The 529,035-nt window shown below is 45.3% G+C and overlaps 1 protein-coding gene across 2 annotated transcripts; it reads left to right on the forward strand.

Annotated features, from left to right (window-relative positions):
- Window positions 1-52,022: 52,022 nt before the first annotated feature.
- Window positions 52,023-477,334, forward strand: LOC146801342 (uncharacterized). Of its 2 annotated transcripts, XM_085620993.1 has the most exons (13): window positions 52,023-52,230; window positions 161,018-161,317; window positions 196,184-196,459; window positions 237,609-237,680; window positions 265,056-265,088; window positions 286,694-286,777; window positions 301,440-301,472; window positions 318,816-318,902; window positions 337,444-337,482; window positions 385,936-386,019; window positions 391,379-391,411; window positions 416,438-416,610; window positions 474,030-477,334. In XM_085620993.1, exons 1-12 carry the CDS (start codon window positions 52,167-52,169, stop codon window positions 416,602-416,604), a joined length of 1,272 nt encoding a protein of 423 aa, XP_085477119.1. In that variant the 5' UTR covers window positions 52,023-52,166; the 3' UTR covers window positions 416,605-416,610; window positions 474,030-477,334. The 2 variants fall into 2 exon arrangements, with proteins under 2 accessions (XP_085477119.1, XP_085477120.1); XM_085620994.1 differs by lacking the exon at window positions 337,444-337,482 and having other exon boundaries at window positions 52,084-52,230.
- Window positions 477,335-529,035: the final 51,701 nt, after the last annotated feature.

Here is a 529,035-nt window from a genome sequence, read left to right on the forward strand (position 1 = left end):
GTGAGTTTCTATTCAAGAAGTGATCTAAGATTTGATTGCAATTGCCTGCAATAATAACTCTGTCATTATGGTATAACATTAGTTTGGACCAAACCTCTTTACAAAAAACATTGCTTGTATTATCAGGACCCTAAAAATTCATTATACAAAAGGGTGTATCATTAATTTTAACTTCAGTGATAATCCAACTACCCTCAGTATCAGATTCACTAAAAAAAGAACTGAACATAGAACACATGAGCCTTGAAAAAGTTGCGGGTTAATCCCGTTTCTGGCGACAAAACACATGTTGGCTTATTACCTGTATGACCTGTAACCTGTATTAAAAAATACTGAAATCCAAGGAGCCAAAAAAGAAGAATAAAGGACATTAGAAAATATATTTCAAGATTGCCTGTACTTTCATGACATACTATTGCTACAGCTGTCATCCCATTATATGAAATGTGTGCTGGGGTTACTGTTTTTTTGTATTGAGAATGTGGCAATTGTTGCATTAATTTGGGAAGGCCAGTGGTTCTCCCCACCTTTCAGCACCATTAAAACACGTATTAGTTTGAAACCAGATAGGGAGTGAACTCACCCTTAGAGCGCCATCTCCCCTAGATAGCATACCACTGTCCAATAGTAATTATCACTAACTTGAGGGTCAAGTTCGAAAGAGATGTATTTGGCAATTTGGGACCTAACATAATGTGACCCTGGCGACCAGGGATAAAAATACTCCAACTGTCACAGTTAAAGCGCCATCAATGGCTGATGATGAAGCATGCCGCAAAACATCCTGGGTGAGACGATTTATCAAAATCTTTTAAGATTCCTGTAGGTTAATCATGAATGACAGCACCACAGGCGTTTTCTGGTGGTCACCTGGCTCCTTTTGTGAGTATACTGATAGCCCAATATTCAGACTTGACTGGACTCTCATGTTGCACATCTATATTGCCCGGCATATGTGACATTATGAAACCCATCTGGCTATTAGAAAAGTTTATTAGAAATGTTTATCAGCTACAGGTAAGTCCCAGAGTTCTGTCACATTCTAGTGCTTTAATTCATACTAATTTCTGGTCACTCTTTCCTCCTCTCTGCCTCTTCCTGTTTTTATTTTGTTTCTCCAGCCCTCTCCCCATCACTCTCACATACCACTCTGCCAGGCTCCTGCACCCCAAGATTAGCCAAATAAAATGTCAGGAAATAGAAGGATTCATAGCACAGAACACTTTGCCACAAGGAGGGCTTCTATTGAATTACATTCAAATTATATAGCCAAACAATTTTGTTTACTTCCATTATGCAAATGAAGGTGCAAACTCCCACAATACAGGAAGAGGGGCTTTTAGCTCCCAGTTGGCTCCATGCAGCATCTTAGCCAGTCCTGGGTTTTATTCCCATCAATATGAAACATGCTGGTATTTATAAAACCCAACATTTATAAAGGGAAAACCCAAACTACATGTCCCAGAAGGCAAAGCGTTGTTTGCTGCGCACTCAAATCTTGCTCAAAGTGTCACAGGTTAAACAATGCCTCCTAGCAGGAATGGGTTTGTGTGTGGTGTTGCATGTGAGACAACAAGTTACTCTTTTTAAATGGACTGCACCACTCTAAAAAATAGAAAACAAAATAAATGTGTTGCTCATTTTCTGTCTATTTTCTTGCAGTCTTGAAAAGTCAATAAAGTAAGCGGGGGAAGGACGGAGCTTGTCTTTCAAGCAAAGGCCCTTGCATCAACTTGCCAATGTATGAATGTTTACAGTGATTCACAGCAATAGGGCATTCTAAAGACGGCATTGCCCAACACAACGACGGACAATTGTTTTTTAATCTTCATTAAGTGGATGTGACACTTTGGGCAAGTTCACTCATTTCCACTGGTTTCTCCTCTGCCTGTCCCAAAGAGTAAGGTGAAAGGCAAGCTTCAACATACATGGGTACATCCCAACAGACCCGATTTAGATGGGAGAGTACCGATTTTTAAAGCCAAAATTACTTTATTTTAGCTGTCTACTGTTCAAAATGGCCTCTGGTTCAAAGTTAGTTAATATGGAAAGTAAATTTATACAATGTTGTCAGTATCTCCATCTTTGCTGGTCGGAAATGTTGGCATGTTTGCCTGCAGGACATACATGCCTGCAGGGGTGCAGGTCGGCCAACATACAGAGAGGGTGGAAGAAAGGGAAGTGGTCTGATCCGAGGGGCAGAACAGTACTCGAGCACCAAATTGCCAGCCATCAAAACAAATAGTGGACACCATTAGTACTAAGCCCCTCCCCCCTCACAAGGGGAAGCTCCAGGCTGACTCGGGAAAACATTGTGCAGGAACTGTGGGATAGAACCACACTCTGCAGAAAAATATCCAGCAGCAGGGCACACATGCTTAGCATGCAACAAGCCCAACCCAATCACTTTGCGAGGGTCTGCAGGAGCAGCATGCGGCGATGCCAAGCTCATGAGGGAGGCCAACGACGAAGGACATTCTCAACCTGAGCATAGGTGAACACTTACATACCAGCTGTAAGAGACAAAAGAGTGGTAGAGACAAAGGTACCTGAAGAATAGGAGACATTCCTAATCTCCTATGCAACCCCGGGTACCCTAGGGCATCGCCCACAGCTGGTTTGCAACATCACATTCACCAGCACAATAATACGAGCCCTCATCAATACGGGGGCCTCCGTTAATGTGATGACCTAGCAACAGGATCAGCAACTGCTCCCACGCTGCCTCTACAACCTTCCCGCACTGAAATATACGACTACAGAGGCACAGCACCACTCCCGCTGGTGGGAGTGACGGATGCCACTGTCAAACATGTAGACAGAGAAGTAACAACCAATTTCTATGTGACAAAAGTTGTAAAAGGGACCCTGATTGGCTGTGGCATGGCTGAAGACCTAGGGCTGGTCTTCTTTGCCAAGGAAATCCATGACTTGCAAGTGGATCACCTCCTTAACCAATTCCAAGGGCACGGGCATCGGAAAGGGGCACCAGTTAAACTTCACATTGATAAGGCAATATAAATGATTTGATTTGATTTGATTTGATTTGATTTAAATTATTTCTAGAGCGCACGTATACCAGCGGTTTCTTGGCGCTAATATAAATAACTACGTTACAACACCGAAGAGTACTATTTCACATGGGAGCTCGGGTTGAAGAGGAGTTAGACAAATTAGAATGCATGGATGTCATCGAAAAGGTCTCAGGGTCCACACCATGGGTTTCAACCCTAGTTATTACCAAGAAACCCAAGTAGCTGGGGGCAACACGGCTCTGCATAGACATGAGGCTCCCCAAATGGGCTATTCGCCAGCAACGGCACATCACCCCAACGATGGACGATATCATGGCGAATCTAAACGGGGAAAGATGGTTTTCTAAGCTTGATTTGAATGCTGGATATCACCAACTGGTACTCCACCCAGACAGGCGTTACATTACATTCTCAATGCACCTCGGACTTAGAAGACACAAGAGACTGAATTTTAGGATCTCCTTGGCCAATGAGGTGTTTCAGTATGCAGTCTGTGAAACACTGTTTGGCCTGGAAGGGGTCCTCATCATAAGCTGTGATATTCTCATCTAGTCAACCACCCTGCTGGATCCTCACAGACGCCTCAAGTCCCCCCTCCAGAGGCAACAGGACAGTGTGCTAACCCTATATCAAGACAAATGCTCATTTTTCAAGCCCAAGATTGAGTTCTTTGGGTTTGTGTTCTCCAGACAGGGTGCAAATGCAACGGAGGGCTTTGCTGGCCCTGGTGTCACCCAACAAGGTGCTCAGGGAGGGAGTGTGACCCACATGGGTGGAGCAGGGCCAGACTCGGACGTAGTGACCGTCTGGTCACGTTCTAGTGTTTCACAGTCATGTGTTTCCACCAGCCACTCCTAGAGGGCTGGTGACCCCACACCCATCCATCACAGGTGTCAAAGGACATGTGACACTGCTAATAAAAGAGGCCGGGTGCACGTGCCCTGGGCCAGTTCTAGAAAGTATAATGTTGAATGGGATGTACTGAGTCACCCGGACAATACAATGTGCCCTGATGTCAGCAACCACCACCTTGGCCAAAGTGTTAAATAAACGGAGACTGATCACTCGGGTCTCAGCCTCAGACCTCACCTCGGCAGACCCCTTAACTGCGACTTGGTAAGTGGTACGGTGCAGCAACCAGACAGTGGTACTGGGGAGGAGGAAATAACGTCATGTATGTTGTCCCTTATTCTACTGTTGTCACTAATCAGAACTTGGTGAAAATGGCCGCCCCCAGGGATCTCTGCATGCAACATCAGGCGGGGTGAGTCAACTGCAGTCACACAAACGGCGTCACCAGCAGAAGTGAAACTAGTGTTCTCACCTCAGACAGGGGTTTGCAATGCTCCAGCCACACTTATGGTTTCCTATTTGGGCGTTCCCTTAACCTTAGCAACAAAGCTATTTTGAGGTAATTTGCTGCCATCTGGTGCCCACCTGTTGCTACCCGTGGAGGCATCACAAAGCGTTGTGTGGCATTTTAAGATAGTATGTTTTCGGTCTTCACCTTTACAGTAGTTTCAATGCAATTGGTCACTCACGTATTCGACTTTGGAACATGTATTGTGTTGTTTAAAAATATTTTCTGAACAGCTGTTTCTCTGGGCCCTTTGTACCAGCAGGGTAACATCGCTTTCTTTCTTCATTAAATATACATGAAAATTATGCTTTTGACCGTGTCCTACTGTACACTTCAGTTTTGGCGACGACCGGGACTTCGGCATGTTTGGATTGCCCTACGCATGCCAGACTTTCATAAGGTACTGTTTCGAGTAATACAGAAAATTAAGATGGCCCAAGGATTTCACTATTTGTTCGGTTGCGCTGTGTGTGCCGCTGTTATGTCCTGCGAGACACGTTCTAGTATCTCGACGGGCATAGAGTTAATCGCCACTCCCCTATGGGAGTGGGCAGACTTGCACCCCCACACGCATGCCTCACAGGCGTCACGAGTGACGTGAGCCTGTTAATAAACGGGCCCGGGTGCACGTGCTCGAGAGCGGTTGAATAGTCCTAATCACTGTGTCTGTGTCCATCCTTTTGCAGCATGTGGGCCTAGGGCCCACAACACCACAGCTGCCTCTCTTGCCTCCATGCTACTTTGTGGTCTGTTCAGACCCCCGGAAACACATGGATTTTCAAGACATTTTATGGGCACAAGCCTAAACCTCTCGTGCCGGTTGTCTCGCTTTCATGGTCCTATGCCGACAGCGGCATACGAGTGCTCACTACATGCGTACGGCATGAACTAACTAGACTGCATTGTCCTGCACTCAACTGTTCTTTCAGTGTGCGTGCCACACACATTTAACTGTACAGGGATATCTACACTATTCCGTGTGCATGCAAGTGTGTATTTTTTAGTCCCTTCACTTTGGATTGCGACACAAAGAATTCTACAGTTGTTCTTGCCTTCGGTACATCTTTCCACGCTGTTCCTCCTACCGGTTGTCTCATCGTCTTGCTCACTTCCAGATGTCTGAAGAGCAGTTCCGAGGGGCCACCTGCTGATTTATTTTCTGTGATTGGCCCACTTTTTTCTCATAACATATTTTATTAAAGTTTTCACAGTGCCGCTCGGGCGACAGCCCGATATAAACACTTGAATACAAAATTTCGAAGAGATAGCAGCATTGGAAATGTCAATAGGTACATTTTGTGTATAATATGAAAGAAAACAAACTAAGAACTGTGCGCAGACATCCCCACACCCCCGGCAATGGCAGGTAGAATTCAATACACACATATGGCCAAGAGTAAGAAGCAGTGTAACAATGCATACATCTGAACCCCCAAACTTCTCATGGGGCTGTTGCTATGGGGATTGTGGAGGGAGAGGGGGGAGGTCAATGCCATGGTATGAAGCCCACCGAGACCATATCTTTCTATGCTTTAAGGGGCAGCCCCTTGCTTGAAAAGCAGCCATCTCCACACCCATACATTTATCCAGCTCCAGTCTCCACTTCCCATCGTCGGCGGCGAGGTTCCCTTCCACAACTGGGCTATGTCTCTCTTGGCAATCGTAAGAGCCCAAAACAGTAGATGTTGCTTGTATCGGTTCCCTCCAATGTCCTCCGTACTATGGGGCAAGAACAACCGGGCATCTTGTGGCAGGTCCCAAGACTGCACCTCCCCAAGACACGACGACACCCTGCGCCAAAATGGCTGTAATGTGGTGCAACTCTACACAGTATGTAGGAACGTCCCCTCCTCCCTCTCACAGCGCAGACATATAGGGGATGGCACTACTCCCATCTTCCAAAGCCGAAGGCGGGTGTAATAAACTCGATGGACATATTTTAACTGAATGAGGCGGTATCTGGATGCTACGGCAGCACCCCGAGGGCTAGAAATCTGATTGGCACACTTTAACTTGGACTACAATGCCACCCGCTGGTCTCAGTGATGAGCACACTATTTTATTCTGTTTACTATTTTTAAGAATCCTATGTTTTCTGTTTAAGAAAATTTCGATCTATATAAAAAAAGAATTTGCTATGTTTCACACTTTTTTTATTGCCATGCAAGCAGTTACACCACCTAGTCCTTTCCTGCAAGATCCCAGAGAACCGCCCTTAAGATGGAGGTTGTGGTATAGATCGTTCCAAGCCTACTTAGGAGCCATTGATGGCCTGAATAGCCTGATCGCAAACACAGCTTGCTATATTACTATTTAGGTGTTAAAGGCAAAAATATTTTTGACAATTTCCCTGAATTTGTGAGTGATGATGACTATGATGAGTTTGAAGTCGCAATAAAGCAATTAGAAACTCATTTTGAAAGGAAAGTGACCTTGGTAGTGCCGTAGTCACAAATGTTTTACTTGTGCACAAGCTTCCAAAGAATCTATGGATTCTTATGTTACTGCGTTAAATGAACTTTCAGCAGATTTGAAGGTTTCACTTCTCAGTTAATACGTGATCAAATTGTGGTAAGATGTTATTCCAAGAAAATTTCACAAAGGCTCCTAGCTTGTAAGAATCCGTCACTTGACAAAAATTTGGATATCGCTAAAAGTATAGAAGCTTCTCTGGAAGACTCCAAACAATTAGGGGGTGCTGATACACAAACATCTGTTGCCAAAGTTAACTCTCAGGAGCAAAATGTTGTTCATGGCAAACAAGATATAGGGCAAAATGTTTCATGTAATTTTAAAAGGGGAAGGGGGTTCTTTAGGCGTCCAAGCAAACAAATGTGTTTCAGATGTGATTCTTTAGCACATCTATCAAATTTCCAAAATTGCCAAGCTGTTGCTCAAGAGTGTTGGAAATGTAAGAAGACAGGCCATTTTGGCAAGGTGTGTAGGGGAGGTAGACGCATTGGCATAAGAAGTGTACAGGAACAACCCATGGACAATGTTCAAAGCCTAGATAAAAGAGTTGATGAATTGGTATTATCTGTAGAATGCATAGAAGTTGATAGCTTTCATAGTGATAAGAAACACAATGATCCACACATTCCTTTACTCATTGATGGAATTTCTATCCCATTATTATTGGACTCTGGCGCTAAAATCACAACCATTTCTGTACAATGATCACTGGAGTAGCAAAGAATTGATACCTCCTGATGCATTCAATGGCTGTAGGATAGACATTGATGGTTATTTCTGGGCAAATACCAGTTTTGAAACCAACACTATTGAAGGGAAAGTGTATGTGGCTCACAAAGGTATTAATGTACTGTGTTGGTGGCATCAAGCTGACTTGAATATTATGATTAGACAAGGTAATAAGCAACCAGTTACCATTGTCAAAGCTATTGCAGATCAGAAGTCTTGGAAGGACTCTTTCAGCAATGTTTGTGATGAGAAAGTTGGTAAGAATAAAAATGTTGTGCATACCATTAAAGTTAAATGAAACAATATTCCCATTAAGCACAAATTACGCAATGTTCTGTACAGTGTTAAAAATGAGTTATCTTCAATTCTTTAAAAGATGCAAGATGATGGAATCATTGAGCAAGTGGGTCTTGCAAAGAAGAAATCTGGAGAATTGCATATTTGCATTGATCTTAGGTCACTCAATTATTCCATTTGGGTGGAGAATTTTCCTCTTCCACAGATTGAAGATTTAATCGACACTGTAGGACAAGCTAAGTGGTTTTCAAAACTGGATCTCAGGGCAGCATATCATCAGGTTGTGTTAGATGAGCAGCCCCGTCATCTTACTGCCTTTGTCACAAATGTTGGTGTATTTCAATTCTGCCGCATGCCATTTGGGCTGGCTCCAGGGGCATCAGTGTTCCAGAAAGTAATGACAAGAATGTTTGACAATGTTTCGAATGTAGTCCTCTTCCAAGATGACATTATGATTTATGCTGACTCTATCATGGAGCATGATAAGTGTGTGGAAAAGGTTTTGACTATGCTGGAAAGCAATGGTGTGATGATCAGAGATGATAAATGCGTATTTGGGATCAATTAAATAGAATATCTAGAGCATTTGTTGACGTCTGAAGGTGTGAAACAAAAAAAACAGTATTGTTGAAGGCATTGTGAATGCAGCAAAAACAAAAGGAAATGATGGACGGAGTGTTGAACATTGCAAGCACTCACCCCCAGTCAACTGATCTGGGTTTAATCAATCACCGTTCTTTAGCCCACTCCGCCACCCTAGTTCAGACATGGCCATATGCAAATCAGTCTGACCCCGTGCCTCATGGGAACAGTCCAGCCCGAACTGCCAAGCCATGTCTTCCCTGGACCGGAAACAAGCTTCCTAGGACCGGTTTCTGGCATTGTGAATGCACCACATCCTACAGAGAGAGTACAGCTTAGATAATTTTTAGGACTCTGTGAGTTTTATTCCAAGTTCATACCAAATTTTGCTGAAATGACCACATGTTTCAAGAATCTACTTTAAAAAAAGCTGATTTTGTTTGGTCCAGTGCGTGTCAACACAGCTTTGAATGTATTATTGTTGGAAGTGGCCCTTTTTGCAGGGTTATCCCCAAACCTTTTGCTTCTTCCTCTGTTATTTTTCCTGACCTAGGGTTGTTGGCTATAGGACTCTGGGCACTTTACCACTGCTGATCAGTGCTAAAGTGCATATGCTCTCTGTGTAAATTGTTATTGTGATTGGTTATCCATGATTGGCTTATTTGTTTTACCAGTAGGTCTCTTGTAAAGGGCAGTGAGTGTACCAGGGCTGGTGATTCAAATGCTACTAGTGGGCCTGCAGCACTGATTGTGCCACCCACATGAGTAGCCCTAAAATGGTGTCTCAGGGCTGCCACCACTGTGCCTGTGCGCAGTTTGTTAACTGCCATGTTGTCCTGGCCAGTGTACACACTTGCCAGGCCTGACCCTTCCCTTTTCTTATACATTGGACACCCCTATAGTAGGCCCAAGGGACCCCCCTGGGCAGGGTGCAGTGTATGTGAAAGATAGGACATGTTCTAGTGTGGGTAACATGGGAATTTCGTTTTTCACCATTGAAAGGCTATCTTGCCCATGGGATAGAATGGGGAATGCTGTGTAACATGTTTACCTGCACATCTTCCCATAGCAGCAAGATAGAAATTTGGAATCTGGTATCCCTGGACTCAGAATGTAATACCACATCTTTTAGGGAGGATGGTTTTTAAATTCAGTGTTTGTAAATAGCACTTTTAGAAAGTGGCTATTTTCTTGTTCAACCTTTCGTGTGCCTCTGCCTGTTTGTGGATTGACTGTCTGGTTTGTGAGTGACAGGACCTGGGGTGGCTCCAGGAGGCTGGGCGAGTCAGCACTAGGCTGAATAGGCCGATCTGCATTTGGAGTGGTGGGAGGAGTAGCACCTGGGCCTGAATAGGGCTGTTCCTGCCTTCCACAATGCTGGCTCCACCTCCTGTGGTGTGTCTGATGACCCTGGCCCACACTGACAAAGGAATAAGTTGTGCCGGGGCACAGTGCACCTAGAACTGGTTTGGACTGGGTCCAGGACCCCTCACACATAGAGAACAAAGACGTTTGGGGTATAAATATGAGAGCTGAAACACCTGAACTTTAGACTACTTTGTGATCAAGAGGAATCCCTGCCAAAGAAGATCAGCTGAAGAGACTGAGGAGAAGTACTGCCCTTGTTGTGTGTCCGGGGTTGGCCTGCAGTTTGTTTTTTCTACTGAGGAGAGGACTAAAGGACTTTGCTGTGTGCTGTCTGCTGTGTCCCCTGCTTGAAGAAGGACTTTGCTGTGTGCTGTGTCCATCTAAAGAAAAGTCTCCAAGGGCCGGGAAGAGCTGGCCTCCTGTTTATGAAGTCCCAGGCACGAAAGGACTTCACCCCCAGCTTCCCTAAACTTTCTTGCTGGGAGTTCCAGTCTGCCAGGAGGGCCTGTAACTGTGTGTAAGGCCTTTTTGCTGTGGGGAGCTGGAAGCACGACGCAATGAGAGAGAAGCGTGATGCCACTGCAGCAGCCGCTGTCGCATCATCAAGGAAGCGTGTCACCGCTTCCCCTGTTCGCTGTCGCATCACCGGAGAAGGGTGTCGCCGCACAGAGGGTGCCGTCGCATCACAGGAGAAGCGTGTTGCAGGGCCGTTGCATCGCTGAGGAAGCGCGCCGCTGCTGATCGTCGCCGCAACTCCTGAGAAGCGTGTCGCCGTTTCCAAGAGTGTCGTCGCATCACCGGAGAAGCCTCTACGTTGTCGCATTGCAGTCAAGACGCCACTTTCTGGCATAGCACCGGATCATCGCAACGCATCGAGATGCCATCTTGTCGCATCGGAACCGGAGCACAGGAAGAATCGATGCATCGCCTTCTCTGCGACCCTTTTGTTTGTTTTGCGTTACGCATCCCAGGTACTTTGTGAGTAGAGTTTCTCATTTCATCACCTAAATTGGAATATACAAAGGCCAGTAAAGCTTACCACAAACGATACGGAAAGCTACTGCTGCGCATCTTGCAAATAAAATCAATGTCAGTAATAATCCCTCCAAATCTATTTTTGCTTTGTTAAAAGATATGGTGAAGTCACCTCAGACAGCTGACAGCACCATTGCGTTCAATGCCCAATGTGAAACTCTGGCCATTAGTTTCATTAATAAAGTGGTGGGCATCTATGGCAGCTTTCAATCAAAAAGTGAGGCTATGTGCCTAAGGAAGGGAGTACGGTGGGGCAGTGAGACTCAATCTCTCTCTGCTCTCTTATCCATGCTGATGGATGACCTTCGGGTACTGTTCACCAAAATAAAGTCAAGGTCTCCTGATGATCCCTTCAAACCAGAACTCTTTGTTAAATTCTAGGAATGATTACTTCCTAGATGCCTGGAACTCATTAACCTTTGCCTAAGGACAGCACAGTTGCAGCAAGCCTGGAAACATGCAACGGTGATCCCGCTACTGAAGAAACCGTCATTAGATGCCTCTAGGCCGGAGAATTATCGTTCAATCTCCTTGCTTCCTTTTTTGGCAAAAGTAAGGGAATCATATGTGAATACCATACTAATGCAATATCTGGAATCCCATTGTATATTGGATTCCTTGCAAAATGGTTTCAGGCCAAGACACAGCACTGTGTCAGCTCTACTGACAGTAACAGAGCAACTTAGAGCTTCTCTGGATGACTGAAGTACAGCAGCGCTCATTGTGTTGGACCTCAGTGCTGCCTTTGATATGGTCTCGCATAACATCCTGCTACATCGGCTGCAGGAGATCGGTATTACTGGAAGTGCTTTTGCCTGGTGTACTTTCTTTTTGTCTGGTAGGTCCTTTCAAGTCATTGCCCCTCCCTTTGACTCGCAGAGACACCCACTCCGTCGCAGCGTTCCTCAGGGGTCTGCATTAAGTCCGACACAGTTTAATGTCTACATTCAACCATTGGCCATGTTGGCCAAAACCAGTTATATTACTTTGGTTTCATATGCAGATGACACACAACTGATCCTATCCTTTACTGAGGATCCCAGTAGGGATGCTGCCAAATTTTAAGATGATCTATCTGCTATAGCAACGAGGGAATATTTTAGACTGCCTTTTTTTTAAAGATTTTAATGTTACCAGTTTGTACCGCTCTCCAGTCCACCACTGCTTGCATTAGTGCCGATTAAGTGGAGATAGTTGGGTATAGCACTCACCTCACATCACATCACGGGGAAGAGTACTTAAGCTCCCCGGACGCGGAAGACAGCACTCCGTGTTAACTGCTATTGTAATTTCCTTCGATTTTGCACTATTACGCTACATTTGCACTGCTCATTGCACAGAATTGAATTTACTGTGATTTTATTTGTCCAGTTGGGCGGCGCTTTTAACAACCAGGGAACATTTTAGACTGCCTTATTTTTAAAGGTTTTAATGTTACCAGTTCGTACAGCTCTCCAGTCCACCACGGCTCGCATTAGTGCCGATTGAGTGGAGAGAGTTGGGTATAGCACTCACCTGCGGAGCAGAGCATTTTCGGCCGCCATTTTAAAGTGGTCAGCGCTCTAGCCATTGCACACACATCACGGGGAAGAGTACTTAAGCTCCCCAGACGCGCATCGGGCGCACAGCGGGCACGCCGCTGGTGCGCCAAAGGCACACCTAAGGCAAGCCCGTCTGCGCCCCTCTGCGCTCGGTCCGCGCCCAGCGCCAGCGGTGCTGCCGGTTTCGTGTTAGGAATGGCAAATACATACTCATATACCAGAGGTGAGCTCCTGGAAGCATTTCAATTTGGCCTTTTTGTTAATTTTAAAGACCTAGACCTCATTTTCGTTACGGAAACCTGGGCGGATGAATCCTCAGGCCCAGACCTGGCGATAGTTATCCCACCAGGGTTCGCAATAGCTAGGAAGGACCGTGTCGGCAGAAAGGGAAGAGGGCTGGCGATAATTTACAGGGATTATCTAAAAGCATCTTTTAGAACTATCCCTACAGACATACATGCCAAGGTGCTCTCTTTTAAGATAGCAGCCAGTCATGTCTTCTCGTTCAATGGGCTGCTAGTGTACAGGCTGCCGGGTTCCAGAAATAATTTTTTGCAAACCATGGGCGAGCTCTTGGAATATAAAGTAAATTCTCAAAACTTCACCATTCTAGGTGATTTTAATTTTCATTTAGACATTATGTCTGACAAAGACTCACAGGCATTGATGGACTTAGTGGCAGGTGCAGGTCTAGAACAGATGGTAGCAGGATCTACTCATACTGCGGGCCATCTCTTGGACGCCGTTTTTTCTGATTGTCCTCAGCTTAAATTCAACAGTAACTTGCAAATACCGTGGTCAGATCTACCGGCAGTAATGCTAACCCTCGGTTTACCGCCTTTAACATGTTCTAAGCACGCTCAAGCAAGTAGCCTTAAAAGCTACATGTGGCAGCGGTTTGATCAAACGCTTTTACTGATCAATTGAATCAGAGCAAACCATGCCTTTCTACAGATTCAGAAGTAGCCTCCTTACAATACCATAGTTGGATTTCAGCAGCAGCTCGTATAACCATCCCACAGAGAGCTGAAAAATCTAGCAGGACTGCACCTACTGAACCGTGGTTCTCCGAAGAACTAAGATCATTAAGAAGACTCCGCCGTAGCCAAGAAAGATGCTGGCGCAAACATTATGATCCCAGGGAAAAAGAAAAAATACAAGTCAAGATTGGCACAATATAAAGGATTGATTAAAAAAACTAAAATTAGAAATTACTCAGAAAAAATAGAAGGGGCACAGAACAACTCTAAGGAGGATGTATGACGTTACAACGCACACTTTTACAACGCATGCACTTACAACGCATTTTTTACAACGCATAATCCATTACAACGCATGACATTACAACGCATGACACTACAACGCATTTTTAAAAACTACCTTTACAACGCATTTCCATTACAACGCATAATACCTTTACAACGCATACCATTACAACGCATAATATTAAATTGCATTTAAGGTAAGTATTAGATAGTATAGGGGTAAAAATTACTATTCTAACTCCAGGGGGTGCAACAGTAGGGTAAGTGTTGGATAGTATAGGGGTAAAAATTACTATTCTAACTCCAGGGGGTGCAACAGTGGGATAAGTGTTGGATAGTATAGGGGTAAAAATTACTATTCTAACTCCAGGGGGTGCATCAGTAGGGGAAGTGTTGGATAGTATAGGGGTAAAAATTACTATTCTAACTCCAGGGGGTGCAACAGTAGGGGAAGTGTTGGATAGTATAGGGGTAAAAATTACTATTCTAACTCCAGGGGGTGCATCAGTAGGGTAAGTGTTGGATAGTATAGGGGTAAAAATTATTATTCTAACTCCAGGGGGTGCAACAGTAGGGTAAGTGTTGGATAGTATAGGGGTAAAAATTACTATTCTAACTCCAGGGGGTGCAACAGTAGGGTAAGTGTTGGATAGTATAGGGGTAAAAATTACTATTCTAACTCCAGGGGGTGCAACAGTAGGGTAAGTGTTGGATAGTATAGGGGTAAAAATTACTATTCTAACTCCAGGGGGTGCAACAGTAGGGTAAGTGTTGGATAGTATAGGGGTAAAAATTACTATTCTAACTCCAGGGGGTGCAACAGTAGGGTAAGTGTTGGATAGAATAGGGGTAAAAATTACTATTCTAACTCCAGGGGGTGCAACAGTAGGGTAAGTGTTGGATAGTATAGGGGTAAAAATTACTATTCTAACTCCAGGGGGTGCAACAGTAGGGTAAGTGTTGGATAGTGTAGTGTAATATTATGCGTTGTAATGGTATGCGTTGTAATGGTAGTATGCGTTGTAATGGAATGCGTTGTAAAGGTAGTTTTTAAAAATGCGTTGTAGTGTCATGCGTTGTAATGTCATGCGTTGTAATGGATTATGCGTTGTAAAAAATGCGTTGTAAAGGTAGTGCGTTGTAAAAGTTGCGTTGTAAAGGTTGTTCCCCCTCTAAGGAGCTATTTGCTAAACACTGCAACATTCCCCTTGCTGTGGTAAAAGACATCTATTTTACCTTTATTTAAAAAGCCCAATTTAGATAAAACTGATGTAGGAAACTATCGTCCCATCTCCCGCCTACCTCCACCGGCTAAGATTCTTGAAAAACATATGAATCGGGAACTAGGTGCCTTTATTGAGAAAAATCAGGTCCTAAATCCTACCCAGTATGGTTTTAAAAGCCAACATAGTACTGAACTTGCCTTGCTTACCGCCACCGAGGAAATCAGACTGGTTGACAAAGGAGGATCGGCAGCTTTGATACTGCTAGATCTGTCAGCTTCCTTTGACACGGTAGGCGACGGCATTTTTATTGATCGGCTTCGTGAGGCAGGAGTTGGTGGCTCGGCTCTCGCACTCCTTAAGTCATTTCTGCATGGTAGGGAACAATTTGTTGAAATAGGAAGTCTTAAATCAAAATGCTTTAGGCTCCCATGTGGGGTGCCCCAGGGCTCATCCCTGAGCCCTACCCTTTTCAATATTTATGTTGCTCCCCTGGCTTATATGATCAAAACTCATGGTTTTGAACTGGTATCATACGCAGATGACACACAGATTATTATATCAATCTCAAGCAAAAAACAGGATACTGCACTGAAGTTCAAGGGGTGCATGAGAAGTGTTAGCAAATGGATGGCCGGAAATTGCCTTAAGTTAAACTCGAATAAAACGTAGGTTTTACTTTTCGGCAAGGATACAACATTTTGGTTCTCAGACTGGTGGCCATTAGAATTGGGTGCTGTCCCCGTCCCAGCCACCAAGGCTAAAAATCTTGGAGCCATTATGAACCCCACCCTCTCCTTCTCCCAGCATGTAAAAATGCTTACTACATCTATTCATTACACCTTGAAAATTCTAAGGAAAGTGCTCCCTTTTATTCCAACCAACCTACAGAAAACTGTGGTGTCAGCTTTGGTGTTATCAAAACTCGATTACTGCAATGGGCTTCTGGTCGGAGTAAACAAATCGAATGTAGATAAGCTACAGGTACTTCAGAACTCCGCCGCAAGACTGCTCTTTGGATTAGCCAAATATACATCAGCTAAACATTCCCTCAACACTCTGCACTGGCTACTTATGGAGAAGCGCATAAGGTTTAAGGCCTTATGCATTGCCTTTAAAGCATTACAAAATTCAGGTCCCAGCTACCTGATAAAGCGCTTTAAATGGCATATCCCTGGACGAACACTTCGGTCGACTTCACTGAAGTTAATTGCCGAGCCGACGTTCCGTCTTCAGAGATGGGGTGGTAAAAGTTTCTTCAGCATTACTACAAGATGGTGGAATAAGCTACCATTTTATTTGAGGAATGCCTCTGATTTGCTATCCTTTACGAAGGGTCTAAAGACATGGCTCTTTACACTGTAGCCCTGCGTAAGGACTGGAAATATGACATTTTGGGCCACATGCATCAACGAGAAAACTGGTCGCAAACGGGCAGATTAGCAGAATCTGCCCCTTTGCAACTGGTATTTTTGCATTTGGGATGCATCATCCCAAATGCAAAAATCGCAATTTAAGGAATCTCTAAATAGCGATTCCTTAAATTGCGATTGCATTTAAGGAATCCCAAATTGAGATTCCTTGAATGCAACGCATTAAAGTTAAAATATTAGCGATTTCGCTAATAGGGGGAGCAAATTACCATGAAGTTGAACTTCATGGTAATTTGCAAAAACTTTGAAAAATGCACTTTTGTGCATTTTTCAAAGTTTCATGTTGCGCACACACATGCCCTTAGAGCATGTGTGTGTGCAACATATTTGCACAGATCAATTTCAGGGGTGCAATAGGGTGTCATTTTGACACCCTTGCACCCTTGAAATTGCATGAGCAATTTGCGAGTACCTACTGGTACTCGCAATTTGCTCATGCAATCTCCAAATCATTCCTATGGGCCTGGAGGCCCATAGGAATGATTGGGACGTCATTCCTTAATTGCGACTCGCAATTTGCGAGTCGCAATTAAGGAATTTGTAGGAATCGCTATTTTTATAGCGATTCCTACATGCATAGGCTTTTGCAATTCCTTAATTGCGATTCCTTAAAGATCGCAATTAAGGAATCGCAAAAGTCTTTGTTGATGCATGTGCCAGTTAGTGTACACTGTGTGCCGATTCTTCAAGCGCCTAGACGCCATTGGGTAGAAGTGTGCTATATAAATACTTAAATAAATAAATATAAATAAATAAATAGCCATCTGGATGTAATTGAACTGTCTCCGGCTTAACTCATCGAAAACAGAGATCCTCCTATTTGGCAGAGACTCTCATCTATGGGGAGACAAGTGATGGCCGCCGACGTTGGGCACTCCTTCTGAGCCCAAAACCGCAGTAAAAAATCTGGGAGTCTGGTTTGACAATGCCCTCTCCTTTGAGGACCATGCTAAATCTGTGGCTGGGACTTGCTTCGGCCTACTGCGTGGACTCAAACCCACATTGGGGTTGTTTGACTCTCACACCCGTCAGTTAGTCATTCAAGCCACGGTTCTGGCTAAGCTTGATTATTGCAATAACCTTCTGCTGGGATCCAATAAGTCCATTATCAACAGGCTACAACGCACCATGAATGCAGCAGCCCATAGTTTGTTTGCTCTGCTTAAATATAGTTCTGTCTCAGGCTTGCTGCATCGCCTTCACAGGTTGCCTGTAGAGCAAAAAATCCAGTTCAAAACGCTTTGCATCACACACAAAATTATCACAGACACTGGTCCTGCTATTCTGAATAATCTTTGTCAACCCTACACCCCTACCTGCGCCCTTCACTTCGCTGATCTACATCTCCCTTGTGTGCCACGATTCCGTAGGCTAGAGCCGGGGGGGGGGGCGTTCGTTTAAGGTGCTTGCTCCCACCCTCTGGAATTCTCTGCCTCTTCCTATCAGAAATATCACCGATCTTCTGTCATTTAGAAAGGCATTAAAGACCTGGCTTTTCTGTTGATCTAGCATCCCTTTCATGCATCCACCCTCTCCTCTTCTGTAGTTAGCGCTGGTACGTCCTTTTGCCAGGACACCCATGCGCTCTACAAATCTTTTAACATAACATAACATAACATGTGGAAGGTTGTGGCATTATTGTAATGGTAGATGCCAGTGCATATGGCATGGTCACTTGTTTCATCTCAGCTGTGTAAAAGTGACTGTTGGATTTGCATTAAGGAGATTGAGGGATGTGTAGACAAGGTATTCTGTATTAGAAAAAGAAACTCTAGCTTGTGTTTGGGGTGTTGAAAAATGCAAACCTTATCTTTGGGGAAGAGTATTTGAATTCTGTACAGATCATAAACCGTTAGTTGACATTTTGTCAGGTTTGAAGATAAAAAAATCCACAGTTAGATTAGCCAGACTTTCGGCAAAATTGTTAGAGTTTTACTTCAGAGTAACTTAAATTGCAGGTGGTAAGAATGTTAGGGCAGATTTTCTATTGGGCCTGCCTGTGGAAAATCTTTGTGTGGAGGTTGCACATGAAGAGATCGAAGAGTGTATAATTGCCAAAGTTGAAGATCAAGTAATTTGTACTGACATGGTAAAATGGTGTAGGTAGATAAAAGAGGTTGTGGAACTAAGCAACTAGTATATTTGGTGAAATCGGGATGGCCAAGAGAAATGTCTATTGATGCATCTTTACAGCCATATTGTAAAGTATCGGATAAAGTTATCCTTAGAAGGTGAAGTGTTGGTAAGAGTGGATAAGCTTGTTCCACCTGCTTGTTTTCGTCAACGGATAATAGAGACTGCATTGTTGGGCATTTGGGGTCACTACCAGCAAAAACATAATAGGGAATGGTTTCTGCTGGTTGATTCTGATGTAGACCGATTATTAAGAAACTGCACACAATGTTGCTACAGTGACAAGCATTTGATTACCAATGTACCCATTCCCATGCCGGTAAATACCCCTAATAAGGTGTGGCACAGAATTGCTGTAAATTTGTTAGGACCATTTCATGTGTTGCCATCTAGAATGAGGTATTTTATAGTGTTGGTTGATCATCTCTCAAGGTGGGTGGAGGTGCGAGGAGTGGCAGTACCTAAAACGGAATCTGGGATTCATTTTCTCTGTGATGTCTTTTAAAAACAGGGAACACCAGAGGAACTTCACAGATAATGGAGTTCAGTTTACGTCATTAGCCATGAAAGGATTTCAGGATAGATGCGGTCTGAAGCACCTACGTACTCCTCTTTATCATCCCCAAGCCAATTGAAAAGTGGAAAGGTTTAACAGAGTGTTGGTGGAGTGCATACAAAGAGCTATGAGATCTAAAATGGACTGTGAGACTGCGTTGAGACAGTTGATTTGGGAGTACCTGTCTCCACCTCATTCGGTCACGGGGGAGGTACCCTTTGAACTCATGAGAGAAAGAAGGGTGGTATCCTCGTTGTGTCCGTTTGGAAGGTGAACATGATGGGTCAGAGTTGTGACATTTCGAGTGGTTGTGAAAAAGTTAAGCTTTTGAGTGAATAAAAGCAGTATGATGCGATATCAGAGAGAAGCAATGGTTAAGGACAATGTTTTCAAGAGATCTGAGATCAGAGTTGGTGACATGATTCGAATTAAAGATCCTGTGTTGAGAATAAATGGTTTTTCAAAGTTGCGGGATCCTGTCTGGGTCATTGAGTTGAGAGGCAATGCTGTGCGTGTGTCTAATGGGCAAAGGTGGAACTTGTCTAGAGTTGCAGAGGTTGGAAGAAATAGTGCTAAAAATAACGATGATATTGAGAAAATTGACCAGAGAGAAGTCAGAGATTGTTTGTCAGAAAAGAAGCACAGAATAATGTTCTCAGACTTTAATATTGAGAAAGAGTAATAGAACTATTAGACTGCCCAAAAGATACACAGAATAATTGGTTATACACCAAACTCTTGTTTGGGAATATTTAAACACAGGCCATCTTCCCTCTCACAGCAGGTTTCCTCTCCTGAAAGAAGTGGCTCCAAACTGCCTCCAGAGTCTTACTGCATTTGCACAGAGGTTCTTAACAACTTGGTGCCAAAATGTTGATGTCAGAGGGCCAGGTCTTCATACAAGAGTCTGGAGCCATTCAAGCAGGAGGCAAGTTCTTTATTACACATTAGAACATTGGAATGTGGAGCACTCCATTGAGTACAATGGAGTGCTCTGAGCTTCTACAGGCCGGTAAAAGCCCGTAAAGCAATGTTCCGATGTTGTTTTCACAAAGGCCTCTCGGCGCCTGAGGGGATTTAAACCCCCTCGGCCTCCGAGAGGCCTTTGTTTTATTTGTTAGAACATTCTGCTTTCTAGTGGCAGAATGTTCTACTAGCCTTATAGCCCTTCGTAATTGGGCTATACCGGCTAAATTAAAGTCCCGCTCCCTTGTTAAAGGCACTCGCCTTTGGCTCGGGCCTTTAACGCTGGAGCAGGACTTTAATAGCCGGTATAGCCTGCTACAGCAGGCTATAAGGCTATATTAGAATATTGGAATGTTGAGTGCTCCATTTAAGACAATGAAGTGCGCCGGGCTTCTAATGGCTGCTAAAAGCCCGGAGCTCCAACATTTCAATGTTTTCTTTCACAGCAACAATTGTGACAAAAGGTCTCACGGATCCTGAGGAATGTCAACCCCCTCGGGCTCTGTGAGGCCTTTGTTTTACTAATTAGAACATCCTGTCCTGATGGGGTGGAATGTTCTAATAGCCTTATAGCCCGCCGTAGCTAGGCTATACCGGGCATTAACGGCCTGCTCCCTTGTTAAAGGCCCTCGCCTTCGACTCGGGCCTTTAAAACTGGAACGGGCCTTTAATATAGCCTTAGAGCCTGACCTAGTCTGCTCTTCCGGCTATTAAAGGCCCGCTCCAACGTTAAAGTCCTGAGCCGAAGGTGAGGGCCTTTAACAAGGGAGCGGGCCTTTAATGGCTAATTGAGCCCGCTAGGAGGCCTCTAATGCTTTTAGAACATTCCGCCCCAGAGGGTAGAATGTTCTAATTGGTAAAAACAAAGGTCTCTCAGAGACAGAGGGGATTTAAATCCCCTCAAGCCCTGAGAGGCCTTTGTTCACGGCAGCAGCGGTGAATAAAAAAAACATTAAAATGTTGTTATACGGCCTTCTACAGGCCCATAGAAGCCCAGAGCACTCTATTATCTGCAATAGAGTGCTCAACATTCTAATGTTCTAATGGCCGGTACAGCCTGCTACGGCAGGCTATAAGGCTATATTAGACCCCAAGGTTACAGCAACAGGTCTTCTCAAGGCTTCACCCTCCCTCCGATTGAAATTTATTTTATCTTAGCTTTTATTCCCCACCACACACCAACATCATTCACTATCAGCATTCCAGACACCAGCTCAGACACAGAGGGAACGGGGACACTCAGGATACTAGAGATTCCCGACTCATCTGTGGATTAGTGGCCCAGATATCTCTAGAATGTGACCTCCTTGTGCCAAGTCCAGAATTCTTTTAAACACATACTGCCACATGCATCAAAGTTCTATTTTACGATTACCAAATAGCGATTTTTAAGGAATCGCTATTTGGTAATCGCAAATGTCAATGCATCAAAAAAAATCAATATAAGCGAATCGGTAAAAATCACAATCGCTATTAGCGATTGTCAAATACCGAATCACAAAAAAAGCAAATCCGCAATTAGCTAATTGCAAATAGTGAGTCCAGATTTCCGATACAGCATGATGACATCACAATCAGGAAGTGATGCAGCCCATGCTGGCACCTGTGTACTGAGAGAGACAGAGGAGGAGGCAGACTGTAGGAGCACAGCAGAAGGAAGCATTTTGGGAGATCTGAACCTGTGCAAGGACACCAGAATGGCTTCTGGAACAAGTGAGAAGGCAGCACAGTGCAAGAAGAAGCTGCAGTTCAGCGAGAAGGAGCTTGAAGTCCTCATTGAGGTCATTGTAAAGAGCCATGATAAACTCTTTGGGAAGCAGTCACTCCACGTCCCGGAGTCAGAGAAACGAAAAATCTGTCTCGGAATACAATCCAGGATCAATGCAGTGGGGGTCACACAGTGTTCGATCAAAAATCTGAGCAAGCGCTGGTATGACCTGCGGAGCTGTGCCAAGGAAAAGTCTGCTGCCAGGCTTGCGGATGTCAAGAAGACTGGAAGAAGACAATTGACCCAAACAGACAATACACCCCTGGAGGACCTGGTGGAGTCAACCCTTCAACCTGAAGCTGTAGTTGGAGACACCCAAATAGTCACCTCGGCAAAGGCCAGTACTTCACAAGGTAAGATGCATGCAAATGACCATTCAATACTAAATATTTTTTTTTAAACTTAAGTTAGATCAGGCTTAGTGTTGGAAATCCTACTCCAGTCCACATTTTACTTGCTACACACAAATGCATTATGGGACTAGCAGACTGCAACTCCAAAAGAAAAGGCAAGGAGGGCTCAAAACAGCATAGGTGCTTTCACGTACAACAAGGACACTCTGTGTTACTAAATTACTTTATTAAAGCACACAATGCGCAATGTGGCATACATGTCCAACAAAAAAACTAAAATTGCACTGTTTAACATCACAGATGAGGCTGCGCAGAAGTCTGATGAAGGTGAAGGCCATGACACCCTGGAGACTCAGGTCCAGTAAGGAGAGGAGACCCAATTGGCCCCAGCAACCCCAATACCTGCACCCACAAGACGCAGGACCACAGTGCCACCACTACCTGCCTTTGAAATAGAAGAGGAGAGCCAACCTGAACCTCAGACATCACAGGCTGGGCATACCCCCACACCAAGACCTCAATCACAGTCGCAGCGCAGCAATGTCCACAACTGGAGGCGCAGGGCAAGGGCTCAAATGGGAGCGGCTGAAGATGATGGTTCCAATGTCTTTGGTGGGCTGGAGAGCCAAATGTTGAAGGTGCAGCGCCAGCAATACAAACACATGCGATGAATGCAGGCACAACTTGGTTCCCTAGCTACAAACATGGCAGAGATGAGGGACAGCATGAGGGAGCTGACTACAGCAGTGGTGGAAGGACAGAGGAACATCCTTGAGTTATGCAAGGTGATGCAGGAAGACCATGTGTCCCAACGCAAAAGGCATCATCAGTTGATGGTGCACTTAGATGGGTACACTAGGGCCATCAACTGCCTGAGCACAACCACAGCTCTGCTGTCCTGTCGTGCTGTGGGCATGCAGATGGAAATGACCCATTGCTGTGGGGATGTGGCCATGGGACTCATACAGGTCACCAATGCCGTGGAGCAATTACAGACTGCCTCAGTTGTCGGCAACTATGAACTGGGTCTAGGGGAGAATGAGGGAGCCTCCAACCTAAGTAGTCTCTAGGCACGAGTGACCACGCGCAGGAGGTTCAATACTACGAGTACCACTGCATCAGGAGGCTCCACAAGGGATGTGACAGAGCCCACAGAATGGCCCACGGGAGTGCGTGGACACATAAAATAGTGTGGCGTTGAAAGTAAAACTGTAATCTGGTGAGGTAACAGTATCGTGCCATTTGTCATGGCTGACTTTCAAGTTCCATGGCAATCTCATATTGTTTTATTTTGACTGTCATAATGCATGTTTGCACCTGGTATGTGTGCATTAACACTACCTCATTTTCTTTATAACAAAGAACAGAAACAATGAAAGCTTGTAGTGTTTCGTCTCATCATTACCTACCTTGAAAATAATGCTGTGTAATTTCTGCACTTCTCTGTCTCCCCTCTGCTGCGCTCGGCCTGCGTGATACTTGTGTTGGTTGTCCTGGCTGATTGTCTTCCTCAGGCTCGCTGTTTGAGAGTTCCAGGGGTATGCCTCTAGAGGTCGCATTGTTGTGCAACATGGCACGTGTGGCCACATTTTTTCAGCAGTTATCTGGCCTGTACTGCAATGCCCCACCAGTTTTGTGTAGGCAGTGGAACCTACTTTTAAGTAAGCCGAAGGTCCACTCAATCACAATGCGGATGGAAATGTGCGCTGCATTGTATCGCTGCTCACTTGGGGTACTTGGATTTAGGTATGGCATCAGTATGTAGGAGCGCACAGCGTATGCACTGTCACATACAGGGCAGAAAGCAACAGATTATTCACTGCTATGTGTCACCATGACCAGAGAGTCTGCAAGACAGTGTTACATATATTTACCATGTAGGTATCCTCCGCCAAATTCACCACCAAGGAGACGAGTGTGTCTTCCACTGTGTCGAAAGATGTGGGAATCATGTGTACTGCCAGGGAAATGAGCCACTATGTCTGTGATGATGTGTTTGGAATTGCAGATGACTGAATTCAGGGAATGGAATGATTTCCTGTTCCTGTAAATGTACTCATTCACTGAGGGGGGACATATGGCTACATGTGTCCCATCAATGCAACCAATTACGTGGGAAAATGTGGCTATCTGATAGAAAACAAATTTAGTTGCTGCAATTCCTGTGGTGTTGTAGGAAACCTTATGTGGTGTTGTATCCTCTGCAACATGGCGTCAAGGAATGAGTTGAAAAAGCGCGATAGGGCCCTATGGGAAACACCTCCAGTTGCAGCTATTACACCCGGAAGCTACATGACTCTAGGAGGTGCAGAGAACATGTGTCCTGCGAGTCTGACGCTGCAGTAGGGGATCTAATTCAGTTATCCGATCATAGATCATGTCTGCATTCAGCCTATATTTGTCATAGATCTCTTCCTCTGTCTGCCCCAACAATGTAACACGTACTCTAAAAATGCGCTTCTGTATCCTCCTTCTTCTCTGTGCTGCTGCTCGTAGCCTCATCCTCATCGCCATGACGTAGAGCGCTACCATTGTGAAGCATCCTGATGCCTTCTAGACCTGTTTAAATACTTTGCCAATGGTTCCCTCCTGATTAGATAGTTTTCACCTGGTTACCACCTGATTTGATTTGGTGTTATTTTGTGAGTGCTAAATTGCAAATCCCGGGTCATTTGCAATTTGTGAATTTTTCATGCATAGGCATTTACGATTACCAAATAGCGAATCGGTAATACAGATTAGCTATTTGGCATTCGCAAAAAAGGTAATCGCTATTTTTGAGAATACCAGGGTGTTATATCTTGGTACAGTGTGTTTCTTCCTATTTACTTCTCCATCAGTGGAACACTGGGTGATGATGTCATGTGGAATGTTGATCTGTGAAACACACAGTTGGAGATGGGCTGAGCGCCTGGATGGCTGCTCCTGGTGGGGCTCATTAAGGGCTCTTCTCTGGCTCTTCACTGACTTAACTCTGTCTCTACACTGGCTGTACTACTGATCCTGTAACCAACCTGAATAAATCATCTGAATCATACCTACCAGTGTGGACTTGATTACTACATATTTTTGGCAACGAATTTAAACTAAGAACCTGCTTCTGCTACCTCTGCAACCTTCAATACCAAGTCTACAAGTCTGGAGTACCTTCTATCAAGCTAAAGCAACTCAAGGAACTACAGCTGCGTTTATTCAAATACCTGGCACATCATAGCCCCACCAGTGACCACTACAACGGTCGCCCTCAACCCTACAGTGCCAGTTCCAGTTTCTGCACAGCTTAAGTCTCTGCCTGCTGTTCACACTGCATCTGGAAAAGGCTGTTTCTGCTGTTCCTACAGTGTATCAACGCGCAAGGAACAAAGTTTAAAAAGTGCAAGTTCCTGTCTTAACTGCAGCTCAAGTCTCTATCTGCTGTGTCCTCAAGGGAGGGTAAGCCTCTGTTGTCTGCTGTGCCCTCCTGAGTGGGTAAGCCTCTGCTGTCTGCTGTGCCCTCAAGAGAGAGTAAGCCTATGCTGTGCCCTCAGGAGAGGGTAAGCCTGACTCTCTGCAACGTTTTGTTTCATCATCTGTCCTTTGCTACCTGCCTGGCAACCTCTGTTCAGTTTTTATCCATTATGATCGAGAGAAAACTTTCGTTTTGGGACAACAACGTGATTGAGAACATGTTTTCCTGCTTAGTAACACTCGAGAAAACTTTATACAAGCGTTAAGCGTTCCTGTGTTACTGACTGACATGCAGACGAGCAATTTTCAAGTACTATGGGGTGTGTCTTTACTTTTGTTTTCCCCGTGTTTTACCCGGCACTACTTATGGAGGAAATGCTTCATTTTGGGAGGTGAGACATCAATGGCACATGTTTATTTTGCCTTTGTTTTCATTTGTTATGAAACATTGCATGTGGGGCATTTTTCTACAAAAATTGTTGGTCGCTTCGGAGTCAGCAACAGTTTAACTGCCTCGTGCCATTTTAAATGTTTGCGCGAGCATTTTTCAGCGTGCGCACTTACCTGTCTAATGCTGCCTTCCACGGAGCCCTTGTGACGTGTTGTCTTCCTGGAGAGGTTGGAGAGCACCTACATGCCGAGAGCCACACGGTACTGCGTCAGAAAACGTGCCGCCATTTTGGGGTTAAGAGTAACTTTACATGATTTCCCATTACACGGGGTCCTTTTTGCCAACCACGTTTGCCAACCACGTTTTAAATAAAGTTTATTGAAGCTTTATTTCTGTCAGTGGGGCGCCGTCGTGGGATTGAGCTTGCTGTTACATTGGACTCATAAGTATTTTTTTTTTCTTTGCCTTTGTCATATTATAGACGCTCTGCAGGATTTGAAACCTCGCTCGTATCTACAAGTACTTGTTTGTTAAGATATTGGGAATGGCTCGTTTGTTTTGAGGTCGCATTATGTACTCGAGTGCAGCGTTGTTTTGTTCAACAGTGTGAAATGTTGTATTCAAAAATTTGTTTAACACTGTTCTGTGTTACGCTGCCATCTAGTGACATTTTTTCACATTGTGAGTTTGAGGTACCATGGCAATATTTTACCACTCAGTTTTTGTATGCAAGTTTGAAGTTCTAGTCTATAGGTTACAGTTATTAACTTCATACAAAGTCGTGTTGTAGTTGACTTAAAGTTTTCTAACTGCTCAGGACCTTTTAATTGTGTGATGAGTCAATCTTCAGGACAAGTTATGTTGCGTTTTCGTTACATTTGAGCAGTTGTCACACAGTGCACATTTGGTTCAAGTAGGTTTGTAACTTATGACATAGTGCACAATCGTGCACAATCTATGTACCTCTCCGCGAGGTGTGTTTTGGGGTCTTGTCCCACTTTTAGGTGCACATCAGTCGATCTCTAGTTGAGGTGTGTTGTACGGACGTGTCTCCTGTGTTTCTAGGCACAGTTTCTTGACCTCTCCGGAGGTGTGTGTGGGGTTTTTCCCCACTATCCTGTGCATGTTATTTTTGTCCTGTGTGTAATTCGCCCTGCGTCTCATGTTTGGACTATGTGTAATCCGCCCAGCGTCTCATGTCTTTTGTTATGTATAAGTCGCCCTGCGCTGCATTTGTTTTTCTGTGTATAAGCCGCCCTGCGCCTCACGTTATGTCTATGTATAAGCCGCCTTGCTCTTCATTTGTTCTTCAGTGTATAAGTCGCCCTGCGCCTCACGTTTGGTGTATCTATAAGTCGCCCTGCGCTTCATGTTAGTATAAGCCGCCTTGCGCTTCATGTTATGTATGTATAAGTCGCCCTGCGCTTCATGGTTTTTTCTTCTCTTGTGTGTGTAAGCCGCCCTGCGCATCACGTTACTGTTAATGTAAGTCGCCTTGCGCTTTAACTTTATGTTCACTGGGGGCTAATATCTTTTTCTGTTGTTTTACCCAGTGCTGTTAAAAATTGTTTTGTTATCTTTAATTCTATCACAGGGAAGCATGATCAATCTTATGCATTTTTTTATCTTCTCTGTCATCTTGTTCTTACTGATGTGATTGCTCTCTCGCACGCCCACCTGGCCAGTTGGAGTGCAGAGGGAGTACTCATTGACGTTTGTTTTCTCATTTGTAGAAAGGAGGATGGGAAACAAGTTAGGTTATTTGTTTCTTTAAGACCTTTGCTTGTTTTCTGTTTCCTTAAGAACTTTGCTTGTTTTCTCTTTTTCTACCTTCGCTCTGTTCGCCTTTGTATCCTTCTATTTAGTTTGGTTCTTCTGAGCTCTTTATCTGATTCTTTATTTCTTTGTTTGGTTATTCATTTGGAAGGAAGGAGGATATGTTATATCTTGGTACAGTGTGTTTCTTCCTATTTACTTCTCCATCAGTGGAACACTGGGTGATGATGTCATGTGGAATGTTGATCTGTGAAACACACAGTTGGAGATGGGCTGAGCGCCTGGCTGGCTGCTCCTGGTGGGGCTCATTAAGGGCTCTTCTCTGGCTCTTCACTGACTTAACTCTGTCTCTACACTGGCTGTACAACTGATCCTGTAACCAACCTGAATAAATCATCTGAATCATACCTACCAGTGTGGACTTGATTACTACACAGGGATATTCTGCTAATTTGGTTGATGCATTGCTTAGGGCTATTTTGTGATCGCAAATGGCCAATTTTTGCGATTCGCACTGTTTGCGATCGCAAAATAGCTTGATGCATGTGCCCCTAATTTCTTTAAAACTACTTAACCCATTTACACCAAACTAAGCTAAGCATTTTCTTCTATGCCAAGTTTGGTGTGATTCCCTTCAGCGTTTTCTCTGTATCAGAGAGCAAAAAATACTATGGGAGTTAAAACAGGAAATGTCACTTTGGGAATCCCTCCGCTCCGCTCCCTCACTTTACGGATCTGCACAGAAATTGACACGAAGAAGCTAAAGTGTCACATTTATTTTTGGAAAGTTTTGTGAAGATTCTAATGGCGCCAAAGTTATTAACCAGAACTACACAGTTGCTATTGCTGCCTGTGTAATTGTACATAAGACTGTAAAGTTATGTACCTGTAACACCAGCATGGTAATTATGGGTCATAGTGCAACTGCGGGAAGAGTCATGCTCCAGGCAGATTCCGCTGAGGAACTGCGCAGAGATAGAACTTATGAGCTCTAATGAATCCCCAGGGAAACTGTCCTGATACATTTCCCACTTCCGTGTTCAGGCTGACCCCTCCACTCAACAGCAGGGCAAGTACAGGTTGCATGGAAATACGCCCCCCCCCCCCTTTTGTTTCTATGGTCATATGTCTGCACAGTACCTTCTCTGTTCCTTGCTCCTTGTGTGTACAGACTGAGCACGCAGTTGTTGGCAGATTTTGCCACTTGAGGTGGTGTGCTCAATGTACAGCCATCTGAATGGGGATTGTCTGCTCCTTGCCCCAGCCCAGCCAATGCGATCACAATCTGCAGTATCTATGCAGGAGCCTGTCGAGTCAGGTGAGCACCGGCTGTGCCAGCACCAGGTCATATCTGCTCACAGTCCAGTTCAGTTTTGACTTTGTGAAGTTTTTTTCTTGGGCCCAAACAGAAGCTCTTCACCCAAACAAGGGTAGAAGCCATCTCAGGCCACAGTACTGATCTTTTGGCATTGATCAATGTCCTTCCTCCTGGGCACAGGTCAGTCAGATGGGATTATTGACTGTGACTGTGAGTTACTCAGTGCCTCACACGTCTAGGCTCTAGCTTCTCCCTGTTGGTTACCTGCAAGGTGTGTTAGCAATCTTTAGGAAGGACCCATGGTCATACAGTTCCTTTGGTCAAGCTGCATAGCGGGGACAAATGGGACACTCAAACCTCATTGGTCAGTGAGAGAGATGCAGGTCGTCCTGAGTTGCAGCCGTCTTAGTTTGTGGACAACTTTAGCTCCTTGGCTGTCTCCTTCAATGCAGCATCTTCCTCATGCAAGAGCACCACCAATGCCCCTCCCACGTGGTCTGTCATCTCCTTCCCTCAAGGCAGACACAAAGGCAACTTCTCCTGGTAGGTTTTTGAACTCCCTGGGTATCTGTTCTTGAACCTAGCAAAGGGTACTTGGCTGCGGATACCCTACATCCTGGAGCACAGAAGAGTGTCACAGTCGCCACTGGTCTCTGCTCTCTATACCCCAATCCTGGAGCACAGAAGAGTGTCACAGTCGCCACTGGTCTCTGCTCTCTATACCCCAACCCTGGAGCACCGAAGAGTGTCACAGTCGCCACTGGTCTCTGCTCTCTATACCCCAATCCTGGAGCACCGAAGAGTGTCACAGTCGCCACTGGTCTCTGCTCTCTATACCCCAATCCTGGAGCACAGAAGAGTGTCACAGTCGCCACTGGTCTCTGCTCTCTATACCCCAATCCTGGAGCACCGAAGAGTGTCACAGTCGCCACTGGTCTCTGCTCTCTATACCCCAATCCTGGAGCACAGAAGAGTGTCACAGTCGCCACTGGTCTCTGCTCTCTATACCCCAATCCTGGAGCACCGAAGAGTGTCACAGTCGCCACTGATCTCTGCTCTCTATACCCCAATCCTGGAGCACAGAAGAGTTTCACAGTCGCCACTGGTCTCTGCTCCCTATACCCCAATCCTGGAGCACCGAAGAGTTTCACAGTCGCCACTGATCTCTGCTCTCTATACCCCAATCCTGGAGCACAGAAGAGTTTCACAGTCGCCACTGGTCTCTGCTCTCTATACCCCAATCCTGGAGCACCGAAGAGTGTCACAGTCGCCACTGGTCTCTGCTCTCTATACCCCAATCCTGGAGCACCGAAGAGTTTCACAGTCGCCACTGGTCTCTGCTCTCTATACCCCAATCCTGGAGCACCGAAGAGTGTCACAGTCGCCACTGGTCTCTGCTCTCTATACCCCGATCCTGGAGCACCGAAGAGTGTCACAGTCGCCACTGGTCTCTGTCTCTATACCCCGATCCTGGAGCACCGAAGAGTGTCACAGTTGCCACTGGTCTCTGCTCTCTATACCCCAATCCTGGAGCACCGAAGAGTTTCACAGACGCCATTGGTCTTTGCTCTCTATGCCCCAATCCTGGAGCACAGAAGAGGGTCACAGTCGCCACTAGTCTCTGCTCTCTATACCCCAATCCTGGAGCACAGAAGAGTTTCAGTCGCCACTGGTCTCTGCTCTCTATACCCCAATCCTGGAGCACAGAAGAGTTTCAGTCGCCACTGGTCTCTGCTCTCTATACCCCAATCCTGGAGCACCGAAGAGTTTCACAGTCGCCACTGATCTCTGCTCTCTATGCCCCAAACCTGGAGCACAGAAGAGTGTCACAGTCGCCACTGGTCTCTGCTCTCTATACCCCACTCCTGGAGCACCGAAGAGTTTCACAGTCGCCACTGGTCTCTGCTCTCTATACCCTACATCCTGGAGCACAGAAGAGTGTCACAGTCGCCACTGGTCTCTGCTCTCTATACCCCAATCCTGGAGCACCGAAGAGTGTCACAGTCACCACTGGTCTCTGCTCTCTATACCCCAATCCTGGAGCACAGAAGAGTGTCACAGTCGCCACTGGTCTCTGCTCTCTATACCCCAATCCTGGAGCACAGAAGAGTGTCACAGTCGCCACTGGTCTCTGCTCTCTATACCCCAATCCTGGAGCACCGAAGAGTGTCACAGTCGCCACTGGTCTCTGCTCCCTATACCCCAATCCTGGAGCACAGAAGAGTTTCACAGACGCCATTGGTCTCTGCCCTCTATACCCCAATCCTGGAGCACAGAAGAGTTTCAGTCGCCACTGGTCTCTGCTCTCTATACCCCAATCCTGGAGCACAGAAGAGTTTCAGTCGCCACTGGTCTCTGCTCTCTATACCCCAATCCTGGAGCACCGAAGAGTTTCACAGTCGCCACTGATCTCTGCTCTCTATGCCCCAATCCTGGAGCACAGAAGAGTGTCACAGTCGCCACTGGTCTCTGCTCTCTATACCCCAATCCTGGAGCACCGAAGAGTGTCACAGTCACCACTGGTCTCTGCTCTCTATACCCCAATCCTGGAGCACCGAAGAGTTTCACAGTCGCCACTGGTCTCTGCTCTCTATACCCTACATCCTGGAGCACAGAAGAGTTTCACAGTCGCCACTGGTCTCTGCTCTCTATACCCTACATCCTGGAGCACAGAAGAGTTTCACAGTCGCCACTGGTCTCTGCTCTCTATACCCCAATCCTGGAGCACCGAAGAGTGTCACAGTCGCCACTGGTCTCTGCTCTCTATACCCCAATCCTGGAGCACCGAAGAGTTTCACAGTCGCCACTGGTCTCTGCTCTCTATAACCCAATCCTGGAGCACAGAAGAGTTCAGTCGCCACTGGTCACTGCTCTCTATACCCCAATCCTGGAGCACAGAAGAGTTTCACAGTCGCCACTGGTCTCTGCTCTCTATACCCTACATCCTGGAGCACAGAAGAGTTTCAGTCGCCACTGGTCTCTGCTCTCTATATCCTACATCCTGGGCACCACTTGAAGTTAGGAAAATAAAATGGATTGATGTGTTGTCACAGCCACATGTAACATACACACTCTGCACATATCACAAAAAACAAGAGGTGCACCACATAGACAGTTGGAAGACAAGGGAGTCCTTTGTCATTGATGAATTTTCTCAAAGATCATACCTTATAAACATTTTATTTTTCAGTTATATAATAATTTCAAAAGACATGAGCAAACAGTTTATATGACTTTACAAACAGACCAGCCGACGCGTTTCGTCCTGAAACAGGACTTCTTCAGGGCTGTCAAACAATAAACAGAAAAATATATACATATAAATAACATACATATATAAAAACATATACATTTATAAGAACACTTATACACAAATATAAGCACCATAAAAGCAATGACAAGACAAGACGACATTATTTCCTAGTAGATAGATACACTGATTTCAATTATGAGGTATATTTAAACCTGGTAGTCATTTTGTTTCTACCTAAAGAATTAACTTTAAACATTCCAAACAATGTATCACATTTCAGTCTGATAAAAGTACTACCACATTTGCAGGGCCAGACCAGAGAAATATGCCTTTGTTTTAGAACTAACAAACTCAAAACAGATAAGACAAACAGAAGTAAGCACGAGAATACCAATAGACAGAAACCAAAAGAAGAAACAAAAAGAGAGAAACCTAACCTACCACTAAAGTCGTAGCGTAGGTTATAGAAGGACGAGTCCTCATGGATTTCTTTCAATCCTTAAGTTGAATATAGTTGGGAGCAAATTGTCATTTAATCAGCTCTAAAGTAGAAAAATAGGGAAAGAGAAAGTGGGACACCTAGGGTCAGTCATGATCCTTAAAATATTGGAGAAAATAAAGACAACTACTAACTTAATCACCGGTGTGTACCAGAAAGACTGAATGTAACTCACAAGTGGGCGCCAAAACAAACAGATCAAATCCTCGTTAATTTTTTCAAACCTTAAATGGAATATATTATAAGGCAATGTGGCATTCAGTTGACTCTAAAAAAGAGAGAGACAGAGAAATAGGGCACCTAAAGTCAGTCATGAACCTTGAAATATAGCAATGATGAAAAAAAGAGCTAATACAATGGTAAGTGTATTCTCAGCAAAATATGAATGACTTACAATTGGGCGTAAGGACAAGGTCAACAATGTAACCGCCGAAATTCAGTGACTTGTCGTCCACAATCAATGGAACCATATAATCTCTAGATGACGGGGATGTTTATATTTAACATCGTCCCAGAAGTCTAAGAAAGAAGTGAAAAGTATACAAAATATATATATAAAAATATAAAAAACTTTGGAATAAATTACTACATGAGGAGCATTATACACTACACATAATTAAAGCTACTCTACGCATGCCTTGTAATGCGTGAATATAGGACATCGTATAATGAGCAAAGTACGTGTGTGCAGCAAAGCCAGAAAAGCAATCGGACCTGATTGCAGAACAAAAGAGGTTCGAGCAAGCGGAGCGTAATAACGCTTCCGAATCTTACCGCAACATAATATTTGCAGAGTAACACAGCTCCGAGGAGTCTCCAATGGGCAGACCGATGTACAGGTGAGTAACCTGGCCCATTAGCCCGCAGTTTTTAAATAGTGTGTCAGGAGGCGGGAAAACGGACCACGTAGGCAATTGTCATGGTAACCAAAGGCGCCAAGTCATAGGCGTAAACTACGGCGGCCATATTGACATTGCCTATGCTCTCATTAGAGAGCGTCAGATGACCAAGTAACCTTTATCTAGAAAGCTCAAGCTGGACATGCACACATAAAATTGATGTGGTAATGTTCAATTATTATGGAAAGACGCGAGAAATTGCGAAAATGGTTATTCTAGCGTTCAAAAATGATGAATCCGATTTAGTTCGTTACGGCGGCCATATTGACGTAGTACGTGATCCAATTGAAGAGTGTCCAATATACCACTAATATAACTATATAAAAAACAGAAAGGAAAAACGAGTATCATAATAGTAATATATTGCTATCGAATTATTTGGAAGAGAAAAGAGAAGGGCGATCAGAATATATTAAAGCCCCAGTGCCCGCGATCTTATGATGGTGCAAATGACGATGGAAACCACGTAGTTGGTTACCATAGTAATATATATAAATAAGACCTGACGTACCCAGCGGCAGCTATGGTGAAATGTCTAAATATCTATAGGTGAAAGTCCCCTTGAGTATTGCAATGTATAATTTTAGTTAAACAACAAATGAATTGGAATATGTCTGCATGGTGGGTTGGTTCGTAACTTGTGCAATTGTGAAATCAATTGGAAACAATTGCAGAAAAACATAGTAGCTGTATAGTCAACAAGAATTATTGAATCCCACAATGGGGAGTATATTACAATTTGTCCAAGGTCCACTTCCCATCTAGAGGTGCAGAGAAAATCAAAGATGGCAAGGCCAGCAACACAGTAAAGAAGCAAAGAACTATTTTTCCAAAACGTTATTATTATGTACCCCCAGTTGGGGATGTATTGCAGTTTGTCCAAGCTCCACTTCCACCTATAATGTGTAAGGATGGCCAAGCAAACAACACTAATGAATGATAAAAGAACTATTTTTCACAAACGATATTTCAATGGGAGTTGTTAAGGAGTCCCTCTCATAGGGAATTATCCCACTCTTGAGATCTATCTTGATTCCAACAGCATAGAGCCCCTCTGAGGAGCCCTACGAAGATCAGTAGTAATAAGGTAAACTTAGCAAACGGAGAGAGCACTTTAGGGGTTAAGATCAAGGTTGACGAAGTGCATCATAGATATAGTTGTGCAAATAGCAGGAAGAATGACAGGAAGAAACATATATTCTAATTATAAGCATACAGTGTATTTGTACATATGTTTCAGATATTCCAAGTAGTTTGTTTAACTTGGTCTCTGCTCTCTATACCCCAATCCTGGAGCACAGAAGAGTTTCACAGTCGCCACTGGTCTCTGCTCTCTATACCCCAATCCTGGAGCACAGAAGAGTTTCACAGTCGCCACTGGTCTCTGCTCTCTATACCCCAATCCTGGAGCACAGAAGAGTTTCAGTCGACACTGGTCTCTGCTCTCTATATCCTACATCCTGGGCACCACTTGAAGTTAGGAAAATAAAATGGATTGATGTGTTGTCACAGCCACATGTAACATACACACTCTGCACATATCCTACACTTACAGAAGTAACACATTGAAATGTGTCATCCGTGTTCCACATGGATGGGGCAAGGGCCCAGCTGCCGGGGCCTGGCACACCCATGTCCATCTTTATTGCAATTGTAACAAATGTGTTAATGTATTTGGTATCAACTTTTTTTATAAGGTGCAACGTTCGTCCATAGGCATCTTGGCACTGGGGGGGGTGGGTCTTTGAGCGAGACCAACTATAAGTTACCACCAAATAGACGTGATAGCATCTGATTTAGGGCTAAAGCCCCATTTTTGGTAGTTTCCTAAATTTTGAAAGGGATTTTTTGTTATGAATCTTGAGATTCCATAGTCTTGCTGCTGCTACTGAGAAATCTTGACCACCAATAGCCATTCGTCAGACACTGGGTACATTTACTAGGGCTGCCCAAGTTGATGGCACTGCATTGATTCAGCCTCACAGATATGAAGGTCTTCATAGTCTGCATGCATTGTCGATAATCAAAGCGATGAATGATCCATTTTAAGACAAACTATTGATAAAGTGAGTCTTGATTACAGCCTTTACCTGCCCTTCCAGAGTGAGATCCGACTCCGTTTGCATCCCTTAAATTCCTTGCAGTGGATTCGGGAATTGGTTTCTGGCCTAGAGAAGAAGGCTAAAATGCACGGTCCTGCACTGTCGTGTGATGAGACGGCAGAAGAATATCTGTCTTTCTTCCGGGCTTCAAATGCCTCCACGTTTGCACCTTTTACAGGTGACTCTGGAGGTTAGCAGCACCAACGGCAGGATGACCACCAATCACGCGAGCATTTGCAATGCAATAGGTCTCGCATTTCTGAAAGCTAGAGCTCTTGGTGTTGAAAATGACTATGTTTTTCTTTTTATTTGCAGTGGAGTGATTATATTTGCATAGTGCTATTGCCATTTGTATGGCTTTGTGGCGCTGTAGAAGCTGGAAATAGGTTATGAGGGAGGGGGGACGAGAGTGAAATGCTGCCGGAAAAATAAGTAACAGAATCCTTGAAAAAGCAAAACACATATAGGTAATGCAAGATTGAGTAAAGCATGTGAAATGTAAGCAGAAACAAGAAGCTCTTCATAAGGAACCAATTTACCTGTTTGGATAGTTTCAGAGAAAAAAAATTCCTAAGTCAAGCAATCAGACTACCTTGTGTTCACGTCTTTATACACATACATGCTATTGAGTGATTACTTTATACACATACATGTTATTGAGTGATTACTAAAACCCATTCAGTAGCGGCATTAAAATACAAAAAAACTACAATGTGCTAATCAGAGTAGCTGACCCTTGTATTGAAATTGGCATATGGAATGTTAAAGCAGGGCTAAGCTATACTTCATCCATGAATTCAATAAAACACTGACTGACCTGCGGGTCTGTGCCACTGGAGCATGACACTGCTGCATTGTTTTAAATCGTAATTCCCATACGATTGAAACTCAGTTTTAAATTGGTTTTACGAGGACACTGTTGGACTGTACCAGATACAGAAAATGTGAAGATACGATTCTGCTCTGTAGCAACAGATGTGTATGGGATGTCAGTTTTATTAATGTGTTGATAACATAATTACACCTGCACACTGCTGTCTAAGAAAAGTGTTCACTATCCAAGGCACTAAAGAAGTAAATGTTCAATTTACCTGAAAAAACAAAAGCGGCGTACCAACATGAAGGGTGGGCATTCAACTTTTCCGACATAACTTTGAGCATTGGACCTGATGATGGACGAGATAACTTTTATGAAGGTGAAATCTAGGCCTGTCTTGAGCTCATTGTTTTGCACAAACTTTGTGGAGAGGGGGCTCTTCTTGGTGGGGCTTCCATTTTTGGCAAGGGGAGGCGCACTGCTGGCAGCACTGGGGGGCACCACTCTTGGCATGGTGTTTCAAAGAAACACAGAGCTCACAAGCCAGATATGAACGATCGGTACAGCTCAGAGTCCATAGGTGGCGGAGCGCAGGCGGGCAGCGTGAGCCAACACACAGATTATTAAATCAATCAACCAATCATTTGTAAAGCGCACTACATACCCGCGAGGGTCTCAAGGCGCTGGGGGGGGCCGCTACTGACCGAACAGCCAGGTCTTGAGTATCCTCCTGAAGGTCAGCAGGTCTTGGGTCTGTCGTAGGCTCAGTGGGACGGTGTTCCATGGCTTGGCAGCGAGATGGGAGAAGGATCTGCCGCCGGTGGTTGTTCTTCGGATGCGCGGGACGGTGGCGAGTGAGAGGTCGGCGGAGCGTAGCTGGCGGTTGGGGATGTAGAAGGAGAGCCGTCTGTTGAGGTAGGCTGGGCCGGTCTTGTGGAGTGCTTTGTGTGCGTGGATGAGGAGCTTGAAGGATATCCTCTTGTTGACGGGGAGCCAGTGCAGGTTTCTCAAGTGGGGGGTGATGTGGCCATGTCGTGGGACGTCGAAGATCAGGCACGCCGAGGCGTTTTGGATGCGTTGTAGTCGTTTGATGAGCTTGGTCGGGGCTCCCGCGTAGAGGGTGTTTCCACAGTCGTGTCTGCTGCTGACGAGGGCCTGGGTGACTGTCTTTCTTGTATCTGTCGGGATCAATCTGTAGATCTTGAGGAGCATGCGGAGGGTGTTGAAGCAGGAGGAGGAGACGGCGTTGACTTGCTTGGTCCTAGACCTAAACCTAAACCTAGAGAGCTTTAACAGACTCCCACAAACAAGGATGCTGGAGTTCACAAAAACCGAAGCAGGTCCCAAATTCTCTACTCTGTGCCCACCAATGTCGGTTTCTCGAAAGGGATGTGTAGATATAAATGAAGGACAACATACAGTAACGCAGTTTCTGTGCTTTCTGCTAAAACAAATGTAAATAAAAGTACTGCTTTTATAGAGATAAAGCAGTCCTTTTCATTAAAATTGGAGCACCAGAATAGTGCTTCACATTTGACACCCGGTGCACATTGTATAGCATGGAATTTCCAACATGGCAATTAGGTGCACGCCAAACTATTTAAGACTAAACAACATCGTCCTCTCAGACCTCTTTCGTGCGTGAATGCCGAACGTGGAATTTGAGGAACATTTGTGTAATGACTCGAGAATGCAGGTTTGCAACACGGCGATTAGGTGCACGCAAACATTTTGAGATGGACGGAACGTTGTCTTTTGAGTGCGCAACCTGGTACTCAAGAAAGATTTGTTTAAATCATCAGAGTTAGCAGGACAAATCTAATTAAGCAGGAGCCTCGGTGAATCACAAGCAGGATATGAAATAAGTAGTCCGGAAAGGAACACATAATTACCTACCGCGCAAATAAACTGTAATTGGCCAGTGTTCCTTGGTAAAAAACGGAAATGATGTATCGGAGCACCGGCCAATAAGGAGCCAGACAGGGGAATGAACAAATGGCACTTAGCAGGCGGGATTAGGTAGGATTACACTCTGTAGAGTGATTACCCCAGGTCTTCCAGACAGCGCATGCGCTGCCTAGGCTTGACCTAAAAAAGAATGCATGTGTTCTCTACATACATAAGTGAGGAAAGTCCAAATTCTTCTATTAATTTAGTTAAGGGGATTATATATAAATTAAATAAAAGGAGAAAACACACAGCCCTGCGAGACGCCACATTCTAATGTTATCTCCACTGAGAGGTTGGGCCATAATTCGACTTGGGTCAGCCTATCAGTCAAGAAACTGTGGAGCCAGCTAAGGACTATATCATCAAAACCACAATTGTGCAATCGCTGTATTAACACCTGGTTGGGCACAGTGTCAAATACAGATGACAGATCCAATAAAATTAAAGCTGCTGGCAACTCCCCAACAGCATACATCCAAAGGTCATCTAAAACAGCTGTAATAACTTGTTCAGTGCCACATCCCACACAGAAGCCTACTTGGTTTCAATGCAAAAGGTTTTGGTTTCCAAAGGAAGCATTAAGCTCGTTAAAGTCTACTCTTTCGAGTAGTTTAGCAAGATGCAGGAGCTGGGACCTGTAACTGTGCATACAGCTATGATTCACTGTTCCATTCTTTAGGAGGGGCAAATTGTAGTATCTTACTGGCCTCACCTGGAATCTGGTATACGAGCTGTGTATTCCAGATTCCAGAGCAGATGGTTTGGCCCAGGCTTATGAGCAGAAGCGGATCTATTTCTCTCTGAAAGAATAAAGCTTCTTACCTTCAATGCCTTGTGCTGTGATCCTTTGATCCGAGCAGGGCGGTGCCTGGCAAGGTGAATGATGGCTCCACCTCCCACTGGGCGTCTGATAGCAGACTCCCTGATTCTGAAAGGGCAGGATGTCACCTCGTAAACCAAGTGCTCCTCGACTCCACCAAACTGGTTCTGACTGGAGTCGGTGATTTGCGACCTTTGAGAACAAAGACTTTTTAGGTATAAAATGCCGCGCTGGAACTTTGTCGGTGTATTCCTTCTGGATGTCAAGACGAAACTCTGTCCGAGTAAACAGAGGAAAAGACTTTGAAACTTTCACCAAGCTTGCCGAAGAAACTACCCGAGGGCCTGAATCGAGAGTGCCTCCTGCAGAAGTCTCAGGGACATTAGACTTCACCCCGTCAGCCGTTGGAATTGCTTAGGCCCTGGCCTTGAACTTAGTCAGTGTCACATTCTGGTGAATACGTAATTGCCTTTTGGAGTCCCTACGGGTTGATGTGAATGGTAGTTGTTGAAACGCTTTGAGAATTTCAAGTTAAACTGTTAGATAAAGCTATTATTTTTCTATTCCTACCTGAGTTGTGTCCTTTTGTGGTGTCATTACTGCCTTGTTGTACATGGTCATAAATGCTTCACACACTGCCTCTGAGATAGGCCTAACTGCTCGTGCTACGTTACCACAGGGTTGAGCAGGGGTTGTCAAAGGGGGTAGCCCGCTTGCCCTGACTTAGGAAGAAGGGCCCGTATCTGGACATTGGCGCCCACCATTGCCAACTGGAGACCCCCATTTCTAACACACCTGCACCATTTTTACCCTCTCCTGGTGAACCTATTCTAGAGTGGAAGCAATGGAAAGAAGTTTCAGAGGCATACATTGAAGCCATTGGTGGTGATGAATATACGGACAAGAGGAAACTTGCAATATTGAAACATTGTCTACGTGCGGAAGTCAGGCGTATCTTAAGTCATTTACCACCAATTGTTATGAATCGCACATCATCATCAGATGATGATATTGATATATTCGAGGAGGCTATTAAGCAATTAGACAAATAATAAGTAAAAAAAAGTCAATAAGGTTGTTGCACGTCATAGATTTCTCAGCAGACGCCAACTGGTTAATGAATCTATAGACGTTTTTGTGAATGACTTGAGAATTTTGCCATCCAAATGTAATTATTCCATGTTTCATGACCAGATGGTACGTGACCAACTTATACACAAAATTGCTGATGTCAAGCTTCAAGAAAAGTTATTAGTTGCTGAAGACTTAACGTTAAACAAAGATATCGACATAGCTCATCGTTTTGAGGATATGAAACTTGGATTAAAAGAACTTGCTGAACAGAAGGTCTCTGAGTTTAATTTAATCAAAAAGTCCAATCCTGATGATGGCTCTTCCAATAAATCCAAGTCTAAAACTAATTTTAACCAAGAAAGAAAAGACTATGTCTGGTTTAAATGTGGCATTCCAGGTCATTTGGCCAATGACAAAAGGTGTCCTGCCATTGGTCAAGTATGTAGATACTGTAAGTTAAAAGGAAATTACACTAGGATGTGTAGGAACAAGAACAAATTAAAGAATAGAAGTATTGGCTATAAGAACCAAAATGCGGAGCAAGTGAAAGAGGTTAACTGTGACTTCAAGGATGATGAATTTTTATTAGCTGTTTATGAAATTAACAGTAATATGACGGATGCTCCTTTTTGCACTGTTGAAATTGGTGATAAGAATGTAAGAGTTATGGCATTCTCTGGTGCTAGACATACTCTCATTGGTGATGAATGGTTAAAGGAATTTCCTAATGTATGTTTATCTCCTCCAGACATCAAGCTGGTTGGTTACAGGAGAAAACCCATTGATGTATTGGGATTTTTCACAACTACTATTAGCTTTAAAGGGAAGTCCATTTCTTGCAAAGTATATGTTGCAAGGGTGGGTTCATGCCTTTTAGGTTGGCCCCAACAAAGATCTCATGATCACCCTGGACCCCAACCACCCTGACTAGGTACTTGGGTACTCGGATTTAATCCTTAATGTGGGAAGTGATCCTGCATACGAGTGGGAAAACGTTGTTCACAAAATTATTTTGAAACATAATGCTGTACCCAAAGTCCACAAGGTTAGGAATATTCCACTACATTTAAGAGAAGCTGTAAAGAAAGAACCAGAAAGATTATGTAATCTTGATGTTATTGAGGAGATTGAATTCTCAGAGTGGTTGTCTCCCGTTGTTGTCACACACAAACCTAATGGCCAAGTCAGATTGTGTGTGGACTTAAGAGATCTTAACAACAGTGTATGGGTAAATAGACATCCCCTGCCCAATATTGGTGAGATGTTTACGAAACTCAAAAGTGCCTCAATATTTTCTACTCTTGATGTGTCTAACGCATATCATCAAATAGCTCTCCATGAGGATAGCAAACATCTCACCTCATTTATTACATCCGAGGGGGCTTTCCGGTACAAGAGAATGCCTTTTGGCTTAATATCTGCATCATCTGTTTTCCAAAAATGTAATGAATAAATGTTTAAGGACATCAAAATGTATTATATTTTCAAGACGATATTCTAGTTTTTGCATGCAACCCACAAGAACATACCGATATTCTCCACAAAGTCTTGTGTATATTACAGTACAATGGTCTGACTTTAACCAAGGATAAATGTAAGTTTGGTGTATCATCTGTTGATTACTTGGGTCATTCCATCAACAAACACAGCATTTCTCCGAAGCAAAGTCTTATCATAGCCATTGAATAAGCACCAGAACCTCAGAATAAGGACCAACTTAGATCCTTTTTAGGTCTTGCAGAATATTAAGCTAAATGTATTCCTGTGTTTTCTGACAAAAACTGTGCATATGAGAACTCTAATGGAAAACAACCAATCATTTTTGTGGGAGGACAATTGTGTTAGCGAATTTCAACAATTGAAAAATTACATTTCATCAGCACCTGCTATAGCTTCCTTCAATACAGCATATGACTCTGTAATTGTCTCTGATGCCAGCAATGTTGGTTTAGGTGCTGTCCTGATGCAAAATCAAAATGGCCATTTAGTCACTATTGCCTTTGCATCCAGACCATTAAAAGGTGCTGAAAGCAAATACTCTACCTTGAAAAAGAAACTTTTGCGTGTTTGTGGGGCATTGAGTATTTTAGAAAATATGGTTATGGCACCATGTTCAAGGTAAGGACTGACCACCGTCCTCTTGTAGATTTATTTACAACAAAAGGTTGTGGTAGAGCCCCTTCAAGGATTGCCAGATGGCAGTACAAGTTACACGATTTTCACTTCAATGTTGAATATATCCCTGGGGTAAAAAACATTCTTGCTGATTGTCTCAAGGCTACCAGTGGATGATGGCAATGTTGTTGAAGACGATGAGGATTTAGAAAAAGTAATTTCGATTTGTGAAGTATCCAAGGGTTGTATCCAAGAGAATCAATGGAGATTGGCGTGTGACAAGGAAATGGTTCTTAAAGAGGTCATTGGTTATATCAATTCTTCATGGCCTAGGAAAGTTGACGTTTCAGAAAGTCTTCTTCCTTTCTGTCATGCAACTCACAAGTTATCCTTAAAACATTATGTGTTGATGAGAGGTTTGCAACTTGTTGTGCCTCTAGATTTACAAGAAACCATTCTTGATATGGCGCATGAGGGTCACCCTGGTCACCCTGGTATGACCAGTATGAAAAGGAGGATTAGAAGTGAATTTTGGTGGCCAGCAATGGATAAGTGTATTGAACGCAAGGTCAGGTGTTACACTGAATGTTGCATTAGTGATAAATCCCCAACAACTGTTTCTTATGAACGTCATCCCATTTCTAGACCGTCCCGTATGTGAAAGTTTGTTTCTCTTGATATTGCTGGTCCAATGTGTCTGGGCCACAATCCTGTGTATGCCATAGTTCTTACTGATCAACTATCTCAGTGGACTGCTATTAAATGGGTTTCCAACATTACCTCGAAAGTTGTAATTCAATTTTTAAATGATGTATTTGAAAGAGAGGGGTTACCCGAATCTCTTCTCACCGACAATGGGGTGCAATTTACATCCACTGAGATGAAAGATTTTCTTGAAGGGCATGGCATTGTTCACAGACTTTCATCTGTTTATATTCCCATTTCTAATGGAAAAAATTGTAATCAAGCCATCAGAGAAATTCTTTGGAGTTACAGAAATACTCCTAGATGTATTGGATGAGGGGTTTGTTGTCTAGCAAAAATGACAAATCTGTGTCTGTTCAAGATTCTCAGGGAAGAGATGATATTTCTCCAGTGAAGATTAATGATTGGGTACGTGTGAAGAAAGGCAGAATTGTTAAATCTGGTGAGTCTCGGTTTTCTCTTCCTTTGAAGGTGGTCAGAGTGGGTTGGCAAGCTGTAGAGTTATCTGATGGGAATGTCTGGAGTTTATCCAAGGTAGTGAAAGTTCCCCAGTGGTTGTGGCCTGTTGAAAGGACTACTGATTCTTCAGTTGTGTTGTCTCCCAGGCTTTCAGGCAATGGAACTAATTGGAGGAAATCAGTTTCTCAACAAGCTGGAAATCCAGCTAGGTACCATGTGCAAAGACAACGTCATCGTCCTGTCTGGTGTAAGGATTAGCATTTGGACAAGTGAATTTTCTTTGTATGTCATTATTATTGTCATGTTTTCATGAATGCATTACAATGTTTTCTTTATACATTTTCTTTTGTTTAATTTTATTATTCTTGGGTTCTATTCTTTGTTGTTGGTTTGTTAACGAAGGGGGATGTGTAGTATCTTACCGACCTCACCTGGATTCTGGAATACGGGTTGTGTATTCCAGATTCCAGAGCAGACGGTTTGGCTCAGGCTTATGAGTAGAAGTGGATCTATTTCTCTCTTAAAGAATAAAGCTTCTTACCTTCAATCCCTTGTGCTGTGATCCTTTGAAACCTACTTTACTACACAGATCCTTGCTTTTTTGAGTTCATATGGAACTTTTGCTGAGAGGAGGGAAGGGTTTCATATCCCTTTAATTTGGGCCCGGCAATTCATCAGGAGTTCCTTAAGAAATGTATCCAGGAATAGATCACAACCTGAGCCAGATGGGGTACTGTTTATCAACACTGTAGACAATCTTCATAATGTAGTTCTTCGAACTGACTGAATTTCACAACGTTATCAGGATACAAACAATATGTAGTAAAATCATTATTACTTGAGAGAGTCTCAGTATGGGAAATGATTTCCTTGCTTTTAAGCTAAAACACTTCTGAAAATCTGTTACACCTGTCTGCGGATTACATTTCCTGAGTTTGAGCAGAGACTCCTTTTAATTCATTAATTATCTGAAACACCACTTTCATGAGCATTGGAGCTTTTAAAATCGTGTTTGCATAATAGTTTGCTCAGTTATTTTGATAGTCTTTTTATAATTATTGTTAGTTGCAAGTCAATTTGGCCACGTCAGAATACTCACATCACCATACCTCTTCAAGTTGCCATACTTTAATTCTTATGTTTTTAGTTCTTCTGTCAACCATTTCTTGGTTTTATTAAATGATCGTTTAGATATAGTTTTGTTAGGAATATTACAATCCACATAGTCCCCAATCATTTTGTTAAATTTTCTGACTGATATATCTGGGTTCTCGTTGGCGTCCATGAGTTTAGACAACATCCTAGAAATCGAAATTTCACTAAATTCTCACCGGTCCAGGGGAGGTCAAATTTGTATTTCCAGGGCTGTTAGAGTATAATTCCCAACCAAAGGCCACAATAAAGTGGTCTATGGCCAGGCAATGCTCCCCGATCTCTGTAAACACCCAACATCAACCCCTCTGCATGCAACCTATAGATGTGTGCAGAGGTGCTTTGCTTCTGATCAATTTTGCTTTTCTTGTCTTGTTTGACTTTTTAAACAATATTATTTTCAACTTGTTTTGGTTTGAAATACATTTTTAATTATTTTATTTTTTTTAACAATGATGTGCTGTTTTTTTTTAGCTTTTCATTTTTGAATTTTCTTTTGAAATCAGACGTATTTTTATTTCCTATGTTTTTTGTACAAGTATATGTGTTGGTGTTTCAAGTGTTTCTGTATAGCTTTTGCAAAGATGTTTTTGTTAGTTTCTCCAGTAGCCTCAACCTACATACATTACAGTATTTCGTAAAACACTACTTGTATTCTTCCTCTTCTTGTTTCCAAACTACTTCATCTGGTGCAGTTTCAACTCTTTCTTTTGCTCCCAATGTTCTCTTTGCAACTTCACCTGAAATGGGGTAGATATAGGGTAGAAAAGTGCTTCCACATTCCACTTGAGCCCATAGAGTATTATTGCCCAGGTTGGTCCCTGAGAAGAACCTCATTACAAGAGGTGCAAGTTACATTAAGGTCACTTTTTTTTTTTTTTTGCCTGGCTTGAAAAGTAAAACATATCCTGACCATGGACTCCCTTTTTGGCTGAGTGGAACCTGCTGCTGCAGATGTTGATGGCAGCACTATCACTCGTCGCCCTGTGATATTCCAGCAGGGGTGAGGCCTGTGGATGGAGTAGTCAGTGGCGGCTGCTGCTGTGGTGTTTGTCCTGAAGGCATGATTGAGATGGGTTCTGTGCACAGCAAAGATGTTCAGGACATGCTTCGTGCTTATTTGGAAGCCGTGGGGCTTATGTATTTTAGTAGTGTACACTGAGTGGTCAATCACATGGCTGCTTTAAATTTAATCTGTATTTGTTATATGACTCACGCAGAGACAATAATAGAATGGAGGGACTCTTGCGAGGCCTTTACAGTGATTGAATGGAGAGACTCTTGTGAGGCCTTTACTTCCTTTTCTGGTCCCACAGTGTCAAACAAATACCGCGAGACCCGGGAAGATTTTTAAGGTAGGGTTGAGTGTAAAGGCGATCTTTGTTTACAGTTTGAAAATAGGGGTTTACTGTCAATGACAAAATAATGTCACTTCTTGAGCTAATTATTAAAAATAGTCGTTTTGCCTCATTAGGGATCTGCACTTGATTGTCTACACACCTAGTGCACTGTTTTCTCTTTTTTCTGAGAGGTTTCTGATTTTTGTGGCGATTAATCTCATAAATTCAGAACTTCCTGGAACATGGAATCTGCTGCAGACCAGGGACAACATGAACAGCCTCAGGATGAGAAACAGGAGCAGGGGACCCCTCCTGAGAACATATGTGGGAGTTTATCTCTATACCAGCTGGAAAAAAAGGTGTCTGCCTAACTGGTGACCTGTAAGCTGTGCCATAGGGTATTTAGCCATGGCATAGGGAAAAGGTACTCTTCTGCACCTTTAAGGATGCATAAACATCTCAATGTGTAGCATACCCGCCAAATTAATTCTGTGGAACACAGAAGACAAGAAGTGCAGGGGTCATCAACCTCCTCTGCAATCATTCAACATGTGCAACCTCAAGGTATGCGTCCTTGCGGCCCAGCAACAGGACTCGGACCTTTGTTAGTGGGCGAGCAGAGTGACACAGCTTGCAAAGTCAGGTACTTGCTCATCAAGCCACCTGAAAGAAGTATTTTTTTGGAACCAAGTTCTGACGCTCTTTTTAGGTCTCGCCTAGCGCTGCAGCGCATGCGCTGCACGCTCGGCGAGATTTATTGTGAACGAGGAGTTTGAGAAGAGGGCTTGTAGCCCCGCCGCTCATTTCCATTGGCTGGTGTCACCGTTTATGCTAAACGGTGGCCTGCCATTGGAAATGAGGGTTTTTTGTTGACGCCCTTTCGCCTCCGATCCAGACTGGGTCGGCTGCTTTGCTGCTGTCGCAAAGCACTTTCTTATCTAATTAGAAACACATGGCCCCATAAAGACAAGAGATCGATACTTCTACTGGCACCACGTCACTAGTCTCTTGCTTGGGCCGAGGCGGCCATCCCTGTAGCACCTCTTCCTGCCCATCCATCAACTAGGCCCGGGATTTAACCAAATGAATTAAAAGGCAGCCTGCTAGCTCTCTGCACACCGCCGCGCCCGCCTTGGCTCAAGCGCCACCACAAGCCAGTTTGGAATTAGTTTTAGTGTGCAAGCTCGTAGATTGGTATTTAGAAAACAATCACAAAGCCAGCCAATTTGAAGCTGTTCATGGCAGTTTTTTTGTAGTTATCGCCCTCCGTAGGTGCAGATGAGATGCCTTACTCACCACTGAACACTTTACTCCGACGTTTTTTTTTTTTTTTAATCGTTGCAGTTTGTTGGGAAACTGCTTGAAATCAAGGATAAATCTAGAAAACTGCTGCCTACATCAGGGGAACAAAAGGTGTCTGGAAATTTAACTTATAAAGTGGCGGTTGAGCTGCACTGGAAGTGAAACGGAGATCTGGAAAAGCTTCTGCTAGCCCCAGGCTGCACCGAGCGAGCCCAGATGGTGCTCCCAAGAGAGCGCCGATAGTGATGCCACGCTAGTCCGTCTGAGTTGTCATGAGTCCCCGCACACAATCTTTTTTTAAATGTATTTATGTATTAAATGTATTGCTGTTCCTCAGGCCACGCCACGGGGGCTTCGGGCGGGTTACAGCCTGGGAAGGTGGGATAACGAGCACAGTACATTACACTGCAACTGTTTGGGAAGTGTCGGGTATTCTCAGCATAGGGGAGAAGGGTTACCGTGTGTATGTCATAATTATTGACCTGCCTTGGCAATATCTGCCTAAGATGAGTGCCTTCAAGTGTGTCCTTGTAAGTTATTATTCAGTGTTATTTCCTCCATTAGAACATTCCGCAGTTTTGGGGTCCAACGTGGGAATGTGTTTTTTCAGCGCGTTGCTCTTCCTCCTCAGACATTTTCAGAATCCGATATGTTTTTTTTCCGTGGTGCGCGCCCCTGCAGTGATCACGAGCATGTCTTTTAGGTATGTGAGAATTCATTTCCGTGGGCCCTCACTCTCTGCTCCTTTTACAGCTCTGTAGTGACGCGCTCGTGTGTGGACACTCGCAATAAGAGTCTGTTTTCCAGCAGTGTCTTCCACATTCAAACACTTGGCACTACAACTCTGCCACGCTGCCTTCCTGTCTCGTTCCCTGCCTTTCTCTCTCTATTCCTGTCCTCTCTCTGTTCCTGTCTTTCTCTCTCTGTTCCTGTCTTTCTCTCTCTGTTCCTGTCCTGCTCTCTCTGTTCCTGTCCTGCCTTTCTCTCTCTGTTCCTGGCTTTCTCTCTCTGTTCCTGGCTTTCTCTCTCTGTTCCTGCATTTTTCTCTATCTATTCCTGTCTTTCTCTCTCTATTCCTGTCTTTCTCTCTCTATTGCTGTCTTTCTCTCTCTGTTCCTATCTTTCTCTATTCCTGTCTTTCTCTCTGTGCCTGTTTCTTTTTCTCTCTTCCTGTGTCTTTTCTGCGCTTTCTCTTTTTGCCGACTGCCATATACCCCGGGGAGCTGTGGACAGAGGCACCGGTCGTCGACCTTCAAAAACTGCTCCAGTGACCCAGACTCCACCTGCCGGGAAATGCCTGCTGATATAAATGGCCAATCTGTACTCGGCGATTGTGCCTCATAAGTGCACTCAGATTTTTAGCCTGGAACTGGGCTCGACCCACAATGTGAAAAGTGTTTTGGCCGCGAACAACGACGTTTACTTAGGTTGTTTCAGTAGCAATCCCTGGTGATGCAGCTGTGGGGAAAGTGGCACGTTATGATCTATAAAATAAAAAGCTGAGCTTTCAAAAGAGAAGTTTGCAGTACAGGCACGGGTGCGCAGGCCATGGTTTGGGGGGAGGGGCAGGGGAGGTGGCGGGAAGAAGAAAATAGGGTATAGGTTCAAGCTAATCAGTTATTCCTCATTACTTTGCTTTGAATTTTGCAATTTGATATATTGACCACCTTTCTATATTGCACATATTAGGCCCACGCTATTGAATCTTCAATCTACCACTCTCTACTTTTCAATGGTTGTAACATTTCAAGCAGCATCTCTGCGGCATGCGATTAACGCATCAGCAGAAGCTCCCCGCGGGGTCCCAGTCACAGAGAGGAGCTGACGAGACAGCCAAGGGCCAGGAAAGTGAGGCGAATGGAATGGAATGTGAGTGCTGCACCATGGGGACGAGAGCAGTGTGCGTGCCAGTGAGTGCTGAGGAACACAGAGTAGAGAGTGCCGCCGAGCTAAACGGTTTTGAGACATTGACCGTCACGGCACTGAGGCAGGAAAGTAAAGTCAGTAAGTATTGGAGCGGGAGACAGCGTGAAGTAGCCTCAAGAAAGAGAGAGCGGAGGACCCTTGTAACACTCTAATGTGACAGCACAGAGAGGTGCCTGCTGTGTGTTACTGTGAAAAAGGGGGCACCTCCAGAGCAGGCTTAATCTACGGACACTAGGTATGGGCAAAGGAAGTGGGGGGGCTGCAGCAACTCAAAAATAAGGTTCGGGGTTCAGAAAATGCTGGAACAATAACAAGCATTTGCAATGCAATTGGTCTCGCATTTACGCGACTTTAAGCTATTGACATTGTAAATAACAATACCTTTTATTTATGTTTTGGTTTTTAAAACATAAATAAAAGGCATTGTCGTTTACAACGCCAATAGCTCAAACTCTCACAAGGGCGAGACATATTGCATTGCAAATGCTTGTTTTTATTTGTAGGTAATCCCCCAAAAATAAAAAATTAACTTCCAGAAGAAAAAAATACAACAGTTTAAACGACAAAAAAGGTTTAGAATCACCGTTGCTGGTTATTTGTCCATAACTGTCAAACTATGTTACTATGGACCTGAGTCAAGAAGCAGATATTAGATATTCAAAAAAAAATGTTGCAATATAGTCACTAACGTTTTGCAAATCCAAAGGCATGCTACCTCATCAATGTTCATGCGATAGATTGTAAATTGCAACCTGTTACAATTGACTGCCATGACACAGGTGGTCAACTGCTGGAGTCAGCTGACAAACATGTCTGCAATCACTTTTCCAAGACCAGGCCTGGTGCCCATCCCCTGACACAGAGTTGAATGAAGAGCCTGGCATGGACGCAGGGAGTGATACCCTGCAGGGATTGCTGCCCGTAGCCAGGACTTGCACCTGACCCAGCGCATTATGATGATCCACCACTGCACACAGACTTTGGCTGTGCGCCTCAGGGGTTGGCTGCAGGGCCTGCCCTACAACCAGGTCCTGCAGGCTCTGTACTCAACCCTCCGAGGGTGACCAACCCCCGCTGTGCATGGCCTGGTTACCTAACCCGTCTCGGCAGCCAAACACCGCTGAGCAGAAACTTGTGCCCAAACAACCTTTCGGCCGCCAACCCCCTCTGCAGAAAGCCTTCGGCCTATGTCGGAGTTGACTCTGTCCCCAATCCTCTGCAAGCGAACAACGCCCATTGTAAATGTCCTTTGGCCCTATACCCACCCCACTGCAGGACAGCCAACCTCTATAATATTTTTGGTTATTGCTGTGGCACCCCAACATTACTGCGGTCCCTCACAAGGCCCTTACTGGTGACAAAAAGTATATATTTTATAATTTAAAACACCTGGAGGGCCCCTATAGGCCCCTCCCCAACGCATGGGCTTAGAGGTTAGGGTGTGCTCTCCCTTCCCCCTTATGCGCCCATTATGTTTTCTTTTCCAGTACTCAGGGAACACATTTTATCCCGATGTTACCGCAAAGAGAATTCTCTGGTAACACGGTTGCTATCTGCAAAATGTGGTACCAAATTGGCTAATGGTAGAAAAAGTTCTCTACAAATCATTTTTTTAATTTTTTTTGCCATAGTAATAATGACACAGCTGTCTCTAACTTTTCCTGGAGGTTAAACCTTTCACGTCCAGTCTTAGCCACTCTTTGAACGCAAATGTCTCTATAATGTTGGATAGATTTACACCAAATCACAAAAAGCGTGCTTTCTGATTAAAGTCCTAAATTTGTGCTAAATTTGGTGTCATTCCATTAAGCCGTTTTCTCTGTATCGGAGACCACACTTTCCTATGAAAATTAAAATAGGAAATTGCACTGTTGATCCCCCCTTGACTGATCAGCACTAAGCATTTCATGAAGGAGCCAAAGTGGCTGCACTTATTTCAGAAAATGTTGTGGATATTTTTCAAAAGGTGCCAAAGCTATTAAGAAAACAGAAATGCCTTTCCAACAGAATGTCTGGTCTGACTATACCCCAGTGCTTTAAATGGGCCGGTACTGTGCAAGACGGAGTACCAGCACTTTTTTATTTTGAGAGGGAGAGTACCGGCACTTTTCAGAAACAAGCAGGTACTCTGGTACAGAGTACCTCTATTTTTCCATTTCAAGCACTGACTATAACTACACTGGCGACGTTAGTGTAGTAAAAACCTGTATTTACTTCCCCAGTAATTTTAACTGAAAGAAAGGAACAACACTTCATGGGTCAAAGTTAAGAGCCCCTTTATTTTTGTTAACATGCAACACCCCAAAAATGGCCGACGTGTTTCGGCATTCACTACCAGTAGTTGCTCGTAATCTGGAGCAGCTCATCAACAACCCAGGTAACTATGCCCTAAAGAAACAGGGTGACACCCTCTTCAAAATGGATGGTGAATGTGTGGTTCAGGCACAGCGATGTCTCAGTGTGTGAAAGCCCCAGCAGGCGTCTTCAGACAACGCATCATTGTCAAAGGCCTGTTGTTGGTGACCGCCGTGAATCTGCTGTTTCTGCACCCTTGTCTACTCCCTGAGAGAGTCTGTCATTAGAGGGAGGTGTGTGCGAGGCTTCTGGGCTGTCCCTTCTCTGGCACTTTCACTTTCGTTTAACTGCCCTCCCGCCCTCCGATCGAAGGAACACTGACGGGAGCTGACTCCACTACCGCCGGCCCCATGGGCTCCGTCGGGGGGGCCCTGCTTCGCCTCCTCCCGCTCCTCCTGGTCCTCCTCGGCCCCGGTAAGTGACCTCCGACAGGGGGCCGGGGCCCCAGCTGCACGCGCGTAGGGTGGGGCCGCGGCTGCAGGTGTGGGCCGCTGCGAGGGGTGGGGCTTGCGCTGTGGGGTGGGGAGGTTGGTTGGTGTCTCAGTGTGCGAGGTTCAGTGCGTAAACCTGCGAGGTGTGGGGCTGTCACTGTGGGGTAGGGAGGTGTCAGTGTGCGGGGGGTTCTCAGAGTGTTAGGCTGCCCCGTGAGCAGTGGGGCTGTCAGGTCGGGAGGGGCTCTAACTGCGGCAGTCTGTGGGGTTGGCGCCTTTGTATTATGCGGGGGGCTGTGGTTTTTCGGGGATCGCGACTTTGATCTCCGATACCTCTGTCACGGGGGAGGGGGGGGGGGGGGGAGGGCGTGTGGAAGCAGTGGGCGATGATACAAGCAGAAGGGCGCGGCGAGCTCTGGTACGTCTCCATGTTCTGGGAGGGAGCCGAGTTTTTGTTTTTTTCTTAGTTACACCCCCCCCCCCCCCAACCCAACTCAATGTACATAACTTGATTGACAATCACGTCGCTGCCAGAGTTCATATGTGAGGTACATAAAGTTACAGGCGTGCTGTGCGCCTCCTGCACGGGGCTTCGTTGATCATTTATTGTCTGCTTTGCAACAGCCCTGCTTTCCCTTAGTGACGGTGTGCGCCCCTAGAGGTACCTTGGGGTGCTGGGGGTTCAGGAATGGCAGTGAGGTACAACAGTAATTCATACATGCCAACATTTCAGAAGCGCAAAGTGGGAGATTTTATTAAAAAAATCGGGAGAATGGGGCCTTGAATCGGGCCGGGAGAATGGGGCCTTGAATCGGGTTCCTGTCATGTATGGGCTTTGGAGGCGTGCTGCTGCAGGATCGGACATTTGAAACGCGAATGCACGTTTTTTTCTTACCTTTCAGAAGCATGGAGCGCAAAGGCAGGCAAAGAGAGGGCGATGCAAGTGTTGTACTCTGGCCAGGCAGGTTGCTGGTAGTGCATGTTCCCAAAATATATTTATAATGAAAAATCGGTTTAACCAGTTTCAATAGGATTTTGGGACACAAAAATAAACAAGCATTGGCAAAGCCAGTAGGTCTGGAATTGGTGGTCAGCTTTTCAGTTTTATCAATGTGTGAATTGTCTTGGCATGGTTTTTAGGTCTCGCTGGCTATCGCGTAAGCGATCGCTCAGCGATACTCTAGTAAAGGGGCTTCCAAAAGTGCTCCCAAAAGCGGATTGCATGGCGAGCACGCGCACAATCACGTGCATCGTGCCGCCATGCAATCCGTTTGGCATCCTACTTCAAAGGGTCCGCTCCCCCGCCTGGAATGCGCTCCCCCGCCTCCGCCAAGCGCACGCGCCACGCTCCGCCGGACTGGTCTTGTTCTTTTTTGGAGTGCTGTTGTATCACGACCAAAACGCAGGTGTGATTAACATGCCATGTAAGTTACATACAAATAGAAGCAGTCGTTTAGAATATATATAAAACCATTTCTTTTTGCCCAGCCCTGCGTCGCTAACAACCACCAACAATAAGCATTTCAGAGTGTTGCTTTGTGCCGTTGAGAGACACTGCGACATCACACGTTGGTCCCTTTAAATGACAATACGATGGGGCCTAGAACCATGGGGTGGAATTCTAGAGCCAGGTTAAAGACAGTGCTGTCAGAACATGAAATCTAGTTTCGCTTGTTGCTCTCATTTTCCCGTCTTCTCACTTTCAGTTCAACACCAGCCATTCCTAATAACAAGCATTGGCACAGAGTTGCGGCGCGAGTGTCCGGCGTAGAGGTCCTCCTGTAAAGCGTGCTACACTCGAGGAACGAGATCTGGCAAGGTCGAGTGTAGCATCTGGGGCAAAGCGCCTCGGGCCAGGCAGCCAGCGCGACATGCTCCCTCCCTCGCCCGTGACCATGGGATGTTGTGGGTGTGTTCGTCCCTCAACCCATGGCCGGCTTTCGGAGAGGGGCCGCGTACAGGGGACATACCTGTGTTTTGTGTTTGCGGCGCTAAAATAGGGTAGAAGCGCAACAAGGCCTCGTTAGCAAGAAAATGGTCTTTCAGAGCAGTCTGCACGCAACTTCTTGTGGACGTTGATTAGTGGGTGGCAGATTTCTAGTTCTCTCACGCTTGATAATGCTCGTTGAGTAATTCTGTTGGTACCGGTATTGTGGCGTATCCATGTTATGGGTTTGGTGGCACGCGGCAATATGCGTCCTGTGAGCTCACTATAGTGTTGCCCGTGTTGGAGTTGGATGTCACACCACGCAACGATCGATGGTAATTTGGTTCTGGTCTTGTGCGCACTGGAGGCGGCCCTGCACGTAGAACGTGGCCTCGGCTAGAGTGTATTGTGCGCATAGCTTCGAGAAAGACGGGCTTTTATCTCTTCAGCCTGTGCAAGCAGGTCAGGTAGCACTGGAGAGCTGGCGCTGCTCCGAGGCCTGTGTTCACGTAAGTGTACATCTGATGCTGTGCCACCACCACCTGTTGGAAAGGAAGCTGTCTGCTAACAGCCAGCCTTCCTGGCAGTTAACCCCCGCACTGCGCCCAACCGGTGGTGCATATTCTCTAGCCCCCAGCCCCACTGGCATCCCAAGAAACTCAGCCAACAAGGATGGTAATTTTTTGTGGTCGTTGTTGGCCTGGTGCGCCGCCCTCCCTGCTCCACGAAGGTAGGAGCTACCTGGGAGAGCGGCTGCTTATATCCCCCCCCCACGTTTCCCGCCGTTCGTGCAACGCACCCCCATTAGGGGGTTCGTACCTCGCTTCGCCCCCCCATTGGACGAGGTGGGGGGGGTTTGTCGCCACCGCGATGGCCTGGGGGCAGGGGCTCCCACCTGCCGCTTCTGGTCGCCGTAGGCACCCAGAACCGGTTTCTCGCCACCTTTGGCGCGGCGTGGGTTATGGCACCGGCCCCTGAGCCTCTCTTCCCCCTTTGGGGGAGCCCGGCGGCCTCTGCAAAAACAGCAGCGACCTCCAATGTGGGACCGAGTGCTGTTGTATATTTCTTAATCTCGTTCACAAGTTGTTGCCGCCCATGGGTATAGCACGCTGTCAGATTGAAGTTACCGAATACCAATAAATAAGAGACGGCGCGGGATGGCCAATCCATGGAGAAAACCCTTACAAGGCCTCTTAGCCTCACTCCTCCCCTCCTGACGCTTAGGGCAATGAAACAGAGGGGTGACTGGCCATTTCCCCCCATGGTGGCCCCATGTTCTCAGCTACCACCCAAGCAGGTGAGCAACACTCGGATGCTGTCCCCACTGTGTGCCTTTCGGCCGAAGTGGCAGCTGCATAGTCTCTGCATTATGCAGTGGCTGACCCATGCCAGCAGTTGTTAGCCTGGTGCAGTGACGTCAGTGTGATAGTATCCTTGTGGGGGCAATGGGTGAAGGGGATGTGCATCAGCATCTGTTAATGAGAATCCCGTTAACAAGCATCGAAGCAGCCGACATTTGACGATGCTCTGAGCTAGAGGTGGGCAGGCTAGGAAGCCGAGTGGGCAGGCAGGGAAGCCGAGTGGGCAGGCTAGGAAGCCGAGTGGGCAGGCTAGGAAGCCGAGCCAAGGGCGTGTGAGCCAGAGAACGAGCAAAGCCATAACATATATTTTGTGCAATAGGTTCAGCAAACCGCAGTATTTCTTTAATACAAGATAGCGTGTCACTTGAGCATATTTAATTATATCAGTTTATTGAGTGGTATTCATTAGAAAGGGATACTTTCTAACATGAACGTTGAAACATCCATGCACTGCTCAGCCAGGATGGGTGAGTGAACCGAGCCAAGTTGGGTTATCATGTGTCAGCTACAATGGCTCGTTTCACGTCTTGCTGTGTTTGAATATCAACTTCTTTGTTGCGCTTTATACAACACTTGTGCCAGTGTCCCTGTACTGTAAGGAATAGATGGACTGGCGCCTGAACCATCGTGACCCTCTAGAGCCTAAATACCCCCTCGGATGACAAGCTGCGCTATAAATCCGCGTGATTGGTCAGTTGAGCACCCCCTGCGGCTGTACAGGGGATGAAATATTACCATCACAGATTGTTTTTGTTTACTTTGTATTTTGGTGTTATTCCTCAAAAAGCACCGAGACCAAGAACAGAAATCTGATAATATTTGTAAGTATAGCCATCTTTGTAAGGCGATTGTGCTTTAGGTGCATAGTTACGTAGGGGTAGTTTTGTTTGCATACTGTCCTCTTGGTGGTCCGTTCTGTATGTGGAGTCCATGCAGCCTCATAGTCTGTACAGTTGCTTGGATGAAGCCACGATACTCCGACTCTATCTGCTCACTTTATTAACCCCTTTGCCGCGGCAGGAATTCCGCCGCGGCGCTGGGGGGGGGTTTGGGGGCACAGCGGCGGCGCCGTGCTCATGACGGAACCACTCCGTCATGAGTCACGGGCGAGCTGTGCTCATGACGGAGTGGTTCCGTCATGACTCCGCCCACGGCGCTAATCGCCCGCACAGGCTCATCACTGAGTGGTTCCGTCATGAGCACGGAACGGGTTAAGATGGCCTATATTTGTTTTTAAATGTAGCATGCTTGCATATTTATTTGTTATGCACTGTGGTAATAAAAGTATGAATGGCAGAGTTACATTATATTTGTAAATATTTGTATTCCCGCTGCGAGTCAGTGGTACTTGCGGATCGAATGGTGAGTGCTGGAGTTCATATAGCCTATTTTCAGCCCCGGATGCAGGGCTTCAAGTGTGCTGGGTCTAGCTGGTGCTGAGCACGGGCAGTTCTAAAAAACAGGTGCTGAAACGGTTCCCTATCGCGCTCTCCATTTTTGCCCTCACCATCAGGGTGAAAAAAAACCTTAACTCTGCAGCAGGGCCCCCCTTCACTGCCTTTGATGCAACTTCACAGTCTCATCATGTCAGAACAAAGCAATAGTTGCTTATTTACCTTATATAACTAACAACCATTGACAAAGCCAATAGTCCCGGCATGTTCTAGGTGAATCTTACTTGTATTCTATAGGTGGATGCAAAGAAAGAACCTGCAAAATACAAGGTGGGCGGCACACTATGCTAAACACAGATGTTTTAGCTTATGTGTTTTTAAGCCACGCCCTTAATTACATTGGCCACGCCCCTTTGAGAAACTACCCCCCCAGTTTTTTCATCCACCTTAAAGCACTGCGTGGATGCTCCCAGTAACTCAATGTAGTTTACATGTTGAAAGCTTGACATGAGCAATAATGCGGTGTGTATAGGATTATCTCCTAGATTATTTCGGGGACATTCCAAATCAGGATTTTCACTACAATACCATTGTGAGTACACGCCCAGTGTGCCCAGATCCTGACTAAGGCACTGAATCTAATCTATGTACTTCCTACAGCTCTTGAATATGTTGACTCCATTCTCCGGCGAATAATGTGTAATTTGGCTTAAATGCTGCATCCGCAGATGGCTTTCCCCAATAAACGTCTTCAGTATGTCTGAACGCAATGCAAGCATCCCTTCAACTCTCCCTACTTTTTTTTGTACCTTGCTCAAAATTCATTATTTTGGGCGGCTTATACTAACTTGTAAAGCAGCACATTTGATCTACTCTGCAGGATTCTGTTTTTGCTATGTATGAGGGTGTGTGGGGTGAAATAAGGAACGCATCACTTCTGCTGTACGTGGCTCAGTTTATTCAGTTTTAAGGTCCCATAACTGTGTTACTGAACTTTGTACTAGAGCAGAACGATATTTGCACCATTTTTACGTCAAAACAGTATATTTTGAAACAAAACCATATATATTACAAGACACCAGAACGTACTGTAATGTAAGAATACAATACAATTTGCTTTGCTATACAATAGCATTAGCAAAGCAAATGGCTTTAACTTAAAGGCGAGACCTATTGCATTTTCAATGCTTGTTGTAAAATGTTATTGGTGTGGGAGCTGCCGGGACCTCACTATTATAACAAACATTGGCAAAAGCAAAAATTGTTTTTGGTCTCATAAAGCACACACTGCCACAGTTGTTACTGGCACTGAGCAAAACTACTTCGTGTGTCGATATGCTCCTTGTGAAAGAGCAGAATGCTGTCACTCACAGTGAAGCCAGCCGATACAGAGAGAGAGAGACAGAATTTTAATAAACGCAAAAGGTTATGTCAACGCCAGACCAAATTAGGGGCCCAATTATTAAAGAAAGTCTCAAAAGAGCACCCATGGTGCAGCTATATGGCTTTCGTGAATTCCCAAGAATTTACAGAAGTAGGACAAGAAATAGTATCCCTAGAAAATATTTGTGAACTGCATTTTATCATGAGCAAATATGTAGATTTGCTCATGTTAAAATCTGAGTGTTTGCAAGTTCACTTTCCCACCAACCACTTTTTACTCCACTCTGGAAGAAGGTTTACATCTGCCATTGTCAGGAGTACATTTTCAACATTTTTCAGTATGGGAAAAGATTAGAGAAGGGTTGTTAAAAACCCTTAAAACATGCAAGTTAGTAGGTTTGCAGAGACACAAAAGGGCATTCTAACCCTGGAAATATTGCTTACCACTACCTTCAGCCCCAGTATGTAGATCTGCGGAAACGTGGCAACATAAGGGGATTGACTACAGTAACGGATTTGACAAACTGCACACCAATATTTAACAAATTTATAAAAAGTTCTAACAGTAGTCTTAAGATAATCAAAGGTGCTGCCTTTTGAAAGCCTGTGCAACCCCTACGCAGGCCCTGAAAAATACCAAAAGTCATTCAAACAAAAGTTTGAAAAAGGCGCACTGTCCACCTGCCCTATAAGGTGCAATTGGTCAATGTGTAAAATTAAATGAATCTGTAACGTACATCAATTGCTAGAGATAGATAAACACTGAGCACATTTAGTGTCAATGTGAGAAGAAACCTATTTCAGTTTGAATCATGAACATCGTCCTAAATGGAAAGTAAACAAAAAACATATTCCAAAACACTTCTTTGTTGTCCAATCTTTCAATATAATACAATCTGAGTATCAAAAATAACTGCAAGTCAAAACATAAGTCTGTGAATCATCATAAATTCTGAGATTCTTCTTTATTTTCTTGGTGTGTTCTGAAGAACGTCAAGTGTCCCAATGCATTTCGGTGTAAAAACACCTTCTTCAGGGGTATACTGTAAAAATATACATGTACGTGTATAAGTCAATTCAAATGAAAGCTATACAAATGTACATATGTCCATGTGTGACATTATATAACATGGTGCAGCCCTTATCATCCATTGTTATCCAGCCAATATTCAGCATACAATGCGGAGAAAAGAAGAATTAATGAATAAAGTGTATTGAAAACCCAACGAAGATGAAAAAGAAAAGAAACACCAGTGAGTTCCGAAATGCGGCAGCAATTAAGAAAGCAAATTAGAAAGTGCCCGTTAGAATAATGAAAGTGCCCGTTAGAGTGATGAAACGCGCTTAAAAGTGAATGTTAGTGAATTTGAGGATTAAGGGATTGTGTTCACGAGTAAGACAAATACCTTATCACCAACGTAATCCAACAAGAACTACATACGGAGGACTCACCTCCCAACGTTCGAGTGCGAATTGGCACAGGAAAGAAGTCCGTGTCGTAACTCGCAGGAACCTATATGTCATAAATACAAATGGACGATCTAGTGATGCCGAAAGGAATCAACCAGTGATGAAAAAGGGGTCAAGCATAAGATGCCACTTACTTTGCCTAATCCATGATGCTTAAGCATCAAGATCCATTCGGTAGAAACACAGTGGTGAAAATCGCATAAACAACGTCTGCGGGTAAAGTAAAGGGATAATGCCGTAAGCATAATGCGTGACAATGTCACAATGCTCAAAGTTTCAAAGCGATTGCGTTCTACCACCAATAAAATTACCTGCTTGTGTAGCGTGTTACTCGACCTCGGAGGGATTCTGTCTTCGAATGGCAATGACTCGATATGTCCAAGACGTACGAGTGTGTGTTAGTAAAAGCCGTCGCGGATCACGTGACCAGTGAGGAAGCTCGTGAACAGAGAAAGTGGACTACTGTAAGCGCCATATTAAAACGGGTGAATAGTCTAACCAGGAACCCGGTGAAGAGCAGAAAAGGCATAGAGATTTAACGTTAACAATTAATAACTCGTGAATGGCAGGGCTGCCTGCAAACTAAATATAAATAAATCAGCGTACAAAATACATGTGTGAAATCATGTTAAACATACATAAAGCAATACAAAGTCCACTCATTATCAATAAATCAACAGTAAAATTCCATCAAGATGTTAATGAAATGCAACCATATTTTATCACAGAAAATGTATAAGTTCAATTTTGTCATTCAGACCCCCAGGGCTCATGGTCTGTAAAAAGCGTATCCAAAATGTTTCTCTTTGAGCCAGGTGCCTGTTGGGATCAGCATGTGTGGAATCAGATATCTGCTCAAGAACAGTGAATCGAAGTTGGGGTATGGTGTGCTGATGTGTGTTCCAGTGTGATGCTAAACACGATTTCAGATTAGAAGTGCGAATAGCACTTTTGTGTTCAGTCACCCGTATTTTTACTTTACGGGTTGTTCTCCCCACATAAACATAGCCACAAGGGCATTTGATGGCGTATATTACCATGGCAGTGTTACAATCAGAGGAATGTTTGAGCTTGATAGATTTGCCCGTGTGTGTGTGACATTCCCACAGTGACCGCAGTTATAACATTTTCGCATCCCTATGTATTTAAGCATATGCTGGTTGGGAGTTTTTTTGGCCAGAATCTCTCTAATGTTTCTAGACCTAGAAAAGGCAAAAATGGGTTTGGCGTGGAAAACGTTTGCGAAATCATTTTCTTGCTCTATGATTTCCCATCTCTTGAGGATACTCCGTTTGATCGCCATGGCTGCTGTAGAGTATTTGAGAACACAAACTTCACGTTTGGAAACAGATTTTTCAGTTTTTTTCAGTAGTTGCGTTCTTTCCATACTGTATGCCTTGAGTTTCGCCGTATCCAGAACTGGTGCAGGATAACCTCTATCTAGGTATTGCTGGTACATGATTTCGGTGTCAATTTTCCCTTGGTCATCGTCCGAGCTAATTCTGCGCACCCGGATGAACTGTGATAAGGGTAAATGGTTTTTCAGAGAATGTGAGTGAAAGCTCCGGAAGTGCAGTGCATTATTCCTGTCAGTCGGTTTCTTAAAGATCCTGGTTGTCAGTGTGGAGCCTCGTTTTTCAATCTGAATGTCTAAATAGTTAATGGTGGTGTAATCAATAGAGTATGTGAATTTTATGTGGGGGTGGCAGTCGTTCAAACTTAAGATCACACTCTCCAAAGATTCTTTCGTACCCCTCCATAAAACCAAAATATCATCAATGTATCGGAGATACAATAATAAATGATCTGTCCATGAGCTGTTGTTCAGAATGTGTTCATCCTCGAATCTAGCCATAAAAATATTGGCATACGTGGGTGCCCCAGTAAAACCCATTGACGTGCCAGTCTTTTGCAAATAGAACTGTTGCTTCCAAGAAAAATAGCTGTGGTATAAGCTGAATTGAAGTAATTCAAGCAAAAAAATATTCATGGATTCAGCATAATCATGTTGAAGCAACATCCATTCAACAGCCTCAATCCCTTCTCCATGGGGGATTGAGGTATAGAAGGCCGTGACATCTATGGTGGCTAGAAGCACCTCATCTGTGTTGGGTAACGTGACGCTCTGTAGTTTATTGAGGCAATCCGTGGTGTCCTGTACGTATGTCAATCATTTCTGAACCAGCGGTTGCAGGAAATGGTCAATGAATTTGCCTATTGGTTCATGCAGTGACCCACAGCCCGCCACAATGGGGCGAAAAGGGGGATTCACCGGGTTTTTATGCATCTTTGGAAGCATGTATATATGTGGTCTTTTTGGGTAATTGTTACTCAAGAATTTAAAAGTATTATCATTGATCCAATTTAAGTCTTTGGCTTTTGACAAGATTAAGGATAAAGTTTTCTGGAAAGTATCAGTGGGATCTGTATCTAAAACCAAATACGTATCGGTATCTGAAACATGCTGATCCACTCTGGCCTCGTAGAAAGTAGTATCCATGACTACTAGGGCGCCGCCCTTATCAGCCGGTTGAAAAGTTAAGTTTCTGTTGGAGGCTAAGTTGGTGAGTGTAGCCTGCTCTTTTTTGGTTAGATTGCTCTTGTTGGTTGTTGCTTGATGAGAGCGTGAGAGGTCTTTCTTCACAAGTGTTTCAAATAGGTCAATGGCCTTGTGAGTAATGGGTGCCATAAAAGTACTTTTTGGTCTGAATTTTTTTGATGCAATATCCTCTGCAGATGTCATAGATTGTTCTTGCGTAATATGGTGGAAAAACCACCGTAATCTGAGTTTTCGGATGAATTTGAATAACGCAATTTCAGTTTCAAGTTCATTAGTTCGATAGGTTGGCACGAATGACATGCCTTTGTTGAGTAAAGTTTTTTCGATGGGTTTCAATTGAACGCTGGAAATGTTCATGACGAGTTCCTCCTGGGGTTCCGTCGACCTCCGTTTGTTGTCGTTTTTTTTGGAGCCTTTTCCCCTCCTGATTCGCTGGTAGCGCCTCCTGTTGTTGTTGTGCCCTCCGGGGGGTGATTGGAAGTTCGGCCCAAATCTAAAAAAGATGTTTGTTTGTTCCCCCCGCTAGTGGAAGGTATGCTTTCAGTTGTGGTTGTAACCAAAGGAGTGCGAGTAGAGAGTGTATCTTGTTCGGTTGCAATACTCTCTTCAGAAGTCGAAGCCTCAGGTTTTCGGAAGGTTCGTCTTTGGGCGTACACCTCTGCCCAGGTATACACCTCATCGAGCTTGTAATCGATGGTGTCCCTTCGAAATTTCCGCAATTTGCGGTCGTGCACTTCTTTTGCGTGTTCATCCAATTTATCGTTCATGTCTTTTAGAGTTTGTTGTAGTTCCTCAGTCGATAGTCTTTGTAATAGATCCTCTTTTAAATCCTTAATCTCTGTTTCTAGCTCTTTTAAGATGACCGATAATTCCTCGACTATCAATAGGATGAGGTATAAGGAACATTTATTCAGAATGGCAAACCATTTGTTCATGAATGGTTTATTGAATTTAAATAGCATGGGTCTTAGTGCTATGCGTAACCCTCTCGGGATCCGCTTGGCCTTGTGATACTGGATAAGTGTGGTTGCATGGAGTCTTTGGTTGATTTCCCGCCTTAATGTGTAATGTAGTTGCTTTAATAATTGGCTGGTAGACCCGGATGGAGCCTGAAATGCCCGTGTCTCATCTATAAGGGAATATATGCTTGCTGCTTCTTCAGCAGAATAGCCTTTAGTCTCTGCTTGATTGGTGGTTAAGTGGGAAATATCATCAAAATCCATGTTGGGTGCTAGTTGTCAGGAGTGAGGCTGATGGGTAAATGACTACAGTAACGGATTTGACAAACTGCACACCAATATTTAACAAATTTATAAAAAGTTCTAACAGTAGCCTTAAGATAATCAAAGGTGCTGCCTTTTGAAAGCCTGTGCAACCCCTACGCAGGCCCTGAACATAAGGGGATTGCAAGTATTCAAACACTACTGATATGATCCCTGGCCTAATCAGAGAGGCTATATCAGAGCACTTATATAATGAGATAGCTGCCATAATTTGTCGCTGCACTACATGGCACCAAAGGGGCATGTGGATATTGCTACAGGACAAGTAGATTTAGGAAGCAACCTGCCCCATGGATAAGTAGATATTGTATTAAATTCCACACCCCTGTACTGTCTTGGAGAGAATTGGATGAGAATCATAACTACATTTGGTAGCCTCAAACGTGTGGGATGGCGTGTTGTAGGAATGTAAGGAGATTCGGGGGAAGTGCACTGTGTGATTAGGGGAGGTGTGCATATATTATTACAGGGGGATTGAGTGTTTCTTGCACAAATGACAAGTAACATCCCAAGTAAAAAAAGAAAAGAAAAGCTTGTTTCTACTCTATGCAGACAACTTAATTATACCCCTCAAAAAAAATACATGATTCCCCCTGTAACGAGGGCAGGAACTTGGTTCAACGTAAAACTACCTAGAACAATACTCAGACTTCAATACAATGCTTATTGTATCTTAAAAGGTTAGACTGAGACTTGCCTTAATGGGTTGCTTTACCCTCCTCATTAGTCTTCTACAGAGACAAGTGGGAGGTATCAGATGTGCACACAGGTGAAGGACACAGGACATTCAGGGGGTTGACCAAATTACAAATGTCGCTTTTTTAAGGCCCACATAATGCCGTTATTGATTGTACTACTGAATGTTTAAAAATGTGACGATAAGAATATCTTTGGAAGCCTGGAAAGGCTTGAAAAGGGCCACAAATCTCTTCAATGTGTACCTTCATAGCAGATGATCACAATACAGCTTTAAACAAAAAGGAAGCTCGGGAAACCTGCCAAAACTGAATGGCTCACAGTTCCTGGTTAACCAGAAAAGAAAACCGAAAAATAAAATATAAATAAAAAAAGATAGAAGAGGCCAAAAAAATGCAGATCTAGTGTGTGGCTCTTTCTTCTACATACCTTTCTAGGTCGCGCATCTTGACGTTTTTTGTTTATCTAGTTCTGCAGATCTACTCTGTAGGATACCAATACTCAAGAGCCTGCTGGGTCGGCGCACTGCGGCTTGACTGTCAATCTCAGTTGCGATAGGGGGTGGCAGGCGAGTGCATTCACTCAGCTGGTATTTGAAGCAGACAGTTGACTTAATATTATTGACTACAAATGAGATGCCTTCTATCTTTGAGGCCCATACACCTGCAGTCACCAGAACATTTGTTTCACTTCCTACTCCTGTGGAGAGAAGATTAAGTTGTGTGTGGCCAATGTCCGACACCACCGTACTGTTAATAAATATGAATTTAATGTAGTTTTAAGATACCTCAAAGTATTTAGCTGATTTTCCTCTAGTATTTTGAAATTTTCTCATTCTTTTTCAAACAATGCATTCCCTCATCGGCAAAGCTCAATAGCCCGGCATCAACATCATACAGACAAGATTGACTTTTTGCTGCTTGTATTAAACTGGTTGCCCAAGCAAGATTGACTTCTATTCGTCCATAAAGTCCAGCAGTCGCTGAGAAAATACATGCAGAAAGGCTGCTGGACTAAATGTTAAGTATGATTTTGTTGAAGCTAATAGAAATGGGTGGAAGTACATTCAGCTGCAAAGGCAATAGATAAGGTATATGAACTCACATGCTTTTTTAGCACAACACCACAATGGTGAACATATGGAAGCTACGAGAAAGCAAAATAGAGTATATGTACTAGCCAAGCAGTGATGTGCGTGTCTTAAACGCAACAGTGGCAAAAACAAATTGTGTACTTTGGATAGAGACCAGTGAAATGTAAAAGGCATCTCAAATAGACATTACATGTACAGGATAGAAAACTTTCTTTACATTATCTGCAACATGCCTGCAATTAAGTTTGCGAGCAGAAACAGGAGTAATTTACTTTTGGAGCAAACTAACGTGAATAAGCATTGTGGGTTTAAGACATTAATACAAAACACGATTCTGCCTATGGTACCATGTCTGCTTCGCTCTTTGCTACGAGACAATGCAGCATGCATGCACATGACCCAACATGTATACCCAGCACTGACTGGTTACACTGTACAAGGCACTAAAATCCATGTAAGGTGAACGATAAACATTTGCACACTACTCTACTAGTCAAGACTGAATGCAGGGCTATAGTATCAAGCACACCAAATCAAGAATTCTGATGCAATCTCCACAAATGACTCGGAAATCCTGTTCGTTTAAAACATACAATGGATTGGTTAGTTCAAAATAAGATTACAATTTGAAGCAGGCCCTTCTTTTTAATCTTGAAAGTCACAACAACAAAAACTGGCAAATAACGTTAAATACAACATATGTACTCTTAAACATCGCTGGATTTAATCGGAGCAGTTTTAATCAGTTGATTTACTTAAGCTTCCCAATGTAAGCTATGGTAAAGCCTAACTTGAACAGCTAAATGCAGATTTCAAAATATTTAAGTTTCACACAGACAATCCATTAACCCCTTGTGTGCCCATGACGAGCTGGACTCGTCATGGGCCGCGGTTGCGCTGTGCCCATGACGAGTCCAGCTCGTCATGAACCCCGCCCGCTAATGCAACGGCCGGCACAGGGCGGGGAACGGGCGTGGCACACAAGGGGTTAAGACACATATTTCAATGCCAAACACACCACGGTACAACACCTCATGCGGTAGACAAAGAAAGTCCACTAACTCGAGGTAACACGTTAGGAAAACGAGTGGCCAAGTGAAACGGGTGAGGTGTTTATAGTGACACAGTAAATCGATGAATGTACGGGTAGCGTGCATAAATGGTAAACTTAGTTCAGTTCTCCATGATCTGGTAGAACGCCGTAATACTAGACTAAACCAATCGTGCAGGATGGTTTAATCAATATAGTCAAGATCTGTGAATTGAAAATAAAAAATGTAGATTGAAAGTAAAATGTGAGAAACAGTGCAATTACCCGTGTTGAAAACGTACTCTGCTTATGCGGTCGTTCTTACGAAATGTGGATGCGAGTGAGTGAATCAACGTTGGTTATTAGTATGCGTGCACAACCGGAAGTGTGAGCGTGTCCGGACTTCTTGCTGAGTCAGCGCTCATGCGCTGCTCGGAGAGATTTGAGTAGGTGAGTTTTCAAAGTACTGCTAAAGGCTGGTGGTTCGCGCGCACACGCTCGCGTGAACGCAAGCTTGTCGCCAGCCAGCAGCATTTTGAAAACTCACCTAGCGAGACCTAAAAAAGCACCAGACAGACCCCACAGGATATTGCGGCATAGATTTGCAAATTTAACGGCGCAAAAGTGGAAATTATGGCATTATGGCAGCACTTTATTTTACTCTTAATCATTCCTTTTCAGCCTTAAATCAATGCAAACTAATTTAGCAGAGTATTTAACTTTTGAAATAGGCATTATAAACTGTCTGAGAGAGAGTTTTTTTTGTGCTATATTCTCCTTTGTGGTAACATTCCAGGAGCATAGGTTCAGTCAAGCACAATAGCGCAGGAAGACACCAGAGACCCCACTGACCATGGAGACGGCAGAGACCCCACTGACCATGAAGACGTCCGACACACCCCAGACCATGGAGATGTAGGAGACAGACCCCTGGCCATGGAGACGTCATCTCCTCACCCTCTCTTCCGACAACAATGCTGTTCCAGGAAAGAGTTGAAAAAGACAGCACTATTAACTGGCCCACTCTGTAAAGTGGAGCGAATTTCTTTGTGTGTGACAGAAAACACTCTGGTCACTTTGCAACCACTATGTCCAGTTGCATGCAGCTATTTTCCATATATTGTATTTATTTTTAAATGTGTTTATTTAACCCTTCCGTCCCGAGGCTGCAGCTCGAACAGAAAATGCCAGAGAAAGACATTTCCAACAAAATGTTTTTCTTTTTTGGACCCATTTCACGAGGGAACGAATGAAGGAGCGGAAAGAGAGGTAAGAGATGCTGGCTGAAGTCACGGTTTTCCTTCAGCAAGCTTGGACGAGGGGAGAGCAAAATGTCGCAGGGAGCTGGGTGGCGGGTGGTTGGGAGAAGCTCCCGCTCCTCCGGAGAACTTTAAAGTACTCCGCTTCCTGGGGGAGGAAGAGTTGTCATTCTACACGTACCAAGCCCTGCGCTCTCCGTCATAGTTCCGAAATGTGGCTTTATTTATACATAAGGAAAGAGCCCTTCCTGAAGTTCAATCGCAAACACTGCCTGGATTTCTCAGAGACTCGCCTCTTCTTCTTCCAAAGTGCACGAACACAGATCCCTTAATGCAGTGCAGGCGTGCAGCAGGAGTAAACAGGTAGCAATCACGGCTGCACAGCGCCACGTAGTGTCGTGTGCGCTTACAGCCAATAAGATGTCACCATCTTTTTTGCTGCTTGTTGGAGACCATTTTCGGGTCCAAAAAGTTCCGCTGATTTCTTGATTATTTTGCAAATCGAGAAATGCTGGAGGGTCTGACCAGATACGAACAGCCCTACACGGGCGTTGATGACAGAATATGTTTGTGCCAACACCGCTCCTGCTAGTCAGCTGATCCAGATAGTGCCAAATATTTTCATAGAGGACAGGCAATTCTGGTTGGACTGGAGCTAACATTACTAATAAGTCCACCACGGATTGGCGAATCCTCATTATAAATACATCCAAATGCCTGAGTGAGAAATATTTTCAAGAAATCCTTGACCTGGAAGTGGTTCTAAAGAATGGCTCTACTATTGCAGATGCTAACGAACAATTAGCTCACATACAGAGATTTATAGGAGTATAAAACATACATTGTGAATCAGAAGATAAGAGGACTCCAACTAAATCTAGAGAGGTTCTCCGATGAGTGGGCATTCCCATATGTAGAGGAGAAACACTGCCAGAGGGATACAGGCCCTGCACAGAACTCACGGAAATCGGGTTGATTCTCAAAGAGGCTCACCCCACAGATTCTGGACCTTTGATAATACCAGTAGTGAGGAGGAAGAGTCGGGTGAGCAGCCTTCTACTGCAAACAACACTAGAGTTCACTGTGGGCCCCAGAATCACCAGACTGAAGATTTGGGTGTTCCCTTGTGGACTTTGGTCAGGACACGACCAGCAAGGAAATCGACAAGGAGGCCGAGGGAGAGCCAGAGTCCGAGGCGGACAGGACCCCATTTGTCAGAACAACTCCCCCAGAATAACGCGCAGCACGGGGGAGGGGCCCCCAATGAATCCCTCAATTGTTGTCAGTCTATCTGACTATGGGCTTCAGAAGCTGAAAAACAGGTTTTGAACAAAGGCCTGGGGTTTATTCCCATCGCACAGCACGATCCCTTTAAGTGAAGGATTGAATATCATCAAACAATGCGAAAATTCTGCCTCCATAAATACTTCATGGATAAACCTAGGCTTCCCCCCTTGGTGTTTTCGACAGACCACGACCTTCAGGAGGACTATTCCTAGTGGAATCTTTCTGTATCCCAACCAAACAGTGGGCGGAATACATACGGTGGAGAGTGGGCTGACCTTGTAATTTCTGTGGGCTGCATCCATCCACTATCTTCCGCTCTGTACTGAAACAATAGAATTTTAGCAGTGTATTTCAGGTTATCTGCGGTCCCAATTTTCCCAAGTAATCAAATGGCATTTAACATAAACGAGCATTGGCAAAGCCACTAGGACTTGCTTTTGGGACCTTTTGGGTTTGCCAATGCTTTTTGGCAATGAATGAATGAGACCTTTCTAAAGCTCACAGCTTCCTCCATAGAGACGTCTCCGCACCGCAGGAAGGGGCCCAGCCATCTTTCCAGTGACTTAATCTCAGAAAAGGAAAGTTTGCTTCACACTGTATTTTCCTGAGAGATTTTGGAAGTCTGTTCCAGAGTTTAGCTGCTAAGTAGGTGTAAGAGCGTCCTCCTTTTCTGAAACTACGTATCCTAGGAGGAAAAGATTAGAAGAGTGAAGGGCTCTGTTTGGTTGGAAGCAACAAGCCTACCTTTTAAGTTGCTGGAGTCCTGCTAAGTCTCTGAGTTAGAACAAGAGCCTCAAGCAGGGCTTTAAATGGGCCGGCACTGTCTGGTACTGAGTACCAGCACTTTTTTATTTTGAGAGGGAAAGTATCTGCACTTCTCAAGAAAACGTAATACTTTTAATTGAAGAGTACCGACACTTCTCAGAAAGAAGCAGGTACTCTGGAACAGAGTACCTGCTCTTCTAATCTTTCCATTAAAAGCACTGGCCTTAAGGTGAATGTGTCTCTCCGTTGGCAGCCGGTGATGCGTCTTCAAATATATAACATTTTAAAAATTAGTCTTGCTCTAGAGTTTTGTACCCGCTTAAATTTACGTAACGTGTACATAGGTAGTCCTAAGTATAAAGCATTCACATAGTCCATTCTGGCTGTAATCAATGAGTGTACAAAAAAATAGTATTTTCTGGTGCCAAATGGGACCAACTTAGTTATTTCCTCAAGGACCTCAGTAAAGCAAAGCCGGAGGAATGCGTCAATCTACAAAATGCCGTGCAGTCTGGCCAAAAGAAACAAAATATATTTTTAAGAAGCGGTTACTCTGCCGCAAACACTTTGTAGGCGCACGCATATGTGGTTATGCATGGGCGTGCCTGCATCATTACGCATGTGTATGGCTACAAAATAATGCTTCTGCTATTTTTTTTTATTTACCAGTCTGAGAAAGATCAATTTAAAAATAAATAAATGTAGTAGAAATAGTGCAAACGCTCTTTTATCTAAGGTGGAGGGTGAGTGAGCAATTTGCTGCCTGGTCCTGTATATAAAAAAAGGAACGGAAAAAAAATAGCAAGTGGGTGGCGCGGGAGTAGTACATGGAGAGCAGCACAGAGACATGGGGAGAAGAAGAAAAGCGAGGAAGCCTCAAGGAAGGTGCACGTTGGCAGGGGAGAAGGGCATGAGAGAAAGCTTGCAACATGAGAGAGACCGCAACACAGCCTGGGGATGGATATTTGATAGGAAAAGAAGCACACGACCGACAGAGCTGAAAACCCATTCACTCTGATGGTGTGCGGAAGAAAAAGTAGTTCCGTAAAACTGGGCAGTGGAATGATACAAGTCACCCAAGCCATAGGATAGTAAAGACACTATGCTCCAGAGGATGGACAAATATAAGATGAAACAAGATAGAGGAGGAAATCCATCAATTTAGAAGCAAGTAATGAGAGTGACAATAAAGGCAACCAATGGTGAGCAATGGTGCTGTAAGTTTTTGCAAAGCCTACAATAGGTGTTTTCCAAACAGGGAGCTTGCACTGTCTGTTAGGCTAGACTTGAAAAAGGGGAGACAGTCAAGCCCAGTTAAGGATTGTGGAAAGGAAGAGAAAGCAGGCATGTATGTAAACCAATGTGAAACCAAAGAAAATAGTTCTGAAAGAAGCCAGGGGCTTCTTTAAGGTCTGTCGAGAGGCAGAATGTCTCAAGAGTTAATGAACACGACAAGGATGATATTCAGGAGTTTTCATTGTGTATTCGTGAGCCCAAGGTGTGTATCTGTGTTCTACTGAGCGAACAAATAGTACTGACACTCAAAAACAAGAGTTTTCCATAATTAATTACAAGCAAAACATGTCCCCGGCATTAAAAAGAATAGCTCTAAAGCAAACATCCTTTGCAGCCAAGGACAGCAGTACAGCACGACCTTAAATATGTAAACCATATTTTAAAAAAATCATTAAATGAAATCAGCTTTAATAATTTTATTTATTTATGTGGTGTTTTATATAGCGCGAACATGACCCAAAATAAGGTATCGGAGCGCTTTACATTTACAAATCTTTCAACTTAGGACAACTCGATCTACATGGAAATGTATTAAACATAATCAGCGTACTGCAAATCGCTAGAAACAGTTATGCTACAAGGTTCTAAATAATTATACATTGGTTTGTGAGAGAAACATATATGCTTTAACACTCATATCTCTGTCCAACATGAGGGTTAGGGGTCGAAGTCGGGTAGCTTGTATGTGAGCTCGGAGGTCGTCTGATAATGTGTAGTCTGCTGAAATTATGGAAGGAATTTGCTCATAAAAAAGGATTTGGCTTCCTTTTTGAAAGCAGCAATGGACGATATCCTTCTAATGTTCGGGGGGAGAGCCTTCCAAATACTTGGTGCTGCACCAGAGACAGCTCGGTCATAAGTTTTTTTTCTTTCGGAACAGGGCCGGTTTCAGTAATAGTTCTCCATGACTCCTGAAAAACTCTGCATCCTCCTGAGAATGTGATTTTCTTCGCTAAGTACACAGATGTTTTGTAGAGTGTCGTTTGTGCGTGATACAAGCCATTGTTAGTTGTATTCTTGCTTCGTAAGACAGCCAGTTGAGCGCTTTCAGGTGAGGAGTGATGGGGTCGAATTTTCTGGAGCCAGTTATAAGTCTTGTGGCCGCGTTGAGACAAGCTTTTAGTGGTGCTGTTGAAATCTTGGGTAGACCAGCTAGAGTAGTGCAACCGTACTTGATCCTCGATATGACTAATGCCTGGGCTGCTTTTTTCCGGTCCGAGTTATTTATGAAGGGTTTCAGTTTTCTGAGGTAGCTTAAGTGAAAGCAGGCGTGTTTTGCCATTGTGTTAATGTGTGTTAGAATGATCAGGTTTTTGGCTTGCATAATTCCAAGGGATTTGGTTGAGTCTACAACTCCACGGGGTACAGTTTAGTGCCGTGATCTGTTTGGTCCACTCCAAGATATTCGTAGCGCTTTTCTGGGGAAAATCAGAAGGAATTCAGTTTTATGCGGGTTAAGCTTGAGGTGATTACTAGTTAGCCAATGGACAGTTTTCTGTAGACCCTGGTTCATGACACAGATTTCTTCTGATGTGATCTTGATGTAAAGCTGAGTATCATCTGGGTACATATGGAAGGAGATGTTTGCTTGTTGTAAATATTCTGTAAGTGGCTCAACATAAAGATTGAATAGAGCAAGGGATTTTGTTGAGCCCTGTGGTACTCCAATAAGATTTCTGGAGGATGCCGATAGAGTTTGATTCACTATGAATTTTTGCGATCTGTTCTCGGTCACCTGTGCACTCATTCTGTCCCGGCTAGATTATGCCAATGCTCTCTACATTGGCATTCCGGGCTGCTTGCTGAAAAAGCTCCAGGTGGTCCAAAATGCAGCAGCCAGACTTCTTTTAGGGTATCTCCGCCAGGAAGAGCGTGCAACGTCACCTGCAGTCACTACACTGGCTCCCCGTGGCGGAACGGGTGAAGTACAAATCGTTGGTTTTGGCCCACCACACTCTTCATGGCCTCGGCCCATTCTATCTACAAAAATGGTTCTCTTTCTATGTTCCATCTAGACAGTTGCGCTCTATGTCCCTTCGCCGTGCTCAGGTTCCCTGATTCAAATACCAGAGGCAAGGAAGGCCCCTGTTGCTTGGAACGCGCTGCCCCTTGCCTTATGCAACATTCAGGACCCAGCAGTATTTAAGAAAAACTTGAAAGCACATCTTTTCGCTTAAACATCCTCACCATTTCTGGCATCGCCCCAGGACACTCGTGAGTATCCGTGCGCTACAAATCAAAAATAATATAACATTCTCCAAGAACGAGCTAAACCACTTTATGACTGTATCCTCTAAGCCCATCCTTTCTTTCAGGCATTCTAGTATTTTGGCATGGTTTACAGTGTTGAATGCCGATGAGAGGACGAGCAGGATTAGGAGACAGGTTTTGTAGCAGTCGAGGGCAAGTAGAGCGTCGTCCATGATGTGTAGAATTACTGTTTCAGTACAGTGGGCCAGCCCTTGACAGTATTTCATGTCGAGTGGACACTTATCACTAGGACAGGCTCTTGGAATTAGTGAGATGGGCCAAGGCGCCGATCTTTAGAGGGGCGCACGGAACCCTCTGTATGAAGGTAATGCAGACAGCAGCATCCCTCTCGCATGGCTCTAGTGAGTCCTTTTAAAGTGCATTAATCATTATGTTTATGTTTGGGGGATATATAGTGTGACACTCATAGAGTGCCCCGGCTCTATAGTGGGCACAAATCCTTTGAATCATGGAGCTTAATAGGCAGAACTGAAAATCCAGGGTTTGAGCACACTTTTAAAAGTCTGTAACTGGTGTGCAAGCGTGTTCCAGTCTTTGGCGGGCAGATAAAAATCTGAGCTTCCACCGCCATCGTCTCCTTCTAAACTTGGGGATCACCACCAAAAGAGAGTTAGAAGAGCTAAGGGATCTAGGTGGGAGATAGGGGATGGACCTTTTCGATAGATGTTGGTAAAAGGCTTTATGTGTCATAATTAGTTCTTGAAACGGCACCCGCTCTTTGATGGGAAGCCACTCTCAAGTGTGGTTGGATACGAGTCCTTCTGGGCAGCTTTATGCAACTCGCACAGTTTTTAACACCCCTTCAGCCTCCGTTCGTACCCTCCTATTTCCTTCTCACCCCTCCTGCCACACCCCACACCCCACAACCCTCACCCTCCACCCCAGCGCTCTCCAAGAACAACTCTGAAGCTGCGTGACTGATGGAAACTGTGAGTGATTCTTGTGAGTTTCGGGATGTGATTCTGTTGAGAGGCTAGTCACGTCTGTGCTATAATCAGCCACAAACTGACCTATGAACACAAACACAAACGAGCCCTTCTGCTTCCTCGTTTTATTTGTCGGCTGCTGCAAAGGTGCCAAATTTACTTATGCTCTGGTTTTATTGGCTTTTAAGTCTCAGGAATGCATGACAACCATTTCTTTATTACAGTGCATTTTAGTGACCACGGCACTCAAACATCTGTTTCTGTGTTCTGTTTACTTTGTACACTGTCAATGTAAATATGGTCTTCTTCTGGATTGTGTGTGCCTCTAGTTCTAGTGCGCATGCCACAATATAGATGGATTATTTTTTAGGATTTCTTCTGTCTGTTGGGCAGCTCTGAGGATGGGCAGCGGGACCTAGTCAGGCCTCGAAAAATCTACTCGCCTAATCGCTATGGCGAGTCCGATTTTATCACGTTGAGCTATTTTTATGACCTTCTGGTCTGTTCTGCTGAGTGCACTTGAGCTGAAAAGGTGTTCTGTTCATTCAGAAAGTGAATGAGCAATAAAGATGTCTTTAAATCTTGTTTTTAGCTTGACACCTGCTGTCTGTTCAAGGACAGAAGTCAAATATCAGTTTGTCTTTTTACTAATTGCTGCTTATCTTATCATGGAAAATAGTATTTACTTTTTTCTTTCTCTTACTACAGTCAAAGGCTTTTGTAAAGTGAACTGTGACAGTCGTTGTGAAAGATAAGGCTGTAGTATGTCAGTTTTTTTAACACACATTTAAATAGCTTGCTAATAAATAGTACACATTTCAGAATTTATCAGGAAGTACTTTTTTTGTAAATCAGCTGTGTGATGCAAAGATTTAAATAATGGAAAAATAAATCGGAAAACTTTACTTGGTGACTGACGTGCAAAAGACAAATATTTGCAGAAACTCCATTTACGATCATTATTGTTTGTATAGTATATAGTTTTTTCAGTAAAACTGCAGGTCACTTGGGAATTTCATGACTATTTCAATGGAAAATGTGCTGATTCCAATTGACAGTGTGCTACCACTTCATGCTTTAGTTACATATTTATTAAAAGTGATCGTTTTTAAACATGATTTGAGAAACATTCTTGTCCCTGCCCCGATGACTATGCTGTTAATAAACTAAGAGGCAGGTCAGGTGTCATATGAATCCTATATGCGGCTAGATTTTTTTATTATATATGGGGCAAAAGTTTAATCTATTAAATCGAACAATAGATTTTAGGTTGAGCCTGAGCCAGCGCGCAAGCGCTGCTCTGCGAAGATCTGTGGTGGTTCAGTATGGAGAGAAGCTTCGCCCACTCCCCCGCCCTTATTTTTCATTGGCTTGTGTGTTTGTCCTTTGTAAATGCTGTCGTCTAATTCATTTTGAGGCTTGTTAGTCCCTCCTTAGTGGGGGCATGTCGTCATTTGTATCCTCCCACGGTTACTCGACCCTTTACTTGGTTGTTACACGGTACTTGTACTTTTTTCATTTATTGAGTCCTCCCTATGTTATGCACCACGACGTGGTTTGCTTAAATTCAGTGGGCCACACCCACTTTCACTTCCAAAGCTGCTGGGACAATGCTCATTGGCTCTGCACGCCAAGCTTGTTTTTTCTTCCCAGCACCTGCATACCACTCGCAGTACGCTGTTCTTTAAAATATGTTCTGATTGTCTACCTCTGCCTTGTTTGCCTGCCCCTCCGCTCCGAGATCGCTGTTTTTTTTTTCTCCACCAGCAGGTTGCAGCGAGGCCCCCAAGCAGGAGGTGCGGAAGCAGCGGTGGCAATAATGTTTCCGGCATTCCAAATTTAGCCAGACCTAAATGGGAAGGAGCGCAAGTGGGCCTAGATGCACCAGGAGATGAACAAGCACCCCCATTCCACACCCACTGCCCAGCCCCTTTCACTCCACACACTTACCTTTCATACAATAATACCTTACGTCACGACGCTGCGTTGTAAAGAACATCGATATTGTGTCATTAAATGCTCATAATAAATAATATAATGCATGATTTTGTAAACCACTTTGATTTCAGTTGAAACTGAAACTTGTGGGTGATGTTTTTGTATGTGTCATTTCTCATAGTTGGAAGGAAGTACTTCCATATTTTGAGTCATTTTCAGCGCTTTAAATGTACAGGCGCAGGCGGGTACTCAATATCTGCTCTTCTTTAATTTTGATGGGCGAGTACGTGCCCTTCTCCCAAATAAACCAATGGTTTTAATGGGAGAGTAACAGACTTTCAATAAGAAACGCGTATTCTGGGACATTGAATACCTACACTATTATTTTCCGTGCCGTTATTACGGCTGGCATTCTCCGATCATGTTGACTTATAATGAGCTTTATTTCTGCAAAAGAAGTGTTTGGTTTCAGGGGCTTGTGCTGAGCTGAGTGTGTCAATTCAAAGGTGTGTGCTAGGATAAGTAGTTTTCCCGTTGGACACCACTGGGCGGAGGGTTGAAGCATGATTTTCAGGATTTCCTTGGCAGTTGTGTACATTTTATTTTGCTCCTAGGCGGGAAAGCCTTCCCAGTTCTTGCCCTCATCTGGAAAAAGCAAACACTTGGGCACTGTCCCAGATTACGTTTACTGGTTAGCTCAGAAACATACAGCTGAGGTAGTGGTTTGTGTTGTTTGGCCTGCTTGGTGTCAGGCCCTGGTGGTCAACTTCTTAAATTGGTGATTTAGGGTGACAATGAAGAGAACATCAACTCACTTGCTTCCCTGGCACAGGAAGAAGTTTGTCTCAAATTTACATTTAATGAGTTTTGAATTAATTTCTGGGAAATGTTGGTTACCCATGGCAATAGCGCGCCTGCTGCTATTGCAGGGTGGGACTCTGCTGACGCCAAGGCTGCTTGTGTTATCCTAACCTGGCTAACGAATAAACTTGAGACAAAATACTTTACACAACAGCAGTGTTTGCCAGTTATTAAAGTCACCATGCAGGCTAACCATGCTTACAAGTCTAATCCTCTTAAGATGGAGGGGTGGCAGTGCTCTGGTTACTTATGGTTGTTTTGTTTCTGCAGAACTTGCATACAAGCCATGCTTCAGTGAAAGATACTGCATAGCTTTAATCAGGTGTGCTCTAGATGACAGAATGAATATTATGCTGAAAGACAGAATTAGGCAAGTAAAAACAAAGAAACATATCACGGGTTTTTATCCAGGATTGCTAATGTGTGCAGTATGAAAACATGACTTTGGTGCTGTAGGTGAAAACCATTGGAGTGTAACCCCCTTCCAGAAAAAAGTACTGGGACAGGAAGTAGCAGGTGTATTCACCGGAAATGATTTGCATTCAATTACATACAAGCACTACATGTCTGTAGCATATGTATATTGTCTCTGTGTGTAGGTATGTTGGACTAGAGTGTCATTACATTTATATTGTAAAACATACAATCGCCATCACATACATCCACTTCACTCCAAAACACAAAAGTAAAAAACATTTATTTGCAATGCCAATAGCTCCGACTCTAAAAAAAAAAAAAATGCGAGACCTATTGCATTGCCAATGCTTGTTTGTACATCAGACATGCTGAACGAACATATTTGAAGGTGCTAACATATGTGATAATGAAGAAAATGGTGGTTCAGTGAATCAATATATTTACTAGGATCACAGCAGTTTAGTATTACAGTTAACTCGAAAAGATTATTTAAGTCACTAGACCTGCAGGACTGGTAACTTTTTGCATGATTTTTCGACACCTGACACCTGACAATGCACCAATGCATAAGAATGGATGCTTGGATCTTGAACAAATAGCACGTTGAGCAGCTGATGGGGCTTATGGAACCACGCTTCTTTTGTACTGACTGCTGCTTGTACCCTTGTCACTGCACCTTCCAGAGCAGAAGACAAAATACAGAGACGTCAATTTAACACACTTTAGGTTTCATTGTTTTCGTTAACTTTTGTGCTGCCATAGGAGTTACTATTGCAAGGATTTCTTAAAGAACGTAAATGCTTCAAAAGGCACGTCCAATGAGGCTCTGATGAAATGCGCGCTTCAGAGTGGTAAACTGCGAAGCCCTGCGTTCTCACTGTAACATTGACACTGTTTGTTGTAGTGCATCGTGTGGCATTCACAGCATGGCGAGCAGGAAGCTAATACCTATGAACACTGCCTTCATTGTATGTTCAGACCAAAAAGCAAAGTAAACATGCATTGACAAAGCTAATAGATCTCATCTGTGATAGTGTGCAGGAAAAAGAAAAGTGCAATGACGCAGCCGCATCACTTTATAGGCATGCTTACCATTTTTTTTATTTGCTAGCTTTATTTTTTTTTAGGATGTCAAGCATGTCTTTGCCCCTACTGTGGAGCATATCCTGCTTACCATCGCTCCCTGTATTCTTCCACCAGTGCTGCTTTCTGTAAACGGGTCTTAAAATGTTGTTCTTATCTTGTCACATTTGCTGTGCATTCAGAGACAGCTGTCAAATGTCTGGCTCTGTCTTCCAAGGGAGCTTGGTGTTTTTCTTTTGCTTACTTCAAAGTGAGAGGGTTTATGGGACAATCTTGCTGGATATTGGGACACGGAAAGGAAATGTTTTATCTATCACACAACAAAATGTAAATGTCTGTAAATGAACGGTGCAAGTATTTCTGAATATATCAGAATTAGGAAAGCACATTTTTTGTAATTCTAAAGTGTGGTGGAAACTAATATTTTAATGCGATCAGCACAAATCAACACACTTGGTGATGTCATTTCCACACATTATCATTTGTTTACTGGATAGTTTTATCAGTAAAACTGTATGTGCAAATGTAATGGTCCCTTTGATTGAAAATGTGTTGTCTGTAATGTAAATGTCGTACTCCGCCATGCATAGTCCACTCTACAACACTCCACTCTATGCAACTCCACTCTATGCCTCTACGACACTTTACAACCCTTCACTCCACAACACTTCACTCTATGCCACTCCAATCTACTTCACTCTACCCCACACCCCTCTACAACACTCCATAAAACTTCACGCCACTCAACTCTGAAATTTCACTCTAAACTCTACGCCTAAACTCTACACGCTATGTCGCTAATCCACTCAACGCCACTGGCATTTTACGCTACACCACTCTACTCTACGCCAACCCTTTACTCCCTGACACTTAACTCCACTCTATACCACTCCATGCCGTTCTACTCTACAACTCTGTACTCTACTCCATGCCACTCTTCTTCACTCTACTGTATGACACCTTACTCCTCTCTATACCCTTTTACACTACTCCGCTCCACTCTATGCCCATTCATTCTACAATCTCCACTCTATGCCCCTCCACTCTACGCCCCTCCACTCTACAACACTCTACTCTACAACACTGTGCTCCATTCTACGCAAGTCCCTATACGCCACTTGTGAGAAGCTGGCTTAGTATATGGTGCAGACTTACGCAAGTGTAGCACCCTGCACTAATCCAGACAACCCTTATGGTATAGTGATTTTAGTGGTCTTAGACAACCTTGGAAAACTCTCTAAGTGGTAGCTCTGGAGAGCAGCCATCAGGCTTAGTCCAGAAGGAGTGTAAAGCAGCTTGTTTTACCAGAGCATAATCATATGGGTATAGATTAAGTGAAAAAGAACCACACAGTGTATTTATTAAAATATGTATTTATTATAAGACACTCACTAACACATACAAATGTCTCCTACCCGGAGATATATGAAATGCGCATAATACTTTGCAAAGAAAACAGGTAAGTAGCACGTATTGCACAGTGGTCACCAGGGGGGGGGGACCAAACCATATACTAAAATAGTGATATGCAAACCACGACCCAAGTCAAGACAATACCCAGAAGACATAGAAGTGCTAGTGACCCATGGAACCACCCAAGGTAAGTAACCAGGAACCCCACGGAGGCCGTGTGCAGAGTGGGAACATTACCGCGTGCTCAATTCAAGTCAATGGCTAAGTCGCGTTGCAATTTTAAAGAAGGACCCTTCCCAGCAGATCCTGTAGAAACCCTGTGGAAGACAGAAGGTTGGAGAGCCACCCTACCCGTGGATACCCTAGGAACCAGGATACCTACACCAGGGAAGCCGGGTGCATAGGTGCGAAGTGGCGTCAGAAAACACTGTCGAACTCAATGGAGGACTTCAGAAAGATGCCGCTGCTGGAGAAGGTGAATGTGTCCTGTGGTACCCAAAGGTGGATTCAAGATGAGAAGTACCTGCAAGCAGAGGGGACAGAGTCTATGCCACTCAGGGGTGACAAGGAGGCACGGAAGATGAATGCCCACCAATGTCTGGTGTTGCAGAAGAGTTGACGGTGACCTTGGAGCTGCAGCTGTGAGGACCAGGCTATGCTGTGGAAGACCAGGAGCCGTTCACGAGCTTTCCCACGTCGAATGTCGAAGGTTGACGGGGTCTGTGTCCGTCGGGAGCACCAACAAGCCTTGGCAGCTGCAAACAACGTGGAAAGCGAAGAAGGTGCAGTGTCGGGACCAGCAAGGTCCAGGTGACTCACCACAAGCAGGGGGTCAGAGCAGTACCCGAGCAATCAGGGGAGCCTGCTAAAATCAAAAGAGACCCTCAAGAGGACCCACAGGCCGGAGGCACTGGAGTCACAAGAGGACCATGAGCAGCTCGCTAAAGATGTAGGTCCACAGTGCAAGTGATATGGTGAGGATGAAGATCTTGGTCACAGGAGATGCTTGAGGTTGGGGCTATTTGGAGCTCGAAGATCTTGAAGGAAGGAAGTCAACAAGCCTTTGCAACGGCAAGTCGATGCTGTGCACAAGGGTACAGTTCCTCCAGCTCCGACGAGGGGTACTGGCCTCAACCTTGATGAGAGGACAAGGCAGGCCTCAAGGGATGTGAAGAACCACCACCTGTGTTGCTGAGCTAATCAGAGTCCATGGGAGCCCAGGATTAGTAGACTGGTCAGCTTGTTGTGGTGCCTGCAGATGCAGGAAAGTGACTCTTTCACTTCAAGGGAAATTCCTTGGTGTCTTGGATGTCCACAGGCCTTGGAAGGTTTCTGTAAGGAGCACAGGCACGGACGTTACAGCAGATGAGCAGGGCGGCGAGACCAGGAGCAGTAGGAGTCTTCCCAGTTGCAGCCTTGCTACCCAGAGCGAAGCCCAGAGTGCCCAAACGGTCGAAGAAGAAGTGGTGTCTTGATATGAATCTTATCCCACAACGAATCTAGGGACCCACCTACAGGTAAGCCCTTAGGAAAGGATTGGGACAATTCAGGGTTCCCTCCCAGGGAGAAGTCGGACAGTGAGGAGGATAGTCCTTTGTCCAGTTTAGCGCCAGAGCGGGACCCAACGGCTTCCTGAGCTGGTTTGAACTGGGGTATGCAAGGAAGGCACCAAATGTGCCCCTCAAGCAGACTGAGAGGTGCTGGCAAGCGCTCCCACCCGGCCCCAATATACTAAACCCTGTATGGGAGGTGGTCACACCTCCCTGTGACAGGATACCTATTGTTCTGCCTTCTGCTTGACTCAGCAGCAAGAGGGCAGAATCGTGTCTCTGGTCGGCAGCAGCCATGTTGTGCTGTCCGGGTCTAGAAGACTGGTACCGGGAGCACTGAGGGCCTCCTGGAAGAGCTTTACAGTGCATAAAATCATACCTCCCACTCCATTTTCGGTGTGGGGGTATGATGACAACATGTTTGATACCAAACGTGACAGGGTTCGTTACAGCCAGTTTAGAGATCATCATTGCGTAATGACGCATGGTGACTCTATGTATCTTAATGGCTGATGCACTTACGACCCAGTAGAATGGACTCCGAAGGTTGTAGGGGTGCCCTGCTCATGCAGGGGTACCCTCACACTTAGAACAAAGCACCCTGCCTTCAGGATTGAAAAGCCTGCCTTAGGGGTGACTTATAGGGTTTAAGTACAGTGACCTCAGATATAGGAAAACCTATAAGTGTCGTAAGTGGTGCTAGCACCAGCTTGCACAGGCTGCAGTGGTCACAATTTACGTTGTCTCTCATGGGTGGCCGAATACCCTGCTGCAGCTCATGGGAGATCCCTGGTGTACCTATGCCCAGAGTACCTCAGTACCATATTCTAGGGCAATTTTTTTTATTGTTTAGTTAATTAAAACACTAACAATTTTCCTTACTGTTTGTAGCAGATATGATAAAAAGAATCAAGCAAATTTTAAAATCATTCAGCTGTCAAATATCACGCCAATGAATATATCACAGATTTAAAATCACCTGTTGACCACAAATACGTTCTAAGGGTCAATTAAATAGTGCATGTACTCTACTTTTTTCTACATGGTTTGCAGGAGTGAACCGGCAATTAACAGAAGACAAGAATTAGAATTGTTCCTTTTTTTTAAATTTTTTTTTTCATTTCATTTTCATTATACTAAGGACTTATAATGGTACACCAGTTGCCAATCTGGGATGTACCGAAGTACAGCCCATAGTAAATTTAAGGGAGAAAGCACAGAGACTGGGGTCCTGGTTAGCAGGATCCCAGTCAGACTAGTCCGAAACAGCAAGCCACCAGGCAAAAAGTGGGGGTAAACATAAAAGCAGATCCTACAGCACTCCACACCACTTTATTCCACTCTACGAAACTCTACTCTGCGACACTCTATGCCACTCCACTCTACGACATTCTACAACCACTCCACTGTATGCCACTCCACAACACTCTGCTACTTCACCGTTCAGCACTTTGCTTTGAAACTCCACTCTACACCCCTCCACTCTACGTCCCTCCACTCTTTGACACTCTACCTTTATGGGTTCAAGAGTAGCATGCTACTTGCCAAAAAAGCGCTTCAACACCCCATTGGGGTTAACAAGCGCTATATAATGCAAACCTTTTTCCCTCTTCTATCCCTCTACTATCCTTCTCATTCCAAATAACTTACTAATATCCACCAATCAAATTACTTTCAGATATCACTATACTAATTCACCACTAATCCATTATGGGTTCCGGAGAAGAGTGCTACTCGCCAAAAAAGCGCTTCAACACCCCATCAGGGATAACAAGCGCTATATAAATACAAACCTTTTTGCCATCTTCTATCTTTCAGCCATCCTTCTGAATCCAAATAACTGACTAACCTATCCCCCACTCAAATTACTTTCATATTTCACTATACTAATTCAACACTGATCCTTTATGGGTTCCGGAGTAGCGTGCTACTCACCGAAAAAGCGATTTGACGCCTCATCAGGGGTAGTAAGTGCTATATAAATGCAATGACAATACAATACAATACTCCATCACTTCACACCACTCCACTGTATGCCACTCCATTTTGCGACACTCGGCTCTACAACATTCTACTGCATTCTACACAATTCACTCCACGATACTCCACAACACACCACTCTACGACAGTACACTGTACGACACTACACTCTGCAACACTATTCCATTCAATGCCACACCACACTACAACACTCTGTTCCACTCTACACCACTCCACTGTATGTCACTCTAAGCCAGAGTTCTTCAATCTGGGGGTACGCCACACCATCTCAGGGGGGGGCGCACACTCCACTCTAATCTTACCTTCCTCCCCTGCATCACAAGTCTTCTTGGAGAACTCCGGTATGGTTGGAGGGGAAATCGATGGGGCACTAGTGCCCATGCTTTTGTCCTGCTAACTCTCCCAGGAGGGGGTTAATTTATAGAGCTGAATTGCTTCAGCTGCAGTGGGAGGCAGGAAGTCTCCTCTGCTAAAACCGAAAGCAAAGGAACAGACAGTCCTGTTCCTTTACCATATCATAGCAGAGGAGACCCCCTGCCTCCCACTGCAGCTGAAGCATTTCAGGTCTATGAATGAACCCCCTCCTGGGAGAGTTAGCTCTTCCCAGAAAGGAGACAAAGTTTCCAGGGACGTTTTAAGGCAAAGTGGGCTCTGGCCCAGGGCCGCAGCCTTTCAAAGGAGGTGGGTGGGGGGACGCTGAAAGAGCCAGCCAGCTCTGTTCTAAAGTCTTGCCCTCATGACATTGAACAATTTTTAAACACAATGTTGTAAATAGCGTTTTCTATCATTTATTTTTAATGTGTAAGAGTCTATTATAGACATTTTGCAGACAACATATGTTTATTATGCGTCATGCAACATCCATCTAAAATGTTTATTTTAGATCAATACAGGACCGCGCATATGAGAAATGGGAGGGTGTGACAGAGATTATTTGCAGTAATATTAGTGAACTGCTGTTGTGTTACATACTGAAAACAGACATCACTATCCCTGAATATCAGATGTACACACATTTAGTATTTGACCAAAGAAGGCATGAAATAGCTGAGACTGAGTCATAAAATCAAAGCTGGTCCGAACAGGGGACCCCAAAATACATTTGGCCCAGGGCCCCCAAAATCCTTAAAACGTCCCTGAACGTTTCTTTTAAAATTACACAGACAGGCGCGCAAAATGCCAGCCAGCCATGTGTTGTTTAAACAGCCTGCAAATTGCTTGTCTTGACACTAAATATGGTTATAAATAAAGTAGTATGTATTCATTTGTAATGTGACTTTTCTGTCTTTGTTCCCTTTTATTATCACTCATGGGTCATTCAAGTAGCTCTAGAAAACAATTAAAAGTTATTTCTATTTATATTTGTGTTCAAAGTATGCACAGATAAGTGCTGAAAATAAGGCTTTAGGTGACCCCTTATATTTGTACCCTCTGTGACATCAAAATAATGAGCTGGCTATCCTAATCATAAGACTGGAAGTTTGTTGAGGGGTCAGCACATTATTTCTTTCCTCCACCCTGATCCCTGGTTACTGCCATAATAGCAATAGTTTAACACATTTGAAATCCTACGCTGCCGTCAATAACATGCTGAGTTACTTCAAGTGTCTGGGATTGCACCTTGCATTCAGTCAACTCGCTCCTCATTCTCGCCCTTCACTTTCACCCTCACCCTGCACTCACACTGATCCGATACACTCACACCATTCACCCACTTACCCCCCCCCACTCACAGTGATCACTCTGCACTCACAGCGATCACAATGTGCTCACACTGATCACCATGCACTCACACCATTCACCCGCTCACCCTGCACTCACACTGATCACCATGCACTCACACCATTCACCCACTTACCCTCCACTCACAGTGATCACTCTACACTCACAATGCACTTGTGCTGTTCACCCTGTACATCACCCTGCAGTCACACAAGCACACTACTCAACCTGCACTCATGTGACACTTCCCTCACCTGTCCCCCTCACTGCTCAATCTGCAATCTCACTCAAATAAGCCCACCCCTAACCATACATTCATTCGTCCCACTCTGCACTAAAATGCGCACCCAAATTCATATGGTCACCTCACTCACCCCTGTACACAAGTATGGGCATGTCGTGCCCCATCAAGGTTTTCGTCCTAAATTACAAAAGGAGACATCTAAATGCACTGCAATCCAGCCTTCATGGGGCTCCTTGATAGAGACAGTTCTGTTTTTGCCCTGATGGCCTGGAATAATTCCTAAACAGATTCTTGCAAACACCGTTTTGTTCAATTTCTTTTTAATGTGATTGGTGTGAGGGAGTCTATTACTATTTGCAGAGAAATGTATTTGTTTCATGCAACAACCATAAAAAAGTTAACCATAAAAAGTTAGATCCAAGCGGGTCCTCACATATGAGAAATTGGAGGATATCACAGATATTATTAACTGTAAAATTAGTGGGCTGCTGCTTTGTTACAGCAGTGAAAACACATCACTATCTCTGAATATTAGATGTAAACGCTTTTAGAATTTCGACTACAGTGCCTGTGCACCGTTAGTAGCCTGGCTAAAGAGGGTATGGCAGAGTTGAAAGTAAATCATTTAAACTCAAAGCTGTACTGAACAGGGGCACCCAAAATCCCTAACATGTCCATGCCATCACAAAGTCTGTCAGACAATATTACTCTGAAGTAAAATAGACAACATCATTAATTTATTATTAGTTCTATTTTTCCAAACATAAGTCCCTGTCTTGGCTGAAAATGTCTGCAGAATATTCAGCTTTGGGAGAAACTGCTATCAAAACTCTTGCCTTTCAGCTCATCCTATTTATGTGAGATTGGGTTCTCAGCACATGTGGTGTTAAAGACTAATAACCGTTCAAGACTGGAAGTGGAGCACAACCTGAGGGTGGCAGTAGCAAAAATCCATCCACAGATTGACCGTCTCTGAAAAACAGGCACACCTCTCACATTTATGTTGGTGGTGTTATTATCAATCTATGTCATGTGTAAAACAAAGCATCCTAGTAAAAACAATTTGCGCACATTTTATCTTGGAAAGTGGTGTTTTGAGCTGTGTAATAAGCCTCTGTCATTTCACCACACCCACTCACAAACCTGCCGTTTACTAAACACTCTTATTTTATTGAACATTATTTGCTGGATATGCCCGGAATATGCGCAGGGTGGTCGATTCCAGAAATTTCTGTCAGGTGTTGGGGGGCCCAACCTCTAAAAAAATTCAGCTGGGGGGGGCTCAACCTACAAAAGTTTGAAGACCTCTGCTCTAAGCTATCCACTGTATGCCACTCTAAGCCACTCCACCCTTCCCTCCACTCTACGCCACTGCAATCTATGACCAGTGCTTAATTTGAGCTGGTGGTTTCTGGTGCTTGGTACCAGCATTTAATTGTCAACACTCTATGCCTCTCCACTCTGGCCTACTCTGTGCCACAATATGGCACTTAATTCCACTCTTCGCCACTCCACACCACTCTCCTCTATGCCATTAACCTTTAGCCATGCTGAACAGCCACCACGCTGGAGTACGACATGGTTAAAACAGATTTGCAAAGCCAATAGCTACTGCATAGGCGTCACCTATTGGCTTTTCCAATGCTTGTTTTTATTTAGTGATTGTTGTAATTCAAACGATGGTCCGGACTCCAAGCGTAGATTAGATAAGTTCTTTTATTAAGATGTTACATGAAGAAACTAGGAAAACCCCATACCCAACTGACACAGACAACCAACATTCCATCCACACCAACATTCCACTCCACACTCATACTGGCTGAGCAGCAGGATCATGAAGTTGTGCATAAGCACGTTTATGTAGAAAGAAATGGCGAACAGCAATTTGCTGCCCGGTGCTCCCAAAATAACAAGCATTGAAAATGCAATAGGTCTCACCTTTGATTAAGTTAAAGCCATTTGCTTTGCTAATGGTATTGTATAGCAAAGCAAATGGCTTTAACTTCATGAAAGGCGAGACCTATTGCATTTTTAATGCTTGTTCCTATTGGTCACGGTTACAGTGTCCAGGTCCTGAACGCAGATTCTACACGATATACGGGACACACAACTTAGTTTTCAAATATAAGTCGGGGACGTTAGACGCACACAACGAGGTCGAAAAGAGAAGCAATGAATAAAAAAAAGTTTATGCGCATGAACTTGGGGAGGCCAAGTTGCGCGCTGATGATCTAAAGCTGTGGCATGAAGGTCCCAAATTGAGGCAAGTCCCATGCTGTTCACGTCTGAGTATTAGAGGGGATTCCACTTTCATGAAGAAGGTCTGGAGATGAGGTCTCTAAAGGAGTTGGGGGTGGCGCCATACATAAAAAAAAAACACTGCCAGCCTACCTCAAGCGCTCCTCCCGAGCAGCCATGCCTGCCGATCATATAATCCTATGCCTGAATGTGCCCTTGTGTAACATAACCGGAGCTCATGTAAAGCGCTCCAATACCTTCAGCTAGAGTTCGCGCTATAGAAATCTGCATTAAAAAAAAACATTGTGCCAGCCTGCCTCAAGCGCTCCTCCCGAGCAGCCCTGCCTGCCGATCGCATAATCTCCCCGTGCCTGAATGTACCCTTGTGTAACGTAACCGGAGCTCATGTAAAGCGCTCCAATACCTTCAGGTAGAGTTTGCGCTATAGAAATCTGCATAAAAAAACAAGCGCTCGCCATCTGTTTTCACCCAGCCCGTGTTTATGGGGCTGAGTGAAAACATATGGTTCCCACAAAGATAAGAAATACCTTCACGACAGAAGGAAAGCAGACAAGCCAGTCCGGGTGGGATGGACAAAAAAGTGAAAAGGAGGCAACAAAGAAAGCTTATTTCCAATTGTAGCCCACTGTTTACCATAAACGGTGACGCAAGCCAATGGAAATAAGGGGCGGGGCTTCAGGCCCTTCCCTCAAAGTCGTCCTTGACAATAAATCTCGCCGAGTGTGCTGCGCATGTGCGCAGCAACGCTAAGCGAGACCTAAAAAAGGAGGGCGGCTTGGGGGTAAGCAATGGGAGGGGAAAAGCAGCATCCAAGAGAAAACAACACGGGTGGGGAAGAACACACATGCAAGAGAGAGCAACACAGAGTGTGGGGGTAAGGGAGAGGAGCACGCAGGGCACAAGTCAGGGTACATGTTGATGGACACCGTCCACCCAGTATTTTCACAGGGTCGGCGCCATCCAGCCTGCTCAAAACCTGATAACTCTGGCTAGAGCCCACCAAGCATTTCCATTCGCCCCGCCCAGTGAGCACCTGCATGCTTGAGATGCAGTTTTCTGTCTCAGCCACGTTACAGGGCTGTCAATCTTGTGTGGCGCGCGAAAACGCTACCTATGACAGCCCTACCTTGCCCTTTGCCAACTCCCACTGCCCGCGTGACCGTGCCAGGCTTCCTTCCTGCATACACTAGGAGCCTGTGACCAGTCCGTGGTCATATATCCCTCGGTGGGCAGGTGTGCACCTCTGCAGCACCGCCCGCCCCTAGCGCTGATGCTGCTCTGCCTTTTATTTTTCAGGGCGCTCCACCCTCTGCCTCCATTCAAGAACTGCCGACTGTGAAACCGGAGACCGCGTTCCAGTGTCGACGTCGGCAAAGCATCCCGTGATTCTGGGCACGTGCCCAAAAAATACAAACATGACCCAATGTAACTTGTGCTCGTGTAAAGCGCTCCCGTGCCCCTGGGCTGAGTTCGCGCTATATAAACTACAAAAAATAACGGCAGATGCTTCACATCCGCTTACTATTTAAACACAATTTAAAAGGCGTTGATTCTATTAATTAAAGCTATTTCCCTCATTAACCCTTGCGAATGATAGCACACTGCCTGGGTTTATGAGTTGTGCCAAAGCTCGCTCTTCGAGGGCGCACAACAAGCGGGGTTTGCAGAGGCCTTAAATGGAGTTACAAATGGTGCGGGTGTTCCCTTTATTTTTTTAAACATATTTTATTAGGGCACAGAACAAAATGCAGTCAATCCCCTTCCCCAGTACTCCGCCCTCCAGCCAAATCAGGACGTAGTGCAGTGATCACCCCACTAAACTGATCACAACTGTACAACAGTCACCCCAACAGTATCTGTGCTACGAGGTAGTTCATCCACAGGAGTAATCCACAGTGGGCGTGCAATAAAACCAATATACCCCCCACCCCATCCCCCAGCAACCCCCCCCAACGAACCCCCCCACCCTACCCACCCACCCAAGCATGTCGCCAGTATCCATCAGAATTACATGTACATCAAAGCCTCACCCACCACTCGTTGGATCCGCCTCCCAGCTATCCCAACAGAGAGTGCCTCAGGAGCATAGGGGGAAGCCTGTCACAGGGCGCTCAAGGAACCGGGGTCCCATCATCCCCCACCGGATCTCCCCCATCTCCCACAACCGAGCGTTTGAACAAGTCCAGGAGTGCCAACCATGCCCGGGCCCATTCGTGCGATCTTTCATTTTCACTACGCCGAGCCAGACACAATCTATAAGTCCCCTCACTTCCCGCCCATTTCTCCATTTCCCTAGCCCACCGTAAAAAGTAGGTCCCTGCCGCGCCTTCCAATGGGAAGTAATCTCCCGCTTGGCCAGGACCAGCCCCAAGTCAATAAACCTACTGGTGAACTTAGTCTTTGCAGTATGCGGAAACCCATGTAGCAAACAGACCCCCGGGCCTACATCCAAGTCCCTCTCTGTCACAGTCAGGAGTAACGTCACCACTTCCTCCCAAAATCCTGTCACCTGTGGACAGTCCCAGAGCATGTGAAGAAAAGTCGCCCCACCATGACCACATCGGGGGCAAGCATCCGGCCCCCCAGAGTACTCAGCTATTTTGCTAGGGGTAAGGTATGCCCTATGAAAAACATAAAACTGTATGAGCTGGATGCGTGCATTTCGTGTACACTTCCAAGGGCGCTCCATGATTTCCTCCCAGTTTTTGTCCGCAATAGGCGATCCCAGGTCCGCTTCCCACTTGACGCGCAGGGCAGCCAGGGGTTGCCGCATATCCCCAGTAATCCGCCTGTAGAGACAAGTCACCGCCTTAAAGTTACCCGCCGCCATCACTACATACTGACAGGAAAGAGAGGTGTCCGGCTCTACCATCCCCTTCCGCCAGTGCCTCCGGACGGCAGCAGTCAAGGCTGCGGGTGTTCCCTTTATGTACAAGGGTTTTATGCGAGGGAGCTAATTATCGTCGACGAGTGCTGCAGAGAGCAGCTGCACGCCCTGCTCTTCCAAATGCATCATTTTGCGGCATTCTTCACATGCTCTTGAAAGCGGTGGGGGTCCGCACCGTGCTCTGACTATCTCGTGGATTCGAGGGGCGCGCCATCATCGTGTCACTGCGCCCTGGACCACCAGCCAAGCTGCGGTCCCCACTTGTGAATCTGAACTCTGTAAGCACATACAGTGGCGCGCTGCTTTGCTGTTGCCAGTTCGGCTCGGCACTTCACGCCTGGGAAGCCGCGTGGGGCTTTGTGACTGGAACGGATCAGTATATCCAGGCCCTCATTTCAGCGATCAAAATGCGTAATGAAGCCTGTGATCCTGTTCCCCTGCAAGAATCATCTCAGGAGAGGGGACAACGTTTATTTTTCTGCTTCCAGTACAGAGAAAATGTATTATTTGAATTTGTTTTCTGTTATCTGGGACTCAGCTAGTGTAGTTAGACACCCAGCGTCATTCACATTTCGGATGTTAATTCCTTCAGACAGGGGCCTCAAGCCGCAGACTTAAGCTCTGAGCAGCTTTCAATTGCTAAACCGCGTAACACGCTCAAATGATAGACCTGCTGACATGTGACATCACGTCCTGTGATGTTGTGCACCATGATGTCACTTCCTGTGGTGTTGTGCTCCATAATGACTCTTGCATAGTACCTATCATGAAGAGCCCCCTCCCCCAATTCTCTTTCTTAAAACTTGTGCCCTGGGCCCATGTGTCTTTGATATTCTGGAATCACCCACTTGACTGTTTCAGGCGTTTCACTTCACCCACTGTTTCAATATGTTCCAAACTCTGCCTGCAGCTGGGTTGCCATATTTAATGTTTAAACTGCAGTGGGTTTGCGGGCCTAAGCATATGACACATGTTGAGTGGAAGAGCATGCTCCGAGGGATGATTACGACTGGTATGTGTGGAGGGGTGTGATGGTATAACATAACGTGTATTTGTAAAGCGCACGTTCACCCGGAAGGGTCACTTGGCACTGAATACCAGATGTTTATTGTTACCCAACTCAGTGGTACTCATTTTATCGAACTCAGATGGATGAAAGGCTGAGTGGACCCGCCGGGATTTGAACCTGTGACCATGAGGTCGAACACAAGCCCCTGAAGTGGATGCAGACGCTGCCCCCCCATTTACTAAGGCAACGTAAATAGGAGTCACCACCAAATTAAGACCAGGGTAAACCTGGTCTTAAGTTGGCGAAACGAGGAGAAATGCTTTATTTCTCCTTGTTTTTGCTTTTTCCATGTGTGCTGCCTTGTCCACCACCCAGGGAAAAGCAAAACGCCTTGGATTGTTTATGTACATGAAGGTCCCACTTCCTGGACATAAACAATCTTTAAAAAAAAAATACATTTCGTAACTTCCATGTGTGATGCATTAAGCAGCACACGGAGAAGTGACAAACTGACATTTCAAGATTGTTTATGTGCAGGAAGGGGGGCCTTCATGTACATAAACCATCTTCCCCTGCACGCAGATACCCTTCCACCTGCGTTGGTGCTACACTTACCAGTGTAGCGCCGCCGCACGCAAGGCTGCACCATATTAGACGTTCGCCACCGACATTGCTGCGACCTGCAGGTACCAACTCAAATTCCAGCAAAGGATGACTCAGCCCTTATCTTGGTGAGGAAGACTGGTTGAGCATCATTAACTTGGGTAATGGTAACCCTTGTTGTTAAAAATTGTACTGACCTACTAATGGTTAACCTTGGGTTCCGCAGTAGTGTGCTACTCGCGCAAAAAGTGCTTCAATGCTTCAACAGGGGTCGTAAGCGCTATATAAAATATTTACAGTTTACAACTCTTAAGAAAAAGCACAGGTGCGGTTTGGGGTTCTACATAAAAACGCTGTCGTTAAAAGGTGAAATCTTTCATTGTGCACTGCTGTAAAGTGAGCCCCAGAAAATGACGTGGGAAAAGAAGGGTGTGGGGGAATCTGGTAAAGCTACTAAATTGAATCGAAATCAAGTACCGATGTTTGTGGAAGGTGAGAGATTACTGAGGGACACCGAGGCCCTGTAGAGCCAGAAAGAATGGTAGAAGTCACTTTGGCGGCTGTCCAGTTAGTCCGCGTTGAGGGGAGCCAAGCGGCTCGTGAGAGGGCTGCTAATGCACGTTGCCCACACAGTGCAGCACGTGTGCAGTAGAAGGGTGATGCAGTGCTTAATTTGGAAAAAAAAAAAAAGTGCCAGGGCCCGTAGCTTGTTCCATCCGTTGCCACAGCCAGTACCAATACAACCACTAACCATCACACTCTTACATGTGTGACAGTTTCTGCCTGTTTCAGGCCCCCAAAGATATACGAATGGCATGGCCAGCAGTCAATCATAATTTTAAATGTATTATTGATTCAATAAACAACTGTGGCTCTCCTCATGTCTAAATTAGACGGACAGCACCGCCGTGTGACAGACTGGTTCAAGCCCCGGTGTTGACAATTAAGTGCACCACCGGCTCAAATGAAGCACTGGGTTATGCACACTGACTGACTGTTCTGGAGAGGTGAGGTTACTGTAGAAATTAGGGTGATGACTTTGGTTGGGACTCAGGATTCGTCAGTGGTGATGTGAATTCCTGTGACGAAGGCGTTGGTTGAGCTGCGGTACACTGATGAACGGGAAGTGTGTGGAAGGGCCCGTTGCCCGTGACGGGTCTCAGGGGGCGCCTAATATTGGTCGTGCACGGTCTGCAGGAGCAGGGCCCAGGGGGTGCTTACCTTGGGGCCCGGGGCTGTCTCCTTGACAGCCAGGGGCATCGCGCACAAGAGTTTCCATAACACATGCGCACCGAGGCAGCCTCAGCGCCGAGAGCAGGGAAGGGTCTGTTCACTGCGGGAAGCCTGGGTCCCGCCGAAATCCCAGGACCCAGCAGGCAGTGGGGGTTGCCAACACCACGGTGGGCGGGGTGCACTGGCCAAGACAGAGGGGTCCCTGGGAAGAATTAAAGGTGCACGTAGAAGCGCCATGTCCCTGAGGGACGTCAGTTGCATTGGAGCACACAGGACCACAATTCCCAGAATGCATTTGTTTAAATGTAAGCCCAGGACTGGAAACAAGATGTCCTGATGCTATGCAGCGACGCAGAAGAGGTACATTTGGTGGGTGGAGTTGTGCAGGGTGAAGGATCGAGAGGGGCACATAATGGAGGCAATAGACATGGCAGAGTCAGAGGGGAGTTTAAAGAGGCGCAGAAGAGAGGCCAGGGGGGACAGAGAGATGCAGAGGAGAGGCTAGCGTGCTGCTTAAAGAGTCCTGTGCCTTGCAGAGGAGAGGCTAGGAAGCTGTATAATGGAGGTAAGACAGGAGATGGGCTTGGGAGGTACAGCGGAGGCTAATGGGGCCCACCGGGGTTCAGAGGAGAGGGTCGGGGTGCACAGAGGAAGTCAGAGGGTTTAGACTTGGGGGGTGCAGAGGAGATGACAGGTGCAAAAGGGACGTTAGAGAGGTACACAGAGGAGCTGATAGTGTTTCTTTTACGGTGGTTATTTTTGGTTATTGACTTTTAAAGGAGAGGTGATTTTTGAAATAACATATGGGCAACTTGATGAAATATGGTAGCCATTAAGTCAAACATGCGTGAGACTTAGAGTAGGCTGTGCTTAGAAAGAGGAGGCATGCAGAGGATTGAAAGAAAGGAGAGGTTCACTTAAAACAAATGGAGAGGCAACAATTTGGAGTTTCAAGTCGGGGCCGATTTTTATTGGAAAATCAGAGGGGGCTTTTTTGAGTGTTTAATTTGTGCCAGTGTTTGCCGGTGCATAGCACCAGCATCTGTTTATTTATGAAAGTCACTACATGGTGGCACCTTCTGTATATTTTTTTGATCAGAACTCAGGAACAACGAATTCAGTGCACTTAAAAAACATAAATGCAACAAACGGGTCCACTCCATATTTAAACTGTTGGTGACCTGCAATAGTCAGAATGTCACACTGGTGTGATGGTTTGTATATGGCAGTGCTGGCAGGGACCGTGGTAGTGTCAACTGTGGAGGCCTCCTAGAAATGCCCCTGGCACTTACATTTTTACAAATTAAGCACATGCTACAATCTGAGGATGCAAAACTGTTGAAGGAAACAGCATTATTTGCTTGTGAGGTATGCTATGTTTAGTACTTTAAATGAGCACTAAAAACTGTCGCCTGAAGCTGGACCACGGCCTTAGCAAGGGCAGCTGACCAGCTAGGTGCTGGAAGCGTCAAGTAATGGCTGGACGGACATCTCGAGAAACATCCAGCGGTTTAGGTTGTGCTAAACGCCAGTCCTAACCTCAGGATCCCAGCCACGTGAGAGAGGGTGGGGGGTAAATACTGCGGACATTGAAAACAGGAGATTCTGCAAATGCTGGAGTGGATCGCTTCTGATGGTCACCCTTCCGGTTTTGGCATCAATATTAACCACAAAAAGTGGAGGTGATCCATTTTCAATGTCCCTGGGTGTAGCAGGGCACAAGATGGCGGCGAGGGCAGCTTCCCCAGACACTGGACGTGTATTGTCTGCTTGAAGGTGGAGACCCAGACAATGAAGTGAGGAGGATGTAGGCGGGACTACTCTTAGCCTCTCGATGAACCTTGTTAGCAAGGGGCTGCAGGTTTCTTGCTATTTGCTGATTGGCTAGAGGTGAGGGGTGGGAGTACCCTCTGTTGTTCAAGGTAAGGAAGTTTCTAGGACACTTGTCTGCCCCCAAATGCTGCTTCAGACAGGTCTATAAGGTCCAGGTGCAGACATCTCCCATTTCAGTGTGCCCTATTGTGGGTACGCCTTGGAATCTGCCCCAGTGCCACCTACGTGGTACAAAGGGGGTGGTGATGGATCAAACCCTGATCTGTTGACTGGGTGTGAGTGTTTGATGGTTCTGATGCTCCGTCCATCACCACCCCCTTTTGTACCGCTTTGTTCGCCATAAGTTGGCAGGGTATGCTCAGACGTGAGTCCCTTGCTCACTTTGCCACTGGATTCAAGCACGCCTGGCTGAAGACGGCTGAAATGCCAGAAACCGGTCCTAGGATGCTTGTTTCCGGTCCAGGGAAGGCATGGCTTGGCAGTTCGGGCTGGACTGTTCCCATGAGGCACAGGGTCAGACTGATTTGCATATGGCCATGTCTGAACTGGGGTGGCAGAGTGGGCTAAAGAACGGTGATGGATCAAACCCAAATCTGTTGACTGGGTGTGAGTGTTTGATTGGTTCTAATGCTCCGTCCATCACCACCCCCTTTTGTACCGCCCAGTGCCACCTACGGACAGCAGGAACACTGCACAAAGGCAGGCAGCCTGAGAAGGACACTGGCGGAAGAACCAAACCAACCGGTCCTGCAGCGTGACGCACAGGAGTCTTGGGTGCATTTTACAGCACAGTATAGACAATATGCGTTATGTTCTGACTTCTGTACAGCTGTGGGGAGTCTAACCTGCAACAACATTCCTACTTCACACAAGTATCTTGTGGAGTCACTTACTTAAGGTATCACCTTACATTCAGCGACCTTTGAGATACTTCAGCCACAGCAGCGCGGTGTACCATACACTGAGAATGTGCACTGTGGCAGCCTCCGTGCAGCGTATTCCACCGAAGAGAGGCGCACTGCACATGGTGGAGTTAATCTTCTGCTTCAAAATGAGACGTTTGAAGAAGTGATCAGCAGCCGTTTGCACATCAGGCAGCGCAGGCTGGACTGCGTCAGAAGGGCGAAGGCTCCTAGGCGACATTGTGCAATCAGTCCTTGTCCACAACGGACACCGTACTTTTGACAAGCAGCAGATGCGGTGTTAAATAGGGTCGGATTGGGATCACAGTTCGGGCTGGGCACCCTTAAAAAAAGTAGCCCACATTCCCTGTTTGTAAAACAGCATTTGGCTAGTCTCATTGGGCTAACTTTTAGAGAAATGTTTGATAAAACATGTAATTTTAAGCTCATAGCACCAGAAACATTGGTGAAAAGTGGAAGCACTACTGGGCGAGCGAGGTGAAATTAAGTGGCCCAAAGGCTGGAACTGCTGATCTGGCTATGTTCGCTACCTTGGCATTACTGGTATTTTAATGTCCTGGCTGATATGAAAATAAAGAAAATTACCTTAAGCTGGTATTTTCTCCTCTGGTCAATATGCACTTTAAACAGTACACGTTAGGTGAAAGCACTTTAAAATGTGGTCTAAAGCTTCTTTAATGATCTGTGATTGATAGTTAAAATTAAACAAAGGCAAAAAAGCCATATTAAGAAGATTAGATGCGTTTTTATTATGTATAAAGACCCCTCTTCATTATTATGTTCCAGCCTTTGCAGACTCTTAAAACATGAGCCAACAGAAGGTTGTTTTTGATTGACTTTCATATAGAGCGAACTCGGCCCAAGGGCAGCGATTATATGAGCGCCAGTCACATTACAGAAGATCAAATTCATTTTTATTTTAGGCCTTGATCATTAAGTCATTTGCCCAGAATCACAGGATGTTGAGCTGAAGCTGGGACTCAAATCTATTTCCATAAATTTGGCAGCTCTGACCCCAACATTATGTCCACTCAATGTTCCTCACTGGGAAATGTGCCTCACAGTGAGGCCTTTGCAAACATACACCCCATCCCCAGGCCGGCCTAGGCCTGAAAGACACTGGAACCGAGGCACAACCAACAGACCCTCAGCATAGACATTAGTCAGAGGTTGTCCATGCAGCCCCAGAACACTGTGTGAATACATTAAAAAGTGCTTTCTGTTTACATTTGCTGTTTGAAGTATGTATAGAGAAGGGCCAAAAATATTGTTACCGGTCGGGACAGTAAAATAACGGTGGGGCCAGTAGAAAACCGGGTATAGGTGACTCTACAGCCAAATCTCCCTCTGATCGCCTTCAACACACTTTACCCATAATATAACGTTTGTGTTTGTAAAGCACACGTTCACACAATGGTAACTTTGCGCTAAATAACAGATGTTTATTATATAAATCATATAGATTATCTCACTTTTCTGCCTTCCTCCAGTATCACCACTTAGCAAGAAAGCGCGTTTCGAGAGACCGCCCGACCCATTTTGACACCCTAGCCAGGCTTTGAGAGTTGCTATGTGGTGGCGGAAGAGATGTTATTTGGCAGCTCTACTGCAGCTCAGGGTGTGGGGCACGGAGGTTGTTTGCGTCACCTACGCGCCACAGTCACACAGTCTGCGCATCATGTCCAGTTTTGCATATTTGGCTCTGATAAAGCGCACACTCCCTTTCTCTAACCCTAAAAAGCATGTTTAGTGACTTCTTTATTTGGGATGGGCTCGAGTCAAGGAGTTGCCGGATGTGAACTCTTGGTTCCAAAGTGCACTAGTGAAGTGCATGGGTTAATTGAATACCTTCTGGTTGAGCTGTAGACTAGTTGCCAACCAGCAGATCTGTATGCCTTTGGGGCACCAGTCCAGCTGAAGATTCTGACCAAGGTCAAATGCAAGATGTCCATAAAGTTATATGATGCCCTTATGGGTAGGGATGACTGTTCTTTCGTGGCATGAGGTGGTGTTTGGGGCCTTAGAGCATGGCAACACCAAGGGTTACCCATTCTCCCCACCCCTCCCACTCTAATCTTTACCTTCAGACCCTCGTTCGCGCAGTTTACAATTTTACTGAGTTAGGTGGTAGCCTAGGGCTTTACCGTGCATTACCGCTTGAGGCTAATAGATTCTCTAGAATTGTTTATTTTTATATCTAGGCTAGACAGCAGATGTTCTTTCTTCGTTTATTTACACCTAGTGGGCTGCAGCCCGCCCACAAGCCTACCATTTGTTAGATGCAATGTTGCTCTCGTATCCTTTATTGCGGTTTGCCATGGCATGCATGCGTCAAGCCTCTTCTTGTGCCCTTCCCTAGAGCATGGACCACATATGTGTCTCCATCCACTGCTCCCATTTAAGTACGTCATGTCATATTTTCAGTCTCTCCTGTCCTCCGCCCCATATTCGTGTTGCTTCTTTTCTCCTCTCACCTGCCCCATCCATGTTGCTTCTTTTCCCTCTCCCCACCAGTTTCCTTGCCACAGTCCGTTTCTTCTTTACTGTTGTAACTTATCTTGTGAGCTTAAAGCCATCCCCCCGCTTTTGATTTGTTTGGTTCAGTGTTCTTTTAAAAATCCTTGCATGCTAATGGTCAGTCATGCCTCTTTGTCCCTCCTTTTTCCCTCCTATTCCTCCCACACAGCAGTGACTAAGTACTGTCTCATTCCACTATGGTTGTTTGTGTTCTTTGTTGGACTATTTTGTTCTTGGTTTCCTGGTCTGTTACTGTTTGCCTGTATTCAGCTTCGGTGCCATAGCTGCTTACATGTAAATATTGCATTCCTCCCTCCCACCTCTTTTTAATGCCACAGTTGGGCTAGTGCTGTCTCCCGCTCCGTTGATTTTATTTACTTAGCCTTTTTTCACTTTTCATGTGCACCGTCACTTGGGCTTTTTATTGGTTGGAAATTCGTTTTTGTTTTGGGCTTTCTTTTAAAGGGGATTGGGCTTATTGAAGTCTTGTCACCCTCTTCTCCTTGTCCCTGGTGCTCCCGTCCCATCCCTCACCCCTCCTGCCATTTTACAAGAGCTGCAGCCTCATAGGAGCCTCCGTTGTATCGTACTTTCAGGTAACTTTAAAGTGAAAGCACAAAGTGGTGCTTTTACTTAAAAATGCTTGTTTCCTTCGTCGCTGTTAGGTTTATTTTTTTTTCAAATCTTTTTGTTGAACTTTTAGGAGAGAACAAAGGTCACCATAAACAGCGTTTAACATTGGAGAAGCATTATGCCATTATAAAGGTTCCTGCAATAGCAAAAGGTTTGTGCAGTGTTTAGGAAAGCACAACTCTGCACCAGTGGTACAAGCATAATGTTCGCAGTAGATGATGGAGTTTCGTTGATGACCGAATAGCAACATTTTGGGAGTAAAGAATAAACCCGGGGGATGTCAGAAACTGGGGGAGGTGGGGGGGCAGTAGGGGCGAGCCTAAAGCCGAGTTGAGAGGGTCATGTGTGGTGTTTAGGAAGGACAGGGGGTTCCTATCAAGGCCCTGTTTGTTTTTAGGTCTCGCCTGACCCAGCGCATGCGCTGGTCTGGCCAGACTTATTGAGAGGGTTCCAAAAAGTGCTACCAGGCCAGCATAGAGCTACAGTGCATGTGCGCGGGCGCGCGCGCCGCGCTTTACCGCAATTACTTTCACTTTCGCGGCCGCACGGCCGCTTTGATGTTTAATCGTGATCACGATCGCGATCACTTTCACTTTCGCGGCCGCACGGCCGCTTGCATAACCAATAGGTCTCGCTTTTGGGACCTTATAAGTATTTAGTTATGCAACTGTTGCTTAGCTAAACACTTATAAGGTCCCAAAGGCGAGACCTATTGGCTATGCCAATGCTTGTTTAAAATGGTGCGCGCAGAGCCGCGATCTCATAACCTAAGCGCTTGCAAGTCGCGTATTTCTGTCTAAAGAACAGAATAAGGCGAGCTTAGTCCTTCCTCCATGCCTGCTATATTGGACTGTAAACTTCTACGTTTAAAGGAGCAGCTTGCGCAGGCGCAAACAAGTTGAGAGTTGTAATTAGCGGAAATATGAGGGTCAGGCAAACCAATTCTCTTACTTGCTCATGCTTAGTATTACATGAACCTGAGTGGGCGAGAGCGTTGAGAGGCATTGCATTACACGGACCGTATTTTGTTTTATCTGCCCACTTAATCTGGACCAGCATAGATGTAGAGATGCGTATTTATTCAAGAAAGGCAGTGATGTTTGTGAGTTTACAAGCACAGGTTGAGGTGACCTCGATTGTGCTGCAGTAAGATTGGGGCGCACATGCAGGAATGATTCACAGGGGTTGCATTTGTTGGGGGTTAGGAATGAGAGCAAAGGGGAAGTGAACATTTAGCTTCCTGCAGGACCGTGTGTCCCTATGCAATCTACTTTCCCTGGACACTTTGGGGAACAAACTACTGTGTGCGTCTGTTATTTCATGGCACAGGTGTGTTTGTGTGATGTCATATCATCATGTATGGGTTTAAACTATATATTAACCCAACACCTACAAGTGTGTTACTTGCCTTGCTCTCTTTCAACCTGAGCATTGTTGTAAGAGCCACAGGTTTGCGTCTTTGTGCTTCTCCATCGATGATAAGAGCCCCCTTGTTGTAAGAGCCACAGGTTTGCGTCTTTGTGCTTCTCCATTGATGATAACAGCCCCCTTGTTGTAAGAGCCACAGGTTTGCGTCTTTGGACTTCTCCATCGATAATAACAGCCCCCTTGTTGTAAGAGCTACAGGTTTGCGTCTTTGTGCTTCTCCATTGATGATAACAGCCCCCTTGTTGTAAGAGCCACAGGTCTGCGTCTTTGTGCTTCTCCATCGATGATAACAGCCCCCTTGTTGAAAGAGCCACAGGTCTGCGTCTTTGTGCTTCTCCATCGATGATAACAGCCCCCTTGTTGAAAGAGCCACAGGTCTGCGTCTTTGTGCTTCTCCATCGATGATAACAGCCCCCTTGTTGAAAGAGCCACAGGTCTGCGTCTTTGTGCTTCTCCATCGATGATAACAGCCCCCTTGTTGTAAGAGCCACAGGTTTGCGTCTTTGTGCTTCTCCATTGATGATAACAGCCCCCTTGTTGTAAGAGCCACAGGTTTGCGTCTTTGGACTTCTCCATCGATAATAACAGCCCCCTTGTTGTAAGAGCTACAGGTTTGCGTCTTTGTGCTTCTCCATTGATGATAACAGCCCCCTTGTTGTAAGAGCCACAGGTCTGCGTCTTTGTGCTTCTCCATCGATGATAACAGCCCCCTTGTTGAAAGAGCCACAGGTCTGCGTCTTTGTGCTTCTCCATCGATGATAACAGCCCCCTTGTTGAAAGAGCCACAGGTCTGCGTCTTTGTGCTTCTCCATCGATGATAACAGCCCCCTTGTTGAAAGAGCCACAGGTCTGCGTCTTTGTGCTTCTCCATCGATGATAACAGCCCCCTTGTTGAAAGAGCCACAGGTCTGCGTCTTTGGGCTTCTCCATCGATGATAACAGCCCCCGCCGATCCAAGCTCCTGAACATAAGCTGCATGAAATTATGTGGGATGCCAGTTTTCAGCCTGCATGTATTTTTCCCCCTGTGTTCTTTTTTTTACTGTCTCCCCTGCTGTTACTGAGCAGGAGGCCCAAGTTCAGCGTTTCTTCTTCCATCTACCCCCTTCTTGCACCTCTGGTTTCTGTTTCTCGTCTCCCTCATGGGGTACTCGTTTCCAAGCTGGAAGCTGTACATGTGGGCGCTAAATGCACCAGGTACTGGCAATTACAAGGCGAAATTACTGGTGTCTTTATTGATACACACCCTGCTGTCTGCCTCTGAAACACATTTGCTGCACTAAGAAAGATATTTAAGCATGCAACTGTAAAATGGCGGTTTTCAGCCTCCTTCTGTTTTTTTTCCCCCATGTTCTTTTTTTACTACACCACATACATACACTCATAACACATGAGTAAAAGACATTATCATTTACAATGCCAATAGCTCTAACTCAAACAAATGCGAGACCGATTGCATTGCCAATGCTTGTTTGTTTCTTGTTGACCCTACTCCCTGAACTTTGCATCCACAAGCAAGTCAAGGCCTTCTCAGTCAGAGTCCTACTATCTTGTGCTTTAAACTAAGAGTTGTACTTTGCACGTCTTTAACACGTGAGCTTGGGCTCTGCTGAAACCAAGGCAGCCTCTCTTCCTGGACTTTGTAGGGTGTTGACCTCATGCTACAAGCAGCAGCCTCCTGCAGCCAGCTGTGATCCCAGCCGGCTTGCACTTCCGCCTTTCATAGAATGCATGAGACACAAAAGTGTAGCAGGCCTAAAAAAATCTACTTGCAATCCAGTAAAATTTTATCAGGCTGAGCTATTTTTAGCACCTACTAGTACCATCTGGCAAGTAAACTTGGGCTGGAAAGGAACAGGTGTTCAGTTCATTCAGAAAGTGAATGAGCCATAAAGATGCCTTTAAATCTTGTTTTTATCTTGACACATTAGCTGTCTGATCAAGAGAAGAGGTCAAATGTCAGTTTGTCTTTTCACTAATTGCTGCTTGGAAAATGAGGTTTATTTTCTCTCTCTTATTAGAGTAAGAGAAAAATAACTGACTTCTTCAGACAGCTCACTTGACAACAACCACTAACACATAACAGTTAAATAAATAGCCTGTAAAGTAAATATTAAAAATATTTCAAAATATAGCAGGAATTACAAAAGTACATTTTTTTGTAATTAAGAAGTGTGATGCAAACAAATAGTTAAATAGGAGCAAAACAAACCAGAACACTTTACTTTGTGATTTGCAAATGATACATATATGCAGAAACTCTATTTCCAAACATTATTGTTTGGACACTGTATAGTTTTATCAGTAAAACCGCATCTCAGTGGGAAAGTTTGTGGCCATTTCAATGTAAAATCTGCTGATTACGAATGACAGTGTGCTACCACTTTATGCTTTAGTTATGTATTTATTAAAAGTGATAGTTTTTAAACATGATTTCAGAAACATTCCTGCCCCGCCCTGCTGAAAATGCTGTTAATGAACTAAGAGGCAAGTCAGGGGTCATGTGTATCCTATATGTGGCTAAATCTTTTGTATTATATATGGAAAAAATGTTTAGTCTTTTAAATTAAACAAGTTTTCTGTACAGCAGACATGCTGAACTCGCACATTTGGAGATGCTGATAATGAAGAAAATGACGGCTCAATCAATTAAAATATTCGCCCACGATCACATCATTTAAAACCAGTTTATGGGTCAAGAGCATTACAAATAGATCAAGTAGATTATTTAAGTCACTAGACCTGCAGGTCTAGTAACATTTTTATGATTTTTCGAGGCGTGCTGTAAATACAGGAGCCACTGAGCTTGGTGATAACAAGGATAAACTGATACAGCTCGAGAAAAATTATTTGTTTTATTTTGAAGCCCCCCCCTTCCGGTTCATGGCTTTTACCACTCCCACTCTTGTTCCTTCTATTCTTACTTTGTTCCCCTGGCTCTATTTATTTGCTCCAGTACCTGGTTCAGGTTCACCAACAGTGATTGGGTTCACCGTCCGCACAGAGTTCTCAACTTTCAACAGATTTGTGCATGAGTAGTAAGGCCAGCTTTGCTGTTCTTTGTAGTCTGGTTCTTGTAGTTCTCATTTCATACACTAATAAAGAAAGAAATACAAGTCCCAGAATGCAAAGTGAAAAATAAAACCTGGACTGGATGAACTACTCCTGTAGAGACAGAGGAAACATGGGAGATCTGTTAACCAGACAGAACAGTAAAAGCTTGGAAGTGTTGAACGGGGCCAATAAGCAATGAGATTACCAGGATCCGCGGTACATGAACTGCCAGGGGAGTACACTACTTATGTGTTCTTTAAACATGGAGTGCTTGGTACTTTGCACTTTACACCGCTTTGTGCAGTGTTGATGTGTGCGTGTTTTTCTTGGGCTATACCCCCCTGCTAGTGGTTGGCGAGCCAACAGATTAACATGAAGAGCTGAGCCAAGGTTCGGGCTTAGGTCTTAGAGCCTGTGCGCGAGCCGAGCCCTGAAAATGTTTGCTATATAAATCATACTACAACAAATATCACGTAAAATATGATAACGTCTAATCAAAATTCAAAAAAGTGTATTTCTTTAACGCATGGAAGCTTTGACACTAATTGTGCACATCATAGCACTGCACTGAAGTGTACATTTGAAAGTGTTAATTTTGTACAACTGGAAGTCTGAACTCATATATTTGAAATTGATTTCATACATGATAATGTAGAAAAAGAATTTTGGTGAAATTACATTTGCCTGATAATACAATTAAAGCAGGGAAGCTGTGATGCACCCAGGTTTTCTGGTTTCACATTGGACACATTAGCCAATAAATTAAAGTGTATCCATTTGTCTTTCCTTATGTTAAGGCTTTGTTTTTACCTCTGTGCGCTGTTCAAAATATAGCGCAAACTGGACCCAAAGGTTATTGGAGCACTTTACACAAGCACCAGTTACATTACACAAGGTCACACACGCTGTTTATAGGCATAGGTGGATGAATTGATTTGCCTGGAATCACAGGATGTTGAGCTGACGCCGAGACTTGAACACAGTTCCACAGTCAGCAGCTCTGATCATAACGCCACTTCCTGGGTGTGTGGTAGCCTAGGGCTTTACTGCTGCAAAGTCACATGAAAGCTCGGCTCGTTATGGGCTCGAGGTTCCAACAGGACCTCGAGCTGAGTCAGGGCCTGGCTTCAGGCTTGAGCTTTCAGTGGCATGCCTACCTCTACCCCACCCTCCTGCTGTCTATGTTGCTTTATCTTCCCACCCCTACCCTCCTGTTGTGTGCATTGCCCCTTCCCCCACCCGCAATAAGAAATACAAGCATTGGCAAAGCCAATAGGTCTCTGCAATGCAAGAGCTATTAGCTTTGTCAATATGTTTTAGCCATGTTGTATAGCAGCATGGCTGCTGTTCAGCATGGCGTAGAGTCGGGGAATAAATCACTATAACTCTGCTATACAGCATTGCTAAAAGACATGGGCACTGACAAAGCCAATAGCTCCGCATTGCCGAGACCTATTGGCTTTACCAATGCTTGTTTTCAGTAATGGTGGGTTTAAATTAGTTTGCGGCATGTCCTTCAAGTGAGCTGTGTAGTTAGTACATTGATGGTGATTTCGTATGATGGTTTACTCGTCTTTAGAATGTTTTTGATTTCATGCTGGTTGGAAGGGAGGAGAGGGGCCGTGGGCGGTCGACAATCGGAAATATTGTAGGTGAATTGGCAATTGATGTTTTCGAACAACTTGTTGGAAGGTGGGGGTCTGGCTGCTATACACAGCCATGCAGATGACTTCTGTCCCTACAGGCGGCAGCTGCGACAGTCCATACGCTGGACCTGGGCTGCGCCCTCCAGTTGGTTGTAGTGTTTCGAATCATCTGAAGCGGGGCTGTAACGCCTTCTAAATAGTCAGACACCGGTGATTGGTGCGTGCTGTTAGTGAGGGCGGTGTGTAACCGCAGGTCAAAGTGGGCTGCGGAGGGGTACAACGTGCCCTTACTTTTTTATTTATGAAAAACTGTTCCCCTAGTTTTTAGAAAAAGACAGCTGTGGCAGGACGTTAATTCTGATCGTTGAAATGCTCCTGCTGAAGTGTCATTCAATGAGTCTCCTGTGCTGTGAAACCAAAGCCGGGCAGACAGCTAAACAAGCCTTCCTGCCAGGGTGCCTGCTGCCTGAAAGAAATGCAAAATGTGCCCAGTGAGTTAATTCTGCAACTGTAAAGGATGCTCGGGCGGCGGGACAGGCTTTCATTGATCAAATCACTGGAAGCTTGGTGATGACAAAGATTCGTTCTTTTTTGAGTGGTAGTGCAGAGAATTAACAACTAAGCTGTGAAGTGCGTGCTTTTAATTGTAATTGTATGGATATAGCGCTTACTACCCCTGGCGAGGTGTTGAAGGGACAGCTATGTAAAAAATTATTGCATTATATTCAGTCTGGGTACTACTAACATTTATATTTTGAAATAACTATTTTATTTTAAACCTTTTCACGCATTTTGTAGCAGTCTATCTTATACTGTGTGTAATGCAAGTTTTAAATAGTGACTTACATATTCACAGTGCTGTCTGTCACAGGCTGTGAATTTGTAGCTCTAAAAATACTCAAAACACTATTTTCCACTGCACCAATCAAGATTTAATTCTGTGGTTCTCTGGTTACACACAGACCTCCGCAGTGCATTAACGAATAGAGGTTTCATAATGCAGCATAGTGCATTTTCCATTGAGTAACATCTTCTTTGTTTATTTTTCATTTAAGTTTTATATGTAGCTACCGGACCATGAAAGACAAAAAAAGTACAAAATATTTTGTTTTTTTAGCCACACCTTTGACCCCACACTCATTGCATGCAGCGTCACAGTTCCCATACATTTTAATCTGCACTTTGACTGCTGCGTGTGACTAATAGATATAGATAAGCGTGTGTGGGTGGAGGTTTCTAGAGTGGTTACAAGAGTCTGTGTGTAAGATCTGCGGAAGGGCGTAAGCCTTGGTGTAATGTCTGCTCGTACCAGAGTGAGAGATCAGGTTAGTAACTCAGCGAGTCATAGCTGCCGTGTGCAGCCATTTTGGGTGTCCATGATCTGCTGGTTCTGCGCCACTCACGGGGCAAAAGCAGGATAAAACAGAACAATGGGGGGAGACTAAGGAAAGAAAAGTATAAAACATGGCAAAAGCAGGAGAAAGCACTCCGAAAAACAGGGGGAGCCAAGAAGAATGAAAAGAAGTAAAAAAAACAAGGCAAAAGCATGAGAAAGCACTAGAAAAAATGAGGAAGAGGAAGGAAAAAGCAGTAAGAAACGGGGCAAAAGCAGGAGAAAGCAGTCATAAAAACGGGGGAGAGGAAGGGTAAAGCATTAAAAAACAAGGCAAAAGCATGAATAAGTACTCACAAAAATGGGGTAGAGGAAGGAGAATGCAGTAAAAAAACAGGACAAAAGCAGTGAGAAAAATTGGAGTAAGGAAGGGAAAAGCATTAAAAACAAGGCAAAAGCAGGAGATAGCAGTCAGAAAAACAGGGGGAGAGGAAGGACAGAGCAGAAAAAAGTGAGGCAAAAGCATGAGAAAGCAGTGCGTTCATATTTTGTGCTGCCATGGGGGTTATATGATTATCTGGTGTGGTGGAGTTATACCCGCTTATGTGGGATTATATTTGGTGAATGATGTGGATGCCATCCAGTGCCACTACCACGGCAAGTGCTGTGGGTGTTTATAGCTGGTGGTGGTGCTGTGGAAAGTGTTTTGGGTGCGATCTGGTGCTGTGGTTGCAATCTAGTGCTGCTGTGGCAACTGCTGTGCGTGCAGTCTGGTGCTGTGACAAGTGAAACCTCGAAATATATATATGTGTGTGTATGTGTGTGTATATGTATGTATGTATGTGTATATATATATATAAATATATATGTATGTGCATGTGCATCAGTGTGTGTGTATATATATCCACACACATATACTTTTTCTTTTTCAAGTTTCTATTACTGCATACAGGGCTGCATGTATTCAATAAATAGTATATATTGTAGGTTAATTATTTAACGTTCTCAAATCTCATTTTACCAATCTAATTATGCATTATGCAAGGAAAGCTTGGTTCTCCTTGCAGGGAGAATTTAAAGGGAATTTTCATCTCTCTGCAGCTCATCCACAATTCGGTTTACTCCATACAGCCCGCCTGGTGATGAGCAGAGTGAACAGATGTTGTCAAATAAAATCTTCTAATAAATACATATACTCCACCAGAAATGTATGACTTCAAGAAGGATTCAGGTGAAACACGCTGTTTCCATCATGTTTGGATTATTCAGTATTCTCCATGGCTTAGCTACTCTCCACAACTGAAAGGTGCAATCTGCACAGCCTGTTCATCGTGGGATACAAGGAGCATTCATAAATTAGCCTTTCACTAAATATAAAGACTTCCATGAAAGTGCACGCAAGCATGTCTTATTGTCTTGGCATAAAAACGCACAAGTGGATGCAACTCACTTTTTGGTCATCAGAAAGAAACCGGAAACAATTATTGTTTGCCAAATAACGCTGTGAAAACGCATGTTGAACAAAATCAGAAAAAGTTATTTCCAATGTTGTCTACTATATTATTTTGTGGCACACATGACATTGCTTTACGTGGGGAAAAAAAAGTACAACCAGAAATGTGCAAAGCCTGTACCAGTTTCGCATTGAAGCAGGATTTGTGATCCTAAAGAACCATCTGTAAAATACACCAGTTAACGCACGTTGTACATCAGTTCAAGTTGAACATGAATATATTACATTATGTGAAGAAACGTTAGGAGAAGAGCTAGTATCCTTAGTCAATATGTCAAATGGATTTTCAATCCATTGCTGATGAAAGTGCTGACATATCCGGAAAAGAAGAGATGTCACTTGGAGTACGTTTTGTAAACACAAGTAGCACTGTAGCAGTCATCGGAGAAGAATTCCTTAGATTTGCAACCTTAACCCCTTCCCTGCTAGGCCTTTTCTCCCCCCTGTGCTTAACCTTTTTTGGCTATTTGGGGTAGTTCGAGCTTAGGCCCCTGTAACATTTTGACCACATAAGGTATCCACGCCAAATTTGTGTCCTTTTTTCCCAACATCATGGGGATTCTAAAGGTACCCAGGGTATGTGGATTCCCCTGGAGGTGACACAGAAATTAGCCAAAATACAGCTCCATTTTGGTTTTTGGGGGAAAAATGCGAAAAAAGGGCTACAGATGAAAGCAACTGTTTTTTTCCATGCAAATGGTATCAAAAAAGGGGGTGTGGTGCTGAAATTACCATCTTCCCAGCTTTCAGGGACAAGCAGACTTTCGTCAGAAAACCAACATTACTTACACAGTTTTGGCATTTTTCTGGGACATTGCCTATTTTTGCTATTTTTTGTGCTTTCAACCTCCTTCCAGTTAATGGTAGAAATGGGTATGAATGCAATAATGGATCCAGGAAAGCTATACATTTTGGAAAAGTAGACAACATTCTGAATTCAGCAAGGGGTCATTTGTGTAGATCCATCAAGGTTTTTTTTTATAGAAACTAACAGTTAAATATAGGAAAAATTGAAAATTAGTTGAAAATAACAGCCTTTTGTTCAACGTTTTCACCTGTAACTTCTAATTATGACAACTCTTTGAAAGCAATATACAGGTACATCCGCAGGACCTTACTGAGCAGCGACTTGGTTTTTTATTATGTTCCGGGTATATAGCAATTATTCTGGGAAAATGTATACATGGAAAAATCGGTATGAAAGACACATAAGTATTTCTGAAATGGGAACAAAATATTGAGTTTAGAAACAGTAGATATTTGCACATTTTCGAAATTGGGAATACTCATACTAGCATGAGAATTATCAGTCATTTTTGAAAATGAAGGCAGAAATGCATCAAAAGTCAATAGGTAATAACAGTTGCTTTACACATCTGAATTACCCTAAGTCTCCTGATGAAAATGGTACCTCACTTGTGTGAGTAGGCCTAGTGCCCACGACAGGAAACTGCTCACAACGCAACGTGAACACACCACATTTTCACAATGAAAAATTACCCTTTTTTTGCAAAGTACCTAGCTGTAGTTTTTGAACTCTAGCTCTGCCGGCACGTAGGAAAACCTAGCAAACCTATACATTTTTTTAAACTAAACACCAAGGGAAATCCAGGATGGGGTGACTTGACTGCCTCTCACCAGGTTCTGTTACGCAGAATCCCTTGCAGACCTAAAAAATTATCCAAAAAAACACATTTTCCCCACATTTCTGTGGTGGGAAGTTCTGGAATCTGCGTGGATCCACAAATTTACACTCACCCCACGTTCCCCAAAGTCTTCCGAGAAAAATGGTGCCTCACTTGTGTGGGTAGGCCTAGTGCCCGCAACAGGAAACTGCTCAAAACACAACGTGGACACACCACAATTTCACAGTGAAAAATGACCCTTTTTTGGCAAAATACCTAGCTGTAGTTTTTGAACTCTAGCTCTGCCGGTACCTAGGGAAACCTAGCAAACCTATACATTTTTTTAAAAATAGACACCCAAGGGAATACAGGATGGGGTTACTTGACTGCCTCACACCAGGTCCTGTTACCGTGAATCCCTTGCAAACCTAACAAATTGTTAAATAAACCACATTTTCCTAATGTTTCTGTGGTGGAAAGTTCTGGACTCTGTGTTGGATCCACAAATTTCCACCCACCCCACATTCCCCAAAGTCTTCCGAGAAAAATGTTACCTCACTTGTGTGGGTAGGCCTAGTGCCAGCGATAGGAAATGGCACAAAACGCTATGTGGACACACCACAATTTCACAGTGAAAAATGACCCTTTTTAGGTCTCGCCTGGCTATCGCGTAAGCGATCGCCAGGCGAGACTTTAGTAAGGGGCTCCCAAAAGTGCTCCCAAAAGCGGATTGCATGGCGAGCACGCGCACAATCACGTGCCATGCAATCCGTTTGGCGTCGTACTTCAAAGGGTCTGCTCACCCGCCTGGAATGCGCTCCCCCGCCCCCGCCAAGCGCGCGCTCCACGCTCCGCTTGTCTTGGTTTTTTTTTTAACTTTAAGCGCGAGGCGCGCGTGCGGCCAATGCTCGTTTAACTTTCGGGCCGTCCGCGCTTATACTCCCTCCACCCCCTCACCACAGTAAGCAAATGCTGTGCTGTGTATTCCCCAGGAATCCGCCGTACTGATCTCCTGCAGTCCCCAGATATTGCAGTTACACGAAGTATCACTTTGAAGTCTGTGTGGTTGTTTTTTTTTAGACATTGCTTGCCTCTAGACCCATCGTCCGTGTTTGTGTGCGAGTGCGCATGCGCATCAGAACTGAACGCGGCATTCTCAACTCCTCAGTCAGAGCGCTGAGTTCCTTCCTGCGGTGCGCTATCACATCAGTCTAGTTTATCACCTGTACCTCCGTTTGCAGGTAGTATGCACGTTTGTACAGCCCAGGCAAGCTCTGTTCACCAGTATGTTATTGCGTGTGCTGTGATCATTGGCCGTGTAATGATGTTAACACGTGGCACAGCCACGCACTTTAAACTCTGCCAGGGCTGTGATAAGGTTTCAGCGCTGGAAATATTCTGCGCTAATATTAGAGAGTCACTGCGGATAGGCAAAGTCACGTCTGTGAAGCAGTATTTACATTCATTTAAGACCATTGTGGCTGACTATTTACTTTGTTCCTTTCACACAACCCAGAGATAAAATCCGCCATCACGCAACTAATTGGGGAGAGCTTATGACCCCTCCGATAGCAAAGCCAAAGATTCATGTCAAGAGGGCAGGACTCTTTCACGAGATCTATGTCTGGAAAGGGACTATTATCACCCGCAAATCGTTAGGATTAGGTTTAAAGTGGGCTAGCTTAATTCAGACTGGCCGGATGATGTGCTCTGCACTGAACAATAAGCATATGTGGAACTTTTAGAGTCCAAAATTTAACCCTGGGCAAAGTGACTCCATTTTATAATCTGAATAGGAGAAAAGGCTTCATTTTTTTACATTATCTGTTAACGCTATTTGTGTGACAAAAAAGAACTAGTGTAGGCTTTGCAAAAACAATTAGGTTCTACATTAGCAACACCCCCCCGCCTCCCTATACGGTACTGATCTGGACAAGGGACAAATTATTTTTGTCCTGATGTGTCCAACTGGGCGTTTGGATTGTTAAAGGACTGAAGAGAACAGATTACTTGTTTCTGAGCACGTATCTTTAATGTTTCTTTTTGTTAATTGTGAGTGACTCGTGCTTCCTGCACTCGGTAGATCATTACTGTGCAAGTTCCGGGCTCTGCAAGAGGCACAGTGATTAGAGCTGCCTTGAAAGTTTCCGGGGGCCAGTAGCAGTCCTGCTGGCTGAAACCCTCTTGGTTATTCTGCAAGTCTGTTTCATTTTTGCAACATTCCTTCCGCCAGCCTGTTAATTTTTAAATGCATGAAGACAAGGGGGAAGGTAAGATTCTTCTTGTTTCTAATGCTATGGCCGTCTCTACCCCTCCTCCAATGTCCAGCCCATGGCTTACAAGAGAAACAGGAAGAATCTTACCTCCCCCCTGCCTTCATGCATTTACAAATTAACAGGCTGGCGTAAGAAATGTTGCAAAAATGAAACTTACTCGCTGAGTAACCAAGAGGGTCGCAGCCAGCAGGTCTGCTTCTTACGTCTCTGGAAAGGTTTAACAGGACGGGGCTGCTTTCAACTGCATGATATCTCACAAAATAAAGGAGACTAGAAGAGACAGTGTCCCTGACTCCACCCCTCCCCCATTGGCCCCGCCGGCAAAGCCCAAAAGGCAACCGAGGAGGAGAACATTTAAAGCTCTGAGTGAGGCTTGTGCCTTTTTTTTAAAAAAAAGAAAACATTTATATACAAGCATTCGCAATGCAATGCATTTGCGAGAGTTTAAACTATTGGCATTGAAAATGACAATGCCTTTTATTTATATTTTAAAAACATAAATAAAAGGCATTGCCTTTTACCATGTAAATTGCTCAAACTCGTTTTTTTTATTACCCGTCATTTTCTATTGACTGGCTTGTAGTTGCAAGCCTCGCTGTGTAATTGTGGGACTACAAATCCCAGACTGCAAAGCTGTGTTTGGTGAAAGTCAGGCCTGGTTGGTGTTACACATATTATGGGTCACTTACCACCTTTGCATCTCATCTCTTCTACCTGACAGTACTTTTGTTCTCCCACAAACTCTCTTCCTGTCTCTTTTCCTCTACCTTTCTCTCATCCTCCTTCTTCCCCTACCCATTAATTGACTCTTTCTCTCTCACAGGATTTTATTCCACCCATCTCTGTCTCACTTTTTATCCCCTACGACCACTTGCATTCCCAATATACCCACTGTCCTAATGGGGGTGGCCAGGCCATCTGTTTTCTTTTTCTGGGACTTGTTTTTTTAACTTTTCTTGTTATTAGTGTGGCCTGCAAGTCCCAGCATGTGGCTCTTGGCAAGATACCTGGATCCTTGAAACTCCGTATCTTGCCTTTGATGTGTTGTACACCTGCCTCTCATTGTTTATATGTGTGATCGAACCACCAACCTCCCTTCTCGCTTACAGCTTTCTCCCCACCGTATCTCCCAGTCTATCTGCCTCACTTTTTTATTAGTTGCTGTGCAGCTCGCTCCACAACATCTCTTCCCCTCGCTCCAAGCTTTGTTCCTCTGTCAGCTGTTTCTCCCTCTAATTATACAGCTGCCTCTTCCACATTTCTCTCATTCCCACTTATCCCTGTGGCTTCCCTTCCTTTTTTCTCTTTCTATCTCACCACTTGTTTCCTTCACTTTGTTAAGTCTCTTTTACTGCTCTCCCACACATCTTTCACTGTGATGTCCTCTCTCGCTCTTCTGGCTCACCCACCTGCCTGTCTATGTCATAAACTTCTCCCACTTGCCTCCCCCCAGCTTTCTGACTAAACCCCCCCCCCCACAACCCCTCTGCAGTGGTATCATGCACAATAATGGGCTTCCTGCAGAGTGGGACGAGGGCCCCCAAGACTCGTGTATCTTGGAGATTTATTAGGCCTTAGGCTAAACTGTTTTAGTGACAGAAGGGTGTGCACCCCTCTCCCCCGTACAAGTGTAGTAGGCTCCTCTGCTACACCACTGCGGTCTAATTTCACCTTTTGGTCTTCCCAAACTCAGTCCCTCTCACTGTCTCACCATTCTCGCCCACCGCTGTCTCTCAGACCTGGCCATCCCATAAATGTTTCCTGAGGCAAGGATGTATTCCTGAATCGAACTGCACGACCCAGTGTGTAGCAATTGTACAGTCCTTCAATCCCTAATGGCACAGCACCCAGGATAATGTGCTGCATGGCTAAACACTTATAAGGTCCCAAAAGCGAGACCTATTGGCTATGCCAATGCTTGTTTGGCAAAGTGCCTAGCTGTAGTTTTTGAACCCTAACTCTGCCGGTACATAAGGAAACCTAGCAAACCTATACATTTTTGAAAACTAGACACCCAGGGGAATACAGGATGGGGTGACTTGATTGCCTATCACCAGGTTCTGTTACCCAGAATCCCTTGCAAACCTAAAAAATTGTCCAAAAAAACACATTTTCCTCACATTTCTGTGGCGGAAAGTTTTGGAATCTGCGTGGATCCACAAATTTCCACTCACCCCGCGCTCCCCAAAGTCTTTCAAGAAAAATGGTACCTCACTTGCATGGCTGGGTCAAGGACCCGTGACAGGCAAGGGCCCAAAACCTATTGAGGCGACATCAAAATGACCCATCACAAACTAACCTGGTATTGCAAGGGGGGTCCCATGAGTTTTTGGCCCTGGGCTTGGCGACCATCTAGGCAAACCTACCATACCCACACATTTCTGGAAACTGGACACCCGGGGGAGTCCAGCGAGGTATGGCTTGCGTGGGTCCCCTAACGTTTTCATACCCATAATCCCCTGCAAACCTCATATTAAGCTGAAAAAAATCACTTTTTTCTGAAATTTCTGTGTGAGAAAGTTCTGTAATCTACGTGGATCCACAAATTTCCTCCCACCCAGTGTTCCCTAGGTCTCCCGATAAAAATGGTACCTCACTTGTGTGGGTAGGCAAAGTGGCTAAAACAAACAAGCATTTGCAATGCAATAGGTCTCGCATTTGCGAGACTTTGAGCTATTGGCATTATAAATGGCAATGCCTTTTTATGTGTTTCGAAAATCTGCGGGCGGTGCGAAAACATGCACTTTGTACTCATAGTTGTTGCTTATGAGAAGTAAGGCTGGCAGTAACTGCACCTCTTTTACTGCCAGCTTTGCTTCTCCTAAGGAACGACTATAAGTACAAAGTGCATGTTTTTGCACCGCCTGCAGGTTTACAAAACACCGAAATAAAAGGCATTGCCATTCACAATACCAATAGCTCAAACTCTTGCAAATGTGAGACCTATAGCATTTCAAATACTTGTTAATTGATCTATCTGCTGAACCCCTGAACATTCTGAAACAGACAGTGCAGCGTTTTACACACAACGTGCTTAGTGCACATGAACACCTGGAGCACGCGGAGCTCTTAATAAAACAGGCAGGTGCCTGAGGTACTTTTGAGACAAGATCACACAAAGCAGGATTTGATTAGAGTGGTGCCAAGGGGAAGTCGAGGTGAGGAGAAAGGTCTCTCGGTTCACCTAACAACAAGGTATCCTCAGGTCCATTTTTGAGGCACTGACTATTGTTTATGGAGGGAAGGAAAGGAAACAAAAATAAACCTGTATGTATACATTGTGGGCAAATTACCTAATGTCCAGGTGCTTAACAAAATGAATGTGTCCGACTGTAACGCAACTGGTGCTGATATAAAGCGCTATAATACATTTGGGTCGAGTTTGCGCTGTATAAAACAAAAATAAAAAATATCCTTGCTGCCATTCCTATCTGCCAATGGGCGAAAGAGTTGTTTAGATTCCTTAGCGGTGATACTCACTTGATGAAGAGCTGTTTGTAACCTCCTAATCACAGGTTCGAATCCGTCAAGGAGTGGATAAATTAGGGCCAGCGTGTTAGATAATTATAAGACCTTTTGTTCTGGCAGGTAAGGACAGATTAGCTTTGATGTGTGCATTGCAAATATGAAATATTATTATGCTTCATTGAAACACAGTGGCGAGATCAGTGCTATGAAATTCCCGCGTGGTATACGGCGCTATACCGAAAAGCATGAATAAACAGAGCTCAGCATAGTACCTGCGGCTGACCTCCTCGGGGTGTGCAGCAGGAAGAAATGAAGGGTGCTTGAGAGGCTGAGGGGTTTGTGGAAACAGCCTGTGCTTGTAAGGAGTGGGGGACTTCCTCAGACTGACCCCCTTCCTCGGAGGGACTTCTGATATCACTGCAGCACTGATGCCTCATTTGCGCCAATCATTCCTCTGCTGTTATCAGTGACCCTTACTCCCCCTGAGCCCCTCCCTTCCCAAGCAGAGCTCTCATACATTACCTGCTATTTTAAGCAAAACAATTTAACATGAATACCTTTAAAACTCGTGTATTGGTAAAAACCTAACGGAATCCAGGGACTTGCTTGTTGTTTTTATTAATCCTTGCTATGTATGAACTAGTGCTGTCGCTTCATCAACAATAATACGAACATTTACAAACAAAATACATGTACTTTCTGGAGGTTTCGAGCAGGCAGCAGAGGGTCTTAAAATCTGACTCGCGCTTCTTCCTTAAAACTTTATTGAAATTCCAAAGCCTTCCTTACCTCGAGGCCGGAAGTCCACGGGTGTTCACACGGGGTCCTGCAAGTCCACGGAGGTGTGCAACCGGTGCCGTACTAGTGCAAAGGTGCGCACGCTGTGCCCCTACCAGTGCAGAAGTGTGCACCCGGTGCCCATACTAATGCAGAGGTGCGCATGCTGTGCCCATTCAAAACTGTTTTGCCAAAGCAATTTTTTTTTTTTTTACAAACAACTTTACTAAGGAATGTATCGCAATGGCGAAGAAACAGAAGGGGTCATAGAGGTTAAAGTGAAAAACACTGCTGCGCATAAGACAGATGGCCTGAAAGACAATGCATTTAAGCTGCCACAAGGAATCTCAAACATGAGCAACATGCTTTCAGAGAGAGGTTCTGATGATAGGATCAGCTAAAGTAAACAAACCATCTGCCTCTGTCCGTGATGTGTGCAGGGGCTCCAGGGATGTCGGTGCTACCTACATCCAGGCAACACAACAGCCGTGGTCATGTAAGAAAAGCGGGCAATGGCGAACTGCTGCCAATTAGCGCACAGGCGCCGATATTAAATAAAGTTAAAGCAAAAAGTATGCCCGTCTCCTTCATAGCAGCACACCTGAGCTAATATACATGAAGGTGTGTGTGGTGCAGAGATATAAAATTGAAAGAACGACATCCATTAAGTGGGCGCTCAGCTGAGCTACGAGAACACTGCACAGTGAAACCAAATAAGGAACGAGGGGCGGGTGGCACTGGGGAGTGTGGGGGCGACACAGAGGGCGGGTGGCGGTGGGGGGTGACGACGAGGGGAGGATGACACAGACGTGCATCGATCGTGGCCACAAGCATGAAGGAATGCAAAAAATACAAACAAGCGCGCACTGAAGCTGACGGAGTGGGAGGGGGAGTGGGGGCGGGCACGCAGGCTGCCAAATGGTGCGATGAATCACGGCTAAAGTGAAAGCAAACAAGTGGTTGCAGGACTCCAAATGGTGCACGCGCCCGGACGGGTCACATGCACTGTAGTTGGAGGCCTGCAAAGCCACTGTTTGCACTTCCAAAACGCGCTTACTATAAGTCTCGCCAGAGCCAGCGCTAAAGCGCTGGTCAGACGAGACCTAAAAATGGGCCAAATCGTATTGTGGAGACTTCAAAATTACCTATAACAAAACTACCTGGTTTTGGGCGGGAGGCACCTGCTTTTTTGGCCCCGGGCTTGCCGCCATCTAGGGAAACGTACCAAACTCACATGTTTCGGAAAACTAGACACCCTGGGTAGTCCAATGAGGTATGGCTTGCGTAGAAATTTGAGAAAAAAGTGATTTCATCTAAATTTGAGGTTTGCAGGGGATTGTGGGTAGGAAAATGTTGGGGGACCCACGTAAGCCATACCTCGCTGGACTTCCCTGGGTGTCTAGTTTTCAGAAATGTGTGGGTTTGGTTGGTTTCCCTAGATGGCCGCCGAGCCCGGGGCCAAAACCTCATGGGACCCCCTTGCAAAACCAGGTTGTTTTGTGATAGGAAATTTTGATGTCTCCTCAATAGGTTTTGGGCCCTTGCCTGTCGCGGGTACTTGGCCCACCCACGTGAGTGAGGTATCATTTTTATCGGGAGACCTGGGGGAACGCTGGGTGGGAGTACATTTGTGGATCCATGTAGATTCAAGAACTTTCCCACACAGAAATTTGAGAAGAAAATGATTTTTTTTAGCTAAATTTGAGGTTTGCAGGGGATTCTGGGTAGGACAACGTTGGGGGACCCACGCAAGCCATACCTCGCTGGACTCCCCTGGGTGTCTAGTTTTCAGAAATGGGTGGGTTTGGTATGTTTCCATAGATGGCCGCCAAGCTCTGGGCCAAAAACTCATGGGGTCGCCTCAATAGGTTTTAGGCCCTTGTCTGTCGTGGGCACTAGGCCTACCCACGCAAGTGAGGTACCTTTTTTCTCGGGAGACTTTGGTGAACGCGGGGTGGGTGGAATTTTGTGGACCCATGCAGATTCCAGAACTTTCCACCACAGAAATGTGAGGAAAATGTGTTTATTTTTTGACAAATGTTTAGGTTTGCAAGGGATTCTGGGTAACAGAACCTGGTGAGAGCCAGTCAAGTCACCCCATCCTGGATTCCCCTGGGTGTCTAGTTTTCAAAAATGTATAGGTTTGCTAGGTTTCCCTAGGTGCCGGCAGAGCTAGGGTTCAAAATCTACACATAGGCACTTTGCAAAAAAAGGGTCAGTTTTCACTGTGAAAATGTGGTGTGTCCGCGTTGCGTTTTGGGCCGTTTCCTTTCGCAGGTACCAGGCCTACCCACGCAAGTGAGGGACCATTTTTCTCTGAAGACTTTGGAGAACGCGGGGTGGGTGGAACTTTGTGGATCCACACAGATTCCAGAACTTGCCACCACAGAAATGTGAGGAAAATGTGTTTTTATTTTACAAACTTTTAGGTTTGCAAGGGATTGTGGGTAAGAGAACCTGGTGAGAGCCAGTCAAGTCACCCCATCCTGGATTCCCCTGGGTGTCTAGTTTAAAAAAATGTACGGGTTTGCTAGGTTTGCCTATGTGCTGGCTGCGCTAGGGCCCAAAATCCACAGGTAGGCATCTTGCTAAAAACAACTCCGTGCCTAGTCGGCTTTCTGCCGCCCCAGGGTGGATATCGGGGGGGGGGTGCCCCAATATGACCCCAAGGGGGTCAGAAACACTGTGGCTATTTTTCGGGGGTTGGGGCATTGGTATGCCCATCCTGGGCAGCTCCCACACCCACTCATAAAAAAAGCCAGCGTAATCGTTGGCGTCTAGTGGGCTTTTTGCCCCCCGTGGGCGGTAAATTTGGGGCTACTGCCCCCATCTTCCTCCCAGGGGGGCAGAAAGGCTGTAATTGTTACGGGTGGGGGCATTGACATGCACGCTGATAGTCATTTCAGGGAAACCATGCAGGCAGCCCTGGGAGCTGGGGAAGCTCTTCCCCATGTCCCGAGGCTGTTTTGGGTGGAAGGGAATCCCTCTGGTGCCCGCACCAGAGGGATTCCTTGTGCCATGTGCGAGTACAGCCGGGGACCGTCCTACGCACATGAGCACTGATGCGTCACTGTCCGACACATAGACGGGGTTAAAAGAAATGGATGCCATCTCAATTGCAAATATGATTATGGATGCATGTTCTAAATTTGGATTAAACTTGGAAAAACTCCTACAATGGCAGGAAAGGAAGGTGGCGTTCAAGCCATAAAAAAAGAGAAAGTATCATAAAGCTGCTGTTGCTCACTGTGCTGCACATAATCTTAATTTGGGTGTTAATGACCAGAATGCTGTTCCTGATATGCGGAATTCTATTGGGACAGTGAAAGCCATCATTAAGTTTTTCTGTGAAAGTCCATAAAAGAAAATCTCTTATTCCCAATGTGCCATTGCTGAGTGAAAAATGATGGACAGCAAAATACTAGAGCATTAGAATTTTTAGCTCAAACTTTGAAGAGATTTTTAAGCAATTAAGCTTACTGGTTACTACAGCATCCTGGAAAGCAGGCCATAATGCATATCATTTGCAACGTTCCTCAAGCACCATGTGCTTTCTCTTTTGCTTGTCCATAATTTCAAATTACTCATCTAGATTGTAATCTGTATGCCAGGCTCCCCAAGCTGTTCAGCTTGATATACTCAAGGTGTGTAATCGCGTGCAACACCTTCTGCCTCTGTTCCGTGATCACAGACAAAAATCAGAAGAGCAATTTAAAGACATTTTTTTTAATTGTTCAAACAATGACAGAAAAACTGAACATTGAACTTTGTGTACCCAGACAGTGTGGCCGGCAAGTATTTTGTTCGAGTTTTGGTTCCTTTTCCGTGGAGTAACACTATCGCCAGTCTATCTATGTGCCATACATGGACTCTATCACTACATCATTAGCCGGTTTGGCAATAAAAACAAGAAAATATTCAGTCTGTTCTCACTTTACCCAAAACACATGGCATAAATGACACGTGAACAATTTAAATTTCCGATTGCAAACATCAGAGAAATTTATGACCTTCAAAAAGACTGGAAGCCAAACCAGTCACATGGTTTGAGATCTGGTCAACGAAGGATGAGCAGTTTGATAATGGATTTCTGGATTTGCTAAACCACACACATTTATTTCCATCAGTCCAGCAAGCAATTCTCATTGCTCTCACATTACTAGGGACCACTTGTACATGGGAAAGGCCTTTCAGCACAATGAGAAGGGTGAAAACATGGTTGAGGCCGACAATGGCAGATGAGAGCATATCGGGTTTGTGCATGATGAGCATTCGTCGAGCAAAAATTGATGAATACAAACAGCTGATTGAAAAGTAATTGACAAATTTGCACAAGAATACAGACGTTTACAGCTCCTTTTTTGAGATCACTAACCAGTGAACAAAAACTGTGTGAACTACTCATCGGAAAATGTGATTGTTAAATTTGAGCAAGATTGTAGATGTTTGCAGTTCCTATCCTGCAACAGTTACTCAGTTTAGGTTTATAGGTTTTATTTTCCAATTTGGATGAGAACAGTTATTTTATTTAAGAAAAACAAGCAAACAAGCAAGACAAGTTCTTGTCATATGAAAGTCCAACTTGTATCGAGTAACACAATTGCTGGCAGACAAAATTCAGTCCAATCCAGTGAATGTTATCTTCTTTTACTTCACAATTCAAGTCAACAGTACAGACATCCCCTGTAAGTAATCAGTTTGTCTCACAAAATCTTAAATACCAATTCATAGTACGAACAAAAGACCTTTCAATGATGTCCCAGTTGCGGACAATCTCACGGATAAACCTCTACTTCTGTCTGTTTTCCTCGGTGACAGGAAACCTGGTACGTGGAAGGACCTTGATAAGTCCGCTTATGTAGTCAAATTCTCTGCACCATTACGATGTCGTGTCACAGTTATTTTATTTGTGTTAATATATTTAATTTTCTTTATTTTAATATATTTAAGTTAATACATTTTCAAAACAAATACATTTGTCATATATTTTAATTGTCATTGGTTTGTGCACGTGTACACCAAATGCAGAGTTCACGTTTTTTATAATTCAGCTATAGTGCCTATGTATGTGTGTGTTGTGCATTCAGTAGTGATAACATAAAAACAGAGTCGACATTGCTAATCAGACAATGGCAGCTTGATCCTTCTATTAAGGTTTTGCATCAGGTTTTTTCACCTTTGGCCAGGGGCCGCTCCTGCCAGTAGCTCTGCTTTTTTCTTTGCCAACTGCTAGAAGGTGTGATATCAGCCGAAGGCCATAAAAGAAAGAGGTGGCTGTGGCACAACAAACCTATGGCGTAAGGGAACACATGCAGCCTGCTTCTTGCGACTCATGACTCCTCCCAGTGCTTCTGGTGCCCCACCTGGCACACATCATGTCGGAGGATAGATAACGTTAAAATTACGCTCCCCCCCCAAAAATAAAACATTTCTGGGGACGCCCATGGGTAGGGTAGACCTTCAAGTTCTTATTGTCTCTGACATAAAATTGCCTTGTTTTCGTGTTTGTGTACTTAATGAGGCATTGGTAACCGGTGGGCGCTTCACACATGCTCATGCTTGGAGGCCCGCAAGTACTTTCTCTACCACTTAACCCCACTGTGAAATCGTGTAAATGCTAGAAAGGTTATTTATGTTTTGGTTAGAACACAACAGTGTATTCCAAAACATGCCATCTGAGGACAGTGGGAGTGCTTTCTTGGAAATGTTTCTATGCATCAGCACTTCCTGTATGTGTGGGATCCCTTCCTTTGCAACTTCCGGCCCTGCTGTAGCCCTTTGTCAGTCTACCCGCATTTTACCGACTGAGAAATCAATAGTGTCACAAAACATGTGTAATCCCCGCCTCCCACAACCACCCTGACAGGGTGCAATCCGTTCTAAGACACGTGCATCAGTTCATCATCGTGCCGGGGAAGCAATGGCTGCTCTTGTTTGATCCTTTACACCCCCAATAAGCCCATAATGGGCTCCTTTCTTCTGCTGTGGAGCCTGGATAAAGCCATGGACTGGAAAACTCCAGGAACTACAGGAACATTAGAGTTGTTTACTTTCTGCTCCTGCTGTTGCCTTGTACCTGTCATTCTCTTGAATCAGCCCTTTAGGTAGGTGACCTCTGGGGGCTTTTTGTTTGTCAGGTGGGTAAATAGAAGTAAAAAGAAGGTGACATGCCCTAAAGGTAGACAAGCTGACAGGAAAGGTGCCTTTGTGATCCCATCGGTCTGTGGTCTGTTTACCCTGTCAATATCCATAGCTCCTTGCATTTCATTGGTGTTCCACTGTGTAAATTCATGTTCCTTGAGTCCTGCTGTGTGTTTGGCCTCAGTCAAGCGTTTGCATCCTCGGGGACACTAACCCAGCACAATGCATGGCATCTAAGAACAATGCCCCTCCCCACTGCTTCAAAGGGACTGTGCAACAGTAAATGTAAATGTAGGTGTACTTGTAAAGCGCACTGTGACTACATGGAGTATCCTGGCGCTGAAGACCGCTGGGGAACCCGTCCTGGTTTTCCCTGTGAGATGGTCCCTTTCTGGGTATCTCCAAGGTGAAACCAGGCATCCCCGGCGTCTGTGGGGGGCCGTTGTAGAGATGAGGCAAGCTTAATGCCCAGAGTTGCCGAGTGTGTTCCTGGTTAGAGTAGGTACCGAGGCGAGAATTATCCAGTCCGTTTTGACCCTGGTCCACGACCCTGCCCCGTCGGGAATTGAACCCTGGTCCCTGGCCGATTCTCTGCTTACGGGTCTGCCGCCTCTAACCAGTGAGCCTGCACAACACCGTAGTGATACCAACACATCGTTCTGTGTAGCACCCTTGGGGCACAAATGCAACTGACTGCACCGTATACTAAGGTAACAAAGTCACCAGTCCACACTGCGTCCTGGAAACACTAATGTACCACACTGCAGGGTGTGGGGCCTTGGTGACCAGCATCTGCACCCTAGGGACACTAACCCTTAGAATTGAACAAGTGTAAATTCTTCCTCTATATAAAAGCCACCCCTAGATCCAAATGAAGAAAAGCACTATCGCCCCATCTCTAGGCTTCCAGTACCAGCTCAAATTCTCGAGAGACACCTGAACTTGGTTTTCTCTGAATTTCTGGAGCAGAATAACATCTTCGATTGAACACAATTTGGTTTTAGGAAAGCACACAGCACAGAATCTGCACTGCTAATGGCTACTGAGGAGATGTGTACCATCATGGATTGATGGATGGATCAATGAATGTTTTAACTTGATAACGCGCACAAATCACCCCACCGGGGTATCTCGGTGTAGCAACAGGACAGTAAAGCCAGGAAGAGACCAGATCTAAAAAAATGCTGTTTTTAGCGCTTTCCTGATTGTATGATAGTCTGGACAGGTTCTAACAGAGAGTGGCAATTTGATCCAGAGGGTGGGGGCTAGAAAAAAAAATACCTTGCGAAACATCTAGATCGACAATGTGCGGGACTGACCGCTCTATCTCACTGTAGACTTCTAGCACGAAAATAGCATTTGGGCTTTTGACACAGATTTTCAGGGCTTTTGCCCAACCGGGCTTTGTAGGTTAAACACCACAGTTTGAAAGTTATCCTTTTCTTTACTGGCAGCCAGTGAAGAGATTTTAAGAGGAGAGCAGAGGCCAGTCTGAGCCGGGCAGCTGTGATTTGCACTCCTTCCAATTTTGACAATAGGAACCTATTGGCAGATGCAAATAGCGCACTGCCGTAATCCAGTCGGTTCACAACCAGAGCCTGCACTAAGGTCTTCCTGGCCGATAGTGGAAGAAATGGAAATGCCTTCTTGAGTAAACGTCGTATGCGGAAAGTGATGCTGGTAGTAGATAGAACTTGCTCTTTTATTTAAGTTCTTAATCGAACTTGGCCCCCAGATTTCTAACTACCTTGCTAGGGATGGGGGCCGTGCCCAACTCAGGGGGCCACAGTGTTTGGGCTTTCCCAAACAGAACAATCTCTGTTTTCTCTGGGTTTAACTGCAGGAAGTTATCTGCCTTCCATTTGACAATCTCTTTCATGCCTATTGTATAGTGATACTTTGCTTTGTCAAGATCTTCCGCCAAAGAGAGGACCAGCTGAGTATCATCTGCATATGATATATCAAATCCATATTTTCTGATCACTTTCACCAGGGTTGCCACATAAATGTTAAATAAAGTAGGGCTCAGACATGTCCCATCCTGTGCTTGGTTTTATACGCTCCTAGCGCGACACCCTGCACTCTATCCTTCAAAAAAATACTGGAACCATGCCAGGGTAGATCCATCAATCACGAACTCTTGTAATCTTTGTAATAACTGAGTGTGGGACACAGTATCAAATGCTGCAGATAGGTTTAAGAGCACGAGCATGGCGGTTGTGCCAACGTGCAGTGTGCCCTGATTCAATCGGTCACGGCCATGAAGGCTGTTTCAGTGCCTTGCTCTGCTTTTAAACCGGATGAGAAGGATCTAGGATTGTACCTGCTTCAAGATAATCAATCAGTCAGCTGTTTATTAATTTGACCATCCAGCTGCTTGCCCAAGCACAGCAGTAGTGATATGGGCCTGCAATTTGAATGAATAGAGGGATCTAAATTCTTCTTCTTTTGAAGGGATATCATCTGCGCCGTGTTGCAGGCTGACGGGAGTTTTCCTGATGCAATGGCTAGGTTGAATAGTGCCCTTACTGTGGGGGCAATTTGGATGGCCGCAAAAGCATCAGTCCTCGTTGGACAGGGGTCCGTAGCAGAGCCCAATTCCATCCTTTGAAGCCCCTGTTGCACTTGCTCCAAAGTAAGAGGTGTACAATTGTCCAACCTGCAACCCCTAGAAGGGGTGTCGGTTAGAACTTCAGTAAAATGAGGCGACTTACTTGTAAAATTCAGATAAATCCGCTTGCCCTTCTCTTCAAAGTATTCTACCAAAGAATCGCATAATTCCTGAGTGGCACGCAATGGTTGTGAACAGGCTGGGTGGGGGGGAGGGTTGAGTAAAACGTTTGAGGATTTTAAACAATTCCTTCAATGAATTCTAAGCAAGAGCAATTTGATTAGCGATATAGATTTTGCAAGCCTTTTTGATATTACGATGGCAGGCAGAAAGGGCCTTCTTAAAGACTTCTTTATCATCTGAATCGTAATTACATCGCCAGAGCCTTTCTAACTTCTTACAGAGCGCGTTCTCAGCTTCGAGCTGTGTGGTATACCAAGGTCCGAAGGGACGCAGTGAGGTATTATGCCGATTTTAGTGACGCAATGTTAAGGAAGGCTAGCTTCATAGCAGACTGAAAACCTGCCAGCCCTTTGTTAACTTCAGAGTATGCCTCCGACAGTAGGGGGAGCTAAAACCTACACCAAGGGGTCTAAGGCGAGATGGTGCCAACGTCTTGTGGCCCCAGTGTTGTCTGGTAGTCTCAGATCTGATTTTCCTGTTTTGGGAATCTGGAAACTGAAGCATGATCGGTCCATGTGAGAGGAAGGGGCGACTCTCAATGGAATTCTAAATCAAGTCCAGGGTGTGGGTGGGGCTAACAATTTTTGTTAAATCACCCAGGTCTCTAAATCGACTTAGAGCTGGGACGTGTCTGTGGAATCGTCAAAATGGTAATTAAAATCTCCTAACGGTAGAAAACGTTGCGCCTATAGCACTTACGTTGGAATGCCCTCAGTAAGGTGGTGGCTAAAGTCTGTTTTCAGCCCTGGGGGCGGTACAGCAAGGCACCTTTCCAATGATTGATAGGGCAAAGTTCAATTTTGAAAACTCACATTTCTATCCACCCAGATTCAAGGAGTCTGTAAGATCAAACGTTAATGGTTTCTTTAAAAAGGGTGGCAATGCCCCTCCGGGTCTCCCTACTCTGTCTACTGTAATCATTCGATAGTTGTCTGGGAGAGCCTGCGTACTGGAAGGAATGGAGCTGGGGCTTAGCCCGGTCTCTGTCAAGGAGTCCATATCAGGCCTGTGTGAGGCTAGAAGTTCCCACCATTCAGTAGCGTGTTTAGGTAGAGATCTGATGTTGCATAGGACATTATTAAAAGTGTGTGTAAGATACAAAGGTTTGGGATTCAGCCGCTGACATAGAGGGCAGGCCCTCACAGTCTCAGTATTCGAGGTGTTAATAGATGCTGTGGCATTGGATCTAGTGTTCACCCGAGCATTCGGCTTACAGCAGTATCTGCACGCACGGCAACTCACAGGACCATCTAACATTGGGGGAAGCCATTAGCACAGCTTCGATCTGTCAATGTTAAGAGCTCGCCGCTTTCACATAAATCAAGGAGAGTTTTGGGGGAGTAAGTAATTCTCAACTGACTGACCTTAGAAGACCGAGGAGCAGGGGTCCCGGCTCCTGGTGACGGTTGGGCGTGGACGGGTGCAGATGGGCTTTCCTTTGGTGAACCTGGTGTGTGCTCGGCCCTTCATCTGTTTTTAGGTCTCGCCTGACCCAGCGCATGCGCTGGTCTGGCGAGACTTATTGAGAAGGCTCCAAAAAGTGCTACCAGGCCAGCCTAGAGCTACAGTGCAAGTGCGCGGGCGCGCGCGCCGAGGCGCTTTACCTCGATTACTTTCACTTTCGCGGCCGCTTGACACAGCCAATAGGTCTCGCTTTTGGGACCTTATAAGTATTTAGTTATGCAACTGTTGCATGGCTAAACACTTATAAGGTCCCAAAGGCGAGACCTATTGGTTATGCCAATGCTTGGTAAAGCTGGAGATGCAGCGAACGAGGCTGCTACCCCCTGCTGATGGCGTACAAGCCGAAGTAAGAAAGAAGATTTGACTTGCTCTGCTCAATCAGGAGTTCCAGCGGCAGACCAGAAAGTCAGGTATGAAAAAGATAAAAGTATTATTTTAAAATTATCAGTAAAGTCTTGCTTCTCGTTGACTCCCATCCAATTTACAACTCCATAACACTTGTGGCGCAAATATGAACAAAGCTGCAACACACACGGCACAACCTCTGACCTATACTCGCGGGATAACGAATAATAGAGGAAAGGCTGCGGTGGGCCTTTTGGACCTTTCTGCAGCCTTTGACATGGTTAGCCATAAGGTCCTGAAACCGCGTTTAGTGGAGATTGCTATTGGAGGTGTAGATCTTAATGTATTGGTGTCTTTTCTTAGTAACAGACTGCAGTCCGTCTCCTTCGTAGACTTTACTGCCAGTTCCTTCTCCTTGCTGTGTCGGTCCCACAAGGGTCCCCACTGAGCCCAATGTTTTTCAACATTTACGTGGCTGCGCTGGCTGAATTGATTAGATCGTTTGGCTTCAATACAATATCGTCTGCGGATGACACTCAGATAGTGGCTTCAATCACCAGTAGTGTAGAGGCGGTAGCTCTCAGGTGTAATAACTGTGTGAGAGCAATTGTTACCTGTATGGATATCAATGCTTAAAACTGAACTCTGATAAGACGGAGGTACTCCTCTTTGGTTCGGACGGGTCATTCTGGAATTCCTCCTGGTGGCCTTCGATGCTCGGCCCTTTACCGACCCCAGTCACGAAAGTAACAAGCATTTACAATGCAACGGTCTCGGCATTGTTAAAGTTAGAGCTATTGGCATTGCTCATGACAATGCCGTTTCTTTAAATGTTTTAAAAACAAAAACATAAACAAAAATAATGTCATGAGCAATGCCAATAGCTCTAACTTTACCAATGCCGAGACCATTGCATTGTAAATGCTTGTTAAAACGGGCATTCAATGTTTTATGACGTCTGTCACCCGGACACGCCCTCCACTGAAAAGTCAACGTTACTTACAAACGAAACGAAAGTAAGTTATTGTTTGGGGACATAAGCCGATAATTTATTTTTTTTAGGTACACACATGTAACTGTTAAGTCACAGTGTTCTTGCAGCAACAAAAACAGTGGCAAGCACCGGTTTCTGCGACAGATGCACCCAGTGAAAAGGACACAAAAGACCCCAGAATCCCACCATCGAGAAGATGCGCGTGCTCATCCCGGGACAGAGCCCTGCACCAATCAGGCCCTAGCATGGCTCTGTGCAAAGCCCCCCCCACCCCGCCGTCCCTCAATAGGCGTCCAGGAGAAACTGCGGAGTGCTGAATGAACTTTTTTTTGGGCGCCAAGTGTAGATTGCATGCAGCCAGTCACTGCAGGCTCTGGAGTTTGAAACCGTAGTTTGCTCGTTTACCATCATATGGGGACTAGTACTTTAACGATACGTTTCGCAGGGTTCGTGTTCTATAAAACACAAACACTAAACTTTAAAAGAGAGCTAAACCATGTAACGAACAGCCTGAAAGTGGAAAGCCTTAAAAGTGAAATACAGCGGACTGACTATTGACTGACTGCACTCACTTGCCTTTTAACATTTTACACGAATAATGTACGACACACATACAAATCCTGGGAGCCGAGAAATGTACATTATGGGGTGTTCAAGGGCAGGAGGATAACAACAGCAGGCTATGTTCACGAATTGCATTTAGACTTTTTGATATGTAAATTTACCTATTGGATATTCAATGACCTCATTCACAGAAAATCCAGAAATGTTCACCCACTGGGCTCCACCGCACCTGGGTGCAGGTTTTCGGATTTTCAAATTAACGAACGTTTTCCAGATTATGCCTTGAAACATGTGGCAGTCAGAAATTTCCAGGTGCACACCGGCAAAACTTTCCTAAATATGATTTTCTCACGCATAAGAACACTCCCGTCAATCAATTTAAGGTGAGGGAGCAACGCCGGGACACCACCGCCTTTCTCCGAGGCAGAGAAGAACTGCCTCGGAGAAACGCAGCCTCGGTTTCGGATTCGGGGGCGTGTTTCTTTTTCTCTCCTCTTGCCATTGGCTGGAGGAGAGAAAAACACGCCCTGCGAAAAGCATCGAAAAAACACGCCCCCCGATCCGAAAAGGACGGGGCTTCAACGGAGTGACTGGACCTCTTCTCCAGTGGCTGGCCAGCATTTAAGAGGCCAGCCAATGGAGAACAGGAGAGAAGAGGGGCGGGTGCAAGCCCCTCTTCTCAAAGACATTAAATCTCCGGACTTCCGGTCTGCCGACCGGATGGTCCCGAGAGAAACATGTGGCAGTCAGAAATTTCCAGGTGCACACCGGCAAAACTTTCCTAAATATGATTTTCTCACGCATAAGAACACTCCCGTCAGTCAATTTAAGGTGAGGGAGCAACGCCGGGACACCACCGCCTTTCTCCGAGGCAGAGAAGAACTGCCTCGGAGAAACGCAGCCACGGTTTCGGATTCGGGGGCGTGTTTCTTTTTCTCTCCTCTTGCCATTGGCTGGAGGAGAGAAAAACACGCCCTGCGAAAAGCAACGAAAAAACACGCCCCCCGATCCGAAAAGGACGGGGCTTCAACGGAGTGACTGGACCTCTTCTCCAGTGGCTGGCCAGCATTTAAGAGGCCAGCCAATGGAGAACAGGAGAGAAGAGGGGCGGGTGCAAGCCCCTCGTCTCAAAGACATTAAATCTCCTGACTTCCGGTCTGCCGACCGGATGGTCCCGAGACCTAAAAAACGTAGGAGTCGTTTTTGATTCCAGACTTTCGTTTGCAGATCAGACAAATCTGCTTATTTCATCCTAATTTTATCTCTTAAAGATGCTGAAAAAAGGTTTCACCTTTCATTTCGTCTGACCTTCAGACGCGTGTGGGCGCATTTCTAATGGTATCGCGGATGGATTTACTGCAGTGCTGTATATCTGGGATGGCGGCAAGGCTTATTAAAGAAACTCCAGAGGCTGCAGTTTGCAGCAGTCCATCTTTTGAAAAACATTAGAAGACATGAATCCGCTTCTGAGGGGCTGAGGCGCTCCATTGGCTTCCCACAGAGAGGCTTCAAGGCACACAGGCCCTGCATGGACTAGGCCCAGCGTACCTGAAGAAAGAGATGCCGTGGCACTCTCCCAGAAGATGCCTCCGGTCAGCCACGGCCAAGGCTGGACAGCTCCCTAAGATCTCTAAAACCTCTTGGGGTGCCAGGAGTTTTGTTAATGCCACCTCGAAGTTGTGGAATCAAATGCTACTGCCTCGAAGATCTCAAACTAATGTGTTAACTTTCACAAAACATCTCCAACGCGGGCTTTTTGCTTTCTCTCCGTAAGGTTTATGGTTTGGTTTCGCTTTTAGCAGTCTTGTCCGGACAGACGGTAGCGCCAAGAAGCCGTCGCGCTCTACCAATACTAATCAAAACCCAGGGCAATGCATGGCATCTAAGGACAGTGCTCCTACCCCGCTGCATCAAAGGGACAGTAAAACACTGTCCCACACCCTAGCCATACCAGTACTTTGCTCTTTGTGGCACCCTCCGGCCATGAATGCACCTCACTGCACTGCACTGCACTGCATACTGAGGAAACAAAGCCACCACTCCACACTGCACAGTGGAGTCACTAATGTATCACACTGCAGCGCATCCTTTGGACGCTAACCCGCCACACTGTACAATATTGTAGATGGATGAATGCACCTCACTGCACTGCACTGCATACTGAGGAAACAAAGCCACCACTCCACACTGCACAGTGGAGTCACTAATGTATCACACTGCAGCGCATCCTTTGGACGCTAACCCGCCACACTGTACAATATTGTAGATGGATGAATGAACCTCACTGCACTACACTGCATACTGAGGAAACAAAGCCACCACTCCACACTGCACAGTGTAGTCACTAATGTATCACACTGCAGCGCATCCTTTGGACGCTAACCCGCCACACTGTACAATATTGTAGATAGATTAATGCACCTCACTGCACTGCACTGCATACTGAGGAAACAAAGCCACCAGTCCACACTGCACAGTGGAGTCACTAATGTATCACACTGCAGCGCATCCTTTGGACGCTAACCCGCCACACTGTACAATATTGTAGATGGATGAATGCACCTCACTGCACTGCATACTGAGTAAGCAAAGCCACCAGTCCACACTGCACAGTGGAGTCACTAATGTATCACACTGCAGCGCATCCTTTGGACGTTAACCCGCCACACTGTACAATATTGTAGATGGATTAATGCACCTCACTGCACTGTATACCGAGGAAGCAAAGCCACCAGTCCACACTGCACAGTGGAGTCACTAATGTATCACACTGCAGCACATCCTTTGGATGCTAACCCACACTGCACAATATTGTAGATGGATTAATGCACCTCACTGCACTGTACTGTATACTGAGGAAACAAAGCCACCAGTCCACACTGCACAGTGGAGTCACTAATGTATCACACTGCAGCGCATCCTTTGGACATTAACACGCCACACTGTAAAATATTGTAGATGGATTAATGCACCTCACTGCACTGTATACTGAGGAAACAAAGCCACGAGTCCACACTGCACAGTGGAGTCACTAATGTATCACACTGCAGCACATCCTTTGGACGCTAACCCGCCACACTGTACAATATTGTAGATGGATGAATGCACCTCACTGCACTGTATACTGAAGAAACATAGGCACCAGTCCTCACTGCTCCCTGGAGATAATTATGTACCACACTGCAGCGCATCCTCTGGACGCTAACTCACCACACTGCACAAAATTGAAGATGGATTAATGCACCTCACTGCACTGTACTGTATACTGAAGAAAAAAAGCCACCAGTCCATATTGCGCCCTGGAGATAATTATGTCCCACTCTGCAGTGCATCCTCTGGACGCTAACCCACTGCACTACACAAAATTGTTGATGTATTAATGCACCTCACTGCACTGTACTGTATACTGAAGAAAAAAAGCCACCAGTCCATACTGCGCCCTGGAGACAGTTATGTACCACACTGCAGTGCATCCTCGGAATGCTAACCCGCCACACTGCACAATATTGCAGCTGGATTAATGCCCTGCAGTCTGAGGAAACAAAGCCACTAGCCCACACTGCACCCTGGCTACTAATGTACCGCACTAAAGTGCATCCTCTGGATGCTAACCCACCCAGACTGCACAGTATTGTTGAGGGGTTAATGCGCCTCACTGCACTGCGCTGTGTACTGAGGGAACAAAGCTATCAGTCCACACTACACTGTGGAGTCACTCAGGTACCGCAGTGCATCATCTGGACGCTTACCCTCCACACTGCACAAAATTGTTGATGGATTAATGCACTGCTCTTGATACTGAAGAAACAAATCCACCAGTCCACACTGCCCTGGAGATTCTTATGCCCCACACTGCAGTGCATCCTCGGGATGCTAACCTACCGCACTACACAATATTTTAGATGGATTAATGTACCTCACTGTACTGCATACTGAGGAAACAAAGCCACCAGTCCACACTGCACCCTGGTGAGACTAATGTACTACACTACAGTGGCTCCTCAGGACACTAACCACCCACACTGCACAATGTTGTAGAAGGATTAATGCACTGCACTGCACTATATACTGAGGAAGCAAAGCCACCAGTCCACACTGCACCCTGGAGAGACTAATGTACCACACTACAGCGCATCCTCTGGACACTAACCGGCCACAATGTACAGTGTTGTAGATGGATTAGTGCACCTCACTGCACGGCTGCACTGCGTACTGAGGAAACAAAGTCGCCAGTCCACACTGCACCCTGGAGAGACTAATGTACCACACTACAGTGGATCCTCAAGATGTTAACCCACCACACTGCACAGTGGTGTAGCTGAATCAATGCACCACGCTGCAGTACATGTTTAATTGCATTTCACACACATGACGTCTATGCATTTTTCTGTGCATGCACAAGTTGTAGTTTTTACTGGTGGTGGAATATAGTGTAATTATGCCCAGGGCACAAGTCCTAAAAAAAGAAGTGGGAGGACTAACCTAAATAATCAGTGTGCAAGTGGCATCATTGCGCGTGACATCACTGCGCGTGACATCACGGCATGTGAGAGGCGCTTTACATCACAGAGCGTGACATCACCATAAGTGCCACCACAAGAAGTGACATCAGATCTTAAACCCTCACATAGATGTTTAACATGCCTATCATGAGTACATTGGAGCACATTTCGAGTAAACATGCAAACCCTCCTGATTGCGGCAGAAGATTCACACTTTTGTAAGCTACCCATAAACCAGTGGTGCCTTTTGTCAGCATAAAGCTTCCTCTACCCATAGCGCTTTAAAAGAAAAAATAGTGATATTTAAATGATTACAGTGCCGCCTCAGGGATCGTAAGCACTTTATAAAGGCTATTTATTGTGTGCAAATACTGCGAAAGATCAACACATCTGTGGGTCTTACAGTGCATGCATATCTCCTAAACAGAGCCTGAACAAAGTGCCTCTCTCAAGTTAGTGTGAAGTGTTAACAAGGGGGATGCCTGATGGACCCCTCAGGTTCGGACTTTGCTATGGGCCCAGTGGGAGTCTTAACTGAGAAAGCCCCCTCCCCCGCCTGCACACTGTTGCCATCCAAAGCAGACAACAGCCCGCAGGCTCTGCTGAATGTGTCACACCGGGAGGAATTCAGCATCTTTTTTAGTGGGGCCCAGCTTCTTGGCAGGGTGGACGGCGTCCACCCTGTGAAAAAAGTGGGTGGACGCCTTCCACCCGCGTGTACCCCCGACTCATGCCCTGATTATGCCTGAGCTAGTAGTGCAAATCTATTCTTTACAAGCCCCTGCTCCATTGGGCGAGGCCTGGCATTGGGCGAGGCCTGGCTTTTCGGGCAGAGTCGTTTTAAAGCATGGGCAAAGTGAGGTCATGCCGAGGGCCCCAGCCTTTTAAGGGGTCTCTTGATAGAGCTAACTCTGTTCTGCAGAGAATCTTGCCCTGATGACCTTGCGTAATTCTTAAGCAGATGGTTTTAAATACCATTTTCCTTTCATTATAATTTAACGTGAGTGATGTGTGAGAGTCTATTACTGACATTTTGCAGAGAAATGTTGGGTTTCTTTTTCATGCAAAGTTCATAAAAAAAGTTTCTTTTAGATCAAAATAGGACCACAGGTATGAGAAATTGTAGGGTGTCACATAATATTTTCTGTAATAATGAACTGCTGCTGTGATAAAATATTGAAAGCATACATCACCATCCCTGAATATTAGATGTAAACACATTAGAATGTGGACGATTGCTCCTGTGCACTGTCAGTGACCAGGCCTAGGAGGGAATGAAAGCTGAAACTGGATCATAAATTCGAAACGGTTCCGAACAGGGGCCCCAAGAATACGTTTGGCCAAGGCCCCCCCCCCCCCCCAAACCCTTAAAATGTCCCTGCTTTCGGGAGAAGGCTGCTTGGTTTACTGCTGACGAGGAGGGAAGGGCAGGTTGCTGTGGGGCGAATCGAGTGATGTCATGTGCTTATTTCTGACATGGGCGAGGCCCGTAATCTCATAAACACGTTGTCCCGCTGACCCCCCTCTCCGAGGCGTCTGAGCGAGCTGAACTCTGGGGTGCTCTGTGCCCTGGAGCGTTGCTTGGACAAGCCGCCTTTGTTGGGCTGGCTCAGGCATTCATCCGCAACCGAGACGGAGGGAGAATTCAGTAGTGTAGTGTTAACTACTTTCGGGGACCGACGAACCTTTTGAGTTGATTAAAGCAACAACGAATCTGTTCTAACTGGTGTCGGGTGTGTTTGCCTAAACGAAGGAGGGATATCTCGCGTTTATTAAGATTATCAGTTTGTTTGCCAGAATGGGGCTTCAAAGTTATAATTTTCCTATTTTACAAAGATATATTTGTATGATTTAAGAATTCAACAAATACATTTTTTAATTCTGAAATATGCCATGGCATTAAAATTGGAAACCAAACAGTGAGTACTGGGGAGCCCTGCTGTGCGCCAGCTCAAGTTGCACTGCTACTGAACGTGTCTTTACAGATCCGTGCGCCTTCCAGAAGCTTCCCCTTGCCACCCGTGGGCGTTGTCAGTGCTTGTTGACTTGGACACTGCTTCTCGGTACACAAGGGTGGCTTCAACCCAAACGCGCGTCTGGGAGTGCCTGATAAGCACGAAGGCAGCTCAAATATCAAAACGTAAACACATTTTTGGCAGCAAGCGCACCGTGTTAAGGAAAATAAACCTGGAAATTAATTTATGTCATGGCCGGCTTTACTACTGGTGGCGCCCTGTACGACAATGTTTGTTGGCGTCGTCCCCCCCCCCCCCCCGCCCATGACCACCTCACCACGGGTTCCCTCACTGCCACCATTTGACAATGCCCCCCAAGTCACCTTAACCTCTGTCTAGATTCATTTCGTGTTCTACCGCCCCTCATTCCAGTTTAGGGTCTCAGAACACTTTACATCAGACATACGTCGCACGGAGACAATCGTGTGTGTGCAAATCAGTGTATAGGAAATGTTACCCAAGACAGAGGACTACAGTGTGTAGGAGTCACATGTCAGCTCTTTGATGGCAGTTAATAGCTCACTGCTCTAAATTAGGATTTTAACTTTTAAACTGCAAGCCGCAAAAGGATCTTGCTGACAAAAGCGACAACCCCTTGACCTATGTATAGTGTATGCAGAATGGGGCAAGTTCTTTGCAGCAGGGATATTAACCTTCTTGGCTAAGATGAGCTAAAACTTTCCCCAGACAAAGCTGGGCTCTCACCAGGAACAACATTAATCACCAGAGTTATCTATCGTGACATTTTTTATGATGCTTGAAATTTGCGCGGACAAGGAACATGGCATCTGGAGCTTTTAAAACAATAAATATGGCACCCCCACCCCAAGTCAGCGCCCGGTGCGGTGGCACCGTTCGCACCGCCCTAGAGCCGGCCCTGAATTATGTTGCTGATTTCTAGAAGCTGCAGTCCTCATGCGACGAAAATTGTATTTTCTGCGAGCGATCAAGTAAACTTCTTCCATTGGCAGACTCCTGCAAGCGCAAACAGGACCGCAGTGACTTGTTGCGTCCTTCCTTAGAAAACGCGCCATCTTGTGTGCTGGCGCAGAGACTACAAAAAGGGGAATTTGGCTTAATGATGTCTCTGGTGAATAATCGGTCGGCTCACAAAGCTGCAAAGTCCCACTGCATAGTTGTCTATCAGGAGCAACCATTATTAAACTAGACCCTTAACAAACCTACGCTAACCATACTCAACCAACCCTAATGATGAATGGAAACCAATGGGCAAATCCCATAGGTCTCGCCTACGCAAGAGCCATTGGCTTTGCCAACATGTTTTAGCCATGCTGTACACCCGCTTGGCAGCTGTTCAGCATGATTAAAAGTTAGTGGGGGAAAGGAGAGTGGGGTGAGTGGAGTGTCATAAAGTATAGTGTTGCGGAGTAGAGTGGGTATGGAATGGTGTGGAGACTTGTGGCATGGAGTAGATTTCTGTCGTAAGAAGTGAAGTGGAGTGGTGTAGAGTGGAATAGCCTGCTATTGTGGAGTGTCGTAGAGGGAGTTAAGTGTTGTAGAGTGGAGGGGCATGGAGTACAGTGTTTTCAAGTTGAGTGGTGTAGCATGGAATAGAGTGTCAGGGTGGAGTGGACTGGTGTAGAGTGGAGTACTGGAGTGATGTAGAGTGGAGGAGTACTGTAGTGTGTCATAGAATAGAGAAGAGCAAAGTGGCATGGAGTGGCATAGAGGGAGTTGCGTAGAGTGGAGTAGTGTTGTAGAGTGGAGTAGAGTATTGTAGAGTGGAGTGGCATAGAATAGAGTGGAGCAGAGTTTAATGGCGTAGAGCGTTGTGGAGTGTTGTAGAGTGGAGTAAAGTGGCCTAGAGTGGAGTGGCATAAAGTACAGTGGTATATAGTGCATTGGTTCTGAGTAAAGTTGTGTAGAGTGCATTTGCGTAGAGCAAGTGGTGTAGAGTGGAGTGGAGTGGTATAACATAGATTTGAGTGGCGTAGAGTGCAATGGCATAGAGTGGAGTGGCGCAGAGTGTAGTAGAGTGCACTGGCAGATTGTTTTAGAGTAGAGATAAGTGGTGCAGGGTAAAGTGGTGTTGTGCAGGATAGAGTGCAGAGATGTAGAGTAGAGTGACGTAGAGATGAGTGGTGTAGACTGCAGCAGTGCAGAGTAGTGAAAAGTTCAGTCCTTCAGAATAGAGTGCAGTGGTGTGGAGCGCACTGGCATAGAGTAAAGTGTTGTAGAGAGCATTGGCATACAGTGCAGTGGTGCAGAGTATAGTGATGTAGAACCCAATGGTGTAGATTGGTGTCGCGTGAAGTGGCGTAAAGTATTGCAGAGTAGAGTATATTGGTGTAGAATGCAGTGGTGCAGAGTAGTTGTCATAGAGGGCATTGGTTTTGAGTACAGTGGTTTAGAATAGAGTGCAGTGGTGTAGAGTAAATTGTTTCAGAGCAGACTGAAGTGGGGTAGAGTGGAGTGCTGTAGAGTAGCCTTGACTGGAGTGGTGTAGAGTGCAGTAGCGAAGTGTGCAGTGGAGTATAGTAAAGTAGAGTGCATGGGCATAGAGTAGAGTGGTGTAGCATACAGAGGCGTAGAGTGCAGTGGTGCAAATTAGATTAGAGGGGCATAGAGTGCAGTTGTGTAGAGTGGTGCAGTGGCTTAGTGTGTTGTGGTACAGAGTAGAGTGGCGGAGAGTGTAGTGGCAGCGAGTAGAGTGCAGTGGTGCAGAGTACTGTAGAGTTGAGTAGCGGAAAGTAGTCTTGCAGAGTAGAGTGTCTTAAAGTGCAGTGGAGCAGCCTAGGGTGTTGCAGAGTAGAGAACTGTAGATAGCAGTAGCGTACAGTGCAGTTGTACAGAGTAGAATAGAGTGGCATAGAGTGCAGTGACATAGAGCGCAATGATGTAGAGTGGCATAGAGTTCAGTGACATAGAGTGCAATTTTGCATATTCGTAGACTGCAGTGGTATAGAGGAGAATGTTGTAGAGAGCAGTGGCGTATAGTACAGTAGTGCAGAGTAGAATAGAGTGACGTAGAATACAGTGATGTAATACGCAATGGTGTAGCGTGCGGTGGCATGGAGTGTTGCAGAGTAGAGTGCTTTAGATAGCAGTAGCATACAGTACAGTGGTGCAGAGTAGAGTAGAGTGATGTAGAATACAGTGATGGAGAATGCAATGGTGTAGCGTGCAGTGGCGTAAAGTGTTGCAATATAGAGTATAGTGGCTTAGAGTGCAGTGGTGCTGAGTAGTTGGTGTAGAGTGCATTGGTTTTGAGTAAAGTGGCGTAGAGTGGTGCGGCATATAGTGCAGTGCTGTAGAGCGGATTGTTTCAAAGAAGAGTGAAGTGGAATTAGAGTGGAGTGGCATGGAGTAGAGGCGTGTAGTGCACTGGCATAGAGTGGAGTGGTGCAGAGTGCAGTGGTGCATTGTCAATTAGGGTGCATTGGCATAGGGTACAGTGGCATAGAATGGTGCAGTGATGCTGAGTAGAGTGGCGGAGAGTTCAGTGGGGCCTGTGCCTGAGTGTGTATAACAAATGCTTAACACAGCCCTCTGATAAGCCTAACTGCTCGGCCACACTAATTGTTGACATTGTTAATGACATTTATTTTAGAACCAAAAGGAACTCACTTGGAGGTAAGTAGCAGTTTTAAGAATAGCAATAATAACTTTCCAAGATGCAGTAGGAATTGTTTTGCAAGGGAGTAAAAATGCTTTACAGTACTAGGAGTCCTTTGGTATTGTCAACCAGTAACATTAGAATTTAGCAATTGTAGCAAATCGACATTTTTTTGTGCAATAGGAGAAATACAATGCAATTCTATGGGAGGAAAACAGTTGTATGCATTAACAGGTAAGTACACAACTTACTCTTCCAGTCTTTGGGGGTTTAGACTAACACTGGGCAAGGGTCAGGTTGAGGTAGATACTGCCCCACCAGCGGCATTGGGGCGTCAATGTGCAGAGGTCACTGGGCCCAATGTTAGACAATGGAGACTGGGGCCCCCCACAACAGGTGCGGTTTGCAGGAAAGTACCTGCGATTTCAGGGCACAGGCCCTGGGGGTTAATGCTAGCACAGGGGTGGGCCGCAAGGCAGCACCAACCTTACACGGCCAGCAGTACAGGGGTTGCAGGGTGAAAATCAGCGGGGGGTGCCCAATGCGTTTCAAAGGGCAATTTTGGTCGCACAAATAGGCTGCAGGCTCGGACCAGGAGGCTGAATGAAGGTGACCACCAGCAGTGCAGGGAAGATAAGATGTCGAACAAGGGCTGGTTTTGTCGGTTGGGCTCCCCAAGGTCAGGGGGTGAAGGGGTGCCCTTTCGTGTAACATTTTCGCTACTAGAGGCAGTTGCGGTAAGGGGGGCCCTTCAATATGAGGTTGCAGGCATCTTCATGGAGTCAAGAAGAGGTCAGCCAACGCTGGATTTGAGGTCAGGAAGGCCAAGGAGACTTCGCTGGACAAGCAAGCCAGTCAGATTCAGGCCATGGGTGTCAGGTGCAGAGTGAGCAGGGGTCACCGATCTGCCTGGATAGGGAGTCCTTGAAGTTGGAGTTTTCTGAACAGCGCCACTGTTCTCGGGAGATCTGGTCTTTGTAGAAGCATGGGCAGTCTTCCTCTGGTTCTGGAAGTCCCGGGCCACAGGAAAGGCGTCTTCTTCTTCGTGGGGTCTTTAAGCAGGAGACAGGCCGAAAGGGCTTGGGCCAAATCAGTATTCGTCTTCCAGGCTCGGCTGCATGGCGTCTTCTTCATCCTTTTCTTCTTAGGTCGCAGCAATCTGAGGATCAAGGTTCAGGAGTGCCCCTAAATACTAAATCATTCTGCATTACAGGTACTGGCAGGTGGTAGCCAATGGGCTACTTGCCTTTTAGGATGGCTACACCCTTAGTATGTCTCCTCCCTATGAAGAGGGGGCATCCCCTATCCTGATTGGCTAAAATCCTTACACTCAAGATGGAGGATTTTCTAAGGAGGGGGTCACCTCGGTCTAGGGCACTTAAGGAGTGGTCGTGGCAGAGAGGGGACACACCTATCTTGACTACAAATTTTGCTGCTGACCTTGCCGCCAAAAGTGGGGCTTGGATAGGGGGACTGGCATCTCCACTAACTGGAGAGGCTCTGGATAGCATATCAAAGGGCAGGAAGCCTTTGAGGCTCACCACCCTGAATGCCGTTCCTGCTTGGGGGTAGGTGTGAAGCACCTCCACCCAAGCAGCTTTTGTCTCTGACCCACGAGAGCAAAGTGACTCCCACCACAAGCAGTCAGAAACATGTCTTTGTGGCAGGCTGGTGCAGACCAGTCAGCTGAACACAAGGGAGTTGGTTATTTTTCAGGGGCATCTTTATGATGCCCTCTTAGTACATTTTGCAAAGAATCCAGTACTGACATTGGTGTGGGTTTATTGTGCTGAGAAGTTTGATACCAAACGTCCTAGCATCATGATACTGTGGAGTTCGTAATTACAAACTCCCAGCCCATCTACGCAATATGGCTTCACTGCACTTACAATGTCTTAAGACACTCTGGGGGCATATTGCTCATGCAGCTATGCCCTCACCTGGGCTATGGTGCACCCTGCCTTAGGGCTGTGAGGCCTGCTAGAGGGGTGACTTACCTATGCCACAGGCAGGGATGTGTGCCATGTGGGCTCTTCGGTTTTGTCTGCACCAAAACACAGTCTGCAATGGCAGTGTGTATGTGTTTGGTGAGGGGTTTCTGAGGGTGGCACAATACATACTGCAGCCCTTGGAGACCCTCTCTGGTCACAAGGCCCTTGGTACAACTGGTACCTTTTACAATGGGCTTATGTGTGTGCCAGAGGTGTGCCAATTGTGGAAACATAGGTATAATTTTGGGAAAGAACACAGGCACTGGGAACCTGGTTGGCAGGGGCCCATTCGATACTCAGTCAAAGTGCATCAGATATCTGGCAAAAAGTGGGGGTAACCATGCAAAAAGGGGCACTTTCCTACACAGTGGTGTAGAGTGGATTGGTGTAGAGTGGAGCGGTGCAGGGGAGAATGCAGTGGCATAGAGTGGAGTGATGTAGAGTGGTGTAGAGTGTATTGGCATAGAAAAGAGTGGTGCATAGTAGACTGCAGTGGTGTAGAGTGCAGTGACATAGAGTGGTAGATAGTTCAGTGGCAGAGAGTGCAGTGTTTCAGAGTAGACTGTCGTAGAGTGCAGTGGTGTATAGTAGAGTGCAGTGGAATAGAGTGGAGCAGGGTAGAGTGCAGTGACGTAGAGTGGAGTGATGTAGAGTGTAGTGGTATAGAGAAGAGTGGCACAGAGTGCAGAGTAGACTGCCATAGAGTGCAGTGGTGAATAGTAGAGTGGCGTAGAGTGCAGCGTAGTAGAGTGGAACAGATAGCAGTGGCATAGCGTAGAGTGGTGCAGAGTAGTCCAGAGTGGTGTAGAATGCAGTGGCCTAGAGTACAGGTAGTTAGAGTGTAGTGTGTTGCAGAGTAGAGTATAGTGGCGTAGAGTGCAATAGTGCAGAGTAGATTGGCGTAGAGTGCAGTGATGTAGACTACATTGTTTTTGAGTAAATTGATGTAGAGTGCACTGGCATAGAGTGCATTGGTTAGAATAAAGTGCAGTGGCATAGAGTAGAATGGTACAGAGTGGAATGGTGCAGCGTAGATTGCAGTGGCAAAGAGTGGAGTGGCACAAAATAAAGTGAAGTGGCGTAGAGTGAAATGGTGCCCTGTAAAGTGGAGTGGTGCAGGGTAGAGTGCAGTGGCATACAGTGTAGTGGTGCAGATTAGAATAGAGTGGTGTAGAGTGGATGGCATAGAGTGCACTGGTGTAGACTGGAGTGGTACAGAGTTAAGTGCAGGGTTGCAGAGTGGCGTGGCGAAGAGTGCAGTGGTGGAGGGTAGAGTGCAGTGGGGTATAATGATGCAAAGTAGAGAGGTGTAGACTGAAGTGGGTTAGAGTGGAATGTTGGTAAGTAGAGTGCAATGATGCAGTAAGGAGTGGATTAGTGTGAGTGGTGCAGAGTAGAGGGCAGTGACGTGGAGTGCGGTAAAGGTGAGAATGCATGGTGTGGTAGCGCTCTGCCATTACAGACAACACATCTTCAATGGAAATGACCATTACATTTGCACAGACATACAGTCATCACTGATAATAGTATACAGCGCACAAACTATAACATGCAGAAATGTCATCACCTATTGAATTGATTTGTGTTGATGGTATTAAAATAGTTGTTTCCACCACACTTCAGAATTACCCTCATTAGCCAGCATAATTGTCACATAAATGCTCTCAGTTTGAAGTCAGAGAAAGAAAAGTAAACACCTGTCTCCCTCGAAAGACGGAGCCTGAAATTTGACCTCTGTCTTTGAATACCCAGCAAATGTGACAAGATAAGAACAAAAATTAAAGGCCTGTTTACAGAAAGGGAGCACTCGGAAGGATACTGTAAATACGGTTTAGGGAAGGGAAGGGACAAACTCAAACTGGGCACCTAAAACAAAGCCAGCAAATGGAAAGCAAGAAAATGTGAGTTACGATCTAAAAATCCAATAGTACCCGACTGGCGGTATGCATTCCCAGGGTAGCTTTCTGAATGTCCCCAAGATGTCGTTAACAAACCAGACAGTTGTGCTGTCTGATAAGCCTTGACCTAAAAACCACGTAGGAGAAGAAAGCTCTACGAGGTCATGCTAGTAGCTAAAAGCACCACCTAAAGCAGGCAGGGTTTTTTCTTATAACGCATTTTATTGAGTTTTGCATGAAATAACAACACAATAACAGTGCCACATAAGCCCGGTGCTCCCAGCCCCCCCATGTTATTATTTTCAGATTTGTGCATCTTGTCCTTGTGATAACCCCAGACCCGTGTATGTCAGTTTTTTGTAAATAAGCTGAGAATGGTAGAATGTCTTTCACTAGAATAATACCTATGCACTAGGCCCACATACCCCATATTTTCCATGCTTCTGGCGACACCATCTGGCATCGTAGACTGGCTGCTCCCTGACCGTGCACTAGTCCAGGCCTCTCTTCCACTCCTTGACTGGCGGTGGGTCGTCTACCTTACAGTGACACGCAATATCCCGTTTTGCTGTTGTGAGGCCAACCCAGAGCAGTGTCAGTTTGTAGCGGTTTATATCTACATCATCAGCGATATGTAAGAGTATTCGCTTAGGGTCGCGTGTGTCGGGCAGCCCAGTGTGTGGTCCAGGCAGGTCAAGACAATTTCCTAGAGTGGTGTGCAGAAAGTTTCCTGTGCGACTCTTGCACCTCAGGAAGAGGGGTGAGGCAATCACTCCCATGTGTCTAAGTTAGTGTTGTGTGAGGTAGATTCTATGCAGGTATTTTAACTGGATGATGCGAAATCGTGTTGCGATCGTTGACTGTCTCAGAGATGCCCTAGCCTACTCCAAATTCTCCTCTGGCAGAGGACGTAGTTCTACTTCTCAAGCAGTTCTTAACTCTGCGAAAATGCCTGCCATGTTGCGTATCAAGCAACTATTGATTTGGGATATTTTATGGTAACCTTGTTCCCCCAGGAGCAGTTGGCCTCTAAGGGGTTAAATTCTAGAAGGTCTTCCAAGTCAATAACGTAGGGCGTGAGTGCATGCCGTAGTATCAATAAAATTGGCTGTGTTGTAGGGCATATCATAATGTAGTATCTGATATGTTTTAAGCATTGTTCCGACCATCAAGTCGCCTAATGTGGAGATCCCAATGGTATCCCAGCCATGGAACCCCTCCAAGGCTGTCGCTTGTAGAAGCGTGTTTGCCGTTTGAGTCGCTTCTCCCATCCCATGATTTTTAAAGCCATTTTTCACATCTGAAGGACTACCATCGTGGCCTGGGGGAGCGTTTGTGAGATTTTTTTCCCCCATATTGTAGCAGAGATGTGCCATGGAGGGCTTATTTCTCAGAGGTGTAGGCAGGGTCCCCCTGGGTGTCGTACTGACACTCGCTGATGACCATCAATTGAGAGGCTCGGTAATATGTTTCAACAACTGCCGCAGCTATGCCCCCCCTTATATGTCAACTTAAAGCATTCAGTGAGGGCTCTTCGAGGTATCCCCTGACGTCACATGAAGCTCCTAACCATGGAATGAAGTCTGTGAAAAAAGGATTTAGACAGAGGGTAAGTAGCAAATCTCCCCATCAGGGACAGCGGGAGTGTAGACCATGTCTTGATGTCATCCGCTAATCCGTCGAGTAATTGCTGGATGTTCATTGCCCAAGTGAGTGCGGTATCAGGAGCGACAGATAGTCCTAGGTGTCTAAATCCACTGGTATACCAGGTGCCCGTTGGGATTTATGCATGAGAGGAGAAACCGTGAGGATGGTAGATTTGCTTACGTTTATTGTAAGGCAGATGCTTCTCCAAATACTCGAAGAATCTGAAGCGCCTTTGGGCCAGGCATTTAAAAGTTTACTAAAAAAGAAAAAAAGAATTGCTGCATCATCCGGGTAAAGGCAGCTCTGTCTATGAGCCCCGGGTCCCATTCGAACCTCATTACTTGAGCACCGATTTCAAAGCCATTCCACGAAGGGTTCTATGACTCTGTCAAACAGGAGTGGGGACAGTGGGCACCCCTGCCTCGTGCCCCTTTCTATAGGGAACGGCATGGAAGCCGCCACACCCACCTTAGCATGTGCTGTCAGATGAGCATACAGGAGCTTAATGTAAGTGTTGAACTTAGGCTGAAGTTCGGGTGTCTTAGGAGAGCGAACAAGTAAGTCCATCTGACTGAATGAAAGGCGCTCTCAATGTCTGCTAGTAATATTGCTGTCGGTTGGCGGAGTCTGTCAGCCGGGTCTATGGCATTGTTTAGTTGCCTAATATAGTGGCGGGTAGCTCGCCTGGGCATAAATCCCACCTGGTCTGGATGTATCAAAGAGGGAACAACTTTGACCAAGCGGTCAGCCAGCGCTTTGGCCATAATCTTGAAGTCTGTATTTAAGAGGGAAATGGGTCGGCAGGAAGAGCACTGTCCCGGGGGGTTTCCTGGTTTTGGGATTACTACTATTTCAACCCTACGGAAATTAGGGGGGAGTCTACCGCATTTAGTTGCGTCTTTTATCATTTTATTCCAGGAGCTCACTGAGTTTAATGTGTAAAAAGTTCAAAGAATTCACTACAATATCTCGCCGATCCCGGTGTCCTACCGGTCTGGAGCCGACTCAAGGCTGAGGTGAGTTCTCCGCTAGTCAGATCTTCTTCAAGCGGTCGCTTCTCTCAGTGTCAGAAAGTGTCCGGAGGGGTAGATCGGCTGTGAAGCTATATATCAGGGATTCGGATAGAGTATCATGGTAAGCTTGCAGTCCTGCGTACTATTGTGCAAATTGGTGGCCAATGTCTGCGCCCCCCCTTCATTTTTTGCTCAGCCGAGTTGATGAAATATGGGACGGGTCTTGATGTGAGAGGTTAGAACACAGGTAGTGTAGGAGTTTGCTGCCTTTGTCGCCCCATTGGTAAGCAGGCAGTTTTGATTATTGCAATACGGGGATTATTGACAGTGACTGAAAAGGTAAGACGCATGTTCACGAAGTGCCTTTATCAGGTATTCTGTTCTGCCATGTTGGGTAGATGCGCCTATTGGTAACACAGTAATATCCTTTTACTTCACATATTGGTATTGATTTTTATGTAAAGCGAGTCATCGCTAGGGTAAAAAGAAAATTAAGCATGGTCATATTAAGCATAGTATTTTCTTTTGTTACCACATAAAAACCACAGCTGCTGTATTTGGCAAGAAGGAAACAGAAGGAGGAATTTTGCACTTTCTCACCAGTGTGATAATTTAAGCATTGTAACATTCTCCTAAAGCCATAAAACAGAGATGACACAGACTTGGGCCTGTGTTTTTCAGCTGGTCTTTGCATGTGTACACTCCTAGATCTTGTATCCAGGGTTTAGGGCAAAGTTTACAGAAGTGATGATGCCAGCTATAAGAATGAAAAGGTTTTAATTTGATTTAAAAAAAAAACAACACCTGCCACTCACTTGTGAGCAGGCGGGGCGCAAACCCAGAGTCCTACAGACTGGATCGGAGAGTCTAGTCAAGGATCCTGACAGAGCCCCAACAAGCTAACCATAAACTAGGCAAACCCATTACAGCAGGTCTACTCTTAGCCACCCGTGCGCATGACATACTGATGCACCTTTGTCTTCTGAAATGAACTCTAAACATGAACCGAGATCCTGGGGTTACTTCCAGGATTCTGAGCACTCAATGTTGACGATTCGTTCTTCGTCAGAAAGCTCCTAGGGCGCAAGTCTAGTTGTGTCCATGGCATGTGGTGCTTTGGTTGCTTCCGCATGTCTTTGAACCCACAAGGGACCCAGGTGTGTATGTGTTTGTGCCTCCTAGTAGATACTCTCTGCTGTATCTTGCAATCTCCACTCACTGCATCATGGTACTCATTTCTGCCACTCAATATCCTGGACTTCACAAAGTTTTATACATGAAAAATCTCCACTCACTGCATCATGGTACTCATTTCTGCCACTCAATATCCTGGACTTCACAAAGTTTTATACATGAAGTGCAAATTTGGTTTCCCACCCATAGGAAACTATATGATCATGCATCTCAATCTGCCACTAAATTCAACATTTTATATTGTTGTTATTATAACTATTATTAGTTGTAGACTGGCTGTTTCCTACCCCTACCTGCTATGACCCCACGATGACCCGACCTGGATCAAGAGGTCTTCGAGTTGCTAAATTTACCCATTCTCTTACTGGCTGTCTTTGTGCTCCATGGTTGAGATGGAACAAACTGTGATTTGCAGGTTATTTGTTTGAATCCCAGCAATCAGCCTAAATTGAGTACCATTGATTAGGCAACACTAATGTATATTATTTACTGTGATTAGTAATGGCAGAAGTGCAGTTTGAGCTAGATGAAAAAAATATGATCCTTATGCGACATCAGGCAGTGCTCATTTACAGAGTTTTGTTGTGTGGCGGTCCTCTGGGTGCGTCCGCTGACCAATGAATGCAGCTCTGACATGATAACAGGTGTGTCTACACAAGAATAGTACAAGAAGTCTTCCTGTCCCACTGTTGCGGTGTGGCAGGAAGGTGCCATGCTCATTCTAGCGCGAGGAGACTTGCAGGAAGTTATGTCTGCACAGTGCATACACCTGGACTCTGTGCCCCCCCTTAGCAAAGGACATGTAGCCCCCTGATTACTCATGCACATTCGTGGTGGTGACTTGGCTCTGTGGGCCAGACGTAAAAAGACGCCTGCGTTTGCATGTTGTCATGTGTGGCTGTTGCAGCTGCTGCTCCCCCAACATCTGCACAGCCCTGTGCGGTGTTTGTCACCCTGCCGTACAGCTTATTTTTCATGATGGCTTCTGAGACACAAGCCACAAACTTTCGCGATCATTTCATCTCTTCTGCAACCCTTCTAAAGTATTTAACTCTGTGTCATCGGGCCGATGGTCATGTGATGTCTTTTCTGGTATTGTCATGGTTATGTTGTTTTTGAACAGAATAATCCTACCATTTTAGACAACAGAAAGTTGGCATGTATGCATCAAAAAAGTAAAACTTTGCTTTAGCTCCAGCATCGGTAAATGTGTCAGAATAAGCTTTCTTTTCCCAATGTTCAACTCTTTCGTACTCAACTAGGTCACCACCTTCTAGAGCTAGAAGGTCAGTGGGTAGGGGAGTGATCTGCAGGAGGTAGCTTCCCAAAAGACCAAAGAGGCTCTGCTAGCAGATAGTACAGTGGTCTACTTTGGTGTTGATTTTCAGGAGACTACAATGGCTGTGGATGCCAGTCCTTGGAGTCCCTAAATCTTTTCTATGAATGTTCATAAATATTCATTGCTCCATCTGCTGCACATTTCTCCATAGGCTTCACATAGCAGCCTCCCCTGTCTTGCTTACCGGTGGGAGTCGTATAATTGCTTCCTTTTAGTTCTATTGAGAGTTTTTAAATAGCTCGGACCTGATGTTGAATTTGATGCTGGCTGTTAGGTAGAGCTATACATTTGTTTACAGTCTGGGTGATGTGTGAACGCCTGCTCGAAGAGCCGCCTTCAGCCGAAGCTTGTCTGGACCAGGAGAGCGAGGAGCAGTGATATAAATTTGTTTACAGTCTGGGTGATGTGTGAACGCGTGCTCGAAGAGCGGCCTTCAGCGGAAGCTTGTCTGGACCAGGAGAGTGAGGAGCAGTGATATAAATTTGTTTACAGTCTGGGTGATGTGTGAACGCCTGCTCGAAGAGCGGCCTTCAGCGGAAGCTTGTCTGGACCAGGAGAGTGAGGAGCAGTGATATAAATTTGTTTACAGTCTGGGTGATGTGTGAACGCCTGCTCGAAGAGCGGCCTTCAGCGGAAGCTTGTCTGGACCAGGAGAGTGAGGAGCAGTGATATAATTTGTTTACAGTCTGGGTGATGTGTAAACGCCTGCTCGAAGAGCCGCCTTCAGCGGAAGCTTGTCTGGACCAGGAGAGTGAGGAGCAGCATGTCACTGCCATCCTGAATTTACTGTGGCTGGTAAGGGAGGCGAAAGTTGTGTGTTAGCAGAAATGTCTTTATTATGTACCGGGAGCTGAGTTGGATCCTTGCTTTCCACGGTGTGGATCTTGAAAAGGGAGTCCAGAATCACTGTCGAATCCAAAGAGCCCGGGGCAGCCAGTGAGAGAGAGAAAAAGAGAAAGAAAACACCCATGAAACGTTCAAGACGCGTCACTTCTATGTTGAAGGCTGAAGCACCGAATGTTCATTTAGGCTGGATTGGGATTGGGATTGATACAGATGGCATAAATCCAGATTTAGATGATGCAAAAACCTCGTTAAAGACCTCTGAGTTTCGTAGGCATTTACAGGTAAAGTTGTGTGTCTTTGTTTCATGGAAATCTTTTGTATAACCCATAAAGATCTATTATCGAGTTGGAAAAAAAATATCTTCTAATGCGTTATGTCCATCCTAAAGATAACGTTAATTTGTGGGTGTGAGATATCAGGTAGTGCAAAGATGAAAGTGAGAGAATAACCAAAAAAGAAACATTTTTTTGCAGCCCTTTCTTTTGTCTCCTGCTAAAGACTCCATATTCTTCTCTTAATACCTACTCCTCTGTTTATTACCCAAGGTTTTCAACCACTAGTTGTCCTAGTTTCGTATTTCTTCAATGGTAATGAAACCTTATTTTCCTGACTTCGATTCTGATTGCAATCTATTTAATCAGCACTTGTATGTTCACCCCACACATGACCATGTCATGAATGATCTAATATGTGACATCATCAGCAGTGGATTGCGGGCGCGCGAGTTATAGTTAGCAGAACTAACTATAACGGAGGAATTTCAATGGTTTTGTACGAGTGAAAAGTCCAGTTAGCTATAACAGCGCTGAAACCTATGGGTTTTTCAGTGAATTTCTAAGGTTTTTTAAATGCTAATTCCTAACTATAACATGTCTGAAACCTATGGTTTTTTCAGTGAATTTCGAAGGTTTTTTTAAATGATAATTTTTAAATGTAATAATAGTTATATGTATTTTTTTATACTGATTTTGTACAGTTTTTTAACTTTTTATGTTTACATATTTTATTTTTTTAATTATATATTTTTTATATAAATGGAAATAAAAATGTTTTTTAAAATATTGAAACTGAAATATTGTTTTTTTTGTTGAATGTATAAGTGCAGAACTATAAGTGTGTGGTTAGTTAGGGGACTGCATGCATAGTGGATAGGGGTTGGAAGCAGTCCATGTGCTAAGGCCTGGATCACTGCATGAGTACTTGGGTACTGACTGAATGATTAGAGTAGTACAAGGCCTGGGTGAATGTATCAGTGGTTGGGTTTTGGCGTAGTAAATGGATTAGTACATGGTGCTGAATGGGTCCCTACAGCAGTGCAAGGGGAGTGACAGGGTGTTTGCTGGAGTGTATGGATACTGACTTGGGGAATTGAAGGTGTGAAAGACAAGTGTGTAGGTGGTTAGAGGTCTGCATGCATAGTGGATAGGCATTTGAAACAGTCCATGTGCTGAGGCCTGGCTCACTGCATGAGTACTTGTGTACTGACTGAATGATTAGAGTACTGCAAGGAGAGTGCCTGGGTGAATTTATAAGTGGCTGGGTTTTGGCGCAGTGAATGGATTAGTACATGGTGCCTAATGGGTCACTGGAGGAGTGCAAGGGGAGTGACAGGGTGTTTGCTGGAGTGTATAGATACTGACTGGGGAATTGAAGATGTGAAAGACAAGTGTGTAGGTGGTTAGAGGACTGCATGCATAGTGGATAGGAGTTTGAAGCAGTCCATGTGCTAAGGCCTGGCTTAGTGCATGAGTACTTGAGTAGTGACTGAATGATTAGAGTACTGCAAGGAGAGTACCTGGGTGAATTTATAAGTGTTTGGGTTTTGCTGCATTTTTTAAAATTTTTTCAGATGGGTACTGGGGGTGACTGATTCTGACTAACCAGTCCTATAGCCAGTGCTATGCTAAAGACACTTACAATACAGTTAAAACACCTACATACACTAGGGAACACTATGCATTGGGGTACCCCTGTGATTAGAATGACCTCCTCTGTAAGCCCCTAGTACATAATAGGGCAGGGGGATTAAAACTCATAAAACGCGCCACAGGGTGCGTTTGCACACTGGTGAATGGAGGAGGGGGGGGGGCTGAGCTGACGTGTGCAAACAAGCCCTGTGGCTGTTTTAATTTGGGAGATAAAGTCCCTTTAAATCCTGAGTGTCCCTTGGGTCCAACTAGCCCACCAGGTATCTCCAGTTAGCGCCATAGAGCTGCGTTGCAGAGAGGTGTAAAAAGTGGCACGGCCTGGACCACCTCACTGCAACGTAGAGCAGTAGCGCTTACTGGAAGCACCTGGTGGACTAGTTGGCCCCCAGGGGCCCTCAGGATTGAAGACAAATTATTTCCCCATCTTAAAACGTTTAGTTGGTTTGGGTGTACACTGTTTCAGACCACTCTAAATGACCTTGCATGCTTTTAAACACCTGGTGACTGGATGGGGCAGCTGGTGTGACCTACGCACTGGCGACCAGCCAGTCAAGCCTTTCCCGTCCCCACCATGGACTATCCTGTGTTGGAAACATTTCTGATGTTGGATGAGATCCCAAGAGTTCACTCCTTTTTTATGGAATGCAGCTGATGGTTGTGAGGGGAAGGCACATGTGCCCGCTTCACATGCCCCCTTCTATGTGGGCAGGAGGGTATGCTTGCAGTTCTGCTGTTTCCAAGGGTTTACCCGCCATCACTCTCTGACACCTCTCTACCTCCCTCGTTTATGGCGCGGACGGCGCCCCCTTCGCCCCGCTGGCACGCTGAATTGGAAACGTGTCTCTTTTGCGTGTGTTTGTTTAAACTCAACTCAGGTCAGTGCCCCTCGCCCTGGGTCCATTTGAATGAGATGTATATTGTTCCTGTGCTGGAAACGAGCGTCAAATAGTTTCAGTGCGCCATTCATTGCTTGCGTCCGATAAGGCATAGCTCAGAGTCTGTTTATGTCTCAGTGTTTCTCGTGTAATACCAGTCATTTCGTTTACCCTCGTTGAGTAAAAGTGCTATGGTTCCAAAATAAGTAACATAATCCCATTTTGTGTGTGCGTTGGGGTGGGGCGCGGAGTAAATGGATTTTGATTATTTCAAGTGATGACGTTTGGCGATAACGTATTTGATATCGAATAAACCTTTTGAATTCCACCTCAGGTTCCAGACTTCTACAGGACCTTTTATATTCGCACAGTCAGTAATAATTTGAATTGGATCTCCACCCACAGGCTACAGCCTTCCCTACTGCAGCACTCACTCACCTGTAGGGTGACCTCATTTCACCGGTTATAGACACCTGGGCATTGGTGCAAAGGCTGTTGGTAACACCTGATCAGTACAGCTGCAAAGTGTAATTTCGCAGATGTTTTACAGTGTGCATATCTTACATTTGTACAGTGGCAAGGCTGTTTGTCCTATCTGTCTTATATTGCAGGTTTCATAATTGTTTGGCCTTCGATTAAACTATTCCAAAAGTCCATTGTGTTGGTGATTGTATATAAAGTTGAGTCAAGCTGAATGCTCAGCACAGTGCCAATAGATGTTGTCTTAAACCTCTGACTAGGGCAAAGAGACTTCTGCATTCATGTGCTGCATTCCCGCACATTCTTCTTCGGGATACCACATGATGTGATCCGCTGTAGATAAAATTAAGTGATGCTGACTGATGGAGAGAATTTCAGAGACAAACTCTGTCTACGCCAGACCTCTCAAATGGACCCCCCTCTTAGCGTCAATGGTTGGGAGCAAGCTGTTGCATCCTTATCACATGTATTCTGGTATGTGTGGCATTACCAAGAGCAGTCGAATGGGAAAATTACATGGGATTGACAGTCCAGTCCCGGTCTCCCTTCTTCATCTGTATATTAGCAAGTCCAGTGTTGTTGGTGATCTAAAAAAAAATCCTCTGTTATTGGGATGTACAAATATGCCTTCCAAGAGGGTGGTCTTCAGAAAAGCAATGAAATTAAAAAAAGACGCCAAAATATGATTTGTATTTAGATTTACCCCATGCAAATTGCATATGTCCATTTTGGTCTCTGAGTAGAACAATATGTCCGAAAATAGGCAGCCTTTGTGGGCTTGATGGTTGTCTGCCGTTGCTGATTATTCACTTATGTCTACATGTACATAGAGCTATTTATAGGCCGCGTAAACTATACAATTCACCAGTTAGTCTGAAGGGTCTTCACCGTCTATATTTTAAGGGTAGATTGATATAATGATCTTCGTTTAGTAAGAAAACAAGAAAGAATGATATTCTTTCAGGGTTCACAAAATAATTATTTCCTGTTTTTAGGAGGCTATTCTTCTTGCTAAGCCTTACTAAAAAAAAAAAAAAGTGTGTCCAGAGACTCAGAGAAACGGCTGAGTCATGGTTGCCTTTCTAGTCTGGTGACCTGCAGCTCGACTGACAAAGAATGTCAACCATTCCCAGCCCACTCCTTGGTTTTTCTGTTCTCCTGTATTGTTATTTTAAACCAATGTAAAAAATAAAAAAATCATTTTTACATTTTATGGAGGGACCTTGTAGTTGCTAGGCCACTCATTCTTTTTTCAGATGCACTTTTAATTTGATTTTTTAACATCTAATTTACTGCTCCATGATTAGAACAGCAAGCAAAAATGAAGAAAATGACGGTCGTCCGTCATATTGTATGAGCTTCATGACACATAAGTGCAAATGTGCCGTGATATATGCTAATTGTCGCACTGTTCATATTTTCCAGTATTTTTTGTGCTTATTCTGAACAATTTCAGCAAAAAGCATTTGCTTTTATACAGATGCTACTAAACATTAGCAAAGGCATTGACAAAGCCAAAAATTAAAAAAGACAAGACAATTTGCTTTGCCAATGCTTGTTTTTTTTTTTTTTAATGCATCTTATATAGAAGCTGCAGAGTGTCTCAAGGTCGAGAACTAATATGACTAAATTAATACCTAGGTTCTAAGCGTCTTTGATAGATGATCTAATAATGTTCAGCAAGAAGCACCGGCCTCCATTGAGGTGCAATTGGGAAGACGTATTAAATTAAACAAGCATTTGCAATGCAATAGGTTTCGCATTTACGCGAGTTTAAGCTATTGGCATTGTAAATCACAATGCCTTTTATTTATGTTTCAAAAACGAAAACAAAAATAAAATGCATTGTAATTTGCAATGTCAATAGCTCAAACTCGCGTAAATGCGAGACCTATTGCATTGCAAATGCTTGATTTCAAAGCGAACGAGTTACAACAAAACGTTGATAAAAGCCTCCAAATCAGGTGCTCCATCCGACCCTACCCCTCCCGCACTCACGACCATCCCACCCTTGCCCGCTATCTCCCCCCTCCCTGCCAAAATTCTAGAGAAGGCAATTAATCAAGCTATCATGGCGTTTCTGGAAGACACCAATGTTTTGGATCCCTCGCAGCACGGGTTCAGACTGCGCGGAGTCGGCCCTTGTGGCGGCCACGGAGGGAATCCGAGGATCCTGGATTTGAGTGACAGCCCCTGCAGGGGCGGATCGGTTGTGCACTTGCATTGAGGTGGCGGTGTGCGACTGATGTGAGGGTACTCGGGCAGATTGTGGCGAAGTATGAAAGAACCTGAGGAGCGGGCAAGCGGGCCAGGTGCGTGATGCTTGACCCCCCAGTGCCGGTCCCAGCAGGTACCATTGCGATATGGAAGATGAGGGACCTTTTTCTATGTTCAGGCGGTGCACCCCTGCCACTGACATGCCAGTCATAACCAACCAATGGTAGGACCACATGAGCACAGCAGTGATGGTACCTCTCATTGGCTCACTTGATCACATTGTCTCATGGCTGTGCCCTTGTGTGAGGTAAAAAGACCCCTAGGAGCCCCCTGGGACAGTGATGGACCTGCAGCCCCCAGAGTGGACAGAAGCAGTGTAGTGCCTCATACCACCGTTGTTTGGAGTTTCTGTGGCCAAATGTCCATGTGACAATGTCTGCTTCCCGGAATGATAGTGACCGGTTCTGCCCCACCCTGCACATGACTGTGGTGTCCATCTCTGAGTTATCCTGGAATGGTGCATTCCCAGTGAGCTACTGAGGTGGTCTGTGACAGCCCCTGATGTACGGATGGCAAAGTCTAGAGGCTGTGTGGGAACAAAAGCTACCAAATATGCCAATTGGAGCCTGTTCGATTTGATGCAAGGAAACATATTCCAATGAACTTTCTTAGTTATTAGTATTGTATATTAAGCAAACAGCTGTCGGTACGGCCTAAATGAGTGTTTGCTACAGCACAGATATATCTATTTATGGGCAGCTGAAGTACCCTGGGAGCTTAATGTTCCCCAAATGAGTCAATCGTTCAGTGCTTCTCAACCTTTTGATTTCCATGGACAGTGAAACATTATTAGAATCCAGGGTCCCTCACTGAAACATTATTGGAATCCAGGGTCCCCCACTGAAATATTATTGGAATCCGGGGTCCCTTAGTGAAACCTTATTAGAATCCAGGGTCCCTCAGTGAAACATTATTGAAATCCAGGGTCCCCCACTGAAACATTATTAGAATCCAGGGTCCCTCACTGAAACATTATTGGAATCCAGGGTCCCTCACTGAAACATTATTAGAATATGTGGTCCCCCACTGAAACATTATTAGAATCCAGGGTCCCTCATTGAAACATTATTGGAATCCAGGATTCCCCACTGAAACATTATGAGAATCCAGGGTCCCTCACTGAAACACTATCAGAATCGGGGGTCCCTCACCGAAAAACTATTTGAATCCGGGGTCCCTTAGTGAAACCTTATTAGAATCCAGGGTCCCTCAGTGAAACATTATTGAAATCCAGGGTCCCCCACTGAAACATTATTAGAATCCGGGGTCCCTCACCGAAACACTATTTGAATCTGTGGTCCCCCACTGAAACATTATTAGAATCCAGGGTCCCTCACTGAAACATTATTAGAATCCGGGGTCCCTCACTGAGTCATTACTGGTTGCGGGCGCCCCGGCCTAAGCATTTTCGATGATTTGAACCGCAAAACATTACACAAACAATACAGACACTAGTATTTATCAAACAAATGCACAAACGATGAAACATTTAATTCAATGCACACGGATATATAAAAAACATCAACATTTTAATAGAAAGGTGGAAACTTTTGTAAATTAAATTAAGGCCACTTGTCGTCCATACCATATTCTGTTTGATGCACTGGACTGCGCCCATGAAACACGCTGAGGACACTAATATCATTTTTAACCTTCAATTTCAAATTACTTTACATTTAGAGAACGTTTTAACATTTCCAATTGTGCATCCTGCTTCTTAATTTATATGCACTTTAATAATCTGTTAAAGCTTTTTAATTTTCTAGGTGGTTGCATACCCCTGAGTAGGCTTCGCGGACCCACGGGGGTACCCTGACCACAGGTCAAGAACCACTGGTCTAGTTTATTACACAAGTCTAAACTATGATATTGAAAACAACCTTTTATTGTTGTGCATGTTTAGTGGCTTTGCCACATCATGATGACGGGTGGTTTCTCTATCGCTTACCGTTTCCTACGAGAAGTCTGTCTTTTCACTCCTGATGCCTTTTAGGGGGGGGGAGTTCATCAAATTGGTGATCTAAATTTGCAAACTACTTTCTACATTGAATTTAAATTTTAGAATCATGGGCTTTGAGAAAGGCGAGAGAACTCGAAACGCGTCTTGGCTGCGCTTGTACTGATTTTGCAAGAAATACAATGAACTAATGAATTGCAAGAATATGTTTGAATTGGATATATTTAAAAATAAAGAAAACAAATGAACTGGAGCATGAATGTGGGACTGTCAGTCCTGTGACTGACCTCCCTGAGGACACTATGAGTTCTGGGGGAGCCTGGGGCTCACAGCCCAGTGCTCGTGTAGGTCCATTGAGGCCACCCTTGCTCCTTACAAAGACAGTCATGTAACATGATTTACTGATAATGTATTTGGGGTTCCTGAATGTGATGAACCAGGTGAAGGTCTTGATGTACATCCAGCAATGCCCTGTAGGAATGTATAGGGGCTCATCCCCATACACCTTTGCACTTGTAGGAATCCCCGTCAGTGTTGGAAACCACTCCTGCACTGGTCTGCACCAGTATGGTACACCTCAGGAGGGGCAGTGGTTGGATATCGGAGAACCAATGGGGTTGCAGAAGGATCCACGTCTTTGTTGAGCGAAGTACTTAAGGACTGAGGGCCTGATTTAGATCTCGGCGGACGGGTTACTCCATCACAAGGTTAAGGATATCCTGCCCACCGAAATATAAATCCCATAGGATATAATGCGATTTATATTTTGGCAGACGGGATATCCGTCACCGTTGTGACGGAGTAGCCCATCCGCTGAGATCTAAATAAGGCCGAGTCAGAAGATATGCAGGATTTAGGATGTTTCTAGTGCAGACAGTGGGGGAATTAGAGGAGAGAAGGGGGCATGTGGGTGTGATGAGAGGGAGAGGTTTAGACATTGTTTGGGGTGCGGAAGAAGGGAGGAAAGCAGAATGCTCTGTGTGGAGTACAGGAACGCTGGCTCTGTCACAAGGCTAAACTCACAATTCTGTATCGTCGCTGGACTCAGAGTCAAGGTGGTTTGAAACAAAGTGGTCTGTGCTGAACATCACAGTGGTGCAGATGTATGCAAGAGTTCCATAGACCGAGTACAAGAATGGTGGTTTGAGTGTGGTCTTTTAAGTTCAGTGTTTGGGGAAATTAGAGAATTAGTTGGCCAGAGAGGTTGGAGCGGTCCAGTGTGGGTGATGTTAAGGGACAGTAGAAGGTGAGGTGCATGAACTCTCTAGTGCACAGCGTTCCAAACTTTTCATGTTGGTGACACACCTTTTAGACATGCATCATTTTGCGACAGGGTAATGCAGTGTAGTAAGCGAGCGAGCCCGTGCGTCCTATGGAGTGTTCAGGGAGGTTCTCCCCCTGAGAATGTTTTAAAAAAAGAGTGGGCAAATGGTGCGTTTTCAAGCAAATTTGAGAAAGCAGGAAGGTTAATAAAGCAATTGTGAATCTGTTCTAACAAAGACATTGACTGGCAAAACTGTCTTTCGCTTGTTCTGCTGACATCCTAGGTGCGCAAAAAGAAACTATTGGGTGTAAGGTTAGGTTTGTGCCCGAAACAAGAATATAAACATGCACACATTGACTCATGCCCTAGTGATTTACGGCACAAAAAGGGCGGGTGCACGCACTGCCAATCCTTTCAACCATGCACAAAGTCTGTCTGCTGCCTTGCTGAATATGAGCAATACAAAAATCGGTTCAGGAAGAGGGAATTGTGAGTGTTAAAATATGTAAATATGTGCAAGAATAAATTATTTCATGTAATGTGGCATTTCATGTAGCAATGGCCTTCCAGACAGGACCAATACCATTCCCTACTGAGCCAGGCCAAATCCAGCATCACTTTAGCAGCAGGGCAGGAAGCTTGCAAATCTGGCTCACAATTGCCCGAAAATGAATGTCATAGCATTAGAGAAGCAGCGGAACATTGATTAGGTCTGTGCTGTATGGTGCTCTACTTGTACTTCCACTAAATCTACTGTTTGGCATGGACTTTAAATATCCTGGGTAGAAGGGCCTATTTTGCATTGGACATGGTAATCTGGTCTAAGTCCTGACCTAATTGGAAGTTAAATCACAATTATTTCCACTCTTATCGTAGGCAACATTATAGAATTGTTGTTAATTCAGTATGAGTATTTGTGGCATTTTGATATGTGGAAGATGTATTTTGGCACAACCAGTAAACTTTGCAGTGAATGATAGACTAAAATCCTAACTTAACTTTTTTGCCGTTTCCTATTTAAAATCCATGCAGGTTCCATAAGCATTTGATGTACAAGACCTAAAAACTCGTTTCTTCCTTCTTTTGAACGGATGCAACTAAAATACACTTTCGTCCTTCACATGACAATACTCTTGGACTAGGATACAGTCTTAATCTTTTCAACATTTTCACCATATTAAAGCCTTGAAAAAGTTACATTGCGTAACGAAACACGTGTCGGCTGTTTCGGATCACTTCCTCGATGAGGTTTTGACATCTGACTCTTCTCACCTCGCGGGGATTTGGCTCATCTTTAAGGGACTAAATGTGTAGACTGTACTGTAATAATGCACTAAGCCAACAAGGAGACAGGTTCTCTTTTGAATTTGTATAAATAATATGATACATCCATGTATACACTGTATTGTTCAAATACATCAATGCAACAAGGAGAATAGGTCCTTTTTGAATTGTATATAATTTGTTTCAAAGACATATTAAATTTCATGATTTTTTTATGAAGAACATATGTTGGGACATTACTGTTTTTTTCCTTTTTGTCTTTCCCATGTATCATAAAAGTGCTTCAGTTCGTAGTTGAGTGACACCATTAGGGGACAGCTAGGACTACTTGTATTAGTACTGTGTATTCGCGTCATACCCTAAAATTATTCCGACTGACATTGTCAATAGTAACACTTGAGTACCCAGTTAGAAAAAGTTAGGGATAACAAGTGCCCCTCCCCGGGTCTTGTTGTCGGTCACATCCATGGTAGTGGGATGTGTTTTCTATCCCGATGGGCACCTTAAATTGATCAGGCAAATTGGGAAATAGATGTGCGACTGGTATTTCCATTACTACCAATCCAGTATTGTGTAAAACTCCTTCAGTCCTGTTCACCGCTACAGGAACAAAACACAACAGATTCACAAGGAACCACGAACAAGAGACAGCAGAGGAACAGACAAGCATTTAAAATGACATTTCAATACCCATTAATTCAACCTGTTTCATCCTTTACACGCTCTTGCATTTTGCACAATCAGCGAGGCTATACTTACAGAGGGCCTTGTTACAGATGCAAATCTGTGTCAACTACTGAATGCAACACAATTAGCCAGGCATGGTTTTGTCTCTGGTGCAGGTCCGGCAGCCGCAGCACCTCCACGGTGTATAGCCCACCTACAGCAGGTTGGTCAGGCTGGCCTGGAGCTCATGGTGGTGGGAGTGCCCGGGCATCTCCGCGCCCCGTGACTCAAACAGACAGCGCAGCCAGGATCCCCTCGGCGGCCTCAGGGCTGTGCTCCCCCGCCGTTACTCTTCATTTCCGGGATGCCAAAACTCCAAAGAGCCTGGAATGGTGAGCGGAAGCGGCTCTGTGGACTAACTGCGCATTCGACGCGCGCAGCAAAGGGAGCGAGGCCGTGCACACATGCTTGCCTAACGGTCTCCCTCGCCTTCCTCTGCGTACTGCATCACTGACATGCGCAGTCCGTCCTTCTCAATAAAGGAATACACCGCGTCTCGTCGCGCGACACACCCACGCATGGCAGGCGACACAGTACTGTGTCGCGACACAGAGTTTTGAAAGCTCTGCTCTAGTGCCTTTGAAGGGTGGGTAAGACTCATGGTAAGGATGGAGGGAGAAAGAATCTTGATTGGGATGAGGGTGCCTGGACATAGAAGGTAAGTGATGGTGAAGGCCATTGTTACCTTTGGTGATAGGGTGAACAGGATGAGCAGACTTGCGGCTCAGGGCATGGAGACTTGCATCTAGGCAACCCAAAAGTAGTACAGTTGCCGGAGCCAGCTGGAGGAGTGAGAGCATCCCTTGTCCTTACTTCTGAGCATGGGTAGGGAGTTGTGGAATTTGGCCTTGGGTTTTAGGTAGCTTGGTGGAACCATCTTTTCCTCTGATCCTTGGTTCCCTGTGTCTTCTGCTCTGATCTGCTGCCACCTCGTTCGCCTATAATAGCAATTTAGTTATTGGTGCTGAGGGTGAGAGGCCGTGTGGTCTTCTGCTTCTCTTCTGATCATGGGAATTTCTACATCAGAAAATGGGTAGGGCTGCTTTTTTGTTCTGTATGGCCGTTTTTACATGATCACAGCTGGTAATTAGTGGTATTGTCACTGGGAAGTCATCATTTATGGAGTATTGACAGGGAGCTGTGTAGAGATATTGGTACCTTATAGCAGCTGGGGATTAGTAGTTTTGCTAGATGGCAGTGAGGACTTTCGGGGTGTTGTTAGTGGTCAACAGCTGGTGATTGTTGTGATCCCTTGACAGATGAAGGGAAAGGATCTTGTTACTTGAGATCAGCAGCAGGGCAGGGATGGGGGTGCTAGATCTTAACTGTCATTAGGCTAGCTGTGGTTTTGGAGTCACATATATACAATGGACCCTCAGGGTTTAACATATGTTTTGTTTCCATTTTAGGATCCAGTGAAGATGTGAAGGTGGTGAATGCCCTCGTGGGTACAACTGTTCAGCTGAAGGTCACTCATTCTGGTAAAGCAACAGGATACACCTGGAAAAAAGTGAATACCTTGGTGGCAGACTGGGATCATCCCGATAATGTGACCTACTTTGAAATGTTAAAGGGTCGTTGTGACCTGGATACATCAACCGGCGTCCTGACCATCCGAGACCTAAAAAAGGAAGATTCCGCTGGTTACCATGGACAGGCCCTTGTTAATAATCACTATGATTATTCCAACTATGATCTACGCGTTTTCCGTAAGTAACTGCGCAAATGGATTTCTGTCTTAAGTGGTTCTGTAGAGCGCCCTCTTATCACCTTTTGGTTTCTTAGTAAGGGTTAAATAATGCACAATGTCCATTTTTTATCCCTTCCAGTCTGCACTTTGGTTTGATAACTTAGAGGACAAATACATTTTTTTAATTCAAGAAAGAAAATGGTATGTGCTGTGTGGAACCAGATAAAAGTCTCTGTGCAGTTGCAGCCACTGAAATCTTAGTTTCAATCAAGCTCTTATTTAATACAAATATGTATGAAATCATTCTTCGTAAGGTAACACATAAGTGAACGAGTAAACACTGGTACAAAGCAACAGCCAAAAAGGGTCACATATGTGACTCATTTCAACCTTCGCTTTGCACTTGTGTTTACTAAGTCACATAAATGATTTACTAAACACAAGAACAAAGTGATGGTTGAAACCAGTCACTTTGCTCTGGTGTGTGCTGGTTCAGTTATGAGTTAATTAATTCTGCACTTCATGTTCCTGTGAGTGCCGTCCTTTTGTCCAATTAACGATACTTGTAGGTGATGATTGTGTTGACTGTCCCTGGATGTGTACCAACCACTAAAGCAGTAGGCTTTAGTCCATCCATCCATCCATCCATCCATCTCGCTACTGTGCAGTTCTAGTTATGTAATTGTTTCCAGAGGAAAAGTGTTTTTTGTTTTGCTAATAACTTTGGCACTGTTTGATAAATCTGCACAAAAGTTCATCCACCTTTGCTCATTCTTGAAAACATTGGGGGCAGTCCGTCAAGTGAGGGCGGAGAAAAAGGCTTTTTCCACAACTTTAATTTCCCATGTTAGTTCGCACAGGAAAATTTGCTCTCGAAACAGGAAAAGTGGCTGAACAGAATTGCATCAAGTCTGGAAGAAAGATAGAACTTTACTCCGAAAGCTTATTTTTCCTTGTTTGGTATAAATACTTTAGCTGTTTTTGAGAAATTCACATTTGGAAATGTGCTCTGGGGGGCCATGAAGGGTTAAGTATATTTGGACGGTTGGCCATGGTGCCGAAAATTAAAACAGGAAAAAAATAGGGCCCTCTGATTGGCCAAGGAATCTTTTCCTCCCATCGGCCATTTTTGTACCCCAGGACTGGGACCGGTCCTGCAGTACCAAACAGTCTGATTGGCTGGCCATAGGTGAGAAGAACAAGCATTTACAATGCAATAGGTCTCGCAACTGCAAGTTTTAGAGCTATTGGTATTGTAAATGGCAATGCCTTTTGAAAAATTAACAGGTATTGTAATTTATAATAGTAATTTTCTACCACTATTATTATTACTATATTTCCGCCAGTACCATAACTACCACTATTATTATTACTATCACCACAGAGTAGTAATAGTAATAATTGTAGTGGTGGTTCTGGTACTTGTGGTGGTTGTAGCTGTGGTGGTAGTGGTGGTGCTATTGGTACTGGTGGTGGTGGTACTGATGGTGTTAGTGGTGGTGGTAAAGGTGGTGTACGTGGATTTTATTTCAGTACTCATGCTACTGCTTCAATATTTTTAACAAAAAAATACAAAAACTAACAAACATTATCATTTCCACGGCAATAGCTCAAAGTTTTGGTAATGCCAGCCCTATTGCATTGCAAATGCTTGTTTTATGTTGCAGGCATGAGGTGCATCATCTACTTCCCAAAATATAATCTTAGATTTGTAGACACTCGTAACAGTCCTATGGTAGGAGGCAGTTGCTCAGCCAGTGTAAGGCTAATAGCTCACACAACTTTGCATTTTGATACCTGAAGTTGTAAATTACAATAAATGTAGTAGACCTCAGGCAGGAGATTGAGTTACCAATAACTGTGGAAAGAGCAATAACTTTAGAAACTGCTGCGTTATTTCACCTTTTCTGTGGTGTGAAGGTTACGTAATTGTTTTATTGCATTCGAATGGGCACAATGGGGCCTATTTACAAGTCCCTTGCACTGCCTGTGCTTCTCTTTTGTGTGGGAAAAAGTGACGCAGCAGCATGTAAATAAGCCCCAATGTCCTGTTTCTCTGGCTCTAAAGCAGCTTTGCTGACCTGGTTCTCTGGCTCTATAACGGCTCTGCTGACCTGGTTCTCTGGCTCTACAGCGGCTCCGTTGACCTGGTTCTCTGGCTCTACAGCGGCTCTGTTGACCTGGTTCACTGGCTCTACAGCGGCTCTTTTGACCTGGTTCTCTGGCTCTACAGCGGCTCTGTTGACCTGGTTCTTTGGCTCTAGAGCGGCCCTGCTGACCTGGTTCTCTGGCTCTACAGAAGCTCTGCTGACCTGGTTCTCTGGCTCTAAAGCAGCTCTGCTGACCTGGTTCTCTGACTCTAAAGCAGCTTTGCTGAACTTGTTCTCTCCCTCTAAAGCAGCTCTGCTGACCTGGTTTCTCTGGCTCTACAGCAGCTCTGCTGACCTGGTTCTGTGGCTCTAGAGCCGCTCTGCTGACCTGGTTCTCTGGCTCTACAACGGCTCTGCTGACCTGGTTCCCTGGTTCTCTGGCTCTAAAGCAGCTCTGCTGACCTGGTTCTCTGGCTCTACAGCGGCTCTGTTGACCTGGTTCTTAGGCTCTAGAGCAGCTCTGCTGATCTGGTTCTCTGGCTCTAAAGCAGCTCTGCTGACCTAGTTTTCTCCCTCTAAAGCAGCTCTGATGACCTGGTTCTCTGGCTCTAAAGCAGCTCTGCTGACCTCGTTCTATGGCTCTAAAGCAGCTCTGCTGACCTGGTTCTCTGGCTTTGAAGCAGCTCTGCTGACCTGGTTCTCTGGCTCTAGAGCAGCTCTGCTGACCTGGTTCTCTGGCTCTACAGCAGCTCTCCTGACCTGGTTCTCAGGCTCTAGAGCATCTCTGCTGACCTGGTTCTCTGGCTCTAGAGCAGCTCTGCTGACCTGGTTCTCTGGCTCTACAACGGCTCTGCTGACCTGGTTCTCTGGCTCTAAAGCGGCTCTGCTGACCTGGTTCTATGTCTCTAAAGCAGCTCTGCTGACCTGGTTCTCTGGCTCTACAGCAGCTCTGCTGACCTGGTTCTCTGGCTCTACAGCACCTCTGCTGACCTGGTTCTTAGGCTCTGGAGCAGCTCTGCTGACCTGTTCTATGGATCTAAAGCAGCTCTGCTGACCTGGTTCTCTGACTTTGAAGTAGCTCTGCTGACCTGGTTTTCTGGCTCTAAAGCAGCTCTGCTGACCTGGTTTCTCTGGCTCTACAGCAGCTCTGCTGACCTGGTTCTTAGGCTCTAGAGCAGCTCCGCTGACCTGGTTCTATGGCTCTAAAGCAGCTCTGCTGAACTGCTCCTCTGGCTCTAAAGCAGCTCTGCTGACCTAGTTTTCTCCCTCTAAAGCAGCTCTGATGACCTGGTTCTCTGGCTCTAAAGCAGGTCTGCTGACCTGGTTCTCTGGCTCTAAAGCAGCTCTGCTGACCTGGTTCTATGGCTCTAAAGCAGCTCTGCTGACCTGGTTCTCTGGCTTTGAAACAGCTCTAATGACCTGGTTCTCTGGCTCTAAAGCAGCTCTGCTGACCTGGTTCTCTGGCTTTGAAGCAGCTCTGCTGACCTGGTTCTCTGGCTCTAGAGCAGCTCTGCTGACCTGGTTCTCTGGCTCTACAGCAGCTCTCCTGACCTGGTTCTCAGGCTCTAGAGCAGCTCTGCTGACCTGGTTCTCTGGCTCTAGAGCAGCTCTGCTGACCTGGTTCTCTGGCTCTACAACGGCTCTGCTGACCTGGTTCTCTGGCTCTAAAGCGGCTCTACTGACCTGGTTCTATGTCTCTAAAGCAGCTCTGCTGACCTGGTTCTCTGGCTCTACAGCAGCTCTGCTGACCTGGTTCTCTGGCTCTACAGCACCTCTGCTGACCTGGTTCTTAGGCTCTGGAGCAGCTCTGCTGACCTGTTCTATGGATCTAAAGCAGCTCTGCTGACCTGGTTCTCTGACTTTGAAGTAGCTCTGCTGACCTGGTTTTCTGGCTCTAAAGCAGCTTTGCTGACCTGGTTTCTCTGGCTCTACAGCAGCTCTGCTGACCTGGTTCTATGGCTCTAAAGCAGCTCTGCTGAACTGCTCCTCTGGCTCTAAAGCAGCTCTGCTGACCTGCTCCTCTGGCTTTGAAGCAGCTCTGCTGACCTGGTTCTCTGGCTCTAGAGCAGCTCTGCTGACCTGGTTCTCTCCCTCTAAAGCAGGTCTGCTTACCTGGTTCTCTGGCTCTAAAGCAGCTCTGCTGACCTGTTTCTCTCCCTCTAAAGCAGCTCTGCTGACCTGGTTCTCTCCCTCTAAAGCAGCTCTGCTGACCTGGTTTGTCTGGCTCTACAGCAGCTCTGCTGACCTTGTTCTCTGGCTCTAGAGCAGCTCTGCTGACCTGGTTCTTAGGCTCTAGAGCAGCTCTGCTGGCCTGGTTCTCTGGCTCTACAACAACTCTGCTGACCTGGTTGTCTGGCTCTAGAGCAGCTCTGCTGACCTGGTTCTCTGGCTCGAGAGCAGCTCCGCTGACCTGGTTCTCTGGCTCTAAAGCAGCTCTGCTGACCTGGTTCTATGGCTCTAAAGCAGCTCTGCTGACCTGGTTCTCTCCCTCTAGAGCAGCTCTGCTAACCTGGTTCTCTGGCTCTAAAGCAGATCTGCAGACCTGGTTCTCTGGCTCTAGAGCAGCTCTGCTGACCTGGTTCTTAGGCTCTAGAGCAGCTCTGCTGACATGGTTCTCTGGCTGTACTACGGCTCTGCTGACCTAGTTCTCTGGCTCTAGAACAGCTCGGCTGACCTGGTTCTTAGGCTCTAGAGCAGCACTGATGACCTGGATCTCTGGCTCTACAACGACTCTGCTGACCTGCTTTAGAGCCAGAGAACCAGATCTGCTGACCCGGTTCTATGGCTCTAAAGCAGCTCTGCTGACCTGGTTCTGTGGCTCTACAGCAGCTCTGCTGACCTGGTTCTCTGGCTCTAAAGCTGCTCACTATTCTTCGACCTCTGTCCCTATTTCCTCACTAGCCTTCAACCTCTTGGCCCACTAACCTTCGACCTCTGTCACTATTGGCATAAGCCAGCTCAATAAGCGTCCTGGTAAGGAATTAGGTTTTGGTTTGCTAAGTTTGGATAGTTTGACTTTTAAACTTAAAAAACTGTAGAAGTCTTCTGTCGAAAGATTGTAAGTATGAGCTAAGCTAGACAAAGGTAAGGGGCAATTATTATCATCAAAAGGATCTTTAATTTGTAATATCCCTTAGAAGCCCATGACTTCGTAGAAAAAGTAGTTGTATCAATCCTAGTTTTGGAAATGCACCACAGTGCTGCTAGGGTGGAGTTTTGTAATGGCATCTGCATGCACTTATCTAACCTTTGAAGAGCCCCTATAGTGTTAGAAAAGATCATCCGCGATTGAAAAGGTTTAAATTTAGGCATTGTGATGGTGAACGGGAGATCAAATGGAGCACACAGAGCTGTCTCTATTTCTACCCATCGTGGAGGGTCTAAGGAGTGAGGAGCGAAGCAGAGAGCACCTTGAGCAGCAAAAAATGATGACTGGTATAAACTCCAATTGGGAAGTTTGCAGCCCCCTATTTCACTGTAATATGTAAAAGACTGAATATGCGTTTGTGACTGGATATCGGGCAATTGGGCCATATTGATTTTCACTTCTATAGCATGGCCTCTTTATGCCCTAGCAGTGATTATACATTTTGATTTGATTTGGTTTGAAATGTGGCAATGTTTTTCCAACAGTTTTTTTCTAGGTCTCGCCTAGCGTTGCTGCGCACATGCTCAGTTCGCTCAGCGAGATTTATTGTCAAGGAAGACTTTGAGAGAAGGGCTTGAAGCCCTGCCCCTTATTTCCATTGGCTTGCGTCACCCTTTATGGTAAACGGTGGGCTGCCATTGGAGATAAGCTTCCTGGGTTGCCTCCCTTTCGCTTTTTTGTCCTGCCCACCCGGACTGGCTCGCCTTCTTTCCTTCTGTCGTAATGCTATTTCTTATCTTTATGGGCGTGTTGTATTATAATATTATAATCCAGCTCTCCTTGCGGCAGGTCCCTCCAGAGGCCCGTCCTCCCTTATCCCGCCCATGCTCCGCCTTCTCCATGTCTTCTCTCCGGCCGGTCTAGCTTGTACGATAGTGAAAGCTTGGAGCTCTTTCCACCTCACTGTTGTCACGGACCGTGTGTTGTTTGGGTAAGAATGCGGAACGCTATTTCTTATCTTTATGGGCGTGTTGTATTATAATATGTGTTTTCATTTTTTTTTTTGTGTTCACGGACCGTTTCTGCTGCTTAGCGCTTTGTTTAGCCAGTGCCCGTGTACTTGGCATCGGTCGCCAACCACCAGTACTCTCTGGCTCGCGCCCCCCCTCCAGATCTCCTCGCGGCAGGTCCCTCCAGAGGCCCGTCCTCCCTTATCCCGCCCACGCTCCGCCTTCTTAATGTCTTCTCTCCGGCCGGCCTAGCTTGTATGATAGTGAAAGCGTGGCGCTCTTTCCGCCTCACCGTTGTCACGGAGCGTGTGTTGTTTGGGTAACAATACTGTTTAATTGCTGGAGAGTTTGCTGAGGAAGTTGGAAGGGGTTCGCGCGGAGTGCTTCTTTCCACCATATATGGAGGTGCGCGGTGCTCGGAGGCAACTTAAGTGGCACTGTGTGGCTGAGGGGAGCCGGAACTCAGTTGGAGCACGGGCAGAGGCCTGCTCCCTGCACAACTCGAGGAGATGGAGTTTGCAAGCCCAGGACTCTTGCTGGGGTACGCGTGCGGTGCGCCCAGGATGGGAAGGCGGGCCCGGGATGTGTTCAGGACAAAGGAAGGCAACCGTCCGCGGCTAAACGATGGCAAGGGAGAGAACTTCGTAAGGAGTTATAGTGTAGTTCCTATATCCCTGATAGGCTCTGCGCATTGGAATAATATACACTATAGTTTTGACATAGGACCTAGGTCAGTATGTCTCTATCGAGTACATTAAACTTAATTACTTGTGTGTGCCAGCTAACTTAGAGGTCACTAGAAAACTTCTTGAAAAATGAGAAGGGATTAGTTTCTGACAACCACATAAACATGAAAACTTTGTTTCCCTTGGAATCGGAACAATCTCAGAATCATGGAAACAATAGATAACAGTTTCACTCAGTCAATCGTGCATGCTTCGTTTCTACAGAGTTACACTGAAATAGGTAGACGGGCGTTTCAATAAAAAGGCTTTATCGAACAGTCTTATTTCTCGTGCAAGAGATATGAAGTGCTACAATCGTAAGACAGAATGCGAAGTATATGTACAGCGTTAGCAGTAAGATAAAATAATACTGCAATAGCATGGTGTGTAGGTATGACAGATATTCATAAAAATACATCCATTAATAACAGTCTAAAATGTTAATACTCATCTGATGCTTCTAGCTAGTTCTACCCCAGTGTACCTAACCTAAGTGTAGTACAAGGTAAGAAGTAGGTGCTGTTTGCCTATAGTCTAGTTTAGCTATAGTTGCTAAGATTTGCCAAACGTCCCTCTAGGTTCTAGTCCGCTCCATACCTTAGAATGAGTGAGGTTGGAATCTCTTTCCGAATCTCGATCTCTAACACCCCGCATGGGGAGTCAAAACACTGGAGCTGGATTCTCTGCGAGGAGGATGACCGCGTCTGGTCAGTGCATCAGGCGGGGACTTGACTTCCTTCCGAACTTGCCGTGGCGAGCCGCGTCGTGCAAGTAGGCAGCCGGACTGTGGTTTGCCATGGTAAGTGAAGGTATATTTATATCTTGAAGGTGTTTAGGAATGCCAGTATTGACGTAAAAGTTGGGCAGAAGAACATCATGAATGAACTTCTAAGGAATAGATGTTCATGCATAAAAAATGAGTTCTTGGAGAAATCAATATTCAAGCAAGGTGAAGTCCTAAAGGCTTAAGAGCCTGGTTTTCCAAGAACTCGTTGTGACGTAGATGAACGGATGTAGGTGGCGATGCCTGTATTTGGTTAGCATGGATAATGCCTAAATAAGGGTAGGATATCTATGCCTAAATATGGGCAATGCGAATTGTGCCTATATAAGGAGATAAATCGGGAAACCTATATACGGTATCTAAATCGACACACAACACCCACTCCACTTTCGTATGAACGACATTACTAAATTCTAAACATGCTAAACATATCTAAAATATAGCTACATATGGATGGCTAAAAACATGTATAAAAATATATACTAAAATGCATAAAAACTGTTGCTATGCATAAAAATGCATTGGCGCTGTACATATTAAAGCAATGTTTCATTCTAAGCATATATTTACATTGAATGCTAAATGAATGAACATACATATATATACACATGAAATGGCTCGTAAATACAGAAGAAAAAAGGCAGAAACCATTTCATGTCAAATTACATAAATCAATTGTTATTGACAAGGTGACATATTGTCTCTGAAAGTGTATCAAAGAATTATGTTCTCTATGAATAGTTCTACTATAAGCAGATTACTGTGCCATAAATAGAAAAATTCAAATTTGAAAAAAATAAAATAAATAATCATAGGAAAAAGTTCCAAGTTTAGTCTTTGTTTTGAAAAATGAAGGCCAAAGTCAGAGTCTTCCTGGTACACTATGTGCTGAATCAAAAGTCAGTGTATTGGGATGGAGAAAACATGAAATCTTCTAATCCTGTAGACAAAAAGTTGTCTACTGTTGTAGGTGAAAGTTGGATCACCTCGTTTAGAAGACTAACCGCACATAGATGAGAAGCATCGCCGTCGGCATTGGTCGCATCAGCAATGTTCGTATCGGATGTTACCTGCGTGCCTGTTGTTTCCTCTCTTACCTCTGCAGTAGCAATTTGCGTCTGTGAGATCTCAATGAATGCCGTCATCAGGATTGGTAGCCGCTGGGGACAACACAGAGCATGGGCCGTTACCGGGTCCAGCAGAGCATAGATATCCGCAGGCATGACTGATGGGAGTGTTAGACAGATGTCTAGCACGCGGTCTTCACCACAAAGCTGGCAGCGTAGAACAGGTAAGATGCAATCTTGCCAGATTGGTCTGAATGACAGAAACCATGTGGTATTTAATTCTCGTAGACAAGGTAAGCCTAAAATTTGGACGACGGGCTCAGGCCACTTCATCTCCAATAGAGCTCTCTCTATGGTGCTTTGAGTGACGCTGGTGATTTGGCTTGCCATATCGGCACAGTAGGAATAACAAGCATTTACAATGCAATGGTCTCGGCATTGTTAAAGTTAGAGCTATTGGCATTGCTCATGACATTATTTTTGGTTATGTTTCTTTAAAAAAACATTTAAAGAAACGGCATTGTTATTTACAATGTCAATAGCTTAATCACTCTCAAATGCGAGACCTATTGCATTTGCACCCACACACGAGCCACACACACAAATAGAGCCACCCACACACACAGAGCCACCCACAGAGAGCCACTCACATAGAGCAACCCACAAACAAATAGAGCCACCCACAGAGCCACCTACACACACACACAGTTATTAAAAGGTGTTTATGATGGCGTGACAATCGTCTGCTCTAAATACACAAACACAACCGGTATAGCCATTCGCCGCAAAGCACGCATATACACACATCCTTACGAACACACTAATATGCATAGATGAGTGCCCACACAAACACAATGCCCACACTCTGGAAACTCATTCGAATGAAGAGGCACACACAAACACGCACCCGCGAGTGAATAGGCACACACACGCACACAAGCATGAATAGGCATGAACACATACACTCACATCCGTACAAACACACTAATCTGTATAGATGAGTGCCCACACAGACACAATGCAAACACACACGAAGAGGCGCACAAACACACAAATGAAGAGGCACACACAAACACGGATACGCGAGTAAATAGGCACACACACCAACACACACATGAATAGGCACGAACAAATACCCACACATCTGTACAAACACTAATATGTATAGATTAGTGCCCACACACAAACACAATGCATACTCTGGCAAATACACACAAAGAGGCGCACAAAAACGTACAGGCGAGTGAATAGGCGTGCACACCACACAAACACACAGCCCACAGACATGAAGAGGCACAAACACACGCTTACAGACATCTAGCAGTTTTTTGACACGCTCCTACAGAGTATACAGAGTAGGAAAGTGGACGCACAAGCTGAATAATAAAAATGCAAGTTCTCCAGACAATGCACACCATAAAAAGGCTAGCTGGGAAGACATTTATGGGCGACTACGTTATCAACACACAGATCTGTTCTATGAAAGGCAAAGCCCATTCATAACGTCTATTTGTATTACGACTGTTAATTATTCAAGCGCCTTCCTCCCTCCCCTTTTAATATTTAATTCGGCTGCACCCCCATTAAGTCAGACGTGTCTTTAACATGCAGTGCCTACTCGGAGATTAAGGAAGCGCTGCCTTTAAAAGTCCACTCACTTCATTTATATGAAGCAGAGGTCGAGGAAGCGGTCCACAAATCTGAGGCTAGTGCTTTCACAAGGGCCGGGCCCTGGATTCTTTCCGTTGTCTTTAATTCAAAAATGCGCCTGCTGTCTCGGGTGTCACCAGAGCTCTGTTTCAGCGACCCGACCTGCAAGCCCCTTCAAACACTGCACCTTTCACTGGCAAATCCTGGTCAGGGAGACTTTTTTTTCACAAAACAGATGACGCGGCTAGGAGTGTGAAGAGAAACTTGGCCCTCTTTGCAGGGCTCGCGCTTACAGAGTAGGGCTGGTGGTGACGTGTGATGATAACGTGTCATAGCTGTAAATGCCCTCGCGCTGCCCCGTGAGAGGCAGCTGGGGAGGCGCAGACTGAGGGCCTACCACCGCAGAACGGCGACAGTCGGCATGACGCAGATAGTGCGCGATAATGTCCACCAGTCACAGGTGGGGACTGGGGAGGTGCCAGACAGGGCGCGGCACTGGGGAAAGAAGTGGACACAGGACTTGGTGTTACCCATCCAGTGACAGGGGTAAATAAATGCAGCAAGAGCCTGGCACCGCCCACCCAGTGACCGGGGAAAGAGGCGCAGAGAGGTCAGGCAGGGCCTTTCAATGCTCTTCCAGTGACAGCGAAAAAAGAAGCATAAATATGACTTGGCGCTGCCCGGGTGAAATGAAGTGCAGACCGGGCATGCACTACCCACCGTCTGACCGGAAAAGAAGTGCAGACAGGGTATTGCACTGCCGTGCAGTGCAGTGCATAATTCATATATAGGGCTCCCGGTTTTATGGTATTTATTTTTTTGCCATTTCCGTCTGTATTTATCCATATTTATTTTTTGGGCTTTTTTTCTGTATTTATCCATATTTATTTTTGCCACAAGCAAAAGGCGACGCTACAGCTAGTATTTTTCCACATTTATTTACATTGACAAGGCACACCTGCGCCCGGTTGTTATTGGGCAACACAATACATTCAGCTGAAAACTTTGCCATTGTAGTACAAGCACATGTGCATTTCAAGAGACTTTGAGGGCATTGAGGCTCTTTCTGGTTTGTTAATGAAGTGAAGACCACTGAAAACCCGTTCAATATTTGCTGATGATACCGGAATGGCCACAATATTCTGTTAGAGCTTCACCCCTCTGAAACCTGCCCCAGAGGCCTTAACAAAACCATGTAATAAACCCCTCACTCCGAAGCCGGCAGACAGGGAAACATTTACTATGAACTTGCACAGAAGCCAAATTCACAACTCCGAGACATTTCTATAGTCTGAGAATGCATGCGCTTGTGCACTTCTGCAAAGTACTTCTGAATATAAAAGGTCACATACGTCCACAATGTTTTTGTAACAGGACATTGTGCCCCGGCAGTCAGGTTTTATAACAAGGCACTGGAGGGTTACGTAGGTATACCTTGATAGTAATCTGTTTTTACCCACGTACTTTCCCAAATCAATCTTGCCGCACAACAGTGTTGTATTGATTCAAAACATTCACAACAAAAAGTATGAAGATACTTCACACATATTTTGGGGTTCATTGACGAGCACCTATTTAAATGTGGCATTAAAAAAGCGAATAAAACATTTTCCGCTTCAACTCTTTGGGTACTGTGCACAAACATGTAAAGAAAACATGGAGGGGGGAGAGGACGTCTGGTGACTTTGGAGCTGAGGAACTGGGTTCGATCGAGCCTGGGCGTCGGCTCAGCATCCTGTGATTCTGGGCAAATCACTTAATCTACCTGTGCCTGTGCGTGGCTTTTTACTGTAAGGATAGTGAAAGAAACGTAAGCCTGGATTTAGTCACAGCCCTGACTGCACATTGCATGGATCTTGGAAGGCAATACATTTTTACTATCCGAAAACTTGAAAATATGAACCCAACAGTTTGCTGTCAATTGGTCTTCACCACATGACATTGAGAAAACATTTTTAGCCTCATGGGGTCTAAACAAACGGGAAAATTCATTGACCTCAACTTTCAGCAAAGAACATTCACCAGCATTTGTACAATTCGTTACCCGACTCCTGCCCATGTGCTGCACTCTGAAATTATGTTGAAGCATTGACAACTAAGGCACACTTCATTTAAAAGAGCTATAGTCACTGCCAAAGCCTCAGCGAGGATACTCTGAGACACAAAAATTAGAAATGCAAGTAAACGGGCAGCATTTCTTTAAGTAAATTCAACTGGCTTCAAAAAGACCAAGGAAGTAATTTAATTCTGAAACATTCTCTTCTCACCTACATGGCCTCCGCAAGACCTCTATGATATACAGTTAAATTACAGTGTTTACACTGTGCGGTTGCCACTTATGACTTGGCAGTAATAACAAACTTGATGACAGAATTAATTCTCCCAGAGCAGAAATAAGCAATTAACCATCTTTCGCCTATTACGTTTTGTTTGAGCCCGCTGCAGCTTTTCTATGTAGGGCTTATTAATTAATCTTTAAGGCAGCACGTATAGCGTTTCACTTCCTAGCATTTTATTTAAAAAAGGGCATTCCTAAATAGATGCAAGCAATAGATATTGCATCTATAAATAAATTATGCAGAGCTGAGAGCAGAGATGGGGTTACACATTATCATTGTCAGCCTGCCCTGCAAAGGCTGAGGCGGGAGTGCAGCTGTTGGCTTTGTGATTGGGGGCTTCTGCGTGTTCCATTGTTCGTGTTTAGTGCTGGGGGGCATGGTGAAATGTTGTGTATGTGTGCGTCGCAGGCGCGCAACACCCATTGGACTCGAAGGGCTTCAGCCCCCCCCCCCCCCCCCCTCATGTGTGGAATCCCGGGATGAGACAGATCCCGGGCAGACACAAAGCCGCACCGAGCACTTCACAGGTCTTTAAAAAGACCATTTGCATGTTAATGAGGCCTCGCTGTTGTTTCACCCCTTCTAACAGCCCCTGCAGCTCCACTCTGCCTAGATTCAGCCCCCCCACCCCCGAAATCAGCGCCACTCTGCCTACTGTTCAGCCCCCCCCGAAATTTTTGCTTAGCCCCCCCGAAATTTGGCTCTAGTTGCGCCTCTGTGTGTGTGTGTGTGCATGGATAACATTTGGCAGCATCAACGATTGCACTGATAATACTCTGCGTGGCTGTGTTATCAGTCCTCAGGGGACGGGACAGTCTGCCTGTCGAGGCTCCCAGCTCCCTCCCCGACTCAGCAGTTCTGCCGACCACAAGGCAAGGCAGCGCGGCAACATTTACTCGTATTTTACCGTTTATAAATATAAATACAGACAAAGGAAATATCGATTTCCGTCTGTATTTATATGTATAAATCCGTAAATACGGAAAACCGGGAGCCCTATTCATATATGTCTTTGCTTCGTTGTGTCCATTGTGCACCTCTGGCCAGATTCATACTTATGGAAGTGCACACCTTTTCATTTTTATGTTATTGGTTTTCCTGGATATACTTTAGTCAACGGAAACATTGAGATTTCTAAATGTTATCGAAATATCCTATCGGTTGTAGGAATACCTACGTGTGGTGAGCAGCCGTTGAGCTGGGTGTGGAAATGTCAACGAATGGCCCAGTCTTTAAATAGCACTTAACCCATTTGGCTATTCGGGTTTCTAATATCTTTAAATACCTACAGATAATGGAACTGTCGTACAGGATCACACAACGAGCCCAAGCGGCGTAGCCGGGTTTCCCTGCATAAACATAGTAGGACCTGAAATTAGTATTAGTAGCATCCACAGCGCTTCGAAACTGCGTGACTGGCTGGAAACTGTTTTTTTAAACCGTAAGGAGGGTGAGGAGGTTAGACGCGTGACTTCACATACTCTGGTTTCAAAACCCCTGTCGAAATGCACACATTATAATACATACAGCGCTAGATATCATAGTTTGTCCGTTTCTAAGCGCTGTAAACCACGGGCATTAATATTACCCAGTTTAACGGTATTGATTATATCGACCTCGGAAGGATGAACGGCTCAGATGGTCTTGTGAGCTGTAGGTCTCGTATGCACAGATGTACTTGGAGACACCCGCTGCCGGTCTGAGAAGCCTGGGAGCGATCTGAGGGGACATATCCTGGTCTCGGACAGGAGTCAGGTTTGCTATGCCTCACACAGAGTGTCCCATGTACACCCCCTCTCTCAATGGGAAGTGTTTTATCGAGCAGGTCTGTTCAAAAGACAGCAACACCCCAGACGCTATGTTAATCCAGTGGCAAACCAGGCGCTTTGTCATCGTTAAAAAAACTTTGGTGCTTCATGTCTTAACTAAACACTCAGATTTTTACTATCGTTTTGCTTACAAGCTTTAAGTGTGTTGCGCTGCGTGAGGAAGGTGACGTATTGACATTGTATTTACCCCTATCAGCTGATGTTAGCAGGGTTGGAAATCACTGGTGAGGTTGATTTGTAGTCGATGGTCCTGCATGGGTGGGGGTGATTTGTAGTCACTGTCCTGCATGGCTGGGGGTGATTTGTAGTCACAGACCTGCATATGGCTGGTGGTGATTTGTAGTCATTGACCTGCATATGGCTGGGGGTGATTTGTAGTCACTGTCCTGCATGGCTGGGGTGATTTGTAGTCGACTCCCAGCAGGCCGCCCACAGATCTCTAAAACATGTACATTGACCCACCCACCTAGCTATCCGACCGGAAAAGGGGTGCCACATGCCAAGGGGAACCAGGAATGTGAACATGTTGAACCTTGTGGCAGAGTGTAGTGTTTCTACAACTCCTCTTTGGCGCCTTTCTAACAATCCATATGTTTTATGAATATATTTACGAGGAGTTTTGCAATGATATTGAGTATCCGTGACTGAGCGAACCTCTTAGTTATTTGCGTGTTTTTTTTGGCTAAATACCAAATTCCATGCCTTTTCTTAAACTCCCTCCAAAATGCCTAGCCTCACTACACCCACACCCTCTGCTGACCCTAGCTGCCGTCAATAAAACACGGATTGCTAAAACACGTAAATGTATATTTGCAGTCCGGGTTGTCGCTGTCGTGCCCCCGATTGGACTGTGAGTCGCACAGCGGCATCGCCGCGGGTGCCCGCGCCTCAGTGCTGGGCATCTGGAAAAAGAAATGGGAAAGTCTGCAAAAGCAGGTCTCTGTTTCCGGTAATACCGAGGCCCGTCAGAAAGCTTGGAGGGGCTCGTGTCGAATTATGTGGGAGCTCCCCTCTGGCTGTATTTGATGGGTACATCATTCTAAGACGAAAACATGTTTTCCAGAGCAAGAATTGAACTTCACTAGTTTCTGTAGCCTTTAGGGCCACCTAACGGTGAAGGCGAGGTGGTGCCATCTCATGAATGGACAGGATTGTACTCCGTCACTTTAGATGTAGGTTAGTGACGGTATTACACTTGTGCACAGTCGCATAAAAGATGGCCCACTTCATTGTGCCATGGCTGGTGGGGCAATATCTGATCTCGCTTCAAGTTGTTGTAAATTTATTTTTGCGGTGGATTATTATTTATATATGTATACATTTATTACCGCCGCATTTGGACAGCGGAATTGTAACTTTCAATTACTTTACGCTGTTACTGCCTATTGCATATGCAACCAACATGCAATGCCATACTGCACATTTCTAGACCCAAGCAATATCTTTTATAACGAAACCTACGGAAAAACAGACTGGATTCTGCACCTATTTTTCTGGGGTAGCAGCAAACATGGTTTTAATAGAAATCTACAAAGAGAAGTGGTACCTACCAAAGAAGTACATCGCGACCAGAGCAGCAGCCGGACATGGGAGCACCGAGGGAGCCGAGAGCAGGGGGAGAGGACGCCATGAACACCACCGCCTTTCTCCGAGGTCAAGCAGAAATGCCTCGGAGAAACGCAGCGGCGTTTTCGGATTGGGGGGCGTGTTTTTCTTTCTCTCCACGCCCCCGAATCCGAAAAAGACGGGGCTTAAACGGACAGACGCCCCTCTCCTCCAATGGCTGGCCTCCGTTTAGGAAGCCAGCCAATGGAGAAGAGGGGCGGGTTCAAGCCCCGTACTGAAATCATTAAATCTCGCGAGCGAGACTGCGCAAGCGCAGCCTTCGCTAGCCGAGACCTAAAAATAGGATCCCTGCAACGAGTCCAAAAAGTAGTGGCAGTCCGCCAAACACAGTGCACGAAGTTGGCAATTATTCCGAGAACTGCTTGAAAAGGTGATAACAGTCCTGAACAGACGGTCTTAAATACATGTACAATACCGCTCGTATCAGACATGTTTAAGATACGTTCTAGCATTTCTGAGAAATGTATAGGGCAGTTTGTATTCAAAAGGGCTTGTATCTCGGCAGAAGTCCTTGCGACTTGTAGATCATAGGTTCCTTTGGCCGAGGTCAATGGCACAGTTTGTTGTAAAAGAATGGCTTTCATTCTGGTTAGAGTATCTATTCATATAGAAGAGATGTTCAGTGAAGGCCAGAGAGGCGACTCCCTGACTGTCTGTATTTGTGGAAACACGACTTGCATACAGCAAGTGACCCTGGATGTAACCGTTACTAGATATGGGATACCTGGCAACATGCCACAGCAGCTGTGATCATTCAACATGAGGTAACTTCCATTTGAAAGTAGTCCAAAAATTGGATTAATCACTGCAGCTGGTGAGCCCTGCAGGTGACAGGATAAATTTGTAGTGGAACCATCGCAGGCCCCGTGTAAATTAATACCCTGACAAAGGAGAAAACCACTTAGTGCGTTTTCACAGTTTGTACCGCTAAGAAACACTTCAAGCCCCCCACTCCAACAAATATGTGTGTAAGGTAAATCCCAAGATGTCTTGATGTATTCTTTACCCAACCTTTCATATTTTCCTGCTGGAATATGTTTTAGCAGTACAAAAGGGGGTGGTGATGGACGGAGCATCTGAACCAATCAAACACTCACACCCAGTCAACAGATCTGGATTTGATCCATCACCGTTCTTTAGCCCACTCTGCCACCCCAGTTCAGACATGGCCATATGCAAATCAGTCTGACCCTGTGCCTCATGGGAACAGTCCAGCCCGAATATGTTTTAGGCAATATTGAAAATGGAAAGTTGTAACAGGCAGAGTAATTTTACCATGTATGATCCACTCAGTAGCTGGTTATTCTGCCACCGTGAATGGTAATTTTTCCAGTTTTTCAATGCTCAGCACCGTATAGTCTGCTCCCCTTTGTGCCAGTTTGATCTGTTATCAGTGAGATTGAATTCTGAAAACAGTGACGTAGTGTTGATTAAACGCCAAGGCACATAGCCAGAACGCAAGTTTTGTAGTGTTCAGCCTAATAGCATTATAGAACGTTATTGAGACTGACAATGTTGCAGCATCACCAAGTCTTGTTCCATGATGTCTATGGCAGAAGACACAATGCTGTCCAATGAATATATCCTGGACGACAGAGTCATTAACCCATTGTCTACTACAGAGGGAGATTTCTCTAAATTAATACGATCAATTTCTCGTATTCGTTCTGCAGTCTCTGCTTGGGTAATCTTCCATATTTCATTATAAGCAGCGTAGATGCCGGCATATATGAAACGTTTTTGACGTGGTTTTCTTGGTCCTAGCAAGAATTCCCTAAGGTCTGCGCCTTCTTGAAGTAAAGATAAGTGTTGTTTTACATCCGGCAGTGTAGCTTTCTGTAGCCAATCAAGGCAGAGTTTTCCTACACTGTGTGTTGTTACTACCCCTGGATGCTGTCTTTGAACATAGCGTGGGTCTGGCCTATTGATAGTGAAAGCCTGTGTTTTCTTCAGGAATCGATCTTGACAGTTGCTTGTGTCTGTGGGCTAGAGCAACCATTTTTTCCATTCTGGATCTGATCTGTTGTGATGCAAAATATTATGTACGTCGACCTCCCCCCGTGTAGTGCTATTACTTGCAGGTATAGGTATGGTCGGTGTGTTCATGTCTTTGATCTTAGCTAACCCAAGGCAAGACATTTGTTGGGCTGTGTCATTCAAAAACATAATTTGCTCAGGGATGCTACAGGCTCTAAACAAAGCTTCTACCCCCTGCACTTGCCAATCTTTCGTACCCCAGACAGATTTTGTCTCACGTTGCCTTTCCAAAAGTCGAACCCCTGTCTAGACAGTTGGGCAATAAAGGCTGCAGAATAAATCTGTTTCGTATTGGTTAGCATATTTTTCGTTCCTGTCTTGTTCATATTCTTAAAATAAAACGATTCTTGATTTGATAAGTTGAACCCTGAAAAATATGGAAATTTCATTGCAAAAGTTTTTGAGCTACCCTTTGGAGGTGTAGGACAATGTTCCCATTGGTTATACATAAATACATTTCTAGGTGATGCCGTTTTATGCAAGAAATGATGACCATAGTGGGTATAACAATACATTTGTTCATAGTCTGATGAACCCTCTCAATATTTATGATTTGTGAATACTGCAGACATTTCTAGATCAGACATCATGTTATTAACAGTCTCAAAGTCCCAATCATCAGAAAAGGTACTAGAGGTAATAAAGTCACTTAATAAAATTTTAAATAAGTGTGGAATCTTCAAATGTTTCGACGGGCCAAAAATGTCATATTCAGTTCTGTCCTAAACTATACCATCTGTTATAGGAACGGCTGTGATGTTCACTGCTGACAAGTCTCTTGCTTCATGATGGGATGATTTGTGTGGCTGGAGAAGTAAGTTCACTCTTTTACTTGCTGTGTCCATTTGAAATCCTCTTCCATTTATCAGCATACCCAGGGTTATTACCAGAGCTAACCAAAGTGGAAAGAAGAATATTCCCAAAACAATCCATAGTTCAATCCATAGTGAAACCAGATAAGTCTTTTTCAGGAGATGAAAAAAGTCTGTTGTTTGTTCTTTGAAAGTTCTATGTGCTGGCGTCGTTTCAGGTTCGCTGGGATCTTCAGAAAACGTATCAAAGTTAATGAAATAGCCAGAAGCAGTTCTGTCAATGGTTGGAATTGAATCAGGATTCGTGGAAATCGCTGGAACCAGTTGATCACTTGTTACTTCGTTGTAGACAGGTGTATCAGGACGAACTGTTATTTGGGTTCCATAGCTTTGTTGCTTAGTCCTTCATTTCTCACTGTAGAATCTTAAAAGGTGATGAGTCTCTCAGTTTGAACCTCTTGGATAGTAGCTAGCGGAGTGCGTCTGCTACATTGTCGGAGTCCACTTGGCCTACTGCTTAGTATCGGCCACATAGTGTGGTTTGATCAGGTCGATGGACACAAATCTTTTCTCCTTTTTACCAGCAAGGGGCGGCAGAAGTACTGTTCTCGATCCGTGGATTGCTAGGACAGGTACTGGTTGTCTGTAAGAAGGCCCAAATTCCTTCTTGTCCGCGATCTTTTCTCTGACTAGATCACCAAGCTTTGGGATCCAGACAGGCCTTGCTGGGACAGTTGGTTTTTCCCCAGTGGTGGTTGGCTTCAGGAACACGTTGCTTTGTTTCGATCTTAGTTCATTTAAGTCCTGTAAAACAACCAAACAATCTTTGATATCAAACTTTTTATTTTCCACAACTGTGCCTTTCATGTCAAGGTCCGGAATCAACATTCTAGTTCCAAATAGGACATCATATGGAGTGACACCCCCTAGAGAACTTCTAGGCAAATTGTTTAATGAGCGTTGGACCCCATAAAGATGTTTGACCCACCCATCACCCGAACCTAATACCCTAGCTGTTATAGACTGCTTTATGTCCCGTTTTTTTTTCCACAACAGAATTTCCTTCACGATGGAATGAGAAGAATACCGCAATGCTACGCCCAAACTGGCCATGGCTTCTTTGTAAGCTCGAGAGCTAAATGCAGGACCCTGGTCAGAATAAAGTGTGCCAATTGCGTATGTGCCGATAAAGACTCGCACATTTTTTATAACAGTTCGAGCGTCAGCCGAGCGCTGAGGCCACATCCAAAGGAACCTTGAACACAAATCCACTGCGACCATGATATATTTATGGTTACCATCCCTTTGTAAGGGACCGCTGTGGTCCAGGTAAACACATGCTAATGGTTTATCTGATATTAACAGGGGCGTCTGTGCAGGATGTTTTACAGTAGAGACTTTCATCTTTTGGCATATTTTGCAGTCCAAAACATAATTCCTGGTCTGTTTCCTAATGCCTGGCCACCAGTATCTCTGTTTTAATAACGAAACTGTGGCGGAAACACCTGCATAGGCAGAGGCAATCTCTTCATGTGCTGCTAGGATTAGTCCTAATCTATGTTCCATGTTTGGTATTACCCTGTCCCCCACTCCAGGGATTCGAGCAAACGGAACATTGTTCGCATCAATTATATATGAGTATTTGAGTGGAAACCTTTAAGGTAACGCTGCACCGCTGCCTTTGCTTGAAGCATTGACAGCCAGTATTATTTCACTGTCTATTTTTGTTTTTGAACGAGTGATTGCAGCTACGGAAGCCGTTTGCACAGCCCCTTTCGTGGCTTTATCAGCCAATAAATTCCCATTCAACGTGAACGCCATCACGTTGATGACTCAGCGTGTGTATCACGTGAGTGTTTTGTAGTCCGTTTCGCAACTGAACTACTTGTTCCTAAAGCTTTTTATGCTTGATTGTGCCACCTTTTGCATCTTTGAAACCATTTTGAAGCCAATTCTGTAAATATTAATTGTATGATTGAACACAATAAAAAGAATCGCACACTATGAGTGTGGGGAATTCGCGATCCGTATTTTCAAGTGCCATTTTAAATACTTGCAGTTCAGCTGTACAATCTCCTAGAGATTGCGTTTTTGTGACCATTGGTCTAAATTTGCCATCGAGCATACGACCTTTAACGATCACGCATGCTGCACTATAAGCTTGCTTATCCCCTGTAGCGGGTTGTGCAGATCCGTCAGTATAAATTATAAATTTGTACTGGTCAAAAGGGAGAATTTCAGTAGGCAGAGGAAATTCGTGTTCATATTGCAGGAATGCTTGTGTTTTTAAATAAGGATCAAAAACATATTCAACATCAGTTGCAGCAAGACAATTAACCCATTGTATCCATCTTGGATGTAAAGCTTTTGTATTCGGAATACTCGCTTTCGTAACCGCCTCTAAGGCTGGTACAGGGGTTACGACCGTAATGGGCTTCCCCTGTGCTAGGGCTCTTTCTTTTGCTACAGCGGTTTGAACTTTTTTCTGTCGATGTAAATTTCATTTCTGGTTTCGTATACAAATGTGATTTGTATGCAATTGGTACTTTTTCACCTTCGTTAAAAGTTAAGTAGGTGAATCCGCATTGACCCGGAATGATTCGGATCACTAAGTTGCGTACGTTTACACGTGTTTGTAAGTGTTTTGTTGCTAACATGTCAGCTTGAATTGAATGCAGGATATCTGTGTGTTCCTGTGTCCAATGTGTGATTTTAAAATCAGGTTTGATTAATTCGTAGAGAGGTTTAACCCTTTCTGCGTAGTTTAGAATGTATGTTCTTCCAAAATTTAGGAAAATTAGAATCGACTGTAAGTTTCTTCATTGTTTTTGGAGGTTGGAGCAGCACACACTTTTCTAAAAAATTGTCTGCCAGGCTTTTGCCTTCATATCCTAGGAAAAGGACGTTGAGATGGGCAATTCTTGATTTTTTAAAATTGAATTTATAACCTTCAGAGGTGAAGCCCAGTGTAATGGTATTCACCCTGTTCAAGTGCCTGTTCAGGTCATTGTCTGACAGATAGATATCGACATATGACAATGCCTCGTCATCATAAATTTGTAGTAACTGTTACCCTTGCTGAGAATAACCCTGGACTATTCTTGAATCCCTGAGGGAGATGACAGAATTGACGCTGGGTCCCCATTATTGAGAAAGCTGTCAAATACCTACTTTCAGGTGCTATGTTTTGACAAAAGAAACCGTTAGAAATATCTAATGTGGTTTTAAATTTTTTACGCACACTGTTATTCATTAATGCTGTTGTACTGTGTGCATTTTGCACTGCAAATGTTTTACAAAAAGAGTTTAAGTGTCTGTAATTCAAAACTAGACGATATGTATTGTCTGGTTTGGAAGCAGGAAACAAAGGATTGGTCATTGATGAGGTTCATGTTTCAATCACCCCTTGGTATTCAAGTTGATCTAAAATCTCCCTTGCCTGTTTTTTAGCTTCTTGCTTAATTGGATACTGCCTTTGTGCAGTTGGTAGATTTTTTAACTTATGGTGAGGTGAGTCCTCATCCCACCCTATATTATTTTCGTATAATACTGGGGCTTGGGCCACTGCCCATTTCCTGTCATAAGTATATTTTAAATGTACTGGAACATGGTTAGAGAAGGCTGGCGTAATGATGTCTTCACCATGTGATCATTCTCTGACAAATTCTGGTGGCCAGCCCCGTTCTGCTAGAAGTATATCTTAACCCTTTGAAAGTCACTCCCAAAAGAGTGCTTTCACTTTTCTTGGTATGTCTCCCTCCATCTGGAGTGTTATTTCATATAACCTTTGTGGAGAGCTAACCCTGGTGTCTGCAGTCTCAACTTAAATGTCTTCATTCAGGTCCACTGTCTCCAGAAGTCCCTTCAGGTTCTGGCGAGCTATTGATACTTCTGTTGCGCTGTCCAACATTGTCTGAGCCCATTCTCCGTTCTTGAGTTGTTTTCTCAGAATCCTCGGCATGTCTAATCTACAGACCTGCTACTTTCTTCTTGGAGAATTGAGGTTTTGGTTTGTTTGTCTGAACGTGTTGATTGTTTTTCTGACTTCACATGTTCTTCTTTTTGATCTGACCGTCCTCTTCTTTCGGATGTCTGTGACGATATCTGAAAGGTACGAGAGGAACGTGTATCAGTAGCTTGATACCTGTCAGGTTTTCTCAAATTATCCCTATTCCTGAGGTTATACCTTCTTTCAGAGGGCTCCTTTTGAGGAGACCTACCTCGGGTTTGAGAATCTTTCTCTTTTGAATGTTGTTTGTTATTTTTCCACTTCTTTTTAGAAGAGGTAGGATTGTTTTAGTAAAGGCCTTTTCAGGACTTTCAGACAGTTATGGTTTAACTGGTTTGCCTCCCAAACTGTCTCGGCCTAATTCTTCATAGGATTTTTCAATAATTCTGGCTAGTTCTTGTGGTTATTCTGTTACATCAAATTCGCTTAATTTCTGGCAGATTGCCACTGATGCTGCTTCTCCTTTAATATTAGATAATATTATTGTTGAGACCTGATCAAAATTTTTCAGTAACTTCATACCTAAATTCAGAGCAGGCTCTGCCCCGTATTCGTTTTGAATTTGTTTCAGGACATCAGGTATTACCGCCATAGACGGAACACCATGTGTTTTAGTGTAGATAGCAGAAAAGACTGTGCCCCAATTGGTGCAGTCTTCCAGATATGGTGTTACCCCCAAACAGATTGTTAGAATTCTATGTTACTCATAAGGGCTGGTATTAGGAAATACCGCTTCGATTTGAGTAATATTTTGAGCTATCCAGAACGGAATTTGTTCACGTTTTGTGGGCATTTTACCCATGACTGCCTATAAAGTCTGTGGTGTGATTTTTAGCACATTCCCCTGGTAAAAAGTTTGTCTTGGAATGGCTATTGTTGGTTGGACTGTGAAAGTCCGCATGACATATTAAACCAATTGTCTATATATTTTGATTAACTCCTTGAGTTGAGCAAGTAATTCTACGTCTGACATTTCTTCAATGTCCGGATGAGGTATATAACCGGCTAAAACTGGCCATGTTGCTCCTGGTCTACCTAGAGGACCGAGCCTGGTAATGTGATTGTAATGTTTTAGGGCGCCTTTAAACCAGAGATCATGCTTCTGGTATGTGAGTGGAATTTCAATATCCTCGAAAGGAATGTATTCCTCAGGTGGTTCATCTTCTTTGTAGAAGTGAAACATTTTAAATACTGGATTTGATTCTGGGAATACTATCCATAAATAGAATACCTCTGTCTGGTGAGATTCATGAGCCTCTATCACAAAAACTGCTCTACCACCTCTTGGTGTTAGGCCATGTTTTATACGTTTTAGAGTGATGGCTCTCCCTAAATTTGGAGCGATGATTTTCGCATTTTCATCAGTTTCATTAAAACCTGTATAATCAAAAGCTGCATCGTCGGCTATAGCTCCACCGGTTCCGGTGTTATTATCCCCGTTTAGGGACATTGTTTAATGAAAATTGCAGAGCAAGTTTCAAGGGAACAAAGATAAGGTGCACAATATTTTGGAACACTGTATCCTTCAACGTTGAACAAACCAATCAGCTAATACATAGGATTTTTGTCCTACTCCGCTATGGCGGATATTATCCCTACCCACTCCAGATGTCTTATGTAATATTATGAGTAGGGGTCTCTGAGAAAAGCACAACTGAGTTACTTCAGTATCTATCGTTAAATTAGTGCCTTACCAAACCGTTGGGCGCCATGTAGTGTAGTTCCTATATCCCTGATAGGCTCTGCACATTGGAATAATATACACTATAGTTTTGACATAGGACTGAGGTCAGTATGTCTCTATCAAGTACATTAAACTTAATTACTTGTGTGTGCCACCTAACTCAGAGGTCACTAGAAAACTTCTCGAATAAACAAGAAGGGATTAGTTTCTGACAACCGCATAAACATGAAAACTTTGTTGCCCTTAGAATCGGAACAATCTCAGAATCGTGGAAATAATAGATAACAGTTTCACTCAGTCAATCGTGCATGCTTCGTTTCTAGAGTTACACAGAAATAGATAGACGGGCGTTTCAATAAAAAAGGTTTATTGAACAGTCTTATTTTTCGTGCAAGAGATATGAACTGCTACAATCGTAAGACAGAATGCAAAGTATAATACGTACAGCGTTAGCAGTAAGATAAAATAATACTGCAATAGCATGGTGTGTAGCTATGACAGATATTCATAAAAATACTTCCATAAATAACACAGTCTAAAATGTTAATACTCATCTGATGCTTCTAGCTAGTTCTACCCCAGTGTACCTAACCTAAGTGTAGTACAAGGTAAGAAGTAGGTGCTGTTTGTCTATAGTCTAGTGTAACTATAGTTGCCAAGATATGCCAAAAGTCCCTCTAGGTTCTAGTCCGCCCCATACCTTAGAATGAGTGAGGTTGGAATCTCTTTCCGAGTCTCGATCTCTAACACCCCACAAGGGGAGTCAGAAACACTGGAGCAGGATTCTCTGCGAGGAGGATGACAGCGTCTGGTCAGTGCGTCAGGCGGGGACTTGACTTCCTTCCGAACTTGCCGTGGCGAGTCGCGTCGTGCAAGTAGGCAGCCGAACTATGGTTTGCCATGGTAAGTGAGGGTAAATTTATACCTTGAAGGTGTTTAGGAATGCCAGTATTGACGTAAAAGTCGGGCAGAAGAACGTCATGAATGAACCCCTAAGGAATAGATGTTCATGCATAATAAATGAGTTCTTGGAGAAATCAATATCCAAGCAAGGGGAAGTCCTAAAGGCTTAAGAGTCTGGTTTTCCAAGAAACTCGTTGTGACGTAGATGAACGGATGTAGGTGGCCATGCCTTTATTTGGTTAGCATGGATAATGCCTAAATAAGGGTAGGATATCTATGCCTAAATATGGGCAATGCAAATTGTGCCTATATAACAACATAAATCGGGAAACCTATATACGGTATCTAAATCGATACACAACAGAGTACTGGGCCTCGCCTCTTTCTCTAAAAGGTAGGGGCTGCTCTTCACTACTGGGGTATATTTTTCTTGGTTTTCAAAGACGACCCCCATGTACTCACCACCTCTACAACGAGGTCTAGACCAGCAGTTCTTTCGAGTTATGAAAGTCTGAGTAAAGTTCACCTTTGAACTCCACACAAAATGTGGCTCTGATCGGGGTTCCGTAACACAATCAAAACTTAACAGTAAAAATAACCCTTGGAGCCCGCCCCCTAAATAAAACTACCTTTCCCTCTAGCGCTGCTTAAGTAGTAGGTTGTAGTTAACAAATATAATGTGGTTGCCCTCTTCCCGGCACAGTCTGACTTTGCAGTTTTTTCCTACACGCCTCCCTCTCTAGGCAGACATTGCTGCATGAAAAAGTATGTGAGCACTTTTTTTCCCTCATTCGCGCTGTGCCTGTTTCTTCCTGCACTCGTGTCTGTGTCTTCCTGCCCCAGTGTATGTTTCTTTCTGCCCCACCGTCCATGTCTTCCTGCCCCAGTGTTCATGTCTTCCTGCCCCAGTGTCCCTATCTCCCCCGTCCCAGTGTCCATGGCTTCCTGTCCCAGCATCCATGACTCCCCGTCCCAGTGTCCATGGCTTCCTGTCCCAGCGTCCATGACTCCCCGTCCCAGCGTCCATGGCTTCCCGTCCCAGCGTCCATGGCTTCCCATCCCAGCGTCCATGGCTTCCCGTCCCAGCGTCCATGGCTTCCCGTCCCAGCGTCCATGGCTTCCCGTCCCAGCGTCCATGACTCTCCGTCCCAGCGTCCATGACTCTCCGTCCCAGCGTCCATGACTCCCCGTCCCAGCGTCCATGGCTTCCCGTCCCAGCGTCCATGGCTTCCCGTCCCAGCGTCCATGGCTTCCCGTCCCAGCGTCCATGGCTTCCCATCCCAGCGTCCATGACTCTCCGTCTTAGCGTCCATGACTCCCCGTCCCAGCGTCCATGGCTTCCTGTCCCAGCGTCCATGACTCCCCGTCCCAGCGTCCATGTCCCAGTGTATTTGGGCTTAGCACACTTAGTTTTAGCTGTTGTAGTCTTGCGTTTGCTTAGTTTATTTCCATGAAGCTTAAATACATTTCGCATCCCACAGGTATGCAAGAGCCACACCGCCTTCCGCCTCTGAGCCAAAACCTTATGTTTCCAGAAGGACTGGCAGATGCAAAGGGGGGAAATGAAGAGGAAACATGCGTAATTTTTTACAGTTTTATGAACCTCAGCGTCCCTTAATATTAATGATTTAAAACAGCAGCAATTCCAAATTGATGAGCCTTTTAGAGCCACCAGCCCACCTTATCGCTGCCAAAATAGGCAGGGATTATTCACCACAATAGAGTGCCTCCTGCACTGTAAATCAAGCGTGTGGGGGCGGGTCCGGATTAATGTCAGAAGTAAATCTGCATGCCACCTCCTTCGCTGCCCCCCCCAGCCGCCGTCCCCCAGGGCCCGGTCTGGCTCCATCACACACCGGCCTGGGGACACGTCATTTTCTCTTAGTTGTTGTACATTATGGCCTGTTCTCGCTTTTCATTGGAGCCAGTGAAGCAAAAAGCGGGCGGCCCCTCAGGGCCGGACTGGCCGTAGCGGGCACCGGGCATTTACCCGGTGGGCCGCTAGGGTGGGGGGCGATTTTGGTACCCTGGGGGCTGTTTTTGTTACAGGGCCGTTTTTGCAGCGTAGCTGCAAAATCGCCCCCTGTAACAAAATCGGCTGAAACTTGCCCTGGCAAACAGCTCGGCCGCTCCCAGGGGGGGCGGCTGAGCTGTTTGCCAGGGCCAGTTTTGGCTCCCAGTCCGGCCCTGCGACCCCTCCATGGAAAATTGCATATGCATTACCATCTGCCTGTGCCGCATTATTGGCAAAGGGCTACACGACCAAAGAGGTTGGGTGTACATTTAAAATATGGCGAACTCGATTCTCTTCGACCACGGATCTTTCAGAGGTTCAAAGCGCGGTGGGGGTTGGCCAATGTTTGGTGCGGAGGCACCTTCTATGCAGGGGATCTCAATCGGATTCTGTAAGATTCCTCACGTGGGCTGGTGTTGGGAGATGTCAGGTGGGCTGGGCACAGTCAGAAACACTTTATGAAGTCTGTTGTTGGGCTAGTGTACTTGTGATAAATGTTTGTCACTATTCTGTCCGGTTGTGATCAAGAATGTTAGAGTTTCACAGTTTCTTAGCTTTTCAACTCGGTATTGTAACTGTGTGTTCTCTTCTGTATGTGTGTTCGTGTGTATCTATGTGAGTATATCTGCATATATGTGTGTGTGTAACTCTGAATGCCTGTATGTGCTTGTCTGTGAGTGCCTATGTGTCTGTTTTGTGCGCGCATGTGAGCCTGTCACAGTGCAAGCCTGTTTCTGTGAGTTTCGCTATACGAATGTCTGTATGTGCATGTGTGTACTATGTTTCTGTTTGTCTGTGTTTTGTGTGTTTGTATGTGCGCACGCGCATGTGATTATGTCGCTGCGCTAGTCGGTTTCTGTAAGTTTCTCTATGCGAATGTCTGTGTTTGCTGTGTTACTGTGTGTCCTGTGTTACTGTGCATGTGTATTTTCTGTGCGCGTCTCTTTTCTTTTCTTTTAGGTTTTGCTTAGCTGTGGACAGGATTAATGCGATAGTCGAAGTTTGTTAGCCCCCCCCCCCCCCTCCACACACATACCCCCATGGAATGGCTATGAGAAGGGTAGAGGTTTCCAGCTTTACTGCAGAGCCGAGGGCAGCAGCGCGTGTGTTGTGCAGTCGAGCTTAGAATATGCAGTTTGACAGTAGGGCGCAGTTTGTTCAGTATCACAGTCGGTCACTGCTTACCTTGTAAAACAATAAGTATCCGGGCCCTCGTCAGGAAGTCACTTCAGCCTGCACCACCAATTGCCCCTGCTAGCGCTGCCAATAAAATCACCAGCATAACTGTGTGAAGAGCGGCTGCTGTTTGTGCGCTTTATTAACAACGCCGGTTTCTTCCATCGAGATAAAATACCGCCAGTGCGCGGGACCCTTCAATTTGTGACTAGCGATGTCTGCTTTGAGGTGATGCTGAGGTGCTTTCATCTGCGCCCCCCGGGGTGTTTGCTCTTTGACCTGAGATATCTGAAGTGCCCTTTCTGTCGGTATTAATGGTGAGGTTCATTGCATTTTTTTAAGCTATTAGTATTGTAAATAACAATGCCTTGTATTTATGTTTTAAAACCCAAAACATAAATAGAAGGCATTGTCATTTACAATGCCAATAGCTCCAAATCGTGTGAATGCGAGACCTATTGCATTTTTAATGCAATGCAACAGGTCTCGCATTTGCGAGAGTTTAAGCTGTTTGGCATTGTAAATGACAATGCCTTTTATTTATGTTTTGAAAACCAACATATAAATAAAAGGCATTGCCATTTACAATGCCTATAGCTCAGACTCTCACAACTGCGAGACCTATTGCATTGCAAATGCTTGTTATATGTTGTCTCAACAAAACCCAGAAATAAGTGCCCAAAGGCGCCATTATGAGTGGGGCCAGTAGATTGCACACTTTAAAACACCCGCACCCTGTGGAAACGCCTGGTCACCCCTATGCAATCTTAAATCCACCCCAACAGAACGGGGAATGACTATGTAGATCTGTTTTGTCTTTATCAGATTATGCAAAGAAATCCCAATTCCATGTGATTAACACTGGTTTTGCCATCTGCCCTGATCAGGTGGTTTATGAAAGCAGGGGGCTCGGGCAAAAGGGGAGGGTGTCTGAGCAGGCAGGGCATGCTGAATCAGCAGGCCAACCCAGTAAACTGCTAAAGCTGCTTGTTACTGAGAGCTAAACAAATACTGTAAGTCTAAAAAATGCAAAGAAAGAGAAAGTGAATGAGCAAAGCATTGATGTGATAAGATATCCCTTCCCTTAACGTTTAGTAATCTAAACAAACAAAAACATCTTGGGCTGAGTGGTGTATCATTTGCACACACACTGTAACTACAGTTTCCTAGTTAATGGAAAGTCAATCATCCTTCTGAACATGCCTCAGTCACCTTTCGAAGTCATTATAACGTCTGCCTTCCAAATCTCTACCACCAATTAAAAAGCTTCTTTGACTAGAACAAAACATCCTTTATGGAAGGAAACCTGCAAAGATGGTTTACTGGCCCCTAGCGCCACGATATGTCGTTGCCTATTGTAGGGCCGATTCTTAAAGAACAAACATTGTTGAAGCCAACGGGACTCAGTGTTACAAACCAGGATGTATACTCGTAGGTTATAAAAGATGTAGGTTTATTAGGCTTAGGTCAGGTTACAAGTAAAGCCCCACCAGGAGCAGCGTCCCGCTGCTCTGCCCTTCTCACTCCAAGTGTCCACTCAACCAATCACAAACACTCTCAACATTCCAACCATACAATGACCCCACTCACTGGCTGAGCAGCAGGGAACATCAAGACCATGGGGAGAACGGAAAAGATAGCAAGAGGCCACAACAAATCTCCCCTTCTATGAAACAACAATAAATTCAGCAGGACGAAGGACAGCAAAACACCCTCCCACAACACAGCCAACAAAACTATTAATACCACCCCACCAAAGCAAACAGAAGAGGTCAAACTGCACTCCGCAATAACTTCAGTGTTCCAATGGGATGTAAGATGGAAAAACACGCAGGTAATCAGTACGCCCCACAAATTCACACTTCAAGTCTACAAATAAACCAAAAACTTAACACAACTACCCGCTACCCCCCCACAACACCACACACACTCTAAAGGACCAGCTCATTACCCTTCATAACATAACTATACTGCATTGGTGTGTAACCATGTACCCCCACCATACACTTGAACAGGACCAAGGCTTCACCTACCCTCTACTGCATAGGGGTGTAACAAAGTACCCCCTAAAAACGTCCCCATCACCCTAACCCATAGGAAGGACGGTAACTACCCACGGGGCTTCACACATTGCCCCTGCATTCTAAACCCCTTAGGAAGGATGGTCAAAATTACACTCTAGTTCGGGGATGCCCTGCAATACATCGGAAGATTTGGACCCGATGGGCGACAACATATCCAGGAATTGAACTTCCCCCTGCCGGATTCGGCCCCTGAGTGGTGCCCCGTGCTCTTTATTACTCATTACTCTCTACTTCACCTTGACCGGGCTGTCCAGCTCCGTCTGTATGTGAATATCGATGCCACTGTGCCGTATTTTCTTGTATGGAGATCGAGAACTGTCTGCATTTTGGTTTTGTTGTTTCACCTGCATGTTTGGCAGGTGTTGATCAATGGTAGAAATGCGGTTAATTGTCTGAAATTAATCCTTTTTCTCCTACAGGTCATTGTAGGGCTATTGCCCATCCTCCCGACAAATAACTCAATAAAATTGATTGTTAAAAAAAAGAAATTACACTATAAATGTCACTCAACCCTCTCTCCTCCTTCTGCATAGTAAACAGAACAAAGTAAACATACACTCGTACAACCTTAGGCTAAACACATGCCTACACCCTTTACCCCGTAGAAAGGGTGGAACCAATGGCTAAACACATACCCTACACCCTTTACCCCTTAGGAAGGGTGGAACCAATGGCTAAACACATGCCCTACACCCTTAACCCCTTTGGGAGGGTGTAGCCTTGGGCTAAACACATGCCCTACGCCCTTAACCCCTTAGGAAGGGTGGAACCAATGGCTAAACACATGCCCTACACCCTTAACCCCTTAGGAAGGGTGGAACCAATGGCTAAACACATGTCCCTACACCCTTAACCCCTTAAGAAGGGTGGAACCAATGGCTAAACACATGCCCCTACACCCTTAACCCCTTAGGAAGGGTGTAACCAATGGCTAAACACATGCCCTACACCCTTAACCCCTTAGGAAGGGTGGAACCTTGGGTTAAACACATGCCCTACACCCTTAACCCCTTAGGAAGGATGGGATCTTGGGCTAAACACATGCCCTACACCCTTAACCCCTTAGGAAGGGTGTAACCAATGGCTAAACACATGCCCTACGCCCTTAGCCCCTTAGGAAGGGTGGAACCAATGGCTAAACACATGCCCCTACACCCTTAACCCCTCAGGAAGGGTGTAACCAATGGCTAAACACATGCCCCTACACCCTTAACCCCTTAGGAAGGGTGTAACCAATGGCTAAACACATGCCCTACACCCTTAACCCCTTAGGAAGGGTGGAACCTTGGGTTAAACACATGCCCTACACCCTTAACCCCTTAGGAAGGATGGGATCTTGGGCTAAACACATGCCCCTTTACCCGTAAACCCGCAGGAAAGGTGGTAAAAATTGCACATCACAACTCGTCACAACATGGTCACACTCCAGGACCAACATGTCGCCCTTCTGTATACCCAACATGACTGGGAAGAAAATTAAGCATGACGTTAAAAACATATACTGAGGTAATATATCAAGAAACCCCCACTTCGGTGAGCGACCTCTCCGCGACATCCAACCCTGAATACTAACAATAAGACCAACCGGAACAGTTCAGTTCCTCCCCAGTTGCCTCAAGAGGATCAGCAGTTGCAGTTCAGCGCCTTCAAAACAGCGCCGGTATGCGCCCACGCGTGTAGTAACCTCCCTTCTAAGCATCAAATGCTTGGGCCCCCACTGCCCAAAAGTGAGTTAGTTGTGGTGCAATAATCATTCTTCGTCAAAATATCAAAGTCACTCCCCTCTGGACATAATCCCAGGTAAAATTCAACAAAGTCTCACCACCAGAACAGGGAGCCGCTGTAACCTTGTCCCATTCCAATAAAGCTGCGCCCCCAGGGAATGGCAGTCAAACACGGTCCGGCGCTGACATAAGATACCGATGGTAGTTAAAAAGAGGTGAACGCATTGCCCTTGTGACTCCTGCGCATGCTCCTGCACACACGCTTCAATTGATCAGCATTCCCGCCTTTTGTGCAAAGCACACCAAGTCACAGTCCCTGTACATGGTGGATTCTCGGAACGCACCTTGACCGCTGCCTAGCAACCCAATGCACAAGGTAAAACGCTGTTGTTCTTCTCAAACTGATCTTGGCCATTGCAGTGGGTCCATTTATAGGTGAACAATGCTGGATGGATGCTCGCAGCTCCACAGCGCCTCGCACTTTGCTCCCCACACTGCTTTTAAATCTAAACAAACTGTCAAAAATGCCAAAAGTCACTCGCAGCTCGAGCCAGCATCTGAACGCAGGTGAAGCTCACCATTTTTACAACATTGCTGACGTCCATCAATAATCCTTCTGCAGTAGAAACTCTTCTTTAGTGACCTCCACGATCCTTCATGTTGTCAGTTCAGTGCCACACATTGGTAACCAAACCATGAAATCTTTTTGTACATACCAACTTCAGTCTTGTTGACAGCAAAGTCTTTTTAACTCAGCAGTCGCCCTCTACACCTGCTGCACACAGTACGCTGGCTTGATCAATTGCCCTGGACTGCTGGTTGTCTGATGTACATGGACACTGGTCGGGCTGTCGGGCGAAATTCTTCCTTACAAGCTTCAAACGCTTTTTCATCGTAATCCCCTTAGTTCCCCAAGCTTCTTCTTAGTTTCTCTGGTTTCTTCTTAACTTATTGTTCCTTACAGGTAGTTTCTTTTCCGCTTGTCGCCAGTGTTACAATCAAGGATGTATACTTGTAGGTTATTAAAGATGTAGGTTTATTAGGCTTAGATAAGGGTACAGGTAAAGCTGGTAAGGCCCTACAAGGAGCAGCGTCCTGCTGCTGAGCGCTTATCAATCCTACTGTCCACTCAACCAATCACAAAGACTCTCGACATTCCAACCATCCAATGACCTCACTCACTGGCTGATCAGCAGGGAACATCAAGACTGTGGGGAAAATGCATGAGGTAGCAAGAAGCGGCAACACTCAGCTTTCAAAGATCGAGCTGTTGGCTTTGTCAATGCTTTTTGGCACTGGCCGCATGCTCCAATAGGTTTTCTATTAAGGAATACCCATTCCATGATGGCCGCCAGCGTGCATGCATGTGCCGTGTAAGGCATATTTAAACAGCTGGCCTCTCTGTGCCGCTGTAGAGAAGATCTTGCCAACAAACCAATCTTCTCAACATCTACCTGTTTATTGGTAAATTATCTAACTTTCGGATTGGGATATTAAGCCTACCTCCTGCGTTATGTGACCCAATCTGAATCTTGTGAATATAAGAACTCTTGAGGCCCTGAGCAATGCAATACCTGCTGAATAAAACTTTCAAATGAAGTCTGTTGAAATGCACAATAAGTTCTTTAGCATGTGGTTGCTGCAAAGTACATTGGCACCTCTTTGTAAATCTGACACTAGTAAGGACAGAAGCTGAGCTCAAAGGGATATGTTGTGGTGATTTAACAGGTGTTAAACTGACTGAAATTTGTATATGTTCCTTTTTAAAACTAAAGTTTTGCGCCCTGTGTAAATATTATGTGTGATGATGAATGCTGCTTATAGCTACATACATGTATATAATAGCTATGATTAATAATGATATTAGTTTCTGAAGTATAACTAGTAAATCAGCCGTAAAAGCCCCTACATGTCTTCTGTTGGCGTCTGGAGTCATCTATGGAGTAAGTGAAGTTTACAGAGGTGTGTTCTGGGTGACATGAGATCATGCACTTACCTCCTGCCCAAGGTGCAGCTGGCCCCTCTGGCCTTTAGGCAGGCACCTGTCCCAGGGGTACCAGACTCCCTGGTATCTTATCATGATATTGCTCTGAAATAATCCCTTTATCTAATGATGGCCATGCAATAAAATCTATATACGTGAGTGTTGTAGTTGCTAGTCTTGTGACTCTCTATGTCATGTCCAGGCCCAGGTGCTATAAGAAAAAAATAATGTTCTTTGTTCTCTTTTCCAGACAGTGTAAACAACCCTACAGTGACCTGCCCTCCCACTGGGGGAAACGCTACCTTACTCTGTACTCATGGACCAGAGCAAGCGACGTACACGTGGAGTAGCACGGACAGACTTGTAGCAGGAAAAGACTACTGGTTAACCAATTTTAACAAAACCCTCATTCTTAAAAGTGTCAAGGCTCCCTTTCAATCCCTGGAATGTGTTGTGCAGAACCCAGTGTCAAGCAAGAGTGCTCGCGTCCCTGCGGATTGCTTCAAAGATCTGCTCGCCAACGAAGGTAGGGTTTGGGTTAGCGGCTTGTGGCACGTCAGTGATTGTATGTGCTGCAAATAGGTTTGCAGTAATGAAAGGATCACTTTTTCTGGTTAGGGGAGGTGTTTGATATGGCATGTTGGGACTACTTGAGAGTGGACTTTAGAAACCAGGGTGTGATGAGGACAGGGCTGGACTGCAAACCTATTTATTAACATTGTTTATAAAGTGCAGCATTTGACAAAGCTTCTGGTTGCTCGGTTAATGAAGGATTCCTCAATTCAAGGGCAACTTGTGTAATTCTTTTGTTGCAACAATTGATAAAGTGCAGCCACCAAATGAAGAGGACTTAATTTTTGGTACCGATAACACATGAGTTTTTAGTGGAACGAAGTTGAAAATCGGTGCATATGGCACTGTTTTGCGAAGACAGAAGTGGAGGCATGATGCACAATCTTGTTGACCAAAAGTATGTATTCAAAGAGAATTCTTTATTTCAGTGGTAACTTCTGCAATTATTTCAAAATTGATGAACGTGTGTTCTCTTGTTGTAGGTTTAGCAATGGTGTAGGCAGCTGCGTTTTGAATCAGCTGCAGCTGAGTAACAGTAGCGATCGCCCATCTATGGCAACCAGCAGGTATAAAAGGCAAGAGTTTCCTGGTTGACTTAAGTTGCAAGAATGAGGTGGCAGTTACCCTATGAATCTTGGGTACCTGATAGAGACTTCTAGCCACAGATTCCTTACCTTAGAATTATCCCCCAGATGTTAGACTGGATCTGTGAATTTTTCTTAAGCAGTACCACTGTGCATCGGTAGGTGGTGTAGTTCGGCTCCGCATGGCGTTATTCATGCCAGAAGTGACATGCGCGGTACCTATATAGTGGCCACCCCAGCGTGCTGACGTCCGTTCTTTTTGGGTCAGTCAGCGCAGTTCCAGGAAGAGCTACCCCTTAGTCAGTTTTTATCAAACTTTTTTTGATGTTTTGACAAAGTGTTTTGAGGATTTTTCCTCCTATTGTTGCAGAAATGTCATCCCTCTTGTTATTCTTTATTCGGCAAATTGCCATAAAAGCACATACAATTATAACAATAATACAGTAAAAGACTTGAAAACATCTCATTAAATGCTGTAGCGTTCGAAAAATAAAAAATCCCTATAATAGCAGCATAACCGGTATAATGCAAACATTGTCCAGATACAAGCTTTGTTCATTAGCCTTGTAAAAGGTATAATCTCAGCTAAAGGGTCCTAAAATCATAATAAACAATACGCATATTATTCATACTGTGGTGACCTATGCAGTGATACAACCAAGATCTGCATTGTAAACCTTGACTCATAATCTTGTTGGCATTAGGCCATATAAGCCATTGCACAGCTGACATGTGCAAGATCTGTGTGGCCATCACAAGTATCAAAGGGCTACCATTTTCAGACTGCATCTCCACCACATATGTAGCAAAAATCTGGAAACCGCAAATACAAATGGCTGTGATGTGTTAGTTCTTGGGATCCTGGCTGCAGCCCTAAAGTCGCTAGTCTCCATCCTGCGACATAACAGCAGTATCCACTTCCTCCTGTAGGCATTGTAAAGATGGCAGAAGCAGCCAACATGCTCAATGCATTGCTTTGTATCGGAGCACAGGGGTCAGGACATATCCAGCTCAGTGTAGGCATTTTGCCATTTGGCAGTAACTGTACGAAGCGGCAAAATCCTGATCCGAACTTAAATGTGCAGGGTTTTTGCGAGCGGGGGCTCAATCTCATCATATATCCTTCTAGAGAGTAAGCGTCTTTAAACTCAAGAAATGCTAATGTCAGAGAGCCCACCTTCCCATTCCTAATAATTCCACCATCCACATGCTACCAATATACCCCTTTGAGAACAGACTTCAGCATTCGGCAAGCAGTCTCCGGATTCGTCCAGAGATTCTCACACCCAATCTCGGTCAAGCAACTTTTAATATGCTTGAACCCTGGCACCCTAGCAGCCCTGGTAAGCTTTAAAAATACTTCTAGACCCATCCAATAAGACTGCATAGATCCACTGATGCCCAGTTCCGTATCTGGTACAACAGTGGTCTATGTCCTAATCTGTGGGCGAGGGGTCTGTGACCTAGTTCCTGCCGGAGTGTAAAAGGTGGGGTGCTAGTGGGAAGGTTGGTGAGGAATCCAAGAAAGCAAATCTCCAGCAAATCCATTTTACATTCTCGTGCTCTCAAAGTTCCCCAACATATAAGCCCCCCCCAAGTGCTTGTGAGTTATAATTTTGGAGGGCCAGGGAAATCAGACGTAAATTAGAGCCTGTTGGGCCCTCAAGATACCGCCAGTATAGTGTTTTAGCCTCCGTCTACATTTCTGTATCTGAGATGACCCGCCAGACTGCTCTGTGAGCGTGTACCCTTAATATTCAAATGTACGGACCCTCTCCAATGGAACTTCATTAAGGACTGGATTAGGACGAGACGTGGGACAAGGGTTCAATACCATGTACTTAGTTTTAGCAAGATTATTTTTTTTTTTTAGTTCTATATAGTGCAAACTATACCTGAGGATATCGGGTATCGGAGCGCTTTACATGAGCACCAGTTGCCTTACAGATGGCCACATTCATTTTTGTTAGGCACGGGGAGATGAAGTGATATGCTCAGAATCATAGAATGTTGAGCGTCCTTTCCGAGACTCGAACCCGGTTCCCCAGCTTCAAGGTCGACCACTCAAGCTGTAAGGCTACATCCTCTCCCCAGATTGATCTAAAGCCCTCTATGTCTGCAGAAGACTCCAAACTGGTCCATCAGATTTTGAATACCCATATGTGATTTGGAGACCAGTAAAGTATTGTTTGCAAACAGGAGCGTTGGGACATTCCTGCTTTCTAGGCTCTGGCATAGTGCTTTTACAACTCTAACTGGGCCACCAAGTCATTCATATATAATAAAAACAGAGTCGGGTCTAAGACACATCCTGGCCTTACTCCCCGAGTTACTGGAATGGGTGCAGTCAATTCACCAAGGGAGCCGGATATGACTAGTGCATAGTTTATTTAAGTGGAGCCTACTGATAGCGTCATCAAGATATTTAGGGACTGTCAAATCTAGCAGGACCCTCCACAAAGCCTCAATCAGGACATGGTCGAAGGCCAACCGAAGGTTGACAAACACTACATATAAACCTCCACCCCCCTATTGTTACGTATTTCCAGTATATTAGTTGCAAGCGAAAGACTTGGTCGGTGGTACAGATCCTGGCCCTGAACCCCGCATGTAAAGGTGTTAGCATGCCCACATCCTCTACCCAGTCTATCCAGCAAGATTCAGCCTTACAAGCTTCTGGGTGCTGTCGATAAGACTAATTGGCCGGTAGTTTGAAGGAGGGCACCTCAGGCCCTTCTTAAACAACGGGATAATCTCAGCCCCTGCCCATGTATGAGGGGTTGTTAACCCATTCATGATGCTGTTGAAATACAAGGCGAAATCGAGGCCCCATGTATCCTTGTCGCTTTGGCACCTTATCTAGCCCTGGCGCTTTCCCCGGGGTAATCCAGTCTATCACAATAGCAACTTTACTGGCGGTAATTGGACATAAATTGCTAACATCCTGCTCCCCTAGGTCCGCCTCATGTGGAGCGCCGTTCTCTTTAAAGTGTCTCCCAATTCACACTCGTGGCGGTCCCCCCCGGTGTCCCCTGCGTAAAGACCAGAAAAATGATTCACCTATGCCAGAGCTGTGATATTACTAGCCACTGGAGCAGCAGAATCCAATCCCCTACACTCTAGAATATTCAATTTTTCATAATCTTGTTTAGCCTTTGATATAGTAGCTTTATATGAAACCCTTGCTTACTGTATTAAGGCTCTAGGACCACACCTGATTGCGGCCGTCAGAGCGCGCCTTGCTAGCCTACACGCCTTGGTGTACCAGGGTACCACTTTGGGTCTTTTAGGGAGAGATCTGGACTCTGCCATAAAAATCTCTTTTAGGGAACTAAAGTAGGAATTATATAAGGAATTAAAATCCACCAAGAGGTGGCTGCAAGAGTTCCCTCCCAGGGCCAGTGCAACTTCTGTGGCGGTGACTAGAGACTTATAAATGTGTGACTGAAATACTGGTGGGTACAAGCCTCCAATCAAATGGTTCATTTCTGTAGGTAGAAATGCTGGAACCTATTGAGCTTAGGTTGAGGTCCTGAGCATTGTGGTCGCTATCCTGTTGAGAAATAACCTCTATATCTACAACTTGTGGCCACAACCTGATATCGATTAGAATATTAATCAATACGACTAGTACCACCCAGCCGATTAAACGTGTGCCTCCCCCTTCTCTCCAAGGGTGTTCTCCTATTACAGGCTGTAAGGCTGTTCTCAAGCACCAATACGTTCAATTGTAGGGCAGCCGCAGACCGCTTCCTAAGAGGCGAAAGTGAGAGCGCAGGCACTGCCCACGCTTCGTCCTCTTCCTCACTAATAGTGCCAGCGGTGATACCAGGAGGTTCACATCTGCCACAATGTTATAAGAGCCAGCAGAAAGGAATGGCAAATGAGCATTATTGAAATCGATATTGGCTAGGCTGGCTTTACTTTCATGCTTACAATACACACTATACAAACAGACCAAAACCCCCAAGGAAAGTTGCATGTCGATACACAGCACATCTGGAGAGCCCAGTTCAATTACTTTTAGGGTACATTCCAGAGTGGTCCAGATCAAAAGGCCTCCATTAAGCCTTTCCCAGCTGAAAATGCTGGTGGGTCAAAGTTAGCAAACCAAGTGTGAAATTGTGGGGTAACAGCCCACGTCTCTTACAACATACAAACATCAAATTGTTACACGAAGATACACCAATCGGGGCATGCAAGTTTGTTCATAATGCCCACAAGGTTCCAGGAAACAAGCTTTGTTTAGGGTTTGGCATGAATCGTAGGGCCACTACTTGCAGACAAACTGATGGCATCAACTATCAAGAATAAAGAGCCATCACCTGCGGGCAAATGCAATATATCGCCAATGTGATAGGGGCAATGGGGAACAGACGCTGAATAAAAGGAGCCAGCAACTTTAAGAGTCTAGAATGCATCAGCACTGTGTCCATCACCTGTGGGCAAACGCGATATTTCGCCAATAACACCAATGACAGAGGGGCAATGGGGAACAGACGCTGAATGAACAGTGCAAGTCTGGAATACATGAACACTGCGACCAACTTCCGTGACCACCTCCAAACCAATTGCCCTGACTTGAGTCGAAGCAGGAAAAGTCAATCTTTGGCATCCAGGTCTGTTAGCGGTAAGTATCTGTTAAGAGTGGGAATAGAGAGGGCACCTGGTGCATCCGCTCAATAAGGTAAGTTTATACTGTCATTCAACTCCCTTGGATAATTTAATTTATACAAATATCCTAGGGGGACAATGCTGACAGCAACTCTTACATTTCCCTGTCTGCGGTCAGTTTTAAGCCGGCAAAGGGTCATATCCGGGTGCCTACAAATTTATTAACACATAGTTCACTTCTACTGTTTTTGTAGATTGGCCAACCCACCCACTTCTTCTCACCACTAGTATATCATTGTATTCGGAAACCGAAACGTCAGTGTTCCATGTGAGCCAATGGCAGGCTTTATTTTTGAGTTCCAAATATGATTCATCCTTGTTAGAGGGAACACCAACCAAAATTGTCACATACGGACAGCAATCCGAGGGCAAATTCAAGCAAGTACGTGTAGTACATAACTGGACCTTTGGTTTCTGGACAGGTGGCCTATTGGAACAAGTAGTCCATGCTTATTTTGCCCTTGTCCAACTTTTTCTAGAGCTAGGAGTGGACAAAGACCTGGCCCCCTGCACAGGTATAGGCTTATTTGCTGTGAGAGCTGTTGAATCATGATAGGACAGAGACCTTTGCTCTGAATTAGGAATGGAATGTCATCCAAGAAGGCCGGCTTCAAGCCTTGTGGCTCCTGTCACAATTTGATGTTAGTGGCAGACCCGCACTTTCTTCGCCTCTGGTGCCTCGGCTGCGACCATGACCCAAAGGTCTGCTCCGATTGCTGAGCCATGCACTCAAAGGCATTAAGGAAGCTTTCCTTCAAGGTCCTGGTGGCTCAACGATTGACGCCGCGACTATCCTGATCCCGGTCAAGAGGAAGGTCCAGACTCTAAGTCCTCAGGCCGTTCGTGTAAGTCACGCCACAAGAAGTCATCGGTGTGCAGCGACTTCACCTTTTCCTTCGGTCGATGAGACAAGGGAGCATCACTTGAGGCCTGTCTCCACAGTTGAGCCTGCGCCTGAGCCAACTCGCTCCTCCCTGAATTTCCGGGAGCAGGAGCAGCCCCCTGGCACGCCATAGGGCCCTGCAGGTTTGGGAGGGGACCGACTGGATCCACGCTAGTGGCTCCAGCACCAGTCAGGCCCCAGGGACCAACAGATGGATCCAGATCGGCGCTGGTCGTGCCATCTCGAACTTCCCTCTCACCGGTCCCAAAGAAAAAACTTCAGGTGCATTACCCATTTACATCCCCAACTCATGCACGGAACCAGAGGGGCATCACTCGATGGCAAGTGGAGCCATGCAGACCTGACCAGAGCCTGAGCCCTATTCTTATGGGCTAGGACTTGAGGAGGAATGGAAGGGGTTGCTGGACCCTGAAGAATACCAGCAATATAGCACTTTGTACTGGTGTAAGGATTTGGGTGAAGCCAGTGGACTGGACAATTCTCCAGATACTGGCATGCTTTCTCCCCCCTGCCGTGGCCACGGCGTAGGGAGCTATCTTTGCAATAGTGTTGAGAAGGGCGGCTGAGGTCCTGGACCACTGCTTGCCCCTGGTGACAGTCAAGACAAATGTCTTGACAGTAGTGCTTCAGCCGGGAGTGCCTCCATCAGAACCTCTTCTGCCTTTTAATGAGGCATTCACTCTTGTTCTGCTTGGGACTTGGTTCACGCCCAGCACATGGCCTCCTGTGAACAGGACGATTGCCCACCACCACCGCCCTGCACTTGCAGCCCAAACTTACTAACTAAACAACCCACTCTCAGATAACTTGGTACTACAAGCCTCCACCTGCCACGTAAATCAGATTTGGGTGGAAAGGTGGATTCTGCACTGGAGCAATTGTTTTCTCGAAGTTTTATATAGCGCAAACTTGACCCGAAATCAGGTATCAGAGTGCTTTACGTGAGCACCAGTTGCGTTACATGAGGACACATTCATTTTTGTTAGGCACAAGGAGGTTAAGTGATTTGCCCAGAATCGCAGGATGTTTAGCGTTGTTGCCAAGACTCGAACCCGGTTCGCCAGATTTGAAGTCCACCGCCCTAACCGTTAGGCTACATCCTCTCACTTTAAGGACAGGAGGGCTATAGCCAGGTCTTTGGCCCATCCAAGACCACTTGCCACCCCAATCTGCTTCTCACACCTTTCTTGGCTATGGAAGGGGCTTTCAGCCCCATCTACCCACCCAGCCACCGCGGCACGCAAGCTCTTCAGCCTCTGCGAGGACGCAGTACTTTCCGGCCCGTGGGTCAGGCAGCCAGTATTTGGGTCAGTCCATCACCCCACTGGCAGACGCAGCCTCCAAACCCTCCTAATCTGCCCTCTTACCATCATGGGCACCCAGTGGCTGGCAGGATTCGGCATCACCTGCCCCACTGGTGGTCCATAACATGGGACAGGTAGGTTTTGCAGATCGTCTTAGGCAGCTACTCCCTCCCCTTTGAGTCTACCCTCTCTCTATACTGCTACTTGCGCCAGTATGATGGAGGACTACCTATCCTTTCTCCGCAAGGAAGCGATTGCTCTCTTGGCCTAGGTTGCCATAGAGAGGGTGCAGACACCAAAAGTAGGTTGTGGTTCCTATTCCTTCAACTTTTGGTGCCCAAGATGGCTGAAAGTCTTTGTCCTATCCTCAACTTGCGTTTCCTCAATTTCTTCCTCAAGAAGGAGAATTTAAAAATGCAAACTCTCGCTTAGGTCCTGTCTGCCCTGGACCCAGGAGACTGGATGGGGGCGTTAGACTAGTAGGACGCATATTTTTACATTTCTGTCCTGCCCACCCACAGACTTTACCTGCGGTTCACGGTGGGTCACGAGCACTTTTAGTTTGCCGTGCTGCCCTTTGGCCTTACCAGTGCCCCTCGGGTGTTCACCAAGGTGATGGCAGTGGTTACAGCTCATCTGCAGAGATCGGGGGGAGGGCAGTCTTCCCCAATATTGACGACTGCCTGTTGAAGACGGGCCTGTACCCAGCCTGTCATCTCCCACATCCAGACTACGGTAGACCTGCATTCTCTGGGGTTCACTATCAATGTGCCGAAATCACACTCGCTTTCATCAGAGCTGTTCTGGATATGGTGCAGATTTGTGCCTTTTCCCCTAAATGAGGAGTCAAGGAAATTCAGGCTAAGCCACCAATCATTCAGCCTCTATCCTGGATTTCGGTAATACTGACTCTTAGGCTGCTGGGCCTCAGAGCCTCCTGCATCCTGCTGGGGACAAGTCTGCTGCAGGCTCTGCAGTGGGAACTGAAGTTCCTGTGGACGCAGCATCAGTGGAATGTCTCCAGCATGATCCAGATCTCAGAGGGAACTGCAAAGGATCAGCAGTGGTGTTCAACGAACCATGATTGGGTCAGCGACAGACCCTTCTCCCTTCCCCAACCAGATCTGAAAGTAGTGACATCTGTCACTCCTGGTATGGGAATGCCATCTGGTAGAGGTGAGGATCAGAGGCCTCTGGTGGAACCCGGACTCCACATCAACCTGTTGGAGCTCCAGGCGATCCAGCTGGCATTGAAAACCTTTTCAACCCTCCATCAAGGGAAGGCTAATGCATGTGTTCATTACAACGCCACCACCATGATCAACAAACAGGGCGGGGTGGGATCAAGACCCTTTGTCAAAAGCCCTCTCTGGACACTGCTGGAATGTCAGGGCATTTCCTTGGTGGTTCAACATCTGGTGGGGTGTCTGAACGCAAGAGCGGACCAGTTCAGCCACAGATACGTATCAGTTCATGAATGGGGTCTCCATCCGGAGGTGGTGCAAGGTCTCTTTAAGCAGTGAAATGACCCTTAGTTAGATCTATTTTCCACCACAGAGAATGCACAATGTAAGCAGTTCTGCGAACTTGAGTTTGCACAGCGGCTCTCGCTCATACGCTTTTTTATCTCGAGTGGCACTCTGGCCTCCTGTATGCCTTTTCGCCCATACCACTTCTGCCCAAAATTCTCAAGATGATCAAGAATGACCAGGCCCATGTCCTTGTTGCGGCTCTGGACTGGGCGCAGAGAGTCTGGTATCCCGAGCTGTTGAGCATGGACATCGGTCCTCCGATCAGACTGCCCCTTCGGGAGGATCTTCTGTTACAGCAGCAGGGGACTGTTCTACACCCAAATCTGTAAATGTTCTGCCTTCTTGTGTAGAGATAGAGTGGTGTAGGAAGCTGGCTATTTATATGGTATAACAATGTGTTTGGAGAGGCACACACTAAATTATCCTGGTTAGAACTGTTTTTTGTAAACTCTTATACTAAACTCTATACACAATTCAACATAAGCGTGCTGCAGGGGAAGACATGTACAGTCAAACAATGTCAGCAAATCACATCAAATAGTAGGATCAATGAGACCTCAACCTCTGCGCACTGTAGCTATTGGTAAAACATACCGCGGTATGTCTACATCATAAACTTACACAGCTTAAAACTGGTTTGATAAATCTCAAACATAAATCAAATCCACTTGAAACTCAAGTTTGTTCAAATGTTTTAACAATAAAGTTTTTCAAATTTCAATCGAAATCATTGTCCATATATTCATCAAGACAAAACAAAAGTTTTCCAGAGTGCATTCGCTTTAAATCAACAACTTTCTTGGTGCCCAAAAACATCAAACGTCTCCTAGCAGCATGTAATGTATTGATGCTGCTAGGAGACGTTTGATGTTTTTGACAAACCTACTGTACAATGTTTATGTTTATCTTTTTAGAATTCAAGCCCCTGAAGAAGAGCCAGTCCGGCTCGAAATGCATTGGGCACCAAGAAAGTTGTTGATTTAAAGCGAATGCACTCTGGAAAAAACTTTTGTTTTGTCTTGATGAATATATGGACAATGATTTCGATTGAAATTTGAAAAACTTTATTGTTAAAACATTTGAACAAACTTGAGTTTCAAGTGGATTTGTTTTATGTTTGAGATTTATCAAACCAGTTTTAAGCTGTGTAGGTTTATGATGTAGACATACCACGGTATGTTTTACCAATAGCTACAGTGCGCAGAGGTTGGGGTCTCATTGATCCTACTATTTGATGGTATTTATATGGTATACCACAAAGAGGTAAACCATGCAAAGAGTCCAGGTATTTCCTTACTAATGGGCAGGGGATTGCACTAGCAATCTCGAGGTGCTCTTTTAAAGGTAGTGTGGTCGAGCAGCCGTAGGCTGATTAGAGAGTAGTGTGAGACATCCGTTGCACACACAAAGTCTGTAAATGATACACACAACTCAATAAGAAAATCCACACCAATTTATCAAAATAACACTTCTCTTTATATAACTTTAGGCACAAAGATCATCAAAATCAGGTAGGTACCTTTTAAAATAGTAGGTTTGAAGAAAATAGGTTTTTGATACTTTAAATCATAATGGACGCACTTCCCAGCAATGTTAACTTAGGAGGAAATAATACGCTGCATACAGTCACTTACGACTTACGTGAACTTTCCCCTGGACCTACAGCAAGTATGGGTCAAGGTCCATAGCAGCACCAACACGTTACCTCACGAGGCACTGGGGCATCCGGGTGCAGAGGCGTGTTTTTCAGCGTTGGGTGATTTTGATACTTTAAATCGTGATTGAAATACTTCTCTGTAATGTTATCCTCCGTAGGAAAAGCATGTATTGTATTCGGGCAATCAGCAGCGACTTATGGAACCAATCTTCTGAATTTAAGGTGAGTATGAGGCAAGGTCCAAGGCCACACCAGCAGGTCACCTCCAGCGGTACGAAGGCAACCTGGTGGAGTGGTGCACAACAGCGTCAGGTGCCCAATGTTATCCAATGAGGATGGGTTCGGTCACAAAGAGGCTGTAAGTGGGGACTGAGAGGTCCGTCCGGCTGAACCAAGTGGTTTCAGGTCTTGCAATGTTTGAGGATGTGGAGACACCTTAAGTGATCTTTGCCCTGGGCTGGAGCTGCCGGGTGGAAAGGGTCTGTGTGGTGTTGAGTTTCTTCGTTCAGTAACACTCGCGGTTGAGGGGGGCTGCAGACAGAGGCTTCACGAGGGGCAAAGCCAAAGTGGACTCTAACTCTTTAGGACTTTCTGTACCACATGGACAATGGTGTCCCACTTCAACACGCGCGGGAGCCTTGGGGTTCTTCTTTGGGTGCCTGCAGATGCAGGAAAGCAGTTCCGCTTGAGACCTTATTAACCCCTTCGCTGCTAGACCTTTTCCCCCCTGTGCTAAGCCTTTTTTGGGCTATTTGGGGTAGTTCGCGCTTATGCCCCTGTAACTTTTTGACCACATAAGGTATCCACGCCAAATTTGCATCCTTTTCTTCCAACATCATGGGGATTCAAAAGGTACCCAGGGTTTGTGGATTCCCCTGGAGGGGTCCCAGAAATTAGCCAAAATACAGCAACATTTTGTTTTTTTGGGGAAAAATTGGAAAAAGTGCTGCAAATGAAAGCATCTGGGTTGTCCCTGCAAATGGTATCGAAAAAGGGTTTGTGGAGCTGAAATCACAATTTTCCCAGCTTTTAGGGAATGACAGACTTTTGTCAGAAAACCAACATTTTTTACACAGTTTTGGCATTTTTCTGAGACGTAGTCTATTTAGTCTGTTTTTGCTATTTTTTGTGCTTTCAACCTCCTTTCAGTTAATGGTAGAAATGAGTATGAAAGCAATAAAGCAATAATGGATCCTGGAAAGCTATACATTTTAGAAATGTAGACAAAATGCTGAATTCAGCAAGGGGTCATTTGTGTAAATCCATCAAGGTTTCTTTATAGAAATTAACAGTTAAATATAGGAAAAATTGAAAATTAGTTGAAAAAAACAGCCTTTTTGTGTCAATGTTTTCACCTGTAACTTCTTTTGATTATGACAGCACTTTGAAAGCAATATACCGTTACATCCACTGGACCTTAATGGTTGTGGGGATATATAGGACTTGTAAGTTCACCATGAACCCGACGAACCCAGAGCCAAAAACTGAGCAGCATCTTGCAATGTTTTTTTATTATGTACTGGGTATATAGCAATTATTCTGGGAAAATGTATACATGGAAAATTCGGTATGAAAGACTCCTATGTATTTCTGAAATGGGAACAAAATATAGAGTTTAGAAACAGTAGATATTTGCACATTTTCGAAATTGGGAATACTCATACTAGCATGAGAATTATCGGTAATTTTCAAAATGAAGTCTTTTTTACACATTGTTTTTCATTTGGAAGGCAGAAATGCATCGAAAGTCAATAGGTAATAACAGTTGCTTTGCAAATCTGAATTGCCCTAAGTCTCCCGATAAAAATATTACCTCACTTGTGTGGTTAGGCATAGTGGCCACAACAGGAAATGGCTCAAAACCCAATCCAGGCTGGGGTGACTTGACTGGCTCAAAAAAACACATTTTCCTCACATTTCTGTGGTCGAAAGTTCTGGAATCTGCGTGGATCCACAAATTTCCACCCACTCAGTGTTCCCCAAAGTCTTCTGAGAATAATGGTACCTCACTTGTGTGGGTAGGCCTAGTGCCCGCGACAGGAAATGGCGCAAAACGCAACGTGGACACACCCCGATTTCACTGTGAAAAATGACCCTTTTTTGGCAAAGTGCCTAGCTGTAGTTTTTTAACCATAGCTCTGCCGGCACCTAGGGAAACCTAGTAAACCAATACATTTTTTAAACCTAGACACCCAGGGGAATCCAGTATGGGGTGACTTGACTGCCTCTCACCAGGTTCTGTTACCCAGAATCCCTTGCAAACCTAAAAAATTGTCCAAAAAACTAATTTTCCTCACATTTCTGTGGTGGAAAGTTCTGGAATCTGCGTGGATGCTCAAATGTCCACCCACCCCGTGTCCCCCAAAGTCTTCTGAGAAAAATGGTACCTCACTTGTGTGGGTCGGACTAGTTCCCGCAACAGGAAACTGAGCAAAACGCAACGTGGACACACCTCAATTTTGCAGTGAAAAATGACCCTTTTTTGGCAAAGTGCCTAGCTGTAGTTTTTTAACCATAGCTCTGCCGGCACCTAGGGAAACCTAGCAAACCAATACATTTTTTAAAACTAGACACCCAGGGGAATCCAGAATGGGGTGTCTTGACTGCCTCTCACCAGTTTCTGTTACCCAGAATTCCTTGCAAACCTAAACAATTGTCAAAAAACCAAATTTTCCTCACATTTCTGTGGTGGAAAGTTCTGGAATCTGTGTGGCTTGTGTGGGTGCCCCAATATTCTCCTACCCAGAATCCCCCGCTAACCTCAAATTTCGCTGAAAAAAAGTACTTTTTTCTCAAATTGCTGTGTGGGAAAGTGTTTGAATCTGCGTGGATCCACAAATTTTCTCCCACCCAGCGTTCCTCCAGGTCTCCCGATTAAAAATGATACCTCAAATGCGTGTGTGGGTCAAGGACCCGCGACAGGTAAGGGCCCAAAACCTATTGAGGCGACATCAAAATTACCTATCACAAACCAACCTGGTTTTGCAAGTGGGGTCCCATGAGTTTTTGGCCCGGGGCTCGCCAGCCATTTAGGGAAACCTACCTAACCCACACATTTCTGGAGACTAGACACCTGGGGGAGTCCAGCGAGGTATGGCTTGTGTGGGTCCCCCAACATTCTCCTACCCAGAATCCCCTGCAAACCTCAAATTTCGCTTAAAAAATCACTTTTTTCTCAAATTTCTGTGTGGGAAAGTTCTGGAATCTTCGTGGTTCCACAAATTTCCTCCCACCCAGCGTTCTCCCAGTTCTCCCGATAAAAATGGTACCTCACTTGTGTGGGTAGGCATAGTGGCAATAGGAAATGGCCCAAATCGTACTGTGGAGACTTCAAAATTACCTATAGCAAAACTACCTGATTGGGGGGTGGTGGCACCTGAGTTTTTGGCCGTGGGCTCGGTGGCCATCTTGGGAAGTACCGAACCCAAACATTTCTGAAAACTAGATACCCGGGGGAGTCGAATGAGGTATGGCTTGCTTGGATCCACCAACGTTTTCCTACCCAGAATGCCATGCAAACCTCAAATCTAGATGAAAAAAACACATTTTCCACATATTTTTGTGTGGAATCACCGTGCCAGCACAAATGTTCTACCTCACAGCGTTCCCCAGAGTGTCCCGAGTAAAATGATACCTCACATGTGTGGGTGGGACAAGGGCCTGTGACTGGAAAGAGCCTAAAACATAGGGAATAAGGGTCTAGCACCGAGAATTCTAAGTGCTAAATTTTTTCAAAAATACGTTTTTAGCCAATTCTGCATTGGACAGCCACCAAAGTGAGGTATCATTTTACTCGGGACACTAAGGAGAACGCTGTGGGGTTGGACATTTGTGCCGGCACGGTGATTCCACACAAAAATATGTGTAAAAAGTGTTTTTTTCAGCTAAATTTGGGGTTTGCGTGGCATTCTGGGTAGGAAACCGTTGGGGGATCCACGCAAGCCATATCTCATTGGATTTCCCTGGGTGTTTAGTTTTCAGAAATGTTTGGGTTTGGTACTTTCCCAAGATGGCCGCCGATCCCGGGGCCAAAATCTCAGGTGCCCCCCCCACCCCACCAAAACCAGGTAGTTTTGCTATAGGTAATTTTAAAGTCTCCACAGTACGATTTGGGCCATTTCCTGTTGCAGCCATTATGCCTAACCACACAAGTGAGGTACCATTTTTATCGGGAGAACTGGGGGAAGGCTGGGTGGGAGGAAATTCGTGTCCCACGCAGATTCCAGAACCTTCCCACACAGAAATTTGAGAAAAAAGTGATTGTTTTCAGCGAAATTTGAGGTTTGCAGGGGATTCTGGGTAGGAGAATGTTGGGGAACCCACGCTAGCCATACCTCGCTGGACTCCCCTGGGTGTCTAGTTTCCAGAAATGTGTGGGTTAGGTAGGTTTCCCTAGATGGCTGGTGAGCCCCGTTCCAAAAACTCATGGGACCCCACTTGCAAAACCAGGTTGGTTTGTGATAGGTAATTTTGATGTCGCCTCAATAGGTTTTGGGCCCTTGCCTGTCGTGGGTCCTTGACCCACCCACCCACGCAAGTGAGGTACCATTTTTATCGGGAGACCTGGAGGAACGCTGGGTGGGAGGAAATTTGTGGATCCACACACATTCCAACACTTTCCCACACAGAAATTTGAGAAAAAGTGATTTTTTTTCAGCGAAATTTGAGTTTAGCAGGGGAGTCTGGGTAGGAGAATGTTGGGGAACCCACAGAAGCCATACCTCGCTGAACTCCCCCGGGTGTCTAGTTTCCAGAAATGTTTGGGCTTGGTAGGTTTCAATAGATGGCTGCCGAGCCCCGGGCAAAAAACTCATGGGACCCCACTTGCAAAACCAGGTTGGTTTGTGATAGGTAATTTTGATGTCGCATCAATAGGTTTTGGGCCCTTCCCTGCCGTGGGTACTTGGCCCACCCATACAAGTGAGGTACCATTTCTATTGGGATACTTGGAGAAATGCTGGGGGGCTGGAAATTTGTTGTTACTTTCTTCAGTGTGAAAATTTGAGCACAATAATGCAAGGAAAATGTCACAGTCACATTTTGAGGTTTGCAGGACATTGTGGGTAAGATAACTTGTTGGGATCCACAAGAGCGACATCACCATGTACTCCCATGGGTGTTTAGTTTACGACAAAAACTACAGTTGTTAGGTTATTCTTAGATGAAATGTACACCTTGGCAGAGAGACAAAACGGACAAAGATTACTGCACAGCCATCTATTCCTCAAGCACACACACATACTGGTTGGATTTGGCACGAGGGCGAGTGATGGTTCAGTATATAAAATTTTATTAACAAGAAATTTCACAAAAATGAAATGCACTGTCAATAATTGAAAGGACAAAAAACTGAACCAGTGACTCGCAGCTCGTGAGCTGCAAAGCCACGTCAAGGCACCAACCGCTTTACAGGCCATTCACACACCTTTCATACATGATACACACAAGACCATTCATACCACCAGGCACAAAACCAACACATTACAACATTCATAAAAAAGGACAAGGTACACCCTGCTTAACAAAAACAGAAAAGACAACTTTTTATGCACAACCACCTATTCCACAAGCACACATACATACTGGTTGGATTTGGCACGAGGGTGAGTGATGGTTCAGTATATACAGTTGTATTAACCAGAGATTTCACAAAAATTAAATGTACTGTTAATTGAAAGGACGAGAAACTGAACCATTGACTCACTGCTCGTGAGCTGTAAAGCCACGACAAGGCACCAACTTCTTTACAGGCCATTCATACACCTTTCATACGTGTGACACATACAAAACCATTCACAACGCCAGCCGTGGGCCCAGCACATTACAACACTCACACCAGCAGACAGCGCCATTCAAGGCCCCATCACTTTCACACGCCCACATTCCTGACACAGCAACCACACCTGCTCACGGATTGCGTTGAGTGGCGTTTGGCTACCAGTGTGTGTAGTGACCAGCAGCTAGTCACTACTCACACACCACCAGCTAAGCACCAGTCCACATACATCGCCAGCCGAGCACCAGTCCACACCCACCGCCAGCCAAGCGCCAGTCCAAACACACCGCCAGCCAAGCGCCAGTACAAACACACCGCCAGCCAAGCGCCAATCAAAGCACACCGCCAGCCAAGTGCCAGTCCACGCACACCGCCAGCCAAGTGCCAGTCCACACACACCGCCAGCCAAGTGCCAGTCCCCGCACATCGCCAGCCAAGCGCCAGTCCACGCACACCGCCAGCCAAGCGCCAGTCCAAACACACTGCCAGCCAAGAGCCAGTACAAACACACCACCAGCCAAGCGCCAGTCAACGCACACTGCCAGCCAAGCGCCAATCCAAACAGACTGCCAGACCACGCACACCGCCAGACAAGCACCAGTCCAAACACACCGTCAGTCAAGCGCCAGTCCACGCACACCGCCAGCCAAGCGCCAATCCAAAAAGACCGCCAGACCACGCACACCGCCAGACAAGCGCCACTCCACACACACCGCCATCACATTTAGGATTTTTTTTAATATAAATAAGAAAACACAAATTGCAAATAGATACAAATCTACTTTACCACTCATTGATGCTCCCAAAAATTATTTTGCGTGTGGTACATTCTAAAACAAGCAGGCACACACAGCCCAGGGTTAGAAGGACACTCGGGCAGTACATACGAGTCTCCTTCCGCGCACCTCTTCGCCAACAGACTCTACATCTACTGGGAAAGTCTTTTGAGGGTGAGGGAGGAATATGATCAGGAAAGTGGCGATCTTTCAATCTAGCAACATCCTCCACCACTCCAATTCTAGGAACACTTGCCTGTTCCACTAAAACAAGGCTGCCTATTACAGACTCCTGAAACTTAGCAAAAGTCATCTTTGACTCAGGACAAGAATCGTGGAATACAACAAAAGTATTAAAGGTTGCCAAGTGGAAAATATGGATAGCCAACTTCTTTTACCAAATGTAAGCCTTACGAAGAGGAGCGTAAGGTTCCAACCTCTGATCTACTCTGTCAACACCACCCATGTGCCTATTAAAATGCACACAGGTTTGCACACTTCAGCAATGTGACCCCAAACAGTCATAGGTGAAGTGCTTTCATCATGGATGGTAGTCAGCATGTAGACATCTCTCCTGTCTGAAAACGTCACACCTAGAAGCTCCTCGCAAAGTAACGCACTGCACTGTCCCCGCACATGCTTTTGAGAAACAAGTTCTTTTGGGAAACCTTTACGGTTAGAGCGGATTGTGCCACAAGCAACAGTGTCCACTTTGGCCAATTCCCTGCACAACCGCACACCAGTGTAGAAGTTATCTACATATAAATGGTGGCCTTTGTTAAAAAGTCCTCTACCAAGTTCCTACACTATTTTCTCAGTCACTCCAAAAGTGGACGGACAACCAGGGGTGTTAATCCTGGATTCCTTACCGGTGTACACCCTGAAATTAGAGACATATCCAGTCCTACTGTCACACAGCATATACAGCTTAATTCCATAGCGTGCCCTCTTACTAGGAATGTATTGCCTAAAAACAAAGCGGCCCTTGAACAACACCAAAGACTCATCCACTGCTATTTCTTTCCCTGGAGCATAGATCTCAGAAAATCGATCAACAAACTGATCAATGACAGGCCGAATCTTAAAAAGACGGTCACAATCCGGGTGATCTTGTGCCAACGCTAAACCATTATCGACAAAATGCATCATCCAAAACAGAAGCAAATACCTATCACGACTCATGACTGCCGGAAATATAACTGTTGCCATCAAGGGACTAGTGGACCAATATGAAGACATTGATGGCTTCCTCAGCAAGCCCATCAAAAAAGGTAAACCCAAGAATTTCTTCTCTTCCAGATTTGTGGGAGTCCACCGGGTAGCTCTAGAGTGGGGCTTATGGCTGGCACTGTTGTCCCTCAAAAACTGTTCGGCATACAAATTAGTCTGCTCAACAATCTCTGCCAAAAATACATCGTCCATAAACAACTGAAAAAATGTATAGGCAAAAAGGTTTCAGTATTCACTCTACACCCTGGAACATCAGTAAAGTCCGCCCCATCTCCTTGCTGCCGTGGGCTGCTAAAGTCATTGAAACCCACGTGAATGGGATCCTGGCGGACCATCTTGATAAAGCTAACATCTTGGACCCCACGCAAAATGGTTTCCGTAAAGCCCACAGCACGGAGACTGCCTTGCTTTATATGGCTGAACATCTGCGCTCCGTGCTGGACACCGGTCAAACAGCGGCACTCCTTTTGTTAGACCTGAGCGCCGCCTTTGATACGGTGTCCCATGACATCTTGTTGCGGCGGTTAGAGGAAGCTGGGGTTAGGGGGTTGGCACTAGGCTGGTTCCGCTCCTTTCTTTCCAACAGATCCTTCCAGGTTGCGATACCACCCGGTAAGTCCACCTCTCACCCGCTCACGTCGGGGGTTCCTCAGGGTTCATCTCTGAGCCCCACTCTTTTTAATCTTTATGTGAGGCCGCTGGCTGCGGTAGTCAAAAGCTGGGGCCTGACAATGGTTTCCTATGCGGATGACACGCAGCTGGCGGTCACACTAAGTGGGGACTCAGCTATGGATGCCCTCAACTTTTGTGAGGGGTTGCGTTCGGTGGCCAATTGGATGAATCAGAACTGTCTCCAATTGAACACTAAGAAGACAGAGGTGATGGTGTTTGGTAAGCTTCCTGGATGTTGGAATGATAGTTGGTGGCCCCCCGAGCTAGGTATGATCCCTTCTCCTGTAATGGAGTTAAAGAACCTTGGGGTCTGGCTGGACCCTTCCCTTAGCTTCACCTGCCATACGAAGAAGGTGGCTGCCTCTTGCTTCGGCATTATCAGGAGCATTAGGCCGGTGCTCAAATTCTTTGATGCCAGCACGAGACAGCTGGTGGTCCAGGCCTCGGTACTATCTAGGATAGACTATGCCAGTGCTCTGCTTGCAGGCACGAACAAGGCTGAACTCTTGCGGCTTCAACGAGTGCAGAACGCCGCCGCAAGAGCAATATTTGGGTTGCCCAAGCGTTGCTCAGTGTCCGGAGTATTGCATACTCTCCACTGGCTGCCTGTGGCGCGGCGCATTGAGTTTAAGGTGCTTTGCCTGGCCTTTAAAATTTTGAAAGGCTTGGCTCCTCCTATTCTCACGAATCTTCTTACTCCGTACACTCCTTCTCGCTCTTTGAGATCCTTGGGCCAGAACTTAGCTGTTGTTCCCCGTTTTCGGTTGAACAGGACGGGTGGCCGCTCCTTTCGAGTAGTAGCTGCCAAGCTCTGGAACGCTCTTCCCTATGACATCCGTGCTGAGGAAGATTTAACTAGGTTCAGAGGTGTTATTAAAACGTTTCTTTTTAATAAAATTTAGCAACCCGTTGCATTCTGTGTTGTTGTGTCTACCTTTTCTGGCTCCAGGACGCCCCTTTGCTGGGGCAGCTGTGCGCGGTACAAAAAACAGTAACATAACATAACATAACAATGCCGGCTGCACCATGCCTGGGGCAACCCAGAGGTCAGCACTTTCAACGGAAAGCCTTGCAGCCCCAGGCTGCAGCCCAGATGCCTCTTGCCGCACTATACCAACGGGAAGCCTTGCAGCCCCAGGCTGCAGTCCAGTTGCCTCTTGCCGCACTACACCAACGGGAAGCCTTGCAGCCCCAGGCTGCAGTCCAGATGCCTCTTGCCGCACTATCAGCACATCAATGTCCTCCTCTAACACAGGCACTTCATCCGTGCTAAGAGTAGCTTCAAATGCACTGAGAGTAGCTTCATCATCTGATGATTCCATGTGGAGAGAAAACTCACTGCCTGAATCTTCCCCTGCCTCCTCTGCCTCAGATGCAGAGTCAGTCTCTGAACCACGGTCAGAGGAAGACTCAAAAAGCATACCAACAACCTGCTGAGCAGTAATCCTGCGGCTAGCCATTATCCTTACTAAGAAAGAAGACTGCACAAACACGTCAACAACAACCAACACTGTGCAAAATAAGTAAGTAAAAAAATGTGTGCCTTTATCACAAAGATCTATATACTCAAAAACTATACGATTCACTTACAAGAGACAGCTACACTCACCAGCACCTACTCTGCAGAGACACAGCAAAAACCAACGATATCCCACTAGAAAGAAAAAAACAACACCAATTACTCACAAGACAACAAAATACACATTGAACACAAATGCAAAAAGTTTTTGACACTCAAGAAACAGAAGCCAAACATACTGCTATTATTACACCATTTGCAAAAAACACTCATGCAGAGAAATGAAACTCATTTACATTGTACAAAAAAAGTCTTACCAAACACAAGCAACTACACAAACAGCAGAACCATCAGTAACAAAACTGTAACCCGGAGCAGTCTAAAGAGCAAAAACCTTGAACTAGTACAAAAAGGAAGGATTATAGCATTACAATTGCAATTCACAAGAAATAAAACAATTAACATTACAACACACTATGTCACTACCCAAGTTGGGGCAGTAGGGCCAAATAAACGGGCAGATCTGCCCGGGGGGGAGGGAGGGTGGGGGGGCAGAATACACATAAAAAAATATATGTCCCCTGGAAGCGACCAATTTATTTATTTTTAAATCCCTGGCTCTAGTGGGCTTTTCTGCCCCCTCCCCCTCCCCCGGACCAGAAACGCCAAGAAATGCAGGTTATCTGTCCCCAGGGGGGGCAGAAGAGTCTTTAAAATTATTTAGGCCCATAAGGAAGCGACTCTTGCCCAAGGGGTCGCTTTCATTTAATATTTAAAACACTCCCTGGAGTCTAGTAGGGTTTTCTTCCCCCCCCCCCCCCCACCCCCCCACCCCCGGGGTCAGTAAGGCCAAATAAACAAACCGATCTGCCCCCAGGGGGGGTAGAATATACTTTTAAAAAAAATATGGCCCCTGGAAGCGACCCTTGCCCAAGGGGTCGCTTCCAAAGTAATAAAAACAAATTTCCTGGCTCTAGTGGGCTTTTCTGTCTCCCTGTGGGCCAGAAACGGCCAAACAAATCAGGCGATCTGTCCCGGGGGGGGGGCGGATGGGGGAGACAGAATATACTTTTTAAATACATTTGGCCCCTGGAAGCGACCCTTGCCCAAGGGGCCGCTTCCGTTTAAAAATAAACAAATTCCCTGGTGTCTAGTGGGGTTTTCTGCCCCCTGGGGGCCGAATGGCCAAATAAAGAGACCGATCTGCCATGGGCTGTGCTCATGACGGAGCGGTTCCGTCATAAGCACAGCCCAACCGATGCTCATGACGGAACCGCTCCATCATGAGCATCGAAGGGGTTAAAGGTAGGCAGTTCTCCCAGGCTTTGGAGGCACAACAGCCTTCAGTATGAGACAACTTTGGCGTAGTACGACTTAGAAATAGCAGACAGGCTGGTAGGGTTGGTGCTAAGTCAGTTGCTCTTCCTCAGTTGTTTCTTTTGCGGCTCTTCAGTGTCGTTCTTCTCCGTAGGCTGTCAGGATCTGATTCTCTGGTGCCAGGGCTCCCCTAAATATTAGATTTAAGGCAGTATAGGGAATTTGCAAATGATTTATTTACACTTGAGGTCACTGCGCCCCCTGTATGACCACTTCCTGGGGTAGGTGGTCATAACTCAGTCCCAGAATTCCTGGTTTTGCCATCACGAAGATGGGCAACTTTGAAAAGTCACCTCCACTTCAGGTGATCCACCTTAGGGGTGGCCCTAGTCTGAGGGTGGACACGTCTATCGGACTTGCCAATTTTCTTGCCTGTCCTGGTGCCAAATGGCTCTCGACAAAAAGGGGTTAGCTTATTCTCCTGTGAGAGAAACCAGGTTCGCATACCAAAGGTGATAGGTCCTTTTAAGCTCCCTTGCCTTGGAATGGTAATCTGCAGATCATCCTGTTAGGAGGTGAAATCACCCCCTGCACAAGCAGACCTGGTTTCTGGCCTACTGAGGGCAAAGACCCTCATCCTTGGAGGGTCAGACACTCGTCTCTGTTGGTAGGCTGATGAAAACCAGTCAATCAGCACCAGGTTTCTAGAGGGCACATCTAAGGTTCCCTCTTTGAGCATGTATTACTACATACGACACTGGCATCAGTGTGGGTTTATTAATACGAGATGTTTGAAACTACAAATCCCTATTTTCACTGAAGCCATCATGCAGCTGGGGAACTCGTTTTCACCAGTGTCCAGCACATTCTTTTGAAATGGCTTCCCTGATCGCTTGTACTTGTAGTAATGGAAATGACCAGCACGGGGGCATATCTGCTCATGCGGTCATGCCCTCCCATGTAGTATAGTGCACCCTGCCTAAGGGCTGTAAGACCTGCTGTAGGGGTGATTTAACTATACTGCATTCAATGTCTACAGGCATGGCACACAAGCTGTGTGCCACGTCATGTTTTCAGTTTTGTTTGCATCAAGACATGCAGCCTGAAGTGGTAGTTTGCATGAGCTTGGTGAGGGGTCCCTTAGGTTGGCCAAATTCGTGCTGCAGCCCTTAGGGACCCTCTTTAGTACCTCAGGCCCCAGGTCCTGGGAGTGCCATTTACTAGGGACTTACAAAGGATACTAAAGGTATTCACATTTGGGTACACTTGCACAGTTTTGTGAAAGCGATCTGTCACTGGGGTCCTGGTTAGCAGGAACCCAGTGCATTTCCAGTCAAAAACACATTGTATACCAGGCAAAAAGTGGGGGTGACCATGTCATAAAAGGCACTTTCCTACATAACCCCCTCCCAAATAAAATAGGTGAGACTTACCTTTCCCAAGAGAGTCTTCATCTTCTAAGTGGAAAAACTGGGAAAGACCATCTGCTTTGGCATGGGCAGTGCCAGGTCCATGCTCCACTGTAAATTCCATGCCCTGAAGGGAGATGGACCACCTCAACAGTTTGGTGTTTTTGCCTTTCCTTTGCATTAGCCATCTGAGAAGCCTGTGGCCAGTTTGAACGAGGAAGTGAGAGCCAAACAAGTATGACCTCAAATTCCTTAGGGACCAAACCATAGCAAAGGCTTCCTTCTCAATGGCACGCCAACGCTGCTCTCTGGGGAGTAGCCTCCTGCTAATGGAAGCAGCAGGTTGATCATAGCCATCATCATTGGTTTGCGATAGGACCACTCCTTTATCATGTTCAGAGGCATCTGTCTGCACTATGAACTGCTTCAAATAATCTGAAGCTTTCCAAATGTGTGCTGAGCACGTGGCTTCCTTAAGAGTTTCAAAAGCCTTTTGACAGCTCACCATCCAGTTCACTTTCTTTGGCATTTTCTTGGAGGTCAATTCTCTGAGGGGGCCACAATGGACCCATAACCCTTCCCATACCTCCTCTACTACCCAGTCAAGCCAAGGAATGTCCTGACTTCAGTCTGGGTGGTTGGAGCTACCCAGCCCACAAATGTCAGGATCTTGGATTATAAGGGGTGAACTTGGCCTCCACCCACAAGGTGACCCAAGTATACAACAGAGCCCTACCCTATCTGGCACTTACTTGCCTTGATAGTGAGGCCTGCATTTTGCAGAGCCTCAAGAACCTTTCCATGGTAGATCAATTGCTCCTGCCAGGTGGAGCTAAAGACAGCAATATCATTAACATATGTCACACTAAAGGACTCCAGCCCAGAAAGGACTTTGTTCACCAACCTTTGGAAGATGGCAGGGGCATTCTTTAGTCCAAAGGGTACAACAGCAAACTGATAATGCCCACCTGGGGTAGAATGCAGATTTCTCTTTTGTTCCTGGGGTCAGTCCAATCTGCTAGTACACTAATATCAAATCGAAAGTACTGAGAAATTTGTCTGCCCCTAATTGGTTAATCAATTCATCAGCCCTAGCAAGTGGGTGGGCATCTGTCTTCATTACTGCATTGACGCCCCTTTAGTCCACGCAAAACCTCGGCTCAGTTGTGCCACTCCTGGTATGATGTTTGGGGACTAAGACAACTAGGCTGGCCCAGGGGCTTTCAGAGGTATCAGTGACTCCTAATTACAGCATCTTGCTTATTTCAGATTTGATGGTCTCTTTCACATGATCAGACTGCCTGTATATTTTATTTTTGACAGGTAGACTGTCTCCAGTGTCCATATCATGTGTACACCGGCTTGTCTGACTAGGGGTCGAGGAAGAGAGCTCAGCCTACTGGTGCAGTACTTGCCTGCAGTCAGCTTGCTGTTTGGTAGAGAGGGTGTTTAAAAAATACCACTCCATCCACTGACCCATCTTTAGGGTTGTGAGAGAGGAAGTTGGGGAGAGGTTCGCTCTCGACCTCCTGATCCTCAACCTACAAGCAGCAACAGTTGACAGCTTTTTACCTTCCTCCCGAAGTCTGTAGCATAATCTTGGAAGTCAGGTGTTACTCTGCCAAGACGGTATATGTCTGCCATTGGGGAAAATTTGTTGCATGATCTACAGAAAAACAGATTGATCCCTTTTCTGCCCCCTTTTTTTCATTGATTCTCTTGCCCAGCAGGGCTCTGCTCTGGGCACTCTGAAGGGCTATCTCTTTGTTATTTCAGCTTTTCTGTGCTTGCCTGATCTGCCATCCCTCTTGAAATCCCCTGTTGTAGGTAGGTTTCTGAAAGGTTTATAACATTTGTTTTCACCTTCTCCATTTATTATGCCCCAGTGGGGCTCAATCTCGTCCTCGCTTTCTTTTGTGCGCTCCTTTGAGCCCATGCACAATTGTCCACTCAGGCTCCTTACCATCGAGATGGCCTTTCTCGTGGCTATAACATCTACCCGGAGGGTCAGTGAGCCTATGGGCTTGGTCATCCGAACCTCCTTATCTCAACATCTACCCAGACACACTCGTACGAGAGCTTCTTTTATCCCGAAAGTGGTCACTCCCTTTCTCATAGACCAGTCCATGACTCTGCCTACTTTTTACACTCCGCCTCATCCCTCTAAGGAAGAGGAGCAACTTCATAGTCTGCACCCAAAAAGAGCTTTGCCCTTCTACCTTGACCGCACATGAGAGTTTCAGGTGGACACAAACTCTTCATGGGGTATATTGAAGCGAAGACGGGCCGAACGGGCCGAACAAAAAAGGACCATCTCATGAGGGTCCTCTGAGGGTGTGTGTGCTCACTCCACCAGAGCCAAATCTGCGTTAGCACACAGAGTTCCAGTCTTCGAAATCTGAAAGGCAGCAACGTGGGTTTCCATGCACACGCTTACCAAACACTACTGCTTGGACAGTCAGGTCCGTAGGGATAGGCATTTTGCCCGTTTGTTCCTGCAGGACTTCCTCCGGTGAAATTGGTCCGCAGACCCAGCTCTGGGTATCTATTCTAAGCTACGGAATCTGCGGCTAGAAGTCTCTATCAGATGAACAAGTTACTTACCTTTGGTAACGCCTTATCCGGTAGAGACTCTATGTAGCCACAAATTCCTTACCGACCCACACATCCTCCCAGCTCTGCAAACGGATGTCTAGGGACAGAGCTTTCCCCTTTCAGGGCCCGAGTATTCCACACCAGTTGTCAGGGTATTTTGTGGCTTCGTGCTTTTGACGTAGATAGTTGCAAAAAGTAACTGACATCAGCATGCTGGGTTGGCACCTATATAGGTATTGGGCACATCACTTCCATTGCGGACGACACTGAAGGTGCCATGCAGAACTAAACGACGGCACCTAGCGGTGCGCAGAGGTATAGCTCAGAAAAACAATTCTGGATCCAGTCTGACGCCTGGGGATAGGTAATTCTAAGGTAAGGAATCTGCAGCTAGATAGAGTCTCTACTAGATAAGGCATTACTGAAGGTAAGTAACTTGTTCATTAAAGTTCTATTGATGTCTAGCAAAACCACAACATTTCTCATTACCGGTACAGGAAGAGCTGAGGTGGGCCACAAGGATAGATTGCATTTCTATATGGATTTTTTTTTATCAAAACCTCAGGATTTAGCTTGAAAATTTTGAGTCGTTCAATTTTAACCACATGCCTCCCGTCATGCTGTGCATATTTCTAATATGTTCACTCTCTTGTTCAGTGACTTATTTTTACCCAATCGGCTATTACTCTTGAAATAATCTCAGACGTGATTAAAAACAGACCTGTTTTTGGATGCAGAATGTCTTGGTCTTAAGCATTAGTAGTTAACTCTATTGCATTGCCCCAAGGAGAAGCATAGCTACATGTGTATGAGATAGAGTGCAAAGGATAGAGAGGTAGGTGTCTTCTTTGGAGATTATCAGTGACTCGCATGGTGAGGGAGTCAGGCAGTCACAGGGTTTTTTGTATAAGATATCGGATAGTGGGAGGGGATTTAGAGAGAAGTAGTAATAAATATCTGTAAAGCAACTGATACCCTGTAAGAAACACACAGTGCAAAAACCAATAGGTCTGGCTTACCATTGACCTGTGCAAATGAACTGACGATGTGCCTTTCCCTGCCTGTAAACTAGTGTTTTTGTTCTCCAAATTCTCTTGCTTGATGCACCAACATGATAGACTTGGGGCATAGAACAGAGCACCTCAAGCTTGTAGAATAGAAACCAGGGCACTAACACAGGTGACCTAGAAAGATGGAGGCTGCACACAGACATTATTTTCACATGAACATGTTAGCAAATTCAATTCAGATTTATTGCCTTTGCCAATGGTTTTCGTCATTTTGAGGGATCTAGATTTGATGATGTCAGTCTCTACTTCAACATGGAAAGGGCACCTTAATGTTGAAGGAATAAAGGAGTAATCGCACCAATCCAATGAGAGGTTGATATTCGTATATGATATTTCTTTATGAGAATACCATACAGGATAGAACCCTTATTGTGGTTAGCTGTAGTAAGGTTGTCGGGTAGGAACGATTTTAGGTTGATTACATAGGCGTCTGTCTTTTTTCCAGTAGAGGTTGAACAACTAATTACAAGAGGATGTGAACTGAGCAGTGCTATGCCCAATGTAACTTTCAATAAAACTGTTTTGGTGCCAGGTGGATGGCACGAGATAGTAAATCTCAGTGGTTTAGAAGTGTCATATATTTAAACTCCTGAGTCTTTGGAATTAGGAGGAGTTTAGTTTGCATTTAAAGGACTCAAGGCCATTCCACAGTGGTTCGTTCAACTTTTCAAGGTGGAGGATGTTGTGTCCTAGTGGCAAGACTGATCTGGGAGAGGAGTAGGAAAAATCTTCCGTAGTACAATATCCTCAATATCACAGTCTTCGTGGGGCAGATATGGGAGTCGTATTCTAGACGCAAGCCTACGGTTCAGAATGGTGCTTGGATGTGATGTGTAGCAGAATGTTCACTGGATTGAGAGCAGGGGATTCTTCTGTGGTTGTTAGGACAGATTGCTATTCAATTGTGTTTGAGTTTGTGATGGTAGGACGTTGTGGGATCTGTGATTACAGAGTATTTGAGTGTGTGGAGTGCACTAGAGTATCACACATGTGCCTGTTGGGCTCTCCATGAGTAGTCTGTGTGTCAAGTTAGGTGTGGCTTGGGGGAGAGTTTAGGAGAGCAGTCACACCGAGAAGGGTGTTTGTGAGAGACAACTAATGAGGGTGTGGTTTGCAGACTTTTTCTTATCTGATACAACTGGTCCAGCTTCAGTGTAATGGCCGGCGGTGCATTTTGGAGAAGTGATTTGTGCTCTTGTCAGTGGTATGTGAATGTAATGAAGTATAAGGCAAGTTATCAATCCTGGGTTCCAGACCCCAAGTCTGCAGGGTTGGGGTTCCTAAACCACGGATGCAATGACATAGTTCAGTGCACCATCACAGAATAAGGAAGTCCAGTTTAACTGCAGCTCCACACAACCCTCTGAGCATTCTTTTGAGGGTGTTTTTTGTATTTTCTGGGTTACTAACAGTTCCATAAAGGGTTCACAGACAATTAAATTAAAACCCGGTTTCATTCTTGCAGTAGCACACTCAAGCATAGCACTAAGAATGACTGTGTACTTTAAACTGTTTATTTCAGAAGTCTTATTCTGTTGCTTAGTACATGAATATTAACCACACAGCAAATAGTTAAAACAGCACTTATGCATGTTGCCAGCAGCGAGAATAAAATGAAGAGTTCTAAAATGTTTTAGAATATTTCTAGCATCCTACCACCCTTCAATTCAATCAAACTGTTCTTTATTTGCATGCCAAAGATATACCTAAAAGTACATAAAGTTACATGACATTGTTGGTAATACTACAGAAATGCAAATGTAAAAATAAACAACATCCTTTAAAACTATAAGACCAGAGATTTGCGACTCGAAGCAGCAGATTTAAGAAAGCTTCCCACCCTGAAACAAACTTCATCGTTATTTAACAATTGTAGATAACAATGTACTACTCTACATTTAGCAAAATCATGTTTCATAAAAGAGGTAATACATATTGTCTGTCAAAACTTACATAAAAATAAAAAAAAAGGTAATTTGGACCATGGACTGTCTGCGACCTCATCACAAGGATATAGGTGAACCCTTGATGTACTGTGTTGCCCTAAAGGAAAGCACAGTAGGTCAATCACTGTATCCGCTTTCAACTGAAACAGTGGGGACCTCTCTCACCTGCATGGTAATGCTGTGAAGTATTACTCAAGACTTGAGCGGGGCATAGTACTTAATACTAGGCTTATATAGTACTACTCTTTCTCTTGTAAGGAGCCATTTTCCCCAAAATAAACAGTTCACATATTTTTTTTTTTTAAATCTTCTGTGCAACTGGATAGTTGTCAAAAAGGGACGTATACAAGCCAGAGAATTTTAAGATCATTATCACATGAAAGACAGTCTGTGATAATGGCCTAATTTAAAGAAGCCTCAGAATTAAGCCAGATTGTAAACCATAGAGAGACTGGGTCCCATTTTACAAAATCCTATAAATGCCTCAGCCCTAATTCCTCATGATACATGAAGTGAGACGAAGAGTGGGAAACCAAAAGTAACCATCTGCAAAATCGGTTCTCCTCTACCTGTAGAGCCAGACAATGTGCATTGCCCCACACTCCTGCCCCATAAAGGACCGGTTGAGGCATTGAGTCTTGTATCTCAAGCAGTGGTAGGATCAGTTTGCCCCCCACAGGCAGGGGTAGATTAAAAAGGCCACCCAACGACTGGCTAAGCTTCAGTTGTCAAAAGTAAAACTAAATGGGGGGACTGTTATTACAATCAAGTTTAGTATTGTCCACAGTCAGGGTTCGCATGTGTTTATGGCACAGGCCATTATGTGAGATTTAGTAACGTTTGTGGACAAATAAAGGAGAACTGCATACAATTATAAGCAAGACAACACAGGGGCCTGAGGTACGGGCAAGTAATACTGCGTTGTCTGCATATAATAAAGCTGGAATAGGGGAGTTATTAATCTTAGGACATCCATACAGGCCATTTTCAAAGAGGAGTTCAGATGATTAATGTACAAGTGGGGTGCAAGGACACATCCCTGACGTACCCCTGCAGTATTGAAGTAAAATCTGACAACTCACAAGTCCAAATCTGACTTTGGCTGTGAGGTTCTCATGTATTACATGCACAAAATGGACCAAAGACACTTTTAACCCCAAAAGTAAGAGAAGCAGCCATAACTTGGAGGGATGGTCATTGTCAAACGCTAATTACAAATTCATGAATGATGAAATGATGGGTACGAGTGGAGCGCTTAGCGATGGTATGTTTTCCAGTAAGAAGTTTTAAATGTAAGCACTGCTCCAGAGTACCTAGCTTCACCCTAAAGCCTTTTTGGCATGGATTTATAATGTAATTGAGCTTTGTCTAATCCCATTTTTAGGTCTCGCTGAGCCAGCACATGCGCTGCTCTGCGAGAAATTTAGTGTGTGGGTTTTTCAAAGTGCTGCCACAGGCTTTTGGTGGCCTAGCGCTTGCGTTCACGCAAGCTTGCTCGCGCGCAGCCGCCATCTGTCTTTGATTGCGATCACTTTCGCGGGCCGCGCGTGCGTGTCACTTTCATGGCTGTGCGGCCACTGCTTGTCCTTATTGTTGCCTTTCTCTATAAGTCACTCTCCCCAATCATAGCGTGTGCATATCTCCTCTCATTCTAAAGTGTATATGTCCCTCCGAAAAATGACAAAGTAATGTGCCTGCCTTTACACATACAGTGCGTCTCCCAAGCAGTGACAGCCCCATGCCATGTTCTTGTCGGGCTGGGTCCGTGATGCAGTGCCCTCCATACCTTCAGTGTTTCTGCTCTTACCTCATTGTATCGCTGCACCAGATGGCTGATGCTCTCCTTCTCCACTTGCCACTCTGGCTTACGTCTCTCTTTTCGCAGGACCTTGCATTTCTGTAGCTTTTTACTGTACTTTTTCTTCTATATCTCAAAGTTCTTCACGGGGTCTGTGCGGTTGTTAAACCTAGAAGCTTTCTTGACTACTGGGGTAGCTGGTGTCTGCGACTGAGTGGTCTCCATGCTGATATTTGGCAGAAAGCATAAAACCCAATGCACTTTTTGCTCTCGAATGCTAAACACACATCAAGTACTCCGGTGCGGATACATCCATTCTGCGCATTCCTCACTGCACCTGGGGCGTACCTGAGTCACAAGAGTAGCCATTTTAATAACAGGCAAGCCTCCGTAGTGATCCAAGCGGGTAGACGATTTCACAGGGCCCTGGACTGTTATCTTCCTGACTCTGACATGGCTGCCTCCATGAAGCATATGCGCCGAATGCAATGTTAGAATCTCACAACGTGAGACAAAACTACTTCCACAACATGGCGCGTTTGAATGACGACTTTCGAATTCAGAAAGCTTTATTAGTATAGTGGAATTGAACAGTACAGTAGCTCTGTACACCCTCTTCGCTTAACATCCTGGCTATGTAAAACAGCACAAGAGCAGTTCTGATAAACCCCGGTTGTCACTGCAAAATGTTTTTATGGCCCTGATTACCTCTATATTAAAACAGCAATCAATCAATGCATCCAATGTACAGAACACAGCCTTCAAAAAACGCACCTGGGCACATTTGTGAAAAGAGAAGGGCAGACGTTAAAAAACAAGCAGTGGCAAAGCCAATAGACCGTCTTTGGAACCCATTCAACCGTGCAAATGCCCTTCCAGTACCATTGCTATTGAGTTAGGGTGACCGGATTCTCAAAACAACAAGCATTGGCATAGCCAATAGGTCTTGCTTTTGGGACCTTATAAGTATTTAGTTATGCTGCACAATATCCTTGGTGCAACAACATTAACTGTTGCATGGTTAAACACTTATAAGGCCCCAAAGGCGAGACCTATTGGCTATGCCAATGCTTGTTCTATGTTGTAATTCTCTGCCCAAAACTTTAGGTAAGTTGTCAATGAGTGAAATTGGCCGATAACAACTCTGCTCCAATCATCTACCCTTCTTAAAAATAGGAACAATAATAGAGGTAGTTTGTGAACTTGGCAATGGGGACGTTGAAGAGATGTTAAAAACAATAGTCAACAACGGCACCCACAGGTCTTTTACATTTCAAAAGGTCCATGGGTACCCCATTGGGTTCAGTAGTGTTGCCTGCGGGACTCTGAACACAGCAATCACTTAATCTAGGGTGGTTTGAGTGCGGCGGCAGTCAGCCCACCATGAACCGCCGCTAGTGGACCTCTCCACCCCCTCATCCATGGGATGACGTTTCCGCCTCCTGTGGATTGCAGTGCACAGCAGGGACACGAGTAGCAGCAGTCACGGAGAACGAACCGCTTTAGCTTCCCGAGATACCCGGGTGTGCCTTTTGCTGCTGGGATTCATTAAAATGCTTCCTTGCGTTTCATGCTCTGTGGGGGAAAACGTAAAAAAAAAAAAAGGCCATGCGTGCATAAAATCAGCGATCTCCAGGCACAGTCTATGCTTCTGTATGCTGGACATTGAGTGTGGACTCCAGGTACAGGGGTTATGGGTGGCTGCTAAAACCTGGGGGGATAGTCTTCATTGTTTCTGATTTGCAGTCAGTGTGTGGTGACTTTGTTGTCTGTGCGGTTCATTAGTGTCTTGAGTAATGCTGGGTGATTTACGGTTTTAAAAGCTGCAGATAAGTCAAGTAAGATAAGTAGGCATGCGTCGCCTTCATCTAAGGTTCTGTGGATGCCATCTGAGATATTGAGCATAGCAGTTTCTGTGCTACAGCCTTTCCTGAATCCTTATTGGAAGGTGTCATGGAGGTTGAATTCTTGTATATGTTGGTTAAGTTGTGGTAGGACGCACTTCTCCATTGTTTTGACTAGGAACAGGAGGTTGATGATAGGTCTAAGGTTATTGTGGTTATCAGGGTCAGCCCCTGTTTTTTTGAGTATGGATGTGATTTGGCCTAGTTGGAGGGCGTCAGGTACACAGCCTGAGGAGAGGGATGTGTTGATGATTTTTGTCCAGAACAGGGCAATGATATGGTTGAGGATTTGTACTATTGTAGATGAGAGGGGCTCAGTATGTGGGAAGTGGGCTTCAAGTTCACAATTATATTGAAGACTTCACTTTCTGTCATGGGTTTGAAGTCAGAAAAATTAGCATTGTTTTTCAGTTGAAGGAGATCCTAGTTGACATTAGTTTTCTTGGGGGCCATTTAGGCATAGTTACATCTGGAGGGGGGGCTCCCATGAGGGAAAGTAAGTCAGTGGTGAAGGTTGACAGGGATGTCAGATTTGTGACTTGGATGAGGGATTGCTCAATTTTTGTGGGAGGTGAGGGTAGTTTTTCGTTTAATGATGTTGAAGAGTTCCCTGGGTTCTTAACAAGGTCAAGTTGGTTGCGAAAGGCTGTCGAAAGTAATCTGCTCATTAGTGAGAGAGGACCAAAATTATTTGATCTCTAAGAGGAGCACTAGACACTGCTTACGGCTAATAGGAACCGATTATTGGGCTATGGGAAGTTTCATTTTGTTAGACATAGAGAAGGACTTTGATACAGTCAGCTGGTCTTTTCTCTTCCATGTCCTTGAACGTATGAACTTTGGAACTCGACTTAAATGTTACGTAAAAACCAGGTACGCGGACTCATGGGCCAAGTCTGGGTGAACGGTGTATTGTCAGACCCATTTTCGATCAATAGAAGCACGAGGCAGGGGAGGCACTGCCACCCCTGTTATTCACATCAGCCATCGGGCCCTTGACTGCGTGGCTGCAAGTGGGTGCTCAAATACTTTGGTTCCGTTGGTCTACCTATCATGAAGACCGAGTATCCTTGTACGATCTGCTACTCTACTTACAAAACATAGACCGGTCTATCCTGTTTCTTATATAAATACTGAAGATTTACAGAGAAGCATCGGATATGATAGTTAACTGGGGAGAAAACATCAATGTGCACATAACAGGAGAACACCTAAGGGTCTTGAGGCTGTTTGTATGAGAAAAGCAGAAACCATTTCTGATATCTGGGAATGGAAATTGTGCAATGCCCTGAAAGAGAATTGGAGCTAAATATACTCATTTTGCTTACGAGACTACATCAGATATGAAGAGATTGACTTAGTTGCCGATAACCATGATGGGGAGCGAAGCCTTGTTTAAATTGATTGGACCTGACAAGAAGTAAATTTGAATGCCAACAGCCATTGAATCCAGAGCGTTGTGCACGTGGCCTAGACCACACCCTCTTGGAGGTGGAGCCCCTCGATTGGATGTTTCACCTTTTGAAAGTGTCCTGTATCAGCATTCCACCAGTCCTGTAGTAGACCTTCATCAAAAAATACCCAGACCCCACAAGAAGGTCAAATGCATCCGCGCATAAAACTAAGTGTCCATTCTACTATAAAGAAAGAAGTAATCTATGTAACAGGAGAATAGAGTATTGATACCTTTAGGGCCTCTTGAATGACCTCCGACCACTAAAGGACCAAGTAGTACCATTTGTCCTCATCACTAAGGGTCAAAACAAGTTCCCACTGATTCAAACATGTAGCGTCCTCTGGGTTACACTGTAGGACACTTTTGTTTATAACACACACTAATTGTGATTAGATATGTCATGCATGGAAAAATTGAAGGTGTTTATGTAACAATTCTGTATTTTGACTATATATGTTTTTATGGTGTTGCACGTATAAGGATTTATACAAACTGTACATAACTTATCTGTGGCATGCTACTGAATGTATTTCGGGTGGTGTCTGAAGTAACAAGCATTTGCAAAGCAATAGGTCTCGCATTACAGAAAGTTTGCGCTATAGACGTTGCATTATTATTGGTATGCCAAATAGGGAAAACTTTCAGTAATGCGAGACCTAATGCACTGCAAATGGCTGTTTAATTTTGATCTTATGTGTGTTTTGTATTTGTCAGACAGAAATAACTTAATATTGCAGTTTGTACGAAATGAAATTTATAAAGAAAGCGTTTGTGTGTATGTGTGTGAAACCGCCAGAAACAGATAGATAAGTGTGCGTGAGAGAGAGTGAGGAGAGATAATAGAATGGGCATTATAGAAACAAGCATTGGCATAGCCAATAGGTCTCACTTTTGGGACCTTATAAGTATTTAGTTATGCAGCACAATATCCTATAACTGTTGCATGGCTAAACACTTATAAGGTCCCAAAGGCGAGACCTAGTGGCTATGCCAATGCTTGTTTACTTTGAGTGTGTACTTACACAGACCTCGTTCCAGGGTGACAGCAGTATGTGCCTTCTCAAGCTTGAGACCAGAGCAGCACGCGGCCTTTTGGAAGAGGAGAAAGTGTGTAGGGGAAGGACTCAAAGCGAAAAAACACACCCCCGAATCCGAAAAAGACGGGGCTTGAATTGACAGACAAAGCTCTTCTCCAATGGCTGACCAGCATTTAAGAGGCCAGCCAAAGGAGAAGAGGGGTGGGTTCAAGCCCCACTGCTAGAAAACATAAAATCTCGACAGCGAGACTGCGCAAGCGCAGCCTTTGCTAGCCGAGACCTAAAAAACATAACAGACCAGCTGCTGCCTGTATGGACTGCAGCTCCACAGTTGTGCCACTGCACCCTGAGCCAGACAGCAGATTTGGAGTGCCGGGAACACATTACAGGAAGTAGTGCCCCGTCCAGCAGTTAGGTAGTGTTTGGTATATCGTACACTCCACACTGACTCCCGTCCTACAGCGCCACCTAATACAAACCCAGCTCCCAACATGCTAGCACTGCAGGTCAGTTGCCCTTTCCTCGCAGGAACTGCAAGTTATAGCGCGGCAGCCCATGAAGTGGGTGCAGTGATTATAAAATAAGCGCCAAAAATTCCCAAAAAAAAAGCAGCACAGTGGCAGAGGATATGGCACCATGGCCTGAGCTGCAGACTTCGGCATTAGGGAACATGTTTTTATTTTTTGGCGGCAAATACTAAGCCAAAAAATTGAAATAAAAAAAGAAACAAACAGCATGGGGGTAAAGGTAATACTTACTATCCGCAGTTCCTGCATGCCACACAACTTATTCTGGTGTTGTGGGCTGCTGATCAGCTGCTGCAGGGGAGGAGGTGAGGCAGTCAGGTCTTAGCCTGGCACAGCGGCTGATCACCGTGGCCTCTGCGGCTGGAGTGGTGATCCGGAAGAGGCTGAGGCCGGCCGCTGATGAAGACGTGGGAGGAGCGTCAAATAGGCAGCTGCAGCTTTGAAGCTGCAAATAAAATTAAAAAGCTTTGAAGCTGCAGATGAAATTAAAATAAATGGGCACCGCGCTGAGTTAAAAAGTTTAGCATTCTTTAAAAATAGAGGTGTTGCGAGCATTACGACGCCCGGTATGTGCATGACTGCAGGCATGCAGAAGCAAAGTGCGGCGCCCATGCTAAAAAATAAGGAGTCCCCAAATAAATACATATTGAAGAACAGTGTAAAGAAACTGTAGTTGGCCTGTGCTCCTGGCCTTAAAAACGGAAATGATGTACCAAGAGTACCAGCCAATCAGGAGCCAAGAAATAAAGGTGACTCACGAGTGAACCAATGGCAAGCGGCAGGCGGGATTACACTCAGTACAAGTGGTTACAGCAGGTCTTGCTCGACCTAAAAATACATGGAGAAATGTAATGTGTGTATGTAGCAATTCTGTATTTTGTCTATATTTTCTTTTTTTTTTGCAGAGTTTTATATAGCGCGAACTTGACCTGAATCAAATCAGGTATCAGAGCGCTTTACATAGCACCAGTTACGTTACATGAGGACACACATTAATTTTTTGTTAGGCACGGGGAGATTAAGTGATTTGCCCAGAATCACAGGATGTTCAGTGTCATTACCGAGACTCCAACCCAGTTCCCCAGGTCTGAGGTCGAGTGCCCTAGCCGTTAGGCCAACTCCTCTCCCCTAAATGGATATATGTTTTTATGGTGTTGTGCGTATAAGGATTTATACAAACTGTACATAACTTATCTTTGACACACTATTGAATGTATTTCGAGTGGTGTCTGAAGTAAAAATACTGACATCAAGTGATAAACACACTTTACAAATGACATGTCTTCTCTTTATGCAATATAATAGGTGCACAAATTTACATTAATAGATATGAAGTAAATGAGCGATTGAAGGCAAAGTTTAGCAACTATAATGGTCATAAACGACAGTTAGAGATGCGAGCAGGTGATGTATCGTCACTTCAGAAAAACAAGATCAGTGGTATAGGGGGTATCCTTATATTGCTCAAACTTTATTTGATCCCAGCCCCCTAGTTCCAGAACAGGATCACTCCCCTTTGTTACGAACTTTCTAGAAGTGACATTTTCAGTAATATAATTAAAAATCCGACTTCACCATAAGTTAGGATTTTAAATTGCGATTCCAAAGACACCAATCATGTACTGGGTAATTACATTTTTAAAATGTAATAAGGTACTCCAATGTTATCCTATGGGAGAGATAGGCCTTGCAGTAGTGAAAAATGTATTTGAGAGTTGTTTTGCTACCAGGACATGTGAAACTTAAAAATACATGCCCTACCTTTTAAATACATTGCACTGTGCCCTTAGGGCTATTTAGGGCCTTCCCTAGGGGTGACTCGTATGTATTAAAAAGGAAGGCTTGTTCATTTTGCCAGGTCGAAATGGCAGTTTAATACGGCAGCCACACAGGCTGCAATGGCATGCTTGAGACATGTTTAAAGTGCTACTTAAGGAAGTAGCACAGTCAGTAGTAGCATTTAATTTACAGACCCTTGGCACAGGTAGTGCCACTTTACTAAGGACGTACAAGTCAATTAATAGCCTTTCGGGTATAAGCTAACATGTTTTAACTAGAGAGCACAAGTACTTTAGCACTGGCTAGCAGTGGTGAATTGCACAGAGTCCCTAGGCCAGCAAAAACAAAGTCAGCAAAAACAGGAGATCTGGAGGCAAAAGGTAATGGAAAAACCACGCCAAGGATGCCAGGTCTAACACGGCTAAACTAGAAGGGTTCCATGGATGGGACTTAATTGGTATATCAGTTTTAGGGGGTGTTGGTCTCAAGGTACTATGAGTTCCAACTACATAAATCAAAGTTTTTTTTCGATATTTGTAGATGCGTCCTACCATGGAATACTACAGGGTTGCCCCTGACTATAATCTGCTGGACGTGAAACTGGTTGTGGAGAAACTAGGCGCCAAGGGAATTTCAAAACTTTACCGTTCACTGCTTGTTAATTCCCCAGACCCATTATTGATCTTGAGGCAAAAATGGGAGGCACATGTGGCCCCGCTAGAGAATGGTGACTGGGCGGAGGCAAAGATGGCAGTTCCACACGCTGGAAATTTCTTCGAGTCTAAGCCTGGTGTTGAAATATGTTCACAGGTCTTATTATTGACCTGAAAGGCTATGGAAAATGGGTAAACTTCCAAAGCCTTGGTGTGCTATTTGTGATGATCCGAAGACTTCATTTTATCATGTTATATCGGACTGCCCAAAGGTAAATATCGACTGGAAGCAAGTAGTCCGAATTCTGGATGAAGTGATGGGAAAGAAGATCCCTATGGATATGAACATGCTGATATTGGGAATCCCCAATGGATGGCGTGGTACGCGATATAGGAAAGTTTTTGTAGGTAGGAGTCCAGTATTGGCCAAGAGAGATATTGCAAATCACTGGTGGGCCACAGACACATCTCTGTTTGCGGACTGTCTTAGTGGGAGGGAATTTTGTGCAGTTACAGAAGAAATGGTCTACACAGCATGTTGATGCCCAAATAAACTGTTACAGATATGGGCAAATGGTGGGACTACGCAAACATAATGGCATGTTACAGCACTTTATATTTGTTTTCCTAACCAGGAGTTGTCCACCTTGTTTGGTAGCAACTATGTATGGTATGTTTTGCCCTGAGGTTTTGTGGGGGATTGCTTAACTCCTGTGCAACAGTTTACTTTCTTTGTATTGCAAAAACAATAAAATGATCAGGGCCGGTTTCTCATAAAGGCAAGAGGGTATTGACCCCCTGCCAGCCACCAGGTATAGAGCTCACAGTATGTTGGCAGGCAGGAGGCGTGGTTTACATGCCATGACCATTGGGCTATGTATCTGAACTGCGCATCTCAGGTTGGCTGGTCTTTTGCTTGTGGCCAGCCTGACATGCGCATTTCAGGCTTTCTCAGTCATCGGTGTCTATGAGCTGGGGAACCAGACACACAGCCCCATCGGACTCCGATCGAGCGTTGTGTTTGTCTGACCCAGCCAATCCTCACAGTGCTCTTAACTATTATAAACAGCATGAGATCAATGCTTTCACTGGCTGAGGTTCGCAGTTTACCCATGCTCAACATGCAGAGCTCTTCAGTGCAGCAGACAGGGAGCGCAGTGGATTTAAAAGAGTCGGCCCGGCTTGGAAAGATGATCAGGTAAGGTGTGTTTGAGTCCTGCGTAAATGTAACTAGTGCTCTTGTTAAGTGTTCCCATACTGTAAGAGATCGAGTTTGTGCTATGTGAATACCGGGGAAAAACAATAGACGTGTAGCAGCCGCAAGCTTCTAATTGTCTGTCGAATCACTCAGAATCTGGAGCCAAGAGGATTGAGCGCCGCCCCAAGCCCCCCATAGCACGAGCATTGCCATCCCTGTTTGGAATTCACTGCCTCGAGGGGGTTATTTACACCTCTTCCAGCCACACAAGACAAGATGAACTCTACGGCCTTTGAACCCGTTATGGCTGTGGTGTCGGGCCTCAGGCCCGCATGACCCGATATGATGGACACAGATGCTTGGTATTGTGGTGCAGTAACTGGCCTCGAGCACGTGCATCCGGGCCCTTTTATTGGCGGAGCCATGTCACTCGTGACACCCGTGATGGATGGGTGTGGGGGTGCAAGTGTGTCCAGCCCTCGAGGGAGTGGCTGGGAGTACAGCTTCCTGCTGAACACTAGAACGTGTCCTGCAGGACACTACAATGGCGGTCCGCTACCGGCACAAGAAAATAAAACTGTGCCTTACGGTAGTCATCAAGGGTGCACCTTTGTAGCTATAACTGTGTCCCTTCCACACAAAGCGACATATACTAATAGACTTGCCACACAATGATACTAGGTGCTCAAACACCTGTCCTGATGATGGTCTACATTGAATGAGATTGAAACGCTGTCGACCTTATAACTAATTGACTCCATATTTTATTATATAAATTCATCAATAGGAGTTTAATGTTGTTTTTGTAAGAGTTGCGTGCTTTTACCTTCTCCCACTCACTAGAGCACCTTCCTTTCACTTGTTTGTGAGCAGTGGATTGAGAAAACACAAAAGAAGAGTATATTAATATTCCAAAAAATGAATTGATAAGTTAAAATGAATAAATTAATTGCCCTATATAAATATAAAGAAATATTGGAGGTTGTCCTGTTTCATACCGGTCGCTTTCCATTATGGAATGTATACTCTTGAGTCCCAAATGAGAATGTATTCGACCTAAATGGAAAAAACTTCTTTCTTTCCCTGAAAAGGAACTTTTACGGCACCACTGGCCCTGTTTAACCATTGTTCTATCTAATATCTAATGGCATTGTGACATCCAAAATTCACATTTTAATGTCACATGGCCATTAAAAGCATCATACAGCATCATACTGTTGGTCTCCCCCCCCCCCCCCCCTTCCGGTATTTACATAGCGCGAACTTGACCTTTCACAGTATGGAGCCCTTAACATGAGCACTAGCTACATTTACATGTGTACATTTACATGTGGAAATGTAACTAGTGCTCCTGTTAAGCGCTTCCTTACTGTGGGAGATGGAGTTAGCGCTTTGTAAATACCGGCGAGAGGGTATTCTATGTATGCAGTCCACCTTCAAGAGACACCACCCGCCACTCAAGAAAGATCATCTAATGTCTGAGGCGTCAAGGGTAAATGATTTTTACACCAAGCATGATTTTGGGGTTGAAATGCTATTTACTACAAACACCCCAAAGGGGATCAGGCTGGATCAAAGATATGGGCTAATGATACCGAGGAACCAGTTGTTTTAAACACCATTTATGCAATGTACTGATGCAGTGATGACGTCTTCTGTCACTTTCAGGTGGCCACAGGTGTGGCTTTCTCTTCTTGTGGACGAGGTCTTTTGTGCTTGGATTACATCTAGGGGTGGGATGGATTGACATATTTTTATTCTCACCATATTTTATTTCCCTTGCAGGAAAAAACAACCGTGGATGGGATGGCCTTATTGCTGCTGTGATTGTCTGTTTATTGGCAGTGGCATTTTTAGGTTGGTAAGAACATGATTCATTTCTTTACCCTTCTCTTACTAAGTTGTGCACAATGATTCCTGTGTGTCGTGAGCTCTTCCACATGGGTTGATTGGGCCAGGCTTCTCCAGCGAGTAGCTCGGGACCGGCTGCCAGCTCTCCAGCGACCTTTGAGTAACCATCCTTTGTGCAGCCAAGCGTTTACGTGCTTGAATTAATATATGTATCCCAAAAAGGAAAAGCAGGATTTCGCAATAAAATGTGTATATTTTCAGCTCTGATAAGCTGACGTTTTGGAGAAAAATGTATTTCCTTTGTATATTGAAGCTGATATTTCATTGATAAATCATAATATTCCAAATAATGCATGATCTCGGAGCCATTCCAAATTAAAAACAGCCTTTTTACATTACTGCTGGCAGCCCTGCTTCAACGTACTGAGCTGAGGGGATCACGGCTATTAATCTTGTATAGGGCGGCCACTAATGTAATCATGTCTGGTGTGGTCATTATTCCAACACTAATAATAGAAGTAGCTCTGGACGATTTTCATTGAACATAAACATTATTACAGAAAAGGTTGGAGACCCCTCACTTAATCATTAATGTAACTTTTCATTACATTTTTCTCCATTGCAAAGCATTCAGAAACATCATTTTGTTCTCACCTCCAATATTAGGTTGGGAAACATTTTTATTTAAGAGTTAAATACCTCAGTGCTTCAATTTGTCACCAGATAAATCTGGCTGAGCACTGCTCATAATCCGACCATGCTAACTGCAGCCTGATGATAATAATGTAAAATAAACACAGCCTTTCCTTAACTTAAAAAGGAAAAAGTGACCCTGTGCTTATTTAAAAATTAACTCAAGATTACGAGCTACACTGAAGGTGTCTGTGAGTTACTGGTAGCTCGTGATCAACTGGATGGAGACACCTGGATTAAATTAACCTTCCCCTTTGGAGGAGAAAGAGCTCAGTTTTATTTTGCAAAATAAATTCTGCATGTCACTTCTGGACAAATCCAGGACCTTTGTTAAAAAATCGGACCTCAAGGTCACTCAAGTTCCTGTGGGAAAGGTTCACAGCAAGTCCTTTTTGGTAGCTCGACTCCATGTCACTGGACAGGACGACACAAAGTTGAGTGACCATAAAGGACTGTTGTGGACGTGGGGTGGATCTGTCACTACCCCTAGAAAGGACCCTTTTGGGCTCAGAAGCGAGGTACAGAATTTCTTTCGAAAAATCTTCTCCAAAGATTATTATTATATTTGGGTTTGTAAAGCGCACAGATACCCGGGGGTTTCCCGGCGCTGACAGAGGAAGAGAAGCAGGGAGACGAGATGGAAGAGGGGTTTAAGCAGAGAAAAGCCAGGTTTTTAGGCCCTTCCTGAATTTCAGGTAGCAAGTTTCAAAGCGCAGAGAAATAGGGAGTGTGTTCCAGAGTGATGGCGCCAGATAGGAAAAGGAGCGACCACCAACTCTGGTGCGTTTGAAACGTGGCACGGAGAAGGTGCCAAGAGAGGAGGATCTGAGGGTACACACAGGACAGTACGGTTGAACCAGAGTGGAGAGGTAGAGGGGGGAGTTGCCTGTTTTTATCCGGTGCATATAACAGAGAGCTTTGAACTTTGCTCTAGATTCGATGCGCAGCCAATGAAGGCTGCGCAGGGAAACAGCAGCAGAGGCAGTTCTGGGCAAATTGCAGAGCAGGCGAGCTGCCATGTTTTGCACCACCTGTAATTTACGTGTTACTTCCTTGTTGGCCCCAAGGAGGAGCACGTTACCATAGTCTAACCTGGAGGTTACTAATGCCTGGACCACAGTTCTTAGGGTATCTGGCGGCAGCATCCATGCTATTTTTCTCAGCCATCGCATGATATTAGTACAGATGGCTGAGACTTTCACAGCATGCTGCTTCATGGACAATTGGTTGTCAAATGTAACTCCCAGGTTACGAGCCATGGTAGATGGAGCCGGCAGGGGACCCATTTGCAGAGGCCAATACTTCGGGCCCCAGAGAGAGGTGTCAGGACCGAATAGAAGAAGTTCGGTTTTGTCGCTGTTTAGTTTTAATTTATTGGTCTGCATCCAGTTGGCAATATTGATGAGCCCAGATCGGAGAGATGAAGTAGGGGCGTGTTTATTAGAAGAGAGAGAGAAAATAATTTGGGTGTCGTCCGCATATGAAAATATAGAGAGACCATATTGTTCTGCCAGAGAGGCGAGAGGACTGACATAAATATTGAAAAAGAGGGGGCTCAAGATAGAGCCCTGGGGTACACCGTGAGGGGACGGGAGAGCGGTGGAAACAGAAGTGGGGGAAAAGACCTGAAAAGTGCGTGCGGACAAAAAACTGGCAATCCAGGCTAAAGCCATGCCATGGATACCAGCGGCCTTTAGGGTGGAGAGGAGGATGTCATGAGAAAGATGAACCTGACATTGAAAGAAGACACACAAACACTGGGGTACGGCACCCCTCAACCTTCACTCCCCCTAACATGAGTGTCTCTCCAGAAGTATTGACATTTGGGTTAGTCCAACAAACACCAATGTTGTCTCTGTGACACATGTGAGTGACATATTGTTGTCCTAGAGATGCATATAAGCTACTTATTTTAGCCAAAAATAACTTTCTGGCAATATAATTCGAAAACCATGCCTTTTCTGTGGGCTTTTGTTTCAGTCCTTTATCACGACCACTGTGGCGATAGGTTGCCACCTGAGACATTTTGAAATGAGGCCTTATTTTTCAGTAAGCCAGAGTCATCAAACTTTGATACCAGACACCCTCATGCGCCCGAAGAGTACATTTATTTTTGTATCATGTTTTTCGTTTTTTGAAGCTTTCATAGCATGTGTATTGAACCTTGTCTCCCTTAGCAATGGATTGTACTTTGCATTTCAATGCACCATGTCATCTGACACAAGATCGTGCTTACCTCCAATATGGGTACCCGTGTAGCTGGAGTCGCGGTCTGGCAGCCAGCATCATCCGATTGGCTGCCTGCTAATTGAGAGCTCCTGAAACTTCCGGTCCTGGCGGCTTCGGTATATTCTACTGGCGCACCGAGACTTCAGTAGGAGGACTGCTGGGCTTCTACTAAATTGGAGGTCACTTCATCGGATTTGCGTCCCTAACGCTGGCAAGAGTTTACTTTGATGTTTCATTATCTGTCTCACTTTATGTCGGACAGACTTCACTCCGACTTTGTTTATCTTTTTAACCCCTTAGATATGATCCTAAGCATAGTGTTGGGTGCAGCTGATGGCGCACCAGTTTACAGGTCCCTGGCTGGTCTTATTTAGTTTGCACTTTGTACCTCCCATGAATCTGATTAAAAGTGTCCTGGGATTTGTAACTTTTTTTTATTCATATTGTTTTATGACACCCTGCAGCACATCACACACCTCTACCTTTCACTATAGGATTAGGCTCATCTCAGCGGGTTCGCAATGGAAAAAGACCTTTGATAAAGAGCCCCCATGTGGATGCCTCTCTTGCATTGCAGCGCCCGCCCAACGAGGAGCAGGTCCGATGATGAAGCATGACACTTCGGTGTGTGGGGGCTTCATAATCCTTTGAAGGATACCCCCAGGGCCTAGAGTCTCCTTTCGATAATCACCTGCAACAGAGGATGAGACTCTGGAATGGGTGCACATTTTGGTTAGTAGCATTTGTTAGCAGGACCAGACTGGCCATAGCGGGCACCGGGCATTTTCTTGGTGGGCCGGAAGGGTGGGGGCCAGTTTTACAATATCGGCCCCCTGTAACAAAAGCGGCAGCAGTGCTTGATACTAGCACGCAGACACTTGCGCCATCAAGGAGCCCTGGGCATGCGCAGAGGCGAGCATTTGTGTTATCTGTACAAATGCATGTTCAGCCTGTTCAGACTACTGCAAAGGTTCAGGTGTGGCTTTTGTTCAGATAGTTTTGCAAGGGCTTTGCAATAGCAGCATACCCAAGGATCCATTATATAGAGTCCCTAGCCACACCCAAGAATGTTCATACGTGGGAGATGGTAATCGAATGTGGTAACTTAAATCTATTCTGTTCATAAGTGGCACTTTGCCAGAGAGCTCATGACCAAAATAATGCACACAGAGAGGGCAAATTTGCAGTTTGTCCTTTGAAGCCTTATGCAGTTTCTTAGCTAATTTAGAGAGAAGGTATACATACTTGGTTTTGCAGTGCACGGAAGTAGCAGGCTAGGAAAAGGTCATCAATGTAGTGGACTAAAGTTGAGCCTCCAGGAAAGACCAAGGTGACCAAATATTTTTCAAGACTTGGCAACGGATGGACAAAGTCTCCGTACATTTTTGAGGGAGCCTCCGCCACACCAGCTGGGTTCCACCTAATGAAAATGTGAAGAGAAGCTTGGATGAGTATGGGGAAGAAGGCAGAACAAAAATTTACCACCATAAACCATAGGGCATTTCTGGTGTTACAGGAAAGAATCATAGCACATAGCAGGTCTGGGAACCACAGGAAAGCGAAAGATAACAACATAATTTATTGACCTTAAATTCTTGAACAAATCTGTCCACATTGGTCTTTCCCAACTTTTTGAGAGGAAGCATACGAGTATTCTAAGAATTGGTACCAAACACCTTGCTTGGTGTCATCCGCATTGTGTGGTCGAATTTCTGCCTCGGCTTCAGGCTTTTGAGGATGCTGTGGAATACGAGACCGTCATTTCTTTGGGTTGATGTTTGCTGGATCCATGGACAAAATGCACCTCACGTCATTGCTCCCTGTGGACCACACCGTGGAAGGTCTCTGAGAAAGCAACTGGCAGTTCTATAGATATTTCATGGCTATCAGTAACAGGCTGGCAATATGTTTTGTACAACGGGGCAGGGAACTCGTTTTCCATTTTCTGTGGCATATTAGGTTAGACTCCATCTGGTGTACAGAAAATAGCACAACAGGGCTTAAGAGGAGCGCATGTTTGTCTGTGATATCATCAAGGGCTGTGGAAACAGGGTTAGAACTGCAGACTTAGTCAATGGGCACCACCTGAGAGATAGCGAGGAGAGCTCAGAGGTTCTCATAGCAGAACAGTGTGTAACAGTATCAGTAAGGCTGTGGTGGGTTTTCAGTTTATCATACAATCAATATAGTGACCCTTCTGATCTGTGAGAATAAGGGTGTTCAGCATTAGGACGATCTCCCTTCCAATGTCAAAACTGCCTGCAGGCAGAACATAACCCTTCTCTGCACCTGAGGCTTCTCTCCCCCACACTTCCATCCACCTGTCCCCCCTTGCATGAGCTGCACATCCACTTCCTTCACATTCTGTTGCATATTCTATAATTTAAAAGACAGTTTTGATTTGGCAGGTTCTTTCTTTCGTTCTAGTGATGTCATACAATGGTTTGCCACCATCACTAATTTAGCCAGCTTTTTAGTTTGCTATCCAATTGAAATACCATGTTCGAGGCATATGAGCTGCAGATTATACACTGTGCATAGATCGCCATCTGGTGTTGGGCCCGGATGTTTGCAGTTTGTTTTTCCTCTTGGAAAGTCTTTGGAAGTCACGAGTTCGGTGACTCCTCCCTTGGTTCGTATTGCGCATGGGCTTGGGCTCCATCCTCAGATTGTTTTTTTCCGCCATCGGGCTCGGATGTAATACTTCGCGCTCCGGTTCCGAACTTTCCCAGTTCAACGATCGACGCAAAAATCCTCGCTCATCGAGCTCCTTCAGATAATAAATCATCTTAATCACCTTCTCTTCGGCACTTCTCCGATTACGGTCGTAGACGGCGGCCTTCGGGCCTATTCCGGCTCCTGTCTCGGCTGATGGAAAGAACTCCTTTCAAGAAGTGCCCTCGATGTGGGTCCAAGTTTCCCCACACCGATGTCCACGAGGTGTGCAACCTCTGCCTCTCCCCTGGACACAAGGCTCAAGACTGTCCCGCCTGCAAGTCTTTTCGCTCTAAAAAGACTATTCGAGATCGACGGGCTAGACGCAATATGGCGCACTCCTCGACCTCCGCTCCAGTCGACATCTTCGGGGACGACGTCGAAGCTCCGGGACAGCAAAACATCGAAGAAGAGGACGACGACCTCGTCAGTGCTTCTGAGGCCGACGACTCCAATGTGGAGGACATCACCCCGGCGCAGAGGGTCGTGAGTACAATACCCCCTCCCACACCCACGCCGATACCCACAAAGGCTTCGGTCACACCTTCGCCTTCGGGCCTAGGCAAGACCAAGGATACTGCTTCTCACACCCCACCTTCGGGCCCGGTAAAGAAGCCTATTAAGCCTTCCGGCAGCTCGGGCTCGAGCCAGCGGACCACCGGTACCGAAAAACACTCTTCGGCTCCGAAGAAAAGATCGGCCTCCGTCTCCACACCGAACCCAGTACCAAAGCCTTCGGTGTCGAAACCTGCCCTTCCGGTGCCGACCAAACATCACAAGGCCCTCGGCACCGACACTCCCGTGCCGAAGGCCACTTTGGCACCGACCAAAAAATCGGAGGTCCCAAAGAAGCACGGCTTAGACAAGCCTAAAAAGCCGTCGGCCCCGAAAACTTCGGCGCCGACCGAACAACCAGTGTCGCAAGAACTTTTCACACCGGATCCTCTCCAAAAGACGCTCACCAAGGATCCAAAAACTGGACATTTGACATTGTCTACAAAAAAGAGACACTTGGACAAACCAGCTCCACCTCCACCTCCAAAGAGGAAAGACACTGCTACCTCCCCTTTCAGAGTGCCTTCCCCTCCTCCTCCACCCTCCCCACCTCCACCCTCTCCACCCCCACCTCATCGTTCCCCAACCTTGTCTCCTGCCAGACGATTTAGGAGACCCATATTATGATCCAGCAGATGTGCCACAAGACCCCACCCCTACTGGATCACCAGACCCATGGGACGACTATAATAATCCGGACATCCCAGTTGTCCCACAGGATGACCTTTACCCATCTAGGCCATCCCCACCTGAAGATTCCTTAGGTTTTCACCACCTATTACAAAGGGCGGCACACTACCATGGGGTGGAGTTACATACTGATCCAGTGGAGGAAGATTTTCTCCTAGACACCTTCGAAAATGCACATAGGTCTACTGCCATTCTACCTATGTTAAAGGGAGTAATTAAACATGCACCAGAGGTTTTTAAAGACCCAGTCAGGGCCAGGGTCCTAAACCCCCGTATAGAGAAAAAATACAAAGCCGCCCCCACAGACCCTTCATACATTAAAGGTCCTGCACCATTGGATTCCCTAGTGGTATCTACAGCTAGGAAGCGCTCAAATTCTCAGGCGTCAGGGAAAGCACCACCATCTGACAAAGAGTCCAAGCTCCTAGACGCGTCAGGGAAGCGCACTGCGTCACAAGCCGCCAACATATGGCGTATCGCCAACACGCAAGCGCTATTGGCCAGATACGACAGGGCGCATTATGATGAGTTAGAGGCCATCATGCACCACCTCCCTGAAAAATACAAGAACAGGGCCAATGAATTGATCCAAGAGGGAAAAATAATAACTAATACCTCTATTCGCTGTGCCCTAGATGCAGCAGATACAGCCTCCAGGGCCATAAACACCAGTGTCCTTCTCCATCGCCATGCCTGGCTCAGAGTTTCAGGTTTTAAACCTGAGGTACAAGCCTCTATATTAAACCACCCATTCGACCAAGATCATCTATTTGGCCCAAAAGGTGATGAAGCCCTCGAAAAGATGAAAAAAGATACTGACACGGCGAAATCCATGGGAGCCCTACAGTCACACACTCCTAGGCGCTCCTTTCGCCGCTCTTCCTTTTGAGGCACGGGCAGAGGCTACTCCTCGGATAGTGCATCCACGTCCTACAAATCCCCTCCTCAATCTACCTTCACAAAGGGTTATCAAAGAGTCGGATACAGAGGCAATAATAATAAGGGCAGAGGCAAAACAAATACCGCCCGCTCTGCCACACCTACTACCCTATGACTTTCCCCCGCTCCCTCCAGACCATTCCACTCCGGTCGGGGGCAGAATACAACATTTCCTTCACATCTGGGAGACAATCACCTCAGACAGATGCGTGACACAAATTATTCAGTCAGGGTATTGCCTAGAACTAACATCTACCCCCCCAAACATTCCACCCAGGCACCGCCCTATGTCTCAAGAACATACTGCGCTACTAAAACAGGAGGTGATCTCCCTCCTGCAAAATGGAGCCATAGAACAGGTCCCCATAAATCAACAAAATTTAGGGGTCTACTCCCTGTACTTTCTGATTCCAAAGACAGACGAGACTCTACGACCTATCCTAGATCTCAGACCTCTAAACACTTACATTCAGACCATTTTCACATGGTAACCCTTCAACAGGTTCTTCCACTCCTCTCCCAGAACGATTTTCTCACCACTCTGGACTTGAAAGACGCATACTTTCACATCCCAGTGCACCAGTCTCACAGAAAGTACCTCAGATTTGTGGTGGACGGGCAACACTACCAGTTCAAGGTGCTCCCGTTCGGGGTAACAACAGCACCAAGGGTATTCACCAAGTGCCTAGCAGTAGTGGCTGCACACCTCAGAAGACAGCACATTCACGTCTTCCCGTATCTGGACGACTGGCTAATGAAAGCCACGTCCTACGAACAATGTGTGCAACATACCGCCGCTACAGTCCAACTACTCCACCAGCTAGGTTTCACGGTGAACCATCAAAAATCCCACCTGGTACCATCACACACAAAACAATACCTCGGTGCCACCATAGACACCTCAAAAGCCATAGCCTATCCCAATCCTGCCAGGATTTCAAAAATACAGGCTCTGCGTCAAAAATTCATATGTCAACACTCTCTCCCAGCAAGAGTGTTTATGCAACTGATAAGGATGATGGCCTCTTGCATCTTCATAGTGCCCCATGCAAGACTCCAGATGCGTCCACTCCAAGAGTGCTTAGCGCGCCAGTGGAAACAGGCCCAGGGACAACTGACAGATCTGGTGTTGGTAGACGGTCGCACCCATCGCTCTCTGCAGTGGTGGAACACCACAAACCTTTCCGGAGGTCGACCGTTCCTGGACCCGGTCCCACAAATAATCCTAACAACAGACGCATCGCTCTCCAGCTGGGGAGCTCATCTGTTACATCTCACAGCACAGGGCACATGGACGCCTCAACAGAAGTTACTCCACATCAACCATCTGGAGTTACTGGCAATCTTCCTCGCCCTAAAATCCTTCAAGATGCAGATTTCAGGCAAGGCAGTCCTCATTCGCACAGACAACATGACTGCCATGTACTACATTCAAAAGCAGGGGGGCACACACTCTCCACAGCTCTCAATTAGCACAGAGCATAGGGAGATGGGCAATTCCACACAAAAAAATTCTCCTGGCCCAACACGTTCCAGGAGTCCAAAACACTGTGGCAGATCTGCTCAGCAGACAGACGCAGCAGATCCACGAGTGGGAACTTCACCCACAAGTTCTTCACCCGTTCTTTCAGAAGTGGGGGCATCCACACATAGACCTATTCGCCACCCATGAAAACAAAAAATGCCCAAGCTTCGCCGCCAGATATCCACACCCATTGTCCGAAGGCAATGCGATATGGATGAACTGGTCAAACAAATTCGCATACACTTTTCCACCTCTCCCACTAATTCCATTAGTGGTGCGAAAGCTAAAACAGCATTCCCTAACACTGATCCTAGTAGCTCCAACATGGGCCAGACAACCGTGGTACACCACACTGCTGGAACTCTCAGTAGTACCACACCAAAAGCTACACCTCTCACCATGCCTCCTAACCCAGAGAGATCAGGCACCCGGACCCAGCTCAGCTCAACCTTGCGATCTGGCTCCTGAGGTCCTAGAATTCGGATACCTTAACCTTCCCCCTTATTGCATGAATATTATCCGGGAAGCTAGACACCCTACTACTAGGGCATGCTATGCTGCAAAGTGGAAAAGATTTGTTGTTTACTGCCACAATAACACAATCAATCCTTTAGATGTGTCCATACAGCACATCATATGTTACTTACTCCATCTACAAAGGTGTAATCTAGCATATACTTCCATTAGGTTACACCTCGCTGCAATTGCTGCTTACTTACAGAACAGGCAGCACCTATCACTTTTCAGAGTGCCTGCCATCAAGGCCTTTATGGAAGGCCTCAAAACAGTAATTCCACCCAGAGTACCACCCTCACCTGTCTGGAACTTGAATATAGTTCTCACACGGTTAATAGGACCCCCTTTCGAACCATTACATAAATGTGAGCTCCAATTTCTCACATGGAAAACAGCTTTTCTAGTGGCCATCACTTCCCTCAGAAGGGTTAGTGAAATACAAGCACTCACTTTACAGGAACCTTTTCTCCAAATGCATCAGAACAAGGTTGTACTCCGCACCAACCCACAATTTCTACAGAAAGTCATTTCTCCATTCCATCTATTCCAGTCGGTAGAATTACCAGTCTTTTTCTCACAACCTCAAACCGTTGCGGAAAGGGCTTTACACACACTGGATGTTAAAAGGGCTTTACTTTACTACATCCAACGGACACAACCTTTCAGGAAAACCAAACAGCTATTTGTCTCCTTCTCTCCACCACATAAGGGCAACCCTATTTCTAAATCAGGGATAGCTAGGTGGATTGTAAAATGCATACAGATTTGCTACCACAAAGCAAAACGAACGCTATCTGTTCCCCCTAAAGCCCACTCTACAAGGAAGATAGGGGCTTCTATGGCTTTTCTAGGAAACATACCACTAGATGACATCTGCAAAGCAGCGACATGGTCACTTTCACAAAACATTACTGTGTAGATGTGCAAACCAAGCAACAGGCTAGTGTGGGCCAGGCTGTACTAAAAACACTGTTTCAAACAACAGCAACGGATTCCGGTGGTCGCCGCTAGGGTTGGGTACTGCTATATAATCTGCACAGTGTATAATCTGCAGCTCATATGCCTCGAACGGAATATGCTACTTACCAGTATGCATCTGTTCTTGGCATGTAGAGCTGCAGATCTATACACGCCCACCCGCCTCCCCGGCTACCTGTATCCGTTCCAGTCTTATCTTATTTAGATACAACACACATGGGTTTCTTTACTGTTACTACTACGCTCCATCTTTCCTTGCTGGCGAAAAACAATCTGAGGATGGAGCCCAAGCCCATGCGCAATACGAACCAAGGGAGGAGTCACCGAACTCGTGACTTCCAAAGACTTTCCAAGAGGAAAAACAAACTGCAAACATCCGGGCCCAACACCAGATGGCGATCTATGCACAGTGTATAGATCTGCAGCTCTACATGCCAAGAACAGATGCATACTGGTAAGTAGCATATTCCTTACTTGTTTCTCACATTCAAGAAGAATCCCTACTCAAGAACAGCACCCATGGCTTCCTAAACCATTTCCGTCAGATGAGCAGGGCCCGAATATCTTTCAAACATATCCCTAAACCTGCTATCTATATAATCTGCTAGCAATTCTCCTTTATTCTGCTTACAATTTGAAATCTTAGTTCAGTCTGTTTCTAATGGGCACATATCCACAACTGCATCCAGCAAAGCATCCTTTGCTGTTTACAGAGTCTCATCATTCCCTGGATCCTGTCTCACCCAACCAGACTTCTCAATCAATTGATCTCTTAATTCACTTGGCACCACCAAACAATCAATCAATCAATCAATCATGGAATTTGTAGAGCGCACTACTTACCCGCGAGGGTCTCAAGGTGCTGGGGAAGAAAAAAAGGGAAGGGGGGGGGGGGGCGCTACTGGTCGAACAGCCAGGTCTTGAGTAGCTTCCTGAAGGTCAGCAGGTCTTGGGTCTGTCGTAGGCTGAGTGGAAGGGTGTTCCAGGTCTTGGCGGCAAGGTGAGAGAAGGATCTGCCGCCTGCGGTGGTTCTTTGGATGCGGGGGATGGTGGCGAGGGAGAGGTCAGCGGAGCGGAGCTGGCAGTTGGGGACGTAAAAGAAGAGCCGTCTGTTGAGGTAGGATGGGCCGGTCTTGTGGAGTGCCTTGTGTGCGTGGATGAGGAGTTTAAAAGAGATTCTCCTGTTGACGGGGAGCCAGTGCAGGTTTCTCAGGTGGGGGTGATGTGGCTGTGGCGTGGTACGTCGAGGATCAGGCGTGCCGAGGCGTTTTGAATGCGTTGCAGTCGTTTGATGAGCTTGGCCGGGGCTCCCGCGTAGAGAGCATTTCCATAGTCGAGTCTGCTACTGACGAGGGCCTGGGTGACTGTTCCTTTTGTGTCTGTCAGGATCCACCTGTAGATCTTGCGGAGCATGCGGAGGGTGTTGAAGCAGGAGGAGGAGACTGCGTTGACTTGCTTGGCATTGAACAATTGATTTACATCAGCCCATTTAGGTCTGTACACTTCAAACAAACTTTGCAATTTTTCACAGAACTGTGTATGATCTTTATCATCAGCATCCCTAGAGTGAGGGGGATGCCTCGCCCGCTCTCTTTGAATCCTGTTCCTAGCCAGTTGATCTGCGATTCATCTTAAGTTGTCTTGTGTGATAGTGGGGCTATGTTTGCTGGGATATATGCCCAGCTGGGATTGAATGCACTCTGTCTAAACTGTTCCCAATTAGTGAGTCTGCACCTCATCTAGCTATTTGTGCTCTTCTGTTGGTCGATCGCATCACTGTCTTGTGCATTACCTCCTTGTGGTGCATGTGCCAGCAGTCCTGCTGCCGATGCCTCATTTCCAGAGACAACCACTGGCGCACCCCCAGCAATCTCAGCCGGCATAGGAACCATGTCCAGTCAGTCCTCCTTCCCTTGGTTCTCACTCATTCTCTTTTGCTTGTGGTTCAGTGATCTGCTAAAATAAAGAGAAAGTGGGGCAGTAGGAGCATAAGCCCTAACTCTGTCCCTATGGTGTCTTACTTGGTATCTCAGTTTCTTCAAGGTCAGTTTCATACCACCACCTTGGGATTCGTTTTGGTGTTGTTGGCATCCTCATACCTATTAAGAAATACAGGCCACTGCTCCGCATCTTTCTTATTTTTTAGGATCTTTCAATTTCTACTTCAAAATGTATGGCCAATTGAGATTGAGTAGAAAAGACACAGAGCCAAACCCATGTCTGCCCAATCTACGGAAGCTGGGTGCATGCAAAATAAAGACAAGATGGTTCAATGTGACTCACGTTTGTCATCCCATGAGGTAAAAATTCATGTCAGTGCTATGGATCACATACAAAGTTCCAAATTATATTGTATTCATTAATTAATTTTGCTGACCAAGAAATTCACAAATGTGCAGATGGTGCAGTGCTCATACGTGCAATAGTGTGGTAGTTAACACATGATACATATATACAATGTGGGTATCCATAAATCAAACATATCAGTCCAGCCTAACTGCTTTTTCCAGAAACCAAAATGATTGCTGATGATTCCCACAAACGTTTTGACCCACGGTTGTACATATAGTGGGTCTCCTCAAGGCCAAAACTCCGTCTGACCTGGCACCTAAATATAGAATATACCAGGATGTCTATTAACCTCAAGGGCCTGTTCCTTTAATACACTAACTAATAGTTATAAGGAAAAACGAATTACTCTCAATTGTATGTAACTTCCCAATATGGAGGCCTTCTATTTGAATATCATAATCCTATTCTGTTATAAGGGCAACAAAAATGTGTCACCCTATGTCGCATATAGATGTACCAGTTTAAAGACACATAATATGTGTAGCCACCATATCTAACTTGTGTGCCACTGAATAGCCTGCCATGAGGAACGAACAACGTGGGACAAACGGCTCTCATATCTGTGGTGCTAGAAATATCCATCAAGGCAACCAACTTTGTGCAACTAACCACATAGACCCGAACGTCCAGAGTCACTGTTTCATGTGCATTGAAAGCCCAGAATCACTGTAGCATGCACCAAGAGTAGGAAAGCGTTCTATATAAGGCTGCTTATACAGCGTATCGCCCCATCAAGTTACATATCTCAGTCACCATTGCCACATAATCCCATGTGGAGCATCTTCAATACATGGTAAAGCATGCGTGGCAAACCGGGGGCCCATATTCAACGTCCACCCCAGATGTGCTCACCTTCACATTATTTGCAACCGAGTCTCCGTGCTAACCAACATCAATTACTTCTATGATATAGTGAGGGCTCACAGCGTCTCCCCGGGCATCCAGATCAGGGTTAGACTTGGCGCGTGGTGTGATGGCTAAAAAAGGGTACCAACTAGACCGTCAACCAAGACGACCACCTTAGGTTGAGACACCACGTGTCTCTACCTGGAACAAATACCTTGGGAGGACATTCATTTTGATTGCATTTGTTTGTCCCATCCATTAACATTGCCCAACCAAGCCTTAGTCATTTCACATATGGACAATGACAGTGCTCTACAGACTGGCCTGCCTACATGTCAACAAAGGTTTCCTCCAAGCAGCAGTCTGTGTAGTCTGAGATACAGGAAGATTGCAGTCCTTGCGTACCTTGCGTTGGCTTCTTTGAAATGTCAGACTCCTCAAATGTTGAATAAGAATGCATGAGTTACCTACAAGGGAATACACCTAAACAAACCTGAGTACCTATCACACCAATTCTAGCACGAAGCAAAACGAATGCTATCCTGGTACATATCAGACAAGCCCCATCAATCTTTGCTTCAAAAAGGAACCTTAAGCAGCACTTTCTAAAGACCATACACAAACTGCATGTATCGCTTGTGTCCGCACTCTCTAAATCATGTTGAACAGCTGAACTACTAGACTGAAAATGCCGCCCTGACATGCCCTATTTTTACATTTACTTAACATCATTTCAACAATGCTGTTAAGTGGTCTGCCAGCCTGTGTTCAAGGTCTTGACTCACTATATCCAGAACCAAACTAAACAAATAGCCCTATTTTTTTGACCATTCAAATTTACCAAACTTTGTAGACCCATTTGCTTTCAGATCAGATTGGCTTTATATTTTCCCACTGGACAGTAGGGCCGGTTCAATGGCAGAGAAAGGCAGTTGTGCCACATGAGGGCAGACGTTTCCCCACAAGGGAAACTATATGAAATTTGAAAATAAATTACATTGAAGCATATGACCTACAGCCACCGCCAGTTCAACCTACAAGAACCTGCACAAAAGAAAGCATCTTCATGTTTTTTTTATAAAATGTACAAATTCTCTTAACCCCTTAACTGGTAGACCTCACCTCACATGGCCACATGGCTGCATCACATTTTTTCCACTGAAAACTGACCCTTTTTTCCAATGTGGGTAGCTGTGGATTTTGGACCCCTGCTCAACCAACACCTAGGGAAACCTAGCAAGCCTGTAAATTTTTAGAAACTAGACACCTAGGGTAATTCAGTGTAGTGTGACTTGCGTGGCTTTCACCAGGTTTGGGTTTTACCCAGAACCCCCTGCAAACCTCAAACTTTGACTAAAAAAACAAATTTGTTCTCACATTTCTGGGATGGAGCGTTCTAGAATCAGTGGAGAGCCACAAACCTTCTTACATCCAGTATTCCAACAAGTCTCCCCTTAAAAATATTACCTCACTTGTTTGAGTAGGAATAGTGCTTGCGTAAGGAAACGGCCCAAAACGCAACATGGATACATCAAATGTTTACACTCAAAACTGACCCTTTTTGGGGAAATTGGGTAGATGTGGATTTTGGGCTCTAGCTCAGCCAGCACCCAGCAAACCTGCACATTTTTTAAAGCTAGACAACCTGGGGAGTCCAGGGGTGCGTGACTAGTGTGGCTCTTACCAGGTCATTTTACCCAGAAGCGTTCGCAAATTTTTAAATTCTACTAAAAACACATTTTCCACACAGTTCTATGTGGAACACTTCTGGATTCTGCAGAAAGCCAAAAATTCATTTTGGGGAATGGCACCATCAGCAAGGATCTCCTCACAATCATCAACTCATCCATCACCTCGGTCTCTTACCCAGAGGGAAGGAAACACGCGAAAGTCAAACTGCTCCTCAAAAAACTCACCTCGGACCCCAAAGACCTAAAAATGTACCCGCCTGTCTCCCTGCTTCTTTTCCCTGCTAAAGTTCTGTAGAAAGCAATAAACCTCCAACTCGGCATTCACTTAGAGAACAACAGTCTCCTGGACCCTTACCCATATGGTTGGTTTCTGCTTAAATCGCAGCACAGAAACCTCCCTGATCATGGCCACTGATAACATCAGTGCTCTCCTAGCAGGGGAGAAACTGACGCCTTGATTCACCTCGATCTCTCGCAGCCTTTGACACTGTATCCCACTACACTCTCCTACACCGACTGCACCAAATGAGGAGCCAAGGGAAATCCCTCTAGAGGATCACATTCTTCACTGGTACAACCTAGATTGTCCATCTCCCACCCTACACCTCTGGCCCAAAAAACATAATCTGTGGCGTTCCCCAAGAATCCTCAGAGTCCAAACGTGTTCAACACATACATGACCCCTTTGGCCACCCTGGTTAGATCCTACGGTATGAACATCATATTCTACGCTGAAGACACTCAGCTCATCCTCCCTATCCTCAGACTACACTAACACCAAATCTAACTTCCACAGATGCATGACCAGCATCGCTGACTGGATGCAGAACAGATGCCTCAAACTCAACACCGAAACAGAGATACTCATCTTCATTAATATCACCTCCCTATGGGATGACTCCTGGTGGCCTACCAAACTTGGCAACTCAACTGCACTCCCAGAACATGCACGGAACCTCGGCATCCTACTCGACAGCAAGCTTACGACGAAGAAGCAGATAAAACTCTGTCTCGTCCTCATGCTTTCTCACCCTACGCATGCTCAGGAAAATCTTCAAGTGGCTCCCCATCAGCTCCAGACGCATTATCACCCTGGCCCTTATCACTAGCTCCCTGGACTGCAGCAACTCCCTCTACGTAGGATCCCCTCACAACTACTGAAGAGACTCCAGACCACCCAGAACGCAGCAACCAGGCTCATCCTCGACCTCCCGAGATGGACCCACATATGCCAGTTAAAACTGCCCGCCCACGCCTATAGGGCCCTACACAACAAAGGACCAGCATACCTCAATCACAGGGTGAACTTCCATCAACATGTCGGACAAGTACATTCTGCATCCCGCTCCCTGACCTACAAACCCCACATGCCCAGAAGCAGGAAAGGCAGCCCTCGCCTTCTTGTGCCTGGCTGCAAACTTGTAGAACGACTTCCCCCTACACCTCTGAACAGCCCCCACCTTAAGGAATTTAGGAAAGGCCTAAATAATTGGCTTTTCGACTAAAAGACATCAGCAGCCCCCTGACTCTCCCCCGCCCCCCACACCTGGATACACTCACGGGTGATAAGCAGTGCTTTACAAATCCGGTTTGATTGATTGATTGGTTGACTGAGCTCGGACACACAAGCCCTAACACTTTCTGGATTATTATTATTGATAGCCAACTCAACATGCCCGCCCAAGCAGATGCCGTCACAGTCTCCTGCTTCCACACCCTGAATATGCTAAGGAAAGTCATTAAATGGCTCTTCAAATGGCTCCCCACCAGCACCGTGCAAACCATCACCCAGGCCCTATTCACGAGCAAGCTGGACTACAGACCCTTTACGCCGGTATTAGCAAGCAATTTACCAGTCTACTCCCAACTTTTTAGAGTTCGGGAGCCCGGATCACACTCAACCTTCCACTCCACACGCACATCACACCACACATCAGGGTGCTCCACTGACTTTAAGAACAAAAATAAGCCCAGTTCAAACTCCTAACACACACCTTCAAAGCCCTACACAACACAGGCCCAGCTTATCTCAAACGCCAACAGTCCTTCCACAAAGCCATCCGGCACCTTTGCTCTTCCCGACTCCTACTCGAACACGTTCCGCACATATGTAGAACGATAGCCAGCTGTTGGGCCTTCTTTAACACTCCTAAAGCCTGGAACGACCTCCTGTTAAACATCAGAGCTGCCTCTTCTATTCTCAAATTTCATGAGCCATTGAAGACATGGCAATTAAAGTAGATTTCCACTCATTGGCACTTGGCCAGGCCAGACTTGGCCCTGTTTCAGCACTAGAATATCCTACAGGGTGATAGTGCACTTTACAAATTAACATGACATGACATCACAGTGGTGCATCGCTAGGGAGGACAGCTAGCAGACATCTCGGCAGCAAAGGAGACTGGATATTCTTTGCCATGCCTGGACCGAATATGTCACAAGATACACACCTGTACTTTCAAGAACCGTGTGTCGGGTACTGACTGAATACTCAGTTCAGGGAGGGAGGGAGGACGGGCCTAGTCAGAGGAAGTAAATGTTGTCCCTTGTCTAAATTCCCAGCATTTACCCCTCCACTCATGCAGCAACAGACAGGGGCTCCACTCTCTGGGGCACCCATTCAACCTCATAGAGATGGCTCACAGAGAAAGCCGGTATTGGACCGGGTGGTTGCAGAGATGGTCTGCAAGTCGGTTCCAAATCAGAACCACATCAGTAATGTGAGGATGGACCTGTGACAGCAGCAAGCAATGCCACCGGTGCAAACAGGTTCCCTGAACAGGTCCCAAACGCTGGCAACATTGTGCACCTAGTCCCAGGGCAGCAGAAATGAATAGGGGAGTACCTCCATACTAATCTGAGATGCCCTCTTCTACCCAGCACGGTAAATGCTCCTAGAGGCACCATCATGGAGCTGCTTAGGGAGATGAGCAGGCTAATCCTTCTCTTAACAAATGTACAATATGCCAGATGAAACTAAGCTGAACTAGACTAAATTTGATACTCACTATGTGGTAAATCTGTAGGACCATTAATTTAATAGGACAAATGCGGCGTGGCTAGACAATTGTAATATACAAAATCTGACACATCTTCATACCTACCACATGAACATATGTGAAGTAATGACCATTGTTAATGCAAGAAACATGACAGAGATTGTTGCTACATGTTGTAGCATAATGTTTCAACTGCTGGAGATCAAACTGTAAAACTAAGGAATCATAAAAAAATATTTACAAAAAAAAAAAAGAACATGAGCAGGCTACTCCAGAAAGTGGTATACGGTGGTAAAACAGCCCTAATCTCTCTCAAACTTTGATGGTGTACACATCAGTGGCTCGCTTGCTCCAGCCTCCCTGAAGGAAGTTGTCATGCTTCTCTTCAACAAACCCAATCGGTCTTCTTCCGACCCATCTAACTTCTATTCCATTGCACTGTCGGTGCTAGTGAAAGCTCCAAAGAAAGCATTGGGGCAGCAAGTGCAACTATTAATTGATTGCCCGTGTCATTCTCCTAGGCACAGCTTGTGACAGAAGCATCGTCATTGGAACAATGCGTTGTTCTTCATTGCTGATGGTGTGGCACGCACCGTGGACTTAATATATCCTTTGGAGAGGCTCTCCACTTGGTGGCGGTGCAGAAACAATAGTAAAATAACCATTCCTTTTTAGAAAATAGATCCTAACAGGTCAAACTTGGCCCCCTACCAGATAGCTTTAAACCCAACTCTGAAGTCCCATATGGCTCCTCCTTGCCACCCAACTTCTTTGATATGTGTTTGGAGCTACTTTCTGACCTCTTCGGGGGATGTTGCCTGTCCTTCCACTGCCTTCTAATGCTAAGATGTATATTAAGTGCTCACTTGTGCATCGGCCTGAAAAGAGACTTGGAAAATCTTCTCTGGGATATTGGGACTTCAATTTGTTTTCTTCTAAATAGCACAAGAAGCGAGGTTAATATCATTGGTGCTGAGGGTAAAACTTTTACTCTACTTTCTTAAAACTCCAAACTTCCTTTGCTTTAACCTTCAGTTAGCGCTTAAAGTAAAAATGCTCTAGTAGTCATGACTGATGCAAAGACATCTGTAGACCCCAAGTTGCTGCAGTCAAGAATAGTTCATTTCATTTGAAAGATCTTCAACCTGTTCTTTCCCTCCTTTATAGCAAAAACCGTGCCATAGTGGTAGGGACAGGAGTGAGACTACAGCAGTGCCCTACTTAGCAGTATGCCCAAGGTTTCAACGGGGCGGCTTCAGAGGGCACAGAATTCTTCCATTTACTCCTTAAGAGCACTGTGCAGAAGAGACATTGTTTCAGGGGCACACAGAGCTCACCACTGACTCCCTGTCTTGGAGTGTATTTACTTTAAGATTCTGTGTTTTATAGTCAGCATACCATCCCCATAATCCTCTTTATTCGACTGTAACAACCCATAAAAGCAAAGCAAAGAAAAGCGCACACCAAATACAACGTAAAACAACAATTCATCCAAATAAAATAGCAGTAAAATCAAGACATCTAATAAATGCCCTCAGGATGAGGCCTTGTATCTTTTCCTGATTGTCAGGGAGCGTCTTATGAAATTAATGACAGCATGGCACAATTGATCATAACAAAACTGTTGCAAGAAAGCGAAGGCTAACTTATGATGTCTAATTTCAGCTTCTCAAAGGATGGGAAGTAAAATGGGTCAGTGGGCATATATACACGGGGCGGAAAAGCATGAACCGCACTGTGCATTGTTTAGAAACATCATCAGAAGGACAGTTTGGAAGTAGTGGAAGCCATGGTCCCTGCTTTGGAAAGGCCACTAAAAAGTATTGAAACTAAATCTGGTCAGGTAGAATCTGTTCTTAGTATTCGTGAAAATACACAAATATGATATTAAAGGACTAATCTCTGCACTGGGCGGCAGAGTTTGAAAGTCCCTGAGGTGTTATTGAGCTCGCCTATTAATAAATAAAGCTTTGACTATTCTTTTGGATTCCGCATTGATACTGTCATGGCTAGAAAAAAGTTCTGGAATCTCCAAAGTATTAAAAATAGGTTTAACATATGGGCCAAGGAATAGCTAAAGCGCAATCGAAGCCAATCTGATAAAACCTCCCTGGTTAATAGTGCTTCTTGCGAGCACCAGACCCTTAACCATACTAACAGAGGGCTTAAACTAATTGTGTCGGTTAAATAATCCAGACGTTTCAAAATGGATTTATAATACAGAAGTTGATTTGACAACTGCCATTAATCTACATAAAAAACGTATTCTGCACCCTTTGAAGCAGCTCAGCTCCTTTATACCCCAAACCCTGCACCATGTCACTCCTATAGACACTCATTTAGTTTTATAAATGGTAATGATCTCCTACACTGATTTTTGACATATTTTCCAGTAAAGTTAAAACAAATGTATTGCTCTGTGGAATTGAAGCCCCCTTGTTTTAAGTAAAAACTCCCAAATCATATTGGAGTTCGAGACATGTTTTACCTTAGCTTTCTCAACCCCACCCAGTTGAAAATTCGTCTTTTTAGTATTTTTCTGTGTCCCAATGTCATAAGAAATTTTTTTGATAAGTTTATTTTTTAGACCTAGATCATTCATAAAATAATTAAAGAAATCTAAAAGAATTTGAAGGCCATTTGTAGTTCAGGATTTTAGGGCTGCATCATCCGCATACAGCAGATCTGGGAAAGGGCAGTTCCCCAATTGAGGCCTATCTTTCTCAGATTGATGGAGATGGTTGTCCAAGTATTTTATATAGAGTAAAAAGAGCAATGGGGACCTATACACATCCCTGATGAACTCCCAGCGTAGATCTCATTTTGGGAAGAGTTCACCATCAACTCCATGTCTAACACTATCTGTAGTATCTTGGTGCATTCAACGTAACAGAGTCATAATGGGCAGATCTAGACCTTCTTTTTCAAGGATGGCCAAAAGTTTGGAAGTCAGGAGAGGTCTACGAATGCTGAATGAACAGACCCTCTCCTGGCCTTGACATAAGTCACTAAAGTTAATTGAAGTTTCTGGAGTTGTTGTACTGTGCCTATGCCGGACAAAACCCAAACTGTACCTTGGGTAAATTCTGGTTATCATCCACACACGTTTCCAATTTGGAGGCAAAAATTCTGTCCAAAATCTTAAATGAACTTTCTGAAAGAGAAATAGGGTGGTTGCAGCTGGGAAAGTTCCTATAACCTTTTCTAAAAATTGGAACAACTACTGACTTCTTCCAGGATGGAGCTAGGTACCACAATAGCTGGTCCAATAACGTTTGTTAATACTGGGGCCCAAAAAGAGGTATTTTACTTGTATATGTCCAAAGGAACGCCATCCTTTTCCAGATCTTCACCTGAAGGGCTGATTGCTTGGATAACATACTGCATGCCTATGAACTGACTAAATTGGAATAAGGCCTCCTGGTTACATTACGGTTCCACTTGGCTGGGGATATGAAATACAGTACAACACCTAGCTATTCGCGGGTCTCGCAGGCTTCACCGAAACCTTAAGAAGCTATGACACAGGCAAAAGAAATCTCAATCATTCATTAGGGGGTGTCCTTAAAAAAGGACGGAATCCCATCACCCACCGAGGTGGCATGCTTCATCATCTGGGATTTCTCCCAAGAATAGCTTCTCAAAACATCCCGGAGCTCCTCCCTCACAGTGAGGGGGTTGTAGCCCGTGGCTGCACTAGGGGTTGCAGCCGAGAGGAGAAATCCCAGATGATGAAGCATGCCACCTCGGTGGGTGATGGGATTCCGTCCTGTTTTTAAGGAAACCCCCTAATGAATGATTGAGATCTCTTTTGCCTGTGCCAGCTTTTTAAGGTTTTGGTGAAGCCTGCGAGACCCGCGGATAACTAGGTGTTGTATTATAGTTGTTCTGGGGAAACTATCCGTGCAGGTCTTTAAACTTCCCTTGGGCCCTCCACTCCTGGTTTTGTGTCATTTGATATGAAATACAGACCTGGGCGGGTCAAGAATATTTGAAAAGTGATCAACCCGGGTCTGGGCCTGAATAAGGGATTTGATCATAGGTCTTTGATAATTAGAAAGAAAAGGATGATTGACCACCTTCCAAATGGTGGCATTATCCCCTAACTTCCCTGCCTTCTCCATATCCTTCCAAGCTTTAGCTCTAATCTTGGCTTTCCTCTTAACAAGGATTTTTTTTGTAAGCCTTCCTGACAGGGATTATATCATCCCTACAGCGTGGCTATCTGGAGAATGCTAATTTCATATATTTAAGGGCAGCTGTACAAGCATGGTTTAACCAACCTTGGGTTCGTTTGTACTTAACTGGAGGTTTTACGAGCAATCTTTAAGAAATTGAAGTGGAGACTAAATTGAAGTACTTTCAAAGTTGAAAAATCTCCCCTTGGGAACTCAGTCAAAATTGCATTCAGCCATTCACTCACTTATACCTGTCAACTCCATCCGACACTCAGTTACAACCCCAGTGTAACCAAAGTTAAGTACCACAGTAATGTCGAATTGATAAGATCTTTAATATCGCCTCTTATAGAATTACATGCAAAAATGAAGTGTCCTATGTCACAATTATTTTTTTTCTTTTACATGATAAAACAAACACTTTTGTATAGCATCAATTTAAAACGACAGTACATAATCTATTAAAGACTAATCAGAATTAAAAGACAACAAAAATGTAAATCACAAAGAGGGGAGAGCACATAAGACAATCACATGAGTCTTTATACATACTTATCTGTGCAGATCTTTTTTCAGAACACATGATTTTCCAAATAGTCATCATCTATTGCATCCCGTTGTTCAACAGATTTAGTTTGAATTGAAGGCTTCGATGATGTTCTGCGGGTCCTCATCATAAGAAGTCACTATCTTGAAAATAGGATAGTGACGTCGTAAAACCTCTTCCAAAAAGTATTCCTTGTCTACATTTTCCCATTTGATTCTGACTCTCTTATTTTTGTATAAACTAGTTTCTTGCCAACTGTTCCCTTGTACTTGTCAGACTAATTCAAACCAAACAAAGCTATGAGCGGATTGTGGTTGCTAAAACAATTAGCAACCACATTATAATCCTGTGGAAAAAGCATAAAATCATATGATAAAATCAAGAAATCTATATCACTACAATGGCCATTTCTTTCATAGGTTGTTGAATTTTATGATGTCTTCAACTACTACAATTGATATTGTCAGGTTTGATTTCTTTAAAATCTTTTTTCAACATTGTGTTAATTGTGTATTCTATTTTCACTCATGTTTTTATAGTGGTATTTGTTGATCTTCAGAGGAGGTATTGAATACATAAATTAAAATGTGTTTGTAGGCAGTCTTTCATCCAACTCTATGCAGCTTCTGCTATAACACCGATGCAGTAGTTTAAATATTTCTCAGGTATAATATCATACCTAGGAATACTTTTTCTATATTTCTTTCTGACAATAGTTTATTTCCTTGAATTACAGATTTCTTCTAAGGAAGAACTGCAGCATTAGTTATCAGTCTGATTTTTTTACAAAAATGTCAGTATATTTAAATTATAAACTCACCTAAACTCACTGGTCAGCATTGTTAACACAATATTCCAATCCATGCCCATTGTTAGGAAAACATCGCAGAGAGTTTACGCTTCATCTAAAGAGCACACATATGCGTGCAAGTTTGGTCCTGGAACATTTCACAATGATTGGTCTAGGAAGAAAAGGTTGTATACTGGTATCCAAGCTGAATTTCACATCCAAACTCACATGAACATTTTTACCCCAAACTTTGTCAATGTAATAGCATCACATCAATTATGGGTCATTAATTTACTCCTTTGAAAATTAACTCAGACTTAGTTCAGCAAATGGGTTTTAGAAACGTCTTCATACACCCGTGTTTGATCTTGGCAAGTTTTGTGCAAATTGGTATAGGGTTGAAAAGGTGTAGGGGGACCTCAATTCTACTCAGAGTTGACTCATCTGACTGGCTGTCCAGAGATAAGCATTTTTGTTTGAGTAGTCATTTTGCTGTCCATCAATATAGACCACTGACCCACTGAAAAAAATACAATTATGGAAGCAAGGTGCTGTGTGCATGTAAATTACTGGTTACTGTAGCATGTCTGGTATGTCAAATAGAGTTAGTTCTGGGACGCATGGTCTCTGGGCCGCAAGCTACAGTCAGTAGACCCCATATCCTAATTTTGGTCTCTATCACACGTTGGGTGACCATAATCCTTCAAAAGCATCCAGTGGTCTGCAGGACTATGGGCCTGATTTAGTTCCGGGTGGACGGGTTACTCAGTGAGATCGGTGATGCGTATAATAGGATTTATATTTCGGCGGACGGGATATCCATCACCGTTGTGACTGAGTAACCCGTCCACCAAGATATAAATTAGGCCCCAAATATTAATTACAATGAAAATGTAAGGTGAGGCGTGCAGGAAAAATGCAATACCTGAGTGGATCACATGCAGATCATGCTGGTAAAAAGGGTCCGTGTTACTGCACACAGATCATGTACTGCTTCTAGGCTCTGAACACCCTGATATGACTCTGGGTCTACAATAATGAGGTGGCTGAGAGGTTACAACTCATCTTAAACGACCTCTGTATGCCCTATTTTTCAAGGAATCCACTTAGGCTGGAACCCACAGGGCATAGCTGCAAGTTGTGCCCTATGGCCAACTAGGACAGGGTTGCTTTGCCCAGGGTATTTCCGAAGGACTTCTTGTGTGCAGTAGTTGCCTCTAACCTCAACATGCCCCTCTGTGCTCTTGTGAGTGATTACGCAGTTGATAACTGCACTCTCAATGTCCCCCAGACCGGCCTGACATCTTGTGAAGCCGCTTCAGGATTCTGGGTTAGCTCTCCATCAAGCTCACGACTTCTCCCCATGGACTTCAAAAGAGGTCAGACATACATGAGCGAGTTCTGGTGGCCTTAGAGAGCAGAGTGAAATCAGAATTGGTCAAGGTTCGTACCATTCTTAAATGTCACTCTTGGATCCCTGAGATAGAAAAGAGTGTAGGGGGCCAGGTTGCAACAAATAGCCTTGAAAAGGCTTTCTTGCTAAGGGAAAGGGACAATCGAACACTAAAATATGACATTTCGTAAGGGGCTCCAACATACTTAGCGCACATGGTATTTCCTGCTGCTTTGCCCACTTCATCCACAGATCAGTTTCTCTGAACCAACCCCCCAAAAAAGAAAGTTTATACAGTCCTTTTGCACTAAAACATTCCGATAGTGATGATCGATTCATACTATATTCTATACTATCGACTACACTTTTTGAGGTCTGTGGCACAATCTTACTGCCTTTCATTTGGCGCATTTAAGGATACTTTAAGTACAAGGTAGAATAAACTAAAATATAACTAAGCCAAATTCAGAATGCACACTTAGTGTACTAAAATGCACTTTATTTTCGTAAATTGAAAGGCATAAGTTTGTATATCTTGTGTATTTAATCTATCCCAGTTAATGATAAGATTACGGGCCTAATTACGAGTTTGGCAGTCCATTGGACCGCCAAACCCACAGTGGAGTTGCGTTAGCGGTCAGGGACCGCCGCATCAGTGGTCCGACCTCCTGATTACAAGTACTGAGGTCGGACCGCCATAGGACTGCCACAGTTGCCATGGATCCCTGATCCCTGGCAAAGGAGCAGCAGTCTGAGGCTGCAATATGGTTGGCGGTGCCAAGCATATTACGAGATTCCTTACCACCACCAGCCACGTGGCGTTGCTCAGACCATGAAAATGCTGACAGTGAGGAAACTAAGAGGGCCATACAGGCCCCCCTGTTGCCTCAGGGCATTGGGGATACATGCAGGGGGGCACATGGTGTGACCCCCTGTGTATAGGCACCCCTGTTTCTATATGGTATAGACTCCATAGTCCATGCCGTGCAGGAACTTGCTTTGGAGCTCCTTCGGCACTGCAGTTCAAAGGCTCACATATGAGCCTTTGTACTGCACAGCTGCAGGACCATCACTCCGCCCACCCGCCAGACACAAGCATACTCGTAATCTGGTGGGTGGCTGTCGACTTTGGTAGCATGGGAGCAGGGCGGTGGCGTGGCGGACTGTTCCCACACTGCCAAAATCGTAATCAGGCCCTTAGTATTTTGTACGTATATCACAGTATTTAGATTCTTTTATTTTCAAATGTTGGATTTTACATGTAAAAATACAGTTAGCTGTAACCACAGTTAGACACTAATTAACATCCCTTTCTGAGCAGTTCCCTGGTGTATTAATTCTGTAGCTATAAAAAAATATATAGGTGAGGTGACATTGGTTGAGATTTCTGACTGTTACTAGATTTGGGAACACTTAATTATTTTGGTAAATATTGTGAATTTTAAAATGTTGGTACATTTTCTGGCATGGGGGCTGAAAGTTTTGGTAATTGAAGGTCTTATTGCACTTTTAAGAATTTATATTTTCTACGATGTGTATTTTTACTGGTGCATTTTAGGGAATAATAAATCTAAGTACATACCTATGTATATGAGTGAACATTTCAAAGACGACATGCTGTTTGCTGTTGCCATTTCATTTCTTTCTTCCATCCTGATGTGGATTATATGTGGTAGTTGTTTAGTGTAAGGGAAACCCTCAATGGCCAACTTTTACAATAATAGTATTGTCTTTCTCTTTCGCAGTGTACTATGTGCGGAAGTTTGCAAAGACGCCTGGTAAGTAAAGATTTCCACATTCTGCATTAGTTCTGCTTGCCTTTCTATCATGAGTATTTGCTTTATTTGAATAATAGCTATGATCTCTGTTTGTATTCATCACATCTAGTTTCTCATCTAAAGCACTCCGTTTAACTAGACTTTGCACTAGCAGATACTGGGCTGCAAACTGCTTGCTCAGCCCTGCTGCCCAGGATCAGACATGCTGACCTGCTGCTTCTTCCTTCTTCATAAATTGATAGCCAGAAAAGGCTGTACTTGGAACAGCATTGTGAAAAGAAAGGCAGCTTCCATTTTTATTAAAAATATTTTATTAGTGGGCTCCGTAGCGTGCACGGTTTTAGTTTGCTGGTGTATGACATTTCCATGGTTACAGTATTCCTATATGTGACGTTTCTCTGCCTGTCGTAAGTATGCTTTGTTCATGTGTGGAATAATGCAGTTGACAATGCATTCAGTAGTTACAAACCTCAGTGCAATGCAGTGTTCTAGGAATGTTCTTAATGCAGCTGCAACTTCCCTTGAGTGCCTAGGCAAAGTCACATCACTAATTTTTTGGTAGGATCAGACTGGGAACATTTGTGGTTTAATAGCAAGCATGATATAAATCATATGTTGGCTCTACATTAGTAAAGGTGAAGGTTATGTCTAATGAATACACCTCATTACACACTAAAACCAGAGTCTGGCACTTACGCCACTAGATAGTGCTGGAGCGGGAATCAGTTTAAATAATAGGTTTATCGCTCTCTCTCCCTCTTTCTTTCTTTCTCTCTCTCTCTCTCTCTCTCTCTCTCTCTCTCTCTCTCTCTCTCTCTCTCTCTCTCTCTCTATATATATATATATATATATATATATATCTCTATCTCTATGTCTCTCTCTATCTCTCGCTCTCTCGCTCTCTCTCTATCTCCATCTCACTCTCTATCTCGCACTCTCTATCTCTCTCTATCTCTCACTCTCTCTGCTTGCTGTGCAGGATAGTGCCTAGTTTATGGGCGTGTTCTGTAGGTGTGGGAGTGGGTCTGAGTTCGACCGGCCGCCAGGTGTCGTTACAAGGGGAGGCATTGTTACCAAAGATCAGCACTTCGGTCGTGTCATTGTTGAGCCTCAAACAGTTGGTCTTCATCCAGTCGGCGATGTTCTTCATGCAGTTGTGGAAGTTGGTCTCCATGGTGGCGGAGTCTACTGAGAGGGAGAGGATGAGCTGAGTGGCAGCGTAGAATATGATGTTAAGGTCGTGGCTTCTGACGATATCGGCTAGAGGTGTCATGTAGGGGTTGAAGAGAGTAGGGCTGAGGGGGAACCTTGTGGGATGCCGCAGGTGGTGCTCTTGGGTTCTGATGCGAATGTTGGTAGGTGGATTCTCTGGGTTCAACCATTGAAGAGCGATTTGATCCATCTGAAGGTATCTTCCTGGATCTGTGTGGTGCAGTGTTTTGATGAGTTTGTGGTGGGATACGGTGTTAAGCGCTGCAAAGCGGTCGGGGAGGATGATGGCCGGCGATTCTCCTCTGTTGAGGAGGGTGCAGATGTCCGTGGCAGCAATTAGGGCAGTCTTTGTGCTGTGGTTGGTGCTGAAACCGGATTGGGAGGCAGGTTGTTTCTCTCAGGTAATTGGTGAGCTCCTGGTTGATGGTCTTCTCAAGAACGTTGGCGGAGAAGGGGACCAGCGAAATGAGGCTGTAGTTCTGGATTTCTCTTAGGTCGGCAGAGGGTTTCTTGAGGAGAGGTCTGACTTCTACGTTTTTCCATGCATCGTGAAAGATGGCTTTGGTGATAGATGCGTTGAGGGTGGTGGTGATTTGGTGGCTGACATCCTTGCCTCCGAGATCGAAGAGGTGGTGGGGGCAGCAGTCTGGGAGTGCTCCAGAGTGGATGGAGAACATGATGTCTGTAGTGTTCTGTGTGGTGAGCTGTTCCCAAGCGGTGAGTGGCTGATTAGGAGAAGCTTATGTTGGAGCGAGGAGGATGTGGAGGTCAGTGGATTGGGGCTCTAAGTTCTTGCAGATGGCGGATATCTTGTTGTGGAAGTGGTCTACTTGGGCGTTGCAGAGCTTCTCGGAGGGAGGGATCGTATTCTTGGTGACCGTAGGACTGGAGAACTCTCTGACGATTCTGAAGAGTTGCTTGGTGTGATTAGCGCTTGCTTCAATGGGATTTGTCAGGGCATCTTTTTCCGCATCTTGGAGCCATTGTTAATATTTGTTGAGGGCTTACTTGAAAGTGGCTTGGTCTGTGGTGTTTCCATTGATTCGCCATCTTTTTTCGAGTGGTTTGCAGCCGTGTTTCATTGTCCTGAACTCTGGCGTGTACCAGCTGGCTTGTTTGGTGGCTCTGCGGGTCTTGGCTTGTTTGATGGGGGACACTTGGTCGGCAGCGTTGGTGATCCAGGTGGTGAAGTTCTGGACTGCTTGCTTGCTTGGTTGAGGGGTCGGGCTGGATGATGTTGAGGGCGTCCAACCATTGGGTCTGTGTCACTTTATTCCACCTGCTGAAGGCGGCATTGGGGGGACAGTTGGTGGTGCATGGTGACCCAGCGATGATGAAGTGGACGATGGAGTGGTCGGTAAAGGTAATTTCTGTGGCATGGCTGTATTTGACTCTGTCGCTAGCTGTGAAGATCGGATCCAGTGTGTGTCTTGCTCTGTGTGTGGGGATGGTGACCAGCTTGATCAGGCCGATGTTGCCCATGCCTTCTAGAAGGTTAGCGGAGTTTGTGTATGTGGGGTCGTCCAGGTGTAAGTTGAGGTCTCCGAGGAAGACGCAGTGCCTGGACTTAATAGCTAGTGGGGCGACGAAGTCAGTGATGGTGTCGCAGAACCCCGTGCATGGTCCTGGGGCTCTGTAGGTGAGGGTGCTTCTGATGGTGGTTCTGTCATTAGTGTGGAGTTAGAAATTGAGGTGTTCATGATTGGAGTGTTGTCATCCTTGGTGGTGGTGCAGCGGATCGATTCTTTATGGATGATGGCGATGCATCCTCAAAGTTTGTTGGTGTGGTCTCTGTATGTCATCTTGTAGCCGTTGGGCGGTGCGGATGTTGTGGCGCAGGAGGGGTTAACCTAGGTTTCTATGATGAAAATCATGTCAGGGGTGTCAGTAAGAACTCCTGAAGAGTTCCAGTTCTACAGAAAGAGCGAGATAGAGCATAACGCTCAATTTCAATTCATCGATAACAGCAGAACTTCCCATAAAGGGAGGTTCATGAAACTCAGCAGAGTCTCAAAGCAAAAAGGCAAAATAATCATGCAGAAGCAACAGCAATCAGTGATGAGGTTTGTAAAGCTGGCAAAATCTGCTTCCTGCCTTCAGCATTCAGCCTCAAGAGTTGATTTGGTAAGGATGTGAAAAAAAATTAAGGGTCACAGTGTATGGGCTAATAGAGTTAATCTGCTCTAGGAACACGCACTATATAAACATTCGAAAAGAAATGTTGCGGTCCATGTTGCATTTTCTCCTCCTTTCGTCCAATCAGCTTTCAGTATTCTTCTGAGAACAACCTCACTTTTTCCTTTTCCACGTACAAGACAATGAACTACAGACAGTTCTCATTAAGTGTGAAACTAAGTTATTACAATGACTACATATGAGGTCTTTCGAATTTAGTACTCTTTTCCCATTAGTATTACTACATTTCTAACTTTCTAATAAAACAAATTGTATTATAGCTATACAATGAACTATGCAAAATTGAAACAGCTGTATCAAGAAATAACTTAGCACTGCATCTTCCGTTATAAAATAAGGAAAAATATCTTAAATGGATCAACATTTCAATTCTAGCAGTGCATTTCTTGTCTGATTATTTTTCATAATTACACTAAACAATAAGGTTCTTTGCAAACAATTTAAGCCGTTATTTATTAATCAGAAACATTTTGCAAAGTTATGTGAAGCTTTTTTTTAAGGCATAGTCAACTTTGTAACATTTTATGCATGTTTCAGCACATCTAATCAAGCCATTTGTGAAGTAAAAGCTGCTTTGGCTTTTTTGAGGCCTACTACGAATAAGTATGACTACTTACTACAAATTGCACATATTTAAATGTCTTTTCGGTTCAGTATAAATTGCATGTTAATACTGCATATGTGATTTTAACTATAATATTTTTATTCTTGATAAAGTTTTCTATCAATCCCCCAATGGTTATCTTAACCGTCACACCTTTGCATGTGCTTCTGTTCGAAGTTCACTCTCATCTCCAGTTGTCTTGTCTTTTTTTAAACATTAAAATTGTAATGATTTTTGGTATTCTACATTAATGCGATCAGTTAAAACTATTTCCTTTTCTAATCTGTCACCCATCTTCCTGTTTCATCTTTTATTAAAGCAAAATCTACAGGCTTTGAATAATGTAAATAAACAAAATAAACAAAGCCCTATAATTAGCCCTCCTGCAGTTGCAAACCAGTTTCCAATTGTGTGTATTCCTTTTCCAAAGTTTTCGAAAATGCTGGGTGTTTCTAATTGTTTTAACTTACAGATCAGAAATATTGATTGCAAATTCTTGAAGTTTCTTACTTTCATCGGGGATGTATGAACAACAATGCTGAATTTTCAACATCTTGCAGATTTCGCATTTCTCTGCGAATAAAATGCCTAATGCCAGTCTGTTTCGCAAAACCATCAATCTAATAGCTATTACTTAACCCCTTCGGTGCTCATGACGGAATGGTTCCGTCATGACCCACGGTTGAGCTGTGCTCATGACGGAACCATTCCGTCATGACCACACCCGCGCAAGATTCCGTCAGCACAGCGGCGGAATCTGCGCAGCATCGAAGGGGTTAAGAGTTTATAACTAATTAAGCACCAGAAGTACCAGTGCCAGCTTGTCAACGACTGTTGACAGTTTTCTAATCTTTTGGTCATTCGTATTACTCCTACTGGTGGTATAATTGCACCAAAAAGGTCTCCCACCATTTGGACTCCATCTTCTGCACTATGTGTGTGTCTGTGTGATCACCTTCTCTTCGACACATCTTCGATTCCAGTCGTCGACGGCGGCCTTCGGGCCTATCTAAGCTCCGGTCCCGGCTGATGGAAAGAACTCCATTCAAGAAGTGCCCTCGATGTGGGTCCAAATTCCCCCACACCGATCTTCATGAGGTGTGCAACCTCTGCCTCTCCCCTGAACACGAGGCTCGAGACTATCCCGCCTGCAAGTCTTTCAGATCGAAAAAGACTATTCGAGATCGAAAGGCCAGACGAAACATGGCGCACTCCTCGACCTCCGTTCCAGTCGACATCTTCAGGGACCACGTCGAAGCTCCGGGACAGCAGCACACCGAAGAGGACCTCGTCAGTGCTTCCGAAGCCGACGACTTGGATGTGGAGGACATCACCCCGGCGCAGAGGGTCGTGAGTACTATACCCCCTCCCACACCCGCGCCGACACCCAAAAAGGCTTCGGTCACGCCTTTGCCTCCGGGCCTAGGCAAGACCAGAGACACTCCTTCAAACACCCCACCTTCGGGCCCGGTGAAGAAGCCAAATAAGCCTTCCGGCGGCTCGGGATCAAGCCAGCCTTCCAGCGGTGCCGAGAAACACACTTCGGCACCGAAAAAGAGACCGGCCTCTACCTCTACACCGAGCTCCGCACCGAAGCCCTCGGGGTCGAAACCCAGCCTTTCGGTACCGACCAAACCCCATAAGGCCCACGACACCGACACTTCCGCGCCGAAGCCCACCTCGGCACTGACCAAGAAATCGGAGGTTCCCAAAAAGCACGGCACGGACAAGCCTAAAAAGTCATTGGCCCCGAAACCTTCGGCGACGACGGAACAAACATTGTCACAGGAACTTTATACACCGGGTCCCTTGCAAAAGACACTTACCAAGGATCCAAAAACTGGACATTTGGCACTCTCTTCTAAAAAGAGACATTTGGACAAACCGGCTCCGCCTCCATCTCCAAAGAGGAAAGACTCTGCTACCTCCCCTTTCAGAATGCCTTCCCCACCTCCTCCACCCTTTCCACCTCCGCCCCCTACACCTTCTCCACCCCCACCTCATCGCTCCCCGACCCAGTCTCCAGACGATGATGATCAGGGGGACCCGTATTACGATCCAGGGGATGTGCCACAAGACCCCACCCCTACAGGATCCCCAGACCCATGGGACAACTATAATAATCCAGACATTCCAGACGTCCCACAAGATGACCTTTACCCGTCCAGGCTATCTCCACCGGAAGACTCATTAGGTTTCCACCACCTACTTCAGAGGGCGGCACATTATCACGGGGTAGAGCTAAACACTGACCCGGTAGAGGAGGATTTCCTCCTCGACACCTTTGATACGGCACATAGGTCTACCTCCATACTACCTATGCTCAAAGGGGTAATAAAACATGCGCCAGAGGTTTTTTAAGACCCAGTCAGGGCTAGGGTCATTAACCCACGCATAGAGAAAAAGTACAAAGCTGCCCCCACAGATCCTGCCTATATCAAACGGCCAGCGCCACTAGATTCCCTAGTGGTTTCCACTGCACGGAAGAGGTCAAACTCCCAGGCATCAGGCGAAGCACCACCACCTGACAAACAGTCAAAGCTACTAGACACGTCAGGAAAGCGCACTGCGTCACAGGCAGCCAATATATGGCGTATCACCAACACTCAAGCGCTATTGGCCAGATACGATAGAGCGCATTATGATGAATTAGAAACCATCATGCACCATCTCCCAGAAAAATACAGAAATAGGGCCAATGAATTAATTCAAGAGGGACTATAACTAACACCTCTATACGCTGTGCCTTAGACGCAGCAGACACAGCCTCCAGGGCTATTAACACTAGTGTCCTCCTCCGTCGCCATGCTTGGCTGAGAGTTTCAGGCTTTAAACCTGAGGTACAGGCCTCCATCCTAAATCATCCCTTTGACCAAGAACATCTATTCGGTCCAAAGGTAGATGAGGCCCTCGAGAAAATGGACACGGATACAGCGAAATCTATGGGAGCCATGCAGTCACACCCTCCTAGGCGCTCCTTTCGCCGCTCTTCCTTTCGGGGTACAGCTAGAGGCTACTCCTCAGATAGCGCGTCCACTTCCTACAAATCCCCTGCTCAATCCACCTTCACAAGGGGTTATCAAAGAGGTGGCTATAGGGGCAATAACAATAAAGGCAGAGGCAAAACAAATACCGCCCGCTCTGCCACACCGCCTACCCAATGACTTCCCCCCGCTCCCTCCAGACCATCCCACTCCGGTCGGGGGCAGGCTACAAAATTTCCTTCAGGTCTGGGAGACCATCACCTCAGACAGATGGGTGACCCAAATTATTCGCTCAGGGTACTGCCTAGAATTGACATCTACCCCCCCCAAACATTCCACCCAGGCAACGCCCAATGTCACAAGAACATTCCACATTAGTAAAACAGGAGGTAATCTCCCTCCTACAAAAACAGGCAATAGAACAAGTACCCGCCAATCAGCAAATGTAGGGGTCTACTCCCTATACTTTCTAATACCAAAAAGAGACGAGACTCTACGACCTATTCTAGATCTCCGACCTCTAAACACATACATACATTCAGACCATTTTCACATGGTAACACTTCAGCAGGTACTTCCGCTCCTCTCCCAGAACGACTTAATCACCACACTGGACTTGAAAGACGCATACTTTCACATTCCGGTACACCATGCTCACAGAAAGTACCTCAGATTTGTAGTGGACGGGCAACACTACCAGTTCAAGGTGCTCTCATTCGGGGTCACAACAGCACCAAGGGTATTCACCAAGTGCCTAGCGGTAGTGGCGGCACACCTCAGAAGACAGCACATTCATGTCTTCCCATATTTGGATGACTGGCTAATAAAAGCCACGTCCTACAACCAATGTGTACATCACACCGCCACTACAATCCAACTACTTCACCAGCTAGGCTTCACGGTGAACCACCAAAAGTCCCAGCTAACACCATCCCACACAAAACAATACCTCGGTGCCACCATAGACACCTCAAAAGCCATAGCCTACCCTAATCCTGCCAGGATTGCAAGCATTCAGGCTTTGCGTCAAAGATTCATACCTCAACACTCTCTCCCAGCAAGAGTGTTTATGCAACTGATAGGGATGATGGCCTCCTGCATTTTCATAGTGCCTCATGCAAGACTCCAGATGCGTCCACTCCAAGAGTGCTTAGCGCGCCAATGGAACCAGGCCCAGGGGCAACTGACAGATCTGGTGTTGGTAGACAGTCGCACCCATCGCTCTCTGCAGTGGTGGAACACCACAAATCTTTCAAGAGGTCGACCGTTCCTGGACCCGGTTCCACAAATAATCCTAACAGACGCATCGCTCTCCGGCTGGGGAGCTCATCTATTACACCTCAAAGTGCAGGGCACATGGACGCCGCAACAAAAGTTGCTCCATATCAACCACCCGGAGTTACTGGCAATCTTTCTAGCCTTAAAATCCTTTCAGACACAGATTTTAGGCAAGGCAGTCGTTATTCGCACAGACAACATGACGGCCATGTACTACATTAAAAAACAAGGCGGCACACACTCTCCACAGCTCTCTCAACTAGCACAGAGCATATGGAGATGGGCAATTCCACAATTTTTTTTTCTCCTAGCCCAACATGTCCCAGGAGTCCAAAACACCATGGCAGATCTGCTCAGCAGACAGACGCAGCAGCAGAACGAGTGGGAACTTCACCCACAGGTTCTTCACCCGTTCTTTCAGATGTGGGGGCATCCACAGATGGACCTCTTCGCCACCCACGAAAACAAAAAATGCACAAACTTCGCCGCCAGATACCCACACCCATTGTCCAAAGGCAATGCGATATGGATGAACTGGTCAGGCAAATTTGCGTACGCCTTTCCACCTCTCCCACCAATTCCACTAGTGGTGCGAAAGCTACGACAGCACTCCCTCACACTGATCCTAGTAGCTCCAACGTGGGCCAGACAACCGTGGTACACCACGCTGCTGGAACTCTCAGTAGTACCACACCAAAAGCTACACCTCTCACCATGCCTCCTAACCCAGAACCATTGAGAGATCAGACACCCTGACCCAGCTCAGCTCAACCTTGCGATCTGGCTCCTGAGATGCTAGAATTCGGATACCTTAACCTTCCCCCTGACTGCATGAACGTCATCAGAGAAGCTGGACGCCCTACCACTAGTGCCTGCTACGCTGCAAAGTGGAAAAGATTTGTTGTTTATTGCCATAACAACACAATCAACCCTCTAGACGTATCTATACAGAACATCATTTGCTACTTGCTCCATCTACAAAGGTGTAACCTAGCATATACATCCATTCGGTTACACCTCGCAGCAATTGCTGCTTACCTACAGAACAGACAGCACCTATCACTTTTCCGAGTGCCTGCCATTAAAGCCTTCATGGAAGGCCTCAAACGAATAATTCCCCCCAGAGTTCCACCCTCACCTGTGTGGAACTTAAATATAGTTCTCACAAGGCTAATGGGACCGCCCTTCGAACTTTTGCATAAATGCGAACTGCAATTTCTCACATGGAAAACAGCTTTTCTTGTAGCCATCACTTCCCTTAGAAGGGTCAGTGAGATACAAGCACTTACTATACAAGAAACTTTTCTCCAAATGCACCAAAACAAGGTTGTTCTCCGTACCAACCCAAAATTCCTACCCAAAGTCATTTCCCCCTTCCATCTAAACCAATCGGTAGAATTACTGGTATTTTTCTCGCAACCTCAAACTGTTGCAGAAAGGGCTCTACACACGCTAGATGTTAAACGGGCCTTACTTTACTATATCCAGAGAACACAACCTTTCAGAAAGACCAAACAACTGTTTGTCTCTTTCTCTCCACCACACAAGGGCAACCCCATCTCAAAATCAGGGATAGCTAGGTGGATTGTAAAATGCATACAGATTTGCTACCACAAAGCAAAACGAACGCTAACTGTTCCCCCTAAAGCCCACTCTACACGAAAGATAGGGGCTTCTATGGCTTTTCTAGGGAACATCCCTTTAGATGATATCTGCAAAGCAGCTACATGGTCAACACCGCACACTTTCACTAAACATTACTGTGTAGATGTGCAAACCAAGCAAAAAGCTAGTGTGGGCCAGGCTGTACTAAAAACACTATTTCAAACCACTGCAACAGATACTGGTGGTTGCCGCTAAGGTTGGGAACTGCTATATAGTCTATGCAAAAGTGTGTAATCTGCAGCTCATATGCCTCGAACGGAATATGCTACTTACCAGTATGCATCTGTTGTTGGCATGTAGAGCTGCAGATCTACACACGCCCACCCGCCTACCCGGCTCCCTGTATCTGTTCCAGTCTATGTTATTTAGATACAACACACATGGGTTTCTTCACTGTTATTACTACGCTCCATCTTTCCCTTTTGGCGAAAAACAATCTGAGGATGGAGCCGAAGCCCATGCGCAATACGATCCAAGGGAGGAGTCACCGACCTTGTGACTTCCAAAGACTTTCCAAGAGGAAAAACAAACTGCAAACATCTGGGCCCAACACCAGATGGCGATCTATGCAAAAGTTTGTAGATCTGCAGCTCTACATGCCAAGAACAGATGCATACTGGTAAGTAGCATATTCCTTTCTCTATCCTTGCTATGTGATATGTTAGTGTCTCTGTCCTCTAATGCCAAAGTAAAAACTTTCTCTAGGGGGCTTCATTAAACAGGTTAAGTTGTTTTGTAAGCCTTAACACTATCTGTAGGCATAAACGGAAGCTGTGTCCATTTCTTTTGCTGGTGGGTGTAAATTTATGCTTTGCTATAATGGTACTGTAGAAATTATTAAATTATAGTTTGAGTAAAAATATCCAATGTCTTCACCTATATACAAATGTAATCAATATACTACATGTGACTGTGGATGACAAAAGAATATGATGTTACATAACCTCTCTGCCAGCACCATCCTCGCCCTCAACGCCACGCCTCCCGCCATTTAGCATCACCGAAGAATACCCTTGGACCCTTTGCCTGCCGAAACTGCAACCGCACCTTTTGACATGCCAACACACCAGCGCTTCCTGCCAACCAACAGTGCACCCATTTAGCTCAACTGCATCCTCCTCAATGTGTGGTCCCTCCACAAACACGCCACAGAAATCTGGGACCTCCTCGACGCCACCTCTCCTGACATCATCGCCTTCTTCATGGAAACCTGGAGCAACCCTTGCTCTGGACCGGACATCACCATCGCCATCCCCAACTGCTACAAAATCGCCTGCAAGGACCACCCCAACAGCACTCGTCCACAAAAGCACACTCCGACTGGCCAGTGACTCTTAACGACCCAACGGCGACCATGGAACACCTCCACTTTCCGAACCGGACCAGCCCCAACGCTACCCTCCACAGCACCCATGTCTACAGGCCCCCCTTCACTGACGCCATCGTAGAACTCATCGCACCCCAGGCTCTCACATCCTACTCAGAGACCTCAACTTCCACCTGGACAACCACAGTGACCAGAACACCACCTCTCTCCTGGAGAACCTTGCCAACATCTGACTCAGGTAGTTAGTCACCGCACCGACCCACACAGCCGGATACATGCTCAACCCAGTCTTCTCTACCAGCGGGAAAATCAACTACAGCCTCACCACCAAACTCTCCTGGACCAGCCATCATTGAGTACATCTCGCCTTTACCGCCCCCTCTCACTCCCCTCCCCCCCTGTCGCAGCTGGATCAAGGCCACCAAAGAACTTCTCGTCAATTCCCTCAGCACAACCACTCCGTCAACGCCCATGGACACCAATACCGCAGCACGCAACCTCCACGGATGGATCTCCAACTGTGCTGACACCCTGGCACCCCTCAAAAAAAGATCAGGCAAGCATCACTCCAAGAAGACCAGCTGGTTCACTCCCGCCCTCCACAAGTCCAGACGCACCTGCAGACGTTTTGACAAGAGAAGGAGGCACAACAAAACCTCAAAACTCCGCAACCTTCAAATCTGCCATCAATGCACACCACCTCCTCCTAAAAACACTAAGAAAATGGCCCTCCAAGACCGAATCAGCGCACACAACAGCAAAGAACTCTTCGCCATCATCAAGGAGTTAGCCAGGCCCAACAGCGAGACCGCAGATGTGCCCCCTTCCCAAGACCTCTGCATCTAACTTGGCACCTTCTTCCACCACAAGATCAGGAATATCAGCAACAGCTTCGACACCCTACACCCGGCCACCACGCCCGCCACCATTGCACACAACAAAGCTGAACCCCAACAGACCGTACTCTGCTGGACTCCGCTAACAACCGAGGACACGCTCAAGGCCATGAAGAGCATCCACTCTTCCACAGAGCAGCCGCCGCCATCGCCTCCCAGCTTCGCGGCACCATCAACTGCTCCATCGAAACCGCCACCTTCCCCGAAGACTGGAAACACGCCGAGATCAACCCGCTGCTGAAGAAGTCATCCTCAGACACGACAGACCTCAAGAACTTCAGACCGATCTTACTCCTCCCCTTCACAGCCAAGGTCATAGATAAGGCCATCAACACCCAACTCTCTGAGTTCATTGAAGTCAACCACGTCCTGGACACCTCCCAATCCAGCTTCCGAAGCAACCACAGCACAGGAACTGTACTCCTCACCGCCACAGACGACATCCATTCCCTCTCCAGCCAGAGCGACACCGCAGCCCTCACCCTACTAGACCTCTCGCCTGCCTTCAGCACCGTCTCCCACCTCACCCTAATATAAGACTCCATGATGCTGGCATCCTAGACAAAGCTTTGGATTGTATCCACTCCTTCCTCACCGGCCAGACCCAGCGAGTCAGACTACCGCTGTTCCCCTCAGAACCCACAGAGATCAGCTGTGGAGTACCCCAGGGTTCCTATCTGAGCCCCATCCTCTTCAATGTCTGCGTAGCCCCCCTCACAGCCATCATCAGAAGCCACAGACTCAACATAAGGCCAGATGTATCAATATTGGATTTTGCGATTCCATAATAGCGGATTTTACTTGCTATTATGGAATCCCAAAATGCAATGTATGTAGGTTGTGCAATAATAATTGCGATTTCTACATATTCCTTATTTGCGACTCGCAAATTGTGAGTCGCAAATAAGGAATGGCTTCCTTATGGCTTCCCATTCATTCCTATGGGCCTATAGGCCCATAGGAATGAATGGGAATTGCATGCGCAAGTTGCGAGTAGCCAATAGGTACTCGCAAATTGCGCATGCAATTTCAAGGGTGCCAAATGGACACCATGTTGCACCCCTGGAATATGCATGTGTGCACATGTGGCGCACATACATGCCACATGGCACCTTGAAAAATGCAAAAAAGTGCATTTTTCATGGAATTCGTGTATTACCACCATCTTGAAGTTGGTGGTAATTTGTGATTCCTTAAAGGCAGGTCGCAATTTTTTTTTGCTTCCTGTATTTCATTTAAGGAATCGCAAATTGCGATTCCATACATGCATTCGCAAAATAGGGAATCGCAATTTATGCGATTCCCTATTTTGCGAATGCCTTTTGGGATGATACATCCCAAAACGCTTTTTCACATTCACAAACCGGCTAATTCTGCGAATCGGCCTGTTTGCGAACAGGAAAAACGCTTGATACATCTGGCCCATAGTCTCCTACGCCCACACCCAGCTGATCCTCTCCCTCACCAATGAACCCACAACCGCCAGAACCAACTTCCAACGTGGAATGAAGGCCATTGCTACCTGGCTGCTGCCGAAGCTCAACTTGTACAAGACCGAAGTACTCATCCTGTGACCCACCCATCAGCCTGGGACGGCTCCTGGTGGCTAGCCGCTCAGAGATCTCCCCCACCTCAACCGACCAGGCACGCAACCTTGGCATCATACTGGACTCATCACTCACTATGAACCGCTAAACCAATGCAGTTTCCCCAGCCTGCTACCACACGCTCCGCCTGCTTCGAAAGACATTCAGATGGATCCCCTCAGAATCCAGACAGACGGTCACCCACGCACTCATCACCAGCACACTCGAATACGGCAACGCACTCTACGCCGACGTCACCCAAAACCAGCTCAAGAAACAACAGAACGTCCAAAAACCCACAGCCAGACTGGTCCTCGACATCCCCTGCCATAGCCACATCATGCAACACCTCCGACAACTCCACTGGTTCCCCGTCAACTAGAGAGTCACTTTCATGCTCCTCACTCACGCCTACCAATTTCTACACGATGAAGGACCAGCATACCTGAACCACCGCCTCACATTCCACGCACCTGCCAGACTACTCCGATCCTTCCAACTTACCCTCGCCTCTGTCCCCAGGATCCACAACACCAGAACAGGAGGAAGGTCATTCTCCTACCTCGCCGTCAAGACCTGGAATACCCTGCCCTCAGGCAATCCGTATCGCAGAGCCAATTCAGGAAGGACCACAAGACCTGGCTCCACCCAGTCTGACCAGCAGCCTTCCTCCCCATGCGCCTTGAGACCCTCACAGGTGAGTAGCCGCTCTTTACAAGCCCCTGATTAATTGATTGGTTCTGCAATTGATGACGGTAAGTGGGTGCATCTATAGCCTGTGTATTCTTGCATTAATATAAACTAAATAAATGTTAGTAGTATAATCATCTCTGTTGTAGCTTGCCAATGATGCTTTCAATTGCTCCTCATCTATTGTGTGTAAATGACGTAGTTACATTAGTAGACCTAATGTCTTTATCTGTTATCAAATGGAACCCTACTAACACTATATAATCATTAGCACTGCTATGACGAAAATAGTACCCATAATAATCTTGGATGTATTCCTAAAGCAAGACGTTTGTCTGTCATCAGATCATTTAAGAAAAAGTGTACAGCAATAGTTCAATTCACTGTTTTCTCCCCAACAATCTTCTTGCAAATTGTTTATTTTCAAACAGATTCTTTTTCACACAGTCTCTTTAAGTTCAATATCAATCTTCGTGTAGACAACCTTAGCCCTACTCTGTTTTCTTCTAAAAATGTTATCCCTACTCTTCTACTGCAACCTTGGGCCGTGGTAAAACTTCTTAAAACAAAAAAAGAAATACTTTTTCAGTCTTTTGGCATCTTTCAATCAATTTTAGTCTTTTAAATGTCCCTCAGTCGTTTTTGGAAATCTTTATCAAACTGCTTTATCCAACTCTTTTTATTGAAGTGATATCATGGGGTTCAATCTATTTTGACTTTACATCACACAGTTCATCCACAAACACGTTCAGCACTTGATCCACAGAGTATGTCCATTCAGGTGCAAAATACCTTCGACAAGGCACTTCTGCTCTTTTTGATCTTCTCTGTCTTTGTTGATCTTCTTCTGTCACTTCCACTGCTTGGCTCTGTTTCCCCAGAAAAAGTTGGTGGGATTCAATCAACTGACACACTTGTTCTCAGTCTCCTCTGACCATAGTTGTGCAGCCATTCAAGTTTGCGGGTGAGTTTTCTTGTTTCAATGCTCGATTCTTCACCCGAATCCTCTATTTGTGCTGTTGCGGTCTCATTAGTTTTCTCAGCTTGAGGTTTAGTCTCTTCTTCTTCGTCAGAGACTTCAGTGTCACTTTGTGAAATAACAGGCTCTTGATTTGGTGCAGTTCATCACCCCTTACTTTTCCTTTCTGCTATTTGTGTCACTGCTCTTTGTTGGTATTCAACTTGTGGTGATGCAGTCAACAGTGCTCTTTGTTCAGGTTCATAGAACTCAATCTCCTCTTATGGATTTCTCACTCTTCTTTTGTGCGATGCATGCACCCAGTTTGGTACTCCAACATACTTAAAAACAGCAGTGTTAGTGACCAAGATCACCTGGAAGGGGCCTATCTATCTCGGTTCCAAACAAGTCTCCAAACGTGTTTCTTGATCACGACCCATTCTTCCAGATTGAGGTTGTGGCACTGTTCTCGATGTGGATCTAGTGTGGCAGCAGCAACCTGGTGAGAGACAAAATGCACCACATCAGCTAATCCCTTGCAGTAATCTTGTATCATGTAATCTGTGATGCTCAGAAGTGCACTTTGCAGGTAAGCCAGGCAGTCTCATAGCATTCCCAAAAGGATTTCATGTGGTGATAACCTAGTCTTCCTAGTAGGAATACGTTGGTTACCACTAAAGGAAAAGCATCCGCCCATTTCAGGGATGTTGAAACACAAACTTTTGCCAAGTGAGACTTAATGGTCCCATGGAGCTGCTTGACAATACCAGAAGCTGCAGGTCGATAACTACAATGCAATCTTTGTTCGATTTGTAGTGCTGCACATAACATTCTCAGGACCTCATTGTTGAAATGAGTCCCTCGATCTGACTCCAGAGAAACCGGCATACCACACCTGGGTATTAATTCATGCAACAGCAGTTTGGCTACAGTAAGACTGTCAATTCTTGTGGGGTAGGCTTCTACCCATCGCAAGAAAATGCATACTGTGATCTGGACATATCTCAATAAAGTCCATCTGCATTCTGTTGAAAGGACCACCTGATCTTCCTATGTGACTCAGTGTACCCGGTGTTCTTTTTCCCACATTAATTTGTTAGCATGTCACCCAGCAATAGCACGATTTTTCTGCAAGCCTCCCAAATCTGGGGTTGAACATATGTTGTCTGAATAGCCGCACCATTGCATCTCTTTCTAAATGTGTGTGTCCATGGAAAAGTTGTGTCATTGGGAACTATAGACTATCGGGTAACACTGGTCTGTCATCAACTGACATCCATATGTAATTTTCACTTTTCTCACAACCTGCTCTAATCCAACCTTGCTTTTCTGCTTCCGAAACATTTTCTTGTACTCTTTTTAGTTCTTCCCAGGTGTCAGCTATTGACATCAACATTGAAAAAAACAGGTGTTCCTTCTTTGGATGCATTGAGATCCTTGCGGGTGACAGGTGATAACCTAAGAATTTGACTGACTGCGCGTGAAAGGAGCACTTCTCTAGTTTGGCCAATAAGGCATGTGTCCTGAAACGTTGATGTATGGCTCCTACATGTTGCATATGTTTCTGATCGCAGTTGGATTAGCTAAAAATATCGTCTATATAGACGAAAGCGCATACATCCAGAAAATCATGAAGGACCGTTTTAATAAAATACTGGAATGCTGCTGGGGCATTACACAAGCCAAAAGGCATCACAGTGTATTCAAAGAGTCAACATTTTGTCCTGAAGGCATCTTCCCCTCATCACTTTCTTTGAATCTGGCCAAGTGGTAAGCCCCGCGCAAATCTAGCTATGTATAGATGGTGGAATTTCACACTTGATCAAGCAAAACTGGAATCAAGGGTAGTGGATATCCTTTTTTTTATAGTGGCTTATTAACTGCTCTATACAAGTCTGTAACTCTCCATTCTTCCGAGGGACAAAGAAATTGGAGAGGATACGGGGGAGGTGGAATGGCGTATAAACCCTAACTCCAGTAACTCATCTAGATACTTTTTTACATTTTAAGTCTCAGGCTCAGTATGAGCATATATCCTGCAACAGGGGAGCGTTGCTCCGGGAAAAAGATCAATAAGGCAATTGAATGCCCAATGTAGGGGCAGTTGTGTAGCCTTTACGGGATCGAATACATCCTAGAAATCATGATCAACTTCAAGTAACCCTTGTAACCCAGCTCCCGGAACTGCTTTACAATGTAGCGGTGTCAGTCGGTCATGGGCGTCTTGATAGCAAATAGTCTTGCATAGAGGTGAGCTAAGAGTCACAGTGCGGAGTATCCAGTAAATCTTAGGGTTATGACACTCTAACCATGTAACCCCTAGGATGACCCCAAATGTTGGTGTGTCATTAGATCAAAGAGGAGTTTCTCAGTGTGGCCATTGTCACTGACAAGTGTTAAAGGCTCTCAATTATTGTCAGGCTTGATAAGGTTTCATACTGAGCCCTTGACTGCCCATACTGATTCTGGTTTATCTTTGGGCACACTCAGAATTCCTATTTTGGCAGCAAAGGATAGGTCAAAAAAGTTTCTGGTGGCCCTGTAGTTGATTAGCATAGGAATTACATGCCGTCTTTGTGCAGTTAAAATGATGTATAGAAAGTTGTCGTGAAATTCTGTTAACTGTGTTAGTCAGATACTGCAAGATATTGCTATCCACCTCTCTCGGCAAGGTGATCTCTTCACTTGCAGAGATTCCTAATTTTCAGACACCATGTTAGGTAATTCAATGCTAGCCACTGTTTTACTCTTCTTGGGTTTGGCTACACAGTACCAGGCAAAATTCCCAGCCTTGCCATAGTACAGACAAAAGTTAAGCTTGAGTGACCCTTCCTTTTCCTCTGTGGACAAAGGTCCGCAACACCACCTATTTGCATGGGTTCTACGTCTTTTTTGTCCACTTTGATGACAACCACTCTAGTGACACTACGGGGTCTCCCACCTTTATGTTCCCCGCGTCTGTGATCTAATTTCACCATGAGGTCTATAACTTCGGAGCAATTGTCAGGTAAGTGCATTATGTGCGATAACGAATCCTTCAGATCAAACTTCGGTAGAATAATGATGTTCTTTTTTCTTAGGGTCAATGAGTCTCAGCTATTAGCCGGTAAAAGGTAGTAACCTATGTCAAGAGTTCTTCAGTGCCCTGCCGAAGGATAAGGAGCTCATTGTCGCGACTTGTATAAAGACATGTTTTGTAAAAAATTATTTTCATTGCAGCCTTAAATGCGGCAAAATTATATAAGATGGGATAATTGGTCTCTACCAGAGAAATAGATCAATTAGCCGCTACTCCTCCTGAATAGAAAATTATAAAAGCTGTCTTGACTGCATCATTAATAAAGATTTGATGCTTACACAATGTCATGCACTCACCTGGTCCCAACCGCAGAGACGACACTGGAGCTGAAGCTGGACCTTCTATCACTCTCAGAGCTGCACAAGATCAAGGGACCAACCTCCTTAGATCACGCAGGGCCCGTGGCGAGGAAGGGGTTTGGGATAAAATAAGAAATGAGACTTGCGGTATTGGATCTGCCCAGCGGCTGTGCGACACTGGGTAACAAGATCTGTCACTTCTGAGACCTTCTGTGTATGCGACGTAGATATGCACTGGACCAGACCCTCTGGTTTTGCAATGAAGCAATACACTGGAAAAAACAAGAGGAGGCAGTTATCAGTATACTGGCAGGTCTCTATATATGAGGAACATGCATCGACTTCAGTGACATACACTTAAGGTATCATCAGCAGCACGGCATTAGAGCTGAATAACCAAAATAACAGATTGGAGTGTGGCAATCCCGTGGATAAACTCGAAACACAGGTTGGAGTTACTTGCACTCCCAAAAATAAATTTAGAACATAGGTTAGAGTTACTTGCATTCCTAAGGGTAAACACAGAACACAGGTTGGAGTTACTTGCACTCTAAGGGTACACTCGGAACACAGGTTTATAGGAGGATTAGTGCGCACTAACGTGATATCAAGTACTTAGCCTAGTTCTTCCACTTGACTGAAGTTCAAAGAAGATTTCAAGGCATTAACTCAGGGAGTCCTGGGGGTCCAGAATAGCTGTGCAGGAGGGAGGGATAAAGAAGTCTTTAATGGAGCTGGATCCACAGAAACCACAGGTTTACTTAGACTTGAAGTAGCCTAGAGCAATTCTTGGTTCTGCCTGGATTCTTCAGGTGACTGAGAAGGGTGAAGCTTGTTTGGCCGGGAGTGAGGCCAAGCAACGACTCGGGGTTGGGCGGGGTTTATATACCCTCTCGAAGGATGAATGGATGTAGCAAGATCATGTGTGGCATATGGGGCACATGGCCTTTTGGAATGTTCCCAAACCCTTGGAGAAAACATGTGTTAGTACACTCGCTTTGACCTTACAGGAAGGGCAGGTGCAACATGATGACTGGAACCAATAGCAGGAAACAAATGTATCATCTTGATCAAACTTGTGTAATATAAAACATCACCAAAGCCCCGGCAACAGCGGATGTGAGGCATTCTATTGGTTCACAGGATTCTGGGAAAAGTTTGCAGAGACTCATTGGAAAACCACACGAAGGCCTTAGTAACAGCAGGAGCAAGGCTTGCCATTGGCTCACAGAATTCCGAAGGAAGCTTGCGGTGACTCAAGCATAATGGAATCGCAGGTGCTAGGAGAGTATCAGTAACAAGAGTGCTAGGGGAGCATCAGTCATGATATCATCACAAGCCATAAAGCATCACAGGGGTAATGAAACATAAGCCCTCTGCGCTAGACCACTGCACAGAAGGCGCAGGAGGGGATTGTGGCGCACAAGAAGTGTAGCTGATATTGGCTCATAAAAACTGTGAATTTTGTGCTGTCCCCATAAAAATGCTCTGGCACGACCCAAGGCACTGGGCTGGGTGTCATCCCTGGTACATGCTAATGTTGGTCTGAATGCGAAGGAGAGGGTGCCTCATATGGCTTTTTTTTTAAAATTTGGAGGTTTAAAGATAGGACGAGATTCATTGTGCATGGTGTCCCTTCATTTGGTAAATATGGGTTTGCATTGTGCTAGCTCCCCTTTTAACTCTGAGTTTTCCTCTCTAAGTCTCTGAATTTTCATTTTTAAGCTATGCACAACCCCGGCTAAACTCACAGTCCCAGAAGGACCTCCTGCTAAGGCTTGAGCGAGATCCTGTATGTAAAGCTGCTCGCGTCCCTCCATGTCGTTGCCCAAAGGGAACCCTAGTCTTTGTGACTTGGCCTTCTTTCGCAAGCCACTCACCTGAACTCCAGGAGTTTCTGATGGGGCAACGATAATCCCCAAAGTTTTCTGATTACTAACCTCTGTAGCAGTCAAACACTGGCAACGCATCAATGGGAATCCCCAAAGGGAAGGTGGTTTGGCTTAAGAGAGAGAAGAAAGAGATGAATACTGTTCAGTGGGTACTTCTCTGCCTCTTGGTGCTGAGAGGAATGTTGTTTACAGGATTCAGGTTCACAGGGTCTCCTACCATGGGATAACAAGGGCGCCTGGTTTGTATCTGTAAATTAGAAGAACCATTATTGTATGCTGTCTTATTGATGCATAATATCATGACATATGACTTGACATGGTGTAATATATCAATATACCATGAATCTTTTTTGGGAAGCATTAAATCTAGACAGATGCGATCTCTTCCTTCAGATTATCTTTCGTTTTGAGCACTTGGTCTAATAGTCTATTCCTTTTCCATGCATGCATATTACAGCATATGTTTTGTGCATTTGACTAACATATCTTATCCTTGTACAGTTTTAGGCGCATACATATTACAGCATATGTTTTATGGACTTGACCAACATATCTTATTCTTATATATTGTAGGCACATGTATATTACAGCAAATGTCCTTTTGATTTCCACTGTTATCAAAGCAAAAACTCTGTTCAATGCAACATGAAACCAGTGTTCAGAGCGTGTCCTTTTTGCTCAACATAGGAATAACAATGTCCGAATGCGCTGCCTAAAATTGTTTTCTATGTGCTGGCTTTCAGCGCCATATAGCACACAAAGTGTCAATGGTCAAAGTACACTTGTATTCTTAAAATTGCTCAATCTGCCATTAGATCTGAAGTGCCTTTAAAATTGCAGATTTACCTTGCTTTCGCTGTTTTCTTTCAGCCGTAAATGACTCAAGAGTCGCAGAGCCGGAATGCCTGAATATCTGTCCTATGTTTGTTTCCTTTTCAGAAACGAAAAACTCTGATGGAGAAGTCCTGCAGGAGCGGAAGGGTCTCCAGGAGTCCACCCAGGAGCGCAGCGTCGTGACCGCAGGTAAGTGCGGAATCCGAAGAGGCTAAGCGCCCGTAGTAAGCGAAGTGTGGTTTAAATAGTTGCTGGTACACGTGGAGCACTGGCGGTTGCTCAGCAAGTGCTGCATGCAGAGCGGTGACTCAGCATGTGTGGTGCATGCACGAGGAGCTGTTGCACATGCTATTTCCCATTTCTTTGGGCACCAGCTGCCACTGCCACCAGGGAATTGAAAACCAATAGTAAAGGACACACAAGAAAATAAACACAATTTGAGTGTGTGCATTAATACAATCTGCAATATCTACCACTGCACCCAGGGAACAGTGAAGCACCTTGTGCACATAGATTATTCGAACAATAAGGGGGCGTGGGGCACTTTATAACCATAAGATAGTGGGCAGCATGTCTAAGGGGTCATTTATGATCGCGCAGTGGCGCAAGCTGTTGCGTGGGCTGCAGAGGCTAGACACAGGCAGTCCTGTGGCTACAGGGTCAAGGGTTGTCGAAAAGTAGGCCATGGATCGTTGAGCATCTCCATGAATCTGAGTAAGCACTGAGAGAGCACAGCCCTTCCTCTCACTACAAAACAATGTGAACATTTTACTATAATCCAGCATTCCTAGTGCCAGGGAACGGCAGAGACTTTCTTTCAGTTCAAGGAAAGCTTTTAGAAAATCGTTGTCCCATGTAAATAGAGAACAGTTGGGTATCCACTACCTACAGTAGCCATCCATTCCAAAGAACATCCTGACTTCTCTCTGTGTTCGGGGTGGATTCATCTGCAGTATCGCTTCAACCCTTTCTGGTGACGCTTTCCTTGCTCCTTTCTCAAAGTTATGTCCCAGATTCGGATCTTCTATTTGACAGTATTGCAATTTGCCTGGAGATACTTTGTGTCCATTCTCGGCCAGGTGGTTTAGAAGTGCAATCATATCCCGCTTGCAAGCTTCTCGTGTTTCTGATACTACAAGAAGATGATCTATATATAGCACGAAAATAGACTTGTAGGGCATCTGTAATGACTCCAGATTATTTTTCATGATATGGTTGAAAATGGAAGTACTCTCTATATACCCTTGTGGAACTTGGCAGCCCGCCAAAACTTTGTTGAAAGGTAAATGTAACAAGGTATTGGCTATGTTTGTGTAATGGCACTGAGAAAAAAGCATGACAAAGGTCAATAATGGTGAACCATTCTGCAGTGCATGTGATTTGAAAAGAGATCCTGCACAATGCTATATTTACCTTTGGGCTTCTATAAATCCATAACCGGGGAGTTGCAGGGACTCCCAACCAATTCCCTCAAAATCCCTTCCCTCAGCATATCTTCAATTATGGGTGTTATTCCTGCAACTGTTTCTGGTCTGTAATTATATGGTGGAGTTCTTGGATACTGCGTTTTATTTTTAATATGACTTGGAAAGGCTCTACACCTTTTAATAGTCCGATATCTTTCCCTGTGAAATCCCATACTTCTGGGTTCACATTTTCTTCAGGAGATAACTCTTCTGTTGGTCTCACCGGGAACAATCCTACAGCTGAATTTTGTCAGACCATTTTGAACTTGACATCATCATGGGTCTGGAACTCAATACCATCCGGTGTACAGTAAATTGTGCAACTTAACTTCCACAACAAATCTCTCCCTAACATGTTTATAGGACTTAAATCACATGTTACAAATTGGTGCTTTTCTCCAAACAAACCTATTTTAACAGGGACTTTCTCTGACACTGGGTTTGTGATCTGTTTATTTGAAACTCCTACAACTTGGATCTTTTTTCCTGTGAGGGGTAGGTCTGGGATTTCCACTGTTATAACAGTGGAAAAGGTAGCTCCTGTGTCGATAAGAAATGACACTTGGTGGCCATTAACCTCTCTTTCTACAAATAGACTGCTCTGGTCTACTTCTAGGACTGCGCCAAACATGTAATCTTCTTCTCCCATCAAGCACCCTCATTGGGAGTTGCTGGAGCCAAAACCATCATTATCAAATACAGGAAGCGGTTGAAAATGGATTCTGAATCTGATTCTGAAATAGGTTCACATTTGCTTTTGGCAACTGGCTCAAATAAAATCTGGGGTTGCCAATATTCTGGGACACCATCAGGGCTTGTTGAACGTGTATCATTGGGACCTGTTTCTGCATTGGCACTTGCATCTGCTGAACTGGTGCATTTTGCATTTACATTTGATTTCCTCCCTGCATTTGTACATTTCAGTTCTTTCTGTCAGAATTAAGTCTACACTCCCTCTTCCAATGCCCGATCTTGTTACAGTAATTATAAGGGGTTGTTTTCTTCAGAGTTGCAACAACCATTCCAGAATTCATATAAACCAGAACACCTCTAACTCTACCAAACATTCCCTGAATATCTTGTACTCCTGCTTGTATGCCAACACCTTGCATACCACCTGAATTTCCTGCAAATAACTGGTTCTGAAAACCTTTCTGAGCAAACTTCGTCTGAGCTAACATGAATTTCTCCTTGAGTTTTCTCTGCTTAATCTCTTGTTCGTCACTACAATATTTTCCATATCTGAGAATCTCATCCAACTATTTTGTCTTCCAACAGATTACACTCTGTTGGATGTGTGTACTAATCTCTGGTCTTAACCCGATAACACAGTGGGACACAAAGAATCCCATATCACTGGATATTCTCTCCCACTGTGTTATTGAAACACCTGTACCAATCACTCATAGTAATCATGCACTGATCCCTTTAGCTCTTGCGAATTCCTTCTGATCTTCACCAAGTGTCTTTCGGAGGCACCTTGCCTTTCAGGAAAGTAATCATTGCTTCATATTTCTGCATGACTACAGAAGATGGTGCATTAGTGCGGGTATCTCTTCTTGTTGGCCACTGCACAACAGCCTTACATTCAGCCCACAGATCATTTGGTAGTACAATGTGAAATAATGTATTCAAATCAATCTACAACACTTTTGAAATTTTAACATCTGTAAACCTGTGTTTACCACTGAACTGGCTTGTCTCGTAATTTTGGAAAATTGTTCGTAAATGCTACAAGATCACCTCTGTTTCATGGTACATGGACATACACTCCATACACTATTTCTCAGTGGATAAGCCAAAGCTTCCTCCTCATCTTGTGAACCTGTCGATTACTTTTCATTTTCCCCATTTACTTCTATTTCTTCTTTCTTTTCATGCTTCTTGGACCATTTATTTTCTAATTTCTCAAAATCACTCTATTTACGGATGCATTTTACCAATTCCGTTATGTGTAAACTCATTCTTGAAGAGCACATTTTCTCAATTGCTCGATCATCAACATCATGTGTTTGGGCTAAATCATTCAACCTACCATGTGTAATTGCTGTACGTCTTGTGATTCAATTACTCAATTCAATTATTTTTCTTGATACTGATTCAAATGTTCAAGTTCTGAACATACCCGTATAATTTTCTCTAATTCCCGAAATTCCACTTTTAGCTTTGAAACATTAAGTGCTCTCTTCCTTTCAGGTTCTAGGGCAACTTGTCGTTCTCACTTTCTGTCTTTCTAAGTCCTGCCGCTTCTTCAAACCATGGAGGAAAAATCCCATCCTCAAATAAATACGCCTTTCAATGGACTATCAAGTTTGTAAACACAATCCTTCCCCCTTCTCTCAATGATTGAATTCTCTGTATTAGTTTCCATGCAACAATTTGTGAATTTTATGTTGTCGGCATGAACCCTGATGCAGCCATTCCTCCTACAGCACCTTGAGCTCCTGAAGTTGGGGCAGTCGCAATCTGCCTGGACACTGTCTGTTCTGTCGCAATTAGTGGTAATTGTATGTAACAGTCTTAATTGACGCAGCAACACTGGGTGTGACCTTAGTTGGTGTCATGCCAACAGTCGGTGGAGCAATCTGGAATGTCTGAAATGGTCTCTCAACCTACATTATGCTTTGTTTAACAGGGGCAGTAGCAACAATAGCACTGTCATTATCATCTTTACTAGTGGCAGGGGCCACATAAGGTGGTGGATGCGTAGCTAACGAGGCATCCAATATTTATTTCCCTGAATTACTATCTGTCTCGCCCCTTTTTTCATCCTTTTCATTTTCTTTTTCCTGTGTTTTATTCTTTTTCGATTTCTCAGGTGTCTTACTAGTAATAGCTGTGTATAGTCTAGTTCCCTCGACTACAGCTTTCCTCCCTCTCTGTTCTGCCTCATCCCATCGAGCATTTGCATATTTACGGGCTGCACTTCTAGTTGTATTCTGATATTTATCTTTCCCTGTCTCGTGCTCCCTTCTCCAGCATATTCAGTACTTCGTATTGTGTGGGATGATGGCTTTATTTTGCACAACTCCTCATTCAAACTTTCAATAATTAAAATTTCAAAATTACCATATCTAGAAAAACTCAATAGACCCACCTTTTCAATAATCTTGCACCATTGATGAAGCCACAAACATGTATGCAATCCCAATTCTGTCATCATATAATGTGCAGATGCGCCCTCGGGGTGCATCCTCACCTTCCCATATCGGAATTGTAACATCACCACTCACAAAATTCTTTAAAACATTTCATGATCTTTGCAAAGTTTGACAATAATCAGTTCAATAAAGCAATCTATATTCAATGTTTTGAATAATTCTGTTCTGTAAACGTCAAATCTCCTTTGCCAGACCTGTCACCATTTATATCTTTGAAGACTTGTTAACCAATCTGAATGTGGTATTTACACAACTGACCTTTCACAGCATGACACTCTATCTTCATCAATCAATCATAGCGCAACAATACACCAACCAACAAATCCCAGCCTGATACATCATACCTTTTGATTGTGCTTCTTGCAGCAGTTCACCCTCCTTTCTTGTGTGATTATTTTTCGCAATTCCACTAAACGACAAGGTTCTTTAGCAAACAATTCAAAAGGTTATTTATTAATCGGAAACATTTTACAGAGTTATGTGAAGCTTTTGTTAAAGGTATAGTCATGGAAAGGTCAAATTTCTAAACATTTTATGCATGTTTCAGCACATCTGGTCAAGCCATTTGTGAAGCAAAAGCTGCTTTGGCAATTTTGAAACCTAGTACGAATAAGTATAACTACTTACTACAAATTGCACATTTTTAAACGTATTTTCTGTTCAATATAAATTGCACACTAATATTGCACGTGTGATTTTAACTATATTGTTTTCATATTTAATAAAATTCCCTATTAACAGTACAAAGTGGAGAATAGGGCTGTCTCAGATAGGGCACACTTTATTTCTTTTTTTACATTGCTTTTTATTGGTAGTGTCTAAAACAGGACATATAAAGAAAGCAGCATCTTAAAATGAAAATTCATACAAGCAAAAAATCATTACAACACTATAGCAGCAAATTCATTTTGTCAAAGTTGTAATGGCGCAGATATGATATAAAAACAAATATAATGTAGAATTCATGCCAAGCAAGACAATTGCTACAAAAACACTCAAGGCAAATTTGCATGAGGCTAAATAATTTTGGATGCTGTTAAACCTTTTAATTTGAATCTAATTGAACCAAAAGCGGTGGTTCAATTAGATTCCACTGTTGCAAGATCAGAGAATGCGCCAAAACATTGCCTGAAATTGGCAGCTCTAAATAGCTTATAGCTACGTTGGCTCAAATCTTCCCACTCCTTAGACGTGATCCTGAACCCAGTCTCCTTTTCTACGTTCTGAAGATGTTTAGCATTGGGGATCAATATGAACCACCTTGAATCTGTCTATATCAGCTGCCAATACCTCTTAGTTTATATTTAAATAGCATTTTTAAAATCGTAAAATCTTGACCTAGAAAGGATGCCGAATACGGCTGTAAATAAACTTATAATTTTCCGATTGCTGAGTCATAATTTCTTGCCCATACTGCTATCTGCCGTACCGAGTTGGTCACAGGACTTCCATGAGGTGTTATACTTGAAGTCAGCAACTTCTTGAAAGCCCAAATTAACCTAGTGGTGCACTTCATCAATGGAAAGGTGTAGGCCTAGGCAGATGCAGTCTTTCAATAGAAGAAACTCGTGGCAATCTAGAATTTTCAGTTCTTCATAAACTTTATTTTTGCAACAAAGTAGCTCCTGGATTACTTTATGTTTTTTTTTTTTTGGAAGCTATTTTATTTTTTTAAACACTGGTGAAGAAACCCTTAAGTCGTCCACCATAGCCTAAACTAGGCAGTTATCAAAAATCGGAATGGAGAGCATATCATTCAAATGAGAAAGGATATCTAAAAGGGCTGCTTGGTAGTATGCTCGCAAACTAGGCAGAACAAGGCCACCCCGCTCTTTATCTAGTTGTAGGGAAGCTTAACCGGGGCTCGTGATTCTTCCAAATAAACCTGCGTAACAGTGAATCTATCTCAATGAATCATTTTTGGGGATTTTTTAAGGGAACTTATGAAAATAAAAAGATATGAAGAGACAAAATAGACATTTTAATTAAGGCAACTCTGCCAATATTTGAGATGGTTACCAAATCCATTTACGCACTTTAGTTAATGTGGCCACATAGTTTAAACAAATCATCATAGTTACATGTGACATTAATGCCCAAATACCTAATTTGATCTGTAGGATTGTACCTGTGACATAAAGCTTGTGAAATATTGACAAGACAGGCATTAAATAAAGATTTTTTTTTTTTGTTTTCCGCCATATTTGTTTTTTAGCCACTAATCAAGGTAAACTCCATAATCTTTCCAAGTAAGTTATAAATGTTGGATTTCTCAATTTAGAAACACCGGGGCGAGGAGAAATACTATCAACACCATGGATCGCTATAGTAAGACACTTAATGAACAGGGCAAACCGAATTGGGGACAGTGGACAACCTTGTCTGGTTCCTTCGGTAATCCTGATTTTACGTGCTTCAATAGAATTATCGAAGCTGAGGCATTCGCATAGAGGTTTTTTAGAACTAATAGTAACCAGGAAGGAGCTAAAAAGGCCCCCAAGATGTCAAAAAGTGCTTCTCAAAAGACCAAGTCAAAGGCTTTTTTCACAAAATTTACCTATTCACCAGAAACCCATTCTGATCTGTGTGGATCAGTGTTAGACCTGTCAGCCTTAGGGTGGTCTTCCCCCAAACGTTTTGCCTGCTTACCTCTTCTTTTTGCTAATTCGTTTTGTTGGCCATAGGACTCTGAGCACTTTACCACTTCCAGCCCATCACTCCCTACAGCCTTCCTATTGTCTAAGCTCTCCAAACGGGTTTTGACTTCCTCTATTGAAATCGGGGTAAGAGGTCTAACCCTTGAGTTGTTGACAACCAAGGGGTTGTAATCGAATACAGAAAGTCAGATTTCTGAGGAGTACCCCATATGCCATCTGAATGATAGAGCACCATGTAACGGTTAAAAGAAATCCTCTGTATAAGGCAAGGATCAGACACAAGCATTCCTAACTCATGGAAAGGGTGTATTATTCTCCACCTCCATTAAAAATGTTCCAGAACTTTGCCACAGGACTACGACAAGTATCTATTCTGTATGGTAGTGGTGGTAAGGTATTTAAAAAGTCTTTATTGGAACATCCCCAGTAATGGGTTACTGAGAGGTGGCTACTCCCTCTAGAACAATTTGACTTTCGCTCCCAGTTTTCTCCGATAACATGGCCATGGTCCACGCTATCTTGGGTAATGACAAATTTCTGAAACATCAGCCAAGTTAGGCTGCTTTAATTGATTTTTCCACAGCTTTTGATAGTGCGGACCTTATGCCACAAGTTAGGTACTCTTGACCTCCAAGCTGGTTTACTAAAGTTATTACTTTGCTGCACACAGATGCACAATGCAGAGTATTAATGGGTTCAGATAAAGGACTGGCTGCCCTTATCACAACCCATAATGGGTTAAAACAGGAATGCCCTCTGGCACCACTTATTGTTGCTGTTTATATTCATACTTTTCATCACATGTTTCTTGGAATTAAACCTGTTCCACCACGCTTGGGCAATACAGCTTTCCGTACTCTGTTATATGATGTTATTATTTTTGAGCTAACTCCAGTTGGCCTTCAGTGTGGGCTTGAATGCTCTAGACTGTTGTGCGTGAAGCCTCTTTCGAAAGTGAAGATCTGTAAAAGCAAATGGTTTTTCTCCTAAATTTCAAAGAACTGTAAACTTGAGTTGGGGACTTGACATTATGAAAATGGAGAGGGTTAAACACCATATCTTGCTATGGTCCTCACACACTATAGTTCAGCAGCAGGCAGCATGTGCCTTATCTCTTGGAGGAAGAATTTGAAAAACGCACAATGCAGGCTTCGCCAACGTGTAGCTTGTGAACGACTGGTAGCTCTCCAGCTCCCTGTGTGCACTCGCACACTACTAAATTAGAAGCTTTTGCTTGGCTGAATTAATATACCTACACCAACATTGAAAGTGTATATTCAAGATGAAAATGTTTATTTTTTAGAACTGATAAGCTGATATTTGGAGAAAAATAATATATTTTCCAAAGTATATTTAAAGCTTATATTTGAGTGATAAATCATGTGGAACTGGGGAGACTGTTTACAAATATTATTGCCTTGGTGCTAGAGGCTTTGCAGCTGTGGCTGTTATGTATTACCCATGTAGAGACATTGCATTTTGGCAAAGCCTTTTTAGGTCGAGCCTATAGCAGCAGCGCGCATGCGCTGCTCGCTTTGCGAGGCATGCAGTATTCAGTATGGCGTGGAATCTCTGCCCACTCTCCGCTCATCTTTTTCATTGGCGTAAGTCCTAAATGCTGCCTTCCGATTGGTTTTAGGCTTGTTAGTTCCTCCTCATGACGTCCATGTCGTCATTTGTATTCTTCCATGGCTACTGGCCCCTTTACTTCGAGTGTTGCACAGAATGTGTTCTTTAGATTTTGAGCACTATTTTCTTCCCGTGCCGGGCTGGCAGGCAGTGTGGTGTAATCCAACGTGCTTCGCCGCCCCGGCAGCTGTGGGGTGAGAGCTCAGGTGTCACCCAGCACCACGGTGCTCTGACTCACTGCGTGCTCGGGCCGCCTGCTTTGTGCTGTTGTCGAGGCCACCTCGGATAGTGTCCCGGGACAGACTTATGAACTGCCCGTGCCAAGCCGCCTTCCTGATCCCGTTGCATCCCAGTCCGTCGCCTGCCTGCCCACCCGGTCTGACCATGTGCCTCGAGTACGCCTCTCTGTGCAGAAGGTGCATCACCAACACGAACGTGTGCGACTCCACTACAGATGATCCTTCTCCCTTCAGCAGAAGATAATCCGGGTAACTTGAAGTGGTGGCTCGGCTTGTTTCTCACGTGCACTGTACGGTGGTTTTATTGTTTAAGTAAAACTGTGCGTCTTTTTTTGTTTGTTCACTGTAGTTTAAACTTAATTGCTTTGGTTTTATAATACCAATTTGAATTAAGTTTGTTGTTAGTTTTGTACAGGAAGGACTTCCGAAAGGAAACATACTTTATTATATTGATAATGTACCACTGCCTCAGTAATTGTGTATATAATTTATAAATTTGCACCGTGTCTGTCTTACAGCCACTGTGTTTTATGTATCATTGCAGCATGTTTTACAGAAGATTGGAGCAAAAGAAGGCATAGCCCGGACTCGTGCCTTGAAACGGCTTGGAGTGTACCGTGCGCTACTAGTGACTTAATGTAATATTCTTGTCTGTGTGTGAAAGGCAGTGCGAGAGTGGGTGCTTAACAGCAAACTATCATGTTTGAATTTACGCCTATATTTTTAAATAATTTTTTGTTGTTATTTCTATCGGGATCAAAATCAACTTGGTGCTATTGGTTGCTTTGTTGTCGGTTTTGTACAAGGAGGACTTCAGAATATCCTAACTTTTACTGTCTCTAAAGTGACCGTGGCAAATCTTGTGATAGCCCTGCCGTCTCATGAATCCAAGGCATAATCCAACTCTTCTGTGGAGCCAGATTGCGCACTCTGTGTTTATTTGTTGATCCTCTTTGTCACACAGGTTATCAAAAGCGTAATTTGTACACATTTATTAGATAGCTCTGCTGTCTCCTGAATCAAAGCGCACCAAGCTGTCCACATTTGTAGTGATAGCTTCATTGTATAAAAACATCTGACTGAACAATCCGTGAACGTTTAGAGGCTAGTTCTGCCGGGTAATGTGTCAACTTTAATAATCTGTGCTAGTTGTTGGGGAAGCGCTATCTGGGGCATTGGCCTTTACATTTGTGCACATATATGGATAGCTCGGTTGCCTGGGGAATCAGCCTGCACACCATGTGCACATATCGGGATGAGCTCTGCTGCTTGGTGTATCAGCCTGTACATTGCTTGCATGTGTCGGAGATACTTTTGCTGTCTAAGGTATGAGCCTGTACATTGCGTCCACGTGTCGGTGATAGCTCTGCTGCCTGTGGCAATAACATCCCCTTTGTGCATATGTAGAGGATCTCTCTGCTGTCTAATGTATAATCCTGTCCATTCTGTACACACATACAAGCTAGCTCTACTGTCTAATGTATTAGCCTGTCCATTGTGTGCACACTTGGAGGATAGCTGTACTGTCTAATGTTTGCGCCTGTCCATTGTTCGCATGCTACTTTTCGTCCCTTTCATTCCTGGGAGACTGCAATCCAACATGTAACAACCTCCGCATCACTTATCATCTTCACAGCACCACTTTAGCATCATTCGAACACCACCGCAGCATCACCACAGCGCCACCTTGGCAGCAGTGCATCAGTGCAGCACCACCTCAGCAACAACTCAGCATTAGAGCAGCACCACTTCAGCACCAGTCAGCGTCCCTCAGCATCACTTCTGCATCCCTCAGCAGCACCACCGCAGCACAACCTAAGCATCACTCAGCAGCACCTGAGCACCATCTCAGCCCCAGCTCAGCACCAGTACTGAACCATCTGAGCACCAGCACAGCACCACTTCCGCATCAGTGCAGCACCACCTCACTACCAGCACTCTTTATGTCCCCTCCCAATACCAAAAACTTTAACAAACAAGCATTTGAACAGGCAGGAACATTTTGCCATCATTGCAAGGACAAAAAAAACTAGAAGACATTTTTTTATGATAATACTCTTTAACAGGGTCGTTCAGTTGTACATAATATCTTTTTGGTTATATATAAGGTAAAAAAAAATGCTTATAAAAGTTTATTATAATTTTCATCATGCTGCACAGTAGCCACACTGCCCGACAACATAGCTTTAAAACATTGGCTAAGCCAATAACTCTTGCTAAACACTTATAAGGTCCCAAAGGCGAGACCTATTGGCTATGCCAATGCTTGTTTATATTGCTGCTGGTAATCCTGCGTGATGCGCTTAGGTGATCGCTCATAGTGATCTTTCATATTGTGACCACTGATTTAATATTTGATGTGATCACTATTAGAATACTAATAATATTAGTAGTTCTCTATAAATTTGCTCGAGACATTTTTGGCGCTCCATAAAGGTGTATGAGATAAAATTGCCTGTAACCCTCCTGTGTACAGTTTTTACCGTATAATCAATCAATCACTCAGGATTTTTAAAGCGCATTTATTCACCCCATAGGGTATCCAGGTGCTTGCAAGGCCCGGCGGCTTATTCGAACAGCCACGCCTTCAGGGCCATTTGGAATTCCGAAAGCGTGTTGATGGTCCAGAGGTGCGTGGGAAGGCTGTTCTAGGTCTTTGCTGAGAAGGAGCGTCCTCCGCTTCTGCTTCAGTAGATGCAGGGAGTACAGGCAAGTGAGAGGGAGGTGGAGCATAGTCTTCTCGATGGTTGGTGGAAGTTCAGGTGGTGGTTAATGTAGGCAGGTCCTTAGTTGTGTGGAGCCTTGTGTGTGTGGGTAAGCAGCTTGAACTGGCATCTCTCCTGTACGGGGAGCTAGTGGAGTTTCCTGAGCTGGAATGTGATGTGGGTTCGTCGGGGAAGGCCAAGGATGAGTCTGGCTCTGGCGTTCTGTATGGTCTGAAGTATCTGTAGAAGGTGTGTGGCGATTCCTACATAGAGAGCATTGCCATAGTTCAATCAGCAGATGATGAGGGCTTGTGTCACGGTGCGTCTCGTGTGTGATCTTACGTAGCATGCGCAGAATGAGGAAGCAGGCGGAGGAGATGGCATTGATCTGTGATTTCATGGTGATCCACTTGTCAGTGATGATCCAGATGTTTCTGGCATGGTTGGAGGGAGTGGGTGCTGGTTCTAGGTCTGATGGCCACCAGGAGTTGCTCCATGTGTTGCTGCTGTTGCCAAAAATCAGTACTTCCGTCTTGTCTGTGTTCAGCTGTAGCCAGTTGTTCTTCATCCAGTCAGCGGCGTGTTTCATGCATCTGTGGAAGTTGGTTCTGATGGTGGTGGGGTAGTCTGTGAGTGAGAGGATGAGTTAGGTGTCGTCTGCGTAGGAAACTATCTTGAGACTGGGATCTGACGATGTTTGCCAGCGGGGTATAATAAATTGGCTCTCCTAAATAAAGTTGAAGGAGTTATCTGATCCCTTTGCTGTGGAGTGTCCCTGTACAAGCTCTGCAGTTAGAAATTAGCACAGAAAGTGTTTCTCTTTTTTATTCACCTGTTTATTGGATTTGGAACATTAACACAACTGTGCAGTCATACAGTTATGGCACAAATGGACTTGTCTCATGTGAATTCCAGTACTCTCTTGTCCCCCCCCCCCATTGCCAGCAACATATCAGCATCCGTCCTACCCCGATCAGTAGCGGGATGCATACCACCAAGGCACCTAGGGTTCGTCCTGTAATGTAAAGTGGTTTTGCATCATCCTTAGCCACTAGCTTTTAAAAATGCACATCCCACATTAACTCCGTTGGCGCTCGGCCACCCCGCAGTCTAAACAGCGTTAATGTATTAGCCTCGCTCTGGCCCAATGCGATAAATCCCTTGTCCCTAGGCCAACTTCCGGGGGTGGTAGCATCTTCCAGGCCATGGCTATCTACTCTTAATACCAGCGCCAGATCCACAAATCTGCATTACAGTTGGTTGGTTTTCATCCGAGCCATGAGCTCCAGCAGGCAGAGCCCAGGTGCATACGGTTCAGATGGTCCACTATCTCTGAGATATACCTGTACCCACACCAGCTCCATGCAATCCCACACCATGTGCTAGAACCCCATATCTGCCGGCTCACACCTTGGACAGTCCCTAGGCACTCCACCAACATGCGGCATATTTGGTGTGGGGTAAGGTATGTTTGATACAAATAATTCAACTGTGTGAAGTTGAAGCAATCATTTCGGGACACCCATTGAACCTGGGCCATACCCTTGCTCCACTGCTAGGGCGAAAATATTGTAGCTAGGTTAGTCTCGCCTTGTAACGGGGTGTCTGGGTGTGCGATTGCGCCAACAAGAGTCTACATAGAGGTGTTACCTCCTTCCTTCCCATGCTGTGAGTCAGTATCCCTACCAACAGTGAAGAGGGGACGGCTCCCCTGATGCCCCCCTAATGCTTGTGAATAATGTGTGTAAGTTCATTGTTCATGAGGAACTGGCGCTGCGGTATTGCATGTAGTTCAACCAGATTCTAGAACGCCCCATACCTCCCATCCGGGAACAGTTCCCCACACACGCCACTCCCGCCTCCCTCCATACCAGGGCCTCTACCCGATTCACCTGGTCACGAGCATCAGGCAACGCCCACAAGTCCATTTAGGGGCGCATAGGGGAAAGACTCCCCTCTATCACGTGCATATCGCCGCCAGCACGAGTGGAATGGGGGGGCAACACCGGCAATGACGTAAAGAAGTAGAGCTACCTGGGCAAGTTCAGCATCTTCGCAGTCGCAACCCTCCCCATCGGGGAGAGAGGGAGGGAGGTCAAGAACATACAGATCTTGGCCCTATATCTGCCCGACTGCAGTGGCACCTTAAGAGGTTTAAGGTCCGTGCGGGCCAGATACTCCATGTGAACTACCTCAGCCACCACCTCAAGAGGTCAGACATACATGAGAGAGGTCTGTGGACTTCCAGAACAGAGTGACATCAGAACTGATCAGAGCTTACTTCCATTCGTAAAGGTCACACTTGGACCCCCGAGATAGAAACTGTAGAGGGGAACGGGTTGCAACAAATTACCTTAAAAGGACTTTCTTGCTAAGGGAAAGGGACAACTAAACACTAAAATGTTACTTTTTCAGGGGTCTCCAACATACTTAGTTGGCGCTGTGCACAAGGTATTTCCTGCTGCTCTTCTTTCAACCTAAGTCACAAATCACAGGTTCTCTGACCCAACACAAAATAAAGAAAGTTTCTCGAGTCCTGTGGCCCGAGAGCATTGAGGCAGTGGTGATAGAGTCCTTCTATAGGCTGCACTTATCCAGTTGTGTGATATCTCACTTCTATTTGTGTTTCACCTATAGAAGGTGATGATAAGGCCCACTCTTTTGTACGTTTATCACAGTATTTAAATTCTTTGTTTTCCCAAACTTGGATCCTACATTTAAAGACATTGTTAGCTGTAAATAGTGCATACACCCGAATTAACATTCCTTTCTGAGCAGTTCCTGGGCGTGTTCATTCTGTAGCTATAAAAGAAATCTAACGGATGTTATTTTGGTTAAAACGTCTTGGAATTGGTCATTTTTGCGACTATTTTGGATCATTTTGGTGAACGTGATATTTTTTTAAATCTTGGTATATTTTAGGTAATGTTGATGTAAAGGAAACCCTCACTGGCCAGCTTTTACTATATTAAAACTGTTTTTCTATTTTTGCAGGGTTCTTTCAGCGCATCGTTTCAAGGGTGTCCAGTAAGTTAAGTTGTCCCCATTCTGCATCAGTTCTGCTTGCCTTTCTATCATGAGTATTTGCTTTATTTGCATTATTTGTATAATAGCCAAGATCTCTGTTTGTACTCATCACATCTAGTTTCTCATCTAAAGCACTCCGTTTAACTGGACTTTGTACTAGCAGATACTGGGCTGCAAACTGCTTGCTCAGCCCTGCTGCCCAGGATCAGACATGCTGACCTGCTGCTTCTTCCTTCTTCATAAATTGATAGCCAGAAAAGGCTGTACTTGGAACAGCATTGTGAAAAGAAAGGCAGCTTCCATTTTTATTAAAAATATTTTATTAGTGGTCTCCGTAGCGTGCACGGTTTTAGTTTGCTGGTGTATGACATTTCCATGTTTACAGTGTACTCATATGACATTTCTCTGGCTGTGGTACTTTAAGTATGCTTTGTTCATGTGTGTAATAATGCAGTTGACAACACATTCAGTAGTTACAAACCTCAGGGCAATGCAGTGTTCGAGAAAGGTTCCTAATGCAGATGCAACTCCCCTGAAGTGCCTATGCAAAGTCACAGGGCTTGTTTTTGGTAGGATCAGTCTGGGAACATTTGTGGTTTAATAGCAAGCATTATGTAAATCATCTATTGGCGCTACATTAGTAAAGGGGAAGGTTATGTATAATACATACACCTCATTACACACTCAAACCTAAGTCTGGCTCTCACCCCATTCAATAGTGAAAGGTGCAATCTCAGATACAGCACAATATGTTTTTAAGTTGATTTTTATTGGTAGTGTCAAAAACAGGACACTTAAATACAGCAGCATCTTAAAATGAACAGGAACAGTGGCAGCTCAGGGCGGCTTACCTGGGATGCCGTGAGGAGCTGGACGAGGTGACACAACATTTGCATTTGGGAATCTTGGAGGCCAGCATGGGTCTACCTTAGCTGCAGTCCTGCTGCACATCATCGGGGGGGGGGGGGGGGGGGTCGCCTCTTACTGCTAAGACCAGCGAACCAGCGTCCCGGGCAGTGGTGATTGGTGTACGGTGCATTGTGCACTATGGAGCTGTGTGGGACAGCAGGGCAGTGGTGCGGCATGAAAGTAAAAACACACACAAATCCCCTTTTCTAGTATAACATATTTAATTCTTAATTTAATTAAAATATTTAATGCTGAAAACAATTGTATCAAGTTAACACTCAAAATAATTACATTTGCTGAATATATTTCTTGGAGCGATGTTTTAATTCCCTGCCTCAACAGTTTTCTATGGGAGTGCACACCAGTACCATGTGTGGTGCTTGACTTACACCATGGCTGGTTTGGAGTACCTTTGCCACTGTTTTGATAACTTTTTGGCTGTAGTAACTTTAGAAACATAGTTCGTGAATAGAAGAGGTCTTACTCCTTTTTGGATGGGTGTTTGTAGTAGCCCGTATGCTCCCATGCAGAAATAAGTATTCCTCATTTTACAGCCACTCCCCTTTGTCCCTCCCGCATTTACTACTAAATTGTAGGCTTACATGTGCCAAGATCTCTGCCCGTGATGCACAGATCTCCGCTTCGAAAAGATGGGAAAGGTGGAGGCACATGTCTAGGCACATAGGTTTGAGAACAGCATTTTGTAGTACGTTAGTAGTACTTCCAGTGTTCCACTAAAGTAATTTCTGAATCAGGTCCTTAGTTTCTATATGAGTATTATATTCAAGGAGGGCCAAAGTGGACATTGAAAGGGACAAAAAAAAAAAAGGACCACAACAGCATTTAGAATCAGCAATTTAGATTACAGTGGCACATACATCCTGTGAAACTAAAAAACAACCGCAGTGGCACATACAAAAGAAGAAGGGGCACAGTGATACATTCCGTCTTAGGGCCTGATAACGACTTTGGCTGTGTGGCAGCTGGCCGCCACTCCAGCGCCCCGCTGCCACACCTCAAAGCCATAGTCGAACCGCCTGCCAGATTATGACCTAAATCCTGGTGGGCGGTCCTGCTTTGGCAGTTCCACAGCGGTGCTGTGCTAAGGCTCATAAGTGAGGTTTAGTAAGGCTCTGCTGTGAAACCACCAAAGTGCGTTCCTGCATGGCATGGACTGTGAAGTCCATGCCGTGCAGGAACGGGGCATTGAGGCAGACAGGGGGGCACATGTGCCCCCTGCATGTATCCCCTGGCCCAGAGGCAACACTCGGCCCTGTAGGGCCCCCTTAGTTTCCTCACCGCCACCCTTTTCATGGCAGTCGCACTGCTATGAAACCCGTGGTGGCAGGGAAACTCGTAATATGCTTGGCGGTGCTGCACCGGCACCGCTGTCATATTACGGCCCCAGGCCACTGCATCATTGCTGTGGGATCAGGGATCCCCGAAGGTTGCAGCGGTCCATTGCCGGTCCGACCGCCAAACTCATAATAGGGCGATCAGACCACCACCATGGATTTGGCAGTCAGTCGGAACAACAAACTCATAATCAGGACCTTAGTGAGGGGTTTTGTCAGAATGCATGGATGGAGCCAATCCGACTTCTTGAATGAAGCAGGACAGTCGTAGTAAACAAATGAAACAGCTCACCAAGAAAAGTATGTTTACGCTAGCTAAAATTTGCCAGCAGTTATCTTTAAGGAAAAAAGATTTTTGTAGCTCAGTTTCCTAGCCAAAGTTGACAGTGTTTAAAGACAACGTAAGAGAAAATATGGGCTATTTACTTCATTCCTTTTTAGGTCATACTTCATGTGCGAACTTGTTTATAATACAGAATGTGTAGCTTTTAGGGGAGAGAGACAGCTTTTCATGTTGATTTCTTTATTCATCAAATGGTCCCTGCCGCATGCTAAAAACAAAGCAATTTATCAAGTAGATTGCATTGGGGTGGAAGCACTTCCGAAAAGGGGGAATGATACGCTAAATAGCCAATAACGTGAGGTGAGAAATGTTTGCTCTTCTAAAGGCTTTCTTTTAGTACATTTTATTTGAGGCGTTGTTACAAAGCTCATACATACAGCTTTGAAGTCAAGCCAGAGTTAAAAAGCTTGGTTAATTGGTTCTATAAATATTACCAGGGTCAGAATGGTGCTGAAGCCAACTGTATAGTTACTGTATCTACAAATATAAAATCAAAATTCATAAATTTGAAATCCTCCATAAATGAGGAGGAATTTGAAATCGGATGTTAAAAATTAAGTTGATATCCTTATCTTGATTTCTGGGAGCAGCGCACATACAGCGAAGGAAACGAAGGATGGACCATTCATGCCCTCAGTTGAGGCACCGGAGTACACTCGTAAAAAGATTGTAAGCATTGGAGCAAAAAAGACAAAGTGACAAATGCGAACAGCATTTTGCTTTGTCTTTAAGAAATAAAACTACATTTTTTAAACACTTCAACCTTCCGATTCAAATTTCAATTTTTGCATGTGTTTTTGAATTAAATAAAATGTTATAACTTGTGATTTCTGTTTTTTACAGTCTCTTATAAATTGTTTTGAGGTTCAAGTCATAGGAATTACTTGGGTCGGGTCCCTGGCTGCAATTAGTAATTCACTGGCAGGCCACAGAAGTTAAAAGGTTAAGAACGTCTGGTCCTGAATGATACATTAAGAAGTAGGCTTTCTATAAGCAAAAGCAAATATCATTTATTTATCAAATTAATCATCAACATCTGTGGTTAAGTCTCCATACAAGTAAGACATCAACTTAGCATTAAAAATTAAGTCCATTTGAGCAGATCATAATTTTGATCAATTGAATTATCCCAACAATTCAACAACCACATTAAAATGTTTCCAATACTTCCTCATTCTAACATCTCCCACTCAGGACAAGTTCATCAGTACAGCCAGCTTTGTGTTGTTGCACTGGTCACCTCCTATGCTGCACAGTTGTTAGTCAATTCATCTCTAATCATGCTAAAAAACATACTGTGCAAAATACTTTGGGACATATTTCCTAAATGAACCATACTTTGCAATCTATATTAACTTTCAGACTGCTGTCTGGCCTAAATAGAGAGACATAAGCCAGTTTATAGGCCATCTGTAGATGACCAAGGGCACATATTTGGATTCCTCCTTGTCTGAAATAGCCTGAAATATCTATAGACCTTCACGAAATGCTGCAAATGAGCCTCACCAACTTTCAAAAGGGAAACCTCCAAACCTTCGCACCACTGCCTCTTTCCGGGTCTTCAAAATGATTCTTAAAACTCTTCTCTTCCAATGACATCTTTCTCAGTAACAATCCTCCCCAAGCTTCCTACCTGGCATATGCCCTCATATTTAATGGCAAGACCCTGAGTGCTACAAGACACTCTTGAGAGCTATAACGACATTTCCGCTTTAACTATGTAAACTGTAAATATGTCATATGTATTTGTGTAACCTTAATCACTTTAACTTCTCTAAATATGTAATCTATCATTTATATATTCATCAACAGTTTGCCTTTTGCAAAATAGAGCGCACTCGAGCCAGCGCCGGCTTGTGGAAAGCCTTTAATTCAGGAAGGACAGCATACAAAACTGCGTGTTCGTAAGGCCAAGTTGCTAGTGTCATAATTTATATATACATAACTCTCACCATTAGTAACAGTAGTAGCTATACATATTGTCACCTGCTACCCTATTACTCGAACTTTCTCATGTAATGTTCTATGCTCTATTGTAAAGCGCTCTGACACCACTGGGTATTGGCCATGCTATATAAAAACGCATAAATAAGTAAATAGCCAAATATAAAAATGCATAAATAAGTTAATAGCCAATCATCCCAATAAGAGAGAGTCTTTTATTAACAGCTTAAATAAGTCATAAGAGCTTACACTGTCAAAGAATGGCTCAGGACCATTGAGTATAACAATTATCCTGTAATAGATCTGAGGCTGAGACAGTCTTCCAAACCAATGGATCATCATGATTGTCCCAGGAGAGAAATACAGTTCAGTGCTAGAAACTGAAAAGATCTAACTCGAAATGCTAAAGACTGTGTCACCCCATATTAAACCAAACCCACTCCTACGGATATTGCTTCCACAAAGGTGGACTGCTGCAGCTTAATAAAGCTTCACAAAGCAGCAGATTCCAACTTGACTTGAGAATGATCAGTATATGATAGCCTCGTCAGTACATCAACAAACCTAAAGGGAGTGGGAGGGGATTTGAGAAGGATGAGGATTGCATACCCTCCATATAATACTCAAACCTACCAAAGATTACCATATCCTTGCCATTGCTCCTAGAGCCTCTCCTAGCATCTTAGTGTGCCACTTAAGTGTGATTATGTGGTGAGAACTTCTGTTGAAACCAAATCAAACCCTCATTTGGTCCTTGTACACTCTGTAGCCAGGAGTAGGCTGACGACAATGAGGTGGGAACATTTGATAGGGTTCTGCCGCCATGGACAGAGCAGACACACAGATATCCCGCCTGGACCAATGCCAGTTGTTAGTTTACTCAAGTTTTCAAGTGGAGGTTACGTTTCCTTAAGTAGCGAACCCTGGTGTAAAAATAATGTTATGAGTTACCATATTGTCAAGGACAGTAACGATTACTTGCTGAACAACTTTTGGGCCGCGCAGTACCGTTGTCAGAAAAGTGCAGTGTGCTCAGCCCACGAGAAGGCTTAGCACAGGACTTGGGTCTTGATTTATTCTTTGTTTTGTGTGGGAAACGTATCGTTTTGATTTATTACAAAATGTCAATAGTGATGGGGAAGCTTTGTTTTTTTTTGTTATTGGCTGTGCAGCATAAAACTTTAGTTTCAAATGGTTCAGACTAGCCCTTCATCAGGCAAGAGTGAGAACGATGGATAAGGCATCAGCAGAGGGTGCTGCCCCTGTAGAGTGTACAATGGTGGCACTGTGGAATAGCCGTATCTGTGGCAATAAACACTTTAGGAGAACATGTTTTTATTAAGCATAGTGGGGAAAGAAATGTCAGAAAGCACATAGTGTGGACACACTGGCAAGACCGGGAGCAACTGTTATGTTACTTCCAAATTATTGGGGACACACTCAGTAGATACCCTAAACCCCAAAAGGCAACTGTGACCTAATCGGAGAAAAGGAAAACTGGCAGGTATCGGATACTACTCTGCTAAATAGTTACATTCAAGTAGGTAGAAGTATTTGCAGTCAGATAAATCTGTCCGAGAATCTTTCTTCTGTATGGGATATTTACTGAGTCCCACCCCAAAATCAGCACACGCACACAGTTGGCACTTGACACTATATGATTATTTATTATACACTACTCATTTACAAATCATGTGCCTTCGAATGACAGGGAATATTATAAACAACTCCAAAATTACTGTCTATACAATTGCCAAGCAGACAAGTCTTCACTGTATCAGATGGGATGCGCATCTGTGTTGTTGTAAGGTTTTGGATCATAATCGTAATGCCCTTTCAACTGATGTTTTGATGAGATTTTTTTTTAATTAAGAAGGATGTTGTTTCGTCCTCTGAGTATACAACTATAAGTTCCCTTTAACAAATGTTCTTGTGTATATTTTTGTTTGTTTTTATATAAGATGCTTTGGCCCAGGCTAAATTTACCACAAACTTTACTCATATTCGGGTATGTCCAATAAGTACAGGGAGAGTCTTTGGTCAATGCAACAACCTGTCCCTTCAGCTACGGAGCACTGTGCAAAGCCTTTATTTTATGCAGTCGGCTCGGTACAGTACCCGCAGCACACAGCGATGGGCCTTGTCCTACTCTCCGTGTCAGCAGAGGAAGCAGTGTTCTGATTTCAGGGCGTAGCGTCCTCCATTGCATCCTTCCAATCCTCCCGCTGCCAGAACCCACTGCACATGACCACCTACACCCCCAGGAGGCTGTGCTGAATGTGGAATTCTGCCACGCATGCAGTCTCTGTGGTCTTAAATTAGGTGTGTATGAACCTTGGGTATGTTTGGCTGTGGCCTTTAGCCACACCTGTAGTGCTAAAGGCACTCCCATGTATTGAAACCATGTGATGACATTTGACTGCCATTATTTTGATTGACTTTTGGTGTTTTACTTTACCTTAGCCTGAATGTACTACATCCTGTTTCCTGCATGTCCCTTGTTACCTTGAAGATTTCTTTCATGTCTCTTTTTTTAGCTTTAGAGTGGGAGAGTTTTCACAGAGTAGAACAGCCTTGCCAGGAACAGAACATGTGGGATGTGCATTTGAAAGCATATTTGAGAGAGAGGTGTTGAATGTACTTCTTGGTCTCGGAGTGCAGTGTTATATGCAGTGGTGCTCAAATGTGCATTATGTTGTACATTGGGAGATGAAGTGTGCAGTGCTAAAGGTAGTGGTGCACAATTGTTAAACAAGCATTTACAATGCAATAGGTCTCGCATTTGCGAGTTTGACCTATTGGTATTGTAAATGACAATGCCTTTTATTATTGTAGGTTGTTTAAACACATAAATAAAAGGCATTATCATTTACAATGCCAATAGCTCAAACTTTCGCAAATGCGAGACCTATTGCATTGCAAATGCTTGTTTGATTTAGTGCCCGTTTTATGTGCTTGCTTCTCTTTTGGTGTTGTTTTATTGCTTAGTCTTCTGTGTCCATTTCTTTTGCTCTTTCCCTGTCGTTTGTGCCCGTTTCCCTTACCTTTCTGCTCCTTCTTCTCCTCTTGTCCCCCCCTCTTCTCCCCTGCCTGCAGGGACCCCTGCCTTCCTCGCTTTTCCCACCTCCCCCCCATTCATTACTTGTTCTCCGGCGTGCCTTCCCCGGCTGCAGTTGCCTGCATTTCCCAAGCCCTGACTGCGCACTGCTCCCCCTCCTACGACCTACTTTATAGCCGCTGTCGTGTGTCTGTACATTGGGTACATGCAGCGAGTGATCCAAAAGCAAGCCTGTCTGTGCCCGTCCGTCCCTACACCACACCCAGCGCCACGCACACTGGTCTGTCTTACCACCAGTGCTACACTTCTACTCACTTGCTAGCACTCAACACCAGAAACCATCCCGACTGCTGCCCCCGCTCTGCACCACATTTCATGGTAGGACCTCTCTCATGCGCTCACTGCTGCTTCTCTTGCAGCATCTCCCAATGCCCCCATCCACACACACACCTCACCCCGCATCTCCTGTATGCCCCTCGAATCCAAATCTCTCTGCAAACATGCCACTGAGATCTGGGACCATATCGATACACTCCCCAGACATCCTCCTTCTCACTGAAACCTGGCTCAGCCCTTCATCCACCTCATTCATTCCAGTGGCTATTCTGCCTGGCTACAAGAAAATCAACCTCGAAATGCTCAACAAACCTGGAGGAGGTTCACAGTTATCCTCAAAGACACTATCACAACCAACACGATCTTGGAACACTTGTACTTTCAACAGCCTGCTTACTCCATGATCATCTCAGGCACCCTCACTTATTGACCACCAGGACCCCTGCACCACCTTCACCAGCCTCCTCACTGACTTCATCACCCCTGCTTCGCCATTAGACCCCATGACTTTCTCCTGCTTGGTGACCTCAACATTCACCTCGATGGCCCAACGGACCACAACACCACTGACTTTTTAGAGAGCCTTGACAACATCGTAGTCACACAGCTCGCACAAGGCTCGACTCACATCGCCAGACACACACTCATCCCAGTCTTCACAGCCAGCAACAAGATTGCCTTCAGTGACCTCATCCCACTCACATGGACAGACTACTCCATTGTACACTTCCACATCAATACACCCCAGCAAACCAAAACCAACCATCAACTTTAGCTGCAACTGGAACAACATAACAGACACAGGTTGGACCTACACGCTTCGTTCCAACAGCCTATCCTCATAGGAGACCTACAGAACAACCTATCCACCTTCAACAATTGGATCTCAGACTGCGCCAATACCCTGGCCCCCATGAAGAAGATCAGATATACGAGAACTCGTGCTCAAGTATGCTGGTACATGGAAGACCTAAGAAACTTCAAGCGCCGGGTTGTTTGCTCTGCCCCGTGAATAAAACCCTCTAGACAGACAGTTAAATTGCTAGTCAATTTACAAAATAGAAGTACTGGTAATAATACCTCATATATTATTAGGATGTCTCCACCTGTTTCTCCCAGAACACCCAGAGCCCTTAACAGCTATCACCATCATGACCCATCATGAGCAATGAGCATTTTTATATAGCCAACCGAAAAAAACAAAAATCTTTAGATTATCAAAAGTGAATATGCAAATGTATATCTTGCGGCTGCATGCTTTTTATGATCTGCCATACCCAAAACAAAAGCAGATACGTCTTTGTATTTGTTGCCTTCCACTTTCACCAAAAGTAGACATTCTAGGGGTTCTGCTTGGTTCATAATTTTGTGGTATCCTGAGGTAGAGGGGCCAGTGTTGAATGCCTTGGAACCTCTAGTAACAGCTAACGGTACGGCAGCCTGGTGCAAAAATCTGCTCTCAGGGTCTGTTAATGACACGTGGAAGTTCAGATGCTTTTTAGTTATAACTGGACTCAGTGTACCAGCAGCACAGCCCCTCCTGTAGTTCTGTAAGTAAGTATCAGCTTGTAGAGCAAGCAAATGCCAATCAGCGCCTTGGCGCTCGCGTCCAAAGAGGGCCCAATATAGACAGAGCGGAAAACCTGATTAGCAGTAGGAGCAAAAAGCCAGGTTTTCAGCTGCTGCCTGAATTTTGCCGGATCTGACCGGGCTCTGTGATGGCCCACTGTAGTTTAGCCTACTTTCATAAATAATCCTGCAGTACAATTGCTAATAAGGGGCGGATTGCTGGAGCACGCCGAACTGCAGAGTGGCCAATGACGTAAGCACATTTGTTGGCTGAAACAGTAAGGTTAATGGATCCTGCATTTGTTGGGTGAAACCATAAATGGACCTCCCTGTTTATGGCCGATGAATCAAGTGGGTAGTCCTCTCTTAATTTGCAAAAATGAAACCTGCATGTTAGTACTGCATTGCTGGCAGTATAGTGACTGAAAACATAAACCAGCCTGTGATGTGAACAGTTGTGTGGGCAGGATAGCACATATTACAGAGAGGGGTAAAAACAGTGAGTGGCAACTTGCGTGGCCTGGCTTATGCCCATAAAGGGGTTCCTTAGTACAAACAAACCTGATATGACCGAACTAGGGTGGGTGTATACTCAAACATGCTTTCCTGCATGGCTACACTCGTGTTATGGCCCTTGACTGGGAAAGATAAAAGTTACCCTGAAGCCATCCTTAATTTATTTATATATTTATTTATTTATGCATGTGGTTTGATATAGCACAGACATTACCCTAAGGTGTTCGACAACTTTACAATAGCACTGTAGCGCTACATAAGGCACATAGTCATAATAAGTTGCAGAAATAGGTGCAAGTCTGGGAAGGTGCCAAATACTATTGAGGTGGAATGAAAGATCCCAGGGCGCAGAGGATCATTACAGACAATCCCAGTTGTTCAAGCACTTTCTGTTGCAAATAGAGTATTACATCTTGCACAGAGATTGCACAGTCAGAATTGCGTAGTGTCAAAATGAAAGCTCGTTCAGTGTTAGGAGGGAGTTAGCCAGATCCTATCAAGATAGAGAGTTGATTCTCCGGGCATGTATCTCTGTGGAGCATCGCACACTAGATGAGGGAAGAATAGATATTAGCTAATCTCAAAATTCGAAACGAAGGTGTCCCCACCATGACATGGGTATCATCACTCCAACAATATATACCCGGATTGCAGGAACACTTTTATATGGCCTTTTTTGGACTTTAAAAAAATGCAAAGATGTATTAATTTGCAGTAGTGGGAATTGGGAAAGCCGGATTGACAAATACGTAACCTGCTCAAAATAACAACACCTCTGAGAATCCTTTAACCGCGGATTCAGCTTTTGAATATTACCCAAGTGTCAGACTGGTTCCGGAAAATCTGCAGCAGTACCCCTGTGCAGCAGTAGGTGGTGCTAAAGGCTCTGCGTCAACGTCATTCCATACTTTAGTGACATGCATAGGCCTGTATAAGCGCCACCCAAGCATGCTCACAGTTTATTTCTTTCAGCGCCTATAGACGCAGATCCGTAGCTACCCCTGGTCTCTTTGAAACATAATTTTCATACTTTCCAAAAACTTTGTTACTGTGTGCTAGGAATGTGTCTCCTCCTAAATCTACAGGGCTTAATTAAGCCTTGTGGGGAATGTCGCAAACAGATGTCTGTGACAAAGCCCCTCTTGGTTTGACTGTGGTGTCTAGGGTCGGGCCACAGCTCCAAGACCTACAGCGACTGCACTTCGAAGGCTGCTCGGGAGCACGAGTCAAAGCTTTTTGTCACCAAGCATTTGAAGCCCTTAGTTGGTCAAGGTCACAGGCAAGATCCTGGTCCCGCTCCCAAAGCCATTCCTGCAACAGGTCGCTTCTGAGGTCCAGGTTTTCAGGTAAGTCTAAGAAGAAGCGTAAGATGTTGAAGCAGGACCCGGCCCCTCCTGCCACTCTGTTTCCTCAGATGGCGCAAGGCCGTCATTGTGCCTCTCAGACACACTTCTGATGTTGTTTTTGCGGAGCCATTCCTTATCCCGCCCGAGTTTCCAGGGTCCGGGACCACTCCTCAACAAATACAGGAGTTTCAGAATGCCATGTTGTATATTTTTGCCACAACACTCTCTCCCTCTGGCACTCATGGGTGCCTCAAGGAGCCAAGAGGCCTCTCACCTGGATTTCCAGAAGTGGGACCTTCCTCAGCACTGGTTGGGCTCTCTGGATCTGCTCCCGTATCTGTACTGGTTTCCTCTTCGGCGCCTCAACCCATGCTGGTCCAGTTGACACCAACAATGCTGGATGGCGACGGGCAACCCATAGTGTAGTCCAGCACTGAGGCGGTGCCGTTCCGATTTAAACCAACGCAGTATTTGATGCTTCTTATGCCAATTAACCTGGGCATTCCTTTGGGTACAGACACAGAGCCTCTGTTTCAAGGTAGAGCATAATTTATGCATATCCTTTTTGGTACAGATTCGGACAATGGCATATACGACACTGGAGATGAATTTTCTCTGGTCTTTCATACGGACAATTGATAAGAAGATCTCCATAATGCCAGTGGCCTTGATACTTTCCAGACACTGGCTTGGTCTCTCCTGCAGGCCCTGCTATTTAAGAAACCAACTAATTTGCAGTGTTTGTACGAAGGGCTGCTGGGATCCTAGATCTCCAGCTTCCTACCCAAGAGGTGAAGGTGAATGTGCTTACCGAGGTACTCCAGGCGGAACAGACCAGTTCTGAGCCATTCCTTTCCTTTAATGAGGCTGTCACTGATACCCTCTTGGGGGCCTGGCTAAGCCCTGTTCAGAGCCACCAGCCAACGCCAGATTGCCGATCACCACTGTCCTGCACAGGGTTATCCAGACTTTGTGACCCCACATCCCACGACTAAGACCTGGGCGGTTCAGGCGTCAGCTTGTAAGGTGAATGCTTATGTGTTTTCCTCTACTACCCCTGACTGAGAATCTAAGCACATTGAGACCTTCGAGAAATGAGTGTTCTCATCCACATCCTCAATGCCAGTTGCCTTCTTGGTCACTATACCCCCGCCATGTGTAATTCAATCACTCAGGTTCCACCAATTGTGCCTGAGGAAAGCTGTGCCATTCTTTCTCAGGCCATTCATGATGGTCATGTCAACGTACAATTTATTAAATGTTGAGGCTTGACATAACTGATTCTATTGGCAGGGCCATTGGCCCAATTGAAGCCCTCTGCCGGCATGCGTGTATGCGGTCCACTGGATATTCCCGTGAATTTCATGCTAGTTTGATGGACATACCATTTGACAGTTCACAACTTTTTGGGGACAAGGCAGATGCTGGCTTTGAAGCCTTAAGGAAAGCAGAACTGCGGTGCATTCTTGGGGGCATTCTTGGGCTTGTCTACCTTCCTCCATGCCAGCCGCACCAACAGTTCTGCCCTCTCTGTGTCCTTGATAGAAGTTTTCAACATCGCCACCAACTGCTTCCAGCTCAGCTCTCCCCTCAGTCTTTTCTTGGTTGGCAGCTCAGCTCCCCTCTTTGTATTTTTGTCCGGCAGCATTAGTAACCACAAACTCTGGGGGCAGCAGGAACAGTGGGCAGCCCAGTCCATCACCCTTCTGGCTGCTGTCACCTCCAAACCTCTTTAGCGTTTCTTTGGTGACACACAGCCACCATGTCGGAGGCAGGATCTGGCACTTTATGCCATGGTATCAAGCCACAACTTTGGATAAGTGGGAATTGTAGATTGTCCTGTGGGGTTATGCCTTACCATTCCATAAAACCCCACCATTTCCACCATCCCCAGAATGACTGACAGAGGACCATCTGCCCCTTTTACGGCAGAAAGTACAGGATCTTTTGGCCTTAGGGGCTGTGGAGTGTGTGCCGATGTCAGCTATGTTGTGGTTGTTATCCCCGCTACTTTCTGGTGCCAAGAAAGGACAGAGGCTTCCTCCCTATTTTAGACCAGTGCCCTTTCAATGCCTGCAGAGTGTGAATTCAACATGCTCGACTTGGCCCAGGTCTTGTCTGCCCTAGACCCTGGAGACTGGATGGTAGCATTGGTCCTGCAGGATTGCTTATTTCACATCCCTGCCATGGTTGCAGCACGTTTTTGGAGGTCAGGGGTTCCAGTCTTGCATAAACTCGCCCACCCACCTCCAGACAAAGGCGGACCTCTTAACATAGTGGGAGTTCATAATCAAGGTGCCAAAGTCACACCTGACCTTCTAGTCAGGCACTCCAGATGGAATATGTGAGCACTACAGTGGGATCTGAAGTTTCATTTGGGCACAGCGTCAGGGGGATCTCTCTGATCAGGTTCAGATTTTGAAAGAGACTGCAAAAGAACTGCTATAGTGGCTGCTGGACCGCGATTGGGTCAGTAGAAGAGACTCCCCCCCCCCCCCCCCATTTCTACCTACCTCTCTCAGAGTTGACAGGTGTGACTGAGGCATTATTTCAGGTTTGGGGGTGCCACCTGGGAGGGGTGGCGATCAGAGGCCTCTGGACTCCGGTGGAAGCTCGGCACCACATCATCCTGTTTGAGCTGTGAGGTTTGTTCACAAACAGCACCGCTGCCATGTGCTACTGCAGCAAGCAGGACGGGGTGGGGTTGTGGACTTGGCCGTAATGTTGGGAATTTTCCCTGGTGGTTCAGCAGCTGGCTGGATCTTTGAATGCCAGGGCAGATTAACTCAGACAGTGACGGCTTGTTCACAAATGGAAGTTGCATCCAGAGGTGGGGCAAGATCTTTTGCAAGACTGGGGAGAACCTTGGCTCGATCTCTTGGCCACTGCAGAGAACCTATGATGTTATGGGCATTGGAGTTTCCAAAGCATCTCTCGTTCTGTAATGTATCACTCCTGTGTGCCTTCCCGCTGATACCTCTCCTGTCCCATGTTCTGAATAAGTCAATCCAAGGTAAAGACGTGATTCTGGCAACTGGTGTCTCTCGACCATGTCTGTATACACCTGCCTTTTGGACAACTTTGTGGAATGGTGCACAGCCAAGTCAATTGACCCACTTCATGTCACATGTCCGAGGTTTTGTTGTTTGCATTGTCCCTATCCCAGGCAATTATTTGCTTTGGGCACCGTTAAAGTATACCTGTCGGCTGTTTCTGCCTTTTTACAGTTGCTGGTCCAATCTTCTTTATTTAAATAATCAGTTGTAAGTGTCCTCCTGGCAACCATCAAGCGTTTTTCCTTTGAATTTGCATTCTTTCGTGGCCTCCTTTACAACCGTGTTCAAGAGCAGCGTTGGTTTGTTAGAGCCCAGCATGATTTTATCTTGATTTTGTAACTTGGGTGGTCAAAAGTAAACAGGAACTTCTAAGAACAAGCAATATTGACTACCTGTGAATACAGCTTTCCAAGCATTATAGTAATCCTCAACTTTCTACACTCCCCAATCATCTGCGTAGTAGTGTGGACCCTTCTAAGGAAGTGTAGCAGGAAAGGATGGCCTGCATGATGCTGAAAAGCTGAGTGGACTTGTGTTAGGAGCATGGTGTTATTGAGCACTGCACACAGAATCCCTGAGGTCTTAATCGCAGACCTGCATTGTCCAAGTACACTCATTGCTAAAAGACCACAGCAGTATTTTATGAACAATTCTGTTAAGAGGAAGCACAGATGAAGTTCATTTGAACGAAACACATTGACTGTTGTTGTGTCATTTTAACATAATCTTTGGACTCTAATAAAGAAGATAAAAGTAACAACCATTTCCGGTTGTCAAGACTACGCTTTTAATATGATGTGACTATTTCTGTGGAATAGTATGTAATAGGGTGCATCATGATTGAAAATAATTTCCTATATCAAGTAGCAGCACCGTCAGCAGCTAGTGCTGCAGAAAGCATACACTAATTAGTGATAAGAAACGGGGTTGGAAGTGTGTATTTTTTACCTACCTGCTATATAAAGTGTTAGGTAAATCACCAGTTCTGTTACGTTATCTTAAGGCGTAACAATGTATGTTTTGCCCTTCTCTGTTTATTATGCCCTAGTAGGACTTGAATTTGTTTCAACATTTCTCATGTGTTCTCATTTCAAACCAATGCATAGGACTATCTGTTGCTGGATCATTCTCTGCATTAAGATCTGCTGTGCATTGGCTAAAAAGCATCCTCCGGAATGCGTGCATTCTCATTCCACCAGAATGGCATGTCTAGTGCCTTTCCTGGACATTTGCTGGCCAAGTGGGCGTCCCTTCATACGTTCATGAAGCACTGCTGTTCGGACAGTGTCCTCCATCTAGACAAGCACGTTACCTGCTCGTCTAACAGGACAGTTTGAGTCAGTTCATAGTTCCTTCACCGGGGATATTCTGCTTTGATATTTATTGAAAAGGTGAGCAAAACGAGTGCATTCTGCTTGAATATGCAGGGACAGCAGCACAAAGGGGAATATTGCCAAAAGAGGTTGTGTGTCATGCAAGAAGAACATGGTTCCCTGCCTGATTTGTGAAATGAAAGTAAATAGAAAGATTGTGAGAGTCATGGTTGATTCGAGTGCATGATATCTCATAATAGGGAGGATATAGTCGAGGTCTATAAAGATGAGACATTGATGCCCTCTCATGTCAAATTGAGAGCCACAACAGGAAGCAGATAGAGGTAGTGGGATATTTTGATGCCACCATTGAATGCAAGGGCTACAGCAGTTGTGTGTGAAGAGTGATGTAAATGCTAGAAATCTAGAGTGGACAAAAGGGAAATATCCTGAACTTTTCAGGGTAGAGTTGGGTCTCCTGAAAGGGTTTAAACACAAAACCATATTTTGGGAGAGTGCAAAGCCCATAGTATGTAAGGTGAAGGCAGTACCCTTGTCCTTAAGAACAGATTTGAATACCAATTTAAACAGGCTATAAGAGGATAGAATTATCAAGTCTATATAGGCATTCAACTGGTTTGCCCGTGACATAGAATGCAAGTGATGGATTACTGGACTTTGAAAGATTTAACATTTTTAATTACCCCTGAAGATGCATACAAATTTTGATTAATGTCCATTGAACTTGTGTCTGCATCAGCGGTGTTCCAGAGGACGATGCACAATTTGTTGGGCAAAATTCTAAATATCACATAGTTCCATGATGAAATATTGCTGTATGGTGATGACTGTGAGGAGCGTAATCGAGTGCGGATGCTGCTTTCGAATGTGCTAAGAGTGGGCTTACCATAAAGCAGGAGAAATGCAAGAGTGGCACAAGTGGAGTGTGCTATCTCAGTGACAAAACTTCACCAACAAAGAGCAACTTCAAAAATATCTAGGGTTCTTGGGAGTAGTGTGGCAACATTTATGACAACTTAAACTGAGAATTCAAACCAAATGCACAGGTTGGTCAAGTAAGATGCCAGGTTTGACTGGTCTTCTAGTCTGACCTTTTTCAAGTTGAAGGATGAAGTCTGTGTTGCTCAGTGCTTGATACCATGTGACACCAAATTACGCACATTTGTAAATGAATGTATTACTGAGCAGGTGTTGTCTTTATGCAGGTGGGGGGTGTAAAGGAAGTGGTGGCAGCCTATGCCTCATGGTCCTTGAAACACACGAAACAGAGTTATTCTATAATAGAGAAGGAGGCACTGGCTTGTTACTGGTGTGTCTCATATTTTAAGCCTTGCGTCTGGGGCAGCAAATTTCAGGTCTGCTTTGAGAAGAGTGAGAGACACTAGTCTGTTTTCCTTTTCTCCAAAGTGGATGCAATAGGCAAGATCCCCTTGGGGCCAATGAAATCTTTCCTGGTGTACCCTCGATTTGGGGGGTTCTTGACAGCCCTTTGTTTTCATTTTATTTTCTTGTTCATTTATATGACAGTTTGAGTTCTCATAACTGGTATTCTTCTACATGTTTTTATGATTTAACAGGAGTTTTTGCACGCCAACGAACTGCAAATGACGAAGCCCAAGGTGACAATGCTAATTGTCCTGCAGAACGGACCACCTTGTTGAAGGGTAAGATGCTCATTTCTGATGAAGAGTACCATTCTATCCCTACACTTTTGTTCTCCGCTACAAGCAAACCCATCTTCCTTTGGTCCGCCAGAGGCAGGGTTTGAAATTTACCAAAGAAGAGTCATTGCTGCCAGGGACACAGTACCTGCTTCTGTCTTAAGAGTTTTTGTGCAGTTCCAGTACAAATAATAGAATTTTGCAGAGAAGTGCCAGAAGGACCTATAAAATGTGTGTGACAGCTTCAGAAAAGGGAATGTTATGTTACATGTGTTGTTTCAATTTGGTTGCACATAAGATGACCCGACCTTTAGGGTTCTGGAATGTTTTTCCTTAGGTTTGGAACCTTTTGGAGTGGCCTGGAAGATGCATAGCTGTTTGCTGTGCTTCACTAATTTGTGCCTCTTATTTGAAATAAACCTTCTTGGAAAATACATTAATTTGTTTGGAAATGACTTTACAAAAGTGGCGACGAGTACCTGAGGCACCATATCGAAGGTGTGCATGGATCCCTGCATTCCTTTTCTATGCTTAACCTGAAAAGAATAGGGTTGCAGAGAAAGAAACCATATAAGGTGTCTGGGGTTGCACCCCTTGGTCCTGTATATCCAAGTGGGGATAGTATGGTCATCATTATGAAAGAGAACGTGGCGAGCTTTAGAATAATATTTGAGCTTGTCAATGGCCCACTTGATGGGCAGGTTTTCTTTCTCGATTGTAGGGTACTTTAACTCACAAGGGAACGGCTTCCTGCTTATAGAATGGTCCTGGTGGTCATTCAACTGAGAGAGAACAGCACCCAACCCTATGTTAGAAATGTCAGTTTGCAAAATAAATGATTTCGCAAAATTAGGAGATTGTAGAACAGGATGTGAAGAAATAACATGCTGTAAATTTGAAAATACCTGTAGGGCTGTCTCAAGAGGGTTCATACAGGCTGAAGAACTCTTGGACGCACTCAACATGCCAGTAAGAGTGGTAATAACTTAAAAGGCCCAGGAAACCTCTCACTTCACGCTTACATTTGGGAAGAGGATCTTCAGTGATGGCCTTAACTTTCTTCTCCTGAGGTTCGATTACACCATTCCGTATGAGGTATCCCAAATAAATACTTAACCTTACTATAAGCAAACTTCAATTTCTTTCAATGGTTTGGAGACCTGCCTCTTAAAGGGCATTTAACATGGTTGATAGTTGACTTAAATGGTCCTGCCAATGAGGACTGAAGATAACAATATTTATAAATTTGAAGCAGCATATTGCCGATGGGGTTCCAGGAATTGCTTCATGAGTCTTTGAAAAGTAGCTGGAGCCCCATTTAATTCAAAAGGTAGTGCAGTTAATTGACAGAGAACGTGAGAGGGGGACAAAGACAGTTTTCTTTTTATCTTCTATTCTAAAGCGGACCTGCCAGAATCTTTTCTTTAGGATTATGGTAGAAATATATTTGGATTCCCCTAATTGCTCAATCATCTCGCGGATTAGTGGGAGTGGGTAATTGTCAAACTTGCAGACTATATTGACGGCTCTGAAATCTATACAGAAATGAATACTACCATCAGGTTTAGGGACTAGAACTATACAGGAGAGGACCACTCCCTAGAGGACGGTTCTATGGTCCCCATTTCTAACATTTGCTTGACCTCCCTGTGTATTGATTTTGTCTGAGCCTCTGGTATTCTGTAAGGTTGGTATTTTATTACAACTACAGGTTCTGTCATAGTAGCATAAGAGATAAAAGGTGTCCTACCTGGTAGGTCTGAGAAAAGTGAGTAGAAGTGAATAGGTGTGTGTGTCAGCTCTTGTTTTTGATCTATACTAAGAGCGTCTCCCCTGGGAAACCTAATTTAGTGTGTTACCTGATTTCAGACTCTGAGTACCTAACTTAAACTCTTAGTGAGGGGGTCACAACCACTTCATAAGTAGATTAATATTTTTTTTGTTTGCGTGTTCTGGACATTTGTAACTTATATGTGAGCTTTCCTTCCCTTTCGACTTTTCGATAGGGTCCTTGCTATTCAGCTTTAAGCTTATTTTTATTGGAGGGTAACAACACCAATACCCAATCCCCTACTTTTAATTCTCTCCATTTCATTCTCTTATTATAGAAGTATTGTTGTCTCTGATGGGTTTTGTCTATTTGGGTCGTGGCTTATTCTCATAATTTCCCTAGTCTAGTTTTCAGTTGAATGGTATACTCTAGAAGGGTTTTGTCATCTTATGATGTCTCTTTCCAGGCATCTTGAATCATCTCAAGAAGGGTTCTTGGCTTTCTCCCATAAAGGAGCTCAAAGGAAGAGCATCCTAAGCTACTCTGAACCTTATTATGGATGACGTATAGGTCTAACGGCAGCAATTTATACCAGTTCTTGCCTTCATCTGTCATCCTTTTTTAGGGTTCCATTATAGCGCTCCACCAAGCCATCTTTGCAGATGTCAAACTGTGGAACGCAAGTGTTTTATCCCCAAATTTTGACAGTTCTGCTGAATTAATTTGGAAATGAATGAGGTACCTTGATCGGGTAAGATCACCTTTGGGAAAGTCACTCAAAAAATCTCAATCATGTGTGTAGTGTGAATTTTTGTAGCAGTCTCTTCTGTTTTTTGTTTTTTTTAATGTCGTTTCATTAAACAAACGTCAGCGTTAGTGCACATCATTATTACATTCTGTTGTTGGTAATACATATATGGCATCATACATTTATTTTTCTGTGGTACGCTGTCAATAGGGAGTCGACAGTTCAGTCTAAAGGGATCTCCCACGAGTGAACCCTACTCTCCCACCCCCCACCCCCATCTAGAGAACCTGGCCTCCCTCATACGTCCCTATATACCTCCTACTGACTCCATACTTTTTCCCATTTCTTGGGGCAGCCTCTGCTTTCATAAATTGTTTTCTCAGCAGTTCAAAACCAATCCATGTCCATTTTCCAGCGTGTCACTGTCGGTGGTTGGACGGCAACCCCACGCCCCAGCGATATTTCTATTGGCCACCATCGCAGCTACTAGCAGCCATATTCTTTGATATTGATGCCACACCTGTTCACCAGACACTTACATTACATGCCACCTAGACTCCATAGGCACCGCCTGCCCAGTAACCTCAGACATTACCTTTGTCACCTTCCCCCAGAATTGTTGTATAATTGGGCAGCCCCAAATTATATGGAAGAAGGTTCCTCTCTGTTTACATCCCCTTCGGCAGTCTTCTGTAAGGATGCGACCCAGCTTAAACATGAGTGTGCTAGTAGAGTAAGACCTATGTAGTATTCTCAGCTGAACCAGTCGGAATCTTGCCCTAATCGCGACTTCTCTGGGGCTTTGCACGGCTTCCGTCCAATCGTCATCTTCTAGTAAGCCTAAGTCCGTCTCCCATGCCTCTCGCAGCTTTGCAAGAGGATCCGGAGAGTTATTGATAATCTTCCAATACGTACATGAGAGTGCCTTTTCGGGTATCAGATCTAACACTAGTCTGTCTTCTATCGGGCTATATTCGGGGAGCTGCTCCCCTTCTTTTAGATGTTTGCGCAGTGCATGTCTTAGTTGTATGTATCGATACTGTTCCGACTCAGCTAGCTGATACTCTTTTTGGAGATCCCCGCCATACATCTTCCAGACGTACTATATCCATCAGTTTCCATTTACCAAACCCCTGTAGTTTCCCCACTTCACGAAGTAGGTCACTATCCCACAAAGGGGTCTGTTCCGTCAGTCTGTTAGCCCACCTGAGGAATCTGTTGGTCTTCATCCACACATCTATCACGGTCTTAGTATGGGCCCCATCGCCCAATGGTCCACGCGGTATGCCGGGTCACTCCTGTCCGTGAATACCCAGTCATTGATTACCATTAGCTGTGATGCCCAGTAGTACTTACGGATGTGCGGTATGGCCAGGCCACCGTCATACACACCTCTTTGTAACTTGACTAATGCGATCCTTGAATCCCCTCCATCCCACAATAATGTCCTTAGCACCCCGTCTACATCTCTAAAGAATTTGTCCGGTACTGGGCATGGGGTGTTTTGCAGAATATACAACATTTGGGGTAGCAACATCATTTTGAAGAGAACCGCTGTCCCCATAAGGGATATTGGCAGTGTTCTCCAGTGGGCAACATCCCTCCTCAATCTGTCTAGCTGCGGTTGTAGGTTCTCTGCCAGAAATTCAGCATCTGTTTTAGCTATCTGTATACCCAGGTACTTAAAACTTTCTCTAACCTGTAGGTTGGTATCTGCACCGAGTATCAGCAGTGGTCCATTCGATAACATGTATAGAAGAGATTTATTCCAGTTAATCTGGTATCTTGAGTATCCCCCATTTAAAGATTTGTAGCAGTCGGTTCACTGTGAATCGTGGCCTAAATGCATTACCCCGTATAAATGTCTAATATTGAGTCTGGTACTTCGACGAGGCATAAAACCAGACTGATCTGGGTGTATCAAAGTCGTGATTGGTTCAAGAAGTTGGTTTACCAATACCTTAGCTAGGATTTTAACCTCCATGTTGGCCCACTTTGGGAATCACTACAATGGTCGCAGTTTGCTGATCTATCGGTAGACACCCCTTGTCCCTCGCTTCATTAAACATTCCCCGTAGGTACGGGGCCACTATACTTGCTGTGCATTTAAAGAGCTCCACGGCCAGCCCATTTTATCCCAGCGCCTTCCCTGCCTGTAGGTCCTGGATAGCGCCTATTATTTCTTCTGTCGTGATGTCTTCCTCGATACGTTCCCTATCTTCGGCGGACAACTCTGGAAATCTCATTGCAACAGTTCACTGCAGTCAGCCTCTGTTCTACTGGGTGTGGACGTATATATCTCCTCATAGTAGTCCGCAAAGACTCGCCTCATGTCCTCCCCTTTAGTAAACGTGTTCCCGAGTTCGTCACGTATTTCTGCAACCCAGTTCCTGTCTCCGTCTCACTTTTTGAGCCAGGCAATAATTGTATTAGTTTGTCCCCCAGATCATACACTAATCTCTGTGTGGCCAGCGCTGCCGATCTTGCAGCGTTACTTGCCAGATCTCGTAGTTCCTGTCTCTTGAGGTCTAAGCAGTGCGCTAATTCCTGATTAGCTCTCCCTCTCTCTAGAAAGCATGCCTCCATTTCGACCACTGCTGCCTCCAGTTTATCCCATTGTACTCTTTTCTTTATTACTACCACCTATACAGGCCTGGACATACCCTCTTATAGCTGGTTTAAATGCTTCCCACAAAACGCAGGCCTCCTCCACAGTCCCCTTGTTTTCCTGGAAGTAAAGCTGTGCTCTGTCCCTGACTTTTTGGGTGTTTTCCTTATTTTTAAAGAATCGTGCATTCAGTCTAGGTGGTAGAGTGTGCGTCCGAGTCAGGCCCCTCACCCTCACTTCCACAAGTATGGTCCGAGAAACCTCGCGGGCCAATACGTAGATCGGCGAACCACGCTTCGCTCCCTCTGTGGGTCAGTATGTGATCTAGGCGAGAATAAGTAGCAGGTGTATTGGCGAGTGTCTGGCTTGTGTAACCCCCAGATATCTGTCAGTCCCATGGCTTCTACAAACGCTCGCAGCGGTTCCACCCCTCCCTCTCTGGTGGATGCGGTTTCTCTATCCCAACACCAGTATCCCGGCCGGGAGACCGACCAGCAGGGTCCCCAGCGACGCTTATGCCTCAGACTGCATTGCCCGAGGTATATAACTGGAGACAATATTAATACTTTGTCCCTCCCATGTCCCTGTGAGGGCCACCGACCTTCCCATTGGGTCATGCCAGATCTTGCCCACCACTAATGGAAGACTCAACTTTACCAGTATTCCCACTCCTCGAGATCCGGTCGTATACCTGGCATGGGTGACCAATTTGTATCCGTATCTATCCAGCGCTCGGTATCTATGACCCTTCAGATGTGTTTCCTGGAGCTACGCTATGCCCGGGGAGTGTCGATGTAAGTATTGTAACACTATCATGCACTTAATACAACACCCCAAACCATTCACATTCCATACATGATTTTGAGGCTGGTGGACCCTTGTTGTTCCCTCGGTGTCTCCCTTGTGTGTTATGTCCCGTGCCCTGTGACGTCACAGTCCCCGCTGATGCCATACCAGTGGTAATGACCACCTTTCCTCATCTACTTGATGTGATGCCCTTGAACAATGACTTTGCAATTGTAAAAAACAAACCATATAACAATCAAAAATAACGAAACTTAACATTCCTCCAATATAAATGACCCCCTCCCTGCTACCCTGCTGGTGGATATGACAACTCCCACCTCCCCAACTCGCAGAGTGCCTGTCGTCCCCAATAAAGTAACTAAGAGGTGGTTGGTCGGTGCCAAATCGTGGTAGCTCCCCCTCCCTAAGATTCTATCTAGCCCTTGTCATAAGGATGTTTGGTACATTCCTGTAGCAACACTAAGTCTTTGGAATTGCACCTGGTGCCCCCAAGTCAATGCGTCCATATTTGCACCACCTCCCCCCCGTCCCCCATCATAGAACCTGTTCTTCATTGTCCTCGATACAGCCTCACAATGAAGTCCCAGCTTACAGACCCTCCTTCCATCGTTATTCAAGTCACCGTCTGTGTTGTCTTACTCATTGTTCTCCATCACTATCTTGTGTAGTTCGCGTCTTCTCTCTCGTTGTGAGTTCTGACACACCTTATGCCATCCCTCCAGCCACTCCCATGCATCCTCTGGGGAGCTGAAGTACCATGTTTTCCCTTCGGCTTCGACTCTCAACTTTGCTGGAAACATCATAGAGTACCCGAGTTCTTTAGCCCGTAGTTCCCTTTTCACTGCTTCGAACGCACGCCGTTGCCGTTGGCTGTTTATGTGAAATCAGGAAAGAATCGTATCACAGCGTTTTCGTGTTGTAGGTCTCCATGTTGACATGCCGTCTGCAGGATTGTATCCCTGTCACGGAAATTAAGGATCCTGGCGATAATTGTTCTTGGAGGGGCGCCTGGTTTAGGCTTAGGGACGGGCACCCTGTGTGCGCGTTCGGTAGTAAAATAGTTGGAGATACGCTTTGGTTTTAGCTGATTCAGGATCAAGTCTTCCAGGAAGAGGTCAACACTGGGTCCTTCAATGCCTTCCGGCACTCTCACCACCCTTATGTTGTTCCTACGTGCCCGTCCTTCTTGGTCTTCCAGCTTAGCTGCCATGGTGTCCTGCTGTTTTGTGAGGGCCTGGACCCGTTCTTCCAAACTCTTTGCGGTGGTCTGCAGCTGAGTCGCTTCCTGTTCAGTAGCTGCAACTTTGTCCGCCATTTTCCGTACATCTGCTCTAAGGAGATTGACATCCATTATCACTGCGTCTATTTTAGGGTCAATTGTGCCTTTAAGGTCTGCTATGGCCGCCATGATCGCACTCAGTGAAGATTCTGTTTGTTCTTCCAGTAGGTTGCCTTGGGGTGATGCAGCCTGGATTGGCACCGCATATTTATCCATCTTGTTGGTCTGTGCCCCTGCTTGTCCTTTTGGCTTCATTCGGAGGTTCTGCGCGGCGACTTGGCACCAATGTAAAGGGACTGATTGCTCCAATCCACTAATTCGTCCTCCGTCGCGTGAGCTGTGGTCTTGTCTCCTCCTACTTTATGTATCTCGCGTTTGTGTCAGCCCACACGGTCTCTTTATTATGTGCCGTATACCGAGTCTCTCTTCCTCCCTTTCTATAAGGGCGTTGTCTTTATCTTTCAGGCTATTCTCCGTGTGTGGCACCCTACTACTGTTTGCCTTTGTATTCGTACCGGCGTTTCAGGCCGTGCCTCTAGTGGTCAATATAGGTTGGCTACTGCTGTCCCACGCCTTCAGGGTCCTTGCAGGTATGATCCCTCTCCACTTAGCACTGTTCAGCCGGCAGTGTCTAGGCGATCGGATCCTCCCGACCTCCCAGTTGTTGGACCTGCCTGTGTGATCACTGCTGTGAGCCTGTGTCTCTGTGTGGCTGCGTTCCTGGGTGCCTGGTCAGTCTTTCGCCTCCCTGTAGCTGTTCTCGAGCCACCACCCGGGTCTGCACGCGGCTCCACGGCCTCCCGCACAATATATGGCTCGTCCTGGTCTCGCCCCTGCCACTCACATCGCGGTCGGTCCAGCTCCCACAGCACTCCCTACGGTGACCACCGTGGGACCGACAAAAGGTTGTGGCTGGTCTCTACGCTAAGGGTTTTAATCCGCGCTGCCACGCGCCACCCACGGCTCACCTGTTGCCCACGCAGTCACCTCTGTTGTCGCCCGCGGGGATCACTGGCGTAACGAAAGTTGAGGGGGCCCCTCTTCAAGGTACATGAAGGGGCCCCCACTCCGTAATTAATATGGAGCTCTCAGGCCTGAGTACAGTGCTGAGGGGGCCCCCTGCAGCTCGGGCCCCCCCACCCGCACCACGGGGGCTGCAGGTGCCTGTGTTACGCCCCTGGCGGGGATATAATAACAGCACTCCGGTACGTCTGATCACGCGCCTTTTCACCGGTACGTGTGCTGCCCCTCACCAGCCTCTGCTATATCTTGCCAGAGACGTTCATCTGGCATCGCAGACTCTTTGTGCGGAAGGCCGCCGGGCTGCCGATCCGCTCTTGCAACAGCACTAGGGAGCATCTGGCAATGCGGAGGAGCCAGGCCGTGTCTGCAACTCCTCGGGTCCGCTGAGGCCTCTCTGTGCGGTGGTGTCTACTCGCTGAGGGTAGCCACCTGTTTCACTCGCCACAGTCCTCTGGTACCATAGATCAACAAGGCGTCTGTACATCAGCTCTTTCCAGCCAGTTCCACGCCACAGGCCGCGTCAAATTTCTTCATCCTCGCTGGGCAGCCGTCGATCATAGTGCCAATATCAGCAACAATTCTCAGTTCTCATACCACAACATACATAAATAAACCACAAGACACCTTCTCAGTTTTCGTACAGCAAAATACATAAATAAACCACACAACACTTTGTTAGTGGAGAAAATTGCTGCAGGTTTATTTGCATAACAAATATGCCAACATGGTGGACTATCTTACGGGCGATCCAAGGGCAGGCCAGCCCTTATGCCGCCTGCCCGCCTGATGAGCCAAATTACACCGTGGCTGTCGCCAGTCGGTAGGTACCAATTTTGGGAGGGGCCACCCCTCCCATCACACTTACTCACATCCCCCCAAAGGGGGGCTGAGCATTCCAGGCAGCCCTCGGTTGCTCAGGCCCACAACCGCCATAGGACTAACGGGGCGCCGTCGATCTTCCAGCGGACAACGCTAAGACATCCCTGGGTATACTTGGCTTTGCACCCTTATTGTGCTGCTGCATGTAGTACCCTTCTGTACCTTGCAGACTCTGGATCGCCCTGTAACTCCTCCACAGCTCTGGGGGTGGCCACCGTCACAACCAGGGCCCCCCCCAAGGTAGGCATCTTTACCTCCATCCTGCTGATTACCGGGCCTCTCCCCGGTCCAGACAAAAGAAGTCCAAGCCCATATAGGACCGGAGACCAGCATGCCCCTTCTGGACAGGTGCTTCCATCCTTTCTAAGCTCCCTGTGGACTATAGACTGACACCCCCCTGTCCGGGCTGCTGCTTCTACAGAAGCTGTTCCAGTGCCTGCTCAATTACACCATCCCTCCCAGGGTGGCTTATGGCCGGCTGTCCCCTCAAATGCCTTGGGATTCCCACCGCCCCACCTGTTAGCATGTCCTGCTGAGTCTGCAACTCGGAGGGGGACCCAGTATCCATGGTACCTGCCTCGCCCAGCCCTTCATGTATATGCACCCAGAATTGGTTTGGTGTTGGTTCAATGTTAACATTGCCTGGCTGAAGAGCAATACCTTTGACAATCCACTCCTGACAAGAAGTGCCAATGCGGGTGGATGTAAGAGTTATCAAGCCCGCCTTACTTCCTCATTCACCCAGTTATCTGTGTATAGCACTTGTCGGAGTATGTCTATCGCATACCGCCAGTCGCCACCCTGGGTGACGCCTCGCCCTCCCAAACTTCTGCTAGTATACCAGGGAGCAGACAGGACAGTGTGAACCAGAGGGGAACCACAAGTATAAATACCTGCTCTTTTAGAATACTGGGAATGCCAAGTGTTCTTTAATACTTTGTAGCCCATTTGTGCTTAACCTTAGGGTTTCCCCAATCTTATGGCCCATAGCACACTTGTTGGATGACAACTTCCACAACCTGCATGGCTGCCAACCAAGGCTATAGGGCGGGAGAATTTGCCCATGTTATTGTTACTCAACTCAATGGTACTTGTTTCATTGACCTCAGGAGGATGAACTGCTAAGAGGACCTACCAGGATCTGAACCTGTGACCAGCGGTCGAACCCAAGCTCTTTTCAGTTCTCCCTACCCACCTGCCTGTGAACTTGTATTCCAGGGCAGACTTCAGGCCCCATAACCCGTACTTGGACATGCCTGAGCTAGAAACACCAATCTAAAAGGCCTGCCAACCGGCTAACCACCAACACATTGCATTACGAATGTTCGCTGACAACTCCCAAGGAAAATTCGCTTAACTGAAGCAACTTTGAACATGTCAACAATTCAATCAATTTAACCTTAACTATTACTGCAAAAAGTGCTCTGGTAGTTTGTCCGTATTAGTGCCCAACCCCTCCATATCAACAACAAGGCAACCCGCACCCTCTTGGGAATGGCACACTAACGCCCCAGCTGCCAGAAAGTGCCTATTTGTGTGTAGCCCATGACCTTACGTTTATCACTGATGGTATACCAGTATTATGTTGAAACTTAGCTGGCTCTACTGCTGAGTGCACGTTGCACCATCACAGGATGTCTTTGCCTCTTCAATTTCTAGGACGCAAAGTATGATGACATTGCCAGCCCCAATCCCAGGCGAAATAAAAGGAAGCTTTACTGCTACCCATGTGAGCCTCTGCTGGTGCTAATGAGGTACCAATAGCACCGGTAAACTAGATGCTGCACTATAGCATTAGAGGGCCATTGTAGCACTTCTTAAAGTCCATGGCTATTCTACTCACAGTATGGCAGAGGCAAGAGAGGCAGTAAATTAAAAGCCAATTAGATGATCATTAGGTAAGCCCAACAGGGAGAGATCCTGAGAAATGAGGTAGGGCACACCACCACCACACCCAACATGATGTGAGTGACCTATGTACCTGGTCCTCTGCATGGCGGTGATTGCTAGAATCTTGCCTGGCATTCCTTCCAGTTGTACTTACAAATATCGTACTGCCCAACCCGATGTGCCCCTTGGAAAGATACCACAACCACTTTGGATTTGAGCCTCACCAAGCACAACCTTTCATCCTGGACCTACCTCCAACATGACTTGTATTTGAGCGCGCTGTCCCCATTGGGGTCTGCTGGCTCTGACAGAGAAGACAAGATGAAGCATGCTAACCTGCCCCCACTCAGCAGAACACCCATGTGTGCAAGCTAACCACCAACGTCTGCCTGCAAAAGCATGCCAACCCATCTAGTGTTATACTTCCAATAGCTCACGGGGGTGGGGGGGCAGTCCTGACCAGGGGTGTGTGTAATGAACTACATGTGTCCTGGAAGTACTTATAATTTAAGTACAAATGTCTCTCATTCAAAGTACCTGGTGATTTTAATAAACTAATAGCATGTCTAACTAATCCATCAGGCATCCTCCGCTTACTTAGGCGTGTTGTTCCAAATATGGAAGAAATCTCCCTTGGCATGCCATCCCTTTAGCATCACATTTACAGCTATTATGCATATCGCTTAAATTGTCTCCAACCTGTGTTTAATGCTAATTAGTTTGGGTTCTGCGCTTGACAAATCCCTTCTAACCAACAGTGTTGAGCCACTCATGTTAGTTTCTTGTACAAGTCGCCCCCGTTACCTGCCACTGTTGGGCTAAATGAACCTATTAACAAACTTCCTATACACAAGTTTGTCATGATGCGCAACTTGGGACACTGTTACTTCATCCCTACGTACGTTCAGGCATGGAAATACTGCCATAGGAGTCCTCACCTTAGTCCTGTTTAACCACTAAATAAATACTGTATAAGGAAACAAAATGTTACCCGTGCACCTAGCCATGGGCCTGAGTAAGGGGATGAGTCTATAGTCAGATATCGCTGTAGCTCGCGCTACACGGATCCTAATTTTAACAAGGTGCCGTTGCATGAAAAATTCTCCTCTTATGCAAGGCTAAGTACTTGGGGCAAATTTATGATTTCCTAGGCATAAACATAAAACCCCCTTCATTCTGTAAGAGCGCCGTGTTTAAGTCTCAGGTATGGGGAGGGGCAGCTTCATACCTATAAACCGCCCACAAGTCACCACAGCGCCTAGAACATGTCGACAAGTTGTCCAACCCTTCATAAACTCTACCTGTTTGGTGTAACTAATCTGAAGAATTCTTTATTGTTGTCTGCCCAATAACGGGGGCCTCATGCCATGAATTCTTTTGAAGACGGTAAACCGATATTCAATTTCCACGTCGAGCCCCAGTGAGGAACGTGAACTGTGGGGGCTTCGGTCAAATCCATCTACTTGTAGGAAGACCCATGCCGCCCGTGTGCCTCAGGGCACAGGGCTTGGGGACACCCCCCGCATTAAAACCATGTGTGACAAACAGGGAGATTAAAGTCAGGCTAACCCCAATATTACGAGGAAAGACCCACCACACAGCTGTGGCCAAATAACAACCATCACGCATCAAATGGACACGATGTAAAGACCACACTAGCCTCACACTCTACACCCGCGGATAAACACCGCAAGTAACTAATCGTTTAACGATCGAATAAATAACAACGGACATCCAGTCAGCATCTGAAGCCATAGCCGTTTCAGAAGTGAACTGGGACCCCAAGGCCTTTAGCATCGGTGCAGAACTCGGCACCTATGGTTTGTGTGATCTTTGCCCACTTTAGTGTGAGCTGGGCCCCGTGATGCATACTTTCTTCATAGTCGATAATGCACACGTAAAGTACCCTAGCTGCTCCTTGCCGCTGGGTCATCCTACCCTATGGAGCCCTTCTGAAAGACCCGGGAACATTAAATCACCCTCAACACTTAAGCTTAACTCTTTGCTTAGCATAGGTGCTGAAGGCGATGTGTACACCTTCCACCTGATCCCGGACACAGCGGTGAAGCGTCCCAGGAGGACCCGGCTAATATAAAAGACACCAACAGAGCAGAGGGAGCCCTGCGCAAGCTTCAAGGATTGTTTAAGAGTTAAAACTAATCTGCCTGGCTACCCAGCTTGCTCATGCAATGACTATGGCATTCAGACCGGCCACCAGCACACCGCGCATTTACTAGGTGTTCCGCTCACTGAAAAGCCTGACTGATCACCATTCATAGCGTTAATCTAACGCGCATTGAGAATTACATCTCAATTATACAAATGTAAATGTATGTGAACGCAAAGGTGTTGAAACGTTAAACATGAGCTCCAGTTACATGACATACTGAGCACGTCATTGCATCCCTATATTTACTACCAAAAGGAGCACTACCTACAACAAGCCCATCTATTGGCTAATCAGTGCTTCTATTTGCATAAGGTGAAATAGGCTACCATTATAGCTCAGTTGCATAGCAAACCGAGAGTTAGCCGCCCCCACCCATAGCTCTTGGGCTCCACCCTGAGCCCAAAACCACCAAATAAGAACAAGCCAAGGCCACTCAGCCTCAGTTGCCAATGGAACAAAACATTGCAACCAAGGCCCCAAAAACCAGATCCAGTCCCCCGCTGTGGCACGAAATACAATCAATCGACCTCCCCTACTGAGGCCCTGCAACCAAGGCCCCAAAACCAGATCCAGTCCCCCGCTGCGGCACGAAATACAATCAATCGACCTCCCCTACTGAGGCCCGGCAACCCCACGAGTCGGGCTGCAGATGCACTGGTCCCGGGGACCCTCCTTGGCTGCCTAAAGCACAAAAGTGGAGGGGAAAAAGTTCTATCAGCATTTGAGGCTATCAATGCCCCATAAAATGGCTTCAGAACCGCACCAGGCGATGAATGGTCCCCTACGGGCCTGAAGAATGTGTGATTCCCCCTATCAGCCAAGTCACTTGGGCTCTCCCGGTATGCCTGTGCTCCTCGGCAATGCACCACTGGGTCAAACCGTTCACAGGGCCCGACCATGAGGTGAACAAATAACTACCCCTAATACCTTTACTCTGGCTCCCTCCATAATCGCCCCACCAGCCTGCTCAGCGGGGGAAATCTGTTTGTTTGTTTTATGAGGGAGCTGTGTCCTCCTAAACTTTAAACTGCACAGTACAGCGTATCTCGTTCACCTGGGTAGTGTATGAACCACCATTATGCTGTGGCAAGGTTGAGGTCCCACACACTGATGCACCCGGCAAACAAAATCAGGCATCACAATTGCCCCCCTTGTCCAGAGCACCCCTCTTCCCTGCCTTCCTTCCGCCACAATCTGTTTGTGACGTACCAGACTGGGCTGCAGGCAGCCAGGGGCCAGCCAGCTTGACAGCAACCATTCCTCTGCTCATAGCCAGTGCAACTCCGATATGCACGTTTTAATTTATTGGCCGCGACTCGCCCGACGCTATTGGAGAGCAAGCCTGCGCACCGCCTTACATTGCACCTAGGCACCGGAGATAAGTGATTTGCCCAGAAGCACCGAACGGTATTGGCGCGCTAGCGTGCGCACCGCATTACACTGCACAAAGGCACAGGAGATAAGTGATTTGTCCAGAAGCACAGAACGGTATTAGCGTGCCAGCGTGCGCACCGTATTATATTGCACAGATGCACTGGAGATAAGTGATTCATGCACGGGAATTAAGTGATTTGCCCAGCAGCACAGCATGGCACCGGAGTGCCAGCATGCGCCCCGCTCCACACTCAGGCACGGGAGACAAGTGACTTGCCCGGAAGCACAAAATGTCATCGGAGCGCCAGCATGTGCCCAGCTCCACACTGCACACTCAGGCACGGGAGACAAGTGACTTGCCCGGAAGCACAAAATGGCACCGGAGCGCCAGCATGCGCCCAGCTTCACACCGCTCACTCAGGCACGGGAGACAAGAGACTTGCCCAGAAGCACAGAACGGTATTGGTGCGCTAGCATGCGCACCATCTCAAATTGAACATTCAGGCACGGGAGACAAACGCATTGCCCAGGAGCACAGAACGGCACCCGTCACCACTGCAACACACACACTAGAACCACGACAAAATACCACACAATACCAACACAACCGACCGGCATGTGCAGGAAGCAACGCAACGCGGCAGTACCCCCGGCGGCCAAACACAGCTAGCCCCAATCCCACAAGTCGGGGCCATCGACGCAGTCAATGGTTGTCAACGGCATATGAGAAACAAGCAGCAACTAGGCACGTGCACACTAGGCCGTGAGCACAGCCACGGAGACACCCGCGACAGCGGTCCCTGAAAACATGCCGTCCGGGGATCAGCGTCAAAGCCATGCTGCAGCCCCACTGAGGGAACGGCGCCCGGGCCCAGCCCCTCGCAGGCTGCATCGTGTGCGGGGGAAGGTATTTTTACCCTTGCCTTCCCTCACCACGGCCGGAAGTGACGCGGCCGGCTGACCCCCTGGTCCATAGACCGGGGGGGCACTGGTATGCTGCTTAGTGTGCCTTCCTGTGGCACTAAGGAGGCCGCCCTGTTAGGAGGGTCCCTTACGTGGACCCCGGGCAGCCTGTCAGTCACACAGGCCGTGGTCTCGCCGATATCCCCCACGGTCGATTTTTAGCTGCCAATCTGTGCCCCAAATACTCTGGTTCAGTGTACGAGCAGTTCCGCTGCTACTGGGCAGTTGGATGGATGGATGGATATTGCGAGTTTCAAGGACCCAAGTGCCGAAGCTCTTCTAGGATGCCGCCAGCCAGGAAGCCACACCCCTGTAGTAGTCTCTTTTAGTGGGATGGCCTCTATGTATCATGTGGCATAATCAACTAGGACTAAGATATATTTATTGCCTCTGCTAGACTTAATTAAGGGTCCTACCAAATCTAATCCAACCCTTTCAAAAGGGGTTCCTATGATCAGCATTCTTTGAAGGGGTACTGCTGAAGGCCGATATAGATTTTTCCTCTGGCAGATTTGGAATGTTTGGCAATAGGTTTTAATGTATTTACGGAATCCTGGCCAATAGAATTGTTCCAGAATGGCTTTTGAGGTTTTCTCCAGCCCAAAATGCTTGCCAGTAAGTTGGAGTGGCTGAAAAAAAGGACTTGTTCTCTGAAAAGATGTTGTTTGTATCTGAGTTTACCCACCCAATAGAATAGTCCCTTTGTACGTTTTCATCCCCTTTGGGCCTTCCACCAGGTTTTTTGAAGCAAAATATCATTAATTTGAGCTACATACAACTTTTTGTCCAGTTCCCACGGTCAGTGGTTAGGAGGTTTTCTTTAGGGGCCCCTTTCCACTTCTGCATCTATCTTTCCTTCTGGTGTTTTTTACTTTGTTGGTCTCTGGGTGTCTCGATCTCTTCGTGCGGAAAGGGTGCCTACTCTAACCAAGAATGGTCTTTTGTTAAATTAGTCTTCAGGAGACTAATCATTTGGGGGTCATGGGTCCCTATTATGAGTTTCTCTGGTAGGTTAGTAAGTACTTCTACTTCTATAAACCTTTTTTCCCCACTGAGGTCCAACCACAGGGACTTTAGGAATATCATATTCCTTCTGTTCACCATGTACACACTTAATGATGACTTTCCTCTGCAGTATTATCTGATATGGAGCAACTTACCCCTCTCTGTGATGCATGTAATTTACAGCCCGAATCTAACAAAGCCATAACCCAAGTATGATCCACCTGGAGATTGAGATAATAACTGTCTCTGGTATCTTGTCTGTAGTATATAGGTCTGGTAACACCGTTCACTTCCATGTTTTCATCATTTTTTCTCATCTTACAGAACCTGGCTAAATGACCTCACAAGCAAAATTTAAAACACTGAGGTCCTATATCTCCTCCCACTCCCTGTGGTCCTGTCTGAGGAGCAGGAGTTTCATTCTTGTACAGGAGTGGTCTTCAGGGAATTCAAAAGGGCGTACGAGGGAGAGATTTAGTATTCTTTATAGGTTTGGATGAGCTCCTGTGGTTTTGTACCCGTAATAAAGAGTGAGCCATATTTTGGGCATTTTCAAATGTTAACCCAGCATGTTGTTTCATTTTTGTACAGGAGTTGTGGCTGAGGAATTTGAGGGGGAGGTACAGTATTCTTTTTAGGTTCGGGATGAGCTCCTGAGGTTTGGTACCTAGAAAAAAAGAGTTAGCCATATCTATGGCATTTTCAAGTTTTAACCCAGAATGTTGTCTTAACCTTCTCTGAGATGACCCCGGGAGTGCCTCTATAAACTGTTCTAAATCGATTTTATTCATTGTGTCTTCTTTGGTGCTCTTGTGGGGTTCCAACCATTAATCTGCGGCTTTCTTTAATTTAAAAAAAGAGATCTCCAGGTATCACGGGAATTCCCTTTTTCTTTTTGAAAAGCTACTCTAACTTTCCTCGTGGACCCCAAGTCTCTAGGATTGCTCTCTTGAGCTCTTGAGAAGGAGTATCTCCCGTGGGGTTGGCAGGCTGGTATGCCGCTTCGGCTTCCCCATCTAATAAGGCTGCCAAATATTGTGTCCATCTGTCTTCTGCTCAACGTCTGGCTTTGGCTGCTCTTTCTAAGTTTACTGAGAAGGCTGTTGGATCTTCGCCTGGAAACATTTCTGAAGGAATATAGTAGGCCCAACAGGGAGCAGTCCTTTACTTTGAGATATCCCCATGGCTAACTGCAACTGGTTTTCAGACAACTGATGCAATTGATCGGCCTAAATTTTTAGGGAATCCTGAAGGACTCCCTGTTTAAAATCGTCTGACTTAATATAGCACTCAAGTGTCCACTCCAATTCCTGTTGGCCTTCCATGAGGCGGTGTATGATGTCCTCCTTGTTTCAAATGGATAATCCCACTTCTGACACCATATGTGATACGCAGGCGCCAAGGTTAGTGGGGAAAAGACTCCAGACTACTAGGCTTCTATTTTTATTCTAAATGTAAAGATTCTTTTTTTAATTTTTTTGGATTTCTTTTAGTCTATGTGTCTTGACTTGTCCATCTTTTTTGACCTTCACTTCTATTTTCTCATGGTCTTTACTTTTGACAATGCTTCTTTTTTTCTCCCTTTTGGCTTTCTGTTCAGGAGGACTGGATGTCTGGTCAAGCCATGCTCCCCTGTGAGCATGGCTGAGGCCAGGTTCTTCTGCGGTCCTGCTGCTGCCATGGAGGCACTGTGTCTGAAATGGGTGCCTCCCTCTGGTCTCCGCTGACTCCTCGCCTCTCTCTACGGCTTCATTGCCTCCTTTTGCTTCTCCGCCGTCTGCCACCTGCTGTGCTGCGACTACTCCTCTTGCTATTTCTTTCGGCGTCTTTACGTGCTCTGTGCCGTCCTGCAACTCCTCCTTTTTACGTTGTCCGTCCACTATATCCTTCTCTCTGTTTGACTTCCATCCTCTTTCTTCCTATTCCGTTCTCTGCAGGAAAAGCATAAGTCCTTTGTCTATTTTTGGTTTTTTCCTGTCTATATATTTGTCCTTCGTCTCTTTCTAATGTCTTTGCCTTGTTTGTAGTTCCAGGTGACCCAAACCATTCCACCGATAAAGTCACGGGTAAGTGTGGCTCCTCTTCTTGCTCCTGTCCCTCCCATGTCTTGTCACAATCATTTATTTGGGGTAAAAAGTGTCTTGTATGCAAGGACCATAAATCCTTGGTCAAGTTACTAACTATTGAGGGTATGACTAAAGCTTCAGCTAGAATAACAAGGTTGTCTGTGAGTGCAAGAATTTGTATATGAAGTGGAATATGTTCCAGTAAATAAAAATGTCACTGCTGATTTTCTGTCTAGATTACCTCTAGAGGTTGAAGAAACTATGGAAAATGACTAGTAAGATTTTCAAATTGCCTTGATGTACATGATCAATTTGTTATGAAATCCGTAGGCGCTCTGTATATATCATTGGTCTTAATGTGTTTTCATGATGGCCTGTGATAAAGGCAGTAAATAATACTGATTCTGTATTAAATGTTATTGATAAGACATTTGTGGATGAAGGGTTAACTGCTCGAATCGTAAGTGATAATCGGGGTACAGTTTACTTCCTGTAAGGCCAAAAATTATTTTACTGGAGTAGGAATTAGACACTGCGCTACACCTCTATATACTCCTATTTGGAATGGTATTGATGGAGCGGGTTACCAGCTCAGGTTACACACACATCACCATATACTCACCTGGGCCCATAACATTCATACAGATAAGCTAGTAAAAACCCACTGGCATCAATTTTGGGTTTACCTGTAAATTGGTATTTACCTTTATCAAATCTTACCAACTCGATCTCCTTGTCAATAATTTCCTCTGGTCAATGAATCAGGTTGCTGAGATAGTTTAAGTAGAAATGACATTAACTTTACCTCCATAATAACCACAAACTCAAAAAGTTTTAAAATCTTTATCTAGTAAATCATTTTGTGAGTCAAAAATCAAATACAGTTGACACCTTCTTCCTTCAGGAAGATTTTAAGTCAAGTAAAACAAAAGTCACAATTAAAGATCAATGATGACATTACCTGAAGAGGGAGAGAACAGAGAGCAGCACAAGGACATACTACATAGATTTATAATTACCTAGGATAATGCGATGACCGGACCCCTGGCCTAGGAGTCGGGTGCAGATCTCCAAAACACGTCGGGAGATAAAGATCAAGACAGGTTCAGGACCGGAAAGGTGACCTCTTCTAAGTGCAACGCCTGCGTCGCACCCCTCTCTGGCTCTACTCTCCTCAAATAGTTTTTCTGCAACTCCCCCTGTAGATGATTGGATTTCCCAGTGCTTCATTTGTAAAATATGAAGTGCAGGTGCTCACATTTTTTAGGAGGCCACACCCACTTCCCCAGCTTCGCCCACAACCTTCAGTGGCTCTACCCACTTCCTTCATTGACCCCACATCCACAAGCCTAAACACATTAGAGCTACCTCCTCACTTGAGTTTCGCAAGGAGCTGAAGACCTAGTTCTTCACATAGCACATCAAAGACCTCACCTGATTAGTGCGCTATACGAACAATATACCATATTTTAACATTTTTGAAGTCTATGGCAACAACTTTAAAGTGAACTCAAATTAGAAAATGTGTGTACATTTAAAAAATTATCATTAGTAGGGTAATTTGAGGGCCTGAGGCAGCTTTATAAACTAAAGAGAATGTACTTGTATGTGGTGTGTAAAAGAAAGGAAGGCAGTGTGTGCACCCTCTGTAACGCTTGCATGAAAACTAGGAAAAAACACCATCCCGCCGCGCAGCACACCTACATGGAAGTTGTGGGACACTCCCATTGCCCATCTACCACCAATAAATATCACCATATAAGCAACGCTCTTGACGCAGTCTGCCATTCAAAACAAATAGCGCTATGAGAATTACATAATTGCCAGTACAGCTTCAAACTTGTGCACCAAAAGTGACATCACACCTGGCATAGTGAGGAAATATGAATTTTGTGATCAGTTATGTCCCCTATCGTAGACCCCAACGGCTCCATGTGCATGCTATAAGTACATGTATGTTCCCTCCAGTTCCAGTTTTAAAGACGCAAATACATGTGCGTCCACCGTCAACATGTCCTCTTTCAGATCCACCATGAATGGGTCAGATATTCCATTCCTAAGTATGAAAGGCCACCGACTTTTTGTGGTTCACTTTCCACATTTTACAGACTCAGGCGAGTAGGCCCTGAATTCTGCCATCAAGCCTTTCCTGCTTTCTGCCTCTGGAAGCTCCAGCCCGAGCCTGCATCTGTATCCATGAACTTTGTCCTACTCCCTGCGCGGCTAACGGTGCCTGATCCAGCCTGTTGCCTGCCAAAAACTGTATTTCACCTTCAAGATTATCTGCTCCGCTCCTCATCTGACGCATTCCTGTCTAGTAGTTTAGGTAAACATTCCTCCAGCTACCGTGCAAGAGGCCAGGCCTCACTGTCCTCGTGCAAGTAATTCATAGCCCTGTTACCATGGAAGATTCCTGCCCCCTCACATCTCATGTAGACACTTAGACGCTCGTACACGCACTAACAGTCAGTATAGAATAGATTCCGTCCGAGAGACCTTTCCTTTTGGATAATACAGTTCTTTAAACATAAGATATTAGATATGATTTGGGATTAGGTTGACATGACCCCTCAGACTTCTGTCTCCACATGTAGAGCTAAATGTCAAGTCCCCTTCACCCTCTAGTTGCACGTCAATCACACGTCATGCGGCTGCGCACGCATCTCTGCCAAATATTTCTGCTGATATTGCAGGATTCTCTTATGAATCCACCCACTTGTGACATCATGTATAATGACGTTTTCTAAGTTACGCCTATATGTCCGCCTTTTTGGTTACGTATGCATATTTTATCTCTCTTATCAACTGTTACGCCTCCTGCATCTGTTTCACTATAATGCATTTCTTATAAAAGTGATTACCTGTCAATAATGTATTGCCTTCCTTCCTGAACTTTCGTGGTGATGGAATTTGAAGCCTGCAATTCGAATTGTATTTTCCTTTGTAAAGGAATAAAGCCTTTTAGAACCTCTAATACCACGGATTCTGCCTCTTATATTTACTGAGTTATTCTTACTAGATTTTACCGCATAAAAAATAGTACCGGTAATGAAATATTTACCACAATAGAATGGTACCCCGGACCATACAGCTCTTAAGGAGCATTCTTTAGTGTCTCAGAAGAACCCTGGGCATGTTTTTGAGGGGGAAGGGAGGGGGGGGGAAATAAGGGATTCATGCTCAAAAACTGCATCACATGTTTATTTCCTGCAGTTTTTTATAGCGCTATCTCGACTGAAGATATTGGAGCGATTGACATGAGTGTCCCTGGCTGGGCAAGAATGGCCTTTGTGCAGAGGAGCATGCCAGCAGTGAACAGCATTTAATGCCAGGTGCGAGTGGGCACTTGTGCTGAATGGTTTCAGTTTCTGTTCTCTGCCGTTTCCTTCTCACTGCATGCACTGTCCAGGGCAATGTTAATAAAATAATCTCAGACCTGCCTGTGTTTGGGATCTGCACTGAATCAGGTCTGGTGACTTTGAACTTCGGGTGAATGGAGAGCAGAGCTTAGGAGGCACCGCTGGAACTCCCAGCCCAGCCTGTAGGTAGAGCGCCTGGCTCTGCTGTTCCACTCGTACACTTCTGTGCTTGCATAGTTCACGGCAGTGGGATGTGTGTTATTTCTCTCCTGCTCCACTTGTATTGTTTTTGGCCACTCCAGTACATGGCCTCGCCCCTCGGCTGGTCTAGGAGTTAGTGCTTTTCATGCAAAGCATGGGTGCAGGCGCTCCTCCTGCCTCGGTGATCCAGCGTTTCTTTAACCCCTTCAGTGCCACGCCCTTTCCCCGCCCTGTGCCGGCCGTTGCATTAGCGGGCAGGGTTCATGACGAGATAGTCTCGTCATGGGCACAGCGCAACCGCGCTCCATGACGAGACCATCTCGTCATGGGCACTGAAGCGGTTAACCATCCCCTAGCCTGAAAAAAGTAAAAACAAGCGTAGGACTTAACAGAAGAGCCCAAAACAAGACAGGCCCCACACAACGAGGAGAACAGGTTAGATTGAAAGCATTCGGCTTGCACCAATTTGGATTTCCCGTGCTGAATGTTTAAGAATGATTCATTCTGCCCACCTCTACAATAGACCCGGCCCTGAGAAAAAAGTGCTGGTGCTCAGCACCGGAAAGCACTGGCACAAATTAAGCACTGGGCTTTTCGATCAGTATCTTGTTCTCTCAAGCAGAGACTCTGGCATCTGGAATCCGCATAGTCTGTGGCTGTCCCCTGCATCCGTGATGACGGTGTGAACTCCTCTGTGCAATTAACTAAACTGCCTCAATTATACTATTCTACGTGTATGTTCCACCCCCCAATGTTTTAATATCCTGAAAACCCCTATTTCTGAGTGGGCAAAGCAAGGGGAGGAATTCATCACACCATACTAGATGTAATATTTTTACTTAGGGTCTTTTGTTCAATGTTCCCGCCCATTAATTCATTTCCCAAGCTTTATTCCCACCCGCATTTCACGTTATAGTCAATACATTTAGATACATTTGTTTTAACATTTTTTCCTTTGTCCGGGTCAATAGGTTGATTTCTCATGCGACTCTCTCCAGTGTGACCTTGGCTGAGTTTCAACTTTACCATCATGGTTCCGGACAGTTTCTGTGCACCTGCGCGTGAGTCAGGTGGGGTAGGGATTTCAGTCACCCTCCGAGGCCCAAATATGAACTATTAATAAAGTCAGAAAAAGACACGTTAGAATATGAAAGTAAATGAATTCACTGTATACCACTTATCTCTACTCTATCCCCATTTACTTATTTTAATCTTTCGCATTAGTGTTTAGTAGAACTTATAAGGTTTTGTTTAAGCAATAGCATGCGCATTAACATGTGAGTTTCAAGCGACCATTTTAAGAGCTATTGCACAGCTGAAAAGTTTCCCTCCTAGCATAAAAGAAGTCATACTACGTAGATGCAGTAGACGCATGCACAGTGAAATCCCGCGTTTTGGTGGCCATTTTAAGACACTCAGGTTACTGGTTAGTAATACACATATGAAAGCTTCCCATAGAGTATGTCGTGTGTAATGCAATATTAGTATTTTCAAAACTGGTTGGTTACGTTATTACAAGTTGTTTGAGAGGATTGCATACAAACAAGTTTCTTTTATACGAAACCTTGCTCCATCAATCCCCTCTCTGATGGCATTTATTGTCATCACTAATTTCTACTGAATCAGATGCCAACTTTAGCACATCTCAATTTCTTCTTCAACCCTTTCATTTCTTACTTTTTCCTTCTTGCATTGTAACCCTCTCATTCTTTTGTAAAAGTCTCCTTTTAATTCTTCCTGCTGTATTTCTTAGAGATTTCTTTTCTTACCCCTTTCATTCACTTCATATCTCTTTTTCCCTCTGCAGCACTTGTGCCAAACCATTATTACTAATACCAACAGTGTTATTCCCATTATGGGCAGTATTATTTGACCTAAAATACCTTTACCTATGTTGGAAAACCAACTACCTAAGGTAGAAATACTATTTGTTAATTTCTTCCATACACTGACAACTTCCAGTGGTTTCAACTCTTCTTCTAATTTCGTCATATTTTTAATACAGCCTCCAATTTCAACACTTTTATCAGGAATGTAAGTGCAACAATGTTGCATTTTCAATAATTCACAGACTCCGCCCTCTTTTGCCAATAATACGTCAAGAGCAACTCGATTTTGCATAACCATAGATCTGACCGCAATTAATTCAGTGTTAATCATTAAGAATCCTCCAGCAGTGTCAGTAGATAACTGATCAACTACTGTAGACAACTGACAAATTTTCCGTGAATTTAGAAGAAATCCCACTGAAGGTATCAATGCACTAAAAATATCACCTACTATTTCGGAAAAATTAGCCATTTTTACACGTGTTAGTCCATTATTATCTTCATTGCTTTCAGTGATTCTTTTTACATGGTATACTTTAGGGAATACTATTCCGAAATAGAAACTCCCATACCAGTGGTCTGGCAGCCTAAAATAAGCTTTATTGCCACACACATAATAGATTCCAGGAAATACTGGATCTGTCCCTCCTTTTAGTCCCCATCCCCCAACTGCTAAGAAATTATGTTAACATTCACTGGAACCGATAAATGCATTGTTATATTCTGTTTTTAACCTATGAAGACAGATTTTCCCTTTCTTTTCAAAGTCCAAGGACATAGCAGCATGAGTCTTGCCATTTGCATAATGCTCTTCCTCCTCAGCCCATTTAGGTATCTGAGGTTTAGGTTCAGAAGCCCTTCCTTGGAAATCCTGTCTCCTTTGTTCAACTAAATTAAAAAATATCTTCTCTTCTTCATGCAATTTACAGGTTAAATTGTGCTTATGTGCTCCAGCTATATCTATTGTTTTCATAGTAAGAAAATATTCACCCATAAATTGTGAGTCTCTCGTACTAAGGACGGGGTTCATGCACTTTCGCATAGGAACCTCAGGAATAAATCACATCTACATTAGAATAATCATATTGCAATATTCCTGTTCTATAAAATAAGCTTGCTAAAACACTACATGAAATACCATATGTTAATGGTAAATGATATGTTACTCCTTCTGCTACAGATGCGGGTAATTTCATACACACGTAACAATCACTAATCTCCATAGTCTCTACATATTGTACTAACAGGTGTGTAAAAACATTTAAGTCAGTGTCATTTTTATTCATAGTGTGATGTAAATCTAACTCATCTGGTGCTTCTAATTCTACCCTATCTCATTTGATGGTAGCTACCTTTTCATGTGTATTAGTGCTATTCTGTATATTCGTAACCATGAAATAGGGACTGGCTACTGTTAGTACTAACCAAATTATAAGTACTAAAAATATGCTACATATACATATTCTACAACATTTCTTTAAACGATTCGGTTTTCCAGCAGCTCTATTGTCAGCCATTTTCAAATGGGATATGAAGATTTCTCTCCTTCAATTTAATTTTTCACATTTTGACAATTTGCTCTGCATTTAAGCTTTCATCATTTTCTTCAATTATTTCCAATTTCTCGAAATCTTCAAGAATAACACGCGTCCATTCAGGACCTTTAAATTTAATATTTATTATTTTCAATCTTGGGCTTCTTCGTTTTGGGTTTTAAGTTGGTGGTCCAGATTGACTGGATACTTCGTCTACTTGTTCTGGTTCTGGTTTTAAGGTGGTATTTCAATCTCTACAGTACAGTATGATCGCAAGAGAGGTTCTGTGATCCCTGAAGTAAAAGTTGGTATATACGTCAAGGCTAAGAAAACCTGCAAAGTACAGAAGGGAAAGAGTCAGTATTCGACACCTAACAGAATCTTTGGGGTTCTCTGTAATGCTGTACAGTTAAATGATTGAAAGGTATTGAATTTGAAATGAATGGCAATCTTGAAGAGTGAAAGTAATGTGTATAAAAAGAAAATGAAGCTGAGTGAATAACATCATTTGGAATGATTTGGTGGAATCCAACAGTCCAGAAACAGTCAAAAGGGATGATGGATAAATGGGTTATTTGTAAGAGATGCTTAGGATGTGAAAAGTATTCAGGAATTTGGGGGACAAGGTTTACAAGATTAAGGCACAATGAACGATGTAAGGAGTGACGTTCAAATTGATGAATCTCAGAACCTGCACAGACGAATAACAAATTTTGAGGAAAAAACAAGATAGTTAAATGATAATGTGTGTGAAGAAAGGAGAGGTGGTAACAAACCATTTGCTCAGTAAAGGGTTATTGTATGTTGATTCACATCTTTATGTAGCAAATGTGTAGCATTTACCCATCTTCTTATGGGTTTTTCAGTTTATAGTATAATTATATTGTAAATATATTTTGTGCTATTGTTATATTTTGATTATAGTTTTGTAAAGAGGAAGATTTGTTCTGTTTTAAATTGGTGGCACGTGTGCTGTCTCAGCCTTCAAGGTTCTGGAACTGTTTTTTCCTAGGTTTGGAACATTTAATACATCTGCTTGGAAAATAGGTGACTTTGTCAGGAAATTGTTTCTATTCAGTTAAATGTATAGGGGGCTGTGAGATGTGATGTTACTGTCCAATTAGGCGTATTGCAATTTTATTGAGAAGTACTGGTACTAACAGATTAAATATTTTGCTGAGGAGTAGCAGTACTTTCTCATTTAGGAGTGTGACAATTTTGTGCCAGGGGTAACAGTCACTTAAAATGTAACAGCCCTGCTGTAAGTGGTAGTACTGCCCTATTAATTCTTGCTGGCCTGCTACAAATATCAGCACTATCCCAGTAAAAACATCAGTCGTGCAGAGAAGTACCAGTGTTAATGGGTCAGGGTGAGGATCTACGCATCTGCCATTTACCCCTGCAGATGAAAGGTTCTCTAACAGGGTTGTCTGTCAGGTCTAATTCTTGAGACCTGTTGTTCTATCCGCTCAGATTTGAAACGCATCCTAGACGCTACAATCTCTTGTACCCATACATACACAAATGGAACATAATATCCGCAGTTTCGATTGAATGGACACAAAGGATAGGGGGTCTGGACCACATAATAAACTAAAATAAAAAGGTAAAACAATAAAGAAGCAAGTCGTGTGTCTCACTATGAAAAAGAAGAGATTGTGGGTACCTCCTTAAGATGGATATTTCATCTTATCACAGTTTCTCCATTTATTCAACTTCTCAGCGTTGACACTATCTTAGATGTCTCTTGCCTGTGCTCTAGTCCCTCCAATTCCTTATTACAGACACCAGGCTAGATAATAGTAGGGCTTACCTCAAAGCTTCGCTTAATGGCGGCTGAAAAGATCTTACTTACTCCATACCAGAATGTTTATAGAGGAGGTACCAAAACTTGTGAGGGATGATCAAAGGTACTTTCAACATACTTGGTGAAAGACCTTGGTCACAAATGCAAGTGACAAGTTAAAATGAGAAACGAGATCTATGGTCCAGTGGCCTGGTGATTCTACTCTACCAGATGTCTTCCGGGGATAAACCCTTCTGATCCTCATTGATGAATTTCCCTACCGCCCCAGAGAGCTTTTTAACCGAGATTCTTGCAAAGACTTTATAATCTGTGTGTAAGTACGGAAATTGGTGTTTAAAATTCACACCTGCACTAGATTCAAGCTAGCCTGGCTGATTGCAGGTGATGCCCCGAAACCGGTCCCAGGATGCTTGTTTCTGGTCCAGGGAGGACCTGGCTTGGTATTTCGGGCTGGACTGTTCCCTTGAGAAACAGGGTCAAGACTGATTTGCATATGGCTGGGGTTCAACCTTGGGTGGTGTGGTGAGCAAAAGAACAATGGATTAAACCCAGATCTTTGTGACTGGCCGTGAATATATGCATTGTTCAGCATTCTGTCCATCATTTGTTCTTTTTGCTTTTGTCGCCCTAAATGGGAAGGGTATGCCCAGACGGGGGTCCCGTGCTCACTGCGCCACTTGATTCTAGGTAGCCTGGCTGATGAGAGGTGATGACCCGAAAACCGGTCCCAGGATGCTTGTTGAGGGTCCTGGGAGGACCTGGCTTGGCAGTTCGGGCTGGTTTGTTCCCATGAGGAACAGGGTCAAGACTGATTTGCATATGGCTGGGTCCAAACTGGGGTGGCGTCGTGAGCAAAAGAGCAATGGATTAAACTCAGATCTTTGTAACTGGCGGTGAATGTGTGCATTTTTCAGCATTCCGTCCATCATTTGTTCTTTTTTCTTTTAAAATTCACACCTAGCAGGGTTCTTATTTGGCCTTAAAATGATCACTATAGCAGCCTCTCCCAATGATTACAGTGGTCGTCACTAGTTATAAGATTGTTATAAAATAGGTCTTTACAAAAAGGGGTCATTTAATTAATTAGGAGCTCACGAGTTCTCCAGGAATGCCGTTGAGGCTTTCGCTTTTCTTATGTTAGAGATGACTGCTTTTATTTCATTTTCTGGCATTTCTTGTGTCAAAAACATGATCATGCAACTCAAAACTTGTAATTTGGAGACAGTCAAACCAGTTCTTAATCTCCTTATCGTTTGGGTCCATACAGTCTCTTTATAGTGATGGTAGAAATTCTGAAATGCTTCTCCTATCTTCTCATTTTGAGTTGTGAAAGGTTCCTCTGGGGTATTCTGAATATTATTACGAGGTTCCTCCATCTCAGTTTTTCATGCCAGCATTTTACCAGATAAGTCCCCATACCCATTATTTGGTATATTTTTAGCTTGCCACTCATGTATCTTTTGCTCCAGTTCAGGCCTACATTTCAATGTCACTTGTATAGATCTGACCTTATCGTTTCATATGTTGTTGATCTGACCTTATCGTTTCATATGTTGTCTATCTCTGCCACTTATATTTCCAAATTAATCATTTCTTTTAGAAGTGAATTATCTTTCTCCCTCTCACACTCAGTATGATAAATGGAACACTTAGTGATGGTTCCTCTTAAATATGCTTTATAAGCATCCCAGACCACCTCGATTGAGCAGCTTCCCAAATTTTCCTCAAAGAAGGTATACATCCTAATCTAAGAGTTTCATTATAGCTTGCTTAGGGTAAACATATTATCTGATGTAAGGCCATAGTAGCCAACACAATTTTATTGGTACTGATGTATTTGGATCAGTGCAATAATCCACCTACCCCTTACGTGTACTTCTAAATGAATTATGTGAATGTTCGCATTTCTCCCAACCAACAATGCCACTCCCTTATTGCACTCAACCCAGGAGGTGCACACCACCTCATTGACCCAATAGTGACTTCTGACAAAACCGTTTTACTCTACCTGGGTAAGGCGTGTTTCATGCAGAAGTATTAATTGGCCACCACTAGCTCTCAAAAGCTCTGTATTACATCTGTGTTTCTTGGTTCTAAGGCTGTTAACAGTCAGGATTCATATTGATCAGACCTGATTGCACGGGTAAAGTCTTTAAAATCAGTTTTGACTTTAATGCTATACTTAGAATCAGATCTTTCACCAAGAAAGTACAAACATTAACCAGAATATTCCCAGGACATTTTCTGTTTGAGTTTGTTTTAAGGGATCCCTATGCGTCCTCTGAATTTCCATGCCAAAATCCCCTTGAATTTTAGATGTTACCCCTTTAAAAAATCCATCTTGAATTAAGCTTATGACAAGATTTTGTATCCGAACCCTCAGCACCTCTGAGGCATTCACTATTTTGATATAATTCCCCCTGGCTGCTCTTTCAGGTCTTTCCAGGGTTCGTGGACAGACTTATCTTATGCAACAAAATCTCTCATATTCTTGTCATGTTATCAAAAGCTGCTAGAGTGCACGTTCATCGAAGGGTTTCGTGGCGCTGAAAGCACTAACAGCAGAGCAAAGATGCAGATTATTCGTAAGCTGGTCTAAAAAGCTATGTTTTTTGCAGAGTACTGAATTGCTCGTAAGATGTTGCTGCTCCCATGTTATCTGGAAGGGAGTTACGCACTGGAAGCCAACCCAGCGAACATGCTTCCTCCTCCCCTTCCCCCACAGCCTTTTCCTATACAACTTGGGAATCTCTAGGAGATTGAGATGTGCCTATCTGAGGTTACTGCTAGGAATATATTTTCTTATTGTGGAAGAGACAAAAGTGGGGCTTTTACTCTGTTGTATTTTAAAGATAGTGCAACCTGTGTTAAACAAGGTTCTTTGTACAATTGGCAGCCATTGCAGTTTCTTTAGTAAGGGTGTTGTGGTGCAATATCTTGCATGATTCTGAACAAGCTGCAGTCTTTGACTCAGAACAAGGGACAGCACCTCTTGTTATAGGCCAATCTCCCTCTTGGATGCTGTGGTGAAGGTGGTGGGTCGCATGTTACTTGAAAGACTTGTCTCCTGGGCTGAAGAAAATCATTTTTTGCAGTGATTCAATATGGCTTTCGCCCAGGTCGTCCTACTGTGGAACAGTGTTTAAATCTATACAGGGTTCTGAATAAGTATACTGTGGCTCGCTCCAGTCCCATACACTTAGCCTTCACGGACTTGTCCTCAGCTTTCGACTTTGTCAACAGGTCCAAGCTGTGGCAGTTGATGTCCTCCATCGGCATTGACAGCAATATTATCTTGTTCCTAAGGGATCTTCACCGAGATTCAAGTGCGGTTGTCCGATGTACTAAGCACTTGAAAGTGTCCCTTCAGTTTGGTATTAAGAGGGGGTGTATTTTAGCTCCCCTTCTTTTTAACTTGTATATAAACTCCCTAGAGAAAGCACTTTTGGCGATAAAAGCGTACTGTCCCCAGGTATGCAAGCGTAGACTGACGGTTTTCTTATATGGGGACGACGCAGTCCTCTTGACAAGGACAGCGAGGGGTTTACAACTTCTCCTGAACTCTTTTGCCCAATTTATTGAGAATTTGCACCTGTTGGTTAATCACTCTAAATTGTATATTATGCAGGTGGGATCCTGTAAGGCTAAGCAGTCTATGTTTAAATTGGGACTCTCATCTATACCTAAGATTAATGTCTTCTCCTATTTGGGAGTAGTGTTTGACGACTCCTTGAGTTCGTGCCCCCTGCTTATTCGGAATAAAGGTGACTTAGTGAAAGCTTCTGCAGCTGTTTTTAACTTTGCCAGCAGAGTGGGAGGTAAACCAGTAGGGGCTCTTTTGAAGATTTATCAAGCCAATTGTATCTCAAAGGCCAGTTACAGGAGTGAGATCTGAGGACACATTGAGGTAGGGACTGTGTAAAGTGCTGAAAACTCCTTTTTGCGACAGGTCCTTTCTGTCCCACAAAGCACCCCATCCTACGTTGTGCACGAAGAGCTGGGGATGTCTGTCCTCTCAGATGAACTGGGCTTCCCTCTCCTGGCCCTGTGGCTTAAGATTTGTGCTAAGCAAGAGAACACACTTAGTAAAGACGTCCTACGGGATTGTCTTTCCCTTGACCATGTCTCCCGTATTGGATGGCTTCAGTACATTAGAGTCGGCCTTTCCAGGCTAGGCAGAGCAAAACTACTTACTAACCCAGAGCTTACATGTAAGAGGGATCTTGTTTGGGCCAAAGAGTGCTTTTTAAGAAGGTGCCGCTATGATAGAGAGAGAAAAGAGCTGTGTAAGCCTAGCGTACGTACGTAGATTGCGCTGAAAACAGTGCCCACTACCAAGCCTTATCTTTTAGAGCTTAAAAATATTCATGACTGCTTTTTATTGACGAGGTTCCTGCTCGACCCCATTCACTATCTTTTGGCTCATCCTCGTGGTTCCCACAGAGGTCAGTGCCTCATGCCCTTCGGCTGCGACGGTGAGTCTCCTCAGGACATGATGCACTTTTTAATGTTTTGCACTTTTTATACTGTTCCTAGAAAGTCATTTATTATCCCCATTCTCAAAACAGTGGGTTTAGGAGGGTGAGACCAGCTTTTATGTATTTTTACAACTTCTATGTAAGGAAACTGTTTTGTACACCCTTAACTTTTTACGGGTCGCCGTCAGACTAAGGGGAAGCTGCAATTAACTTTTGTATTGCTATTCAGTATCTTTATCTCAGGTTTAGATGATTTGGGATGTATTTTAATTGTCATTATGTAACCTGGAAGTTGTTTTATTGATGTTTGTATGACTTTTCTGGTTTTATGTATAAAACCGAATAAGGTTTATTGATGATGATGATGACTCAGACTCTTTGGGAGGCTCAACTAAAGGGTGTTGGCATAGTCTTCTCCACTTCCTGAAGGTTTTTGCCATTGCAACTTCTAAGGATAAAGTTCGAACAGCCAGATCAAACAGTTTATCTTCGGATCCTTAACACTTCAGTAATACCTTTCAGGTTTTTTTTTCCAAACTCTCTGTCAGACCCCCTCGGACGGGAGCCACTAGCCACACCTGGTATTCCTACAATGCCAGAACTGCGAGCTAAACCTGGAGATACATCAGTATTGGCCAAGGCATTAATGGAGTTAATGAGACAGACCGTGACTGGGATACCTCTAGTAGCATCCCCCGAAAAGTCAAGAGCTTCAAATCTATTTGTAAAGTCACATTGTGGTGAATGCTCTGGATTTTTGAAGGTGGAAGTGCCTCTTGTGTGAGGACTGTGCTCTCATTTGACACTAATGTGCCTGGAACAGAGTGCCCCTCTACGTTTACAGTGGCCTGCCCAGAAGAGACACTGAATTTGTGTTTCCCGTCCCCGCCATATCTGTATGGTCAGCTAAGTCTGACTGGATGACTAAGGTTTGAGAAGAACGGCCTACAGAAGAAGTGATATCCGTGTCCCTTGTGTAGACTTGTCCCCCTCCGATTTACTACCGATTCGTGTATCCCCTGTGCCTCAAGCAACTCTCTTGTGATTCAAAAAAAGAATCTCAGTGACGGTGTTGGCCTTGGTGGTGTCGAGAGGGAGGGGGTATCTCGCGTCCCATCTGTATCTTATCTACACTGAAGCAATTTGTATTCCTGGCACCACAGCCATTGCGCTTGTTTTTTGTTGCTTTATTGTTTATGAATGAGACCAAGCTGGTCTTGTCTCTTGCCCTTTTACAACCCCTCCTCCCTCCCCATAGACACAGCTTCTATTTCAACTGAGCTTAACTAGTAGCGATTCATTGCCTTAAACTTAAGAGGGCTTTTTGAGAGTCTTTTGCACCAACCTTAGAGTTAAATATTGAACCTACAACTGAAGATCATTGGGTCATTTGACTTACTTCTGACACAGACATTGTGGGGGAGTCTAATAGAATAAAAGTGGAAGCTGAGGTGAACATGAGTGCACAATCCCTCGCCGACATTCACTCCGAGTCTCCCATATCCACATACCAGTCTATGGGTCAATGAAGCACTGTCCTCTGCTCTTTCTCCCCACTCTACAAACCATGCTAAACTTCTAGTACGGTTAGTGGTGCCTCTGCCACCTCTTCCCAAGAAGGCTCTCTATGCTGCTTCTCACTCCTTAGCGAGAGCAGCGGCCGCACCAAGGAAGGCGGCAGTTGCCGAATGTAACGATTTTCGTTTTCTCCACTTGTTAAATTGAACGTTTCAGGTACTTTGCAATTTATCGATCTCCTTCCAAATAGTTATTAATGGCGGTGTCTGCAAGAGGGGCACTTGCAGCAGCATTTCAACCTGTTGCTATGTTCTAGAGTTATGGAGTAAATTTACACTTGGATTTTGTGAACAGCCAAAAAGTAGTAAACTTACTAAAACTGTAAAGTGTAAATTGTTCAAAAGTGTAAGTTATCTGTGAGTCAGCCCATCATTCAATAGTTAGACTTCCTGAAGCACTGCCCTTTGGTAGATGGAGAGACATTAAATTTTGTCTTCCTTGATCACACTTTCATTTCAATCAATCAGCATTTTTAGAGTGTGGCACTGTCACCCCTGGGGGTATCTGGGCACAGGGATGCAAGGCCTCTGTCGAAAAGTCAGGTCATGAGGAAACTACGGGAAGAGGGAAGAAACGAGCAGAAAAGGCAAAACAGAGGGTATAAAAACTAACAGAAAAAGGCAAAACAGAGGGCAGAAAAGACAAAACCGAGCAGAAGAGTGCCAAACAGGGCAGAAAAACAAGCAGAAAAGGCAAAACGGAGGGCAGAAAAACAAGCAGAAAAGGCAAAACAGAGCAGAAGAGGGCAAAACATAGAGCAGGAACGGCAAAACAGAGGGCAGAAAGACGAGCAGAAACGGCAAAACAGAGCAGAAGAGGGCAAAACATAGAGCAGGAACGGCAAAACAGATAGCAGAAAAACAAGCAGAAAAGGCAGACAAACAGAAAAGACAAAACAGAGCAAGAAACGAGCAGAGGAGGCACAAAGAGAGGGCAGCAGCTTGACAGGCAACAGAGGGTAGCGGATTATGGGCTTACTGGTCAAGAGAACTGTTGCAGAGGTAGCTGGCCCGACGACCTATAGTTGGGCTGATGACAGCCAGGTGCTCCACATCGTTGTGCCTCTGTGTAGTGAAGCTCCTCGCAGCACGGTAGTCGCTGGCCTAGAGCACCCACAATAAAGTCTGTGTCTGGAGAGCAGCCTGGAAAGGCATTTCAGCAGAGACATGCACACAAGAGGTCTAAATAATGAAACCTCCACAGCGTGTGACAGCAGTAGTGTTCAGGCAGCACACAGCGTGTGAGGTGGTGTTCTGTCCTCCTGAGGTCCATAGCCAGGACACTGGACACCAGTTCCTGTGTGGGAAGGAGCACTGGATCCTAGATAGAGGAGAGCAGGGGACTGCATGGGTGAAGACAAGCCCCCACAAAAGTGGAGGAACAACAATGACAGAGGGTTTCAGTAATGAAGAACAGACTAGCAAGACATCAGTGTTAGTGTCCTCATTTACCTGTGGATCCTTGCAGGAGGACATGACAGATGGTGGCACAACTTTAACGACCCTCTGCATACAGGTATGCCCCTCAAGCCACAACTGTGTGTGTGAAGTAGTTGTGGTTTGCTAAGGAAAAGGCAAAGGGAAAAATATACATCACGCTCTTCATCATAGCTTGAATTGAATTTGTACTGCTTCATCCGTATGGGAGAATGTTGGGGGATGCATCTTTTGTGAATGGTATAACACATTATTTGTAAGCCTCTCTGTGACCGTTTTAGGGCATGCAGGTCTCGGCAACTACAGTTATAAACAGCAGTCCCTATACACGTCTCCCTTCCCCCCATTCCCTCCATCCTCTTCACTCTACTCACCGAGAATTGGCCCAAAATATGTCCTGAGGCGCATTGGGAGAGTGGAAGTACAGTGGTGAGAGGGAGTTCAAGAGAGAATCGAGAGAGGCGAAGGTGAGGGAGGTGGGGCTGGTGAGTGAAAGGCAGGGATAAGAAGAGACATCAAGATTCCGCTGCAATCACCTGGAAATGCTTGGTTGGTGCGCTCTTTTCACGCTTTTTTTTTTTTTTTTTTGAAACCGTTTATTACAAGATTCAAAAATATACAAACATGGGCCTACAACCTTCCGGCCGGCCGCTAGCAATGAAAGGAGCATACGATATACATTTATAAAACACATGGTGCTGCGGCAGAGCATGCATAGGAGTTAACATCGTTGCGAGCCACACCATCCAGACCCCACTATCCGGTTCCATTTTAAACTGAAAGAACAACAAATACAAACAAACCCACAAGGCAATCCTCGATCGGAAATAGCAACACGTGCTCCCCTAAAGGGGAAACCCTAGCCATCCATAGAAGTCTCAAGAGGGGGGAGAGATCAGAACTAGGGCTGGGTAAACCCACTGCCCAGGTACCGGGGGGATGAATTGGCTAAGGGGACGGGGCCGGCGACGGATCAGGCAATAACGGTGGAGCACAGATTCCCCCGCGGTAGGCGTTCCAGGGGCCCCACACTTTCACCCATGTCCCAGGCTTACCTCTCGCCACATACACCACCTTTTCCCGAAACATGCACCAATCCATATGTTCCTTCCAAGCTGAGACAGTCGGGGGCCTCTGGGATCCCCACAATTGGGCAATATCACGCTTGGCAACCAAATACCCCAGAGTCACCCACCACGTCTGCGGCACCGAATAGTCGGTAGGCTCCCACACATTCAACAGACATCTCCTCGCTTCGGGCAACAGCGCCACATGCGTAACCACTCGCAGCACCTCATGCACACCACGCCAGAACCCCTCCACCTCCGGGTACTCCCACAGGATATGCAGAAAAGTCCCCAACGCACCACACCCACGCTTACACAGACCGTCCTCAGCATAGCCCATACGCAGGAGCTTTGGCCCCGTCATGTAGACCCTGTGGAGTATCTTGAGCTGGACGAAACGAAGGCGAGCCGGTATGGCCACCTCTTTCGGGGAGGCCACCGCGGAGGTCCAGTCCTCGTCGTCCAGCTCCAGCCCGTCGGCTACCCAAGCCCCACGAAGGGCAGTCAACAAGTCTGAGCGGTCGTTGATCAGTTTTTTGTAGATCAGTGAGATCGTGCTGTCCGGGATGTGTCCATCCAGCACTCTATCCTCCAGGGGGGAACACTCCGGGATGGAGGCATCGTCCGGAAAGACGGAGCCCAGCGCATGACGGACCTGCAAATACCGAAAGTACTCGCTGCCCTGCAACTGAAATTCCGTCTGCAGCATCTCGAACGTTTTAAATCCTCCCCTCGTCCAGAGATCCCCCACTTTGCTAATGCCTATTATGTCCCACTTCTCAAAGCCCTTCGAGGTCCACAAGGAGCCCAACCGCTCAGACGCGTATAGTGGTGACGCCCGGGTCAAACGATCCTTCCACCCCATAGCTGCATTGGCCGCAAGCCACACTCGCACCATGACACGCGTGGGGCCCGTTAGGCGAGCATCGGGCGCGCTAGAATAGAGCGCTCGATTATGGTCACCACCTGGAAGGAGCATCCTATCCATTTCAAATGCCGGGTTTAAGGCGGGCCCATATAGGCCCTGATTAATCGCGGCTAGCTGGGAGGCCCAATAGTACCGTTTGATATCCGGAAGGGCAATCCCCCCATCATACCATGGGAGCGTCAGCTTCGCCAGGGCAATACGTGGCCTCCCGTCCCAGAGCAGGCGGCGCTGCAAACTCTCCACTTCGCGGAAGTAGCGCGCTGGGACGAGGTCCATAGTGTTCTGCAACGCGTACAGGAAACGCGGCAGCGACATCATTTTAAACAATGCCGCCCGGCCGAGCGGCGAAAGCGGCAAACGCCGCCAGCGCGCGACATCCTCTTTCAGACGCTGGAGGGGGGGAAACAAGTTCCGATCATACCGAGCCTCCGGGTCCAGCGTAATGAAGATACCCAGGTACCTAAATCCCTGCGGGGTGACCTGGATCGGACAGCCCCGCGGGAGGATAGGAGCCTCCCCGGAGAGAACGTACACACACGATTTAGCCCAGTTGATGACAAGACCGGAGTTACGACCGAATGAATGCAAAACATCAACCAGTACTATGAGCGATTTATGTGGGGAAGCTAGGTACAAAAGGATGTCATCAGCGTATAGGGATACGCGGTCCTCATACTCGGGGGTCCAGCGGAGACCACGGATGGAAGGCTCCCACCGCAGCCACTCCGCCAGGGGCTCCAAGGCAAGTGCAAAGAGGAGCGGCGATAAGGGGCAGCCCTGCCGCGTGCCCCGGCCCAGCCCGAACGGAGCCGATACTCTTCCGTTCACCACCACCTGCGCCAGTGGGCCCGAATACAGCAATTTGACCCAACTGATGAACCCTGGGCCAAATCCAAACTTCGCAAGCATCGCCCAGATGTATGGCCACTCAAGCGTGTCAAACGCCATGGTGGCGTCTAAGGACGCCAAAATGGCCGGCTCCCGTATAAACGGGACACGCGCGAGCACACCGTGCAAGCGCCGCAGATTAAGGGCTGTGTTGCGATGAGGAATAAAGCCGGACTGGTCCCGATGAACCAAATCGCCCACCACGCCGACCAGCCGATTGGCCAGTACCTTGGCGAGAATCTTGGGCTCCGCATTCAGTAGTGAAATGGGCCGATAGGATGTAACCCGGTCCCGAGGTCTCCCCTCCTTGTGAATGACCACGATTGTAGCCAGGCGCTGGTCCAGCGGGAGGGAGCCCACCGAGTGTGCCGCCAGGAACATAGCCCGGAGGTGGGGTGCCAGCGTATCCGGTCGCAACTTGTACAACTCGATAGGGAGACCATTCGGACCCATGGCCTTGCCGGAAGCGACCGAGCGTATGGCGAGGGCGATTTCGTCGGAGGTGGGAGCGGCATCCAGCGAAACCCTGTCATCCCCGGAAAGGGACGGCAGCGCGATATCCCTGAGCAGGGCACGGGAATCCTCTTCCGAGCAGGGAGACACCGGGGAATACACCCCACGGAAATAATCCGCGAAACAGGAGACGATTTCTTCTGGCTCAGTTACACACACACCATCCATTTTCTCAATCAGCGGGACCACACGATTCGCTCTCTCTTTTTTGTCCAACCACGCTATCAGTTTACCAGCCTTATCACCCACATCATACAGTCGCCCCTGTTGCTCTCTACTGAGGCCCCTGGCCGCCTCCGTGACGAGGGCCCTATAGGCCGCTTGCTTGAGTTGGAGGACATGTAATGCGGCATCCGTCACCCCACCTTCTAAATTACCCTCCAACTCGGCTATTTCAGCCTCCATCCGGGTCACCTCCTCCCGCTCGCGCCTCCGGGCGTGGGAAATAAGGGATAGGGCTTCCCCTCGGAGTACTGCCTTGAAGGCCTCCCACAGCGGTACAGCCGAAGGCACGGACCCCACATTCTCATCAAAATATCGCTGAAGGGATTTAATCAATTCAGCACGAATGGTGGGGTCGCGCAGGTACCAAGGATTGATTGGGACAACCCTACCCTCACCCCTCGGAAAGACATCAAAGTGCAGTAAAAGCGGGGAGTGGTCCGAAATACCCCGTGGCAAATGGCGCACCTCTCCCACCCTCCCAACATAGGCCGCCGGGACAAGGACATAGTCTAGTCGTGAGAGACTACCATGGGCTCCCGAGTGGAAAGTGTACTGCAGCTGCGTGGGGTGTTTTAAACGCCAGCAGTCCACTAACCCAAATGTATCCAAGAGGCCGGGTAGCCACGCCTGTGCCCGGGGGAGGTCCCTAGGGGGGTGACGATCCACAGTCCCAGATACCACCGCATTGAAATCCCCCCCCACAACCAAAAGCCCCCCCGGAAGGCCAAGTAGAAGCCGCCCCAGGTCTGTAAAGGTGGTCGACTGCAGCCCCGGTGGGACGTATACTGACACAAAGACAACCACTTTGCCCTCCAGTCTTCCCACCAAGACCGTGTAACGTCCCCTGTCATCGTGGAGCACCTCATCAATCTCCAACGGGAGCGAGTTCCTCACCATGATGCCCACACCCCTTGAGCCAGACGTAAAGCCCGAGTGAGCCACTAGGCGATAGCCACGCCGATTCATGGCGCAGAAGGAGTTGCCAATGAGGTGTGTCTCCTGCAGAAAGACTACATCGGGCGAGATTCTCTTCAGAAACTGCAGGACCACACCTCGTTTGATCCTGTCCCCCAGCCCATTCACATTCCAAGACAACAAAGTTAATTCCCTACCCCCCATCATACACAAAAGCCATCATTCGTCCCCCGGAGAGCACTTTAGAACTAACACAAAAGTACGTTTGCCTTGTGATAAAAACGAACAACACCCCATCCCTACCCACCCACCCCAACAGAACTCCCCCCTCCCTGCACCCCTGCATGAGCCCGAACAGCCCCCCCAACGTGCAGTGTGCCTGTCGCCCCATATATAGTTAAACTAACTAGACCCCCTAGAGGAGGAGGGAGAACCCCCAACAGACCCAACACAACCCCCATAGGAGGGAAACTTACAAAAACTGACGCAGAATCGAAAGTGGCATCATTTTCGTCCAGAGTGAGGCCCAATATTAAACCCTCAGTCCCGATCCAGCGTGCAGTCTCCCCCCGCCGCCCCCCCCCCGATCACGATCTCCGGGCAGAGTATCCAGCCAGTCCCCGGCCGCTTCGGGACGATCACAGAAGTGCGTGCGACCATCCACCTCCACTCGCAGCTTGGCTGGGAAGAGCATGGCGTATTTGAGGTTTAGGTCCCGAAGACGGCGTTTGACGCCTAGGAAGCTCAGTCTCTGCTTCTGGACCGCTGGGGTGAAATCGGGGTAAAAATTTACCTCCATATTGTCAAACTTGACCGGTCCATGCAGTCTGGAGGTTTGCAGGATAGCGTCTCTGTCCCGAAAATTGAAAATCCGGGCAATGAGAGGTCTCGGAGGGTCTCCGACCTTCGGCCTTCCCCCGGGAACCCTGTGGGCCCTCTCCACAGCGAAGAATTTACTCAGCCCCCGTGGCTGGAGATGGGTGGCAATCAGGTCCTCCACAAAGAGATCCGCCGCCGCCTCCTCGCGTCCCTCAGGCACCCCGATGATGCGGATGTTGTTCCTCCGTGCCCGACTCTCCGAGTCCTCCAGGCGTCGGTCCATAAGCGCACTCGCCTGACTAAGCCGGCGCACCTCTGTTTGTAAGGCCGCCACATCTGTCGTTAGGCCCGATGCGGTGTGGGCCAAAGAATCTACTCGGTCGTTGGTTTTGGAAAGATCGGCCCTCACCAGGCCAACATCCACGAGGACCGAGTCGATCTTCTGCGCCAGTGTATCAAACCGCTGGCCCACCGAGGCCTTCATCTCGGCGATGGCGCCCATGATATCTCGCAGAGTCAGATCTGCGGGCAGGTCTGGGGCATCAGGAGGGCTCTCAGGGGACTTACGCGGTCCATCGGGAGATCCCTTGTGAAGGGTATAGCGGTCCATACTATTGGCCTGATGGACGGCGCCACGCCGGGTCGATTTGGTCTTTGCCCGGTCTCCATCTTGTTTCGTGGCCATGGCTTCCAGTCTCGCAGTCGCACCAGCCACGTCGTGTAGGGCAGGAAAGCAGGGCCACGAACTCCGGGGGGGGGCACCTCAGAGCAGCGGGGTGGATCACAGCCCGCAGGCAGGCAGGGCCCCCCAGCAAGGCCACACCAACACCAAGGGCTCCGCAACCCAACCTCGCAGAGATGGCAAGGAGGTGCGAAAGCGAAAGTGCGGGGTACGCGAGCCGCCAGGCCCTTCCTGCCGCTGTTATTCACTTTGTCACTGGATCACCCCACAGCGCAAATCCGGGGTCCGGCGAGGGGAAGGCCGCAAACCTCAATCGGTGCTCACTCCGGTGTCCGAGGTCCGATTCGGAAGCGGGAAACGGGTGCCACCTCAGCTCAGGTTCACCAACATAGTCCCCTCATCCAGGGCAGGATAATTTCAGGATAATCGTAGGAGGTTGCGGAGGTCCTCGGGAGCCTCGCACCTACGCGGCCATCTTGGTTGCGCGCTAGGCTCCTCCCCCTCTTTTCACGCTTTTGATGAGCAGGGTGGACGGCGTTTTGATTAGCAGGGTGGACGGCGTCCACCTTGTAAAAATAGCTGGGGGACGCCATACACCCACGTATACCCCTGACTCATGCCCTGCCTTAAGCTAAGCATCAACTCTACAATTCTTGGCTAGTGTTCCTGGGATTCGTGTTGGCAGCTCCTTCTCCCTCACTCAGATGCTGTAGAGCGGTTTAGACAACAACAGGTGAAAACACAGAAGATTGCCGAATGTTTCTGAGCACCCTCCTCTGGTTCCCATCAGCCTTGGAGGTGCTATTCCAAACCAAAGCTGCCCATCTAAATGGTCTTCCTCAACGTGTGGAATTTTATAGGTAATATATTTATTGATCTAAAGGTCCTTTTAGGGCGTCTGTTAGAATGGGACAGTAGCGGTCTAAAGTTTGTGACTGCGGTTACAATACTTGCAGTCTCCAGAAGTGTATGTAAAAGGTTTCTTATATGCTGTCTTCTGAATGTAATAAGAGAGAGATAATAGAGGCATTTCAGATTTCAGTCTGCCATCTGCTGTGACACTATAAAAACAATGTCCAGGGCAGAACGGGTAAAGGGCGACTCTGGAGGGTGCATTGATGCAGGTGCCATGCATAGCTTTGGAGCGCTGGTGGGAGCACGGCTAGAGCAGCAGTAACCGACAGGGTCGGATTGGTAACGCGGTCACTCGGGCAATGGCCGAGGGGCCAGTATCCGAGTTTCAGCTGTGGGCTGCTTTTTTGAGCATCTTGGGGGGCAGATTTGGGTGGTTTCTGCGTTGTTCGGATACCGCCAGCGGCCCAGTGGGTGCCTGAGTGTCCTTTCTGGAGGCAGTTGGGTGTCCATTACCTCCCTTTTACCAACGGGCAGAGGTGTCACTCCCTTTCTCTCGCTGGGCCGGCCCATTAATCCATGCATATTGATCGGTGGCAGGGGGCCTTAGCAAAAGTGGCCATACTTGTTTTCAGGTGTGGTTCACCAGTGTAAACTAATCCGTGCATTTTTTTTTTTACATCAGACCCCCTTTTTAAAAAAAAACAATTTCGCCGAAGCAGTATTTTGCGGAAAGGCAATATGCAAATATGGGTTACTTTTTTCTAGCGTGCCCGGGCTGATTGCTAATCCCAATCCAACTCTGGTAACCGACTACGACCCCCACCCCCTACACGAGCTCACTCTTGGAAATGAATGACAGTCAGCCGCACACAGACACACAGCCCACACTGCCAATAGTCGTGGCAACCAGCTGCTGTTACCCAGGGGAGCCAGTCCAGCTGGTGTTTTACCCGCTCCTGCCACCTGTAGGATTTGCTCTTCTCTCAATCTGTTTGTTGATAGATGTGGCTGCTCTTGTCGTGCCCAGGCGCTGCACAGGTTCATGCTTTGCCCTGCTATCACAAGAGGTTTTCACAAGTATTGGGTCTGCCTTACCTTGGCACTACTGGCTTGTGCCTTTCCACTTTACTTTTCACGGTGCCCTATGGCTGTTCTGGCCCTACACTGGGACAAGTCTGGGTCATTCTGTAGTATGGCAGTACACCTGGTGCACCCTGCACCTGGCTTTGCCCAGTATAGCTCTGCTTTGGCCTGATAAAGCTCTTGCTGTGCCCTGGTGGAGTTCTGGGTCACGCTTGGCCTAGGCGCTGTTATTGGATCGCCATTTCTGCCAAGTCTGTCAGCGTCATCATAGTGCTCTGGGTTAAAGCCATGCACTGCCTTGTTTGGTTATGGCCTGATGCTGCTCTGGGTCTGACCATGTTCAGGTCGTGACTTGCTGGTGCTTTTGGTCTGTCTGTACCTTGCAGCTATTGCAGGATTATCCTGCTGCTACGTCTGTATGTGAACTGGTGCTACTGTGTTTCTGCTTCACTGTTTCTGGTAGTGCCCAGTTACTGCAGTGAGTCTGGCAATCCACAGGGACTGGTGGTGTCGTGGTGCTATAGTGTTATAATAGGTTTATATTGGTGTTGCTGTGCCTGGCTGTGCTTTTTACTATTATGTATTTGTGCCACTGGCAATCCACAAGGTATGGTGGTGTTGTGTGCTATAGTGTTATAATAGGCTTGTATGGGTGTTGCTCTGTCTGGCAGTGCCTAGTACTATTCTGTATTTGGTCCACTCTGCTTTTGGTAGAACCCTGGTGTGGCACTGGTTTTGGCGGTACCTATTAGTACACAGAGTCTGGTGGTGTTATAGTGTTTCCTGGGCGTTACTTTGTATGGCGATGCCTGGTACAATTCTTTGCTAATGCTGCTCTTCTTTCAGTGGTGCCCTCATGTGCCACCGCATGTGGCAGTGCCCAGCTACTTAGTGCAGTCTAGCAGCGTCCTGCTGCTAGTCTGGGTCTGACTCTGCTATGGAGGTGGCCCAGTGCGTGTGTGCTATATTGCTGCTATGGGCCTGGGTTTCCCTGGTACTGGCTCTACCCTGGTACCGGTTTGGGTCTTGGATTTGTCACTGCTCAGTCTGGCTGTTTCCTCATGTTGCTCTGGGTCTGGCTGTGACCTGAAACTGGATGCTCTGGTCATGCCTAAGTACTAGTTTTCCTATTGGCCCTCAATCCACTGGTGAACAGAAGCAATAGAGTTACCTGTTCCACTGAACTTGTGTTGTTGGGCTTAGAGTTTTACACTTTATTTAATATACATCTCCTGGACCGCTCTGTATCTCAAGCGTGCCTCCCTTGAGAAAATGTCTGGAACCATTAGCCTCTTCAATAAATGTGCTCAGATCTTGAGCTCCCAATGGAGAACTTCCTAGACTGGTGGTCTTCAAACTTTTTAATGCCACCTGAGGTGTCAAATTAAATATTTGCTCCCCACCCTCAGAATGAGAAGCATTTTTTCACAATTATTTTATACGTATGGCTGCTCTACACATGTTTAATAATTCAAACTTTGCAGTTATGAAGTTATGATAAGTTATCCCTTAGAAAGGCATGATTAGCTATACACTGTGGACAGCCTGACCTCCCTAAAGTTTAAAAGTATCTTTCAATCGAACTGTGTGGGAAGGATATTGAGCGATATTTTCTCTCCCCTCTCCCCCTTCTCCGCCCTCTTGACACCTACTTCCAACCAGGACATGTGTGACAAAAGGTGATACTGATGGTCTATTACATAGTGCCTCGCTGCCACTCTATTTGTTTCACGCCGCTCACGCTCTCCAGCTGCTTCCTCCATTCTTTCCTGCCCGCACATCTGCAAAATGGCGGCTGCTATCTCCGAAGGTAAAAAGATCACCGAGCTGCACATCGGCTCAAGCGTCGCGCCTCGACATCACGGGAGTCAAGACTACTGATATCTTGCCTTAAGCAGGCGAGGCACTGTTAGTCCTTCCACATGTTTTACAAGGGGCAAGGCTATGTGTATGCCTCAAATAGCAGGAACATATGGGGTTTTTGGAGAGTTGTAGGCTCTGTGCCCTTATCTGTGGTGCGTTCTCTGTGCGTCAGTGTGTGAGAGTAGTTTTGTACATAATTGTCAGTGTACCCTGAGCTGGGGCCATCAATGGCAAGCCCCCATCACCAAGATACAGGTCCCTTCATATTTTCATGTCATGTTTAACAACACCTTTGATATGCCGTTTTCAGACAACTGCACATTAATTACAGCAAATGTTACGTTACTTCCAACAGGTCTACAATTATTAGTAATCAAAACTTTGTTATTTGTATCTTGAAACACTGCCTAAAAGCGTCTCATGTGACAACCACCACCTGTATGGCATGAAGCTGTGCGAGAGTGAAAATCACGCCCCCACTCTGTTGTGCAGTTCCTATATAAACTATACTGGATCTGCGTGTTTGGATAACATAAACTGTGGGATTGGTGGCAGACTGGTTCCGTACACCCCCACCGGGTATGTCAGCCTTTCTGTATTAGCTAGCTCACAGTGCCACTAGAATCTCCTCTTATCGGGAGAGAATAGTTCTTGGCAACCTCAGAACATGACAAGCCCTGATCCCTCAGGATCGTGGAAACAATGTACTACCTTTCGCTCAGTCACTCGTGCTCAGTTAGTTCGTCCTAGAGAGTTACACAGAATAAACAGTTGGGCGTGTTACAATAAGAATTTATTGTACAGTTGTTCTTCTACTGTAAAATAGATGTGTTGTAATAACCATTAGACAGTAGCAGAGATATATGATTAGCAGTACAGTGAAAGTAAAAGGATGGTATAGTTCTCCCATCTTGCAGTAGTCATGAATACATACAGGTATATAAAATACATGACAGTAAAAAGTGCGTACTACTACGATGCCTCCTAACTAGAGGTACCTAAGTGTAGCTAGCATGTGTGTAGGTGTTAAGCCAATAATCCTTCTAGGATTTAGTCTAACCCCATTACTTGAAGTGAGAGACTGAGGGACCCCGTCCTGGTCTCAAGTTGGACACCACAGGAGGGATGTGTAAGACCACTGTGAGCTGGAGTGTCTGCATGCAGGAGCTTCAAGCATCTCTGGTCAGTGTGTCTGCCGGGAAGTCTCGGTCTCCGCTGTATTTCTGAGCAAGATGTGTTGTATATATACCCGTAGGTCTCCCCCGGGTCCTACCTTGCTGTGTTACTGTGTCTGCCTGAAAGGTGACGTCGGACCTAAACTTTGTACAGAGATATTATACAGGAGATGGTAGTCCTGCTGTGCTTCCAAGAAACCTTATGGCTCATTTATGAGAATCGAACATAGGGAAAACCCGCGTTCTGAATGCAGTGTCGTATCTGTGTAAAAGGTCAGTCCCTGTAAATCGTTATGTATGTAATGTATGGAAGGATATAGATGAAAGGTTACGATGTTACATGAGCCTATTCAAGGGTACCTATATGGAATATAACACCCACCCCCCCTTCTGACTGGTCGACATAGTTAATTTATCAACGTACTACTAGGCCTACTAGATAATGGTACGCACAAAGTTTGTATAAAAACATTTGTTTCTGCTAAAAACATTCAAAACTTCTAAAAAAAAAAAAATCTAAAAAGTCTTAATTTTTTTTTTAGAAAGAAAAGTGTCTTTTAAGCCATACCTCTAAAGTGTTCGTAGGTATAGTCCAAACCACTATAAGCATAGGGAAGCCATGTATGTCCAAAAACTGAAAGGAATGGCAATTTTGTTTTGGGTTCCATATTTTGCTTGTTTAGAAAAGGGCGATTTTCTTCCAGCACACGACGAGTTCAATGAGTCAAATTTTTGTGTCCTGGCTGGTAGACGAGACTTCGTTGCGAGCTTCCACAGTCGACGGTCCCTGTAGCACCTCTCAGATTATGTCAATCGAGCACAGATGATCTTCTGTACTAGCCACAGCCGGGGCAGAATGTGCGTTGTCCAAAGCTGGGTGTCAGAGGGAGAGCCGGTGTCCATACCAACAGGTGTTATTACCTGAGGTGGCTCTAGGAATGTCGCCATCAACATGGGGATACGCTGAGGACACTGCAGAACATGGGCCTTTATCGGGTCCAGCAAAGCATTTACGTCCGGCTGCGTACATGATGGGAGTGTCAAACAAAGGTCCAACACGCATTCTTCCCTGCAGTACAGGCATCTGAGGACAGGTAAGATGCAGTCCAACCAGACTGGTCGAAATAACAAGAACCAAGATGCACTTAGCTCTCTTAGGAGAGATGTGCCAAGATGTTGTACCATGCGTTCACGGTATTTACACTCCAGGAGTGTCTTTTCCATCTCCTTGGTGACAGGGCCGTCCATTGCGTGGCAGAAGGATGACAATCAGGATACCTGCTATTAGAAACAGGATTAGTCCTCCAAAGATGCTTCTGAATACAGCATTAATGAAGTTTGGTATAACTCCAAGTACCATCTGAAAGGCGCTTAGAAGTCCAGAACCTATGGTCTTAAATAGGTGGCCGATGCCTGTCATATCAGACATGTTAAAGATATGATTAACCATTTCTGTGAAATGGAAGGGGCAGTTTGTACGCATAAGCGCCTGTATCTCTGCCGAAGGCTTTGCTATTTGCAGATCAAATGTCTCACGAGCGGAGGTTAAGGTGTAGTGTGGGTTAGCCACTCCCTATTTACAACACTAAGTTAGCATAACCGAGCCAACTGTTAGAAAGCCAGCTTGCCGTTTCTGCTGCTTTGCACGCGACACTGTTGTTATATGTTATTCAGTTTAGAAATGCTTACTCGACTTTGCCTTACAGGATAACAGTTTATTGTTTAACATTCTTAACACTGTGCTGCGACCTTCGTCTGTACATCATGTAAAGAACAAGTCTAGGACACTAGACGGTGCAGAGTGTTGTGTTCAGATTGATCGTACCACTTTTTAGACATATCATACATGCAGCTGCCAATATCTGAAGGACAAGTGCCTTTAATATTACAGTACAGAATGTTTTAGAATTCATTCGAACAGAAGAGCTGATGCATGAGAGACCTAGCTGATCCTTTGATGTGATTCCACTAAGCTGATCTATACGGTACGGGGTCCCCCTTGTTAGCCTAAGAGACCTTCTATTAGTATAATAAACCTATTAGTTACTAGAGAAAAGAGTGTGGCTGTTACCACTGTCATTATTATTATGATTGCTCCTTTCATTGTGTATGGTATTGTAACAATGCTGATGGTTCTGATCTTAACCATTTGTCTGCTAGTGTTAGCCAAAGTACTGCATCTTAGGACATGAGGTTTATAAAATAAACTCTTTAAACTTTACCGTGTCTGTATTATTCTGTTGTGGACTGCTAAATAAGTACAAACAGGTAGTTTGGATTCCCACCATTCCTGAGAAATATCTAAGTCGCATGTTCTGGTTTGTCTATACATTGGGACCGCCTAGCTAGATCTAGGCTAACGAATGGGACACTAAGCTAGTCGGATATGGGGTTCTTGGTTCTGAGGGGAGTTTCTGGTACACCACAATTCTCTGAGGTCCTGGTTTCCTGCGCATAGTTGTGTGCATACGCAGAATCCCTGCAACAAAGGACACGGACTTCTGTAGAAGCATGGCTTTCATTCTGCTTAGAGTATCAAACCGTATTAAAGAAACATTCAGTGAAGGCCATAAAGGTGCATCCCTGACTGTAGTTATCGGGGGAAACAATACTTTCATACAGCAAGTAACTCTGGAACTCACGGTGACTAGATATGCAATGCCCGAGAGCATCCCGTAGCAGCCTTGATCGTTCAGCATCAAGTAACTCCCATTAGAGAGCAGCCTGAATACTGGAGTGATCACTGCAGCTGGGGCACCCCTCATGTATGCAGGGCAAGTTTGCCACTGAACCATTACAAGCTCCGTGCAGCATTATATCCTGTCACATGAGCGATCCACTCAGTGTTTTAACATTTAGTTCCACTTAGGAACACTTCATTATCCCCACTCCGGCATCGAAATATGTAAGGTAATTCCTAGGCTTCCTTGATGTACTTCCTACCCATTTCTGCATGTCTGCCTGACTGCTTTTGTTTGAGGCAATACTGAAACTGGAGTAGTGATCGGTAGAGTTATGTGGCCATGGATTAGCAATTCTGTGGACGGTGATTCTACCACTGTAAATGGTAATCTATCCAGTTTTTCGTTACGCAGCATGTATATTTTGCTCCCATTTGTGCCATGTCTATCTGTTTATCCGTTAGATTGTAGGCAGAAAACAGTGACGTACTGTTGATAAAACGCCACGGCACATAGCCTGTACGCAAAGATTGCAGCGTCCAGCTTAATAACATAATAAAACGCAATTGTAATTGCTCGTGTTGTAATATGGATGAATCTTGTTCTAGTATGTCTATCGCAGAAGATACAATGTTGCCTAAGGAATATATCCTGGAGGTCAATGTAGTTAACCCATTGTCTACCACTGCTAGAGATTTTTCTAGATGTTTACGGTGTATTTCCCGCAATCTCTCCCTGGACTCTTGTTGGGATATTTTCCAGATTTCATTGTAGACAGCATAGTAGAAACGTTTTTGATGTGGCTTCCTAGGACCTAGGGGGTTACCCATTGGGATTACTCAAACGGGCGAGAAAGCGAGCCTGGTATTGCCCCCGTGACTCCTTACTGCAAGTGAAACCAAGGGCTACAGCACAAGAAAACATTGTGTGTGTCACCACCTTTAACCCTAGAAGCAACAAAATCAAGAAGATAGTGAAAAAGTATTGGAACTTGGTTTCGAGCAAACTAGGCACGACGGATGAACCCATCTTCGCGTTCAAGAGAGGGAAGAACATCAAAGACTTTGTGGTTAAGGCATACTTAGAACCACCTAAACCACAAGACATTAGGAGTCAACTCAACTTACCAACATTGACTGGCCATCACAGATGTGGCCGCTGCAAAGCCTGCCCCCAAACAGTCGTAGGCACTCCATTTACCTACCAAAATAGGACTTACAATCTCCCACTACATACAAACTGCAATAGTATAAATGTCATATACGCAATCCAATGCCCCTGTGACAAGTTGTACGTTGGTCAGACTACGCAGAAGATGAAAGCTAGGGTGCTCCAACACATGAGCAGAGTGAGGTGCAGAGTGCAGGGTGATCCATTGGTTGAGCACTTTAATGAAATGGGGCATCAACCTGACAGCCTTAAGTGATGGGTGATAAAAAAAGATACAACCACATCCAAGGGGCGGGTCACTTGCCATATCTTTAAATCTCAAAGAGTGTAGATGGACACAAAGAGTGTAGATGGACACATGTTTTGAACACAGTTGAGAATGTTTTGAATGAACAGGAAGAAACATTCAGACAAATAGGACAGTTGGAATGCTGAGGCCTGACTTTCTTAGACAACCCGCTCATCTTTGTTTTTTGTTGTTAAAACGATGTGATTAACATGCACAGCTATGTTCCCTGTTTTAAACGATGTGGTTGTTGGAAAATGACACCCTGTTGACCACCATGAGCATTTATTCAAACGATGTAAATCAACGTGCATACCCATGTTCTCAAAATATGACACCTTATTAACCACCATTAACACAATGCAGTATGTACAATATATCAACATGTATACCTATTTTATGTTTTTTAAACAATGTGGTTGTTAGAATATGACATCTCGTTGACCACCGTGATCACTTATTCACTGCACTGGAAAGTCTGAATTCATGCTGACTGTCTGCATCTATGCAGACCATTTATTTTGAAAAACTGAAGGTTTATTTACTGGATCACTGAAGATGTAATATAGGAGGCTATACATGTCAATATCTCATTCCAACCAATCTTGGCACATGAGCCTATTAATTTCGAACATTGATTGACATTTAGGAATTATTTGTAAACATTTAGTACTCGTCATCACGTTGCTTCAAACAATCTTACTTTCATTTCTATCATGACGCTTTTGCCATCCTTTTTACACCACTAGGTACTGTTTACGTTGTCACATTTTCATTAATCAATTTCCACTTCCTTTGTGACATGTCACAATTTTAACTGCACTGAGCGGCGGCACTGTAACGTACACGCGTGTTGCATGGGTCATCCCAAGTCAGTCGCACTCAGGCTTCAATAGCCAGGAACACGGCATTCTAATTCAAAACTGCCGTTGTAGGAGGACGTGTCAATAGGTGAGTGGGTCACTTTCATAAATTGCACAAGTTCAGTCACCCGTAACCGAGCCTTTTACCAGACTCGTGTTCTTTTAATTGCTGGTCTTGACCGCCTTGCCTCCGGGGAGCATAACTAATGTTTGCTTCACCGTGGCTGATGACTAATTACATCTCCCTGCATTCCTAACAATCTTATATAGTGATTAGATGACTCACAGGACCACATTGATTATTCTTGAGGTTTCCTGAATTCTATCAGGTAAGACCACTGGCAACTCCACTTGCTTTAAATAGATGACTCATCCTCCCAAATAGGTGGATTAATTTCCCCTCCCCATTTTCTTTAGGCCACCACTAGCCTCGACCTGAAGAGGTTTCTCTGAGGAAATTCACCCCTCCGTTTGGGTGAGTAATTCACCTTTAACACTGTTGCCAATTACATATACTCATATCTGTTATATTGGAATTTGGAACACAAACCCTGACAGAAGAGCTCTCATTTTTAGGCTGTCTATAAACATCTGAGCCTTGACGAAGACTCGCTTAGACATCAATCAATTAGGCTGTTGTCCGGGTCGAAACGTCGGCGTAAAACGTTGACTCAGCTACAATAAGTCTCATGGTTTTGAATAATGAGCACTCTTGCCATCTACCGGAGACATTGATTAATTTTGTTCTGACCATTTTTCTCATTTGTAAATCCATTCTGAACATTTGTAAATATTTTACCTTCACACCTGTATATAATACGTTCATGTCACCACAGTCAATGAGCACATCACTTCACTGTAAGTTTATGTCACTATTGTCTATACACTTACTTCTTGACATCCTTATAAATATATACTCCGATTACATTATTCAGTAAAAAGTAAAATTGATATTCTATGAAGTGAATTCTTGTTTGTTTTGTGTACCATCAGTATCAGAGTTGAATGATACCATTTAAATTGTATATGTCTTTGTAAAGGAATTATCCGCTTACCCAACAGAACCGCTGTAGGGTTTCTGACAAATACCCAGGTTCTGAGGGACACAGGGTTACCCCATTGTATTTGTAAAATTTTGGCTAGTCCAAAGCAGGATGTCTGTTGCACTGTTTCATTCAAAAACATGATTTGCTTATGAATGAGGCATGCTCTAAATAGCGCTTCTGTTCCCTGTACCTGCCATTCTCTTGTACCCCAGACTGATTTTTAGTCTATGGTGTCCTTCCATAAGTCGAAACCTTGTTCAGACAACTGGGCAATGAAGGAAGCAGAGTAAATCTGTTTGGTGTTTGTTAACTTATTTTTCTGTGCTGGTGCAATCTTATAATAGTATGAGGCTGGGACAGATAAATGAAACCCCCAAAAATATGGAAACTTATGTCAGTGTAGGTGTTTTTGAACTGCTTTTTGGTGGTGTAGGGCAATGTTCCCCTTGGTGATAATTGAACACATTTATAGGGTTATCAGATTTATGCAGAAAATGATGACCGTGATGTTGATAACAATAGATACTCTCGAAATGTGATGTGCTTGCCAATGTTTCACTACTAGAAAATACGGCAGATTTCTCCAAATCAGTTAGCATGTTATTTACAGTATCAAAATCCCAGTCATCAGAAAATGTACTTGAGGTAATGATTTCACTCAATGATATTTTAAATAATTTAGGAATTTTTAAAATTTCATTCGGAAATCAACCTTGTCCCAAACTATACCATCAGCTATAGGAACTGCTGTAATGTTCACTGATGACAAGCCTCTTTGCTCCCGATGAGATGATAGATGTGGTTTCAGAATCAAATTCACCTTTTGGGCTGCAGAGCTTTGTCGAAGGTATCTTCAGTTAATAAGCATACTAAAAGTTATATCTAAGCCTAGCCAGAAAAGAAAGAAAAGTATCCCAGTAAATTACTCAGAGTTCTATCCAAGGCGATACCAGGTAAGTCTTTTTGAGAAGTTCAGGAAGTCTTTGACTTGCTGCTTGCGTGATTATTGGGCCAGCATCGTTTCCAGTTCACTTGGATCCAAAGTCAATGAAGTAGCCCGATGCTGTTCAATCAATCTTTGGTATTTCCACAGGATTTGTGGAAACCGTTGCTTGCTCTTCTTGAGGCATGTGGATGTAGATATCAGTGCTTGGTCGAATTGAAATTTGTGTTTCATTTTGATTTTGAATTATTATTTCTGGTTCAAGAGGAACCAGTTGCTTAGGCCTTCATTCCTTTGAAAGTACTCTTCAAACGTGATGAGTCTTTCTGTTTTGTAGTTAGAGGAGGGCATCTGCTACAGCGGTGTCCAAGAGGCCCTACTATTCAGTATCGACCACATAGTGTGGTTTGATTAAGTCAATTGAGACAAATCTTTTCTCCTATTTTCCGGCAAGAGGCAGCAGAAGTACAGTTCTTGTTCCTTGAATTGCTAGGACCGGTACAGGCTTTCTGTAGGATGGTCCAAATACTTTCTTGTCTGCTATTTTCTCTCTGGCCAGATACCCGACTTTTGGGATCCAGACAGGTCTTGCCGTGACTGACTTGACTTCCCCAGTGGCGGTTCTTTTCACCTGCACATTGCTGTGCAAGGCTCTTCATTTAGTTCCTGTAAGATAGCCAAACGATTATGGATGTCAAAAGGTTTTTCATCCGCCACTGTGCCTTCACAATCAAGATCAGGTACCCACAGTCTTGTCCCAAATAGGAGCTCCTATAGAGTGACACCCCCTAGAGAATTTCTTCGCTGATTGTTAAGAGCCCGCTGTACCCCATATAGATGATTGACCCAACTACCGCCCTTGCCTAATATCCTTGCTGTTAAAGATTGCTTTAGATCCTGGTTTTTCCTTTCCACAACCGAATTTCCCTCAGGATGGTACGGAGAGGAGTACTGCAATGCTACGCCCATACTTTCCATGGCCATCAGCCGTGCGCTGAGGCCATACCCAAAGGAATCTTGAGCATGAATCCACTGCAACCATGATAATACTTGTAGGCCCCATTAGATTGTAAGGGGCTGCAGTGGTCCAGGTATATGCAAGCGAGAGGTTTGTTTGAGTATTACATCTTGCACAGAGATTGCACAGTCAGAATTGCGTAATGTCAAAATGAAATCTTGTTCAGTGTTAGGAGGGAGTAAGCCAGATCATATCAAGATAGAGAGTTGATTCTCCGGGTATGTATCTCTGTGGAGCATCGCACAATAGATGAGGGAAGAATAGAAATGAGCTAATCCCAAAATTCGAAAATAAGGTGTCCCCACCATGATATGGGGATCAACGCTCCAACCATATACACGTGGATTGCAGGAACACTTTTATTTAGCCCTTTTTGGACTTTAAAAAATGCAAAAACGTATTCATTCGCAGTAGTGGGAATTGGTAAAGCCGGATTGACAAATAGGTAACATGCTCAAAATAATAACACCTCTGATAGAGAATCCTAACCGCAGATTCTGTTTTTGAAAATTACCCAGGTGTCCGACTGGTTCCGGAAAATCTGTAGCAGTACCCCTGTGCACCAGTAGGTGGTGCTAAAGGCTCTGCGTCAACGTCTTTCCATGCTGTACATGACATGCATAGGCCTGTAGAAGCGCAGCGCCCTAGCATGCTCATATCAATTTATTTATTTCAGCGCCTACAGGCGCAGATCCGTAGCTACCCCTGGTCTCTTTGAAACTCCAATTTCATACTTTCAAAAAATTATGTTACTGTGTGCTAGGAATGTGTCTCCTCCTAAATCTACAGGGCTTAAGCCTTGTGGGGAATGTCGCAAATAGATGTCTGTGACAGAGCACCACTTGGTTTGACTCTGGTGTCTAGGGTCGGGCCACAGCTCCAAGACCTACAACGTCTGCACTTCGAAGGCTGCTCGGGAGCACGAGTCAAAGATTTTTGTCACCAAGCATTTGAAGCCCTTTGTTGGTCAAGGTCACAGGCAAGATCCTGGTCCTGTTCTCAAAGCCATTCCTGCAACAGGTTGCTTCCGAGATCCAGGTTTTCAGGTAAGTCCAAGAAGAAGCTTAAGACGTTGAAGCGGGACCTGGCCCAACCTGCCACTCTGTTTCCTCAGATGGCGCAAGGCCGTCATTGTGCCTCTCAGACACACTTCTGATGTTGTTTTTGCGGAGCCATTCCTGATCCCGCCCGAGTTTCCAGGGTCCGGGACCACTCCTCAACAAATACAGAAGTTTCAGAATGCCATGTTGCACATTTTTGCCACAACACTCTCTCCCTCTGGCACTCATGGGTGCCTCAAGGAGCCAAGAGGCCTCCCACTTGATTTCCAGAAGTGGGACCTTCCTCAGCACTGGTTGGGCTCTCTGGATCTGCTCCCGTATCTGTACTGGTTTCCTCTTTGGCTCCTCAACCCATGCTGGTCCAGTTGACACCAACAATGCTGGATGGCGACGGGCAACCCATAGTGTAGTCCAGCACTGAGGCGGTGCCGTTCCGACTTAAACCAACGCAGTATTTGATGCTTCTTATGCCAATTAACCTGGGCATTCCTTCTAATACAGACACAGAGCCTCTGTCTCAAGGTAGAGCATAATTTATGCATAACCTTTTTGGTACAGATTCGGACAATGGCATGTATGACACTGGAGATGAATTTTCTCTGGTCTTTCATATGGACAATTGATATGAAGAGCTCCATATTGCCAGTGGCCTTGACACTTTCCAGACAATGGCTTGGTCTCCTGCACGCCCTGCTATTTAAGAAACCAACTAATTTGCCGTGTTTGTACGAAGGGCTGCTGGGATCCTAGATCTTCAGCTTCTTACCCAAGAGGTGAAGGTGAATGTGCTTACCGAGGTGCTCCAGGCGGAACAGACCAGTTCTGAGCCATTCCTTTCCTTTAATGAGGCTGTCACAGATACCCTCTTGGGGGCCTGGCTAAGCCCTGTTCAGAGCCACCAGCCAACGCCAGATTGCCGATCACCACTGTCCTGCACAGGGTTATCCAGACTTTGTGACCCCACATCCCACGACCAAGACCTGGGCGGTTCAGGCGTCAGCTTGTAAGGTGAATGCTTATGTGTTTTCCTCTACTACCCCTGACTGAGAATCTAAGCATATTGAGACCTTCGAGAAATGAGTGTTCTCATCCACATCCTCAATGCCAGTTGCCTTCTTGGTCACTATACCCCCGCCATGTGTAATTCAATCACTCAGGTTTCACCAATTGTGCCTAAGGAAAGCTGTGCCATTCTTTCTCAGGCCATTCATGATGGTCATGTCAACGTACAATTTATTAAATGTTGAGGCTTGACATAACTGATTCTATTGGCAGGGCCATTGGCCCAATTGAAGCCCTCTGCCAGCATGCGTGTATGCGGTCCACTGGATATTCCCGTGAATTTCATGCTAGTTTAATGGACATACCATTTGACAGTTCACAACTTTTTGGGGACAAGGCAGATGCTGGCTTTGAAGCCTTAAGGAAAGCAGAACTGCGGTGCATTCTTGGGCTTGTCCACCTTCCTTCATGCCAGCCGCACCAACAGTTTTGCCCTCTCTGTGTCCTTGATAGAAGTTTTCAACATCGCCAACAACTGCTTATAGCTCAGCACTCCCCTCAGTCTTTTCGTGAATGCCAGCTCAGCTCCTCTCTTTATATTTTTGTCCAGCAGCATTAGTAACCACAAACTCTGGTGGCAGCAGGAACAGTGGGCAGCCCAGTCCATCACCCTTCTGGCTGCTGTCGCCTCCAAACCTCTTTAGCGTGTCTTTGGAGACACACAGCCACCATGTCGGAGGCAGGATCTGGCACTTTATGCCATGGTATCAAGCCACAACTTTGGATAAGTGGGAATTGTAGATTGTCCAGTGGGGTTATGCCTTACCATTCCATAAAACCCCACCATTTCCACCATCCCCAGAATGACTGACAGAGGACCATCTGCCCCTTTTACGGCAGAAAGTACAGGATCATTAGGCCTTAGGAGTAGTGGAGAGTGTGCCGATGTCAGCTATGTTGTGGTTGTTATCCCCGCTACTTTCTGGTGCCAAAAAAGGACAGAGGCTTCCTCCCTATTTTAGACCTGTGCCCTTTCAATCCCTTCCTGCAGAGTGACAAATTCAACATGCTCGACTTGGCCCAGGTCTTGTCTGCCCTAGACCCTGGAGACTGGATGGTAGCATTGGTCCTGCAGGATGCTTATTTCACATCCCTGCCCTGCAGGCCCATGGACGATATCTGCGGTTCGCAGTGCTGCAGTCACAAAAGTGATGGCGGTGGTTGCAGCATGTTTTTGGAGGTCAGGGGTTCCAGTCTTGCATAAACTAGACCACCCACCTCCAGACAAAGGCGGACCTCTTAACATAGTGGGGGTTCATAATCAAGGTGCCAAAGTCACACCTGACTTTCTGGTCAGGCACTCCAGATGGAATAAGTGAGCGCTACAGTGGGCTCTGAAGTTTCATTTGGGCACAGCGTCAGGGGGATCTCTCTGATCAGGTTCAGATTTTGAAAGAGACTGCAAAAGAACTGCTATAGTGGCTGCTGAACCGCGATTGCGTCAGCAGAAGACCCTCCCCACCCATTTCTACTTACCTCTCTCAGAGTTGACAGATGTGACTGAGGCATTATTTCAGTTCTGAGGGTGCCACCTGGGATGAGTGGTGATCACAGGCTTCTGGACTCCGGTGGAAGCTCGACACCACATCATCCAGTTTGAGCTGTGGGGTTTGTTCACAAACAACACCGTGCCATGTGCTTCTGCAGCAAGCAGGACAGGGTGGGGTTGTGGACTTGGCTGTAATGTTGGGAATTTTCCCTGGTGGTTCAGCAGCTGGCTGGATCTTTGAATGCCAGGGCAGATTAACGCAGCCAGTGACGGCTTGTTCACAAATGGCAGTTGCATCTAGAGGTGGGGATAGATCCTTTGCACGACTGGGGAGAACCTTTGCTCGATCTCTTGGCCACTGCAGAGAACCTATGATGTTATGGGCATTGAAGTTTCCAAAGCATCTCTCGCTCTGTAATGTATCACTCCTGTATGCCTTCCCGCTGATACCTCTCCTGTCCCATGTTCTGAATAAGAACAGGATAGACCAGACCCAAGTCAATCCAAGGTAAAGACGTGATTCTGGCAACTGGTGTCTCTCGACCATGTCTGTATACACCTGCCTTTTGGACAACTTTGTGGAATGGTGCACAGCCAAGTCAATTGAACCACTTCATGTCACATGTCCGAGGTTTTGTTGTTTGCATTGTCCCTATCCCAGGCAATTGTTTGCTTTGGGCACCGTTAAAGTATACCTGTCGGCTGTTTCTGCCTTTTTACAGTTGCTGGTCCAATCTTCTTTATTTAAATAATCAGTTGTAAGGGTCATCCTGGCAACCATCAAGCGTTTTTCCTTTGAATTTGCATTCTTGCGTGGCCTCCTTTACAACCGTGTTTAAGAGCAGCGTTGGTTTGCTGGAGCCCAGCATGATTTTATCATGATTTTGTAACTTGGGTGGTCAAAAGCAAACAGGAACTTCCAAGAACAAGCAATAATGGCTACCTGTGAATACAGCTTTCCAAGCATTATAGTAATCCTCAACTTTCTACACTCCCCAATCATCTGTGTAGTAGTGTGGACCCTTCTAAGGAAGTGTAGCAGGAAAGGATGGCCTGCATGATGCTGAAAAGCTGAGTGGACTTGTGTTAGGAGCATGGTGTTATGGAGCACTACACACAGAATCCCTGAGGTCTTAATCGCAGACCTGCATTGTCCAAGTACACTCATTGCTAAAAGACCACAACAGTATGTTCGAGGCATATGAGCTGCAGATCACACACTAGGATAGTAGATCGCCATTTGGTGTTGGACTCGGATGCTTGCAGGTTGTTGTCGTCTTCGGAAGAAGTCTTTGTGGTCACGAGATAGGTGACTCCTCCCTTGGATGACAGTGCGCATGGGCATCAACTCCCTCGTTGGATTGTTTTTTTCCGCCATTGGGTTCGGATGCAACTTTTCCGCTCCGGTTGGAAATTTCAATTCCAAGCTTTCCAAAGCGCAAAACTTCCACAAAACATCGAAGCACCTTCATTCTCGACATCGATTTCATCGGCTCGATTCCGGACGTCGACGCGGGCCGCTGGGCCTATCCAAGCCATGAGGCCTGCGGCTCATGGAAAGGACGCCTTTTAAAAAATGCCCCCAGTGTGGAGCAAAATTTCCGCACAGTGACCACCACAAAGTCTGCAACCTGTGCCTATCACCTGAACACGACGAGTCAGCTGTCCAGCCTGCGCATCCTTTTGATCCAAAAAGACCAATCTGGATCGAGGGGCTCGAAGACACATCATGGTACAGAGTCCAGCTCCGGAACCAGAGGACATCTTTGATGAAGGCCCCGATGTCCCGGAAGAAGATTCCAAAGATCTACAAATAATCTCCGAAGCAGACGACTCTGATGACCCTATCACTCCTGGGCAACGTGTGAGTACTACTGCCCCTGCCCCAACCTCTCCAAAACCAAAGGCATTGGTCAAGACTTCGCCTGCTGGCCCCAATCGAGACCGCAAACATCCTTCAGAAGCCCCGCCTCCGGGCTCGGCTCCGAAGAAACATAAGCCTTCCGGTGCTCGGGACCGAGCAAACCGCATGTCATTGTTCAACCGGCACCTTCGGCACCGAAGACAAAAGACCACTCGGCACCGAAATCGGCTCCGACGCCTTCGGCCCCGAAAACACCAAGGCCAATAGATAAACCTGCACCGAAGGTTCCCAAGCCTACAGCTACAACTTCGGCTCCGTAACCATCATCGGCACCGAAACCAACGGCTAAGGACTCTCATACGCCTCCTAAAGCCAAAACCTCCACCGATCAACCAAAACCTCGATCGGAACCGAAAAAAACGGCACCAAAGACTGTTCCTGAGGAACAAGAACTTTTTCATCCAGATCCCATCGACCCAAGGCAGAAAAAGATTTGTATTAATCCAAAGACTGGACATGTCACCACGGTGCCATGTAAAAAACGGAAACTGGACACACCACCTGCCCCAGTTCCTATAAACAGGAAGGACTTTGCAACATCGCCTTTCCTATACTGCCTTCTAACCCACCCCCTCTGCCTACACCACCCTTACCTATACCCTCTCCATCACATAAACCACCTCCACAAACTGATGATGATGACCTAGGGGGTGGGGGTGACCCTAATGATCCGTTCACGGATCCATATACCTCACCACTGGATGATTGGGCCTTCCCTCTACCAGACATGTCTGACCCTCAGCCATATCCCTCCAAACCATCGCCTCCAGACGATCACCTGGGGTTTGGCCAATTAATAAATAGAGCGGCACTTTACCACGGCGTCACAATGCACTCCGACGCACCAGAGGAAGACTTCCTATTAGATACTTTTGAACAATCTCAAAAGTCTGTACAAATTCTGCCCATGATTAAAGGAGTCATAAAACACGCCCCGAAGTATTTAAAGACCCCGTCCGTGCCAGGGTTCTTAACCCAAGGATAGAAAAGAAATATAGGCCTGCCCCTGAAGATCCTAATTACATCAAAGGGCAGCTCCCTTTGGATTCTTTGGTCGTTTCCAATACCAGGAAACGCGCCAACTCCCAAACAACAGGAGATACACATCCCCCCGACAAAGAATCCAAACTGTTAGAAGCCTCTGGCAAAAGAGTAGCAGCACAAGCCGCTAATCATTGGCGTATTGCCAACACCCAAGCCCTACTAGCACGCTATGACAGGGCCCACTACGACCAGTTAGATAATCTATTACAGCATCTGCCAGAGCAATATAAAACCCAGGCAAATGACCTTATCCCTTATCCAGGAGGGCAAACTTATTTCAAATGCGGCAATTAAATGTGCACTTGACGCCGCAGACACCGCCTCTAGAGCAATTAACACAAGTGCTACGCATTTCAGGCTTTAAGCCAGAGGTAAAAACTACCATACTTAGTCAGCCACTCAACCAGGAACAGCTGTATGGGCCAGCAGTAGACACTGCCCTTGAGAAAATGAAAAAGGACACAGAGACGGCTAAGTCCATGGGAGCATTACAGTCTCCACAACCATGTGGCTCCTTTTGGCGCTCCTTCTACAGAGGAGCCTCCAAAAATATGGGAGCGGACACCTCCTCTACATTCAAAGCCGCTACACAAACATCCCCGAGTATAATATATTTTAGAGGCGGATACAGAGGAAACAACAACAAGGGGCGAGGTCGAGGTAATAACAATACTCGTACCTCCCCTGCCACAAAACAGTGACTCTCCTCCACTCCCCCCAGACCATTCCACTCCAGTCGGGGGAAGACTAAAACAGTTCCTACCTGTCTGGAAATCCATCACAACAGACGAGTGGGTAAGACAAATTATCCAGTATGGTTACTGCCTGGAACTCACAACTCCCCCCCCCCCCCCCCATCCCCCACACACATACCACCAAACAGCGTTCCATGTCACCAGACCATCTTACGCTCCTCAAACAGGAGGTTCTCTCATTACTTCAAAAACACGCAATAGAACCAGTTCCCTTGGAACATCAGGGTACAGGGGTATATTCACTCTACTTCCTAATCCCCAAGAAGGACGGGACTCTTAAGACCAATACTCGACCTCAGACCCCTAAATCTGTATATAAACTCAGATCATTTCTATATGATCACTCTTCAACAAGTGCTCTCATTACTGCAACAAGGCGATTTCCTTGCCACACTAGATCTCAAGGACGCCTACTTCCACATTCCCATACATCCTGCCCACAGGAAGTATCTAAGGTTTGTGGTGGACGAACAACACTACCAGTTTACAGTCCTTCCATTCGGGGTAACAACCGCCCCCAGAGTATTCACAAAATGTCTGGCAGTTGTAGCAGCACATCTCAGAAGACAACAAATTCATGTCTTCCCGTATCTAGACGACTGGCAAATAAAAGCCAAGTCATTTAACAAATGTGTTCTACACACTCACCAAACCATCCAAATCTTACACAACTTGGGATTCACAATAAACTATCCCAAATCTCATCTCCAACCTGCTCACATACATTAGTATCTAGGAGCCACCATAAACACCTCCACAGCCCTAGCATATCCCAGCCCAGCCCAGCCAGAATAGCCAATATACAAACTCTTATCACAAAATTTCAAATCCAACACTCTCTTCCAGCAAGAGTGTTCATGCAACTCATAGGCATGATGGCGTCATGCATCTTCATTGTGCCTTATGCAAGACTTCGAATGCGTCCCTTGCAAGAATGTCTAGCACGTCAGTGGAACCAGGCTCACGGACAACTCTCAGATCTGGTGTTGGTGGACAGCCGCACACATCGCTCTCTGAAATGGTGGAACATAACAAACCTGTCCAAAGGGCGGCCGTTCCTAGAGCCCCTTCCACAGATAGTGCTGACAACGGACGCATCACTCACAGGATGGGGAGCCCATCTCCTCGGACACACCACTCAGGGCAAATGGACCACTCAACAGAAAGTTACCTGGAACTGCTAGCAGTGTTCCTAGCACTAAAATCATTCCAACTACATCTCCAGAACAAAACTGGCCTCATCCGGACAGACAACATGACAGCCATGTATTACATACATAAACAAGGAGGCACGCATTCTCTCCAGCTGTCCCAGCTCGCACAGAACATTTGGAGATGGGCCATTCCTCAGAACCTATACCTGCTTCCAGAACACCTTCCTGGGGTTCACAATCAAATTGCCGATCTGTTAATTCGACAAACACAACAGATCCACGACTGGGAACTACATCCCCAGGTTCTACTGCCCTTTTTCCAACAATGGGACCAACCAGACATAGATCTGTTCGCCACACACAAAAACGTAAAATGCCCAACCTTCGCCGCCAAGTTTCCCCACCCGGAGTCAAAGGGCAATGTGATATGGATGAACTGGTCAGGCAGATTTGCGTACGCTTTTCCGCCTCTCCCACTCATTCCATTAGTGGTACACAAGCTCAGGCAACGGTCTCTCAAACTGATCCCAGTGGCTCCCACATGGGCACGCCAGCCGTGGTTCCCAACACTACTGGAACTCTTGCTAGTTCCACACCAAAAACTGCATCTCTCCCCGTCCTTATTAACCCAGAACCATGGAGGAATCAGACACCCAGATCCAGGTCAACTGAATCTGGCGATCTGGCTCCTGAAGTCCTAGAGTTCGGTTACCTCAACCTGCCACCAGACTGCATGAATATTATAAAAGAGTCCAGAAGACCTACCACTAGAGCTTGCTATGCTGCAAAATGGAAAAGATTTGCCATTTACTGCACTAACAATCATATAAACCCACTGGATGCATCCATCCAGGACATCATTTGCTACTTACTACACTTGCAAAAATGTAATTTGGCATACTCATCCATACGTCTCCACCTAGCAGCATTAGCAGCCTACTTACAAAATCGACAACACTTGTCACTCTTTAGAGTACCTGCGATCAAAGCCTTCATGGAAGGACTAAAAAGGTTTATTCCTCCCAGATTACCACCCTCTCCAGTGTGGAATCTAAACATTGTTCTTACAAGGCTCATGGGGCCCCCATTTGAACCTCTGCATAAATGCGAACTACAGTTCCTCACATGGAAAGTGGCTTTCCTTATCGCTTTCACATCCCTCAGAAGGGTGAGTGAAATCCAGGCTTTAACCATACAAGAACCATTCTTACAATTACACCGTAACAAAGTGGTTCTTAGGACAAATCTGAAATTCCTTCCAAAAGTCATATCTCCGTTCCATCTTAACCAGTCAGTAGAGTAACCGGTGTTCTTCCCAAATCCAGACTTGGTAGCTGAAAGAGCTCTTCATACCTTAGACGTTAAAAGAGCCCTTCTTTACTACATTGACGGAACCAAATCATTCCGCAAAACAATTGTTTGTAGCTTTCTCTCCACCACATAAAGGCAACCCCATTTCCAAATCTGGGATAGCTAGGTGATTAGTTAAATGTATCCAAAACTGCTACCACAAGGCTAAACGCACACTATCAGTTCCCCCTAGAGCACATTCCACATGCAAAATAGGGGCTTCCATGGCATCCTTAGGAAACATTCCCTTAGAAGATATTTGTAGGGCAGCCACATGGTCTACCACGCACACCTTCACTAAACGCTATTGTGTTGACGTTCAAGCAAAGCAACAAGCTTCTGTGGGACAGGCTGTTCTTAAAACTTTATTTCAAACTGCTGCAACCGATACAGGTGACCACCGCTAGGGGAGATACTGCTACATAATCTATTCTAGTGTGTGATCTGCAGCTCATATGCCTCAAACGGAATATGCTACTTACCAGTATGCATCTGTTCTTGGCATGTAGAGCTGCAGAGCCACACACGCCCACCCACCTCCCCGGGACCTGTATCTGTTCCAGCATTGTCTTACTTAGACATCACACATGGACATCTCTCTCTTTTCTACAAACTCCATCATTTCCCATCATGGCGAAAAACAATCTAACAATGGATTTGATGCCCATGCGCACTGTCATCCAAGGGAGGAGTCTCCTATCTCCTGACCACAAAGACTTCTTCCAAAGACGACAACAACTTGCAAGCATCCAAGTCCAACACCAGATGGCGATCTACTATCCTAGTGGGTGGCTCTGCAGCTCTACATGCCAAGAACAGATACATACTGGTAAGTAGCATATTCCTTTATGAACAATAATGTTACGAGGAAGCCCAGATGAAGTTCATTTGAACGAAACACATTGACTGTTGTTGTGTCATATTAACATAATCTTTGGAATCTAATAAAGAAGATAAAAGTAACACCCTCTGCGGTTGTCAAGACTACACTTTTAATTTGATTCTACTATTTCTGTGGAATAGTATGTAATAGGGTGCATCATGATTGAAAATAATTTCCTATATAAAGTAGCAGCACCGTCAGCAGCTAGTGCTGCAGAAAGCATACACTAATTAGTGATAAGAAACGGGGTTGGAAGTGTGTATTTTTTACCTACCTGCTATATAAAGTGTTAGGTAAATCACCAGTTCTGTTACGTTATCTTAAGGCGTAACAATGTATGTTTTGCCCTTCTCTGTTTATTATGCCCTAGTAGGACTTGAATTTGTTTCAACATTTCTCATGTGTTCTCATTTCAAACCAATGCATAGGACTATCTGTTGCTGGATCATTCTCTGCATTAAGATCTGCTATGCATTGGCTAAAAAGCATCCTCCGGAATGCGTGCATTCTCATTCCACCAGAATGGCATGTTTAGTGCCTTTCCTGGACATTTGCTGGCCAAGTGGGCGTCCCTTCATACGTTCATGAAGCACTGCTCTTTCGACAGTCTGTACCGTTTAGACAGGCACTTTACCTCCTCGTCTTAAGGATTTTTGGATTTGAGTCAGTTCACAGTTCCTCCACCTGGGATGTACTGCTTTGGTATTTATTCAAAAGGTGAGCAAACCGAGGGCATTATGCTTGCATATGCAGGGGCAGCAGCACCAAGGGGAATATTGCCAAAAGAGGTGTGAACTCTGTTGAAGTGGGTGTGGAGGACACCTGCGGAGAGGGAAATGAGGATGATGGATTTATCATTCAGTTGTGCGGCATTCACTAAGAACATGGTGCCCTGTTTTGTGAAATGAAAGTAAATGGAAAGTTTGTGAGAGTCATGGTTGATTCAGGTGCATGATCTTAATAGGAAAGGATCTAGTCGAGGTCTATAAAGATGAGAAATTGATGCCCTCTGATGTCAAATTGAGAGCCACAACAGGAAGCAGATAGAGGTAATGGGATATTTTGATGCCACCATTGAATGCAAGGGCTACAGCAGTTGTGTGTGAAAGGTGATGTAAATGCTAGAAATCTAGAGCGGGCAACATTTTAATATCCTGAGGTATTCAGGGTAAAGTTGGGTCTTCTGAAAGGGTTTAAACGGAAAACCTTATTTTGGGAGGGTGCAAAGCCCATAGTATGTACGCTGAAGGCAGTATCATTGTCTTCAAGAACAGATTTGAATAACAAATTTAACAGGCTATAAGAGAATGGAATTATCATGTCTATGTAGGCACTCGACTGGTTTGCCCCTTGGTACTGACTCAGAATGCAAGTGATGGATTAAGAATGCATGTCGAACTAACATTCCCGCAGATCGCCACCTGTTACCCAACATTAACAAAATGCTAGGTACATATAAGTGGGTCACTATCTTTTCCTCCTTTTCTCCGCATTTTACCAAATACCCCGGAGGAGTCTTTGAAAGCTTTACATTGTTAATTACCCCTGAAGGTGAGTACACATTTTGATACATGCCCATTGAACTCGTGTCTGCATCAGCGGTGTTCCAGAGGACTATGCGCAATTTGGTGGGCAAGATTCTAAATGTCGCATACTTCCATGATGATGATATCTTGGTGTATGGGGGTGACTGGGAGGAGCACAATCGAGTGCTGATGCTTGTATTGAATGGGCTTAGAGAGAGTGGGCTCACCATAAAGCATTAGAAATGAAAGATCGCCTCAAGTGGAGTGCACTCTCTCAGTGACACAACTGGCATCAAACCCAAGGAGGGTCTAGTGAAAACAATGAATGAAGCACCTAACTCCACTAACAAGGAGCAACTTCAATAATTTCTAGGGTTGTTGGAGTAGTGCACCAAAATGTATGGCAACTTATACTGAGAATGCAAACCAAATGCACAGGTTGCTCAAGTATGATGCCAGGTTTGACTGGTCTTCTAGTCTTACCTTTTTCAAGTTGAAGGATGAAGTCTGTGTTGCTCAGTGCTTGATACCAGGTGACTCCAAATTACGCACATTTGTAAATGAATGTAATTACTGAGCAGGTGTTGCCTTTATGCAGGTGAGGGGTGTAAAGGAAGTGGTGGTAGCTTATGCCTCGAAACAAGTCAAACAGAATTATTCTGTAATAGAGAGGGAGGCATTGGCTTGCTACTGGTGAGTCTCATATTTCAAGCATTACGTCTGTGGCAGCAAATTTCAGGTCTGCTTTGAGAAGAGTGAGAGACACTAGTCTGTTTTCCTTTTCTCCAAAGTGGATGCAATAGGCAAGATCCCCTTGGGGCCAAGGAAATCTTTCCTGGTGTACCATTCGATTTGGAGGGTTCTTGACAGCCCTTTGTTTTAATTTTATTTTCTTGTTCAGTTATATGACACTTTGAGTTCTCATAACGGGTAATCTCCTTTTTATTTTTATGATTTAACAGCAGTTTCGGTACACCAAGGCACTGGAAATGATGATGCCCAAGGCGACAATGCTAATTGTCCTGCAGAAGACAAGTTGTTGGAGGGTAAGATGCTCATTTCTGTGAAGAATACCATTCTACCCCTATTCGTCTGTTCTCCGCTACAAGCAAACCCATCTTCCTTTGGTCCACCAGAGGCAGGGTAGGAAATTTACTAAAGAAGGGTTGGTGCTGCCAGGGCCACAGTGCCTGCTTCTGTCTTAAGAGTTTTTGTGCAGTCCCAGTATAAATAATCGAATTTTTCTGAGAAGAGCCAGAAGGACCTATTAAGTGTATGTGACACCCTCAGAAACGTGAATGTCCTGTTTTAACATGTTATGTTTCAAACTGGTTGAACATGACCCAGCCTAAAGGGTTCGGGGATTGTTTTCCTTAGGTTTGGAAGCGTTTGGAGACCATTCGAGTGGCCTGGAGAGTGCATAGCTGCTTGCTGCGCTTCCCTAGTTTGTGCCTCTAATTTGAAATAAACCTGCTTGGAAAATACATGGATTTGTTTGGAAATTACTTTAAAAAAGTGGCGACGAGGACCTGAGGCACCATATCGAAGCTGTGTGTGGACCCTGCTTTCCCTTTCTGTGCTTAACCTCAAAAGAATAGGGTTGCTGAGAAAGAAACCATTGAAGGACTCTGGCGTTACACCCCTTCGTCCTTTACATCCAAGTGTGGATGGCCTGGTCATTATGAAGGAGAATGCAGCAACCTTCAACAGGATATTGGAGATTGTCAATGGCCCATTTGATGGCCAGGTTTTCTTCCTCGAGTGTAGGGTACTGTTACTCACAAGGGAACGGCTTCCTGCTTATATGATGGTCCTGTTGGTCATTCAACTGAGAGAGAACAGCACCCAACCCTATGTCAGAAGCATCAGTTTGCAAAATAAATGGTTTCACAAAATTAGGAGATTAGAGAACAGGATGTGAAGAAATAACACGTAAATTAGAAAAGACCTGTAGGGCTGTCTCAGGAGGGTTCATATAGGTGGAAGAACTCTTGCATGCCCTCAACATGTCAGTAAGAGTGTATGAAAGGTGGGAGTAAAGTGGTAAAACCTCTGGTAATAACCTAAAAGGCCCAGGAAACCTCTCATTTCATGTTGGCATTTGGAAAGAGGATCTTCAGTGATGGCCTTGACTTTCTTCTCTTGGGCTTCGATTACACCATTCCTTACGAGATACCCCAAATATTTAACCTCACTGTAAGCAAACTTTAGTTTCTTTGAATTGATATGGAGACTTGCCTCTTAAAGTGCATTTAAAATGGCTGATAGTTGACTTAAATGGTCCTGCCAATGGAGACTGAAGATAACAATATTTTCCAAATATGAAGCAGCATATTGCCGATGGGGTTCCAGAAATTGCTTCATGAGTCTTTTTAAAAGTAACTGGAGCCCCATGTAATCCATAAGGTAGTGAATTGAATTGGCAGAGAACATTAGAGGGGGACAAAGGCAGTTTTCTTTTTATCTTCTAATCTAAAGAGGACCTGCCAGAATCTTTTCTTTAGTTCTATGGTAGAAATATATTTGGATTCCCCTAATTGCTCAATCATCTCATCGATGAGTGGGTAATTGTCAAACTTGGAGACTCTATTGATGCTCTGAAATCTATATATGGTTAAGGGATTAGAACTATATGGGAGAGGACCACTCCTTAGAGGACGGTTCTATGGTCCCCATTTCTAACATTTGCTTGACCTTTTTGTGTGTTTATTTTTTGTGAGCCTCTGGTATTCGGTAAAGTTGTTATTTTATTACAACTCCAGGTTCTGTCATAATGGCATAAGAGATTAAAGGTGTCCTACCTGGTAGGTCTGAGAAAAGTGGGGAGAAGTGAATAGGTGTGTGTGTCAGCTCTTGTTTTTAATCTATACTAAGAGCTACTCCCCTGGGAAACCTAATTTAGTGTGTTCCCTGATTTCAAGCTAGGAGAAGCTAACCTAGCCTCTTGGTTTGGGGGTCACAACCACTTCATAAGTAGATTAATATGGTAGTTTTGTTTGTGTGTTCTGGACATTTGTAACTTATATGTGAGCTTTCCTATCCTTTCGACTATTCGATAGGGACATTGCCATTCAGCTTGAAGCTTATTTTCACTGGAGGGTAACAACGCCAATACCCAATCTCCTACTTTTAAATCTCTCTATTTCATACCCTTATTATAGAAGTATTGTTGTCTCTGTTGGGTTTTGTGTAGTTGGGTCGTGGCTTATTCTCATAATTTCCCTCGTCTAGTTTTCAGTTGAATGATATATTTTAGAAGGGTTTTGTCATCTTGTGATCTATCTTTCCAGGCGTCTTGAATCATCTCAAGAAGGGTTCTTGGCTTTCTCCCATGAAGGAGCTCAAAGGAAGAACATCCTAAGCTACTCTGTACCTGATTACGGATGTCGTATAGGGCTAACGGCAACAATTTATCCCAGGTCCTGCCTTCACCTGTCATCCTTTTTTATGCTCACCTTTAGGGTTCCATTATAGCGCTCTATCAAGCCAACTTTGCAGATAGAAAAACTGTGGTACGCAAGTGTTTTATCCCCAAATTTCGACAGTTCTGCTGAATTAATTTGGATATGAATGAGGTATCTTGATCGGGTAACATCTCCTTTGGCAAAGCCCTTAAAAAATTTGTGTAGCATGAATTTTGGTAGTTGTCTCTTTTAGTGGGATGGCCTCTATGCATCATGTGGCATAATCAACTAGGACTAAGATATATTTATTGCCTTTGCTTGACTTAATTAAGGGTCCTACCAAATCTAATCCATCCCTTTCAAAAGGGGTTTCTATAATCTGCATTCTTTGAAGGGACATTGCTGATGGCCAATATGGATTTTTTCTCTGGCAGATTTGGAATGTTTAACAATAGGTTTTAATGTGATTATCGAATACTGGCCAATAAAATTGTTCCTTAATGCCTTTTGGGTTTTCTCCAGCCCAAAATACCTGCCAGAAAGTGGGAGTGACCGAAAAATAGGACTTGTTCTCTGAAAAGATGGGGAACGAGCATCTGAGGTTTGTCTCTGAGTTTACCCATCCGTTAAAATAGTCCCATTTGTATGATAAAACTGGTATATGCCTGCGTTCCATGTTTTTCATCCTTTTAAGCCTGCCACCAGGTGTTTTGAAGCTATCATTAATTTGAGCTGCATAAAACCTTTGTCCAGTTCCCACGGTTCAGTGGTTAGGAGGTTTTACTCAGGAGACCCTTTCCACTTAGCCATCTATCCTTCCGGTTCCATACACTTTGTTGGTCTCTGGGGGTCTCAATCTCTTTGTGTGAAAAGAGTGCCTGTTCTAACCAAGAATGGTCTTTTGTTAAACTAGTCTTCAGGAGGTTAAGGAATTAGGGGTTATTGGTCCCTATTATGAGTTTGTCTGGTAGGTTAGTAAGTACTACTACTTCTATGAACCTTTTTCCCCACTGCGATCCAACCACAGAGACTTTAGCAATATCATATTGCTTCTGTGCACCATGTACACACTTAATGATGACTTTCCTCTGCTGTATTATCTGATATGGGGTGACTTACCCCTCTCTCTGATGCATGTTATTTACAGCCGGAATATAACAAAGCCATAACGCAAGTATGATTCACCTGGAGATTGAGATAATAACTGGGTCCAGTATCTTGTCTATAATATATACTATACATCATTCACTTCCATGGGTTCTTCATCCTTTTTTCTTATCTTACAGAACCTGGCTATATGACCTCACTCGCAACATTTAAAACACAGAGGTCCTGTATTCTTTGCTGCTCCCTGTGGTCCTAGTTGAGGGGCAGGAGCTTCATTCTTGTCCATGAGTGGTCCTCAAGAAACTCGAGAGGGAGTAAGAGATTTAGTATTCTTTATAGGTTGGAATGAGCTCCTTGGGTTTTGTACCCGGAAAAAGAAGTTAGCCATATTTATGGCATTTTCAAATATTAATCCAGGATGTTGTTTCATTCTTGTACAGGGGTGGTGTCCGAGGAATTTGAGAGGGAGTAAGAGGGGGAGATTCAGTATTTCTTTTAAGTTTGAATGAGCTCCTGGGGTTTTGTAACTGGAAAAAAGAATTAGCCATATCTATTACATTTTCGAGTGTTAACCCAGAATGTTACCTTAACCCTCTCTGAGATGATCCCAGGAGTGCCTCAAACTGTTCTAAATTGATCTTATTCATGATCTCTTCTTTGGTGCTCTTGTGGGGTTCCAACCATTTATCTGCTGCATTCTTTAATTTAAAAATAAGAGATCTACAGGTATCCCGGGAATTCCCTTTTTCTTTTCAAAAAGCCACTCTATCTTTTTTCGTGGACCCCAAGTCTCTAGGATTGCTCTCTTGAGCTCTTGATCAGGAGTATCTCCCGTGGGGTTGGCAGGCTGGTATGCCGCTTGGGCTTCCCCATCTAATAAGGCTGCCAAATAATGTATCCATCTGTCTTCTGCTCAATGTCTGTCTTTGGCTGCTCTTTCAAAGTTTACTAAGAAGGCTGTTGGATATTTGCCAGGAGTGCATTTCTGAAGGAATATAGTAGGCCCAAAAGTTAGGAGCAGTCCTTTACTTTGAGATATCCCCGTGGCTAACTGCAACTGGTTTTCAGACAACTGATGCAATTGATCAGAATCAATTTTTAGGGTATCCTGAAAGACTCCCTGTTCAAAATGGGCTGACTTAATATAGCACTCAAGTGTCTACTTCAATTCCTGTTGGCCTTCCATGAGGCGGTGTATGATGTTCTCCTTCCTGTTTCAAATGGATACTCCCACTTCTGACACCGTATGTGATACGTGGGCGCTAAGGTTAGTGGGAAAAAGACTCCAGACTACCAGGCTTCCTTTTTCATTGTAAATGTAAAGATTCTTTATTTAATTTTTTCGGATTTCTTTCAGTCTATACGTCCTGACTTGTCCATCTTTCTTGACCTTCAATTCTACTTTCTCTTGGTCTTAACTTTTGACAATGCTTCTTTGTTCTCCCTTTAGGCTTTCTCTTCAGGAGGACCGGATGTCTGGTCAAGCCATGCTCCCCTGTGAGCGTGGCTGGGGCCGGGTGCCTCCGTGGTCTTGCCTCTGCCTGGGAGGCACTGCGTCTGCAATGGGTGCCTCCCTCTGGTCTCTGCTGACCCCTCGCCTCTCTCTACGACTTCATTGCTTCCTTTTGCTGCTCTGCAATCTGCCACCAGCTGTGCTGGGACTTCTCTTGCTATTTCTTTCGGCGTCTTTAAGGGGTCTGTGCCGTCCTGCAGCTCCTCTTTTTCACGTTGTCCGTCCACTATATCCTTCTCTCTGCCTGACTTCCATCCTCTTTCTTCCTATTCCGTTCACTGCAGGAAAAGCATAAGTCCTTTGTCTATTTATTTGTTTTTTCCTGTCTATATATTTGTCCTTCATCTCTTTCTAATGTCTTTGCCTTGTTTGTTTTTCCAGGTGACCCAAACCATTCCACCGATGAAGTCACAGGTAAGTGTGGCTCCTCTTCTTGCTCCTGTCCCTCCCATGTTTTGTCACAGTCATTTATTTGGGGTAAAAAGTGTCTTGAATGCAAGGACCATAAATCCTTGGTCAAGTTACTAACTATTGAGGGTATGACTAAAGCTTCAGCTAGAATAGCAAGGTTGTCTGTGAGATTGCAAGATTTTGTATATGAAGTGGAATATGTTCCAGTAAATAAAAATGTCACTGCTGATTTTCTGTCTAGATTACCTCTAGAGGTTGAAGAAACTATGGAAAATGACTAGGAAGATTTTCAAATTGCCTTGATGTACATGATCAAGGACTACCTGCTGTTATCGAAAAAGAATGGAAGGAGGAGTGCATGAAAGATCCCATTTTACAAGAGGCTAAAATGTATGTGATGAATGGTTGGTTGAATAAAAGTTATCTCAGCATTCTGCGAAACACATGTGGGTGGTTAGAAATGAATTTTCAATATACGGCGAATGTGCTAATGCTGACAAAACCTTGTCTACCTTGAATCCGAGCATGTGTGAGCCGTTTGTTCCAAAAAGGCCATTGGAAACCGTAGCAATTTGTTTTGAGTCCTGTAGGTTCTCAGTATATATCATTTGTCTTATTGATGTGTTTTCAAGGTGGCCTGTGATAAAGGCAGTAAATAATACTGACTCTGTATTAAATATTATTGATAAGACATTTGTGGATGAAGGGTTAACCGCTCGAATCGTAAGTGATAATGGGGATACAGTTTACTTCCTGTAAGGCAAACAATTATTTTACTGGAGTAGGAATTAGACACCACACTACACCTCTATATACTCCTGGTTGGAATGATATGATTGAGTGGTTTAAGAAGGTGCTTAAGGGTGCTATTCAGCTATCGTGTAACAGTAATGAACATTGGGAGTTACATGTTCAGAAAATAGTTTAGATGTACAGGACCTCTGCCAATACTGTGCTAGGTGTTACTCCTTTAGTATGATCACAAGAGAGGGTCTGTGATACCTGAAGTAAAAGTTGGTATGTATGTCAAGGCTAAGAAAACTTGGAAAGTACAGAAGGGAAAGAGTCCGTATTCTACGCCTATCAGAATCTTTAGGGTTCTCTGCAATGCTGTACAGTTAAATGATAAAAAGGTATTGAATTTGAAATGAATGGCAATCTTGAAGAGTGAAAGTGATGTGTATAAAAAGAAAATGAAGGCAAGAGTGAAAAACATCATTTGGGATGATTTGATGGAAACCAAGAGTCCAGAAACAGTCGAAAGTGGTGATGGATTAATGGGTAGTTTGTAAGAAATGCTGAGGGTGTGGAAAGTATTCAGGAATTTGAGGGACACGGTTTACAAGATCAAGGCACAAGGAATGAAGTAAGTAGTGACATAGAAATTGAAGAAGAAGCTGGAGAGACAGTACGAATAAAAACAAGATAGTTAAATGATAATGTGTGTGAAGAAAGGAGAGGTGGTAACAAACCATTTGCTCAGTAAAGGGTTATTGTATGGTGGTTTACATCTTTATGTAGCAGATGTGTAGCATATACCTATCTTATTATAGGTTTTTTCAGTTTATTGTATAATTATATTGTAAATATATTTTGTGCTATTGTTATATTTTGATTATAGTTTTGTAAAGAGGAAGATTTGTTCTGTTTTTAATTGGTGGCACGTGTGCTGTCTCAGCCTTCAAGGTTCTGGAACTGTTTTTTCCTAGGTTTGGAACATTTAATACATCTGCTTGGAAAATAGGTGACTTTGTCAGGAAATTGTTTCTATTCAGTTACATGTATAGGGGACTGTGAGATGTGATGTTACTGTCCAATTAGGCGTATTGCAATTTTATTGAGAAGTACTGGTACTAACAGATTAAATATTTTGCTGAGGAGTAGCAGTACTTTCTCATTTAGGAGTGTGACAATTTTGTGCCAGGGGCAACAGTCACTTAAAATGTAACAGCCCTGCTGTAAGTGGTAGTACTGCCCTATTAATTCTTGCTGGCCTGCTACAAATATCAGCACTATCCCAGTAAAAACATCAGTTGTGCAGAGAAGTACCAGTGTTAATGGGTCAGGGTGAGGATCAACGCATCTGCCATTTACCCCTGCAGATGAAAGGTTCTCTAAAAGGGTTGTCTGTCAGGTCTAGTTCTTGAGACCTGTTGTTCTCTCCACTCAGATTCGAAACGCAGCCTAGACCCTACAATCTCTTGTACCCATACAACCACAAATGGAACATAATATCCGCAGTTTTGATTGAATGGACACAAAGGATAGGGGGTCAGGACCACATAATAAACTAAAATAAGAAGGTAAAACAATAAGGAAGCAAGTTGTGTGTCTGACTATGAAAAAGAAGAGATTGTGAGTACCCCCTTAAGCTGGATATTTCGTCTTATCACAGCTTCCCCATTTATTCAACTTCTCAGCGTTGACACTATCTTAGATGTCTCTTGCCTGAGCTCTAGTTCCTTCAATTCCTTATTACAGACACCAGGCTAGATAATAGTAGGGCTTACCTCAAAGCTCCGCTTAATGGCGGCTGAAAAGAACTTACTTACTCCATACCAGAATGTTTATAGAGGAGTACCAAAACTTTTGAGGGATGATCAAAGGTACTTTCAACATACTTGGTGAAAGACCTTGGTCACAAATGCAAGTGGCAAGTTAAAATGAGAAACAAGATCTATGGTCCAATGGCCTGGTGATTCTACTCTTCCAGATGTCTTCCGGGGATAAACCCTTCCGATCCTCATTGATGAATTTCCCTACCGCCCCAGAGAGCTTTTTAACCCATGTTCTTGCAAAGACTTTATAATCTGTGTGTAAGTACGGAAATTGGTGTTTAAAATTCACACCTGCACTAGATTCAAGCTAGCCTGGCTGATTGCAGGTGATGCCCCGAAACCGGTCCCAGGATGCTTGTTTCTGGTCCAGGGAGGACCTGGCTTGGTATTTCGGGCTGGACTGTTCCCTTGAGAAACAGGGTCAAGACTGATTTGCATATGGCTGGGGTTCAACCTTGGGTGGTGTGGTGAGCAAAAGAACAATGGATTAAACCCAGATCTTTGTGACTGGCCGTGAATATATGCATTGTTCAGCATTCTGTCCATCATTTGTTCTTTTTGCTTTTGTCGCCCTAAATGGGAAGGGTATGCCCAGACGGGGGTCCCGTGCTCACTGCGCCACTTGATTCTAGGTAGCCTGGCTGATGAGAGGTGATGACCCGAAAACCGGTCCCAGGATGCTTGTTGAGGGTCCTGGGAGGACCTGGCTTGGCAGTTCGGGCTGGTTTGTTCCCATGAGGAACAGGGTCAAGACTGATTTGCATATGGCTGGGTCCAAACTGGGGTGGCGTCGTGAGCAAAAGAGCAATGGATTAAACTCAGATCTTTGTAACTGGCGGTGAATGTGTGCATTTTTCAGCATTCCGTCCATCATTTGTTCTTTTTTCTTTTAAAATTCACACCTAGCAGGGTTCTTATTTGGCCTTAAAATGATCGCTATAGCAGCCTCTCCCAATGATTACAGTGGTCTTCACTAGTTATAAGAATGTTATAAAATAGGTCTTTCTAAAAAGGGGTCATTTAATTAATTAGGGGGTCATGAGTGCTCCAGGAATGCTCTTGAGGCTTTCGCTTTTCTTATGTTAGAGATGACTGCTTTTATTTCATTTTCTGGCATTTCTTGTGTCAACAACTCTTGATCATGCAACTCAAAACTTGTAAATTGGAGACAGTCAAACCAGTTCTTAATCTCCTGATCGTTTGGGTCCATACAGTCTCTTTATAGTGATGGTAGAAATTCTGAAATGCTTCTCCTATCTTCTCATTTTGAGTTGTGAAAGGTTCCTCTGGGGTATTCTGAATATTATTACGAGGTTCCTCCATCTCAGTTTTTCATGCCAGCATTTTACCAGATAAGTCCCCATGCCCATTATTTGGTATATTTTTAGATTGCCACTCATGTATCATTTGCTCCAGTTCAGGCCTACATTTCAATTTCACTTCTCTAGATCTGACCTTATCGTTTCATATGTTGTCTATCTCTGCCACTTATATTTCCAAATTTCTAATTTCTTTTAGACTTGAATTTTCTTTCTCCCTCTCGCACTCAGTATGATAAATGGAACACTTAGTGATGGTTCCTCTTAACTATGCTTTATAAGCATCCCAGACCACCTCGATTGTGCAGTTTCCCAAATTTTTCTCAAAGAAGGTATACATCCTAATCTAAGAGTTTCCTTATAGCTTGCTTAAGGGAAACCTTATTATCTGATGTAAGGCCATAGTAGCCAACACAATTTTATGGGTACTGATGTATTTGGATCAGTGCAATAATCCACCTACCCCTTACTTCTGAATGAATTATTGTGAATGTTCGCATTTCTCCCAACCAACAATGCCACTCCCTTATTGCACTGAACCCGGGAGGTGCACACCACCTCATTGACCCTATAGTGACTTCTGACTAAACCGTTTTACTCTACCTGGGTAAGGCATGTTTCATGCAGAAGTATTAATTGGCCACCACTAGCTCTCAAAAACTCTGTATTACATCTGTGTTGTTTCTTGGTTCTAAGGCTGTTAACAGTCAGGATTCATATTGATCAGACCTGATTGCACGGGTAAAGTCTTTAAAATCAGTTTTGACTTTAATGCTATACTTAGAATCAGATCGTTCACCAAGCAAGTACAAACATTAACCAAAATATTCTTAGGACATTTTCTGTTTGGGTTTGTCTTAACCCCTTCAGTGCCCCGCCCTGTGCCGGGCGTTGCATTAGCGGGCGGGGTTTATGACGAGATAGTCTCGTCATGGGCACAGTGCAACCGTGCTCCATGACGAGACTATCTCGTCATGGGCACTGAAGAGGTTAAGGGATCCCTATGCGTCCTCTGAATTTCCATGCCAAAATCCCCTTGAATTCGAGATGTTACCCCTTTAAAAAGTCCATCTTGAATTAAGCTTATGACAAGAATTTGTTTCCGAACCCTCAGCACCTCTAAGGCATTCACTATTTTGATATAATTCCTCCTGGCTGCTCTTTCAGGACTTTCCAAGGTTCGTGGACGGACTTATCTTATGCCCCTTAATGTAACAAAATCTCACATATTCTTGTTATGTTATCAAAAGCTGCTAGAGTGCACGTTCATCGAATAGTTTCATGGCGCTGAAAGCACTAACAGCAGGGCAAAGATTGAGATTACTTGTAAACTGGTCTAAAAAGCTATGTGTTCGAGGCATATGAGCTGCAGATTACACACTTGTGCATAGATCGCCATCTGGTGTTGGGCCCAGATGTTTGCATTCTGTTTTTCCTCTTGGAAAGTCTTTGGAAGTCACGAGGTCGGTGACTCCTCCTTTGGATCGTATTGCGCATGGGCTTGGGCTCCATCCTCAGATTGTTTTTTTCCGCCATCGGGCTCGGATGTAATCTTCGCGCTCCGGTTCCGAACAGCTTCCAGTCCGACGATCGATGCGCAATCCAAACCCCAAACCGCGATATTGTTTCGATCGCGATCTCCCCCCTCGACGCGCCTTCTCATCGACACAGACCTTCGATTCCAGCCGTCGACGGCGGCCTTCGGGCCTCTCCAAGCTCCGGTCCTGGCTAATGGAAAGGACTCCATTTAAAATGTGCCCTCGATGTGGGTCCAAATTTCCCCACACCGATCTCCACGAGGTATGCAATCTCTGCCTCTCCCCTGAACACGAGGCTCGAGACTGTCCGGCGTGTAAGTCCTTCCGGTCCAAAAAGACTATTCGGGACCGAAGAGCCAGAAGAACTATGGCGCACTCCTCGACGACGATTCCGGACGACATCTTCGGAGAAGGCATCGACGCTCCAGAGCGTTACACCAACGAGGGCCTCGTCAGCGCTTCCGAAGCCCACGACTCAGATGTGGAGGACATCACCCCGGCGCAGAAAGTCGTGAGTACTGATCCCCTCCCCACACCCCTGCCGGCACCGAAAAAGGCTCCGGTCACACCTTCGCCTCCGGGCCTAGGCAAGACCAAGGACACTGCTTCCAACACCGCACCTTCGGGCCCGATAAAGAAGCCATGCAAGCCTTCCGGCGTCTCGGGCTCGAGCCAGCCTACCGTCGGTGCCGATAAACACGCTTCGGCACTGAAAAAGAAGCTAACCTCCATCTCGACACCCAGCCCCGCACCGAAGCACTTGGGGTCGAAACTCAGCTCTTCGGCACCAACACCACCTTCGGTGCCGACCAAAGCACACAAGGCCACCGACACATCGAAGCCGAAACCCATCTCGGCGCCGACCAAGCTCCCGGAGGTTCCCAAACCGGGTTCCAAACAACGAACCGGCACAGAAAAGCCTAAAAAGCCAACGGCCCCGACGCCTCTGGCGCCGACGGACCGACCAGCCTCACCAGACCTATTTACACCGGATCCCTTGCAAAAAAACACTCACCAAGGATCCAAAAACTGGACATTTGACACTCTCTACCAAAAAGACACATTTGGAGAAGCCTGCTCCACCTCCAAAGAGGAAGGACTCTGCTACCTCTCCGTTCAGAATACCGTCCCCACCTTCCCCACCTCCACCCCCTCCGCCTTCTCCACCCCAATCTCATCGTCCTCCGACCCCTTCTCCACACGATGATGATCACGGGGACCCATATGATGATATAGGAGATGTGCCCCAGGACCTACCCACAGGGGACCCCACCCCTACAGGATCCCCAGACCCATGGGACGATTACAATATCCCTGATATCCCCAACGTCCCACAAGATGATCTTTACCCCTCCAGACCATCTCCACAGGAAGACTCATTGGGGTTCCACCATCTACTGCAAAGGGCGGCACACTATCACAGGATAGACTTGCATACCGACGCCGTGGAGGAAGATTTCCTCCTCGACACATTTGACACCACACATAGGTCCACCTCTATATTGCCTATGCTCAAAGGAGTGGTAAAGCATGCACCAGAAGTTTTAAGGACCCAGTTAGGGTCAGGGTCATCAACCCACGTATCGAGAAAAAATACAAAGCTGCCCCCACAGATCCCTCCTACATCAGAGGGCCAGCGCCACTAGATTCTCTAGTGGTATCCACTGCACATAAAAGGGCAAACTCCCAGGCGTCAGGCGAAGCACCACCACCTTACAAAGAGTCAAAATTACTGGACGCATCAGGAAAGCGTACTGCATCACAGGCAGCCAATATATGGCGTATCGCCAATACTCAAGTGCTATTGGCCAGAAATAACAGGGCACATTATGATGAGTTAGAAAGCATAATGCACCACCTCCCTGAAAAATATAAAGCTAGGGCCAACGAACTAATTCAGGAGGGTAAGACTATTACTAACACCTCCATACGTTGTGCCCTACATGCAGCAGACACAGCTTCCAGGGCCATCAATACCAGCTTCCTACTCCGTCGCCATGCTTGGCTAAGAATATCAGGGTTTAAACCGCAGGTACAAGCCTCCATCCTTAACCATCCCTTTGACCAAGAACACCTCTTTGGTCCAAAAGTGGATGAGGCCCTAGAAAAAATGAAGAAGGATACGGATACGGCAAAATCCATGGGAGCCTTACAGTCACACCCTCCTAGACGCTCCTTTCGCCGCTCTTCCTTTCGAAGTACATCTAGAGGCTACTCCTCAGACACCGCGTCCACTTCATACAAATCCCCTACTCAGTCCACCTTCACAAGGGGTTATCAAAGAGGCGGCTATAGGGGTAACAATAATAAAGGCAGAGGCAAAACAAACAACGCCCGCTCTGCCACACCGCCTACACAATGACTTCCCCCTGCTCCCCCCAGACCATTCCACTCCGGTCGGGGGCAGACTCCAACATTTCCTTCCTGTCTGGGCTACCATCACCTCAGACAAATGGGTAACACAGATAATTCGGTCAGGCTACTGCCTAGAACTAATATCTACCCCCCCAAACATTCCACCCTGACAGCGCCCAATGTCACAAGAACATCTAATACTCCTAAAGCAGGAGGTAATCTCCCTCCTACAGAAAGAGGCAATAGAACCCGTTCCTACCAACCAACAAAATATGGGAGTCTACTCCCTATATTTCCTCATACCAAAAAGGGACGAGACTCTTCGACCCATCCTAGATCTCCGGCCCCTAAACACATACATACACTCAGACCATTTTCATATGGTGACGCTTCAACAGGTACTTCCGCTCCTCTCCCAAAACGACTTTTTGACGACTTTAGACCTAAAAGACGCTTATTTCCACATTCCAGTGCACAAAGCTCACCGGAAGTACCTCAGATTTGTAGTGGACGGACAACACTACCAATTCAAAGTGCTCCCGTTCGGAGTCATAACAGCGCCACGGGTATTCACCAAGTGCCTAGCAGTGGTGGCAGCACATTTGCGAAGACAACACATTCACGTATTCCCATACTTAGACGACTGGCTGATAAAAGCCAAGTCATACAATCAGTGTGTACAACACACGTCCACCACTATTCAGCTACTCCACCAACTGGGCTTCACAGTAAACCACCAGAAGTCCCATCTACAACCATCCCACATAAAACAATACCTCGGTGCCACCATAGACACCTCAAGAGCGCTAGCCTACCCCAATCCTGCCAGGATTGCAAGCATTCAGGCTCTACGCGCAAAGTTCATAGCACAACACTCCCTTCCAGCTCGAGTGTTTATGCACTAATAGGGATGATGGCCTCTTGCATCTTCATAGTACCTCACGCAAGACTCCAGATGCGTCCTCTCCAAGAGTGCTTAGCGCAACAATGGAACCAGGCCCAGGGTCAATTAACAGATCTGGTGTTGGTAGACGGTCGCACCCATCGCTCTCTGCAGTGGTGGAACACCAAAAACCTTTCCAAAGGTCGACCGTTCCTGGACCTGGTTCCTCAAATAGTACTGACAACGGACGCATCGCTCTCCGGCTGGGGAGCTCATCTACTACATCTCACCATACAGGGCAAATGGACACCTCAACAAAAGTTACTCCAGATCAACCATCTGGAGTTACTAGCAATCTTCTTAGCCCTAAAATCCTTTCAAACACATATTTCAGGCAATGCAGTCCTGATCCGCACAGACAACATGACAGCCATGTATTATATTCAAAAACAAGGCGACACACACTCTCCACAGCTCTCTCAACTAGCACAGACCATATGGAGATGGGCAATACCCCAGAAAATCTTTCTCCTAGCTCAGCATGTCCCAGGAGTCCAAAACACAGTGGCAGATCTGCTCAGCAGGCAGACACAGCAGATCCACGAGTGGGAGCTTCACCCGCAAGTTCTTCACCCGTACTTTCAAATGTGGGGGCATCCACAGATAGACCTCTTCGCCACCCACGAAAACGCCAAATGCCCAAGCTTCGCCACCAGATACCCACACCCATTGTCCAAAGGAAATGCAATATGGATGAATAGGTCAGGCAGATTTGCGTACGCTTTTCCGCCTCTCCCACTCATTCAACTAGTGGTGCGCAAACTACAACAACACTCCCTCACACTAATCCTAGTAGCTCCAACGTGGGCCAGACAACCATGGTATACCACACTGCTGGAACTATCTGTAGTACCGCACCAAAAACTACACCTCTCTCCACACCTCTTAACCCAGAACCATGGAGAGATCAGACACCCGGACCCAGTGCAGCTCAACCTTGCGATCTGGCTCCTGAAATCCTAGAATTCGGGTACCTAAATCTTCCCCCTGACTGTATGAACGTCATCAGAGAAGCTAGAAGACCGACGACTAGAGCATGCTACGCCGCCAAGTGGAAACGTATTGTTGTTTATTGCCATAACAACACCATCAATCCACTGGACGTGTCCATTCAACACATCATAGGCTACTTACTCCACCTACAAAGGTGCAATCTAGCCTATACGTCCATTCGACTACACCTCGCAGCTATTGCAGCTTACCTACAAAACAGGCAACATCTATCACGCTTTAGAGTACCTGCCATTAAAGCCTTCATGGAAGGCCTTAAAAGAATAATTCCCCCCAGAGTGCCACCCTCACCTGTGTGGAACTTAAATATCGTTCTCACAAGGCTAATGGGGCCTCCCTTCGAACCTCTGCACAAATGCGAACTACAATTCCTAAAATGGAAAACCGCTTTTCTTGTAGCCATCACTTCCCTTAGAAGGGTCAGTGAGATACAAGCACTTACCATTCAAGAACCTTTTCTCCAAATGCACCACAACAAGGTTGTTCTCCGTACCAACCCAAAATTCCTCCCTAAAGTCATTTCTCCTTTTCACCTAAATCAAACAGTAGAACTACCAGTGTTTTTCTCGCAACCACAGACCGTTGCAGAAAGGGCTCTTCACACACTAGATGTCAAACGAGCCTTACTCTACTACATCCAAAGAACACAACCTTTCCGTAAGACCAAACAACTGTTTGTCTCTTTCTCTCCACCACACAAAGGCAACCTCATCTCAAAATCAGGGATAGCTAGGTGGATTGTAAAATGCATTCAAATCTGCTACCACAAAGCAAAGCGAATGCTATCCATTCCCCCTAAAGCCCATTCTACACGAAAAATAGGGGCTTCCATGGCATTCTTAGGGAACATCCCATTAGATGATATCTGCAAAGCAGCTACATGATCAACACCGCACACTTTCACCAAACACTATTGTGTAGATGTGCAAACTAAGCAACAGGCTAGTGTGGGCCAGGCTGTACTCAAAACATTATTTCAAACCACTGCAACAGATACGGGTGGTCGCCGCTAACGGTGGGTACTGCTATATAATCTATGCACAAGTGTGTAATCTGCAGCTCATATGCCTCGAACGGAATATGCTACTTACCGGTATGCATCTGTTCTTGGCATGTAGAGCTGCAGATCTACACACGCCTCCCCGGCTACCTGTATCTGTCCCAGTTTATCTTATTTATATAGCACACACATGGGCATCTTCACTGTTATTACTACGCTCCATCTTTCCCTGCTGGCGAAAAACAATCTGAGGATGGAGCCCAAGCCCATGCGCAATACGATCCAAAGGAGGAGTCACCGACCTCGTGACTTCCAAAGACTTTCCAAGAGGAAAAACAAACTGCAAACATCCGGGCCCAACACCAGATGGTGATCTATGCACAAGTGTGTAGATCTGCAGCTCTACATGCCAAGAACAGATGCATACTGGTAAGTAGCATATTCCTTACTGGTTGGTGAATGTCTTTGGCTATGGCCTTTGCATGACTTCTAAGACATTATCATACATACACATGAGGAGAAGGCAAGTAGACTCCGGTGTTTTTTGCAGATTCCAAATATTGGTTCATTGTTGTTTCCTGACAAGCTATTTAGTTCCACTGATGTTTCTTATAGTATAGTTGCCCTGGCCTCCAGCTGTAAAAGGTGTTCTCTTGAGTTACTGAATTAGTGTATCAGAGATTGCTTTGATCTGGTTTCTAAGCCTAAGGCCATAGCATTCCATGTCTTCGCCGCTCCTACCTAGGCTAGAAATTCCTCCACTTTGCCTAAATGGACAAAAACGAGGGTTTCTTCAGTTGTACTCTGGCAGCCTAACTCAGTGGCCTAGCAATGAATGCTGATATCCTGTTCGGACCCTACTATTACACCTCTAGCTGCTTTGACCCCTGGTTCACCAGAGGTATTGCTGCAGGAGTCCACTGAGCTTCTGTTGCAGTAGGGTGCATGGAGGAACAGGAATTGTGATGCCACCATGTTTTAGCTTTTTTAGTTTGTTTATTGTTTAGTTAACTAAAACTTTAACAATTGTGTCATATGGTGAAACAAATTGTTAAAAGATTTTTCGAATAAAAACCGCTCACCGCAATAAGTAAGATTCATAGGATGCGTGAACCCTGTTTTCAGGCCAGGTCGCTCCCCCCAACGCGGTAGCACACCCTGCTCCTGCCGTGCCCCTGAGCCCTGCTGCCTGCCGGTTCGATCCCTGGTGGGTCTCCTTCAGTGGTACCTGTTGTTTCTCTGTGCCTCTTCTCCCTAATTTCTGTCTTTCTTTTTGCTGTCTTGATTTCTATCTTTCTTTGCTTTCCCCACTGTTTTTATTTCCCAACTTGTATTGCCTTGTCTGTGACGTTTTTTTACCCACTGTTGTATCCCATTATTCTTTATTGCCTTGTCTGTGCCGCTCATTCCCCTCGCCCCCATCCCGCGTCTGTTTCCCGCCGCTGCCTTCCCTGCGGCCCCGCCCCCCGAGCCCCGATTCGCTCCCGCTCCCAGATGATCCTCCCTCCCTCGACTCCTCATAATGCAGGCCGCTGCGCGGCCACGCCTAAGGCAAGCCCGTCTGCACCCGTCTGCGCCTGGACCGCACCCAGCGCAATAACCCCTGCCCCCCGCAGGAGCCATACAACCAGGCTGAGCTACAACACCGCCACCCTCCACGCACTCAACACCGGCCGATTATCCACCTTCTACCGAGCCACCCCGAAGCGCACTCACGGACCCTTCTCCTGCCGAACGTGCAACTTCACCTGCTTCCGCACCGCCACCCCGCCCCCTGGACCATGCAACAACAACCACCTCAAGTGCATCCTTCTCAACACCCGCTCCGTCCACAAACACGCCATCGAACTCTGGGACCTCTTCGACACAATTGCACCGGACGTCGCCTTCCTCACGGAAACCTGGATGAACGCCTCCTCAGCCCCCGACATCGCCATAGCCATCCCGGACAGCTACAAGATCACCCGGAAGGACCGCATCAACCAAACCGGAGGAGGAATCACCATCATCCACAGGGACTCGATCAGCGTCACGACCAACACCAAGGACGCCCTCCCCTCCGCCGAACATCTACACTTCCAGATCCACACCGACCCCAAGACCACCCTCAGAGGAACCCTCGTCTACAGACCCCCGGGACCACGCACACAATTCAGCGAAGCCATCGCAGATTTCATCAGTGCGCATGCCCTCACCTCCGCAGACTGCATTCTCCTGGAGACCAACAACGACAAGAACATCACCTCCCTACTTGAACACCTCGCCAACCTCGGACTCAAGCAACTGGTGACCACCTCGCCGGTCACACGCTGGACCCCATTTTCTCCGCCAGCAACAACGTCTCCTTCAGCCACACCACCAGCCTACACTCGACAGACCACAGCTGCGTCCACTTCACCTTCCAGAAGACCACATCCCACCACCGCCCACAACAGATCCCCCGCAGATGCTGGAGCAAAGTCACCACAGACCAGCTGACCACATCAGTGAGCCAGAACCCACCAAACGACGCAACTGGCGCCAACGCCGCCGCACGCAGCCTCACACAGTGGATCAGTGGCTGCGCCGACTCCCTCACACCACTAAAAAAAAACCTCCGGCAAGCCCAGCAACAAGAAAGCCACCTGGTTCACCGACGACCTCAAGAACACAAAGAAATCATGCCGAACCCTCGAAGACATGGCACCACGATCAAACAACAGAGAACCTCACAGCTCTCAAGAACTCCACCCGCAAACACCACCAACTGATCCGCACCACCAAAAGGACTGCTTTCAAAGAACGCCTAGACAACAACGCACACAACAGCAAGGAGCTCTTCAGCATCGTGAAAGAACTCTCCAACCCCAGCGCCAACTCCAACGACATCCCACCCTCGCAAGACCTCTGTGACTCCCTCGCCACCTACTTCCACCACAAGATCGCCGACATACACGACAGCTTCGACGCCCAGACCCCACTACCAGCCACCGAGCCAACTCCCCCCACCGACACCCTCAGCACCTGGACCCCCGTCAGCATCGAGGACACCACCCACTTCATGAACACCATCCACTCCGGCTCACCATCAGACCCCTGCCCTCACCACATGTTCAACAAAGCAGACGCTGTCATCGCTCCCCACCTCCGGAACGTCATGAACAACTCCTTCTTGTCCGCCACCTTCCCAGAGAGCTGGAAGCATGCCGAGATCAATGCCCTACTGAAGAAACCCACAGCGGACCCAAAGGATCTCAAGAACTTCCGGCCCATCTCCCTTCTTCCCTTCCCAGCTCAACAAACAGCTGACCACCTTCCTCGAGGCAAATGGCTCCCTCGACCCTTCCCAGTCAGGCTTCCGAGCCAACCACAGCACCGAGACCGGATGAAATACAGCCGCATAAAGCTAAACTCAGACAAAACGGAGGTCCTCATCCTGGGAACATCACAATCAGCCTGGAACGACTCCTGGTGGCCCACCGCGCTGGGCTCCCCACTGACACTCACGGACCACGCACGCAACCTAGGATTCATCTTGGACTCCTCGCTCACCATGTCCAAACAAGTCAACACCATCTCTTCCTCATGCTTCAACTGCCTGTGCATGCTTCGAAAAATCTTCAGGTGGATCCCCACCGAAACGAGAAGGATGGTCACCCAGGCCCTCGTCACCAGCCGGTTGGACTACGGAAACGCCCGATATGCAGGAACCACAGCAAAACTTCAGAACAGACTCCAGCGCATACAGTACGCATCCGCACGCCTCATCCTGGACATCCCCTGACACAGCCACATAACCGCCCACCTGAGAGACCTGCACTGGCTCCCCGTCAACAAAAGAATCACGTTCAGTATCCTCACCCACGCACACAAAGCACTCCACAACGCCGGACCCGAATACCTCAACAGACGCCTCACGTTCTACACTCCAACCCGCCAGCTCCGCTCCGCCACCCTCGCCCTCACCGCCAGCCCACGGATCCGCAGAACCACCACCGGAGAAAAGATCGTTCTCCTACCTGGCCGCCAAGACATGGAATTCCCTCCCCGCCCACCTACGTCTGACCCAGGACCACATCACCTTCAGGAGACACCTCAATACCTGGCTTTTCGAGCAGTAGCAGCACCGCCCCCCCTCCCCCCAGTGCCTTGAGACCCTCATGGGTGAGTAGCGCGCTCTATAAATTTCTTGATTGATTGATTAATATAAGATCATTTTGCCAAAAGCGAATTCATGGTGCTAACAATGCAAGTCACAACCACCAGTTATTCCTATTACGCCCCTCTGTAACGATTGATGAGTCTTGTGCAAAGATTAACGTAATCCATGTGCACGAACAGGGATGGGCATTCCTATTGTGCTCTCCCTAAAGCGATTGATGATCCTGTGCAAAGATTAACGTGATCCATGTGCACGAACAGGGATGGGCATTCCTATGGTGCTCTCCCTAAAGCGATTGATGATCCTGTGCAAAGATTAACGTGATCCATGTGCACGAACAGGGATGGGCATTCCTATTGTGCTCTCCCTAAAGCGATTGATGATCCTGTGCAAAGATTAACGTGATCCATGTGCACGAACAGGGATGGGCATTCCTATTGTGCTCTCCCTAAAGCGATTGATGATCCTGTGCAAAGATTAACGTGATCCATGTGCACGAACAGGGATGGGCATTCCTATTGTGCTCTCCCTAAAGCGATTGATGATCCTGTGCAAAGATTAACGTAATCCATGTGCACGAACAGGGATAGGCATTCCTATGGTGCTCTCCCTAAAGCGATTGATGATCCTGTGCAAAGATTAATGTGATCCATGTGCACGAACAGGGATGGGCATTCCTATTGTGCTCTTCCTAAAGCGATTGATGATCCTGTGCAAAGATTGACATGATCCATGTGCACGAACCGGGATAGGCATTCCTATGGCGCTTTCCCTATAGCGATTGATGATCCTGTGCAAAGGGTAACATAGGCCATATAAACTAACAAGGTTCACCTAGGTACCAGAAATTGTCATAAAAACTAAAGTACGTTAATACGATGTATAAATATTTCTTCTTAGTGATTTAATTGTCTGTCCGTTCGGAACCTAATGAAAATGTCTCGTTTGTTTATGAGACTTACAGAGCGATGCTTAGGCCACGTATTCAAACTCAAGGATAACCAGGGTACGTGCTTTTAAAGTGCATTGTGCCATCTGAAATTGCCACAAGGAATCCTACATCCTGGCTTGGTAAACATTCTTAAGTTGCAGCCCTTTAAATTTCTCCCCGAATGTCTAAAGTGCATTAAATTATAACTGGGTTATCGCTCCCTTGCAGAGCCTGATACAATTTCTTGGTCGATTATTCGGCCAGTAAGTCTAGCTTTAGCCCTTAAAGCTATTCACGCCTCTTGCATGTTCAGTCACGTGAATACCTCGCTCATGGGTAAGATCAATATTAAGAGAATAATTGAAGGCTGATGTTGTTCGAAATGACTTGTACGCTCAGTAGCTAATTGTGCTCTGCCTGTGGCCCTAGTTATTTGATTTACAGCCTCTTACAGACCGTGATAAACGTATAAAACCTTGATCAGGCCTTGGAGCTGTTAGAGCTTCGTGATCTGCTCAAGGGTGGCCCAGATTTCTATGGTTATAAAGTATTTTGTGCTATCTGAGATTACCACAGGAGGTCAGATGTTCTTTGTAAAAGATTAAAGTGCTTAGGTGTGTTGTATTATCCCTTAGTTGTTCAGCCCTTACAGTGCCTAATAAAACAGCAATATCAATGAAGGAACTGCACAACTAGTTTAACCCTAAGAGCTGGTTATGCATCCTGATCTGTTCGGGCATGTTATCACCTGGTCTAGCATAAAAACGATGCTAAGAGATATGGTAAGGTGCAGATGTTATTCTGAAGTGCCTTGTGCATCGAATAAATAGTCATATGTTGCCAGTGGACCTAAGTTAACTAGTTTCAAGACCCTTATACCATAGTGAAAATTCGCATTCAGTTGCTTAACGGTTAAACGTTTTAAACTATTGTGTATTTGCCCTTTTAGTATTTTTGCCTATCTTATACTTGCAAAGGGAGGGCAAAAGACAGGCGTGATTAAAGGCTGACTGTGGTCCCTCTGTGTCACCGATGAGTTGGCTTGATGGAGCAGATATCTCACTGTGCTCACATATCTGGCCTGCGTGCAAGTCCATACGCCCTCGACCAGAAAAACTGGTTTTGACAAAATCCTGCGTTCCAAGTCTAATACAAGGCAGCAGCACGAGAAGTGAACCCATGTTTCTTGACCTTTGGGGCATAACCTACAGGCCCTGTTGATGTCCGATCCGAACCACCGTGGGTTACAGTCCCAAATAGGAAGAGCAAGTCATCTCATATAAAGAATCTGCACCCAGGTCGCAGCTTTGTGTCCAAGAAATAGGGTTGTGGTTTCCCCACTAGGTAGGTGTCCTGCAATGGCTGCCCCACCATGAAGCTTTTTACCGCTTGTACACCTCGCTTCCATGGTATACGTTTGACTTGTCTGTTGATTGCTGTTTTCCAAGCGGAGTATGGAATATCATCCTTCCCTATTGCAGCTTCTTCGATGTTAAGTGATAAGATTGCTTCATTTAGCTGCTCAAACCACGGACTGCTGGGGTTTTCATAGATTTTTTTAAGAGACTTTTGATGGTGTTCATTGGCACCTTCCTACACTTAATATAGGGCCATATGTATCAAGCCTTTTTCCCGTTGGCAAACGGGCAGATTGTCAGAATCGGCCCGTTTGCGAATGGGAAAAAGCCTTTTGGGACGTATCATCCCAAAAGGCCATTGCAAAATCGAGAATCGCAAAATTTGCGATTCTCTATTTTGCGAATGCAATTAAGAAATTGCAATTTGCGGTTCTTTAAATGCAATTCCAGAAGCACCAGAAATTAGCTATTTGGCCTTAAGGAATTGAAAATTACCACCAACTTCAAGTTGATGGTAATTTGGAATTTTCTTTAAAAAAGCACGTTTTTTGATTTTTTAAAAGTGCCATATGTCGCACATACATGCCCTTAGGGCATGTATGTGCGCAAAATGTGCACACATGCATATTTCAGGGGAGCAACAGGGTGTCCTTTTGGCACCCTTGCAACCTTGAAATTGGATTCTCAATTTGCGATTCTCATATTGGTAATCGCAAATTGAGAATGTCTTCCCATTCATTCTTATGGACCTCCTAGCCCATAGGAATGAATGGGAAGGTATTCCTTATTTGCGAATCTCAATTTGCGATTCGCAAATAAGGAATATGTAGGATTCGCAAAAATGTTAGCAAATCCTACATACATTGCATTTTGCGATTCTCTGATTGCAATTCGCTAAAAATCGCAATTTGAGAATCGCTAAACTCTTTTTTGATACATATGGCCCTTAGTATTTTAGCAAGGATGCCTTGCACTATAGAGGTTGTGTAGCAAGTCCCAGTTCTAGTCGCAGTCTGGGATGACTGGTGTATCGAGTTGCTGATATATTTTCTTAAAGGTTCTACAGCAGCATAGTTCCAGGGTGGCGTAGAGTACCCCGCAGTAGGCATGATGACCATACTGTAAGGATGGGGTTAATGTAGCTTTTAATACTTTTAGAATAGGGGCAGCTGAGACACTGCTTAGCACTCGGTTTATTTGACCAATCCCACGCGTGATGGCGACGCCTTCCTTTTCAGATAATTTATTTGGGCTATAGTTGAACCATCTTACCTAAACCATACCCCAAAGTACTTACAGTGCTTAGCTGTGCAAATGGTCTTGCCACCAAGCCGCCCGTAGCTGCCAAATACGGAAACTTCAGTTTTCGCCAGGTTCACCAGTAGCTGATCATCCTTGTTATATCTGCTCAGTGCATCCAAAGCCCTTGGGAATCCACAGTTGGTATGATCTATAGTAGCTATGTCGTCTGCATATTGGATAGTTTGCATAGAAACACAACTTAGTCTGGGTGAAACTAGGCAACTGGCCTCTTGTGCCGTCCCCAAGTAAGCCATGTATCGATGCCACCACTTCTATTACCTTCGTATTAGATAATGTTTTTCCCCTCCGGGTGCTGCCATGGGTTGGGTGCTCCTATTACACCATTCCTAGCTATTTCTCAGTCTGGCCAGGTCTTTGAAACCAGCTCAACTCTTGTAGTCCTGCCTCGGGCTACAACCTTGTTTCTCTCATGGCAAGACTAGAGTTTCATCCAGCTGTTATTTCTCACTCAACGTCCCGTGTTCAGTTCTTAACCTTCACCCTCTCAGCTGCAGATGGTGTTATAAGCATCCATATCCTCTAAGTCAGACTATAGCAGTGCCCCGTATCTCGGCCTCCCTCAATATATGTTGGCCAAGCTGCACCTGATACAAAGCACTGGCGTCGTCTCATCCTGGGCCTTTCTCAGCATGACCATGTCTTCAATCATCTGTTTACGCTTCACCAGCTTCATGTACACAAAAGAATAACGTTTACGTGTCCATGCATCTGTCATAAGCCCTGCACCTCTTAAGCCTGTCTTTGGTACGTGTGATTAGATACCTTCCAACCAGGCTCCTCTGGTCTTTTTTTCTAATCCCTTGTCTGAGTTTGAAAAACACACCATCTTGTGGCAGCAATCGTGCCTTCTCTTACCCATCGCCCAAATAATGGATTTTTTTTACACTGAACTTAGATGAAAATGTACTCTTTCTCTTTTCTGAAAAACCCTTAGAACTTTGTTCTTTACTTATTCGCACTCCAGTAAGGTAGAACTTCCTTTTAGTCTATGTTCTTTGTGGGTGAAGGGTTAAATTACATGGTCCTTGTTCATGTCTGATATATTATCTAAATATATATTATCTAAATGATCTATGTATTTATCTATCTATCTCTCCTAACCTAACCTCATGTTTCCTTGCTAATATCAACTTACTCCCTCAGCTACACTGGGGCCACATGTTCAGACCTTCATCAGCCTCTGCAGTCCAAGGCAAATCTCACCGAGGCACAGCTTCTTTCTACATTACCTCCTTCATGAAGTCAGACATGATAAAGGACTATTTTAAAGACTTTGTGAAACAGAGTATACGCCTCTGATATTAGCCTTTTATCTGTATTCCTGGAAGAAGGCACTTTCTACATGTTCAGATCACCCTGTCCCTCATAGCAGAAACTTTCCATTGGATAATTAGCCAGCGGAATTAGTCTTCTCGAAGGATATAGGTAATTCGGCTAGTTCAAGGCACTTCTTATTGGATCCATTCCCTTTGAGGGCCAGGCCCTCACACCTCTCAAAAAGACATGGGGGCCGATTCAAAGAACTAACTTAAGACAAAATCCTGAACTTACTACTTTTGGTATTCACAGTAGTTAGGATTTTGTCTTAAGTTTCTCTTAAGACAAACTTAAGACAGATTTAAGACAGATTTAAGACAGACTTAAGACTGACTTAAGACAAACTTAAGACAAACTTAACTTAAGACAGACTTAAGACAGACTTACGACAGGCTTACGACAGGCTTACGACAGACTTACGACAGGCTTACGACAGGCTTTCGACAGGCTTTCGACAGACTTATGACAGGCTTACGACAGACTTACGACAGGCTTACGACAGACTTACGACAAAATCCTAACTTAAGTCTGTCTTAAGTTTGTCTTAAGACAAACTTAAAACAAAATCCTAACTTCTGTGAATACCAAAAGTAGTAAGTATAGGATTTTGTCTTACGTTAGTTCTGTGAATCGGGCCCTTGGGTCCTTATTGAACCAAGGCAGACAGCAAACCATTCCGCCATTGGGTTGGAGTAAATTACTCCTTTCTTATGTTGGAAGGGCCACCCTCCTAATCTATAAATGATCACCATTTCACCTAGAGGTCGCTTGGTTTGTGTTGTGTGTAATTCTTTCAAATGTGCATTGGGTGGACCCAACACCTAAATGTAATGTGATTGTCCCAGCTTAGCGCATTAGCGTGCAGCGCTTGACTAGTGTACAGCTACTGCTGTTTTAAAACTCCCGTTTTTTGTATTTTGGTTTTTTGTGTTACTGTATCCCCTGTTTTTAATATCAGCCTTGCCTACCAGCTTAGTGCATTTGCGTGTAGTTCAGCGCGTTAGCGTGCAGCGCTTGAACAGTTTACAGCTACTGCTGTTTTTAAAACCCCCGTTGTTGTATCTTCGGTTAGCTTTTGTTTTGAAAGTATTCCTGGTTTATAATAACTGTCCTTGCTCACCTGCACTGCTGTCATCTTAACTTGCACTTTAAAACAGACTATTTCACCGCTTTTTTGCGGGCCCCTCGCCCTTGTCACGGTGGCCGCCATCTTGTGTGAGGAGCGATCCATCACGCGCTCTAGTCTTCCTCTAGGAGGCTCGACCTCCATAAATGGCAGTCATACAGACGCGCAGCGTCATCGCGCAGCGGGGTCGCCGGTCTTCCGCCGGAGTTACGCCAGAGTTCAGCCCGTCTGCGCCCGTCCTCGCTGAGGACGGGCTGCAGGTCGGGCTGGACCCGGTTCATGTACCTCCGCACTCCGGTAAGACATTTATGCGTTATTCCTCATCTGCGCTGTGGGCCCTTAGACCTCCCATATGCCCCTCTTCACATTGTTGGACTCCACTGGGGTTATCATATTCCCGCCGTTGTACTGTCTGTTCTTCCTCCTTTCATCCCCTTGCCACTCGTTCTACTAGCTTATGCTCTTCCTCCTCTAAGCCCACGGCTTTTCATCACACTGGGTTTCTACTAAATGCGCGCTCGCTAATTAAACATAATCTTGCTTTCCACGATTTTGTGGACGAAAGGCAGCCAGACTGGGTTTTCATCACGGAGACCTGGGCCACTGACTCCTCGGGACTTGACCTTTTGCTAGCCATTCCTGAGGGCTACTCTTTACATCGGCATGACAGACCTAAACGTAGAGGAGGAGGTATTGCTATTCTTTTTAAATCTTCCCTGTTATGCACGATTAATTCACTTTCCTCGCCCCAAGATTGTTTTGAAGCTTTATACTTCTGTATTACATGTGCCCCTTCAGTTTCTTTTACGGGTATACTGATCTATAGGCCGCCTGGTTATAGAGATAACTTTGCCTTGGACTTGTTGAGAATCCTTGAACCGTATTTTGGAAAGCCCTCCTTCACCATTTTAGGTGACCTCAATTTCCATCTTGATGAGGTTCACTCCAAGCACACTATATCATTGGTTGAATCACTTGCAGCCTGTGATCTTATCCAGCTTGTTACCAACGCTACTCACATAGCTGGTCATATCCTTGACGGGGTGTTCTCCAATGATACAAGACTCTCCAGCGGCATACCTTTACCGCTGGTGTGGACAGACCATTTTGCTGTCCCTTTGCAGTTAGCCTTTTCTCTTTCTCATGGGATTAAGAAAGGGACTACCCCTTTTGTCTCCAGAAGAAATTTCAGAAATCTTACGAATGAGGCTTTTGCCCCTTTTGTTTCCACTCCAGAGGCTCTCTCCCTAAAAGATGCGGCTGAGGCAGCACATGATCTGCAGGATTCTATCACTAATGCAGTAGAAACATTTGCACCTGCATCCCTGCGATATGTAGCCCGGCGGAAACCATCAGCGCCATGGTTCTCGGACCATCTCAGAGTACTACGACAGGGGTGTAGAAGTAGTGAGAGAAGATGGAGGAAATCTTGGGATCCCATGGATAGGGAGGCCCACAAGTCTGCTCTACGGGAGTATAAGCAGAAAGTGATAATGGAGAAGCAGGAATACTTCTCCAACCTCACCAGCTCACTCACCTCTTCTAGGGAGCTTTTTAAAATTGCTGATTCGCTGTGCTCCCTCCAACTTCCAGACCCCGTAGTCAGCTCTCAGCGTCTTTGTGACGATATTGCAGACTTTTTCTATACTAAAATCTTAGATATTCACACTTCCTTGGAAGCACAACGTCTCTCCTTGACGGAAAATCTTCCTTCAGGTATAAGCTCTTTTGAGACACTGGATATAGTTCCTCCCAGCCTCCTTTCTGTCTTTCCCCCTATGTCTCTGGAGGGTTTGAATGTTCTTTTGGATAAGATCAAATCCTCCTCCCCTCTTGATCCATTGCCTCTCAAAAAGCTAAAAGAGTGTAGGAACAGCCTTCTTCCTTCCCTACTTGAGGTGATGAATAAGGCAATTGCTCAAGGTACCTTTCCATCAGTATGGAAGAAGGCCATTGTGAAGCCGCTCCTTAAGAAGCCTTCACTTGATCCCGGCCTCCTGAAAAATTTTAGACCTATTTCTCTGCTCCCTGCACCCGCTAAAATTTTAGAAGCTCACCTGAATCGCCATTTATCCTCTTTTCTTGAAGCCTCGGAGTATCTTGACATTACCCAGCATGGATTTCGAAAACACCACAGCACAGAATCTGCCCTCACCTCTGTAGTCGATAACATCCGACGCAAGGTTGATGCTGGACAAACTACTGTTCTTGTGCTATTGGACCTCACAGCCGCATTTGACACTCTGTCTCCTGCCATTTTAACATCTCGGCTTAGGGAGGCAGGTGTCACTGGCTCGGCCCTGAGTCTCCTTAATTCCTTTCTCCTTGATAGGGAACAGAGAGTGATGCTCGGCAACCACCTCTCCCCTGCAAAGTCTTTGCAATGTGGGGTGCCACAGGGGTCGGCATTAAGTCCGACCCTGTTCAACATCTACGTGGCCCCCCTTGCTAGGCTAGTAAGATCGCAGGGGATGGAGGTGGTATCATACGCCGATGACACCCAGATCATGGTCTCACTAACTCAATCCTCTGTCATAACATCTGCCTTTAGCTTCAGGTCCTGCATGCAACATGTTGCAGACTGGATGGTTACCAACTCCCTGAAGCTAAATGGCGACAAGACTGAGGTCCTGATCTTTGGGAAGGACCAAGAGATCTGGTCGAGTGAGTGGTGGCCCTCCTCTCTTGGTATCTGCCCGACTCCATCTCAATCTGCCAGAAATCTGGGTGTAATGTTTGATACTTCACTCTCGATGTCCTTACAGGTGAATCGGACTGTTTCGACCTGCTGGGGCGTGATCAGGACGCTCAATAGAATTCGCAGCTATCTGTCACTTCAAGCTCGCAAGCAGATTGCAGTCGCCCTTGTTGGTTCCAGGTTGGACTATTGCAACTCTCTCTACATGGAATCCAACAAGGGCCTTATACACCGACTGCAAATCGTGCAGAACGCTGCTGCACGTTTTGTCCTGGATCTCTCCAGGGCTTCTTCTGCTACTGCTGCGAGGAGAGACCTTCATTGGCTGCCTATTCAGCACAGAATTTATTTCAAAATTCTGTGTTTGACTTATAGAGCACTTGAGGATGAATCTAAAGGCGCTATCAGCTCTCTGCTTACTCGTTACCACCCTACAAGGCGTTTGCGCTCTTCGGGACTACTTCAACTTGTTGTCCCTCGCTTTAAGCTCACCAGATGGGGAGCCAGGGCTTTTTCAGTCGTTGCTCCACAACTTTGGAACAACTTGCCGATAGAGTTGAAGACCTTGCCTTCTTTAGCGCTGTTTAAAAAGGCCCTAAAAACTTGGTGCTTTTCCAGAGCTTACACAGGCTGAGCTGCAGGAGCTTTGTTATGAGCTGGATTTGGAATTAGGCGCCTTGACGCCCATTGGGCTATGTTTGCGCATGACAAGATCCCTTTTATTATTATTATTATTATTGTTTGGGCTGCTATACAAGGGCTCCCGCTTAGTGATGGGGTTAAACCTGGGCATGCTAGAATGCGGAGTGTAACTGGTGGCAGGAAGGTTTCGAAAGAAATCCTTTATCTGCTGCTGAAAGCTAACACTTCTGAACATGAGCTACAGTTTTCTAAAATGGTTTTAGATGGTAGTAGAGGTCTTTATTGTTACTATTTTAGGTCTGGTATGACGGCACAGCACTCTGGAGTCCTAGTGTGACCAATTCTTTAAAATATACATTGAATGGGCGTTGGCTCCACCCATAGGGGGATTTCCCTCTCATGTCATGCCATTGGCTGTTTGGTGTATCTGTCCGCCTCCTTTGGAGGTCTTGCATTGCAATGTATGAGGGACTATGTTCCAACTCAAAAATACACAAAATTATCACATGGTAAATTATTTATCTCATAGCTGCATTTATACAGAAAGCAATTGTTGTTGTCTTGTATTTTTTCACTGCACCTGGCTTTTTAAAATGTTTTAGTCAGGGTTCAAAATACAAGTCATACCAGGTGACTTTGCCATCACTTGTTCTAAAGCTCTCAGACTCATTTCCAGCATTCACCAAAGTGTGTTTATTGAGTGTTCTGGACTTACACCAAGACCTTGATTTTGTTGCAACTGTCCTCTTTTCCTTTTATGAACCTCTAGAGGATAACTCGCAGGCAAGGCCTAACACTGATCTCGACGTGGAGAGTGTAGACCAATGTCCTGTTCAGGAAAACCACATTTCTCCGTCCCCTCATTCACAGAGCTGTGCTGACATAAATGGAGACAAGACGGCATCAGAAGCAAAGCGAACTGCAGAGGAGTCTTAATCAAAGGTAAAACTATAGATTCTTCTTTCTCCTTTTTAATAAAGTCAAGTCAAAAGTCTCAAGGAATTCTGGGGTGTAGTTATGCATTTCCTGTGGAGTAAATATTTGCCTATAGGTTATTTTAAGGACATGTATTGTTAGGAATGTATTATATAAAAGTCTCGAATTCATACACAAGAAAACACATTGAGACACAAAAACAAACACTTTGCGCAAATTGGAATCTGCAGTTTGCTCCAGCTTGTTACTTTCGAATTTCTCCATCACCTGCCCTTAGTTTGCGCACCATCATGAATTGGCCTCCTGAATAAGTGCAGGGTGCGGATACCTGTCCAAAACTGAACGTTACCATCTCTTAATTACCATTGTGACATTTTCCAGCCCCACTTATTGGAGTGCTCATGGGTGGCCACAGAGAGCTTTGACTTTGGGGGCGCATATAGCAATGCAAACTTGAGCCTTCCTTATAATCAGCTGTTCATTTTGTCAGTAGCCGTATGTCCAGTTTGGCATTTGGAAATGAAAGAAAGGGAGGACAAATATCCTGTATTTCCATTACCATCTGACCCTCTTACTTTATCTGCATACTGCTAGGAAAAGCTTTATTAGATTAATGTAGTGTCACTGTCAAAATGGTGGACATGTTGATTGTTCAATACAGGTGTCAACAATTTAGGCTCACGCCTATGGACTACCCAGTAAAAAACAGTAGTACGGTAAGTATCTGAACATTGATTGCTTAGCAAACTTGGGGTACATTTATCGTATGTTGTCAAAACTCGTCTTCTAGTCTCTCATAGATATAAATTAGAATAAATCTGTTTTTAGTATGGTCCTCAGATTAGCCTTCAACATGGAGGGCCTTCCGCCATATTTCTTCAAACCAGTCGGCTTGGTGGACAGATTGGTGGACCTCAGGGGTCCCGCTGGAAGGTGAGGGGCAAACAACTTTCACAGATGATTTGGAAGTTTACCAAGTCAGGCTTTATGAACATGACAGGTCGATTTGAGATGAGCTCTGCCTTTACTGGTGGTCAATGAAAGACCTTTGGGACTTTGGTGGTGGCCATGTCAGTTCAGAGCAGACTGCAGTGAGACAGAGTTACTGTACCTTCAAATATAACTACATGGGGTGAAAGTACTGAGGGATGAGTCTCTCCTCGCCTGATATATTTGATTATAGAGATCACCAATACATTGTATTACCACAGAGTCAACAGAACATAGGGTGATATGTATATAATACATGGGACCCTGCAATCCCAGCATAAGTCTGTCTCTAATTTCCACTACGGTCGAGTTGTGACGTTTCTAGTCACCGGATGTAGGAAAATGTCATTGCTGTTTAACTGTAATAACTTATCAAGTTGAATTGCGATGTCATAATGCCTGCTGTCAGAGCCTTACAGTTAATTTGTAACGTCATATTGCTTCCAGAGAAAGCAAAGGTGGGTTACAGAGCTTCATTAGAGCTACAGTTGAAGCAAGCATTGGCAGTGCCTATAGTGCTGGCTTTAAAGTAATGTTGTATGGTAATGTGAAGTATTACAAGTAGATACCATGGACATGGATATGTGTGTGTAAGCAAAGAAATGTAGAATAATGTTCGTGTAGGTTAAAGGTGAGGTGATAGGGGCACTGTCACGCCAGACCTAAAAATCCATGAAGGTTAATGGCTGCCCTCCTCCCATATGTGCTGGTGCCAGAGAAGAGAACATACATTATCTAGTTACTTAAGCTACTTTAATAGCATTACAATGTGGTGTGTGTTTCCCATTAAGTTCAAGCTCATGCAGCTGCATAAATAAATAAACTAACCGAGGTGGTGTGGAAGGCATGCACTTTTTTGTGGAAGCACACATCTTCTGCCCAATCAAAACATGAACTCCTGGCTCCCAGCGTGTGGGTGAACCAAAGACCCTCTCCTGGTGATTCTCATACGCACATACATGTCTGGGGGACAGCTGCCCTGTCGAGCCAAACCATAATATGAAAGGCTTTGCCTTCTTCTGAATTGTTTTTCTAGAATGAAAGTGATCAGCAGAAAGGAGATATTTATGATAGGTTTATTTTTTGCTTGCCCTAGTTCATTACAGGAATATCCAGTTCTCATTCCCTGCTGCATGTTGGACATTTTTCGATTGTCATGAGTGATAACCGAAGCCTTTAACAAAACACGCATCTTTCTTTTCATACTAAGATATGCAACAGAGAACCCTAAGATTTGTTTTATTCTCCCCAAAAAAGGCATCTGTGTAACACAGCTCCTGAACAAGAGTTTTGGCTAATCCCTTCTCCACCGCCTCCAGGCCCTTTGACACAACAGAGGTAGACTCATCAGAAGTCTAAGTTAGATGTCAGGAATGAGTCTAAACAGAGATGACCCCTTGAGCATGCTACAACTAAGTGACCAAAATAGGGGGGTAGGATCACTTGGGCTCAAATGCAGCTCCTACTGGTACACGACTAATTAGAAACACTTCAGTACAAGCTCCATGACTAACACCACCAGTTCCAAGTGCAGTGTCATGATACTGTGAAGCACCAGCTCACATGTGGCAAATATACCCAAAAGCCTCAGCAAGGCTTTCCAATACATTAAACTAGAGGTAGCTCTGCAACTACTGACCTGTGGCACGCCCGCAGCCCTTTCCCAACTGCAGGCGCACATAAATTGCCTAGACCGCCTCAAATCCTGATGATCTTGATTCAAGTCCCCTAACCCTCCTCAACCTCTCGGTATGCTTCAGGTCTCACTCCATGTGTATGGACAGACCTATAGAGTCCTAATGTGGTTCGCATCTTTACTGATCAATGAACAGCAATGTGTTCAAATGGGCCCCAAATGTTAACACGTGGAGTTCTCCAAAACACCGACCGCTCCCTGATAATCCTCACTTTTTTAATGGGACCACCCTCCCTGTTGGTGAAGTAATGCCTACTAATGAGTCTGCAGACAACACCCAGCTTGACTATAATGATGTGTCAGTTAATGACTTTTCCTGCTCAGGCAATATCTCTCTTCTGTCTAGTCTTGAATGCCATGTGAGTAGTAAAAACGCATAGCTGGTGTGCAAGCACACTATGGCACAACGTGTCCCCCCCCCCCCCCCCCCACAAGCAGCTCACATCCTAGATCCAAATAAGGCGCACTGCCCTGACTCTCAATAGTGTTACCCCAATACTGACCCATGTGCAGAGATACTCTGATGCTACATCACCACCACCTTCAAAACACCCGATGTAAAGAAAAGCACCAGATAGTTTACCGCCAGCTTTCGCTGCTGGGTAAGATCAAACTCTGACTCACATGACCCAACTTCCTAGCATTAGTCAGCATGAGAGCATCACCTCTTGCAAAATAAGAGGACCAGTTTTCATCACAGTAAAAATCACTGTGGAAAAAAAAGCGGACAAAATCCATGGAAGCATTGGACTCTGTTTAACAATATATTTAGCAACAAATCCAAGGTTTCACTGAAACTAAAGGCACTCTGCATCCTCATAATTTCCAGTGGATGCATGTTTCAGTGTGAAAACTTATGAAGAATTCCTGTATGCAGATTGGTCTCTAAAGGATGCAGTAGAAGTGCCCACACTTGAGACTGGCCATACCGTAGTAGCTGAACTGAAGAAGCCCAATAAAAGGGGAGTTGTTTCAGGCGACCTTTGCCTTTCTAATGATTTGGGGTACTCTTATGAGAAACTAAGAGGGTACGTGATCCCTTTCAGAATCATAACTTCCCATCAATATATAATAACTTGGAGTAGCCATGCAGTCTCCCCACAGCCTCCAAGTTATGCAAATAATTGCACTGCAAACACTTCAAACCAAGTATGATTGCTCCAACCATCTAAACATTGCCTGAGGCCCTGGACATGGATTGTGCATATAGAATGACCTTGTGCACAGCCCATTTACCGGACTCCATTAGTCCGCTAGCATGTGCTTAAGGTAGGGACATTAAAAATCTCCACAAAGCGAAGTTATTTATTTATTTTATTAATTTGGAATTTTAGTAAAGCACTGTAAACCAACTTGCGGTAGCCTCAGAACACCTAGGATCATTTGCATATAAGAGAGAGTAGATGAAGTTCTGAATAGTAGCAGACATTTAATAAATGGTATCATTAACAGAGGAAACCATCTGCCCTGAATGCTAATAGGAAGGCAGAAGAGCCTAGGTTAGGAGTGAAGGGTCAGAAATATGCAGAATGAAAAGGGTGCAAGCAGGGGCGGCTCCTCCTCTAAGACAGAGGAGCGTCGCCCCACTGCTTTTTGCAGTGAAAGAAAAGGAAAAATAAAATGAAAAAACTCGACGATATTATATTATTTGTTCCCGCTGGGACGTCTTGGCAGGGCGGGCAGATCTGCTCTGCTCTCAGAGCAGGGGGAGGAGTGGTAGGCATTATCTAAGTGTGCATGAATGTTTGGTTGGCACTCTCAGGCCGGCCAAACATTCATGCACACTTTGCATGTTCTCCACCCAGGCTGCATTACAGTCTGGGAGGAGAACATGCCCAGGCTCCCATTCCTTGACTGAGGGCCGAACCACAATGCTCTGACCAATCACAACGCTGAATTGAGGTGTTGTGATTGGCTATGGGCAGCCTGGGTGCTTCCTGTTTGCAGAGAAGCCAGGAAGAGGACATAGGAGAGGCGGTCATCGGCCTTCAGGTAAGTGATTTGTTTTTTTAGTCATCTCCCTTCTCCCTCTTCCTCCGCTCCCCGCCCTACTGCTTCCCGGGAGCAGCCGCCCCTGGGTGAAAGCCAGTTTTAAGCATCTAACTGACCTGCCCAAAGTTCCATTATGAGAACTGAGCAAGGGTAAGTCATAGGACTGCTTGAATAGATTGGTTTTTAGCAATCACTAAAAATAAGATTCCAGCAGCACACCTGAAGGTAAACCGTCCCACAGGGATTAGCCTTGAACATGGACTGTTCTTCCTCCGGATTTCTTCTAACTGATCTGCCTAATGGACAACGTTTATGATTGGTGGACCTCAGGCATTTAGCTGGAACATGAGGGACAACAACGTTGACAGAGGACTGAGAAGGTGGCCTTGTTAGGCTTTATGAATGAGGCAGGTCGATTTAAAATTAGCTCTTCCTTAACTGGAAGTGGGTGGAGGACCATTAGGGCTTGTGTAAAGTGGTCATTTTAATTCAGGCCAAATGAGAGTGCAGCAGCATGATTGTGGACTATTTGGGATTCCGATATGGATGTTTTAGGGAGACTACCGTAGTGTCTTCCCCGCCAATGACTATGCCACACACAGAGTTTAGTATTACATGTCTTTATTCTTCTGCGTGTAACAGTTACCCAGCTTTCTGAACCAGCCTTCATTGCATTCCATTCTAACACTTAAGTGCCAGATCTATGGAGTTCATCAGGTGACAAAAGTGTTCTGTCATTGCGAACTCGCACGAAACTACATCTCCCCCTCTGTTAAATTTTATATATATATATCCAGGTATTCCGCTTCAATTGCGCAGTCCTACGCAAGAAAACAGACGGATACGGACCACAGTTTGGTGCTTGATTTTTATTTCGTGCAAGAGGTCGCCATGACGCGTTTCAGCCCTTCCCACGGGCCTTGATATGTGCATCGCTGAGGGAGTTCCTTCCAGGTACGGACCACAAAACGCCTGCACTCGATTAAAGCTTTTTCGCAGAAATATTTTATTCATAGATTCACCTCAAACTGCAAACAGACAAGTGTCCACCGGGACGCGTTTCGATCGCTCCAAGGTACTTGATCTCATATAGATATATATATAAGACCCAGTAGAAGCCAACTCGCCGAAGCGCGTTGGTCCGGATTTGTACAGCAAAGGATCGTTTTTATTGCCTATTGCTTGAGCCTAAAATAAATAGATAATTTTCGTAAAAAACTGACCTGGAAGTTGGAGTTTGTAATTGTGCTTGCTGGACGCGTGCCGCCATAGGATCGGGTGTTCAGAAGAAGTAACATCCAACGGGGGATATATATGGAGATATATATATATATATATTCACTGAAAAAACCATAGGTTTCACACATGTTATAGTTAGCTGTACATTTCACTCGTAAAAAACCAATGAAATTCCCCCGTTATAGTTAGTGCAGGCAACTATAACTCACGCGACCGCAATCCTCTGCTGATGCTAATACTGTATTTAGACACTTATTTGCCCATGTCTTCTTCCATTAAATTTTAGCTATACATATATTCCAAATATTTTTTTTTCATAAAGACACATATGTCATCAGCAGAAGATTGCGGTCGCGTGAGTTATAGTTGCCTGCACTAACTATAACGGGGGAATTTCATTGGTTTTTTACGAGTGAAATGTACAGCTAACTATAACGTGTGAAACCTATGGTTTTTTCAGTGAATTTGCAAGGTTTTTTAAATGCTAATTCCTAACTATAACGTGTGTGAAACCTATGGTTTTTTCAGTGAATTTGTACGGTTTTTTAAATGCTAAGTTACTTTACGCCATTCGTGGCGTGCGCACCCAGTTAACGCAGTTCGTTCCGTGCGCGCACGGTGCGCTTCGCGCACCGTGCGCGCACAGTGAGCACGCGGTGCGCTTCGCGCACCGCGCGCCCACTTTACGCAGTTAGTGCCGTGCACGCACGGTGGTCACGCGGTGCGCTGCTCGCACCGCGTGCCCACGTTATGCGGGATGGGCCATGTACGCACGATGCGCTTCGCACACCGTGCGCACATGGGGGACATATTATGCGCATCTTTGTGAAATGTATTCATACATTTCACAAAGGCGATATGCCATGTACTAATGGTGTCCTTCGGGCACCATTTGCACACGGAGTGGGGAGAGTGTGGATTGGGTGTTGTTTGGGGACCCCTATATCAATGCTGGGTGGTTAGGATCTCAAGAAACTGCCCCTTTAGACATTTTTTGGCTTCATTTTTGCTGCCCAACTCAGAGAGCGAGAGAGAAAATGGCGGCCGCCGCTTCCTGGTTTCGACCGATTCGAATGTTTACTAAGATCTAAGAGCCAATCAAAATCGCGCTCGCGCACGCCACCGTACGCGTACGGTAAGCGCACCGTAAGCGCACCGTAAGCTGGCTCAGATATATATATTGATTTAAAGGCTATTTTCTCAGAATCTACTGAACAGATTTACACCAAACCTACAAAAGGCACTTCCTTGACCTGAGGACTACCTCTCTGCCAAATTTCAAGTAATTCTGTTCAGCCGTTCGGGCTGTAGCTGTGTCTAAAGGTCCTATGGAAAAATGCATGGGAAAAACGCGTTTTGGGACCCCCCTTTTATCTCAGCCCCCGCTGGACGAATCCCCCCGAGACTTTCAGGGTAGGAGCGCAGCGTAGCGCCCCACCTATTTTGAAAAATTCGCGAGGATTCGTCGACCGGCGCCAAAGTTATTCAAAAGAGAATGTTGCGGTTTTCCTATGGAAACAGGGTCCTAACTATAACTACCTACTGGCGACCGCCAGTAGGTAATCTATATATGGATATATATATATATAATGCTCCAAAGTTGCCCCTCAGTAAAGCAGCACTCGAGACATCACATTGCTGCCATGAGCATTTATTGGTATGGAGGGAATACGTCCGTTGGTAAATCAAACAGCTGACTTCTCGGCAGCCTGATGCGTTTCAAAGTTTCCTTCTTCCTCAGAGGCTGACGATATCAGGTGAGTGCAGAACGGCCTCCATACCAATAAAGGCTCATGGCAGCAACGTGATGTCTCGAGTGCTGCTTTACTGAGGGGCAACTTTGGAGCATAAAATATGAAGGCGGCTGTCCTACTGCCAAAGCGCGCACCACCCCTTCGGCGGGGGCCACGGAACTTGGCAATTACTGGGTTTCAAATCAGCATCACAAATGGATTGAGGATGGAAGCGTCGGCTGGGGGCCCATTTGGGGGGCCTTTAAAATACAGTTATAGTGAGTGCAGCCATTTGGGGACCTAATTTCGGGACTCGAACTCCCAGCATGCCATGCATCGTCTCATATGAGCGTCCCAATCAATGGGCGTGCCATATGCATAAATTTTGGGAGTAGAGGCCGTTCTGCACTCACCTGATATCGTCAGCCTCTGAGGAAGAAGGAAATTTTGAAACGCGTCAGGCTGCCGAGAAGTCAGCTGTTTGATTTACCAACGGACGTATTCCCTCCATACCAATAAAGGCTCATGGCAGCAACGTGATGTCTCGAGTGCGGCTTTACTGAGGGGCAACTTTGGAGCATAACATATGAAGGCGGCTGTCCTACCGCCAAAGCGCGCACCACCCCTTCGGCGGGGGCCACGGAACTTGGCAATCACTGGGTTTCAAATTTGGAGCATCACAAATGGATTGAGGATGGAAGCGTCGGCTGGGGGCCCATTTGGGGGGCCTTTAAAATACAGTTATAGTGAGTGCAGCCATTTGGGGACTTAATTTCGGGACTCAAACTCCCAGCATGCCATGCATCGTCTCATATGAGCGTCCCAATCAATGGGCGTGCCATATGCATACATTTTGGGAGTAGAGGCCGTTCTGCACTCACCTGATATCGTCAGCCTCTGAGGAAGAAGGAAACTTTGAAACTCGTCAGGCTGCCGAGAAGTCAGCTGTTTGATTTACCAACGGACGTATTCCCTCCATACCAATAAAGGCACATGGTAGCAACGTGATGTCTCGAGTGCTGCTTTACTGCGGGGCAACTTTGGAGCATATGTATATATATATATATATATATATATATATATATATATATATATATATATATATATATATATATATATATATATTATCTACTGGCGGTCGCCAGTAGATAGTTATAGTTAGGACCGTGTTTCCATAGGAAATCTCAAAATTCTATTTTGAATAACTTTGGCGCCGGTTGACGAATCTTCGCGAATTTTTCAAAACTAATGGGGCGCTCCGCTCAGCTCCTACCCTGAAAGTCTCAGGGGGATTCGTCAAGCGGGGGCCGAGAAAAAAAGGGGGTCCCAAAACGCGTTTTCCCCATGCATTTTCCCATAGGACCTTTAGTCGAAGGTACAGCCCGAACGGCTGAACAGAATTACTTGAAATTTGGCAGAGAGGTAGTCCTCAGGTCTGGGATGTGCCATTTGCATATATGGAGTCAATCTGTTCAGTAGTTCCTGAGAAAATTGACGTTAAAAGCACATACATATCTATAGCCGCGCACCCTAACGTGCGCGAGCCTAATTCTGATTGGTTGTTACATGTCAGTCAACGTTCGAATCGGTCGAAATCAGGACGTGTCGGCCGCCATTTTGTTAGTTTTCAGTGCGAGAGTGGAAAAGGAAGGTGGCGAACGTGAAAAGGAGGCAGGGTAGAGAGTTCCTGACCCCCTAGCCTTTGTCAGGGGGTCCTTGAAGGACCCCGAAGGCAGAAAAAAACATTTAATTTTTTTTTTTTAACTCGCGGGGGTGCGCGCACCGTGTGCGCACGGTGAAAAACCATAAAAAAAAAAATGTAATACGTAGTTTATTGAAAAATAAATATATATATAAAAAATAATAATACATACATAATTAAGCATTTAAAAAACTGTACAAATTCACTGAAAAAACCATAGGTTTCACACACGTTATAGTTAGGAATTAGCATTTAAAAAACCTTGCAAATTCACTTAAAAAACCATAGGTTTCACGCATGTTATAGTTAGGTGGATATTTCACTCGTAAAAAACCAATGAAATTCCACCGTTATAGTTAGTTCAGATAACTATAACTCGCGCGACCACCACTCTATCACAAGGATGATGTAATCAGTGATGTCAAGAGTGATGCCACTGACCATGTCATGAGTGATGTAATATGTGACGTCATGAGCAGAGGAGTGTGGGCGCGCAAGTTATAGTTATCTGAACTAACTATAACGGTGGAATTTCATTGGTTTTTTACGAGTTAAATATCCACCTAACTATAACATGTGTGAAACCTATGTTTTTTTAAGTGAATTTGCAAGGTTTTTTAAATGCTAATTCCTAACTATAACGTGTGTGAAACCTATGGTTTTTTCAGTGAATATATATATATATATATATATTTTAGATAGTTATAGTTAGGACCGTGTTTCCATAGGAAATCCGCAACATTCTATTTGGAATAACTTTGGCGCCGATTGACGAATCCTCGCGAAATTTTCAAAATAGGTGGGGCGCTCCGCTCCGCTTGTACCCTGAAAGTCTCGGGGGGATTCGTCAAGCGGGGGCTGAGAAAAAAGGGGGGTCCCAAAACGCGTTTTTCCCATGCAATTTTCCATAGGGACCTTTAGTCCAAGGTACAGCCCCAACGGCTGAACAGATATATATCCAAAACAAGAGTTGCCTCTGTGAGAATGACCACCTTGGAGAAAATGCCTCTCAAATGAGGACTGCAGCTGCTAGATTCTGCTTAAATCTCGCTGGCTCAACGCGTTTCGGAAAAGACATTCCTTGTTCACGAGCCGGAAAGGAAAGAACAACAAACAGAGTAAGTTTACCTGCATGATTTTATTCATTTGTACCACAGTGGGCGTGTCCTCCCGCATCGCGGGCATTCTGGTATTTGCAGTCCTTTTATTTATATATATATATATATATATATATAGATATATCATTTCAAAGGTTGCCCTGCATTGAAGACGCACTCCTCCAGTTGATGAGTAAAACACCTCTTTATTTGCAAAAGGAGCAGGATGGCAGCTCCGATTTCTTTTCCATTAGCCTAACGCGTTTCAGAGCGTTCACGCTCTTTCATCAGAGGCAGTTCAAATTCAACATCCAATTTCAGGCTCCCATAGTTCCCTGCGTGCTACGTTCATTAATTTATAGGCCTCCGGTGTGCCAATTATTTTTTAAGATGTTCCAATGCACGCCGGAACTTGTAGTTAATTGCCTGTGCTTTTAAACCTCCAGTGGTTGTGTATGAATTTAAACCCATTCCATGGTACAGTGACAGCCCTCCAGTGGGCCTCGGGGCTGTAATCCTGTCCCCATCTTTTATGCAATCAACTGCGCCGTCTTTGAAGTCCTGAAGAGTTCAGGCTTGACGATCCCCCACAGTTTCAGGGGCGGTGCGAAGCTTCCACGGCTGGACCTGCCGTGTGAAAATCATTTCAAAGGTTGCCCTGCATTGAAGACGCACTCCTCCAGTTGATGAGTAAAACACAGGCAATTAACTACAAGTTCCGGCGTGCATTGGAACATCTTAAAAAATAATTGGCACACCGGAGGCCTATAAATTAATGAACGTAGCACGCAGGGAACTATGGGAGCCTGAAATTGGATGTTGAATTTGAACTGCCTCTAATGAAAGAGCGTGAACGCTCTGAAACAAGTTAGGCTAATGGAAAAGAAATCGGAGCTGCCATCCTGCTCCTTTTGCAAATAAAGAGGTGTTTTACTCATCAACTGGAGGAGTGCGTCTTCAATGCAGGGCAACCTTTGAAAGGATATATATATATATATATATATATATATATATATATATATATATATATATATATATATATATATATATATATACACATACATACATACATACATACATACATACATACCTCCATTCGGTTAGCCCGAGCCACTTTGTTCAGTAAGCCTGCGGCGGGGTAGCAAGCTCCATCTAGCCATAAGTGTGTGTGTATATATATTGCGCTCAGTCAGGGGATCAGTTACCGAGCTTAGAGTTTAATACCAGTAACACGTTTCGGAGAACAGAGTCTTCTTGTTCACTCACCGGATTGTTGCCAAACCACACATTTACATGCCGGTAATTCAACATAGAAAAAGGACAATACTTGTTACATAATTGTCAAATGTTAAATCTTTGGCATCCATTTTGTAATGGTCAATATAGCAATGGGTGAGAACAAAAACAACATAGACAGTCAATATATATTTTAAACAAGACATTGCACCTTATATCCTGTAATCATAAGTACTCCTAAGCTGTGCTCGTGCTATATAAGCAAACAGTATAACTGTCATATCGTGTTGCAAAGAAAACAAGGGTTACTGGATTATGTACTCTTGTTAGATTTACGGATTAGACCAGTGGCCATCTTGGAGAGGTAAATGTCTCTATACATGAATTACCACTATGTTTCCCGGTACCCTCCAAACCTCGCCCTGTATTTGCATAGTGCAAGGGTTTGTGCCTAATTTTCTTAATGTTCATAATATGTGTTTGAATGAACTAGGTGATTCTCCCAGGATAAGTGGGCTCTCGGACTAGAGTACGGGGGTCGCTATACTTCTGTATTCGCCAAGTGGCTGATTGTAATGGGATAATCTTATGGAGACTGACTCTCGTCCAACCTGTAAACTGCATTGGTCAATGTCCAAGGGAGCTCATTGCCACTGAGTATAATTTTCTAATTTAGATGCCAGCGGAATATGCGTCCATTTACTATGTGAATGTGATCCTTGTGTGTGTGGTTTGCAATCACTAGCCCCTAAACCTATAGTTTACTCTCACCTTGTCAAACACATTCTATGCATATTCGTGATAAATTGATAGTACTTTTTGAAAAAGAGAAATTATGTTGAGAAAATATAGAAAAAACAGTCTTATCTTGATAGTGCTCTGTATCTCAAAGACGTGATAGCGAAGAAAAGGGTAGGTGACCTCTGTCAGCATCTCCTTTCAGGAGTAGGCCCCTTCCTTTCGGGAGTAGGCCCCTTCCTTTCCTCCTGTAATGTGAAAAACTTATAATCAATTAAATGATTAAAAGCACTTAATCAACAAACTCAATACATGAGGTGGCTATTCCACAAAACACAACATATTAACACATTCTATTTTCCCTCAATGAAAGGGTAATATCATACATGTCTTAAGCCGAATAAATAGGTAGGTCAAAGCCACCCCAACAGATATGTAATCCTAGAATCCGTTAGTTCTCCTGCAAATGAATGCCTAATTCCTCATCCTGGTTATGACTCCATGGGCTCTTGGTTTGAAGGTCAATAATGTGCCATGGTTACCTTTCCCTTAGGTGGAGGACCATACAATTACTTGGCTCAGCATGAGGAGTAAGGTCTGGTCCTTGAGGATTTCTTCTTCTCATGCCCCCAGAAAAAGATTAGCAAATCTGGGGTAAAAACAAGTTTCCAATGCTGTCCCCAGTATCCGTTAGTATGTTAGTATGTTATACCATTTAACTTAAAAATATTGTTGTAGAGCGAGAATTTCATCATCTCTACTAACATATACATGTGTTCAAGGTACTGGATAGGTCTGTCCTCTAGGAAGTGTTGGCAAGCTCTAATGCCAAGGTTGTGGTCAATAATAGTGTAAAGCGAGTTCACATCCTTAGTAATTGGAATGAAATCATCTTCCCATCTCACTCCATTTAGTTTACTCAAGAAGTCCTTAGTAGCAAAAATCCGGTGTGTGAACAAGGAGACTGTTCACCGAAACGCATTACTGGTATTAAAATCTAACCTTGGTAACTGATCCCCTGAGTGAGCGCATACTTGGTCGATATTGAATTGAATTACGTCCGGTGGTCTTCGCCGGGATTTGCGCACCAACTACCACGGGCATGGGGGGGGGGGGGGGGCAAAATTATATATATATATATATATATATATATATATATATATATATATATAATACACAACTCTGCAGTCAGTCTTTTTGGCACTTAAATTATTCAACCTGATCTTGTCATGGGGAACTGTCACCATCAGTGTCCAGGATCTCTCCTTCAACATGTAGATCTGATGAGCGGTGAGTTACCAGAGACTCTTCTCATTTTTGCCATTTAACTCACTGTTCATCAGATCTACATGTTGAAGGAGAGACTGGTTCTGAAGCCTGAGTGCCTGTTGTTGCATCTACACCTTCAACACGGATCGTGACTGAAAACGGATCTTTCAGAGTCCACATTGGGCATTGGATTAAACTTGAGATTCATGGCTTCTTTAATCTTACGGTATGTGACTTCTTCGTCATTTCGCAGCATTTTCTTTATGACTTTGTTCACAGCATCACCAGCAAGATTGAGATATTTGATAATATTGTTCCTATTAGCCTCTTCAAGTGCTTTTTAGCAGTATCAAAAGGTGGTGGTGGTTTCAGGAATGCAGCAGCACTGTATCCATTTATGGAGTGGCTGAAATTGAGGGTGGAGCTCTTTTAGATGCTGTCTGCTGTCCACTAGGAACTGTGTCATATGCGCCATACCTGAGGCCCTGCAATGTATTGGCCTGGACAGTCTGTGAGACTGTGACCTTCTCCTTGGTCTTCATCGATGCCCTTCATTTTCTGGAGACCTGTAGAGCTGTCCTGAGCCGCCACCTGGCAGCTCCGGTGGTGTGCCGCTTTAGGTACTGGGCAGCTCAGTAAATACAACCCGTGCTTCCTCTTGAGTCTCTTCTCCGGGTGCTGAGGTCATAGACTGTTGTGTAGTTCCCCACTTCCCAGTAGGAACTGCACGTTTGTTGGGCAACATAAACCTAGGGATGTTGCCAGACTGATTGTGTGCATTCCCGCAGGATATGTCATCCCAGAGACCAGCTAGCCCACCGTGCCACCACATGCACCCTTAAACCTAGATAGGTAGCAAATGCTTTTGGCAACCACAGAACATGCCAACCCTGAGCTCTCCCAAGGATCATGGTAACAGATCCAGAACATTTTTGCTCAGTCACTCGTGCTCTCTTGCTCTCAGAGAAATATACAAGGAATACACAGTGGGGCATTTCCAATATTTATTGAACCATCATGTTTCTTGTATAGAATATTTGTGCTGCAATGATTGATAGACAGAACCCGATGAGAGTGATTAGCAATATAAGGACAGTGAACAGAATGAAAAGTTCCACTATCCTGCTAAGACAATGTATATATGCAGACATATAAGACAATTATATTTACATATATTGCGTACTCCTACTACACTCTCCCTAACCTGGATCCCTAGGGTGTATGTATGTGTTCTGTCAGGAATCTCCATTGGATGATCCAACCTCATTACCTGAAAGGAAAGAATGTAGGTCCCCGTCGTGGTCACAAGTTGGACATCCCTCTCCAAAGGATCAACTAACAGCTGAGCTGAGGTTTCAGTGTGTAGCGACCTTGCAAATGACAGCTTGTGCTCCTCTGCCTAAACCTGGAAATGCTTGTTTATTTATAACAGAAAGCAGCTTTGCCTTTGGCCAAGATTCTAGCCAGGTGGCCATTGTTTATGTACTATAGATAGCTGTTTTGCCACATGGATGAAAACAAACTATCGCATTTGCACAATGTATGTATCGACCTTTGTACGTTAAGTTCAAGGTATCGTGATAATGTTCTTGCGAAGTTGATTCTGTATAGTTTATGGAGTGAAGGCAACTTAGGAGAAACCAGTGTGTCTGTCAAATGACCATGTTTCACTCTAGGCCTAACCGGGACACATGACACCCACTCCTTAAACATAAGTCGACTACTAAGCTATCCAAATAAACAGAAAGCTATGGCTAAAACTGTATTAGCATAAAGGTAAATGTTAAAAGGAATGTCAATATTCACTTATAAAAGTAAGCAATTTGTTTTTTTAAAAGGGCATCGTGTGATTGAGAAGCATAAAGATGTTTGAAATAAAATAAAAAAACAATGTAAAAACAATTTATGATGTTCAAACAGGCTGAATTTAATAGTTCCTACCAAATGGAATAGTCAAATATTTGTGTTCAGAAAGGCAGACAAAACATTTCTGTTCCTGCATCCATAGACCTTGATCTCAGGGGCACACCTCGGAGCAGGTAAATAGAGCACATGTGTTCCCATCCAACCCCCCACAGTAGCTCCAGAGGGAGTGACTAAATCCATAGGAAGACCTGCCTAACCAGATCCAAGATCCAGTTCACCAGGAGAAGATGCATCTTAGGAGGGCTTGTAGATTTCAACAGGATCAACAGAATACGCAGTGGATAGCTATACATATGGGTCTTTAAGGGGTACCCCAGGACATTTATGTGTAAAGGCTCTACCAGCTGCGATCACAGGCACAAACCCAAGGCACACTCGAAAGTGCATAACAGACAGTGGAACACGGGCTGTACCCAGTGAAGTCACATAGGTCGAATGATAAGGACCAAGTCTCATTTGGTTCTCGAACCAAGGTTGTGCCAAAGCAATGCACCATGCGCTCATGGCACAGCAGCACATGTGGTAGTGCTAGCTCCATTTGTTCTTGAAATGGGACATCCATTGCGGAGCAGAAAAATTAAAATCACTGTCCTGACAATCGAGAATAGGACCAGTGGAAGACATCCAAGGATACTTCCGAGCACAGAGTGTATAAAAGATGGAATGACTCCGCAGACTGTCTGGAAGGTGCTAACCAAACCAGAGCCTAAACATTTGGTAAAAATGCGTTATTCCCTTTGTACTATACATGTTAAAAATATGATGTACCAGTTCTCCAAAATTTTGTGGGAAGTAGCACCTTTATCTCTGAAGAGGACCTTGCAACCTGAAGATCAAACGTCTGCCTAGTAGAAGTTAAGGCCACATCTTTCTGAAACAGTAAGGCTTTCAGTTTGCTCAGGGCATCAAAACGCATATTGGTAAGATTTATTGAAGGCCAAAGTGTATCCTCCCTAACTGTATAGCCAGGCAGAAACAGTACTTGGGTACAAAAAATAACAATGGAAGAAACCATCACTAGCTAGGCAACCCCCGGTTTCATCCCACAACAACCGTGACAGTTAAGCATCAGGTAACACCCGTTAGAGAGCAGTCTGGAAGCCGGGCATATCACAGCCACTGAGGAACCTTTCAAGTTGCAAGATAAATTTTCTACGGAAGCATTACAGGCCCCATGCAGAGAAACATCCTTGCACACTAAGGATCCACTTAAAGTATTCTCACAGTCTGAGCCGCCGAGATAAACATCAGTTTCCCTATTTCAACTCTGAAATCTGAAAGGTAATTATTAATACTTGTGTACGAACCCTACCGACAGTACTGAAAATGGAATGTTGAAATTGCCAGAGTGATGTACCCATGGATTATCCAATACACAGATGGTATTTCAGCAGAAAACGACCTTTGCCACGACTCCGGAACAAGTTCCATAGTCACGCAAGCCGAACAACGACTTAGCATTAACCACGCATGTGCGTGGTTAAGACTGATTCGGTCTAGTGTTCGGGCAGGGCGGAGTTTGGAGGAGCATCGCACAGGAACAGGTAAGAGAGGTTTGAGGTTAGTTTGTAGGGGGTGGGGGTTTGGGGTTAGTTTTCAGGGGGTGGAGGTTGGGGTTAGTTTTTAGGGGGTGTGGGGTTTGGGCTTAGTTTTCAGGGGGTGGGAGCAGTTGGAGTAAGTTTTAAGGGGGTGGGAGGGGTTGGGGTTAGTTACCGGGGGTAGTGTTAGTTTTAAGGGGGTGTGGGTGATCGTGTTTGTTTTTAGGGGCTGGAGTTGGGAATTGGTTTTTAGGGGCTGGGGGGTTGGGGAGGATGGGGGTTTTAGTTGGTATGCATTTTTTTTTACCATGCATGCCTTTACCACGAGAAATTGTGGTAAATGAAAAATTGTGGTTTAGATAAGGTCGTAGTAGCGACCTTGTTGTCAGGGTAGTCGTTGTTGTGGAACTCGTTCCAACATGCAACCTCAGTTTCCCTCAGTTAACCATTTCGGCAGCGGTTAAAGGTAACTTCTCTACTTTCTCAATGTGTAACAGTGTGTATTTTGCATCTTTGTGTGCCATGAGCATCTTCTGTTTCCTAAGTTGGTATGGGGCAATCAAGCTAGAAGTGTTGATATGCCACCATGGCAGGTGCCAAGAAATGTAGGGTTTGTAATTTCCAGCTAAACAGCATAATAGACCTCCAAGCTGTGAATGCCCATGTTGTAATGCGGACATGTCTTGTTGAACAATGTCTATTGCTGATGAAACTGTTTGCTAAGGAGTATATCCTAGAGGACAATCATATCATTGTCAACCACTGCTAGAGCTTTCCAGTTCAACCTGAGAAACCTTCCATATTTAATAGTATACTGGATATAGGAAGCGTTTTTGATGTGGGTTACAAGGACCTAATAAAAAGTCTTGTAGTTCTAGGTCATCTGATAAAAGGGACGATTGTTTTTTCACCTGGGGCAGAGATGAGGTTTTTGGCCAATCAATCCACAATTTCCCAACACTGTAGGTCATCACCACTCCTGAGTGTTCAGACTGCACGTACCGCATGTCAGGTGTGTTTGTTTTGAATCCCTCCATGTTATCCAGGAATCATGCCTGACATCTGTTTGTGTCTAATGGCCAAACTAACCATCCCTTCCAATTGGGGTCTGATGAATTGTATGTGCCATTACGTAGCATGTTATCTAATGTATCCTCACCTTAATTTGTAAACTGTTGCTAGTTTTCAAAATGTGGGAATTCGTGATGCGTTCAAATCTTTCATCTTGGCTAATCCAGGGTAAGTTGTTTGTTGCACATATTTGTTCAGGAAAATAATTTTTTGTGGTATCGGGCATGCTCTAACCAAGCCTTAGTTCCCTGAACCTGCTCCAAATAGATTTTAAATCTATTGTTTCCTTCCAAAAGTCGAAACATTGTTCAGAGAGCTGGGAAAGAAAAGAAGCAGAGTATATCAGTTTGGTGTCAGTAAGCATATTTTTCTGTGCTGGTGATGATGCAAGTCTATAATAACAAGAGGCTGAGTCAGATGTATTGTAACCAGAAAAATAAGCAAACGTCTCTACAAATGTTTTTGAATTATCGTGCGGTGGTGCAGGGCGATGTTCCTGTTGTGTATCATTGAAAATAGCTCATGGGGTACTTGCTTTATGCAGAAAATGATGACTGTAACGTTGAAAACAGAACATTTCATCATAATTAGATGTACCATCATACAATTCTGTATCAAATGATTTCCGAGAGAGAGGAGGTGGGGGACTAGGAGCTTGTTGAGAGGTCCAGTGCATGTGCTCCTTGGTTTATGTCACAAACATGAGGGCTGCTGTTTCTAAAGAGAAGGAGGAGATATCCAGGAAAGCTCCCATCAGAAAAGTAGGTAGCACTCAAAGGGCACCACTTTTGACACATTTGTGGGGTAGGAAGATTCACTCACTATTCCTGTCCTGACGAAGCACCACGGATCCTCCTGACTACTAGGGGCGCAAAACATGTTGACTGACTAGAGTTGGACCCAAAAGAGGGAACACACTTCAGACTACCAGGGTACTTTATGACCCCATTAGTAGCATTTACGTATAAAGGTTTTTAATCTGACTGGGCGGTCCAGTTATTAAAAGTAGTTGGTGTCCTCCCTGACCAGTTTTAACCCACATATCATACATGAGATAGCACCCCACCTAGACTCTCCCTTGCATTCATCATACGGCATACCAATAAAAGATCTCCGCCAAAGTGACCCTTTGGGGGACCCGTTGGGCATTGCAGCACTGGCCCAAAGTGGAGCAATAGCCCTATGATGAAGCATGACATCCCTTTGGGATATGTGAGGGCAACATGGAACAGTCCTGCTGAGTGTTACCGTGCATATGCCCGAGTCCTGCACAACGTATTGATATCTCCTCTTCCTCTTTAGGAACAGTAGCTATCATACAATTCATCAGAAGAAAACGTCTAGAATTTCATGCAATGTGTCAATGTCCTAATCATCAGAAACAGTAATAGGGGTAAGGACAACTTTCAAAGATATCTTGAACTGATATGGAATTTGTTGAGGTTCATTGGGGCCATACACATGAATGAATGAATGAATTAAATTGAATTTATAAAAGCGCAAACTTTGCCCAAGGGCGTCAAGGCGCTAGATGCAAACCATCAGAGGACGAGAGAGAAGGAACAAGCTCATACTGAAGGATTAACGAAAAGCCAGGTCTTTAAGGCCTTGCAGAATAGAGGTCGCGAGGGCTCTCCAGAGATGTTCAAAGGCAGGGAATTCCACATTTTGGGCGCCAAAGAAGAAAAGGCTCTACCGCCCCATTTGGCCCTCCTAAACCTGGACACAACAAGAAGATTTTTGTCCGCAGACCGAAGAGGTCTAGAGGGGGCATAATGACACACAGTCGACTTTATACTCTCAGGACCGGCATCATAAAAGGCTTCATGGGTCAGACAAAAGGATCTTAAAAATAATCCTATCATTCACCGAGCCAGTGCAGAGGCTTGATTGAGGCTGTGGCTGAATGAGATTTAGAAAGATTCAAGACAAATCTATCCGCAGCATTCTGCACCATCTGCAACCGATGGATGAAACCATTATTAATGCCCAAATAAAGGGCATTACAATAGTCCAGTCTTGAGGTTACCAAGGCCACTCAGCCTGCTTACGTGATTAAAAAGAAAGGTAATGAGAGATCCTTCTAAGAATTCTAATAATACCAAAGCAGGTGGAAACAGTCCTGTTTACCTGCAGCCTCAGAGAGAGCACATTATCCATGATCACCCCTAGGTTTTTCCCATGGGAAACTGGACAAGGACAGAACCCCAGCGAGGTCGGCCACCAATCACTGGACCAGATTCCCTGATCATTCCCGAAGATCAAGACCTCGGTCTTCTCTCCGTTCAGCTTCAGAAAATTTTCCACCATTCAACTCCTAAAATTGAGGGCTGTGTCTATAACGGTATGAGTTATAGAAACCATTTCATACGATACCCTATCCCAAACAATCCCTTAGGGAATCGGAACAGCTGAAAATGTTCACCAGAAAAGATCACTTCGTTCATGGTTTGATAATGCATGTGGTTTGAGAACCAAGTTCACCAATTGTACTGGAGAGCATTTTGGAAGATAGTATCAATTAGGAGCAGGAAGTAGACTGTCACCAAACCAATTCAGAGGATCAGGAAAAGTAACTCAAATGTAATCCAAAGATGTAACCATGGAGAAACAAAATATGTCCTTTTCAGCTAAAAGTAGAAAACACGCACTTTCAGCCTGAATGGTAGAGGGTGGAGGTGGTGGTGGAGCCGATGCGTCTGAAGAGTAGTCATCAAAGTAGCCAGAGGCTGTTCAATCTATTTTTGGCAGCTCAGCAGGTTTTGCAGAACTGGGAGAAGACTCGATTTGTGGTACATTGACATAGACTGTGTTCTTTTCAGGCTTCCACATTGAAATCTGTTTCTGTGCTAGTAGACTGTACAGTAGTTGTTGTAGCAACAGGTAAAAGGCATACTTCGTTGTTGTTAATTGTTGTTTCTCGTTGGAGAGAGGATGCTTCATTAGTTATTAAAGCTTCCATCTGAACTTTTTGCACGGTAGCAAGATGAGGCAGATAGCTAAGCAGGAGCCCACGTAGCTTACTGTTGAGAATCTGCCATATAGTGTGGTTTGATCAGATCAATGGCGACAAATGTTTTGTCTTTGGGTCCGGCAAGAACCAAAAGAAGTACAGTTTTAGTCTTTTTAACAGTCAGGTCAGACACTCTGTAAGATGGCCCGAATTCTTTCTTGTTCATTGTTTTCCCCCTGGTTAGTCTCCAACCTTTGGGACCCAGGAAGGTCTTGCTGGGACTTCATTCACTTCCCCAGTGGCAGTGCATTTTACTTGGATGTTGCTAGGTTCGTCCCAGAAGTCATTCAGTTCCTGTAAAACAGCCAAATGTTCAGTGATGGAAAACATGATTCCACTGCCACTGTGCTGGTATTGTCGAGGTCTGGGAACCACATCTTTTTTCCTAACAAAATTTCATAGGGTGTTCGACCACCCAGAAATTTTGGAGGCAGGTTACTATGTGCCTTCTGGACCCCATGCAGATGATGGACCCAACTGTGACCTGAACCTAGTACCCTCGCTGTTAAAGGCTGCTCTAAGTCAATTTTTCCTCTCTACAACCAAATTTCCCTCAGAATGGTATGAAGATCAGAAACACAGGGTCACACCCAAACTTCCCATGGCCTCTTTGTAAGCCCAAAGCTAAACGCCTGACCGTGGACGGAATGTAATGTGTCAACTGCTTATGTCCCGATGAAGACTTACAGGTCCTTTAAAACAAGCCTGGCGTCATAGGAATCGAGAGCAGGAGTCCACTGCTACCAGGATGTACTTGTAAGCCCATAGGACTACAGTGGGGCAGGAAAACACAGCCAGAGGATGATTTGAAATCAGTAGAGGTGTTTGTGGTGGATGCGCCAAGGTGGACCCCTTCATCTGCTGGCAGATGTCACATTTAAGGGCAAAGTCCTTGGCCTGTTTGTGAAGACTGGGCCACCAGTAATGTTGTTGCAATAACAAAATTGTAGCAGACACCCCTGCATGTGCAAATGCCAGACCCTTGTGTAGCTACGATTTAACCCATCCTGCGATCAGTTTTAGATATTACTCTATCGCCCACTCCAGGAATGTGAGCATATGAAATGTTTTGTGCTTCTAACGAGTACTAGAGTGGAAGACCTTTTGCCAAATGGGTGTCTTTGCATTTAGCATTGACAGCCACAGTTATGTCTGTCTATCCTCGTACTTGAACGAGTGATTGCAGCAACCGCGGCAGTGCAAACTGTTGCTTTTGCGGCTTCATCGGCCGTGGAATTGCCTGCAATGTGTACACCAGCACGTTGATGACTCGATGTGTGTACTCTATCACATGAGTCCAAGGCAAGCAATCTTTCAGCTTTGCCACCTGTTCCCAAAGCATCTTGTGCCTGATTGTGCAACCCTTTGAGTCCCTGAATTCATTTTGGCTCCAATAATGTAGATATTCATTATTAGACTGGACAAAGCAAAACGAATCGCACAATATAACTGTGGGGAATCCTGGATCTATATTTTCCAGCGCCATTATTAGAACCCTAAGTTCGGCCAGCTGCCCAGTTCAGTCACCAAGTTACTACGTGTAGGTTTTTTCGTGGGTGGAACTCTCCACCCTTCATGCGCCCTTTTACGATTGTGCACACTGCTGAATATTGATGCTTTGTCCCCACAGCAGACTGGGTAGAACCATCAGTATATATGATGTAATCCTAGTGTTCTAGAGGCATTATTTCATTAGACAGATGATATCCTTGTTTGTGCTGCAGAAAGGCTTGTGTCTGTAGTGTACAATTAAACTTGTAGTCTACATCTGTTGCTGTGAGTGAGTTAGCCCATTGTATAAATCGTGGATGTAGTGCGTTAGCATTTGGAAGGCTTGCTCTGGTGATGGCCACTAAGGTCGGCGCTGAGGTAATGACAATGATGCGTTTCCCCTGAGCTAGAGCTTGCTCTCTCACCACAGCAGTCTGTACTGCTGTCCGTATTTTTTCCGTAAGTGCAAAAGGCATTTCAGCATTGTTGTATAGATGCAGTTTATATGCAATCGGTACTGTTCATTGAACTGTTCATTGAACGTGAGGTTCATATACCTGGATGTTCCTGTGATGACACGGATCACCTGGTTTGCTGTGTTTACACTTGTGTGTAAGGGTTTTGAAGCTATCTTGTCAGCTTGTACGGGACGTAAGATATTTGTATGTTCCTGGGTCCAATGTTTACTGGAAAAATCAGGACATATTAGGTCATAGAGCGGGTTAACCAGTTCTACGTAATCTGGAATGTAAATGCTTCCAAAATTTAGAAATCTGAGTATGAATTGGAATCTCTTCAACATTATTGGAGGTTGAAGTAACGCACACTTTTCTAAGAAGTGTGTTGCAAGGCTTTTGCCTTCACTCGACAGCTTATATCCCAGAAAAACGTCATTGAGATGAGCAAGTTTTTGATTTTCTGAAATTAAATTTGTAGCCCATGTGAGCAAACCTTAAAACTATGCGATCTACCTTTGTCAAATGCTCCAAAAGGTCATCATCCGTTAAGTAAATGTCATCGACATAGGACAATGCCTGGACATCAAATGTTTGTAGTAGCTCTGTTACTATGGCTGAGAATAGCCCGGGACTATTCTTATACCCTTGGAGTAATCAACAGAATTGCCTCTAAGAGCTGAGTGTGCTGAATGCAGTTACATTTCTGCGTCCAGGTGCTATATTTTGGAAGAAAAATCCATTTGAGAAATAAAGTGTTATTTTTTATTTCTTCCACACGATGTTGTTCATTAGTGTGCCACTGTGTGCCTTTTGTATTGCAAATGTGCAAGATTTGTTCTGCACTATGTTGTTCATTAGTTGGCCACTGTGTGCTTTTTGTTCTGCAAATGTGCGAGAAGATGTGTATAAGTGTCTGTAGTCTAATACTAAATGGTATGAATGATCAAGTTTCAATAGGGGAAACAAAGGATTATTCATTGATGAGGTGCAACTTATACTACACCTTGGTATTCAAGTAGTTTGAGTATTTCCCTAACTTGTTTTTCAGCTTCATGCTTAATTGGATACTGTCTTTGAGATTGTGGGGTTGTCCTCAGTAGTATTTCATGGGAAGGTGAAGCATCATCCCATCCCACATGGTTGCAGTATAATGCAGGAGCTAGCGCCAGTGCCCACGCCTTGGAATATGAATGTATTAAGGATTTTGGAACGAGGTTGGAGCAAGTAGGTTAAATTACCATTTCCCCGTTTGGGCACTCCATTGCAAAATCAGGTGGCCAATCCTTTTCAGCTAAATTAATGTAACCTTGAGTTAAGTCCTCCCAAAAGAGAACATTGATGTTTTCTGGGTATGTCCCTCTCCAACTGTAGTTGTGTTTCGTATAGACGATGTTGGACTCTTACCCTGGTACCAGGTGTTTCCGCTGTGATATGTTCATTCAATGCTACTCCCATCAGACAACTATTGTGACTTCTGCCACACTGTCCAGCATTATCACTGCCCATTCCCCGTTTAGAAGCAGAGTCCTCAATATACGGGGCATGCTTGACCTTAAGTCCGGCCAATTTCTTCTTTTTGAATTGGGGATTTGAAGGCTTTGGTTTGTCTTTTTGATTAATTATGTAGCCAGATAAGCATTGTGAGTCCTCCTTCGGTTTCACATGGTCTTCCGATCTGCTTTTGACCACCCACCTCTCTCCAAACGTTTATCAGATGAATCCTGAAAGGAACGTGTAGAAATGTTTCCTTTGTTGCTACGCCATCTTTCTCTAGCCTTGTGTAGATTCTTAAGTTGGAGCATTCTGAGGTGGAACTGTATGTCTTTACATGGAATGTCACTGATTACCTTGGAGGTTGGAACCCACCTGAAGTGGGGCAGTTGGAGATCGAGCTGTGCTTCGTGGAGCCTGTGATGTGTGGGCTCTACTACCATGTAGCTTGTGTATAAATACTTTTCTTCAAATCTCTTGGTCCACGGCTTATTCTCTACGGAAACAGACAAACTTTTATCAGTATCCTTATCCCTGTGAGGCAGTCTAATATGACAGTTACACAGGTTATTACGTTTTTCAGGGGCATCCTCTTGAGGAGACCCACTTCATGACTTGGGGCCTGATTTAGATCTTGGCGAAGGGGAATAGTCCGTCACAAACGTGACGGATATCTCGTCTGACATATTGTGATCCTATGGAGATCATAATACCATGGACGGGATATCAATCACATTTTTTACTGTGTAATTTTATCCATTGAGAACTAAATAAGGCCCTTAGTCTTGTCTTTGTTTTTCTCACTGTCCCACTTCTTTGCAGGTTTCGCAGGTTTGTTTCCCAAATTTTCTCTACCCAGTGTAGCATAGGTTTCTTTGATAATTTTTGGTAATTCACCCTCCTGTACAGGAGCTAAATCCCATATATTCTGGCATATAACCAACGCTACTGCTTCCCCCTTCATGTTGCTTAACATAATGGCGGCTAATGGGGCAAAATTGCCCATCAGTTTCATCCCCAAGTCCAGTCCAGGTGCTGCTCCGTACTCATTCTGGACTGTTTCCGCACTTCATGCAAAACAGCCAATGAAGGGGTAACATGTTCTGATATATGTGGCAGCAAAGACTCTACCTCAAGTTATGCAGTCTTCCAGAAGGGGAGGAGCAATCCCCATTGGCAAGCAGATTGTTAAAATTCTGTTTTTCCTGCAGCGGAAACACCAGCTCAAGCTGACTCGTTTTTTGTGCAATCCAGAGCAGAATCTCCTCCCATCTGGTGGGAACTTTTCCCATGACTGCATTTAACATTTGTGGTCTAATGCCTGGAGTAGCCAATTTCGGCTGTACAGCTTGAGTGGTTCATGCAGGGTTAAGTATTAATGTTCGCATAACGAACCATCAAGCATCTGTATATTGTTACTAGATCTTTCTATTTTGTTTGCACCTCTGCTGCTGGTAATCCATCAACATTAGGATGCAGGGTGTAGCCGGCTACAATTGGCTTTGTAGCTCCCTCATTGCTGAGAGGCCCGAGTCTAACGTTTGCTATTGTGTGTGGTAGGGCACCATTAAACCAATTTATATGTTCTTGGTATGTGAGAGGTATCCCTATTCCTTCATATGGTATGTAATTGTCTGGTACTTCTTTTGGGAGGAGGATAGTTCTTACCACCACATACGTCTGCAGTTAGGAGGTAAGTAGGGGTCTCTGAGATAGTACTATTGAACTACTCAGTCAATCCATTCAATAAAAATCAATTCTACTCTGTTGGTAGCGCCATGTTGTGCAGTTCCCCTCTTCCCAGTAGAAACTGCACGTTTGTTGGGCAACATAAACATATGGATGGTGCCAGACTGATATTGTGCATCCTCGCAGGATATGTCGTCTTAAAAGACCAGCTACCCCACAGTGCCACCATATGCACCCCTAAGCCTGAATAGGTAGCAAATGGTTTTGACAACCACAGAACATGACATCCCGAGCTCACCCAGGGATCGTGGTAACAGATCTAGAACCTTTTCACTTAGTTACTCGTTCTCTCTTCCTCTCAGAGAAATATACAAGGAATACACAGTAGGGTATTTTCAATATTTATTGAACCATTGTGATTCTTGTATATGAATAGTTCTACCCTCTTGCTAAGTAAGACATTGTATATATGCAGACATATCAGACAATTATATATACATATATAGTGTACTCCTACTACGCATTCCCTAACCGAGATGCCTAGGGTATATGTATGTGTTCTGCCAGGAATTTCCATTGGATGATCCAACCCCGTTACCTTAAGGGAAAAGATTTAGGTCCCCATCATGGTCACAAGTTGGACATCCCTCGATGAAGGATCAGCTAACAGCTGGGCTGAGGTTTCAGCGTGTAGCAACCTCGCAAATGACAGCAAGTGTGCCTAAACCCGGAAATGCTTGTTTATTTATAACAGAAAGCATCCTTGCCTTGGCCCGAGATTCTAGTCAAGCTGCCATTGTTTATGTACTATAGATAACACTGTCGCTGCATGGATGAAATCAATCACATTTGCACAATGTATGTATGGACCTTGTAGGTTAAGTTCAAGGTATCATGATAGTATTCTTGCAAAGCTGATTTTGAAAGCAAGTACAGATCACGGAAACTAATCTGCCCTGTCATGGTTGCATAAGTGTGCCAAAAGTCATTGTTAGAGTGAAGGCAACTTAGGAGAAACCCGTGTGTATGTAAAATGGCCTTGTTTCCCTCTAGGCCTAACCGGGACACATGACAAGACCTCCGCTTATCGAGGCTCTGATAAGGGCGCTGACAGTATGCTTTCTTGTTAATTGTTCTGTCAACCAGCACTTTTATATGTTTGATTCATATTTGACTACTGCAGTTTTTAGCGCTTCTTTTCTGTATCTGTACGTATCCGCCTTTGGCAGTTGCACTCCGTATAAGTTTACCTTGCGTGACAACTCTGTGCCTTTATGTATGGCCTGACCAGCAGTTTCTCGACCAATGACGTGTAGATTCTCTGCAATTCTTTTGTTACCTGCAATCAATCACTCAGGGTTGGTAAAGCAAAACTACTCACCCGTGAGAGTCTCAAGGTGCTAGGGGTGCTGTGGGTGGAGGGGGGGATGGCTTTGTTGAGTGCTGGGGTCATCCGAAGAGCTAGGTCTTGAGGTCCTTCCTGAACTGAAGCAATGTGGGGGATGATGTTCCAGTATTTGTCTGTGAGGTAGGAGAAGGACTTTCCTCCTGTTCTGGTCTGATCTGAGGGGCCTTTTGGGTGCGTGGAAGGAGAGGCAACTGTTCAGGTATGCAGGTACGGTGTTGTGAAGGGCCTTGTATGCGTGGGTGAGGAGTTTGAAGATTATTCTTCTTTCGACTGGAAGCCAATGGAGCTCGCAGAGGTGTTGGATGATGTAACTGAGATAGGGGATGTCGAGGATCAGTCTGGCTGCAGCGTTCTGGACAGTCTGGAGTTTGCGAAGGAGTTTCATGTTGATTCTGGCGTACAGAGCGTTGCCGTACTCCAGTCTGCTGTTGATGAATGCGTGTGTGACATTTTTTCTGGATTCGGTTGGATCCATCTGAAAGTCTTTTATAGCCTGCGGAGGGTGTTAAAGCAGGTCGAGGAAACGGCGTTGATATGGCAGTTCATTGTGAGCAAAGAGTCTAGTATGATGCCAAGGTGTTGTGTGTGGTCTGTCGAGGTGGGGGGATTTCCGAGAGCGGAGGGCCACCAGGAGTCATCCCATGTATAGGGGTGGAGCCAAGGTTGAGGACTTCTGTCTTTTCTGACTTAAGTTTCAGGCAGCTGTTCTTCATCCAGGTGGCAACCGCTTTCATCCCTTCTTGGAAGATGGTTTTGGTGAGGTTGGGTTCGTTGGTGAGGGAGAGGATCAGCTGGATGTCGGGTTAAGAGGCGATGTTGAGCTCCTGTTTTCTGACGCTGGTTGCGAGGGGGGGGCATATAGACGTTGATGAGGGTGGGGCTGGTGGAGGAGCTCTGGGGCACGCCACAGTTGGTCTCTGTCGGTTCCGAGAGTTAGGGAGGGAGTCTGACCTGCTGAGTTCCACCGGTGAGGAAGGAGCTTATCGAATCAAGGGCCTTGCTGTGGATGCCTGCGTCATGGAGTCTGGTGGCTAAGGTGCAGTGGGAGACGGTGTTGAATGCAGTCAAGAGGTTGAGGAGGAGGAGGGCTGCCATTTTACCCTGGGTGAGGAGGGAGCGGATGTCGTCGGTGGCGGCGATTAGGGAGGTCTCGTGCTGTGGTTGCTTCAGAATCCAGATTGGGAGATGTCCAGGAGGTTGTTAGCTTCGATTAAGTTTTTGCTAGCCGGATATTGACAGCCTTTTCGATGACCTTGGCTGAGAATGGAAGCAGGAGATGGGCTTGAAGTTCTTGAGGTCTGTCGGGCCTGGAGAGGGTTTCTTCAGGAGGGTTTTTTTTTTTTTTGTGTCCTCATACATGCCACCAAATGATGTTTGCTCTAGATGAGAACTTTCCGTGCCTTTCACACAAACAAACTCGATTTCCGCCCCCGGGGTCTGTGTGCGGCAAACAGGGTTCACCCAGAGGTAGGCTGTCTCCTTGTCCAACTCCCGTTCCCTTCGATAGACCATAGTAAGTACTAGGGAGGACCGGACCACAAACCTCTGGCATAATCATTGGACCGATATTATTATTTCTTCACCCAGGCCACTAGTGCGGACCAGATTTTATTGGAACTCGCTTCGTCACAGGCCATGTCTGACTGACTAATCATCATGATGTTTTTTAAACAGTCCGCAAATCTGGGTGGAGCCTCTGACTCTCTACAGATTTCTCTCCTGGCTATAACTATCACATAAAACACAAATTGTGAAGCGGCGTTCATCCTATACCCCGCTGGAAGACCAAAAAAAAAACAGTCTAGGACAACATATGATCGGTGTAGATAGCTCCTCTAAAAAACTACATATAGCCACCCAATAGCTAGAAATCTTTGGGCAGTCCATAAACATATGTTGATCGTCCGCTGCCAGATGTTTACACCTGGGGCAATGATATTTATCTGACGCTACCCTGGATAGTGTAGCCGGTGTCCAATAAACCCTATAGGCTGTAAACAGATGGTTCCTCCTCAGATTAGCAGGTTTAATTACTCTCTGAGACATTGAGAATGCATCCGTCCAAATTTTCTGTACCTCCTCCATGCTCCCTATTAAACCGTTGCCCCAAAGTTTCCCTACCTCAGAATCTAGGTAATCCTTTACCCCAATAAGTATCTTGTACCAGAAGGAGACCTCATGTTTCCAGCCTCCCCCCCTGCAAATGGAATCTAAGATCGGAATGTCCGCTGCAGACCCCCATGATTGTCTTGCCCACCACGCTGACAGTTGGTAAAACTTAAATCTGGTTAGGGACCTGTTGGTTAAATTTACAAGGGACTCCCAGTCCATAAGCCTAGAGTCAAGACATAGGTCGCCCCATTTTTTAATCCCTGCTACTTTAAGTGGCTGAGACAATTGATCTAAAAGACATTCTGGAGTGCCAGGGGAGTCCCAAATCGGAGCATATAGGTTATAATAAGGTACCCCCAATGCTTTCCGGATGTATCCCCAATTTTTAAGCGCCGTCTGTAGGATCTTAAGGCGGACCTTTTTAAAGAATTTTTGGTCCCCAAATTTGAAGAAACTCCAAACCCTGTGGCTGGTCATGTAACATTGACTGGAAAAAGCGGCCCTGTGAAGAAAAGTCCAACTTATTGGCCAATATTCTGAAATTTTTAAAATGAAAGGCATGGCAGTATACAAATAAGTCGGTTAAGGCCAAGCCACCTACATTCAATCCTCTCCTCAGTTTCTTCCAGGCAATCCTAGGTGATTTTGTGGCCCATATAAACGATCCAATCTTCCCTTGAAAGCTAGCGATATCTTTAGAATTAAATGATAGTGGGATAGAATTAAAAAGAAAAGTTATTTTGGGGAGGATAGTCATTTTAACAAGATTTACTCTCCCGTAGATATTGAGTGGAAGGCTTCCCCATCTTGACATTAACTTGCATGCTTCCTTCACAACTCTCTGCCAGCTAGTTTTTGGGATATCAGCCACTTTTTGGGTTAGATGTATTCCGAGATATCTAATTTTTTGTTTAGCCCCCTCTATAGGGATTAAGTTGTTCCAGCCCATTACGTCTGTTTTCTCCTTATTGATTTTATATCCAGATACTCTTCCAAATTCCTCCGCCAATTCAAAGAGCCGTGGGATTGCCTCTACATGGTTAGAAGTGTACAAGAGGAGGTCGTCCGCATACAGGGCAGTTTTAAGCGCTAACTCTCCAATTTTAAAGGGTGCAATTGTACTATCCCTTCTATCCCTTCTAAGTGTACAGACAAAAGGCTCTATATAAACGTCGAACAATAAAGGGGACAGGGGGCATCCCTGCCTAGTACCTCTAGAAATGTTAAACCATTCTGATAGGCCACCATTCACTAAAACCTTTGCTCGAGGGTTCCGACTTAACAGCTTCGATAAAATCGAAGGAAAGCCGAACCTCATCATGGTAGCCCAGAGATACCCCCAGTTAAGCTGATCAAACGCTTTGGCTGCGTCGATTGCTATGATAGCAAGAGGCAGCCCCCTCTCCTCTGCATAATCTATTGCCCCTATTACCTGAAACGTGAGTTCGTTAAGCTGCCTTCTGGGTATAAACCCCCTCTGGTCTGTATGTATGATTGTTTTAATAGTTCTGATTATAAGGAACAAGGAGACCCTAGGAATCGGAAGGGACCAAGGGTGTAAACATTTTTATAAAGGAACAGTGGTCCCATTCAATTAGAGTAAGTTAAGATGCCACAATTAGTACAATGAAAAATTGGGTTTTATGTTTGAAGACAATGCAGAAAATACTAGTAAATTACAGTAAATAGTGAGAAAAAGTAAAACAGTGAGTGAGTTGGTGGCAGGGTAATAGGAAATCAGCCGATTTCCGGTACCCAGGCAAGTGATTTAAAAGGTGACTTTTTGGTGCTCGAAGGTAGTTGTTAACAAAAAGTCATTAAGACATTTCATACTCCGACATTTCAATTTGCGATACAATGGAGTTTAGAAATGGTTGTCGACGACGTTTCGATCCCTTAGCGAGTGGTGGGATCTCTTCAGGACAGGAGAATGACAATTAATTGCCTGGGAGGTAGCAGTGTCCGGAGCGGGAAGAAATTGATCCACACTGGGTGGTGTGTGATGCGCAGTAGCGTCACGTAAATCAAGTGCGACAGATAGTGTTGAAATCCGGGACTCGTGGAAGGTCCAGGGATAGGTGGAGGTGGGAAGATCAGCCAGAAATGCGATGAGACAATGGGATGCGAAAAATGGCCCCTCAGGTAAAGGCACATACATCAATAGCGGAGGCCAGGACTCGAAGAATGTTTGGAATCCGAGGTGGCAGAGAGGTGAGAGGTGAACCAAATTGCCGTTTGAGCCAAGGAGAGCAGTAAAGGGTCGTCAAGTGCGAGTCAGGCCAATTCCTGAATACAATTGAGGTTCCGAGGGAGCCGGAACGTGCGTGTGGAAGCGTTCGCAAACCAATGCAGCCGTGGGGCGGGAGCCCGGATATCGGCAACGTGGTAGGTAGCCGATAGAACCGCGGTAAGGCGTATGGTAACGCGAATAACCTGGGGAGCCTGCGAGGATCCGGCTAGGCGAGAAGGTGCGGGCTGTGTGTGCAGGAACAACTACCTTCGAGCACCAAAAAGTCACCTTTTAAATCACTTGCCTGGGTACCGGAAATCGGCTGATTTCCTATTACCCTGCCACCAACTCACTCACTCTTTTACTTTTTCTCACTATTTACTGTAATTTACTAGTATTTTCTGCATTGTCTTCAAACATAAAACCCAATTTTTCATTGTACTAATTGTGGCATCTTAACTTACTCTAATTGAATGGGACCACTGTTCCTTTATAAAAATGTTTTAATAGTTCTGGCTAATCTAGTGGCCAGTATCCCAGAAAAGATCTTCAAGTCTGAGTTTAACAGTGAGATGGGTCTGTAAGACTCAAGTTTTTGTGGGTCTTTATTTTGCTTGGCTATCAGGGTTATAGTGGCTTCAGCCCAGGATGGAGGGATACTATCCCCTTGTAAAAGAATTCTGTTAAAGAGTGTCCTGAGCACTGGAACTACTGTTTCAAGATTATCAGAATATATTTCAACCGGCAGACCATCTGAGCCAGCGGCTTTCCCTCTACTCATTTTCTTAAGTTGTTCCTGTATTTCACCCTCCATAATTTCACTAGCTAAATAGATCTTATCAGATTCAGACAATTGGGGTAGCTCTCTCAAATTAAGCCAGTCAGCAACCTCCTCCAGTCCGGGTCTAGTGTCCTCTTGATACAAAGCCAGCATAAACCCCCTGGCCTCTTCCTTAATCAGCTCGTCCTCTGATAGCAATAATCCAGATTCTCTTTGTACCAACATGTTAATGTTGCTCCTGACCCTATCCGTCCTTGACTTCCAAGCTAGGAGAGCACCACATTTTTCTCCATACTCAAAATTCTTAAGTCTGCTGACTTCCCACCTTTCCTTAGTGATCTTATCGCTCCTAGCTTTAAATGCTGCTTGTAATTCCAGCAACTCTCTCTCTACTTTCGGAATACTCTCCCTGCCTTTCAAAGCAGCCAGCTGTAGATCTAATTATTTCTCTTTTATAGCTTTAAGATCTTCTATTTCTTTTTTCTTGATGGCTTTCCTCCTATAAATCATTTGCGAACCCAACAATCCCCGTATGTAGGCCTTAAAGGACTCCCAAACAATTTGCACAGTAGAGGAACCAAGATTAAAATTTAAAAAATCAATTATTCTTGCTTTTACCTCTACCTTCACTTTTTCATCCAGGAAGAGTGTTCTGTCGAGTGTCCATCTATATTCGATGTTCCTAGATCCTAGATTAGGTACAAGTTCGACCACTGAATGATCCGGGATATAACAGACCGATACAATATTTGCAAGCAGTACCTGATCAGCCAGAATGAAATCTATTCTAGAAAATTGCTTGTACTTTTTGCTAGAAAAAGAATACTCTCTTTTGGCTGCATATTTCACTCTCCACAGGTCCTGTAGTCCTTCATAATATTCCTCAGTGATGATACAGTTTTAGTTGGAGCACAATATTTGACCCTAGAGGTCCGGTCCAGCTGCCTATCAAAAACCAGATTAAAATCTCCCCCCAATATAACCGGGACTGGGTTCTGTGATAGGCTTGCACTAAGTTTTAAAATAGGACCTGGGTTGTCCTCATTCGGGCTATAATACACTGCGCAGGTAAAGAATGAGACACCTATAGAGAGGGCTGCCACGAGCCATCTGCCTGATTGATCAGTGTCCCATTTCTGGACCCTAATCCCTCTGTTCGACCTGACAACAATTACTACACCTCTTGTACACCCCTTCTGCCGTGAACATAGTACATTCTGAACCCACCCCAATTTACCGAAGACTTGTTCACATGCTTTAGCCTCTAAGTGTGTTTCCTGTAATAGATAGAGATGGGCTTCCGTACTTTTAAAATTCTCACAAACCCTGGATTGTTTCCTTCCCCCCCAGGCCGTTAACATTCCAGGAGAGGAATTTTATACCACTCAATCCACTCATGATCTACCCGCAACTACCATACATCTAGAGCTTTTAGCACGAAAGACAATTTTGCATCGTATGAGGACAATTTTTCCCAGTTTACCCACCCCTTTGTGGCCCAACCCAAACCCTCCCATGAGGAGCCCTCCCTTCATACCTGGCGCTGGTATTGCCTTTCAGGAGCCCCTCCAAAGGTGACACAGCAATAAAATTATTACCCAAAATCGGAAAAGCAACATGATAATATTATTATTATTAGTCCGATTTGTAGCGCGCATGGCTGCCCCAGCGCGGCCCTGACCGAGACCAACACCCAGGAGACAGTCACAAGAAGACCGCTAAATATATGAAGATTTAGCAGGACCAGAAAAAAGCCAGGTTTTTATAGCTTTACGGAAGGCCAAGTGCTTCTGAATAGTTCTAATAGAAACCGGTAAAGAGTTCCAGAGTTTGGCGGCCAAGTTCCGAAAGGAGCGGCCACCTGCTCTTGCTTTGAAGACGCAAGGGGTACAGACCAGGGCACAGCCAGCCGATCTTAGTAGGCGTCGTGGGGTATAAGGCATAAGTAAATTGGCCAGGCCCAGAGGGGCCTGACCCAATAGGATTTTATGCGCCACACATAGAGCCTTAAACTTGACGCGTTTTTCCACAGGGAGCCAGTGCAATTTAGGAAGCAAAGCAGTCACTGAGCTCGACTTAGGAAGCCCTACCAGCAGTCACGCAGCGGCATTCTGAACCCGCTGCAGACGCTTAATACTGGCCTTATTAGCGCCCAGATAGAGTATGTTCCCATAGTCCAGCCTAGATAAAATTAGGGCCTGGACTATGGTTTGACGCACTTTGGGGGGAAAAAAGCCAATCACGGGTCTTAGGCCACGTAGAAGCCCAAAACACACCCCAGCCACAGTCTTGGATTGCGCTTCAAACGTCAGACCTTGATCGAACCATATCCCAAGGTTCTTTACAACTTTTTGGGGAGAGGGCGCAGGTTTAAGACGCTCAGGCCAGCACTGTTTGGACCATAATTCCCGATCCTTCCCAAATAGTACAATCTTGGATTTGCTGGCGTTGAGCAGCAGAAAATTACCAGCCATCCAATCCGCCACTGCTAAAAGATCCTCCTTAAATTTCTTCAGGTTAGCATCACAGTTCTTAGAAAAGGAGAGGAACAGTTGGGTGTCATCAGCATATGACACCAATGCCAGACCTCTGCTTTTAGCTACCGCAGCCAGAGGGCGAACATAGAGATTAAACAAGAGCGGGCTCAGAACTGAGCCTTGTGGTACTCCCTGTTGCAGGGCAAACTCCTGGGAATGGAACGGAGGCATAGAGACTTGAAAAGACCTTTCTTTCAGGAAGGAGCGAAACCAGCCCAAGGCCTCACCCTCAACACCAATTTCCTGCAAACGAGTTAATAAAATTGAATGTGATATGGTGTCGGAGGCGGCGCTTAGATCCAATAGGACCAACGCCATGGAGTCACCCCTATCCAGACTATCCCTGGTAGCTTCCGATACTGCCAACAGTGCAGACTCGGTCCCATGACGCACACGGAAACCATGTTGCGAGGGGTCAAGGATGGCATTTTGATCTATATACTCCGAAAGGACAGAGTTGACGTGGGATTCTGTCACCTTGGCCAGGAACAGAAGCAGGGAAATAGGCCGGTAATTGGCCGGTTCCCCAGGGTCCAGGGAGGGTTTTTTAAGCAAAGGCATGACTTTAGCATGTTTCCAAACTCTGGGAACCACTGCAGAAGACAGGGATAAATTCACTAAACCCACAGCCCACGGGGAGATCACGGAGTGGAGTTGGCGAAATAAGGCAGGAGTCAGGGGATCAGCTGGGGATCCAGACTTAATCTTCAGACAGAGTACATCAAACTCGTTGGAAGATAGGGATGGAAAGGATACCATGCTGCGACCCGCCAAACGGCCAGAAGTGATAGAAGACTCACTCCCAGCACACAGATCTACCGGCGGCAAGTTGGAATAAATCTGCTCAACCTTATCCAAGAAGTGACGAGCCAGCTCACTACACTGTTGGTTGGAGACAATCTGGGAGGATACCACAGAACCAGCACTTTTCATACTATTGAGTAGGGCAAATACCGACTTGGCAGGATTAGTGCTAGCCAAGATTTCTTTAGCCACATACTCAGCACGTAAGAACCCGAATAAGGCGGTGATATTGTTTAATGGCGGCCTGATATTCCCGCTTAGCCGAGGCGTCATAAGAACGTCTCCAGACACGTTCCAACTGCTTACAGACCTTTTTGGCTGAGACAAGTGATGCATCGAACCAAGAATTGGAGAACCCTCTACTTTTTACTCCCAGGCGGGCCGGTATACAAGTATCCAGGCTATGGACAACCCATTCATGGAAGCAGGAAATTGCTGCCTCCACGTCCCAGGGCATTAGAGGCCTACTATCAGCCAAACAAGCTGAAAGTTGGCCAAGATCTAGTTTGTGCCAAGGACGCTTCAGCACGGGGACAGAACGAGGGGGAACAACTTTCACCTGCACTCGCAAGGCAAAAGAGACTAGATAATGATCCGTCCAGGCCAGGGGAACTGGGGAGGAGACCTGTATAGGGTGAAGATTCGAGAAAATAGGGTCTAACAGGTGCCCTGCCTCATGAGTACTCGCAGAGACACATTGAACCAGCTGAAAGGCCTCCATATTAGCCAGAAAGTTCGAAATCTCCACTTTCTCATACAACTCAAGGTGGAGATTGAGATCCCCTAAAATAGTGAAGTTCGATGCCCTGCCCGCGTAAAGAGCAATTCTATTCAGTAAGTCCTCCCTAAAGCTAGTAGCGGGACCCGGGGGACGATAGACTAAAAGGCCTGACATAGTGAAATTGGGGGTCAGCATAACTTTAAACGCAGCACTTTCACAATCCGTAATTGTTTCTTTTATAAAGCTGCAGTTATAGACATCTTTAATAATTAGTGCAATGCCGCCACCACGTCCCACCTCTCTATTGACTGTCTTCAGCACATAGCCCTGAGGAAGGGCAAGCCAGGGTACAGCCACTGAGTCCTGCGAAAGCCAGGTCTCGGTTAAGAATAAGGCGTCAGGGGCCTCCTCAAAAAGTAAGTCGAACACCTCCGCATGATGTTTCATGAGGGACCGGCAGTTCAAAACTTAAACTCAGTGGCCTCAGGTGCAGAGGGCGCCCTATCCATTCCTGATAGCTGGAATACACAGGACTTACACTTATAAGGAGCAACCTGGGGCGCCCAGCGTGGCGCAGAGCACTTCACCTCCAGCCCCAACAGCTTCGCACGCGAATAACAGATGGACTCGGAGGGAATTTGGGCAGGGTGACTGGCGACCGGCGACTGACGTGTGCAGACGGGCGCAGACGGGCTTGCCTTAGGCCCGCCTTGGGCGCGCCCGCTGCGCGGCCGCAGTAGTGCCGGCACTTGAAGGACGCGAGGCCAAGAACGAGCCCAACAACTCACACCCACCCAAGATGGCGCCTAACTTCCTCCCAGCCCCCCCGCTACTATCGCCGTCAGCTCACCTCACTACCCCAATCTAATACCACGGCACAGCAGGTTAAAAAGGTCAGATCAAGACTTTATTTAAATATTATTTAAAAAACAATCTGGTGCACGAATAAAAAAGACTACCACACACACAATACTGGGGTTAGGCAGCGCGGCGAAGAAACAGCAGCGTCATGCAGCACACAGCCACAAACTGCCTCCCGGCTCAAGCCTCAGGAGTCAGGGGGCTCCCACTATACATTATACAGTAGTTTCTCCCACTACTCCCACTGTGAGCAGGAATCAATTGATTATTTATTCCTTTTATTGTATATATTCTACTCCTTTATACTTTTATATTTTTTTTCGCTACCCCCTTATTTTGTAGCGCCCCTCCTTCTTTCCCTTCTTGAGGCTGCCCACAAATCTTTTAGTGTTCCCATTCACCATCTCTTCTTTTTTAATTCAATTTTATGATCATTATTTCCGCCCCCCCCCCCCCTGATTTGCACCCTCAACACCCCCTAGGTCCAGCATATTCTCTAGAGGTGCATACCGATTTTCCAGCTCTAAGGGAGGATCACTGGGCTCCTGGGCTGATGTAGCCATCTCGGTTGCCCCCTCGAAGCCTACGACCTGCTCCGTAATTTTAAAAAAGGTCTTAAGCGATGGAGTATTCTTCGGAGTTTGTTGAGCCACCTTGGGACCTTTTGCCCTTTTTATGCCTCCTGGTTTTGTAGGGGGGTAAGCGGAATTGGACCCTCCCTCGCCACAAGGTCAAGCACCCCTTTTGACCTCAGCTCTTGCTGTGACCTTAGTTGATATCTGTTTCTATTTTTTAGGGGTGAAGTTGACAACACTCTCTGTACTCCTGTAGGGTTTCTCCTGCTATTGCAGCCTGAAAAAATAGACGCCTGCACCTCCGGGCTTCTTCCTCGCTGGACTGCTACCCCCCCCCCCCCCCCCCTCACTGCAGGGGTAGTGATTATCTGATTGAACCTCGACAAAGATCAGATCCATAAAATCTCACTGACGCTGCTCCCCTGCTTGGAAACTCCTTACTGGGATTAGCTGTAGGGGAATGGGGTACAGATGGGGAAAATCTCTGCAGACCGGCCCACGAAACTGGGTGAAGACAAGTGCAGCCCATGCCCGGCACCAGAGATCCCTCCGACGACCTCCGGGCCGCTGTGCTGATGTATACCCTGCTTCCTGGAAGGCTCGATCATCCTCTACCGCTATGTCATAGCCCATCCATTGCTTCTGGGTCCTAGCGCTGAAGAGCGCTGCCAAATTCGCTTTGCTTCAGGGTTTTACCCCCCCTAAAAAAAAAAAGAAGCCGGATTACCCGTTTGTCAAGAGAAAAGGGGGAAAGAAACACCATCCGCTCACCAGTGGGACTAAAAAAAACTCCGCTCATGTCGCCTGCTCGCTTTTGCATGCTGTGCCGCCTCGGAGCTCCTTGGCGCTGTGCCCTAGACTCACCCTGGAAGCCCCCTTCAGGAGGGGGTTGACTTCGGCATCTTCAACTGCCTCACAGGGTCTGGAGCTGCGCTTTGACTCCACAATCATTAAGCACCGATTCTATACTTCAACGACGGCACCTGTGGCACACACAAGCAGTTTGCTTGGCCCACAGCAAACGCTCTGGGAGAGCACTGTGGATCTTCGGGTTACTTGTTGCCAGTTGTAGCATTCTCTCCAGCCTGGTTACCCGCCAATTACTATGCCACACACAGAGCTTAGTATTAAACATCTTTATTCTTTTGCGTGTAACTGCACACCTGACATTTTAAATCAGACTTTATTGCATTCCGCTTCAACACTTGCGTCACAGCTCTACAAAGTCCATCAGGAGCCAAAAGGGTTCCGTCATTGCTAACTCACAACACACTACAACTACCGTAGAAACTGACAGTACCAGCCACCCAACAATTGATGCACACTGTTTGTTAGGTATGAGTGACATGATTTTTTTAAGGAACGAAGTCGGTCTGATCTTTTGGACATGAATGGCAAATATAAGCCTGTCATCTAGCCACACTCCAAAGTTCTTCACCTGAAGAGTAGGAGAGACCAGGTCTACCATTAGGTAGGCCCACAGATGTTCTCTTCAGCATGTTGGTACTTCTCCAAAGACCAGGACCTCAGTGTTGCTCCCATTTAATTTGAGAAAGTTATCTGACATCCATAAGTGTCCGGTGATAGACAGTCTTTCAATCTGTCTGTGTTCCCAGAAGGGATGGAATCAAATGTGCCATCTCATCTCATTGTCAAAGAATAAACCAATATCGTGAGCATGTTTCTACTGACTGGGAATGTGGTCCCAAGCAGTCAGGCCAAGCCAGAGGCAGTGGGACAGAGTTAACAGATTCCAAGAGCAGAATTTCCATTTTATCACTGCTTAGGCTTAGCTAGTTTTTCCATCAATTTGTGAATTTGTGAAAGTCAAGCAGCACGTTTGAAAAATTATCAGAACTTTCTTCAAGTTTGAGATGGAATTTGGTGTCTTCTGAGCACATATGAGAGTCCAGGATGTTGACACATGGGGTCTTCGAAGAGTTGAATAGGATTGAAGGAAGAAGAGTATGCAGTTCCTAAGTGAAAAAAGGTGGGGTGGGGTCTATTTGATGGAACCAGGTGTTCGTAAGGGGAAAAGTTGGTGAAAACGGAATAGCTCCAATTAGGAGTAAGGGCCCTCACAAAGGGTGTCATGCTTCATCATTGGGCAGCTCCTCGTTGGGCTGGCGCTGCAATGTCCAATGGGCCCGCAGGGGGACTCTGTGCCGGAGATCTTCTCTGGTTGCCGACGTGAAGCTAAAAGATAATAGTGGGGTTAAAAATAGCTATCGGATTCTCCAAAAATATTTTATTCGCTGGGTTTCTTTGCTATGAGTAAAAAACTGACTAAAGATTTGTGGCTAAGGAGGGAAAATTATACCCGCTTGAGTTCAGGGTGATGTATAAGGTGTGCAGGAGGTCGACATGTTTCATGCCCAATGTCGTCCAGACGGATCTAGGCATTTCATCAGGACCAGGGGAGCCCCATCTACTCTAAGGGGATGGAATGGGTATGTATGAGAGAAGTCATGTCCCCTACAGTCTGGACTCATTTAGTAGTTCTGTAGAGAAACTGAAGAGGAGGAAATTAATTAAAACAAGGTAAAGTGCTGTATACCATCTGGAAAAACACCAAGAAGGGGGGGGTCTATTACCACCAACCGTGACATCCAGGGTACTCGCCGAATGACGAGGGGGGAGGTACTAGATTCTAGGTTCTACGAGGCGCGGGACCTACCCGAGTTTGGCCGTCACCGTTCTTCCTTCATAGCTGTCCGGGGCTCTTATGCTGGACCTACCAAGACCCCGTCCCTCCTTGTGAGATTTATATTGAATAGGATTGAGACAGTGCTGAGCGTTAATGTATTCATTGTGATAGTCCGGAGAGGAATGAACCAAATTTGACCTGTTGGATGCTGTTTTCAGAACCCCTTTCAGAGGGAGACTGGGCAAGCAGGGGTGACTGAGCCCAAATGTGGGCATTGAGGCTTTTCTTGCCTGATGTCCTGGGGGCTGACCTACTATGGGTTCTGAGCAACTGGGCCAATTACCCCTTCAACACTCAAGAATAGTGTGGTCCGAACACTCCAAGGCTCCCTTGGGGACAGGTGGATACAGAGGAGGGCTACGGGTTCACAATTCAAAATGTTCACATCAGCAATAAATCATTGTCCAGCCAAATATTCACTTTTATGAGAAAAAAAGATTTTTTTTATTTCTACCACTTACCACACACAGGAAAAATATCAGATTCACTAGCAACTACACCGTCCCCCTGAGGTCAGAGCTCTAGTGTTTTTTTAGGCAGTCACCTGAGTTCCACTCCCTCCATACTCCTAGTGAGGGTGGTTATTCCTCATTCATTATAGACAACATCCAGTGCAAGCTCCACTAGTAGTCTGAGTCCACTCTGACTTTATTTTAAAGTCAACAGTGTTCCAGCGCCGCAGTGCTAACTAACAAGCACGTTTCCCCGGGGCCACCAGGCCCGAAATCAGTCTTACCCACACCTGCAGGCTTGGAGCATCTGGAGTTCTTGAACGTGCCCCGTCCACTTAGAGCAAAAGCAGTTGAATCAGGTGACTTTCACTGATGCAGCCCAGGCGGGATGCACTCAGAGGGCGCAGAGTTCCTCATATGCGGTTGCACCACCTAAGTGACCGGAGGTTCTTTGCGGCTCCTCCTTGCAGTGAAAGTGTTCAATCCATCCCATAGTGTTGGGGGGTAATGAGAAAATCCTGAAGCAGGTCCCTCGCTATGGTGAAGGTCTGGTGCTCCCACAGCAGCCACACTTCTCCTGCAGGGTGTTTTAGCTCAGGTTGCATGTCTTCTTGTTCTCTGTGACCCCCTCTGGCATACGGGGTCACTGTACCTTCCTTGTATGCGGGCTCTGATCTGCTCGGCACAGAAAAGTTTGCAGCTGCGGCCCCTACACGCATACTGGATTGCGGCTCACCGCTAATCAAGGTCTACAGCCTTCTCAGTATGGCAATCTTCAGGTGGCAGCCCCTTCTGGCATATGGGGCCACGTCTCACGGGCTCTGGCTCTCACAGCACAGAAGCCTTCACACAGCAGCCCTTTTCTAGTATACGGGGTTGCAGTTCATCACTACGAATGCGCTCCGACCCTATCAGCGCAGTGATGCACATGGCTTAGTGCATGTTGGTCCTCCTCTGGCATACGAGGGTCCAAGGAAAGATGGAGGCCTCAGGCCTATTCTGAATTTCTGCCTTTTAATGCTTTTCTGTGGAAGGGCAGGTTAAAAATGCTCGCTTTGTCCCAAATCATGTCAGCTCTAGACCCAAGAGATTGGATGAAGTCCTTGGACTTGCAGGGAGCGTATTTCCAAATACCCATTTTGCAGTCCCACAGGTGGTACCTGCAGTTCAAGGTGGGCCAGGAACACTTTCAATTTACTGTGCTCCCAATCAGCCTTACCTCAGCCAATCGAAAACGATGGCAGTGGTTCCTGCTGATCTTTGGAGGTTGGGAGCACATGTATTTCCATCCCTCGATAACAGACTGTTAAAGGTGTCCTTGCCACAGTCAGTCATAGACCTTCTCTAGATGATGGCCGCACTTATGACATTGTTAGGTTACACCTCCAGTGAGCCAAAGTCCATATGAGCCCCAGGTAAAGGCTTCCATTCATTCACTCATTCAATACATCAGATGGTTTGTTACGTGCGACTACTCCTCTTTAAGGGTCTCTAGGCGCTGGGGGTGCTGGACTGCTGGTCCGTCGAAGGTGCTATGGTTCAGTCGAAATGCCAGGTCATGAGGTCTTTCCTGAATTGAGGCAGTGACGGTGATTGCCTGAGGTTGAGAGGCAGGGTGTTCCAGGTCTTGCTGCGAGGTAGGAGAAGGATCTACCTCTGGCTGTGGACTTGCGGATACAGGGAACAATAGCCAGGGCCAGATGGATGGAGCGGAGGTCTCTGGTGGGTACTTGAAATGTGAGGTAGTGGTTGAGGTACACAGGTCCCACATTTTGCTGGGCTTTGTAGGCGTGTGTGAGGAGCTTGAAGGTGACTCTTTGGCTGACTGGAAGCAAGTGGAGGTCTCTCAGGTGGCTGGTGATGTGGCTGGGGATGTTGAGGATGAGTCTAGCTGAGGCGTTCTGAATGTTCTGCAGTTTCATGAGGAGTTTCTGGGTGATGCCGGTTTAGAGTGTGATGCCGTAGTCGATTCTAATGATGAGGAGTGCATGGGTGACCATCTTTTTGGACTCAGTGGGGATCCACTTGAAGATCTTTCGAAGCAGGCGTAACGTGTGCAGGATGATGAGATCTGGTGGTTCATGGTGAGTGAGGAGTCCAGGATGATGCCGAGGTTTCGTGCGTGGTTAGCGGGTGTGTAGGGGTTCCAAGTGCTGCTGGCCACCAGGATTCGTACCAGGAGGAGGAGGTGGAGCCCATGATGAGGACTTCGGTCTTCTCCGAGTTGAGCTTGAGGCAGCTGTTCTTCATCCAGGTGGTGACAGCCTTCATTGGGCCAATTTTGGACACTGTGGATTTCAGGGCCTGTCCTTCATCATTCCGAGTCCGGTACATTCACAATATGATACCAATGTTTTGGTATTAGTGCTGGGTCTGCGTGAGGATGGTCCTGAGGTTTCTTAGTCTTCTGACTTCATGCATCCTTCTCATCCTGAAAAGGAGGTGGCAGGTGTAGGCCCTATATTGGAACTTTAGATCGCATTAGAACCAACATCAAGGATGCCTCTTGGACTTCATCCAGATCTTGCAGTGCAGGAGATGGCTCAGGATCTTCCCAGTGATGACCGAGATGTCCATGCTGGTTTGACAGGCATTTCGGAGGGGTGGAGATCAGAGGCCTCTTGTCTCAGGTGGAGAGACTGCTCCTTAACAATCTTCTGGAAGTTGAGGAGATCTATCTGGCTCCGAAAGCCTTCCAGCTTTCCATCAAACGAGGAGGGGGCTTGCACAGGTCCTCATGAACAACATGACTGCTGTGTAGTAGTGCAACAAACAGGGTACAATGGTATCCTAGATTCTGTGTAAGGAGGTGCTACACCTCAGGAAGGTTGGACCAGTAGAACATCTTCCTTTTCGCTATCCACCTTGAGAAGTTTCTGAATGTCAGAGTGGATAAACTGAGCAGGCATCATCTGTGGCACCTCGAGTGGCATCTTCATCCCAGTGTGGAACAGGACATCTTTAAGGAGTGGGATACACCCTGGCTAGAACTATTCAACAGCATCGAGATCGCGTTGTCAACATTTCTTCTCGCTGGAGATTCCTTCAACGTTCTACTTTGGAGTCACATTCCAACTGGAATGCAAATGAGAACTCCTGTACACCTTTGCATTGCTACCTCTCCTATCTTGATTTGAGGAAGAGCAAGACAAATGGTGACCATGTCATTCTCATCGCCCCAGACTGGTCAGGAGAGTGTGATACCCAAAGTTTGTGAGAATTTGTATTCCGATAAGTCTTCTGCTTCAGGAGGAAATCCTGTCTCTGCAACAGGGCAGGGTCCTGCTTCCAAGTTTCCACAACCTAAACCTTCATGTGTAGAGTTTGAGCAGCAGCAGATAAGTGGATTTGGCGTGCCGACTGAGGATGTTATAATAGTCGATTTGCATTAGGACAAATTTATTGCTGGTGTGGTGCCCAAAACAGTGACAGCTTTCATGCTAGACTTCATTATATTCTTTTGTTTGTTCTTTCATTGGCCCGGCAAAGTCTTGAGACGGCCACAGTGAAAACCTGTCAGCCCTTTCTGCTTTTTATGTTTACCTGACCTACTGACTTTGTTTAAGTCACCTGTTGTGGTGCTTTTTATAAGAGGTTTGACGCTCATGTTTTGCATCAAATCATTTTGTATGTCCCAATGAGATCTGAAATTGGTATTGACATTCCTAAAGTACACTCCCTTGGGACATGTGTACAGCTCTTCTTTAAGGCTCTTAATTTTATATACCGTCTTCTTTGTTGCCATTAAACCAGCACACTTTGTGAGTGAACTGCAGGCACTGTCAGTCCATCTGCCCTACACCACCTTCTTTCCAGGCATACAGGTACCGAGGACAAAAGTGGAGATCCTACAGAAGGACACAACTCCCTTCCACTTTGGCCAGTAAATAACTCTGTCAGATTTTTCACACCGCTTCTCCTAGACCTTAATCTGGCCCTAAGCGTTTACATATACTGCACAAAAGTCCATCGCTTTGTGGGTTCCTCGCAGGAAAAGAAAGGAAAGCTGGTGCAGAAAAGGGCCCTGTCAAAGTGAATAGCCTTCTCTATTAAAATCTGCTACACACTGGCCAGAAAGCAGAACCCCAACATAACATAACGTGTATTTATGTAGAGTGCTTGTTTGCACAAGGGTAGCATGGCGCTGAATAACAGATGCTTATTGTCGCCCAACTCAATGGTACTCAAAAAAATTCAATTAATTCTTTATTTCGATGGTTAAAAATCATCATAAAAAGTACATATTTTAAAACACAGAAACATACATGATTTTTTATCACATCAATATCAAAATTAACCATCTATCACCCTGTTAAAATACAAAAAAAAGAATCAATATATTATTCATGATAGGTTAGTCTCTGGTATTTCTTAGTCTTACTGCCGCTTTTAGAAAACCTATTACTGAACATAAGGTATGCATATCATTTGCTCTCTGTAAAAACAGGAGGGCTATTTTAGCATGCCGAAATTTTCCATTTTTTAAGATTTCAACCAGAAACATACGCCTTGGGTAACAATAAAATGGACATAGTAATACAAAATGAAGGGTGTCCTGCGGAGACATGTTGTCGCAGCCGCAGGCACCCTTCTGCTCAATAGTTGCAGTAAAACCAGACGGATAAGCTAAAATATTTTGCAACAAATTGAGCCTAAAACGGCACATTAAAAACCTATCCTGGTGATTATACATCAGAAATAGGTACGGTTCCATACCCGGTGCCTCTTTAACTAAGGAGTGTGCTACCACTGACCGTTTTAGTGCAAAAGCTTTAGTTTCCCTAAGCCTCTCCAAATTGTCAAGCAACAGTCTTTTGATTTGTAATTTATTGTTCCTTGTGATTAATGCAGGGGTGCTAAAAAGGGTGTGCTGACCTACGGACTCTAAAGTTAGTTTAACATAATTCAGCCAAGGGATTGACATCCCTTTGTCCATTTGTATACAGTCAGAGAGGATTTCTTGGCTTAATACAGCCTCCGGGTTAGCCCAAATACTAAGCCAAGCCAAGACCGGTCTAATCTTGACCTGATCTACAATATACGGAATTCCGAGTTCGGAATGGGCAATTTCAGCTGGTATTGAGTGTGGGATCTTGAGGATTCTACGGATGAATTTGTCTTCCTCTAATTGTAACTGTTTGGCATCCCTAAAGCCCCAAACCTCGGCTCCATATACTGCTTTGGCTGTGCTTATTGAGCGATACAAGCTCATTATTTGCTCTGGGGACCAACGTCCCAGCCTCTGTGCAAAGTTCATAATTGCACCACATGAGGAAGCCAATTTAGTACAGTGTTCCTCTAGTAATTTGTCAAATTGCATCTTGCCATCAAGTAATAGACCTAAATATGGGAAGGTGGTTACAATGCCCATGGTATGAGTCCCGATTTTAAACACCGGTTTTTTGATGGGTTTTTTGCCTGCAATCAGTGCAAAGGACTTGGTCAAATTCACGGACAGATCTAATTTTTCCATGAAGACCACAAATCCATTGATCAGAGATTGGAGACTTCTCGGTGTCCGGGCGAGCAGGACCGCGTCATCTGCGTACAATAGTACCGGTATTTGACGCTTCCGTACCTTGGGGCAGTCCACCGCCCGGGCTATGAGGCATGACTCCAGGTCATTAATGTATAATGAGAAAAGGAAGGGGGCAAGAATGCATCCCTGCCTTACTCCGCTAGAGCATGGAAAGGAGTCAGTTTGCCCTCCCTCCATACTAAAGCGAACCCTGGCTGTGGTGTTCCAGTGTAATTCTCTTAGGATACTTATAAGTCCCTGGTCAATCCCCAAAGTGCTCATCCTTTCCCAAAGTTTACTTCTATTTACATTGTCAAAGGCCGCCGCCAGATCCATAAAACCCATATATATAGTACCATTGCTCGCTCTGGTGTATTTAGCGACCAAAAGGTATAAATTTAAACATTGGTCACTGGTCGACTTTCCTGCTCTAAAACCATACTGGGTATCCACTATTGTATGGTGCTCTTCTGTCCAGATCATTAAGCGGTTTAGGATCACCCGCCCCAGTATTTTGGCAGAAACGTCGATCAGTGACACTGAGGATTGTCCCTATTTCCCTTCTTGAAAATAGGTACAATTAAGGCGGTGGACCACGACCTAGGGAGTCCTGTCTTGATAGCTGCATTTAACACCCTCGTTAAAATTGGGGCCCACAAGTCAATATTACTTCTATACAAATCTGGGGGGGTGCCATCAGGCCCGGGGGCTTTATTTGGAGTCAACCCTTTAATTGCCTGGATAATCTCGGAGAGTGTAAAATCCTGCACCCAGCTCCTATTACCATCCCATTCCCCTTTATGTTTAGGATCTTTAGACTGGTTATAAAGGCTCTCGAAGTGGGTCATCCATTGCTGCGGGAGGATATTTGTGCTAATAACTGGGGCATTTTGGTCGTGAAAACAGGGCCTATTTATGATTTTCCAGAATTCAATAAAATCCCTGTTTTCACCGGCCTCTCTTAAGTCAGCCCATAGTTCTGCTTTTAGGGAAGCCTTCCTTTCTTTGATCTTAATGTTATAAATTTTCCTACACTTTACCACTTCCACTGTGTCCCTTGGAATTACTTTAAGGCTTAATTTTAGATTTCTTAACGCTCGTGCACAACTTGCGTCAAACCATCTTGGGTGGGTCCCAGATTTTCTAGGACCTTTCGCCTCCAATAATTTTTCGGCCAATTTAGTTAGTTCGCTGAAGGCAGATACTAAATCAGCTCCTTCTATTTTAAAATCTAGACATTCTTCAACCCACTTTTTCCCCTTTACTATCAGTGCAATATAAAATTCTGAGGCATTGATTTTTGCCCATTTTAAGCGCCTTCCTTGATCTGAAGGCTGTAAGATAATATCTAGCTGTTTATTCATTTCAACATAACCCCTGCAGAGTATTTCTATAAATAAGGGATTGTGATCACTAAAGGGACTCCATTTAGTGCATACCATCCCCACCCATTGTTTGGCAAAGGCAGTTATCAGGATGTAGTCTATAATAGACGAACATCCCCTGCCTTTAAAAGTTGGTACCAAGGTAGCCTTTGGCCCTGGGATTACTACATCCATGGTATGTACTAATGAGTGACTACCTATTAATTTTGTAAGTGATGTACCCTCCGAGCTGTGCTCGAAGTGTGGCCCTTTACTAACTGGACAAAGATCCCAGTCCGTGGTTACTGAGGTTAAATATGGGCATAAATGGCAATTTAAATCTCCCATTAAGAGGACAAATGGATCTACACCGCCTTTCCTTGAATCGGCTTCCTGTTGTAATCTAGTGTCTAGTTCCTCTAGCACGGTTTTAGTGCCGCTTCCTGAGCCTGAGTTATAAATGTTAAATAGTTGTACCTTCATCCCATAGCCATGAAATATTATTGCTTGCAAATTTTTTGAGGTCCAGGATGGCACTATCCATCTCCCCTTTAAATTAATATCAGCATAAATTATTAGGCCTCCTTTAGCTCTGCCTGCCCTGCTCTCTTGTGCAGGGACAAAAAATAGCTTGTAACCCTCCAAATGATAGAGGTCGGGCTCAACCGCCCAAGTCTCCTGTAGAGCTACTATATGGGATTCCCTTAATTTATTTCTAAAATCTGCATTAGCTATTTTTCCTGCCAAACCTGCTATATTCCAGGATGTGAATTTCACCTTTCCCCCCTGTTTCCCTATCAAGTTTGAATCACAAATATGGAGAGCGTCTGCCTCTCTCTCTTCAGGCCGGGTATCTTGTATCTCCCCATTCTGATTTTGCTGGGAGCCTTCCTGGGGGTTCGGTGTATATCTTCCTGTAGGAGTTAAGTCAATGTTATCCCTGGTCATTCTAGTTTCTTTCCCCACAGGTTGTATATCTGGGTTGGTTAGTCAGTCGTTTTCGTCCAGGTTTTGAAGGGGACTGAATCTGTTTTTCCACTGCAGGCCATCCAGATCCAGTGATGAGAAGTGACTATATTCAGGTTTTCTTTTCCTATAATCGTCTATTCCTCCTTCCCTCCTTCCCTGATTTTGGGCCAAGGGATATGTGTTTCTATTTCTCAGATAGAAATAACCTAATGGCATAGCCTGTACAGTACTAGTTACATTTTTATTAAAGTTACCCAATATATATTCCACTAGACCCGGATTCCTAAAATTTACAATGACACAGTCCCCCTCAATATCCTTCTCTCTGGTCCCCAGCCATGATACTCTCCTCACGTGAATAATTTCTCCCCTTTCCTGCCCCCGGAGCGGTCTGTGTATATTAAGCCAATTAATAATCTTGTTTTTTAAATCTAAGTATGGCTCTTTTTGACCCATCCTCAGTTCAGGCACCCCAGCAAGTACCACAACATAGGGGCTTGTTTGGGGGGGTAAATTTACACGAGGGGGGGGGAGAGTTTCTCCTTTGCTCTCATAGTCTTTTTGTTGTTTATTTACCTGGCTGTGAGAAACGACCTGCCCTAACAACGTCTGCGCCCTACTTTGCGGAACCTGGGGTCTAGCGCTAGGTTCTTTCACATTTTCAATAAAGCCTCTGTTCTGCGAGTGGGCTATAGTTTTAGGCGGCACATGACCCTGGGCAATAGTACATGGCTCATTGCTTGTGCAGTTATTATTCATGGGTAATATCCTTGAGGAGGGGGTTTCAATTGAAGTTGGGTTTCCAATAGAGATGGGATTTACATTTTCCTTCAGTCTCCCTAACTTTTGCAATTCATTAGTGATTTTATCAATTTTGCTAATTAAAGGTTTTATTTGTGAGATAATGAAGGTTTCTAAATGTTTTTGAAGGTCACTTATTACCGGTTGGAGCCATCCTGGCGGGATTAGTGGACCTTGCACATCTACTTCTATAATCTCATCTTCTAGTGTCTTCCCACCCATGTTAATTGATTTTAATTTCCTTGCATGCATATTCTTTGTGCGCCTTTTAGGTGGTCTATGTTTTGGTACAAATAGTCTTTTTGCTGACCTAGCAAGGGGGGGGTCAATCTCTGATACCAGTTGGCCGCATGGCACATTTTCAGATGAAATATCATTGGTATTGTCCTGTGAGCTGTCACAAAGATTTATATCTAACACCTGCGAGAGTGTACTCTGTATTTGTGAGTGGGGGTTGTTTGTAGGGGTCATCGAGAGGCGTCTCTCAGCGCGCTCAATCTCCCCATCCACTGCCCCAATGACCTTACGTAGCATGAGATCTATGGCAGTGGGGGGGCTAAGTGTCCAACTACATTAGTGATATTCGATCCAGTTTGTTTGGCCACCGATGGGGTACTTGGTTTTCTCTTCGATGATCTTGTTTTAGGTTTGGAAGCCATGGTACCCTATCGGTCACAGTCCCCCTTCTCTCAGTGTATCCCACACAAAATGCGCAAATTACAGTCACAATTTAGTACTTCACTGCCCAAGTGGTCGGGGCACATCAAAAGAATAGACTAAGGTCCCCTGCTTATACTTCAAGGAATCAATGACCAGTATATAAGTGTTAAAAACTTTGTCCACCACTCAGCCTCACCAGTGGATCACGATAGTTTGGAAAACCAATCGGATTACAGTACCTTGATTTTTATGGCAATAGATGTGGCCCAGCCCGGCCTCCTTGTGCCTCTGAGGGCCACAGAGGGCCCGCCCTTTGCCCGGGCTTAGCCCGCGCGGTCCCGCGTCGCGGGGGGCTGGATCGATTAAGTAGCGCCTCCGGGCGCGCAAGGTCCGTGGGGTTTCCTTCCGGTTCACGAAAGGTTGCAAGGGGACCTGGGTAGTGAAGTCCCGCCGGACGCTCTCCCCTCACAGCGGTCGCGGTGACAGGCGACGGCGGGGGAGAGAAGCGTGGGATGATAAGGAGCCGTTCCCCTCACGGCGAGTTTAAAAGATGAAGAGCAGAGCGTCCCGCGCTGCAGGAGGCTCTCGGAGCTTTTACGGGCTTCTAACGCCCTCAGGTGATGTCCGGTGCACTCCAGGCGCAAAGCCCCCTGGGAGTTGTGGTCCGGTATCGGCGAGGTTTCAGTGCCGTTCCCCTCACGGCTCAGAGTATGGCGATAGCAGAGTTCAGGCAAGCGTGGGATGATAAGGAGCCGTTCCCCTCACGGCGAGTTTAAAAGATGAAGATGGTACTCATTTTATCAACCTAAGAGGATGAAAGGCTGAGTGGGCATGCTGGGATTTGAACCTGTGACCATGAGGTCGAACATAGGCTCCTACAGTGGACGTATAGTTCACTAAGCCACCAGACCCAACAATCTGTGAGCACCTTCCACTGAGGCCAAGGCCGCTACAATGACCAGGCATCAGTGCATATGTTCACAAAACATACATTCCAGTTCGGTGGGCAGGTCAATTAACACACTCTGTTCTGCAAGATTTTGTTTTTAGTCTTTGTCCACTTCCCAGACCCACCACTTTTGGGAGATACCGCTGAGCGCACTACTCGCCCTTATGGGTGAATAGTGCGCTTTACAAATCCCTGATTGATTTTTTTTTTTTTTTTTTTTTTTGAAAACCTTTATTGACATTTCAATCAAGAACAAGTATGGGCCTACAACCCCCCGGGGCCGGCCGCTAAGCAATCAGAGCAAAAACGGGCAAGTGTAAACACAGGCAGCACTTCGGGGAGCAGAATCGTAATGCTAATACTGTGAACAGCGTAGGTAGGGCACCAGGAGAAAAAGGTTTTCATTTTATAATGAAACAAGGCAGAAGGATCAGGTGCCAGACAATTTTCAAACAGCAATAACAGGTATGCAGAGTAATAGACGTAAGCGATTTACAGCAATCTATTAGGTCAATGGCGCAAACACAAGAACATCAGGATGGGGAAGAATATCATAAACAGTTGCGCCTGCAGTCCCCCGCCAGAACTCCCAGAGAACACCCCGTGGTACACATGGAACGGCAACGAGTCATAGCAAAGGAGGTGTATCACGCTGATCCCAGAAAAAGAAAAACAAAAAGAATCAGAGAAGAAAAAGGAGGCCATGGAAAAAGAGATGAAAGACTAAAGAATCCCCTCCCCCAACCCCCCACCCTGCACCTCTGCAGATGAGTACGGGCCCCCCCCCCAGCAGTGTGCCTGTCGCCCTGGAACCAGACCCGAAATATAGGAGAATAGGGAAAAAGAAGTAGGAAAAGAACCCCACCAGACGGGGGGGTAGAGAAAGTATTAATAAACTGGAGGAGGGCCTTCAAAACATACCCCCGGCTTCTCCCTCCCGCACGGTAAGTTTCCCCCAAAGTGAACAATAAACAGCACAAAATCGATCTTCTCAAAGAAAGATGGGGAGCATTATGCACCTATCATGCTAATAGCTATGCCAGGAGAGCACGCAACCCCTGAGCCCGCCCGTCCACTAGATGACCACCCCTGAAGGATCAGCCTTATCCCTGACCACTCTTTGGAATTCTGCCCATGCCTACCCCTCGACCCAGCACCATATCCGATGTTCCAAGGTTGAGGAGTGTCCAAAAACGACCGAGAAGCGACGCACACAGGTGGGGTGGAAGTCTCTGAGCATCAACACAGTCCGCAGCGTGGAGAAACAGGCTTCCCAGTGCTGCCCCAGGATCTGCACTGCACTCAAGGTCCAGGAAGGCAGAAGCAGCCAAAGCAGACAATAGTTGCTGGAGTTGTCCCTGGGTCGCAGGAGGGCATGTACGGGACGAGGCCACCACATCCCACTCAGGTCCAATGCCTCCGGGACAGATCAGGCCCTCAGCTGGACGAACACACTGTAGCATACTGGCCGGAGTGTCCAGCTGTGCACTAACCTCAGGGGTGGCTGCCACAGTGTCCTCCTGTGCGCAGTGTGGTTAGTCCCTGTGTACGTGCGGACAGGCGGGCCGCCACTGCCCCAACGCTGACGCCACACCGTCGAGCTTACTCCCCAAGACCCCGACACCATGAACCAAGGAGGAGTGAAGAGCACCAAGGGCCTCGAGGAGGTCGCCGTACCCCAGCACAGCTCTCTGCGATCGCGCCGCCACACTCCCAAAAGTCGCACTCTCACAAGCCTGCTGCGACCCAGCGGACAGGATGGTAGGCTTCATCGCAACAAGATGGCCGCCAAGTATGCCCGACCCTCACCGGGGCCGGGACCCTGGGACCAGCGTCTCGATGTCCACGTCGCTGGTGGCCGGGTTCCGGGGGCAGGCGAAAAGTTATCCGTTGCGTGGTCACGGGCAACAGTCGTCCCCACCACGGACCAGCTCCCGTAAAAATCCGGGGGCAGCCCGCAATGATCAGGGCAGGATACGGGCGGCGGCCGGGCAGCTCACCATCAAAGGCAGGGGCAGTCACCGGAGGATCTGAGAATTGCACCCCCGGGCATGCACTCGGTCCGCTACGCTTGACAGTAGAAATGTCAAGAATTCCTGTCATGCGAGGGGAAGAAAACTCGCCCTTATGTAAACAGGAGAGCTGTTACATAACTCAAGGCAAACACACCCTTATGTAAACAGGAGAGCTGTTACATAACTCAAGGAAAACACGCCCTTATGTAAACAGGAGAGCTGTTACATAACTCAAGGCAAACACGCCCTTATGTAAACAGGAGAGCTGTTACATAACTCAAGGAAAACACGCCCTTATGTAAACAGGAGAGCTGTTACATAACTCAAGGAAAACACGCCCTTATGTAAACAGGAGAGCTGTTACATATCTCAAGGAAAACACGCCCTTATGTAAACAGGAGAGCTGTTACATAACTCAAGGAAAACACGCCCTATAAAGGGAGGAACCGGGAGGTACAACGCTGTCGGATATTGTGTTTACACCGACGTACCTGCTTCGTGAAGAGCAGTGTTCCGGAGTGGTGCTCCAGTAAGGCAAGAACGGAGGTAGGTCGAGTCGTTACTCCCTGGGCCGTGTCTTGCCCCATCGTCACCTGTGAAGGACCCGGAAGCTCTACCGGTCATCCATTGAGCTTCGCTTTTTGACTCGGCTGAGTCAAAGCGCAGTGGCGCGTTTGCTGGTTGGAGTCGTAACTCCCAGCCCGACCAGAGATACAGGGACTGCCAGCTGTAACGCACACCAGGAGGTGTTTGCCGCGTTACAGACTCGGAAGTCCACAGGATCGATCGATCGAGCGGCTGCTCTCGGTTCAGTCTTCTTGCTTTTGATTGGGGTATCGGTGACGCATCACCAAGAGGTGACTCCGCGTCCCGGTGCAGTCTGAGGAAGAGGTTGAGCGGCTGCTCCCTTCAGGTAGAGACCCCGGCTGGGTGTTTCCCTGACTCCTCGATTCTCCCCAACACTCTTCGTGCCCCTCACAGCCTACCGATTGGCATTGTCGGCCATTTCATTTCTGCCCTCTGCTGGCATACGCCGGGATCGGCGTATATGCAGAGGACGGTTAGGACCATCCGTGCGGTGGGCTGGTAACGTACTTAGCCTGGAGGATTCCAGTGACTATAACTTTTGTTTATCTTTGTATTATTTTTGCCTTCATTAAAATAACTAACCCTTCACAAGTGGTTGCGTCCTCATTATCGTGTCTGTTAAACGATCCTGAGGCGTTCAGGGCGTTACAAGAAACGACCACGACGAAATGTAGGCCGAATTTGGCACCGCTCCGGTGGACCGACTCCACCCAGTCACAACAGGCCGCTGTTGTTGAACTGCCACCCGGCCATGGCGTCCACTCGAGGTCCCGGCTCCAGGGCCGCATAGGCCGCAAAGTTCAAATGCACATTTCTCCGGCGATACCGCAGCCAGAAACCTCGGAGTCACACAGTCGGGTGCCACTCTCCTTCAGAGACACGACCGCGTAGCACAGGTTGAGGATCTCGTGCAGGATATCCGTGCGGGATGCGGAGGTTCACGGAGCCGGGAGTCTACGCTGCCGTCCCGGTCGCCATCTTGGCTCCTCCCCCAATCCCTGATTGATTGATTGATTCTGAAGGCGAGAAATCAGCAGGTAGAAGTATCCACCATAAGAACGAGTTACTTGCTTTCAGTAATGCTCTTTCTGTCATATACTCTATCTAACCACAGATTTCCTCACTGCTCTCCCCCCTCCCTGTTATGTGGAGTGGCCTCTATACCATCTTAAAAGGTTTCAAGTTAGGAATCTGCACACTATTTCAGACTAAAAGCATTGCTGTAGGCCATAGAATGTCGTTGCCTTATGTCATGTTAAGCGCCTATTGTTTTAAATATAAAAGCACTGTAGTATTGCTTACAGGTCCACGTGAAATCAGATTGTGTTTTCTGATTGTGAATCACAGTTCCTCACCTTCTGTTCTACAAGTCACATCTCTTTTTCATGAGAAACAAGGTGATGGATGGAATGTTTGTAGTAATCTCAGCCACTGGCAATCGCTTGGGCCACATCCGAATCCATTGTTTTTCACCCACCATGCCATCCCAGCTTGGACCCAGCCATATGCAAATCCATCTTGAGGCTGGTCCTATGGAAACAGTCCAGCCCAAACTGCCAGGCCAGGTCCTCCCTGGACCAGAACACAGGCAATCCAGAACTGGTTTTGCCATTATTACCGCTCATCATCCAGGTATAGCTTGGTTCCGGTGGGACAGTGACCACAGGACCCATTTCTGGCCATACCACTAAGGGCATAAAAAACAAGGTGATGGATGCAATGCTTGAATTAATCGCAGCCAGTGGCAATCACTCGGGCCACATCCCAATCCATAATTTTTCACCCACCATACCACCTCAGTTCGAACCCAGCCATATGCAAATCAGTCTTGACCCTGCTCCAGTGGCTACAGGCCAGTCCGAACTGCCAAGCCAGGTCCTCCTTGAACTGGAACAAAGCAATCCAGGACCAGTTTTGCCTTTATTACGGCACAAATACCTACCAGTGCCTAAGATTAAGTCAAGCATTACATCCATCATTTTTTGTGTACTCCACCATCCTACTTTTCTAACTGGCCTAAAAGGATGTTCCACGTGCCTAATTTTTGGGTGACATCCATGAGTTTAGGCAGTGTCTCTATGAAGTTTCTGAGCAAGTCAATTACGTCCGTATCTGTCCACTTCACTGAAAGTATCTTAGATTGAGATGTTAGAGAAAAAACATACACATCCGTCAACTACACATTTGGAGACTGCAGACTCCATCTTGTATTAAAAAAAGAGTGAAGAGAAAAGGCCAACCCAAACCTTAGCACCACAGTGTGTGCCTGTCAGTCTCACCTTATCCTACCTTCTCATATCAGGAGAATCCACAAGGTATCACCCCCTCCCCCCATGCAATAGTGACTGATAGTGCAGTTCCAAAGCACACATAGATGTGAGACTGTCCTTTTTAAAATAAGGTTTCTGCACCAATGTAAAGACCTCTGTTGATACAGAAAGATACACACCTAACTTCTATTTATGTTTGCAATCTACAGTCTGGAGCAACTTCTGCGCTGCCATGCTAGGTGAGTGGACACTTGTGCATAGCATCATGATACTGCAGTGGAGGTGGGCTGAGATGTTCAGAATTCATGCATAACCTTGTAGTGTTGACTACACGAGGTTGCCTAGTGAGCCTGTGCTCTGAGATCATGATGCTCTCCTTGCAATCATAGCTGGTTTACCAGACATTTTTAGGTGAGTCCTGGTGCTCAACAGTGATTCTTTAGAGGAAAAGAACCAGTTTTACAAGATTTCTTCTTGTAGAGGATATTTAGCGTCCGGTCACTGTATAAAGACCCTACCCATTGGAGAAGCATCAGTGCTGATAAGAAACCTTTGTCAGCGTCTGTCTATGTCTGTGGCTGTTCAACTCTTGAGGTTAAATGATGATGGATTAAGAAATTAGCAAGTGGAAATGACCCATGATTATGCATTATTATTACTTATTGTGTTTACTGCTCACATGGGAGAGGTTAGAGGTGCTCCATTTCTTACCCTTGTCATTTTACATCTTACAGGTTGAAGATTGAGAACCCAACGTGCCTTTTTTGTAATCCCAGAAAGTGGCTAGCGAAGGGCTGATTCGATGCATCAAGTTCCATGATGGCATGGAAGCTGTGCTCTCCTTGGGTACCAGTCGGCCAGCAATCAAGAGCAGAATATGCTGAAAAATTCTGTGGAAACTGCAAGAAGCTGGGGATTCAGCCTGCCAATGAAAAAGGCCGAAGAGGGACCACAGTGAAAACCAAGAATATTGTGTTGTTTTATTTGATTTTCTTTTTTATAAGCCCTCCTTTTCTTTGTAAAACCTGCCAGCTTCATGAACGTTTTGTAGTATTGAATGTAAGTATCTCTGTGAAGAAGGGAGGCATGAAGGGTAGGGGCCGAACAGTAAATTATTTCTTAGTGAATGTTTTCTATGAAGTATATTAGGGAGTTAAACTGCTGTTTTTCCATGGGGGTAATGTAGGCGGATACATATGGCTTTGGACAGACCTTGTCTGTGGCACCCCCTCTCAAATCCACTGATGGCATGCTTCGTATATATAACCCCATGATACTGACTTCACTCAGACCAGGTGGCGCATCAGTGAGTATCGCACAAAGGGTATTTAGACCGGGTGGTCCGCTGGCGACAAAGGGAATGGCTCTTTTTCCCCATTCGTATTTTACATGCTTTTAACAAAGAACCACATCAGTCACCGCCTCAAATAGAATAGCTGCATAAAATGTTGTCAATTTAAAGTGGTGTACCCAACCCCAACCCCTTAGGAGCTAATCAGCATAGCTCACACAGTTATATGAAATCATTAAGAGGCAGCAAATATGTATAATCCAAAATGGATGGTGCTTCTCACTGGGGATTTGCAGGGGATTGAATCCACATCCAACCTTAAGCACACAGTGATTTGGGCATTTTAACAACAAAGAGCCCTCATTCCTTTATTTAAAAGCCCAAAACGTATGGCATACCCTGTACAAGTTCAAGAATAATTTTTCTTTTGGTATTATTGACCAGATCCAGGTGGTGCTTTCCTGGAGAGAGGTAATCATTGAACATTTCCACTTTGTTGAAATTAACTGTTTTGCAGTTAACATCAGTTTATTAGTTGCGTTCCAATCATTTCTCGTCATAAACTTTAATGCCAAAGTTTCATATCCAAAAGTACCACTACCGGACCTCTTGAATAGGATAGCTTGGATGGCCCTAATGTGACCCAGAACCTCCTCCAAACCACTTGGATAACTCTACAGGGCCACTAAATACGTAGGTCATCTCACTCGCCACAATTACAACGACATTTTGAGTCCTTATTTTTATACATATTTTTCAAATTAAGCATGGTATAATGGCAAAGAAACCTCTTTTATAAAAGGGTTCTCCTTTCTGGAGAATGGTACATCACCCGGGGATAGAGTCCCACAAAATCCTCACCAGTCCCTCATTTAGATTTCCCTTCCCAAGAGCTGTTCCCATCTCATCATATTGTGCCATTTTGTGTTGCCTTTGTGTTTAGTTAAGACCTGATACATTTGTAGGATTACCCCTGTAGCAGTAGTATATGAAGGAAACAATTTTTCTAAAAGGGTTAGTTACCTTGTGGCTGATAATTTCTTATTCGGGTTTAAGGCCCAGTATCGCAGTTGACAATGACAAAGCGTTCATGCTCGCCGCCTTTGAATTCCAGTTTACAGGAAGTGCAACCCTTGTTTATCCCCATGTGAAAAATGCCTCTGAGCATCCTGCATCCTCTTTCCCATGACTTGAACTTCCTGGATTAAGGAACAGTGGAGTAAACTGCGATGGAAAGGACATGATATTTGAATGTGCACTCGCTCTATCCTACTCTGCCATTGTAATGTGCAGAATATATGAAACATAGCTCACCACCAGTCTTCCTGTTTTTGAAGCTGTGTACATCCCATAGTGTCCTTAACGTTGCTGCAGCTTCCAAAAGTACTTGGTACATCTCGTCTTAATTAGAGACTGTTCAAAAAGTATGCAGAACAGAGCTGCCAAATAGTAGGGCCATACCGTCCAATTCTCCACTTGTCCAAAGGGTCATCTTGGATAGTCGATGTTTCCAATTTGCCCATATGGATTTTTAATAAATACAGTGCTCTAGGCAAAATGTTCATTTTCACCATGGATATTCTGCGCAGCCATGAGATATTGAGAGGTTGCCATCATTGCCATCACCTGCGCAGATTTTTGGATAGTTGGTCACGTAAAGTCTGCTTAAGGGTGAAGCAATATGCACACCCCAACGTTTAATTTGATCCTCAGCGCAAGGAAAGGTGTTATCAATGAAAGTCTCTTGCCAGATCGTTGGGATCAGTCATACCACCATTACCTCCGACCTCTCCAAATTGACATTAAAACTGGATATTAGGCCTTATTTATCTATAAGGTCAAGCCGTGATTTCATGGAGTTTTCTGCATTTGTCAAAGTAAGGCATGTTTTCTGCAAGTAATTGGATTTTGCTGCTCACCCCAAATAAGACCGTTTGGATACTCCCCTCCCCTTTGACCATCACATCAAAGGCTCAATTATTAAGGCAAAGATATGGGGAGAAAGAGGACATCGCTGTCTTGATCCAGTCCTAAGGTTGAACTTTTCTAATTTTACTCCATAAATTGAAATCCTGGTGGTATCCGTTTGGTGGTTTTGCCAAGGTGATAGTTCGCATATTAGGACACAGACCTATAGTTTCCATCATTTGACTCATAAATGACCAGGTGACTTTGTTGAAGGCTTTTTCATCATCGAGGAGTAGAATGGCAATGGTGATGCGTTGTTTCTTTGATTTCTCAATCAGGTGGAGAACTCTTCTTATCTTGTTGTTGGGCTGTCTGCTAGGTATGCACCCTGCTTGGTCAGAATGGATTAGGGACGGCATATATGAGATCAGTCTGTTTGTCAACACCTCAGTGAGCAGTTTGTCACATTTGCTGCACTTCAAAAATAGAGGGCATAAGTCAGGCTATGTCTTCTGCTGCTTATGGTGTTTTTACATGGGGACTGGTGTTTACACACTGCTCTTAATTTGTACTCAAAGAAAGAAAAGTAAAGTGAATCTTATGACAGTGTTGCTAGGGTACATGAAGTGTGAATGGAAAGTCTGTATTGTGTAATTTTTTCGTAAAGCAAAGAAATGTAAGTTGATGTAAATGAACTGTGTTCATTCAGCAGTTAGGAAAGCAGAAATAAAGCATTTTTTAATGAGTCTGAAGTGTGATGGAAACAAAGATTTTAGTAGGATTAGAACAAAAAAACATTTTACATGGTCGCACAAATAATAAATATTCACTGAAACTGGATTTTTACACATTATCATTTGTGTCTAATATAGTTTGATCAGTAAAACTGCGTATCTTTGTAAATCTAGTGACCATTTCAGTGGTAAATGTCATGTGTGTGAATGACGGTGTGCTACAACATGACACTACTAGTTACATAAAAAAATTACCCGCTTCCTGTCCATTAAAGCTAGGTGGGTTACAAAAGTTTGTCTTACTAACAAGTGGGTCGTGGTTCTAAAATGTTTAGGAAGCACTGTCTTAGCTAATAGGGAGTCTGTGTTACTAGCCTTTCATATATTTATTGTCTAAAGCAGAATGTTTTTTTTTGCTCTTTGCTATGGCCAGTGCATTGCGTTTCCCCATAAGGGATGTCACTTCCCTATTACCTTTTAAGGCCCCCGATTCTTAATATTTCTTCTCCACTTTTTCTAGGGCTACATGAATCTTCATCATGGTGACATTCCCACTCCTACTCTTTTTCACTCTAGCCTCTATGGACTGCCCTCTAATAATCGCTTTGAAAGCGTCCCAGAAAAGGCTTTAAGAGACCGTGCTCGTGTCATTTTACGTAGAGTAATCTCCTCTCGCTTGTAGAGGCTAATAAATAACCTAGCTTTTTACTGCAGATCTATCAAATCTCTAGTTCTCCCTTCCATTACGCCATAGTCCTGAACCAACACATCCCCCCCATTTGAACATAGCATGAGCCAAAAAGACCTTTAGCTATCAGTCTTGAGTCCCTTAAAAAGGCAAGGGTTCCAAGAATGAAATCTATCCTAGAATAGGATCGATGGACGTCGGAGAAAAAACTGAACGGTCTATCACCAGGGTGCGATTCCCTCCAAAAATTCAACTAGCTCATCTCTCTAATTTCTTAGACATAGAGCCCTGATTATATCGACCGGTAGGTGGCGTTGGTCGGCTCCGCATGGCATCGTCTTCAGAAGAAGTGAAGTCCATGGCACCTATATAGGCGGCACCCATATGCACGTATGTCAGTTTTTTTTTATTTCCGCCCCAGCCAGTGCTGATCTGTAGAAGATCTTCCCCTCTGTCGTCTTTTGACCAAATTTTCTCAACATTTTGTCAACTGTTTTTGAAGTATTACCTGCTGGTGTGTCGAAATGTCTCTGGCCGATGTCAGTGATGGACACGCTCCTCATCTGTCTGTGCTCCCTGGAGCACGACCACAACACCAAGTCTTGCCACTGTTGCCAGGCATAGCCCAACGAATCTGTGAAAATCAAGGTTCCAGTTGATGAGAAGGTTCCGGTATCATTTGTGGAGCCTGAAATCCTCGGGACACTCAGGTAAAAAGCACAAGAAAAGGAGGCATGAGGGAGCTTCGGCGCTCGAGGCATGGTTCTTCAACGCCTGGACCGACTTGACACCTCCCCAACTTTCCAGGAGCTGGAGCAATCCCCACTCCCCCAACTCAGAATTTATGAGTTCATGAGTCTCATTTTTGCACGGCACGGCCCTGTCGGTGTGCCTTCGAGCCACGCGGGGTCAGAGGAGGCCCAGTTGGGTTCCACACCGGCAGACCCCAGGGACACATTCCTGGATTCATACCGATGCCAGTCATACCATCTTGATCTTCCCTGGCGCCGGTTCCAATGTTGGCTGCACCATCCCGGTTGTGATCCCTGATTCGGAGCCAGGTGGGTGTCACCTGACTCTGGCAGGAACATTGCTTCCTAGATCCGAAGCCTATTCTCATGGGCTAGTACTTAGGTAAGAATGGGAGGGGTCGCTGGACTCTGAAGAATACCAGCCAAACATAGAAGGCCCTAATATGGACTGGAGTGTGGAAATGGGTGAAGCCAGTGGTTTGGATACTTCTCAGATACGGTATTCTTTCTCCTCCTGCCGTGGCCACGGAGAATGGAGCCTCATACGCAATGGTGGTACAGAGGGCGTCTGAGGTCCTTGATCATTAGTAGCCCTCCGTGGCAGTGAAGACCAAAATCTTGACACAGGTGCTGCAACCGGGAGTGTCCTCATCAGAACCCCTACTCCCGTTCAATGATGCCCTCACTGACGTCCTGTTGGGGACCTGGTCCAAACCCAACACAGGGGCTCCTGTGAATAGGACGATCACCCGCGACCATCGCTTTGTGCCAGGGGACCAAGATCTCCTCACCCAACAAAGTACTCTAGATAGTTTGGTGGTCCAAGCCTCTACTTTCCAGGGCGCATTCCCTACCGATAAACCGGACAGGGAATCCAAAAGGCTGGACTCTTTAGGAAAGAAAATGATTTCTTCTGCCAGCCTAGCATTGTGGGCTGTGAACACCACCTGCCTTTTAGGCTGTTACCCTCCCCACTTTGTGGGACACAGTTGTGCAAGTTCTGCCACAGGGCCCGGAGGAGGCCTGGGCTGGTCTCTCTCAGGCTATGGCCAACGGGAAAGACGCAGCAAAGTTAACAATTCGTTTTGGATTGGACTAGAGTGACTCACTGGGCAGAGCGGATTCGTTGATGGTGTCCCTAAGGCACCATGCCTAGTTGAGGACGTCTGGCTTTTCTGGGGATGTCCAAGCTTCTCTTATGGAAAAGCCCTTTGACTGCAATGGTCTCTTCGGAGACAAAGCTGTCTCTGCGCTGGAGCGCTTTACGGTCTCGTGGGCTACAGCCAAGTCCTTGGGCCTTCTGGCTGCCCCCATGTCAACCCCATTCTGCCTTTCGCTCCTTTTGTGGTTACAGAAGGGGCTTCCAACTGTGCCAATACACTGCCAGCCACCGAGCTTGATCCCCATCCTCTGCGTGGACAATGGTGTAGTACCCACAGACCTCCTGGGTCATGTAGCCAGCAGTCTGTTCCATCCACCATTTCTCCCCCCCTCCCTAAAGTGCAATCTCCAAGCCTTCCTAGCCTGCCCCGTTAGCACCATGGGCATCCAGTTGGCAGAAGGCTTCACCATCACCTGCCCCAATGGCAGTTCATAACATCAGACAGGTGGGTCTTGCTGATTGTCTGAAGGGGCTACTCCCTCCCCTTCGAGACTCCTCCTCCTTTCATGCCAACATCTCACCACCGGCAGACGGAGGATCATTTGTCCTTGTTCCACGAGGAAGTCATGGCTTTCTTGGCCAAAGGAATCATAGAGTGGGTTTATGAGCCAGACGTAGGCTGTGGTTGCTATTCCAGCTACTTTCTGGTTCCCAAAAGGGACAAGGGTGTTCGTCCTATCTTATCAAAAACGAGAAATTCAAGATGCTCACGCTAGCTCAGATATTGGCTGCACTGGACCCAGAAGACTGACTGGTAGCATTGTACTTGTAGGACACCTATTTTCATAGCTCGTACTGCCGCACCACTGGTGCTATCAGCAGTTTACGGTAGGCCACAAGCATTTCCAGTTCCCTGTGCTCCCCTTTGGCTTTACCAGCGCCCCTCGGGTGTTCACCAAGGTAATGGTGGTGGTCGCAGTTCATCTGCGGAGATCAGGGGTGCCAGTCTTACTCTATCTCGACGACTGGCTGTTGTAGGTGGGCTCACCCCAGGCTGTCATCACCCAACGGCAGGCTATGACGCATCTTCTGCAATCGCTGGAGTTCACTATCAATGTGCCGAAGTCACACCGGACTCCTTCTCCGATGCTCCCTTTCATCGAAGCTGTTATGGACATAGTGCAGTTTTGGCAGTGAGTATGGGATATGCAGGCTATGATACCGATGTTTCAGCCTTTATCCTCGGTTTCGTTGAAATTAACTCAGAGGCTGCTGGGCCTCATGGCCTCCTGCGTCCTGCCGATGACAGATGGCCTGTGCGGGCTCTGCAGTGGTTCCTGAATTTCCAGTGAGCGTAGCATCAGGAGAATCTCTCCTACTTGGTCCAGTTCTCGGAGGGAACTGCAAAAGATCTGCAGTGGTGGCTAAATAACTGCAATTAGGTCGGTGGCAGACCCCTTTCCCTAACAGTTCTGACAGTGGTGACATATGTGTCACTCCTGGGATGGGGTGGTCATCTGGGAGAGGTGGAGATCAGAGGACTCTGGTCTCTGGCAGAATCTGGGCTTCACATCAACATACTGAAGCTCTGGGTGATCCGACTGGCATTGAAAGCCATTCTAATCTCCATAAAGGGAAGGCTGGTACAAGCAAGGGAGGACGGGTACAAGTGTTCACAGACCACACCACCCACACATGGTACTGCAAAAAACACAGGGCAGGATGAGGTGGTGGACCCTTAGTTAAGAGGGCCTGCGTCTCTGGACATGGCTGGAACAGCAGGGCATTTCCCTGGTGTTTCACCACTCAGCCATCCATGCCTAGCAGTTCACAGGTGGCGCAAGGCCTCTTTCAACAGTCGGAAGAGCCTTGGTTAAATCTGTTCGCCTCCGTCGAGAATGCGCGATGTCAGCAGTTTTGCGCAGTGGAGTTTCCAAGGCTACTCTCTCTCGGAGGCCCTTATTAGTTTCAAGTGGAACTTGATGTAATCAAAATGAAGACGTCCATAGGTATAAAATGAAGTAGGTTCTAGGTAAGAGGTTTATTCAGCTTAGTTACAGGATGATAGGTATGATAGTAACACCAGCCCCACCCGGGGCAGCATCCTTTCTGCTCATCCCACACACTCCAACTATCGCTCTCACCACTCCACCAGGCACTCCAGCATTCCACTACCTCATCAGGCTTTCTAACATTCCACACACATTGCATTCATAGTGGCTGAGCAGCAGGGAACAGGTAGCTAAGGGAAAGGATGCAAAGCAACAATAGATATTACAACACAACTCTCCGACCATACCACTCCTGCCCAGACTTCTCAAGAAGATCAGGAACACCTGGACCAAGTCATCCTTGTGGCTCCAGACTGGGCATGGACAGTCTGGTATCCCGAGCTACTGAGCATGGCCATCGATCCTCCAATCAGGCTCCCTCTTCGGGAGGAACTTCAGTCGCAAGAGAGGATTCTCCACCCAAATGTGCCCACTGCCCGCCTTCTTGCATGGATATTGAGCTGCTTTCGACCTCCCGTAGTATGTAATGTGATTCTGGCAGCCAGGCATTCCTCCACTAAGACAGTATATGCCTCGCATTGTCCTTTGATCCCCTTTCTGCCCCTCTTTCTGTTTTGCTTTTCGTCCTGTCCCTTGTTCGGCAAGGCCCTGCATTGGGTACCATTAAGGTATGTGTGTCTGTTCTGTCTGCCTTCTTGTGGCTGCCTGACCAACACTCCTTGTTTAAATCCCCTATTGTACATAGGTTTTTGAAAGGGCTCTTCCACCTTTTTCCCCCTTCACTATTCATTATGCCTCAGTGGGACCTTAACTTGGTTCTGACATTTTTGATGTGTGCTCTGTTTCAGCCCTCTACACAACCGTCCACTCAGTCTCCTCATGCTCAAACAGCCTTCCTGGTGGCCAATATATACACCCGTAGAGTGAGTGAGCTGCAGGCATTGTCATCCAAGCCGCTGTATCTCTCTATCCACAATGACTCAGTGATGCTTCTCACAAGGGCCCCCTTTCAGCTGAAACTGTTTGCACCATTCCTTATAGGAGAGTCCATCATCCTACCTACCTTCTGCGCTCCTCCACATCCCTCTAAAGAAGAGAAGCAACTCCACGGTCGGGACCCAAAAAGAATGTTGTTCAACCTTGACCGTACACAAGAGTTTCTGGGTGGATGACCAACTCTTAGTGGGGTATGTTGGTGCGAAGAAAGGTCAGGTGGTGCAGAAGTGAATCATCTCTCACTGGGTCATACTCTGCAACAAGATCTGCTATGCAATGGCCAAGAAGCTACATCCTGAAGGCTTGCGAGCTCATTTCACCAGAGCTAAAACTGTGACCACTGCGTTAGCTCGTAGAGTTCTGGTTCTGGATATCTGCCAAGCAGAGGCGTGGGCTTTCCTGCACACGCTCACCAAGCACTACTGTCTGAACAGCCAGGTCTGTTGAGATGGGCACTTCGTCATTTCGGTCCTACAAGGCTTCCTAGTCTGAAACTGGCCAGAGACCCTCCGCTGGGGATGGTATTTCTTGGGTATCTATTCAAAGGTAAGGAATCTGCAGCTAGAAGTCCCTATCAGATGAACAAGTTAATTACCTTCAGTGGTGCTTTATCTGGTAGAGACTGTATCTAGCCACAGATTCCTTACCGACCCACCGATCCTCCATGCTCAGCAGATAGATTTTTAGCGTCAGGGCTGATCCCTTTCAGGTCCCTAGTTTCATAGCTTCACGGCTCTGCGCTTCTGGGGTGGAAAGTCATGAAAAGTAACTGACATAAAGGTGCCTATATAGGTGCCGCAGAAGTCACTTCTGGTGCGGACGATTCAGACGAGGCCACACGTAGCTGACCGACGCCACCTACCAGCATGGGTACTGCTCACAAAAAATCTTATGGATCTAGTCTGATGCCTGTGGAAATTCAAAGGTAAGGAATTGCAGCTAGATATATTCTCTACCAGATAAGGCGTTACCGAGTTAACTTGTTCTTTTCTAATAAACATAGCATATTGAGTCTTTCCTCTCTGATGGCTCACCATATCTTGTGCCATTTAATTGACAAGTTCAGGCCTGTAACATTCCAGGAGATAGTACTTTCCTTTCTCCAAATAGAATCTTAAGCTCTGATGCCCGATCGACCAAACTCATAACTGAACAATTCTTAGCCCTCTGCTACCTTGTCCCCTCCTCCCCCAACATTGTTTTAGAACTAGATCCCTCAAACTAGTAAATTCCTTTTACCTTGGAAATTGATTTCTTCCTGATGTAGTGCAAAAGTGTGTTGTGATCTAATCACCACTGGGACCCCCTAACCAGCCCTGGGAGCTACAACCAACCATTGGCCAGGTGAGTCCTTGCTAGACTTAGTATGAGAACCAGTGCATTGCCTTTCAGATTGTCCTCACTGATTTCCTTTGGGGTTTCTCCATTTATACGTGATTTGTCTTCTTCGGAGGTCTGAAGTAGGGGGTAGAAGTGTTCTTCTCTTATTCGGTGACTTGGGAGAGGTCCTAGAAGAGAGTCATTGACTCGCAATGGAATGTGACCACCTCTGCCTTTCGTACTATCCTGTCTTTTAGTTCTGAGGATCCCAATATGACTAGAATATTGCGCAGTCATGCCCCTGGGCGTTTTCATTGAGCACTGACACTGTGCGCTCTTAACAATTGGGATCTCAAAGGAAGAATAATCCTTTTGTAGTATGATCTGAAGAGATCCATCTAATATTTAACGATGATGGTACTTTCTTCCATCTCTCAGAAGCTGCGAATCCTCTCTTTATCGCGTCTGGATATGTCCTCCAAGCCGTGCATCTATCCTTCACGGTGTCTTTAATTTAACTTGTTTTTTGAATGTGCTGCATTCACTGATTCAGGGCAATGATATCCTCCTCATTCATAATAATAAAAAAAAAGCCGTCTTACCATTCAATGCCGTCAAATAATCCTTTAATGCTCAGAAAAGTTGATTCTTTACATAGTATTTTATTGCGTACTTTTATCCAATATATATCGAAGTAATAGAAGGATTTAGATTAATATTTTTCTCTTTTCATCCCAAGATCAATTATATATAGAAATCAATTGCATTTCATAATATGTACAATAGTAATCTGCAGGTTTCACCACAAACATCTATAAAACCCACTATAATCCACTCACTCAAGTCCATCCAACTCACTATCAATTTATTTCAAACCATTCATTCATACTCATACAAACATACACATTTTGTTGAATATGTGTATGTTGTATGAGTACTCAATAAAATGCTGTTTAAAGAATCAACTTTTCTGAGCATTAAAAGATTATTTGACTGTATCGATTGGTGGTGAGATGTTTTTTTTTCTTTATTATTTGTCTTTTCCCTCACCCGTTATTTAACACTCAGGTGGTCCTTTTTCTTTATTGACCCTCCTCATTCGTAGCCACTTCCTCCCCTGTTGTTTGAATGTCTTATTCCGCTAATATTGCTGATAATTCTGTTTTTAAGGATTTTGGTTGCAATGTGTCAGAGATCTTCTGGTGCATTGCTGAATTCTCAGTTGTGCAAGTCCTCTTGAGTCGGGTGGGGGGCACTTCAGCCATTCTTATCCCCATTTTTCTCTGTTGGGCTCTGCTCTGATTTGTGAGTGCCTCCGCAGTCTTCTTTAAGCCCTGTGTTTGGCATTCCAGGGCTTTGGGTTGTGCATCTAAAATGAAGCTTCAGTAGGAAGGCCCATCGTACACTCCCCTCCCCCTCCGCTAAATGAGCATATATGGAGCCCGTCTCCTATCTCGTTGTGTTGCCCCTTTAGGGTCTTGATCACCCCATACGTTTCTGTTTGCTCTTGAATGATGGGGTGCTGAGTGATGGGCTCTTGGTAGACTTCCACCTATGTTACAGAGCACTTCTCCTATGGATTTTTAACTCACTTTTGCTATTATTTCCATGGAACAGGGGCCCTTGCTATGTTATATCAGGTGTGGGCTACAAATTGGGCTGGCAGCTAAGGAAGCGGTTCTTTTGCCCTGTAGGACTTCACCGCACGCCTGATACTGAACGTGGGTCACACTTGGAAGTTTGGCTCGCAATGCGTTGTTTCTGGTTGCCAGTTAAGCAAGACCCTAGGGTAGAATACAGTGGGCCTCACTACTTATGTCTATTATTAGCAGCCAGGGGCTGTATGCAATGCCGTTTTAACACATGGACATGCTGGGCAGTTGACCGGGGGCGTACGAGCATAGGGGCCCCATGCAGACCAGAATTGAACACTACTTTTCCGTTAAACATTTTTATTCCTGTTAGGTTGTGTAGGCAAGGCCCAGTGCACTGCTTTGCCCGGAGGTCTATTATGCTGCTAAGACTGCCCTGGCTGTATGCCCTGTGATCGCGTAGATCCTGGGAGGTGGTGGGTCCCTTTGCCAGAGCTGTGCTTGGTGAAGTTCTCTTTACTGGCCTTTCTCAGCCCTGTGCCTCTTGTGCTCCCACATTGTTTTTATTTTTTGTTATTTTTAGCAGAGTTTTATATAGCGCGAACTTGACCAGAATCCAGTCAGGTATCAGAGCGCTTTAACATAGCACCAGTTACGTTACATGAGGACACACATTCATTTTTTGTTAGGCACGGGGAGATTAAGTGATTTGTACAGAATCACAGGATGTTCAGCGTTGTTACCGAGACTCGAACCCAGTTCCCCCAGGTCCGAGGTCGAGCGCCCTAACCGTTAGGCAAAGTCCTCGCTTGCTTGTTAGATCAGAGGTCTTCAACAGTCTTTGCTCTGAGCCCCCCTTTGCTAAATATTTTGAAGTCAGGGCCCACTCCAAAACTTTGTAACCAGGATTGGGGAGAGGGAGGAAAGGGTATGGGGCTTATGAGATCATTTAAGGGGTATTTTCCCGATAGATAATTATCAACACTCAATGCCAGACTTATAAACAGCAAATGCATCAAAGAAAAACAGAAATTGACCCAAAACACCCCTCCCCATAATTAAGGTGTTGTGAGCCCCTCACATTCCTAGGACCCAATGCAACTGCACCTGCTGCACTAATTATAATTGTGGCCCTCAATAGTAGGCTGTCTCCTCTGCCTCTTTCACCCCTTCCCCGCTGCCCCTTGGCATCACTCCTATCTTGAAACATGCTCTCTGTCACTTTCAGGAAAAATAGGCTTCCATATGTTGCCCCACCCCCCTCTTTGCAGCAAGGGTGTCCTTGGCCCTCACACTAGCTATCAGAAATGAGCCCCCATGTAAGCCCCCTTAAGTAAGATAGTCATTCTTGTGATGCTGTGTGCCTTCTACACCACTGGGCACCTGTGCCGCTGCACCTGCTTCACTAATGTTAGCTACTGCCTTGTGAAGCACTAGTCCTCTGCCCTTTGTCAAAAATATGGGCCCCACTTTGCACCATCCCCCTCCCTGCCATCTAGCGGACGCCCAAACTAAGGTGTCTCCTCTGCTTCAATGCTCCCTTTCCTAGGGCCATTGCTCTGATGCCCAAAGCAACACTGGCACAATAACGGTGCACCGGGCCCGAATGCAAGCAAGGAAGGATAGCTAAACCGCCATCTTTGGGGTTTAGGTGGCACCTCACACCCCTGGACCTCAATACCTCTGCATTTGTATCACCAAGGATACCTAGAGCTCTGCACTTTGAAGCCAAGGGAGGGACAGAGAGCCAAACAAGAAACCAGTCTTCACATCAGAGTGCCTGCGACCTGAAAGAAATGTAAATGTGTGCAATGGTTAACACCAAATGTAAAGGCTGCTTGGGAACCAGTATGGACTTTAATTGATGGAGTCACTTCAAGCTTCATGGAGACAAAGATATTATTTTTGAAAGGTAACTCAACTAGTAAGGGTTTTACCAGTTGAGTTCTGAAGTGTGTCCTTTTAATTGACATTTATGAAAATGTTTGCACTATGTACAGTCTGATTTACAAATTACTAAAATATATATGTTCGAGGCATATGAGCTGCAGATTGCACAATTTTGCATAGATCGCCATTTGTTGTTGGGCCCGGATGTTTGCAGTTTGTTTTTCCTCTTGGAAAGTCTTTGGAAGTCACGAGGTCGGTGACTCCTCCTTTGGATCGTATTGCGCATGGGCTTCGGCTCCATCCTCAGATTGTTTTTTTTCGCCATCGGGCTCGGATGTAATCTTCACGCTCCAGTTCCGAACATTTCCAGTTCGACGATCGAAGCGGAATCCTCACTCATCGCGGTATTGTTTCGATCGCGATCTCCTACAATCACCTTCTCATCGACAAATCTCCGGTTCCGATCGTCGACGGCGGCCTTCGGGCCTACCCAAGCTCTGGTCCCAGCTGATGGAAAGAACTCCATTCAAGAAGTGCCCTCGATGTGGGTCCAAATTCCCCCACACCGACCTTCATGAGGTGTGCAACCTCTGCCTCTCCCCTGAACACGAGGCTAGAGACTGTCCGGCATGTAAGTCTTTCAGATCGAAAAAGACTATTCGGGACCGAAGAGCCAGACGCAACATGGCACACTCCTCGACCTCCGTTCCAGTCGACATCTTCGGAGACGACGCCGAAGATCCGGGACAGAAGCACACCGAAGAAGACCTCGTCAGTGCTTCCGAAGCCAACGATTCAGACCTGGAGGACATCACCCCGGCGCAGAGGGTCGTGAGTAATATACCCCCTCCCACACCCGTGCCGACACCCAAAAAGGCTTCAGTCACACCTTCGCCTCCGGGCCTAGGCAAGACCAGAGACACCGCTTCACACACCCCACCTTCGGGCCCGGTGAAGAAGCCACATAAGCCTTCCGGCGGCTCGGGCTCGAGCCAGCCTGCCAGCGGTGCCGACAAACACACTTCGGCACCGAAAAATAAACCGGCCTCCACATCAACACCGAGCCCCGCACCAAAGACCTCGGGGTCGAAACCCAGTGCTTCCGTACCGACGCCATCTTCGGTACCGACCAAACCCCATAAAGCCCTCGGCGCCCACACTTCCGCGCCGAAGTCCACCTCGGCACCGACCAAGAAAACTGAGGTTCCCAAGCCCAGTGCTAAGCACGTCACGGACAAGCCTAAAAAGTCATCGGCCCCGAACACCTCGGCGCCGACGGAACAAACGTTGTCACAGGAACTGTTTACACCGGATCCCTTACAAAAAACTCTTACTAAGGATCCAAAAACTGCACACTTTGCACTCTCTTTCAAAAAGAGACATTTGGACAATCCGGCTCCGCCTCCACCTCCAAAGAGGAAGGACTCTGCTACCTCCCCTTTCAGAATACCTTCCCCACCTCCTCTACCTCCTTCTCCCCCTCCGCCTTCTCCTCCCTCTCCTCCCCCACCTCATCGCTCTCCGACCCCGTCTCCAGAGGATGATAATGATCAGGGGGACCCATATCACGATCCAGGGGATGTGCCCCAAGACCCCACCCCTACAGGATCCCCAGACCCATGGGACAACTACAATAACCCAGATATTCCAGACGTCCCACAAGACGACCTTTATCCTTCCAGGCCATCTCCACTGGTAGACTCCCTAGGTTTCCACCACTTGCTTCAGAGGGCGGCACATTATCACGGGGTAGAGTTACACACCGACCCAGTAGAGGAGGATTTCCTCCTCGACACCTTTGATACCGCACATAGGTCTACCTCCATACTACCTATGCTCAAGGGGGTGGTAAAACATGCGCCAGAGGTTTTTAAGGACCCAGTCAGGGCCAGGGTCATTAACCCATGCATAGAAAAAAAGAACAACGCTGCCTCCACAGATCCTGCCTATATCAAAGGGCCAGCGCCACTAGATTCCCTAGTGGTTTCCACAGCACGGAAGAGGTCAAACTCCCAGGCATCAGGCGAAGCACCTCCACCTGACAAAGAGTCAAAGCTACTGGACGCGTCAGGAAAGCGCACTGCGTCGCAGGCAGCTAATATATGGCGTATAGCCAACACCCAAGCGCTATTGGCCAGATACGATAGGGCGCATTATGATGAATTAGAAACCATAATGCACCACCTCCCAGAAAAATACAGAAATAGGGCCAATGAATTAATTCAAGAGGGTAAGACAATAACTAACACCTCCATCCGCTGTGCCTTAGATGCAGCAGACACAGCCTCCAGGGCCATTAACACTAGCGTCGTCCTCCGTCGCCATGCTTTGCTAAGGATATCAGGTTTCAAACCTGAGGTACAGGCCTCCATCTTAAATCATCCCTTTGACCAAGAACACCTATTCGGCCCAAAGGTAGATGAGGCCCTCGAGTAAATGAAGAAGGACACTGATACGGCGAAATCTATGGGAGCCCTGCAATCACATCCTTTCTTCTTTTCGGAGTACGTCTAGAGGCTACTCAGATAGCGCGTCCACTTCCTACAAACCCCCCACTCAGTCCACCTTCACAAGGGGTTATCAAAGAGGAGGTTATATGGGCAATAACAATAAAGGCAGAGGTAAAACAAATACCGCCCGCTCTGCCACACTGCCTACCCAATGACTTCACCCCCCCCCCCCCCCCCGCTCCCTCCAGACCATTCCACTCCGGTCGGGGGCAGACTACAAAATTTACTTCACGTCTGGGAGAACATCACCTCAGACAAATGGGTGATCCAAATTATTCGGTCAGGGTACTGCCTAGAATTAACATCTACCCCCCCAAACATTCCACCCAGGCAACGCCCAATGTCACAAGAACATTCCACATTACTAAAACACTCCCTCCTACAAAAACAGGCAATAGAGCAAGTTCCCGCCAATCAACAAAATTTAGGGGTCTGCTCCCTATATTTTCTAATACCAAAAAGGGACGAGACTCTACGACCTATTCTAGATCTCAGGCCCCTAAACACATACATACATTCAGATAATTTTCACATGGTAACGCTTCAGCAGGTGCTTCCGCTCCTCTCCCAGGACGACTTACTCACCACAGTGGACTTGAAAGACGCATACTTTCACATTCCGGTACACCATGCTCACAGGAAGTACCTCAGATTTGTAGTGGACGGGCACCACTACCAGTTCAAAGTGCTCCTATTCGGGGTTACAACAGCACCAAGGGTATTCACCAAGTACCTAGCAGTAGTGGCGGCACACCTCAGAAGACAGCACATTCATGTCTTCCCATATTTGGACGACTGGCTCATAAAAGCCACGTCCTACAACCAATGTGTACGCCACACCGCCACTACAATAAAACAACTTCACCAACTAGACTTCACGGTGAACCACCAAAAGTCCCAGCTAACACCATCACACATAAAGCAATACCTCGGTGCCACCATAGACACCTCAAAAGCCATAGCCTACCCCAATCCGGCCAGGATTGCAAGCATTCAGGCTTTGCGTCAAACCTTCAACTCATAGGAATGATGGCCTCTTGCATTTTCATAGTGCCCCACGCAAGACTCCAGATGCGTCCACTCCAGGAGTGCTTAGCACACCAATGGAACCAGGCCCAGGGCAAACTGACAGATCTAGTGTTGGTAGACGGTCGCACCCATCGCTCTCTGCAGTGGTGGAACACCACAAACCTTTCCAAAGGTCGACCGGTCCTGGACCCGGTTCACCAAATAATCCTGACAACGGACGCATCTCTCTCCGGCTGGGGTGCTCATCTATTACACCTCACAGTGCAGGGCACATGGACGCCGCAAGAAAAGTTACTCCACATCAACCATCTGGAGTTACTAGCAATCTTTCTAGCCCTGAAATCCTTTCAGACAAGGCAGTCCTCATTCGCACAGACAACATGACGGCCATGTATTATATTCAAAAACAGGGCGGCACACACTCTCCACAGCTCTCTCAATTAGCACAGAGCATATGGAGATGGGCAATTCCCCACAAAATCTTTCTCCCAGCTCAACATGTCCCAGGAGTCCAAAACACAGTGGCAGATCTGCTCAGCAGACACACACAACAGATCCACGAATGGGAACTTCACCCACAGGTTCTTCATACGTTCTTTCAAATGTGGGGGCATCCACAGATAGACCTCTTCGCCACCCACGAAAGCACAAAATGCCCAAGCTTCGCCTCCAGATACCCACACCCATTGTCCAAAGGAAATGCGATATGGATGAACTGGTCAGGCAAATTTGCGTACGCTTTTCCGCCTCTCCCCCTCATTCCATTAGTGGTGCAAAAGCTACAACAACACTCTCTCACACTGATCCTAGTGGCTCTAACGTGGGCCAGACAACCGTGGTACACCACGCTGCTGCAACTCTCTGTAGTACCACACCAAAAGCTACACCTCTCACCATGCCTCCTAACCCAGAACCATGGAGAGATCAGGCACCCGGACCCAGCTCAGCTCAACCTTGCGATCTGGCTCCTGAAATCATAGAATTCGGTTACCTAAATCTTCCCCCTGACTGTATGAATGTCATCAGGGAAGCCAGACGCCCTACCACTAGAGCCTGCTACGCTGCCAAGTGGAAAAGATTTGTGGTTTACTGCCATAACAACACAATCAATCCCCTAGACGCGTCTATACAACACATTATATGCTACTTACTCCACCTACAAAGGTGTAATCTAGCCTATACGTCCATTCGGCTACATCTTGCAGCAATCGCAGCTTACTTACAAAACAGGCAGCACCTCTCACTCTTCAGGGTACCTGCCATTAAAGCCTTCATAGATAGCCTAAAAAGAATAATTCCCCCCAGACTACCACCCTCACCTGTGTGGAACTTAAATATCGTTCTCACAAGGCTAATGGGGCCTCCCTTCGAACCTTTGCATAAATGCGAACTGCAATTCCTCACATGGAAAACAGCTTTCCTTGTAGCCATCACTTCCCTTACAAGGGTCAGTGAGATACAAGCACTTACTATACAGGAACATTTTATTCAAATGCACCACAACAAGGTTGTTCTCCGTACCAACCCAAAATTCCTACCTAAAGTCATTTCCCCTTTTCATCTAAACCAATCTGTAGAATTACCAGTTTTTTTTCTCACAACGGCAGACTGTTGCGGAAAGGGCTCTGCACACGCTAGGCGTCAAACGAGCCTTACTTTACTATATCCAAAGAACACAACCTTTCCGAAAGACCAAGCAACTGTTTGTCTCTTTCTCTCCACCACACAAAGGCAACCCCATCTCAAAATCAGGGATAGCTAGGTGGATTGTAAAATGCATCCAGATTTGCTACCACAAAGCCAAACGAACGCTTTCCGTTCCCCCTAAAGCCCATTCTACACGAAAAATAGGGGCTTCCATGGCATTTCTGGGCAACATCCCACTAGATGATATCTGCAAAGCAGCTACATGGTCAACACCGTACACTTTCACTAAACACTATTGTGTAGATATGCAATCCAAGCAACAAGCTAGTGTGGGCCAGGCTGTACTCAAAACACTATTTCAAACCACTGCAACAGATACCGGTGGTCGCCGCTAAGGTTGGGAACTGCTTTATAGTCTATGCAAAAGTGTGTAATCTGCAGCTCATATGCCTCGAACGGGATATGCTACTTACCAGTATGCATCTGTTCTTGGCATGTAGAGCTGCAGATCTACACACGCCCACCCGCCTCCCCGGCTACCTGTATCTGTTCCAGTCTATCTTATTTAGATACATCATACATGGGTTTCTTCACTGCAGTTACTACGCTCCATCTTTCCCTGCTGGCGAAAAACAATCTGAGGATGGAGCCTAAGCCCATGCGCAATACGATCCAAAGGAGGAGTCACCGACCTCGTGACTTCCAAAGACTTTCCAAGAGGAAAAACAAACTGCAAACATCCGGGCCCAACACCAGATGGCGATCTATGCAAAAGTGTGTAGATCTGCAGCTCTACATGCCAAGAACAGATGCATACTGGTAAGTAGCATATTCCTTTTAAAGCACGTTTTGTCTTAAACACGAAATCATTTTGTCACAGCCTAGCTTATATTGTGCATGATAGAATTAAAATAACCGCTTACATATTCACAGTACTTCCTGGCACAGGCTGGAACCTCGTAGCACTATAAATACACAAGTAGCTATTCCACACTGCGCCATCCTGGTTTTAAATCTGTGACTGTCTTGTCACACACAGACCTCTAAAGTGATTGCATTAACCAATGAGGTTTCATAATGTAAAAGAGTGCATTTAACTTGCATTTATATTTTACAGTGTGTACTTATATGTAGTTACATGAAGGATAAAAAACAACAAATATAGTTACAGAATACTTTGTTCTTTTTAGCCATGTCTTTGACCTCCACCACCACACTCACTGACCCCGTTCCTGTGTCACTCTAAATTACAATTCCCTCACTTTTTTATGCATTTCATCCACTGCTTATAAATGATACAGCCTGGACATGCGCCAAGTAAAAAAGTCGCTTAAGGACATTATTTATTTACAATACTTGCTGGAGCACTTGCGCCCCTTAGGAATAAAGCCACGTACCCCCAAGGGGACGCGCCCCACAATTTGAAGACTCCTGGCTTGAATTTATGCAGCCATTACGTTATTTAGAAAAAATAAATTTGACAAGCGACCTGACTGTACTCAAGCCCATACATGTACTGCTTATATGCTGCTGGAACTATTGCTGTGTTAGAATGGAGAATGAAAGAAAGGCCAGTGTACAAGAATAAGCATTGGCAATGCCAATATGTCTGCATATGGGAGAGCTATTGACTTTGCCAATGTCTTTTAGACCTGCTTTAGAGTAGTGCAGCTACTATGCAGCATGGCTAAAAAGTTAGAAAAAAGGAAAAATGCACTTTGAGGAGCCGAACGCTGAGCGACAGGCACAGGGAATGGGCAACACAAACAATGGGAGCGGGGGTTGCGGGTGGCAAGGCCAACAGGAGAGAGGGTGGGCACAGCAACTGGCAACAGGACAGTAAAAAAAGCTCTCTGGTGCAGCAAGTGCTAGCTGCATCAGAGATTTTTGTTTGGGGGGGAGGGCTGGAAGGAAGAACCAACAAGGACAGGGAGGGGAAAATGCAACACGGATAGGAAGTGGAAAGGGTAAAAGCAGCACAGGCAAGAAGGGATGAGCGGGGAAGAAGCAATACAACCATGGTGTGAGGTGAAGCAGCAACATGGACAAAGAGCTAAGGGGGAAGGAGCAATGCAGACAATGGGCGGTGGCAGGGAAAGAACCAACACACCAGAGGTGGGAGGGGAAGAAGCAACACGGACAACTGGGGAATGGGAGGGAAAAAGCAACTTGGATAAAACATGGAAACAAGCATTCATCAAACAAACAAACAAATGGTGAAGTGTTTTTATGTAATTCACAAATATAAAAACATTTTTTTTTTAGTTTCAATGGAAAGGTTGCAGCTTTTCTAAATTTATTTGAGACTGTCCATTGTCCATACTATATGGCAACATAGTATACGTACCTCTAACTTGAATGTTAGCCCGCTCGATTTAAATGCAGTCAGACCTTTGATTTGGCTACCGAAATCACCACCATAGGGAATTCCCTCTGACGACCCTTTCTTCTTCAGAGAAATGGCTACATGTTCACCCGTCCAATTTAGATGGCCAGGCATGTAGCCTTTTCTTTACTGTCTGTCACGACCAGGCAAACCCTGGCAGAGAGCGACAGTAAAATGTAAATAATGCTCCCTCCCCATGGAAGATGACTTGCCTGACAAGGGAGCATTAATTTTTTCATTATCAAAAAGAAAATCATTTTTGGGATTTTCTTTTTGGAAAAAAAAATGTTTGATGGAGGGTTGCATCATGCTGACGCAACCCTGCACCAAACAGCGAGACACAGTGACAGGAACCGCAGTCATGGTTTCTGGTCTGAGTCAATCCACAGACCCGACTCCAAATGGGGCATGCTTTGGTATAAGTTCAAAAAAGGTGGGGAATCTATGGCAAGGAGCCTCTCTCGGAAGAACAAGCTATTTACCTTTGGTAGCGCCTTTTCTGGTAGAGGCTCTGTCTTTGTGCAGATTCCTCGCTGAACCTCCCTGCTCTGTGGTTGGAATCTAGTCATTAATAAGATCCGAAGTTTAGTAATCTGCACATTGATCACTCCAATTTGCTTTTACGGGCTCCATGTCTAGGGGTGTGGATAGTCTTGAATGCGACTGATGTCAGTGTGTGGGAGTGGTGCCTATATAAATATAATTTCTGGAGTGGAAAATCACACTTGTCTACAAAGTCCAACCTGCTTTGGCAAGTAAACGACATAATTGTGTAAGAGCTTTATCATGCTCCTTTTGCGTAGCTCCAAAAACCAATGTCATTGCTCTAATTGAACACATTCATGACTGGGCTGTATGATACATCGAATGACGTCTTGAAATAGTTCTGCAGCAGATGATACACCAAAACAGTCTTTTGTATCGAAACAGACCAACATGTGTAGAAAAGGATGTAATGTACCTGCAAACCTCTTTGAGTTCCAACTGATAACCTTTATTTAAATCAGGGTGAGAGAAAACCTTTGCACCATTTAATTGTGTTATCATGTCAGCAATGTGTAGACCTGGATGTCATTCTCTTTCAAATGGCTTGTTTGCCTGAGGCATGTCAATGCATTTGCGTACAGCTCCTTCACTGTTCTTTTTAGCACTACTACTATAGGAGAAACCCATGGCATTGGACCAGTGGAACTCTCAATAATATTATGCATTTTCAACAGCTGCTTGCAGATGAAAAGCAATTTGTCTATCTCTGAGCAACAGGATGAATGTCCTCATTAATATGTAACCTTACTTTCATAGTCTTAAGCAATTCCAACCATGAGACAACAAAGAGAACTGACTTACTATTTCATGGTGAGCATTTATGTTGTAATTCACAAAATCAGTGCCACATCAGCGGCTGTGCTGAAACTGAGTAGACAGGCACTTGATGCTGTGCCATGAAGGACATGGATGGGTGCTTGCACCTTTGTTTTCTTGTATTTTATGGGTGGCACAAATAAACCTTGACTTTTTAAGGGCATCGATGCAGCCCACGTATACACACTTTGGTTTTCAATGGCGTAAGTTGCAGCAATGGAGATATCCATTGTATTTCTCTTCAAGCATAATGTTTATCGATGTACTGCTTTCCATAATGAAAAGTATCGAACAACCATTTACTTTCAGTGTAATCTTGGGACAATGTTTGAATGAAAATGCTACTTTAGCATGTGGATCTTTCTTTGACTTCTGTATATTTACACTTGACTCAGTCAAGGATGGGTTGAATGAGGAGATAATCTGGCAAGTTACATGATTATACAATAGAGGAACCCCTAGTCCAGACATCTCATTTCTGACATACAAAGTTAACGCCCTGAGCTCTGTATAGGGAGATCCCTCGTGTAAGATCAGCTAGCTCATAAACACCGTCCATACTACCGGACTTTTTAAATACAAATAGAGTCACACAGGATTCAGAGAGTGACTCTACTTTTAGTTGCAATAAAACCTTGCCAATACTAAATTATTTTTACATAGAAGGCATGACACTTTGAGTACCTAATTAGGGAACCATATTGGTAGCAGAATATACCTCCGTAATACATAAGTAGGTTGCGTTAGTACATTATAGGATTTAACTTTGTTAGCTACGAACAAACTACCAATGATAAATAAAAATATAAACAAATGAATAAGGTGTCTTTAAATCTGGACACGTAAAACAAGTGTATTTATAATTATGGCTGACATCATATGTGCTAACTGGGATCAGTATAGCACATTAACCAGCCAAATAATATATATTAGTTAATATCCGCTTAGGTCTAGAGAACCTGTGCAGTACAAAATCAGTAGGACATCATGTGTTCTGCATAAATTCACAACCTCCTCGCACTACCCTGTATATTTGCTTCGGTAAGAACATAAGTAGAAAGATCTTAGAATAACTCTTTACCATTCCAATATGTCGCCCAATAAGACCATAGAGTACCATGTAGGTCTCTATGGCAACATGTGACATAGCACGTGATCGCAACTCGTATGCGGAAGCACAAGTCAAACTACACGTTTTTACGTAGCCGGTCGGGAGTAATTATGTGGAAGCAGGCACAGCTGACTAGAAGCTTCTAACACCTATATATAGGAGCCCCCGCTACAGCATAATCCCTTGTATCGCCGAAGCAGATTGGAACTACTCAGCACGAGACTCATAGCCAGAGAGGTGAGTGACGCCACATCACTAACGGTTAGACAATAATGCTGGAACCACTGTAATATGGCAGTACTAGCATAGAAGGGTCACCATTGGAAGGAGTGCTACTAGGGAATAATTACCCAGAGGGTGTTAGGACTAGTATCCTAGATGCTATCACGAATATTCTAAACACATGCAAGTCCCTCTTCGAAGCCACCCCTTATCGTATTTGTGGCACAAAAGTAAGGGTTTGCATCTAAGGGCATAGACTAGGAACCATATCCAAGTGAGACTAATATATGCGCTATAAACTTCATGTTCTCCTAAAAGTTACCATCAGCGCTCAATATATAAAGTTTGAGAGTAGTAAACGAGTGCCATGTGCGTGGTGCTATATGCGCTTTGAAACTATACACCTCAAAGAAACTGTGTGACATATTGACAGCTCAGAACCCTGATAGCCATATCGTTCTCTGCAGACAACAGAAGTTATCCAACTACCGGCAACGGTTCCCTAATACATAGTTTGGACACAGCAGAGATGTAGATGCCATATAGCTAGTAAACAGCAGGTAAGGGAAAGTAACCATCGGATTTGTCCCATTTCTCTTAAACATCATTGCTATAGGATATTTGCATTATTTCCAATAAACTCAATACTTTTTCACACATCATTTTAGGACTACCAGAGACTCGTTGGAGAGATAAAGGACTTGAAACACTTCCCACAGAGAGCCTAAAAGAACTATTCCCTATAAAGAACAGTGGACATATATAGAGCGCCTTATCCAGGGTAATTACAATATGCCAAGGTTCAGACCTAATATATGCTTTTTATTAGCAGAGTTAGTGTTATTTATTTAAGACTTTTCTTATCCTATCATATAATGCATTCCCCAGATACACATAAGCCTGAGATCTATGGAACAAGCAGATCGTCAGGAGACACTGACCACTAGGAAGCTTTTCCAGTGCATGTATTTCTCCCATGTTGAGCATCATCCCATGTAACAGTAAGTTACTTTAATTTTTTGTATTGTGTCTAGTAGGACAAGTAGATGGAGAAAACAAAAAAATGGATAAAAATGGTGGACACTAAGACCCAATAGTAGGCTGTCATAACCACTGTCCGATTTACTTAACATTTCTACATTCACAAATCTTTCTAACAATTCTTTCCTTTCATTTATTTGTTAGCTTTGGTGATCAATGTATGTTACACATCCCTTTCTACAGTATAATGGTAGCACTAATAATGGGTGACTTTCCCTTAGAGCCTAAACTCCACACACTCTTTATATAGGTGTCATGTCAACCCAACAAATCACTACATTGGTTGCTTTGTGCAGCACAGGTTTTTTACGTCCACTTCCCTAGTAATACCCCCCCTATATTCATGAGAATATGATAATTAATATGATGCGTAGAAACTTTTTTAAAATTTAAGATATGTTACTCATTACAAGGTTAAAGAGAGGAGCATTCACTCTTTTTGAATATTCCAGGAAGGAGCAATGTTAATAAAACTCCTTGGGGCATTTGTTACATATAAACTATGATAGTTTTATAAATAACGCAGATATACATTTGTGTCTAAATTCCTGCTTTTGCTTCTCCCGCAACTCCTGTTTTTTAATTCCCCAATTCTTCGCCCGTAATATAAATAAACATAAACGAATGGTCCTGATGAAGATGGAGACCAATAATACTGTCTATTGAAACGTACGTCGGCCAGAAAGTGTGACACCCCAGACATCATCACAGCAGCCGAGGGTAGCTGTTGTCACCCCGCTTGTTACCAATTGTGCATGCAGTGTTGGTCTGGGGCGTGGAATGCAAGTGTATAGTATGCTAGTGATATGAGTGTGAGTTTTTTTAATGAGGAGTGAGTGTAGGGGATTGTTTCATTTTCTTTTTATTCCAAGTTTTGCCATATGAATTTCACCGGTAACAGGTTTTGTAATTTAGAATGTAAAAAAGAAAAGAAATGGTGTAATGTCAACTTTTGAATTATGATATAAAGACAAGTAATGTTGTATTGTCAACCTCTAAATTCTGATGAAAATGAAAAAAGATAAAAATAATAAAATATGAAATAACAATAGACTTGAGTTGTTGTGTGGAGATCAATACTAGCAGAGCCCCATGTTTGAGCAATTAATAAGCCAAGGTTGAAGAAATATAGGTTGTGTGGGAGGTTGCTTTTGCAAATATAGTCTGTTCTTTTTCCCCCTCCTCACAGACCTTTTAAATATATAAGTGAAGGGGGTGCCTCATTATAGCATTTCGATCTTTCTTTGACTGACATTTTTCTACTCAAGTGGCCAAACCAACATGCACACGCCTTTCTGAGGTAAATATTGACATGACAATCATTTTCTTCACTTTCACTTGATATTGATGCAGAAGAGCTGTTTGGCGATGATTTAGAGGACGATTTACTTTGCTCAGTGTCAATTTGTTTTAACTGATGTCACCGCTTGGCCTTGCGCTTGTGTGTCAAATTTTGCTCTGGGATGTTCTGGCACCCATTTTGTCTTTGCTCCAAGATGCACTTACTTTTTCCTTTACATTGCAAACCATCACAAAATGGTTCTCCTTCCCACAGCCTTTAAATATCAGTCCAAGAGCGGGACATTTACCTTCGTGTGGAAACGAAGATTCACATCTAAAACTCAACTTCTTTTTACGTGTAGACATCACTTTGTGCTCTTCAGTCTTTTCTTTTGGCTTACTTTTCACACTCATGATGGATTTATTCTGGGCACCTCCGGCCTCCATTTCAGTATCTTGTCTATCAGCATGCTCTTCAGCTCTGGCAGCCATTATCACTCGCTCCAGACTAAGAGTTTTTTTGCGGGGATTCTGCTCATGCACAGAACTATGCGCAGGAAACCAGGACCTCGGTGTATTGTTGTGTACTAAAAAAGCCACCTCAGTGCCCAGAACCCCAATCCGACTAGCAATAGTGTCTCATAAAATCTCCGTACTACAGAGAAGCTACCAATGATTAGACAACCTAGAACATGCAACTTAGTAAACTCTCAGGAATAGTGGGAAATGAAAATTGTTTCGTTCACACTCATACTTGTCCACAACATGAGTAATCAGAGACACTGTATAGTTTTAAAATGTTTATTTTTAACTAACGTGCTCTAAGGTGTAGTACTCTAGCCAATACGAGCAGCATAATGCATAAGAACAATATAATCCGCAGAGTGTGGGGAAAATGGTTGGGGAATGTGGAGGGTCCAGCTTAACCTGGTCCTAACTTCTGTCTTTGTACTTTCGCGGGGACAGTGAGCCGGGGATGCAATGAACGTGCGAATGAACTCAAACTTGTGGTTTCCGTATATTGGCTGAATTGTTCCTATGTTTTTAAAATCAATAAAATTTGTTTATCAAAAAAAAAGAACAATATAATCAGCATTGTTACAATTCCATAAAGCACAAAAGGGGAAATCATATTATAATGACAGTGGAAACAGGAATATAGCGCCATTTACCGCCCTCCCGTGCTTATGAGCTAGTTTAGAATAATTATAGAAGACCTCTGGGCTTTGTCAGCGAGACCCCATACCTACGAGATCAGATGCAATGAATTACATCCCAGGATCAGCACAGATCTTCTATGTTGGAAAGGTTTTCTCCAAGTGCCTCCTCATGCATGTAATGCCATATTAAAAAGCACCCGAGTTTCAGTTGGGCCGCTGTGCTTCATGTCATGTCTATGTGCGTGGGACTGACCAAAGTGAATCAACAGCATACATTATTATTCGACCTTGAACACGCTGTGCAGACAGATATCACGTTGGCCAGCTGGATATGTGAAAGGTAGACAGTTCTCATGTGATGCAGCGGCAGCAAAGTATTTCACGAGAGCAGAATTATATAGTGTCGTTTGCAAAAGCGGCAGAATGGCAGCCAAGCATATACTACTTATGCTAATTTAGCAATGTCTGCAGTTAACCCCGATTCCTCACTACACCCTCCCCTTGGCCAGGCCAACAGACATTGGACTCAAAAGAACACAGAGTTCAACACAGAGTGAGCAAGAATTAAGAGCAGTAGTCATATTAGGGCACAGAGTCAAATGTGGCACAAATTAGTGTTTAAAAAATCGATTTGGAAAAAAAGTAAATAAGAAAAACCATTACAAAAATAGCCGGAAGATGATGGAAGTCATCCATGTTAATCCATGAAGGTGTATTGCAACAGCCTCCAAGAGGAAGTCATTGATATCGTCAGAAAAGAGAGTAGCCATCCATTCCAGCAAAGAGAATGAACATACATGTTCATCAACAATGGAAGCTTCTAGCACCATCAGTGGACAACTTGCGTGTTCCTCAATAAAACTTTGTTGTAGGAAATCATGTGCAACTGCACAGACATCCCATTCCGCTAAAACTCCAAGCACAGCCGCGCAGGCCATCATCCCAACACCAGAACATTCCAGCTAATGCGCCACTAAAGGACTCATTAGCAGGTCATAATTCAGGGCAGGAGACACCGTATTGGAGAGGCAAAGATCCAATGCCCATTCAAACGAACATTCCAGGCAGTGGAAGACTGGTTGCACGCAAGTGAAATAACCAAAACGAAAGGATAATCCATAAGCCACGCTCAGAGTGGCCAGTGGCAAAGTACCGTAGCATTCAAGCATACGATTACGAAGCAGCAGCAGCCAGTCTCGGATGTTTGGGGCCACAGGAAGAGCATCCATTTCGGAGCAAGCAAATTAACAGCAGAATCCCAGCGGCTAGGGCAAGTAATAGTGGCAAGCCACCGAAGATGCTGGAAAAAATAGAAAGGATAAATGCTGGTATCACACCATATATAGTTTGAAACGAGGTCACAAGGCCAGAGCCCACAGCTTTAAACAAATGGGCAATGCCTGTAGTATTAGAAGCATTGAAGATGTTGGTGTGAATCAATGCCCCAAAATGTAGTGGGAGATCGGTATTAAGAAGCGCATGTACTTTTGTACGGGTGTTAGCCACGTGAAGGATGAATGTCTCACAGGCAGATGTGAGAGCAACTTTATTTTGGGACAATAAAGCTCTTATTCTCCTCAATTTATTGAACTCTGCCTTCAAGGTCAGAATGAAAGGCCAAATCGAGATGTCGAACCTCCCATGTGGGGGTGGAAAAAGCACGACTTTACAGCAAACCACACGTTGTCAGACTGTTACAATGTAAGGGATGCTAGTTAGCATGCCACAGCAATCTTCATTATTTAAAAGCAAATGGCTACCATTTGCTAGCATGGTAAACATAGGTGTGATAGCTGGTACTGGATGACCTTTCAAAACACATGCCAAATTCGGTGCTGTTAAATTACATGTGCCATGTGACTGTATATTCTTACAAACAAGAGAATGATCAGGCGAGGAATCACTTGATTCCCAGTGAGGTACACCTCTTTGTCATCACGTAAGCATCTGTATGTGAATGGTAAAGACCACACCTCGTGAAGAAATGCACTACCTAAAGGTTCATAGCGGCCCAAGGGATAATGTTTGAAACATTATCCCTTGGGCCGCTATGAGCCACAACCCCAATACCCCATGCGTCGTGAAGCTCGATCTCACGTAGCGTCGATCTTTGAACAATTGGAATATCAGGGAGTCATCAAAACATGTGTGTCACCTATGAATAATCCCTTATTTACTGTGACGAAGCCGGACGGGTCGTACTGCCTAGTTTTGGATTACCGGCACCTTAACTCTCATTGCCGGACCTGTGCTGTACAGAACACTCACAGTTCGGCTCTCGTCGATAGTCTCGTGAGAAAAAGGTTTAAAACCACACTTGACATTTCCAACGGCTTTTACAGCCATAACCTGTCCTCACTTAGTAGTGAGTGGACGGCTTTCACCTCTGGTGGCAAACAAAAACAATTCAAAAGATTACCAATGGGCTATAAGAACAGCCCGGGAGTCTTTGCCACTCGCGTGGTCTCCCTCTTAGAGGGTAAAGACCCAGATGCTTACTCGTACGTGGATGACATTTATCTCACGGATGACGAGTTAGACCCGCATCTCCGACGCGTTGATCGCATTATTGTTTTGTTTGCAGACTTCGGGTACAAATTCAATTTTGCGAAGTCGCACATTGCAGAGTATACAGTGTTGTTCTTGGGGTACGAACTCAACCATGAAGGTCGAGGATTGGCTCCGCATTTTCTAGAGAAGTGCGCATGCCTCCGTGCTCCTACTTCACTAAAGAAATTACAATCCCTGCTGGGTTTTCTGAATTTCGGTCGAACTTACATCCTGGATTATGCCCAGCGTATTAAGCCGCTTTACGCCTTGGTACAACCTACTTTTTCCAAATCCTGTTGGCTGCCTGAGCATTCAGCTATCTTGCAGTTATTGCAAGCTGATCTTCTTGCTTCTAAGTACTTACTGACACGTGACAACCACACTAACCTGGTCATAAGAATAGTGCCCGGCGCAGTTGGTTTCACATACTTAACGTTCAATGAGGGCGACACCGTCCCCATTGCTTACAAATCTCACTTGTACACTTCAGCTGAACTGCGTTTTTCCGCTGTCGAGAAGGTTCTGACAGCAGTGCAGATGGTGATTCTGAAAGAACGAGCGCTGTCGCAAGGGAAACACATGTTGGTGGTAACACCCTATCCTGCCCTAGAGGCAGTGATGAAAGCGAGTGTACCGAATTCTAAAGCTTTGCATCCAAGGTGGATACAATGGGCCACTTCCTTGACATCGCCGGACGTCACTTTTATCTTTGACGCGGCACTTCAGACTCAGGAGTTTTTGCAGTATGAATTCGTTCATCCGGCTCCTCTGTCCTTGCGCCCGCTCGAGGATTACCATTGTGTCATATACACTGACGGGTCTGCGCAACCCGCAACTGGATCAAAGCACGCCTATTCAGCGGTTTGCGCAATAGTAGTCGGTACTTTCGTAAATGGTGAATTCCTGTCCGATGTCGTGCACACGCAGTCATTGGGTGATTGTACCACTCAGTTGGCGGAGCTTCGTGCTCTGGTGCTTGCGCTGGAGTTTGCTGATCCCCGGGTCACTACTCTTGTTGTTAGTGACTCCTTTTACTGTGTTCAGTTTTACAACGACAATCTGTATTTTTGGTCTCAGAATGACTATCGTGATTCCAAGGGCAGCACTATTAAGCATAAACTGCTTTGGGTTCGAGTGGCAGATCTTAAAGACCGTCTGCCTCTCGTGAATATTATTCACACTCTTGGTCACCAACGCGTTGGTGTCCATGCTGTCGGCAACAGCTTAGCTGACGAGGCAGCAAAAACAGCAGTGGCAACATACTTAGTAGCAGCAGTTACAAGATCCAAAAGTAAGATTGATGATGACATCTTGGCAGCTATTGCTGCCACAGAGCAGGGCACGAAGCCGCCGAAAGGTTTCCCTGCTCGTTACCATTATCACATAAGTCCTGATAAAGTCCCATTAGTGAGGATTAATGACGTTGGTGACAGATTGATTTCCAACGCGGACTGCAGACCTTCTTTGATATTAGCGGCTCACGAGGGCATGGCGTCCGCGCATGCCGGCGTTGTGGCTACTGTATCTTTGCTACAACAACGTTACTGGTGGTGCGGTTTGTACAAACAAGCCAGAGCTTATGTTCTTAATTGTGACATTTGCCAGCAGATTAAACCTTCTTCTGCGGCGCGTCCACCACAAACTCAGTTGTACATATCTAGTAAACCATTGGGTTGTGTTTATTTAGATCACTGCGGTCCTTTTACCTCTGATACTGGTTTCAAATACATCTTGGTTGCAGTGGATTCGTGCACACGTTTTCTGTGGGTATGGCCCCAAAGGAGTGCTGATTCTCGCACTGTCATAAAGGATTTGCGTGTCTTTGTTGGAAGTTTTGCGTGTGGAACCTTTCATTCTGATCAGGGCCTGGCGTTCGCCTCGAAGGCATACAAAGAGGCCATGAGAAATTTGGGGGTCCAAGTCAAGTTTTTGTCTCCATACCGGCCTGAGGGCAATAGTGTGGTGGAGCGAATGAACCGTGACTTAAAGCAATCTTTGACAGCCCGAGTTTTGGGTACTGGCCGGAACTGGCTTGCCCACTTATATGACGTGCAACGTGCACTTAATAATGGGAAACATCCTTTACCACGATGGCGTTACAACGATGAACATTTACTACGCAACACTTACCTCGTAGCCGTCTTCACCACGCGTTCTTCTTCCACGATCGTCTTTACCACGCAAGTCTTCTTCCATCTTCATCGTCTTCTACGTTGCTACGTCCTGCGTTAACGTCAGTAGTGTAGTCCTTTTTTACTTTCTAAGGTGTGTTTTCAGCTTGTTGAAGACGTGAGTTAAAGGCAAAAATAAGAAAGAAAGGGGGCTTTGGGGGGGTTTCCCCTCCAAAAAAAGAGAAAAGAAGGGGCGGGGGGGGGGTATCCCCCCCCTTCCCAAAAATAAATAAATAAAAAATAACGTGGGGAAGTAGAGGAAATCGACGTTGTTTTAAGTGAAAGGAAATGACGTATAACATCAGTCATGAAGGAAGGACGAAGAGACGACGTGAAGAGGTAAGGGAAATAAAAATTTCAAATATATATATATATTAATTGAGGGTAACGGGCAGGGGTAATTATAAAAAGTATTGGGGGAAGGGTACAGTGGAGGGGTATAACCTTTACCAAGAGTATTCCATTACCATGCAAGTATGCGTGGTAAAGGAATATTAGTGGTAAAGATTATGCAAGGAAAAATCATTCCGTTGTAACGCATGCGTGGTAAAGGCATGCGTTGCAACGGTATTTGTTGTAATGACATACATTCCTTAATAATCTCCCTAGAAGGTCTCTGGGTGGGCGGACCCCATACATGATGCTCTTTGGTGTTCGAATGTTTGTTCCAGACCTTGATGGTCTAGACATGGCGGCGTCAGCCGCACCCTTTGACGTAGATGAACACTGTGCTGTATTGCAGACTCTACAAGAAGCCAGAAACAGTCTAGCGAAGGAACACGTACCCTCCTCATCTGAAGCTGAAGGTCAGGTTCCGGTAGTCGGCTGGCTACCCCGGGTTGGTGATCTGGTCCGTGAGAAGGTGGAGAACAAGAAGGAGTTCGGCCCCTCTTATCGTGCACCGGTTCCAGTGCTTGTAGTGCAGGGTACAAGAACTGTCATTTTACCTCCTCTTCCTGGTCGAAAGGATAACAGGTACATTTCAATTGACAATGTCAAACTACAACGAGTGACCGATTCTTCTTAGTATGACTCCGGCGGTTTCCTGCCCTTCGATGCTGAGAAATTCTGTTGTGGCCCGAGCTTCTGACATAGTGCCTGATGTTGCCATCGAGATGCATGCCGTTACTGGTCCCTTGTTGCCACAAACACCTAGTGGCGTGCTTGAAGAAGTTGAGTATGCTTATCCTGCGGATGTCACCTTGCCTGTTTTACAATCCACCACAGTTGCCCTCTCATATGACTCTTTTGATTCTCATTCAATGACTTCCATTGCCCCGTCCAAAGTTTCGATTCTTGTGGCTTGGTTCAAAAGACATTTTTTAATACCACCGTGGACTTAAATTTGGCTGGTGCTCATATGTGTTTTTTTGTTTATGTCAATTGGCTTTGTGGTAGTGTTTTTTAGACTTATCAATGGACACTACCTGAATGAACGGTCTACAATTCGACTAATTGATGGAACTTTGGCCCCCCACTCCTCATCACACATAATGAAGAGGGACCAGACTTTTGTGAACATTACAGCCTGGCCTGTTTGTGATGGGATCGATTGGGATGCCGTTAAATTTCAAATTCATGGCCCCACTGAAGTGATTAATGTGCCAAATGTATTTCGTGTTTCTATGGGTGATGTCGTGAAGCAGAACATTCACTCGGATGATTGGGATGTTCAAGCCATAGAAGCGCTGTTTTCTGATTTAAAATATTATGCTGCTTTTGATGCTGAGGATTTGTATTTAGATACTGCTAATTATGATGAACAATTTTGTTATCAACATTATGGCACACATTTCCTGCACAAAGTAAATACGTTTAGAAATTTTGTAAATTATACACAATGGGAACATTGCCCCGCCCCTAGGATGGGCAGTTCTGCCAAGTTAGTGGAAAAATTCACTTATTTTTCTGACTTTAGTGTGGCCCATCCAGCCTCCTTTTATTTTAAGGTTGCGCCTGAGGCTGCTTCTAAAGTTAGACTGACACACACCAAATTGTTGTATTCCAAGTCCTTTATGGACGAGTTGGCAATTGGCTGGTATGATCTGTGGAAAGCTACAGTCGATCTTAAATCGGTTTGGGGCTCCAAACGATGGCAAGTACAGGGAACAGAGGCTTTGCATCGTGCCTGCCTCATCCCGAATCATATGTTATTTTTAAATTCCTCCATTTTTCAGACAACCTGTTTTGGATTGGCTACGTCTAAAAAGTTAAATTCTCCATTCATGCCAGATCTGGGTGCTTATCCCAATTGGGGTAATCATACAGATCTATCACTTGACATGTTGCAGACACAGGTTTCCAACACGTCCTTCAATATTTCTACATTGAATCCGAAGGGGTGGTTGGTGTGGCAAACGAGTTCGGACTCCTGTCAACATAGGTTTCTGGATTTGAAGCAGGGGTATACACAGGTTCGTGTGGACCCCCGTTTTGAATCCTCTCACACAGTAACTACCTACTCAGTAGGGAAGTTATGCCAGTCTTGGCTGCAACATTCCACTTTAGCGTCTGTTAAACTACATTTAGCTTGATTAAATGACAAATAGATTTGAGTGATTTTGTTAAGGGTCCTGCTGTTGGCAGACCCAAGCGATGGGTGTATGCTGTTTATAACGAGGTTTGGAAGTTGTCCCAAATTGAGGCTGCTTCCAGATTACGTGCAATTGATCAAGCCAATATGGAAAAAGTATTGGCTGTTATAGATAATAGCATTAACACCCTGTCTTCCAGAATCTATACTTTAGATAATATTGTTTCATCTGTGGTAGACATTGTGCAGGATGATTTGTCTGTATTGTATCATGGTCAGAACCAATTGCGGTCTATTATGCAGTTTGCATGGACATTGCAAACGTTGAAGGCAGGGAAAGTCCCTTGGGATTACATGAATACTTCCGGTGCCTGTTATTACTCCATCTTTCACGCTGCTTGCTAACGGTAGTTATTTGCTGTTAAATACTGAAGCTTGCTGTGGGATGCTAGTAGGAATTCCCTACATAGTGACGGTATCACAGAGGGTAGTTTGCTGTAATAACGTCCTTTTCCCACCCCCGCATGGCTGGCTGGATATATCCATATGGCCTTCAATTCCAACCTTGAAAGCAGAGTTCAACAAGATGAGCAGAATAAGGGCTCTATTGTCTCAGAAAGAAGTCGCTTTAACTTCGTCCCGGGAAACATTTGTCCTTCACGTAGCTAACACGCGCACTGAGGTGCAAGCGCTTTTGAATACTGATCTCCCACTACATTTTGGGACCTTGATTAATACTATCTTTAATGCCTCATCCACAGGTGGCATAGCTCATTTTTTTTAAATCGTGGGCTCCGGCCTCGTGACCTCTTTTCAAACTATTTTTGGAGTGATCCCGGCCTTTTTTCATTCTATTGTTTCCAGTATCTTCGGAGGTCTGCCTTTACTTCTTGCCCTCGTAGCTGGAATACTATTGTTGATCTGTGCCTTGCGCTATGGATGCACAACTTGCGTGGCACGACAACATGTCGCGGCTGCACCATCTTCGTAACCAGATGATTGAATTCTATGGCGCCTTACCGCTGGCGACTCTGAGCGCAGCCTATGGATTGTCCTTTCGGTTTGCCTACTTTTCTTGTGTGCAGCCTGTCTTTCATTACCTAGATTGTCCGTTCCAATGGGCTCTGGATTTGTGTCTGTCAAACCCGGTGTCTCCTGATCCGGATTATGTTCGGCTTATGAGCCCCTTAGTGGCCCACGAGTTGGACTGTTATGGTGTCGGGATTATGGCCTGTGCTGCAGCGCATGGAGTTCTTGGTAATTGGGACATCGGAGCGGCGGCGATTGACTTCTTGACGAACAGTTACTTTGAGGTGCACCCCGGTTGTCCTCGCCAGGTGCTGGAGGCTCCGGTGGTTGAAGAACATGAAGAAACAATGATTTCGTCTTGGAAGCAGTAGCAACGTATTGTGCATACACTTTGATGGATTGACTTTTGAACTTCCTTTCGGTCCTCAGTCCATCATCAATTTTTAGTTAACTACATGTTTTTTTTTCTCTCTACGTTTTAACTTTTTCCATGGATTTTTTTTTTCTCATCGAACTTTTTCACTTCCCTTATATGGACTTATAGTTCATGCCCATGGTTCCGTTCTATCGAACTTGAACTCTGCGTTCTTGCTAGTGCGCCCCTAGTGGTTAGTGGTCCGATCATGGGGGGGTGTAGTGATGATCGTTATCTAACCGCGTTAGATGTTAGAAAGCCATCTTGCCGCTTTTGCTGCTTTTGCACCCGACACTGTAGTCACATGTTATTAGAATTGAGAAATGCTTACTCGACTTTGCTTCACATGAGAACTGTCTGTTGTTAACATCTTAAACAGTGAATAGCGACCTTGGTCTGTACACAGTGTAACAGAAACAGTCTGGATCGCTAGACGGTGCATGTTGTTGAGTTCAGGTTGATCGGCCCACTAGTTTAGCCATAACACGCACGCAGCTGCAAATACCTGAAAGTCGAATGCTTTTAAAATTGCAGTGTTGCATCTTTTTCAACACATTCGGAAGAAGAGCGTTCCTAGGAGCAGAGCATAGCTGATCCTGTGATGTGAATTCTCTGAGCTGATCTATACGGTATGGGGTTCCCCATTCAAGCCTCGAGACCTTTTATAAGTCTAATAATACTATTAGTGTGTTAGAGAAAGGAAGGTGGCCTAGAGCCACTGTCATTTTATTATGATTGCTCCTTTCATTCTCTATGGTATTGTAACTATGCTGATGGTTTTGATTTTAATCGTTTGTCTGCTAATGTTAGCCAAACTGCTGCATATTAGGACATGAGGTTTATAAAATAAACTCTTTAAACTTTTCCTGTGTCTCTGTTTATTCTGTTGTGGACTGGTACGAGAATAATTACGAAAAGGTGTTTCTGATTCCCACCATTCCTGAGAAATATACTAAGTCGCTTGTTCTGGGTTGTCTATACATTGGGACCGCCGAGCTAAATCTCGGATAACGAATGGGACACTGATGCTGGCCGGATAGGGGTTCTGGGTTCTGAGGTGAGTTTTTGGTACACTGCAATTCACTGAGGGCCTGGGTTCCTGCGCATAGTTCTGCGCATAAGCAGAATCCCTGCAACAATACTTCATCATGAACAATATCCACAACAGATGAAACAATATTGTCTAATGTGTAAATACGGGAAGAAAGAGTGTTACTACTATTATCAACAACAGCCAGCTTTTTTTCTAAATTAGCTTGGTCTATTGCCCTTAGACGCGAAGCAGCTTCAATTTGGGACAGCTTCCAGATTTCATTGTAACTTGCATAAATAAATCTTTTTGATCTAGGACCAACAGGCCCTTTTATAAAATCTGTCAAGTCAACGTCACTTGACAACAATGACAAATGGCGTTCAACTGACGTAAGGGTTGAGTGTTGCAACCAATTTTGACATAATTTTCCTACAGAATAGGTAGTAAACGAATGGGAGTCAGAAAAACGTGGATCAGGTCTATCCTGAATGTATCCTGGGGCTTTGCCTAGAAAATGGCGTTGGCAAGAATCTGAACTTGATTGCCATACCAACCAACCCTGGGTGTCCAGTCTAGAGATATTAAAAGTATTATTGGTAAGCAATAATTGCAAATCATCAATGGCCAAATCAGTATGATTATTCCAGTTCTCATAATGAGCCAGTGCAGGTATTTTAGGTGCATTCATTTGTTTTGCTCCTTTGGCTGATAGTTCACAAACTGAGGGATTAAGTGGGGGAGTTAATCTCTTGCCCCCCGCTCCACTACTGAAGGAATTTTCCCCACTGAACCTCCAGACTTTGCAAAGACTATTGAAAGAGCTTAAATCAGGCTTTCCTCTGGACGCTGCCCCCCCCCCCCCAGTATCCTTCAAAAAACAGTTGAGGTAGTGTCACCGGTTATATTGGATTGCATAAATTCTTCGCTTTTAACTGGGATGGTGCCTGCTCAATGGAAACATGCGAGAGTCAAGGCCCTTCTAAAAAAAACTAATCTTGACCGAGGGAACTGGGGAAATTATCGCCCTATTTCCCTGTTGCCAGGGGTCAGTAAATTAGCAGAGAAATACATTAATAGTATTTTATCTGCTTTTTTGGAAAACAACAATCGGCTGCATGTTACCCAGACTGGTTTTAGACCGCAACAGGGAACAGAAACGGCTATACTGGCGGCGACAGAAGACATTAGGAAAACTCTTGACAGTGGAGGCTGCGGTTCGCTTATCCTTCTGGATCTCAGTGCAGCCTTCGACACTGTCAACCATCATCTTATGCTTCAGAAATTAAGGGCTGCTGGAGTGACAGGACTGGCTATTAGGTGGCTTCAATCATTTCTGCAGGATAGGGTTTTTTCGGTGTTTGAAGGAGACTGGTCATCAAAGCCTATCCTGTTGACTTGTGGGGTTCCTCAGGGATCTTCCCTGAGCCCCACGATGTTTAATGTGTATATGAGTTCGCTGGCAGAAGCCATTCTCTCTTTTGGGATACAGGTGGTTTCTTATGCCGACGATACTCAATTGATTGTCTCCTTGAAGCAGCCAAATCACTCAGACCCTGATCAGGCAGCTTGCCTTCAGGTGGTTATTGATTGGATGAGCAGCTCTTTCTTGAAGCTTAATGGGTCTAAAACTGAGCTCATGCTCTTTGGGAAATCGGCTCCCTCTGATATTCACCATCTGTGGCCCAGCTGCTTGGGTTCCCCCCCAGTCCCAAAGAGCTGCGTTAAGAGTCTAGGAGTTTGGAGGGATTGTAACTTAGATTTTAAGGTACAATCACGTAAAGTAGCAGCGAACTGTTACGGACTGCTCAGGAGATTCAGAAAGGTACTGCCATTGTTGCCATTTCTAGCAAGACGTTTACTTGTACAAGCCATTGTATTGTCGCGGCTGGATTACGCTAACGCGATTTACCTTGGAGCCCCCCTGGCTACAATTAATAGACTTCAAATTGTACAGAATTGTGCAGCTCGCATGCTGATGAACATCCCTAAACGGTCCTCGGCTAAGCCGGCCCTCGATATTTTCCACTGGCTTCCTGTCCAGCAAAGAGTACAATTTAAAGCGCTCTATATTATCCATAAAACCGTGGCAGGAAGGAGCCCGCCCCTGATCCGCTCTTGGAATCAACGATATGTCCCTAATCGTAATCTTAGGTCAGGGAGCAAAGGCTTAATTGCTGTACCTAAGATCAAACGTGCTCGCAGTGGAGGCCGAATGTTTTCATATATGGGGCCAAATTATGGAACAGTATTCCACTACATTTACGTTCTGAACCAGATCATCTTACGTTCAGAAAATTGGTGAAAACCTTTCTTTTTCAGTAATTCTTTGTTCCTCACTGAGTACCTGCTAGCGCTGGGATGCCTCTGGGTAACCACGCGCTCTATAAATATTCTTTCATTTCATTTCATTGCAGTGGCTAAACCTAAACCGGTTGTTTGATAAATCGAACTATTCAAGAATAGGATTTGTATTGGGATAAGGCACGCACGATGCAAAGCTTCAGAGCCTTGTACCTGCCAGAATTTAGAACCCCAAACTGACTTAAGATCGACTGTATCCTTCCATAGCTCATAGCCACCCACTGCCAGTTGATCAATAAAGAGTTTGTAATACACTAATTTAGTGTGGGTGAGCATGACTAAAATAAAATGAATCCGGATTGGATTTATTGAAATCAGTGAAATATACAAATTTTCGAACTGCTTTCAATGGGAGCGGGCAATGTTCCCATTGTGTGTAATTAAAAACATTTCTAAATGTATTAGTTTTATGCTGGTAATGATGGCCATAATGCTGGTAACAAAATAAATCAGCATAATTTGCAGTATTTAAATACAAATCCTCAGCATCAAATACAGCATAATACTTTAAATCAGAAAATAAAGATTGAACGGCTTGTACATCCCAATCATCAGAGCGTATGTTATGTTTCACTACATCCTCCATAGAAACACGAAGTACATTTGGAACATTAACCACCTCGGTGGGGCTATGAATTTGGAAGTTTACTGCATCCCAAACTATTCCATCCGCAACTGGCCAGGCAGAGATGTTGACAAAAGTCTGGTCCGTTTTCATGATGTGAGATGAGGAGTGCGGTGCCAAAGTTCCATCAATTACTTTTACTGCAGAGCGTTCATTGAGGTAGTGACCATTTATTAAAAGGAAGAAAACGTCACAAATCCAATCGACATGAACAAAAAAATGGCGATGAGAACCAACCAAATATATGTCCAAGGAGGAACCAAATAATTTCTTTTAAACCAGGTGACAAAAATAGAAAAGTTGGATGGGGGACTCGATGATGTGGAGTTAGTGTCAAAGGAAAAACGTGACTGGTTAAGGGTGTTGTCTTGTAAACCAGGCAACGACTCTGAAGGTGGATATGCATATTCAGTTTCTTCATGAAGACTGCAAGCCGGAGGGTTTAGCAGCAGTGTCAGGCCTGATGTTGTTGGAATTGGCCAAAACTGTATTCCTGGATATTGTTGGACAGGAAGAAGCAGGTGTCATACTATGTAGAATCGATCAGGCGTAGTTTGACATTGTCCACTGAGATGTATCTGTTGTCTTTGCGACCAGGCAGTGGTGGTAAAATGACTGTACGAGTACCCTTCACGCCAAGCACTGGGACAGGTGCACAATAAGAGGGGCCAAACTCTTTCATGTTCTCCACCTTCTCACGGACCAGATCTCCAATCTTGGGTAGCCAGCCAACTGCCGGAATCTGCAGCGCCGCTTCAGTGGCGGAGGGTAAATGTTCCTTTGCAAGACCGTCTTGAGTCTCTTGTAGTTTCTGTAACACATCAGAATGATTATCTACGTCAAAGGATGCGGCTGTGCCGCCATGTCTAGACCATCAAGGTCTAGAACAAACATTTTTATGCCTAAGAGCATTTCGTATGGGGTCCGCCCACCCAGAGATCTTCTAGGGAGATTATTTAGTGTACGTTGTACGCTATACAAATGGGCGAACCAGTTCCTGCTAGTACCTATAACTCTAGCTGTCAAGGATTGCTATAAGTCACGGTTCATTCGCTCCACAACTGAGTTGCCCTCAGGCCTGTATGGTGAGGAAAATTTGACTTGCACCCCCAAAGACCTCATGGCATCCTTGTTCGCCTTAGAGGCGAATGCGGGACCCTGGTCAGAATGAAAGGTGCCACATGCAAAAATTCCCACAAAGACATGCAGATCTCTGATGACAGTTAGTGCTTCAGCACTGCGTTGTGGCCAAACCCAAAGAAAACACGTGCACTAATCAACTGCAACCAAAATAAACTTATACGCAGTATGTGAAGAAAACGGACCGCAGTGATCTAAATAAAAACAATTGAATGGTTTATTAGAAATGTACAGCTGTGTTTGTGGCGGGCGTGCTGCTGCCGAAGGTTTAATCTGCTGACAAATGTCACAAGAAAGCACATAATCACGGGTTTGTTTATATAACCCACGCCACCAGTAACGTTGCTGCTAGATAGAGACAGTCGCCGAAACGCCAGCATGAGCCGATGCCATGCCTTCGTGCGCGGCTGTTATCAATGCTAGTCTGCGGTCCTCGTTGGGAATCAACCTGTCACCAACGTCATTAATTCTTATATGGGGAACTTTATTGGGACTTAAATGATGAGGGTATTTCGAAGGGAAACCCTGTTTTTACTAATTTTTTTTAGTAATTTTTTACTATAGCTGCCAAGATGTCATCATCAATCTTAGTCATGGATCTTGTAACTGCTGCAACTGAATATGTGGCTACTGCTGTTTTAGCTGCTTCATCAGCCAAACTGTTACCAACCGCGTGTACTCCTATGCACTGGTGGCCAAGAGTTTGAATTACTTGTGTGAGATGCAGATGTTCTTTAAGCTCTGCAACTCTAACCCAAAGCATTTTATGCTTAATTGCACTGCCTTTAGAATCACGACAGTCATTCTGAGACCAAAAGTATAAGTTGTCATTAAAAGACTGTACACAGTAGTAAGAATCACTGACAATCAAGGTAGTCACATTAGGATCAGCAAACTCTAGTGCTAGCACCAGAGCACGCAGCTCCGCTAACTGGGCGGTACAGTCCCCTGGTGCCTGCGTGTGCACGACACTGGACTTAAACTCCAGTACTGCCATTGTTGCCATTTCTAGCAAGACGTTTACTTGTACAAGCCATTGTATTGTCGCGGCTGGATTACGCTAACGCGATTTACCTTGGAGCCCCCCTGGCTACAATTAATAGACTTCAAATTGTACAGAATTGTGCAGCACGCATGCTGGTGAACATCCCTAAACGGTCCTCGGCTAAGCCGGCCCTCGATATTTTCCACTGGCTTCCTGTCCAGCAAAGAGTACAATTTAAAGCGCTCTATATTATCCAAAAAACCGTGGCAGGAAGGAGCCCGCCCCTGATCCGCTCTTGGAATCAACGATATGTCCCTAATCGTAATCTTAGGTCAGGGAGCAAAGGCTTAATTGCTGTACCTAAGATCAAACGTGCTCGCAGTGGAGGCCGAATGTTTTCATATATGGGGCCAAATTATGGAACAGTATTCCACTACATTTACGTTCTGAACCAGATCATCTTGAAGGCAAAATCAGGCTCGCCCAAGGATATATGTCCTCCGAAAATTATGGCCCTTTTAGCCAGCAGTTGTGCCCCGGCCATTAGAGACATCTTTAACTCCTCCTTAATCACAGGCATTATTCCAACAGCCTGGAAAGAGGCCTCCGTCCGTCCCATTTTGAAAAAACCCTCAGCGGACCCAGCTGTCCTCTCGAACTATCGGCCTATCTCCCTTTTGCCTCTTTTGGGCAAACTGTTGGAATGTTCTGTAAATAAACAACTCTGCTCCTACCTTGAACAAAATGGAATCCTTGACCCCTCTCAATCGGGTTTTCGGAAAGGATTCAGTACAGAAACAGCTGTGCTGGCAGTAACTGACTCGCTAAGACGAACAGTTGATGCAGGGGGTGCAGTTATACTGATCCTTCTAGATCTCTCCGCAGCTTTTGATACCATCTCAGATTCTAAGCTTGCGGAGAGACTAGTCTCGGGGGGTATAAAGGGAATGGCCTTGAAATGGCTTAAACACTTCCTGGTGGACAGATCCCAAACAGTCATCTTGGGCCCCTACGCCTCGCCAAAGATGCTCTTGAAGAGAGGTGTTCCGCAAGGTTCTTGTTTGAGCCCAACCCTCTTCAACATGTACATGTCTCCTTTGGCAAGGATAGTTGAACAACTGGGTTTCGAGGTCATCTCTTATGCGGATGACACGCAGCTCGTGTTCACTATTAGGGGTAACGTAGAGGAGGAGAAAATCCGTTTTGCAAATGGTTTGATGACAATCTACGACTGGATGACAGCAAATTTTCTACAACTTAATCCAGATAAATCAGAAATCATGCTTCTGGGAAAGGCAACTGATGTTTGGTCAAGTGATTGGTGGCCAACTACATTGGGCATGGCCCCTATCCCTAAGGTTTCAGTTAATAACCTGGGTATAAAAATAGACAAGGCTCTGTCCATGAAAGAACATATTATGGCTACCTCCGCTTCCTGCTACTACAACCTTCGGCTCTTGAGAAACATTTTGCCCTATATGCCTACCCACCATCGCAGGACTCTGGTACAAGCCCTAGTCACCAGTCGGTTGGATTATGGCAATGCACTAATGGCAGAGGTAGGTGAAACCTACCTAGCCAAGCTGCAGGTAGTTCAGAATACGGCTGCAAGGATGATCTTAAATCAACCTTCAGGTACCCCCTCTCGACCACTACTCAAAGAACTTCACTGGTTAACGGTGAAAAAAAGAGCTTTTTTCAAGATTTGCTGTCTGACTTATTTAGCTCTGAACAAAGGTGGCCCTGTCTACCTACAACAAAAACTCTTTAAATATTGCCCTGTAAGACATCTTAGATCTAGCTCTCAGGGTTTACTACAGGTTCCTCGCTTCCGATTATCTCGGACAGGAGGCAGATCTTTTTCTTACCTAGGCCCAAAATATTGGAACCAACTTCCGTTTGCATTGAGAGCAACACCTAGATTTGAACTTTTTAAAAAAAAGTTAAAAGCATTTTTGTTTTGAACCCTCTCTTGTCCTCTCTGCTGGTTTGTTTTCTGTGTTAAAGTTGTTAGTCTACTAGGCAGCGCCGAGATGCCCCTGGGTGATTTGAGCGCTTTATAAACATAATAACATAACATAACATCTTACGTTCAGAAAATTGATGAAAACCTTTCTTTTTCAGTAATTCTTTGTTCCTCACTGAGTACCTGCTAGCGCTGGGATGCCTCTGGGTAACCACGCGCTCTATAAATATTCTTTCATTTCATTTCATTGCAGTGGCTAAACCTAAACCGGTTGTTTGATAAATCGAACTATTCAAGAATAGGATTTGTATTGGGATAAGGCACGCACGATGCAAAGCTTCAGAGCCTTGTACCTGCCAGAATTTAGAACCCCAAACTGACTTAAGATCGACTGTATCCTTCCATAGCTCATAGCCACCCACTGCCAGTTGATCAATAAAGAGTTTGGAATACACTAATTTAGTGTGGGTGAGCATGACTAAAATAAAATGAATCCGGATTGGATTTATTGAAATCAGTGAAATATACAAATTTTCGAACTGCCTTCAATGGGAGCGGGCAATGTTCCCATTGTGTGTAATTAAAAACATTTCTAAATGTATTAGTTTTATGCTGGTAATGATGGCCATAATGCTGGTAACAAAATAAATCAGCATAATTTGCAGTATTTAAATACAAATCATCAGCATCAAATACAGCATAATACATTAAATCAGAAAATAAAGATTGAACGGCTTGTACATCCCAATCATCAGAGCGTATGTTATGTTTCACTACATCCCCCATAGAAACACGAAGTACATTTGGAACATTAACCACCTCGGTGGGGCTATGAATTTGGAAGTTTACTGCATCCCAAACTATTCCATCCGCAACTGGCCAGGCAGAGATGTTGACAAAAGTCTGGTCCGTTTTCATGATGTGAGATGAGTGCGGTGCCAAAGTTCCATCAATTACTTTTACTGCAGAGCGTTCATTGAGGTAGTGACCATTTATTAAAAGGAAGAAAACGTCACAAATCCAATCGACATGAACAAAAAAATGGCGATGAGAACCAACCAAATATATGTCCAAGGAGGAACCAAATAATTTCTTTTAAACCAGGTGACAAAAATAGAAAAGTTGGACGGGGGACTCGATGATGTGGAGTTAGTGTCAAAGGAAAAACGTGACTGGTTAAGGGTGTTGTCTTGTAAACCAGGCAACGACTCTGAAGGGGGATATGCATATTCAGTTTCTTCATGAAGACTGCAAGCCGGAGGGTTTAGCAGCAGTGTCAGGCCTGATGTTGTTGGAATTGGCCAAAACTGTATTCCTGGATATTGTTGGACAGGAAGAAGCAGGTGTCATACTATGTAGAATCGACCAGGCGTAGTTTGACATTGTCCACTGAGATGTATCTGTTGTCTTTGCGACCAGGCAGTGATGGTAAAATGACTGTACGAGTACCCTTCACGCCAAGCACTGGGACAGGTGCACAATAAGAGGGGCCAAACTCTTTCATGTTCTCCACCTTCTCACGGACCAGATCTCCAATCTTGGGTAGCCAGCCAACTGCCGGAATCTGCAGCGCCGCTTCAGTGGCGGAGGGTAAATGTTCCTTTGCAAGACCGTCTTGAGTCTCTTGTAGTTTCTGTAACACATCAGAATGATTATCTACGTCAAAGGATGCGGCTATGCCGCCATGTCTAGGCCATCAAGGTCTAGAACAAACATTTTTATGCCAAAGAGCATTTTGTATGGGGTCCGCCCACCCAGAGATCTTCTAGGGAGATTATTTAGTGTACGTTGTACGCTATACAAATGGGCGAACCAGTTCCTGCTAGTACCTATAACTCTAGCTGTCAAGGATTGCTATAAGTCACGGTTCATTCGCTCCACAACTGAGTTGCCCTCAGGCCTGTATGGTGAGGAAAATTTGACTTGCACCCCCAAAGACCTCATGACATCCTTGTTCGCCTTAGAGGCGAATGCGGGACCCTGGTCAGAATGAAAGCTGCCACATGCAAAAATTCCCACAAAGACATGCAGATCTCTGATGACAGTTCGTGCTTCAGCACTGCGTTGTGGCCAAACCCAAAGAAAACACGTGCACTAATCAACTGCAACCAAAATAAACTTATACGCAGTATGTGAAGAAAACGGACCGCAGTGATCTAAATAAACACAATTGAATGGTTTATTAGAAATGTACAGCTGTGTTTGTGGCGGGCGTGCTGCTGCCGAAGGTTTAATCTGCTGACAAATGTCACAAGAAAGCACATAATCACGGGTTTGTTTATATAACCCACGCCACCAGTAACGTTGCTGCTAGATAGAGACAGTCGCCGAAACGCCAGCATGAGCCGATGCCATGCCTTCGTGCGCGGCTATTATCAATGCTAGTCTGCGGTCCTCGTTGGGAATCAACCTGTCACCAACGTCATTAATTCTTATATGGGGAACTTTATTGGGACTTAAATGATGAGGGTATTTCGAAGGGAAACCCTGTTTTTACTAATTTCTTTTAGTAATTGTTTACTATAGCTGCCAAGATGTCATCATCAATCTTAGTGATGGATCTTGTAACTGCTGCAACTGAATATGTGGCTACTGCTGTTTTAGCTGCTTCATCAGCCAAACTGTTACCAACCGCGTGTACTCCTATGCACTGGTGGCCAAGAGTATGAATTACTTGTGTGAGATGCAGATGTTCTTTAAGCTCTGCAACTCTAACCCAAAGCATTTTATGCTTAATTGCACTGCCTTTAGAATCACGACAGTCATTCTGAAACCAAAAGTATAAGTTGTCATTAAAAGACTGTACACAGTAGTAAGAATCACTGACAATCAAGGTAGTCACATTAGGATCAGCAAACTCTAGTGCTAGCACCAGAGCACGCAGCTCCGCTAACTGGGCGGTACAGTCCCCTGGTGCCTGCGTGTGCACGACACTGGACTTAAACTCACCGTTCACTATGGTACCTGCCACTATAGCGCATGCTGCAGAGTAAGAATGTTTTGATCCTGTCGTCAGTTGCGTAGAACCGTCGGTATAAATGATACAATGGTAGTCCTCGAGCGGGCGCATTGACAGAGGAGCAGGATGAACAAATTCATACTGTAGGAACTCCTAAGTTTGCAATGAGGAGTCAAAGATATAGGTGACATCAGATGATGTCAACGAAGTAGCCATTGTATCCAACGCGGATGTAAAGCTTTTGAGTTTGGTACACTGGCTTTCGCTACAGCTTCAAGAGCAGCATATGGTGTTACAACCATCATGCGTTTTCCTTGCGCCAGTTTACGTTCCTTCAGGCTCGCCATCTGGACTGCGGTCAATACTTTTTCAACAGTTGAAAAACGCAGTTCAGCCGAAGTGTACAAATGTGACTTGTATGCAATAGGTACTGTGTCACCTTCATTAAATGTCAAGTAGGTGAAACACACTGCCCCTGGCACAATTCTTATCACCAGGTTTGTGTGGTTATAACGCGTTAACAAGTATTTAGATTCAAGAAGATCAGACTGCAAGGATTGCAGAATATCTGTATGTTCCGGAAGCCAGCATGCTTTTGTAAAGGTAGGTTGTATCAAGGCATACAGCGGCTTGATACGCTGGGCATAATCGGGAATGTAAGTTTGTCCGAAGTTCAAAAATCCCAGCAAAGATTGCAATTTTTTCAGGGTTGTAGAAGTGCGCAAACGTGCGCATTTCTCCAAGAAGTGAGGCGCCAGGCCTCTACCTTCATTATTGAGCTCATAGCCCAGGAACAACACTGTGTACTATGCAATGTGTGATTTTGCAAAGTTAAATTTGTAACCGTAATCTGCAAACAAAACTATGATGCGGTTCACGCGACAAAGATGCGGCCATAATTTGTCGTCCGTGAGATAAATATCATCAACGTACGAGTACGCATCAGGGTCTATGTCGTCTTAACGAAGAGACAACACAGGCGGCAAAAACACCCGGGCTGTTTTTGTAGCCCATGGCCAATCTTGTAAATTGTTTTTGTTTGCTTCCCAAGGTGAATGCTGTCCATTGACTACATATAGAGGACAGATTGTGGCTAAAAAAGCCACTGGAAATGTCAAGTGACAAGATGCAAAGCATTAGACACTTGAAAGTTAACCGCATCCCCCTTAATGTTTGCAATTATGAGATCAGCAACTATGTCAAACACTCTGACAAGCCTCATCCCCAACTCAACCACTGCCTCCGGGCCGTGCTCATCCTGAACACGCTTAATCACGGAGGGTAATACAGTCATAGAAGGCGTGCCAAAAGACTTCGCATACAACGCTGTGAACACTTTACCCCAATTCTCACAATCGGTCACCTCTGGTATTAAGTCATTCAGCAAACTTATTGTTAAGATTCTGTGTTTCTCCACAGGAGAGGTATTAGGAAATACCGCTTCCAGCTGGTCAAATTTCTCAGCAAGCCAGTAAGGTAAATCATCCTTATTCTGTGGTCGCTTGCCCATAACTGAATTAACCATGATGGGACTAATAGACATCCCGGCCTGGCCAGCTGGTTGCGCCGCAACCCCAGGTGCTCCCATCTGAAGATTGCAGGAAACTTATTGTACTAGAGCCCTATGCACCTCAATTAAGGAGGTGTGTAAGACACGCAATTCGTCTACAGTGGCTGCTAGATAACGTGGATGTGGTGTGTAGCAGGCCAAAACTGGCCAAGTGGCCCCTGGAATCGACAAAGGGCCTAATCGGACTGGAGTCACTGTGTGGGGAAGGGCGCAATTGAACCAAATACAGTGTTGCCATGCTGAAACCGGAACGTCAAGAGTCGTATATGGCCGCTACGCTACAGGTATTACAGTGGGAGTGTATGTATGGAACAAATTATCATCTCCGTTCACTGCCGGAAACGTCACCCAAGAGTAAAATACCTCAAAGTATAAAGCCGGATTGGCTCCAACCACAAAAATTAGTGCGATGCCTGCGTCTGGCACTCCATATGCGGCCAAATGATGACGGACTGGCGTGCGGCTATGCGCCTCAATATTGACTTCAGCCATAAGGACTAAGAAAAGCAATACAACTCAAAAGTGTGGCATTGCAACAGGTTCGTAATTCATATGAATGAGAACCATTTTATAATTTCAAGCTTGAAAAGACCTATAAAGTATCAATACAGGTAGGTTATGCCATCACCACTGTTTACCGGAAAATAGGAGTGAGGATATTGTGGACAAGTAGAAGCACTACTAAAGCGTCTCGTAAATAAGTACCAGATCTAGCGTTAAAGGCGCCATGTTGTAGGGATTCTGCTCATGCACAGAACTATGCGCAGGAAACCAGGACCTCGGTGTATTGTTGTGTACCAAAAAAGCCACCTCAGTGCCCAGAACCCCTATCCGACTAGCAATATTGTCTCATTCGTTCGTACTACAGCGAAGCTACCAATGATTAGACAACCTAGAACATGCGACTTGGTAAACTCTCAGGAATCGTGGGAAACAAGAACACTCTTTCATTCACACTCATACTTGTCCACAACATGAGTAATCCGAGAACACTGTATAGTTTAAAATGTTCATTTTTAACTAGCGTGCTTTAAGGTGCAGTACTCTAGCCAATGCGAGCAGCATAATGCATAAGAACAATATAATCAGCATTGTTACAATTTCATTAAGCACAAAAGGGGAAATCATATTATAATGACTTATGAGCTAGTTTAGAATAATTATAAAAGACCTCTGGGCTTTGTCAGCGAGACCCCATACCTACGAGATCAGATGCAATGAATTACATCCCAGGATCAGTACAGCTCTTCTATATTGGAAAGGTTTACTCCAAGTGCCTCCTCATGCATGTAATGCCATATTAAAAAGCACCCGAAATTCAGTTGGGCCGCTGTGCTTCATGTTATGTCTGTGCGTGAGATTGACCAAAGTGAATCAACAGCATACATTGTTATTCGACCTTGAACACGCTGTGCAGACAGAGAGCACGTTGGCCAGCTGGATATGTGAAAGGTAGACAGTTCTCATGTGAAGCAGCGCCAGCAAAGTATTTAACGAGAACAGAGTGATGTAGTGTCGTGTGCAAAAGCGGCAGAATGGCAGCCAAGCATATACTACATATGCCAACTTAGCAATGTCTGCAGTTATCCCCGTTTCCTCACTACAGTTTCTCTCAGCATTAATTTTCTGAATAAATCTGACAAGCAGCGGTCAATAACTCTCAGTTGCATATAATCATTAAATTAATTGAACTTACAAAGTCTGATGAGTGTGTCTAGTCTTTCAACAATTCATCAATGGATTCACCAACTTTCTGGCACTTTTGGTTGAAGATATATGGTTTGTAATCAACATTTGACATTGGATTAAACTTGAGATTCAACACCTCTTTAACATGACGGTATGTGACTTCTTTCTCAGTTTGCAGCATTTTCTTTATGACGTCTTTTACACCATCACCAGCAAGAATTTTGAGATAATTTATTATCTTTGTAGCAGTCTCTTCAAGTGCATCAATGAAATTATCAAATGTCTCTATCCAAGCAGTCCATCTATCGTTAATATTTAGCTTTTTGGCAGTATAGAAAGGTGGTGGTGGTTTCAAGAAAAGGGCATCATTGTAGCCATTTCTGGGAGTGGCTGACATTAAGGGTGGAGCTCTCTCTGACAAAGTCTTCTAGCACCCGATTCATGTATATCATCTCGAAGACGCCTTGCTTTTCTGGCCTCTGGGCAATCTTGGCCAGTTGATGGAACTGTGATCTCCCTCTTGGTCTCCATGGGAGTCCTTCACTTTCTGGAGTTGTTCTGAGCCGCCAGCCAGCAGCTTTGCTGGTGCGGTGCTTCAGATATAACTCCATAAACACAACCCCGGGCACTTCTTCTGGGGCTACTCTGCCCAACTCTGTGGTATGACTCTCATTATTCTGCTCTGGTGACTTGCTTCGTTCTTTTAGGTGTATCAATTTACAGTCTGACACCTGGTTGATCTCTACCATGCAGCGTTGCAGCGCTTCTGATCACAGCGTTATTTTACGATTTGCTGTCGCTCTTTGCTGCTCTTTCAAAACCTGATTGCATCCCCCTTTAGCGTTAACACTCCGTATAGCATATGACTTGGTATTGAGTAGCAGTGCGATACCCTTATGTATGGTCGCACTAGAAGGTTCTCGGTCAGATTTCTGTTCAATACTTTTGTTGTTTTCAAATTCTTTGTGGCAGCTGGAGTTGCACTTTGACGCCACATGCATTAAGTGTTGTTTCTGTACTTCGACTGCAATTTTGCTTGGACCACGGCAAGCTCTCAGGTTGTGCACTGTTGATCTTTGGGTTACTTATCCCCTAACTCGTTGCCAGTTACAGTGTCCTCCCCAGCATGGGTGACCGCCAATGACTATGCCACACACGGAGCTTAGTATTACATGTCTTTATTCGTGTGCGTCTAACTGTGAACTTAACATTCTAAACCGGCCTTCATTGCATTACGCTCTCATATTTATGACACAATTCTACGGAGTCCACCGGGAGCCAAAAGGTTTCCATCATTTCTAACTCGCAAAGACACTATACGCACGAGTTGAGGCAGAGCCCACAAAACTAATCCAGAGCCTTACTATGGGGTTAATTAGAAGCACTCAAAAGAGTATCCATTTGGTGAAACAAGACTATCGTCTGTGTCCCTCAGGCATGCGCAGTGAGCAATGTTGGCAGCATATCACGTTTTAATCTTTGGCATGGGTACAGGTCTTTTTTCTGTTTTTCAGTGCAATGCCTGCCAGCCGACTTGTGTAATCTTTAGGGTGTGTGTCATGCGCAGACCTATCGCTGACATCCATATTTCTTTGTTAAGTTGTGTGTATGGTGCCTGCTAGCAAGTGTTTGTGTTGGTTATGGGTGTACATATGATACAATGACCTTGTACTTTCTGCTTCATTTGCTGTCTGCCAAAGTTAGATGACCAGTCATGGAAGAAGGTGTTTCATACGATTGACTTTTCAGCTGTGAGTAGGCAAAAACTGATGATTTGGGGAGATTTTAATTTGAACATTGATGATGCGAGTAATTGTAATCCCCAACAGTTTATGGACACATTTGGGGCCTGTGGTCTGACCCAGTGCATTTTGTGAGCCTCAAGTGCAATAAATAGGACCCTTCCTAGATTACATTGGGGCCCAGGAAGGATTCATTGAGTTAGATCCCTTCCTTGGAGCGATCGCCCTCTAATCAAATTGTGTATATTATTGGATAGAAATAAATCCTTTCATCATGACCTGGAGGGAGCTCAGTGTAGAGAATGTCTCAGTGAGAATAGCGCCATCGATAAAGGAAACACTGAGCTTTCAGCCTTTTATGCAGGTTTAGGACATATTTAATAAAGATCTTCTGATAACATTAGACGAAGAAGCATCCATGAAACCCAGTAAGAATCGCCGTAGTAAGGCTACTAATAAGAGGCATACAGATGCCTTGCTACCAGAGAGACTCCCGAAAAGGAAATAGAGACCAGCTACAACGGAAATGATTTAGCCAGTTACAAACAACATCTAATAACTCCTTAGAAAAATATACTGGATATAAAATCAAATTACTTGGGTAATTCCATTTTAAAATGTATTGTATAGTCCATTGTAAAATGTATGATATAGAATATAGTTCGGGAACTGCTTAACATAGTAAAGTCTTCGTGCAACCCCATTGTATCACAGGTACTGTAATAAAGTGGAGACAGTTTTCTGTAAAGATTGAGATGTACAACAAAATTAAATTATACATACAAGGGGGCTCTAACCATCACAGCCCAGATCAGTTGGCGGACGCTCGTTTAAACTGGGCTCCTTTCTTAGGAATTGTTTATTAAAGTTTGCTTCAAAGAATACTTGCCTTTCAATAAACTCCCATCCGGGCCATCCCGTATCACAAGACTTGTAGGTCGGCCAATTACATGTAAGGATTATCCACAGTAGGGATCAGCTCAAAGGACAAATCCGAACTAACCTTCCCGAAGACTGATCCCTCCCCCAGAGGTGGGGAACGGCCCACACTGGTATTTCATCAGTCTGGTCTTTGCAACTCTTCTTCTCCATTAGCCCATCGCCAGGGAGTTCTTATGGGGGTGCTGGTGTCCCAGGCATGTGGAGATGGACAGGCTAACACATTCACTCAAAAAGACCTACAGCCGGTCATCGGGGTGGAAACAGTTTCTTCTGGAGGTCTCGGGACATTACTTCATATACTGGTTACTTTACAGTTGGTCTTGAAATATGGGTGTTTTGTTCATAATGCTAGTTAGCCTTTCAAGTGCTAGGATCGACCAAATTCTGTGGTACCACTGAAAGACCAGGGGTGTGTCCTTTTTCTTCCAGTTGAATGCTGTGGTCAATTGTGCTGCCCCCACGCACTGCAAAACCACATACCACTCCGGCTTAGTCATCGCTTTACAAGGGTCTGGCTTTGGGCCCAGAAGCATCTCTACCGCAGAACTTGGGATCGAGTATCCCAACACCTCCCTGAAGGCAGTGGACACCCCCCCACCCAAAAAGGGCAAGTCGTTGGACATTGCCACCAGACGTGAACAAGTGCCCAGTGGCATCATGCCTCCTTCAACATCTAGGGTTTGCATTAGGGAATATTGGGGGAAGACATCATTTGTAATTGACTTGTCTGCCTGGAATGGAGGTAGTAGAGTAGAGTGTAGGTACCTGCTACGATTCTCCACTATATAGTTTAAACCTGCCTACCCAGTATCCGTTCCCATTCGTTGCTAATTCTCCAGTGTTGCGCTGCCTCATGTGCAAGTAAAATCCAAAAGATTTGAGAGCCTATCTCTGTTGCTTAGTAGTTTGGGGAGAGTGTCTCAAGAGGAGTCTTTTCTCTAGTGACTGGCTGTAAGGGTGAATGATTCAGTGTCAGGTGTGTGCACATCATAGGTGCTCCTTTCCGGTGAGACAATATTCAGCTTTTCACTGTTCAAAAGATTTAGGAGAGGTGGCGCAATACATGGCAGATATCATTATACATCCCCTATTCTTCCATACCTGGAAGACTGTGCTTCAAGTGCAAGGGTGGATTCCCTGTTAAAGTAAATGGGGCTGTATGGTGAGGGAGACATGGTGAGAGCACCGATTTCCACAAATCGGTCTAAAAACCATGAGATGGTACTGACTGGTGTACTCGGGTAGACATTGGACGGCCTGTATTTCTTCTCCACCCAAATTAAATCCCACAAGGGCCTGTGTCTCTTTGTGTGGTCTACATGGATCCAATTCTTTTCACATTCTACTTTGGACTATTCCATGGCAATGTCATTTAAGCCATGGCACAATAATGAGGAACATTCTCTCTACACTGGATGGGAAGCTTCAGAGGCGGCCTGAGGGGTTAACCCCTCCACAAAACTGGGATGAAAGACTTTGAATCTGGCATAAGTAAGGTCTATCTACCCAATCCGGGAGGGCCTGAAACAACTATATAAACCCCAATCCGGGAGGGCCTGAAACAAATATATAAACCCAACCCGGGAGGGCCTGAAACAAATACAACAGCCTCGGGAGGACATTCATTTTGATGGTTTTGATACTTCCTATGCAGTAAATCTACAATTTCCCACATGCCTCTGCCTCGCATTTGATGGCAGCTATTAGTAAGGGGGAGTTGATGTCAAAAAGATCTTTCACAGAACAAGTGATCTTGACCTCTAGATATTTAATGTATTTCTTGGCTGATTGGAATAGAAGCAACTGTTCTAATACTTTAGCCCCCTCTTCTGGAAAGGTTAGATTGAGAACCTCTTACTTCATATAGTTAATTTAATAGCTGGAGACTAGCTCAAAAGATTTAAGAAGATGGATCACTACCAGGAGGAACAAGCATGGGCATCCCAGTGTAAGGAGTACATCTTCCACATAAAGAGTAATTTTCTATTCTGGAGAG

Source organism: Triturus cristatus, chromosome 8 (assembly GCF_964204655.1).
Source record: "Triturus cristatus chromosome 8, aTriCri1.1, whole genome shotgun sequence".
NCBI classification, from domain to species: Eukaryota; Metazoa; Chordata; class Amphibia; order Caudata; family Salamandridae; genus Triturus; species Triturus cristatus.

What these genes read in the sequence shown, in the direction of transcription:
- LOC146801342 (XM_085620993.1), top strand. Translation starts at nt 52,167, where the DNA reads ATGGGCTCCGTCGGGGGGGCCCTGCTTCGCCTCCTCCCGCTCCTCCTG. An exon ending in GAAGTTTGCAAAGACGCCTG is followed by an intron (nt 265,089 to 286,693) that starts GTAAGTAAAGAT and finishes TTTCCTTTTCAG; the next exon opens with AAACGAAAAACTCTGATGGA. An exon ending in CATCGTTTCAAGGGTGTCCA is followed by an intron (nt 301,473 to 318,815) that starts GTAAGTTAAGTT and finishes ATGATTTAACAG; the next exon opens with GAGTTTTTGCACGCCAACGA.